At 43.6% G+C, this 499,583-nt stretch overlaps 1 protein-coding gene across 1 annotated transcript; it reads left to right on the top strand.

The window, feature by feature from the left end:
* Positions 1 to 33,916: 33,916 nt before the first annotated feature.
* Positions 33,917 to 458,254, top strand: LOC126425281 (actin-histidine N-methyltransferase). Its single transcript, XM_050088254.1, has 13 exons — positions 33,917 to 33,984; positions 34,105 to 34,243; positions 52,415 to 52,513; positions 61,792 to 62,016; positions 69,716 to 69,907; positions 89,804 to 89,868; positions 103,201 to 103,259; positions 397,504 to 397,618; positions 416,529 to 416,705; positions 428,218 to 428,368; positions 435,074 to 435,222; positions 450,314 to 450,594; positions 457,753 to 458,254. Exons 2-12 carry the CDS (start codon positions 34,108 to 34,110, stop codon positions 450,443 to 450,445), a joined length of 1,500 nt encoding a protein of 499 aa, XP_049944211.1. The 5' UTR covers positions 33,917 to 33,984; positions 34,105 to 34,107; the 3' UTR covers positions 450,446 to 450,594; positions 457,753 to 458,254.
* Positions 458,255 to 499,583: the final 41,329 nt, after the last annotated feature.

Here is a 499,583-nt window from a genome sequence, read left to right as displayed (position 1 = left end):
AGTGAACCACGAGAACCTTCGGTTATAAGGGCGGACAAGATAAGAACATTGCATTAATAATTAACTACGATTTGCTGTAAACCACTTGTGCTTCCTCTAAGTACCTACAATTTACCGGGATGCTGAAACTAAACAAAAAGCTTTTGCTCTCACACCCATCTTTGCTCCAGATAAAGTTTTAATTGATTTCATTTTTATTTTGGTTTCCTACAGTACGTTCTGTATTTTGAATGCAATTGTAATATAAGACAAGGTAAGAAACGCAATATCATACGGATATTTTGAGTCACACAATATGTTATCACAATAGAGACTACATGTGTTTTAAATTAGGTTATATCTGGGTATTAGTATGTTTACACTTTGTTTTTATATTATAAAGTTAAATTTATGCATACCACTATAAGTTACATTATTACTTGAAATGTATTCCTTTTTATAACAGTTTTGTTCAAACCGTGAAAAATTTTTAAGGCCAATTCAAGCTAGTCGCCACATCACGTCACGCCGTGCCAAAAAATTCCACAGTGCATTTCAAATGGTAGCATTCACACAAGTCGAAAACGGGACTGCATTCACGTTGCCATCAAAGTTTCTCAGAAACAAAGTTCTGACGGTGACGTTGTTGAGGGGAAACTACTGCTGTCAACTGAGAAGGAACAAATGATGTAGCCAAAAAGGCAAAACTATAGATGCTCTAATATCAACATTAATGAACTGTCAACACACAAATGTAACCACAGTTGGGATACCCTACAGTTATGATGCTTAAAACTCGTATTGCATCAGAGATGAAACCATGGGAACAAACAGAAAAACAGCCAAAATTATGGAAACTTACCAAGACACTCAATTTTTAAGAGTCCCTAAGAACATAGACTGGTATACTTCTCACGGACTCCATAAATGCTACAGGGAAAAGAAGAAATGGCAATAACTATGGTTGAAATCTCTGCAACGAAGCAACTATAACCTGCAATATCACTTAAATGGAAGTATCCAGATGAAAGTGACCAAGTGGTACAACCATAGTGATGTCGACAGGTAAGTGATGAGCAAAGGTATAAGAAGATCAGTCTACAGCAAAAGTATAGTCAAAAGACCAATCACAAGATTTTTGTGGTCCTGCTTAGCAGGTCCATTTCATCAAGAAACTTCAAGAAAGGCGACCTTACAAACAAATAATTAAGATAAAAAGTATTATGAATAGTATGAAGGTGACAGATCAACTGGAGGTAACACTGGAGAACAAAGTCCTTACATTCCACACACTCTTCAGTAACACTTACTAAGTCAAATGTTGTAGACTATACAGTTCCAGTTTCTGTAACACCAGAGATGGCAGACACATCAGCATTTTGTACAGAGATGGCAGGCATTTCAGCATCTCTTATGATAGCTGGGCGGACAGAATATAAGTTGGAGCTCCAGAAACTCACCATGGCCAAAGAGAAATAAACTCTCCCTTGACGCCTGGACCCAATACGTACGCAAGTGAACCAGTTCAGTGCTTTATAATGGAAGACAATCCAATGACCAACAAAAAATGACACAAAACTTATGCACTTATGAATCTAAATACACAGTAACTTAGAAATAAGCTTAATGTGTTGCAGCTCTTTGTAAATGAATATTCACTTCATGTGTTAGTGTTAACCGAGCATGGGTGAAAATCTGATGAAATTACTTACTGTAACCTAGAGGGCCACTTCTTAGCAAGTACACTCTAAAAAGAATAAAAAAGAAGGCATACCAAGAAGAAATTGTCCGAATGGGGCGAAAATCGGTAGATGTGATGCACATGTGCAAACAATGGCTATGATTTAGGAAAAAATGGGTTGATTTATTCAGGAGAAAGAGCTTCCCAAATTGAACAACTCATAAATGTACTGGTCCACGTCTGGTCTTTATGTAAGCAGATTCTCGGCTTGATATTGATTGATAGAGTTTTTGGATGTCCTCCTGGGTGATATCATGCGAAATTCTGTCCAATTGGCGCGTTAGATCGTCAGAATCCCGAATTCTTTGGAGGTCTCCGCCCATAATGCTCCAGACGTTCTATATTGGTGAGAGATCTGTCAACCTTGCTGGTCAAGCAAGTTGATGAGCATGAAGAGAAGCAGTAGAAACGTTTGTCCTGTGTGGCTGGGCATTATCTTGCTGAAATGTAACCTCAGGATGGCTTGCTATGAAGGGCAACAAAACAGGGCATACAATATCGTCGACGAAGCTCTGTGCTGTAAGGATGACAACCAAAGGGGTTCTGCTCTGAAAATAAATGCCACCCAAACCGTCACTCCTGATCCCACCACTCCCACCACTCCCTGAGGCATCTCCAAACACGTCTTCACTGGTCATCGGGATCAATTCGAAGTAGGACTCATCACTGTAGACTACTCTAGTCTAATTAATGAGACTCTAGACCAAAGACATATCTGGAAGTGCCCCTGACAGTGGTAGGATACCTAGCTGACAGTCACCTGCCACGCAGTCTGACAACTAAGACTGATGGTCTAGGGTGCAATTTCTTTTCATAGCAGGACCCCTCTTGGTTTCATCTGAGGCACCCTTCCAGCATACTCATACATTGGAGATATTCCGTGCCCCGTTTTGTATCCCACCATGGCAAGCAAAATGATGGGATGTGACATTCAGTCTATACATACCCTGAAGTGATGGTGATGTCATGGTCCATTCATATCAAGTGTGAATCGACCTTTAGGCTGATGGAACTTTGGCCAAATTCAAGTATCATTGCTGGGGAAGAGATGCAAGACAAGTCGAGGTGCAGTCAAACATGGAAAACACACACATATATATACACTCATGCTCATAAATTAAAGATAATGCTGATACATAGTGAAAAAACGCTCTGGTGGGCGGTTTGTGGGTTTAAATCACCTCGGGGTATGACCATCTGGTGCATTTGACTAGCGGCAGTTGCACGGTGCTGCTGGCAGCAGTCCAAATACGCAGAGGTGTGTTGGTGAATATCAGAGTACGGTGCAGCTAGTAAGTGTGCAGAAGTTTTCAGACGTGCTAATGGCGACTGTGTGTTGAAAATGGCTCAAAGAGCATATATTGATGACGTTATGAGGGGTAGAATACTAGGGTGACTGCAGGCTGGCTAAACACAGCAGGTCGTAGCACAGGCCCTCCGTGTGCCACAAAGTGTGAACTCAAGATTATGGCAACGACTCCAGCAGACAGGAAACGTGTCCAGGCGTTACAGTACGTTTTGTATCCCGCCTGTAAGGCGGCACGTGGGTCTGCTTCTGTAAACGGAATGGGTAGGGCGAAAGTTATAAGTGAGTAGTAGCAGGTGAAGTAAGATTCTCAGTACAGCTTTTTACGTGAAAGTTCATTTAATTGTTAGTCAATGAGATACGTAACTTTACACTGAAGAGTCCATAGGTGCGAAACTGTATTCCCGTCGTAAGTAGATACATAGTCTCAATAGCAAGCTGAGGTTGAAGCAATATTTCCAGGCCGTCTGCTCTTGATGAAATTGGCAGAATCTGGAGCGGAGCTTGTAGAGCCGGACAGCACTGACTAGAGGGCTATGTCGCCGGTGTCTGTCGTAGTGACAACTTAATAACTTACACCTAAGCCGTGGCGTCGTTGCTATCGATACCACAGTATGTGACGTCCACAGTGTAAAACACCATAAGAAGACCGATCGTTATCTTACCATCAGTGCCCACAGACGACCACAGATTACTGCAGGTAGTCTTGCTCGAGACATTACTGCAGCCACTGGAACACTTGTCTCCAGACACACAGTCTACAGACGACTGAAAAGACATGATTTGTTTGCCCAGAGACCTGCAAGGTGCATTCCACTGACCCCTGCTCACAGGAGAGCCCGTAAAGCCTGGTGTCAAGAGCACAGTACTTGGTCATTGGAACAGAGGCTCCAGGTTATGTTCATGGACGAGTCCAGGTATAGTCTCAACAGTGATTCTTGCCGGGTTTTCATTTGGTGTGAACCAGGAACCAGATACCAACCCCTTAATGTCCTTGAAAGGGACCTGTATGGAGGTCGTGGTTTGATGGTGTGGGGTGGGATTATGATTGGTGACGGGAAACAACTTGACGAGCAGACGGTACAACACAACACCCCCGATGGCAATGAAAAAATCAAGCCGCTCTGTACCTGGTATGTTGTATGCTGCGAAATGTGCCTCGAGCTGGGCGATGTTTTCTGGCCAGCATTCAGGTCAGGTTTGAAGGCACGAAATGGCGGCGCGACTGGCGACGGTATTGTTACAGGCGGTGGCGTCGGAGGCGCCGAAGAAGCTCCAGATTGTAGTGTGACCAGTCCATTTATGGCAGCAAGCCGCTGCGTCATTTGCTGAGCCTGAAAACGTACAAGATCGGACAGCGAAGCATGTTCCTGTGGCGAACCAATGGTTTACACAAATGAAAGTCTATATAGCGAAAGGAGGGAAGCAGACATACACCCACAGGGAAATCACAAAAAAGCTAAAGCAGTAGAGAGCAAAAAAGGAAATGATAGGAGGAAAAAAATTTTAATCCCATCCTCGTCGCCAAGCTTTTGTATCCCGCCTGCAAGGCGGCGCGTGGGTCTGCACCTGTAAATGGAATGGGTAGACTGAATGTGGGAAGTGAGTAGGAGCAGGTAAGGTAAGATTCTCGGTACAGCTTTTTACGTGAAAGTACATTTAATTATTAGTCAATGAGATATGTAACTTTACACTGTAGAGCCCGTAGGTGCAAAACTGTATTCCCGTCATAAGTTGATACATAGTCTCAATAGCAAGCTGAGGTTGAAGCAATGTTTTTAGGCCGTCTGTTCTTGATGAAATGGGCAGAATCTGGAGCGGAGCTAATAGAATCGGACAGCACTGACTAGAGGGCGCTGTCGTCGGTGCCTGTCATAATGCCAATTTAATACTTTGCACCTAAGCCGTGGCATTGTTCCTATCGATACCACATCCCTCCCCCCTGAAATGATGCACCATTGTTGAGTATGGCTTCCGACGGTGCGTGGAGGGACCCAGGGGCGGCGCACCAGAGGGGGCAGACATCAGAACTGCCAGGGCGCGCTGTCCGCCTGCTACCCCGAATTGCTCGCGAGGGGTCGAGGAAAAGGCTCCATGGAAAACCTGACTAGGCCGCGCACCGCCACTGGGGATGCTCAGATGAGGAGGCGGAGCAAAGACCTCCGTGGGCGGCGGCGGCGGCAGTAGGGTGTCAGCCTCAGCGTCCATCGGTTTTGCCACCGCGGAGGAACACAGCGGCTGCGGCGGCGGCTGGAGGTGGGGCCGTGGCGGCCGAGAGAGGAGTCCGTCTGCTGCAGGTGACCGGACTGGCAGCGGCGACGACGGCAGGGGCGCCCGTGGAGGCTCGAGCGGCGGAGGCGCTGTCGGTGGAGTCGTGGGCTGAGGCGGCGGAAGCCTCCAATTCTGCCAGAAAACAAAGAGCGTCAGAAAACCGAGGACAGCACAAACGAATCTGGTTCCGGTGTCGCTTGGCAGTGCCGGAGGGACCAAAAATGATAAATAAAGCGCGGCCAAGCTGGCGAAGAATGCGTCCCTGCTCCCAGCGTTGCCTGCCAGAGAAAACCCGATAATACCAAATCATGCGGTGCCAAGCCAGAACGAGGTGAAGCAGCGGGAGCGCGAGGTGGCGGGAGCGGCCATGTAGCATTTCCGCTGGGGAACGGGTGCCGCACGGCTGAGAGCGATATGAAGCAAAGAAGGTCCTGAGCGCGTGCTCGCGAGAGTGCGTGGCGTGCAACTTGCTCATCTGCGACTTAAACGTACGCACAAAGCGTTCAGCCTCGACGTTCGACTGGGGGGGTGGAACGCGGCTGAGGTCAGATGTCGAATGCCATGAGCAGCACAGAACGCTTCAAACTCTGAGGACACGAATTGGGGGCCATTATCGGAGACAATAGCTTCAGGAAGGTCCTCAATGCAAAAAATAGACGTCAAAGCCCGAACAGTACTGGCAGATGTAGTAGAAGACATTGTTGTTGTTGTGGTCTTCAGTCCTGAGACTGGCTTGATGCAGCTCTCCATGCTACTCTATCCTGTGCAAGCTTCTTCATCTCCCAGTACTTACTGCAGCCTACATCCTTTTGAATCTGCTTAGTGTATTCATCTCTTGGTCTCCCTCTACGATTTTTACCATCCACGCTGCCCTCCAATACTAAACTGGCGATCCCTCGATGTCTCAGAACATGTCATAGGTACAAAAAAAGGAAAGTTACTGTACGCATCAATAACGATCAACCAGCGGGTGTCCCAGAAAGGACCCGCAAAATCAATATGAACGCGCTGCCAAGGCGCAGTAGGAGTCAGCCATGCAAAGAAGCGCTGGTGGGAAGCGGATTGATGCCCCGCGCAGGAGCGACAGTTAGCAAGCAAATTCTCAATGCGATTATGAATGCCGACCCAAGTGCAGTGACGACATGCTAATTGCTTCATCCGCAATATACCCCAATGACCAGCATGCAGCAATCAGAGGATTTGCGACTCCAACGAACAAGGTACAACCACACGAGACTGATCATTGTCTGTTCGTAACAAGATAACACCGAGGTGTACAGACAAGTTGTGACGTTGGTTAAGTAACGTCAAACAAGTGGATCTCGAGTCTGCATAGCAGATGGAAGCCATTGAGTACGAATAAACTGCAAAAGAATCTGCAAAAGAATCTACAAAGAAGCATCGGCGGCTGTCCCGGAAGCAATGCGACAAAAATCCACTGGAAAACCATCAGCTAAGCGAATCAATAAATATGCAGGACAGTTCGGAAGAATCAAACACTTCGTCAGGACTGATAGGCAGACGAGACAAACCATCAGCATTGCCATGCTGGGCCGTAGGCCGAAACAAAATTTCGCAATTGTAGTTAGACAATAACAAAGACCAACGTTGCAACTTTTGTGCAGTACGGGCCGGAACTGGCTTTGACGGGTGGAACAACGACTTCAAAGGCTTATGGTCGGTGACCAAATAGAACTTTCGACCGTACAAAAAATCATGAAACTTAGTCACTCCATATACAATAGCTAAAGCTTCTTTCTCGATTTGAGAATAGTTTTGCTGGGCAGAATTGAGCAACTTAGAGGCAAAAGCGTTCGGGCGATCGACAGAATTAATGCGGTGCGCGAGAACCGCGCCGATGCCGTGCGAAGATGGATCGACAGCCAAAACAACTGGTTTGGAGGGATCGAAAGGAATCAAACAGCGATCACTCAGCAAAACAGATTTGAGCTTGTGGAAATCAGCGTCAAATTCCGAAGACCAAACAAAAGGAACGTTCTTACGCCGAAGGCGATGCAATGGCGCTGCAATCTGCGCTGCATTTGGTATAAACCGAATATAATATGTAATTTTGCCCAGCACGGACTGAAGTTCTTTCAAGTTCCTGGGCGCTGGCAAGTCTCTGATCGCATTGAGATGTGATGGCGAGGGGTGGATACCCTGTCCATTAACCGTATGACCTAAATACTGAATCTCAGTTTGAAAAGATTTGTACTTGTCTCTGTTACACTTTAGTCCTGCCTGTAAAAGTAGAGTAAATAAGGCACGCAAATCTACAAATGTTCGTCAGGGGTGCGACCTGATACAACTATGTTGTCCAGATAGTTGGAACAACCAGGGACGGTGGCACACAACTGCTGCAAGTAAAATTGAAAAATAGCAGGAGCCGAAGCAAAACCGAACGGAAAGCGGCGGAAGTTGAACAAGCCAAGGTGGGTGTTGATCACAGTATAGCGCTGCGACTGTTCGTCGAGCAGTATCTGGAAGTATGCGCCCCGCAAGTCAATCGTGGAAAAGAGTTTTCCCGCGTCAAGATGATCAAAAACGTCTTCAGGACGGGGTAAGGGAAATGTAGCTACCACTGTCTGGGGATTTAATGTAGACTTAAAGTCAGCTCAAATACGGAGGCGACCGTTTGATTTCTTCACACTCTCTATAGGCGAAGCCCATGGGGAAGCAGAAACAGGTTCAATTACACCACTGTCTTGCAAATGCTGAAGTTCAGAAGCTAGGCGTCGCGCAGTGCGTGCAGTACCGGGCGTGCACACTGGAAAACAGGCATGGCATTGTCTTTAACTACAACATGCGCTGCATAGTCCGTGGCACAACCAAGGCCATCATAAAAAAGTTCAGCAAAATCATCGCATAATGCGGCAACACTGTCTGCATGGTCACTAGCGCTGATGAAAGTACGTTGTCCTGAACTGCGAGGCCAAAAAGTTCAAATGCGTCCATGCCAAAAATGTTCGTAGCACATGGAAACACTGTACGTGTCGTTGCACCATACATGGCTTGCAAACTGCACACGCCAAAGACTGAGATTTCCGTCCAATAAATGCAGTCAGTGTGGAATGTGAACGACGAAGCAAGTTCAAAAATAGTTCAAATGGCTCTGAGCACTATGGGACTTAACATCTGAGGTCATCAGTCCCCTAGAACTTAGAACTACTTAAACCTAACTAACCTAAGGACACCACACACATCCTTGCCCCAGGCAGGATTCGAACCTGCGACTGTAGCGGTCACGTGGTTCCAGACTGAAGCGCCTAGAACGATACGGCCACACCGGCCGGCACGAAGTAAGTCATACGTCGATCTGTTCAGTAAAGAAACAGTCGCACCAGTGTCCAGCTGCGCGAACAGAACGTCCACAAACGTGCAAAGTCACATAAAGTTTCCTCGCATCGCGCTGAATGCGAGAGGAAGTGTCTGACAAAACTTGATTCACGTGACGAGCTGTAGAAGCACGTGAAGCAGAAGGCTTTGAATAAATGACATTAACGTCCATAGGCTGATGTGAATCATGATCACGGCGGTTTCCGTTGCTGTGACGCCCACGCGAGTCACACGAACTGGAGACATGTTGTGAATTAGAGTTTCTCTTGCTACACACAGCTTGCACATGTCCTTTCTTACTACAAATATGACACTGCGCTTGACGGGATGGGCAACTGTCCCGTGGGTGGGCACGAAAGTAGTTTGGACATGATTTCAGTTTCTGACTAGGTGCCAGGCGTGAAACGTGTTTACTTGCGCGCGAGCGGTGCGGCGTGGCTGGCCGTGCTGGGGCCAGGCGGGGGGGCACGTGCTGTGCCGCGCTAACAGTACACACACCCGAGGTCACGTCGAACGCGGAAGTAGCCATGTCTAATGTACAGGGTGTCCAGAAAAGGACTCCCTGTTTTCAAAATTAAATATCTCGAAAACAAAGATCGATAGAGGAATACAGTAAACGGTATGTTTATTGTGAAAGCTGTAAGAAGTTTATACAGCAGTTTGAAATAATAGTTACAAAAGCTGCTAACAGATGGCGCTGTACGCTGTACAGCTCATATCAGCATACACAAGTGCAATAATCGTATGAAAACAATCTTTGTAAATAATCACATCACAATGTTTTCAAAATGTTCACCATTGGCACTACAGATGTGGCGCAAACGAAGAATGAAGTTCGCCACCACATTTCGTAGTGTCTCAACCGAAATGGATTCACATGCCACAGAGATCGCCGATTCAAGCTCGTCCAGCGTGGTGGAATGCTTCGGGTACACCATGTCTTTCACTGTGCCCCACAAAAAAAAAGGTCACAGGGAGTCAAATCCGGCGAATATGGAGGCCAATCCATGCCTGCACCAGTAAATTTGGGATATTCCAAAGCAATGAGTTGATTCCCGAAGTATTCCTCAAGAAAGCGAAACACTTGTTCGGTCCGATGTGATCGGGCTCCATCTTCCATAAACCATTCAGTACCTGGTCGATCCTCTAACTCTTGCTGTGTGGCGACAAATTGTTCCAAAATTGCAACGTAACGTCCACCAGTGACTGTTTCTCGAATGAAAAAAGGGCCAATAATGCCTCTGCTGCATGCTGCAGCCCACACAGTCACTTTAGGAGAGTACAGGGGTTTCGCTTCACACCAATATGGCTTTTCGGAACTCCAAAATCGCCAGTTCTGTTTATTCACGTGTCCATTCAGGTGGAAGTGTGCTTCATTTGTAAACCAGATGCAGCCAACATCAAGTCCTTCACTATCAATCATTGTGAGCATCTGATTAGCAAAGGCAACCCTTTGTTGCACAGCTCGTACGGGTATGTCCTGGTGCGTTTGAATTTTGAATGGAAACATGTGTAGGCTCTTTCTCAGTATTTCCTGCGTGCTGGAGCGCTTCAAACCAGTCTCAGATGCAATTCTACTGACGGATGACATTGGATTTCGCTGAATAATTCCAGAAACTGTGGCGATATTTTCAGGCGTAACTGCGGTTTGCTTGCGGCCAACATGCCCCACTAGATCATGAGTTACGCTGCCTGTTCGTTGATATTTTGCGAAGAGCGTACCAATGGTTTTCGCATCGGGTCCTTTTGGAACATTAAATCGTGATTGAAAACTTCGCCTTGTTGCGGTAGGACTCTCTTCTAACCTGTAGTACTCTAGCACCAGAAAAACGCGTTGTTCAATGGAGAACATGGTTTTAATCTCTTCCTTCGGTACGCTAACCTCCTTTCACGTTTCAATAGTGGAACTGATCGCTCTGGCCTTCGGATCACTATTTATACTAGGCATTACGTATGGCGATTACAGCGCCATCTGCTAGCAGCTGTTGTAACTATTATTTCAAACTGCTGTATAAACTTCTTACAGCTTTCACAATAAACATACCGTTTACTGCATTCCTCTATCGATCTTTGTTATCGAGATATTTAATTTTGAAATGAGGGAGTCCTTTTCTGGACACCCTGTATCTTGTCTGTCTAGCAACTCCACTACTTCCTGCAAAGACGGGTTTGAGGATCTGCTCGCGGATGCGGTGATCCGCCACATTCTGCGCAATAGCGTCTTTAATCATTATATCCGCATACGAGCGTCCACACGAGAAGTTAAAGTCACAATCAGAAGTTAGGCCCTGAAGGTCCGCTAACCAAGATTTATTGGACTGAGTAGGGCCACACCGGAGGCGAAAGAATTTGTAGCGTGCAGCTACCACATTTACACTATCACGGAAGTGGGAGTTCAAAGCATCAATCACTTCGTCATACGTTTTAGTTTCTGGGTAGGTGGTGGGAAACAACTTGACGAGTACACGGTACAACACAACAACCGCGTTGGCAATGAAAAAAGCAAGCCGCTCTGTACCTGGTATGTTGTATGCTGCGAAGTGTGCCTCGAGCTCGGCGATGTTTGCTGGCCAGCGTTCAACGTCAGGATTGAAGGCACGAAATGGCGGCGCGACTGGCGACGGCATCGTTACAGGCGGTGGCGTCGGAGGCGCCGAAGTAGCTCCAGATTGTAGTGTGACCAGTCCATTTATGGCAGCAAGCCGCTGCGTCATTTGCTGAGCCTGAAAACGTACAAGATCGGACAGCGAAGCCTATTCCTGTGGCGAACCAATGGTTTACACAAATGAAAGTCTATATAGCGAAAGGAGGGAAGCAGTCATACACCCACAGGGAAATCACAAAAAAGCTAAAGCAGTAGAGAGCAAAAAAGGAAATGATAGGAGGAAAAAAAATTTTAACCCCATCCTCGTCGCCAAGCTTTTGTATCCCGCCTGCAAGGCGGCGCGTGGGTCTGCTTCTGTAAACGGAATGGGTAGGCCGAATGTGGGAAGTGAGTAGGAGCAGGAAAGGTAAGAGTCTCGGTACAGCTTTTTACGTGAAAGTACATTTAATTATTAGTCAATGAGATTCGTAACTGGAGAGCCCATAGGTGCGAAACTTTATTCCCGTTGCATGTAGATACATAGTCTCAATAGCGAGCTGAAGTTGAAGCAATGTTTCCAGGACGTCTGCTCTTGATGAAATGGGTAGAATCTGGAGCGGACTTGTAGAGCTGGACAGCACTGACTAGAGGGCGCTGTCGCCGGTGTCTGTCGTAGTGACAACTTAATAACTTACACCTAAGCCGTGGCATCGTTGCTATCGATACCACAGTATGCGACGTTCACAGTGTACGACACCACAAGAAGACCGATATCTTACCATCAGTGCCCACAGACAGCCACAGATTACTGCAGGTAGTCTTGCTGGAGATATTGCCGCAGCCACTGGAACAGTTGTCTCCAGACACTCAGTCTACAGACGACTGAAAACACATGATTTGTTTGCCCGGAGACCCGCAAGGTGCATTCCATTGACCCCTGGTCACAGGAGAGCCCGTAAAGCCTGGTATCAAGCGCACAGTACATGGTCATTGGAACAGTGTCCGCCCCAGTATCTGAGCGGTCAGCGTGACGGATTGCCTTCCTATGGGCCCTGGTTCGATTCTCAGCTGGGTCGGGGATTTTCTCCGCTCAGGGAGTGGGTGTTGTGTTGTCTTCATCATCATTTCATCCCCATCCGGCGCGCAGGTCGCCCAATATGGCGTCGAATATAATAAGACCTGCACCAAGGCGGGCGGACCTGCCCTGTAAGGGGCCTCCTGGCCAATGACGCCAAACGCTCATTTCCATTTCCATTGGAACAGTGGTTCCAGGTTATGTTCACGGACGAGTCCAGGTACAGTCTGAACAGTGATTCTTGCCGGGTTTTCATTCGGTGTGAACCAGGAACCAGATACCAACCCCTTAATGTCCTTGAAAGCGACCTGTATGGAGGTCGTGGTTTGATGGTATGTGGTGGGATTATGATTGGTGCACATACACTACCGCTTGTCTTTGACAGAGGAACTGTAACAGATCAGGTGTGTCGGGACGTCATTTTGCACCAGTATGTCCGCCTTTTCAGGGGTGCAGTGGGACCCACCTTTCTCTTGATAGATGATAACCCACGGCCCCACTGAGCTGCCATCGTGGAGGAGTACCTTGAAACAGAAGATATCAGGCGAATGGAGTCGCCTGCCTGTTCTCCAGACCGAAACCCCATCGAGCACATCTGGGATGCTCTCTGTCGACATATCGCTGCATGTCTTCAAACCCCTACAACACTTCAGGAGCTTCGACAAGCACTGGTGTAAGAATGGGAGGCTATACCCCAGCAGTTGCTAGACCACCTGATCCAGAGTACGGTAACCCATTGTATGGCCTCTATAAGTGTGCATGGTGATCATATCCCATATTGATGTCAGGGCACATGCGCAGGAAACAGTGGCATTTTGTAGCACATGTGTTTCGGGACGGTTTTCTGAAGTTATCCCCAAAACCGTGGATGTACAGATCTGTCTCGAGTGTGTTGCCTAGGTGTCTATGCTATTAGCGCCAGTTTTGTGTAATGCGACGTTGTGTGACACCACAGTCTGCAATTATCCTTAATTTGTGTGTGAGCATGCGCATATATACATACATATGTATATATATATATATATATATATATATATATATGTGTGTGTGTGTGTGTGTGTGTGTGTGTGTGTGTGTGTGTGTGTGTGTGTGTGTGTGAGTGATATCTGCAATTCTATTTTCGCAATGTGTAGCTAGAGTCAGCCCCAAACAAGTCCCACTCATCACATCTTTTGTGTCATACCCAGCATTGATGGAAAATATCAGTTTGCTTCCTGTTATAACAAAACGATTTTTAACAAGACATTTTCTGTATCCATTTTACAGAACAGTAATAAATTAGTTTAGTGCGATTTTCTATTATCGATGTGTATTAAAAGGGACTCTAAAACACCAAGCATAACCAGCAGACCAGCACTGACAGTACGACCTGGCCTGAGCTGACTGGTGCTGCCATGATAATTCTTCTTGCTTTATTCTCATTCTCAATAAATATCTATAAAATGAATATCGCACTAGACTAACGTGGGATCACTCTATCGAATGAGCACATAAAAATTCCAATTTAAAAGCTATTTTACTTGTAATGGGAAACAAACCGACGCTTTACACTGATATTTGACATGTTGTGAAAGATGTGATGAGCAGGATTTGTTTGAGTTGACTCCAACTACATGCTGCAAAAATGAAATTGCAAATATGTGCCAAAACATCGCCTGATGACTCACAGAAGGGACACTTATACATACAATTATTGAACTATATGAAAAAACATAAATTAGTTACAAACTACGGCGTGATCACGCTTTATTCAAAATGTAAACTTCACTAGAGATATTTAGATTTCGGTTATGACATGTTCGATGTACCTACCAGCATTGGTGACAATGTGGCGCAGACGAATAGCTAAACTCTGCATCATCTGCTGAATTATTGGAATATCGATACTGACGATGGCCCACTGGATGGCTGTTTTCAGCTCAGGTATGTTTTTGGGGTTATTTCTGTACACCTTGTCTTTAATATAGTACCACAAAAAGGATTCTCATGTGTTCAGATCTGGAGAACATGCCGGCCAATCCAGGCCAATGCCAGTGGCCTCTGGGAACCCCAGAGTCAGAATGCTCTCCCCAAAGTGCTCCTCCAAGCCATCAAACACCCTTCTGCTTCGATGGGGTCGAGCTCCGTCTTGCATGAACCACATCTTGTCGAAATCAGGGTAACATTGGGTAATGGGGATGAAATCATCTTCCAAACCTTCACATAACGTTTGGTAGTCATTGTGTCATCAACGAATATCGCACCGATTATTTCGTGAGTGGACATTGTACACTACAAGTCATCCGTTGAGGGTTAGAAGACTTCTCGATCACGAAATGAGGATTTTCAGTCCGCCAAATGCGCCAATTTTTATTATTGGTGAACCCATCAAAACGAAAGTGTGCTTTGTCACTAACCAAACTGTATTCACACACTAATTCCCATCATGCCCTGGTGACAACCGTGAAGTTTGAGAGCCCTAACGCAAACCATTCAGAAGTTATGACGATTTTATTTTATATAGTTCAATAGTTGTCACCCTGTATATATATCTGTGTGTGTGTGTATCTCATCCTAGGTTGTGTTTCTTCACTTGCAATGACACTTGAATTTGCCCTATATATCTGGAAAATCACAACACTTCAAATGATCAATGTAGATTAATGAAATTTCGGAAATACATTTCTATAACTAACATACGTAAGAGAGAAAAACCATTGCAAATGTGAAATTCTGGTACATTAATAATCGGTTTAAGAGCCAGAATGTTGAAAGCAACCACACAAATGCAAATGCATTGTGTTGTACAGGTGCAGGAAGTCAGTCTGTGGGATGGTTCAAATGGTTCAAATGGCTCTGAGTACTATGGGACTTAACATCTGAGGTCATCAGTCCCCTAGAACTTCGACCTATTTAAACCTAACTAACCTAAGGACATCACACACATCCATGCCCTAGGCAGGATTCGAACCTGCGACCGCAGAGGTCGCGCGATTCCAGACTGTAGCTCCTAGAACCGCTCGGCCACTCCGGCCGGCCTGTGGGATGGAACTCTATGCCTGTTGCAATAGGTAAGTCAATACAGGGACAGTTAATGCTGTTTGTGGATGATGCTGGAATTGCCATTCGATGATATCCCTTATGAGCTCCATTTGAGACAGATCTGACGATTGGGAAGGCCAAGGTAACATGCTGACACTGTGTAGAGCATGATCGGTTACAACAGCAGTGTGTGGGCGACCATTAGCCTGCTGGAAAACACATCCTGGAATGCTGTTCATGAATGGGAGCACAACAAGTCAAATAACCAGAATGACACAAATTTGTTGTCAGGATGCGTGGGATAACCACAAAAATATGAAATCCCACCCTAGACCATAAATTCAGGTGTAGATCCGGTGTGTCTAGTATGCAGACATGTTGGTTACAGGCCATCAACTGGCATCCTTCGAACCAACACACAGCCATCACAGGCGCTGAGGCAGAATCATGTCTCATCAGAAAACACGACCTACAGCGAACTCCCGCTTGACACCACTAAAATCGCAAATGACGGTGGTTTGGAGTCAGTGAAACGGACGCTACAAGGTATCTGGTTCGGAGCTGTCTTTGAAGTAACCAATGTGAAATAGTTTGTTGTGTTATTGTGGTGCCAGCTGCTGCTCAAATTGCTGCTGTAGATTGAGTATGATGCGCAAGAGCCATACCCCGAACACAGTGGTCTGCCCTCTCTTTAGTGCCACATGGCCATCTAGAGGTCCTTTTTCTTGCGTCCATACATTCTCATGACAACAGCTGCCAGCAGTCATGCAGAGTAGCTACAGTCTTACCAAGTCTTTCTGCAGTATCGCACAAGGACATCGAGATTCTCGTAGCCCTGTTACACAAACTTGTTGGAACTCAGTGAGGTGTTGACAGTGGCATCTTTGTCGCCATAAAGACATTCTCAACTAGCATGAACCAATCATACCTAATCTCAGAAATAACTAAAGCTAATGAACGATACAGTGTGTATTTAAAGCAAACCTGATTTGCATCATCATACTGGCGCTACTAGCGCTGCTCTCATGCCACTGGCGCAAAATCCGAATACACTTCGTATATCAGATGTTGAAACATGCTCAACAACTCATTCTTGATGTTTTTGGTTTTGCGATTCTTTTCTGTCAGTGTGTGTGTTTGTGTATGTGTGTGTGTCATGCATAATAGGCTGTGTCCAAGGCCAGCTCTCAGACCTAATAGCAGATGTCAGAAAAGTAAGTTTAAAGTTATACGGGTGTATCAGCAGGCTCTCACCAATAAAACTCACCAGTAGAATTCTGACAGACTGATGACCTCAGAAGTTAAGTACCATAGTGCTCAGAGCCATTTTGGAGAGAATTCTGACATACATACAAGGGTGTCAAGTAAACAAAACAATGGATCACACAAGTGAAAATTGACCTAAAACAAGTACAAATACATCTGACAAACTGAAGATGGAAACATATACAGAGACAAGATACACAAGTGGTATATGAGGTCAGAGAATGAGTCAAAGTGAACAGAAGATACGAAGAAATCCCATAGAGAAAAAATTGAGGATATCGTAGAAAACCAGAATATATACATATACATATATATATATATATAGGTTTTCTACAATTTTGTCATTCATCATATGTGGCACTGTGGTCTAAAAAGGAAGCAGTAAGATAAGAAAATAAACTGAAAGGATGATCAATTGGAAAATTGTAGAACCTTCACAATTACAATACTGCAGTCCTCTTTCAGTCATTACAAAGCCTGGTGGAAGTGTATGATTAGTATTGTATCCGATGGAAATGAACAAAATAAATGTGCCAAGGTTGGACAATTTAGATGAACAGCTGTTAAATTTCATAGAGTTATGCACTTAACAGCCATAGATCTGAGGAAATCCTACTAGCTGATCGCAATTCATCCTGATATCAGAAAGTGGGCCGTGTTTATCTGTTTGAGCAGAAGCTACCAATTCTGTGTTCTACCCTTTGAGCTAAATGTTGACACTGGTGTATTGATAGCAGCACTGAATACAGTGTTGGGCCCAGAGCTGCTAAGTAGAGTGACAATGTATGTAGATGACTTATTGATCACGATCACTACAAGAAAAAAACACACAGAATTACTAGGCAAGGTGTTGGAGAAATTTTTGAAGTTTGGAGTTAATATAAATCTACAAAAATTCGAGTCTGGGCGAGAGGAAATTAAATTCTAAGATCATCTCATCTCCTGAGCAGGAATACTCATAGATACAGGAAAAATAGATGCAACAAACATTTTACAGTATCTCAAATTTAAAAAAAAAACAGGTAAAAGCAATTCTGTGATTAACTTCACCTTTTAGGAAATTCGTACCAAAACAACTACTGAACAGTGATGTATTGTTGTATTTATGAAGAAAGAGCAACATATGGTTATGAACAAAATAATGCCAGAAGGTCTCTGACACCATCAAGAAACTTTCTGTAAATGCTCACTTATTGTGCCATCAGGACATTACCAAAGAATCTTGTTTAAGTATGGATGCTTCCTCAACAGGGAATGGAGTCTGTTTCAGATCATGGACGTTGAAAAGAAACTAATAGTATGTGGAATTAGTTTTGGAAGCCAAACCCTTACCGAATGAGAGAGATCATTTTCGGTGACTGAACTCGAGGCACTGGCAGTAGTTTGAGTGTTTAGAAAGTTCCAATATTACCAATGGGGGAAACAGACAAAAGCATTTTGTGACCATCAAGCCCAGTCATTTCTCTTAATGTGCAAACTGTTATACAAACGAATGTCAAGGTTGTACCTTTTCGTACAGGAATTCAGTTTTGAGGTTGTATGTATAAAAGTAGAATAAAATATAACAGCAGACACACTTTCACAGCTCCCACAAAGTGTTAATGAATTTGCCAAATTAACAGAACAGACTTCCATCTTTCACATTTTATGGATGCATGAAGGTACATACTGTCTGTATAACCCCAGAATGTATCGCAATATGTGACAATTAGAAGAAGAAAGGAGTACTTTTTCATCATCACACGGCAAAATCGTCCATAAGGTGTGTATGTTTACATAAAACGTATATAGACGTTTTTATTAAGTATAGCCATAACACCTTGTCGCATTGTGGAATATCAAAGTGTACTAACCAAATTGTGTCATACTGATATTAGCCAGTGTTCATCGCAAAGTATCGCAGTAAATAAGAAGGTGTGTCACATGCTAGAAAGCATAACATTCAAACTGATCGTTTTTAACAGAGTTACATCCAATCAACTCCACAAAAATACCTAGAGTTAATGTCACTGGATGCAGCTGGTCCATATGCACAGGGCAGAGCTGTGGTAAAACACAAACTTGGGCTGTGTGAAGTTTTTTCTTAGTAGCTCTGTATAAATGCTGTGAAAACAGTGATGTCAGCTCCTATTACTACTGGCATTATGGATGATTATTTACCCAGAGTCAGTAAACTGGCAGCAATTATGATGCATAACACTTCAAATTTTACGAGTAATAAGTTGAGAGATTTTGTAAAGGAATAGAAAATTAAACATATTTCGGTTTTAACATCCCAAGAAGAGGCCAGCCCTATGGAGAGGTTATATCAAGAGTTCAATAGATTTATCAGGACATACATCTGTAATATGCAAATGAAATGGATAGAATATTTGGCTCCCTTCCAACAAATTGTCAATAATCTACCACATACTTCAACTGGTTTTACCAACACAACTAATATCCCATAAATCAGAAACGGGCAAATGGATTATAACATTGTCACATACACCTCATGCTGAGTTATCATTAGAAGGAAAGGCCAGAGAGGGCACAGTAACTCTTAGTTGAAAAGCCAAAATTACGAAGAAGGTTTACAACAAGAAATTAACACATGTGTATACCTTTCAAGTAAGACAGGAATTGCCATAAATCAATCAACCATGTCCGTCCTGGTAGCTGAGTGATCAGCACGATGGACTGTCATGCCAACAGGCTTGGGTTCGATTCCCGCCTGGGTCGGAGATTTTTTCCGCTCAGGGACTGAGTTTTGTTTTGTTCTAATCATCATCATCTCATCCCCATCGACACGCAAGTCGTCAAAGTGGCGTCAATTCAAAACACTTGCACCAGGCAACAGGTCTACCCAGTTGGAGGCGTTAGCCACACGACATTTCATTTCATTTCAGCCAACCATAAGAAATTGAATTGTAAATGGCAACTGTTGTGTTCTGGACCACATCTCATAATCAAAATTCTGCACCTGTGCTCTTACCTCTTAGGAAATCTGAATACTAGGAAAGTATGAGGATTGTACCCACAAGAACCTGAAAAGAATTGTATGCTAGTATTAACAGCTGATGAGACACAGAACACAAAGACCAAGTAAGGTGATTAATATGCAAAGAGAAAGATGTAAATATTAGTTTGAAGCTTAGGAATTAAAAAGAATAGGAAAAGAAGAAAATGATAAGTACATAACTAATAAGCACATTCTTAAAATAACTAACTACAGAGTATGATTATTTAGAAAAGAAATATTATACAAGTAACCCAACCTACGCTATAGTTGGGGACACGAACGATGGTGGTCGAATTTAGGCTTGTTCTGCACACCTAAGTCACGCGCTCAGCAGCAAACACTGAACATTCAGCAGCGTTCTGAGCACTCTGCTATGAATGCTGTACACAATGTGATTATTGAACGTGACTGTAGCTAGTTATTTAGGGAATTTTTATTCCATTTGTTGCGAGTTGTCAAGGCTGATGGTGGTGGTTGGCGACAAATTCTACACATGTAAACAAGAAACATAGTTTGCAGGATACACACATTCATCATGCTCAAAGCACGTATATGCACGTAGCATAACGGTCGCTAGGAACCACCAACAATGCAACCCCGTCCATGTCTGAATCTGTGCAAACCACCACTGTTTGTGGATTGGGCTATAGACTCCAGGACCGGCGACCTCGCTGTTTGGTGTCCTCCCCTGAATCAACCAATTAACCAACCATTAAGGTTTTCAAGAGAACTATAGTACACAAACTCGGAACTATGCTTGATTACAAGATAACCAAATCCATGCTATATACAAATATTTACAAAAGCCTTATAGACAACAAATGTAACAACAAAATGTTCCATGGCGGGACATGACTATTATACAAAAGGTGAGGCAATGACCACTACGAACACAACAACACATGTAATATCACGATAAGCAAATGAATTAATTTAGTGAATAAAATCATAATAAAGTAAGTTTAGTAATGAAAGATTGACATGTTACATTACAGAAATTAACATGTGAACTCATTAATAAAGGTTTGATGGAATAAATATAATTTTAGTACTGTGTACTCTGTGAGAGACAAGATCAGTATATCATGAATATGGCAAATAACGCAACCTAAGCTACTCTGCTGAAAAAAGTTTGAGTTATCGATGTTACACTGGCTAGCCTACGGATAGTTAACAATTTAGTCATTTTATTAGGGAATAAAGGGTTTAAGGGAATGATGCAAGCCTATATCCCAGTCAATAGAGGAAAATACCTATAAGTGCAGTGGTAGGTACTAGGAAGGTCCACTAACAAGAAATATAGTTATGTGACTGTGTAAATGTGGGTGATAATGAATGCAGAGTGGAACATAAAGTACATGTGATACTCTCACCGTATATGATAGAGTAGCGGTGTTTGTAATGGGAGACTGAGAAATGAGAGACAGAAGAATACGTGTACAAAGTAGGACATGAAAACACTGACCTACAAATCACTTGTTATCGTTCGTTTCTTGAGTACTGCATGTCAGTTCTGTTCTATTGCCAGATTGGATTTATGGAGGAAACAGAGCAACACATGAAATCTGCTCAGTCTGTCAAATGTTTGCTCAATCATAATGAGAGTATCACTGAAATACGTCACTAAATCCAAGGAAGGACGCTAAAACAGTGGAAGGTCGTACTCTAAATAATTCAGGAAAGAAACTTTCAAAGATAATTCAAAACCTGTATTGTACTCTCACATACATTGCATGTTGAAGCTTATCTTATAGGGCTACATGACAGTCATTAACTACGTGCGTATGTAGCTATACAGCATGCGGCAAATACGAGTGTTATTCTTTCTTTTGTATTTAAAAAACTCTCCACTCTTAGCTACATAAATGAAAGTTGTGTACATTGAGCACAGGGACATTTACTGGAAACGAAAAGGATGAGTAAACTTGTCGTTGTGACAGATAAAAACTAAAACCGCAGAGTTCAATAGTGTCTCTTCTTAGCCCTTTGACTGCTGCAGACGTGTTAACTCGTTAAAGCCTCGCCGTTCCCCTGGCGCGCCTGACAGGTATGCGCGCGGCCTTGGGTCCCCCCTACAGCGCTAACGACGTGTTTATGCGTCGTGCGCCACCGGCCTTCCCACCGCTAGGGGCGTGTTTACGCGCGCTAAGTCACAGCTACCTGAACGCTACGGACACCCAGAGCTGTCTTTCCATCCCACTCTTCTAGTAGCTATTCAGTGATCTGACTGTGTAGTTCGAGAGTGCATATATCTTTGTTGCTGTGTTCGCTCTTAGCAGAATTCGACCTAGATTCCTGTATTTTCGTCAGATTTCTCGTTTCGTACGTGAGAAATGCCACGTCGCTGTGGTTGCACAGATAAAGAAATCCTGGATGTTGTGTCACTGCCAGACACCACACTTGCTAGGTGGTAGCTTAAATCGGCCGCGGTCCATTTAGTACACGTCGGACCCGCGTGTCGCCACTGTGTGATCGCAGACCGAGCGCCACCACAAGGCAGGTCTCGAGATACGGACTAGCACTCGCCCCAGTTGTACGACGACTTTGCTAGCGACTACACTGACGAAGCCTTTCTCTCATTTGCCGAGAGACAGTTAGAATAGCCTTCAGCTAAGTCAATGGCTACGACCTAGCAAGGCGCCATTAACCATTTTAAGATAGTCTCACTTGTATCATCAAGGAATGCTGTATTCACATGAAGGATTAAAAGTTAAGTATTAAAGCAGCTACGTACTTTTCTTGCTACCATTCATTACGTATCCTGTTTCAGACCTCTCTTTAGCCAACGTGAGATTACGCGTGCCTTTCGGCTACTTCAGTGTGGCGTAGCTGTCTTGTTACGCCACAAAAGTTGGTGACGAGTCAACGGAAAGGGTCTTGTTCTTTCTACATGCTTACATTTACTTGTGTCATGGCTTCGCCCGATGTACTGTCCGAATTTTATCGCTTGCAGAAACAGCAGACGCAGGCGTTATTGGATGCCCTTGGACAGCTCGTCCAGGGTCAACGTGCCATTCAAACCGATGCGGCAGCCGCCGCTTCACCGCAACCGCAGGCCACTACATGCAGTTGCACCGCCGTTTCGCAGTTTTGACGCGGCGCAAGAGACATGGACTGAGTGGTCACGCCAGTTTGGATTTCATCTCGCCGCCTACAGAATTCAAGGTAACGAGCGGCAGCCTCGTTTATTGGCGTGTGTAGGGGTGCAAACGTACCGTGTGATAGTGAAATTGTTTCCCCGACGCAACGTAGCAACTCTGTCCTACGAAGAAATTTTGTCGGCATTGGACGCCTATTTCAAAGAAACAGTCAATGTCGTTGCAAGAAGGTATACTTTCTTTCGTACAAAACGTATGGCCGGTCAAACTAATAGGGAGTGGGTTGCAACATTTCAAGGCCTTACAAGGGATTGTGCTTTTGAGTGTGAATGTGGACTCCCTTATTCAGATACAATGGTCCGTGATGCAATTGCACAGAACGTTTCTGATGTTCGCATATGGGAGCAAATTTTGAAACTAGTTAATCCCTCCCTTCAACAAGTGATAGACATATTGGATAGGCAAGACACGCTTGACTTTGCTCAGGACTCATTTGAAACTTCGCCGGCCGTGTGTAACATTAACCGGCCCGCCGGACGCGCTGCGCGGCCCGGTAAACTGCCCTCGCGCACGTCCATGCAGCTGCCGCCACGCTCTAAACCAGGTGTGCCGCGCCAGCACACAAATGCAGTGAAATCATGCCCGCGGTGTGCAACTAGACATTTGCGTGAAAATTGCCCGTCACGCCAAGCTATTTGCTTTTTCTGTAATAAGAAAGGACATGTTCAAAGTGTTTGCCAGAGAAAGCTCCGATCAGACAATCACAACCATTCCAGGCCCTTTGCTTCGCGCCGGAATCGAACCAAGGACACTCAGGCTCGTGAACCTTCGCCCATGGACATTCATGTAGTTAATTCTACTTCGTCCAGAGCCACTTTCTCTAACAGTGACTGTGTTCGTCCCACAAAAAGTGTGCGTCGACGTCGCCGGAAATCACATCAATTAGCAAGTGATGCTGTACCTGTGTCAGTTCAAACTGCACGAGACAGTCGCTCTTGTCGTCAGCAGGACAATAAACTTTTTGTAGATTTGGTCTTTAATGGCAAGGTCATACAATTCCAGCTCGATACCAGAGCTGCTGTTTCATTGATCAATCACGACACGTACAAACAACTGGGCAAACCTCCGTTGCGTGCCGCAACTGTTAAGCTCACGACATATTCAGGACAGCAGATCCCTATGTTAGGACAGTGCACTCTTCTTGCAACATACAAGAGACTAACAAAACTTGTGTCATTTTACGTTCTTTGTTCTTCTACTGCAGTGAACTTGTTTGGTTTAGATTTATTTCAATTGTTGAACATGTCTATAGTAAATCAGGTCCTATCAGTGAATCAGACTGTGCCTTCAGACAGTGTTTCTCGTCTGTGTGAAGAATTTGCAGACATTTTTGCACCGGGCCTTGGTTGCGCTAAGAACTATGAAGCACACTTGGAATTGAAAGTAAACGCGCAACCGAAATTTTTCCGAGCCCGCAATGTTCCTCACGCATTGCGTGATGAGGTCGCAAGAACATTACACGATTTAGAATCACAAGGTGTAATTGAACGTGTGCAAGCTTCTCTCTGGGCCTCACCCTTAATAATTTTGCCAAAACCTTCCGGAAAACTGAGACTTTGTGTGGACTTCAAGGCAACAGTGAATCCACAACTCGTGATTGCAACTTTTCCCTTACCCCGCCCAGAAGATCTGTTTGATAAACTGTGCCCGGGTAAATACTTTTCGAAGTTGGACCTAGCAGATGCGTATTTGCAAATCCCAGTGGACGCCGAATCCCAGCGCGTCTTGGTGGTTAACACGCATCTTGGTTTGTACCGCTTCAAAAGACTGCCATTCGGGTGTGCATCCGCCCCTGCATTGTTTCAGCAATATTTACAAACTGTTTGTGCGTCGGTCCCTACTGCTGCGAACTATCTGGACGATATTGTGATCTCCGGAAAGACAGCCGACGAGCATTTAGCACACCTACGAACATTATTTCAGGTATTGCGACAAAATGGTCTTCGCTTGCGGAAGGACAAATGTGTGTTTTTTGCTCGTGACTTACCATACCTGGGACATGTCATCACTGCGCAAGGCATACATCCGAGTCCAGAGCACCTCCGTGCCATACAAGATTTGCCTTCGCCACAGAATGTGAAGCAGCTACAGAGTGTGTTGGGTAAAATTAACTATTATCATCGCTTTCTGCGCAATGCCTCTTCCATTTCAGCTCCGCTTCATAGCTTACGCCGTAAGGGTGTTCCGTTCGTCTGGACGACGGAATGCGAAAACGCCTTTCGCCAGTTGAAATCGGCATTGCTTTCAAATACTTGCCTTACGCCATTCGATCCCCAGAAACCCCTTTTGTTGATGGTAGATGCATCGGATTTCGGGATCAGTGCTGTGCTTGCGCACAAAGATGGGTCGCATGATCGCCCTATTGCCTTTGCGTCCAAATTGCTCTCGTCTGCGCAAAGAAATTATTCACAGATAGAGAAAGAAGCTTTGGCTCTCGTGTTTGGTGTTACAAAGTTCCATGATTTCTTGTATGGTCGTCACTTTACCATCATCACAGACCACAAACCTTTGACGTCGCTTTTTCATCCGAACAAGCCTGTACCTCCGCGTACAGCGCAGAAATTCATTTGCTGGTCTATTTTCCTCCCGCAGTACCGCTACGATATCTTGTATCGGTCCACTGCTAAGCACGAAAACGCCGATGCGTTGTCACGTTTGCCTGTTGCTGAGGATAAAGCATTCGATTCTTCCAAACTTGCTTGCATGTTCATTGATGCGGAAACCGATGAAGTGGTCGAATGGTTTCCGATTGATTTTCGTCGTGTAGCTGCAGCCACAGCTGCTGACCCTGTCCTTGCTACCGTTTTGCGTTTTGTTGCTACGCAATGGCCTTTGTCACAGTCTCGGATCGAGGATCCGTTGGTTCGCCGATTTTTTGCTCACAAGGAGAGACTTTTTGTTCGATGTGGTGTTTTGTTGTTGCGTTCTGATAATGATCAGTCCAGAGTCGTGGTCTCACGTTCGTTACAGTCCTCTGTTTCACGGCTTCTTCACCAAGGACATTGGGGTATAGTGCGAACGAAACAACTTGCTCGTCAGCACTGTACTTGGTTCGGAATCGATGCTGCGATTACGATTATGTGTTCTTCTTGCATGGCATGTGCCGGACAACAATCCGCACTGCCGCGGAAAGACTTTGCATGGCCAAAAGCCACTTCCCCTTGGCAACGCTTCCACATAGATTTTGCTGGTCCATTCTGGAATGCTCGATGGTTGGTTCTGGTAGATGCCTTCAGTAATTTTCCTTTTGTTGTCCGGATGTCTTCCACGACGTCCTCTGCCACCATCCAAGCGTTGTCTGCTATCTTTTGCATTGAAGGTCTTCCGCAGACTATTGTTTCCGACAATGGCTCACAATTCATGTCCGCAGAATTTCGGTCCTTCTGCCAGGCCAATGGTATTCAACATCTGACATCCGCGCTGTTTTCGCCTCAGTCAAACGGTGCCGCTGAACGATTGGTCCGGACTTTCAAGTCGCAGATGTTGAAGTTGAAAGAGTCGCATTCTCGGGAGGACGCGTTGTTGCTCTTTTTGTCATCGTATTGCTCTCAGCCCCGAGATGGTCGCTCACCGGCTGAGTTGCTCCACGGTCGTCCTCATCGAACCTTGATGTCTTTGCTGCATCCGCCGCATCAGGTTCCTGTGCAGCGGCAGACTCACGCTTTTGCTCCAGGCGACGTTGTATTTTATCGCAACTATCGAGGTTCACGGCGTTGGCTTGCAGGGCGCATTCTTCGCTGCCTCGGCCGCGCGATGTATTTGGTTTTGGGGGCCTCTGGTGAGGTGCGTCGGCATCTCAATCAGCTGCGCCTCTGTCGTCGCACGGGTTCTGCCGCTCCCCGTCAGCTTTCAGCGACGGTGCCGTCCGGTCAGCGCCCTGGGGACCCATCTACTGGCTCGCCTCATCCCCAGGTGTTACCGACGATGCCTTCCATTTTGCCCCATGGCGACGCGCCGCCGCAGCCGCCGCCGCCGCCGCCGCCTGTTCTCCCGCCGGCGCCGCCCGCATTCGACGCTTCGCTGCAGCTGCCAAGCGCCTCCCTTGGTCACGCGCCGCCGATCGCTTCCCGTGACCAGCCGTCCTCTGCCATGGAACTCTTGCCCGCTCCGGACCACATGGCGCCATCCCGCGTCGGGTACCCCGACGCAATGGAGGTCGACCCTTCGGCCCCTCCTGTCTCTTTACAGGCGCATACACCGCATGTTGACGTGCACCCTGGACTAGGTTTTCAGGCGTTTCCTAGCTCCCCTCGGACCGAATGGCCGGGTGCAGGTGGCACAGCCTCGCCTGTTGTTAGGCTCCCCACCTCATCACATACGTCAACATGGGGTCCTCCCCACGGCGGGCGGAAGCCTTATCACACGACCGTTCGCCGATTTGCGGGGGAGGAATGTGGTGTCACCGCCAGACATCACACTTGCTAGGTGGTAGCTTAAATCGGCCGCGGTCCATTTAGTACATGTCGGACCCGCGTGTCGCCACTGTGTGATCGCAGACCGAGTGCCACCACAAGGCAGGTCTCGAGATACGGACTAGCACTCGCCCCAGTTGTACGATGACTTTGCTAGCGACTACACTGACGAAGCCTTTCTCTCATTTGCCGAGAGACAGTTAGAATAGCCTTCAGCTAAGTCAATGGCTACGACCTAGCAAGGCGCCATTAACCATTTTAAGATAGTCTCACTTGTATCATCAAGGAATGCTGTATTCACATGAAGGATTAAAAGTTAAGTATTATAGCAGCTACGTACTTTTCTTGCTACCATTCATTACGTATCCTGTTTCAGACCTCTCTTTAGCCAACGTGAGATTACGCGTGCCTTTCGGCTACTTCAGTGTGGCGTAGCTGTCTTGTTACGCCACCAAACTGGATATGCTCACTAAGAGCGACAGTGAGTGTCAATTATCAGACGTTGCTAACAGTGATGAGTCTTGAACAGAATCTCGAAGCTGTAGTCCTCAGTCCTTTACACCAGAGGGGAGTGCAAGAATTACAGTCAGCAGTTCCTCTGAATCAGAGGAATCAGACAGTGACAGTGAAACGGTTCAGAAAAGTGCGCGCTTAAGTGATACATTTGACTGGAAAGAAACCGCTTTCCAGCCATTTAAACCATCACTTCGATGACTCGAGTTCAAGACACAAATATCAATTATATACTGACCCAAGCATTCTTTCCCTTTTTGTGATATTTGTCTCAAGAACTGTTGCAATTTATTGCAGAGGTAACAAACCATTTGTACGTTTACACCAGAGAAAATATTACAGAATCTATGAATTCTCGACTGTCGAAGTGGAAAGACACATGATTTGAGGAAATGTACTGTTTTATTGCTGTTTGCCTTCTAATGGCGCAAGTTAAGAAGTTAAGATTAAGTGATTATTGGCCCAGAGATACAATTTTGAACACACCACTTTTCAGCGAAATTATATACTGAGACTGTTTTTGTGTACTTCTGAGAATGTTACACTTCAGTAATAACTCTGTGAGTACTGGAGGCGACAGTCTATTTAAAATTAGGACGATTGTTGACAAAGTTCGTAAGACGTTTCGTAATTCATTTCGCCCACCTCACAAGCTTTGTATAGATGAAAGTCTCTTGCCGTTCAAAGGACGATTATCTTTTAAGCAATTTATTCCAACCAAGTGAAGTAGATTCAGAATAAAGATATTTGTACTGTGTGACTGTCAGAGTGAGTATATTTTAGATTTTATTGTACATGCAGGGGCAACAACAGAAATTGGGTTCCACAATTTTGGATAAAGTGGTGACCTAGTGGCAACTCTTATGGGACCGTATTTGGAACTGGGTCATATACTATAAGTCGATAACTGGTACTCCAGCCCGAACCTGTTCCTCTGGCTTCACAACCATGGAACAGCAGCATGTGGCACTGTTCGTAAGAACAGGTGCAACATGCCAAAACTGCAGAAGAAATTAAAACGAGGAGAAACTGAGTTTAGGCCCATTGACAAGGTCCTTGCTATCAAGTGGAGTGATAAGAGAGAGGTGTACATGTTGACCACAAGTCACACAACACAAATGGTTGAAATAGAGAAGACTGACAGAAATACTGGTCAAAAAATATAGAAATCGCAATGTATTGTAGATTACAATTTGAGTATGGGTGCAGTTGGCCATTGTGACATGTTACTGAGCTCTGTGGGATCAGTGCGTAAGACTGTGAAATGGTATAAGAAATATTTTTTTCACATTCTGGATTTGTACATTCTAAATGCTCATGCTCTCCACCGGTCGGTAACAGGGCGAAAAATGGCACTCGCAGAGTTTCACCTTTCTCTCGTAAGGGAGATTGTAGAAAAATATGCTACAGAATGGAGAAAAGCTGGTAGGGGAAAGCGCTACGATGACGGGAATCCTCTGCGATTCACAGGGAGACATTTTCCAGCTGTTATCGTGAGTGAACATTCGCAGAAAAGTATGCTAATGCGCAGATGTGTGGTTTGCACAAAACAGAAAGTGTGCCAGGAAACTAGATACCAATGCAAAACTTTCAACGTTCCATTATGTGTTGCACCTTGGTTTGAGACTTATCATACAAAGAAGCTTTACTAATCATTGGGAACTAAATCTGAAAAAAATTATTGATTCTTCTCAATGAATTACTAAAAAAAGGCAAAAACTAAAAAAAAATACTATTTTTAACTTCGCCAGTGCCAGTCCGAAGCCCAGATCGAAAAGAAAGGTAGGAAATAGATGCAACAGGTGTAAAATTATTCAAACGAAGCCTGACTTCTACATATGTAGCAATTTACTGGCAAATGAACGGACTTGGTGATTGAGATGGCGCAATATCAGTACTGTGGCAAATGTAATTACTCCAAGTACATTGCGCCAGTATAACAAAACCCGTACATTAATCTGCAAACGATACATTTAAATTATTAACATGTAACATGGACAGTTATATTCTTTTGTGCTTAGTAGTAGAAATGTAGATCACACTCGCTCTACTTGTACAAAACATGTTTTCCATAACTGATTTAAACGCCTTTGATCAACGAGAAACAACATGCCAACGTTAAAACTCTTTTCTCAGTGCCATTTTTGTTGCTACTTTGCCTCTGTTGTTAGCCAATATTGAAAATTAAACTGCTTGTTCTGGGGAGGGGGACTTAAAATTTGTTGTTCGAATGAGACTGGCTTTGAAGCAGTAATAGAAAACAGTACTTGAAAAAGAAGTATCGAATACACTGTGCTTTCATCTTTTCATAAAAATCAAATCTTTTCGACTAATTTGTAGATTATTGGAAAATAGCAGGAGAATAAAAAATTTTATTCCTTATCGTTGTGCAGTCAATCTATTGCACTCTAAATTTCATTTTCATCATGCATTCACAGTACCACACATGCTAACCCGAAGTTTACATTGTTTTTGGGCCTGATTTTCGCGCTCAACTTACATTCCAGTTGTAAGCTTGGTATGTTTTATGGATCATAATTTTCTAGCAAAATCGGAACGAAAATATCGCATTTTTGACGTTTTTACAAAATCTTCAATTTTATACTTACTTCATTCAGTTCTGAAAACTGCTAAAAAAATGAAATTTTATATTTAAGAACCTTGTGTTGTTAGGTTACTACATGCCACGTTTCACGTTCGTTATCCATTAGTTCAGGAGATGCAAGAAGCCATACTTCGAAATTTTTTCGGGCACCTATTTTTTTGGCCGATTTACCTACAATTTTCTGGCTCAATATGGTTCCTAAAATTATGTTCATTGTTATTCTTAAGAAAACGCATAAAGTTGTACAAGATGGCCAAATTTTATTTCTTTAGAAAAACTATTGCCCGAGATATTACAGCTCAAAGTCGCCAAAAATTCACACTGGCTCTGCACAGGTCGTGTTCATCCGAGAAATATTCAGCACAGGGTGGGTTTGGCAGCGCGGGCCGATCCAGTCCCGGCGGCGGCTCCAAGGCACAGGCACGCAGTGCAGGTAGACAGATTACGCCGCATGCCGCGGGGCCTCAGCGCGCCAAGCAGGTGGCGCGCCTTCAGTAGTCAGAGCGTTAAGCCGGGTTCACACGCGCAACGAAAGTATCACCACAAGTCAAGTCATTCCGGAGTGGTGCTGTGAGCTGCCGTTCACACAGGACGCGACAAATTCTTGGTAATTGCGCAGTTTGCAAAATGGCGTCACCTGTCTCAGCTGAAATGAATTCCTATACAGATTAAACGGCTGTACATATTACTAAATAAGATGTTTTGGAAACATAATAAATGTAAAATATTACGTACCAAAGTGTTTCTCGTCTCTCTTGTCTCGACTACATGTTTTAAGAACCGGTCTGCAGCTTCAAACCAAGCAAGGCTGGGCTTATAAATACCATCTGTAGACGCACCACTCTTAAGTGATTTCAGTACTTTTTTATGTTCATTCATGTAAGCATTTCGAATGCTTCCAATTTTTAATTTTGTTGTAGCTACATCAATTCCAGGTACATATTTACGCATACTGTTTACTATTTCAATTAATGCAGCATCCCTCAAATTTCTGTCTTTGTGTGATTCGATTTTGTGGTTCCATAGGCATTCTCGTTCTTGAAACACCTCCAAGAATCTCATAATTGTCGCTGTTGACCACTTTTTCGACATATTAACAGCAAACGCACAAACAAAATCACTATCCGCGAACGAATACGCACTAGAAAGGTTTGAATCCAGCCGCGAGGTAGCAATCGAATGACGTTATTCGATTGTGGAGAAGGCAAAATGGCTCAACAAAGTAGAACCAAGTTCAACTTTTTGTGGCGTGACAAAAGATGTGCTTCTTAAATGGCGCCACCGAAAACTAGGAGGTCACACATGCATCTACAAAGCAACTGCAGTTCGCCATTAGCAGTGACGATACTTTTTTTGCCTGTGTGAACCCGGCTTTAGGCATGAAATAAGCAGCACAACAGCGCCCCACGTGGCAGGCTCGCGAACTTCTTTGACGTAACTTGGTGATCATCGGATCGCGGAACTCCTCGCCACAATCTATTGGGCATTAAGGTAAAAGTAGAAAATTTGAGCTTTTACAAACACAATATTTGAATAGATGAGGGAGAGGTATGCCACTAATGCCTGAAGAGAGCAAAAGTAGATGTCTAGCGGCTCTGGTGTTGAGTTACGATAAAACTTATTAATGTTGTTAGACAGTCCGTCTGATTTTTCGAGATAATACAGCTTCACTCTCGTTCCTAGTAACCTACTGTCTGATACATAAACTACACCCCTACATGCACATACATTCCCCCCCCCCCCCCGAGTCATTTTGTATTCCCCTCCTCTGCCTTCCCCACTCCCCGTCGCGTCTGCCTGGCACCCCCCACCCCTCTTTTGGGTCATCATCCACCATCGGCTCCTTTCCCCCCTTCCCCCTTCGCTTTTCCTCTCCTTCCCCCCTTTTTTACTTTTCCATCATCTGTCCAGTTTCCCCCCACCTACTCTCGGCTGTCGTATGTCACATTTGCCAACTTTTTAGTGCAGTGTTCCAGAGAATGTTCAGTGTTGTTCGTCTTTCTAGTGTTGCGAACAGAAACCATGTTGTCGCTGGGTGTGACTTTTATGTCTTTTGCGAACAGAAACCAGACTGTCACCGTGTTTTTTTTAAATTGTCCGTCTATTATTGCAACTATCTGCTCCATATGTATTTTATTAGCATCATCACCCCTTTGTTCTATGTTTTAAGTTGCACAATTTTTTTTATCCCTGTTACTATTTAAGTCTCCGATTTTATAACCTGTTTTTATTATTTATTCACTCCATCTTATTCAAATAAAGTCTGTAGGCTGAAGAGTGGCATATTAAGCTGCTGCCAGCCCACCCCCTTCAGGGGGAATCGAAATTCAATAAAGGAAAAAAAAGCACATACAAAGAGTGGTGGATGGATTAGGTGGTTTTAGCTTCTCTTCAGTTTTGAGAATATTTCCATTTATTTCTGTCCTGAGCACTTGAAAAAATCAATAATTCAGAGTATTTATCCATATTTAAATCTAGAATGAGTGTGTCGCGACAAACAGAACGCAACATCTCATTTTGCACATAAGAGTAGGCAATAGTGATGTAAAATTAATGCTATAGGAGAATCCCAGGAAAATATGATCGTAATGCTGGTGGCAACATCGTACATTACTACAACTACTACTACTATTATTATTATTACCAACTGTATGTTCTTCACCAGCATTGGCTGGACATACAGCATCAAGATACAATAATAGTACCACAATAAAATTAATACACTATGGTATTATAATTTAATCCATGATATTAATGTGGATATTGTAAAATATATTAAAGTTATGGACAAGATTACAATATACTTCAGACTAATTACACAACTACAAAATTAATACAATAACATAGTGTACTTTAATAGCAGAGCCGCTGTTTCTGTCGTTGTATCACTTAATGACTTGTTAGACACCATTACTGTAATCCTCAGCTTTTCAAAAATACAGTAATACAGTTAACTTTGTAAAATTGTAATTCATAAAGGTTGCACAAACGTTGGTTGCGATTCTGACAATATTTCATGTGTCAAGGTAAGTATCTAGATCTAAATGTTGGAGGAAATAATGTTGTGTACTTCACAAAATGAAAAAAATATGCTTAATTACAGGGACATACGGTTATTAAGTCACGCCTAGAGTTAATTACGTTATATAAACATCTAAAACAATCCATTTGACTCAGATATGGATAACATATCTGAACTCTTTGATTTACCAGCATACCAGTGGTTTGTGGTTTGTTGTAGATAGTCTCCAAGTCAGGGAGTTTGATACAATACGAATGTCCTCTACCATGCGTCCCACAGCGGTTTGAAAAATGTAGATGAATCAATTATTTTGCTGTTGGTAACAAACGGTACCGAATGTCATTCAAACATATTCTCTACTTTCGTAACAATTCAGGGCCTTCTTTCATATTCATTGGGAAATAGTACTTGATGTAATAGAAGTATCCTCTGCATGCACTCCACTGTGTTTTGCAAAATGTAGATGAAGCAAATAGTTTTTCTAATTGTAATGAACTATACCGAATGTCAGTCAAGCATATCCTCTGCTTTCGTAATAATTCTGGGCCTTCTTTCTTTTTCATTGGGAAATAGGTATATATTGACAGTCGATTCCTGTCTCTTTGTTGCAAGGTTTGCACCGGAGTGTCATCGATACTCGGATTTGGATTTGACACTGTGGATCGCATCGCGCTCCATCTGTGGAGAGCGCAGAGTAAATCTTTGATTTGTTCTGCTTTGTTATTGCTATATTTTGATTTCAAAACATTTCGATGGGAGAGACTGTAATTTATTGATCATAACGTATTATGTCACTTAAACGCGGTCTTTGCAGATAATGGGAAAAAAGGGCCACGGAAAATCTGGAGGCAGAGGAAAAGTACAAGAATCGAGCAACGAAACAAGCGCACCGCGGAAACTATCTCGCCAGAAAAGAAATGAACTAAATCAAGTATTGGAGAAGCTATTAAAAGGTAAGCCTAATTTGAAGTGTTTACTTTTCTTGTACCTTTTGTGGAGAAGGTGCGTTCGTATGTCATCCGGGCAAGAAGTTACATTGGCTTAACTGGACATGATTTCCGTAAGCTCAATAATGTTTTCCATATAGTTTCACTACACAGCACGACATGCTTATAAGAAATATAATTACAAATGATGAATGAATCTCTTATGTAGCTCTGATGTTTGTTTTGTTGGTGCTGTGTTGAAGTAGGTCGCCAGTGTATGTGCTATTTTTAAGGGAAAGTCCTAATGAGCACTACCGAATTTGAACATTTTTCCTTCTCAAAAATTTCGTCCTGGTTGACGTCGTGGTTCAAACATCAGGCCACGGCAAATAAAGTGAAGGACAAGAGCCTGCTAAAAACAAGATTTAAGAATTCTTGAGGAAATGAACGCGTACTAGAAACTGCTAGAATTGTGTTCGCGTCGTTCGCACTCTCACGGATGATGTATGGTTTCTTGCTGTCGAGCTGTAGAAATGTCAGTCTTTCTTGCCATTCTACCACATATTTACGGATGATGAGTATCACACTTCCGGAACATATTGTTTTCTGACTGTTATATTTTCCGCCGATCGAAACAAAAACTATTGATCGCAACTGGAAAAATGTTCACTTTTGCATAATTTAACTTATGTCATTACTACAGAGGCACATTGAAACGAGAAGCAATATGTGACTGATTGTGAAGTAGTACATGTTATTAACCTCAAGTGGTGAATTGAAAATCTGAACAATTGTATAGCAGTTATTATTACTATTTGGTTTTGTTTCACACTTAACATTTCTATCGTTTCTAAGTGGAAATGGGATGTGGTAGATATCATAGGGACTTTATATTACAGCTTTGAAGCTTGTGAATGTGTGTGCATTTTACTGTGATAATGATGTGACCAGTTGACTTCTAGGCCTATTGTACATTCTTGTGAACCGAGCCTGTTAGTCTCATGATACTCCCACACTCAAACTCACCTATTGTGGTCAATTTAACATGTATATCCCATGGCAGTACCATGAATGGAGAACATACCTGGATTGCAGATATAGTTATTGAAATAGGGGCTATGTCTGCACGGATTTGTTGACCACTTTTAGCTCACCTTTAGGCAATTGTTTGTTGCAGAATGAGTGCCTGCAAATTCTGACTTGTTTCCAGAGTTCTGTGGGCCTAATGTTTATGTGCTGTAATGCTTCATCCAAACTGAAACTTAAAATGAAGCCTAATAATGTTAATTTTGGGTGATTGGGAATAAATTAAAGAACATTTGTATGTTGCCAGTAGAGGAAAATAAGGACCGTAGCCTAACCTTCAATTGTAGAAGGCAGGCAGTTGCACAGGTTTCTTTTGCACCCACCTTGTAATTTTTGTTTCTTATGCTCTTGCCAGGCTGTGATTACAGGAATAGTTTGTTTTATTGGAGACATAAATGGTGTTCTGCATTTTGATTGATTTTAATCACTTGCCAAATTGTATTTCTCACTTTATGTGAAGCCTCTTCAGTATTCAGCATGCCTGATTGGGGATGTGGTTTATTCTGTTGGTACTCATAGTTCAGAGTCACTTATTATAAGCATTGTGTACACTTTTTCTTGTAATAAATATAACACTCAGTGTGACATATGCTCTCACTAGTCACAATCCAACAGTTTATCCTAGTTGTAATTAAGAGAAATCGCCTATTTTGCTGCATCTGATAGTAATTGACTGGACGAATGTACCAGAAGGTTTTAAAAAATGAAGTTAACTTTATGCCATTTTATTGAAAATTTGTTAGATTGTGGCTGTGTAAAAATACAGTTTAATTTCTATAATAAGGTAAACACAGCAACTAGCCACTGTTAAAAATGGTGTTTATCAAGAACAAACAGTGCATCAATAGTCTTCAACCAGTAGGGTTGTCATCAAACAGCTGTTGGTGTTCAAAATATGGTGAAACTATCAGTTAAAACTAGTAATGGCAGTCATTGTTCTTATAATAAATGACATTACTAACACTGGTTGGTTACTGCTTTTACTTTAAGAATTAGCCCTTATAGACAGTTTTTCTCCAGAGAGACAGAAAAAGGAAAAGACGTGTCCCCTAGTATAGCGTCTTTGATTTCTAGGACGTACTACAACGAAATCTTATAAAAAGGTCCATACACCCTGGCTTCCCTTTAAAATAATGTTTAAGTGTGGTCATATTATTGTTTTCTAAAAAGAACTGTAAGGGTCTTGTGTGATCCTCTAAAGTAATTACTCCAACTTACATTCAATCATCTCTTCAGCAATCACAACCCCGTGTCATCAGTTGTAGTATATTCTCAATATTTCTGCTACAGCATGTTAGATTAAAAACTTCAGCTTCTGATGATAACCTTCCCTGTTAGTATCTCGCAAGTGTTGCTGTGCTGCCGCACCCCCCCCCCCCCCCTCCCCCTCATAAACGGACCTAGATTGGTCGATTCACATCAGAAGTCGTGTCAATGTCTGTAGTGCAAGTGGTGTCAGTTGAAATGTAAAAAAGAACTTGGCAAATTTCTCTATAGACTCTTAAAGTCAAAAACTCACTTCTAAACACCACTAAGATTATAGTAGCTGCCCTGGTTAGGGTTTGTGTAGCAAACTCTGATTCCTATGACATCTTTAATGAGCGTTCCATATGCTTGATGTATTGGGCAATTTTTTTTAATTTTTATTTAATTTTTTTTTTAATCAACCAGAATTTTCAGTTTATTAATAATGCTGTAAGCAACCACAGATTTTTCTAAAACATGATTTTTACTATGGCATTAAGATTCTGCACATTGAAACTTCCTGGCAGATTAAAACTGTGTGCCCGACCGAGACTCGAACTCAGGACCTTTGCTTTTCACGGGCAAGTGCTCTACCATCTGAGCTACCGAAGCATGCTCACGCCCGGCACTCACAGTTTCATATCAGCGCACACTCCGCTGTAGAGTGAAAATCTCATTCTGGATTCTGCACATTGTTCTAAGATTGTTTGAATTTGCTGGTCTAAGATTGTTGCTTCTACACTAATAAATAATGTTGTAAATTCAAAGGATCCAGAAGCTAAGACTGTCATGAACTAGATGCAGAACCATTAATATTCTTTAGCAATTGGATTGCCTGCGAGGACTAGTTTGCAAGATTTAGTCCCATAGGTAGAAAGAAGTGCAATAGATGGCACCCACTGACTAATACCTCCATCCCTATAACTACTCTTTCAGAACACATGCTTCTGTAGTTTTGTCAGAAATGTGTGCAGATATAAGGTTAATCACTTCAAAAAATGCTGTCTAATGTCTTGAATTAATGATAGCTTAATCCCCCCTATTCCTTCAATTCCTGTAAGTCACTAACTGCATCTAACTGCCATAAGACATGTTTAAGCAGTCTCCCTCTCTTCCCTACTTCCTTTGTTTAATTTATTTTATCATAATCTACATGAGAAAGACCTCAAAAAACGGTCTTAAGTAGTCTTAAATCCACTCAAGTATTCAAGAATACCCTGATGTGAAATAAAGTACCATGTCATTGACAAACTGCCTATTGGCTTCTGTCTCGGGTTCTTCGGCCGACGTTCATCTAATGATTTTTCTGACGTTTCGCCAGCACGAGTAGCTGGCATTGTCAAAGCTTCACCCTCCATTGCCGGTGAAGGGTGAAGCTTTGACAATGCCAGCCACTCGTGCTGGCGAAACGTCAGAAAAATCATTAGATGAACGTCGGCTGAAGAACCCGAGACAGAAGCCAATAGGCAGTTTGTCAACAAGTGGCCACGAAAGCCTTAACAATTTTGTACCATGTCATTGACTTATTCATTCCCTTACAGAACACTGAGAACATTCCAAAACATAAGAGAACAATCCAATATCATTGAGGGGTCAAGAGGAATACTGTATACCAGGTGTTGACTTTGACAAGTGATTTAATGTTAATGGCTGCTGTGACAGACAACTAAATTTGAAAGCAAAAAAACTGTCTTTTGTTACACACTCATCTTTAGTGTAGCCTGTTTGGAAACAAATTACCATTGATATGACAATATAATCAGCATGATGTTCGTGACGTTTGTTGCGTGTTTCCTATATCGCTGGTTAAAGCTGACGATTACCAGGAATATTCTTCTTCACCCATGAAAGTGAGCACTTATGTTCGTCTGTGCATAGATTATCGATGTCGATATTTATATCAGAATATTTTTATGATTTGATCACAGTAGTAGAAACTGTTACTATAAATTGTACAACATATTTGATAAAGACTGACATTTACAAATACAGAACATTTCCAAACATCCATAAATATTTAAGAACATTAAAGAAAACTCTAGAACTCTATGGAACATGCAACACTTTCTGGTGTTTGTCTACTGAATTTCTTGACACCAAGGTACTGACATACTTGATCTTCTCTGCCATGGATAGCATGGTTGTGTTTCTTGTATTCCTTAGTGGGGTGATAATGGAGTGCTTTGCCTACCAAACAGTAATCTCTACTTTTTTGCTTTCTACTTCTTGTACACTAATGTTTTATTCACCCATTTGTGATTGTTGTCGTCCATGAGCTTCACTAGCTGTAACCCTACTTCATTCCAAAGTCTTGTTTCCTTGACATTTTCTCTAGGTGTGCTTGTTGGTATCTCGCTCGATGCTCTTCTCTAGTTTCATTTCACTGTTCATCTGTTAGGTTTCCTCACAAATTATTAATTGTCTTCCACTTTACAGCTGAATGTGCTTCTTGCTCCGCATATATTTCATATCTTTTCCGTTCTCTCTGTTCCTTCATTTCAGTTCACCACTGACAAGATCCCCTCTTCTTTTGTGTTGTGTGATACTGTTAAATGTTCACATTAAAGTCCAGCATAATACACTGTTCACCACCCTAAACAATTTATATTCTTTGAGGTGTTGCTATTACTTTCTACTATTTTTGCAATTCCTTGATGCAATCTAATAAATTTCCAAAAGTATACTGATGCACACATCTCGCCATCACCTGTGTATACTCTTCTTATCTGAATCGTATTCTCATCAGAACATTTGAGAAACATTTTCACAATCATTGTGGCAAATCCTCCAACATTCTTGAACTTTCTAGGAGAATTCGGCACTTGATTTCCAATTCTTTCACTGTCTTCCCAAAAGAAGTAAATTAGTGTGTTGCTCTCTTTTTGACTCCCGTATCATCAAACACAACCCCTGTAGTTCCAAACTGAAACCTTCTTCAAGAATGGGGAGTGGAGGGGTACCATACCACTAATAATACCTATGGGGCTTTGGGGGTTGGTTGTAGAGTTAAGGCGGCTTACACGCAAAAAACCATGCTCATGTTTATTATATATACTGATTTGTAAAATTGTTATATAACAAAGGAGTAACATCCTCTCACAGATGAAGACACAGTTAATATAAAGCTCTCATGTTGTTGTTGTTGTTGTGGTCTTCAGTCCTGAGACTGGTTTGATGCAGCTCTCCATGCTACTCTATCCTGTGCAAGCCTCTTCATCTCCCAGTACCTACTGCAACCTACATCCTTCTGAATCTGCTTAGTGTATTCATCTCTTGGTCTCCCCCTACGATTTTTACCCTCCACGCTGCCCTCCGATACTAAATTGGTGATCCCTTGATGCCTCAGAACATGTCCTACCAACCGATCCCTTCTTCTGGTCAAGTTGTGCCACAAACTTCTCTTCTCCCCAATCCTATTCAATACTTCGTCATTAGTTATGTGATCTACCCATCTAATTTTCAGCATTCTTCTGTAGCACCACATTTCGAAAGCTTCTATTCTCTTCTTGTCCAAACTATTTATCGTCCATGTTTCACTTCCATACATGGCTACACTCCATACGAATACTTTCAGAAATGACTTCCTGACACTTAAATCTATACTGGATGTTAACAAATTTCTCTTCTTCAGAAACGCTTTCCTCGCCATTGCCAGCCTACATTTTATATCCTCTCTACTTCGACCATCATCAGTTATTTTGCTCCCCAAATAGCAAAACTCCTTTACTACTTTAAGTGCCTCATTTCCTAATCTAATTCCCTCAGCATCACCCGACTTAATTAGACTACATTCCATTATCCTTGTTTTGCTTTTGTTGATGTTCATCTTATATCCTCCTTTCAAGACACTGTCCATTCCATTCAACTGCTCTTCCAAGTCCTTTGCTGTCTCTGACAGAATTACAATGTCATCGGCGAACCTCAAAGTTTTTATTTCTTCTCCATGAATTTTAATACCTACTCCGAATTTTTCTTTTGTTTCCTTTACTGCTTGCTCAATATACAGATTGAACAACATCGGGGAGAGGCTACAACCCTGTCTTACTCCCTTCCCAACCACTGCTTCCCTTTCATGTCCCTCGACTCTTATAACTGCCATCTGGTTTCTGTACAAATTGTAAATAGCCTTTCGCTCCCTGTATTTTACCCCTGCCACCTTTAGAATTTGAAAGAGAGTATTCCAGTCAACATTGTCAAAAGCTTTCTCTAAGTCTACAAATGCTAGAAACGTAGGTTTGCCTTTCCTTAATCTTTCTTCTAAGATAAGTCGTAAGGTCAGTATTGCCTCACGTGTTCCAGTGTTTCTTCGGAATCCAAACTGATCTTCCCCGAGGTTGGCTTCTACTAGTTTTTCCATTCGTCTATAAAGAATTCGTGTTAGTATTCTGCAGCTGTGACTTATTAAGCTGATAGTTCGGTAATTTTCACATCTGTCAACACCTGCTTTCTTTGGGATTGGAATTATTATATTCTTCTTGAAGTCTGAGGGTATTTCGCCCGTTTCATACATCTTGCTCACCAGATGGTAGAGTTTTGTCAGGACTGGCTCTCCCACGGCCGTCAGTAGTTCCAATGGAATATTGTCTACTCCGGGGGCCTTGTTTCGACTCAGGTCTTTCAGTGCTCTGTCAAACTCTTCACGCAGTATCGTATCTCCCATTTCATCTTCATCTACATCCTCTTCCATTTCCATAACATTGTCCTCAAGTACATCGGCCTTGTATAGACCCTCTATATACTCCTTCCACCTTTCTGCTTTCCCTTCTTTGCTTAGAACTGGGTTTCCATCTGAGCTCTTGATATTCATACAAGTCGTTCTCTTATCTCCAAAGGTCTCTTTAATTTTCCTGTAGGCTCTATCTATCTTACCCCTAGTGAGATAAGCCTCTACATCCTTACATTTGTCCTCTAGCCATCCCTGCTTAGCCATTTTGCACTTCCTGTCGATATCATTTTTGAGACGTTTGTATTCCTTTTTGCCTGTTTCACTTACTGCATTTTTATATTTTCTCCTTTCATCAATTAAATTCAATATTTCTTCTGTTACCCAAGGATTTCTACTAGCCCTCGTCTTTTTACCTACTTGATCCTCTGCTGCCTTCACTACTTCATCCCTCAAAGCTACCCATTCTTCTTCTACTGTATTTATTTCCCCCATTCCTGTCAATTGCTCCCTTATGCTCTCCCTGAATCTCTGTACAACCTCTGGTTCTTTTAGTTTATCCAGGTCCCATCTCCTTAAATTCCCACCTTTTTGCAGTTTCTTCAGTTTTAATCTACAGGTCATAACCAATAGATTGTGGTCAGAGTCCATATCTGCCCCTGGAACTGTCTTACAATTTAAAACCTGGTTCCTAAATCTCTGTCTTACCATGTTGCTCTCATGTTAGCAATGTAAAATGTACGATGCTTCATTAAATATCGAAGAGGCAAAAGGCCAAGTAAATAAGTAATAAATATGCTGTAAAGTAGTAGAAATGAGGAGATGAGGAAAACTTGGGGACATGAGACAATAATGACACTAAGGCTTCTTTAGAAGAGAGAATGAAGAAAGGCAAAACATTTATAACATTTGTAGGTTTACACAAATCATTGGACAATTCTGAATAGAATGCATTGTTTGAAATTCTTTAGGGGGAGGAAAAATGAAGAAATCAGGAGGTCGTTGACAACTTTTATGGGAACTGAATTGCAGTTATGAAAGTCAAAGGACATGTGTGGAGACAGTAGATGAGAACAGAGTGGCCTTGGCTGTCTCTGTGTTATTCAGTCCTCTAAAGGGAGGAACGTTCTGGGAGATGGCATTGTAATTGTGTCAGAAATGACAAGAGTGTTGGAAGTGCAGTTGGATATTGTTCTGAAAAGCAGTTAAGAGATGAACGTCGACAAAAGCAAAGTAAGGGTAACAGAATATAGTCGGATTAAACTGGGCAATGCCTAGTAAATTAGATTAGCAAATGAAACACTAAACAAAGATGAGTTTTGTTATGGCAGCTGAAATAGAGAGGGTGTAAAATTCAGACTGGGCAAAAATAAAGTTTGAGGAAAAGAAGGGAGTGGCTGACAGGACACACTTTAAGACATCAAGGAATTTGGCAATAGATGGAATGTGGCCATGGAAATCATAGACATGCAAAGGGTTGCATGGAATAAGTGGCTTCAGCGGGGTGTAGATTGCACAGTTGGGGTGGAATGAAGAGGCTTGCGTAGGCTAGACAAGAGTGAAGAAATGCATCGAACCAGTATTCAGATTGGATATTATATATCCTTGGGTAACAGAAGAAATATTGAATTTAATTGATGAAAGGAGAAAATATAAAAATGCAGTAAATGAAGCAGACAAAACGGAATACAAAAGTTTCAAAAATGAGATCGACAGGAAGTGCAAAATGGCTAAGCAGGGATGACTAGAGGACAATTGTAAGGATGTAGAGGCATCTCTCACTAGGGGTAAGATAGATACTGCCTACAGGAAAATTAAAGAGAACTTTGGAGAAAAGAGAACCACTTGTATGAATATCAAGAGCTTTGATGGAAACCCAGTTCTAAGCAAAAAAGGGAAAGCAGGAAGGTAGAAGGAGTATATAGAGGGTCTATACAAGGGCGATGTACTTGAGGACAATATTATGGAAATGGAAGAGGATGTAGATGAAGATGAAATGGGAGATTTGATACTGCGTGAAGAGTTTGACAGAGCACTGAAAGACCTAAGTCGAAACAAGGCCCCGGGAGTAGACAACATTCCATTAGAACTACTGACAGCCTTGGGAGAGCCAGTCCTGACAAAACTCTACCATCTGGTGAGCAAAATGTACAAGACGGGCGAAATACCCTCAGACTTCAAGAAGAATATAATAATTCTAATCCCAAAGAAAGCAGGTGTTGACAGATGTGAAAATTATCGGACTATCAGTTTAATAAGTCACGGCTGCAAAAGATTAACGCGAATTCTTTACAGATGAATGGAAAAACTAGTAGAAGCTGACCTCGGGGAAGATCAGTTTGGATTCCATAGAAATATCGGAACACGTGAGGCAATACTGACCCTACGACTTATCTTAGAAGCTAGATTAAGGAAAGGAAAACCTACGTTTCTAGAATTTTAGACTTAGAAAAAGCTTTTGACAATATTGACTGGAATACTCACTCTCAAATTCTGAAGGTGGCAGGGGTGAAATACAGGGAGCGAAAGGCTATTTACAACTTGTACAGAAACCAGATGGCAGTTATAAGAGTTGAGGGACATGAAAGGGAAGCAGCGGTTGGGAAGGAAGTGAGACAGGGTTGTAGCCTCTCGCCGATGTTATTCAATCTGTATATTGAGCAAGCAGTGAAGGAAACAAAAGAAAAGTTCGGAGTAGGTATTAAAATCCATGGAGAAGAAATAAAAAATTTGAGGTTCGCCGATGACATTGTAATTCTGTCAGAGACAGCTAAGGACTTGGAAGAGCAGTTGAACAGAATGGACAGTGTCTTGAAAGGAGGGTATAAGATGAAAATCAACAAAAGCAAAACGAGGATAATGGAATGTGGTCGAATTAAGTCGGGTGATGCTGAGGGAATTAGATTAGAAAATGAGACACTTAAGGTAGTAAATGAGTTTTGTTTCCTATTTGGGGAGCAAAATAACTGATGATGGTCGAAGTAGAGAGGATATAAAATGTAGACTGGCAATGGCAAGGAAAGCGTTTCTGAAGAAGAGAAATTTGTTAACATCGAGTGTAGATTTAAGTGTCAGGAAGTCGTTTCTGAAAGTATTTGTATGGAGTGTAGCCATGTATGGAAGTGAAACATGGACGATAAATAGTTTGGACAAGAAGAGAATAGAAGCTTTCGAAATGTGGTGCTACAGAAGAATGCTGAAGATTAGATAACTAATGAGGAGGTATTGAATAGGATTGGGGAGAAGAGAAGTTTGTGGCACAACTTGACTAGAAGAAGGGTTCAATTGGTAGGACATGTTCTGAGGCATCAAGGGATCACCAATTTGGTATTGGAGGGCAGCGTGGATGGTAAAAATCGTAGAGGGAGAACAAGATATGAATACACGAAGCAGATTTAGAAGGATGTAGGTTGCAGTAGGTACTGGGAGATGAAGCAGCTTGCACAGGATAGAGTAGCATGGAGAGCTGCATCTAACCAGTCTCAGGACTGAAGACCACAACAACAACATTATAATAGTTCTTGTGCACTATTGCAGGCCAAGTGTGTACCATGCAATAATGATAGGAAAAGAATAAATATAACTTCTCCCTGACATTGAAAAATATGCTGTGTTGTATAAGGTATATGAAGTGATGATGTTTGTGTGCATAAACAGAACTGAACACTGATAATATTTCTTTTATTTACTCAGCTTTCATTTTTGAAATGTAGGTTTTGCTTAAATAGCCTGATGTTTAGGTTAGTTTCAAAAGTGATAAGTTTACTTGTATGTTGGTTAAGTAGGGTTAAACTCTTCAGTTAATCCCTTTCTTTTATTTTCGTTCCTGTCTCTGAATTTTGACAGAATTCACAAAATGTGTAAACAAGTCTTTCATGTCCATTACATTTATAGTTTCATAATAATAGCATTACTCGCAGCTGTGAGAGTACTACTGTGCCACATTCCTTTGCCGTTGATGAATATGATTGCTGTGTCCCAGATGAAGCAGACAACTGCATTTAACAGTACTGAGTGGTTATAATTAAAGTGCAGCTACTCACAGAGGTCCATTGTGGGCTGTAATTATCATTTGACAGCAAAACTTGACAGGTATTGTAGTGCATTAATGCAGAACCAGTTTAATGGAATAAATTAATTCCAATCTTGGGCACCAGATGCAAATCTGGTAGGAAATATCAAACAAGTGAGAAAGGCATGATGTTGATGTTACTATTAACCACTGCTTACATAATTTGTCCAATATGAACTCTGAAGATGTCGACGAGGTGCTGTGAAGTGACAAATTTGCACATGGCCGCCGAAATCGAAACTTTTTTTTCAGCATAAATTGGTTGTGCATTAATGCTCTCGTGTTTCTACCGAGTTAGGCTACCATGCAGTGATCACAGCCCACACTGGACCTCCATGCATAGCCACATTTTAGTTACAAACACCTGGTCCTTATTTTGCTCATCAGGCCTTCTTAATTGACACTTCTTGGATGACTTACAGGCCACATACATTAATGTGAAACTCTTCTGTAGGTGCCTGTGATGAGTGCAAATCCTGATACATCGTCCCATGTACAGCAAAATCTACAGTTACAACAGTGCTATTAACTAAGGGAGATTGCTTCAGTGCTTCAGGTTATGACAGGAATAGCATGTATTTTTTAAATACTTAACTATTGTAGTTGGCACATTGTTATAAGTAGGCAAGACATATGGCTCTTGATGAAAACTGTGGAATGAAACACTAATTGATGTCACATTTGTACATAAACGCTAAGACAAAAAAAATGGTCAACTATGAAGAAATTATCTAAAAGGGATGGAATTCGATAGACGCGATGTTCATGTACAGACAAATAAATGATTACAATTTCAGAAAAAAATTGATGAGTTATTCAAAGAGAGCTTCACAAATTGAGTGAATCGAAAACACATTGATCTACCTTTGGCCCTTAAGCAAGCAGTTACATGGCTTGGCGTTGATTGATAGAGTTTTTGCATGGCCTCCTGAAGGATATCGTGCCAAATTATATCCATATGGATAGGCACATTAGATCATAAATATCCCATGATGGTTGGAGGGCTCTGCCGCTAATGCTCCAAATGTTCTCAATTGGGGAGAACATTGGTGGCTGAGGTAGGGTTTAGCATATGCAAAGACAAGCAGTAGATATTCGCACCATGTGTGGCAGATGTTACCTTGCCGATATGTAAGTACAGGATGGCTAAGTGGAGTAAAGGGAATAGACTTTGAACTTCGATGCTATGATCTTAAGTGGAACAAAACATGTTGTGAAAGCTACGTTTTTTGGGGTATTTTGTAAAGTGAACTCCATGGGCAATATGTAACAAAGAGTAATGTGCGAAACCTCCCAAAAACCCCTAAAATTGGCGGGCATTTATGCCAGCTAACGCTAAAAAATAGAAATAGTGAAGGTAAAGCTATTAATTCATTGACGTCAACAGACTTGAGGTTTTATAGGCAACTGAGGGAGAATTACATGATGTGTTGAATGTAAGAACAGTCTAATGAGTACAGAATATGCATTTAGAGTTAACTGAAGAGATACGTAGGAAATTAGGAGTAGCAGAAACAAGATTAACAATAAGCTGAACATCAAAATTGGGGACCATGAACTGGGTGAAGTGAAGGTATTCTGATACCTTGTAAACAAAGTAAGTATGTCATACAAAATAATAGTGCCATAAAAAGCAGACTCGTATGGGCTAGAGGGCACTCCTGTACGACTGAGCAAAAATATTGGCCTGTATTTGAGGAAGAAATTTCCCAGAATGTGCTTCTGGAGCACAGCATTGTATGGAAGTGAATTGTGGACTCTGGAGAAACCAGAAAACAAGAGAACTGAAACTTTCAGGTTGGGCTGCAATAAAGGGATGTTGAAAATTAGAGGGACTTTAAAGATAACAAATGGAGACATTCTCTGCAGAATCATTTGGAATGTTTAGGATAGGATACATTAAGGCATCAAGGAGTAAGTTCCATAGTACAAGAGGGAGCTGTAGAGGGTAAAAAATTTAGGGGAAGACATACTGGAGTGCATCCAACAAATAGCAGAGGACACTGAGTGTATGACAGACCCCAGGGTTTTTCAAAGGAACAAAATTTGATGGGATTCTGTGAAGTTCTATTACACATGTATTTATAGTACATGCTCATGCAAATAGAGCTTTTACAATCAGAAACCTGCTCTGATAATAACAATGAGGGTCAATAATGTAGTCTACCTAACAGTCATTTATTTATTTTATTTATTCGTTCGGCATGTACAAGGCAAATATTACAGTGTCATTACAATCCACCAGGAAATCACAACACTACACAATGCTACTTATAGTTTTGAGCCAATCTATGGCTAGGTCAGGCAAGTAATGCATGTCCTTCAGTTCACCACTATATCCTACCACCTCACACACCAGTAGGTGGTCCATTGTCTGGATTTCACCACATTCACACACGGGACTCTCTGCAAGTCCCCACTTATTCATTAGATGCTTGCATCTTCCCACGCTTGTTCTAAGGCGATTTAAGGCAACCCAGAGCTTCCGAGGGAGATCAAAACCATTTATCTTCTTGCTGGGGTCATCGATAAGCTTTTGGTTCTTGTGTGTCCCTTTGCGCCATGATTCCCCCCAGGCTAGCTTTGGCTCGAAGTCCTGTAATTCCCTGCCAATCTTCCAAAAGCGGGACCTAGATTTTAGCCTGTTGATGGATGATAAGTCTTGGTGTATAGGGAGTTCTGGATTGTGTACGATCTTCCTACATATTCTTGAGGTCGCCATGGAGCGCCTTATATCAGGGGTTTCTATGTTGGCAAGGACTGGGAGCCAGTCACATGGGGTAGCTCTAAGTGTGCCTGAGATAATTCTCATTGTCTCTTTCAATTGGGTGTCTACTTTATTTACAAGCACACTTTTCGCCCAGACTGGTGAACAATATTCAGCCACACTGTACACGAGGGCTAATGCTGACGTCCTTAGTGTATTAGCTCCGCACCCCCATGATGTTCCGGCCAGTTTAGACATAATGGAATTTCGAGATTTTAATTTCTGTTTGGTGTCTTCCAGATGGGAGCTAAACGTTAGTGTACGGTCTAATTTTACTCCCAGATATTTGGGCTTATCTTCATGTCTGATATGCCGGTCATTCAGGGAAAGCTGTAGTTTCCTGCTTGAAGCTCTGTTATTAAGGTGCATTATGGTACTGGTTGTTTTATTGGGGTTGGGATGCAAATGCCAACTAAGGTAGTAGGTGTTCAGCGCTTCAAGGTCCTCATTCAATGTTTTTTCAAGATCTTCAAAAATTTTGCTTTGGTATGCGATGGCCAGATCATCCGCATACGCAAATTTACGTGACCTGGTGCTCGGCATATCAGATATGTATAAATTAAAAAGGGGCGGCGCCAGAGCTGACCCCTGCGGCAGGCCATTGTTTATGACCATGCTTTTGCTGCTCTTTCTATGGAGATAGACTTTGATCTTCCTGCCTGTCAGCATATTTTTTAGTAATGTATACGTCTGATTGCATTTGATAATTCGAGTAAGCTTGAGCAGTAGTCCTTCGGTCCAGACAGTGTCATAGGCTGATGTAAGATCTATTAATACCAGGCCCGTTTTCAGCTTGTTCTAATAGCCTTTCTCTATATATGTTGTAAGGGACAAAACTTGTTCACAGCAGTTCCTTCCCACACGGAACCCTGCTTGATAGTCCAGGAGGTTCGCCTCAATGTATGGTGCTAGTCTGGCCAATAATATTCTCTCAAATAGTTTGTAAGAGGTACAAAGCAGTGAGATCGGTCTATAGTTCTTTGGATTATCTCCATCCTTCCCTGGTTTCAGTACTGCTATTACCTTAGCTTCTTTCCATAACTTCAGGAGTGCACCTGATTCCGTGAAGAGCTTGGCCATCCATTTCCTCCCAATGGGTCCCAGCTCCCTCAGAAATTCTGGGAGGATTTCGTCGGGTCCGGCTGCTTTCCCTGTTTTCATTAGTGTTAGGGCCTGGGTAATCTCCTCGACGTCTACTGCTTTGACAATATCTAGATTACTTGGGTTATTGGCTAATTCCTTGGTTAGGTTCCTGGAGATCCTTTTCTTCTCCTCAGTCTTCAGGCGTATTTTGGAGGTCTGTTTCACGGCAGTCGCTATTTCGGATGGGCCCACACCCGCGGCCGATCTTCGTGGTGTTGTGGCACCACCCAGTTTCCTTAGTAGACACCAGCTCTTCCTGCTAGAATGGGTAAAGTCCAGATTCTCCATTGCCATATTCCACCTGTTCCTACGTTCCGCGTTCATAGTGTTGATCAGTCGTTCTGCAGTCTCGTCCTCCCCACTCCTCTCATACTGCTCTAACAATGACTCGCACTCCTCTGACCAGCAAGGAATGTATCCCCTCCGGACCCCTCGGGGGATAGCCTTTAGGGCCCCTTTATATATATCAGGTTTACAAACCTTTGATAGTTCTCTGGACTTGGTGGTATTCGATTTATTGTCTTGTCAATAAAAGATTTATATTTCCCCCAGTCTGCTTTTCTCAGATTCCACCGTGGAATTGGGGGGGGGGGGGGGGGGGGCTCTTAATGATTGGGATGGAAAGGCCGATCTCCACAATAATCGGGAGGTGTTGGCTCCGTGGGAAAGCTTTGAGGACTCTTCTTGTAGCTTGCATTGGTACGCCCGTTGCGCCGTGTGTGACAAAGGTCAGGTCAGGTGTCGCCTTTGTGCCCCATACTTTTGAATTGAAGGACGCTCTGTCCTTGGGATCAAACAGGAGGTGTAGGTCCCAGTTGTCAGCCCAGTCACTTAGTCCAACGCCTTCCGGAGTGGATTTCTGATATCCCCATCTGGTGTGCTGGGAATTAAAGTCGCCGGCATAGATTGCTGGATGATTAGTCTGCGGTAAGATTCCTATAGGCCATTGCTGCGAAGGTGGTTTGTAGACATTGTAGATTGTCATCTCTCCCAGTTTAATGCCTATTGCATGTGGAACCGATTCCACATTGTTCTCGAGGTTTCCTAGAAGCTCATTTTTCACCAGGGTCGCCATACCATGTTTGTCGTGTCCTGAGTATCCCACATTGGTGAATCCTGGTATGCATAATCGTTCGATGTTTTCATCCGTCAGGTTTGTCTCCTGCAAGAGTACGACACTTACTCTTTCTCTTGTTACAATTTTTTCAAGGATTTCTCCTTTCGTCCTTGTATAGCCTTCTATATTGAAGTGGCACACACTCACCATCTTCATGGAGTAATTCTGCTTCTGAATCGTTTGCCTTCTTGTGGGCTGGGAGGCATTTGAGTGTCCGGTCGCACTGATTAGTATTTTATCCATCATAAGCAATTTTCCAAAATGATTGAAAACCAGTTACACAGAAGATATTTTATTCCTTTGCCGATTTCAGGCACCTAGTGCCCCTCTTAAGAAGGTTATAGTTACTGCATTATTTGTGAACATCAAAAGTATGTATGCAGCACATTGTTGTGGTCATTTGATTCGTAGTGCTTGCACAAAAATGATATAAGAAAACCAAGCAACAAGTGCAGACATCATGCCATAACTGGAGCTAATCAACCTTAACGTTCTGAAGGATGACATTAGGTGGCTGAAATTGGTAAAGACGTAAAATTTATTTTACGCAACGCATTGCTGATTGTTGGAAAAACTGTGTGACTGGAAAATTACTGTTTTCGAGAGAATCACTGGGTTTAACATTTAAATTACAAATCACGCTTTTCAAGTGTCAATCTTACAGTCTCATGGTGCGGGCATTACTGAGTGTTGTGATCTTGTGTAGAGGGTTGGTCAGGGGTGACAATGGTCTGAAACTACTCCTTATGGGAAGTTTGCGACAACTCCTTAATTTTGTGCAGTGGCTTAAGCTGTTAGTTTTCTTCTCTGCCCACTTCTACCCACCAGTGTCACACGTGCGAGAAACTCATATAATGTTAAATCATGCTTCACAGTTGGATGCCTTATACTAGCCCAAACTGCGGCTCAAACCTTGTGCTGATGACTCATCCAGTGACCAAATCCTTTTTCATCACCCTTGAGCACTCGTACATTCAAAGTTACAAAGTCATATTTAGAGAATTGTGCCAGTCCTAACCGTCACATCTCTCCTCACTCTGCCATACCTGGTGATTCCAATAGCTGCGTTATAACTTCATCCAGAATACTCAGGAACCATTAACTCTCAGTATTTTTTTGTATTTGAGGGGGTGGGTAGGTGGAATGCATAATTATGTGGGTATTACAAGCCCTTTTTTGAGTACTGCTCCAGTGTTTGTGATCCCTGTATGTTGGATTAAATGAATACATCAAAACATTTCAAAGTCATGCTGCTGGATTTAATGGACGTTTGGAATGGTGTGTGAGTATTACAGAAATGCTTCATGAGCTTAGAGGGGGGGGGGGGGGGGGGGCTCCTGGAAGACAATTTTCTTTGTACTCCTTTTGAGGAATTTTAGAAAGGCAGCATTTGTAACAGTCTGCCAAACGATTCTGCTATCTCTAGGATTCATAAGGCAAATTATGCCTCATACAGAAAAATAGAAGCAATCATTTTTCCCTCACTCCATATGCAATCAGGAAAAAAAAAGGGATGGCAGAGGGTACTACATACCCTCTGCCATCTGTGCAATGGCATGCATATTATGTATGTATGTATAGCTGCATCAAACATCTCACATGTGCATTCACCTTTTGCACTACATTGTTTTAGGATTAATTGAAGTGTGTGATACTCATCGTCAATATACGATCGTACTGTTGCCTCTGAACAAACTTACACCTCGGACTAAACTACAAATAAGTTTGCCACCACATCTAAAATTTCTCGTTCACATTTGTTGGTTTCGTGAACTCATACGGTCACCTTCTGGCCTAACCTCAGTTAGACAAGTCACCACATCCTACATTCCAAAAGCTAATAAGAACACAAAAATACAGTCATTACTCTGTTCTCTTTCTGTTTGTGCCCATATGACATCACATGCCATGTGATTATGATCTTGGAGGACAAAGCCGACCTCCCAGTATTGGTGGGCAGTTGACCTTTCTTTTCCAGATTCTGAAAGAGTGTGAAACTTGTTTTGGGATAACTTTCATGCTTCATAGCTTTCGTTTGATCACGTTTAGTGTACATAAGTTGTAGACTAGCATTGATATCTAGTTTACCTGTACGATTGTTGCAGTAAGCACCAGTGTACCCCTCTCGCCCAATGCCAGCAGAGAATGGGAGTCGCACCTGGAGATCGACAGACTGCTGCAGAAAGTAAACCAGCTGGAGGCAGGTCAGTCTGCTTGCTCATTAGTGACCTTGTACCATTAATATTGTGTTTGTTGGTATCATATTGTTTCCCATTTGTGTTGCAGTTAGAGCTGCCATTAGCAACATCATTCAAGATATGGGAAATAGATAAGCACAGTTATTTAAGTTTGTGTTTTGTATGTCAAATCAGTAACATTGTTTCTCCTTGTTTTGACAATATTATGAAAAGGATACATTGCTACTCACCATATAGTGGAGATGTTGAGTTGCGGACAGGCACAAGAAAAAGACTGTTAAACAAGTATGATTTTGGCCAAAGGGCCTTCTTCTGAAGGACACACACACACACACACACACACACACACACACACACACACACACACACACACACACACACAAACTCTGGGAAATTAAACACCTCCCAATGGCTTGGACAACTTCCTCACGTCATGTACCCTATTGGTAACTGTCGTTTTTCACCATCATTTGTTAAGTGGTGACCCCACATCACTCTGCTTACTGCAACACAGCATTGACAGTGTGCCATTTTCTGACCCAAGCGCTATTTTATAGCTGTTCACATTTTACTGTGTGTTTGCCATCTGAATTGTCTGATGTGTTAGCAGATACAGCACAAGCCGTAGATCGTGTTTTACTTTTTATTCGTCTTAGAAATATAGCAAAGGTAATTTAGTTTCCAACCGTTCCATCATCCTCCTGGAATGAGAGGTGATTGTTTTTAGCTATCCCTCTACTCCAGTCGATTAGATTCGGAGTATTATTGACTTCAAGCTCATCCGGTAACAGTAGCCGGATGACCTACACAAAAACCACTGTACCAGGCCTAGGGGTGTGTGTGTGTGTGTGTGTGTGTGTGTGTGTGTGTGTGTGTGTGTGTGTGTGTGTGTGTGTGTGTGTGTGGGGAGAGGGGGGGGGGGAAGGGGACACGCACTTACATGCTACTTCAGTAGCTCGTTTGGCCAGAAACCTACTTGTCTAGGAGTCTTTTTGTTGTGCCTGTCTGCGACTCGTCTCCAACATACGGTGAGCAGCAATCTATCTTTTTCATATCATTGTCATTATTCCGTCTGGTGTTTGATTTCTTCTTGTTTTGATCTACTTGGGTAGTTTGACAATGGTATTACAACACAGTGGACAGAAGATGTGGCCAGGGTTGGAGCACCATTGTGTTTAAATCTGATAAGAATGGAGAGAGGCAGTAACGGTGTACTCTGTAGTATTCCTACAAGTGCAGCACTGCCACACACTATATGTTTATACACTGTTTGATTAAAGGCTTCCAGACACTTGTTAGTGGACATTAATACGGTGCGAGTCCACCTTTCACCTTTACGGCCGCTTGGACTCTGCTGGGGAATGTCTGAATGTCTGTGGAGGAATGGCAGCCCATTCTTCCTCAAGAGCTGAAACTTGAGGAAGTAGTGATGTCGGACATTGCAGTCTGGACTGAAGCTGTTGGTCTGACTCGTCCCAAATGTGTTCCATTGGGTTCAGTACGGGTCTCTGGGAATGCCAGTCCATTTCAGGAATGTTATTGCTCACCCAACATTCGCTCACAGAAGCTGCTTTGTGACAGGCTGCATACAGTCAGTCACAGTCTCCGAACTCGTGCTCTACTGTACGCAGTACACGTTGCTGTAAAGCGTGTTCGTATCTTTTCACATTTAGTGTTTTCCTGAGTCTGACGAGAAGATCGCACACTAAACCCCATATTGTAGGATCATCTACAGTACTCCATACTTCACTGTTGGCACTACACAAGTGTAGGTAACATTCTCAAGGCATTTGCCAAACGCAAACCCTTCCATCGGATTGCAGCAGGGTATAACATAATTAATCTCTCATTTCCAATGATCCACCATCCAGTCTTGTCACATTTTTAATAACCCCAGTCATTGCTCAGCACTGATTATAGAAACTTTGCATCTTATGAGGAGGTGCTGGGCCATTGGACCCTGTTCTTTTTAACTCCCTACGCACAGCCTTCGTGCTAATGGGCTGCTGGTAGCACTTTGGAACTCACAAGTGGTTCCACTTCCGTCATGCGAATTTTTGCAACTACCCTCTGCAGTGTTTGATGAGCTCAGTCTGTCAGCACATGAGGCCTGCCTGGCCATGGTACAGCTGTAGTCGCTTCTTTGCATTTCCAATTCAATGTTGTGGCTTCAGAAAGGTGAAAATGTCCATGGTGGATTTGTTACTCAGGCAATAACCAAGTCAGTGAGTTCTCTTGACTGACCAATTCTGTCATTTGTAGTTATCTACTGAGAACACAGTACTCTCCTGCTCCTTTTACACTGTTGGGTCCACCTCTCATGGTGTGTGGTTGTAAGTTCCACAATGTCTGGATACTTTTGATCAGAAAGTGTGTAATACAACAGCCAAACACTGGCTGCTACTTTTGTTTGATAACATTCCACAGACACTTGAAAGGTGTCTTCGTTAACAGGACCTTTAGAACATATGTACTACCATTTATGGAAATTGCAACACACAGAAGGAAACACAGAATTCAGTTAATTTAATACCACAGGTTAGGTATGTGACAAGTAACAAATGATTACCTTTTCAAATCTGTACATGACCTTTGAGCCCCACTATTCAGTATGTCATGTGGCCACTGTGCGCTGCAATTAGGGTTGTGGCATTGAATTGATAAGGTTCTGAATACGTTACTGAGGGATTTCCCTCCACGTAGTTTGTATCCGAGCCCACAAATCCGTGACAGCAGTTACTGGAGGACCGTGACGCACCAGGTGCCGACCGACAATATCCCGTACGTGTTCGATGGCCGACATGTCTGGTGAACGTGCAGGGAAGCAGTGGTACCCGTCACTCTTCAAATAGGCCTGCACATTCCTCACAGTATGTGGCTGGGCATTGTCCTTTTGAAATGTGGCCTGTGGAGATGCCCGAAGCAGGGGGAGTACCTCGGGCTCCACGACCTGCATTAGGTACCGGTTGCTGTTCAAAGTGCCCGCAATATGTAAGAGGCGAGATCAGTTGTTGTAACCGACGGTGCCCCAAACCTTCATGCCTGGTGTTTGTCCGCTATGCCACTCCACAGTGCAACCCTCCAGGTTGCACTCACTACGGTACCACTCGGTCACATATGCGGCCGTCACTGTAGGACACGTCGAAGCGGGACTCGTCCGAAAAGATTGCACGTTGCCACTCGGCACCCCAGTGACAGTGTGCACGTGCCCATTGCGGTCGGAGGAGCTTGTGGCTTCTGGACAATGGAAGCCGAAGTAATGGCATGCGTGCAACGAGTCCGACCTGCAGCAGACGGTGACGAACTGTCGATGCAGACAAGTTCACACCTGTTTCCGTGCTCCAGCGAAGAGCTTACACTGGGGATGACGCTCTAGGGTCCATAATGGCCGTACGAACGAGATGACAGTCATCCCGTGCTGTGATCGTGTTCCGTGGTCCGGTTCCCGCTCGTCTCTGCGTACGACCTTCCTGTATCCACAGCTTCCACACACCCCTCACTGTCATAGCAGCATGCCCTGTGTGAACCGAAATGTCACGGTACGACAACCCCTTTTCCCAGAGACCGATCACTCTGCCCCGTTTGAACTAGCTCACATGCTGATATGACTCCCTCTGATGTCAGTGAGGCATACTGGCACTCACTGTATTGTTTCCACCTTGTGTGACAGCTCTGCGCTGACTACACTAGTCACAACACCGACCCTGTCAGACCGACACGAGAGGGCTCTGCTCGGCCTACGTATACCCTATCTCACTGCAAAACGTATCGCGTATTGCTTGCACACCTGTCGCCACTTCCATAAAGTGTGGCGTTATTCGGATAATTCCTTCTCAGTGTTGCACTTTTCACAAATGACACTGTATATGTGTGAATGCTAAATATCATATTTTACTGCACAAATGAAGTGCATGCTGGATGGGCGTGCATGCTAAAGAAGCAGCTACTGTAATTCTTCATAACCTTACTGAGTGTAGTGTTGTGTGTTAGAAGCAGGCCACTCTCTTTTGTCATACACAGTGTTGATGGAATGAAGTTAAAAGGAATTTGATCTCAGTTTACTTCAGCAGGTGGGATGTAATGACTTGGCATCTCAGAATTGTTGGAGGAGTCAATTTAAATTACTGTCCTTAAGCTTCCCAATATATGGGAGTGAAAATCTTTAGTAGACAAAAAGATAAGAAAATCCTTAACTTGAAACATGGTATACTAAAAACCGAAACTAATGATAAAATGTAATTTGCTTGGATATGAAAAAGTGATCTATTACAAATTATCACTTAATGAAACACTCAAGATCACAGATAATCATTTATTTAAAAATGACTGGTTTTGGCCTTCATGCTGGCCGTCTGTAGATTAGCAGCATCGTATGACTAAAGCTGGTGGTGCATAAGACAGTTGCACGATGCCACGGTCTACTGCTCCGTAAATGACCGTGGCATCACACATATGTTCTGTGGACCACCAACTTCAGCCATATGGTGCTGCTGATCTGAAAGTGGCCAGCATAAAGGCCAAAACCGGTCATCATTTTATAAATGAATGATTATTTGTAATCTTTACTGTTTCGTTGAGCAGTAAAATGTTACTTCTGTAAGAGGTGATGGACAAAATGATTGTTTCGGCAAGATGACATGATCATTAGCCTCGTCAAGTAAATGGAATTTCATTCTCAGCGGGTGGGATTATTAATTTTAGAGTACTGCTTGAGCTCATTAGCCAAAATTTTAGGTGAGTGGACTGCATTACTATTCTTTTTTATTTTTTACATGTGTCCTGTACCCTTATTCAGAAGTGTCTGCAGGAGATGAATAAATCACTAGGAAGGGAAAGTGAGAAGGCGTAGACCAATGGTAGTCATCAGATGGTAACAAGCCTTTAAATATTGTTATTTTGAGCTTCTGGTTTAATGTTCTAGTTGATATCAGTCTCAAATGGAAATACAGTTCCACTCTGTTATTTAGTGAACAGAATATGAGATTATCAATATAGGACAAGATTCGTGATGATTCAGAACTCCCTAGCAGATAAAACTCAACAGGACATCAGGAGACATAAAGAAATTCTGGGAGTTTGCCACGGGATTGTTATAGCTTAGTGAAATGATTCCAGGGCATTATTGGCTGAGAGAGCACCATGTGGGGTAGTTTCGCTACCATAGTGCACATCTGTTTCTTGCCACTTCAGTGACATGCATGTCAGTTATGATAACACAACACTCAGTTCCCATGTGGAAAAAATCCCTAACCCAGCTGAAAATCCAACCCGGAACCACAAGATGTAGAAGGAGCAGAGCTAACCACTAGACCATGAACTGCAGACATTATATCTTGATGATCTATTGGATAATGTTGGAAGCTCCATGAGGATGTTGGAAGACAATGCAACTGCCAGAATGCAGGAGGATCTGTAGAGGATTGTTCATTGTCACAGGGGCTGCCAGTTGACCCTGAATGTTACAGAACATTTGTTTAACCAATTCTTCAGTGCTGCACATCAGTCTGGGACCCTTACAGAGTTGGGTTTGTTGTAGAGAGAGAGATGATCAACAAAGAACAGCACATACTGTCACAAGTTTGCTTAGCAAGCACAAAGAGTTTTACAAAGGTGCTTGACAAACTCCAGTGGCAGATGTTACAAGAGAAGTGTTGAGAAGTGGAGAGATTTACTGTTCAGTAGTGAGGTCAGTTATTCTGAGAAGAATCGAGAATTGTATTACTTTCTCCCATCTGTGTCCTGTGCACTGAGTGCAATGAAGAAATTGCAGAAATTGGAGCTTGAACAGAGGTTTATTGAAAGGCACTATTATGCAGCACCACTTGTCAGTGGAACAGGGAAGGGCGGACGTAATAGTGGGACCAAAAGTCCCATTTTCACTCAGAGTGAGGTGGCTTATGGATTAGATTAGATTAGATTAGATTAGATTAGATTAGATTAATTCTAGTTCCATGGGTCATGAATATGATATTTCGTAATGATGTGGAAAGAGTCAAATTTTCCAATACGTGACATAATTAAGTTAATTTAACAACATAATTAAGTTAATATAACAATTTTTTTATCTAAAAATTCCTCTATGGACTAGAAGGAGTTGTCATTCAGAAATTCTTTTAATTTCTTCTTAAATACTTGTTGGTTATCTGTCAGACTTTTGATACTATTTGGTAAGTGACCGAAGACTTTAGTGGCAGTATAATTCACCCCTTTCTGTGCCAAAGTTAGATTTAATCTTGAATAGTGAAGATCATCCTTTCTCCTAGTATTGTAGTTATGCGCACTGCTATTACTTTTGAATTGGGTTTGGTTGTTAATAACAAATTTCATAAGAGAGTATATATACTGAGAAGCTACTGTGAATATCCCTAGATCCTTAAATAAATGTCTGCAGGATGATCTTGGGTGGACTCCAGCTATTATTCTGATTACACGCTTTTGTGCAATAAATACTTTATTCCTCAGTGATGAATTACCCCAAAATATGATGCCATATGCAGGCAATGAGTGAAAATAGGCGTAGTAAGCTAATTTACTAAGATGTTTATCACCAAAATTTGCAATGACCCTTATTGCATAAGTAGCTGAACTCAAACGTTTCAGCAGATCATCAATGTGTTTCTTCCAATTTAATCTCTCATCAGTGGACACACCTAAAAATTTTGAATATTCTACCTTAGCTATATGCTTCTGATTAAGGTCTATATTTATTAATGGTGTCATACCATTTACTGTACGGAACTGTATGTACTGTGTCTTATCAAAATTCAATGAGAGTCCATTTACAAGGAACCACTTAGTAATTTTCTGAAAGACATTATTGACAATTTCATCAGTTAATTCTTGTTTGTCAGGTGTGATTACTATACTTGTATCATCAGCAAAGAGAACTAACTTTGCCTCTTCATGAATATAGAATGGCAAGTCATTAATATATGTTAAGAACAACAAAGGACCCAAGACCGACCCTTGTGGAACCCCATTCTTGATATGTAGACATCGAGCAAAGTGCATGTCCCTGCCTAACCCTTTGTTGATGATATGTAGACATCAAGCAAAGTGCATGTCCCTGCCTAACCCTTTGTTGATTTTAATTGAAGCAGCTACACTCATGTGCAGAAAAAAACAGAACACCTTGAACAGGATATTCACTCATGCTGCACCCACCTGGTTCCAGATCATCTGGTTGGCATTGGATCACAACATTGCATCAATTGTTTCACCATATCCCACACGTTTTTAATTGGCGACGAGTCACATGATCTTGCAGACGTGGGCAGAAGGCTGACATCCTATGACACCAATGAGGCACATGTTTCTGGAGCAACGTGTGGTTGCGTGTTGACCTGCTGAAAAAAAGCATCTGGAGTGTTGTGCAGAAAGGGTACAGCTAAGAATTTCAGGATGTCATTTATGTAGCTCATACTGGTCACAGTGTCCTGGACATGCACTAACTGTGATTTGTGGTTGTACAGAATAGCACCCCACCCCAAAAGGCCTTAAGTTGGTGCAGTATGTCTTGTGCTAAAGCAGTCACTGTGAAGCTGCTCTCTCTGTCTGTGGCAAACCAAAATGTGGCCATCATTTTCAAGTAAACAGAACCTGGATTCATCCAAAAGAGCTATCTGATATCATTCCTGTCCCCAGCGATGTCGTTCCATTCACCATTGCAGTCTAGCATGTTTCTGCACTTTCGTCAAAGGTAGGCAGAGAAGTGGGTGATGCACACATAATTCATGCTACAATAATCGGTGACATACTGTCACCTCTGACAGTGTACGATGTGTTACACTATTCCACTGTTACACTAGAGCTGAGGAGAATGCAGACCTATCCTGCAATGCCATTCAGATGAGGTGTCGAGCTTCATTGAGGGTGGTCGGGGTGGTGAGACATGATCCATCTCGTCTTGTTCTACGGTCTTCCGTGAACGGTTTGGCACACACCTGTTGCACTGCCAAACAGTTTGTCCCATACAAACAGCAATTTCCCAGATGGATGCATCACAGTCTCTCGTGCCAGTAGTGCGCCCTCTTTCAAACTCACTGATTTGACAGTACAGTTCACACATACATCTGCGAGGCATCCTGCACATCTGCTCAATTCACACTGGTCCATTACCTTCAGTTTTCAGTGACAGGAGCTGCAGGCACATTTTACTGGTAGGTGGTGTTGCACCGCGATATCAATGTTGACTTGCAGACCAACACGGTTCAAATGCTGATCATTTCTGCAGAACATACTAATTTACGTGCCCTGTGAATATGAACATCCTATCTGTAATCATTCAAGCTGTTTTTTATTATCATAGTCTTGGGATTTGCAAAGTTTACACTTACGATTATGAACTATTTGATTGGTATTATCAGTAATCAAACATCGTGGGATTTTCTGCACGTATTAGACCATTTTGCGATCCACTCACAGATTAAGGAGACATTTGGATTGAAGTGCACTTCCAGTATCTGCAGCTCTAGCTTTGTGATGTTGGCAGTTTGTCAATGTTGGTTGTAGTCGGTGGGAGATAGTGTACGGTAACCAATGAGAGTAACCGAATCTAATGATTTCATTTGACAGAAGTTAGGAATTTATTACCTTTGTTTTCGATATGGATTGCCAGAATAATTTTTACTGATGTGGTTATTATGAGTTCTGTGGTTGGTTGTTGATTTTGGTATTTATTTGTTGAATGGAAAAAACTGATTTGCCAGAAGGCTAACCTGTAGCAAAGCCCAAGGCTTAGGTCAGTTTGGAGTGCAAAGTTCTGCTTGTGAACTAGCAAAGGCAACAAATCTCAAGATGAAAATATGACAGCCATAATGATTGATGTGTAGCTTAGCAATAGATACACATTTGTCATTGCAACAATCTAGTTGTATGTCTTTATTTCCAAGGTCGCCCAAAACAGTAGTAACGTGTTTAATTTCTCCCTTAATAGAGCAAAGTACCAGCTTACGTTATTTTCAAACTATAGAAAATTATGAACTAACATTCCAATTCAGTACTGACAGCTGATTCAGGATTCATTGTATTCAGTTCGCGTTGTTCGTCACACTACTTGTTACTGACATCAGCATACGATACATCAGGTGCTGACACTGTAAATGCTTTTCTACTGACCAGTATAATACAAATAAGTTTTTTCGCATGTATTCCTCATTGTAACTGGATTTAGGTGATATGTTGAACATGTGACTGTGCTCCAGGTAGAACAGCCACTTAGTTAAAGCTTAAAGGTGAAAGATTATTGTTTCATGTGCTGACAGTCTTGTTTCTGTTCCAAACAGCCATGAAGATACCACCAGAGAAGGAGCGCACAGGGTGCACAGAGCGACTGTTGTCGTGGGCGGTGGCGAATGGTGCAGAGGTGCGTGGTGTTAAGGTCACCCACTTCCCAAACTATGGTTTGGGTCTACAAGCAGAGAGAGACATCAGTGAAGGCGAGCTAGTGGTTGCAATCCCGAGGAACATCATGCTGACAACAGACACTGCTCGAAAGTCACCAATACTCGGTAAGTCAGTTCTGGTGACTCTAATGAAAAGAAGTTGTGGTTCAGCTTAGGCTGTCTGCATGTCACTTGAATAAGAAGCTTTATTCCAAACTATAGGCTAGTTTCAATCTAGCAGCAGCTTCTACCGTACAATTATTTTATCATACATCTGCTATTGATAAATGACACGAGAAAAAAAAAAAAAGAGAATGTTAGGGCATGTTCGAAATACACTGTCGATCCCACTGAATATGAATCACATTATCTCAGGTAATTGTGCTCAAACCTATTGCCAAACAAAATATGCAGCACAAATGAGTACATGGATGAAAAATAAATTATCCCAAAGAAACATAAAGTTAATATTCTGCAACACTGCTTCTAGCTTTGATGACAGCCTCAATTTGCCAAGGCAGAGATATGCAAAATCGAGCTAAAGCCAATTATTGATTATTAGATTGCATAGAGCTACCAAATTGTGGACATGTGGATTGCTATGTTTCATCCGCTTTTCCGAATATTCCCAGATATTTTCTGTAAGATTAGGATTTGGTGATTCAGTGCGTCATTCAAAATGCCTTAGTGTAAAACCAGGAATATATGTGTGCAAGCTTGTGAACTGTCATCTTGAAAGGTGGGTTATGCTCGATGGAGCACTGCATACATGTGGCGAAACCATGTGACTAGCGTTCGCTGCCCACAGCAAAAAATGCCTTTCTTTTAATTATGTCCACCCCAAATCCTATTTCACAATAATATAAAACATGCTGCTCTTCTTTAAAATTTCTCCATGTACTCCATTAATCCTATTTGATAAGGACCCCGCACCGCACAGCAGTACTCCAAAAGAGGATGGACAAACTTAGTATTGGCAGTCTCTTTAACAGATCTGTTGCATCATTGTTCTGCCAATGAAATGCAGTTTTTGGTTTGTCTTCCCCACAACAATTTCTATGTTGTTCATAATTGTAATTCCTAGGTATTTAGTTGAGTTTATGGCCTTTAGATTTGACTGATTTATTGTGTAACCAAAGTTAAGTGGATTCCTTTTAGCATTCATATGGATGACCTCACACTTTTTGTTATTTACGGTCAACTGCCAATTTTTGCACCATACAGATATCTTTTTTAAACTGTTTTGGAATTTGTATTGATCTTCTGACAACTTTACTAGACAATAAACAAAAGCATCATCTGCACTCAACCTGAGGTGGTTGCTCAGATTGTCTCCTAAATTGTTTATGTAGATAAGAAACAGCAGAGGGCCTATAACACTGCCTTGGGAATGCCAGAAATCACCTCTGTTCTATTCAGTGACTTTCTGTCAATTACTACAAACTATGTTCTCTGATACGAAATAATGAATCCAGTCGCATAACTGACAAGATATTCCATGAGCATAGAATTTGACTGTAAGCCACTTGTCAGATACAGTTTCAAAAGCCTTCTTGTAATCTACAGGGCTATTACAAATGATTGAAGTGATTTCATAAATTCACTGTAGCTCCATTCATTGACATATGGTTACGACACACTACAGATACGTAGAAAAACTCGTAAAGTTTTGTTCGGCTGAAGCCGCACTTCAGGTTTCTGCCGCCAGAGCGCTCGAGAGCGCAGTGAGACAAAATGGCAACAGGAGCCGAGAAAGCGTATGTCGTGCTTGAAATGCACTCACATCAGTCAGTCGTAACAGTGCAACAACACTTCAGGACGAAGTTCAACAAAGATCCACCAACTGCTAACTCCATTCGGCGATGGTATGCGCAGTTTAAAGCTTCTGGATGCCTCTGTAAGGGGAAATCAACGGGTCGGCCTGCAGTGAGCGAAGAAACGGTTGAACGCGTGCGGGCAAGTTTCACGCGTAGCCCGCAGAAGTCGACGAATAAAGCAAGCAGGGAGCTAAACGTACCACAGCCGACGGTTTGGAAAATCTTACGGAAAAGGCTAAAGCAGAAGCCTTACCGTTTACAATTGCTACAAGCCCTGACACCCGTTGACAAAGTCAAACGCTTTGAATTTTCGGCGCGGTTGCAACAGCTCATGGAAGAGGATGCGTTCAGTGCGAAACTTGTTTTCAGTGATGAAGCAACATTTGTTCTTAATGGTGAAGTGAACAGACACAGTGTGCGAATCTGGGCGATAGAGAATCCTCACGCATTCGTGCAGCAAATTCGCAATTCACCAAAAGTTAACGTGTTTTGTGCAATCTCACGGTTTAAAGTTTACGGCCCCTTTTTCTTCTGCGAAAAAAACGTTACAGGACACGAATATCTGGACATGCTGGAAAATTGGCTCATGCCACAACTGGAGACCGACAGGGCCGACTTCATCTTTCAACAGGATGGTGCTCCACCGCACTTCCATCATGATGTTCGGCATTTCTTAAACAGGAGATTGGAAAACCGATGGATCGGTCGTGGTGAGATCATGATCAGCGATTCATGTCGTGGCCTCCACGCTCTCCCGACTTAACCCCATGTGATTTCTTTCTGTGGGGTTATGTGAAAGATTCAGTGTTTAAACTTCCTCTACCAAGAAACGTGCCAGAACTGCGAGCTCGCATCAACGATGGTTTTGAACTCATTGATGGGGACATGCTGCGCCGAGTGTGGGAGGAACTTGATTATCGGCTTGATGTCTGTCGAATCACTAAAGGGGCATCTATCGAACATTTGTGAATGCCTAAAAAAACTTTTTGAGTTTTTGTATGTGTGTGCAAAGCATTGTGAAAATATCCCAAATAATAAAGGTATTGTAGAGCTGTGAAATCGCTTCAATCATTTGTAATAACCCTGTATATACATGGAATCAATTTGAAATCCTTTGTCAGTAGTACCCGACACTTCGTGTGAGTAAAGAGCTAGTTATGTTTTACAAGAACGATGTTTTCTAAATCTGTGTTGACTGTGTGCCAATAGACTGTTCTGTTCGAGATAATTCATAATATTTGAACACAATATATGTTCCAAAATCACGCGGCATATCAACGTTAATAATATGGGCCTGTAATTCATCGGATTATTCCTATTACCTTTCTTGCATCTTGGTGTGGCCTCTGCAACATTCCATTCTTTGGTTACATGTCTTTTGTCGAGCGAGCAATTGCATGCGATTGTCAAGTATGGACCTATTGCATCAGCATACTCTGAAAGAAACCTAATTGGTATACAGTCTAGACTGGAAGACTTGCTTTTATCAAGTGGTTTAAGGTGCTTCACTACTCTGAGGATACTTATGTTGGCAGCTGTTCTTGGGTGAAGGAATTTTGGAAGGCTGTGTTTAGTAACTCTGCTTTGACAGCACTGTCTTTGATAGTATTTCCATTACTATCGTGCAGAGGAGGCATTGATTGTGTCACGCCATTAGCATAGTTTAGAAATGACCAGAATCTCTTTGGATTTTCTGCCCTGTTTCAAGACAGTTTGCTGTGGAAACTATTATAAGCAGCTTGCATTGAAGTGCACGCTAAATTACAAGGTTCCATAAAAGATTGCCAGTCTTGGAGATTTTGCATTTGTTTAAATTTAGCATGCTTTTTTTCCATTGTTTCCCGAACAGTGTTCTGACCCGTTTGTGTACCAAGGGGGATCAGCTCCCTCGTTTAATTTATTTGGTGTAAATATCTAAACTGCTGTCAGTACTATTTCTTCAAATTCAAGCCATGGCTGGGCTACATTTACCGATATATTGTTGATTTGGAAGGAGTGTAGATTACCTTTCACGAAGGTGTCAAGTGAATTTTTACCTACTTTTCGAATATGTATATTTTTCATTTATTTGTGGCGGATTTGGGAGTTATAATGTTGAGTTTGACAGCCCTGTGTTCACTAATCCTTGCATCCATTTTGATGCTAATTACTAACTCAGGATTATTTGTCGCTAAAAAGTCAAGTGTGTTTTCACAACCATTGACTATTCAAGTGGACTCGTGAACTAACTGCTTGAAATCATTTTCAGAGAATGCATTTAGTACAATTTCGGGGGGATTTTTTAAGTGTACCGTCGGACTTATACCTGTATTTTTGCCAGCACATCGAGGGTAAATTGAAGTCACCACCAACAAAAGTTGTATGAGTTGGGTATGTGTTTGAAATTAGACTCAAATTTACTTTCAACCTTTTGGCAATTGTATCATCTGATTTGGGAGGTTGGTAAAAGGATCCAATGAGTATTATCTAAAGTCTCTTAAACTGTTGGTGGAATGCTGCTGAATGTTTTATTATTCAAAAATGTTTTTGGATTCACAGTGGGTAGTTCCAGAAGAGATCCTGAGTTTGGATACTTAAAAAGGTTCATAATATTGCAGCACACTGGCAGCTTTATAGAGAAAGTGTCAAGTGCAATTATTGCATCACCATCTTACCTAAAACTTAAAAACAAATAGTTCACCTGTGTTACTGTTCATAACCTAGGGAGGCTTGCAACAAACTGCAGGTGTATAACTGCCAAAGAAATGTCAAAGAAATTGGGTCAAGAGTTCCAAATCATGTCATAAAAAGGAAATTTTTATTTTGAACATGATGGGAGGTGAATGTAATGTGGAACCACAATGAATTATTTGCGAAAACTACAGGGGAACTGGTGATAACTCAATTTTTTGCTGAAGACGATTATGATTTGAAGGTCTTGTTTCACCCTGAATTAAAGACAATTTCAGAAGATACATCATATCGATATGCTCTTTACATGTATAGAACGCACATTCTTTAGTGTATCGCAGTGGCAGATTTTCACAAATCAAATGAACTTGCTGATGAGATATTTGAAAAAGAGTTCTTTTGAAAATTAATTTAGAAGCAACAGAAAGTATTTTTGTTTAATAAATGACAAAGAAATGAAGCAATAAATGTCATTGGATTTTAAATTTATCTGTTATTTGTAATATTTTTTATTAGCAGATGAACAAATATTTTTATTTGTGTAAATGAGTAATATTTGGAATAAATACTTCTATTTGTTACTCACAAATAATGAATAATAATTTTTAACCTGTATTTATTATTTGGATAAATGTGGCCCAAGTCATGTGGTACATGAACTGCATTGTGCAAATGCACACCGAAAATTTGCGGTCTGTGTGCAAGTGAGTGCAAACATATTATATCTGCATTATGTTCAGAAGTGCATGACATTGGTGTGGCCATAGCCAAGTCCTCACTCACTAATGTGGTTAGGCAAGGAAGCATTGGTCATATTTGGCAACTTCTGCCAACATTCGCATAATGTATTCATGCTCTGTGATGTACTGCAGATGAGTGCAGACCATGCACATAGGACACACTTGCAGGGCTCTATTGCACAGTATAGTCATTGTGAAGATGTAGGAGAAAATACAATAGTTAGCCACAAAGAAGGTTTAAATAAACATCCTGGCTCATGTCCACAGTAACTTGAGTGAGTGGACACACTAAATGGCACGAAAAACACCCTTCTAACGTCACAGAATCACGTCCACCCTGAACTACAGCCTCCACACACTACAGGTTAAACAACTCATTGGGGCGTTAGTGCACCCTTTGGCTTGCCTGATATGAAACCAGGGAAAATTGCGACTCACTGGGCCACACAGCATGTTTCTGGTCAGCTATTGTCCAATTTCAGTGTTCTGGAGGTATGAATTAAAAAATGCCTTCAGTCACAACTTTTCGTGTTTTATTAAGTACATGAAGCATTTTGGACCCTGTGGGTCCATCATCATCAGCTGCGAAATGTGGATAAAATTAAATTTCAGTGTTATTTGGTACATTGAAGATGTGCAGCTTCATATGGCTCTGTGAGCAGTTGTCTTTTTGGAGATAGCCAGTTCCATGCAAGAAGTTTTCTTCACATTGTTTGCTTGGAATTGGCTGTTACGGATGTAAGTTTATTGGCAGCAGCAATTCTTGTCAGGTTCAAAACAGATTGTCATTGACAAGACAGGACACTCATCTCAAATCTGTGCTGGCTATGATCTTTCTACAACCACCATTCTAAAGCTGTATTACTTGGCTGTGAATTGGTCACCGTTTCTGGTAGACCTGTTAGGCAGTCTGTGTCATTGAATGGTATTTTGTACACACGATCCGTGATGTAACCCACAGAAAGAAGTCTTAATGTAATGACATTGGGAGAGCATAGGGTCCCTGTGATGGAACCATCAAGACCCAGCCACCTCTCAGGAAGTGTGTCATTAAGCACATCCCACATAATTGAAATCCAAACTGGGGTCTGCACTGAAATGCAGTGCCCACCCTGTCGGCACTTGTTTGAGACACGGGGATATGTACACTTCGAGTAAGGTCTTTTACGCTGGCTGTTTCTGCAAAGTTTTTGAACTACCTAATTCTGCTCGTTTTTGCTGGTTGTGCTCATCCGTACTGGTATCGATAATTCCGCAGCACCCTTATCACAGATTTTGATCTGCGTATGAGATGACTCCTGGTCTGTCACCATTTTGATGAATTCCAAATTAAATTTGCAGCAGAGGACTAAGGAAAAAAAGCTTTGAGAGCTGCCAAACATTTTACAATAAACCCCGATTTGCTATCTCTGATAGTTTCCAAGTTATGATGTTTTGAAATGATAGTGGGACCATATTGATGCCCTGTATAGTGAGAAGTTTTCCTCCCATTTAATTGTCTGGTTTATTTATTTCAAAACGGGGCTACTGATGGCTCCTTGGAGAAGATCAGTTAGAGTACTTAATGAAGTGAGGAAAGTAATCAGCATTGTCACAGAATGCCTCTTTTTGAGAATGGATACGTAATTTATAGCAAAATGTCCTGTTATTGAAAATGTACATGACGTAAAGGCACTTTGGGCATTTGCCTATTCCATGTGTTCTTTTTGCTTTTGTGATGATGCCGGGTATGAGTCGCACAGCACACATACATTTCTAGCTGGTCTCATCACTATGCTGGACATGGGTTTCTATATACTTGTTTCCTGCGCTCCTCACACGTTTCTCTGTAAGCAGTTGTGAGTTTGCCAGATAGTTTGTTGTTTCTCATGTAGAAAAGAATTTTACCTCAATAAGATTGTGAATATTAACATTCTGTAAGAAAAATTGCTTAATTAGGAATGAATTTTAACCCTTTGACTGTTATGTTAAACCTTTATCTGTTGTGACACACTAGATCCATTTGATTGACATGCTTTATCTTTTGCTATAAACCCAACAGATGATATTTCAGTGTGTGCCACTGGATTTCTCTCTGTTATGGATTTTTGCGCCACATTGTGAGACTGTGTTGTTGATACAGAAGGCCGTAAATAATGTAAACAGCGCAGACAAATACTTCTGACTCTGACTGCTTATCCGAAGCCCAGAAAAAAGGGCTGCAAAGTGCTGAGACTGTTAAAACAATTCAACATTCAACACACCACGAGTAGTGTGATGTTGCAGCATTAGACTCGGGGCTGCCGTGTCTTGCACATAGCAGCCAGAAGATTAACAAGCGTACGTCACAACTTACCACTCTAGAGATGCTCTCCAAAACTGAAACTGTAAGACAAAAAAACTTGGCCCATGACAGAGACCATACAGTATTCGAAGTTGTCATTTTATTTAATGAGTATATTTGGTAATGAAAATGTAATGATCCTGTGATGTTTATGGTTTCTATATTTTCAGTATTTTTTCCAGTTTGCAAATGTGTTAACGGAGGTGACTTTATAATTGCTGTAGATTCAGTAGTCACATTTTTGTTGGTAAATGCACCATTGTTCTTTCTTACAGGTCCCTTGATACGTGAAGACACAATGCTACAGCATATGCCCAACGTGGCCCTGTCACTGCTGCTACTGGTGGAGAGGTTTTCCACCGACTCGTTCTGGCGCCCGTACATAGAAGCCCTGCCCAAGACGTACACCACTGTGTTGTACTTCACCACACAGGAGCTGCAAGAGCTGAAGGGGTCACCTGTTCTAGGTGAGGCCTGTGCTGCTGATCGACTTATATTTTGTACCCACTGTAATGTCACTGCCAAGATTCTCGTGTGAATAACTAATAAAGTCATATGTTAGGTAGCTTATATTCAATTCAGCATCTTTAAATGGAAATTCCAAACTTACCTCTGCATCTGAAACATTATGCCTCTGAATTTCTTATTCTGTTCTCAATATCGCTTGAAGCACTATGTGTCGTACATTTTATTCAGTCAACTTTCCTGATTCGTGGACACAAGTGGAAACCCTCAGTCAGCAGAGGGCTATGAACTGTACGAGGGAAAATCAGAAACTCTTTGTCTCTGTTTTTTACTAGCCAAAGTAAGATAGACACAGGTAATGACAAATGTACATCCTATTCTACATACCTTACACTATTTTTCCACATAGACCCCACACAGATTCACACATTTGTCCCTCGCAGCCCTAAATTTGAGACGCCCCTGCAATAGAATTTGTTCGGCTGACTATGGAACCACTGTCGGACTGCTGTCTTCGCTTCATCATTACTCGTGAATTGCTGCCTTACCGTAAGTTTCTTCAGCAGTCCAAAACTGAGGAAATCACTACGGATGAGGTCCAGTATCTCCCATGAAATACCTGAAGCTTTCTTTGTCACAGGTGAACCCGGATGTTTCCACATCATGCTCTGCGGCTTGGATTCTGATGTGAAATGCAGTATCCACGTTTCATCTCCATTAACAATATGTTCCCGGAAACATTCACATTTCTTGGAGTACCATTCCAGATGATTCAGAAAGACATCATTTGCTTGCATTTCATCATGTCATCCAACAGCTGAGGCACCCACCGATTTGAAACCTTTCAGTACCCTTGCACCTACGAACAATGTCATAAGCACTCCCATACAATATGGCAAGCTCCCAGGAAGTGGCCATGATGTGCACACGCCGATCTACTTTCACCATGCAAGACCTCATGGCCTTTGTTGAACTAACAGCACCACTACCACTCACACTGATTTCGCCATATGTGGGCTGCATTTCCCTGTAGTTCTCAATGGGCCTTCATCCCCCACCTTGTTGCTCTAATGCTGTGGATGTGTGAAACACAACCACCATATTTAACAACTGACAACAGCGCCGTGCATGAACCAAGAAAAATCCAACACTGGGAATGGGTATGTTGACTTTGCATTTACAGCAGTAATTTGGCTGAAAAAAAAAAAAAAAATTGGGGCCCAAGACTTCCCGATTGGCCCTTGTGGCATGTAACATGTCGGTGCGTAACTGTGTTGGTGCATGAGAAACAGCTTGCTGTAAGAGTTTCTAACAACAGAAAATGTGGTGCCAATTGAAATCCAAGAGAGTGAAAACTGTGTATGGTGGTGGTAGTATCGACATCCGTAATGTGTGATGGTGTGTTGGTCATGCTCTTAATGAAGGAAACTGTGGTGCTGAACTCGTTTGCGATAGGGCTTGTTGTGTTTCCAAAATTAAAGAATGTGTTTGAGGGCTTCACTTTCATAGTGGTGAAGCAGTGCAAGCTGAAGTGAGGCCATGGCTTCATTAACGAAGTCAAACATTCTACAGTGACAGTATCAACAAAATGGTCTCTAGTTTGGAAAAATGTTCGTCACCAGGGTAACTATGTTGAGAAAGGCATGATGAAATTGTAGAATGTTAATAAAGTCTGTTTTGTGGAAAAATGTTAGAGTTTCCACATATAGCATTCAGAGACATTACTTTTCATCACGCTGTTGTAAACTGGCAGATTGTATATGTTTGATACAGTTAACATTACTCTCTGCTGTACCTGCTGTATCGATAGAGGTTGAAGCAGTGAGTGTACGTTTTTTGAGAGGAAACTGAATTCACACATGCCTCATATTGGCCAGCAAGTGGTGCATGACATGGGTTTTTAGTTGTCACTTATAACACAGGCTGTCAGACAGTATGGCCTTAAGGCAGAGCACTAGTTGGTGTTAAATTTCTATCAGCGTTCAGGATTCTTTCAGATTAAAAATTCCACTTGGTTAACTTAAGAATTGCTCTCATTGGATTTCGTGCTTTACTATGGTTATTACAGCAGTCAGGTAGTTTGTTAATGCAGATGACTTCAGTAATTGTTTTTATTTATTTTATCCATTTATTGAGTTTTATATCCTGGCAAGATTAGGACCATCATGCCCTCTTACATATAACAATGGATGACATTCATTACAATAACTTACACATATAGGAAATACAAAATTCAGAAATTACTATGTTTCAGCAAAAATGCAGATCACATTTATTCATGACAAGTGTAATAATAAAATAAATGAGAGGAATGTAGGTATACTCCGAGATCACTAGCAGCAATTGACTTCAGAGAAGGGATGCAATAGAGAGAGGTAGAGAAATGTGATGAAACACAGTTAATGAATGTACAATAGTAGAAACCTGAGACAGTTGCCTTTGCTGACAATGTAATGTTGTGGGGTGAAACAGAAGAGTATGTTCACACCAGATTTGAGGTGTGGTAATCCCATATCTATGAGTACAACCTCCACATAAGTGAGACCAAGACAATGACATTGATTTTGTGTGTGTGTGTGTGTGTGTGTGTGTGTGTGTGTGTGTGTGTGTGTGTGTGTGTGTGTGTGTGTGTGTGTGTGTTGGGAGTGGGTGGCCTGTGCATACTCTAGCTCGAGAAAGGTTGATTCCAAAAGCCAGCAAGCCGCCTTCCTCTTTTGTGTCTGCACTTCGACAACTCAAAGCGTCTGTGTGTGGTCTTCTTTACTTGTAAACTATTTACTCTGTACCAGAACTTTACTGCTATACCTGTAGGGATAATTTGACTAGACAGAAGGTTACCGGCAGTGTGCAAAAGGTTCCAGAATTGTACTAGCAAGTGAGAACCCTTTTATGGGACAGTGTGATTCCAGAAAAAGCAAAATAGGTGGTGTTCAATTGCTACTTCATAGCAATTATTGACGTGTGGTGTTGAAGCATGTACCCTCACAGAGAGGCATCAAGACTCAAGGCATCAGAAATGAAATTACTGATATCCACTATCCAGGAGACCAGGATGAACAAGTTAAGGAATGGGGAGGTGATGAAGAAAGCCAGTAACAAAGCATTCTTTTTACACCATATCTGCCGATCCAGACTTCAATCATGTAATGAGATTGGATCCTACAAGAATAGCCCAAAAAACAAAACAAACAAAAAAAGGGCGGAAGGGTCGTATAGCAAGACCCAGAACCCTTTGGAGGCCATGATCAAGGATAACCTCACAGCTGGAGGAAGACTACAGATGATGATCTCCGTGACAGGTTTTATGAGAACTGTGTTCTCCCCATCACTTTCTTCCCCCTCCTCAACCCCTCCCTCTCCTTGCAGTGTCTGATCAGACACAAAATTGAAACCACAGTGAAAATCAGAAGCAGTGTTCCGCAGTATCTCTAGTTCACCTGTCGATCATGTCATATTGCACTTATCAATTCTGACAGGATTATGAAAAGGATAGATTGCTACTCACCATACAGCAGGGATGATGACTCGCAAACAGGTGCAACAAAAAGACTGCTAAACATGTAAGTTTGTGGCCAGAAGGCCTTCTACTGAAACAGAAAATGCGCGCGCGCACACACACACACACACACACACACACACACACACACACACACACACACACACACTCTCTCTATTCGTGCAAACGCAGCTGAAACACACACATGACCACTGTCTCTGGCTGCCAAGGCCAGACTGCAAGCAATGGCACATGATGGAGGAAGCAGTCTGGGTGGTGTGGGTAAGAATGAGGCTAGGATGAGGAGGAGGAGAAAGATCAGGGTACTGGTAGGCGACAGTAAAGTGTTGTTTATGGAAGCATACAGGGACGAGGTGGAGAGAAGGTGTAGGGTAGCTAGGTGCTACCGGGAGAAGAAAGTGGGGGTCGTAGAGCAAGAAAGGAGAGAAGTAAAAAGACTGTGGGTATGCTTGTGGAATGCTGTGTACTGCTGGAGTGAGGAGTGAGAACAGTGAAGGGTGTAGGTGAATGAAGGACAATGGCTAACGAAGGTCAGGGCCACGAATGTTGCAGGAACATAGGCTGTATTGCAGAGAGAGTTCCCACCTGTGCACTTCAGAAAAGCTGGTGTTGGTAGGAAATATCCATATGGCAAAGGCTGTAAAGCAGCCATTAAAATGCAGAAAGTTGTGTTAGGCAGTGTGATCGATAGCTGAGTGGTCAGCTGTTTCTTGGCCACAGTTTGTCAGGGGCCATTCATGCCGACAGACAGCTTGTTGGTTGTCATGCCCACATAGAATGAAGCACAGTGGCCAATGCTTAGCTTGTAGATCACGTGACTGGTTTCACAGCTAGTCCTGCCTTTGGTGGGGTAGGTGACGCTTGTGACCAAACCGGAGTAGATGGTGGTGGGACGATGTATGGGACAGGTCTTGCATCTAGATCTATTACAGGGATATGAGCCATGAGGCAGGGGATTGGCAGCTGGGGTTGTGTAGGGATATATGAGTAAATTGTGTAGGTTTGGTGGGCGGCGTAACACCATGGTGGGAGGGGTGTCAGGATAGTGGGTAGACATCGCTCATTTCGGGGCACGATGAGAGGTAGTAGAAAATCTGGTAAGGAATGTGATTCAGTGGCTCCAGTCCTGTGTGGTACTGAGCCACAAGTGAAATGCTCCGCTGTGGTCAGACGGGGGGTTTTGGGAGATGATGGGTGACTGGAGAGATAAGGCACAGGAGATTTGTTACTGTATAAGGTTGGGAGGGTAATTATGATCTGTGAAGGCCTCAGTGAGACTCCTGGCATATTATTTTGAGAGAGACTGCTCGTCACTACAGATGTGACAGCCATAGGTGCCTCTGCTGTATGGAATGGAGGTCTTGCTATGGATTGGGTGGTATCTGTCAAAGCAGAGGTATTGCTGGTGGCTGGTCAGTTTAGTATGGACATAGGTGTTGTTGTAGCCATCTTGAGATGGAGGTCAACATCAAGGGTTGTGGAGAATCGGATGAAGCAAATGGGGGAGAAGATGTTAAAGTTCTGGGGGATGTGTATAGTGTGTCCCCACCCTCAACCCAGATCATGAAAATGTCTCACTGAATCTGAACCACATGAGGGGTTAGATATTCCAGGTGGTTAGGAAGGATCCCTCTAGAAGGCCCATGAGCAGGTTGGCACAGGATGGTGCCAAGCAGGTGCCCATTGCCATACATTAGATTTGTGTGTAGGTTTTTCCTTCAAAATAAGAGGAATTGTACATGAGAATGTAGTTGGCCATGGGGACCAGAAAGGAGTGTAGTTTGGAATCCGTTGGGTGTTGCGAAAGGTAGACTTCAATAACTGCTGACCATGGATATTAGGGACGTTAATGTGAAGGGAGGTGGCATTGATAGTGACAAGCAGGGCACCATGTGCTAAACGAACAGGAACTGTGGAGAGATAGTGGAGGAAATGGTTGGTATCTTTTATATAGGAAGGGTGACTGTGGATAATAAACTGGAGGTGTTGGTCTATGAGGCAGAGATTCTCACAGTGTGGGCACAGTAACTGGCCACAATGGGGCATCCTTGGTGTGTTTTTTTTTTTTGGAAGCATGTAGAAGGTGGGAGTGCAGAGAGTACTGGTGGTTTAGGGGGGGGGGGGGGGGGAGGGAGAGGGGGCAGCGACGGGTTAAAGGATTTGAGGAGAGACTGGAAGTCCTGCAGGATCTCTGGAGTGAGGTCACTATGGCAGGATTTTTAGGTGGACGAATCTGACAGGTAATGGAGTGGTTCTGCCAGGTAATCCTTGCAGTTCAAAACAACAGTGTTCGTCAGCAGGTAGGATAATATGACCTATTTTTGGTGGTTTCTGTTAAGGCATGATAAAATTACACTTAAAATGCACTACACATGAGTCAACACATCATGCAACTTTACTTCGTAGCTATAACAATAAGTAGACTCAAGTGTCACAGATTCATTCTTTTAATATACCTCTCTATTGTCATACATCATTTAAGTAAAGGCTGGCTGGGTTTGTCCCAGTGAAGCAGCATGACATATTTTCAGAGAGACAATGTATGACAATGAGTCACATGCTGGTTGATTTCAGTGTGGCTGAACTGATACCTTCTGAACTACAAAAGTAAGTAGACTCAAGTGTCACTGATGCAGCAGGATGCTGACTCATTATCGAATTATAAAGACAAGCAACACTGCGCCATACAAATTCTTGATTTCAGTACAGTGTATAAACTTATAATGTCTTTTCTTAAAATGTGCTAATCTATATAATTGATCACCTGTAGTATGAGGCGGTAGTAAGTATGGGGGTTATTCGGGTAGTAAGGTCTGTAGACTATCGAATGTCATTCGAAAATTGGAAAGTGTGTGGACACCAACTCCTGGCGTGCCTTGCTCATCAAACAATGCCATTTGTGTTGCTTATGTCACAGTGTGCTGTTTACAGTTGCAGTTCCAAATGTTTAAAACGATTAATCAGCCTGCTGACTGTGGGATATGGTCAGTGATTAGGTTTTGATAGCAAGGAATGTTGCAGCAGTAGAAATTCATTAACAGATAAGTTGGATGTATGGTCCAAATGCGCCAAGTGACAGAAAAGTGCATAAGTGAGAGAGAGCTTTCATGGACAGACAGGAAAATGTTCCTGATGGACTGCGATCAGGCCGACCATCACTGATCGCAGAAGATTTAGTCAACGTTGTGGATGAAAAGGTTCCTGGAGACTGTCGCCAAGTGATTTCCACTTGTTCCACTAGCTGAAGAAGTTTATCGGTGGTAAGTGCTTCGCAACAGATAAGGTGAAAGTTGTACTTGAAGACTAGTAGAATGTTACAACAAATGTCAAACTATGTAGAAAAATAGAGAAATGTGTAAGGAATTAAATAAAAAGTCTTCTTTTTTTAAAAAAAAAATAAATAAATAAAAGAAATCTGAGTTATTTTATAAAAACTCAAACAATGGAAAATCAGAAAGTCAGAAAGTGAGCTTTCAGCCAACAAGGTCTTCATCGAAAATACCTCCCCCTAGCCCCTCCCCCGCACATGTGCATGAGTGACCACAGTCTCTCAGTCTCTGGCTGCTAAGGCCAATGCTTTCTTATGAGTGATTTTATGAGAAATCTGGTCTTAATTTCTGAGTAACCTTTGTATTAATTCAGAAAATGAATTTAAAAGCTGTGTTTTATGCAAAGATCTCCTTAAACCCTACTTTTTCCGTAAAAGCCCTATTTAGCCGTTTCTAGATCTAAACATAGGATGTAGCTCTTTTTATGTTCTACAAGGTTAAAACCTTCAAATCCGGGCTCTGTTGGTTACACGCTATAGAACCTAGACTTGACTCCTCTGATTTTCATCTCTTTCCTCTCATGGAACACGTACTAGGAGAACAGCATTTTGGCACAAACAGTGAGCCACAGACCAGCGTAGAGAATTGGCCGAAAGCACAGGGAACTGCCTTCTATGAGAAGTGAATTCGAAAGTTGGTGCCACGTCACCAAATTTCTAAGTTGGAGTGACAACTGTGTAAAGAAGTAGCTGGAAGGTGTAGCTAAATGTTACAAATAATATTTTTGATTGGCAACGGCTTTGCCTCAGTGGATACACCAGTTCCCGTGAGATCACTGAAGTTAAGTGCTGTCGGGCGTGGTTGGCACTTGGATGGGTGACTATCCAGGCCGCCATGCGCTGTTGTCATTTTTCAGGGTGCACTCAGCCTGATGATGCCAATTGAGGAGCTACTCGACCGAATAGTAGCAGCTTCAGTCAAGGATACCATCTTAGGACTGGGAGAGCAGTGTGCTGACCCCACACGCCTCCTATCCGCATCCTCCACCGAGGATGACACGGCAGTCGGGTGGTCCTGGTAGGCCACTCGTGGCCTGAAGACGGAGTGCTTTATTATTTTTGATGATCACTGTTGTTTCCACCAGTGGAACATTGAAGAGAGAAAGGAAAAAAAAGCCCTCGTACATGAACAGATAGAAGGGCAAGAACGTAATTAATAATAACAGGAAGTGGCATAACTGAAGGCCAAAAAGAGAGAGCATAATGAGGAGAGACTGAGAGCATTTGTTTTACAGTTTGAAAGAGAGAACTGGGCATATATTGTGTTGTGTCTAGACAAGACAGCCTAGACACAATGAGAGGAAGCCGAAAGGCACGCGCTAAGCTAAAGCAGGATGGCGGGAGGTCTGAAACAGGATACGTAATGAATGCTATAAAGAAAAGTACGTAGCTTCTGGAATACTTAACTTTAATCCATACTTGTGGTACATCACTCTTGACGATACAAGTGAGACTTTGTAGATACATGCAATGTTACTAATGGCGCCTTGCTAGGTCGTAGCCATTGACTTAGCTGAAGGCTATTCTAACTATCTGCTCTGCAAATGAGCGAGGCTTTGTCAGTTTGCATCGCTAGCTACATCGTCCGTACAACTGGGGCGAGTGCTAGTCCGTATCTCGAGACCTGCCTTGTGGTGGCGCTCGGTCTGCGATCACACAGTGGCGACACGCGGGTCCGACATGTACTAATGGACCGCGGCCGATTTAAAACTACCACCTAGCAAGTGTGGTGTCTGGCGGTGACACCACATATTGCATTGGTGCACAAGTTCATAGCAGTTTTTCATAAGTTTAATAAACACAACAGGTACCCATAACATTGACTTCAGTCATCAATAATATGTTCTCCTTCACTATTTACAACAGTCTGCCAATGCTGGGGTAACTTCTCAATTCCGCGAATGTAGAAATTGTGTGGTTTTTGAGTTGAAGAATTCTTTGCACCATGTTTGGTGTGAATTTTCATCTGGAAAGGATGTTTGCTGAAGGTTGCTGGATAGAAAGCGGAAAAGGTGAAAATCTGAGGAGGGCACAATATCAGGTGGATGAGGTGGATGAGCAATGACTTCCCAACCCAGCTCCTGTATAGTGTTCTTAGTCAGTCTTCCAGAATGTGAGTGGACGTTATCTTGTAGTAGTGTCACTTCAAGCAGTCTTTCTGGTAATTGTTCTTGGATTGAACCTGCAAGATGTCTCAGTAAACAATAAATCTCAGCGGTGATGGTTACACCTGGGAGAAGCAATCCATAATACACCACACTGTCACTGCTCCATCACATGCATAACATTGTCTTTTGTGTATACGTGCAGGTCTTTGTACAGGGAGTTGCTGATTTTTTGGGTTTGACCATTTCTTTCTTTTCCTTATGGTAGTGTAGGCACCATTTCTCGTCACCAGTAACGATACAGTATAGGAGTGGTCAGTGTTTATAGGAGTGGTCAGTGTTGTTCACGAGCCCTCCATCCTGCGAAATGATATCTAAATGTATATGCCAATGAAATAAATAGTTTGAATGTGACATTTCCTTACCTGCCACCAATATTCTGATTCAGTGTCATTGTTAACAAGACTGCTTGATTTTTCTAATCCATCAAAATATGTAAAATGTCAATCATTCCATCCATTACTTTCACCCAGATTAAATGGTGTTTCATAGCAGTAAGTTATGTTCTTGGTTTATGCATATGATTCTCAGTGTTAATTGCTGCTTGACTATTGCACCTCACAGGTATTAACTCTCCAGTCATTTATTTCAGGTCAAGACCCTTCAGTATCTCTCTCATACATACCACCTGCCTTTTGCAGGTTTCGAGTGACATGTTCGGCCTCCATTGTGCTAAATCCAATTGTAGTTTGTTCAATACTCCTCCAGTACACTGGAGATACTGCCAGTATTGTCACATATTCATTAATGCTTTAGCGATCATGTATTCAAGTAGCGCAGTCAGTATCAGCAAATGCAGGAAGCATTTGACAAGTGCAATAGTATTTGAATTTGTGATGAGCCAGAATGAGATTTTCACTCTGCAGTGGAGTGTGCGCTGATATGAAACTTCCTGGCAGATTAAAACTGTGTGCCGGACTGAGACTCGAACTCGGGACCTTTGCCTTTTGCGGGCAAGTGCTCTACCACCTGAGCTACCCAAGCACAACTCACGCCCCGTCCTCACAGCTTTACTTCTGCCATTACCTCATCTCCTACCTTCCAAACTTTACAGAAGCTCTCCTGCGAACCTTGCAGAACTAGCACTCCTGAAAGAAAGGATATTGAGGAGACATGGCTTAGCCACAGCCTAGGGGATGTTTCCAGAATGAGATTTTCACTCTGCAGCAGAGTGTGCGCTGATATGAAACTTCTTGGCAGATTAAAACTGTGTGCCAGACCTAGACTCGAACTCGGGACCTTTGCCTTTCCCGGGCAAGTGCTCTACCATTCTGGAAACATCCCCTAGGCTGTGGCTAAGCCATGTGATGAGCCGTTTCCTTCATTATCTTAGTACTCTCCACTCCAATGATCCTTGTTAAATTTTGAACAATATTGTGACATCTTTGTCAGCGAGAAAGCCATGTCTGGTTGAGTCCTCTATGAAATGTAAAGGAGTCTTCCATTAAGCTCCCAATGTGGAAGGTTTCTAGCTTCGCTGGCACACTTCTCATCGTGAAAATTTAGTTTCATTTCATTTGCGATTTTGGATCTCTTAGTATATTGAAGTCCAAAACTTTGAAGTAGTTGATTAATATACTCTCTTTGAGACTCATTGTTCTATCTTCACTGTTTCCAAATTTTGTTTCTATCGTGTGACACCATTCCCATGTGTTAGAGTTAAAAGTTTGTTTCTATCGTGTGACACCATTCCCATGTGTTAGAGTTAAAAGCAATTCTGTAGTAGACTTTTCATTTTTTGCCTCATTTCTTCATTCTGTGGAAATGTTAGCATGTTATTCATGTATACTAACAGCATGTGACTTAATTCGTATACCTAACCTAACATAACCTAACCTACAGGGATCTATATCATTTTGAATAAGTCAAGCTTCTACTGCTTTGTTTCAGTCCCTATATTGACTTTTTAACTTGCAAACTAAACTTACTTTGCCCTTCTTGATGAAGCCTTCTGGCTAGAGCCCATACAGAGGGGTCCAGAAGAACGTACACACTTTTTTGTAGTTAACGTGTTTGGAACAAAATGACATATTGTTGCAATCTTGTGCAGTAGCATAGTCCATTGTTTTCTCAACAGATCTTGGCACTTGTTTTCCAACAGATGACAGTGCAGCAGTGAATGAGGTAAGATTGTCATTTGTGCAGTGCAAGGCCCTATGAAGTGGTAATGGAAGTATAAAAACATGATGGAGGTACAACACCAATGGCATAGATTGTGTATTGAACTCGGCCAACAACACACACAATGAATTTATTGTTTTTGGGATAGATTTGAAGCTGACTGCACTGTTGAGGATATGTGTAAGGAAAAGTCTGGCTTACCAGAAACATCAAGTCCAGCTTCCAGTGCAGGTGTGTTGCAACATTTTGCTAGGTCACCTCAGAAACCTGCGAAGCAGGGTGCACATGAAAGTGGGGTAAGCCAATCAAGCATACGATGAATTCTGAAGGAAGCAAAGTGGAAAGTGTACATTCCAAGATCACTGCATGCTATGAACAAGAATAACATGGATCGAAGGATGGAGTACTGCAAGTGATTTGAGGGCATGCTTCTGGAGGATGAATGACATGCAGGGATGGTTATGTGGTCTGACAATGTTAAATTCTGAATATTTCTAAAGGCTGCCACAACTGTGTGTACTGGACTCCTGAAAACTGTCATGTTCATGTGGAAAAACATATTAATCTGTCACATGTTAGTGTGTGGTGTAGTCTGTCATTGTTTAGTTTGACTGACCCATTCTTCTTTGAAGGTACCATAACTGGCGAGAAATATCTTCATATGCTACCAACATCGATTTTGCATGTCATCCGAGAGGTGTTTGGAAATGAAAGATTTACCTACAACAAGCCTCACTAACACAGGTATGTCAGAACCTTCTTGGATGAAAATCTACCTGTATGATTGAGCGGCTGTTGAGTACCCATCACGGCGTCCAGATCTTTCACCTCTTGACTTCTACATATGGGGGACCAACAGAAGCCGGCTACAGTAAATGAGCTATGAGAAACCATCGAGATGTCATGTTTGGCTATCACACAAGCAACACTGACAGCCGTAGTTCAGTCAAGAGTTCAGTGGCAACGATGTAGTTTGGCTGCCAATGGGGTCACTTTGAACAAATAAAATAGCCTTCTCCCATGCAAGAATTGTAACAGTATGTCATTTTGTTGCCGGCCGCGGTGGCCGTGCGGTTCTGGCGCTGCAGTCCGGAGCCGCAAGGCTGCTACGGTCGCAGGTTCGAATCCTGCCTCGGGCATGGGTGTGTGTGATGTCCTTAGGTTAGTTAGGTTTAAGTAGTTCTAAGTTCTAGGGGACTTATGACCTACGATGTTGAGTCCCATAGTGCTCAGAGCCATTTTTTTTGTCATTTTGTTCCATTAATATTGACTGTCAAAGAGGTCTTCATTTTTCTGGACCCCTCTGCTATGCAGATATGAACTCTTCATATCATACTAATCAGTATGCCAATTTTTCTCAACACTGGCTGCTATCAGCAGACAAATTGTTTCAAAATTTAAAATAAGAGCATAAATCTTAGTATAGTCCACACCTTATACTTGGAATGTTCTTTAAAAATCTCTCTCGCCAATTGTCATCTTTACTGTTTTGTACTGGAACTGCACCAGATGGTAGCTTGACCAATTTCCAATCATCATAGATGTTCAAGGAGTTAATTTCTTCATTTTACAGAATCCTGAGTGTGCCCTCTATTGTGGTCGGGTGCCGTGGGGCAATGAGTGGATTCCAAACAGTTGCGCAATGTGTTGTCATAGAACTACTGTGATAATATTGTGAGAAGTCACCATTCCCAGGATGTAAGCTGTGTACAGCCTGCAAGAAGCTCTGTCATCAGTGGCGACATAACAGCTTGCTGTATTCAGCAGCCAGTGGGAAGAATCGGCAGTGATTCTGCGAAGACACTGACTGCAGCAGCGGGCAGCGGCTCACAGTACGTACTGGATGCTCCCGGCAGCCCAGGATGGCCACACAAATGTGTGTGGGCACGGTCAACCAGTGTGAATGGGGTGGCTCACAGCAGCATCGGTGTGTGCCCACGTGAGCAGAGGCAGGTAGCAAGAAGTTTGCTTGCATGGCCGAATTTGGCTGAATGGGAGTGTGGCCCCAGTCTTGAACAATAGACTCCCAGGGTAAGAGGCCAGCAGCAGCGGAAGTAGGCCCCCAGGTGGCCTGCTGGTTGGAAGATACTAGACTCTGCAGCTTGGACTTGGCACAAGCAGCAGGGCCGCCGTTAGCAGCGACAGTCGGGAGGTGGTGACTGGTCGATGCATATAGACTCGTAGACCGTTGTAGGTCTTCCTTTCGGGTCTAGTGACTGGTAGACAGCAATACCGTGGAAAAAAAATGATGAGTGTTTATATGTACTTGGCCTGTCTTGTTTTGCTACATTATTGATTTCTACCAAATAATTCGCAACAAAACAATGGCCTGGATATGAAGCTGTCAGGTCAGCAATGCTGTAGTGACGCTGCCTGTTTGCTGCTTCAGTTTTATTACAACTCTAGTCCCTTGGCTTGCCCCGTTATTTGATAGTTGCTGGATGCCATAATGTTATATCAGCAGGCAGCCCCTGATATAACGGCATCTGGTCAGCTCCGATCTGACCCATTTCTGTTGCTCGTGCTTTAGTCGTGACAGTGTCTTAATTTTACTCAGCTGTGACCAATAAATTACGTGTGATACAATAATGCATTACAACTGTCCATTCACCTGTCCCATCATAATTAACTACTTTCAGATAAAGTAATGGTTCGTCATTGTTCTTCCTCACACAACTTGGTTCAGTATAAGCCACATTGATAAACTAGGTGTTAAGTGCCCATAGACTCCAGGATAAGGCTTCCCTTTGGAATAAAGCGTCATGGGATAACATTTGCTGAAACCCATTTTTACTTTTGCTGTATCCTTTCTCTGCCTACAAGGTTTTTGTGGAGTTTCAGCATTTTCCACAAGTTCCTTATTACCATCCAGTAATAAAGGCATTTCTTTTAGGTTTTCCTCCTCATCTGAGAGGCCATAAAATTCCTCTTCAGTGGTTGAATCTTCTCATCCACTTTGGATTTCATCTTCATAATATAGAAATGGAAATGGTTCTTCATTGTACAGTTCAGCTGAGCATATGATATTCAGTTTTTTTTTTTTTTTTCAAATATACAGTACCAATATTCCAAGACCCATTTCTTTTTTGGTATGTGGATCCTTTATCCATAGCCCTACAGAGAGTATCCAGTAAGAGCGCCTTTTCCCTGATAATGTAGAACGTTATCTTCATTTGTGAGTGTGAAAGCAACCTTTACATCCAATCATATGTAAATGATATACACAAGGCTTTCTAAGTGTCAGAAATCCATATGGCAGTTTCTTTGTCGCAGATATTTGTAACAGATTTTTTATTTGTGGTGCACTGTGTATCAGCTTAGCCCAAGAACTGTTTGGTAAATAGCATCCTAGCAACAGCAGTCTTACCATGTCCATTAATGTTCTATTGAGGTGTTCAGGTATACCATTTTTCTGCAGTGTCCGCATCCAGTGACACCTATGGGCTGAGGATAACACGGCGGCCGTTCGGTACCGTTGGGCCTTCACGGCCTCTTTGGGGAGGAGTTTAGTTTTTAGTTTTATGTCATACTTACTTCATGCTGAATACCTTCAGATTCACAGAACTCCACCATTGTCAGTGTGGATTCTTTTAGAGTTGTTAATGGTTTATTTTTCTCTTTGAGTCTTGTATTTATTGAATTCTTCAAATACTTTGTTCTTATTTTTTAAGAAATGTACAAATATATATCTGCTTGCATCATTCATGAAACTCATTAAATATCTATGTCTCCCAACCTTGCAACATCAATAGGTCCATGAGATCATATTTAACAGGTTCTAAAGTGATTGTTCATTACTTCAAATTTTGCTGTACAGTTTTTGTTAAGTTTTCATATTGATTTACACACCAAACTGCCATCACACTAGTGTAATCCACGGCAGGTACTGCCAACCTATCAGGACATGCTCAGAGACATCTCAGTTTTGGCGTGTGTACGGGTAGTATTGTGTAGTGTACGGCTTTTGGCACATGGATTGAGGAGATGACCTTGCAAACACTGCAGTGCAGATTCTGTAATTCAGCTATTAATCAGCTTATGCAGGAAACTGTTTTCAAAGTTACTGTTACTGTACTTCTGTGATTGTAACTGTCTTTTCAGTATTATTATTATTATTATTATTATTGTTATTGTTATGGGCACACTATTTGTCAGCTGATGGCCATATTCAGTTCTAATCATTTTCACAGAACTATTGAGATCTTCGGTGGAACCAATCATGATAAAATGATTCTGTTTGATGAACAGTATAAATGAGAAAGCTGAGATACCTTCAGACTCCAGAAAGAACGTAATAACTCGAATTTAAAAAAGACAGATGCTTGCAGTTGCGAATATTACCGAACTATCAGTTTAATTTCTTAAAAGACGACCATTGTCGCCGTTGACTGTATAAAATATTTATTGTTACTATTGCAATTTCGGCCTTATTGCCATTTTCAAGCAACACTGCAAAGTTACATTCTGTCAGAATATAAAACTATCTGACATGAGTACATGTCGTCGTCAAAATGCCGTCTTTTGACTGTGAGAGTCCACAAGATCTGATGAGTACGACACTTATTAAGTTAATCACATGAGAAGTTTATGAGTTTAATGTGTGGAAGCAAATTACTGACACACATTATGTACAGAAGAATAGAAAATCTGTTAGAGGCTGACCTTATGGAAGATGAGTTTTGGTTCTGGGAAAGTAGGGACAGTGAGGTAATACAATTTAGTTTAGAAGAAAGACAAAGGATATGTAGGTCTAGAGGAATCTTTCAACAATTTTAGCTGAATTGCACACTTACAAATTCCGGAGGCAGTAGGGGTGAATCACAAGGAGTGGAAAGTTGTGAATAACTTTCACGGGAGCAAAATTACGGTTGTAAGTGTCAAAGGGTATAAAAGGGAAGCATTGGTTGCAAAGGGAGCGAGACAGGGTTGTACATCTACATCTGCATCTGCAGGGTTACTCTGCAATTCACACTTAAGTTCCTGTCAGAGGGTTCATTGAACCATTTTTATACTACTTCTCTACCATTCCAATCTCGAATGGCGATTGGGAAAAAGGAACACCTAAATCTTTCTGTAGCATATCTTGATGTTATTCTGTCTCTACATTGAATTATGTGTGAAATAAACCAAGGACAAATTTGAGGGGACTTCTAAATGTAAGTTACACATTGTTGTGGCAGCCAGGTAACTTTTATTGAATGCCACACTACACTTCAAAGTGACAAATACACATGATATTCTCTTGTTTTCCAATGTAGTCATCAAATCTGTAAGCAAAGTTTGGAACATTCCATCAGTTGTTCAGTTCCTCAACAATAAAAATCTCCTCATTGGTAATGGAATGATATGAACACTGCCGTGTGAATATCCTTATCATCGGAAAATGTGAAGCTGCTGCAAATCAGTTTCTCGATTATCTGGACATTGTTGTCTGAGGTCAGTGGTGACAGCCTTCCTTCCTTATCAGCATTGTCCTGGTCGCGGCCTTGATCTAATTGTTGACACCATTTCACTACAGCAGGACGCAGCATTCTGGTCCATCTACTGCCAGAATTTCACAGTAAATGTGTGTCCAATATAAGTTTTTGCCCTCAAGAATCCCACTGTCCCGCGTACTTCAACTTTGGAGTATGTTTCCAGTTACAGCACCATTCACTCGCCCTGTATTACACACCTGGTTAACTGTACCACAGCAGAACTGTGTTTGCAGGGAACCCAGAATATGTAGTCTCCTCTGACAGTGCACCACTCTTGTGTGTGCAGTGCAGTACGATGTGTGTAATTGACTTATTGAATTGCCCCGAGGGTTAACCTCTTCTGGGACAAATTTTTTTCTTAATTTCAATTTTGACAGTTATTTTTTAACACTATATTTGAGATGTAAGGAAGTCATTACAAATATATTTTTTCAACAAATGCTTCAATTTACTGTACAACAATGGAAATAGGAAATGGCCACATTTGTGTACATGGTGCATAGCAGGTTGCATGAGAGCAAACATGGTGAAAACATAAAGAAACCAAAAAATACGATAAATAATGGCAGAATTCAAGCAACAAGAATTTGTTCACATCATGTATTGTGGAAGAACTCCATACATTCTGGGCAAACAGGAATCTTGCATTTTTTGCAAATGTATCTCCTTCTTTTGCAGTTTTTATCTCTGCACCTAGGAGGATTCTTACATTCCTTTTTTTTTTTTCAGGGTAATGGGTTATTCCATCCATTATTAGATCTGCAGAACGTGCAGTGTGTTACCTTTTCTTCAAGTGAATATGGTCATGGGTCTGCCACGCTTCCTTTGCAGGCTTCTGAGCTCTGTAACTGTTGTAGCAGCTGATGCCTTGAATTCCACAAAAGAAATATTTCTTTCAGTGTCTCTTTTGTAAAGAATCCATGCATTTTCTAGTGCAACATTATAAAAGTGGAAAAATATTCTCAAATAAAACTTCTTGCTCTTCATTGTGCGAGGGTAGTGTGCAACCATCCAGTCAGTCATGTCTACTCCGCCCATGAATTTGTTGTAGCATGCTACAGCATATGGCCTCTATATATCTATGCAAGCATGGTTCTTCACATTCCATCTTTTGATGGTATCAGTTGGTGTCCATCCAGCAAAGGTAGATACCATGTGGACAGTGTTTCTATCCACTCATCACACAACTGTAATATTGTCATTAGAAGTAGTAATAGACATTGAACCTCGACTTGATTTCATTAGAGCTTTTCTGTTGGTCAATTTACTCTCTGCACCCTTCAGTCTGTTCGACCTTTGGTTCCCAATACATGAATTTTCTTTTGCTTCAGATACAAAAGCAGTGGGATTGTTGTGAATAAATTGTCAAGAATGATCTTGTGAATGTTTTCTTCTAGCACCTGGCACAAGCTTACGACAGTGTTCCCACTAGGACCAAATTTACGGCTCAGTGTGTTATTCTGTTCCTGCCTTTTCCCCTGAAACAGCTCAAAAAAGTCACATATCCATCTGAGCTAGAGCGTACCCATGCTTTGAATCCCCACTTTTTGGATTTAGACTTTTATACTGTTTTGCCCTGCTTCTACCCTTGAAGGGGATAATCATTTCATATATATGATTGATATTCAGTAGGAGTTACTGTCCCTGAAAATGTCTCTTTCAGAATGTCCAAAATGGGTTTCACCTTCACAAACATGTCAGTGTCGTTTTCAGGGATTTCATCATTGTCTACAAAATATAAATGTGTTTTTATTTTCTCAAATCTCTTTAGTGACATAATGTCAGCAATAAGATCCATTCTCAAAGCTGGGTTACTTCACCAGTACGTATGATAGTTTGGGTACTTTATATATGTCAAAATCAAATTAACCCCTAAGAAGCAATGAATTTCACTTACTGAGACAGACAAATTTCATTCACCATTTGAAAAAGCATACCGTGTTGTCTCTCTAATTATCATGTCCAATGCTGATTTCTATCCTTTCCTATATTAGAGATAATAAGTGTAACAGATTTATTGTACAGGGTGTTACAAAAAGGTACGGCCAAACTTTCAGGAAACATTCCTCACACACAAAGAAAGAAAATATGTTATGCGGACATGTGTCCGGAAATGCTTACTTTCCATGTTAGAGCTCATTTTATTACTTCTCTTCAAATCACATTAATCATGGAATGGAAACACACAACAACAGAACATACCAGCGTGACTTCAAACACTTTGTTACAGGTAATGTTCAAAATGTCCTCCGTTAGCGAGGATACGTGCATCCACCCTCCGTCGCATGGAATCTCCGATGCGCTGATGCAGCCCTGGAGAATGGCATATCGTATCACAGCCATCCACAATATGAGCACGAAGAGTCTCTACATTTGGTACCGGGGTTGCGTAGACAAGAGCTTTGAAATGCCCCCATAAATGAAAGTCGAGGGTTGAGGTCAGGAGAGCGTGGAGGCCATGGAATTGGTCCGCCTCTACCAATCCGTCGGTCACCGAATCTGTTGTTGCGAAGCATACGAACACTTCGACTGAAATGTGCAGGAGCTCCATCTTGCATGAACCACATGTTGTGTTGTACTTGTAAAGGCACATGTTCTAGCAGCACGGGTAGAGTATCCCGTATGAAATCATGATGACGTGCTCCATTGAGCGTAGGTGGAAGAAACTAAAATGAGCTCTAACATGGAAATTAAGCGTTTCCGGACACATGTCCACATAACATCTTTTCTTTATTTGTGTGTGAGGAATGTTTCCTGAAAGTTTGGCTGTACCTTTTTGTAACACCCTGTATATTGGAGTTAACAATAGCATGTGTGACAGAAACTTAATAAAGAATGCACATAGAACAACAGCCTATTTACAGTTGATGTGCAAGTGGCTGAAATACATAAGAAATGATTAAGAAGAAAATGTAAAGGAATCTGAGAAGCTAAGACCTATCACAGTTGGAATACACTGGGTAGAATTTACATTCAGAGACTGCGAGTACAAAGAGAAGGTTGAAGGCAGGAAATTGTGAATTTCAAAAGTTAACGGAATAGTTCAGTAATATGTTTGTACGATGTATGTTTAAATTTGCAGTATACTGCTAAGGGCATATAAGACACCTTCAGTGTTTTGTCTCCTACTGTGATGTTCAGCAATATAAAGTTCAGTGTACTGAACTATTGGAGATTGGGACCCAAGAATATTTCCATGGTGACATTATTCAGTAGTGAGTTGTAAATCAGTAACTTGATGGTTACAAAATTCAGTAGTTGAAAAGGGGAAATTTTAATTTTTGTTACAGAACCAGCATTGAAACAATGCCGCAATATTGCACGCCAGTACGCCTACTTCAGCAAGCTGTTCCAGGTAAGAGTTATTTATTCTTTATATGTTTTTCCCTGTATTTAACTTCATTCTTAATGAAAGTCAAAAGTGCATGGCAGGGTACTAACAAATGTAAAAGTGGCAGTTGTAGTTTTTCATATGTCACTAATATTATAAGGTCATTGTACTCCTGTGGTAAAGTCACTGTGCTCCTGTGGGAATCTTGTGTTTTCTATACAGTGTGTCCAAGAAGTCCTCATTCTCCTAGATCAGAACAGTATATTGTATATTTGAGTATTTACAGATGAAAACTACGTTTCTGTATGTACACCATCATTCCTTACACGAAGAGCTGTGTGTCTCCATTTCCTCCTCAACATCTTGCAGAGAGTCATAGGACTTCTGCTTTGAAAGGCTTCCGCAACTCTGTATTAGTCTTGAACTGACACTAAGCCACATGGGACTTGATCATTCCCTGTAATGAGCTACCTGGCATGGTAATGTCTTGGCATCGTGGTTTGGACAGGGCTGGAGATGTTGCTAAATCACGCCACATCCAGTGGCCTTAAAATGGTTCATTGAACAACTCGCCCACCTGAATAGCAATTTGTGCTGGAGCTATGTCTTGCTGTAACCAATTACCCATCATTATCTTCTGTTCGAGCTGAGATATTAACCGAATTTCACCATGTCCAAATAAGAATTACTATTCATGTTTCCTTCAAAAAATATGATCTGGACAGGTATCGTGACGACACCCTGCCCCATATTAAAACTGTATTACGTGCTGGGCTGGGCTGCTGAATATTCAGTTATCACATTCACAGTTGTGCGTTGTGAGCCAGGTACGCCCTTGCTTTGCGTCAGGAGATTGTTTGCCAACAGAAGATTCACTCGGCTGTTTATTGCCGAGCCTCCTGCAGCTGCCACAGCATCTGAGTGGTAGAGGCTGAGCTGGTACACGTTGCGCAGATCACAGTAATCAGCACTGCAGCCATCGCCACCTATTTGTGTCTGCTTGGTTATGTGCACACAGGATGCTGCACCCATGTTCCTCCAATGATGGATACTTACAATGCCGCTCTACCCCTTGACAGCCAGCATTACTAGGATCGACCGTCAACTACTCAGATCTACACTTCAGACAACACTATCTGCCACTGCCATTCCCCATCAGACAGTGCTGCCTCAGGTGCTTGTTGGGATCATCAGCTGCTGGACATCCATCAGTCATTCCCAAAGCATGGACCCATGTCTTGATGACCCATGAGCTCACAATCGCATGGTACAGTGTCGCTGATCATCCTCGTCACCTCCCGACTCCTCACCACTACCGTGATGAGGAGCTCTGTAATTGTGGGCATCCACTACATCTTTTCAAGATGGTCTTTTATGTTGTACTCAGGTTCTGTCCTCTAAAGCTGTACCAAGTTTTGTTCAGGTTAAAAAACAGAGTTGTTATTGCAACATGTGAATTCAGTCTCAGTCTGTCTCATCCCCTGATTGAGGGTACAGCAAAACATGAGACAGGTTTCATTCCAACTCTTGCACATAATGGGAATTTTCCTTAGGCTGGAAAGTGTCTTATGTGTTGTGTGAACTGTTGCACAGTCATCAGAAAATAGCAATCTTGCATGTGAGATTATTTGAAAATCATGCAAACAAAGCAGTACAGGTTGCAACTCACTGCTCCATGTCATTGTCAAATACTTCATTCACAATCATTGGTCTAAATCCTTTCATTTTGAAATATTTTTTTAATTTAGTCATACACTGTTGACTGTGGTGCTTGAAGCCCAGCTGCATCTTTGGAAACAGGTGGCCTTGGAGATGGCTCAATTTATTACTGAATGGCTTCACACATTTTGTCTCATATCTTCTTACTGTTACTGTGTGGCCTGAGTTTAACACTACCTGAAACAAACCTGTAATGTTTGGGTATGGTGTTAGTAGTGTCCTGCACGATACAGTCAAGTTGTTGAAATATCTGGGCCTAATGTTGCAAAGTGACATGAGGTGAAACGAGAATATGAGAACTGTGACAGGGAAGGCAAATGGTTGACTTCAGTTTATTTGGAGAAGTTTAGGAAAGAGTAATTCGCCTGTAAAGGAGACCACATGTAGGACGCTGGTGCGACCTATTCTTGAGTACAGCCAGTGTGTTCGGGGTCCATACCAGGTCGGATTGAAGGAAGACATGGAAACAATTCAGAGACGGGGTGCTAGATATGTTACTGGTAGGTTTGAACAACACGCAAATATTAAGGAAATGTTTCGGGAACTCCAGTGGGAATCCCTGGAGGAAAGATGATGTTCTCTTTAAGAAACACTATTGAGAAAATTTAGAGAATCAGCATTTGAAGTTGACTGCTGAGCAGTTCTACTACTACCAACATATATTGCATATAAGGACTTTGAAGATAAAATATAGGAGATTAGGGGTCATACTGAATCATACAGTCAGTCGTCTTCTCTCTCACTCTGTTTGCAAGTAGAACAGGAAAGGAAATACCAAGTAGTGGTACAGAGTACCCTCCACCACACACCATACGGTGGCCTGCAGAGTATCTATGTAGATGTGGATGAAACCTATAAACATGTAAATTTATGCAGAGGTGTCTGCAGAGTGTTTGTATTTAATATTATGGGTACAAACAAAAGAGGTAAGTGGAAGACAAGCAAATAATCATAATAAAAAAAGTTGAGAAACAAATGGTATCTCTGACATGCCGTATTAAGACTGTGTGCATGAATACCTCATAACAAAGTTCCTCCGGATCCAAAATGCAGATATGCACACATTACAATGTGTCTTCCAGGTGGGTATCATTCATGTGAAGGCAGGTTTCTGCATGTCTCCTATCGATTCCTGTACAAGTACCGAAGTCCCAAATATGTTTCCAGTGCGCTGACAACCATCCACAGTGCATTTCAGGAGTTTGACACTATCAGCAGGGCTAGCTTTAAACACCTGCTAACAAACAAACAAACAAAAAAGGGGTTAAAGTTAGCAGGACTTTGGATGCCTTGGTACTGGCGAGCCATGACTGACACATTTGTTGTGGAAAGCTATTTACCAGCACTTCATCACCCAGAAGGATGATACGATCAAATAAGAGCAGTTTATGACGTTGTAATTTGTGATTGACTTGTGGTGTTTTGAAATAAACGTAACAAGAGACATTAAAGTATTGTGAGATCGGTGTGCCTGCACTTCATGTATATGCTACATCAGGGAGGCCATTGGATTCTGCACCTATGTTTATTAGGATTCTTTGGTTGTTTCATTGTCGTCCTCTCACCCATTTCTTTTATACTTACAATAATCAGACACCCAGTAGACAGCTGTTATTCCCATGCTATTGTTGTATCTTCTAGCAGTACAACTAAATAAAAAAAGTTTAAAACTGTCAGTTTGTTTGAAACGCACAAGCTTCCAACAGTACTCTTCTTTCATGTAGAGGCAGACACTGCTAATTGTAACAGGCAAGTGAGACATGTATGATGACAAGGATATCCCCATGCAGTAGGACGATTTGGGGTTGTACTTGCATTCTACTTCTTCTGCAGTGTATCTTTACTTTGGCATTACAACACTTATCGATCTCCATTAATATTATCACTCACTCTTTTGTACATCTTGTAGCTTTGTGCTATAAACATCACTGTCCATAATATACTACTGACAAACGACATGAAGCAGATGGAAGAGATGGTCCAATGTAGATGTAATACTGTGTAAATGTATCAGCAGCAGATGGCTGCGTGAGACTGCATTAAACGTTGTCACCATGAGATCATGTTATGAAGTCTGATAAGATAAATAACAGGTATGCGATACGTCCAATAGTTCATGAGTGCATTGAAGGTCCACATTGCTATTAATGTTCTGTGTTAATGACCTGGCAGACGACATTAAAATATTGTCATATGTTCTGTAGATGACACTCTTTGTATGTAAGGAATCACTACAAAAATGCTACAAACAACCAGTTATTTCTTGATAAGATTTCAAAGTGCCACAAAGTCTGGAAATTAGAAATAAATACAAAAAAATGTAAAATTTTGCACTTCTTGAAACATGGAAAAGTAATACTATATTACTAAAATGTGAGTCCGAAAGTTCCTTGCCTGTTTTTAGGATTCTGTGCCTCAATCTGTAAACACAGAACTCTTACAGGATCGCTTTGTTGTCTGTGTGTGTGTGTGTGTGTGTGTGTGTGTGTGTGTGTGTGTGTGTGTGTGTGTGTTCATGAAACTGCTAAGAACCCTTTCTCCCAGGGACAAGTAGATGTGTCAAGTTCAAATATATCTCACATGCTAAGGCCTATGGTCTCTTGGCAGTGTAAAATTTTTGAGCTTCTAAGCCAATTCAGTCAAAAGAGATGGCCATTTATGTCACATACACTATGTGATCAAAAGTATCCCGACACCCCCACAAAACATATGTTTTTAATACTAGATGCATTGTATTGCCACCTACTGCCAGGTACTCCATATCAGTGACCTCAGTAGTCATTAGACATCATGAGAGAGCATAATGGGGTGCTCTGCAGAACTCACGGACTTCGAACATGGTCAGGTGATTGGGTGTCACTTGCGTCATACGTCTGTACGTGAGATTTCCACACTCCTCAACATCCATAGGTCCACTGTTTCTGATGTGATAGTGAAGTGGAAATGTGAAGGGACACGTACAGCACAAAAGCATACAGGCCGACCTCGTCTGTTGAGTGACATAGACCGCCGACAATGGAAGAGGGTCGTGATGTGTGATAGGCAGATATCTATCCAGACCATCACACAGGAATTCCAAACTGCATCAGGGTCCACTGCAAGTACTAGGGCAGTTAGGTGGGAGGTGAAAAAACTTGGATTTCATGGTCGAGCGGCTGCTCATAAGCCACACATCATGCTGGCAAATGCCAAACGATGCCTTGCTTGGTGTAAGAAGCGTAAACATTGCATGATTGAACAGTGTAAAAACGTTGTGTGGAGTGACAATTCACGGTACACAATGTGGCAATCCAATGGCAGGGTGTGGGTACGACGAATGCCTGGTGAACTTTATCTGCCAACGTGTGTAGTGCTAACAGTGAAATTCAGAGGCGGTGGTGTTATGGTGTGGGTGCATTTTTCATGGAGAGGGTTGCAACCCTTGTTGTTTTGCATGGTACTATCACAGCATAGGCCTACATTGATGTTTTAAGCACCTCCTTGCTTCCCACTGTTGAAGAGCAATTCGGGGATGGCGATTACATCTTTCATTTCGGTCGAGCACATGTTCATAATACACGGCCTGCGGTGGAGTGGTTACTCGACAATAACATCCCTGTAATGGATTGGCCTGCGCAGAGTCCTGACCTAAATCCTATAGAACACCTTTGGGGTGTTTTGGAACGCTGACTTCATGCCAAGCCTCACCGACCGACCTCGATACCTCCCCTCAGTGCAGCACTCTGTGAAGAACGGGCTGCCATTCCCCAAGAAATCTTCTAGCACTTCATTGAATGTGTGCCTGCAAGAGTGGAAGCTGTCATCAAGGCTCAGAGTGGACCAACACCATACTGAATTCCAACACTACCTACGGAGGGTGCCACGAACTTGTAAGTCATTTCCAGCCAGGTGTCTGGATACTTTTGATCACATAGTGTATTTTGATATTTGAAAACTTTATTAATCCTAACATATGGTGTGCTTCCTGTTGGCCCAGGATCATGAAATTTGGCAAGAAGTAAGGTTTCTCAGTATAACTAAAGGAAAAAATGTGAAATTGTTAATTTGCATTTCATCAAACTACAAAAATATATCTTTTGTCATTTGCTATCTGACTTCAAACTTGAAATTAAAATATTCTCAAAAGTCTTGGAATCCATGGGACCAATATCTTGCTGTCAGTATCCTTAATTCTCAGAATGGATAAATTGTCTACATACATATTTACGTTTGTATTGAACCCTCAGTGTGAAACTCCTCCTCGCACATGGCCAATCTTTGTGATTGTGGTTCATTGAAATTTAGACATAAGACTGGTGGACAGGTAAAGGCTCACACCTGTAGAACACATTTGTTGTTAACAATGAACATGTGTCTAGACAAATACAGTCACAGTTAGATTTATTGTTGTGAGTAGTATATTATTATTTAAAGGAAATATTGAAAAAAGAAAACTTTTTCTTTTGCAGTTTCAGTGAGTTTATCTTGAAATAGTTGTTTACTGCCTATCTATTCAAATTCACACACTTCAAGTTGATATCGCGCTACTTTTCCTTACTGTTGGAGTTATCCATTAGATGAGATTGGATTATTAGGCATTCTTAAAATTAATGCAGCATGATTTTGATTTGCTTCTTCTATCGCTCATGGCCCTGAAATTTCATAGTCAGTGGTTTAAGTATGTTTCACAATTACTGTATACTGTTCATTAGGAATTCCAATGAAACCCACAGAAACTTCGCCTATTTTCAGTACTTTGTGCTAGCATGAATTACAATATGCTTGAATGTGAAGAACTGAACTGTAAGCTAGAATGTCCAGACCTTCATGAAAACACAGAGCAGATACACTACCTACAGCTGAAGAAATTTAAAAAAATAAGTAAATAAATACCCTGAAAAGCAACAAAGCCTGTGGAGAAGACTATATTACAGCTGTAATTATAAAATGGTCTCGACCAAAAATTGTAACTAGCATTCAGATCATGTTTGAAGAAGTATGGGAAACTGAAAAGATTCCACAAGATTGGAAATGGCCTTTATCCATCCTTTGCACAAGAAAGGTGACAAACATAATGAAGTGGACTGACAAGGCAGCCAGTCCACAGTGACGGGTAGCCGATAGAAAGGCACGCGCACACACTCACGCCGACGGGCGTCAATTCTGGAACAGGATAACTATAGAATGGTAGCAAGAAAAGTACGTAGCTGCTTTATACTTAACTTTATTATTTGATGACTACAGCATTCTTCTTGAGACATTTATACTATAACTCTCAAAGTAGGTAAGGCTAATGGCGCCTTGCTAGGTCGTAGCCATGGACTTAGCAGAAGGCTATTCTAACTGGCTCTCGGCAAATGAGAGGAAGGCTTCGTCCGTATGGTCGCTAGCAATCTCCTCGTACAACTGGGGCGAGTGCTATATCGTCTCTCGAGACCTGCCTTGTGGTGGCGCTAGGTCTGCGATCACACAGTGGCGACACGCGGGTCCGACATGTACTAAATGGACCGCGGCCGATTTAAGCTACCACCTAGCAAGTGTGGTGTCTGGCGGTGACACCACACATAATATAAATAATTACAGAGCTATATCTCTGTTGCCAGTGGGCTATAAAATACTTTCAACAATATATCTAAACAAGGTAGAAGCAACACCTGATAGTCATTTGGAAGAATATCAGAGTGGATTGAGAATGGGCAGATCTTGTTCGGAATAGATTTTCAATTTAAAGTCCATAATCCGTCACAGACTTATAAACTCTAAAGACATGGTTGTAACATTTATAGTTTTAAAAAGCCATTTGATTCAGTTGACAGGGAAACACTAGATAAAGCGATCTGAGAATTAGGCATTAACTAACAAACCTTATTCATGAAATGCTCACACACACCAAATGAAAAGTAAAGTTTCAGGATGAAATATCGAAGGCATTCAAAATAAAAACAGATGTAAGCCAAGGTGACAGCCTGTCTCCACTCCTCTTCAGTTGCCCCTAGGAAAAATAGTAAGATACTGGAAACTAAAAGAACATAGGCTATTATGAAGAAGACTGGGGACTAAGAACTGAGGCATTGACATTCACTGTCTAGCATGATTTTTTTCCATTCTTTCCGAAAATGTAACAAATGCAGAAATAGAAATCAGTTTCTTTGAAGAAATAGCAACAAAGCAGGTTTAAGAATATCTTAGAAAAAAACCAAATTTATGACAAACATAAAAAATTCTCCAGAAATCGTAGGAACAGATATTGGACAGAAAAGGAGATTACTAAATTTAAATGTTTCGGAAAAATGATTCAAGAAAATGGTGTAGAAAAATTCGCTTTAGAAGGAAGAGTATGTAAAATGGAGAGAGTGTATGGTATAACCAGGAACATTTACAACAAGAGGTCTCTGTCTAAAAATTTGAGAACACAGCACTACAGCACAGTAGTAAAACCAGAATGTCTTTATGCAAGTGAATGTTTAGTACTGAATTACAAATTACACAAACTTGAAATAAGAAATGAGAATAATTCGAAAAATACTTGGTCCTGTAAGAAATGCAGGTGTATGGAAACTAAGAAGTAATGAAGTATATTGCAACATAGAAAACATAGCTGAAATGCTGCGGAAGAGGTTACTGCTATTTTTTTTGGGCTTCTATACAGAATGAATGGCAGCAGCTTAACCAAACTGATTTTTAAATATCGGTGGAACAAGAAGTCAACAGTAACCTGGATTCAAGAAGTGAGGAGAGATATTGAAAGAAACAACATAATTGAAAAAGACACAACAGAAAGAGAGACGTTTAAGAAGAATGTGTGAAAAATGTAAGGGTTCCAAGGGAGGAGGGAGAAGACACGATCAAAATGGCCTGAGGAGAGAAAAAGGATACATAGTGAGAAGAAGAAATAATACCAGAGGAAGAAGAAAGAACAACAAAAGAGGAAGCATTGAAATTTGTGCATGTGGTCCTTAGATAACTCAAACGGAAAAAAGAAAAAAAGAAAGAAAGAACAACAATATGCTTGAAGTCATCACTATATAAACTGCCATTGAATATTAAATCATTATAAAAATACTTGACTTATTCCACACATCTCGCAGACATTGATTGTACTACACGAAATCACTTGGCAAACACTGTTCCAACACAACCGCACATCTCGTGTTCCTATGCCATATTATTGTTCTGTGCTGACAACATCTGAATTACATATGTGGTGTTTAAACTGGTGCTAGCACCAAGACAGGTAGAAGATAACCTCTGGTGGAAGAAAAGTTACATATTAGCCAATTGTGAGCATGTGTGGTACACTTTAAAGTCACAGGTGGAATCAGTCAACTTGTGCAAATACCTGTATGTAACAATTTGTAAGGATATGAAATGGAATTATCACATACACCCACGTATAGATAAAGGACGTGGCAGATTTTTGGTGATTGGCAGTATACTGTGAAAATGAGTTCAGGCTACAAAGGTGATCACTTACAAAATATATGTGTTGCCCATCTCGGAATATTACTGAAGTGTGTGGGAGCCATACCAAATAGCACTAACAGGGGATACTGAATGTTTATGAAGGAGGACAGCATGAATAGTTACAGATTTGTTTAACTTGTGAGAGAGCATCACGGAAATGCTGCTGTTCCATGAATGCGATCTTCCAAAGTTAGAAAAACCAGTACTAAACGAAGGACCTAAAAATAAAATTCAGTCACCTATGTATTGCTTCCACAGGGACTGCAAAGACAAGATAGAGTAATTACATCATGCATAGAGACATTTAAGCAGTCATTCATCCTGTGCTCTGTGCGCAATCAGATCAAGAAGAAATCCTAAAATTTTATAAAGTTCTTTTGTAAGAATATGTTCCTAGAACACTGTGTGCCCTTGTAACCACTACCAGCACTGAGCGGATTTATAATGGGCAACATTGTGGGCCTGTCAATGTGTGCAACACCCTGTCAGTAGGGGCATTTCAGTGCAACAATGGCGCCGGCCGTAGTGGCCGAGCGGTTTTAGACGCTACAGTCTGGAACCCTGCGACCGCTACTGTCGCAGGTTCGAATCCTGCCTCGGGAATGAATGTGTGTGATGTCCTTAGGTTAGTTAGGTTTAAGTAGTTCTAAGTTCTAGGGGACTGATGACCTCAGATGTTTAATCCCATTGTGCTCAGAGCCATTTGAACCATTTTTTTTGCAACAATGGCCCAATGTTGGACTGAATGGTAACAAGATATGAGCCACAAACGGTGTCAGTGTTCTTGTCGACCAAGTCTGACTGCACCGAGGAAGGATTGCTCTGTTGTGCACGAAGCGCATCGTGATCCCGTCACTTCTGCACCTACCATCTGGCCCCAAGTAATGGACTCGTTACAGCTTCTGAAGTAATTTCACCCCATTGATTGAGACTATATTGGTGTACAAGTAAGAAGATGGGTTCGTGATATGCAGGAAGGAATGGAGAATACTTTGCAGTGTTGCCTCATGTCCATCCATTGCCCACCCTCGGAACTGGCAATGCTGAGGTGAGCACCACTTCGGGTTGCTGTTCACGACTCTGACTCTCCCTAGAAAAATTCGTATGTTCCAAAACTATCACTGCCCCCTTCTTAACGTAATACTTGTTGAACACCGTAATGACAAGCACCCTCAGTCAACTAAAATTAATACGAAAATCGACACTAGATGTTCTACAGACACATCAAAGCACATGCAACAGACAGGTGTGACAGACTGATGCTCTCGGTTGGAACATCATATATCACAGTGCCCCTTGCCACTTCGCATTGTTCTGTCGACTGCCTTCGTTCGTGCTAACACGTATAGTAGTAGCTGGGGAAGTGTGAGTAGGCTTCTGTTAACGTAACACCACAGATGACAGCCTTTGGAATTGTGTCATAGCTAGGAAGTGTGGACTGGTGACAAGTGGCATCGCATCACTTTAAATGGTGGGTATCGGTTCTGTACTACCTGAGAAGATCATCTGCAAAGGACATTCTGATAATGTTCTGAAAATGCATGATAGTGTAGCAAATGGTGTTTTGAGCCATTTGATATGAATTCAGGTACAACTGGTAGTGATTCAGGGATTTCTGATGACAGAACGATAGTCACTGTCACTGATCTCGTCTGTCCTTGCATATTACCTCTCGTCAGACAGTCTAGTGGTACCAACTTCCAACAGCAAACCACTTAATCCTCACATGATACGTGTGTATATGAACTGCCTGTGTGATGTTGAGATACTTCCTCACCTGTAAATATCATTAGTAGAACTTCTGTGGGACCTGCGTGGATGTCAACTCTGTGTCAGTGTCAGTATCCATGACATTGAGGGGTCTAACCTACCTCTTGCCTTTACTGCCCAAAATGATAGTTTTGTTATAATATATAAAATTTTTGTTAGTATTATTAGAATAAAGCCACAGTTCTGAAACACATTTTGTAAAGATAAATATGGGTATTTGATATGAAGTAACTCCTAGTAACAAGCAGTGAAGTTCTGACCCAGTATATCATGCATGTAATATTGGTGTCATGTTTTCTACTAAAGTGGTGTATTGCGATGTGAGCTAATATGAATGTAACACTGTTCAATTTCATTACAAGGGCCATTTACAGTAGTTGATCAAGAACCATCAGGAGAATGTACTATGGCTATATGTAAGCTTTCCCAATCAAATTGGTGCAAGAATCCTGATGCCATGAGATGCAACATTTTACCTAAAAGTGACCAGCCATGCGCCCGTACTGCCAGTTTTATTATTACTTTAACACGATATAATTGTCACTGAAACTATGTGACTTCTCATTGTGTGAAGTTTCACATCACTTCCTCCTCTCCTGCTAGGTGCTTGTCTTTGTCAGTGAGTGTACATGCATTATACGATCTCCACATAGGTCCACTTCAAAATAATGTATAGTCAAAATTGACTGATCATGGAAAAATGAAATCAAATGATTGTGTGGTGTTATTGGTTGAGAGACCTCACTTGGGGCTTTCCAGGCCCCATAGTATAAGTCTTTCTATTTGATACTAGTTTGGTGACTTGCACATTTTTGTAATGAAGATGAGCTGAAATGATGAAGACAATACAAACACTTAGTTCCTGAGCAAAGAAAAGCTCCCACCCAGCTGGGAATCAAACCCAGTACACTGCAATTGAGAGACAGGGATGCTAACCCTTAGACCATAAGGTGCAGATGAACACGTTATTTAAATAGTACACCTTACTGCTTTAATGTTTCTTGGAGTTTGAATGCTGTGTGGCCTTTCTCCTCGTGTTTGAACTGTCACCACTCATTCTGAAGTTTGATACCCACTAGCTAATGGTTTTCCAATCTGGAGCTTCCCCACAAATGGGAATCTGGAAGCATCTCCAGAAAGCATGCTGGGCGGCAGTAGCGAAATAATTGTTTACTAGAAGCGATTCCGTGGTTTAAGCATGTTCTTCACCTGTCCACTGTGTAGTTGGAATGTTTTACAGATTACAGTTTACAGTAACTGGATGCCAGTTCTGTATGTGCAATGTCCTATTCCTTCCTTGTTGTTATAATATCTCTGTAGCAATGTATCACCATGGCAATATGTGTAAACAAAACTCCCCACTCCTTAGACATTATTTATTTTGGTACACTTTCTTTATTTTGATTTATCTGCTTTTTATTTGAACTTTAAATGAGACACATCCAGAGCACGCCCCTACACCCTGATGAGTGTGTATCCCTGATCACTGTTAAAATTGTTGCTGTTCATTCTGATCTCAGCCTCTTCCTTTATAACGGAATGCCAATATTTTGATGCATGAGCTAAGTCTCTGGTGTTTTCAAACAGTATTTTGTGTCGGTTTTCTAGGCAATGCTCAGCTATGGCTGACTTGTCAAACTCGCTTTTTGTAATATGTCACTTGTACTCGATATGACACTCCACAACTGTGCGAATTGTCTGACCTATATACAAATAGATGTTACTGCCTTCACAATAGACACCATACATATCGGGTACACGAAGAGCTATGTTGTCTAGTGTGTCCCTTGCGAATGCAGCAGCATCTACATAGATCAGATTATTTGCACAGTTGCAGGGCATTGTACCGAGTACAAGCGACACTTTAAACACAGGCAGTTTGACAAGTCGGCCATAGCTGAGCATTGCCTGGAAGATGGACATAAAATACATTTGAAAACCTGAGAGTCTTTGCTCATGCATGAATGTACTGGGATTCCATTATAAAAGACGTGGATGAGATCTGAATGAACGGCAACAGTTTCAACAGAGACCAGGAATACACACTCAGTAAAGCATGGGGGCAGGCTTTGGATGTCAAAAGGAAACAACGCTTGTAGGAAGATAGGAGCAGCAGTTTCAAACATAACACTGTCACTGGGTCCTGTGACAGGCTGAAGTTGCCCAATCACCTATCGGGAAAGCTTCGTTTTGGCCCTCTCCGATTGGTGCCAGAGGCCAAATCGTAGCTATATAAGCGGAAAACTGTACCAGCCCTGGCGGTCAGTAATTTTATTCCTGACCACAATGGCAGAGATGGCCATCAAAAGTTTGAGTACTTTATTCGAATTGACGTGGCTTGAAGACAGAAGATTTCATTCTACTAGAATCCTTTGTTTTGCATAGCATATCTTGTTGTGATTAATTACGTAACTTTTGTTTCAGAGCAATTCAGATCCTGCCAGTGAGATGCTGAAAGATATCTTCACATACGAGCTTTATTGGTGAGTACTTTGTGTTTGCTATAGCTTTCACAGTGCTGTGCTAGTAACATTTTGTGTTTTATTTTGAATGGCACTTAATTGTTTGATAATGCAGAATTTTTTGCGTCTTCGTTTCAGTTATTTCCAAGGGCTTTTCCTTTCCATCTCTGATCTGTGCATTCTCTAATGATGGTAAATAGGCTAAGACATTTGTTGCTTCATCATGCCCTGAGAAATTGAGGGACAATTACTGCAAGGAGTCCAGGAATTCTTGTGAGATTCTCCATAGTCTCTCAGGGCTTAGAAAAGTTACTGTGTATGTTGAAGCCATAATGACAGCAGAGGCAGTGTGGGTAGTGATATAGGGAAATACAGGATTTCAGCCACTTTATATGTAACATTATTTATAACAAGATATATTTGTAAGTTTCATCTATATTAAACTGGGGGAATGAACCTTCATCATTATTAAGTTGACTGCATTTTGAACACTGCAACTGCCTTATATTCTGTGTGTTGTAACTCCTTATTTAACATTTATATAAATAGCTCAAAATTTTTTTAGATTGGCTGGCATTCCGTTGCAGTGCAGCATTTGTCATGTGACAAAGTTGTTACGTATATAAATGTGAAACACGGGGTTAAGAAACGGCATAGGAGGCAGCTGCAGCATTAAAAATGTGGTAAATTTAATGAAGTGGCCCGTATTGGGGCTTAGTGCTGCAACCAGGCCACTTACAAGACTCGGTGTTAGGCCACCACGTCGCTGCCTTCCTGGTGGTCTGTGCTGAGTCTGTTACGGTCACTTAGTCTTTCGGTATGTGACCAAACGTGACTTCTTCAACTGCTGTGCCACAACAAGACTGCTTTGGTAGTATAGGTACTCAAGGCACAAAGGAATTACGACATGTAACTGCTAGTGGACATTGATTCACATCAATGGAAAATTTGTGCTGGGGTGATAGTTGAACTTGAGTCTCCTGCTTAGTAGGCAAATGGTCTGACCATTGAGTCATCTGGACACTGTGGTCATCAAAACTGCGCAGACTTATGTAGCATGCCTCCCATCAGACCCAAATTCCCACCTTATCAGTACACTAATTGAATTGGTGCCCCCTGCCTTTTTTGTTGTTACTTGAGGTGTTTCACTGATTCCTGTAAGAGTTCGAGCGTGGTATGCATTATTATATAGTATAAGTACTGGCCATCTACCAGGCAGATGATCGATACAACGGTGAAACATCGAATCGTCTACTGTCATCGTGTCATCTCGTGCTGTGAGCTGCCCTGCTACCTGCTCCTGAGCCACCACCATGTGGCAGGTCTGGCATTCATACACAGGAGCCTCCCTTACCTCACTAGTTGCTGTCCAACAGCAAGCTTCTCATGCAGCTGAGCCGAGCCTCCGTGCTGCTGCCGGGCAGCGGGTCCTGTACGCAGCCCCTCTGCTAGCCAGCCGGGCCATCACACTGGCATCTGAAGCAGTATTGCTGAGGTATGCTGACCACGCAAGGATGCAGCATTTTGGGTTCGTGCTGTTGCCATCATCCTGTCACGGATGGGGGCTGCGAGAACAACGCTTAACCACAGCACGGGACATAGGCTTCGTGGGCTGTGACAACTGAAGATAAGGACTCTCATGAATATGATAGTGCCTAGTAGAATACTGAAGTACTGTGCTGCATATGTTAGGCCTGTACTTCAACATATTTGTAATTATTCCTTTAAGAATGGTCAGTTTCCTGAACAATTAAAGTACTCAGCAGTAAAGCCACTTTATAAAAAGGAAGAAAGGGATAATGCAGACAATTGTAGACCTATTTCTATGCTATCAGTATTTGTTAAAGTTTTTGAAAAGGCTGTGTATTTAGCGATAATTGATCATATTATATCACATAATTTGCTATCAAATGTACAGTTTGGCTTTAGAAGTCGTTTAACAACTGAAAATGCTATATTATCATGTGAGGTACTGGACGGATTAAACAAAAGGTTTCGAATGCTAGGCATATTTTTTGATTTAACTAAGGTGTTTGATTGTGTTGATCACAAAATATTGCTCCAGAAGTTGGCCATTACGGATATGATTAGTAGCTCACAATTGGTTCACCTCGTACTTTAACAACAGACAGCAAAAGGTCATTATTTACAATGTTGAGAATGGCTGGGATGTGGAGTCTGAGTGGGGAATGCCCAGGGATCAGAGTTGGGGCCACTCCTGTTCCTTATTTATGTAAATGATATGCCCTCTAGTATTATGGGTAACTCTAAAATATTTCTGTTTGCTGACGGCACTAGCTTGGTAGTAAAGGAAGTTGTGTGCAACATTGACTCTGTTTCAAATAGTGCAGTTCATGACAAGTTCATGGCTTGTAGAAAATAAACTAATGCTAAATCACAGCAAGACTCAGTTTTTACAGTTTCTAACACACAATTCAACAAAACCCGATACTTTAATTTCACAGGATGGGCTTATGATTAGGGACACTAATCAGTTCAAGTTTATCGGCATTCAGATAGATAGTAAACTGTCGTGGGAAGTCCACATTCAGGACCTTGTTCAAAGGATAATGCTGCCATTTTTACTATTTGAATGGTATCTGAAGTAAGTGATCAGTCGACACGAAAATTAGTCTACTTTGCTTATTTTCATTCACTTATGTTGTATGGTATTATATTTTGGGGTAACTCTCCCCATTCCAAAAGGATAATTTTGGCTCAGAAATGGACAGTTCGGGCAGTAAGTGTTGTAAGTTCACGAACCTCTTGTCAACCACTGTTCACTAGTCTGTGTATTTTGACATTGCCCTCTCTCTATATATATTCTTTACTGTCCTTTTTTGTTAACAGTATCAGCTTATTCCCAAGAATTAGCAGCTTTCACTCAGTTAATACTCTGCAGAAATCCAATCTGCATCTGGATCGCACTTCCTTGACTCTGCTGCATCCATTTTCAATGAGCTACCACAAGACTTCAAAAATATTAGTTGTAATCATGTGCTTTCAAATCGAAACTGAAGAATTTTCTCATAGGTCACGCCTCCTATTCTCTTGAGGAGTTCCTTGAAAGGTGATTCTTTTGTTATGTTGTTGATTGCGTGTACTTAAACTTATGGCTTGACTTCTTTTGGGTTCATAAACATTTTATTTTATCTGTTATTACTTTTATGTTGTAATTTCATATACTGACGTGTTCCATGCCCTTGGAGATTTGCTCCTCAATTTGGTCCTATGGAACTAGAAGTGTAAATAAAATAAATAAAAACCACCACCTTACTATTCATGGGACATGGATGTCATGGATCAATCCGAGGCTCAGCCACCAACAATTGAATTCCTGTATCCTGTTGGAACAAGAAAGAGTTTTCAAGCATGTCTGTCTGTCTTGCTGCAGCCACCTTAGCTCTCACACCATAATCGCTCCACCCATCAAACTCACAACACTTTGATGGGAGAGCTGGCCTATAGAAGAATGGCTCTTCCAGCCCTACATAGTATTCACTTGCACAACTGACCATTACATTAATAATGATGAACGCATACATGTGTTATATTGATTGAAGAGGGGGGGGGGGGGGAGAAACCATAACATCTTTCACCATTAACAAAGCTACACAAAAATGTAGCCAGTTTTCGCATTTCTGCAAGTAATACAGTTGGGAGCCACAGAACTCTACCACTGTTATTGTGGTTAAACATTCCGTCTGCAAGGAGAAAAGAGGAATTGGTTGGTGGAGGCTTCAGATTGTGGGGGTAGGTGCGGAGGCGGGTCACTCAGATCCTAGGTGGAAAGGAACCCAGGCCTCGCTGTCTGGTGTATTTTAAGTGTTTTGTACAAAAATTTTGGTATTTTTTGGCCTCCTTGGGGTAACTATTGGCCAACCATTATATCTTCTTGTAGTAGTAACAGTTTCTCATTTGAATCTTCAGTTTGATAAGAAAGAAGTTTAGTCAGATGAAGGTGGTTGCTGTTTCCAGTGCAACTTTTCACAGAAATAACCTATATTTTCTTTTTAATATGGTATTAGAAAACCTAAAGTTTGTTAACCATAAATTAGTCCTAATTAAATGACAAGACCATGTGAATTATGCCAAATTTTGAACTGTTTAAGATAATGATAACTACGTTCACAATGGCACTGTTGGAACTTGTATTAAGATATACACTGAAAATTGAAAGAAGAAAGTTATTGGGTTGTCGTTAATGTTGAAACCAAACTAAAAGGACAGCATTCTTAACTTCATCATCATGCATGTACAAAGAAAACCAGGGTTTAGATTTGAGGAATCCTGCCGTAGGGCATATGACTGATTTCTTCTGCATATAAGAAGTCTACTGTGTATATTGCTGGTTGAAGGACTATAGTGAATTCTGTAAGAAATTTGTGTATGTTCTGTAGTCGTGATGCACTCTATATGCAACTATGTTTATATGTGCAACTAAATCATAAAGGAGTGTATTCATAATGAAAGCAATATGAAATTTGACATACTGTCCATTTTATTTTTATTATAATAAATTAATACAAAACATTTAAGTATTCATATTGACAATAATTGTACAAAAATAGTTTGAGAAGGAAACTAGAATGTGTAATTATCATCACAATCACCACGTAGAAAATGGCATTGCATTTGGCAAATGTTTACACACAAAATGAACAGTCTGGGTTACTGTTTCTCCTCCCGTGTGCTCATACTAACATTGTAATGTCATAAAAAATGAGTAAGCACTCAGTTATCAGAAAGTTGTTGAAATGTTGCACCCACTGCATAGCCAGACAGGAATTCCTTTTAAAAATGTGTATTTTGTGAACCATCACTTTTCTTCTAGCTGTTTCTGTTGGAGATACCATTACAGTATTTCCATTAAGAATATTTTTGTGGTCTTTGGAAACATTGGTCAAGAGACTTGAAGGTATTATTATTCTACCTAAGACATGTGATGCTCAGAATTGATTCCTGCATGAAGTATGAATGTGTGATACACATTCCTGAATTAGACTGTGTAAAAGTTAGGTTATGAAACCATAGGTGCATGTACTTTCTCCTCTTGTCAAGCATTGCGAAATGCAGAAAAGACACACTCCTATCATCCAGTTTTTTCACAGTGAGCATTCCTAACTTCTTGGAATTTGCCTATGTTCCAGGGGGGTGTATTCAGCGTGGACTGATTCATGCAGAACCACTGGTATGGCTCTCTTTTTGAGAGTTCGTAAAGTGTTACTGGCAGTATTTCCGGCTCTTCTGTGATTCTTATAGTTACATGCTAAACAGTAAGCCTGATCAGTCATACTCAGTTTGATGGAGGATCCATCTGTCAGGATCAGTGAAATGAGGAAAGTATCCTTGCCCTGAGTTTATATGTAACATCCTTGTGGCAAGTAGAGTAAGTTGACAGTAATGGCCTACATATTCCACTTCCGAAAACTTGGCTTTTGCGGAAGGTGGCCACATTTTAATGTCCAACTTTGTAATCCAATGGATGTCACACAGGTGCCAACACTTTGGGTCTTTGTTTTCCATATAAGAGACAACTTATTACATCAGTTCACTTGAGTAATGTGCCAAAGGTTTGAAGATTTGTCCATTCTCCATCTTGTGGTGAAACTGCTGGCTACTGATGTAGCCAAAGTAGTATAATCTACACATAAATGAATCACTGGGAGAGAATGTGGCAGAAATGATGGTTGTGTACCTTTGGCATTGTTTTTTTTTTAGCCCAAAGCAGTTAACACAAGTTACCGCCCAGCTCATCTACTGATGTCCTGTACTCGTCTTGTAACCACTATCACTTGTACTGAAGTGTCTTGCGAATGGTCCTCCACAGATAGTACCTCCTCGGAGGCTCAGCAAAGTCGTCCTCTAGGTACTGCTGCTGACTGCCCTCCTGCTTTTTCCTCTTGTGACCCGGAAGCACGAGTGTGCCCCCGAGATTACGCTTGGCGCCGAGCGTGCCCCCCCGGTTGAGGATCATGGGCGAACGAGCCCGGGCACGGCGCCTCCGCTGTCGCACGCGGCATCCGACCAGCACTGCCAGGAAGACGAGGAGCGCTGCACCGAGCACCGTGCCGCCGGCTGTGACTGCTGACCTAGCTGACGGAGACAGCCAAGCGATGTCGTCAGACTCGGCACTGTCCCTGTTTATGCTGTCATCCTCCCTCACGGCTGCCATTTCGTCGACATCGTCTGCTGTCACGATATCTGTTTCTGGTTCCACTGTAGGATCCACTGCTGCATTGACAATCTCTTTGGGCTGTGTGGCTCCTCCAGGTATGACCTCATCGTGGTCCACCATCCAGTTCGTTTTGTGACCAGCCTCAGCTTGCTTTCCAGTACTCTGAAAATCCCAAGGAAAAAATACTTTAGTTGGCTGTGTTAGATGCAACCCAGATCGTGCAGAATAAAACAGTGAGCTCCATAATATAGTGCTAAGTTGTTCAGTAGAAAATTTGAACGATTCAAGTTCAGCTGTTACTTTCACTAGACATAAATGAATGTGCACGTATTTCTGGCAGTGTGTGTCATTCATGTGTTCATTCATTGTGTGTTGCTTTGATTTCCGGTTCCAGCTCTTGGGTTATTGTGTATCATTCATAGTGTGTTCCTAGATGTGGAGAAGACACTTGACAGTACACTGAGGCATAAAGGGGTTGCTTTGCGAACACTGTCCTACATCCTGTAATTACAAAAATTCAGATGGTGTGTGATAATTGTGACAGCAATGTACAAATAAGACTTTGAAAATTCAGAATGGCTTAGAACAAAGAGAGGTGTACAGCAGGGCTGTTCATTCTCCACTATTCTTCACCATACCCTTGGGTTCCATGAGTAAAGATGTCAAGGAAATGCAAAAGGAAGACCTAAATGCTATAATATTTATGGGTGTCATCACCATTTGAGTGAAACCAATATGGAGATGAGGGGAATTTATATCTGTGGAACATCAAATTCAAAGAGTCTGGGTCAACTCTGAGCAAAAAACAAGACAATGAAAACAAGTGAAAAACCCACTCCATGTAACCTATACAGGTTGTCCTAGGTGGAATGGTTAGTGTTCAGGGATGTGACAAGAATGATCATTTGAAGCACAAAAAGTCTAGTAAATGTGGGCACTAAAATGTCAACCTTAAGAACTATGAGCACATGTTCATCTTAGGTGCTCATAGCTCTTGTTACAAATTTTAGAGCCCATGTTTACTAGACTTTTTTTGCTTCGAATGATCATTTCTGTCATATCCCTGAACTCACTGTTCCTCCTGAAGAAACTCCGTATGTGAAGAGGCAGAAGATGAGAGTATGTTGTGGCAAGTGAAGAAGGTGACAATGTTTAGGTTCTGAACAGGGTAACTAAAGGATACAAGCTCTTCAGTGTAATATGAACACTTACCTGGAATCAGATTGTTCCTCTTAACAACATAACAAGCCATGTTCAAAACTTGCTTTCTGTCCGTAATGTATTATAGTCGTAACAAAAAAGATACATTATAAGCTTGTGTGTAATTATATACCTTAGACATACTGTACTAAAGACAGAGAGAGAGAAGTCCAAAAATGAAGATGTAAGTATAGAACTGCATTGGAAGTGACCGTGGAGGGAAGGCTGACTACAGTGAGACTGAAGAAATTTGTAACATTAAAGAAATACAGCAATCACCCACTTTGTCATGTAGTTTTATTTGTGCAAATATGCATTTTGGATTTCATCCATCTTCAGTTGGCATAGTACGTAATACAATCTTCAATTAGTATATCGTTATGAATATTGGTTGCAATATGGATGCTGCACATGACTTGTCGAAAATAACATTTTGTTTTGCAGCATCCAAACTGCTGTTGACACCTATAACGATGTACTAATGGAATACTGAAATATGTATTGCACCAATTGAAAGTGGATGAAAGTCTAAAAGGTATGTTGGGATAAATAACAAAATGTAAAAATGTGGTTGGTTGCTGTAGTTCTTAAAATAACATGATCCACAGCCACAGAGCTCAACAAACAATAAAATGGATAAATTATTGAAGTGGGTTAGTCATGTGAAATGGATGCATCCCAACCATATTCCCCTCCAGTACTTGGAAAGGATCGTATCAGATGAAGACCAGTTGAACATCTGAAGAGAGATAACTAGGCTAAGTTAAAGATACCTGGAAAGAACATGGGGTGCTTTGGTGAGGGAGGAAATCACCAAGACAAACCGATGGAGGAAACTGGTTCAAAAACACTGTACCCAAATTGCTGAAATACCTTCCTGATGATTATTGGAATTATCTTGTGTAATGGTGGTCACATTCAGTTTGTCGAGTTGTTCATATTCACAAAAATATTTATATTCTCGAATTATAAGTATGGACAATGGTGACCAATCATTTCAGGCAATTTCATATTTAGAACATAAAGTTGTACACTACTGTTAGCCTTTCCATAGCAGCAGATCAGAAAGCTGTTAATGTATGACAGTTATTCTGCAAGATACATCCAAATCAAAGCCATTTATCAATGCTTACTATAGCGTATACGAGATATTGGTTTGAAGAATCTCACTGGAAGCTTTAGTGATCATTGTCATCGCCTTCTAATTGCAGAGTTGAGCAGTGTCACTCTCATGAAATATTTGTTTCTGTTATAATGTAAAACATTGTATGTCATGAACTTGTGAGCCTTCCAAGGCACACAGTGTTTTACAAAGTTACAGAAACAAAAGGTAAATGGTAGTGTACAGTGCCCAACTCTGCAACTAAAAGACAATGACTGTGGAAACTATCAGTGGGACTTTAACACCAGTGTCGCCTTTTCTTATGCATGAAGAAAGCTCCAGTATGCTGCTTCATACTCTTCAGTCCAGGGTGACAGTTATTGAACTATATGGAATAAAATCGTTATAACTTCTGAACGCTTTGTGTTAAGACATTCGAACTGCCCAGTTGGCCACAGGGCATGTTGGGAATTAGTATGTGCATGTGCACACACCTTGTTGTTGACAACCATTTGCATGTGAAAAAGTCGTAGTAGAGCATGACCAAGTATATAGCACTTGGGAAGGCCCACTATGCAAGCAATAACAGCCCAGCAGCAGCTCAAAGGAAGTTCGTGACGGAGCTCAAGCTGAAGACATCTGGTCCAAGTGTGCTAACAATCAAGAATTTGATCTGCAAGTTTGAGAGAACGCGTAGTGTTACTGGTGACAGTGTTGGCAGTGTCGGTGGGGGTGATTCTAGAAGTCAGTCCGGGGAGGGGGGGTGAGTGAATGGAATATCGCTTAATAAAAGGAAAAGGAGAATTGGGGTCCTTCACTGACAAATTCATAAAATTTGGTGTTGTGTAAAGTAGTTTTTGGTAACTGTTTTGGAGTTCAGGGTAAAAAATGTGTATTAATAAATAATAAGATGCCCATTTTAAGTTAAATGATACTTATTGGTTTAGATAGTAAGCTATTTGCCACTATTATCATTTTGTTAAAATGTGTTTGAAATACATTGCAACCTATATTGCTACCTAATTATAAAAAAAAGATTGAATTTGTTGAAGTAATGTATTCGCTGTAAATGTGGTTTGGTTTAGTGATATAGCCCACTTTCATTTGGATGGGTTAGTCACTGGGTGAAACTGGCGGATTTGGAGGACTGAGAATCGGTATTTTGTGATTGAGAAGTCTCTTCACCCTCAATGGATGACTGTGTGGTGTGCAATGTCCTATCACTGAATAATTGGTGCAATATTCCACAATGGCATGGTGACTACTGAATTGTACGTGAAGGTTTTGGAAGACAGTGTCATCCCCATTATCTAGCGACGCTGAATTTGACAAGATGTGGTTCATGCAAGACGGAGCTCCATCCTGTCGAAGCAGGAGAGTGTTGGATGTCCTGGAGGAGCACAGTGGGGGCCACACTCTGGCTCTGGGGTATCCAGAGACCACTGGCATCGGCCTTGATTGGCCACCATATTCTCTGGATCTGAACACATGCAACTCCTTTTTGTGGGGCTATATTAAAGACAAGGTGTTCAGCAATAACCCCAAAACCATTGCTGAGCTAAAAAACAGCCATTCAGGAGTTCATCGACAGCATCGATGTTCCGCCACTTCAACGGGCATGCAGAATTTTGCTATTCATCTGCGCCACATCATCGCCAACGATGGCAGGCGTATAGAACATGCCATAACCTAAATTCAAATATCCATAGTGATGTTTACATGTTGAATAAAGTGTGTGCATGCTGTAGTTTGTAACTAATTTGTTTTTTCATGTAGTTCAATAACTGTCACACTGTACGATTGTGTAAAGGTACACACGATCTGTATAAAGATGAGCTTGAAGTAGCTAAAAAACTAGTTACGAAATGTAAAGTAATACTTCATAAATGACAGCAATTTCTCTATATTTGTAATTCAGTTAATGTAGAGTCATGGTATTTAGAACAATGAAAATTAATTTCATTTGCATTCTGTTTGAAATTATAGTACCTAAGATTAATGAAATTCACAATGTTCACCACAGTTTCTTTCATAGAATTAGCCATGCAGCTTTTATCTGTTACTCAATTTTTTTTTTTGTAGGACTCTCTAGCACTGTTAACTGATTGGTTCATAATTTGACCATATTAAATGAACCAACTTGACTAGAAGAAGGAATCGGTTGCTAGGAAATGTTTTAGGCATCAAGAGATCACAGAGGGAGGACAAGAGACGAATACAAGAAGCAGATTCAGAAGGACGTAGGTTGCAGTATTACTTGGAGATGAAGAGACTTGAACAGGTCAGAGCAGCATGGAGAGCTGCGTCAAACCAGTCTTTGGACTGAAGACCATGACACAACACAAATGAACCAATTGGGTTCATCCATTCCATGACACTGTATTGCATACTATTTATCTAGCACAGTGGTAATGTGTGACACTGTACTGTATTTTGATATGTCAGAAGCTATAATAGTAGCTGCAGGTTGGTTTGGTCAGTGATATCTTCCTAAACTGTTTGACAATATCTAGGAGTAGCAGCCTAAAGTGAACTGGTAAGGGATTTTGTTCCACAGCAACAACATGATAGTTTACAGAGCACCCATTTTACAAGAGTCCCAAAACAATCATTTGCATACAGTTGTTTTCTGGCTACAACCAAAGGAGTCAGCAGAAGAAAGTGATAGTCCACAATTTCAAAAGGATTAGTCTGCTCGTGTTATCTGTTGTGTTCTCAAATGAACCACATGCTTGGAATAAGCAGCTCTATATGTAAGACTAGAAAGAACTGTCCACTATATAAACTGCTTCATATCATTGTATTTACATTGTACTTAAAACACACCCAATAGCTCTAAAAAGTCTTGTGTTAGCACTTTCTTCTACCAACCTCTTCAGTTATCTTCCTTTCTTAAAAATGGAATGTGTGGTAATTGCTCTGAATCTGTGGAAGCAGCTTCACATTTCATGAAAATTATATAATGTATTCAGTAAGTGGTTTGAGAGTATATGGAGGATACATTTTTGAATAAATCAAACATGCATTCCTCAGATCATTATAGACGACTCTGATACAGTAAATTGTGTGCAAAATAGTTTTGTCAGAGTAGATGAACTAAGTACATCTTAATTTTTTTGCCCTGACTAGTAATTATATTGACATATCAAAAAAAGTACCTGAGATGTGCAAGTTACTATCAATTCCTTGCAGTTGCGACCTGTTTAGTCTGACCTAGCAAGGCCTTATCTTGGTGACGATAGTAGTGTGGTGCAGTTGTTTTGGTATGATATGTCTTGAGCTAGTTATGCACGTAAGTCAAATGAATGATACATTAAGAACAACCCTTCACCTTTGTGAATGCTGAATGCTGAGTATATAAGAAAAAGGAACGAAGATATCGTGAAAAAACCGAGCTGTGTGCAGCTGAAATGACTACCACTACCCATTGAGGCGCACACACTTCGCCTGGCTGAGCTGTGTATCCCAGACTCTCACATTGTAGGTATCCCAATACACAGCTGTACTTTCTCATTTAAAATGGAAAACATTCTACTCTGAAGCCTACAGCTGAATATTCACTGTCTGCTTTGATACAGGCTTTGCTGTTGCAAAAAGCTTTCACATCTGAACTAGAGTGCTGTGTTACAGATCCTTTAAAAATCTCAGCTTATTGCCTGAAACAGTGAAACATTCTCTAGCCACCTGTTTCATAAATTATAAACATATGACACATGCCCCTTTACTGTTCTCAGTGTTAGTAAGATCTTGTAAGCAACTGCTTGCATTCACAGCTTGCACACTAAGGAACAGCAAAATAAGTGGGAAAAGCAAATTCAGTAAAAATATACACAATTGTTTTATAGAGGAACTTCCATTCCTCCCAAATTTAAATTTTGTATGGTTTGGGAAAAGACATGGTATTATCCTCTCCATTCATGTCCAAGCCAAGCTTGTGTTCTGTTGCTAATTACCTTGTCATTGGGCCAACATTAAACTCTAAACTTCCTTTTACTTGTGACCAAAACAGTCACTGGGTCAAGTATCTTGAGGCTTGAGGTATGTTCATACTATTGGTTTTAATGTGTGAGCTGCTGCCTTGAGGGTTTCTTGTTGCCCTCATATATGGAAACTCCTGCATGTTATGCATAACTTAAACAGTTGACATTTCAGTTTGTTTTTAAGGTGTACTGGGAAGTATCGACTGTTTCAGTGATGCATAATATGCACGAGTTTATGCATAAGAGGACAACAAGAAATTGTAATCCACCATACTAATGCAGCAACTCTCACATTACACCAAACATATCATAATACTCTACATACTTGAAATGGGAATTATTTCCTAAAATATGTTGTGCAGAAAATAAAGGAATTTTAGGACTCTACAGCTTTCTCGTGGATAAAATAAAACTACAGACTACTATAACTGTATCAATTATAGAAAGGCACTACGAACCTGCTGAGTAAGTTGATGGATGAGCACTGCCTGCAGTTCTGGACCATTTATTGCATTTGGCCGTACATCGTAGAAGCTGTTAATTCTGTGAACCGGATGATTGCTGGAACCTGCCGTGACTGGCTGGTCTCGGATGTCATTAGATTCCTCAGTCACTTCAGCAATGAAGAATCCATTGGGCTTGACTGGCTGAAGAACTCTCTGCCTGTTGAGGTCGAGCTCAACTGTGTGGCCGGAGTGGCCAGGTATGTCTGTCTTAGGAGGATTTTTGAAGGTGGTGAAAGGCGGAGGTAGTGCAGGACGAGACGGCAGTGGTAATGCATCTGGGAAACGGAAACTGCCCGTTCCTCCTGACGGTGTCTGGTTTGATTCCCTATTCTGGTCAATACGTAGTCCTGGATGGAAGGCAATGCTATTACTATCACCTCCAGATGCGGACGGTTGTGATCTGTGAGCCGAAGTTCCATGATGTAGCCCAGTCATTATTCTCGGGTTCCGAGATGGGTCTGTCATGCTGATCTGCATCGGTTCATCGTGTGCCAGACTCTGTGTCCTCAGCAACACTGGTAGCTGAGGAAGTGACTGCTTCTTCTTTCCACTAAAAATATCCGAAAGATGTTGGTGCGACGATCCCCTCTCTCTGTGCTCAATTAGCTCTTGCAGCGTCATATTGCGCGACTGCAATATCTTGGCAAGCTTGGCCGAGCCTGCCTGTGTTCTCAGCAGTTCCAGGATGTCTTCATCTGGAACGTCTTCACTGTCACTTTCTGTGTCAGAAACTACAGCGGGGACACTGCTCGGCATTATGACAACTCGGCTCTTGGAGGAGCTTGCTGAGGCATTCACTCCTCCTTCACCCGTTGCCTTGACAGGATCTATGGCTGGTGACTCTTGCATAATGAGTGGTACATTGACTGTTGGCATTTTTACCACCGGTTTCTCATCAACCTGACCACTTCTCACTGTTACTGTCAGAAGCTCGGTGACAGGTCTGCTTGTTGGGACTCTTTCTGCTGCCGGGGACAGTTTCACAGATGGAGAAGGTGTGCTGGATGATAGGTTTGCACCACTGTTGGTCAGACTTGCATTTGCAATAGGAGTTACCTTCACTGGAAGAGTGGTGGACACGGTGATCTTGTCTCCGACAACACTTTGCGCAGTAGTGTCTTTTGTCCACTTTGTAGCCATAGATACTTCAGATACAGTTGTCGGTACTGTACTCACAGTAAGTGTGTGTGGTGTATTTGTCTTAAAGCCTGTAGTTGCAGGTATAGTGTTGACTAATGGAGGAATGGCTGTTGGTGGTCCAGAAATATTGACAGTCTGGTGTAGTGATCCTCTCTTCCTCGCAAATAGTTCTGTCGGTGTCGGTAGCCTGTGGATAGGGATTCTGCGGTGCTGTTGGGGTTGACGCAGCTTATCTCTGACTCTGGAGACCGTTGTTGACTCCCCACTCTCACGCACGATGTCACCCAATGTAATGTTCTTGATCCTCAACAGTTCTGACAGGCTTATGGGAACTGGGGTCGGTGTACTGACAGTCTCCTGACGTGAGGAAGCTCTTCTCACTGTAGTAACTGTTGCAGTAATTTCAGTTGTGATGGCTGAATTCTCTGTGGTGAAGCCTGATGTGGCATTGGGTGTCTCTGAAATCTTATTCTCAGCCAGTTCTTTGTTGCTTGCACTATTGCTTAGGGACTGGGCAGTATTGACTGCCACCAGCTTAATGAGTGCATCCTCTTGAAGTGCACCAGTTGTATCGTGATTGTTGTGTGATAGTGTTTCAGTTTGTTCAATTCTGGAATCCTCAGTTCCCACTGTCAACACAGCTGTTTTCCCCTCACTGTCTGTCTGTGGTGCTGGTCTCACATCTTCATTGTGAACCTCACCTTTAGTCTGTTGGTGCAAATCAGAAACAATACCTGCTTGAAATCTGGCAGTGCCTGTAGGTGGTGATGAGACTACTTCTGCAACAGAACCACTATTGTCTGTGGCAGGCACCGGTAGCGCACTGTCATCAAAGTGAACTCTTGTCGATAGGTTCTGGCGCTTACGAGATCTCGTCTGGTTATCACCACCATCTGGATACCCTTCACCGAAAGTATCCTCGTGTGCTATGACAGTGTGGTCATAAAGCGGGTGAGAGTTCTGGTATCGCAGCCTGTTGCGCCTCCTAGGTTTTGGGAAGAATGTGTCATCATCGCCAATGTGAGGTGGCGGCGGATTGCCTGCCTCCAAGAGGGGAATGCCATCACCGTGACCACGTAGAGGGACTCGCTCCAGAGGAATGGGCTCATCTTCAGGGATTCTAGCGTGGAACTGGTGTACTGGGCGCCTCCTGCGTGGTGCCACTGGACCGACATCCTCACTGTATGGTGACAGCCCAGTTTCCGTGTCTTCAGCACCTGCAAAAAGAATGTTGCCATTTACATCATCCTTGGGATATCCTTCACTGTCAGCAGTATAATACAGTTAACAGAATAACAAAATTATGCCACGATGTATACTGTATCGCAATGAAGGTAGGTAGTCTGTAGTACAGCAGATAGTGTTTGGGATGAGACACCCTACAGGTTTCCTGGAATGATGTAAGGCTTTATTCATGCCAATTTTGGTTACATATTTCCACAATCTCAGTAATTTAGAGGTGATCAGTGAATGCAGTTCGTTGTAGAGAAAGTCAGTTTCCAACCAATGAGCAATGTCCTGTACTCATGTAGTTGGTGGGGAGCAAATTGGAGACCAGTTGGTCATATGGCTCGAGTAGATCAGGATGTGGAATTACCGACTATTGGCCCCATCCCAATTTTCAGGGTGATTCAGCTGCTCCTACCTCTAGGTCTTATTCAGCCCGCAACGCCTTCAAATACCACTTGAAAAATTTTCTCTTCTCTCGCTCACTGCGCACAGACTCATAGTTCTACAGAAAAATGAACAGGTCCTTTTTGCAGGACATTTAATGCATTTAAATATTTTACTGGGACTCTTTTTCATTGGAGGACACATTTTTGAGTTACCCAACAAAAACACTTTCAAAGGTTACTTTTGTACACTTCTATTGCATAATTTGAAAACTATGACGTCCAACAAAAATGCATCCCAGTAGAAAATTTCCTATAAAAAAAGTCCTGTGCATTTTTTCTGTAGGGCTAATAGTGTGTTTTACAATATTATGAAAAGGAAAGTTGCCGCTCACCATATAGCGGAGGTCACAGATACGCACAACAAAAAAACTGTCACAAATAAAGCTTTCGGCCAGTAAGGTTTTCATCTAGTGGAAAAGGAGAGAAGTAGGAGGAGTGGGTGTGATGGTGGAATGACGGCTGTGTAGTGCTGGAATGGGAACAGGGAAGGGGCTGGATGGGTGAGGACAGTGACTAATGGAGGTTGAGGTCAGAAGGGTTACGGGAGTGTAGGATGTATTGCAGGGAATGTTCCCACCAGTCTGTGTGTAGCGAGTGACAGAATGTGAAAATCCTGTGCACGATATTTGAAAGTGTCGCAGGTTCCATAAAATCCAATGTGAGACAGCTGAATCACCCTGTTTATGGCACCGTAGATGGGATAGGGAGCAATGAGAAAACAGAGGAGCTACTCATTTGATGACAGATAACACTGTGTTTCCGAGTATAACATGTGCGCCATATAGAGAAATACTTTCTCTGATAATCCGTTTGTAATCAGGAAAATAAATTATATTTAGATATTTTTAACAGGATTGTGCACTGGCTTTTGTGTTATTTAAAATTTACTTGGAAGAAGTGTTAAAGACACGGAGACACGGAGCAGTAAACTTAGCCAAGTGGGAATATCAGAGAGACATAAACTATACTATCTGCTACACACTGACGAACAGATGGTAATTGCCACCAAAAGAGATTAAGATTGATTGCTTTCCATGCAAATTGATTACTGGACTCAAAGTTTTGGAGTTGCAAGATTAGACATCAGAAATGAAGAAATCAGAAGAATTATGGAAATTGAAGGAAATATAATTGAAATGAAGGGATTACTTTGGTATGACCATGTAGAAATAATGGATGATAGTAAATGGCCAAAAAAGGGTGTAGGTAGATCCCAAAAGAGAAAGGAAATCAGATTGACTGCGTACAAGATGGGTGAAAAATGTCAAGGAAGCAGCAGGCACAAGGAATCTCCAAGAGGCTGAGTAGGAAGGATGAGATGGAATGGGATGAAAACCGAGAAGTGGCATCAACTATAAATAACTCTCCGATGGGCATCGCATGGGTAGCAGTTTTTTTGAAGCGGTCATCCCCCCTTTTTTTAGGCAGGCCCAACAAATTTATCAATTTTGTGTAATTCAATAATAGTAAAATTATTTTCAATAAACTTTCTGATACTCATTATTCTTTTCTGTCTTGGTTCTACAGCCAAAGATATGTATATTATTGTTGTTAATGTATTTGCTTTTCCACTTGTAATTTTTTTCTATTCTGTATTCCAAAATTAACTACATTCTTCGTTTAAACTGGCAAATAACTTGATGACTTCATAGATTGAAATGAAGGATTTTGTCTAAATTCTGCTTCAAAACATGCTCTCCCCCTACTCCAACAGAGGGACAGAGTTAGTGTCACTTTTGTTTATTAATGTTTCACTATTGATGACCATCTGTGTTGGTCGTCTTTGCTGTGTAGTGGTGTCAGTTGTTTACAGTGCATGTTCTCTTCTGAAATGTGCATTTTGATCCCTGGTTGGCTCAACCATACTTAGCTAGGATTCAAGTTGCTTTGCACAGCAATCCCTCGTTTCATTTTTGCATTGAAAATTACAGGATGTTCACCTGTTGAAATATTGAAAGTTGCTGTATTATGTTGACCGGCTGCCTTGTCATCAGTTACTTGAACATTTGTTGTGAAATTGGTACTGCTAGAATTGCTTAGATGACTGCTGCAACCAGTCCTTTTGCCATCGGGCAGATACAAGAGGAAGAGAAACACTTCAAAAGTAATGCAAATAATGAATTTCCAGAGACAGGAAGCCGTTGTAGTTGGAAACTATTAACCAGTGCCCCAACTCTTCAGAGTCGAAGTCCAGTGTATAAAATTGTTTCTAAAATCTGATTACTTTACAAATGAGTTAATGTGCGAAATATTTGACATTATGCGTAAAATATTTATGGTTGAGTCCCTGATTATTTACCCATAGACTAATAAAAAAGCTTAGAAAAGTCTGAAATTATATTTAAAGGTTGTTGAAAGTGAGTTAAGTGCTCTCATTATCAAACACTGGAGGAGTATAGTCTGGGTAATTTGTGCTCTGTTATAAGAAAAGCTAATTTTTCATGGATCTAAGTATTTATGATGTCATATTTCCCTAACTGTGTGTTGTACAGTGGTATAATTTGCAGGTATGTTAAGTTGTATATGTGAATACTGAAACTCCTTGGCAGATTAGAACTGTTTGCCAGACTGGGCTCAAACCTATGAACTTTGCCTTTTGTGTGCAAATACTTTATCAACTGAAGTATCTGCGCATGGCCATGACCCATCCACACACTTTTACTTCCGCAGTACCTCACCTACCTTTCAAGCTTCACAGAAATTATCCTGCAAAACTTGTCAAATTAGCACTCCTGGAAGAAAGGATACTGTAGAGACATGGCTTACAATTAGCCACAGCCTGAGGAATTGTTTCCAGAAGGAAGTAAGTTTTTAAGGTAGGAGATGGGGTACTGGCAGAAGTAGAGCTGCAAGGGCAGGTCACGGTCACGCTTTGGTTGCTCAATTGTTGCAGCACTTTCCTGCGAAGGGCCTAGGCCCTGAATTCGAGTCCCGGTTTTAATATGCCAAGAAGTTTAATATTGGTGCATACTCCACTGCAGAGTGAAAAGCCATTTTGGCTACTTAACTTCTGTCTGCAAAATGTGCTGCAAATAGAAATGATAAAATGCTATGCGTGATGCTGAAGCTTTTACTGCACGAACAGCGAAAATGTTGTAAGTTATAAACTGTTTCCCTTTGATTGTTTTGTGAGAGGTATCAGCAAGAAAAAGTTACTGTGTTAAATATTTAACTTGAGATTACACCCCCTAATGAGTAGATTATGAACAGAATTTTAAATTTGGGTAGTAATTGTATCAAATAGTGAAAAATTAAGTTTCTGTTGCACCTCAAAGCTGTTAGATAAGCAACCTGCACCTGCAACTGCGACTGTGTGCCCGTTGTAACTGTTGTAAGGCGCAACTGGAGTAAGGCAGCCAGTCTTTTTTTTATATAAAATACGTTTTAACCATAAGCTGTTTATTTGTCCGATTAGGCATCTACTGATTTCAGTTGTTAACAATCTTCCAGGATATCGGGTACAACTGTTTAGGTAAAAAAAAAAAGAAAAGAAAAAAAAAGGCATTCACATTCCCTTGAAACTGAATAATATCGAAATTATCCAGTGAAATTGTACAAACATCTGACTTAATTTGCCTTAGAGTACTGACAGTCATATATGGTTGCCAGTATTCCGAGACAAACTGTCAGGCGTTTGTACAATTTCAGTGGATAATTTCGATATTGTTCGGCCTTAAAGGAATATGGGATGCTTTTAACTAATCTGTTGTACCCTACATCCTGGATAATGCTTAATAACCGAAACCGGTAGATGAGTAATGGGACAAGTAAACAGCATATGGCTGAAATGCAGTTTGTAAAATACTTTACAACTGTTGAACCTCACGTTATGGAAACATCTAGTCAACCTGTTTCGCCACTAACGTCCACGAAGTATCGCTCTCAAGATGCAATCCAGCCACTACGGTCCAGGTATTGTGCGCATGGAAATGGATGGAAAGAGTTGGCAGCAAATACCTGGGCGGTAATAATTGCTAGGTAGTGATGGAGACTGTCAGCTACTGTAATGAAATAACGGTTACAAACCACGTAAGTTTATTGTTATGGCCTCTGTTATTGCTCAGAACAAAAAGGATCAAAAACTCATCACTGGAAAATCTTCAGAGGAAAGGACTCGAAACGTTCTCATAAAATGGATCGAACACACAAGAAGTTGTGTTAACTGACTGGTAATCGCGAAATTGCGGGGTTGATGACTGAATCGCAAGTCAAGTAAAGAGAAGTAGAGCCCCAAGGAGGAAAATCGTGGCTGAAAGCTCACCACACAGTGACTAGCCGACCAATGCGCACAAACGTACCTATCATGCTGTACGAATTTGATTAGCTGCTGATGCGACACGTACATCGTTTGCGTGAGACGAGGCGCGGTGCGGTCGGACTGTAGCACGGAACGGCCCCTCTGCTCGTGAGTTGCCTTCTGCTCTCTCGGTGAGTAAAACCGTTCTCTCTGCCTCTCGACGGCCAAGTCCATCTGCTATGAATCCAGTGAGGCAGTGTCTGATACTTTTCTCTCCTGCTCCTTCTCGGTATGCGCCTGCCAAAATTGCCATTTCGGCCAATCTGACTGTTTCGCCAATAACGTAACAGCCTCGTCCTTGAAGGTTTGGCGTCGGTTTTTTGGAAGATTCTGATTACCGACTTATCTAGCAACTCGAGAGAGCTTCACTTTGGCAGACCGCTGTTCCCAGAGATTCTGAGTTGCGCCAAAAAACTTTCCATAACTTTGTCTTCTCAGTGTTTACACTCATAGGCGTCAGCAGCTCGTCGGTATTAGAAGACTCGCCTGTGCAGGCATTCTGTGCCCACTGCATAATACGAGGGCTGTTCAATAAAGAATGACAATTTGACAGCACACGTTTACTCATCTTAAAAATTTTGGTGGTCCTTCTCAAAGTAGTCTCACAGCTGAGGTATTTGCCCTCTACCAGGCTGTTCTTTACATCTACCGCCGCCGACATTCTGCTTATATCATCTGCTCCGATTCCCTGAGCGCCATTCAGAGCCTCAGTGATCCGTATCTGGTTCACCCTTTCGTGCATCGGATCCAACGCTCTCTTCAGCAGCTGGCGGATGACGGTTCTCCTGTTACCTTTATGTGGGTTCCTGGCCGTGTCGGTATCCCTGGGAACGTAGCTGCAGATGCCGCGGCCAAGGCTGCGGTCCTCCAGCCTCGGACAGCTTCTTGTTGTGTGCCTTCATCTGATTTTAGCAGGGTCATTTGTCAGTGCATTTGATCGCTGTGGCATGTCGATTGGTCTACACTTACTGAAAACAAGCTTCGGGCCTCGAAACCCCTCCCCACGGCTTGGACAGCCTCTTCGCGCCCTTCTCGGCGGGAGAAGGTCGTCTTGGCCCGGTTACGGACTGGACACTGCCGGTTCAGCCATCGCCATCTGCTGACGGCTGCGCCGGCGCCGTTCTGCCCATGTGGGCGATTGCTGACGGTCCGCCACATTTTAACGTCCTGTCCGAGTTTTAATACACTGCGCATTGATCTTGGCCTGCCATGTACTCTGGATGACATTTTAGCGGATGATCCAGGAGCAGCTGCTCGCGTTCTTTGTTTTATCCACTTGACAAACCTGTCCAAGGACATTTGATTATGCTGTTTTCTTTTAATCCCTTGCCTGTTAATGTGCCTTTTATAGTGTTGTCCTTTTTAGTTGCTGTTTTAACATTGTGCCTCGCAGTGCATTCATAATTTAGTCTCGGCGCTAATGACTACTGTAGTTGTGCGTCCTGAAACCACAAAAAAATCGAAGTAGAGTCCCATGGATGCGATGCACTTGTCCCGGCGTTTTTGCCCGTCTTGAAATACATGCTGGAAACCATTTCTGAGAGGTCCTTCAAAGTAGTCTCCGCAGCCTTCACCACTGCGTCTGATGATTGATCGTGCTTCCCACGAAGGCGTTTCTTCATGTCAGGGAATAGGAGGAGGTCACATGGGTCTAAATCCGGACTATAGGGAGGGTGAGGATGCACTTCACGTTGATTTTTGCAAGATATTCACCAACAACATTGGCAATCTGCGGCCGCGCATTATCGTGGTGCAGCATCCAACCTGCTTCGGGGAAATGTGGTCTTTTGTGCCTGATACGGACTTGCAGTGTTTTCAGGATATCCCTGTGGTATTGTCCAGTTACTGATGTGTGTGCAGGTACAACATACTGATAAACCATTCCATGAATATCAAAGAATGATATGACCACAACGTTCCCAGCAGAAGCAACCACTTTTGTTTTTTGGGGGTTGGTGATGGAGATTTCCTGACTGAGCTTTGCTGTTTACTCTCAGGATCAAAACGATGTAGCCAAGTTTCATCAGCAGAGATTACATTTGAAAGAAACTCCGGAACTTCCTCTAACATCAACTTTAACTGCATGCAGACCTGCACGCGAATGTCCTTCTATTCGGGAATCAACAGTCTTGAAACCCACGTGTCACTAACGTGTGGGTGGCACCCAGTGAAATGTTCAGTATTTTAGAAAGTGATCTTAAGGTAATTCGTCGACTCTCTCTCGCAATGACAGCAGCAATGTTGATATTTTCTTCCGTAAGAGCAGTAATTGGAGCACCAAATCCATCTTCCTTTGAAATCTATTGTCTCCCCTCTTTAAACCTTTTAAACCACCTTCGAGCTGTGCTGCAGGGAAGAACAGACTCTCCATAGGCCTCCTGTAGCATTGTATAGGCATCAGCTGAAGATTTGTTGAGACAAAAGCAGAATTTCAAAGCCTCGCGTGTTACTTCCATTGCAGCGATAGGCGATACTGAACATGTCTGACCTTGCCTGCCTCTCACTGGCGGGATGAAACTACTACGGCGCGTTTGTTGCACAGTAAGCTAACAGAATATTATAAGATTAAATTTTAGCACGAGAGATTATGACCATACAAAAATTATGATCAGTCTTTATTGAACAGCCCTCGTATTACGGTGGCATCACGTGGGACACACCATTATGGGTGGTCTGTCGTGTGGAGAAACCTTTGTATATGTATTCGCCAACTGGCGAGGACAGGGAGAGTTAGCCAAACTCAGCACGCAAGTGCATTCTTTCGAGAGCGTGGCTAATTTTATGTGCCGCAATGAATACGACAGCGGCCGCGCACCGGACTCAGATGGCCCGCCAGCGTTTGCCCCCATTCTTTTCATTCCCCGCTATCAGAGTGAATTCAGAGAGCAATTAAGAGAAGTTAGCCCTGCAGTAGTTGCACGCGGATTGAGAGGTCGCAAGAATGTCTTTTTATCCTTTCCTTTACGTCTCTCTGGACCAAGGAATAACACAACCCTGAGTTCCTTCCTGTTACTAACAGTATTACAGGGGTGGGTAAAATAATGTTAACACCTGTACTTACTTGGGAATGGTTTATTAGTAAGGGGTTGGACCTCCATTTTCCTGTAATACAGCTGCGATTCTCCTTGGAATACTGGCATAAAGTGGTTGTATAGTCTGCAGTGGAATGTAACGCCACTCTTCGATCATAACCTCTTGTAACTCTGTAGGGACGAGGGAGGCGGAAATCTGCTCCAATACCGCCCACAAGGGCTCGATAATGTTGGAAGTCCAGTTGCATGCTCCTCATACCACGATTGTATTGTCCTGGCTGTGTAAATTGGTGAGTTATGACATCATTGTTGGGGACAACATCTGAATCATGGGGTGCACCTGATCATCTAAAATGTTCACGTAATCGTTGGCTATCACACGGCCTTTGAGAGTCATGATGGGACGAGCAGAATACCATGATACGGCTGCCCACACCATCACACTTCCACCTCCATGCTTAACAGTTGGAATCAAGCAATCAGGATTGTAGGCTTCTTATGGCGTCCTCCAGGTGTCAACCCGGTCCGATGTTGGAAATAATGAAAACGTTGATTCGTCGGACCATCCAGCATATCAAGGGTAGATTGAACTCGGCACCGACTATAATTGTATGAGCGGGGTACTTACTTGAAATGAGACTCAAGTTTTCTTTGAACTGTTCAGCAACTATATCTTCTGAGTCGGGGGATCGGTAAAACGATCCAATTAACAGTTCAGTCCGATTGTCAGGTATAACCTCTACCCATACTATTTCACACGAACTATCTACTTCAATTTCGCTACAACGCAAACTACCTCTGACAGCAATAAACACTCCGCCACCACATGTATTTAATCTAGGGGACCGATGACCTCAGATGTTAAGTCCTATAGTGCTTAGAGCCAGGGAAGACGCAGCAGTTCAGTTGCATATCCTCACACCACGATTGTAATGTCCTTGCTGTTGAATGGGGGCATTGTCGGCTTGAAATATGGAATCATTGTTGGGAACATCATTTGAATCATGAGATGCACCTTCCCACCTAAAATTTTCACGTAATTGTTGGCTGTAACACGGACTTTGAGAGTAATGATGGGACCAGCAGAATACCATGATACGGGAGCCCATCACACCTCCAGCTCCATGCTTAACCGTTGGAATCAAGCAGTCAGGATTGTAGGCTTCTTTTGGCGTTCTGCAGACGTAAACCCGGCCTAATGTTGGAAATAACGAAAATGTTGACTCATTGGACCATATGACGTGTTTCCATTGATCAGCCGTCCAGGATTTATGCTCGTGACACGATGTTTTAGGCTTCTTTGCGTCGATTGTCGTCACTAATGGTTTCGGCATAGCAGCTTGTCCATGAATATTCGCTTTATGGAGTTCTCTGCGTACAGTGTCGATGGATTCGGGGTCTCGAAGATGGCTATTGAGCTCTGCAGTCAATTCAGCCGCCGTACGTTTGTGTTGTTTTGACACAGTTTGTCTTGCCGTACGAGAATCTCTGTCATTTAGTTTTGATTTGCGTCCACTGTTACGTTTACACGATAATGTCTTTCCATGTTTTGTGTAGGCTGTCGTGACTGTTGAAACAGTTGCTCTTGAAATATTCAATAAGTTGGCTGTCTTGGTTAGTGATGCCCCAGCTAATCGGGCTCCACAATCTGCCCTCTTTGGAACCCTGTTAGGTCTTTTCATTGCACGTCCATCTCGGCCTCTGAATGCAAATACGAAATGTGCACTACTCGTGAACAACCTACACTGATGCCTAGTCCGTTCTGAACACGCACAGTCCAGCGCGACACTTGTCTTATCTACGTTGTCGACCGTCAAACACAACCATCCCATTACCATGAAACACGAGGCTGGCTGCGGCAGTGCTCACCTGCAACGACGCCGGGCCTCCTGCCGCGGGTCCTTCGCCTGGGCGCCGGCAGCTCGTCGTCCCTGTAGCGGCTGTGGTAGCGCGCCGGCGCCGCCCCCGCCCCCGCGTCCTCCTCCGCCCCCAGCGGCAGAGCCGAGGCCGGCGGCCGGCGGCGCAGCTTCCTGCGGCGCGGCCTGGGGGCGGCCGTCTCCGCCTCCGGCTCCTCGTAGGCTGGCCGCGGCCGCTGATAGGGCAGCGCGGGCAGGTCGGCCTCGGGGGCGGACTCGTCGGGGGCGGGCACGTCGAACAGCTCGGGGGGCAGAGGGCGGCGTGGGCGCTTGCGGCGGCGGCGCTTGCCCCCGGGTCGCGGCCTGCGAACACCGACCGTCAACTGTCACCTTCACATACAGGGTGGCGCACGAAATGTGTTACCATTTTGTTTTTGAACATAAACGTTATTTGGTGTGAATCTTCAGGTTTTGGCGGCGCAAAGACAGTTCCATTAAGTTTCGGGTGTGCAGCCGCAAGAAATCTCCTCCTTCTAATATTTCGGCTGTATAACGTTCAGCCATCTTCAGAGTGAGCTGCAAGACTGCCGCTCCAGTGCTCGCTTCGTCCCTGATACTGTTGGACCGCGCGACTGCGCATGCGGCCACAGATGCAAATGCGCCAAGAGACGTTGGTCGGCGGCAGACAAGTGCATAATGCGCAAGTTGTATCTATGACTCCGCAGTTGATCTTCCTTGCCATATCGATATATCATTGTGAGCTGCACTGTGACGACGTCTTTGCGAGTTTATTACAGCAAGTGCCTGATTCCAAGATTGAAACCACTATCTCTGTTAATTAAGTTCATCGTCAAGCGAATTTAAATTGCCTACTTTACTGGCGAGTCCCAAAAGGATGATGTAGTTACCAAAATTTCGACGTTGTCATACAACATACTGTGACCATTATCAATACAGTGCTGTACCACTGCCGACTTGTTAGGTCGGTTTCAATCTTCATAAACCTTGGAATCCGGCACTTGCTGTAATAAACTCGCAAAGACGTCGTCACAGTGCAGCTAACAATGTTATATCGATATGCTAACAAAGATCAACTGCGGAGTCATAGATACAACTAGCGTATTATGCACTTCTCTGCCGCCGACCAACGTCTCTGGCGCATTTGCATCTGTGGCCGCATGCGCAGTCGCGCGGTCCAACAGTATAAAGGAACGAAGCGAGCACTGGAGCGGCAGTCTTGCGGCTCACTCTGAAGATGGCTGAACGTTATACAGCCGAAATATTAGAAGGAGGAGTTTTCTTGCGGCTGAACACCCGAAACTTAATGAAACAATAAACTTTGTCAATACAATCTGAAAGCAACATATACTACAATTAAGAGCCGTCCATGGAGATTTGTTCAAGAATGTCTTCCGAGCTCCATTAAATAACGTGGACGTTTCGGGAAAATTTTTTCCTTTAGGTACCCCCAAAGAAAAAAGTCACATGGATTGAGGTCCGGACTATTTGGGGGCCAATTTCGTCCGTCATTGAAGCGACCTGGAAACATGAGTGAAATGATCCGCATGTCGAAATGCTAGTGTAAAAACTCCAACACAGTGTTTGGAGTATGTGGCCTTGCTCTATCTTGCATGAACCACTGCGTGTTGAAGGGCAAGGCAGTAGCGAGAAGCTGTGGAATGAAGCTATTGCGAAGCATACTCAAATAACGCTCGCTGTTCAGAATTTCTTCAAAGAAAAAGGGTCCAATAAGTCCGTGACTGGAAATTGCTCCCACGCTGTAATCCTCGGAGCATAATGTTGTCGTTCATGAAGCACTCGTGGGTTTTCAGTGGCCTAAAAGCGTACATTTTGTTTGTTAACCACACCGTCTAAATGAAAATGCGACTCGTCTGAAAACCAAACGTTCTTGAGAGTTTCTTCTCTATCCTCCGCCCACAGAGCAAACAGTAGTCTCTGCTGCTTGTGTTCTTCAGTGAGCTTCTGTGCGCAGGTCATCTTGTATGGGTACATATGAATGTCACTTTTAAGATTGCGTTGAACGGAGCGTCTGGATATTCCCATTTGCACTGCTGCCTTTCTACACGATTTCGTGGGACTTCTCTGTACAGCAGCTAGTACCGCTTTAATATTCTCCGGCGAACAAACAGGCTTAGGCCGAGGTCGCTTTGCTTCCAATACTGTTCCTTCCTGTACAAATTTATCGCACAACCTGTGGATGGTCTTCTTGCATCGCGTGTTAAACTGTTGTCAAAAATGCCTCTGAGTCACAACAAGGCTTTTCGTTTCATGAAAAAGTAACAAAACTGCCGATCGTTGCTGTGCCGTCAGTCTTCCATTGTCAGCCATTGCTGCTTACTAGTGTCCTCGCGGCAGTGTAGTGAATTACACGTCATTTCGTAACTCATTTGTTTTTCCAAGCTCTGCTGGTACTGCTGTAGAGATCCCAGCGGGATATCTAATGTGCGTCGTAAATTGTGAAAGAAACAATTGGTAACACATTTCGTGCGCCACCTTGTACATACACTATGTGATCAAAAGTATCCGGACACCCCCAAAGCAGGCCGAAGTGGCCGTGCGGTTAAAGGCGCTGCAGTCTGGAACCGCAGGACCGCTACGGTCGCAGGTTCGAATCCTGCCTCGGGCATGGATGTTTGTGATGTCCTTAGGTTTAACTAGTTCTAAGTTCTAGGGGACTAATGACCTCAAAAGTTGAGTCCCATAGTGCTCAGAGCCATTTTTGAATACCCCCAAAAACATAGGTCTCTCATATTAGGTACATTGTGCTGTCAGGTACTCCATATCAGCGACCTTAGTAGTCATTGGACGTCGTGAGGAAGCAGAATGGGGCGCTCCGCGGAACTAGTGGACTTCGAACGTGGTCACGTGATGGGAGTCATTTGTGTCATATGTCTGTACGCGATATTTCCACACTCTTAAACATCCCTAGGTCCACTGCTTCCGATGTGACAGTGAAGTGGAAACGTGAAGGGGCACGCACAGCCCAAAAGCGTACTGGCCAAACTGCATTGGGATGCACTGCAAGTACTATGACAGGCGGGAGATGTGAAAACTTGGATTACATGGCCGAGCGGCTGCCACACATCATGCCGGTAAATTCTAAACGACGCCTCGCTTGGTGTAAGGAGTGTAAACATTGGGCAATTGAATAGTGGAAAAAGTTTTGTGTGGCGACGAATCACGGTACACAATGTGGCGATTCGATGGAGGGTGGGTATAGCGAATGCCCGGTGAACGTAATCTGCCAGCGTGTTTAGTGCAAACAGTAAATTTTGGAGGCGGTGGTGTTATGGTGGAGTCGTGTGTTTCATGGAGAGGGTTTGCACTTCCTGTAGTTTTGCGTGGTACTATCACAGCACAGGAGCACATTGATGTTTTAAGCACCTTCTTGCTTCCCACTGTTGAAGAGCAATCCGAGGATGGCAATTGCATCTTTCAACACGACCGAGCACCCGTTCATAATGCACTGCCTGTGACGGAGTGGTTACACAACACTAACATCACTGTAATGGAGTGGCCTGCAGAGAGTCGTGACCTGAATCGTATAGAACACCTTTGGGATATTTTGGAACGTCGACTTCGTGTCAGGCCTCACCGTCCGACATCGATACCTCTCCTCAGTGCAGCAGTCCGTGAAGAATGGGCTGCCATTCCCTAAGAAACCTCCCGGCACCTGATAGAACATATGCCTGCGAGAGTGGAAGCTGTCATCAAGGCTAAGGGTGGGTCAACACCATATTGAATTCCAGCACTACCGATGGAGGGCACCACCAACTTGTAAGTCATTTTCAGAGAGGTGTCCGGATCCTTTTGATCACATAGTGTACGAGTGACGTAAAATTCGGAAGAACTATGGCTTACGTCTGGCATTCGGCTGAAATAGTAAATCGGTCACATGACGGGCCTCCGTTCGGCTGAAATGTGAAATCGGTTTGGTGACCTGCCTCTGGCTGAAATCTACATCCGGTCATGTGACGTCTCATTGACTATGTGGTGCGGTCTTTGTCTTAACCTGCAGATTTACGAAAGCGTTGTTAATGATTCGATCGCAGCTAAATAGTTGTGACAAGCAAGACTACAAATAAGAATACAAATTTCACTGCTGGTTGTTTCACTCACAAGCAGTTTCATCTTTCGTTTTCTAATCAGAACAAAGTCACGAATTGGGAGTGCACGCTCTTGTATGTAAACAACATCGCATGTTGAAGAACATACCCTGTATGTATGGAAGTGAAGCGCGGACGATAAATAGTATAGACAAAGAGAGAAAAAAGCCTTCGAAATGTGGTGATACAGAAGAACTAATGAGGAGTACTGAATAGAATTGGGGAGGAGTTTGTGGCACAACTTGACTAGAAGAAGGGATCGGTTGGTAGGACATGTTCTGAGGCATCAAGGGATCACAAATTTAGTATTGGAGGGCAGTGTGGAGGGTAAAAATCGTAGAGGGAGACCAAGAGATGAATACACTAAGCAGATTCAGAAGGATGTAGGTTGCAGCAGTTACTGGGAGATGCAGAAGCTTGTATATGATAGAGTAGCATGGAGAGCTATATGAGGCCAGTCTCTGAAGATCATCCCATGACCATTTCTGTTGAATGAATATGGAAGTCTGAGAATGTGCTACAAACGGGAAGATGGAAAAGAAATATCTTTGAATTTAGGGCTAATACTAATAAGCGATTGAAATGAGACCATGATGAAATATTACAGAAGGCAAACGGCAGACTTAGATACGTTGGAAGGGTTCTGGGCAAACTGCAATTTTCTCTAAAGGAAATAGCATCAAAGATGCTAACGCGACCAATTCTGGAGTATTGCTCCAACGCTTGGGATACTTTTGAAATAGTCTTGACAACAGACACCTAGCGAATTCAGACACGCTGGTAGGGTGGTAGCAGGTCGGTATAGTACGTACGAAACTGCAACAGACTTACTCGGGGAAAGGTTTTGTGAAACTTTGGGGGGGAAATGGCGGCGGCCTCATGAAACCCTGTAAATTCAGAGAACTGGTATTCGAGGAAGTCTAAGTATCCCGCTGCCAGTTGAGAACAGGTTTAAATTATGGATGTGATACACCCAGATAGGCGGAGAATACAGCGAGTAGAAAACCAATGTTGACAAAGCCGAGTGTGTGTTCGGGAGCAAATTTCGGAAATGTCAACCAACGACGGTACTAAGTGTCGAATTTCTAGAGGTCAACGACTTTCACTGGGCCACCGCCTCCTGAGCAAACACGAGAACGTTAATGGACGTAAGCTGTGATGTAACAGGCCGAACACCAGACGTCGTGAATGCTGTCAGGCCCATTGCACCAATTTCCGCTTGCAGTCTGTCGACATACACATTCATGTTTGCTGCCGAAGGGAAGTACAGTACTTAGCGGGAGGCGTTTGCCCTCGAAACTTCAAACGCACTGTAGCGTCGTTTGATATTTCCTGGCATTGCATCCTGTCCTTAACTTGTTGGTACAGGCACCTTTTTACAAGTCGTGTCATGCTCTATTTAATTCTTTACGTAGCTATAGTGAATGTGTGAGTTGCGATGTAAGTAGAGTTGCGCTGTATCAAAACTACAGTTCAGTAGTTTTGGTACAGCACATATATGACGTAGCAAATGCTGGGTTACTGGTGGTATTGGTAGGGAAAGAAACATAAATGTGTGCGAGAGAAACTAGGGACCGACGATTTCTGTTTGTTTTACATATAATTAGAACCGCCCGCACATCGTTCAGTGTTCGGGCATTATATATTTTATATCCTTGCGAAATATAGAATATAAGGAATAAAAATTAGTTGTTCGCGTGACTTCTGCGTTTTTACATAACCTTTGATGGAATTATTGTTATTTTGTATTTAATAGAAGGTACTTCATCATGATCAGAGGCAAAACTTTTCTGTTACTATTAAATGTGAAAGTTGTTTAGGAATGACATGTTTTACACAAGCTCGACGAAGTATTGTAGCGAAGTTTGACATTTCTAGGCTTGGCTTCCTGCCCTGAACTTGTTATCCAAGACACTTGTTTCGCGCAGTTCTTTTTACTTTTCTTTTTTTAGGAAATTATGTTTCCAAGCACCTGTATGATAAACCTGTAATTTTTTAAATTTTTACTACAACGTGTCTCTGTTTCACGTTACAAATCAACAATTTTCGAATACAACTGGAATTAAATATTGACAATTTCAGTTTTGCAATAGATACTGTTTATTTTTAAAACAGACAGGAGAAAAAAAAAGTTACGTAGTTTCGCGGCCGTTTATATATGCTCACTCAGTTTCTAAACGTGAGCCGGTTCCGGCTTCTAAGGGAACCAGGTAAGACCCTGATCGCATACGCAAGCAAAGCAATCGAAATTATGTAACCCCCGATATGTATGCAACACAGTTAAGGTACAGGTAACGTGGGTTAAGACCTTAGCTGACCAAAGCTAACAGGAAAAATATCGTAGTCTACGCTTACTTACGATAGTCCACCGTAGTTTTACAGCTCTTGTTGTAGGTTAATTACTTGAAAATGGACAGGTTTAAATTATAGATGGTGCCTGGAATATGTCTCACTTAATTGGATAAAAGGAGTATTTAATATCCGAGAAGTAATTTGCGTCAAGGTAAGTTTATGCGGACCATAAATATTGCATTTTGCCGACAGTCAGACAGTGTTGTGCGGCAACATCGCGCCTCCACGAATTGCAGCCATAAGTACGGCAACAATGCCGGCCGCTGTTGATCGGTAGCCGGCCGGAGTGGCCGAGCGTTTCTAGGCGCTAGTCTGGAACCGCGCGACCGCTACGGTCGCAGGTTCGAATCCTGCTTCGGGCATGGATGTGTGTGATGTCCTTAGGTTAGTTAGGTTTAAGTAGTTCTAAGTTCTAGGGGACTGATGACCTTAGAAGTTTGGTCCCATAGTGCTCAGAGCCATTTGAACTATTTTTTTGTTGATCGGTAATGTTCGCGGCAATGCATTTCCGGGTGAGGTGTGTTTACCAGAGCCCCACTGTGGCTGCGGAAATACGTTTCCCAAAACGCGGAAATCCGATTTTGAATACATCGTTTACATACAATTCTTCCAACAGTTTTCAAGACCATTAGCATGTAACAGACTACATACAAGCTAGAACCAGATTGGCGGTCACAATTCAGTTTTTGGTTAATGGTCATTCGTACAGAAGTTTCATGTATATCTTTAAATCCACTTATCTTCGATATTCCTCTTGATAAAAAGGGGTTTACAACGCATTGGTGGAAGGAATTCAATAATTCACTAAAGAAGTATGAAATAAGAAAATTTACTTTCTAGTTTCCTGAGAATCTTTAATTCCTTAATTCTTCGTAGGGCAACGTGGCTCTATCTTAGAATGCTCGTCTGTCATATCGGCGTCTCAGTTTCGATTCCCGACTGATGCAAATTTTTAAACAAAAGTGTATTTTGAACTAGCATTTTCGCGAAGCATAAAATACATTAGGATGAAGAAAAACCAGTAGCGCTGGAGACTGGTAATCGCAGGTTTGAGTTGTCTTTGGTCGTTTTCTTTTTTCGTTTTTCCGCTCAGTTACAGTAACTACTCACTTAGATATAAAATTTATCAAATATATGCAAAAATATCTAATTTCCATCTATTATGTAAAATTCATGCCTCCTTATTCCTAATTACATATCGCAGACAAAATTATAGTTTCATTGCAAAAATAAATTCTTAATTAGGAACTGGTATTTTTATAAAATATTGTCAATAAAGATTATTTAATTTAAAAATCAATTTTTCTCAGTTCATTGTACTTCACACTTCACGGAAATTGTCGTAGAACATGCACCTTTGTATTTTGAACTAGCATTTTCGCGAAGCATAAAATACATTAGGATGAAGAAAAACCAGTAGCGCTGGAGACTGGTAATCGCAGGTTTGAGTTGTCTTTGGTCGTTTTCTTTTTTCGTTTTTCCGCTCAGTTACAGTAACTACTCACTTAGATATAAAATTTATCAAATATATGCAAAAATATCTAATTTCCATCTATTATGTAAAATTCATGCCTCCTTATTCCTAATTACATATCGCAGACAAAATTATAGTTTCATTGCAAAAATAAATTCTTAATTAGGAACTGGTATTTTTATAAAATATTGTCAATAAAGATTATTTAATTTAAAAATCAATTTTTCTCAGTTCATTGTACTTCACACTTCACGGAAATTGTCGTAGAACATGCACCTTTGTTCAAAAATTTGCATCAGCTGGGAATCGAACTCGGCCGCTTACGTGACAGACGTGCAACCTACTACAGAGCCATGCGGCTCGTTGAGAAACCGAACTAGATTTTGCTAATTAAAGAAGCTGGGAAAACTTCGAAGTCGATTTTCTCGCCGATTTCTGCGTAGCGTCGAACTGCTTTGGCTTATTGATGCTTGAATTCTAAACTTTATCTATCATAAAGATAAAAAATTACGAAAATCCGATTCCTGTGTGGTGTCCTTCTAAGACACGGCAGTATGGATTGTCAGATTTTGCACTTTCGATACATTTTGTGTGTTCCATAGATCTAAACCTACCTTTTTCCCAGGGAAAATACAGGACACCTAACCTGTGTTAACAGATCATCAGGATGGACGGATACGTGATACTGAAATGTACTTTGGATCAGAACAGTGTTTAATATACCCTAATTGAAGTATACTTAAAGAATCTTCATATTTACTAGAATATAGTTTGTATTTTTCACCTGAGCGAATTTGCTCACGTAATTGCTTATTCCGTGACAATCTATCATACAAATCTCCACATGAAATGCTTAGACTACAATTGAGAATCGTCGCATTGGCAATAGTACTATCTAAAACATTCGGTTTGGGTCCTATTACGTGATTCATTTTTGAGTGTGATAGGACCGTATAGTATCGTGTACTTCCACCCGAGTCACTTTTCGCTGTTAATGATGACACCCAGTTTAAAGACTGTATACGTAGATGTACAGTGTGCCCCACACTGAAGTGCCAGAGAAAAATGTATAGGATTGGGTATTCAGATACATATAAACAGGCAGAATACGGCGCTGCCATAGGTAACGCATATACAGGGTGTTACAAAAAGGTATGGCCAAACTTTCAGGAAACATTCTTCACACACAAGGAAAGAAAATGTTATGTGGACATGTGTCCGGAAACGATTACTTTCCATGTTAGATCTCATTTTATTACCTCTCTTCAAATCACATTAATCATGGAAAGGAAACACACAGCAACAGAACGTATCAGCGTGACTTCAAACACTTTGTTACAGGAAATGTTCAAAATGTCCTCCGTTTAACGAGGATACATGCATCCACCCTCCGTCGCATGGAATCCCTGAAGCGCTGATGCAGCCCTGGAGAATGGCGTATTGTATCACAGCCGTCCACAATACGAGCACGAAGAGTCTCTACATTTGGTACCGGGGTTGCGTAGACAAGAGCTTTGAAATGCCCCCATAAATGAAAGTCAAGAGGGTTGAGCTCAGGAGAGCGTGGAGGCCATGGAATTGGTCCGCCTCTACCAATCCATCGGTCACCGAATCTGTTGTTGAGAAGCGTACGAACACTTCGACTGACATGTGCAGGAGCTCCATCGTGCATGAACCACATGTTGTGTCGGACTTGTAAAGGCACATGTTCTAGCAGCACAAGTAGAGTATCCCGTATGAAATCATAACGTGCTCCATTGAGCGTAGGTGGAAGAACTTGGGGCCCGAATAAGACATCACCAACAATGTCTGCCAAAACGTTCACAGAAAATCTGTGTTGATGACGTGATTGCACAATTGCGTGCGGATTCTCGTCAGCTCACACATGTTGATTGTGAAAATTTACAATTTGATCACGTTGGCATGAAGCCTCATCCGTAAAGAGAACATTTGCACTGAAATGAGGATTGACACATTGTTGGATGAACCATTCGCAGAAGTGTACCCGTGGAGGCCAATCAGCTGCTGATAGTGCCTGCACACGCTGTACATGGTACGGAAACAACTGGTTCTCCCGTAGCACTCTCCATACAGTGACGTAGTCAACGTTACCTTGTACAGCAGCAACTTCTCTGACGCTGACATTAGGGTTATCGTCAACTGCACGAAGAATTGCCTCGTCCATTGCAGGTGTCCTCGTCGTTCTAGGTCTTCACCAGTCGCGAGTCATAGGCTGGAATGTTCCGTGCTCCCTAAGACGCCGATCAATTTCTTCGAACGTCTTCCTGTCGGGACACCTTCGTTCTGGAAATCTGTCTCGATACAAACGTACCGCGCCACGGCTATTGCCCCGTGCTAATCCATACATCAAATGGGCTTCTGCCAACTCCGCATTTGTAAACATTGCACTGACTGCAAAACCACGTTCGTGATGAACACTAACCTGATGATGCTACGAAGTGATGTGCTTGATGCTAGTACTATAGAGCAATGAGTCGCATGTCAACACAAGCACCGAAGTCAACATTACCTTTCTTCAATTGGGCCAACTGGCGGTGAATCGAGGAAGTACAGTACATACTGACGAAACTAAAATGAGCTCTAACATGGAAAGTAAGTGTTTCCGGACACATGTCCACATAACATCTTTTCTTTATTTGTGTGTAAGGAATGTTTCCTGAAAGTTTGGCCGTACCTTTTTGTAACACCCTGTATAAGACAACATGTGTCTGGCGCAGTTGTTAGATCGGTTACTGCTGATAGAATGCCATGTTATCGAGATTTAAGTGACTTTGAACGTGGTGTTGCTGTCGGCGCACGAACGATCGGACACGGCGTCTCCGAGGTAGGATGAAGGGGATTTTCCCGTACGGCTATTTCATGAGTGAACCGTGAATATCAGGAATCCGGTAAAACATCAAATCTCCGATATGGCTGTGACCGGGAAAAGATCCTGCAAGAACAGGACCAACGACGACTGAAGAAAATACTTCATCGTCACAGAAGTACAATCCTTCCGCAAATTGCTGCAGATTCCACCGCTGGGCCATCAACAAGTGTCAGCATGCGAATGAATCAACGAAACATCATCGATATGGGCTTAGGAGCCGAAGGCCCACTGGTGTACCCTTGATGACTGCACGACACAAAGCTTTACTCCTAGCCTGGGCCCGTCAACACCGACATTGGGTTATTTGTGACTGGAAACATGTTGCTTGGTCGGACGAGTCTCATTCCAAATTGTATCGAGCGGATGGGCGTGTACGGGTATGGAGACAACCTCATGAATCCATGGACCCTGCACGTCAGCAGGGGGGACTGTTGAAGGTGGTGGAGGCTCTGTAATGGTGTGGGACGTGTGCACCTGGAGTGATACGGGACCCCTGATACGTCTAGATTACATTTCTTCGCGCTCACACGACGCGGAGTAGACCGCAAGAAACTCTTTTTAACGTAATATTGCGGTAGCGTTTGCCGGCCGCTGTTGGTGCGTTTCCGGCGCCATCTTTGGAGAATTACGGCCCGATTACACCCTCAGCCCAAATGCCATACGACAGTGTCACATGTTGTGGCTGTAACGGCTTCTCGATATTTACTCGAGGATATTCTGTGCGTCAAATCTTGCAATGTTGCTTATTCTCGAAGGCATTTAACAGAAAACGTCTCATCAGTGAATGGCTGTCCGCTCTCAAGTTCACCCAGTGGGCTAATCATTTTGCTCAATTCTTGTGTGAGATGGTTCTTATACGCGTAAAAGTGCAGATAATCTTTCAGAATTTGTTGCTCGCTGTTTCTAGGAATATCAAGTCGTTGGCGTCGGGGAATAGGCTTCATCGGCCTTACAGCAACATTGTCGCTCACGATGGTGATGTTTTCTTCAGAACAACTCTCACGAGGACGCCCCGGGGTATAATGTCGTCAATCGAACCGGTTTTGTGAAATTTAGCAATCAGTCTCATCACATTCGGCATATGCTTTCGATTATGTTGACCAATCCTTCCACGGTGTTTGCGAATAGCTGCTGCACATCACGCATCACATTTCTGATACATTTTCGCTGTGACAACAAAGTCTCCCGTTGAGGCGCGCTCCATTACTAACCAATACGAAAACGGATGACATTAGTGTAACATTCAGTTCTGCCAACTTAGCACAGCAAAAATGGTGGGCATTTCAACATTTGCGGTCTTTATGGGAGACACAGGGCCGATTTAAGGCCCAAGCGACACAAACCACCACTTGGGGCACTTACCTAAAAGGGATATCACAGGAGTCACTATTTTAAGATAGCTATTCAGGACGTATCACAGTTGAAGACTTCAAATAAAAACGGCTCTGAGTGTCATAATAATGTATTTTGAGATTTTTGTGTGATATGGAATCTACATGCCAAGCCCAGCAACGTATAAAAGGCTGATACAGCCACGAATGGAAGTTTAGTACCAAAATAAGATAGTATCCGATTTAACAGCCACTGCTATTATCATGTGAAAGGCTCTATGCCATGTGCTTACTCCGTAGTGTTAGTTTACATGGCGGAGAGAGATGATGTTTGTAACAGTCTGAGTGGAAAGAAACGATAGATTGGAGGAGGAGGTTATATTACAGCAGTAAGGAAAAAGCTGAAAAATGGAGGGAATGAATACATAAGTAATAAATGTATTCCTGCAAAGGCTCTTCCAGCAAAGGAGGTAAGTCTCATTACTGACCGTTAACCTACACCATAACTGGACTGAAGGTTATTCTGAAATTACCAAATTTATTGTTCCAGAAAATGTAAAAAACATGATACAGCAATCAAGACAAATAAAGCCATTTATCGTCAGTAACATGACTGCATCCGACGTCTTAGATTTAAAGGAGGCAGCGTATTGTAATAGAAACACGGCAAATATAAACGTATTCGGAGTAACAGTGGCTGTGGTCGAACGTACATAAGCCTCATGCTGTTAAGACCAGGAGAAGTTTAAATGGAACCGAAGCCTGGGGAGGTACCCCTGTTTTGAGAAAGAGCGTTAGAGTACAAGACGTCAGACCTACAAAACTGCTTGCCCTGGATGTTACAAGCCACCACTTACGTGAAGAAAAGATTTGATTGACATGATACAGTGCGGGAAAATTAATGACTACGTACAGTCTTACAAAGGCAAAATGAGCTCTTATTACGTTTTTCCTGAGTATTGAACTATAGCACTTAGAACTTTAATTGCTTTTCCACTTACAGGAAGTTTTTCATACTATTACTGTACAGTGTTTGCAGTTTCTTTTCGAAACCACACTCTTGGAAAATGAAAAACGAACACGATGAATTCGTCGTCACATCAGGGAGAAATTTTATTGAAACATCGTTTAGGACGAATACAATACACGATCACACAGAGAGAGGCATATGCACACGAATACAGTCAATGGAGCGTGCCCAGTGTCAGCGCTTGTACCGCGTTTACCCTTCTTTTGCAGCAATGCAGGCTGTAATTCTCCCACGGAGACGATCGTAGTGGTGCTGAACATAGTCTTGCGGAATTTCCTGCCATGCAGTTTCCACCTGGTGCCTCAGTTGGGCCAGAATTCGTGCCGGACGTGCAGACCGTGCAAAATGACGTTTCATCCTGTCCCGAATATGCTCAATGGGGGACAGATCCGGGGATCGTGCCGGCCAGGGTAGTTGACGTACACCTTCAAGAAGAGCACGTCGGGTGGCACGGGATACATGTGGGCGTGCATTGGCATCTTGGAAAAGCACATTACTTTGCCGGCCCACGAACGGTAGCACGAGGGGTTGAATGGTGGTTGAATGTACCGTGCACTGTTCAACGTTCTCTCGGCGATCGCCGGTGGAGTACAGCCAGTAATATTGCTTCCCACACCGTGGCGCCGGGTGTCGGCCGTTTGTGCCTCTGTAGTATGCACTCGTGATTTTGGCGCTCACCTGCACGAGGCCACACACTCGTACGACCATCATTGGCACAAAGGCAGAAGCGACTCTCGTCACTGAAAACAATACATTCGTCCTTCCATAAACGCCTATCGCATCACTCTAGGCGGGCTGAACAATGTTGCGGCGTGAGCGGAAGGCGCCCTAACGGTACGCGAGACCTTGAGCCCTGTTTCGTGGAGACGGTTGCGAGTGGTTCTCGCTGATACCCTCGGAGCAACAGTGTCCCTAAAGCCTTCGGCACACGGACCGTGCTGTCGAACGTCAACGTTGAGCGTGCCGAGTTCAACATGCTGCTGAACACTCAGGGACGATGCGACTTGTGCACACGGTACGTGGGCCCCAACGTGGTATACGCGATCGCAACGCATTCCAGCGGCAGTTGAGAGATGTTTCTAGTTCGTAAATCACACTGTAAATCACGCGTAAAATACCCACGTTAGCTCTATTAAAACGCACATTTCCTCCATTATCCACGAAAAGGAAAGTATCATGTCCAATCAATAAGGACACAAGCTTATAAAAGCTCCATTACAAACACTGCGGTACAAATTTGGAATACTTTTCCGCATAAGATAAACATTATTTCATCATTCCCACATTTTACTAAAACCCCCAAGGTCAGTCTTACATGATCACTGTTCCTACCCAGTAGCAGAATCTTTGCAACGTGTGAATTACGAAGCGTAAAAGAAAAAGGAACAAAATATCTTAATAGAAGTAGCGCAAGCTGCCTAGTAGATTAAGCCAATCGAACAAAGTCACCCCTCAAAAAAGGGTGAGCTTATATTTATATAACATCAAATATTATGGCATATACTAATAATAAAATATCAGAACCTAATAAAAACGTGAATGTTAGGAAAAAAATTTGGAAGTGTTGCGACGCGAACCACCGCCCCCAACAAAAACTCCATTACGCTATTCCAACAAACTCCTTGAGCTACACCATATTGTGTTACCCCTTGCCAAAAACATTAATCATAGACAATTATGTTACTAATTGAAATTTAACTGTAACAAATTGTACCAAGAACAATGCGTTTTGGGAGGATCTCCAGTGTCTCGCTGCCTTCAAACAGCCTACTCTCATAATACGCAAGTTACAATAATTCTTTTGCCACAGATGTGATGTTTCTCATTATTTTATTGGAACGCATAAAACAGTTAACAACGGGTTTTCCAGTGATTCTCAATTTGCTGGTGCTCAGAAACGACGTATATACATATAGGCTTGAAATGAATGCCAATATGGCGCCTCACAACTCCGTACTGAAGAGAGACGGCGTGTGTGCCATCTCATTGGTCAACGCTCAGACGCACGCTCAGAATATCTGACATGCCAGATACTGCTCTGCACGTTCGGAAAGGCTTAAGCTGTGACGGTGAGGTCCATTACGGCACTTCGGACGGTGCGACGGTGTGGGCATGCATCCGTGTCCGGACCCAGGTCGACGGACACGTGCACCTTCTGCTTACCACTGGCGACATCGATGCACGTGGGGCAATTCTGCAGTACGTCCACCCGGCCTCCCGCAGGCCCACTATATGCCCTCGCTCAGACTCCGTCAGTTGCACAGACGGTTCACGAACGCGCTGTCGCGGCATGCTAACAGTGTTGCGGACACAGACGGAGCTCCGTATGCCGCGGCAAATTGGCTGCCACTGGCTCTGGTGGTGACCAGCAGCTGCGCAGCTACCAACATTCCACGGCCGATAACGCGGCTCCTCGTGTGCGCACAGCGCTGTGAGATCATCCCGAGCACCGCCCTCTTGTAGTGCCTAGTGCAAGTGTGGCGGGTCTTATTCCGTTGCATCATTGTGTTCGTTTTTCACCGTCCAGGAGTGTAGATCCGTAATCTGCTTAACTTGGAAATACAACTCAGTGCAATTATTACCAGTAAATACCTATAGGGCACTTGAAACTCATTTTCCTCAAATTCAAGATTTTGGCTCTTAAGAGCCTTTTTTTGTTTGAAGTCTATAATTATTGGAGACAATATTATAGAAATGGAAGAGAATGTAGATGAAGATGAAATGGGAGATACGATACTGCTTGAAGAGTTTGACAGAGCACTGAAAGACCTGAGTCGAAACAAGGCCCCGGGAGTAGACAACATTCCATTAGAACTACTGACAGCCTTCGGAGAGCCAGTCCTGACAAAACTCTACCATCTGGTGAGCAAGATGTACGAGACAGGCGAAATACCCTCAGACTTCAAGAAGAGTATAATAATTCCAATCCCAAAGAAAGCAGGTGTTGACAGATGTGAAAATTACCGAACTATCAGTTTAATAAGCCACGGCTGCAAAATACTAACGCGAATTCTTTACAGACGAATGGAAAAACTGGTAGAAGCCGACCACGGCGAAGATCAGTTTGGATTCCGTAGAACTATTGGAACATGTGAGGCAATACTGACCTTACGACTTACCTTAGAAGGATAGGAAAGCAAACTTACGTTTCTAGCATTTGTAGACTTAGAGAAAGCTTTTGACAATGTTGACTGGAATACTCTTTCAAATTCTCAAGGTGGCAGGGTTAAAATACAGGGAGCGAAAAGATATTTACAATTTGTACAGAAACCAGATGACAGTTATAAGAGTCGAGGGGTATGAAAGGGAAGCAGTGGTTGGGAAGGAAGTGAGACAGGGTTGTAGCCTCTCCCCGATGTTATTCAATCTGTATATTGAGCAAGCAGTAAAGGAAACAAAAGAAAAATTCGGAGTAGGTATTAAAATCCATGGAGAAGAAATAAAAACTTTGAGGTTTACCGATGACATTGTAATTCTGTCAGACAGCAAAGGACTTGGAAGAGCAGTTGAACGGAATGGACAGTGTCTTGAAAGGAGGATATAAGATGAACATCAACAAAAGCAAAACGAGGATAATGGAATGTAGTCGAATTAAGTCGGGTGATGCTGAGGGAATTAGATTAGGAAATGAGACACTTAAAGTAGTAAAGGAGTTTTGCTATTTGGGGATCAAAGTAACTGATGATGGTCGAAGTAGAGAGGATATAAAATACAGACTGGCAATGGCAAGGAAAGCGTTTCTGAAGAAGAGGAATTTGTAACATTTAAGTGTCAGGAAGTCGTTTCTGAAAGTATTTGTATGGAGTGTAGGCATGTATGGAAGTGAAACATGGACGATAAATAGTTTGGACAAGAAGAGAATAGAAGCTTTCGAAATGTGTTGCTACAGAAGAATGCTGAAGATTAGGTGGGTGGATCACATAACCAATGAGGAGGTATTGAATAGAATTGGGGAGTAGAGGAGTTTGTGGCACAACTTGGCAAGAAGAAGGGATCGGTTGGTAGGACATTTTCTGAGGCATCAAGGGATCACCAATTTAGCATTGGAGGGCAGCGTGGAGGGTAAAAATCGTAGAGGGAGACCAAGAGATGAATACACTAAACAGATACAGAAGGATGTAGGTTGCAGTAGGTACTGGGAGAAGTAGCATGGAGAGCTGCATCAAACCAGTCTCAGGTCAGAAGAAGAAGAAGAAGAAGAAGAAGAAGAAGAAGAAGAAGAAGACGACATCATTGGTGCGCAGTTGGGAGCGAAGCGGAGAGGGGAGCGCAAGTGCAGGATTTGTGTACTGTAACCATCATAGTTAGTAGCGAAAACTGATACGGGTGAAAATGTATGAGGGAACAGGGGAACGGGGAGCACACCAGATGAGTCGCTTGTGTGGAAAAATATTCTCGAACGGGCCTGGTGACGACTCGTAGATAGAAAGTCTCCCGCCGTGCCGAATAGTTAACGCCGGGCGGCCCCTCAGAGACGGTTAGAGCGTGCTGTTGCCGTACCTGTTCCTGATGGGCTGCACGTCGTCCCCGAACACGAGGTCCTCGTCCTCTGGAAGCGCGCCGCCCGCAGTCACCGCCGTCGAATCCAGCTGGCTTCCAGCTGCTTCCAGGCTCGCCTCCGCGGGATCGGCTCTTCTCCAGGCCTGCACAATTCAGAGAGGGCACGTCAGCGCAAGGAGCAGGGCGCGCAGGGTGCATTACGCCTGAGATGGGGTGGGACCAGTCACGAATACAGAAAACGTTTACGCGTTAACAACAGTTTCTTCGTACAGTTGTCACACTTTTTTTTTTATCTATTATGATTTCAGCTATGAGTGTATTCAGGCTGGAGTGTCAAATACGAATATGCACAAAGGCATAAACACATGCGCTAGTCTAAACATCAGGCGAGTACGAACGGTATCCATGTAATAAGATACATGAATAATTAAAAAACCAGATGAATACTTACTTTCCGTGTCCGGAACTAGACTTCAGACTTCGAAAAATCAGCACCCAATATGGCCTTGTCATTTGCCTTCCATAAGTCATTCATTGTGCAGGGCTGGTCTAAATATGGACAGATAAGCAGGTGTTGAGGATTCTGGACAGAACCACACAGACAGAGAGTGCTCTTATTCTCTTTTAGGAAACCTCATTGCTGCAGGTTTGTCTTGCACTTTGGCACTTCTACTCTCATACGGTTTAGGGTTCTCCAGGCTGTGCATGGTAGGTCTTCACAAGGCGCCAGTTCTTCTTTTACTTCTTTATGGGGGTTTCTCAGGTCGATTTCCCACCTTTTCAGACGATTCTCTGCAGCCGACCCTTCCAGGTCTCGGGTACGTGACAGGAAACTCTTCATCGAGCAAAGTCGTCGGTCAGCTGACTGGTGTCCATATAAAGGGTGACGCATGTCGTTTTCTTGCTTGGTTTTTTCGGCTTCGGCAGCGATGTCACGTCGTATGTTGGGCGGTGCGATCGCCATGATTAAGTACATCTTGTGCACTGGGGTTGGCCTCAAGCATCCGGTAACAATCCGTGCCATTTCATTCACCGCGACATCAACTTTTCTCGCGTGTGTTGATGCAGACCATACTGGAGCGGCGTATTCCGCGGCTGACACACTGGGCGCAAGAGCTGAAGTTCTCAGGACTTCAGGGTTTGCACCCCAGGATCCGCTGGTTAGTTTCCTGATGATGTTGTTTCTAGTTGAGACTTTTTCCCTTGTGGCATTACAATGATGTTTATAGGTCAGTGTGCGATCCAACGTGACACCAAGATATTTGGGCGTTTTACAATGCTCGAGACGTTCACCTCTCCACATTACATTTAATTCACGATTTGCCTCCCTGTTCTTTAAATGGAATGCACAGACCTGCGTCTTGGAAGGTTTCGGCCTTAGGTGGTTTGCTTCATAACACTGGGAGAAAGCTTCCAAGTTACTGGTTAATTTCTCATCTACATCCATAAAATTGTTACTTTGGGCTGCAACTGCAGTGCCATCGGCGTACATAAACTGGCGCGTGATGTTTGGCACTGGTTGGTCATTTGTATATACGAGAGCTCGTAAGAGCTGGGGCGAGGACGCTTCCCTGAGGTAGGCCATTCCTCTGATTTCTCCACCTGCTCTTCTTGCCCTGGAGACAGAGGAAAAATCTCCTATTATGCAGGAAAGTACCTATGAGTGATGTTAAATGGTAATCTCTTGTCACATTATGTACTTTCCTAAGGAGCCTCCGCTGGTTTACAGTATCATATGCAGCTGAAAGGTCTATGAATGCCACTCCCGTGATCTGTTTCCTCTCAAACCCATCCTCGATATGTTGGGTCAGGTTCAGTACTTGACCGCAGCACGATTTGCCTGGTCGGAAACCTGCCTGCTGCGAGATGATCTGTTGTTCCAAGACGCGACTTAGCGTCAGGCGTTCCAAGATCTTAAAACAGTGACATAAAAGGTACAGAGGTTGGAAGTTAATTGGATCATCAGAGTCCTTTCCTGGTTTCAGAAGTGCAACCATTCGGGCTTTCCTCCACATCTTTGGAATATGGAACCTTTCTACACACGCGTTTATCAAATCTAGCAGCCACTGTAGGGTGTTACTGTCAAAGTTTTTAATTTTTATCGACTCTAAGTTCATCGATACCAGGAGCTCTGTTAAACTTTAAGCTGGAAATCAATGTAACTGCAGTAACATATATGTGGCATTTAGCAACTAATGAAACACATTTTTTTCTGAAAGAAAGTTGGTTGCATTCGAGATTCCAGTACACCATATTATTCCCCACTATTCTGGTCTCGAAACCATAAGTTTGAACAGGCATCTTATCCGCATGGCTGTAACGGATCGTGCAGCCACGTGTCGATCTCTGAGTCAACAGATGGGGACGTCTGCAAGACAACCACCATCTGCACGAACAGTTCGACGACGTTTGCATCAGCATGGACTATCAGCTCGGAGACCATGGCTGCGGTTACCCTTGACCCTGCATCACAGACAGGAGCGCCTGCGATGGTGTACTCAACGACGAACCTGGGTGCACGAATGGCAAAACGTCGTTTTTTCGGATGAATCCAGGTTTTGTTTACAGCATCATGATGGTCGCTTCCGTGTTTGGCGACATCGCGGTGAACGCACTCTAGGGAAGCAGCCTACTCATGCCATATAAAATTCACATCAGTCTTTCCATTGTGTGCCAGCCAGTCCGCTGTAACTAGCTCTGACGTCATAAATGTTGCGCAATACTATAAAAAATCAAGTAAAATGTCAGGAGTAATACTAAATCAATATGTGTTGAATATCAGTTCAATAACTCTAACCATTTTCGAAATTTGGACGTTTTTCTGTAAAAATCATTGGCGCAACAGAAAGAGCTAGAAACTTAAAAATTTATATTTAGATTCCTTTTGCATAATAATTTAGTAGAAACAGTATTCTGGATCTCTCAAATTAAAATTTTAGTTGAAATTCATGATTTTCTGGTTTTTATCTTAAAAATTAAGGAAGCAAGATAGATTAAGTAGGCGAATAAATAAAGCTAGGATGTTTAAATTTAAGTAGAAGGGAGATCCGCTATAATCATAAAGATGTGAGAAGTTTCAACTGAATAAATGGTTCAAATGGCTCTGAGCACTATGGGACTCAACTGCTGTGATCATCAGTCCCCTAGAACTTAGAACTACTAACTAACTAACCTAAGGACATCACACACATCCATCCCCGAGGCAGGATTCGAACCTGCGACCGTAGCAGCAGCGCGGCTCCGGACTGGAGCGCCTACAACCGCACGGGCACCGCAGCCGGCTCAACTGAATAACTATAAAACTATAGCGATAGCGTATCTCCAAAAGGCAAGTTCAGAGCTCGTCTACTGCGTGTAGTGTAATTAAATTAATTATCTCGCCCAAAATATTTGACTTAGCCACGTCAGACTTGTATAATGATTACTTACCTGTGTGCTGATTACACATTTAAATTGAGAGCTTCATCAGCCATCAATAAAGGAAGCAATGATTTATTCGATAACTTAAAGTGGTGTGTTACTAGCCCAGTGACTATTCGGGAGAGCAGATTTGATCAGGTGTTCCCTTAGCCGTCCGCACCGCGGCTCTATATGTAAGAACGCTGCGTGAGAAGAGGAAGGCCCCAGTTCTCTCCAGACGCTGATTAGCGCACCACCTGTGCCGGGAGTCACGTCGCGTCGGTATCGTTGATGTAAACAGCTTTGGATGCAGTAATAAGTTACTCGGGATACGCGTAACCATTACATCGTTTTAGAGTGAAGTGTTAATTCTGGGATGACGTTAATGATCTATCTTTAGTTTGCGTATGTCGTATTTTCACGTGCCGCCGCAGGACAGACATTCTACCATTATTAGTGTGGCGTTTGATGAACATTATCATCAAATTATGGCGAGCAGTCACTTAAGCATTTAATTTGAAGTTATAGTTGCATCAGCGCATTAGACTCTGAACTGCTCTGGTAGTTGGATTGTGTGCATTCTTTTTGGTCTGTGACTTTCAGAATATAGTGAACATTTTAAAGAGAATGGTTTTTGATTAAGAATCCCAGACAATCTCCTAATTCCTCAGAGCTATAAGCTGTAGCTATAAATGTATTTCTCAGATGAAGTGTGCTCTAGGAATTCTAATTACAGGCTTCACGTTTTGCTAATCACTTTCTGGTTGCCAATATTGTAGTTAGAGAGCCAGTGTTGAGAACGGCAAACAACAGCATTAAATAAATAATAGGAATATTAACAATTAATCCACCTTCCGCCCCACAGCACATTGGAAGCGTGTATTCGTCATCCCCATTCTGGGGTATCACCTGGCGTGGTGGTATGGGGTGCCATTGGTTACACGTCTCGGTCACCTCTTGTTCGCATTGACGGCCCTTTCAACGGTGGACGTTACAATTCAGATGTGTTACGACCCGTGGCTCTACCCTTCATTCGATCGCTGCGAAACCCTACATTTCAGCAGGATAATGCACGACCGCGTGTTGCACGTCCTTACGGGCCTTTCTGGATACAGAAAATGTTCGACTGCTGCCCTGGCCAGCACGTTCTCCAGATCTCTCACCAATTGAAAACGTCTGGTCAATGGTGGCCGAGCAACTGGCTCGTCACAATACGCCAATCACTACTCTTGATGAACTGTGATATCGTGTTGAAGCTGCATGGGTAGCTGTGCCCGTACACGCCATCCAAGCTCTGTTTGACTCCATGCCCAGGCGTATCAAGGCCGTTATTGCGGCCAGAGGTGGTTGTTCTGGGTACTGATTTCTCAGGATCTATGCACCCAATTGCGTGAAAATGTAATCACATGTCAGTTCTAGTATAATATATTTGTCCAATGAATACCCGTTTATCATCTGCATTTCTTCTTGGTGTAGCAATTTTAATGGCCAGTAGTGTACATGAAATATCAAAATACAGTCATAATGTTATATAATCAGAAAGCACGTGTAGGCAATCATGTTTGATACGTTGACTGCTGTTATAGACACCAAAATAGACGAAATAGTTAAAACTATATCACAGCAGATGGCATCTACTAACGGCGTGTAGAAAACACTAGTTATCTCGAGATCCGGACGTAACGGATGGAGCACGAAACGCAAGTAAACTTCAGATCCGTCCGCAATGTCTTAACGTTCATCGCGGATTCAATAGCACAGAGACAGTTAGCATTTTCCCCTTAACAAATTGTCAGACATGGAAGGAACGATTAATGATGAGAAAAAAAAATCGTAGTACACACTAAGTATTGAATCATAGCCCTTCGCATAGCTTGACAGTGACCCACTAGGTCGCCAAACTTGATATACTTCACTTCCTCTGTTTTAATATAGACGGACGATTTGAACGAATGTGGACAGGAAACTGTACTCACACAAACGCCTGTAGAATGTTTTGTTCCACCCGCTGAATGGCTTAGAACTCCTTCAGTGAGTTATGAGCAAATTGTGATATTTTAATGGCCCGAGTAACTCATATTCCCCCCCTCCCCTCCCCCCCCCCCTTCTTGCTCTGCGGCTATGAACGCGGTTCGGCGTCCTTTACTTCCCACGATAAACTGAGGAAAAGTGCCTTCTGCGGTCCGCTTTCGCTGGAGGTTCCTCCCCAACAGTGATGCCCGCGGAATGGAAGAGTTGTTGCCTCTGGAGAAACAGCGGCTTTCTCTGTTCGTGCTACTACTTTGCTCCAAAACGGTGACAAATTCTTCACTAAACGTGTTCAGCTTCTCGGCTGTAGTTAATGACACTCGTTCGACAACTGTAACTGTGTGAAACCCAAGTATGAACTGAAACAGTCCACATAGTACTCGCCAAGTGTCTCCCGTAACTTCACCTTGTTTCTCGCTTCGTAATAGATTCTGTCGTTTCGTGCAGTCGTTACTGCAGATGATGTTAGAAAAACAGTCACTTCAGTAGCGGGAAGGAGTCATTATCCATGTACACAGATGATTCTCCGTACCGGTGTCAAGATCCAGTATGTGACAGAATTAACGGATAGGCCAGAAGCTCGGAGCCTTAGGTAAGTGGAGTAGAAGACCTAACCACACAAAAAAAGCCAGTTAATTTTGTTCAGACACAGACGACTCACACACAAACTAAAAATTCGACGCTGTGGGCAAAAGATCACCCCCACAAGTACACTGAAGTACTTTGGAATTCACTTACGCGCATTATTAATCCGGTAAAAAAAGCACGATAGAAAAATAAGAAAATCAGAAAATCAGAGGATGAACAGAGAACTTAGCTCGACTTGCGAAACACAGAATGCTTGGTACGGACCCACCAGTGTTATTGTTAATATACAAAATATTCGTTCGACCAGTACTTGACTTGCTTGGGATGCTAGCATGGGTGACGTCACTTACAAACTAAGATCATCATGTCTACAAATAGGAGGATGTTACCAGTAGCTGGAGACCAAGCATGCGAGTCCTCTACTACTCATTAAATGTAAATTTCAGTGCAAAGGAACTACAGGGCAGGCTCAGAGAGAAATGAGCTAGATACGGCCTCGGCAGAATAAATCAATCTGGATTCATGAAAATTATCCTTCAGCGTGAACATAGAACCTTCAACTAGCCACACTTCAAGGTTATGTATACCCCCCCTCACGTCATTCCCGAAGCTGCATCACACTTCACCAGTCATGAAGAAATAAACGAGATCCTTCTTAGATCAGTTAGAAAATGGACTCCATGACAATATGAATTATTAATAATACCGTAGTCTATAGAAAGTAATTTGACGCAAAATGTCATGGCAAACAAGGTTTTTTAAGATGCGACATCACGTAGCGTAGGAGCATTACGATTATTGTCTAAGAATCCCAGCTGAGGTTTCTGTACAGGAAAGATTTTCCTCGGCGGTAAGGCGAAAGCAGGGATTAAGCAGTAAGTATGTGAACGTCCCCCTCTCTTCAACCTGCAGTACAAACCAAATAAGTACCCAAATTAATAAAATAAAGAATGTTAGAACTATGGTAAAAACCACACACACAATTATAATTTTCATCAAGGACAATGAATGATATAATGTGAGAAATAATAATCCCAATCCTCCACATTCGACCAACCTTTTCGCGAGGTTTTCTCGGGCTGGGAGTAACAGCTAAGGGCCGTATTATACTGTAAAAGATCTGTGACAAAAAGTCTTTTATCAAACCCATTTGGACAGATATTTGACAGAGTACTAGAGAAGCTTTGATCAAAGATCTTGGATAAAACTTAAAGCTTGGGCCTAGCTTTCGTCGAAGTTCCATCTTGTTTGCATTAGTGCCTTTAACCTATAAAATGTCGGGGAAGTATATTTGCTGCATGGCTGCCATCGCAGTGATCATTTCAAAGTATGAAGACGAAATTCTTCGTAACATAAAGCACGCTGACTACAGAAAGTACAGTAAGAAGTTAGAATTGTTTAAACAAATAGTTGCAGCAATGAGTTGTATTCGAAGTGGCTGCACTGTGGATGATGTAAGGAAGAAGTTAAATTGACTAACGAGTCTTTGGAGATGTGGAAAGCCATGTGTTGCCAGTAAAATGTACATGAGTGAAATTAATTCATTTATTTATATTCTAAATAACCTAATCCAACCTTTATAAATCTCTCTCCGAGTGACTTACGTATTAGTTCCCATTTTTCTGGAATAATACGTGGAATAGTGCACTGTGCGGTTCGAATACTCCAGCATATTGCAATATGGAATAGCTTTAGTCTGTTGCTAAAAAGCTTAGCCTAACATTGGGACTATATTTATCAGAAATGGCACTCATGATTTAAATAATGAAACATTGCACTAGTCAGGCATTTTTTCGTGGTTAGCATGACGCGCTTATCAAGTACAAATATTTGCGGAGGTATTTTATGTTATGTTTCCGGAAATAGGACAAAAGAAATCTTTCCGATTGCAGTAAAACATAAAAAGACAACTGCAGGGCAAGAGACAGATCAGCATACATACAAACACCGTGTGAAATACCTATGTAAATATTTGCTCTTGATAATAGAATAAATTCTAGAAACGCGTCATATTAAGCATGAAAAAATGCGTAACTAGCGAAGTGGTTCATGATTTAAATCATAAACTCCACAGTCGCAGGCTTTTCAGAAACATATTTATGATGAATTAAATTAAGAAATGGCATTTATTAAATGAGTATCTTGTTTGCGGATATGGGGGGGGGGGGGGGGGGCGGGGGCGCTCATTTCATAAGGGCAAATTGAATCGTTGTTCGCCCATTCTCAGATAATTTTCGTAGTTCCTTATGTCCTCTCATTGTAACTCACGAAACAAATTCTCTTAAACACTTCGAGCTTCTCTTCTCGCTATCCACGGTTTCACTCACAAAATGCAGTGGCCACCAATATTACATTAAATGGTGTTGTACGGACGACTGATTATTCGTCAACCATTGCCGAGGTATCATGACGAAAAATTTTATGGTTGTATGTTAGCCCCAGTGAAGTAGTTTGGTCAAGGAAGTTTGACAAAATCATTGACTAATTGTAAGATATTCGTCGGAGATATATTACAGTGTACGAGCACCTACTATTTATTCCCAGTAGGGAAACGATCTCCGTTCCACTACCAGCTATCCTCGTATTGGCTGAAAGGAATCGCAACTCTTTAATCTGCCGAATCGAAGACAGTCGGCTCTACTCCATGGAGTGGAGCAAGAAAAGTGAAGAGAGGAGGGAAAAAAAGGCGGCTCTGAGTGTCGGTGTTCTCCCCTTTTCCCTCGTTCAAACATCCATGGACATACTTTGCAACTCACTGAGAAGTGCATGGCAGAGGATACTTAGCTTGGTACCACATCTTAGGGCTTTCTCCCTTTCCATTCGCATATGGCACGCGGGATGGATACCTCCATTAAATGATTGTGTGCGCTGTAATGAAACTAATCATGTCCTCACACTCTCTACAAGAGCAACGTGAAGAGTCTGAAATATGTGTCTATTTTCTTCGTGAAGTACTGGTCCATGAAACTTTGTAAGTAGACTTTTCGCGGGATGGCTAGCGTTTGTTTTGAAGCATGTGCCGCATCAGGTTTTCCAGCTTCTCCTCGACTCTTCCGTAAGTAAAAAAAAAAAAAACCTGTAACCGTTCTACACCTCATTGTAAATGTCGTGTGACTAGGGCCTCCCGTCGGGTAGACCGTTCGCCGGGTGCAAGTCTTTCGATTTGACGCCACTTCGGTGACTTGAGTGTCGGTGGGGATGAAATGATGATGATAGGGACAACACAACACCCAGTCCCCCAGCGGAGAAAATCTCCGACCCAGCCGGGAACCGAACCCGGGCCCTTAGGATTGACATTCTGTTGCGCTGACCACTCAGCTACCGGGGGCGGAGTACATCTACATTTATGCACCACTACTAGTCAGTTCCTTTCGCGCTCCAGCCGCATGAAGAGAGAGAGAGGACAACTATTGTCTATATGCCTCCATACAAGCCCTGATTTCTCTATCTTCATAGTCTTTGCTGAAACATACGTTGGCGGTAGTAGAATCGGCCTGCTTTTAGCCCCAAATGCCAGCGCTCTAAATTTTCTCAATAGTTTTTCGCGAAAAGAGCGTCTTCTTCCCTACAGGGATTCCCATTTGAGTTTAATGAAGCATCTACGTAATACGTGCTTTGTAATCGAACCAAATCTAGCAGCGTTCCTGTGAATGGTTTACATGTCTTCCTTTAATTTGACGTGGCGGGGATCCCAAAAACTCGGGCAGTACTCAAGCATAGGTCGCACAATCGCTCTATACGCGGTCTCCATTGTGGATGTGCTATACCTTCCGACCGTTCGTCTTCACTTACTACCGCCTTCATGTGTTCGGTCCATTTAATGCCCATATCCGTATGCAGCGCTACTACTGGATACTTAATACTGTGTCAAGCTGCACACAACCAGTGCGTTATTCGGGCATTACGGATTGTTTTTCGTACTCAGCTGCATTATCTTAGGTTTTTACATTTAGAATGAGCTTCTATTCATCGCATGAGCTAGAAATTGTGCGTAACTCATCTCGTATTCTCCTACAGATACTCAACGGCGACACCGTTCTGTACCCCACAGTTTCATCAGCAAACAGGTGCCCAGATTCTCCGTCAGATCATCAGAGTGTAAGAGGGCTTCTGGTCTTTGATGATCGCTTGCCGTCGAGGACGTTCATTCTGCACTTCCCTGAACTTTTTTGCCCGTAAATGATATGGACTCAGCAGACTTCTACAATGTGGATGTGTCCATAACAGTTTAATCGCCTTTTCAGGAAGCCTATCGCGAGGTTGGATCTCTTTTCCTGTTTCCCGAGATTTCAGTCGGTAGCCATATTCCAGTATCTTTGGGTCGAGATTCTTTCTCATAATTTTAGTTGCCTCCTTCAGTATGTTTTCCATGTCGCTTTTTGTGATTAAGTGTGAGCGCTTCGCAGGGAGACAGGGCTTCTGGTTTGATAACTGTATCGTAGTGCGAATTCTGTGCGCCATTTTTTTCTCCCCAAATAGGTTCAAGGATCTCGCATGGTTCCTGAAGCATGTATAACTTTAGCCAAAGAACACAACACTGCCAAAAGAGCGAACAGATCGATTATACATTGGAAGAGATCGATTCATTACGAACTTGAAGAATCTTTTAGCGCGTTATAAAGCGTACTGCAGTTACCTGGTCGTTTCTAACTCTGCTGCCCTGGAAGTAAATGGCGACATGTATACAGGGAGAACCAAAACCCACTAATAAAATTTCGGAAGTTGTTCGTGGATATTTTCAGAGTATTTTAGTGTAAGCGACCCGAGTCTACGGTTGCTCGTTAAAGGGTAATGACATTTTGTTTAATTTCAGAAGGTCTTGCATCTTTGTATCTGTATTGCACTGAAAATATCGGCAGAAAATTACAAATGCCAACAGCATTGTGTGCCTTGCTTGTTTCCAAACTTGTTTAATTAACTGACGGTACTTGCTGTTAGTAACTGTAATACTCCACTCATCGCTCTCAAGCAGGCTTTGAGTAGCCGACCACTTCGGTCTCGACTTTGTTGCCGTTGTTGGTTGTACGAGGGTCCTTCAGTAAGTAACGCAACACTTTTTTTTCCTAAGTTGTTTTCAAAAAATACAGAACTCGTTGTGGGACATCGTGGAATATTCTCTCTTTAGCTCATGTAGATCCGATAGGTGGTGGCACTATATTAGCCTACAAAATGGCGTCTGTAACGGAAATGCGTTCCTAGCAGAAAGCCCTTTTTTTTTATTAATGTAAAACCAGAGCATCGCAGACACTCATAGGCTCTTGCAGAATGTCTACAGAGACCAGGCAGTGGACAAAAGCACGGTAGCCGTTGGGAGGAGTGTGTGCCATCATCGCAACAAGGTCGCGCAAACCTGATCAATCTCCCGCGTGCATGCTGGACGCACATAGCTGTGACTCCTGCAGTGTTAGAACGTGCGGACACTCTCGTTCGAGGTGATCAACCGATCACAATCAAACATCTCACTGCTCAACTGGACGTCTCTGTTGTTAGTGCTGACACACTCGTCCACCACTTGGGGTGTTCAAAGGTGTGTGCAGTGTAGCTTCCTCGCTGCCTGACGGAAACCATAAAGAGAAACGAAGAAGCGTTTGTGTGGAACTGCTTGCGCGTTACGAGGCTGTTAGTGACAATTTTTTTGTCGAACCTCGTCCCAGTTCATGAAACACGGCTCCATCTGTTCGAACCGGAACGGTCAACTAAAAGTGTATTGTGCTAACTTCAGGTAATTAAAGGAACAACTGCAGCGTGTTCGTCGCCACAAGAATGCAAACGAACTACTACTCCACGACAACGCAAGGCCTCGCCAAAGTCTGCATTACTTTAAACGGAATGACTTTTTCAGCAGCATGTCTAATACAACATTCATTACGCGACTGTTTGAAGACCCGTCTCTGAACATCACTGGTATCATAACTTTTATGGAGCCCCAGCGGAAAAACGGTTTGTCACATGCAAAGTGTTTGTTTTTATCTTTACAAAACACTCAAATTTTGTATAGTCTTTTAACAACCTGTATATTTAAATACCGTATCTGGAGCTACTAACTTAGTAATACATCTACATCAAAACTCTGCAATCCACCATACGGTGCGTGGTGGAGGGTACCTTGTACCACAACTAGCATCTTCTCTCCCTGTTCCACTCCCAAACAGAACGAGGGAAAAATGACTGCCTATATGCCTCCGTACGAGTCCTAATCTCTCTTATCTTTGTGGTCTTTCTGCGAAATCTAAGTTGACGGTAGTAAAATTGTACTGCAGTCAGCCTCAAATGCTGGTTCTCTAAATTTCCTCAGTAGCGATTCACGAAAAGAACGCCTCCTTTCCTCTAGACTCTCCCACCCGAGTTCCTGAAGCATTTCCGTAACACTCGCGTGATGATCAAACCTACCAGTAACAAATCTAGCAGCCCGCCTCTGAATTCCTTCTATGTCCTCCCTCAATCCGAATTGATAGGGATCCCAAACGCTCGAGCAGTACTCAAGAATAGGTCGTATTAGTGTTTTATAAGCGGTCCCCTTTACAGATGAACCACATCTTCCCAAAATTCTTCCAATGAACCGAAGACGACTATCCGCCTTCCCCACAACTGCCATTACATGCTTGTCCCACTTCATATCACTCCGCAATGTTACGCCCAAATATTTAATCGACGTGACTGTGTCAAGCGCTACACTACTAATGGGGTATTCAAACATTACAGGATTCTTCTTCCTATTCATCTGCATTAATTTACATTTATCTATATTTAGAGTTAGCTGCCATTCTTTACACCAATCACAAATCCTGTCCAAGTCATTTTGTATCCTCCTACAGTCACTCAACGACGACACCTTCCCGTACACCACAGCATCATCAGCAAACAGCCGCACATTGCTATCGACCCTATCCAAAAGATCATTTATGTAGATAGAAAACAGCGGACCTACCAACTTCCCTGGGGCACTCCAGATGATACCCTCACCTCCGATGAGCACTCACCATCGAGGACAACGTACTACGTTCGAAGCCTTAATTCCTGCTTTACGTCTGCAGTTGGTCCAAGGACTTTTCTGTGTCCTATCGTTAACATAAACATAAAATCATGTAAATAAGAGGAAACAACGATTTATAGTAGCGTTTACACGCTAGCAGAAACTGGACACCAGGAAAAAAAAGAAAAAATTCTCGTTGCGTGTAAACGTAAACGAGGACTCGCTACAGCGAGACTCAGTGCAGGAATAAGATGCCAGGGTTGCTGTAGTAGTCTCACTTACCACAAGTAGTCGTCTGAGGCAAAGTCGCTAGTGTAAAAGGGGCTTTAATGGCTGTCGCGGCAGTTGCCTTGCCCTACGGGGGATTTGCACAGATTTGTGGCAGGTGTCGCTTGCCCCGGACTGCACTGTCCGCTGCCGAAGCCCGAGACGGGATCTGTACGTACGAGAAAGCACCGGCTCCTGGTGTGTGCGGCTAGACGTCCCAGATTTCCAGCCGGGAAAAGTGAGAGCGCGTGAGCTCGCCGTGTCGCCGAGCCGAGCCGAGTCTGCGTGCGTCGGCCGCCTCTGGCTGCGGAGCGTGGCCCACAGGCGGGGCGAGAGATCTGTGCCAGCAGGGACGGCGCCTGCTGACGCTGCACTGGGAGGATGACTCGCACCCAAACGTCCACATGTCACGCACTCAGATTGGCACCAAACATTGTTCGTCGAAAGAATATCAATTTAAACACCGATTTAATTCGTGCTCTCAGCTGTGGCCCAGCAAAACGTGCGTAAACGGTAATCAAAAGTAACATGAAAACTATGGAGCAGAGCAAAAGCTTATCTGTGAGCTATTGTTTCATAGATCTCGCGTGGTTGAGTTGTTAGAGCTTGAGGTCATCGTATCAAACGAGGGTCCCGCGTTCAAACCCCACTGATGACAATTTTTTAACTGTTTACGCATGAAATTGTTATACGGAAGAAAATGTTTCTGACATGTAAAAGGATTTTTTCCAATTTGTGGCAATGTTCTTTTGGCAGTATGCTTTCGCTACGTTAACTGAAAGTAGCAAACACATGTGCGACAGAACACCACACCTATTTACACAGATGTACTCTATAGGTTTCCTACTTTCAGCTAATGAAACGGAAGGAGATTGCCAAAGGAACTCTGAAAAGCGTTTTTACGTGCTACGAAAATGTTCTCCCATATTAACAGTTTCACGCGCAAATAGTTAAAAAAAAGTCATTGGGGTTTGAACGCGGGACTTTTGATACGTCGACCTCATACACTACCAACTCAACTACGCGAGATTTACAAAACAGTTACTCACAGATACGCTTTTTCTGTGCTCCGTTGTTATGCTGTTACTTTTAATAACCGTTTACGCATGTTCTACTGGACGACAGCACATAGCATGAACTAAATCGAAGTTTTGGTTTATACTCCGTCGACATACAACTTGTGGTAAAGATGTGAGCGTCTGGCATCTGGATGATGATGATGATGATGATGATGATGATGATGATGATGATGATGATTGGTTTGTGAGGCACTCAACTGCGCGGTCATCAGCACCCGTACAAAGCCCCTATTTTTACACAGTTCATTTTTTTTTCACAATCCAGTCTAGTCACTGTCACAAATGATGGTGATGATCATGATGATGAAATGATGAGGACAACACAAACGGCCAGTCTCTGGTTAGAGAAAATCTCCAACCCGGCCTGGAATCGAACCCGTACTCGCAAACCGCCTCGCGAAGTCTACTTGTAAAATTTTCATGGTCACCTCTGCCAAAAAAAAGGCTACATAATTTTTTTGTCTACTGACATTGTGTACATTGAAATCTTCACGCCACAATCCGCAGCTCGTGGTCCATTGGCTGACGTTGCTACCTCTGGATCACTGGGTCCCCGGTTCGATTCCCGACCGGGTCGGGGATTTTCTCCGCCTGGGGACTGGGTGTTGGTGTTGCCCTCATCATCATTTGGGAAGTGGCGAGATTGGAACTGGAAAAATTGGAAACTTCTACGGTCGCTGATGACCTCGATGTTAAGCGCCCCACAAAGCATCACCATCACCACCCGCGCCACAGCACGTCTACATTTTACATAGATACTCAGCAAACCACCAGGCGATGTATGGCAGAGGGTGCCTTGACGACTGCTGGTCATTCCCTTTCCTGTTCAATTCGTAAATTCAAGGAGGGGTAATGACTGCCTACGAGATGCGTGCGGCTATAAGACAACGGGACTGATACTGCCCGGGTAAGTAGGCATGCGACAAAGCCGAACGACTAGTAGCTGTGAAGTGTGAAGCCTTGCCAGTCGAATGCGGCGTCTTCAGTGTATGTAGACAAATCAGTGTGGCCGTGGTCTTCGTTTGTGTTAGAACTGATCTATTGTTTTGTGGGAAGACTGGCAATCGTAGCAAAAGAGCAACGAATTGTTCACATGAAAATTTACTAAAAACAGAGTTTGACGAAGACAGTTCAAGCGTTTGTAAGAGGCCGAGAGGACATTGAAGATGATTTACCCCCGGGACGCTCTTCAATAGCAGAAACGGATGAAAATATCGGATAAGTAGGTAGGCTGATTCGATCTGAATGTCGGTTGAGTATTCAGTCGGTTGCTGAAACTATAGGAAAGCAAATTTTACGTAATCAATGTGACATGAGAGAAGTGTGTGTGGAACTGGTGCCGAAAATTCGCACGATCGAACAGAAAGCAGCTCGTGAAAATGTTTGTACTGACACTTTGAATACCACTGAAAATGATGCTAATTTCTTAGAAAGCGTTAATATGGCGAATGTTGATATCGCACTTACGATACAGAAACTAAGCACCAATCCATGCACTGGGGGGTCCAACATCAAAGAGAGCGAGAATAGCTCGGGTGTGCAAATCAAAATTCAAAGCGGTGATGATTTTTTTTTCGGTATTCACGGAACTGTATATCTTCACTGGGTTCCTGAAGGTCAGTCTATTAATGCTCATTGAGTATCTTCAGGTTCTTGCTCAACTCCGTGAGAAAATAAGCAGAAAAAGACCCGAATTGAGGAAGACCTTCGTGGGAGACCGCAGTCGTGTAGTACTTCTTGAAAGAAATTTTTGCCGCTTGACTGTAAATTGCAGTCCATTAATTAACACCATCATGTTTTTGGTTTTGTAACCTTTCTCAAGTGTAAGTTAAATTGTCACAATAAGTCCGGCTTACCAAAATTCCACAATGACGACGAGGTGAAATATTTTGTTTTCTGGCACACTGACGCACGAATTTCATTGAGAAATTACCATTTCGGCCGTTTCCGGCTATCGTCAGCTCATAAGCCGGATGCAGTAGTTCACTCGAACCACTGACGAGAGGAAAAAAAAACACCCCTAACTGATCTATCAAATACGGCCGATATGTCGTTATCATCTCTAAGTGTGTGTGTGTGTGTGTGTGTGTGTGTGTGTGTGTGTGTGTGTGTTTCAAAAGAATTTTCTCACTGTGCCAGTTCAGTGTTCACAGCTACACTCAGCTGCCTCGTCTGCGAACAGTCTCATTGGGATACGGATTTTATCCGCCAAATCATTTTTGGATCGTGTTTCTGTAACAATAGCAAAAAATTTAAGAAGTGGTAGTGCAAACTAAGTGGAATAAAACATCTCACATAACATGTCCCCAATTTTTGATGCTGGCCTTCAGAATTAATTTTCAAAAGTTCCATCTCCGACTTGAGTGCGCTTTCGAATTCTCTTCGCAACACCACATATACAGAGGATGGGCAAAAGCGTGGAAACAACAAAAACACACACACACACTACCATCCCTCCTTCGATGAAGGATGCGTTTGGCATTCAAAAGTGTTTCCAGTCGTTTCGAAAAGGATAAATACAGGTCCTTTATAGGGAATCTCATACCATTCTTCTCTTAGAGTAGGGGAAATTTTAGGTAACGATGACTGAGAAGGATAGCGATCACGCACCCTTCTCTCCAAAGCAGACTATAAAGACTAAACAACATTGAGATCTAGTGACTGCGGGTGGCCAGGGGAGACGCATCAATACGTCCTCGTGCTCACAAAACCAGTCCTGGACGATGCGAGCTATGTTCAAACAGGGGCCCTGTCGTCTTGGAACGCAGCGTCAGCATTGGGGAACGAGTACGACGAGATGGATCTGATCATCCAAGATTGTCACACAATTCTTGGCAGTAATGGGATCTAGAGAAACATGTGGGCGCGTGGAATACCACGATATGGCTGCCCAAATCGTCACCGAACCCCTACCATGTTTCACTCTTGGTTCGTAAACTCGGCCAGAAGTTCGAAACGCTGTGAAAGAAGACTCATCGGACTGATGCTCTATAGTCCGAGTGTGATGACTTCGGCACCACATTATCTTGTTATGGGCATTTCCATAAACAGAGAGTGGTTTTGCAGTTCTAGCTCGCACTGCAATTCCCAGATTATAGAGGCCCCTTCTTGTTGTTTTAGTGGCGACAGAGTTCGCGAGTGCGACATTCAATTCAGGAGCTACTTTTGGAGCTGTCGTCCTCTGACTTTTCTGCAGAATCCTGTTCAGTGAGCGTCTGTAACGATCACACGACACAAACTTCCTTCCGCGTTGTGACTTAGCCGTATCATATTTCTCGCTTTCTGTGTATGCAGTATAAATCTTCGACGCGATGCCTCTTGAAACACCAAACGCTTCGGCCACATTGGTAACGAAAAAAAACAACTAAAAACTGCACCCGAACTGACCATAAAGCCGCAACGATACGGAGCGGTCGCCGGTTATCCTCAGCCCGCTCGGCATAACTGGATGCGTATATGGAGGGGCATGTGTTCAGTACACAGGTCTCCGTATGCCAGTTTACGAGACCGGAACCGCTACTTTTCAATCAAGTAGCTTCTTAGTTTGCCTCACAAGGGCTGAGTGCATCCCGTTTGCCAACAGCTCTCGGCAGACCAGATGGTCACCCATCCAAGATCTAGCCCAGCCCGACAGCGCTTGACTTTGCTGATCTGACGGGAACCGATGTTCTTCGGTTATGAAAGTACCCGCCATATGATCACCAACAATTTGCCCACGTTCGTTCTTAGCTCCGATATAATGCACTCACAACGACACAGAACACTGTTCTGACAGTTGACACTTGGAACGTGCTGAGGACTTGCACAGACGAGCTTCGTGGTCAAAAACAACAGGCTGCAGGCTAGAAGACCGTAAGAATTTATGGTGAAGCATGCATTTCTTATCGTGCTTCGAAATTTTTGTCCAACCCCTGTATAGCCTGCGCTACTCATAATGCGAACGATCAATTCATCTCTTGTATCTACTTTCCCTTTGTAAACGTTACCTTTCAACTGTTCTCACTGGCAAATGTCTGAAGAGGAGAAGGCCAGGAACCTTGGTGGCCTAGAAACGTGGCTGTTTCTTCTGAAATCATTTGCACTGTTTACAGCGAAGCCGTTTTCACTCTTGGCTGTAGATAACACTAGTAACTCGCATTGGTGTTGCGACGAAACTCATATGATTTTGTAAAGATACATTTTGAAGACCGTTTTGCTGTAAATGTGTGGTGTGGAATGATAGAAAATCATGTTTTGCTACCTCATCGTCTTGCAGGGCCACATTGCTTAGACTTTTTTGATAAACGAGCTTCCTGCGTCATGGAAAGAGTTTTCTTCGCCTACAGAAATGGGTATGATCCTCCAGAATGACGGGGCCCGAGCACTTCCCATCATCTGTGACATCCCGTCCAAACCCAAGATTCACTGGAAGATTGATCAACAAAAATAGTCATGTTTGTTGGCCACAAAGATCTCTGGACATTACCGCTTTAGATATTTGCCTGTGGGGATGGTTGAAAGACAAAATCTAGAAAGAAAAAGTAAACTCAGCACATACACTGATCCTTGGGATATAAGAAAAGTGCTGCTCTGATAATGTAACACCAGGACGACTTCAGAAGAGCTAGATATGATGTTGTCACGAGAATTCGAAAGTACATTGAAGTCGGAAGTTTATGAAAAACAACTTTCAACTTAATCATTTCTCGTCGCTTACCGCCTGTGGGTTTTTGGTTGGGTTAATACTGTTAATTGTATCTCTATAACCAATAAAAACAGAGCACATGTTATACGGGATATTTTGTTCGAATTAGTCTATGGTATAGCCACCGGTATAGAAAGCGACCTTCCCACTGGACTCGGAGCTCGGGCGATAAGTAAAAGCTGTCCCAGAAAGCAGCGAGCTGGCACCTCTCCCGTAACACGCGCCACAAAGTGTGCCGCAGAGGCATCTGTTGGCAAACAAGCCGCCCGCTGCAGTCTCGGCGGATGCCCCAGTACTCGGCCTTGGCCGTCAGCCCTGGCGCTTGTTCAGCCTCACAGACCCAGCCGGGGTCATCAGCTCTCGCCACTTCCTCTGCTGTAGGCTTAGTCAGCAAAGGTACCAAGTACTTTTTAGGTCTGTCCGCCTCGGTAGCTGCGTGGTCAGCGCGGCGGTGAGGGGCCCGGGTATCGTCCTATCGTCGTAATCGATATTGCTGTTGAGGTGGATGAATGGGCACCGACCGACAGCCAACAAATCGAAGGAAAAAAAAAAAAAAACTTTACATAGAGTCTTCAGTGTCCAAACCTTTACGGTCAAAATTATACAGATGGTGTGTTGTTGTGGTCGTCAGTCAAAAGAATGGTTCGATATACTTTACCTCTCCACGCTATTGTATACTGTGAAAGTCCCTTCAATCTACTGCAATCTCCATGCATTTGAATCTGTTTACTGTAGTTAAGATTTGACACCGTCAACAATTTGTATTTGCTTGTACCAGACTTGGTACCACTGATCTTTTTTTCTTCTTTCGTGTTTAACCATAAATTTCTTTTCCCAATGCGATCAGTACCCCGCTTTTACTTATCTATCAATCAGATCTTCAGTATCCTCCTGCAACACAAAATTTCAAACCGAGCGAGATGGCGCAATGGTAAGCACAATGGACTCGCGTTCGGGAAGTCCCGGCCATTCAGATTTAGCTTTTCCACAATTTCCCAAAAAATGAAATGATCGTATGGCATTTATTGGCCGAGATAACCCCCTCGGGGTTCGGCCGCCGTATTGCAAGTCTTTTCAGTTGACGCCACTTCGGCGAATGCGTGTCAATGATGATGGACACACAACACTCGGTCCCCTGCCAAGAATCGAACCGGGGCCCGCTTGCGTGGTAGGCGGAGGTGGACAAAATTTCCCATCGTTCAGGACAAACGACGGGATGGTTCCATTGAAAAGAGCACAGCCGACTTCCTTCCACAGCCTTTCGTAATTCGAGCTTGTGGCCCGTTCCTGGTGACCGCCGTGTCGGCGGGATGATAAACTCTAATCTTACTTCCTCTTGCCCCTTCTTTCTACATTTCAAAAACTACTATTCTAAAATGTTTGCTGTCCACGTTTCATTTTCCGTACGAGGCTACACTCCACACAAGCACCTCCAGAAAAGGCTTCGTAAAGGTAAATTTACATCAGATGTTAACGGTTTTCTTTTTCTTTTGACTTGCTTTTCTTGGAAACATACTCCGGAAGCCATCGTACGGTGTGTGGCGGAGGGTACTTTGTTCCACTCGTTTCCGTTCCTGTTCCACTCGCAAACAGAGGGAAAAACGACTGTGTACATGCTTCCGCAAGAGCCTTAATTTCTCTTACCTTCGTGGTCCTTACGCGAAATACACGCTGAAGGCAGTAGAATCGTTCTGCAGATAGCTTCAAATGCCGGTTCACAATAGCGTTTCGCGAAATAGCAGAACATACAGACTTCTACTGTTTAATTTTCTAATCTAATTTGCTCAGCATCACTTGATTTAATTTGTCTACCTTCCATCCCTCTTGTACTGTTGTTGATACTAATGAGCTATTTTCAAGACAGTATTTTATTCAACTGCTCTTGCAAGTCCTTTGGCGTCTCTGACAGAATTGCAGTGCCATCCGCAAAAACTCAAAGGTTTTATTTCTTCTTCGTGAACGTTAATTGCTTTTCCAAATATACCTTTGGTTTAAGTTACTACTTGCTAAATGCACAGACTAACTAACATGGTGGGCGGGCTACAACCCTGTCTCACTCCCTTCTCAATTGTTGCATCCCATCAACGAAAGAATTGGCTTGCACAACACTCGTTAGAACCAATTATTGAGTATTATCAGTCAGTTTGGATAAGTCACCTAGTTGATTAGTAGGTGACGTTGAGAGGTACGAACGAAAAGCGGCGCGTTTCGTCACACACTCGTTAACTCGGCGCGTGAGGTTTACGGAGATGGTCAACAAACGCCAGTGACAGCTGCTAGAGAAGCATTGCTCATCGGGGAGAGGTCTGCTGTTGAAATTCTGAGAGCGTACGTCAGAAGCACACACTGTAAGGAGGTTTGCGGAGTGTAGCTGTAGAATGTACGGGGGGGGGGGGGGGGAGGAGGGGGAAGAACCCCGGAGCAGAGAGCTGCCCAGATGGCACTGCGGCCGGGTTCCGTGAAGGCGGCGGTGACTTTCACCAGCGCTCCACGACCTTGGCCCTGGGCGAAGTGAAAGTTGCGGCTGTTCAGATGATACCGGGACTGCGCCGCCAGCACTCGGCGGTTGCAAACAGTTCGCGGGTTCAGTCACCTGTGGGTAAAAATTCCGCATTCATTCCACACTTCCGTTACTGAACGTCATTACTAATGTAGCTATTGTACATGGATACTCTTTCGCTAATCTAGCCGCATGTGTAATGTGGGGCGGGATTTGGGAGTACAGTAAACGAATTATGAAGCTAATGTTAAACCATTTTATTTCCTTTTATTCTGATATATTGAAGAAACAAAGAAACAGGTACACCTCCCGAATATCGTGTAGAGCCCCTGCGAGCAGGCAAAAATGCCGCAACACTACGTGGCATAGACTCGACTAACGTCTCAAATAGTGATGGAGGGAACTGAAACCACGAATCTCGTAGGGCTGTCCAATAAATCCGTAAGATTACGATGGAGTGGAGATCTGTGCTGAACAGCACGGTGCAAGACATCCCAGATATGCTCAATAATGTTCATGTCTGCGCAGTTCGGTGCCTAGCGGAAGTGTTCAACCTCAGAGGAGTGTTCCTAGAGCCACTCTGTAACAATTCTGGTCGTGTGAGATGTCGCGTCGTCCTGCTGGAACTGCACAAGCCCGTCCGAATGCACAGTGGATATGAACGGATGCAGGTGACCAATCGGGATCCTTACGCACGTGTCACCTGTCAGTCATATCTAGACGTGTCAGAGGGCCCATGTCACTCAAACTGCACACACCCACACCATTACAGAGCCTCCGTCAGCTTGAACAGTCCCCTGCTGACATGCAGGCTCCATGGATTCATGAGCTTGTGTCCATACGTGTACATCTCCATCCGCTAAACAATCTGAAAGGAGTCTCGTCCGACCAGCAACATGTTTCCAGTCATCAACAGTCCAAGGTTCAGTCCTCGTTGGTCCTGTTCTTGCAGAATCTTTCCCAGCGTCAGCAAAGTCGAAGATCTGATGTTTTACCGGATTCCTAGTAGTCACGGTACAGTCGCGAAATGGTCACACGGGAAAATCCTCACTTCATCGCTACCACGGAGATGCTGTGTCCCATCGCTCGTGCGCCGACTATTACACCACGTTCAAACTTACTTAAATCTTGATAGCGTGGCATTGTAGCAGCAGTAATTGATCTGACAACTGCGCCAGACACTTGTTGTCTTATATATGGGTTGCCGACCGCAGCGCTGTATTGTGCCTGTTTATATATCTCTGTATTTGAATATCCATGCCCATATCAGTTTCTTTGGCGCTTCAGTGTACTTACAAGGGAACCTCCCCATAGCACCCCCCTCAGATTTATTTATAAGTTGGCACAGTGGATAGGCCTTGAAAAACTGAACACAGATCAATCGAGAAAACAGGAAGAAGTTGTGTGGAACTATGAAAAAAATAAGCAAGATATACAAACTGAGTAGTCCATGCGGAAGATAGGCAACATCAAGGATAGTATGAACTCGGGAGCGCCGTGGTCCCGTGGTTAGCGTGAGCAGCTGCGGAGCGAGAGGTCCTAGGTGCAAGTCCTCCCTAGAGTGAAAAGTTTAATTTTTTGTATAATCAACTTCGCTCTCCAAAATTCCAGGACATGTTCAGATTTGCTTGGGCATATGCAGGTTTTGACGGTTTACACACGGAAAAATTTGAAAACGTTAAAACATGTTTTGACAGAGCACACGGAAAACTGCGACTGTGAAACTGTTGCATTCATTTGTTGCAGTTTATGTGACAAACTCTTACGTTTTCATCACTTTTTTGGGAATGATTATCACATCCACAAGAAACCCTAAATCGGGCAAGGTAGAAGAATCTGTTTACCCATTCGCCAAGTGTACAAGTTAGGTGGGTCGACAACATATTCCTGTCATGTGACGCACATGCCGTCACCAGTGTCGTATAGAATATATCAGACGTGTTTTCCTGTGGAGGAATCGGTTGACCTATGACCTTGCGATCAAATGTTTTCGGTTCCCATTGGAGAGGCACGTCCTTTCGTCTACTAATCGCACGGTTTTGCGGTGTGGTCGCAAAACACAGACACTAAACTTATTACAGTGAACAGAGACGTCAATGATCGAACGGACAGATCATAACTTTGCGAAAATAAAGAAAATAACCTATTCACTCGAGGGAAGATTTGAACCAAGAACCTCTCGTTCCGCAGCTGCTCACGCTAACCACGGTACCACGGCGCTCCTGAGTTCACACGATCCTTGATGTTGCCTATCTTGCGCATGGACTACTCAGTTTGTATATTTTGCTTATTTTTTTCGTAGTTCCACACAACTTCTTCCTGTTTTCTCGATTGATCTGTGTTCAGTTGTTCAAGGCCTATCCACTGTGCCAGTTTATAACTAAATCTGACGGGAGTGCGATGGGGAGGTTCCCTTGTTAGTATCCTAGGGATCTGTGGCACCTTAGCTCTGGGTGACTGCAAGCTGTTGGGGGTGGGGACGCGTGTTGCGAGGAAGACAGTAAGAACCTGTGATCAGAGAATGGCTTCAAATGGCTCTGAGCACTATGGGACTCAACATCTTAGGTCATAAGTCCCCTAGAACTTAGAACTACTTAAACCTAACTAACCTAAGGACATCACACACACCCATGCCCGAGGCAGGATTCGAACCTGCGACCGCAGCAATCCCGCGGTTCCGGACTGCAGCGCCAGAACCGCTAGACCACCGCGGCCGGCGATCAGAGAATGTACACGTGCAGCTTACTGCCATTTTTTTCTCGCTTTGGGAAAGGTCCAACGCCTGGTATAAGCAACGTGGGAGCATCGTGTCAACGGATCGCACAATCAACTGTAGAACGGGTGGTGACGAGATGGACTCTGGCAACAAGGGTGGCCATGGGTACTTCCAGAGTGACAGTACCACGAGAAAGTCGTGGGATGGTCCAACTGGTTCTGACGAATAGTCGGATGACTACAGCTAAACTCAGGGCAGAGGTTGCTGGCGGTGTCAGCACGGAGAGTCGGGGATAGGTTACTGAAAGCTTGATTTAAAAGCGTTTACTGTTGACACCATACCACAGACACAGACTTGCATGTTGTAGAGCTACGGTCGACTGGGAGCTTAAGTATCATTCTGTGATATTTAAGGATGAGTCTCGCTTTTGTTCACACTGGACTCGTATTCGGGAGGACGACGGTTCAAACCCGTTTCCGGTCATCCTGATTTAGGTTTTCCGTGATTTCCCTAAATCCTTTCAGGCAAATGTCGGGATAGTTCCTTTGAAAGGGCACGGCCGATTTCCTTCCCAATCCTTCCCTAATCCGAGCTTGTGCTCCGTCTCTAATGACCTCGTTGTCGACGGGACGTTAAACGCTAATTTCATCCTCCCTCCTCCTCGCTTTTGTTTGAGGCGGTCAGATCGACGCCAACTGTCTGTAGACGGGAGGGTGAAAAGTCACACGAAACAGCTGTTTTTCGAGACCCATATCTCTCACACTTCTGTAATCGTCGTGTAGAGGTGGTACGATAACGGGACTCATTTGCTAATTGGTGATGGGAGGCTGAATTTCCGCCAGGGTGGGGCACTTACCGGCCGCACAGTTGACACCACAAGCGGCTTGGTTCAAATGGCTCTGAGCACTATGGGACTTAACATCTCAGGTCATCAGTCCCCTAGAACTTAGAACTACTTAAACCTAACGAACCTAAGGACATCACACACATCCATGCCCGATGCAGGATTCGAACCTGCGACCGTAGCGGTCGCGCGGTTCCAGACTGAAGCGCCTAGATCCACAAGCGGCTTGAGGAATCAGAGGATCAGCGACTGCCCTGTCAGATTCCCTGATTTGTCGTCCGTAGAGGATGTCTGGAACATGATGGGAAGTCTTATATTTTCGTACTGGCCTCCAGCCAGCAATATTCATAAACTGACACAGAATTTGTGTTGAGCAAGGCAGGAAATTCAGCAAGATTTGGAAGCTATTAGCTTCAGTGCCGCAAGGAATACAAGAGAGTACTCCGTATTCATGCCCCTGGTCGTCTCACCACATACTCATGTTGATGTTGAATATCAATTCCAAATGGAATGACATTTCAGCCATTTAATATCTCTTATGTGATAAACATCTCAAAGTAACGTAAATAATGCTCTTCTGCTTCATTGTGTAATTTTCCATGTCCATAAATTTAGAAATTAATATGGCAGTCATCTATCTATTACACGTACTTACTGCACTCGTATCTAAGTCTGTATTACGCAACGGACCTTACTGTCGGTGAGGTGGATGGTGCTTCTGACGTGCATTTATCTTCTTGCTTGTAACATTCTTGACTGGTGCGTGGTAGGCACGACTGCCAATAAGCGTCTTTTAAGCTATCATTTCTCCATATTCTGGTTACAGCGGGGGGGAGCTGGATTCTGCATTGTCTGGAGCTCGTGACACATCCCCTGGTCACGACAGGATCCATTACAGTATGCTATGGCACCTCACAATGCGCAACAGAGAACTCTTCCTCGCACTTTTTAATGACATTTGGGCGTCGGGTCACTTTCCTGACGCGTGGCGTGAGGCAGTTTTAATCCCTTTTTTAAAACCTGGGAAAGACCGCACGAGCCCAAGTAGCTACCGTAGTATTGCCCTCACTAGTTGCATAGGGAAGACCTTGGAGCGGATGGTCAACCGCCGCCTTGTCTGGATGTTAGAATCCCGGCAACTCCTTAGTCGCTTTCAGTGTGGGTTCAGGAGGTTTCGTTCCACCTTCGATAACCTTGCCCTCCTGGAGGCGGCTATACAACAAGCTTTCCTCCGCCGTCATCACCTTCTAGGTGTATTTTTCGACATCGAGAAGGCCTACGATACCACTTGGAGGCGTCTCATCCTGGCGCAGCTTCACGAATGGGGTTTTCGTGGTTGTCTTCCTCTTTTTATTCAGTCTTTCCTCTCGCCACGATATTTTAGATACCGAATTGGTGACGTCCTGTCTGATCGCTTTGAGCAGGAGAATGGTGTCCCTCAGGGTAGCGTTTTAAGTGTGACTCTGTTTGCCATCGCTATTAATAGCATTACGTCCCTAGTGAAAAGTCCTGTCCAGTGTTCTTTGTTTGTGGATGATCTCTCTTTGTTCTGCTCTTCTTCAAGCCTTGCAACGACAACTCGTCAGTTGCAACTTACGATTAGGCGTTTGGATGACTGGGCGCAGAAGAGTGGATTTAAGTTTTCCACCGAGAAGTCTGTATGTGTTCTTTTTAACCGTTCTCGTTCGATTTTAACCTTTCCTGAGTTGCGCTTGAGGGACACTATTCCTACTTTTAAAGACACGGTGAGATTTCTGGGTCTCATTTTTGACTCGAGGCTCACGTGGTTACCTCATCTTAAAGACCTGAAACGGCGGTCGCTTCAGGCTTTAAGTATTTTAAAATGTCGAAGCCACAGTACATGGGGAGCTGACAGGACTTGTCTGCTCCAGTTTTACAGGGCGTTTGTGCGATCTCGGGTGCACGGTGTATGGATCTGCGAAGCCTTCGTACTTAAAGATTTTGGACGCTGTCCACCATGAAGGGCTTCGGTTGGCCACTGGGGCATTCCGAACTAGCCCCATACCAAGCCTCTGTGCAGAGGCAGGTGAACCGCCACTTCATATGCGGCGACGGCTACTTACGGTACGCCAGGCGTATAAAACTTTGTCCACACCCTACACACCTGCCTACCATACCGTTGCTCAGCCTCCTCTGGCACGGTTATTTCATACCCGGCAACGTGCAACGCAGCCCTATGGGATTCGCGCACAGGATTGCCTCGCTGCGATGTCTGTGGCTGGTCTTCGTGTTTCACGTCGCGGTTGGAGCAGATCTCCACCATGGCTCCTCCGGCGACCCAAACTTATTTTAGATTTGACTCGTTTTAAGAAGGATGGCACGCCAGATTTTACGTTCCAGTCACTGTTTTTTAACATTTTAGATGTGCATCACGGTTTCACTGTCGTTTACACGGATGGCTCCAAACAGGAGAATTTCCTTGGCTGTTCTGTGGTGTTCCCTGATCATGTTACCCGGATTCGCCTCCCTGCTGAATATACCGTTTTCGCAGCGGAGCTCCACGCGATCCTGAAGGCACTGGAGCAGATGTTCGGGGCGATCGATTTCTTCTCTGCTCCGATTCTCTTAGTGCCTTACAATCGCTGCAGAACCTATACCCGACTGAGGAGATGGTCCAGCTGATACATGACCAACTGTACTTGCTCCAACAGCAGGGTAAAGAGGTATCCTTCTGCTGGGTGCCTGGTCATGTCGGCATATGGGGCAATGAACAGGCTGATCGGGCTGCCAAGGAGGCCTGCAGAGAGCAGGATGTGGTCCAGTGTCCTATCCCCTTGCAGTCAGTCATTGCTGCACTCCACAGGAAGTGCATGGAGTTGTGGGAGGACGAATGGCTGGCGGTGACGGCCAATAAACTGCGGTCGGTAAAGTCAACCACTCGGCCGTGGCGTTCCTCCTGCCGGTTGCTCAGGCGGGAAGAGGTGGCCCTCGCACGTCTTCGGATCGGGCACTGTCCTCTCACACATAGCTTTTTATTACGGCGGGAGGATCCTCCGTTTTGTGATGCTTGTGGTGTGCCCATCTCTGTCCGGCACATTTTAACAGACTGCATTTTATACCGTGATGCACGGGCAGAATCACAAGTTGATGGGGATCTACCTTGTGTTTTAGCTAACGATGAGGCGTGTGTGTCTAGGGTTTTTAAGTTTTGTGATGTGTCTGTACTCTGGCCTAAACTTTTAGGCTGGATGTTTTAGTGTGTTGCAGAGTGGCTGACTCCTCCCTTTTTTCCTTGTGGTCAGCCAGCCACTTCCATCTGCTACATTGTTTTAGCTCCCTCTACCATTTTCTTCCTGTGTTGTCCATGTTTTACTGCTGACGCCCTGCTTCATCCCACGCTTCGGTGTGGGTGAGCACATTTTTTCAATGATTGTTCCCCGTGTTTTATGTTCCGTTTTATGTCAATGTTCTGAGGTTTTTTTTTTTTTTTTTTTCTTCTTGACACCCGCCTCACTATGATACTGCACGGGCGCTGAAGACCTCGCTGTCGTGCGCCCACAAAACCCCTCTACTACTACTACTCTGGTGACAGCCACATCGCGAAATGTGTATAGATGTAAGTAATATCTTGCCCGAATTGTCGTAGAACGTACATTCTCGGTCTTTCAACAGTAAAGTTCTCCGCGCTGTGTAACATCTCCTTTGTAATGTTTTAACCTCCGTTACGCTCTCCTGATTACTAAACGGTCTCATGAAAGTATACGGGGGGGGGGGGGGGGGGGGGGGGGAATTATGGGAACACCTTAAACACAGTACATTACCATGCCTAAAATGGTGTAGGAAAACCGTTGGCATTCAAAACGGCTTCTAGTGGTCTCTGGTGGATACCAACAGGCTTGCGTGGTTTTCAAAGGAATATTGTACACCATTCTTCCTGCAAAACTGCGGCAAGTTCTGGTAACGATGTTGGAGGAGGATAGTATCCACACACCCTTCTCTCGAACTATACCACAAGGGTTCAATAACATTGAGGTCAAGTGAGTGTGATGGCCAGGGCAAAGCCACTCCTGAGCGATGCAAGCTGTGTGAAACAAGGGCCCTGTCGTGTTGGAACGCAGCATCACCATTGCACCATGGGATGGACCTGATCAGCCGAAAGTGTCACACAATCCTTGACAGTAATGCGATCTTCGAGACCGACCATCGGGCCCGTGGAATACCAGATCATCACCGAACCCCCACCATGCCTCACTCTTTGCGTGTAAACTCGGTCATAATTTGGAATTAGTGTGCAACAAGACTCGTCGCACCAAATGGCTTTACCGAGTGAGGTGTGGCAGTGGTTAGCACACTGCACTCGCATTCGGAGGACGACGGTTCAAACCCGCGTCCGGCCATCCTGATTTAGGTTTTCCGCGATTTTCCTAAATGGCTTCTGGCGAATGCCGGGATGGTTCCTTCGAAAGATCACGGCCGACTTCCTTCCCTCCCTCAAAGCAACCAACCAATGGCTTTCTTCCATTGCTCCATATTCAAGCTCTAACGGTCTCGTCACCACGTTGTCCTGTTACGGACATTACTGCTGCGTGGTTTTGAATTCCAGCTCGTCCTGCAATTCCCAGCTTATGAAGGTCCCTTCGTGTTTTGGTGCTACTCGGTTCGAGAGTGCGGCATTCGATTCTGCAGTAATTTTCGCAGCTGTCGTCCACTTCTTTTTCGTCACAATCATCTTCAATGACCGTCTGTCACGATGACTCAACACACATTTTCGTGTGCTTTGTTATTTAGTGGGTGGTATTTTTCAGCTTTCCCTCTGTGCAGTATAAATTTTGGATACTGTGCCTCTTGAAACACCAGGTACTTCGTCTGCCTTGGTTACAGAGCACCCACCGTACGAGCTTCAACAATTGGCTCATTCACAACTCCAACACAGTGCGCTGACAACCCCGCTCTGACCACGACTATCCCTAGCAGCGTATGCACAGATGCTGTTCGTTGTCGGACACAACAGCGCAATCTGAGGACTGGGCTAGCGTCGGTGTTTTCATATTTTTGTCCAACCCCAGAATCTCGGTTGCCACAAGAGCTGAAGGGTAACCGTGCAACCGAGGCCCACGAGAAAAACAGGCTGCGGCGCGCACGTCACGAAGGTAGCCCTGAACCAACACCGACTCAAAGGAAGGCCTCGGCGCTTGTTCGTGATGCCACGTCAGCTAGGCACGGCGAACGCCAGGTCTGTTGCATGCATACTCATAATGGTGGTGTCTCCCTCTCTAACACAGGAAAATGTGAAACTATTGGTGGTAGTTGACCAAAACGCATTGTTATGAGAGATTTCTGCAATCAATTAATTGTGAAATTCATTACACTTCTTGACAAATAGTGTACTCCTGAACTTAAATTTCCATCTGTTTTAAGGATTGACATACAAAAACAACTTCATGGTCCAGCAGCAACAGCATTCGTACTTCTTTACCTTATTTGTAAATGTGAGGAAGTTACGTTTGTACTGGGTTGCTTTTACAAGAAACTGAACATATTGGTGCTCCTCTTTAGGTATCTTGGTTGACTATGGGGTGAGGAACACTGAATGTTAATGAAATATCTTGCGATTGTACACGTTGTGAGAGGGGGTGGGGGACAGAAGAAGAGGCAAAAGAGAGATACTTGTTTTATCAAATAATTTTTTTTTATCTTTTATAGATTCTCCTTTCAGTTGCAGGAGGGGAATACTAATCTTTTCTAATGTGCATGTTCAAAAAGTGTAAACTCAGCAGTATTTTCGATGTATGAAGCTATTTTGTTTCCTGTTTAGAATTCCTTTGGTTGAAAACGACTGTAATCTAATGACTGGCAACAGTTGGACATTTACACATGTAAATTAGTTCACATTTCCAGTGACGATGTCAAACGAAAATAAATAAATGAATAAAAGAAACGAGTTCATTGTAGGGCGGTTGGGGTAAGTTTCGATAGCAAAATGGATCAAGTAAATGTAGTTACTTGAATGTAAAATTTCCGAAGCTTGCAATGGGGCAAAGCATCTTCTCATATTGATCTACGTTTGTTTCGACAGGATTCAGTAATACATAACTATGATCTTCATTTGTAGCTTTACGATAGTAAGAAAATCTTTCATCTACATAATACTGCAGAATCGAAAACAATACCAAACATTTTGTCCAAATATGAGAGATTTATAGTAATAAGCACTGACTGCAACAGACGTGGCGTTCGCCGTGCCTAGCTGACGTGACGTCACCAACAAGCGCTGAGGCCTTCAGAGTCGGTGTTGCCTGAACTCGCTCACTCGCTGAGCTCAGCCGACAAAATGCATTTCGAAACCTGTCAACTCGCAGCTGGGGGTGTACCTACTGACGGGAATTGCATCTTCTACAGGAATCTGCTATTATGAAGCCTCCCGGTCTGGGGCGTCCTGCCACGTTTCGCACGAACTCCTCCCATCGGAGGTCTGTCTGAGTCCTGCCTCAGCTATGGATGTGTGTGTTGTCCTTAGCGTAAGTTAGTTCAAGTTAGATTAAGTAGTATGTAAGTCTAGAGACCGTTGACCTCAGCAGTTTGGTCCCATAGGAGCTTACCACAAATTTGCAAATTTGCTGTTGTGAAGTCTTAGTGATTAACTGTACTACAACAAACTTTAATTTAATATCAATAATCGATATACTTGTTTACACTAGTAGCATTTAGTTTCTCCTGCTTAAGTCCTCATTTCATACAAGAAGTGGTGCCTCATGCAACTGGTAATCATTATGGCATGATTTTAATTTTATTGTACCCCAGTACAGCCGTAACAAATTATAAATGGGCCTATGGACTTCAGATCATTGTAGGACTAGTAACAGTAAGAGTCCATAATAGCGGACTCCAGTAGAAGATGCAATTCTCGTTTGTACGTACACACCTAGTTAGGAGTTGACAGGTACAGAAACGTAGTTTGTCTGCTGAGTTGAGGCCGGAGGTTGTGGCCGAGCGGTTCTAGGCACTTCAGTCTGGAACCGCGCGACCGCTACGGTCGCAGGTTCGAATCCTGCCTCGGGCATGGATGTGTGTGATGTCCTTAGGTTAGTTAGGTTTAAGTAGTTCTAAGTTCTAGGGGACTGATGACCTCACATGTTAAGTCCCATAGCGCTCAGACCCATTTGAATCATTTTGCTGAAATGAGGGAGCGAGCTACGGCCTACCTTCGTGACGAACGTGCCGCGACCTGTCTTTCTCGTGGACCTCGCCATGCAACAGAATGATTTGTCTCTATGGTTGCAGGGAAGCCATACATACCCTTACGGCGGACAGTCTTATCAAAAGTAATGCAGACTTTCAGTTAAGCGCCGCCTGGAATCCTGCACTGGCTGCCGTTAAATCAAAACTAGGAAAACAAGAACTTCCGATTCCTCACGTCACGCAACGCACTACTGAGATCTAATGAGAATCGTCCGGCAGCACAGTCACTGCCGACTGTGCACGGGCGGAAGGCCTTTCTGCGGCTTCCAGCAGGGGACACTAGGAGCGGCTCTTTCGTCCAACTGCGAGCATCTTCCCGCGCGCGCGTGTTTCCTGCTCCCGGCCTGATGCACTATGTGATCAAATGTGTCCGGACACCCCCAAAATCATACGTTTTACGTATTAGGTGTATTGTGCTGCCACCTACTGCCAGGTACTCCGTATCAGCGACCTCAGTAGTCATTAGACATCGTGAGAGAGCAGAATGGGGCGCCCCGCGGAACTCACGGACTTCGAACGTGGTCAGGCGATTGGGTATTGGGTGTCACTTGCGTCATACGCCTGTACGCGAGATTTCCACACTCCTAAACATTCCTAGTTCCACTGTTTCCGGTGTGATAGTGGAGCGGAAACTTGAAGGGATACGTGTTGCACAAAAGTATACAGGTCGACCTCGTCTGTTGACTGACAGACAGAGTCGACAGATGAATAGGGTCGTAATGTGTAACAGGCAGACATCTATCCAGACCATCACAGAAGAATTCCAAACTGCATCAGGATCCCCTGGGCGGGAAGTGAGAAGACTTGGATTTCATGGTCGAGCGGCTGCTCATAAGCCACACATCACGCCGGTAAATGCCAAACGACGCCTTGCTAGGTGTAAGGAGCGTAAACATTGGACGATTGGAAAAACGTTGAGTGGAGTATGGCGAATGCCCGGTGAACGTCATCCGCCAGCGTGTTTAGTGCCAACAGTAAAATTCGGAGGCGGTGATGTTATGGTGCGGTCGTGTTTTTCATGGGGGGAACTTGCACCCCTTGTTGTTTCGCGTGGCACTATCACAGCACAGGCCTACATTGATGTTTTAAGCACCTTCTTGCTTCCCACTGTTGAAGAGCAATTCGGGGATGGCAGTTGCATCTTTCAACACGATCGAGCACCTGTTCCTAATGCACGGTCTGTGGCGGAGTGGTTACACGACAATAGCATCCCTGTAATGGATTAGCCTGCACAGAGTCCTGACCTGAATCCTGTGGAACACCTTTGGGATGTTTTGGAACGCAGACTTCATGCCAGGCCTCACCGACCGACATCGATACCTCCCCTCAGTGCAGCACTCCGTGAAGAATGGGCTACCATTTCCCAAGAAACCTGTCAGCACCTGATCCATCGTATGCCTGCTAGAGGGGAAGCTGTCATCAAAGCTAACGCTGGGCCAACACCATACTGAATTCCGGCATTACCGATGGAGGTCACCACGTACTTGTAAGTCATTTTCAGTCAGGTGTCCGGATACTTTTGATCACATAATCTCATATTAGACGACGACGCGCGAGTATCATCAGTCACGTCTTACAGCTGTGACAGCAGCAACTACCACAACGTGAAGATGTCGAGCAGTTACATTGATGAAATATTGTGCGAGTTAGAAAATACGATCCGGTGGCAAACCCAGGAAATGTATTTGCAAGAAACGAGTCGGGAAAGCCAGAAAAGTCAAACCGAAATCTCGTTTCGATATCAACTGTTTAGTTTCTGAACGTTTTCCGGTATTGTAAGTCTGTCGCTGGACCTGTCAGTACGCACGTTCCTCACGATTTGTCTCCAACCCGGAGGCCATTATGCTCCAGCTGCCGCAGTGTACGCGGCGGCATTCCGTCACGTAGTGTACACGCACTTGCGTGTGTGCCTGCCTCGTTTACACGCTGCTCTTCAGTCGTCTGCCTCGCGGAAGGCAGGCATCCGGCACGGTCTCGGGGTCCGCCGCCCTCCAGCGTACAGTTAGTGCGCGCACTCCGTCTTAGTGCGACTGCCAGCACTTTTCCTTTGTTGAGAGTTTTCAACGCTATAGCACTCGATTTACGATGTAACCAGTAATCGCCCCGCCCATTCTCCCCGATTCTTTAAAGAACTGAACTGGGGTGTAGAAAACGTCCTATCCCCTGAACTGTGTGTCAACAAAATTTTGCTGGTACATTCAGCTGGGTACGAGGACTATTCAGAAAGTAAGGTCCGATTGGTCGCGAAATGGAGACCACTGTGAAAATCAAAAATGTTTCGTTTGCAGCAGTTAGCTAAACCTTCAGCTACTTCTCTACATGGTCGCCGCTCCGACTTACATATTTATCGTAGCGTTGTACCAACTTTCCTATACCCTCGTCGTAGAAGGTAGCAGCCTCTTTTTTCCGCCACTTCTCTACGTTTATTACATCTCGTTGTCTGTGTTAAATGTTGTCTTCATAGCCAGCGGTTCATATGAGCAGAAATGAAATTCAGGGGGAGCCAATGACGGGCTATGTTGTGGGTGATCAAACACTTCCCATTGAAAACGCTGCAGGGGCCATCTTCATTGGCTCTGCAAAGTGCTGGCGGGAATTGTCATGAAGAAGGAATACGCATGAGAGTTATGTTGTGCGGGCTGCGTGACATCTGGCGGAATCTGTCACCAGCCCTAATACTTGGCGGGAGACACTGTTGTTCTAGACATCTTTAAGTGCTCACTGTGCGCTCAGAACTCAAAAAAGTGTGACGTGACGCAATCGACAGGCGTACTAGAGACACTGTCCAACACATCTATACAAAGCTTCATCGGATTTTCACTGTGGTTTCCATTTAGCGTCCGATCGGGGCTTACTTTTCGATTAGCCTTCGTATGTAGTTACTGTTTGCAAAATATGTTGCGGATATCGTTATTAGTAAAGAAGTGGTACTTTTGGTACCACTGACTGATCCACCTTCCCTGTTCCACTCGCAAATGGCCCGTGCGAATAATGATCGTCGGTAAGCCTCTTCGTTAGTCGTAATTTCTCGAATATTTTAGCCGTGATGATTTCGCGAGATGTATATGGGAGGAAGTAATGTCCGAGTATTCCCTGAAATTTCAGTAATAAACACGTCTGTGATGCACAATGCCTCCCTTGTAGCGTGTGCCACTGGACTTTGTTGAGCATCTCTTAACGCTGTCGCGCAGACTAAATGATACCGTGACGAAACGCGCAGCTCCTCTCTGTCCTCTACACTTCTGTTATTGTAAAATATTTTTTTTGAAAACATTATCAGCGATCATGTATTAATATGATAATTAAAAAATAGTCGTTCTGGGGATATGTTGTTTATAATCTTATTTCTGCGTATATATGTTCCTGTAAGGAACCCTCTATCTGTAAATGTGTTGTTTCAGAGTCTGAAGATGATCCTTAAGGATTGAAACCGGTCACTCCGATAAAAAGAAATTTGCGATCAAGCCTGTTTTTAATTATCATTCTGTTATTGTGCTGAATCCTTAACATAAATTCATACCTCTTAATGAATATATTATGGCAGCATTCTAAATTCAAGCAATAATTACGTGACATATTGAAAATCAATTTTTTTGTCCCTTGAAGCTGTTAGTCAACCTGGAACTGGGATGGTGCACCGATGTATCTGTTTAGTAATAAAGATTCATCGTTACTATTTAAGCACACTTCGCAGAAAATACAGGTTTATAAAAATAATTGCTTCACTTAGGTCCCAGGACACCTGCTCTTTGTAAGGTGCCATATTCGAAATTCTTCATAAGGTCCGTTTTCTTCCGTTTGGTGTGTATGTCGTACAGCGAACAGCACTTTAGGTATCTACATCTGTATACCGCAAGCCATCCTACTGTGTGTCGCGAAATGTACTTGAAGTATCACAGTAATTTCACACCTTTCCCGCCCCATTCGCGATCCGTACGTCGCATGAACGACTTTCGATAAACTTCGTATGATCGTCGAAAACTTCGTATAATCGCCAATTTCTGTGAATTTCTTGTCGTGGTCATTTCACGAGACGTTTGTGGGAAGAAGTAATCTGTTGTCCGACTTTTACAGCAACGTCGCTCTCTGAATTTGTGCAGTACACAATGCCTCTCTCGTAGTGACTGCCACAGAAGTTTTGTAGAGCATCTCCGCTAACGCACTAGGGGTAACTATAACTAAACGGCCCTATGGATGTATCTTGTTTTTTCTATTAATCCAACCTGTTAAGAGTCCCAGACTGACAAGGAATTCGGTCGAACAGTCAGTTGCCAGCCGCTGCAGCAGTCATCGGTCCGCTGCAGTTGTCCGAGCAGTTCGTTACAGTTTTCTGGCATTGCTGCCTTCCTATAGACAATAGCATCGCCTGCCTGTAGCCTCATAGAGCATCCGGCGTTGTCCACTATACCATTTTCATACAGGGTGATTTAACCTGTTCCTACCGATGGGTTTTATGCAACCCGCACAGCCTTCTAAAACCAAGTGCGAGATCGTCATATTTTCTCACTAGATACACGCAAACTATTAGTCCTGCAGAAAAAATGAACAGGACCTTTTTGTAGGACACTTGATGTCGTTAAATTTGGCACTGGTATATGTTTTCTCTGGAAGCCACAGTTTTCGAGTTATTCAAGATCACTTCGGTAAATCATTTTGAATAATGCGAAAACTATGGGTTCTAGCGAAGACGTGTACCAGTACAAAATTTAACTACATTAAATTTCTTACGAAATAGATCTGGTTTTTTCTGTAGGACTATTAGTTTGCACGTAGCGAGCAGGAGAATATGAAAATCATAGGTGTCGTATTTAAGACGAAGCAGGTTGCATAATACCCGTCGATAGGCCCTGCTGAACCACACTGTATTAATATGTTATATAATACGGCACGAAAAGCTATGTTTACTTAACGTATTCAATGAGATAGATATTCACCTGATGGAGGAGAAGACAAAGGGAACTAAGGTCAAAAAAGCATACATTGTTATCAGATTTGCTGTTGATGCCGAAATAGTTGTAAACTCTGAAAAAGAAATAAATATAATGCTGTAAGTGCTGTTAGACGCTCTTCTACAATGGAAAGTAATAGTGACACACGAATGATGATATCAAGAGAAAATGTGAAAGAAATTAAAATCAGTCTAAAAATGAAACCAGAATTGATCAGGTAAAATAGTTTTGTTATCCTGGTATTATGATCACAGAGAATAGTACATGCTTAGCCTAATGCAAATGAAGAGGAGGATTGCACCGGCGAAACAGGCGTTTATGAATAGGAAAATCATCTTAACGTGCAAACGTTGAATATAGACGTTAGAAACTACTTTTCAAAATCATGGAAGTGGAAGTTGGACTCTGGGTACGTTGGAAAGAAATTCAGTTGAAGGTGCTCAAAATATGGATATGGCAGAAAACAAAAACGAAGTGGAAAAAAACCCATCGAAGTCTTAGGGGAAGTCACCACACAACGCTTTAATCATTAACATTCTTGAAGGGGGAAAGTGCTGCGGAAAAAAAAGGAAGAGGACCGGCGAGGAAGAAGTATTTGGGAAACATCGACAAGAAGATAGGGTGCGACTTACATGGAATCTAAATGACCAGTTAATGATAGAAGAGATTGCATCCATCGACATGGTATTATCCTCTAGAATATGTATGTACATTAAGTTGTTGTGAAGCAGTGTCAGATGATTAAGAAAGTAGAAATCGAGAGGATTTAGAAATGGTACATCCAGTGATATCGTAGGAAACATGGGCTTGTCGTGATTGTAAAAACTGCTCAGTTAGATTCATTAACTTATTATTATGATCATGCCACGCCCATTTTTTCCTACGATATCGTTGTGCAAATCATTTATAAATACACTCGACTTTTACATTCTTAGTCGTGTTGTTTCACAAAGCATAATGTAATGTAAGGTACATATTTTTACTCTTATTATACTCTACAGATGTAAACTTAGTTTTTTTGTCCTATTACGTGAAAATTTTTTACATCCGTATGACATATTAACAAATGCAGTTTCCGATCCATTTGAAAATGACTTAGATGCGAAGGTCGAAATGGTCGTGATCTTGACGTATGTACACTGAGGTGACAAAATTCATAATATCGTGTCTGACATCTTTTTGCCCGGTGTACTTCAGCATCTCAACGTGGCGTGGACTACAGAACTCGTTCGAAGTCCCCTGCGGAAATGTTGAACCACACTGCCTCTATAGTCATCCGTAATTGCCGGCCGGTGTGGCCGAGCTGTTCTAGGCGCTACAGTCTGGAACCGCGCGACCGCTACGGTCGCAGGTTTGAATCCTGCCTCGGGCATGGATGTGTGTGATGTCCTTGGGTTAGTTAGGTTTAAGTAGTTCTAAGTTCTAGGGAACTGATGACCTCAGATGTTAAGACCCATAGTGCTCAGAGCCATTTTCATCCGTAATTACGAAAGCGTTGACGGTGCAGGATTTTGTGCACGAACTGACCTCTCTATTATGTCCCACAAATGTTCGATACATTCACGTCGTGCGATCTGGGTGGCCAAATCATTCACTCGAACTGAACAGAATATTCTTCAAACCAGTCGCGAACAATTGTAGCCCGGTGACATAGTACATTGTCATCCATAAAAATTCCATCATTGTCGGCTTCTGTGGTCTCCAAGTTGCCGAACATAACCATTTGCAGCCAATGATCAGTTCGACTAGAGGACCCCGTTCATTCCATGTAAACACAGCCGACGCTATTATGGAGGCACCACCAGTTTGCACAGTGCCTTCTTGACAACCTGGTCCATGGAAGCATGGGGTCTGCGCCACACTCGAACCCTACCATCAGTTCTTACGAACTTAAATCGGGACTCATCCGATGAGGCCGCGGTTTTCCAGTCCTGGGTCCAGGCGATATGGTCACAAGCCTAGGAGAGGCGCTGGAGGCAGTGTGAGGTTAGCAAAGGCACTCCAGTCGCTCGTTTGCTCGTAGCCTATTAACGCCATATTTCGCTGCACTGTCCTAGTGGATATGTTCGTCGTGCGGACCACATTGATTTCTGCGATTATTTTAAGCAGGTTTGCTTGTCTGTTAGCACTGACAATTCTACGCAAACGTCCCTGCTCAGGGGCGTTCAAAGAAGGCCGTCGGCCACTGCATTGTCCATCGTGAGAGGTAATACCTGAAATCTGGTATTCTCGGCACATTCTTGACACTTTGGATCTCCGGACTTCCCTAACGATTCCCAAAATGGTCTAGTTCGAACTGCCATTTCGCGTTTAGAGTCTGCTAATTCCTGTCGTGCGACCATAATCACGTCGGACACTTTTTCATATGAATCACGTTCCCTTTTATACTTCTTGTACACGATGCTACCGCCATTTGTATATGTACATATCGCTGTCGCGTTACCTTTGTCACCTGCCGTGACTTAAACGGTAATGACCATCATTATGGATCGGTTTTAATGCACAAGTGGAATAGAATCATAATACTTTTGAGGTCGCCTGCTAATTTTTAAGCGGGTTGTTACTAATGTTGCAGACATCGTGCCCGTTCAGGCTTTAATCCGTAAAGTCAGTGTTAACTGCAGATACTCTTAGCCGTATCCACGTAGACTTGTATGTATACGGTACTTTATCACGTGTTGTGATTAGAGCCGGATTATAGTTACGTCTCCGCGCTGTGTACAAAAGGCGCCCCCGAACAGCTGTCGGCTGTAAGCGAACACGGCAGGTGGCAGGGAAAGGAGGAGGGAAAGTGATGCGTGACGGTGTTTACGCACGCCGGGCACGCACCGCGGCGCTCCCAGCACTGTGTCCACAATGGGAACCGGCACCGTTTCTCTCAGCCTCTCGTCTTCTCCGCGCGCGAGGACCAACCAACTCTCTCTCTCTCTCTCTCTCTCTCTCTCTCTCTCTCTCTCTCCCCCTCCCCCTCCCCCTCCCCCTCCCCCTCCCCCTCCCTCTCTTCCCTACACCTACTCGGGACAACGGACTAAATCCTTTTATTTGTTCGGTTCTTTCACCAGTCTCCTCACTCATCGGTACTGTTCACAAGCAGTATTTGGACAGCCTTTTCCCGTCGCGATCCTGTTAGGAGGTACATATGGGGCGAGGCAACGTGTTTCGCGACTTTTCTTGAAAAGTATAGACTCGGAATTTTAACAGTAAACATCTATGTGATGAACGTCGCGTCGTTTGTAGCATCTCGAGTTCGATGAGTATCCCTTTGATGCTCTCGCAATTACTGAGAAAACCTGCGACGATACGGAACGATTTTCTTTAGATATTCTCTCTCCCTCTCCCTTTTGTCAATGCTAATCTGAGGAACTACTGTAGGGATTTTGATACGGTTTTCAGTCATGGACAGACTGACCGACTAGACTTGTGTATATAATCTCTCTCTCCATCTCCCAGCTATCTGCACGTGCTCCTTGCCTCTCCGCCCGTCTCCTATTCCTCTCTCTCTGAGCCTTAGCCTTGTTGATGATTACTGCCAGCGAAACCTCGCTCGGGAATTGAAAACGCTTAAAATGAATGAGTAAATCGATTGCGTCATTGATATCAAGGATACGAGAGACCTCTCCTGCTGCTTGATCAGTGAGGATATTATCTTCAGTGACAGTATTTCGCATAGCTTTAAACTGCAAACGGGTCGAATTACAAAGTTTGGGAAGGTTCAGCTCCAATGTAGTATTCTAATCGTAAGCCAACACGGCAGAAATACAGTTTTCTGTTAAAACCGAATGCGGGAAAGAAAATGCTATGTTGTGAAATATACGGCTTCGCATCCTGTCTTGCAGTCAGTTTGTACTACGATAACAGGGCATTTAAAAATCAGACAAATCGTTCAAGAACTTTTCAAGATTTTTGCTAACAACAAATGTTGAAAAGTTATTGAACGATTTGTCTAGTGTTTAATGCTGTAATAGCCCATGTCTGTTCCACTATTTGAGTCTCGTACAAAAATTTGAAGAAAATCGGTCAAGAAGTTTTTGGGATTTTTGGTAACAATGTTCAAAGGCGACTTCCGTTCATATAAATAGTACATTTACAGATTACCGTCACTCCAGGCAAGTACGTGCGGCCGTGTGTACTAGGTGTCCCTGGAGGAACTGCTTCGTATTTGCCACTGTGAATCACATCTCTTTTATTGAAGAAACACTCATGGCTCTTGATGTATGCATTTTAGGGCCCATGGTTATTAGACATTTATGCTACGAATGATTGTTCCTGTTATATCCCTTTTTTACGGATGACGCTGTTGTGGCAGGCTTAGTTTTGAGTTTTATTCGCGCAGGGGGCTTTTATCGCTCGATCTGAGGGTTTGTGTCTTTTTTGTGTTGAGTCTGACATTTAGCCTACGGTTTTAGATTGGGGTTTTTAGTGTGTCTGTAGGTGGTTGGCTTTTCCCTTTTTTTTTTTTTCCATGGTCGGTCAACCACTGTACACCTCTGTGTGCTTTTAATTCCTTTTGTCTGTCTCTTTCTTGCTCCGTATCGTCCCTTTGTCATCTCCGTTGCTTGGTTTCCTTCCTTACGGGTGTTTCATGGTTGTGGAAAAAGGGGCCGATGACCTTTGTAGCCTGTTCCCTTCAACCCCCACAAACCAACCAACCTGTCATATCCCTGAGTATTAACAATTCGTCCTGGGACACATCATATACACACTGGTGCGGACAACTTAATAAAGAAATTAACTTTCGCGTGATGCGCCACTGTCAAGAAAGATAGTTCGGTGTAACTTGAACCATACATGTAAGGAACTGCTACAGTATAGTACAGAAGTTAACTGAAAGAAATATGCAATGAAACTAACAGAAACGACACTTTTATCCAAAGAATAACTACACTGAAATCACCGTGATTTATGATGGAACTCTGGACGTTACGAAAGGTGGGACATCGTTCTTAATAGAATGTGTGATCACCACAGACTACAGTCCTTGCTGTGGAACATGCTCCCACGCTAGCCACAAAGATGCTAAGGATTTTTTTGTGGCGGAGCTCTCCACTCCGCCACCAGCGCATTTGACAACTGCTGGGTGGTCAGTGGTGCATGTGGACCACCCCCAACGTATCCCACAAGTGCTCGATGGGATTTAAGTCGGCTTAACAGGCAGGCCAGTCCAATTGCTGGATGTTCTCTCGGTCCTACAGCGCCTCCAGCTGCGCTGTTCAATGCAGTCGCGCGTTGTCTTGCACAGAAATGAAATCAAGGCCGAATGCACCCGTGAAAAGACGCGCATACAGTGTCACAATAACGTTGACCGGTGGTGTACCCTGTAGGACGTTAGTATGCCCATGCAGCATTACGCCTTCCCATACCGTAACACCTGGACCACCGAAAGCGATCGCGTGTGACAATGGTTGACGCGCCCTTATATAGCGAGATGTGAGAACACGTAATGGACCAACCGATTGTATGCCCACAGGACATTATACGGATTATTGTGGTCCACAGCTCGTGGTCGTGCGGTAGCGTTCTCGCTTCCCACGCCCGGGTTCCCGGGTTCGATTCCCGGCGGGGTCAGGGATTTTCTCTGCCTCGTGATGACTGGGTGTTGTGTGATGTCCTTAGGTTTGTTAGGTTTAAATAGTTCTAAGTTCTAGGGGACTGATGACCATAGATGTTAAGTCCCATAGTGCTCAGAGCCATTTGAGGATTATTGTGCCGCGGAAATGTTGACTCCGACGAGATTCTTCTGGGATTCAGTTGTTAAGGAATCTGTGGAAATACATTTGGCGTAAGGGCTTTTTAATCGTGCTGGTTGCTTTCAACTACACTCAAGCGCCAAAGAAGCTGCTATAGGCATGCGTACTGAAATACAGAGATATGCAAACAGGCAGAATACGGCGCTGCGGTCGGCAACGCAGATATGAGACAATAAGCGTCTGGCGCAGTTCTTAGATCGGTTACTGCTGCTACAGTGGCTGGTTATACTCGGTGTACGAGCGATCGCACACAGCATCTCCGAGGTAGCGATGAGGTGGGGATTTTCCGGAACCACCATTTCACGAGTGCATCGTGAATATCAGGTATCCGGTGAAACATCGTATGTTCGACATCGCTGCGCCCGCAAAAAGCTCCTGCGAGAATGGTACCAACGACGACTGAAGAGAATTCTTCAACGTGACACAAGTGCAACCCTTCCGCAAATTGCTCCGGATTTCAATGCTGCACCATCAGCAAGTGTCTGGGCGTGAACCATTCCACAAAGCATCATCGATATGGGCTTTTGTAGCGGAAGAGTCGCTCGTGTACCTTTCATAACTGCACGACACAAAGCTTTACGCCTCGCCCGGACCCGTCAACACCGACATTGGACTTTTGATGCCTGGTCGGGCGAGTCTCGTTCCAGATTGTACCGAATGGATGGACGTGTACGGGTATAGAGACATCTTCATGAGTCCAGGGACTCTGCATGCCGGCACGGGACTGTTCAAGCTGGTGGACGCTCTGTCATGGTGTGGGGCGAGTGCAGCTGGAGTGATACAGGACTCCTGATACATCTATATACGACTCTCATAGATGACACGTACGTAAACATCCTGTCCGATCACCTGCGTCCATTCATTCATGTCCATTGTGCATTCCGACGGACTTCGACAGTTTCGGCAGGATAATGTGATACCCCACACGCCCAGAATTGCTACAGAGTGGTTCCAGGAACACTCTTCTGAGTTTAAACACTTTCGCTGGCCACCAAACTCCGCAGACGTGAACATTATTGAACATATCTGAGATGCCTTGCAACGTGCTTTTCAGAAGAGATCTACATCTACATCCATACTCCCCAAGCCACCTCACGGTGTGTGGGGGCGGGTACCTTGAGTACGTCTATCCGTTGGATCTTCTGTATCTCTTCTATCAACCCTATCTGGTACGGATCCCACACTGCTGAGCAATATTCAAGCAGTGGGCGAACAGGTGAACTGTAACCTACTTCCTTTGTTTTCGGATTGCATTTCCTTAGGATTCTTCCAGTGAATCTCAGTCTGGCGTCTGCTTTACCGACGATCAGCTTTATATGATCATTCCATTTTAAATCACTCCTAATGCGTACTGCCAGATAATTTATGGAATTTACTGCTTCCAGTTGCTGACCTGCTATATTGTAGCTAAATGATAAGGGATCTTTCTTTCTATGTATTCGCAGCACATTACACTTGTCTACATTGAGATTCAATTGCCATTCCCTGCACCATGCGTCAATTCGCTGCAGATCCTCCTGCATTTCAGTACAATTATCCATTGTTACAACCTCTCGATATACCACAGCATCATCCGCAAAAAGCCTCAGTGAACTTCCGATGTCATCCACAAGGTCATTTATGTATATTGTGAATAGCAACGGTCCCACGACACTCCCCTGCGGCACACCTGAAATCACTCTTACTTCGGAAGACTTCTCTCCATTAAGAATGACATGCTGCGTTCTGTTATCTAGGAACTCTGCAATCCAATCACACAATTGGTCTGATAGTCCATATGCTCTTACTTTTTTCATCTCTGGCCCTCGTACTCTTACGGATTTATGGACACCCCTGCGGAATTCATGTGTCAACTCCCTCCAGCACTACTTCAGACATTAGTCGAGTCCATGCCACGTCGTGTTGTAGTTCTTCGTGCTAGCGGGAGCCCTACACGATATTAGGCAGGCGTACCTGTGTTTTTTGGGTCTTCAGTGTAGATATGGGGGAGGGCGTTGATATCTTCAGTATCTTCCAAAAGAAATCATTTTATGCGTAATGACACTTGAATGTTAACGCCGCGAAACCGCTGTCCAACAGAGAACGCACATGCAATATCACCATTGCGCCTGCGGCTGCGCACCTCACAGTTGGAGCAGTATTCGAAGAGGGCGCTAAACTATACAGAGGGGGCTCATGCAGCAGTAACCTTAGAGAGCCTGTATACAGAGAGAGTGGCCATAGGTGAAGTTGCCCGTGATTGGTTGATTAGCTTTGGCGCCATTTTTCTGCCAAACGTCTCTCGCGCTTCCTATGTTCACCGTGCTTTTGAGTTGAGTTGAAGTTGAGAGGACTTTTGGAAACGATTAAAAGGTATTTGAATTATTGAGAGACTTGTTATGCTTTGTGCATGCATGTTCGATTAAGTTGTATATCGTTTTTAGTACATAATTAGCGTTTGAGTGCATACTGGTAGCATCACAAGCTTTTCTGTAGCCAATATCTGACAGTCCTTGCTGGAAACGGAAAGTTTCTGTAATTGTTGTGCCATGCTCATTCGACTTTATAGCGTCAAACTGTATTTCGTTCCGAATCAGAACACTAGGCATTATTTTGGTTTCAGTATTATTGCCTGACTGTTGACGCAGGCAAGTTGTAAACACGTATTCCGCAGTTGTCGTGGTTGCTGAAACATTATTCGTAGTAAATAATTGTTGATACTCTTCAAGACAGTTTTTAATAGGCCTACTTACTGTGGGGTACAAGGGATACGGTAGTTTTCCTGTTATATTTGGTCGTTATTACAGTAGACTATATTTAATATTACGTGATTTTTGTAATCTTTTTCGTTTGTTATCTACGAGAGGTATTCAGTATATATGAAAGAACTCAAAAGCAGTTGTTTACTTGTGACATGCAAAAAGTTTGAAGACGTGACAAGAAGTACTAATACGTCTCACACTTTTTGCATGTCACAAGTAAATAACTGCTTACGACTTTCATTCATCTGACGTAATACAGGTACGTTAAATCTTTAGCGTTATGCACTTCCGCTACAAAACAAACGCTATACACTATATTTTTTTGATTTACGTTACTTTCATTGCAATAAGTCTAGTAAACGACCTTAAAAGGAGATAAACGTAAGTAACGAATAATTTTTACAGCCACTGTATCAAATTTTCCTGTGCTGTACGTAGCAGGCTACTATGAGTATATTATAGCTGTAAAGAAAGGCATTTAACGAATGATTTCGCCATATAGTCTTGTGCTTTTGATTCGGTGAGTGTGTACTCCACTACTGGCCATTCAAAAGTCCCGCCCGCAGTTTGGCAGAAAAATGGCCGCCGTATCGTCCGGTTGGCCACTCTCTCCCTATACAGGCTCTCTAGGTAACCTTTGCGCATGCACTTCCGCGTTAATTCTCGGTGTAAACTTACTGACGTGCACTGGCAATCCGCAGCGTAAAACACTCATCTGAAGATTGCTGAGCTGAATGGTTGGTCAGCCAGACTACCGTGTGGGAAATGTCGACTAGTGCGGCTGCAATCCGGAAATTTCTTGGAAAAGAGAAGACAATCTTTCGAATCCCGGTCCGGAGCCCGGCTTTAACCTGGCGGAGGAAGTTGCCACAGTGTGGCCACTGCCAGCCGGCGATGTATGCGCGGAAGGATAGTTTCGCCAGCTCCCGGCCGTTTCGGAAGCGATGCTGCAGCCCGTTGGTCGACTGACCCAGAGACGGCGCCGGCTGTTGCGCAAGTCGGAATTCATTAAGCGGGCGCCCCGTTGCGAAACACGAGGAAGCAGGCCCTGCTCCGCATCCCCCGTCCTCGGCGGCGTCATCAGCGCGACTTCATTAACGGTGCCGTCCGCTCGTCTTTGCGCAACGCCTCTCCCGTTACAGCCGCACTGAACGCCATCTCCGGACTGGGAAGTGCATTAGACGGGCGTACGTGTCGGCGTGCGGGGACGACTGCACCCAGGGGGGCACGTACACCGCGAAGAATCCAGTCTCACCTCCTCCCGCGGCCTGGTGCTTAGGCGCTCCCTTTATGGGTTGTGATGTTTGGTTTGTGGGATGCTCAACTGTGCGGTTATCAGCACCCGTACAAAGTCAAAGTTTTACACAGTCCAATCTGTTGCGAATGATAATGATGAGGACAACACAAATACCCAGTCCCCGGGCAGAGAAAATCCCCAACCCGGCTGGGAATCGAACCCGGGACCCCGTGATCCAGAGGCAGCAGCGCAAGCCGCTAGACCACGAGCTGCGGACTCCCTTTATGGGGGTAGCGTTATCCCGTGATGCGTGGTGGAGTACGCTTCAGGAGCGATGCTTCTGTTACTTCTACATCTGAAGCGGTGAGATCTGAGTTTCTCCTGGGGTATACAACTTTCAAATAACTTCCGGGAATTCAGCCAGGTAACACTTTCAGCGTCCGCCGATATTTCGGCGGGAGAACACCCCGCCATTTTCAAGGCAAACTGCAACGGACAGGCGAAGTACATGCAAATTTAAAACCCCGGTTCTCGGACTGATGCAGGAAAGATACCACACACACAATGAACACTAGTGCCACCAAAGATGACCAAAGTCAGAGCTATCGATAGTGAGACTACGAATTCGCAGGTGAGGTAGCATTGTCCCTCCTTTCCTTAGACCTCTGTTGTTTGGCCTCATGGTAGGGAAAATTTGAATGTCTTTCTAGGACATCTGAACTCGATCCACCCGAACATTCGTTTTACGATGGAGGTGGAAGAGGATGGTTGCCTTCCCTTTCTTGACGTGTCGGTTAGGAGGAAGGATGATGGATCATTGGGACATGCAGTCTACAGGAAACGTACTCACAGGCAAGGCTAGTAGTTGTCACCATCCGGCTCAGCCTGAAGGGGTACTTCGTACCTTGGCACACAGGGCACATGTCGTTTCTGACGCTGAGACTTTGCCAGCTGAGCTGTCCCATCTTGAAGTTACATTTCGTCAAAATGGTTATAGTGATAGACAGATTGAACGTGCGTTGCGCTATGGACCAACTGTACATCGGGTGATTGATGATAATTCTGAGTCAACACATAAGTCTGCTGCCTTTTTGCCTTTCGTAGGAAACACTTCCAACAAGATCGGTCGTATTTTACGGGAATATTATGTGAAATGAGTTTTCCGACCTCCGTCGAAAATTAGAGCACTTTTGAGTACCGTTAAGGATGATCTTGGACTGCGTAAGGCGGGTGTATATCGTATTCCTTGTAGCTGCGGCATGGCATATATTGGTCAAACTATCAGGACCGTGGAAGACCGATGTACTGAGCATAAACGCCACACACGATTACAGCAGCCAAATAGATCTGCTATTGCCGAACTTTGCTTGGATACTGGTCACCCCATGTTATATAATAACACAGAGATATTGGCATGCACATCCAGCTATTGCGACAGTGTTATTAGGGAGGCAGTTGAGATTAAATTAGCGAGCAACGTCGTTAACAGGGATGGAGGTTTCTGTTTAAACTCTGTTTGGAATCCGGCTCTCTCCCTTGTCGAAAAACAGAGGGACAGAGACAATGCTACCTCACCTGCTAATTCATAATCTCACTATCGATAGCTCTGACTTTGGTCATCTTTGGCGGCACTAGTGTTCATTGTGTGTGTTATCTTTCCTGCTTTAGTTCGAGAACCGAGGTTTTAAATTTGCATGTACGTCGCCTGTCCGTTGCAGTTTGCCTTGAAAATGGCGGGGTGTTCTACCGCCGAAATATCGGCGGTCGCTGAAAGTGTTACCTGGCTGAATTCCCGGAAGTTATTTGAAAATCTGAAGAGGTGTCACGCAAAGGCGAACATGTCCACAGTTTAGAACAAATGATGCACAAAAGGGAACGGTGGATGTTCAGGGTGACAATTATTCAACTATATGAAAAAAAACAAAACGTAAATTAGTTACAAACTACAGCGTGCACAGATTTTACTGAACATGTAAAAGTCACTACAGATATTCGGATTTAAGTTATGACATGCTCGATATGCCTGCCATCATTGGCGATGATGTGGCACAGAAGACCCGCTGAAGTGTCGGAACATGATGCTTTCGACAACCTCCTGAATGACTGTTGTCAGCTCAGCAATGCTTTTGGGGGTATTGCTGTACACCTCTTCCACATAGTCCCACAAAAAGGAGTCGCATGTGCTCAGATCCGGAGAATATGGCGGCCAGTCGAGCCCCATGCCAGTCGCTTCAGGATACTCCAGAGCCAAAATGCGGCGCCCAAAGTGCTCATCCAGAACATCAAACACCCTCATGCTTCGATAGGGCGAGCTACGTCTTGCATGAACCACAGCTTGTCGTTTCTTCTTCCTACGCATCTCCTACTATTCTGCGCAGCAAAATGTGGTCAGTCAGGTTTTTGATAGGCGGACTGTGTATTTGGTCAGCAGTTACTAGCAATTTGAATACACTAAACATTGTTAAAGGAGGCACATAGCTACATAGCTTGTATTGATTTTGCCACATTTACTCTTTCCCAACGGGAAGTATGCGGTGTGTCTCCTGTTACGAGTACTTAATGGAAATTGCTCCTCTCTCCCCCCCCCCCCCCCCCCATACTCCCTGGCCCCATCCGTATTTTTTTCACAGAAACTGGCCGGGAAGAGACAGTCAATAAGATAAGATGGAGATGACGATGCGATAGAGTTGTTGAGCCCGGACAAGGCGGGACGCTGGAGGAGAAACGGCCCGCCCGTTGGGCAAGCCGGCGCAGCGCCGCCCACGGTCCACGAGCGATGCGGCGGTTTCTCAAGGCGCCGGGGCCGCTGCCGCTGCGTGCGGAATAGCCGATGGGCCGCCGCACTGCGCTTGGCCAACCCTGCCGGTTGCGGGGTGCCCCACGGCCTCTGTATCACCGTTTCGTCATCGTGATACCCCGACGTGTGTTGCCGATGCTTCGCCTCGTGCCGAGCGAGGTGGCGCAGCTCGCTTTAAATGTGGATAAATACACTACTGGCCATTAAAATTGCTACACCACGAAGATGACGTGCTACAGACGCGAAATTTAACCGACAGGAAGATGATGCTGTGATACGCAAATGATCAGCTTTTCAGAGCATTCACACAAGGTTGGCGCCGGTGGCGACACCTACAACGCGCTGACATGAGGAAAAGTTCATAACCATTTCTCATACACAAGCAGCAATTGACCGGCGTTGCCTAGTGAAACGTTGTTGTGATGCCCCGTGTACGGAGGAGAAATGCGTACCATCACGTTTCCGACTTTGATAAAGGTCGGATTGTAGCCTATCGCGAATGCGGTTTATCGTATCGCGGCATTGCTGCTCGCGTTGGTCGAGATCCAATGGAATCGGTGGGTTCAGGAGGGTAATAGGGTACGCCGTGCTGGATGCCAACGGCCTCGTATCACTAGCAGTCGAGATAACAGGCATCTTAGCCGCATGGCTGTAACGGATCGTGCAGACACGTCTCGATCCCTGAGTCAATAGACGGGGACGTTTGCAAGACAACAACCATCTGCACGAACAGTTCGACGACGTTTGCAGCAGCATGGACTACCAGCTCGGAGACCACGGCTGCGGTTACCCTTGACGCTGCATCACAGACAGGAGCGCCTACGATAGTGTACTCAACGACGAACCTGGCTGCACGAATGGCAAAACGTAATTTTTTGGGATGAATCCAGATTCTGTTTGCAGCATCATGATGGTCGCATCCGTGTTAGGTGACATCGCGGTGAACGCACATTGGAAGCGTGTATTCGTCATCGCCATACTGGCTCATCACCCGGCGTGATGGTATGGGGTGCCATTGGTTACACGTCTGGGTCACCTCTTGTTTGCACTGACGGCACTTTGAACAGTGCATGTTACATTCCAGATGTGTTACGACCCGTGGCCCTACCCTTCATTCGATCGCTGCGAAACCATACATTTCAGCAGGATAATTCACGACCGCATATTGCAGGTCCTGTACGTGCCTTTCTAGATACAGAAAGTGTTCGACTGCTGCCCTGGCCAGCACATTCTCCAGATCTCTCACCAACTGAAAACGTCTGGTCAATAGTGGCCGAGCAACTGGCTCGTCACAATACGCCAGTCACTACTCTTGATGAACTGTGGTATCGTGTTGAAGCTGCATGAGCAGGTGTACCTGTACACGCCATCCAAGCTCTGTTTGACTCAAGGCCCAGGCGTATCAAGGCCGTTATTACGGCCAGAGGTGGTTGTTCTGGGTACTGATTTCTCAGGATCTATGCACCCAATTGCGTGAAAATATAATCACATGTCAGTTCTAGTATAATATATTCGTCCAATGAATACCCGTTTATCATCTGTATTTCTTCTTGGAGTAGCAAATTTAATGACCAGTAGTGTACGAGGGTGGTTTGAAAAGTTCTCGGAATCACCACGAGAGGTCAGGAGAAACGAACAAGATTGTTTGCGCCGGTTTGTGACCACAGATGAAGCTTGGGTGCACTACTATATCCCAGAGACAAAGCAACAGTCAAGACAGTGGAAACATGCTGATTCTCCGCCACCAAAGGAGGCAAAGACAATTCCTTCGGAGGGAAAGGTGTTCTGGGATGTGAAGGGGATTTTGTTTGTATGTTATCTCCCCACTGGGAAAACAGTTACTGGAGAATGCTATGCTAACCTCCTGGACATATTTCAACTAAAGATACATGAAAAAAAGGTCAGGTTTATCAAGGAAGAAATTCATCTTCCATCAAGACAATGCGCGCCCGCACACGTGTGCCATCGCTATGGCAAAATTACACGATCTAAGGTATGAATTGTTCCCACACCCGCCTTATTCACCTGATATGGCTGTGTAAGACTTCCATTTCTTCCCAAAACTGAAAATTTTTCTTGGTGGACGAAGATTCACTTCAGACGAAGAATTGATAGCCGGAGTTGACAACTATTTTGCAGGCCTGGAGGAAACTCATTTTTGAGATGGGATCTAGGCACTGGAACACTGTTGGACCAAGTGCATTAATCTACAAGGAGAATACATTGAAAAATAAAAAAAAAAGTTTCAGTGATGTAAGTACTTTTTTCTATTCCGTTCCGAGAAATTTTCAAATCACCCTCGGACAACTTGAAGCCTATAAAGCCAGACTCGTCAGTATAAAAGGATACGGCGAGTTTTGTGTTGTCAGAAGAAAAATGTTCACAGCTGAATTTGTCGGTCGGGAGAGTTCATTGCTGCGAACGTGGCCATTGCATGTTACCTGAGTAACAAATCTGTGAGGGAGATTGCAACCCATCTAAAGCTGTCCGAGTCGGCTATTCGTCTTATCATTGTCTGGTGGAAATGCTAATGAACAACGGCTGGCACTGTCTGAGAAAGGAACCATCGACCATTGCGAAGGTTGGTTGAAAGCTTTTATCGCATGAAATCGGCGGAAAGAATCACTCGAGAGCTTCAAAGTGCTACCACTAGTTCAACTAACACAGCGAGTGTACATAGGAAGTTAAAAAAATGGGTGTAGTGGTCGAGAAGCTACTCGTACGTCGTACTTGTCTGTAGTCAACGCTAAGTGGCGCTTGAGGTGGTATGAAGACAGTGGATCGCTGGAAACGAGTGCTTTGGTGTGACGAATCTCACTGTAAATTATGAAAATCGGATAGAAGGGTTTGCGTTAAGCGAATGTCTGGAGTACGTTCCTTGTCATCATGTGTAGTGCCAGCATTGAGTACGGAGGATGTGGAGGTATTGTATGGGAGTGTTTTTCGTGGTTAGTGTGCTCCCCTTACTGCGCTTAAGGAACCGCTGAAATCTTAAGAATACGAACATACTTCAGAGCATTGTGTACTGTGTACATTAGAGGAATAGTTGTTTATAGCAGCATGGCAGTGCGCAGTATCATTAAGCAGCATCTATGAGGCAATGGTCTATGGACAGTAAGATTCCTGAAACGGACTGGCCTGCCGAGAGTCACCACCTGAACGCAGTGGAACACCTTTGGGACAAGTTTAGACTACTTCGTTCTCCACGACAGCCTTCAGTAACACTACCCTCTCTGGTTCAGGTCGTGTTGAAAAATGGGCTGCCATTCCTCCACAGACACCTCATTGAAACTGTCCTAACAGAGCTGCTGAAGTATGGACACACCACATGTTAATGTCCACTAATACGTGCCCAGGTACACTATGTGATTAAAAGTATCCGGACACTTAGCTTAAAATGACTTACAAGTTCGTGGCGCCCTCCATCGGTAATGCTGGAGTTCAATATGGTGTTGGCCCACCCTTAGCCCTGATGACAGCTTCCACTCTCGCAGGCATACTTTCAATCAGGTGCTGGAAGGTTTCTTGGGGAATGGCAGCCCATTCTTCACGGAGTGTTGCACTGAACAGAGGTGTCGATGTCGGTCGGAGAGACACGAAGTCGGCGTTCCAAAACGTCCCAAAGTCGTTCTACAGGATTCAGGTCAGGACTCTGTACAGGCTAGTCCATTACAGGGGTGTTATTGTCGTGTAACCATTCCGCTACAGGCCGTGCATTATGAACAGATGCTCGATCGTGGTGAAGGATGCAATCGCGATCCCCGAATTGCTCTTCAACAGTGGGAAGCAAGAAGTTGCTCAAAACATCAATGTAGGCCTGTGCTGTGATAGTGGCACGCAGAACAAAAAGGGATGCAAGCCCCCTCCATCAAAAACACGACCACACCATAACACCACCGCCTCCGTATTTTACTGTTGGCTCTACACACGCTGGCAGATGACGTTCGCAGGGGATTCGCCATACCCAGACCCTGCCACTGGATCGCCACATTGTGTACCGTGATTCGTCACCCCACATAACGCTTTTCCACTGTTCAGTCGTCCAATGTTTACGCTCCTTACACCAAGCGAGGCGTCGTTTGGCATTTACCGGTTTTATGTGTGGCTTATGAGCAGCCGCTCGACCATGAAATCAAAGTTTCTTCGTATCCCACCTAACTGTCATAGTAATTGTAGTCGATCCTGATACAGTTTGGAATTCCTGTGTGATGGTTTGAATAGATGTCTGCCTATTACTCATTACGGCCCTCTTCAACTGTCGGCGGTCTCGGTCAGTGAACAGACGAGGTCGGCCTGTGCGCATTTGTACTGTACGTGTCCCTTCACGTTTCCTCTTCACTATCACATCGGAAACAGTGAACCTAGGGATGTTCTGGAGTGTGGAAATCTCGTGTACAGACGTATGACACAAGTGATATCCAGCCACCTGACCACGTTCGAAGTCCGTGAGTTCTGCGGAGCATCTCATTCTGCTCTCTCACGATGTCTAATGACTACTGAGGTCGCTGATAGGGACTACCTGGCAGTAGGTGGCAGCACAATTAACCTAATATGAAAAACGTATGTTTTTGGTGGTGTCCGGCTGCTTTCGATTACATAGTGTAATTTTGTGTACACGAGTGACTTTTGTGTTCAGGAGAACAGGTAAATTCCCTCTCGGAAAGAAAGACATTTTGATTGTCACGGAAAGAATGACTTATTGACTGTCGAAAAAATTATTGTCTGAAACAATCAAAATAATCTGAAACGAAATGATCGGTATTCATCGTCATCGTGGTTTCTGCAGTTGTGGGATTGATCTGAGTATGGCCGATGCCGGCGATGTCGTAGGAAATTAGTGAGATTCTGTCGGACAATAAATTTATGTTCAAAATTCTGTTTTGCTACATTTCCGAAAGGTGATCGATACAGTAAGATATGTTTCCGAAGGTGTTCCATATAATCGTATGGCTGGGTCTAGGACTACTTAATTAACAGAACCCAGTGCGTTATACAGGACAGCGAATTCTCCACAGAGACGAAAGTAACATCGTGTGTTCCCTAAGGAAACCTAAGATATGTAAAGAGTTTCTCAGGTAGAATCGGCAGCACTATAAGAATCTGTGACGATACTCCTGCCTAGAGGGACGTCGCGTCTTTGAAAGATCGTAGAGAATTGCAGAAAGACGTGGGCGGCGTGGGTAAATGTAAGATAATGCCTATAATAAAAAAGAAAGAGCCCTCTAGTATCTTCTTACAACCCATTAAAAGTAATTTAAAAAATAAAGATTGGTAGTGAATGACATCAGCACGCCCCATTATGTGTTTTTGGGGTTAACGCTATGAAGCGATATGAACTGAGAGGATCACGTAAACTGATATTTGGGAAGACTTGATTTATTCTAAGAGTTTTCGGAAAGTGCAATACGTCTATATAGATATTTGCTTAAAAGACGCTACTGCGACAAATTCCATAGAACTGTTCCTGCGTTTGGAGTGCTTGTCGCTTACGTACGACAACAGATACCGAACAAATTCAGAGACGAGTTGCTAGGTTCGCAACGGGTGAGAGTTACACTCGGTGAGTGTAAATGGGAATCCTTTTAGTAACGACGGAAGATTGGTAGACTGTTATGCTGGCACTATTGTATATCTCGTGCAGGGACTGTGATAATAAGAGAGATCAGAGCACATACAAAGGCATACAGTCATTTCTCCTTCGCTCAGTACGCGAGTGGAACAGGAGGGAAAATCAATTACATTTACACTATGCACGCTTCGCCATACACTGTATAGTGGCTTGCAAAATGTAATAGCTGTAGATGGAGTGACTAAGGCACTAGACTCGTATTAGGGAATATCGGTGTCAAATGCGCGTCAGACGACGTTGACTTAAGTTTTCTTTGGTTTCCCCATATGGCTTACACCGTGAGCGGTTTCTTTGAAAACGTCACAGCAGCTTCCTTTCCTTTTGTCTGACCAAATCGAGCTTGTACTCCGTCTAATAACCTATACGTCGACAGGACGTTAAACCGTAACGTACATTTCTCCGGGAATGCGAAGCCATAGGTATAGCAGTGATTCCCCGAGACGAGATGCAGACCAGGTAAAGAAAAACATTACTATGGGGGAGAAGAAAAATGGCAGGCTTCAGGGCACCTGGCCAACAAAATGACCAAAAGGACATGAAGACAGATTGGTTGAACAAGGTGCACGTTAATGAAACAAATACGATGTTCCGAATTACGACACAGTATACCGTTGGATTTGCATTCTAATTCAAAATAACACAAGCACTGCAATACCGCATTTATCCGCCGACACCGGACAAGAGACTTTCAAGTAAAATGTCTCGCCGTACGGTAATATAGATAATGGATACACGAGTAAAGGCTGCACGGATAGCCAAATGGTAAGTGACCGCTCGCGATAAGTGGGAAATGCGGGTTCGAGTCACAGTTCAGCACAAATTTTCATTGTCCTCATTCCATTCTGCAGCTGATGGTTGTCCATATCCGCAGTTGCGAAAACATTTAATGAAGCAAATGGTGCCTTATCAGGAAAGCAGAGCTTGTGTAGGGGGACTTAGATGTGGATGATGTTGATGGTGGTGATGATGAGGGGGAGGAGGAGGAGGAGGAGGAAGATAAAGATTATATGGCGGTAGGTCAGGGGATGGTTGTGGTGATGGTTGTGGTGATGGTTGTGGTTGTGGTTGTAGTGGTGGTGGTGGTGGTGGTGGTGGTGGTGGTGGTGGTGGTGGTGGTGGTGATGGTAATTATAGTGCACTTCTTTTCCATACACATCTGCTGCTTTCCCCCGCTGCGGTTGCCGCTAGCGCGCTGACCGAGGTACGCGCAAACGTTACTCCTTACTCACCTGGACATCGGGTTCTTCGGCTGTGGCGTACAGCAGCCGCCTCGTCGTTGGCGATGCAGCTTGCGTCTCCCGTGGTGGGGCCACCGCAGAGAGCGTGAGCAGCACAGCCAGCAGCGTCATCAGCATTGACGACGCACACATCGCCGCCCCGCGACCTGCCATCCTGCGGAGACAGTCAACGCCGTGATCATGAGACGTCCATAATGACGGAATTTAAGCTGCTATAGCGTATGCACTATCGTGATTAAAAGAAAAAATAGGTTGATAGGACACGTACTGAGGTGTCAAGGAATAGTTATTATGGTAATGAGGGAAAGTGTGGAGGTAAAAGCTGTTTAGGGAGACTAAGGCTAAGCAGGTTCAAAGGAATGTGGGTTGCAGCAGTTAGAGTTGAAGAGACTTGTACAGGACAGACCAGCGTCGAGAGCTGTGTCAATCCAGTTTGAGGTAAAAACATTCTAATTCAATGTCTATATACGAGGTGTGACCAAAAAGTAACGAAACATTTTTGTTTTCCTTAAAGAATCTTCATTCATTCGACATCAACTTTTTCCTCCCCAAAGTAATCCCCCTCATATATAATACAATTGTGCCAGCGCTTTCCCCGATCTTGGAAACACTTCTGAAACTCACTTGTCGTTATGCTGTTCAGCACATTCACCGATTCTGTTTTTATCTCATCAGTGGTGGCAAAACGACGTCTCTCTATGGTTCTCATTAACCCCGAGAATAGAAAGAAGTCGGAGGGGGCCCTGCCTGGCGATTATAGTGGCTGAGACAACATAATGGTTTTGTTTCTTGCAAAAAAAAAAAAAAAAAAAAAAAGTTGAGTCGTGATTGGGGGGCATTACCACGATGCAGTTTCCACAGGTAGTTGTGCCACAATTCTAGTCATTTTGTTCGGATTGCTTCACGCGAACGGCGCGTTATTTCCAAGTAGTGTTCCTTATTGTTCTTACCACCACAAGGCAGGAACTCAGGATGCACTATCCCATTGTAATCGAAGAAAGCAGTGAGAAGAACCTTCATATGTCATCGAACTTGTCGAATTGTTTCGGTCTCGGCTCTTCAGGCAATTCCCATTGGGACGATTGGGCCTTGGTTTCGACGTCATATCCTTACAAAAAATGGCTCTGAGCACTATGGGACTTAACATCTGAGGTCATCAGTCCTAACTAACTTGACATCACACACATCCATGCCCGAAGCAGGATTCGAACCTGCGACCGTAGCAGTCGCGCGGTACCATACTGAAGCGCCTAGAACCGCTCGGCCACACCGGCCGGCCATACTCTTACATCCATGTTGTTTCGTCACCTGTTGCAATCTTTAGAAGTTCTAGATCGTTGTCTACTTCATTCAGCAATTCCTGAACATGTCCACGCGACGTCGTTTGTGGTCGAAATTCAACAATTTAGGAACAAACTTAGCTCCTACACGTTTCATGCCCAAGACACTCAAAAAAATTGCTGGGTATGAGCCAAACGATGTGTTTATATCATTAGAGACGTCTCTGGTGGTGATTCAGCGATTTTTCCAAGACAATTTTCTTTACTACTTCCATATTGGCCTCAGTGATTGATTTACTAGGGTATCCAGGCCGGTCTTCGTCTTCAGCGCCTTCTCGACCCACTTTGAAACTTTTATACCACTCCTAAACCCTTGTCTTACTCCTCACCAAAAATCACAGTGAGCATTTCGAATAGGGTGCTGCACTTCCTTCCGTTTTTCCAGCAAAATTTAATGCAAAAATTTTTGATTCGTAATTATCGGAAGTAAAAATACGCCGAGCACGCGATAACACGTATAACCTTTTCGACTGTTAACAATAAATTAATATTCAAAATGCCTAAAATACAAACATACTTCAGGAACATGGGTACCAATAAGACAAAAATATATCTGAAAATAGGTTGCATAAAGCCCTCGCAATTAAGAAATTCCCGTTACTATTTGATCACATCTCGTAAATCATGTCATCTACGTGTTATAGTGTTCCGTAACACAAATTTAGAGTATAAAAACTAATTGATCTGAGGTCATAAGTTTACTACGTACTGGCTTCTGGTCTGATACATCATGATAACCAGTGTTATTCGCGAGCGGTACGGTATCGTTGAGAAGGGGAACGAAACCCGTTTAATTCGGAATATGGCATATATTTTGAAGTGAGCGTTCCTGTTGTATCCCCGAACGTTGACCATTCCTCGTTGGGCACCCTGTAGACCTGAAGATAGCGCGTCTCTACCCTGACTACTCATAAGCTCGCGCCAAGTAGAGACAAGAGGGACAACATGGCGGACACCACTGCATTGCAGGACATACCTTATTGCAGTATTTTGTGACACCAAAATGTGGTGCCATTGCTATGCTCAGAAATAACTGTACAACAAATACGTCCAAGTGCCGCAGCGTTACTGCCAACTGTGTCTCTCCACAACATTGCTTGATGCACCTTGTTCATCATTCCACTCAGATTTGTCTATTTTGTGAAATTAACGTCCAGGCTTTCGGTTTATCAGGAAACAGGAAGGAGGGAGAAAATCGGAAGCTGGACAAGAGTTGGGGGACAAATCCTACTGTACTGAAACAACCAGCAATAAGGAAACATCAAAGCAAGCCAACAAAAGAGATTAGCGTCAGTGTCTTTATTTTATACCCTCTAATACCTTTCATCAATTTGCATAGACAGCAGTTAGTAATTGTCCTCCAGATTTTGCTGACTCTGTAAACCGCCTCCACGAAAAAAACAAAAATAGATCGCATCACCAAATGATAATCCGTCGCAATTAGAACATGGGGACGAAATCACCAAGATTCGATACACATGACTAGAAAAGAACAGTGGTCGAATCTCTCCCCTATTACCGATATTGTTTGTCTTCTGTTTCCTTTAAACGAAATAAACAAAGATTTTAGATAAAAATCTTGGGTAAAGTTTTAGATCGATTCCACCTACTTTAGATTGATTCCACTTGAATTTGCATTGTTGAAAGGTTCGTTTTTTGACAATACTTTATAATCTTAATTAGTGGTAGTTCGAAACAATGTTATGATGATAATGGACGCTCAACATCGTGGTCATCATCGCCCGTACAAGTTCCCAATCTCTCCATTTCCAGTCTTGCCACTTCCCGAATGATGATGAGATGAAAATACAGACACCCAGTCCCCAGGCCGGAAATCGAACCCAGGACTCCGTGATCCAGGGGCAGCAACGCTATACCACTAGACAACGAGATGTGGACTTGAAACAATGTGTTTGTAGCTTGTTCAGTGCCCCTTTCGCTAGTTTATCCACATATTCATTAAATATTATTTCTTTGGCGGTGCTTGCCCAATATTATTGTACGTGTTGGGCAGTTGATTTTTTTTTTATTTCCTGTTTGATAACCAAAATAAGTTGAGGTGTCTGCATAATATCGGACGAATGTAAAAACTGAAATACTCTCTTGCTGTTTGGTATGATGAGAAGCATCTTGGATCCTACTATTCTGCCAGTTATCACTGCTTCTCGAGCGGCACATTCTTCCGTGGAGGATACAGACGTTTCTCTTGGGAGGTAAAATTAATATTAATCGCTTAAAAAGATTACTTACGACTTATTTCACGTAGAAGTGAAATGACATGACGATTCCTTGATGCTTCAGAATGCCTTCAGTCTATCGTTTGTTTTAGTTATGTCATAGATTGCTCTCTTATCCATTTCAATTCACTACCTCTTGTTTAGTTATTCAATCACCATTCTAATGCTCAGCTTTTGAAAAGCTTCTGTTCTCTTCTTGTCTGTGTTGCGTTTATCGTCCACGATTCATTTTCGTGCAAGGCTCACTCGAGAAAATAGCCTTACCAAAGATTGCGTAATACTGAAATTTCTATTCGATGTTAGAAACTCATATCTTTCAGAAATGCTATTCTTGCTATTGCCAGTCTGCATTTTATATCCTTTCTACGATGGCCGTAGCAAGTTTGTTTACTGCCCAAATAGCAAAACTCATCTACTACTTTTAATGTCTAATTTACTAATATTAATTGCATCAACATCTCCTGGATTAAATTCGGCTGCCTTCCTTTATCCTTCTTTGACTTTCATTTGTGTTCCTTTATAATATCTTTGGAAGATCGTATCCATTCCGTTCAACTCTCTTCCAAGTCCTTTGCTGTCACTATTACGGTGTCACCGGCAATCTTCAAAGTTTTTATTTCTTTTCCCATCTTTTTGAAGGTTATAATGCATGGTAATGTACAGAAAGAGCCCTCTAGCATCTTCTTGCTATGAAAACATGATCAGTGTGGTATATGGAGTACCCTATACAAAAGTCTAATTATTGTCCATTAATGGTCGTTCTTCTTCACATTATCAAATCAGTCTCGTCACGGCGTTGCAGCTTCTTACAATGGGTTACGTTAGCGTAGCTTCAGTTGAGTAACAGCTCACTTCCTTCCTCTGAATTAGCGCACCCCTGTCGTTTATGCAACACACTTAGCTGCACCGCTGAGCGGGTCACTATCGCTTCTCGGCAGTATTATCTTGAGTAGATATACGTCCATTAATTACGTGAGTCGCTAGGGGGGGGGGGGGGGGTTGCGAGCCGAATCTCACCCAGCCTCACGTGGGGGGGGGGGGGGAGGCAAATATCACGTATTTTTTTCCGCAAGAAGCAGTGCAGAATTGCGAAAAAAGTGATTTAATTTAAGTAAAACATGTTTCTCCACTAAAATATGGCTAAATCCTACACAGTAATGTTTATCGCAGTTATCTGAACACCTTATTGATTCGCCACTGCCTGCCGATTCAACCTTTGCGCACCATCATTAGCATGTCCTATGATCTGTATTGCCCAAGTATATGTGGTGATCTGGAAAAAGAGCGCCGGCCGCGGTGGTCTCGTGGTTCTAGGCGCGCAGTCCGGAACCGTGCGACTGCTACGGTTGCAGGTTCGAATCCTGCCTCGGGCATGGATGTGTGTGATGTCCTTAGTTGAGTCCCATAGTGCTCAGAGCCATTTGAACCATTTTTGGAAAGAGAGATCATGGCAGTACATTCCGTATCTGCCTTGCGTCCATCAAAAAAGCTGCAGAGCACGGGTGTGCGGCCCACAGCGCATCAGCTGTACCAACGCGCGAAGTGCGGCCCTTACGAATTATCACACGTCGAGGTACTAAGGTATTTGCAAGCGACAACGGTTTAGAGTAACTAAATCAGAGATTGAAAGAGCAGATGATTTTACTGAAAATCACTTGGACATGATGAATCCAGTAGTCACTTTTCATACCTCACGAGTCCACGTGCACTGAATTAGAATGATAATTCTTTTAAGAATTTTAACAGCTCCTTTTATTTAAGTATTTTATCCTCATTGTGATTCTAGGCTACATTCTGCCGGAAATACTAGTCTTAATTAATCATAACTAAAAATAAGCAAATTGTGTTTTTAAAAATAAATCCAACGTAGGTAAGCACAAATTAACATACTTAAACAAAAAGTGCGCATTTTGAAAAATCTCAGGTGCATTATTTTATTTATTTATTTATTTTTTTTTTTTTTTTGGGGGGGGGGGGGTGTCGAGCCAAATCTGACGACATCTCACCGAGGAGGGAGGGAGAGGGAGAGTGAGAGTCGAAAAACGCCACAATCGCCTTACGCAATTAGTGGGACCGAGAGAAGTGGCGCTGTGGCTAGCACACTGAACTCACATTGGGGGGGGGGGGGGGGGGGAGTTATACGATTCAGATATGCGTCCGGACATCGTAATTTAGGTTTCTCTTGATTTCCCTAAATCGCTCTAGGCAGTTTCCGAAATTGTGCTCCGTCTATGCAGTGGCCAATATATCGCTATGTTCTTTTGGCTAGTACGGCTGCACAGCGTCACGAGTGTTGCTGTGTTTCCTGTATCCCTAGATTCGTTAAGTTCCGCGTATGTCTGTATGTATGTAAGGACAATACTTTGTACCACACTAGTGTACACAACTTTTTTTATATTTATGAGTCTTTGTCCAAATGTATGATAGGAAATTTAGAGCCAAACAAGTTGCCTTTCACGTATGTTAGACTTTCTGGAACATCGTATCCCGGATTTGAATTAAAAATAGTTCCCGTTCCTCAGTTCTGGCCGATTATTTCGGGAAGCTTCCCTTGGTTGTAAGACAAATACTGGAAAGGACTGCATTTTTAATCATTAGTTGCACAAACAAAACTTCATTGTTTATCTGTTTAGGTGTCTCAGACCATCACCAAAGGAAGATTATCGACATAAACGTGAAAAAAAAAGGCCATGTATGAGTACAGATTATGACCAGCAAATAATATAAACACAAAGTTTAAAGAGAATAATAAAAGTACTTACGAAGACAAAACTTCAGATGGAAAAGCAATTCATCTTTCTCTTACATGTTTCGAAAGCCCACACCCTTACAATAAGTACATACGACCATCCACCATATACCATGACCTTACACAGCATCAAATTTGTCTCCTAATAATACGCAACCGTATATGAGGGAACTGTCATGAAGATTGATTCCAGCTGACTAGAAACAACAAATATCACATGTTAAGAACTGCAAAGAATACAGTGCAAAGAGTATGCTACCATATTCAGTATAGCTTACATACAAAGAAATAGACCGTTTGCAGTCAGAGAAGTAGAAGCAATAAAGTATATCTTAGAAAAAGATCTTACTACAATGTGGCCGTGTTGTCGATACATCGTGTCGCGACATCGATACATCCCTGGACCTGCAACACTGCAGTGAAGGTATAAACCTCAGTAGCTGTGGCTGTGGTGTGTAGATAATATACACCATGGTACTATACAACGCATTCAATATAGGTTGAAATATAGGTTGAAATAGTAATGTAGCCGGCCGCTATGGCCGAGCGGTTCTAGGCGCTTTAGATCGGAACCGCGCTGCTGCTACGGTCGCAGGTTCGAATTCTGCCTCGGGCATGAACGTGTGTGATGTCCTTAGGTTGTTTAGGTTTAAGTAGTTCTAAGTCTAGGGAGCTGATGACCTCAGATGTAAAGTCCCATAGTGCTTAGAGCGATTTGAACCATTTTGAATGGTAATGTAAATCTCACCATACCATCACATTCTGCATTACTGCAGATGTGACTCTCCAAAATCGCGATAGTAATCGTAAAACATAGACCTCAGACAGTAGCGCTTTATATTACAAATATTAACATAATTTAGACCTCGGTATACTTGTTCAAATGTTCAAATGAGTGTGAAATCTTATGGGACTTAACTGCTAAGGTCATCAGTCCCTAAGCTTACACCTTACTTAACCTAAATTATCCTAAGGACAAACACACACACCCATGCCCGAGGGAGGACTCGAACCTCCGCTGGGTCCAGCCGCACAGTCCATGACTGCAGCGCCTCAGACCACTCGGCTAAGCCCGCGCGGCCCTCGGTATACTGATGACTTAAATGTATACACAGTTAGTATCACACGGGTCCAGCGATGTATGGCGCGATGGGTTTACATTTGCAATACATATAACAGGTCGTGTATATAACCTTTCCTATGACGTATAGTATCTGAGATCTAGGTCATCCAGTGACAGAGACATTGGTTAATCGACGTGTACGTGTCGAAATGCATACTGCCGGAGGTCTGTATCAGATGGTTACTGACTAGCACTTGTGACATAGGTTGGCAAGTTTGACAGAACTATGATGTCATCATCGTATCTGATGCTTCAAATTTTTTACAACATATAATGGACAATATGTTCTAAAAAATTTTAAAACGAAAGATCCTATGGTAACAACATAGCTCTGTCGAAACCGGTCATGCATTAAAGTGTTTTTCTTAGTGATCCTGCCTTGTGCAGTTTTCTTCAGGTATTACAGTTGGTACATGTTTATGTATATTCATACATGATTGCATATGCAATGTTATTTTGCACTTAAAAAAGTGGTTGAAGCGTATTTATTTTTGACATAACTTTGGGATAATCTGTTTGTGATGTGTACGTTAGTTTAAAAAGCATTTATGTTGAAAATTTAGGCCGGCCGAAGTGGCCGTGCGGTTAAAGGCGCTGCAGTCTGGAACCGCAAGACCGCTACGGTCGCAGGTTCGAATCCTGCCTCGGGCATGGATGTTTGTGATGTCCTTAGGTTAGTTAGGTTTAACTAGTTCTAAGTTCTAGGGGACTAATGACCTCAGCAGTTGAGTCCCATAGTGCTCAGAGCCATTTGAACCGATAGTCTTCCTGTGACGATGGTTTCAGAGACCGAAACCGGTTAAGTATACAGGCTTATTTGAACAGGTAGTTAAAAATGCATTTCTTTGAGCATGTGATCGCTGCCGAAACTCACCTCGCTAAAAGATTAGCAACTACTAGAGTTGGAAATCCTCTCCACTGTACTCACAGTTGAGACTCTCCCTGCCCCAGTACAGCATGTCAGGTATTTGACCGAAAAAACTATGGCTTTGTAATGTGTCATAGCTTGTACCTAGAGTATGGAAAATAAGAAAACCTATTCCATTTGGGATCTCCTGTTTTCGAATACTGGCTCACCTAGTATTTGCGTTAAAAGGACTGAACACTATAATGGATCAGACCTTGAAAACCCTCTGTATCCTTCATGATACAGAATGAAATGTTACGAAAATGTAGTTTTTCTGGCTTAGCTGTTTCGTAGAAATTGTGAATACACGGTCGTGGCGTTTTTTAACTGTGGTGTGCATTTCAACATCAAAGTTAATTTTGTCCAGGTGAAACGAGGGAGGTTGAAGCCAGCCAGTTTTGCCCAGGGATATGAGAAGACAGTAAGGACGTGTTTTCTTACCTGAACGATTCTGGTGCGAAAGACGTGAGAGCTAATTCTTGGCCCGTCTCCGACAGGTTTACGAGATTTGTCTCACTGCAGTCGCAATGAGGGCGGGAAGAGAACATGTCTTCGCCATTGTCGATCAAAATCTGTGTAGGACGTTGTTGCCCGTCTGATGTGAGGCGACTGGATGTTGCTCAGCGTGGGTAACGATTATGCGGGAATGGGGAACAACACATCATATATGACTCACGTTACGTGGCGCTGTTGGCCACCAGCCAGCCGTCTGTGGAGGTTTGTCAGCCATACAAAATAGCGGTTTCGCATGGTGAACGTACCTGTATTGCTAAACCGTCGAGCTGCGATATACAAAAAACTACGGTTCGGTGGTTTTGTAACAGCACGTAAATGACGCAGTAAATGGTAGGATTACCGCTAGTATTGGTAGCATTGGCAGGGAAACAAAAACATAAATGAATGTGTGTGTGAGAGGAATTGTTTATTTTTTTTTTTTTTTTTTTTACATAATTAGAGCCGTACATTGTTCAGTGTTAGACCATTGTGTACTTTATATCCTTACAAGATATAAATTGCATCTTGTAAGGGAAAGAAAAGCTGATCGCTTAACTTCTGCACTTCCATGTAACCAAGACAATTACTTCTGATGCAATTATAGTTAACATCCACGAGCACACAAAATGAATACAGAGGGAATCTCCAGAAACATCCACTGCAAATATTGCGGAAATGGAAAGTGCTATTGATTTGCGGTTTTCACACAATGGGTGGGTAGTCAGGGGTTCGTATTCTTAGCCAATAATACATAGAAATGTTTTTTTGTTTTGACATACATTGTTTAAAACAGAGCAGTGCTCATCGACATAAACAGACCAAAGTAGGATAACATAGAATGTCAGTGGTGTTTGCCGCAGGTCCCTAGTGCGAGTGGTTTACGAGGTACCTCTCTCTCTCTCTCTCTCTCTTTGAAAAGTTTCCACACACACTTCATTTTGCTAAGTACGATGTTGTTTTCTTGCTTACAGTGTGCTTCTGTGTTCCTTGAGTGCATTGCCACTTATTAGCGAGTCAGTTTCGCAGCATGAGGAGTATGTCGTTGATGGACGTTGGGATTGACCAATGCAGAAGAAAGGCGACACGCTCATGGTTTATGGAAAGTCTAGGAATAATGCAGTTCGTCCTTGTGCGGTGTATCCTGCAAGATATTGTAATAGACGTCAACCATGCCGCCATTATTTAACAACCTCTTCAACCAGTTACGTGAAAGCGGTAGTACAACACCTGAACAACGTTAATAGAAGAAAACAAGTTACGACAGGAGAAGGCAAATCAACGTTCTTGCTACTGTTGCAGTTGATCCGTGGCGCCTTCATCGGAAATGCTGGAGTTCAATATGTTGTTGGCCCGCCGTTAGCCTTGATGACAGCTTCCACTCTCGCAGGCATACGTTCAATCAGGTGCTGGAAGGTTTCTTGGGGAATGGCAGCCCGTTGTTCATGGAATGATGCACTCAAGAGAGGTATCTATGTCGGTCGTGAGGCCTGGCACGAAGTCGGCGTTCCAAAACATCCAAAGGTGTTCTACAGGATCCGGGTCAGGACTCTGTGGAGGCCAGTCCATTACAGGGATGTTATTGTCGTGTAACCACTCCTCCACAGGCCGTGAATTATGATTAGGTGCTCGAACATGTTGAAAGATGCAGTCGCCATCCCCAAATGCAATTCAACAACGGGAACCAAGAAGGTGCTTAAAACATGAATGAATGCAGGCCTGTGCTGTGATAGTGCCACGCAAAACATGGGATGTAAGCCCCCTCCATGAAAAACACGACCACACCGTAACACCACCTCCTCCAAAATTTACTGTTGGCACAACACACGCTGGCAGATGACGTTCACTGGGCATTCGCCACACCCACACCCTGCCATCGGATCGCCACATTGTGTACGGTGATTCGTCACTCCACACAACGTTTTTCACTGTTCAATCGTCCAATTTTTAAGCCTTACACCAAACGAGGCGTCGTTTGGCGTTTACCGGCGTGATGTGTGGCTTATGACCAGCCGCTCGACCAGGAAATCCAAGTTTTCTCACCTCCCGCCTAACTGTCATAGTGCTTGCAGCAGATCCTGATGCAGTTTGGAATTCCTGTGTGATGGTCTGGATAGATGTCTGCCTATTACACATTACGACCCCTGTTCAACTGTCGACGATCTCTGTCAGTCAACTGACGAGGTCGGCATGTAGGCTTTTGTACTGTACGTGTCCCTTCACGTTTCCACTTCACTATCAGATCGAAAACAGTGGGCCTATGGATGTTTAGGAGTGTGAAAATCTCGCTTACAGACGTATGGCTCAAGTGACACCCAATCGCCTGACCACGTTCGAAGTCCGTGAGCTGCTGGGAGCGCCCCATTCTGCTCTCTCACGATGTCTAATGACTACTGACGTCGCTGATATTGAGTACCTGGCGGTAGGTGGCAGCACAATGCACCTTATATGAAAAACGTATGTTTTGGAGGGTGTCCGGGCACTTTTGATCACATAGTGTACCAACTACACTCACTGGTGTGCGACGTCGTCTTATCGCATCCTACTCGGACATCTCCGCCGAAATGCTAGCACGTGTGTAACTGTCGTTCCATACCAGACTGGAAACGTGTGTTGCAGCTGCCGGTAATCATTTTGAGCACAATCTGTGATGGTCAGATGTCTCGTTATTGGTCAGAATCCACGAAAGTAGTGTATGCACTTGCGTTGTCCTTAAGCATGTGACGCCACAGGTATTGTACAAGTGTCCGTGTGGGTACTATTTAAAATACGATACCTCCTAAACGCCTCGCACTATAATCCTAAAAAAAAAACACCTGTGACATTCTAATTTTGATGGTGTCAGTTGGCATTGTTCCATATGTTTGCACAAAAAATACATTTTCGGAGTAATATTACAATCTGTTGATTGGCTAACAAAACGAACCCCTCACTGCTAACCATTCCGTGAAAACGACATGTCAATAACACTTTCCATTCCGCAATATTTGCGGTGCAAGTTTTAGGCGATTCAGCCTGGGTAATTATTGTTGTTAGACCGCACTCAATACAGCGTTCATCATCTGGATCAAAGGCGAGAGTTTCCATTTATAATTGATAAATGTGTAAGATGTTTAGCAGTAAAGGAAACATGTTCTATATCAGGTCGCCCAAGAATTGAAGCGAAGTTTTGATATGTTTTTGATTTGCAGTTTTATTATTTTACATTTTTTGAGGAAATAGCGTTTTGTAGTGGTATATAATACATCTGTAGTGTTTCTTCTTTTATTTTTACAACGTCCCTCTTTTCACTTTACGAATCAACAGTTTTCGAATAAAACGTGTATTAAACATCGACATTTTCAAATTTGCTGTAAATAACGTTTATTTTTAAATAGTGGATATGAGGATAATGTGTAGGTTATACACAGTCTGTTTCTGGACAATTCACTGCTTCTGGTTTCTAGACGAATTTAGAAACTGCGTACACAAACAAAGCGGTCGAAAAAAGGTAACGCCAGATAAATATGCAACTCTCCTAACGAATGAGTAACACGGTTACGATCCTAATTGAGCAAAGCTACAAGGAAAACTCTCGTAGTCTACGATCATTTATAGTAGTCTGTGGTAGCCTACAGTAGTTTTACAACTCTACTAAATTGCTGATCGATCGCACGGTCCCACTTGGAGTTAGTCCGCTCCCGGTAGCTGAGTGGTCAGCGTGACAGACAGAGATTTTCTCCGCTCAGGGACTGGGTGTTGTGTTTTGTCCTAATCATCATCATTTCATCCCCATCGACGCGTAAGTCGCCGAAGTTGGCGTCAACTCGAAAGACTTGCTCCAGGCGAACGGTCTACCCGACAGGAGGCCCTAGTCACACGACATTTACATTTTACTTGGAGGTTACATATCTGGCAGTTTCCACAGGCAACAATTATGGTTTTTTACTATTTCATATAATTCATTTAAAAATTTAAAATGTCAAAATCGACTGGGACAGATTATCTTACGCCAGTCGTAAGGGCCCATGAAACGGGTATTAAAGTTAAAAGCTCTGTAGGTCTGTAAGCCTTGAAGGACCGTTAATTCACGGTGCGCAAATTACAGAGACTACATTCATCTAGTATTAGAGAGTGAGAGCACGTATCTGCTTCCAACAAACTTTACACATTCGTTAGAATCCTTTCGAAACTTTAACTCTCGAATATCCCACAAAATAATGAAAGGAAAAAAGTTTATCGCTTGTTATATTTTTGTTGTTCATGCAGTGAATCTTCAGCATCAGCCGTGTCGTTTTAATTTATTACTTTTTCAGTGCTTCTTCGATTCGTAAGGTATTTCGTATGCAGAATCAATATAAATCACTGCATGTGCTTGCAAAATTGTCATTGTACACTTGTCATTGTACACTTAAACAATGAGACGTTGGCGTATTCTAACACACTTCAGTCACAGTTTCAAACCTTGTCTAAACTTTTCCTCGCTATTGTATATGTGGGAGTTACGTTCTTGAAAGAATCGGAGGTAAGGGAATTATTGCTTAATACTAAAGCATTTGTACGTGTCATGATGACTTCTGTTCCAGCTAGACTTCCAGGTAGGTTGCTACGGCTTTGATTACGATTTTTAAGTTCAGTAGCCGTTTTTGAAGATGGTATAGAAGTTTAAAGCTGTGTCTAAAATTGAATGCATAGAATTTGGGCGTGAAATACTACCGTAATGTGTGACTCCTGGACATGACCAAACATTGATACTCGTAGTTTGGCCTTCTTTTTCAGCCATACGGATTAGTGAAAAATTTGTGCTACGGAAGAAAAGAAGCCAGAATGAGGTGAAGCGTCTGTGAGATACTAGGCGTGTTGGACATGTGGGCGCTTGACTTGTACTAGAGCTCATGCAGACCGAGGATGTGACCCCTGCACCGCACGTGGAGAGGCGCATAAAAACGTCGCTTGCTGACGGGGATGGATTCGGGACTTCCCCGTACCCTATCAGAAGCTACTATGACCCAGACCTTCGCGCGGCATCGGTCTTCTCACGGGTGACGAGCGGGATTCCCCATATTTCTTGTTTGTTCCAAACAGCGCAGTCGTTGGTCCCATTGGAGAGCGTGTCAAGTGTGAGTCGTGAAAACTGGCCGTTTCCGTTTTCCCTTGTTGGTGAAGACACTACGCCAATACAAATGAAACACGGCCTTACGGCACTTAACAGAAAGTGATCCTGTGTGTGACACTTACTTTACATCAAATTTTGTCGGCGCGCTGCGTAAATAAAGTGTATAATGAGATTCCTTCCAGATTATCTGCCGATTAAGTGACTTAAGGATGGCATCTCTGCTCGTGCTTCTACACGTACGTCTATACTCTGCGAATAACTCTTGAAATGATGGGGTAGGAGGTACTTTTTATTGTAACATGGATGGTTTCTTCTCGTAACGTTCAGAGATATAGGTTGGGAAGAACGACTGCTTGTACGCTGATCTCCGAGAGATGGGCATCTCTGGGCGGGGGGAGGCGGCGGGGTGGCGGCAAGAAGTATTCGCAGTTCCTACCTTAAGTGACGATTTTTGAAACATTCTAAGCAGGTTTTCTCAAAGTATTGGGTGTCCTCGACCTTATGCCTACCAGTTAAGAATTCTAAACATTTCTGTTAACACTTTGACCAATCCTGTGAGCCACTGACCATCCGCACCGCCTCTGTATACGCTCGATATCGGTAATACCCAGTGCGGATGCCACACACTTCAGCAGGTATGAAACGTACAAGTGTTCAGCATGCAAGCTCTGTTCTGAGCGTCTGTGCTTGTTGCACTTAATATTTGCATGCCACGAGAGTGTATGACACATTAATGCGGTAGTCAAAGGATACTATGCATCGACGTTTCGTGAACAGACTAGCTTTGCACTGCTCTACATTAAGAACAAGTTGGAGCTCTTTGCACCAAACTATATTTTGACGAAGTCTAACTGGATGCCAAACCAGTCTCTCAGCTGGTACGATATCTTACAAGAAATCCCACCACGAGAGTCTTTAAACTCACGTGTGTAAGACAGCTTCAAATGCCTGATTACATATAAGTTAACGTGCTAAATATTTTATGTTAAGCTTGTAAAATCTTTAAAGCGAGAAAAAATTTAGAAAGGTATTTATTAACTCTGTTGGGAGAGTCTAAGTCCTCCATTATCAAACTCGCGAAGACTGAATTATTGTACTTTCCGTTTTAAGAAAAGCTAGTTTTTCACGCATCTCAGTGCGTCTTACTTTGTTAAATTCTTAACACAAGATTTTTACCTTTTGATGAGTAGATTATGACAGTGTTTTAAATTTTTAAATTTGTCCAATAATTGTATGAAATACTGAAAATATAATATTTGTCGCCCCTGCGAAGCTGTTGCTGTTCTGTAGTGTACACGGACGGTACTGTCTTAACAAGCCGTCCTTGTGGTATTGTGTGACGAGTTTTTAAAAAACTGGAGAAGTGGTTTCTCTATCCATGGAACTGAGAACATGCTTTGTGAAGAGCGTGAATTTTTTTGCACATGATCAATATTTTTGGAAACAATGTTCATTTCCATAGATACTTAGTTTCTTGCAGGTCGGTCATTGCCTTAGGTCATAACGGAGGCGTATGGCCAAGGAGTCACTAATTTTGCTCACCTTTCGCAGGACTATAGTACACACATAGATGTAACGTATGCTACACTAATTCTAGTACGATACGCTTCTCAAGCGGTTTCAAGAAACCAAGGTTGTGCAAGAGCGCCAGCCGTCGTGCAGCGCCATGGGTGGAACCGGCCAAAGATGACACACACAGTAAGTCAGACTGTCTGACCCTATTGCCTTCCAGTCTCTCTCACTTTTTATTTGTTTTTCTTAATCTTCCACCGAACACGTGTATCGTTACAGCAAGGCACGTTTGTTTGGAAGAGAACATGACGATGGGGGGACCCATGATGATGATGATTGCTGTTAAACGTTCATAGAGAAAAATGTCAAGAAATGGTGATGAATTGAGAATTTACTTAACGACTCTTCTAGGTTCAAATGGCTCTGAGCACTGTGGGACTCAACACCTGAGGTCATCAGTCCCCTAGAACTTAGAACTACTTAAACCTAACTAACCTAAGGACATCACACACATCCGTGCCCGAGGCAGGATTCGAACCTGCGACCTGCGACTGAAGCGCCTAGAACCGCTCGGCCACAGCGGCCGGCACTCTTCCAGGCCCTTATTGCAAGCACTATGTGTGATTATTCTAACAACGTATAGATCGTTATGACTTCACTGAACGCACAGTTAGGCTACAGAGCACTTTATTATAAAGAATCGAGATGAAACGAACATTTCCCTGTCAATACATTTCCGCTGCAGAGTGAAAATCTCATTCTAGAAACATCCCCCAGGCTGTGGCTAAGCCATGTATCCGCAATATCCTTTCTTTCAGGAGTGCTAATGCTGCAAGGTTCGCAGGAGAGCTTCTGTAAAGTTTGGAAGGTAGGAGACGAGGTACTGGCAGAAGTAAAGCTGTGAGTACAGGGCGTGAGTCGTGCTTGGGTAGCTCAGTTGGTAGAGCACTTGCCCGCGAAAGGCAAAGGTCCCGAGTTCGAGTCTCGGTCCGGCACACAGTTTTAATCTGCCAGGAAGTTTCATATCGGCGCACACTTCGCTGTAGAGTGAAAATTTCATTCTGAAACCAGAGAGTGTTCACTTTCCGTATTACTTGGTATTACACTTAATGTAACTCACGCGAAGTCCAACGCCCACATTTCTGGCACATACGTTTCGTGCTATGCGGATGTGTCTCTGTGCTGCACGTTGTACATCTTATGTAAGGGGGTGAGGAAAAATTTTCCGTCCGAAGGCCTTACTGTCCAGATTCGGTATGCCAATCAGCAAAATCGTTTGGGCTTCAAGAAATCGCCCCACCTAAACAGCAGGTGGAAGATACCAGGTTGGTAAAAAACACCCTGGCCCGCTGCGTGGAGTCCATAACTCCCTGCTGCACATCCTCGTCCGAAAGTCGTCGACCTTCCAAGCCTTTTTTAAGGTACCGAACCCATGATGATCGCATGGGGAGAGGCCGGCACTACCCGTGCAAGGCGGTGGTGCTCGAGCGTCTCCCAATTGAGTTGTCGTCACTGCTGCTGTAAGACATTTGCGATATGGGGACTTCCGTCATCATGATGCAGCACCACTTGTCACAGTTTCTAGTCCACAACGGTGGTATTTGACAACATGCTACCCCATACTCAGCCTTCATTCTCAGTTGGATGATTACTGGTGTTCGTTCTTTGGGAGCCAAGAAAAGAACAGCAGCACGTTGGTGCTGTTTGGACGCATTTTGTAATAACGTCGCCATAGTTCACGTTTTCGCGTTTACCGCACAGACGTCGGAAAGACAGGAATACCGCACTAATCCCTAGACTACATGTCGATGATTATGTTATCGCATCGGAGTTGCGTTACGTTGCATATACGACGCAGCGGCGCCCTCAGACGGAAACTTTTACCGCCCCTTATAGATCTTATCTTGACAAGCATAAGTGCAGCTTTTTTCATTTACCCATTTACCTTGCGGAACATATATTTTTTCCAGAATGAGATTTTCACTCTGCAGCAGTGTGTGCGCTGATATGAAACTTTTTGGCAGATTAAAACTGTGTGCCGGACCGACACTCGAACTCGGGACCTTTGCCTTTCGCGGGCAAGTGCTCTACCAACTGAGCTACCCAGGCACGACTCACGCCCCGTCCTCACAGCTTTACTTCTGCCAGTATCTCGTCTCCTACCTTCCAAACTTTACAGAAGCTCTCCTGCGAACCCTGCAGAACTAGCACTCCTAAAAGAAAGGATATTGCGGAGACATGGCTTAGCCACAGCCTGGGGGATGTTTCCAGAATGAGATTTTCACTCTGCAGCGGAGTGTGCGCTGATTCGCAGCAGAGCTTCTGTAAAGTTTGGAAGATAGGAGACGAGATACTGGCAAAAGTAAAGCTGTGAGGACGGGGCATGAGTCGTGCTTGGGTAGCTCAGTTGGTAGAGCACTAGCCCGCGAAAGGCAAAGGTCCCGAGTTCGAGTCTCGGTCCGGCACACAGTTTTAATCTGCCAGGAAGTTTCATATGCTTCTTTTTTGGGTGACAGCTGATGCGTAGTGCTTCATTTGCTCCTACTGTTCGTGAACACATAGATATCCCCACAAGCCCAGTGGTGTCAACAGCTATTAAACTCAGTGTCTCCTCCATTAAATTCTATGATGATAGGCTGGGATTGGCTACCGCCACATAACGAAAATGCCACATCGTGCATTCCACTGTTTCATTACGACGGTCGAAGGATACAGACTCCCGCGAACTCGGTAAGTGATCCATTAGCTGATAGTACACATCACTAGTCGGGACAGCAGCACACAGATTCCGTCATCCATTACTGATACGATCAAACGACTCGCTGCCCTTGCGTGCTAGTGTTTGCAGAATGCAACCACAAGTTGTTATCTTGTTTAGTTCGGAAGCTGATGCGTAGTAACGACTTGGGGCACATTAAGCGTAATTTCAAAAGATGCATCAACACTTAACATGAACTGAAGTTCTCCGAACTGTATAATAACAAACAAGAACCAACTTAAAGACAATGGAACTACCAAGAATCATGAGCAACAGTGGTGAGCTCACAGCGAGGAAAGGCACGTAATAGGGGGTATTTCGAAAACTTAGTTACACATGTTACCCCACGCTAAGACCATTGCCGAACAAGCGTGGGACATTGTGAGAAGAGAGTACATGTTCTGCGTGTTCTGTTGCAATAACGGTAACAGGTGCATCACTGTGTGCGATTGAAATGGCGCGGCAGTGGAAACGTCCCGAGTAAAACAGAAGTTATTTCTGGCGTTCCCCAAGGTAGTGTTTAGACCCTCTGCTCTTCCTTACCTGTGCATACGATATAGAAGAAAGTCTCAGCAGCCATCTTAGGCTTTTTGCAGATGATGTCGTCGTTTACCATCCTGTAGAGTCATAAGAAGCTCAAAACAAATTGCAGAACGATTTAGAAAAGATATCTGTGTGGTGCAAAATTTGGCAGTTGACCCTAAATAACGAAAAGTGCTAAAAGGAATCCGTTAAACTTCGGTTACACGATAAATCAATGAAACCTGGAGGCCGTGAACTGAACTAAATACATAGGAATTACGATTACGAACAACACAAATTGGAAATAACAAATAGAAAATGTTATGGCGAAGCCGAATCAAAAATTTTGATTTATTGGGCAGAAAACTTACAAGATGCAACAGTTCTACTAAAGAGACTGCCTACACAACGCCTGTCCGTCCTCTTTTGGAATACTGCTGCGCTGTGTGGGATGCTTACCAGATAGGATTAACGGAGTACGTCGAGCAAGTTCAGAGAAGGGCAGCTCGTTTTGTATTATCGACAAATAGGGTTCAAATGGCTCTAAGCACTATGGGACTTAACATCTGAGGTCATCAGTCCCCTAGAACTTAGAACTACTTAAACCTAATTTAACCTGAGGACATCACACACATCCATGCCCGAGGCAGGATTCGAACCTGCGACCGTAGCAGCAGCGCGGTTCCGGATTGAAGCGCCTAGAACCGCTCGGTCACAGCGGCCGGTGACAAATAGGGGCTCGAGTCAAAGTAAGGCAAATCAGAGCTCGTATGGAAAGACATAGGTGTTCGTTTTTCTCCGTGCGCTGTTCGAGAGTGGAATAATTGAGAATTATTGTGAAAGTGGTTCGATGAACCCTATTCCAGGCACTTAAGTGAGATTCGCGAAGTATCCACGTAGATATACACTGAAGCGCCAAAGAAACTGGTCTAGGCATGCGTATTCAAATACAGAGATATGTAAACAGGCAGAATACGGCGCTGCGGTCGGAAACGCCTGTGAGACAAATGTCTGGCGCAGATGTTAGATCGGCTACTGCTGCTACAATGGCAGGTTATCAAGATCTGAGTAAGTTTGAACGTGGTATTATAGTCGGCAGACGAGCGATGAGACACAGCATATCCGAGGTAGCGGTGAAGTGGGGATTCTCCCGTACGACCATTTCACGAGTGTACCGTGAATATCAGGAAACCGGTAAAACATCAAATCTCCGACGTCGCTGTGGCCGTAAAAGGATTCTGAAAGAAGGGGGAGAACGACGACAAAGAGAATCGTTCATCGCAATTCAGAAGGGGGCCAACGACGACAAAGAGAATCGTTCAACGTAAGAGAAGAGCAACCCTTCCCCAAGTTTCTATAGATTTCAAAATCCTGGATCATCAGCAAGTTCCAGCGTGTGAACCATTCAACGAAACATCATCTATATGGGCTATCGGAGCCGAAGGCCCACTCGTGTACCCTTTACGACTGCACGACACAAAGCTTTAGGCCTCCCCTGGGCCCGTCAACACCGACATTGGACTGTTGATGACTGGAAACATGTTGCCTGGTCGGACGAGTCTCATTCCAAATTGTATCGAGCGGATGGACGTGTACGGGTATGGAGACAACCTCATGAATCCATGGACCCTGCATGTCAGCAGGGGACTGTTCAAGCTGGTGGAGGCTCGGTGATAGTGTGGATACGTGTGCAGTCGGATACGACTCTGACATTTGGCACGAACGTAAGCATCCTCTCTGATCACCTGCATCCATTTACGTCCATTGTGAATTCCGACAGACTTGGACAATTCGAGAAGGACAATGCGGCACCTCACACGTCCAGAATTGATACATAGTGGCTCCAGGGACACACTTCTGAGTTTAAACAGTTGCTCTGGGCACCAGACTCCCCGGACATGAAAATTATTGAGCGTGCAACGTGCTGTTCAGAAGAGATCTCCACCCCTTCGTACTCTTACGGATTTACGAACAGCCCTCCAGCACTACTTTCGACATTAGTTAAGTCCATGCCACGTCGTGTTGCGGCACTTTTGCGTGCTCGTGGGTGCCGTACACGGTATTAGGCAGGTGTACCAGTTTGTTTGGCTCTTCAGTGTAGATGTACTCCAAGTTGAGGGAAACGGGACAGTACGAATCTTGTGGCGGAAAAACGTCAAAATTGCTCACAAATTCATCTTGAATTTCAGGCGGTGTAAGCACCAAATGCAATGTCGCGTCTAGTGACAGTGAAACTGTGCCAACAATTTGACCATGGCCGCACAGACATGGGTGATGTTGATCGGGAAGGAAAAAATGGTTCAAATGGCTCTGAGCACTATGGGACTTAACATCAATGGTCATAAGTCCCCTAGAACTTAGAACTACTTACACCTAACTAACCTAAGGACATCAGACAACACCCAGTCATCACGAGGCAGAGAAAATCCCTGACCCCGCCGGGAATCGAACCCGGGAACCCGGGCGTGGGAAGCGAGAACGCTACCGCACGACCACGAGCTGCGGACTATCGGGAAGGAAGGCCATAAAATTCGGCCATAGACAACAGTGTCCAGGCAGTCGAGAAACTGATTCGCAGTAATAGTAGATTCTGCAGTACAAAATTTAGGAAGCATTCTGTTATTTGGAACAAAGCAACGATCGGCATAGAATGCTCAAAATCCAATAAAAACGCTCTCGATCGCGTTTTCAGATTTTTGTTCATTAGCAACCGGTAGAAGTAAGTGTGTCACTGCTGCTGTGGCATCCCTATTTTTGCGGATCTCGTTCCGTCTGCCGCCACCAGCAGCCATAATTGGCGGTGTAAAGTCTCAAGATGGTCTGAGCAAAGGGCCGAAACCGGTTGCTAACGAACAGAAATCGGAAAACGCATTGGAAAGTGTTTTTATTGGATTTTTAGATTTTCTAATTATCAGTACGTTCACACAGCGGTTCTCGAATGGATTCCGGACCAAGGAGCGCATTTCTGTCGTCGAGGAATTAAGCGACTGGTGGAATGCGCTGACCGGTTTTTTTACAGAGACTTGGACACCGTTGGAAAACGGTGTCATCTTTCAGTGTCGCTTTCAAGCGTAGTGCAGCGCTTCCATAGCCGTGTATAGCGCACTTTTTGAACTTCAGTCGAGATATTTGCTACTCAACACCAGGTAGTGGAGGTGGCTTGTTAGTGGTCAGTAGCTACCAGCAAGCGCCGCGGTTCCACCGTCACAGAAGTAGCCTAGGTAGTCCACTTAGAAAAGGTACTCCCACGCAGTAAGGAAGTTATGTTATTTTGCCTGCAACGAAAATGTTAACGGCAAAGCAGTTCTGACGAAGCGTCGTAAGGGAGGGAGGAAGAGTGGGTTAATCAGGAAGCTGCACATTTGGATAGTCCTCAAGGGGATTGGTGGGCCGCAGAAATAGCAATTAATGTAATTACTAGATGGAATAGGGGGCATTAATCCTAAACGCAGGAGCTCTTCCGGAGCAGTTCATTACGTGAAATGTCCACGGCCGGTTACGCAACCCCGCCGTGTTGTTGACGGTGAAAGGGGTCGCGCATTTCTCCGGAGAACGGGAAGGCAGACGGAGGGTGAACGGATCTGCTCGGGCCTGTGCTGGCTTCCGCGGTGGCAGGCGGCGAAATGCGGAACGCACCCGTGGCGAATGTGGAGGACACGGCGCGGGCCGGTGTTATAACGACGGCGGGTGTCACCAGCAGCTGCGAGGCGCAGATGCTCCATCCGGAAGTACAGGGTGAGCAAAAAGTCAGTATAAATTTGAAAACTGAATAAATCACGGAATAATTTAGATAGAGAGGTACAAATTGACACACATGCTTGGAATGACATGGGGTTTTATCAGAACAAAAAAAGTTCACAAAATGTCCGACAGATGGCGCTGGGCAGCAAAACTGATACCGTGACGGGTGAGAGGTACGCCGATATGTTACAGAATCGCATCATCCCCAGCCTGGCTGATAAACACCTGCTGGAACGTACGATGTTTATGCAGGATGGCGCTCCACCCCATATTGATAGACGCGTGAAAGATCTCTTGCGCGCGTCGTTTGGTGACGATCGTGTGGTCAGCCGCCACTTTCGTCATGCTTGGCCTCCCAGGTCCCCAGACCTCAGTCCGTGCGATTATTGGCTTTGGGGTTACCTGAAGTCGCAAGTGTATCGTGATCGACCGACATCTGTAGCGATGCTGAAAGACAACATGCGACGCCAATGCCTCACCATAACTCCGGACATGCTTTACAGTCCTGCAGTGTAAAGAACATCATCTTTGCTTTGTCTTACTTTGTTATGCTAATTATTGCTATTCTGATCAGACGAGGCGCCATCTGTCGGACATTGTTTGAACTTTTTTTTTGTTTTAATAAAACCCCATGTCATTCCAAGCATGTGTGTCAATTTGTACCTCTCTATCTACATTATTCCGTGATTTATTCAGTTTTCAAATCTACACTGACTTTCTGATCACCCGGTATTATACAGCGAACAGGGAGGCTTGTGCTTCAAACTGTGTAGCTCTCGAGGTCCTCTCTACGTCGTGATACCGCTGTAGACCACGTGAATTATGTGTCAGTGAGAGAGTGACCGACAACAAAACTTATGGTAAACAAATACAGTGGTGAGTGAAGTGAACAACACCTCTTACTGTATCTACGAAAGTCAATCGACGCTGTACTAATTACCAAAACACGCTCATGCGATGTATCTCCAGAGAAGGGCGATTGGGTCCATGATTATTGACTTAGTGAACCTTGTATGGTACGCTGGTCAGAGTGTGTTCAACAAAAACAAGTGTAACACAGGGAGCGCCACAAGGCACATCTAATGTTTTCAATAGACTCGTATTAAGCAGAACATTGTATTGTATGTTAACCGGGGACCTAGAAACGACAGAGAGGCTCCGTCCCCGCCGCAGCCGCAGTGGTCCACAACCCCACGACGCTACCGCAGTCCACTTCACCCCTCCGCCGCCCCACACCGAACCCAGGGTTATTGTGCAGTTCGGCTCCCAGTGGACCTCCCCGGGAACGTCTCACACCAGGCGAGTGTGACCCCTATGTTTGCGTTGTAGAGTAATGGTGGTGTTCGCGTACGTGAAGAACTTGTTTGCGCAGCAGTCGCCGACGTAGTGTAGCTGAGGCGGAATAAGGGAAACCAGCCCACATTCGCCGAGGCAGATGGAAAACCGCCTAAAAACCATCCACGGTTTGGCCGGCTCACCGGACCTCGACACAAGTCCGCCGGGCGGATTCGTGCCGGGGACCATGCGCTCCTTCCCACTCCGGAAAGCCGAGTGTTAGACCGCTCGGCTAACCGGGCGGGCAAGCAGAACATCAGTTACTCCATTACTCCATTAGTTACTCCACCTTGCAGCTCTGCCACTAGTCTCAGTTCGGCGAGGATCACTTCGCAAGTTTCTACACTTATGCCACATCCAGTTGAAACCAATCATTGGTGGTTACTATCCAACCACGGCGTTATTGCATTTGGCCGTTATCGCAAACACCTGATGACGTTACAGTAAACAAATGCAATGATGAGTAAGGAAAATACATCGCATTGCCAAAGCTTTCACGTCAGTCTGCACATAGTTTCAACCTCGATTACGCTATGCCTCACGACAAGCCACAGACACTCCCTCATTCCCAGGTGCAATGATTTTCTGACGTGACTGACAGATACCGTGAAGCACTGCGTGAATAGCGATTGCTACGTGTTACCCGCTTTTCGTAATAGTCGAAGACGTTTTCTGAGGGACTAAAACCGGATTATTTAGTGCACTAATGGACGTGGAACAGTGTGTCAGTGTTCATCGTACCATGAACGTATTCGTCCTGGCCTGTGAATGCTGCTGTGATAAGATGTGTGTCTCCACAGCGGTGGTCGTCAAACATTTTTACTCAGGAGCCAACACTGACATCGTGAGCCGGCAACTCCGGTCGCATATGTACCGATCTTATTTAAAATGGCATTCGACCTAAATTAGCTTGTTGCGAGCCCCCAATAGACGAGCTCGTGTAAGGGCGCTAGGAATCGGCCGCCGGACACCAGGCCCAGGTGCAGTTTGTTAAGTCGGCCCCAATCGGAGCACTTCGCGTCTCAAGATTGTTCCCTACCTCTGCGACCCTAATACTGAAATACTGCAATAGCCTGATGAAGTGGTGATTGGTGGTCCGAGTGCCTATGGTATCCATCTAGAATTCCTGATTCGTATGGGAGGAAAAGCTAAGAAATGGCTGGCAGAATTCTTCACTGACATCCTGCTGACTGGTCAACTTCCATTGGAGTTTAAAAAGGCGAAGATAATATCTGTTCTGAAGCCTGGCAAACCCAGCAACAAGGTAGAAAACTATCGCCCCGTTGCCCTACTTAGCTGCTGCTACAAGCTTTTTGAATGGCTAATATATAACGGAGTAAGTAGCGCTATCCTATAGAACGTTCCAGTTGATCAGGCAGGCTTCAGACCAGGGCGTAGCTGCTGCGACCAAGTATTGTCTCTCACATCCTTCATAGTCAGGGTACCAAATGAAGCAGAAAACATCTGTGGCATTTGTTGATCTAACTGCCGCCTTCGACACTGTGTGAAGGGAAGGCCTTATCTACAAATTTCTCCGCATCATACCCTGCAGAACAACGGCTCGACTGATTAACATCATGCTAAGTGGTCCGAAGTTCCAGGTAATCACTGGAAGCAACATCAGTAAGGAGAGGAAGCTGAACAACGGATTGCCTCAAGGATCAGTTCTCTCACCCTTACTGTTCAACCTATATCTAATTGATCTACCTGACACTTCGTTCAGAAAATACTGCTGTGCCGATGACCTGGCTCTAGCCGTAAAACACCAGGAAATGAAGACAACAGAAGAGATTCTAACCAATGACCTGTCTGCATTAGATAATTACTTCAAAATCTGGAGACTCCAACCCAGTGTGAGTAAAACAGAAGTGTGTTGCTTCCATCTAAATAACCGGTTGGCGAACGTAAAACTGGAGGTAAGTTTCAGAGGCAGAATTCTTCATCATAATTGGAACCCAAAATATCTTGGTCATCCTGGATCGTACACTATGCTTTAAACAACACCTTGTCAATTTAGCTCAAAAGTCGAGGACTCGAAACAACATCATCCGTAAGCTATGCGGATCTACCTGGGGATCTTCAGCAACCACCCTGCGATCTTCAGCTCTGGGGTTGGTGTACTCAAGTGCTGTTTGGATGAACGGTCATCATATAAGGCTTGTTGATGCCCAGCTGAATACCAGGATAATATCTGGCGCAATCAGATCTACTCCAGTTTATTGGTTTCCACTGTTAACCGGTATAATGCCTCCTGATCGAAGCAGATGTACTGCCCTTATGAGAGAATTCCACAAGATCTCCAGGAATTTTAACCTACCCGTGTATAGCCACCTGCCACTTTTAAATCGCAAGAGACTGAAATAACGCCATCCAATTCTGTGCGATGCTGCTGACATGGTTGCTAAGGATTTCAAACCTCTTGAAGAATGTAAAGGTCGGCGGGAAGCAGTGACAGATGTGCACCTGCATAATATCTTCTCAGGTGCTAAACTTCCAAGTGGATTCGACCTACCACGCAAGACCTGGACTACTCTCAACAGAATCCGTACCGGCCATGGCCGATGCAGGGATGCTCTCTTTAAGTGGAAGAAGCTGCCTGATCCAGGCTGTGACTGCGGGGCTCCATACCAGACTGTTCACCACATTGCCAGTGAATGCAGGATTCGAGCCTATCACGGCGCCAAAGAGGACTTCCTGCTAGTAACTCCAGACGCAGTGCGCTGGATTGAAGGACTGGATATTGAGTTGTAAAGACAAACTGAAGTTTCTCGTGTGCCAATATGTACATATGTATATGTAATTTAATTTCATGATATGTCTGTATCAGCCATACGCTAAATAAATAAATAATTGATTAATATTGGTGATTTCAATTCTGTTGCGTTGTTCCATAATGCAGACAGATAAGAGATACGATCACAAATGTTTACTGAATGGTTTGAATGTGTTTCCTTCCACTCATTGCTTTCCGTTAAAACAGCCTTAATGTAATTTCGCATTCCTTGCTACAAATACATACCGCATTTGAAGAGAGCCATCTCTACAGTGCGCCTCCACGAATCCATGTTTCTTCTGTTTCACATTCATACTATGCCACCTGATCGGTGCGGGTCACACACGCCCGTGAGTTGTCTTTGCCGGAAGACAAACCACGAAACTTATGTCACATCCTCTAACGCAACAGTGGCCGCTTATTACACCTACGTCCCTGAGGTAAGCGGCCAACTTTACTTGGTCGAATTCAGTAACGTCAATTAGAATTACGGGCATTGCAAAATATTACATCTCTAAGTATTTCTGATTGTTAGTGAACTCTCTTAAGAACCTCTTAACGTTTTTGAATTCGGGTGTTAGCTGCTGGATACAGATTATTATACGAGACGAGTACAAGGTGTTGCACAAAAGTAACCTTTAGTTGTGAAGAATAAATAACTTACAGAAATGTTTGATACAGCACTGAATACAGTATATCTTCAAGTTATATTCCCGACGTTCCTGTCACTTGATACACGCGAATGAGTTATTCCAGAGGTCGTCATGGAATCGTATAACGGTGCAGAGCGTCTGCAGTGTGGTTTATGTTTTCGTGAATGCAGATGCGATACTACACTTCAGAGACAATTCAGGATTAAGTGTTGCCGGCCACCACCTCAAAGGCAGATAGTAAGACGGCCGAATTTGTTCAGGTGCTACGGCAGACACTGCTGGCAGATCCTGACCCGGCGACGTATATGATACACAGCAAGTTTCGGTGAAACGATTGTACCAATGATGGTGAAATGATGAGGAGAACGCCGGCCGGAGTGGCCGAGCGGTTCTAGGCGCTACAGCCTGGAACCGCGCGACCGCTACCGTCGCAGATTCGAATCCTGCCTCGGGCATGGATGTGTGTGTTGTCCTTAGGTTAGTTAGGTTTAAGTAGTTCTAAGTTCTAGGGAACTGATCACCTCAGCTGTTAAGTCCCATAGTGCTCAGAGCCATTCGATGAGGACAACACAAAAACCCAGGTCCCCGTGAGGAGAAAATCCCCAACCTGGCCGGGAATCGAACCCGGGACCCCGTGATCCAGAGGCAGCAACGCAAGCCACTAGACCACGAGCTGCGGACGGTTTGTCTACGAGGTGATGCCCTCAGATATCTAGTCTTGAATTGTCTCTGATCTGTAATTCCCGATTTGGATTCATGAAACCATAAACATCACTGCGCACGCTCTGCACCGTCATACGGCTCCGTGATGACTGCTGGAACAACTCATTCGCGTATGCCACGTGACAGGAACGTCGGAAAATAAGTGTCAGGCGAGAATAAAAATAGAAGGTATCCCGCGTTCAGTGCTGTATCAAACATTTGTGTAACGCTTTTCGCAACTAAAGATTACTTTTGCATAACTGATTTATAAATACCGTATACTGGTGAGAACCATGAGTTGCGCGAACAATTTATTCTCCCCGCGGGTCGCATTTTGACGACCACTGCTCCACAACATACTCATGAATAAGTCGGAGGCAGCGCAACACTTGCTCAGCGAGAATGTTGAAACAACAGCCTGGTCACTGTTCACGGTAACCTGAACGAGAACTACAAATGCCGACAGAACATCACAAATACACATCTGTCCTGAAGTACACCCACGGCGCCCTGCATAGCTTGAAAAGAGGCAAAATGTGGATTCGTCGGACAACACTACACGACTCCCGTCAGCTACTGCCCAGTTTCTTTGTCGTTTTGTCCATTAAAGACGTGCAGCGTTATGTCGCACTGTCGGCAATGGCTTGTAGCGAGACAGCGCAGACTCGACAAATCTCCATTGCATACATTTGCCTTAGCAGTGTTTTCTCGGAAGCTAGTTGAGGTGACCTGCATTCACTGACGGCAGCAATCGCAATCCCTGTCACCGTTGAAACGGATTGTCATTGACAAGACGGCACTGTCGTCTCCAGTCCCTGTCGAGAAGGATTGTTTTACGAACACTGTTCAAATGGCTCTGAGCACTATGGTATTTAACATCGGAGGTCATCAGTCCCCTAGAACTTAGAACTACTTAAACCTAACTAACCTAAGGACAGCACATACGTCCATGCCCGAGGCAGGATTCGAACCTGCGACCGTAGCGGTCGCGCGGTTCCACACTGAAGCGCCTAGAACCGCACGAACACTGTTCTCATGTTTAATTAGGTGGTTGCGAGTGGTACCCTATTCCTTGTAGATAGAGACACGATGGACAGTCCCCCTTGATATACCAACAAACCGGGCTCTTCATTCACTGTATGGGCATGAGTACGAGGGGGTACCGAAAAAAAAGAGAATGTCATTACCGTGGGCGTAGCTTGTGCAATACGCATTTCTGCCGCCGGGCGTGTATGGCACAATTCATCGGCATTCCATTGCCGCCGGTGTTGTCGACCTGGCTTGTTCTGTTCAGCTGCAGTGACTGTTTTTGCTAGCGCTGTTCTGTTCTTGTCGCGTTTTTTGTGACTGCAAGTTTAAGCGAACAACCTGCAGCTATGAAATACTGTTTTCTACTTGGTAAAAATGCAGCTGAAACTGTTTTAATGCTGAAAACGTCTTACCAAGACGACGCCATGGGAAAAACTCCAGTGTACGAGCGGTTTGCTCGATTTTAAAATGGCGACATGTACATTGACAACAAACCTCCTTCTGGACGTCCATCAACTCCCCCAGTCGACGAAAATAATGAAAACATTCGAGAGCTAGTACTCACAGACCGTCGACGGACAATTGATTGTCAGAGATTAGTGGGGTATCTTTGAGATCGGTTCAGCCCGATTTGTGGCAGACAGGAGACTGGTTCTTCCACCGCGACAACACACCTGCGCACACAGCCATCTTTGTTACACAGTTTCTGGCTAAAAAGGCGTGGTTCCGCTGCCCCACGCACCTTACTCGCCTGACCTCGCTCCGTGCGACTTTTTCTTGTTTCCAGGAACGGAAAGTGACATGACAGGACACCGATCTGACAGCACTGAAGAAGTTTCGAACAGTGGGAGCACGATGGGACAAATGTGTTGGTTGTAATTTGCGTGAAGAGTTTGACAGAGCACTGAAAGACCTGAGTCAAAACAAGGCCCCCGGAGTAGATAACATTCCATTGGAACTACTGACTGCCTTGAGAGAGCCAGTCCTTACAAAACTCTACCATCTGGTGAGTAAGATGTATGAGACAGGCGAAATTCCCTCAGACTTCAAGAAGAATATAATAATTTCAATCCCAAAGAAAGCAGTTGTTGACAGATGTGAAAATTACCGAACTATCAGTTTAATAAGTCACAGCTGCAAAATAATAAGACGAATTCTTTACAGACGAATGGAAAAACTGGTAGAAGCCGATCTCGGGGAAGATCAGTTTGGATTCCGTAGAAATGTTGGAACACGTGAGGCAATACTGACCCTACGACTTATCTTAGAAGAAAGATTAAGGAAAGGCAAACCTACGTTTCTAGCATTTGTAGACTTAGAGAAAGCTTTTGACAATGTTGACTGGAATACTCTCTTTGAAATTCTGAAGGTGGCAGGGGTAAAATACACGGAGCGAAAGGCTATTTACAATTTGTACAGAACCCAGATGGCGGTTATAAGAGTCGAGGGACATGAAAGGGAAGCAGTGGTTGGGAAGGGAGTGACACAGGGTTTTAGCCTATCCCCGATGTTATTCAATCTGTATATTGAGCAAGCAGTAAAGTAAACAAAAGTAAAGTTCGGAGTAGGTATTAAAATCCATGGAGAAGAAATTAAAACTTTGAGGTTCGCCGATGACATTGTAATTCTGTCAGAGACAGCAAAGGACTTGGAAGAGCAGTTGAACGGAATGAACAGTGTTTTGAAAGGAGTGTATAAGATGAACATCAACAAAAGCAAAACGAGGATAATGGAATGTAGTCGAATTAAGTCGGGTGATGCTGAGGGAAGTAGGTTAGGAAATGAGACACTTAAAGTGGTAAAGGAGTATTGCTATTTGGGGAGCAAAATAACTGATGATGGGCGAAGTAGAGAGGATATAAAACGTAGACTGGCAATGGCAAGGAAAGCGATTCTGAAGAAGAGAATTTTGTTAACATCGAGTATTGATTTAATGTTAGGAAGTCGTTTCTGAGAGTATTTGTATGGAGTGTAGCGATGTACGGAAGTGAAACATGGACGATAAATAGTTTGGACAAGAAGAGAATAGAAGCTTACGAAATGTGGTGCTACAGAAGATTGCTGAAGATTAGATGGGTAGATCACATAACTAATGAGGAGGTATTGAATAGAATTGGGGAGAAAAGGAATTTGTGGCACAACATGACTAGAAGAAGGGATCGGTTGGTAGGACACGTTCTGAGGCATCAAGGGATCACCAATTTAGTGTTGGAGGGCATTGTGGAGGGTAAAAATCGTAGAGGGAGACCAAGAGATGAATACACTATACAGATTCAGAAGGATGTAGGCTGCAGTAGGTACTGGGAGATGAAGAGGCTTGCACAGGATAGAGTAGCATGGAGAGCTGCATCAAACCAGTCTCAGGACTGAAGACCACAACAACAACAACAACAACAAGGTGGTTTTGTAAACAATTTGAAAATGTATAGCTTTTAATAAATAATTCTTTATTTTTTGGAGGGGGGAGGGGTACTCCGTAGTATATCCTAAGACGATAGCTATTTTATGCCATTCTGTCAGATGCCAACGTGGACCCATCGTACTGCGCTGGTTCCATACAACCGACTGGCACGTGCACGCCATTTCACCGCCATGATGTACGTCAGCGGTTGAGAGTCACATGACCAGTTCAACACAACAAGCGCCCCAAGGCACCACTGTGCTGTTTTAAGCCGTAGAGCTTATTGTTCTGTTGAACCAGTATACTTCGTCCAGCAGTCTGTTGTCACAGTTATGCCTACCGTCACAACCGTATGGCTTCGTGTTTGGTAGTGTTCTTCCTCGGCTACTTCGCCTTAGCCGACGAAATGAAAATCGGACGCGCGTGTACCGGGCTGGCACGGCTGCGCCCGGGGCCTGGCTTTCTCCAACGCGGTCGGTGTGGTCGGCTCCAGGTGTTCCACGCGCACTTTCTCCAGGACTCGCCACGCCGCCTCATGGAGCACGCCGCGGCTTCTCACGTGGTTCAGAGGTCCCGTAACTGGGAAAGTGTGACCGACACCAGAGGGCAATCCGTGGCCTTCAGTCTCTGGGCGATTCACCGCACAGCCGTGCGCTGTTTGTTGCTGCGGGTAACTTATTTGCGTCTCAAAGCGGAGCATTTGATGTCGACCCCAGAACCTAGCATACGGACGGACGCGATATATCATAAGGATATGAATATGCAATTCGTCCACCATCTTACGACAGCTTGAAGTCTGCTGGAGAGACTTTCAGTGAGCTTTCTGAATGTCTGTGGAGTAATTGCAGGCCATTCTTCCTCAACAGCCGAAACCAGACATGGTGGACACGAGTCGACGTTATAATCCTTCCCAAACCTATTTCATTGGGTACAAGTCGAGACTCTGGGGCACCAGTCCATTAAGGATTCATATTTGACAAACTATTTGCAGCTGTGTATGAACCTTTATATACAGGAACAGGATCGGTTTCGTGATATCAAATCACATCCTCAGGCGTGTATCTCAGTTTTACACTAAGCTATAAAAAAAAAAAAAAACTAACGATCTCTTTCAGACGAATATAAGCCCAGTTCGCTTCGCTATTGTCCACAGCGTAAAACGAATTGTAGCGATTCAGCATAGGTTTTGTCCACAAATCATTGCTTCATACATGTCATGCAGATACAATGATATCGTTTCCAAAGTGTTCTCTAGTATGCATTACAAAATGCTCTACTATGGGTTCATACCCTTCCGCATTTACCTTTTCCATAAGCGCAATAACGGGACCACACCCTAACAACGAAGAACGTCAACTTGCATGCCAAAATGTTACGGTTGAGAGTGGTACAAATGCCGAGGTTGCAATAGTGAAAGAAAAACACTAACCGCTAAAACCGGCATCAAATAATTCAAAAAAATATAGAAGCCGTGGACCAAAATTACAAGAAAGTAAGGTTGTAAGATACTTTACTTCTTCAGATGTTCGTTTTACAACCTCTGCGATTTTAGGTTTTCTTGCGTATCACGATTTTGATATGTTCTTTGCTTTACAGCAGGGTCGTATCGTCCAAATGGTGCGACATTTAGGCAATCTAGCTTGTTAATTTGTTCAGGCGGCCCTGGTGATGGTTGCCTTCTGCAAACCAAACTTCGGGAACGCCTTAAACCACACGGACTATAAGATAAATATATATAAAAGTCGGATAATAGAATGGAGTAGAATTAAATTAGGTGACGCTGGGAGACGTTTATTGGGAAATGAGATACAAAAACTCGTATAAATGTCTTCCTGTTTGGGCAACAAAGTAACTGATGCTGACAGAAGCAAAGAAAAATATAAAAAGAGAAAAATGGTAACGTCGGCTATAAATTAAAGAATTACGAAGTCTCTCCAGAAAGTATTTGTTTGGAGTGTATGGACGTATATTGGAGTGCAACTTGGACCATAAGCACTTCACACAAAAGAATAAAAGCTTTTGAAATCTTTTGAAGATCATGTGATAATTAGGAAATGCTAAATCGAATTGGAGAGAGAAAAGTGATGGCACAAATTGATAAAATGTATGGGGAAGTCTACAAAAAACATCGTCAAGTTTGCTCTAAATGTGCGAAAATGTAAGTTAATGCATATGAGTAGGAAAAACACTCCCTTTAATGTTAGAGTACAGTATTAGTGCTCTGATGCTTGACATAGTTACGTCGATTAACTATCTAGGTGTAACGTCGCAAACGATGTGAAACGGAACGAGAATCGTAGGCTTGTAGTAGGGTAGAAAGTTAATTGGGATCTGTAAGGAAACCATGTACAGAACACTTGTGCGGCCTATTCTTGAGTGCTGCTCCAGTTACTGGGACTCCCACCAGGTTGGATTTAAGGAAGACATGAAAACAATTCAGAGGGGTCTTGCTAGATTTGTTACCAGTAAGTTCGATCACTGCGCAAGTGGACAGAAATGGTCTGTGCACACTTTTGAGCAAATCTAGATAAACTGCACCTCGGACAGACTGTAGAACGACTCTCTTGCCACTAATGTAGCCTACACCTCGCTTAATGACCGCAAAGACAAGATAAATAAGGGCTTGTACGGAAGCATATAGGTAACTGTTTTTCCTCGCTCAGTGTGCGATTAGGGGTATCCACCGCCATGCACCATATGCTGGCTTGAGGAGTATGTATTAGGTTGGTGCATAAATTCGTAGCGTTTTTTCATAAATTAATAATAAACAGAACAGGTAAACATAACAGGCGTTAGTCGTCAATAATATATTTTCCTCCACCATTTGCAGCATTCTGTCAACGCTGCGGCAACTCTCCGACTCCGATACTGTAGAAATCACATGGATTTGAGGTGAATAACTCTTCGAGCCATGTACGGAGCGTATTTTCACCTGGAAAGGAAGTTCCTCGAAGGTTGTTCGGTAGGGAGTGGAAAAGGTGAAAGTCTGAGGGCGTAAGATCAAGTGAATAAGGTGTGTGCGGAATGGCCAAGTCCTGAATAGCGTTTATTGTCAGTTTAGCAGAAAGCGGGCGGGATCGTGGTGTATCATCAGTTCACGCTGTCTTCCTGGCCGTTGTTCTCAGATTGCGTGTACAAGAGATCTTAGTTGTTGACAATAAATGTCAGCAGTGATGGTTACACCTCAGGGAAGCAATTCGTATCACATGTCGCTGTTCACCAGATGCATAACATTATCTTCTGTGTATGCACGAGGCTCTTCGTACGGGAAGCTGCTGCTTTGTTTGAGCTCAACCATTCGTTTCTTTCCTTTATGTTAGCGTGAAGACACCATTTCTCGTCACCATATAACGCCTCTTCTTCTTGATGATTGGGTTTGATTTGTACCAGGCCTCGGCTAAAACTCGGCGACAGTCGGTAGAATGTTGAGATCGTTATCAAGTTACGAAGACGACGTTACACAAAGTAACAGTGCTGAACCGAAATGTCGACGTGCGTGAGATATTCACTTCACCAAGAATCGTAATTAATCGTTCGTAATCGATGTTTAACTGATTAATGATGAAATATTAATGATAAAACCAATACATTTACAACAAATTCCCTACAAGCTGGTCGTAATTTCAAGTATCTAAGAAATCGTAACAGTGGGCTTGTTGTTTGAGTCAAAGATTCTACACAAGCGCCGAGTGCTACAGTCAAATATTATCGCTGCGCGTAATTATTGCTCGGGAGTTTCATGTCAATAATTTGATAGAATTTTAAATCACAAATGCACGACTTGACACGAGAGGGTGTTTTATTGCACAATATCAGTCACTTCCTAACCGAGCCTTGAGAAGAAAACTTTCCCAGGAGTTGGGACCTATCACTGAAGTTCCATAAACCACTGGCTATTATGAGTGAAAATTGTCTATCAGTGTTCGTTGCCTAAATCACTGTCTAAGTAATGTTTAGTTCAATTATCTAGTTTTCAATTTATTCTAGTAGGTAAAAGTCCTCCGTTCGAATTGTAATGCCGTGATATTTGAAGTCAGAAGATCGTATTACTGCGTCATAATAGTTCGCAATTATTCAATCTCAAAAACAATCTAAGCGCGCCTACATGTACGAGCATTCAAATATATCACGTGCTTCGGCTAACTCTCGTAACGTAGTGACAATGCATTGAATTATACTTAGTCATTACTCACGATTCCCAATGAGTACTCACACGGAGTATTGTTTGGCATCGTTGGTTCTACTTTGCGAATGTTAATTTATGCTAATTTTGCGATTTATTATGATTTTTATTTTAATTTTACTGAAATTTAATCTTTCTTTCATAGATTGCTAAATTGTCAAGTCTTAGATTCCTGATTTAATTACTTATTATTGCCCTAATAGTAGTGATAAATGGAACCTCGTTAGCTTATTCACTTTTCTGGGAATTTGGGACTTGGGGGGAAATCTTTGGGGTATTGGGAGCTAATTTTTTATTTTTATTTCTCGTTCGAGGAAGTGGCATTACATCCAGTAACAATATAAGATAGGAACTGTCGAGGGTTGTTCACGAACCAATCGATGACGAGCATGCAGAAATGTCCATATGACCATCCGCAGATTTTGTGATATTGGCTTAGAGGATGCGATACCCATACAACTGATTTTTCAACCTTTTCCATTGGATGAAAATGCCGCACGACGGTGGAGTGATCACAGTTCATCACGTTTGTTAGTTCTCGAGTACACTGAGGTGGAGCATTGTGGATTAATACGTTCAAAAGATCTTCATCAAACCCCGAATGTCTCCCTGCATGTGGAGAGTCACTGATGTCAAAATATTACTCGTTATTTGAAACGATAAAACCATTTTGTTGCCATGCTCTGTCCAGTGGCTTTACATCATACAAGTCGCAAATGTTTCTGGGTAGCTCCGCTGCTGTCACCTTTCTGTTGGACTCAAACAGAAGATTATGTCGGAAATGATCCGATTTCTCTACTTAGCACTCCATTTTCTAGCGCCCACAACTCCACTCACTATGTCCGACCGAAGGACGAAATGACAATATGTAACCTTAGATGGCAACAGTGAACTACAAATAAAAAATGGCTATCCACAAATAAACGCATAGCAGCCGGAATGCCAGCATGCGAAACATAAATTTAGATGCAGTAGAGGCTTTGAGGAATAGTTAATTTGCTAATGGAGGGGGAGGGAGGTAGAGATTGTAGAGGGGCACGAAGGCTGTAACATAGTAAACAGAGTGGGTGCGGAAGTAAAAAAGATTTATGCCATATAGAGTAAAAGTGGACTGCCCGATGTAACATGTTGACATTCCGTCTGTTGTGAAAACAACTTCATTTGACTGTGACGTTCCTTTCCTGTCCGTTGATATCTTAAGTGAACCGTCACTAAAGAGCGCGGTAGATTTTTGTGGCGTCACGTAAAAGCACAAACGACACTTTCAGATACAAGCTTGCCCCGGTACGGGAATAACACGCCAGGAGGCTTGCTAAAATACTCACGCCTCAAGTGGCTGAATCAGGCAGCAATGTCGATCTTGTATGGGCTTCTTTCCACGCGCCAGACTTGCGCGGCTGCTTTGGAGAACCGCAGACACGGTGATCAGCGAAGCACCTGCGATTGACTTGTTCCCCTCTTGCGATGTAGTGAGGACCTGTCAGGGTCTGTTCCCCTTCAGAGGCTTTATGACAGCCGTCTCCGCGTCTTGCCTTTTCTGGAGGAGAGTATGGAGAAAGTGGCCGCATGAAAGTGGAATTTCTTCGCGTATAAGCCACATCCAAGTCGATTATCCACCGCTAAGTGATTTCCCGAATGTGTGTGCGTTTCTCTCGCCGCTGTGGAATAAAATTCTGTACTTTCAAGACGACAACAGCGTATACTTCCTCAGTGGCTTGTTACCGCCTGAGGTACCGCGAGCTACTCTCCTTACCTATCGTGTCGTAGATTTAGATGACATGGATACATCGATCTACCGAAAATATAGTTATTTTGTAGAAATACACTCCTGGAAATGGAAAAAATAACACATTGACACCGGTGTGTCAGACCCACCATACTTGCTCCGGACACTGCGAGAGGGCTGTACAAGCAATGATCACACGCACGGCACAGCGGACACACCAGGAACCGCGGTGTTGGCCGTCGAATGGCGCTAGCTGCGCAGCATTTGTGCACCGCCGCCGTCAGTGTCAGCCAGTTTGCCGTGGCATACGGAGCTCCATCGCAGTCGTTAACACTGGTAGCATGCCGCGACAGCGTGGACGTGAACCGTATGTGCAGTTGACGGACTTTGAGCGAGGGTGTATAGTGGGCATGCGGGAGGCCGGGTGGACGTACCGCCGAATTGCTCAACACGTGGGGCGTGAGGTCTCCACAGTACATCGATGTTGTCGCCAGTGGTCGGCGGAAGGTGCACGTGCCCGTCGACCTGGGACCGGACCGCAGCGACGCACGGATGCACGCCAAGACCGTAGGATCCTACGCAGTGCCTTAGGGGACCGCACCGCCACTTCCCAGCAAATTAGGGACACTGTTGCTCCTGGGGTATCGGCGAGGACCATTCGCAACCGTCTCCATGAAGCTGGGCTACGGTCCCGCACACCGTTAGGCCGTCTTCCGCTCACGCCCCAACATCGTGCAGCCCGCCTCCAGTGGTGTCGCGACAGGCGTGAATGGAGGGACGAATGGAGACGTGTCGTCTTCAGCGATGAGAGTCGCTTCTGCCTTGGTGCCAATGATGGTCGTATGCGTGTTTGGCGCCGTGCAGGTGAGCGCCACAATCAGGACTGCATACGACCGAGGCACACAGGGCCAACACCCGGCATCATGGTGTGGGGAGCGATCTCCTACACTGGCCGTACACCACTGGTGATCGTCGAGGGGACACTGAATAGTGCACGGTACATCCAAACCGTCATCGAACCCATCGTTCTACCATTCCTAGACCGGCAAGGGAACTTGCTGTTCCAACAGGACAATGCACGTCCGCATGTATCCCGTGCCACCCAACGTGCTCTAGAAGGTGTAAGTCAACTACCCTGGCCAGCAAGATCTCCGGATCTGTCCCCCATTGAGCATGTTTGGGACTGGATAAAGCGTCGTCTCACGCGGTCTGCACGTCCAGCACGAACGCTGGTCCAACTGAGGTGCCAGGTGGAAATGGCATGGCAAGCCGTTCCACAGGACTACATCCAGCATCTCTACGATCGTCTCCATGGCAGAATAGCAGCCTGCATTGCTGCGAAAGGTGGATATACACTGTACTAGTGCCGACATTGTGCATGGTCTGTTGCCTGTGTCTATGTGCCTGTGGTTCTGTCAGTGTGATCATGTGATGTATCTGACCCCAGGAATGTGTCAAAAAAGTTTCCCCTTCCTGGGACAATGAATTCACGGTGTTCTTATTTCAATTTCCAGGAGTGTAGTATTGATACTCATAAACGGATATGGTACTGCCGATAGTTATCTGTTGCGCTCGTCAGTCCGGAGACTGGTTGATGCAGATCCTAACGCTGATCTGTCCAGAGCACAATTACTGGAACCTACACCTACTTAGACTTGTCTATATTAGTCAAGCCTTCGTCCAACTCTGCAATTTTTACCTTCCGCACTTAACCTATTTACCAAATTATCTATTCCTTGATGACTCATGATGTGTACGAACGCTTGCTGTAGTCAAAATGTGCCATAAATTTTTTTCTCTCCATAACTTTCTCTTCATAACTTATCCGATCTGTGTATCTAATCAACATTCTTCTGTAACACAGCATTTTAGAAGCTTTTGGTCTATTTTCTGAACTGCTTATCGTCCACATTTACACTATGTGATCAAAAGTATCAAGACACCCCAAAAACATACGTTTTTCATATTAGGTGCATTGTGCTGCCAACTACTGCCAGGTGCTCCATATCAGCGACCTCAGAAGTCATTAGACATAGTGAGAGAGCAGACTGGGGCGCTGCGCGGAACTCACGTACTTCGAATGTGGTCACTGATTGGGTGCCACTTGTGTCATACGTCTGTACGCGAGATTTCCACAGTCCTCTACATCCCTAGGTCCACTGCTTCCGATGTGATAGTGAAGTGGAAACATGAAGGGAGACGTACAGCACAAAAGAGTACAGGCCGACCACGTCTGTTGAGTGATAGGGTACGCCGACAGTAGAAGAGGGTCATAATGTGTATTAGGCAGCGATGTATCCAGATCATCACACAGGAATTCCAAACTCCATCAGGACCCACTACAAGTACTATGACAGCTAAGCGGGAGGTGAGAAAACTTGGATTTCATGGTCGAGCGGCTGCTCATAAGCCACACATCAAGCCGGTAAATGCCAAACGACTCCTTGCTTGGTGTAAGGAACGTAAACATTGGACGATTGACGAGTGGAAAAACGTTTTGTGGAGTGAAGAATCACGGTACACAGTGTGGCAATCCGACGGCAGTGTGTGGGTATGGCGAATGCCTGGTAAACGTCATCTGCCAGCGTGTTAGTGCCAAGATTAAAATTTGGAGGCGATGATGTTATGATGTGGTGGTGTTTTTCATGTGGGAGGCTTGCACCCCTTGTTGTTTTGCGTGGCACTATCACAGCGCAGGCCTACATTGATGTTTTAAGCACCTTCTTCCTTCCTACTGTTGAAGAGCGATTCGGGGATGGCGATTGCATCTTTCAACACGTTCGAGCACCTAATCATAATGCACGGCCTGTGCCGGGGTTTACACGACAATAACATTCCTGTAATGGACTGGTCTGCACAGAGTCCTGACCTAAATCCTGTAGAAGACGTTTGGGATGTTTTGGAATGCCGACTTCGTGCCAGGCCTTACCGACCGACATCGATAGCTCTCCTCAGTGCAGCAGGCCGTGAAGAATGGGCTGCCATTCCCCAAGAAACCTTCCAGCACCTGATTGAACGTATGCCTGCGAGAGTGTAAGCTATCATCAAGGCCGAGGGTGCCACGAACTTGTAAGTCATTTTCATCCAGGCGTCCGATACTTTCGATCACATAGTGCAGCTTGCTCGCAAGGGCTGCACTCCTATCAAATACCTTCATTAATGACGGGCTGGCATTTAAGATTATATTCAATGTTACCAGATTTCATTTATTTATGAAATGGATTTCTTGATATTGACAGTCTGCATTTTATGTTCTTTCTATTGCAGTCATCGTCAGTTTTTTTTCCTGCCCGAATAGAAAATACTCATCAGCTACGTTTAATGTCTCAGTTCCTAACCTAATTTCAACAGCAACACCTGATTTCATTCACTGTATTAATTTTGTTTGTATTCACCTTCCAACAACTTAGTCTGCCCACTCCGTTCAACTGCTATTCTAAGCCCTTTGCCGTCACAGATAAAATTGTAGTGTCTTCGCTAAACCTCAGAATTTTAGTTTATTCTCCCTTAAATTCTATTTCCGTTTCAATTTTCTCCTTGGTTTCCTTCACAACTTGCTAAATATACAGGTGGAACAACAACATCGGGGATAGGCTACAACCTTGCTTCACGCCCTTCTTAGCAACTGATTCCGCTCTTCTACTCATACAATTGCAATCTGGTATCGATACAAGTTAGAATAACGTTTCGCTCCATGGATCGTATCCCTGCTTCCTTCAGAAATTCTAACAGTGGATTGTCAAAAAAGTTATCTGTATCTGCAAATGCTATAAATGTAGGGTTGCCTTTCTTCAGGCAATCATCTGAGACTAGTAGTAGTGTTAGTATTATCTAGACTATTCTTTTGTAAGTAATTTGTGTCATTATGTTGCAGCCATGACTTATTAGATTGACAGCAGCTGCCTTCGTTTCAATTGGAAATAATAAATTCTTCTTTAAGTCTGTGGGTATATAGCCTGTCTCACATACCTTTCACACTAGGTGGAATAGTTTGGTGACAGCTAACTCTCCCAAGGAACTCAATGATTCTGTGTGAATGTCGCCTAATCCTGTGAGTTGCCTTCCATGTAGATCTTAAAGTGATCCTTCAGATTCTTCTCGCAGTATAATATCTCTCATCTCGTCTTCATCTCCTTCGTCTTCCCTTTTCTTAGGACTGCAAAGCCTTCTATTTTTACAAACACAAGTACTTGAACATTTTGTTAAGCCCTCGGTCGTCTCGGGTATATCTCTCGGGGCAGCTGGAACATTGTAGATGATGATCGATGTCCTGGACTTCACCAAAGTCGCATTCTGAAGTGATTCAGTGTTCTCCAAACCTTCCAGCAGTATGTGTTGCTGTGGGGCATCTCTTGTGAGGCAGGGTATGCCCTCGGGCGCTAAATTTACTCACTGCTAAGGAATCTGTTGCGGAATTTGGGCATGCAGATCCGCCTGAAGCACCATGTAGGGAGGTGGCGCTCATAGAAAGTCTTCAGTTTTTCTGTAAGTTCTTCGTGATTCATAATCTGAGAATCTGGCTGTTTTATGTAGTTTCCCAAGTGATGTACTCCTCATGCTTGCTGTTGTTTGTCTGTGTATGTTTTTTAGAATTTTATTGACTTTTCTTGCATGTAGGCATCTCGACCACGCGGGGCAGGGATATTCCGCCGTGAAAAACCAGTGCTTAGACAGTTGTTACTAATACAGCTGGTCTGGCTCCCCATTTTCTATACCCTAGTTTCCTCGAGATGATGATCCTGGCGGCAACCTTTAGCCGGGTCTTCTCGCACTGATATTTGTATGGCAGTGAATTGTCCAGTTAGTGACCGAGCGTTTATAGGCGCTTCAGTCCGGAACTACGCGGCTGCTACAGTCGCAGGTTCGAATCCTGCCTCGGGCATGGATGTGTGTGATGTCTTTATGTTAGTTAGGTTTACGTAGTTCTAAGTCAAGGGAACTGATGACCTCCGATGTTAAGTCCTATAGTGCTTAGAGCCATTTGAAACATTTTTGATTTGTCCAGCACGACATGCGGCTATGTTCGTTTGACCGTATGTTCTAGGTTGCTGCCGTTCCAGATCACATAAACTTTCTGTTTACCTGTTTTGACGAAGTTGCAAAGCGCTAATTAGTGTCCTAGGGGTGAGGAGAGCAGTTAGTTTGAGTTTTCTTGGTGGTATTGAGACATGATACTGAACGGTTTTTCCAGTTTCTGTTCTACTTCCTCAAAGCTTTTTCCTTGTGGGGTAACAGCCATATCCTTGGCATACAAAAAAGGGTAGTGTGGCCTGGTGTTGGCCTATCTTTGTGTATACATGGTGGTCAGAGACAGTCTGAAAATCGTGCCGTGTATTCGCAAATTGACAACTGTCAGATACAGACATAGCACTAATGACAGTCACAAAGGCCTGTAAGGTTGTTGCAGGGTAGGTCGTGCTGAGATATACAGTTCGTGTCAGTTGTTTTCATAGAGTATATGATAGCGCACGAGAGGCGCATCGTTTCGCTCGGATTCGATCCTTACTATCATTCCGTATCCAATTTTTGTATCACCCTCTTGTTCCCGTTTCTGAAACCAAACGAAGAACACGACTGCCTACAAGGTCTCTGGCTGGCCGCTTGAATTTGCGCGCGTAACGGCCTGAGTAACTAACTTAATTGTTAATTAACTCTGAAACGGCGCAACGTACCGCATTTTTTTTTCGTTACAGTTATTTCTCAGTAAAATCTACCCTGCAACAACCTTACAAGCTTTTCAGACTTTTTCTGACCACCCTGTTTAATAAAGAAAAGGGGCCCAAAGACAATGCCCTGGACGAGACCGTACTTTCGTCGACGACATCGACTTTTCCCGCCCTATAGCTTTGCATAAAATCGCCTGTTTTGTAAATGAGATTCAGTAATTTTTGTGGTTCTCAAATTTATCCGGGACATAGTATGTCAGAATTTAGTTAAAGGTGGTTCCATCCCCGCTTGTAGGGCACATGCCGGAACTGGATACTCTCTCCCAAATACAACTGGCTTCGTTTGGCCCACTATAGTCTTCCCAGAGTATTTGGCTGAAACGACCCTGACTCTCTAGTGGACCAGTCCTCGGCCCACGCGCTCCGTGAAGCGAGTTCTGTCGGTGAATCATTTCAGGAGCAGATCGCCCACCTCTTCCCCAGGCTGGCAGTTGCCTCAGGGCGCGCTGCGTGACATTGACCGCAGTTGGCAAAGCCACGAGCCGAGCATTAGTGCAGCGAGGTGTGTTTTCTGGTCAGGCGGTCGACCCGCAAGGTCGCTCATCGCGCTGTTTACCTTTCGGTTAGCCACAGGCTAACAGCAGCAAGCGGAACGCGAAACACTTTCGCCACGGGCGTCTCAGAAAAGCACTTCTGCGAAGACTCCCGACCGACTAAAACACTGACAACTGCGGCGGACTAGCACCCTACGTCGCCCTGATAACTTCATTATGGCGAGTTCAAACCTTTTGTTCGACAACAGATTTATTGTTTTCTGTTCGTTGCAGCTGTTTTAATTAACACATGGTGATTTCATTACCATGAAATGCATACTGTTGTAATATCAATCCACCAAAACTGCTGCCTTAAATTTTCTTGACGTAGATTACACTGCAATCAAATATACAGTATCTGATGAAAAGTATCAGTAAATAGTTATGTAATGCTGAATTGACCGCTATAAAGCGGGTGATAAAAAGTCAGTATAAATTTGAAAACTGAATGACTCACGGAATAATGTAGATAGAGAGGTACAAATTGACACACATGCTTGGATGACATGGGGTTTTATTAGATCCAAAAGAATACAAAAGTTCAAAAATGCCCGACAGATGGCGCTTCATCTCATCAGAGTAGCAATAATTAGCATAACAAAGTAATACAAAGCAAAGATGATGATCTTTACAGGAAACGCTCAATCTGTCCACCATCATTCCTCAACAATAGCTGTAGTCGAGGAATAATGTTGTGAACAGCACTGTAAAGTATGTCCGGAGCTATGGTGAGGCATTGGCGTCGGATGTTGTCTTTCAGCATCCCTAGAGATGTCGGTCGATCACGATACACTTGCGTCTTCAGGTAACCCCAAAGCCAATAATCGCACGGACTGAGGTCTGGGGACCTGGGAGGCCAAGCATGACGAAAGTGGCGGCTGAGCACACGATCATCACCAAACGACGCGCGCAAGAGATCTTTCACGCCTCTAGCAATATGGTTTTTTTTCCTAATAAAACCCCATGTCATTCCAAGCATGTGTGTCAATTTTTATCTCTCTATCTACATTATTCCGTGGTTTATTAAGTTTTTCCCCCGGTATATATAAACCCCTGGAAATACCACGCATCTACTATGTACAATTTTTTTCTCCCGATTGGTGTGAATAATGACAACCCAGTCATATGTCTTGGAGGACTTAGAAGTAAATAATAAATTCAGCAGTTTTATTTATTGCTATTCCCAAAAGAGTGCAGAATGACATGTATTTCATTATTACGCTTGGAACAAACATTTTCTCGCTTAGTTAAACGATTAAAACGACTGAGAATTGGCTCCTGTCCTTTGACACAGACACTCCTAACTGCTCACACCAGTGTGCGTGAGCGTTGCTTGCGGCGTACCAGTCGTGGTGCACCAAATCTTCCTCGATTGCGTTTCATGTTCGTACAAGAGGGCAGCCGTTTTTTCTAATCACGTTTTATCGACTGCTGAAAGATATTCGTGCGTTTTACAGTGTGCGGCGAAACTAGTCGAAAGAGAGGTATGTGAGACCCATTATAAAGATCAGTCTCATATCGCGAATTTCATGGTTTTTTTTTCATTTTCTGTGGGAGATAGAACATTAAAGTTCATATTTGTTGTTAGTTCAATGAGGACAGAATTCCAGATAAGGCTATCTCCCGAAACGCAATGCGACAAGGAACTCTTGTCGATCGAAGTACTTAGACAATCAACCGGTTTGAGGTTGTTTTCCTTGTGGGGAAAATGTTGCAAAGAATTAATATAATTGTGCCGCTAATCCTCTAATTCAAAATATGAGCATATTCTGATATGTTTACGTACTAACGGCGTTTCAGAATGCTGCAGCGGAACATTTTAAGACGGCTACTGTAAAACGTTGTCAAGTGAAGAAACAATCTTCGCGACGCATAAATAAATGCAAACATCTGAAGACGGAGTAAACATAAAACGAATGCACTCTCAAAAGCGCGTTATTTGTTGGCGTGGTGTGTCGAGAAAGTGGTGCCATTCATATCGATGTGTTACCCCATAAACATTGTCACTAACGCAATAGGTCTGCGTTTACGCGGTAGGTGCGTTGCTGTCGCATGTGTATCAGGCCGGCGGGTCACTGTTGGTATCCGCGCCTCGTGTACAGCATGAGCCTGCAAGCCTTCCAGCCGCTATACTTCAGCCGAAGTTGTCTCCACCTGACGTTTCATATGAACCCTTACTTTATCCATCTGCGATGTTGCTTCCATATGTGTCAAAACGCCTTCAGATTAAACGCTACCGTCAACTAACACATTATCACTGATGCCATTGACATCTGACCGCTAAACGATAATAATAATTCCACCACAAACCATGCAATCGGCCGTGACGTTATTCCGCAGCCAGACACTTACGTAATTAAAACCTATATCTGACCATCATGGAAGTATTGGAAGAGTTTCTTAGCTCAGTGTGGAAACTGTGTCAGTGGCCTCACAAATGACTGGACATAAGTTGTTGTTGTTGTTGTTGTTGTTGTTGTTGTTGTTGTTGTGGTCTTCAGTCCTGAGACTGGTTTGATGCAGCTCTCCATGCTACTCTATCCTGTGCAAGCTTCTTCATCTCCCAGTACCTACTGCAGCCTACATCCTTCTGAATCTGCTTAGTGTATTCATCTCTTGGCCTCCCTCTACGATTTTTACCCTCCACGCTGCCCTCCAGTACTAAATTGGTGATCCCATGATGCCTCAGAACATGTCCTACCAACCGGTCCCTTCTTCTAGCCAAGTTGTGCCACAAGCTCCTCTTCTCCCCAATCCTATTCAATACCTCCTCATTAGTTATGTGATCTACCCATCTAATCTTCATCATTCTTCTGTAGCACCACATTTCGAAAGCTGCTATTCTCTTCTTGTCTAAACTATTTATCGTCCATGTTTCACTTCCATACATGGCTACACTCCATACAAATACTTTCAGAAACGACTTCCTGACACTTAAATCTATACTCGATGTTAACAAATTACTCTTCCTCAGAAACGCTTCCCTTGCCATTGCCAGTCTACATTTTATATCCTCTCTACTTCGACCATCATCAGTTATTTTGCTCCCCAAATAGCAAAACTACTTTACTACTTTAAGTGTCTTATTTCGTAATCTAATTCCCTCGGCATCAACCGACTTAATTCGACTACATCCCAATATCCTCGTTTAGCTTTTGTTGATGTTCATCTTATACCCTCCTTTCAAGACACTGTCCATTCCGTTCAGCTGCTCTTCTACAATGTCATCGGCAAACCTCAAAGTTTTTATTTCTTCTCCATGGATTTTAATACCTACTCCGAACTTTTCTTTTGTTTCTTTACTGCTTGCTCAATATACAGATTGAATAGCATCGGGGAGAGGCTACAACCCTGTCTCACTCCCTTCCCAACCACTGCTTCCCTTTCATGTCCGTCGACTCTTATAACTGCCATCTGGTTTCTGTGCAAATTGTAAATAGCCTTTCGCTCCCTGTATTTTACCCCTGCCACCTTCAGAATTTGAAAGAGAGTATTCCAGTCAACATTGTCAAAAACGTTCTCTAAGTCTACAAATGCTAGAAATGTAGGTCTGCCTTTCCTTAATCTAACTTCTAAAATAAGTCGTAGGGTCAGTATTGCCTCACGTGTTCCAACATTTCTACGGAATCCAAACTGATCTTCCCCTAGGTCGGCTTCTACCAGTTTGTCCACTCGTCTGTAAAAAATTCGCGTTAGTATTTCGCTGCTGTGACTTACTAAACCGATAGTTAGGTAATTTTCACATCTGTCAACACCTGCTTTCTTTGGGATTGGAATTATTATATTCTTCTTGAAGTCTGAGGGTATTACGCCTGTTTCATACATCTTGCTCACCAGATGGTAGAGTTTTGACAGCACTGGCTCTCCCAAGGCCGTCAGTAGTTCCAATGTAATGTTGTCTACTGCGGGGGCCTTGTTTCGACTCAGGTCTTTCAGTGCTCTGTCAAACTCTTCACGCAGTATCATATGTCCCATTTCATCTTCATCTACCTCCTCTTCCATTTCCGTAATATTGTCTTCAAGAACATCGCACCTGTATAGACCCTCTATATACTCCTTCTGCTTTCCCTTCTTTGCTTAGAACTGGGTTTCCATCTGAGCTCTTGATATTTATTGGACATAAGAGCATACTTAAAACCTGACAGCTTTGAAGTTCTAATACCAAAAGCCAGGAGCAGTGTTTTAACAATACTCGATGCATCAGATGCGGCGCATCTTTTTGTCCGTTCATACTGAACATAGCGCGTGCCGATTGTGATTGTGCCAAGAAGATTGCTCACGAAGCACGACTCTGTTCTCACGAAACATTTGATCCACACTCTGTGATGGCGTTGATAACCGTGCCGTTGAGTGCCCAGAAAGCATCATTCTCATCATCACTACGACCACCACCGTCAGCTTGAGATGGGCCGCGAGTGATGGCCTCGTAGAGCGATACGCGCGGCTGGCCGGCGCACCCGCCGCTATCGGGCGCTGTCCCGCCCCACGTGTGCGAGCGGCATCGCGGCGGCCATTGTGACAGGTCGCGCCCACAGGGTCAAGGCTGCCCTCGAGAGGTCGCTCTGACGTCACGCTGACCTCGAGCCAGTCCGGCGACCCGCCAACAGGTGCTTACAGATCCCCGTGGACTCTCGCTTCCAGCATTGGCGCTTCGGCGCAAAGTGTTCATCTTTGATCCAGCGTACTTCGGTTCTTTTCTTCACCAGAAACTGTATTATTTCATGTATTAATCTCACCTGATCTATTCTAAGGATGTGTTCGAAAACACGCTCCTTTTCCTGATTATTCCAGAGATTCTCTCCATCTTGGTATACAGCTCTTCGTTCGGTCGTCTCCTACATTGACTATCTTCTCTTCTTCATAATCCCAATATCCACCTGAGAATCTTTCATCCCACCAATTCTAGTCTCTTAAGCACTCCTGTTATTAATAAATTAAGAGTATCTGCTGCGTATAAGGCTTCACGGCGGATGCCTGTCTAATAATATCTCAATTTTGCGTTGATAGAAATACTGTTCTTATGGCAAATACATTCACTGGATTTCGTATTATATCACTAGTCGGACACTACTTAACCGTGTACTGCCCGATATATCGGCGGATAATTCGTGCAGATTCCAGTAAAGTAGCTTTTCGTAGTAGGCATATGGATATTTTATCCATGCTGGTCGTTTTAACGTGCCCATTAAAATCATTTGCCTGTTCTCCCATTGTGGCGAGATCAGTTTTTCACTTGTTTACACCAGAGTCACTGTAGTTCGATTTTCAAGTCTTTGTATCTGGCAAGGTTTTCAAGTTGCTTCTTGTCGATTGCGCTGTCGCCTGGCAAGGCAATGTCAGTGGTTCACATGCTCATTTTCTCCGCAGTAGTGATGTCTGGTGTATTGTGTTCGACCACTCGAGTTGTGTGAAGTCAGCAGTCCCACAGTAAATGGGCGCGTGTTCATTCTCGACAACTTTTTTCTCGTTTGTGGTCCCACCAGTTCCTTTCTGCCGTCAGATGGTAATTTCGGCTTAAGTTCCACTGTATAATTAGTTCCACATCATTATGCTTATCCCTGTAATCAGTCTGAGCGATATTTTTGCAACAACTAAATACTTATGGATCTCCATCAGATAAAATTGACGGAGGACATCGAAATGTTCAAAGAAGAGCAGCTTGTTTTGTATTATCGCGAAATAGGGGAGAGAGTGCCACGGATATGATACACGAATTGGGTTGGCAGTCATTAAAACAAAGGCGTTTTTCGCTACGGCAGGACTTTCTCATGAAATTTCAATCACCAACTTTCTCCTCAGAGTGTGAAAATATTTTGTTGGCGCTCGCCTGCAGAGGGAGAAATGATCATCATAATAGATAGGCCCCGGGAGTAGACAACATTCCATTAGAACTACTGACGGCCTTGGGAGAGCCAGTCCTGACTAAACTCTATCATGTGGTTGAGCAAGATGTATGAGACAGGCGAAATGCCCTCAGACTTCAAGAAGAATATAATAATTCCAGTCCCAAAGAAAGCAGGTGTTGACAGATGTGAAAATTACCGAACTGTCAGTTTAATAAGTCACGGCTGCAAAATACTAACGCGAATTCTTTACAGACGAATGGAAAATAGTAGAAGCCGACCTCGGGGAAGATCAGTTTGGATTTCGTAGAAATATCGGAACACGTGAGGCAATACTGACCTTACGACTTATCTTAGAAGAAAGATGAAGGAAAGGCAAACCTACGTTTCTAGCATTTGTAGACTTAGAGAAAGCTTTCGACAATGTTGACTGGAATAGTCTCTTTCAAATTGTGTAGGTGGCAGGGGTAAAATACAGGGAAGGAAAGGCTATTTACAATTTGTACAGAAACCAGATGGCAGTTATAAGAGTCGAGGGGCATGAAAGGGAAGCAGTTGTTGGGAAGGGAGTGAGACAGGGTTGTAGCCTATCCCCGATGTTGTTCAATCTGTATATTGAGCAAGCAGTAAAGGAAACAAAAGAAAAGTTCGGAGTAGGTATTAAAATCCATGGAGAAGAAATAAAAACTTTGAGGTTCGCCGATGACATTGTAATTCTGTCAGAGACAGCAAAGGACTTGGAACAGCAGTTGAACGGTATGGACAGTGTCTTGAAAGGAGGATATAAGATGAACATCAACAAAAGGAAAACGAGGATAATGGAATGTAGTCGAATTAAGTCGGGTGATGCTGAAGGAATTAGATTAGGAAATGAGGCACTTAAAGTAGTAAAGGAGTTTTGCTATTTGGGGAGCAAAATAACTGATGATGGTCGAAGTAGAGGAGATATAAAATGTAGACTGGCAATGGCAAGGAAAGCGTATCTGAAGAAGAGAAATTTGTTAACATCGAATATAGATTTAGATGGGTAGATCACATAACGAATGAGGAGGTATTGAATAGAATTGGGGAGAAGAGGAGTTAGTGGCACAACTTGACAAGAAGAAGGGACCGGTTGGTAGGACATGTTCTGAGGCATCAAGGGATCACAAATTTAGCATTGGAGGGCAGCGTGGAGAGTAAAAATCGTAGAGGGAGACCAAGAGATGAATACACTTAACAGATACAGAAGGATGTAGATTGTAGTAAGTACTGGGAGATGAAGCAGCTTGCACAGGATAGAGTAGCATGGAGAGCTGCATCAAACCAGTCACAGGACTCAAGACTACAACAACAACAGCGAGGTCATATGTACAGCTATGCTTCGGGCGCGTCTTTGGCGGCTGGAACAGGAAATGGGTGGGAGTGGTAGTGGTACACTTTGTAGCGCCCGTCATACGCCGTTAGATAGATTGTGGCGCATACGTGTAAATCTAGACACCCTGGCTAACTATTGATCTCGTTGGGTGTGGGCAAGCACGTTGTCAGTGCTTGCTGAATATCTTGCTGGCGATGCGTTAAGGTTTCCTGATAGAGGGCGCATCCAAGCCTTGGCTATCTGGTTGTAAGCTCGAATGAACAGTTAATCCAGCCGCTTGAAGAGCCTTAGCCATCGTGGCACCAGAAAAAAATCTGACTTAAACTTATCGTCGTTGGGAGCTGGTAAATGGGAAGAGACGCTACGTGAGAGACGGAGCGTGTGCCCTCTTGGAGTGCCTGTCTAGACTAGAGGAATGCAACCCCGGGGCTTGCCTACGTGTCTGCGAGCACGTGGCGTCCTCTTCCCTCCCAGACCCTCCCAGGACGGGCTTATCTCTGCGACAGCGGCGTTTCTTTCTTCAGGGGTTGGAGGAAGGGGGGAGGGGAGGTGCAAGGGCGCAGTGTCCAGTGTGTGGCAGGCGGCCTCACAGAAACAGAGCAGGACATGGCAGAGACCAGAAGGCGCACAGCTGTACAGTACGCCGTAATCTCCACCACGCCAAGGTTCCTCAAGGCGCCACGTGCAGGCAGATAGGACAAAGCGTATATGGTGTGGTGTACTGCAGCGTGGGGGACCATACGGTACGATAATCTCGCACGTGCACAATACGGCCGATGCACTGCCGGTGCTACACTGCGCGGAGTTGCAGGGTGCCAGGGCAGTTGAGTTGTTCCTTTCGCCCGCCCTGCTGCGCAAATTTAATCGGAAACGTTAGGTGGAGTCCTGGATTAGTTCTTTGCACAGCCACACACCCAATCAGTGCGAATAGCAGGCACCAGCCTCGCTTTGTTCTGCGAGACAGGTTTAAATTTCACGCCAAAGCCCAAACACCAACCGTTCTTCTAGTTTCTCGTCTCCACATCTGAGCCTGTGGATTCTGCCTACTGAGCGTGTGCTCAAAATGGCAACACTCGCCTACGAAAACCGTAGAAACGTTGATTGCTCCACACTTACACACGGGAAACGCCCTTGCCAGTTATGTGAGTTTTCAATGCTGTAAGAAATACTTCGCGGATCATTGAGTCTCTGAACAACGTAATCAACAATTATATTAGAACAAATATGCCCTCGGTCACAAATATTAAGTCAAAATTGACCAGGTTTGCGTTGTCTTCAGAATTAGACTAACTGTTCTAAAACATATTAGGTATATAAAACATTAATAAAATCAAAGTTTGTACTGACTGGAAAAAGATGCAGTACTTACAAGCCACATATTAAAAAAAAATCTAAGCCGGAAAGGCGACGTCATGAATAGTTGTAAGTGCGATGGCGAGCCGCTAAGGGCTGCTCGTACTGTGAATAAGCCCTTAGCGGCTTACAACTATTCATGACGTCGCCTTTCCGGCTTAGATTTTTTTTAATATGTGGCTTGTAAGTACTGCATCTTTTTCCAGTCAGTACAAACTTTGATTTTATTAATGTTTTATATACCTAATATGTTTTAGAACAGTTAGTCTAATTCTGAAGACGACGCAAACCTGGTCAATTTTGACTTAATATTTGTGACCGAGGGCTTATTTGTTCCAATGTAATTCTGACACGGTCACTGAACCTTAGCAGCTATGTTCAAAGTTTTACGTAATCAGCAATATTGTCGAATCGGCTCCTACACTCGAGAAATTCCAAGACTCCAACACATGGGAGGGTGCCGATCGACAATTCCGATTTCGGGAGCTCCAAACCTAAAGTAAACTACATCCGAACAGACCTCGGAAGGCCCAACGGCACCGTCCGACCGCCATGTCATCCTCACAATAGGCGTCACCAGACGCTGCTATGTAGAAGCATGTGGCCAGCACAACACTCTCACGGCCGTTGTCAGTCTTCGTGATCGGAGCCGCAACTCCTCAATCAACTAGCTTTTCAGTTGGCCACGATCTTTACCGTTGCACGAAATTATCTAAGATGTAGTCCTTCTACTCAGTAAGAATCAGAAGCAGATTGGAAGCATTTTCATTGACCATTTCCCGATCTCGCTAAGAGGGCTTATGAAAGCTGCTGCTTCCTGTCATGCACTTCCATAAGGGAGCGTGCTGCCTCCATTGCTGTTCAATATTAATACAAACGACTAGCCGCTACCTTACGACATAAGAAGTCTTAGCTATGCCGACGAGCATGCCGTGGCCTCCCAAGGTGAAACAACTCTCTTGATGGTGCTCTGGAAGAACTAGGCATTTACTATAAAGCGAACGACCTAAAACCCAACCCTTCAAAAACTCAGCTCTGTGCTTCCTGTCTCAGAAACAAGAAGGCTTCAAAAAATTCGAATGTCTTGGGATGGCACCTCCCCCCCCCCCCCCTGGAACATCGTTTCAGTCCACAAAATACTGAAGAGTCGCACTGGACTGATTCAGCGTCAAACAGAAAACCAGCGATCGGAATATCATCTTCAGAAAGTTGAGAGAACATCCTGTGGACTAAGCGACAAGTTCTCAGAAGCACTGCTTCGGCTCTACGCTATTCTGCAGCGGAGTATGGCTCCCCACTTTCGTATAAAAGACGTCGTGCCAAAAATGTGGACTCAGTTCTGAGCGAAGATTGCAGTCTGATTAGAGGGTGCTTAAAACTTCTCTCGTACCGGTATCGCACCTCCAAATAATCATCGTGAAGTTCTTGCCTACATTCACGACTGAACGATGAGACCTTGGATGCCCACCCACTGCTTAAGCTAAAATGGAGAAAAAGTTTCCTTCCAGACAAAGTAAGGCATTTTCGAGGGAAATCTGTACAGCAAGATCGGATCGAACCGCAAGGACATCTTCCGACCGACCACAACAAGGAACGGAATGTTTGGAGGTCCCTTAAACGTGTAAGAACTAGTGTCGATAGGGCAAAGTCCTCCCTTAAATTTTGAGATTCTATTTTCGCCATATTTAATTTGGTTTGCAAATTTTATCTATGAAATTTCTGAATGTTGTTCCTGCGTAAATATGTGTATGCTATGCATAACTGTGTGGACTGTAATTGTAGGTTTCTGACAGGAGTGAACAAATAAAATAAATGGGAAAAACACTTAACCTGAGAACCAACCAATTTAGGAGTATTAGGGGACGACAATCTCAACAACTCCAAGCTAAAGAACAACTCCAAGCTGAAGAAACTCTTCCTCCGCCAGAAACCGACCCTGTCTTAGAAGATAGATGCAGGAAGAACGCACAGGCGCAACAAGGAATTGATGTGTTACGGACCGAATTTGTGAGCATGCAACCGGAACATTAGTAATACTCTGCTAGAAAGTTTTGACAGCGACAGGAGACGGCATTTCGCCTCCTTACCCCTGTTCAAATGGTTCAAATGGCTCTGAGCACTATGGGACTCAACTGCTGAGGTCATTAGTCCCCTAGAACTAGTTAAACCTAACTAACCTAAGGACATCACAAACATCCATGCCCGAGGCAGGATTCGAACCTGCGACCGTAGCGGTCTTGCGGTTCCAGACTGAAGCGCCTTTAACTGCACGGCCACTTCGGCCGGCCTTACACCTGTAGTTAACATTGTCTCCTTTACGTATTTCCGACGTACCGTCGGTGGAACAGTGACCAACGGAATTAGAAGAAAAATACTTGCATTTGTTTACTCACAAACTTTTATTTGTCCAACAATTACCGCTTTCGGAATGAAGTGCCATCATCATCTCACCATGCGATGAAAAACACCACAGTGCACGATCAAATTTCTCTTCAGGAAATAATTATGTAACTTTTTTTATGCGTTACCTAAAATGAAATATAGGCGGCCCCTTCCTCTAGCGCGCAGTCAAAATCGCTTACCTACGTAGGTGTAATAAGTAACGGTCAATGTTGTGTGTTAGATACACGTAAATTATCGCCAGAAGGGGAACATCGTCAAGGGAGCCGCCTATAGACGAAGTTTTCCAAAAGTCGCAATGTAAAAGATATAAATAAATTGCAAAAACCAGAGCTGGGACATAAGTCTTTCCCACATATGTCCTTCGACCCTTGTTCAGAACTTGTACAGAAAAGTGGCTGCAGTTATAACCTTTCACTGCCTGTAATTTATTCGTGCTAGTTTCAGAATTTCAAAGAGTGTATTCCAACATCGTCAAAATCTTTCTCTGCATCTGCAAATGCTATAAACTTACGTTTGCCTTTCTTCAACCCGTCTTCTGCCTTTCTTCAACCCATCTTCTAAGTCCTAGGATCAGCGTACTGAGGTAGTCTAATGGTTAAGGGACCTGCGTACGTTAAGCAGGAGGTCTGGGTTTGAGTCCCGGTCGGGGAACTTTGAAGAGCTGAAAGACTTGGTGAACCACCTGTGCTAGACGTGCAACAGAGAACTATACTAGTTACTATATAGGAAGATTTACTGAAAAGAAAAATAAATGCTAATTCCTGTGGTGGGGCGTCCCCTAAATGCCGTCGGAAAGTATTACGTACTGGCGATACAACGGTGACCGCGAAGAGCTGAAAATGAAAGACACAGACTGAGGGACGCTTTGGAAAGTGGTAATCATGGATTCGTCTGTCGTGTTGGACTGCGGCCTTTGTAACACCTGTAAATCGGTGATTGTTACGTTCCAAATGGCAAGGTCTTACTGCCGATCAGCCATCCACTTAGCATAGCTCGACGGCGCACGCTCCTACCCTACACGGAGGGATACCTGCGACCTGATGCGACGTACAGCGAGTCTCCCTTAATGCCAAGGACCCATCTCTCTTCCCACATTGCCTCTGTGCTTCCTGCATCTTCCGCGAATAAAGATCGTTCACACAAGCATTGTTTCTACAAACTCAAAGTGGCACTGCAGTTAATAGCACACGAGATCTGTTTATGATAAAAAAGAAAACAAGTACGATAATCTCCCACTAAAAACCACAGAACCATGGAAGTAAAGCACTAATGCTAAAAGACAGTCCTTGACGACTGCTAAGGAACAGACTCATTGTTAGACAGGAATAATCACAGGCTGTGACGGACAACGCGAAAAACAGTATTGTATGTAATAGAGATAACGAAAAATGGTACAGATTTCGCTACATGGCAAAGCGGGATATCAGACATAAGTAATGTTAATGTTTGACTCAGGTCAGACTCCCAAAATAAAGGTCAATGTCGGACTCTCAGTAAGAAATATGCACTCCTCGGGCACTAATGCCCATATTACACCTGTTACTCAAGCTGGTTACCAAACTGTTGGAGAGCCCTTGGGGATATTGTCCCACTCCTCTCACAAGACGGTTTTCAGTTTTTACACGGTTGCCAACAGCACCCGGGCATGCTTTATAGATTTAGGTGTGGGAAGCACGGAGGCTGTTCCATACGTTCAGCATAATCAGTTTCCAGGGTGTCCGACAACTTAGCGGTATTGTGTGCGTGGGCATTGTCGCCCATAAACAGAAAGTCGGGACCTACCTCACCCCTAAAGAGACGAACATGATCCAGAAAAACCGCTATTATGCTGTAACGGTACATTGCACAAAGTTACGCAGCAGTGTTTGGCCATTTTGCATAATGCTTGCCTGGACTATAAACCCTACGCCATACAGATGACCTTCATGAAAATTCTGTTCTTGTTGTGGTCTTCAGTCCTGAGACTGGTTTGATGCAGCTCTCCATGCTATTCTATCCTGTGCAAGCTTCTTCATCTCCCAGTACCTACTGCAACCTACATCCTTCTGAATCTGCTTAGTGTATTCACCTCTTGGTCTCCCTCTACGACTTTTACCCTCCACGCTGCCCTCCAGTACTAAATTGGTGATCCCTTGATGCCTCAGAACATGTCCTACCAATCGCTCCCTTCTTCTAGTCACGTTGTGCCACAAACTTCTCTTCTCCCCAATCCTATTCAATACCTCCTCATTAGTTATGTGATCTACCCAGCTAATCTTCAACATTCTTCTGTAGCACCACATTTCGAAAGCTTCTATTCTCTTCTTGTCCAAACTATTTATCCTCCATGTTTCACTTCCATACATGGCTACATTCCATACAAATACTTTCAGAAACGACTTCCTGACACTTAAATCTATACTCGATGTTAACAAATTTCTCTTCTTCAGAAACACTTTCCTTGCCATTACCAGTCTACATTTTATATCCTCTCTACTTCGACCATCATCAGTTATATTGCTCCCCAAATAGCAAAACTCCTTTACTACTTTAAGTGTCTAATTATCTAATCTAATTCCCTCATCACCACCCGACTTAATTCGACTACATTCCATTATCCTCATTTTGCTTTTATTGATGTCTCCTTTCAAGACACTGTCCATTCCGTTCAACTGCTCTTCCAAGTCCTTTGCTGCCTCTGGCAGAATTACAATGTCATCGGCGAACCTCAAAGTTTTTATTTCTTCTCTATGAATTTTAATACCTACTCCGAATTTTTCTTTTGTTTCCTTTACTGCTTGCTCAATATACAGATTGAATAACATCGGGGATAGGCTACAACCCTGTCTCACTCCCTTCCCAACCACTGCTTACCTTCCATGCCCCTCGACTCTTGTAACTACCATCTGGTTTCTGTACAAATTGTAAATAGCCTTTTGCTCTCTGTGTTTTACCCCGGCCACCTTCAGAATTTGAAAGAGAGTATTCCAGTCAACATTGTCAAAAGCTTTCTCTAAGAAACGTAGGTTTGCCTTTCCTTAATCTTTCTTCTAAGATAAGTCCTAGAGTCAGTATTGCCTCACGTGTTCCAACATTTCAACGGAATCCAAACTGATCTCCGTCGAGGTCGGCTTATACCAGTTTTTCCATTCGTCTGTAAAGAATTCGTTTAATATTTTGGAGCCGTGACTTATTAAACTGATAGTTCGGTAACTGTCACACCTGCTTTCTTTGGGATTGGAATTACTATGTTGTCCTTGAAGTCTGAGGGTATTTCGCCTGTCTCATGCATCTTGCTTACCAGGTGGTAAGGTTTTGCTACAGGCAGGCTCTCCCAAGGCTATCAGTATTCTAACGGAAAGTTGTCTACTCCGGGGGCCTTGTTTCGATTTAGATCTTACACTGCTTTGTCAAACTCTTCACGCAGTATCATTACAAATCATAAAAGTTAAAAACCCGTCAGTAGAAATGGAACAGTGTGTTCTGCGAGAGGAGAGCGCGTGTGTTTGTTGCCCCCGGTCGTGAGAACGAAGAGGGCGTGCGCGCGGCGACGCGAGCACTCCGGTCGTCCTTCAGATTCCGCTGTGGTCGCGTGCGGCGTTACGCGGCGCAGCACGTGCACGTGAACGCACGTTTATCCGCGCGGAGGCGACGCGTGCACGCCAGACACAGCCCAGCTGCCGGCGACTGCCCTGTCATTCATTCCGGAGAGGGCGCGGCAGTCATGCTTCTAGCGTCTCGGCCAATTACAGCTCACTACGCGCTCCAGAAGAGATTTTCACTCTGCAGCGGAGTGTGCGCTGATATGAAACTTCCTGGCAGATTAAAAATGTGTGTAGGACCGAGACTCGAACTCGGGACCTTTTCCTTTCGGGGGCAAGTGCTCTACCAACTGAGCTACCCAAGCACGACTCACGGCCCGTCCTCACAGCTTTACTTCTGCCAGTACCTCGTCTCCTACCTTCCAAACTTTACAGAAACTCTCCTGCGAACCTTGCAGAACTAGCACTCCTGAAAGTCTCGGTCCGGCACACAGTTTTAATCTGCCAGGAAGTTTCATATCAGCGCACACTTCGCTGCAGAGTGAAAATCTCATTCTGGATGCATCCCCCAGGCTGTGGCTAAGCCGTGTCTCCGCAATATCCTTTCTTTCAAGAGTGCTAGTTCTGCATGGTTCGCAGGAGAGCTTCTGGTAAGTTTGGAAGGTAGGAGACGAGGTACTGGCAGAAGTAAAGCTGTGAGGACGGGGCGTTAGTCGTGCTTGGGTAGCTCAGTTGGTAGAGCACTTGCCTGCGAAAGGCAAAGGTACCGAGTTCGAGTCTCGGTCCGGCACACAGTTTTAATCACTATGCGCTGTTCGACTGTTACAGGCGAAACGGAAGGAGTGAGTAAAGGCCTCCTCACTCGGACGCGGCAGCTAACGTTGAAGTTGACGCGAACGGGGCATCCGACCTCGAGTGATTTGCGATCTCAGCGCTCGTCGTCGGCTTCATTTGACTGTCACACCACACAATTTCTTTACGAAAATGGACGCCCGTTGTAATATTTCTGGCTTATTCAGCCATCATATTAGGCTCCAGGAAGCTATTCCCAGCGCAGTGGAGATGCAAGAAGCATGGAGATGACGCAATGTGGGATGAGGTACCGGTGACAGATGTTAGATTCGGTACCATTCCCGTGAGAAAGGCCGGCTGCATGATGCTGCTGCTCTGTGATTGGCTGCTCTGTGATTGGCGGTAGCGCGCCAAAACGTTAAACTCTAGTTGCTATAATTAATTAAACCTGTCATCCAAATTACTTCATTTTTTAAAATAAACATCTCTCAACAGCCAGCTATCAATCAGTCATTTCAAAATTATCAAAATCAAAGTATTACTAAAACAAAAGATTGACGATATTACTGCCGAAGCACTTCGGTGGCGTTCGGGTCACGCCTTGCTCGGCTTGGCCCGCGAAGTGTCTCGGGCAGTTCGGCTCTCCAGTTCTGACCGTTCCAGTAGACAGACATGTTGTCTGTTATAGCAGTATTTGTTTCATACAATTTTATTTACTACAGTTCCGACCGTCGCTAGGTACAGACATGTTGTATGTAATAGTAGTATTTGATTCATGTAATTTTATTCTCCAGTTCTGACGGTTCCAGGAAGACAGACATGTTGACCGTGGCTGGATGTATTTTCATGTTATTTTAGCCAGATATAATGACTGTGGAAAGATATGTTCAATATGTTGTGATCAAGAATAGTTTCTCGTGTCTGTATCAATAAAAACGTGAGTGGCATCCCAAATTAGCTGTAGTATATTCGTAGCAGCAGTTCCTTGCGAAGTTAATTTCAGCCTCAAGAAAAAGAATCCACGACCTGAGTGCTGTTTTCTGCACTGGGACATCATCATCATCGTCATGAAGACAGCAGGTTAGTGAAGTGTACAAGAACTTATGTATTCCACACAGGGCAGTGGAAACAACTAGGCACCTCACGTGTAACTGCATGCACAGAACAAATGTGCTCAGTGACACGTCATCTGCAGTAATGCAGAGGAGGTAAAGAGGGATGAAAGTATTAACAGTATCTCACTTTTATTCCTTTTTCTTGCCGTACCGTACAATAGTTGCGTTAACTCTCTTAGCGATTGTCGAAGAAGAGCGGAGAAAATCGTGGAGAAGATGCTTGACTCGTCGATTGCTTGAGCAGTGAATTGCTGGTAGCGGAACACCACATAACGCTGTACTACGATCCGTGATACGTAACAGCAGAAGTTAATCGTTTCCAGTGACTGAACTGAATTTTCATCCCTTTTCCGGTTTCAGATGGAATGTAGTTAACTTATAGCGTCTGTAAGTTTGCGCCTGCGTAGTATCCATATACTCGATATTGCATTGACTAAAGTCGAAATTGACCAGGTTTCGATGCTACTATGAGCGTCGTCTTCAGAATTAGACTAACTGTTCTAAAACATATTAGGTGTATAATACATTAATAAAATTAAAGTTTGTACTGACTGGAAAGAGATGCAGTACTTACAAGTCATGTTTTAAAAAAGATCTAAGCCGGAAAGGCGACGTCATGAATAGTTGTAAATAAGATGGCGAGCCGCTAAGGGCTGCTCGTACTTGAGTGAACAAGACTCTTTAAGTCTCGTTGCAACCCTGGCAGTTAACATAAGAAAACACAAAGTTTACACGATTCACTCACATAGGGCGCACAGCTTACAAGATTCGCCTCAGTCGAAATAAAATAAATTTGTCAAATCATGAAAACAGCCGGACTCGGTACAACTGTATAAAAGCTAGGAAAGAGAGAGATGAGCAGTTCAGCAACACTTCCTCGGCTGAGCACCCCGTATGAAACTACGTTCTGCATCAGTGGTTGGCGTGATAAGAGATTTTTGCTTTTAAATTCAAGGGAAGTGTACAGACTGTTCATTCATCAACTGATGATATTTCTCGAGGACTGTAGCTGCTAGGTAATACAGAATAATTAATATGTAATGTAGCAACAAGCATAAGGTTTACTTTAAATCTCTTTTGCTAATAGTTGTCCATGGAGGTAATGCTTTCCGAATCGCTGATAACTACTGCCGCAGGAAAATGCTTCAGCCAAGGGTTGATTTCTACACCGCATAGTCTTACCACAGCTGGAAGTAGGCTCTGAACCACTTTGTATCTTGGAATGGTTTCACTTATACACATCCCTGCTGCGGGTGAAAAAAAAAAGGGGAGGGGGGTCACAGGAGTGTCAAATGACGACGTACACATGAACTTTAGTATTTGTACTTTAACTCAAACCTACATGTCCACGTGTTTTAGACAAATCCATTATCCTACTGCTCAGATATTTTCGTTTCACAGATAAGTTTCCAACAGCTAATTCACCGAGTGTGATTGCGCAGTTATGAAGTTAATTAATTTGCATTCAGGATGAACAGGATTCAGTTCCTGGTCAAGATGTTCAGAGTTAAGTTTTCCGTAGTCTTTTTGTCAGATTGAGCGGAAACTGTGCCTCTGAGAACGATGATGCATTCCTCAAACATGTGCCATCTGAACATGGGCTCAGTCTCTAGTGATATCGCCGTCGACGGCACGTTAAACTAATCTTTCCGTCTTCTTCTACAAATGTCTGTACACTCGAAGGCACCACACGTGTGAAGCTCCCCCGCAAGGTTTCCACGAAGAGCAATGTAACTCGCCTGTCATCGAATATGTTCAAGTTCGACACCCGTTAGTGATGCTTCGATATCAGATAAAATTGCGCCTGTGTGGTGTATCGCATTATAAATGTCATTTATAACTTTGTGCGTATCTGCGTAAGTGCAGTGTAAAGCTTATGCTATCGATTGTTGTTGTCTTCCGTCTGAAGATTGGCGCGATGTAGCACTCCACGTTAATGTATCCAGTCTGCATTTTGTATTCTCTTATCTTATTTCCTGCTCTTTTCGCACAGCATCGCCTAATTTAATTCGACTTCATTCTTTTGCCCATGTTTTTTTTTTTTTTTTATCGTAATGTGTAACTGTTTCCAAGACACTGTCCTTCCTGTCTTCACTGCTCACGCACGTCGTTTGCCGTATCTGACAAAATTTCAGTGTCGTCGAAAAATTCCAAAGTTTTAATTTCTTCGCTCAGAATATTAATTCTGTTTTCCAAATTCTCCTTGGTTTCGTTCACTGCTTACTCAATATCAATAGGCTGCTATTATTTACTCAGCCTGTTATAGGATTGGCTAACGTTAAAGAAAAGGAACAAGAAGTATAAGAATTATTTCTGATGTTAATTCTGCAACATCCTGCAGAGAACACTTCATACAACTTGATATGTCCTTTGACATCAATATTTCTCCTTTCTCAAACAACCGTAAAAAGTATTAATGACACCGGGACAAAAGCCTCAACCAGAACCTCAAGGAGTTCACATTAGTACAGAAAGAAATCAGATACATGGGTGTCCATGGATTCAACAGCTGGCAGACCAAATTATATGTTATGTAGATAATATCGCTTTTAAATTTTTTATTTCCACATCTCAAAGACAACACCATGGGATCCACGGAAAACGACTCTAGGAATATAAATATTCTTTTGTTAATTGTCTTGTCCAAGCATACATCTGTGTCATCAGCATGTGATTAATTATTATATTGAAATCTTAATTACTAGTTAGTTAAATTTGTAATATATTCATTAACTGGCTGTAATAATTTATTTCTACGTCCTTGCCTTCATGCATGTATTCCTGTTGAGAAGGCACTACAGAACCAACAAAATAGTTCTAATTAGCATTTCATCGTCACAAGACACCATTGAAACATGTTCGGGGGGCCAAACACTAACGTAAACTCTAGCAAAAATAGGCGCAACCGTATCCAGTTCTGAAAACTCGTACGACCAATAGTTATTCGTTATTGTTATTTTACTGATCAGCTTCTGTGGGACCAAATGAGCCGAAACTACTTGCTGATGGAATGGGACAGAGCGTAGATTGTAAAATAGTGATTAGAAAATTTGTAAACAAGGGAGATTAAACAAAGAGTAGAATTCGGAAAAAATTAAGAGAGTATACGAATAACGCATTGCAGAGGAACGTTCTGAACTACTGCGAGGAATTTCTGTGCAGTGTTGAAGTGTGCTTCAAGAAAGCTTTTCAACTTAGATTTGTAGACTTTTGATTTATCACTCTTTTGTATCGTTTCTGCTGGAAGCCTATTGAAATCGAAACCTGCCGAATAGTGGACAATGCTTCATAAGTTTTGATCTGGTGCATGTCATCTTTCGTCCAGTGAACACCGAATGAATGTCGAAGTTTATAGTGGACACATTTCCGCACAATGCTTCAGAAGTTTTCTCCAAGTGCGTGTCGTCTTTCCTCTGGTGAACACCGAGTGAATGAATATCTGGATGAGTGAACATTGTCAACAACAAATCCTGTGATGGAATATATGTTCAGAGATATCAGAGCTATAATTCCGTGACAACTGAACAACGACCCACAGGAAATTCGCGAACTGACACCGCAGTTCAGTCGGTCCACTCGTTTCTGGGCTGAGAATATTCAGATATGTGGAAGCGAAAGTTGCCAGAGAAAGCAAGCCCGCGCCCGGCTGGCTTATCTCGCTGATGCACGCACGTACCTGGCTGCGAGAGCGCTCACTCTACGGCTGTCGTCTGGTCCGCTTCCTCTCGGCGTGCGCCTCTCGTGTTCTCCACCTGTTGCTCGCGCGCAGATATGCTGCTGCCGTAGAACGACGCGTCCGTACTGTATGCGGCCGGGACACGCACTGGCGTCGTTCGCTTTCACCGGCAGCTGTCTGGTCCCGCCAGTTTCCCCCCACCACCCTGCCCAGGAGGCGGTGGATGGTGGGGGGTCGGCGCGCGAAGCCACAAAGCGGAACGCAGGCGGCGTATCCGCAGCGGCGCGTCATTCACGCCCCCGAGGCGGCGGGTGAGCGTGACAAAAGCTGGCACGGCTGCTGTGATAGCGGCACGTCGACGTCATTGTCTCCAGGACTCTAAGTGTTGTAACAAAAGCGCAGTTCTGTTCGCTATAGCTTGAGTAAGCTCCAGCCTAGTCCAACTAGACGGAGATTTCACCTGGACAATAAACCTACAGACATGGAACTCACAAGGGAAACTCCCCATCGCACCCCCCTCAGATTTAGTTATAAGTTGGCACAGTGGATAGGCCTTGAAAAACTGAACACAGATCAATCGAGAAAACAGGAAGAAGTTGTGTGAAACTATGAAAAAAAAATAAGCAAAATATACAAACTGAGTAGTCCATGCGCCAGATAGGCAACATCATGGATGGTATGAGCTCAGGAGCGCCGTGGTCCCGTGGTTAGTGTGAGCAGCTGCGGAACGAGAGGTCCTTGGTTCAAGTCTTCCCCCGAGTGAAAGTTTACTTTCTATATTTTCGCAAACTTATGATCTGTCCGTTCGTTCATTGACGTCTCTGTTCACTGTAGCCGGCCAGAGTGGCCGAGCGGTTCTAGGCGCTACAGTCTGGAACCGCGCGACCGCTACGGTCGCAGGTTCGAATCCTGCCCCGGGCATGGATGTGTGTGATGTCCTTAGGTTAGTTAGGTTTAAGTAGTTCTAAGTTCTAGGGGACTGATGACCTCAGCAGTTAAGTCCCATAGTGCTCAGAGCCATTTGAACCATTTGTTCATTGTAATAAGTTTAGTGTCTGTGTTTCGCGACCGCACCGCAAAACCGTGCGATTAGTAGACGAAAGGACGTGCCTCTCCAATGGGAACCGATAACATTTGATCGGAAGGTCATAGGTCAACCGATTCCTCCACAGGAAAACACGTCTGATATACTCTATACGACACTGGTAGGGTTTGTCAGGCATAAAGACAAGCAGTAAAAAACTCTCGTCGTGTACAGGCGGGGATTATCTTGCTGAAATGTAATCCTAGGATTGATTTGGCATGAAAGACAACAAAGCAAGGCGTAGAATATCGTCGACGTACCGCTTTAGTGTAAGGGTGCTGTGGGTGACTACCAAAGTGGTCCTGCTGTGAAAAAAAAAAAGTTGCATCCCAGACAATCAGTTTGTGGTTGTCGGGCCGTACGGCGGGCGACAGTCAAGTTGGTTCCCTCGACTGTCCGGGATGCCTCCAGACACATCCTCGATCTGGAACCTCATTGACAGGAGTAGAGTTGTCTTCAGCGATGAGTCCCGCTGCGACTCTGATTGGCTGGCGCGCGTTTTCAAGTAGCCGCACTCACTCCTTCGTCCAGAATCGGTGCACTTTCAGACTCATATCAACATCGGGTGTGGAAAATTGCAGGAGGAATTTGCATCGATGTAGCACTACGCTACCAAGCATTATGAGGCGCCAGCGACTTACCGGATTGTGTCAGCATTTAATACTGTTTGTTACTATCGAGAACAATACTCGTCACAACAGAAGCGTCTATCGCACTTCAAAGTTATGTATATGTCAGTTATCAAGATGTTACCTTTTTGTATATGTCCAGTTGTATTTATTGGCAACCTCAACTACCGATGCATCCATTCATGTTCATTCATGTGATTGTTAATTATGCTCGACTACAAAAACCTGTTGAACGATAAAACGTTCGACTACGCAATTGTTCGTTAAAACTAGGTTGCCGGATAGCTAACGGTTACTACATGATATTTTGCGATTGTTAATGTTCCCAGTGATAGTCGTCAGTAGCGCAAGCGAACTGTAGTGGATCTTTCAGTCTGTTTATATGCAATAGGACAGCATAATATTTAATTCCTGCCTGTCCCTGCACCAACCATTGATCTATAGGCCTTACTGTATTTCGCTGCAGTCTACTGACGCGGCGCTCGAGAGACGTAATCAGATCGTTTCTATTGCAAACAGAACGTCCCGTCACCTTGTGATTGAAGCTCACTCTTTTGTCAGAGTTTACTTTCTAGTGTATACCTGCGGAAATACGGTTCTGCAAGGAGCAACCACGAATTCTTTAAAACGCAAACATGTTTCGGAGACATTACACATCGTCAGTGCGTTCACTTTTTTTTTTTTTTTTTTTTGTCTCTAGACTTAACCTTACTCACGTCATTATGCTATAAAATTATGGAACACGTTTAATCCTTGCGGATGGCGCGTTTCCACTGGAACGAACTGGCATGAACCGCAGACATAGATGGCAAAATATTATCTCGTGCTTGCTTCTGAGTTTGTTAAATATATGGACAATAGCACGAATGAGACTGCGATGTAAAAAAAAAAAACTTGTGTGCCAAATTTTGCCTGTGCATAGATTGACATTTACCGTTACGTTTATTCTTTAAGCTACTGGACCCTGCAAGATTAATATAAATTCGTTCACTTACAAGACAGATGCCTCTTCGTGCCACGGTCCTTCGGAAAAACACATTTTTTATTCGTGTTCACCAAACGTTTAAGAATACTAAATCGTGGACAAATAATCTCCAAAATTAAAATGACTACAATAGGAACATAACGTTATCGAAAGCAGTACAATTTACCAACACAACAAAACCCGTGCCGCGTTGAGCGAACCCAAAATAGATGATTGGCGTTTAAGGGGGGTAGGACGTCAAACGGGCCGACTTGAAGCAGGGGAGCCACCACAGGACATTTCAATTTCTACTGTCTATACTTTTACAAATAAATTCATAAAACTTTGTCACCAGGAAGGATTGAGGACTCACACTCATCGCAGTGAAAGTTCAAAAACGTAGCAAAATACCTTTCCTCACATGTGAAATTTCATCATTTTTTCACTTATTACTGGCTGCATTTTTTGCTGTAGGTCACTTTTCTTCCTAAGTAAGAGAGATTACAGGTGTATTAAACTCTAGAATTTTCCAAATCTATTAAAAAACTGTGGAAAAAATTGAGATAATTAACTATAAAACTTGCCTTTTTCCTAAACATGAAGTTCAAAATGTAACAGTTCATTCATTTTTTCATAAATTAAATAACTTCTAGAGTTTCATGCACCTGTAACTATGGTTTGTATGCTGTGCAAAAGCCAACGAAGAATATCTCTTACTTAGGAAGAAAAGTGTACTTACAGCAAACAAATGCAGCCAGTAGTAAGTGAAATTTCACATGTAAAAAAAATGTGTTTTGTTACGTTTTTGAGCTTGCACTGCTATGAGTATGAATCCTGAATCCTTCCTGGTCATGCTGATAAAGTTTTATGAATTTATTTGTAAAAGTATAGACAGTGGAAATTAAAATGTCCTGTGGTGCCTCTCCTGCTCCAAGTCGGCCCGTTTGACGTCCTATCCGCCTTAAGAGAAAAATTGTTCAAATTACTACGTTCGTAATTAGACGTGCATTATGGTTCGTTTTCAAATTACTGCGTCTGACGTAGAGTCTCAGTAGCACAGATTATAGCACAGATTTTTTCGTCTACATTGCGAAAACCATGCAATCAATAATCCCCTTACAAACGCCAGTAACACTTTGGACGCTGCAATACTTGCGCTACGACCAGGGCTACCAAACGAAACAAATTCCCGCTGAATCATGTCGTCGTCAGCATAGGGCAAGGAACGATTGCCAGGCGAAATACGAGCAGGCCAACTCTGCCCGCGCTGACACCGGTAGCACGGCCTTAGCATTAATCTTCCTTCCTTTCGGGTACCACGTTAGTATCTAAGACGTATGCAGTATCGGAGGCGTATGCAGGGACCAGTTACGAGATTGGTCTAAACACACAACTTTCAGTCATGACGTTCATCCATCTATTGGATTTTTGTTTATGTACCGTGTTTAGACAGTGTAACTAGTCGCACTGGCGTACGTTTTGTTCTACCTGCCCAACCCACAGCAGGCCACGTCGAAACCTCTCCGCATACCCATGTAGTGATCCGCTGCTGATCCAAGAACGTGGAGACAGCTGCGCGGTCCGCACAAGGCAGTTCGATCGCACTGCGTCGCCCAGTGCTTGCTTATCGGCAAGTACGATCCTCTTATACGCAGTATCTGCTTATCGGCAGCTGCGACCCTGTTGTACCCACTGGTTTTACATACTCATCTCTGTTGTAGCAGCATGCCCCCAAAGTATCACCGTATTCCGAACCTAATTTCCGTAGACGAGTAATACTGCCGTGCCCTTCACTCGAAAGAATGGTTGTGCTCAGGTCTCCATACTAGTCTGTCCATCGCAAGCTCCTTCATCTCTGGCTGACTGTTGTTGTGGTCTTCAGTCCTGAGACTGGTTTGATGCAGATCTCCATGCTACTCTATCCTGTGCAAGCTTCATCATCTCCCAGTACCTACTGCAACCTACATCCTTCTGAATCTGCTTAGTGTATTCATCTCTTGGTCTCCCTCTACGATTTTTACCCTCCACGCTGACCTCCAATGCTAAATTTGTGATCCCTTGATGCCTCAGAACATGTCCTACCAAACGATCCCTTCTTCTAGTCAAGTTATGCCACAAACTCCTCTTCTCCCCAATTCTATTCAATACCTCCTCATTAGTTATTTGATCTACCCATCTAATCTTCAGCATTCTTCTGTAGCACCACATTTCGAAAGCTTCTATTCTCTTCTTGTCCAAACTATTTATCGTCCATGTTTCACTTCCATACATGGCTACACTCCATACAAATACTTTCAGAAACGACTTCCTGACACTTAAATCTATACTCGATGTTAACAAATTTCTCTTCTTCAGAAAAGCTTTCCTTTCCATTTCCAGTCTACATTTTATATCCTCTCTATTTCGACCATCATCAGTTATTTTGCTGACCAAATAGCAAAACTCTTTTACTATTTTAAGTGTCTCATTTCCTAATCTAATTCCCTCAGCATCACCCGACTTTACTCGACTACATTCCATTATCCTCGTTTTGCTTTTATTGATGTTCATCTTATATCCTCCTTTCAAGGCACTGTCCATTCCGTTCAACTGCTCTTCCAAGGCCTTTGCTGTCTCTGACAGAACTACAATGTCATCGGCGAACCTCAAAGTTTTTATTTTTTCTCCGTGGATTTTAATACCTACTCCGAACTTTTCTTTTGTTTACTTTACTGCTTGCTCAATATACAGATTGAATAGCATCGGGGAGAGGCTACAACCCTGTCTCACTCCCTTCTCAACCACTGCTTCCCTTTCATGTCCCTCGACTCATAACTGCCATCTGGTTTCTGTACAATTTGTAAATAGCCTTTCGCTCCCCGTATTTTACCCCTGCCACCTTTAGAATTTGAAGGAGAGTATTCCAGTCAACATTGTCAAAAGTTTTCTCTAAGTCTACAAATGCTAGAAACACAGGTTTGCCTTTCATTAATCTATTTTCTAAGATAAGTCGTAGGTTCAGAATTGCCTCACGCGTTCCAACATGCTGACTAGTGCAATCTATATTCAACTGAATCTCTGTGCTGCTAACAAGCCGTAATTTTCCTCAACATATTCCCCACCGCCCCCACTTTCCTTCGTTATCAAATTTATGATTCCCTGATGCCTCAGGATACGCTCTGTAGATAAATCGTTTCTTTAGTTTAGTTCTGCAGTAAATGTCTTTTATCACCAGTTAGATTCAGTACTATCTCACTAGTTACTCGATCTACCCATATAATCCTCAGAATTCTTCTCAAACACCACATTTACAACACTTCTGTTGTTTTCTTCTCTGTATTGTTTATCGTCCACGTTCCACTTCCGCACAAACATACACTCCAGACGAATAATTTCAGAAAATAATTCCAAACACGTATACTCGATACCAAAATATTTATTTTCTTCAGAAATGCTTTCTTGTTGTTGTCAGTGTACTTTTTATATCCATCTGCTTCGTCCGTTGCTAGTATATTTGCTACTCAAATAGCAATTCGTCTGGTGCTCCCAACACTTCGTTTCATAATGTAATTCCATAAGCATTACCAAATGTAGTTCAGTTGCACTCGATGACCCTCAGTTCCTGCAATGGCACGCTTTTGTATCGAAGGGCTACGGTGGTACTTGAATTTTGGTTTGTCGGTACTGCTAATCTCAACTTGGCATAACGCTGAGCATTCGTTTCGATCGGGCAGTGCAGGGTACTGCTGGCCTCACATGTACGCCATATTTCTCCTGCCGTTATCACTTACTTCTGCTGCACAGTGTTGGACATGAAAAGTCATTCCAGCTTTTACACTGGAGAGCTAAAGAAACTGCTACACCTGCCTAATATCGTGCAAGACCCGCGCGAGCGCACGTAAGTGTTGCAACACGACGTGGTATGGAGTCGACTGATGTCTGAAGTAGTACTGGAGGGAAATGAAACCATGTATCCTGCAGGGCTCTCCATAAATCCGTGAGTACGAGGGGGTGGACATCACTTATGAACAGCATGTTGCAATTCATCCCAACTATGCCCAGTAAGGTTCATGTCTGGGTAGTTTGGTGGCCAGCAGAAGTGTTTAAATTCAGAAGACTGTTCCTGGAGCCACTCCGTGGCAATTATAGACGTGTAAGGTGTCACATTGCCCTGCTGGAATTCCGTCGGAATGCACAATGGACGTGAATGGAAGCAGGTGATCGGGCAGGATGCTTACGTACATGTCACTTGTCAGAGTCGTATCTAGACGTATCAGGGGTCCCATTATCACTCCAACTGTACACACTCCACACCATTAGAGAGGCCCCATCAGCTTGAAGAGTCTCCTGCTGATATGTAGGGTCTATGGATTCGCGAGGTTGTCTCCATACCCGTACACGTCCATCCGCTCGATGCAATTTGAAATGAGACTCGTCCGAACAGTCAACATGTTTCCAGTCATCAACAGTCCAATGTCAGTGTTGAGGGCCGGCCGAAGTGCCCGTGCGGTTCTAGGCGCTGCAGTCTGGAACCGCGAGACCGCTACGGTCGCAGGTTCGAATCCTGCCTCGGGCTTGGATGTGTGTGCTGTCCTTAGGTTAGTTAGGTTCAACTAGTTCTAAGTTCTAGGGGACTACTGACCTCAGAAGTTGAGTCCCATAGTGCTCAGAGCCATCGGTGTTGAGGGACCCAGGCGAGGCTTTGTATTGTGCAGTCGTAAATGGTAAACGAGTGGGCCTTCGGTCCCGAAAGCCCATATCGAGGATGTTTCTTTGAATGGTTCGCACGCTGACACTTGTTGATGGCTCAGCATTGAAATCTGCAGCAGTTTGCGGAAGGGTTGAAATTGTATTACGTTGAACGATCCACTTCAAGTCAGCGTCGGTCGCGTTCTTGCAGGATCTTTTTCCAGCCGCAACAATGTCGGAGAGTTGATGTTTTACCGTATTTCTAATATTCACGGTACACTCGTGAAATGGTCGGACGGGAAAATGCCCACTTATCACGATCTCGGAGATGCTGTGTCCCATCGCGAGTTTGCCGACTATAACACCACGTTCAGACTCACTTAAATCTTAATAACCTGCTATTGTAGCAGCAGTAACAGATCTAACAACTGCGCCAGACACTTACCTTATACAGGCGTTGCCGATCGCAGCGCCGTATTCTGCCTATTTATATATATCTGTATTTGCATGCGCATGCGTGTACCAGTTTTTTGGCGCTTCACTGTATTTCCCGTTTTTGTAAGATTCACACGAAACATGTACGCTTATTCATTTGAAAGCACGAAACTCTAATCTCGTAAACTATTTTTCCTCGTAATGCACACTTTTTTGCTGATTTCTCCAGCTTTAGAAATAATTCTGGAATGATGATCAGTTGGAGGGCATAATGTTTGATTTTGATCACAGTCGGATCCGTTTTAAGTGATTTTTAAGCGTGTGGAGAAGTTGTAAAAATATTGAGCGATATTGGTTGAGTTGGAAGTCTGATGAAGTAGCGCACTAAAATAGTCTGCCAAGTGAGCATGAATCAGATGGGAAAGAAAAGTAAGACTATGAAGTAAAGAATAGCCGGGTGAGTTATCGTGAAGGCGGTGCCAGCTTCCTTCTGCCCACGTGTGCCGTTGTTCGCACGGTGCAGGGACGGGAGGGTGACGAAAGCATCTTCTGCTAGTATTCGGGACTGTGACACGTTAATCATCATCATCATCATCATCATCATCATCATCATCATCATAGTCGTCGTCGTCATGGTCATCAATACCAGTTTGATATCCAGTGCTAGATGAAACCCCCCTGTGGACTTCTTGCGTCGATAAAAGTTACCAATGTTGAACTTCCAGTGACGTGATTACCTTTCGCTTGACTTCATGCGTGCACAAGTAGAGATATAACAGAAAACTATTTCCTTTGTTTCAATATTATTTTTTAGGATGTGGGTTTTGATGTCAGACTGATTTGTAACGGAGCTCAGGGTCTAGGTTAACTAAAAAGATGGCAGTTTTTGAATTGGCGAAACCAACGGATTTGATATCATGAGAATAACTCCTTTTTTATGTTGAGCACCTGTCGCATATTTGAGTTTCAGCAGTGGTTTATGTCCGCCATTTTGTTCCTCACATCATGGGTGACCATTGGTATGCTCAATATTTGAGACGGGTACATGCATTGCATACGATATTCAGCTATACGCATCTGTTCATCGCAAAACATAAGAACTTACCAAAATTCATGGAAAAAGAAATAGGTAAAATAGAGCTAGCTGGGTAACCCTATACAACAGAATGGACGAGAAAACAATGCTGTAGATGTACGAGTTAATGAAATCCAAAGATGACATTGTTTGACTAAACATGTGCAACGAGGAATGCATCTCTAGAAATCCAATAGTAACACACAGTGATAGCACTGTGATGGTGCTAAGACCGGAGTGTTCATATGCACGTGGATACTTAACGATGAACAGTAAGGTGGATAGAATAGACATACTCGAATGACGAGGTGATAGAAATTTACTAGTTGCAATACAAACTATAGTTGGTTTGAAAATGAGAAATAAGGGGATGTGCAGAAAATATCAGGAGTAATGGTAAAGCAAGGGTTAATCTTTTATGAAGACGTCTCTCGCATGTATTAGGACAGGCTAACGAAACCAAAATTCCCGTTTTTGTGGAAAAAGAAGTCAACAATAGGATGGATTAAAGAAATGTTACATTTAGGATGCTGTCAAGGGGGGAAGAAAGAAGTCAGGAGCAACATGGACAGAAGGGGAAAAAAAGGCGAAAAAAGAGGAAGACGGAATACTGGGAAAACAGGAAACAACGTTGAAGGAGGAGGAATTGAAGCTTCTACATGGTGCCAAATAGTAACTACGAAGATAAAAGACTCTATATCCGGTTAAGTGAAGCTGGTGTTGAAATTTTCTATAAATATAGCATGTATGGAATTACGGCGAATGTATAACAAAAGCTTATGCTAAAACAGTTCAACTTTCCACTTAATATACATTTACATCTACATGATCACTCTGAAATTCATTCGTAAGTGGTTCCCAGATGGTTCATACAAGCAGTTTGACTGTTAATGTACCGTTCAACTCTCGAATAGCACCTGGAAAAAATGAAAACGTCAAGCTTTCCGTGCGATTCTGCTTTCTCTTTATTACGCTGATCATTTCTGTGTGTATAGGTGAGAGCCAACGAAGCCTTTTCGCATTCGCTGTAGGAATTTGGTGATCCCACCACAAGGAAGAACACCTCTCTTTTAATGATTACCTCCCCAACAGGCGTATGATATCTTTCACAGCCTCGACTCTATGTTCACGTTAATACAATATTATCTGCCTTTATTTGATACTTTCTTTGAACTTTTTCGATGCCATTCTTTGAACTTTTTCGATGCCTTTCTTTGAACTTTTTCGATGCCTTTCTTTGAACTTTTTCGGTGCCTTTCTTTGAACTTTTTCGAAGCCTTTCGATGACTTCATACGTGCACAAATAGAAAAATGGCTCGGAGTACTATGGGACTTAACATCTGAGGTCATCAGTCCCCTAGAACTTAGAACCACTTAAACCTGACGAACCTAAGGACATCACACTCATCCATGCCCGAGGCAGGATTCGAACCTGCGACCGTAGCGGTAGCGCAATTCCAGACTGTAGCGCCTAGAACCGCTCGGCCACCCCGGCCGGCGCACATATAGAGATATAACAGGAAACTGACAATATATCTTTTGTTTCAGTATTATTTATTCGGCGCCTTTCTTTGAAGTTTTTCGGCACCTTTCTTTGAAGTTTTTCGGCGCCTTTCGTTGAACTTTTTCGGTGAAAGGTTTCCTGTGAAGTGATCAGGCTCAGAGCAATATGCAACAGAGTAGGCAGCAGTGACGAAGTAATACCCGACACTAGGATCGTCCATCTGTGCGAAGTAAACAACTTGTGAGAGGGCAGTGATGCGATGCGGCAGGGACGTCGCACAGCTGAGGAGACGCTTAATTGCTATGTGGCCGGCATCCTCGCTCGTTCGCGTTGAACCCATTAGCGGCGCTGGGCGCTGACTCACGGCTGGGATATCTGTCTGTCCGCCTCTTTCTGTGACCCCGCAGGGCTCCTCGCATGCCCTTATAGGGCCTTGCCTGGTCCTGCTCCGGAATTCCACGAGATAGCAGCGCCCAGTGCTGTCCTGGCCTCTACCGCTGTTTGTCCACCAGGGACACGCGATCGGCCGTTGTCGACGCCGTGCCACAGTTCATCTGACACACACGCACTCGCGGAGGGCGAGAGAACTTTACAAAGCCGTCTCAGATAGCGCAACGCATTCTGATGACGCGCTGCGGGCGATAACGGTAGTTCTCAACGAACTCCCCAATAATACTTCCGAAAGTGTTGCTACTCGTCAGGCATTGTGCAATATGGATAACCGATCAGATTCTACGTCAGCACATCCAACATGAAGCGTCTCCTATGTTTTTTGCCTTACATCGCGTGTAGAAATAGTGTCGTCAATTTTCAATAAAATACTAAGTAGTAATTCAAGAACTTGTTTTAACACGTGAGGCAATACCGACCTTACGCCTTATCTTAGAAGAAAGATTAAGGAAAGGCAAACCTACGTTTCTAGCATTTGTAGACTTAGAGAAAGCTTTTGACAATGTTGACTGGAACACTCTCTTTCAAATTCTAAAGGTGGCAGGGGTAAAATACAGAGAGCGAAAGGCTATTTACAATTTGTACAGAAACCAGATGGCAGTTATTAGAGTTGAGGGACATGAAAGGGAAGCAGTGGTTGGGAAGGGAGTGAGACAGGGTTGTAGCCTCTCCCCGATGTTATTCAATCTGTATATTGAGCAAGCAGTAAAGGAAACAAAAGAAAAATTTGATTTGGAGTAGGTATTAAAATACATGGAGAAGAAATAAAAACTTTGACAGAATTACACTGTCATCAGCGAACCTCAGAGACAGCAAAGGACTTGCAAGAGCAGTTGAACGGAATAGACAGTGTCTTGAAAGGAGGATATAAGATAAACATGAACAAAAGCAAAACGAGGATAATGGAATGTAGTCGAATTAAGTCGGTGGATGCTGAGGGAATTAGATTAGGAAATGAGACACTTAAAGTAGTAGAGGAGTTTTGCTATTTGGGGAGCAAAATAATTGATGGTGGTCGAAGTAGAGAGGATATAAAATGTAGACTGGCAATGGCAATGAAAGCGTTTCTGAAGAAGAGAAATTCGTTAACATCGAGTATTGATTTAAGTGTTAGGAAGTCGTTTCTGGAAGTATTTGTATGGAGTGTAGTCATGTATGGAAGTGAAACATGGACAAGAAGAGAATAGAAGCTTTCGAAATGTGGTGCTACAGAAGAATGCTGAAAATTAGATGGGTAGATCATATAACTAATGATGAAGTATTGAATAGAATTGGGGAGGAGTTTGTGGCACAACTTGACAAAAAGAAGGGACCGGTTAGTAGGACATGTTCTGAGGCATCAAGGGATCACAAATTTAGCATTGGAGGGCAGCGTGGAGGGTAAAACTCGTAGAGGGAGACCAAGAGATGAATACACTAAACAGATTCAGAAGGATGTAGGTTGCAGTAGGTACTGGGAGATGAAGAAGCTTGCACAGGATAGAGTAGCATGGAGAGCTGCATCAAACCAGTCTCAGGACTGAAGACCACTACTACTACTACTACTACTACTACTACTACTACAGTTCAAGAACTAAGCATCAAATGCACATCTACATTGTGTATACATGTTTTGAGAGGGAGTACGATTCCGCCTTTAGAGACAAGCGCACACAAATGGTCAATAGTTGCCATTGCATCGAACTGCACAATTAAGCTGACCTAGTTGAAGTTAGTTAACACCGGTTAAATTGATTGTTAGATGTTCTGGAGTTACAAAACACTAGACCTCGGACACTCAAAGCGTTGTGCGAGTCTTGCAGAACAGTAAAACGAAAGTGGCGTATAAAATATTGTTATTATTATCGTACTGGAATTTTGAGCTCCGTTCCAGTGCTTGCAGAAAATGAGGACGAATTAAGGATGGGACCGCCTTTTTGCAAGTACACAAATTATTGTTTTGCTTTAACGCCCAGACGAGTTCCACCATAGTTATCACTCTCAGTGCGTTTTTTCTTTTATTTTTCTGAAATACGAACACACACACACACACACACACACACACACACACACACACACACACACACACACACACACGACGTAAAATAAAAGGAACAGAATTCGATCTAACATATTTCAGAACTTGAACGTAATCTGTACGTACGTATTGCCGAAAAATAAGAGAAAAAACCCACTATGGGTGTCGTAACAGTGGTGAAACATGTCATCGTATGAAAGCAAAACAATAATTTGTGTACTTAGTAAAGGCAGCCCTTCCCTTCATTCTTCATTGCTGTTATTTTATGATAAATGGTAAGAATCCCATTCAAAGTTGGATTCGCAGATCCTGCCTCATCTCAGTGGTGCAGATTATTTTTATAAGCTCTGCCCCACATGTAATTTGCTTTTCCTTTGTCACACTGGTCGCCAATTACGGCATTTCATGCTGACAGCGGTATATTCTACAAGTGGAAGCTCTTTTATCCAGGCCTCATCAACGCTGAGTCTGGTGCACGCGGTCTAGACGATACCGTCGCTGCCTCTAGATAACGGGGTCTCGGGTTCGATTCCCGGTCGGTTTCGAGATTTTCTACCCTCGGGGAATGGGTGCTTGTATTGTCCTCATCATTTCATCTCACATAAGTCGACGCGCAGATGGCGTCATATAGGAAGGCCTGCACCAGGCGATTGATCCGAATAGGATTTTTCATTTTGTAGCACAATGTTTGATACTCCAGAAGTGGTAGCTCTAACAATTTACGACGACAGCCATCAATTTTAAATTCAACCAATTGCCATATACGGATTCTGGCACTGTGTCAGTGAAGAAGTTAATCCAGGCCTATGCAGTACTGTATGACCCTCCACCCCCACCGCGCGACTGCTACGGTCGCAGGTTCGAATCCTGCCTCGGGCATGGATGTGTGTGATGTCCTTAGGTTAGTTAGGTTTAAGTAGTTCTAAGTTCTAGGGGACTGATGACCACGGATGTTAAGTCCCATAGTGCTCAGAGCCATTTGAACCTCCACCCCCCACCCCCCGCCACCGTTGTTTGCGACTGTAAAATGACATCAAAGAGAGACACGGTGTTACTGTGTCAGTGGACAAAACGTTTGTGCCACTGTGTAAAGGAACACAACGCAGCTAGACAAAGTAAACCATTATTTGGAACGCCAGGCGCAATCAGCTTCGGCCGAACTGCTGCTGGGCAGAGACCCGCGTGATAGCGCTGCACGAAAACGGTACACTGCTGAGTTTCAGAAGAAACTTACCGATTCCTTCACTGCACAAAAATCACGGTGCTTCTTTCAGTACATATTAACCAGTCTTATTCTGTTGTATCCGACTTTCCGGATTAACCGGATTAAGATTATGTGGTGACTTACGGTCCCCTCTAGTCCGGATAAACGAAGTTCAACTCTTCCGCAATCCTCTGTCAGTACTTGGCGACGGGTACTTCGTATCAATATCCATTTTCTTTCCTATCTCATGTATTGAGCGAGGGAAAAATATTTTTGCTTATGCCACTACTGCGCCGCAATCTCTCTCATCTTTTTGTCATGTACATCTACATGACTATTCTGCACTTCACAGTTAAGTGCCTGGCAGAGGGTTTATCGAACCACCTTGAAGCTATTTCTCTGCCGTTCCACTCTGGAAAAGCGCTCGGGAAAAACGAACATTTAAATCTTCCCGTGCTAGCTTTGATTTCTCTTATTTTATTACAATGATCAATTCTCCTTCTGTAGGTTGGCGACAGCAAAATATTTCCTCATTTAGATCTGAAAGTCGGTGTCGTGAAAAAACTTCGCCAAGGAAAAACGCCTTTCTTTTAGTTATTACCACCCCAAATCCTGTATCATGTCAGTGACAGTCTTTCCTCCATTTCACAATCCTACTTTGAACTTTGTGGATGTTATTGCTATCTGATAAGGAGCCCACTCCGCATAGCAGCACTGCAGAAGTAGGCGGGCAAGCATATAGGGAGGGATAGACTTACTACCCACCCACGACATCATTGCACTTGGTTTCCTGTGGTTGTTATCGGAAACAGGCGGTGACGTTACAGCAAACAAGTGATGACGAAGGAAAGCGCATTGCACTGTGAATGATTTCAAAACAATTGTGATATACTATCAAGTGGTTGAGCGTATCTTCGTGAAATGTCACGATAAGACTCGTGATATGCCGACCAAAGCGCACTAACTCTCAGGTGCAATATGTTGTGGTCGAATAGTACAGCTTGTTAACAATAACAAGCGTTCCGCGCTTTGTGTGTTCATGAGTTTCAACACAGTATGAAGCAGCATAGTCCTATCGCCGTTGGATCTCACATCGTCCGTGCCCTTAACGGGACTCTGAGGACGGAGGTCAGTTATTCAGAGGTGCTGCAGAAATGTCGTGCCTTACCGTCGCCATTGCATCTCTTCCCGTGTCCTCCATTCGCGTAAGTGGACGGGACTTTATTTCTCTGTCATACACAAGAACCAGTGCAGTCATGAAAAGAACGGGAGACATAAAAACCGCTGATGATGCCTGACACGAATAGGGGAACACGTTTGGTTAAAAACAAAATACACATTCAGTTGCAAAAGTCGAATGATATTTGGTTTTCTCTACGTGATGACTACAGTCTGAGTTACGGTGATCTTGATAACGGTCTGCTTTCGAAGTAATAACAGTGGTAAGTATTTGAAGAAGGAAAAATGTGTCTTCGTGAAACTCTAATGTAGCTCTTGTCTGTCTAGGAACTCTTTCGTAATGTATTGAAGGGAGCTAGATGACTCGTGTTCACAATACAGGTCGGTACAGATACCTTTGTTTAAGTTCTTCGTTGAATCCTAACGAGAGGAAGGACTCGGACATGTCCAACCGATTCGGCTCATATTACCAATAAAACGAAGGACGCTAGTTCGATTCCTACATTCATTTTGAAGTATTTTTTCCATATCTATATTGGTGTGAATAGAAGAGTTAGTATGGTAAGTAAATCAACGTGAAATAATACCCAGGTAGGCGAATAAATTTCTCATACAACTTAGATTAGTAAAGGCGAGACAAACTTCAGGTTTGCACTGTTGTATCAAGAGGTGGGCTCCACGGGGTATCCGATCGATCGTTTACGACTCTCGGTACTTGCTGTTTTGTAGAGGGGAGATTGCAGCTCAGGTATAATACACTGTCACTCCAAAATTGTCGATAGTGGATTAATAAAAATAAAGATGAATTAAGAAGATTGTGGTTTTAATGCTTCTTGTTTGTACGTAGTCCTCTCCCTACCCTCTTAAACCCCCCCCCCCCTCCTCCTACCCCCCTGGCTTGAGTACAACGCACAGGACGTTCGTACAACCACGTGAAACTGCCCCAAATTCTTCCTGGCAATATTGTTCAACTCGGGTGTAACATTGAATTTCGTTTACGTCGTCAAAGCGCTGACCCTTCATGTGAATTTCTGCTCTTTGCCGTTTTGTGGTAGGTTAGTAGGCTACCGACAGCACCGAGTGTCGTCACTCGTGGCGATATTTAAAAAAAAAAAAAAAATGGCTGCGTGTTGCATTGCAGTCATGTCGCAGGAGGTGCCCATGTGTGGTTGTTGTTGTGCGGGAATCAAGGTGTGTGGGACAAACTGTGCACCCATTTATCTTGTTCAAAACATTATGGAGGATTACAGATGTCAGTTCGTTGTTCCATTGCGATTTGTGCCCCTACAACGTTGGCACACATGTAGCCGCACGTCCACTACTGGACGCTGACTACTAACAACTGACTTGTCGAATGTATATTTCTCGTGAACAGTTGTTAGTTAAAGCATCCATCGCAGTTACTACCCTGACGTCGTTTCCACGCCAGCAATAAAATCAGTCTCGGAACTTTTATGTCGTGTGACCTTCCAACACGGGCGATTCGTGAACGACTTCCATGATCTACACATGGGGAGTATCTCGCACATGTCTTACTTGTAAAATAGTAGCTTCTAAATAGAATAGGTAAAGAAAGAACTTACGGAAGGTACGAGAAGAAGGCAACGGTTAGTCGGACTTAGGCCATCTAAGAGCAGTGTATCTTGTCGGCTACGGAATGAACTCGCCTCTAATGATCTCACCGTCAACTGGATTTTAGAACCTAAGCTTTCATCTTTTCTATAAACAGAGTTGAAGGGCACATATTCAAGGCATTACTCTGTCAAATTTCTTTGACAAAGATCTTCGATCAAAGCCCATTGGTTAAATCATTGACAATGTACTATGGAAGCTTTTATCAAAGATTTCTTTGATCAAAGATCTTTGTTTAGAGTCAGAGCGTGATCAAAGTTTGCCATCTTCTCCTCAGCGGTCACAGGCCCTGTAGACCACGCGCTGCATCAAATATGTGCTTCCACCGCCTTCTATTTCTCGCAGTCTCTCTCCACGCTGCGCAAATTCCTAATGCTTCGATGTCCTTCTTTCCACCTTGTACGAGGTCGGCCCAATGGTCTTGTTGCCTGGAGAGTTCCTTCAAATGCCTTTTTGGTGATTCTATTGTTTTCCATTGTAGCCACATGTCCAGCCCATTGCAGTCTCCTACTTTTTAATTTCTGGATGATAGTGGGCTGCTTCATTAACTGATAAATTTCATTGTTCTTTCGAATTCTCCATACGCTTTTCTCCAACACAGGTCCCCAGATTTTTCTGATTACTTTTCTTTCGAAAACATTCGGTTTTTCTCTTTCATTCTTTGTAAGTGTCCATCTTTCAGAACTGTACAGTACTATGGGGCAGATGATAGTGTTGTATATCTTCGTCTTTGTCGTGATTGACAAAGCTTTACTTTTGAGTGGATTCTTAGTAAATACAGACATCTTGACCCTGAGGTTGTTCTCTCGTTTATATCCATTGTTATGATATTTTTACTGTTGAAACGTCATACGAGGTGTTTAAACTGAAGAACTTTTCTCAATTTATAATGTTGGTCAGTTTCAAAGTAAAGATTTCGGTTTATGACTGGACCTGTTTCCATATATTCTGTTTTCTCTTGGTTAATCAAAAGCCCGATTTTGCTGGCACTGTGCCTGAGAGATCTGTACATGTCTGTCAGTTCATCTTCAGTTTGACTCAGCAACACTATATCATCTGCATAAGCCAGGAGTTTTACTTCACTGTGTTCGAATCGGAGATCATTGTATAAATGTAAATTACTCTCCTGAACCACTTTCTCTAATGCAAGGTTGAAGAGGGCACAAAAGAGCGTCTCCTTGTTGTAAGCCTGTTTTGATTGGAAAGGCGGGGGATATGGATCCTCTGAAATTCACTGCTGCCTGGGAGCCATCCATGCACAGTTGTATCATCCTAATGATTTTACTGTTTATACTAAATTTTCGTAACGTGTTGTACCGGCTACTTCTGTGGATGCTGTCAAAGACTCGCTGGAAGTGAATGAAGAGACAGTGGATATTTTTGTTGAATTACCAGTATTTCTCAAAGATCTGTCGTATAGTAAAGAAATTACCAGTTGTGGAACGTTTTGTTCGAAATCCAGCCTGGTAATTTTGAATAATGTTTTCTGCGTAAGGTTTAAGTTTTTCCAGAATGATCATTGACAGGATTTTGTATGTTATGTTCAGCAAACTGATTCCTGTGTAATTTGCACATTCCATTCTGTTTACTTTCTTGTGTATGGGACAAATTATTGCAGTTTTCCAATCTTCAGGCAGTGTGTCAGTTTTCCATATCATTGTGATAAGGTTATAAATTTCTTTGTGCAGTGTGCTTCCGCCTTCTTTTAACATCTCTGCTGATATCTGGTCCTCGCCTGCTCCCTTGTTGCTTTTCAGCTTTTGAATGTTGTGGATCACTTCTAGTTCTGTGATTCTACATTCGTCATTATTAATGCTGTCACTGTTAGACATTGCGTAATTGAAGGTTATGTGCGTATGAGTGGGATTTAACATTTCTGAGAAATACTCTTTCCATCTTTCGAGGATATCTCCAGCTGTGTTAGCATATTTTGATTTTTCTCTTTCATGAATAGGTTTTCACTTTGATAACCTTTCTTACTTTTCTTTGTATACTGAAACAACGTCTTTGAGTTTCCATTCCTGCTTTCCACTTCTATAGATTCTAGGACTCCAGTTATATACTTCCTTTGCTCTGTTCGTAGAACTCTTGCTGTTTCTCTTACAACCGCCCTGAAGGTCTCTCTCCTGCCCTCACTGTCCTAATTGTGCAGCTACATCTTCCTGGCTTCTTTCTTCTTTTCCACTGCTCTTTGACACTTTTCGTTGAACCGTTTCTGTTTCTTCGTGTTCTTTTTCCTGCCCAGTGTTTTTTCTGCTGAATCTGTTACTACAGTCTTTATTCTTTCCTAAGCCCTCTCGACACTGTTCACCTCCTCAGCTTCTTGCAATGCTGTAGATCGGTTATTTATTTCGATCGCATAGGATAAGTGAAATTCATGTATTTCTTTGTTGTTCTAAATAACTTCACCTAACCTTCATAAATTCCTCCTCAAGTGATTTACATATGGGTTCACATAGTTCTCGAACTCTACGTGACCTGGTGCTCTGTGGGATGCAAATACTATATTGTAAGTTCGAAGACTTTTCTTGTTCTGTTAAATCTTAACGCTACCATGAGACAATCGTTAGCAGAAGTCGCATTTCTTGAATGAGAATCTTGTCCGCCGATGTGTGAGGCCAGTTTCATAAGAACAAATTGAAGTGTTTGTTCTTCCATTATCAAATAATTTCGGAAGCTCTTTACGTCTTTGCTTTGTAATCGTAGTTCACCAAGCAAATTCTAGAGGATACTTCGAGCTTCTCGTCGCGTTATCAATGGTTTCACCCACAATCTTTTTCGTTTCTTGTTCTTTTTCGGGAATGCGCTTGTCGCTAGCATTACATTAAATGCTGCTGCACAGACGGTTAACTGTTCAGCATCCATTCTCTAACAACTACGACTGAAATTTTTTCCGACAGTGAAACAGCTCCAGTGAAGTACTTTCATCAAGGAAGTTTGAGAAAATCCTGCATTTTGATAGTGTAAGGAAACGCGTAGAAAACGACCTAGTACGAACCACGTTCCGGTGCACACGCTCTGCGACATAGGTGGAGAACCCATTAAGGACAGTGGCCGGCGAACATCAGCGGACGCCGATACTTAACGCCGCAAAGCAGCAGGTCATTAGGTTTCTGAGGGGCCGCTATCTGTCAGGATGCGAAAGCAAGCTGCCCAGTGCCGCTGACCCGGGATCTCCCACTTACCTTACCTCAGCATACCTGGCACTGACAAGGGAACCTCCCCATCGCACCCCCCTCAGATTTAGCTATAAGTTGGCACAGTGGATAGGCCTTGAAAAACTAAACACAGATCAATCGAGAAAACAGGAAGAAGTTGTGTGGAACTATGAAAAAAATAAGCAAAATATACAAACTGAGTAGTCCATGTGCAGGATATGCTACATCAACGAGAGTGTGAGCTCAGGAGCGCTGTGGTCCCGTGGTCAGCGTGAGCACCTGCGGAATGAGAGGTTCTTGGTTCATGTCTTCCCTCGAGTGAAAAGTTTACTTTCTTTATTTTCGCAAAGCTATGATCTGTCCGTTCGTTCATTGACGTCTCTGTTCATTGTTCAGTGTCTGTGTTTTGCGACCGCACCGCAAAACCGTGCGATTAGTAGACGAAAGGACGTGTCTCTCCAATGGGAACCGAAAACATTTGATCGCAAGGTCATAGGTCAACCGATTCCTCCACAGGAAAACACGTCTGATATATTCTATACGACACTGGTGACGGCATGTGCGTCACATGACAGGAATATGTTGTCGACCCACCTAACTTGTACACTTGGCGAATGGGTAAAAAGATTCTTCTACCTTGCCCGATTTAGGTTTTCTTGTGGATATGATAATCTCTCCCAAAAAAGTGTTGCAAACATAAGAGTTTGTGACATAAACTGCATCAAATGAATGCAACAGTTTCACAGTCGCACAGTTTTCCCTGTGCTCTATCAAAACATATGTTTTTAACGTTTTCAAATTTTTCCGTGTGTAGACTGTCAAATCCCGCATATGTCCAAGAAAATCTGAACATGTCCTGGAATTTTGGAGAGCTAAGCTGATTATCTGTGAGTGCCTTAACTTTGTCTGACAGTAAAGAAAATTAACTTTTCACTCGAGGGAAGACATGAACCAAGAACCTCTCGTTCCGCAGCTGCTCACGCTAACCACGGGACCAAGGCGCTCCTGAGCTCACACTATCCTTGATGTTGCCTATCTTGCGCATGGACTACTCAGTTTGTATATTTTGCTAATTTTTTTCATAGTTCCACACAACTTCTTCCCGTTTTCTAGATTGATCTGTGTTCAGTTTTTCAAGGCCTATCCACTGTGCCAACTTATAACTAAATCTGAGGGGGGTGCGATGGGGAAGTTCCCTTGTGAGTATAACGACTATTTTGGCGGCTTGGAATTCTCACCTGGTGGTGGCCACAAACGCTGCAGCGTCACTTAAGAGTATGTCTGACAATTGTGTTGTCACCGGTTTCACTTTGAAAAGCGATATGCTACCTTTATGATTTGTGCTTCCTGCTACTGGGGTATCTTATTAACTTGTGAGAATACTGAAAGAAGTAGTGCAAAGCTAACCCACCCTTCAGAAATAGTATGGTTCAAATGGTGCTCAGCACTATGGAACTTAACATCTGTGGTCATCAGTCCCCTAGAACTTAGAGCTACTTAAACCTAACTAACCTAAGGACATCACACACATCCATGCCCGAGGCAGGATTCGAACCTGCGACCGTAGCGGTCACGCGGTTCCAGTCTGTAGCACCTAGAACCGCTCGGTCACACCGGCCGGCTAGATATAGTAATCTATTGACAATCATCCACCTTGATGTCGATGTCATCGTAATATCATCCATTTTTCATCCGCTGCTGGAGCCTCTCAGTGAATTGATTTCCAACTTCAAACGTGCTTATTTGTGATCCAAATATTATTTGTATGTTGCATATCTTTTGTGGTCTCTTTAAATCCAGCAAAAAAACTTCTAGTCCCTCTATCACTCATTCTTCATTTTACGTATTCTACTCAAACCGTTACATTTTCATTACAGCCATAGTATCGTCTTGTAGGTCCGCCTTATTTCGTGATGCATTTACATATTTTCGTGGCTCTTGCAGTAATTTCTAACATACGCGGCTCGTACGTTCACTGAGCAAGCCTCAGTTTTTCAATGGATTTTACATCCACATCCCATGCCTCACTGCCATAAAAAAGTGGTATGATAAGGTGATTATAAACTTTCCTTTCCAGACACAAACACGTTTAGTTTTGGTGACTGTTTACCTTCTATCGGAGTGATCGCTAATGGAACCTGTAGCATTCTGCATCTACATCTACATGATTACTTAGCAGTTCAGTTACTCAGTTTGACAGACGCTTCTCTGAATCACTTCCAGACTATTTCTCTACCGTTCCAGTCTCGAATGTCATGTGGGTGAAACGAATACTTAAATCTTCCCGGACGAGCTCTTATTTCATGTTTTAGTGCGATGGCCTTTTCTCACTACGTAGGTGGGAGTCAACTAAATGTTTTCGCGTTCTCATTAGAAAGCTGGTGAAGTGATCTTGCCGTAACGAAAAATGGCTCTATTTTAATGATTGGCATCCCAACTGGCACATCATATTCGTGATACTTGTACACATTTTCAGGATAATACAAAACAAGCTGCCTTTCTTTGCACTTTTCCAGTGATCTCCCTCAATTCTGTCTGGTAAGGATCCCATTACGCGCAACAATACTCCGTAAGAGGACAAGCGTCGTGTAGGCAGTTTGTTTAGTATATATTTTGTATCTTGTAAGTATTCCTCAGTAAAGCGCAGTCCTTGGTTTGCCTTCCCCACAACGCTTTCTGTGTGATGATTCCAGTTTAAAGTTGTTGGTAACTGTAATCCTGAGGTATTTAGTTGAATCGACAACCTATAAATTCGTGTCATTTATCGTGCAAACGAAATTTTCGGTACTCAAGTGAAGGATCTCACACATTTTATTGTTTAGCGCGAACTTCTACTTTTCGCACCATACAGGTATCTTGCCTAAATCATTTCGTAATTCGTTTTGATCTCCTGAGGACGTTAATGGATGTTAATAGGTAGCATATTTTGCAGACAGTCTAACGGCTGTTCAAATTGTGTCATAAATCGTTTATATAGAGGGCTCGTACACTCGATGATTCCCCACTAATTACTATGAATTGTGACCTTTGCCAGGAAGTCATGAATCGAGTTGCACAGCTGACATGATAAATCCTAGGCACACAATTTGATTAGAAACGGCTTGTGAAAAATGTTGTGCAAAGCCTTCTGGAAATGAAGCAGTATGCAATCTGCTTGAGTTTCGCTATCGACAACACTCATTACTTGGTGCGAATTAAGAGAAGAATATTATTTTCTGAATCCACTGTGGTTGTGTGTCAATAGGTCAGATGTTACCTTCGAGGTATTTAATATTATTGGAATACAGTTTAATAAATTTTAACTCTCTTTGTTTTCCTACTTTTTACGAATATCAGTCGACACTGGTAGGTTAATTGCCGCTGGTGTTAAACATTGTAGTTCATTTTCAATAACAGACCTTCACGACGCAGTCTTGTTGGAGACATTGGTTAATATTACTTGGTAGACTAAATCGCTTGTGCTTGTGGTGCAGTTGAAGGGAACGACCGACTACAGGCAACACCACGGGCGATGTGGACAGCAATTTGTCGTTCGTTTTGGAGGCGTTTACGAGAGGTTTCCGCGAGACGTGTAAAAGTTTTACTTGTTAGACGTCTGGCTCCAGTGTTGGATGGAGCCGATTTCGTATTTATAGAAAGTTGAAGTCGTTTACAGTAATGATTACTATGCAGTTCACACGCAAGTGACTAGCAGAAGATTCATCGAACCACCTTTGAACTATTTCTGTACGAATTTTTATTCTTTCCAGGCGAGCTCTGATTTACTTTATTATGATGATCATTTCTCCCTACAGAGGTGGGCGCCAACCATATTTTGGCACCTGGAGGAGAAATATTGTGATTGAAATTTCGTGAAAAGATCTAGCCACATCAAAAATCGTCTTTGTTTCAGTGATTGCCACTCCAATTTGCCCATCATATCCGTGCTAATGCAAAACGCAGACCAAAAGATGTCTATTGAATCGACGTTGTCTGACGTAAATGGTGAGGAATTTTGCCTCGGCATTGTTTCTAATGACACACCACCGTAGAGAGGTCACTAGCGCACGCGTTTATGATGCCTCTCGACTCGGAGGTATGTCGATTCGAATCCTGGTGGTGGAAAATGTTCAGTGCCAGTATTTAGCTGGCAAGGAGAGGAGAGGTGGAGATGTGAATTTTCTCATCACCAGTTTTTGTGCCGGATTAAATTCCAAAACTCTCCGCAGTGTCTCAGAAAGTGAGGGCATGTGATTCTCTTAATGGTGGTCCGTCCATCGAATGGGTACGTCGAAGCTTTGCGGCCCACTTGTGCTCTTTGAAAGTAGTAGGCAATGTGTTCACCCTCTCCATTCCCTTCCCCCACAGCTACACAAATCAAAGACTACACTGCACAAGTACTCGTAACACAGATACACACTTGGCACCTCTTAACAGTTTGGAGGAAGACGACGGCGAACCACCCCCACTAGGACCTTGACTGTAACGGCGATGTAGGCTTCCTGCATCTGCGCCTCAACACCCTGTCCCTGAGTGTGGCACTATTTTGAGTTAAGTTATTTATGGTAATGGCAGAAGCTGTGCTATTTAATGTGTTTTTTGTCGCATTAAATTTCCTCAGATAACAACATTCCGTACATGGTATTCTTCACGAGACTTCTCCGCGTCTTTTGGTATTGTAGATACTTGTTGTTGTTTTTGTGGTCTTCAGTCCTGAGATTGGTTTGATGCAGCTCTCCATGCTACTCTATCCTGTGCAAGCTTCTTCATCTCCCAGTACCTACTGCAACCTACATCCTTCTGAATCTGTTTAGTGTATTCATCTCTTGGTCGCCTCTACGATTTTTCCCTCCACGCTGCCCTCCAATAGTAAATTGGTGATCCCTTGATGCCTCAGAACATGTCCTACCAACCGGTTCCTTCTTCTAGTCAAGTTGTGCCACAAACTCCTCTTCCCCCCAATTCTATTCAATACCTCCTCATTAGTTATGTGATCTACCCATCTAATCTTTAGCATTCTTCTGTAGCACCACATTTCGAAAGCTTCTATTCTCTTCTTGTCCAAACTATTTATCGTCCATATTTCACTTCCATACATGGCTACACTCCATATAAATACTTTCAGAAACGACTTCCTGACACTTAAATCTATACTCGATGTTAACAAATTTCTCTTCTTCAGAAACGCTTTCCTTGCCATTGCCAGTCTACATTTTATATCCTCTCTACTTCGACCATCATCAGTTATTTTGCTCCCCAAATAGCAAATCTCCTTTACTACTTTAAGTGTCTCATTTCCTAATCTAATTCCTTCAGCATCACCCGGCCTAATTCGACTACATTCCATTATCCTCCTTTTGCTTTTCTTGATGTTCTCTTATATCCTCCTTTCAAGACACTATCCATTCCGTTCAACTGCTCTTCTAAGTCCTTTGCTGTCTGTGACAAATACTTAAGAATACTTTTTTAAGCAACATAAATGAACCAAGGAAATGAGTCTGGGTCATGAGCTCTGAATAGCAGATAACGGAGAACATATTCCAGGCTACTACAACCGTCCAGTCGCAGCGTATCAACGCAAGGTCGGAACAAGCAAAATGTGCCTTTAACCGAGCTTTGTTAGCCCTAGTCGCTTATCACATTTTTTTGGCTTCTGGCAATGGTTTCGGTATGTGAGAAATCTCAATAACCGTGGTTAACATAAACTGCAGGTCCTGCAACAAGTGGCCGGGTAACTCAGTTCACAGCTCGAAAGAAGACATCGGAACGCCACCTGCTACAGAACCACGGCTAGCGAAGCAACCCTCAGGTTGAGGACACGCTTACCTTTTAGTCCACACGTCTTCTGGATCCCGATGCGACAAACCTTCGGATCGTCCACGGCTCGCTACGTGTTACCGCAGCAGGCCGCCTACCGCGCCTGTCGGGCATCTAGCCCTGCTTTCTATCGCCCGCCTTTCTCCAGCCCAGGACTGGAATCCCAACGGCTGCCGCCTCCTTTCCTTCCGCCGAAGGCAGTCGGACGGCCGCGCGCGTGTGTGTGTGTGTGTGTGTGTGTGTGTGTGTGTGTGTGTATGAGAGAGAGAGAGAGAGAGAGAGAGAGAGAGAGAGAGAGAGAGACGTTGGATTCGTACTGTACAGTGCAGCGAGCCGGGGCGCGGCGAGGTGAGGAGGTGAGACGTTAGCGGTGACCGGTCATGCTCGGTTATCCTCGTGTCCGGAATCCGGACAACAGACATGGGGGGAGTACGTGATGGAGCCGAGTCGTGTGGGGCCGGACACGAGCGGCTCGGTCACACCGTCAACAGGCGAGCCGCGACCGGTCAAACATCGAGCGTTGCAGCACTCTAATCTATATCACTATAGATCGCTGTTGGGCGCACTGCAAAAAGTTTGTCGCTCCATTAAAAGACCATGTTTGTCGTTCGCGAGCTTTGTAGGTGGTATAAAACTAGTGTCATGTGACACTCTACCACTGACCTACGTCATGGCAGTGAAATGGTTTTCCCGCGTCCGGCCATCCTGATTTAGGTTTTCCGCGATTTCCCTAAATCGCTCCAGGCAAATGCCGGGATGGTTCCTTTGAAAGGGCACGGCCGACTTCCTTCCCCGTCCTTTCCTAATCCGATGAGACCGTTGACCTCGCTGTCTGGTCTCCTTCCCCAAACAACCAACCAACCAGTGAAATGGTTTCTCTCTTCCAATGGGACGTATGGAGGCAGCGCTGTAAGATGAGACGACGTGGAAACGTGACAGAAAGGCCGAAATGAGCTGTCATGTTGGAACGCGCCAATGACCACTTCTGTGATTGAAGTTTCCCAGTTTTTTGATGATCGAGACGGACTGTCCAAAGCGTGTACAAGAGATGGTGTGCCCTTCGCAACCATGTAGCACTGCGTAACAAAAATGGTCGCAAAAATATCATAACCAACAGGAAACAGAGACAAGTGTCAAGCCTTGACAATGACAGTCGATTCCAAATTCGATAGATATTGCTACTACCAGTGAGTGTAGGTCTACTACTGTGCCAACGAAAATAAAGAACGAAAGTGCGTCCAATCGACATTTGGAGTCAGGTACGTAGCTAAAGGTCATTGGTAACAATGGCACATAAAACTGCACGTCTCCAGTGGATCGAACAACACAAATCGGACGGTGGTGGACTGAACGTGTTTGTGGTGGCCAGACGAATCACGAGTTTTCCGCCATTTCAAATGATGGAAGGCGTCGAGAGCACAGACGTCACGATGAGGTGTTTAAACCGCATTGTCTAGAGGGTGTAGTACAGGCCAGAAGAGCTCCTGTGATATTTTGAGAGTGTTTATCGTTCCATGACTTGGGCCCACTGTTTCATGTTATCGTGAACATGGACAACGATCAAGGCACAAAGTAATAAAAACATTAGCTGCCAGTGGACATCGATTTATATCAATCGGGCAAGTTTGAAACTTTTTGCCAGACTGGAATTAAAACTCGAGTCTCTTGTTTACTAGCCATATGTGCTGACGACTATGGCATCCCCACACGGTGGTCACCACAACCGCGAGGACTGACATAGCCCGCCTCCCCTCAGACCCAAATTCTCAACTTATAATATACACTGCTGACGTAGTACACCTGCTAATTAGCCTCATTACTCGCTGCATGTCCGAAAGAACAGACATCACATATATAATGAAGGCAATCTCGGACAATGGCACACCAAGCTCGGCGAAATGCCGCGAGCAATGAGGCTAATCGGTAAGGGGCACTACATCAGTAGTGTGTGGTAGGAGCTGGCAATTTGTGTCAGACAGGAGGCGTGCAAGGGTAGTCTTTGCGGTTGCGGTGTCAGTAGTGTCAGGTTGGCGTAGTGATCTGCGCATCTGCCTAGTAAGAGCTTCGAATCCCGGTGTGAAACAAACTTTCAACGAAATGAACACCCTTAGCTGCTTACAGGCGTTGACATACGTCAACGGGGACAGATGAAAATGTGTGCCCCGACCGGGACTCGAACCCGGAATCTCCTGCTTACATGGCAGACGCTCCATCCATCTCAGCCACCGAGGACACAGAGGATAGCGCGACTGCAGGGATTTATGTCTGGCACGCCTACCGCGAAACCCACATTCTCAACGTATTGTCCCGCACTACAATCGTAGTGCCCCCGCCCATTATACTCATTACTCGCGGCGCGTTGCCGATTCCCGTAAGAGTTCGCGTACTGTTTGTGCATTCGCACAGAAGAAGAAGAAGATGGTCAAGTGGCCGGTGAGCCTCAACTATATATATACTAATGTAGTGCGGGACAATACGTTGAGCCGGCCGGAGTGGCCGAGCGGTTCTAGGCGCTACAGTCTGGAACCGCGCTACCACTACGGTCGCAGGTTCGAATCCTGCCTCGGGCATGGATGTTTGTGATGTCCTTAGGTTAGTTAGGTTTAAGTACTTCTAAGTTCTAGGGGACTGATGACCTCAGGTGTTGAGTCCCACAGTGCTCAGAGCCATTTGAGCCAATACGTTGAGAATATGGGTTTCGCAGGAGGCGTGCCAGAGAGAAATCCGTGCAGTCGCGCTATCCTGTGTCGTCGGTGGCCCAGATGGATAGAGCGTCTCCATGTAAGCAGGAGATCCCGGGTTCGAGTCCCAATCGGGGCACACATTTTCATCTGTCCCCGTTGACGTATGTCAACGCCTGTAAGCAGCTAAGGGTGATCATTTCGTTGTAATTTCATTCTAACGAGCTGCATGGTCACCGATGGTATCTGTTATTTCGGACATGTCCGAAAGAACAGATACCATCTTAGTATATAAACACTTTTACCTTCCCCAGTGATATAAATCAATACCCACTGGCAGCTAAATTTTCAAAATCCTTTGTGTCTTGATTCATAGTGGCTTGAGAATCAAAATGGAGCCTATTCTTTCGGACCTGTCCAAAAGAACATATTCAAATGGTTCAAAGCAGTATGGGACTTAACATCTGAGGCATCACTTCCCTAGACTTAGAACTATTTAAACCTGACTAACCTAAGGACATCACACACACATCCATTCCCGAGGCAGGATTCGAACCTGCGACCGTTGCATCAGCGCGGTTCCGAACTGACAGGCCTAGAACCGCTCGGTTACAGCGGCCGGCTTCAAAAGAACAGACACTACTTATATGAACGAGGATATTTATTGCTTCAACATCTTCATGTAGTAGAAATGACACCTTCAAGTGTAAATACGGCTGGAGATGGCATCCATACGACATAAAGATGTAACAGCTATGATCTATCGGTAAAATAGATGTTCGACAAGTGTTATCCTTCATTCTACTTCATCTGTTCAGAATGCGGTGGACAATTCCATTTGGGAGGGGCGAACAACAGCCGTGTTCGCAGATACACACATACGTCCCTGCTTTGAGGAGCAGTCAGACAGCGTATCACACCTCGATGGACCTGCTAATCAACCGATCTTCATACACAAAAATGTCTGCGACCAGGTGGAACACTTTGTGAAAGAAACTTAGCAATGTAGTATGCTCTCGGTCTGGTAACTCTACAGAGCCGGATGATCAATGAGTGGTTTCAGCTGTATATGGCATGCCTGAAGAAATTTGTGGACCCTTTCTCACCAAATCGAGGCCAGTATAGATGCAGACAGTGTCACACGGTATTATAGTGATGTCTTGTCAGGAGGGGTAATATTTTCCAGAGTGTGTTCACATAGCGTAAACTCGACGACAACCACCAACATCCATTTAGATCCACTCACGCATGAAGGCCCAGTACAGACGTCTCGTTGCATTATGGATTTCAGCGTCACCCATCCATTTTGGTCCTGCAGATTTTCTAATCCTACCTACCTTTCTGCCAGTAGTACTTTCTTAACACAGCATTTCGTGGCCGCCGATGTATGTTAGCCCTGTTTTGTAGTCCCCTCAGCCAGCTTCCGGCTGCAGGGTGAAGGGGTTTTTCCCTAATCCTTCTAAATGGATGGTCGTCGAAGCTGACAAGGCGGATTTGAAGGGCGGGTGTTCCCCAGCACGGCCCGTGTCTCCAGCGTTCATTGCAGAAAAGGTTGTTAATGGCCTGCTAGGAGGCAGCACCTTACCTGAGCACGACTAAAAAGTGGCCAGTGAGAATGCCTGCATTCTGCTCCTGGTTGTGATCGGCTGAAGAGCGTTCATATTTAATAATTTCGTGGAGCGCTTGGGCGCTTGCGAAATCGGATTCGGTCGGAGATGGTGTTTTCATTGTATATATCAGAAGTCGTGAGTACGTGACCTCTCGTGATCAACTTAATTACTTAGAGCAGTAAAGAAGACAGAGAAAAGTCGAATTGCGTTCCCGGGCGTGAGGATGGACTTTTTTGGTAGACATCAGAGTAAAGCGTGAAGACATTGGTTAGCTGGAGGTGGTGTAGGATATAAGTGACTGAATTGGCAGTAAATTTTATTTCTAACAGTACGGAGGTTGGAGAGTGATGTTGTGGTATCACTTCTTCCCTGATGACTTTAAACCGTGATCGTGTTTGTTGTCCAGAATGAGATTTTCACTCTGCAGTGAAGTGTGCACTGACATGAAACTTCCTGGCAGATTAAAACTGTGTGCCGGACCGAGACTCGAACTCGGGACCTTTGCCTTTCGCGGGCAAGTGCTCTACCAACTGAGCTACCCAAGCACGACTCACGCCCCGTCCTCATAGCTTTACTTCTGCCAGTACCTCGTCTCCTACCTTCCAAACGTAACAGAAGCTCTCCTGCGAAGGTAGGAGACGAGGTACTGGCAGAAGTAAAGCTGTGAGGACGGGGCGTGAGTCGTGCTTGGGTAGCTCAGTTGGTAGAGCACTTGCCCGCGAAAGGCAAAGGTCCCGAGTTCGAGTCTCGGTCCGGCACATAGTTTTAATCTGCCAGGAAGTTTCATGTTTGTTGTTGTTGTAGTAATAATCAACTGCAATTGCTAATAGTCTGTTGAAGGTTGTGTATTGAACTGTTGGCGGCGAATATATTCCAGTCCAGTAGTCGGACCTAGGAATCTCTCCTGGAAGTAGTTTCTCGTACATAGCTAGAGAGGTTTTCATGTTTAACTTTTGCGTTGTAAAGTTTAACCTTGTCTTGCGGACTACTCTGAGGCTGGCGACCCTATTGGTACAAATTTGCCAATCCACCAGTGCAGAGAATTAATCTAGGCCCGCCAATAAACGTGTCCAATACAGTCGCTTAATTAGTCCCGCGCGTCGCACACCGCCAAGAGATCCTGGGTTCTGGCAGTGGTTGCGTGTGACTTCCCGTGCCGCCACGTAAATTTTGAGGGTGAAATGAAGGGACACATCACTTCACCTCATAGTTTGTTCTCTTGGAATCGAGCAGAGTTGCACTTTTTTCATTGCAGCCTTTGTTGCGTCATCCACACCAATCTGTTCTCTGGTTATTTGTTTATTTTATGCCCCGTCTAAAAGTAAATGTCTATATGGGAACGTATTGGAGCAAATGTCATCCTTCCAGCATCTTGCATGTAACATAACCAACGAGTAAGACAAAGACGTAATTAAAAATATTGCTGCACTGTCGTAAGTATCTGCAGGGTGGTCAGAAGCCGTCTGAGAAGCTTGTAAGGGTTTTCCAGGACAGGTGGGCTGAGAAATAACTGTTGCTGAAGAAATTCGATACGTTGCGCCGTTTCCGTGTTAATTAGCATTGAAGTTAGCCAATCAAGTCGCTGCGCCGCAAATTCAAGCACTTCCACGAGCTGAAATGCGGAGACATTTGTATGTAATAAATTTCCTTTACTTTACGTCTGTGGGCACAGATTTTTTTTTTTTTGTCGTCAGACAAGACTAGAAACCTACTCTGTAGGAATCAGCATGGGTTTCGAAAAAGACGATCGTGTGAAACCCAGCTCGCGCTATTTGTCCACGAAACTCAGAGGGCCATAGACACGGGTTCCCAGGTAGATGTCGTATTTCTTGACTTCCGCAAGGCGTTCGATACAGTTCCCCACAGTCGATTAATGAACAAAGTAAGAGCATGTGGACTATCAGACCAATTGTGTGATTGGATTGAAGAGTTCCTAGATAACAGAACGCAGCATGTCATTCCTAATGGTGAGAAGTCTTCCGAAGTAAGAGTGATTTCAGGTGTGGCGCAGGGGAGTGTCGTAGGACGGTTGCTATTCACATTATACATAAATGACCTTGTGGATGACATCGGAAGTTCACTGAGGCTTTTTGCGGATAATGCTGTGGCATATCGAGAGATTGTAACAATGGAAAATTGTACTGAAATGCAGGAGGATCTGCAGCGAATTGACGCATGGTGCAGGGAACGGCAATTGAATCTCAATGTAGACAAGTGTAATGTGCTGCGAATACATAGAAAGAAAGATCCCTTATCATTTAGCTACAATATAGCAGGTCAGCAACAGGAAGCAGTTAATTCCATAAATTATCTGGGAGTAGGCATTAGGAGTGATTTAAAATGGAATGATCTTATAAAGTTGATTGTCGGTAAAGCAGATGCCAGACTGAGATTCATTGGAAGAATCCTAAGGAAATGCAATCCGAAAACAAAAGAAGTAGGTTACAGTACGCTTGTTCGCCCACTGCTTGAATAGTGCTCAGCAGTGTGGGATCCGTACCAGATAGGGTTGATAGAAGAGATAGATAAGATCCAACGGAGAGCAGCGCGCTTCGTTACAGGATCATTTAGTAATCGCGAAAGCGTTACGGAGATGATAGATAAACTCCAGCGAAAGACTCTGCAGGAGAGACGCTCAGTAGCTCGGTACGGGCTCTTGTTGAAGTTTCGAGAACATACATTCACCGAAGAGTCAAGCAGTATATTGCTCCCTCCTACGTATATCTCGCGAAGAGACCATGAGGATAAAATCAGAGAGATTAGAGCCCACACAGAGGCATACCGACAATCCTCCTTTCCACGAACAATACGAGACTGGAATAGAAGGGAGAACCGATAGAGGTACTCAAGGACCGAGCGAGGTGGCGCAGTGGTTAGACACTGTTGTCTTTCAGCAGCCCTAGAGATGTCGGTCGATCACGATACACTTGCGACTTCAGGTGACCCCAAAGCCAATAATCGCACGGATTGAGGTCTGGGGACCTGGGAGGCCAAGCATGACGAAAGTGGCGGCTGAGCACACGATCATCACCAAACGACGCGAGTAAGAGATCTTCCACGCGTCTGGCAATACTTTTTTTGTCCTAGTAAAACCCCATGTCATTCCAAGCATGAGTGTCAATTTTTACCCCTCTATCTACATTATTCCGTGGTTTATTAAGTTTTCAAATTTATACTGACTTTTTGATCACCCGGTATAAGAGAAGAAACAGGAAAACAATAGTGTTAGGCACGCAACATAAGAAAACGAAGTAAATTGTAAGGCGCTCTATGCTAGATGAAAGTATCAACAAACTATATAACGGAGGCGTTCAGTGATTAAAGTAAAACATTGTCAAACAAGTAGGCATTGGGCACGAAATTGTTTCAGGAGGTAGACAATCTGCTAGAGTGTAGTTACGTTTTCCCATATTTTGTTGCAGATCTGAAGACGGTCATTAGATACCGAAACCGGTATTCTCGTGACAAAAAAAGATTTTTGACTACAGACTTAAAGTAAAGGAAATTATTCTATTTTCGGATCACTGTTTTATTCGCGCCCATGTCGCAGCTTGTGAAACATATGTATATGTCTATGGGGTACCACTTCCTCGGGTGCTAATTGCCAGTTAGTGTGCCTCTTTTGGACTTGAGAAATTTGAGGCAGATGAGCAAAAGCTACATTCGTTCTGTTTGGTGAAACCAAAGAAAGAACGCGTTTGGCGATACCCTCCATGGCAGGCTGCTTGAATTTACGTGCGGGACGATCTGACTTGCTAACTTCAATCCTAATTAACTCGCGAACGGCGCAGCGTATCGAATTTTATTCTTAACAATTATTTCTTAGCACAACCTACCCTGCAGCACGCCTTTACAAAATCCTCAGATTGTTTATGACATTCCTGTGTACTATGTGATCAAAAGTATCCGGACACCTGACTGAAAATGACTTAAAAGTTCTTAGCGGCCTGCATCGGTAATGCTGGAATTCAGCATGATGTTGGCCCACCCTTAGCATGGATAACAGCTTCCGCTTCGCAGGCATACGTTCAATCAGGTGCTGGAAGGTTTCTTGGGGAATTGCAGTCCATTCTTCACGGACAGCTGCACTGAGGAGAGGTATCGATGTTCGCCGGTGAGGCCTGGCACGGAGTTGGCGTTCCAGAACATCCCAAAGGTCTTGCGTATGACTTAGGTCAGGACTGTCTGCAGTCCATTACAGGGATGTTACTGTCGTGTAACCACTCCGCCACAGGCCGTGCATTATGAACAGGTGCTCGGTCGTGTTCAAAGATGCAACACTGGGAAGAAAGAAGGTGCTTAAAACATCACTGTAGGCTTGTACTGTGATAGTGCCACGCAAAACAACAACAGGTGCAAGTCCCCTCGGTGAAAAACACGACCACACCGTAACACCACCGCCTCCGAATTTTACTGTTTGCACTACACATGCTGGCAGATGATGTTCACCAGGCATTCGCCAATCCATACCCTGCCATCGGATCGCCACATTGTGTACCATGATTCGTCACTCTACACAACGTTTTTCCACTGTTCAGTCGTCCAACTTTTACGCTCCTTACACCAAGCGAGGCGTCGTTGGGCATTTACCGGCGTGATAAGTGGCTTATGAGCAGCCGCTTGACCATGAAATTCAGGTTTTCTCACTTCTTGCCTAAATGTCATAGTACTTGCAGTGGATTCTGATGCAGTTTGGAATTCCTGTGTGATGGTCTGGATAGATATGTGCCTGTTACACATTACGGCCCTCTTCAACTGTTGGCTGTCTCTGTCAGTCAACAGACGAGGTTGGCCTGAACGCTTTTGTGCTGTACGAGTCCCTGCACGTATCCTCTTTATTGTCGAAAACAGTGGATCTAGGGATGTTTAGGAGTGTGGAAATCTCCCCTACAGACGTATGATACAAGTGACAATCACCTGACCACGTTCGAAGTCCTTGACTTCCGCGGAGCGCCCCATTCTGCTCTCTTACGATGTCTAATGACTACTGAGGTCGCTGATACGGAGTACCTGACAGTAGGTGGCAGCACAATGCATCTAATTTGATTTTTTTTTTGGGGGGGGGGCGGTGTCCAGATAGATTTGAACACATAATGTATGTTAATGAACTGATAACCCGGATCGCGGTGCGCAGTCTAATTTGCAAGTTTCGTATGTAATGGCTTTTGGGAGCAACAAAAAATTTATTTTCATTACATGGTGTCTCGGATGGAGGTATACACAAACAAATCCTTAGAACGAAAGAACTCGACAGTTTATGTTGTTGGGTAAATACACAATCGATAGAGATACTGCCCAAAATATCATTCTCGCCACGTAATGAACAGGTCTGAGTCGCATGGCCCCAGCGTCAGGGCACACCGATACCGACGCTCTGGCGAAATATGCAGTTTCACAGGTGCCTCCCAACGTAGTTTTCCAGCGTAATGGTTGGATCGAAAGGGGAGGTCCAATTGCCTGGCCTCCTCGGTCTCCCAGTTATGACTTTGCTGGACTTCGGTTCGTGTGTGTTTATCAAGGACATTGTTTACAGAACTAAGGTTCCAGATCTGGTAGATTGAGACACAACCGATCTGCGCTGCAGTAGAGGCCATAACACCTGTCATACTTTTGAACGTGTGGTAGGAACTTGAATAGCGTTTCGAAATCTGTCAAGCTACAAACGGTGCCCACATTGAACTGCACCAAAATCCATGAAAACGTTTCGGCTCATGTGTACGATATTGAACAAATACACTTACAAACCTTAACAGATACTGAAAACATGTGGTATATGTATTCGTATACCTCTAGCTCGGATAGCCTGTATTGCATATAATTATTGTCTGGCGGAACTAAACGTGAGAGTAAGCGTCGTGGGCTTGCTTGGGAGCTCAGTTGATAGAATCCTTGCTCGTTATGCAAAGGTGCCGAGCTCGAGTTTCAGTTCTGATTTGCCAGGAAGTTTCATATCAGCACACACCCCGCCACAGAGGGAAAAAATTCCTTCTGAAATTATTGACCGAATTTTAAAAATTTATACATCTGTACATTGCAAACCATCTTGAAGTGCATGACACAGGGTACGTCCCATTGCACCAGTTACTAGAATTTCATCCCGTTACATTCACGTAAGGAGTGCGGGAAGAACAATTGTTTGAATGCCTCTTCGCTTGCATTAATTATTCTAAACTTATCTTCACGGTCCGTATGTCAGCGATACGTAGCGGGTTGCAGTATCTTCCTACAGCCATCGTTTAAAGCCAGTTCTTGAAATTTTGTTAACTGATTTAGTCGTGATAGCTTACGTCGGTCTTCAAGAGTCTGCTAGTGCAGTTCCTTCAGTATCAACCACGGACTGAACAAACCTATGGCCAATCGTGCTACCTGCTCTGTATTCGTTCAATATCCGCTGTTAGTCCTATTTGATACGGGTCCCACACACTTAAGCAGTATTATAGAATGGCCAGTACGAGTGGTTTGTAAGCAATAAACTTTATAGACTGTCTTCTACTAGTAAACCGAAGTCTACCACTTGCTTTGCCCACGACAGAGCCTACATGGTGATTCCATTTCATATTCCTACAAAATGTTACACCCAGACATTTGTATGAATGGGGCGATTCCAGCAGTGGCTCATTGTAGTCATAGGCTAGGGCTACTATGCTTTTTCGTTTTGTGAAGTGCACAATTTTACATTTCTGAACATTTAAAGCAACTTACCAATCTCTGGACCACTTCCAAATCGAAGATGTGACTGAATATTTCTTTGAGATACTACTTCATTATAGATAACTGCATCATCTACAAAAAGTCTGTGGTTGCTGTTAATATTGTCTGCTAGGTCATTAATATACAACATGAACAGGAAAGGTTCCAACACACTTTACTAGGGCACACCCGAACTTACTTCTACATCTGACAATGACTCTCCATTCAAGATAACATGCTGTGTGCTTCCTATCAAAAAGTCATCAATCCAGCCACAAATTTCATTTGATACCCCAATGATCGTACTTTTGACAATAAGCGTAGGCGCGGTACTGTCAAATGCTTTTCGGACATCAAGACACACTGCATCTGCCTGGTTTTCAAGTTATCGATGTTTACGGAATCCTTGCTGGTTGGCATTGAGGAGGTCATTCTGTTCAAAATACCTCATTACGTTTGAGCTCAGAAGATGTTCTAAGATTCTACAACAAATGGATGTCAAGGATATTGGAGCGTAGATTTGTGGATAGCTTCTACTACCCTTCTTGCAGAAGATGTTACATCTGTATATGTTACTTCTATTTCTTCCAACTACAGGGCACGTTTTTTTTTGTTTTTTTTTTGTTTTTTTTTTGTTCGAGTGATGTACAATAGATTATAGTTAGGTGAGGGGTAACTCAGCCGCAAAGTCAGTATAGAATCTCACAGGGATTTCTTCACAGTGGCTGTATGCCGTGGAGGTTCCCTCCCATTGTGAATTGTTTTGCTTCGTACATATCTGTTCAGTACATGGTCAACTATTCTTTTTAAACTTTAGCCAGAGTTGCTCTACATGCTCCTGCCCTGTGCTGAAAGTTCCAAGTTCTTCCTTTAGATATGATACTACTGATTTTTTACCTCGTTTACGGAGCATATATATCGTTTTGCTTGTTTTAGTTGCCTTTTGTACTGTGGTAATCATTGGTGCCACAACAGCGTCATGATTACTGATACCAATTCGATGTGGACATCGTCAAACGGGTCGGGTCTATTTGCTGCCATTACAGCCTACATATTTCCATCATGAGTGGGATTCCGAACTGTCTGTTCTACGTCGTTTTCAGAGAAGGCGTCTAGTAATGTTTCGTAGGATGTCTCATCACGCCCACCATTAACAAAACTGTAATTTTCCCAATTAATTGTTGGACGATTAAATCTCCACCGATGACTACAGTATGATCGGAGAACTTACGTACAAGCGGACTGAGGTTTTATCTAAAGTTTTTGGTTACGTCAGGAGATGAGTCTGATCATTTATTCATGAAGGAAGGTATTATATTTTGCTAAAGGTTTAACACAGTAAGTATTACAGATAGAAACTGTGTACATATCCTGCGGCTGTGTAAGTCAAGGCGCGCAAATTACCCAAGCTATATTCGTCCAGTCTTTCGTAATGAGAGGTCCTGGCGATTTCCAACAAACCTTACACATAATTTCACACCTCTTCTAGAGTACTCCCGGCTTACATGCTTAATGTCAAATACTTACCACATTTGTGAAGTATTCACACGTTTACCGATTTTTTATATATGAGAATTACGTTTTTAAGTAATCAGAGGCGGGAGCTTTACTGGTTCTTCATAAATAGAAAGTCAAATAAAATTTTAAAAGGTGTATGGATTTCCTGTGGTATTGCTTGCGTCACAGTGGTTACATGCGAAAGATAAAAACAATATTGTGCAAGTACAAAAGGTCTGAAACGAATCCCATCATACCGATAGAAGGTCGCAGCGAAGTAGATGAATGAAATGACTCCGATGGGAAAGAAATTAACGTGTTACCAGTAAGGGCAAAAAAACACATAACAAGGTTAATTTAAAAAAAGATGCAACGTTCCTGTTATCCGTTGTTGGTAGCTTTCGCGGCGTGGCGCGAAGTCAGTTCGCTGTCGGAGCTCCAGAATCCGTGCACTCTCGATGGTGTGCTGTACGCGAGACAATTTAGGCGATGCACTGCTCCGTCCATTTAGGCGGGATTGTTTGTCGGTGGCCCCGGATTAGTTCTCTGCTGCGCTACACTATCTAATCAGTCTGAACAAGGGTCGCGAAACAGGGTTAAACTTCTCACTACCAGCAAGTCAGTAACTACTCTCAGGCAGATTCCAACATTGGACCAGTCGATTGGAACGTGGCTCCTAGTAACCTCTGGCGATAATCACCACAACAAAGTAACAAGAATATAGCACAGACGACAAGCAAAGACAAACGTTGAAATTTCCATCTACGCAAATGGTATTTATTTGTTACGAATAGAAAAACAAACGTTGCTTGTGTATTATTCTACAATATTTATCTTAAAAACTGGTTTCTTCGGCTGTTACGTCATTTTCAGGCGTAAAGAGTGCAATCACGGAGCATCTCAGTTGGTTTCCAAAAATTTCAGTTTTTATTGTTTGGTTTAGGACAAAAACGACAGAGATTATTCCATTAAAAATGGGGTTTAAAACTATCTAGCCAACAGTAATATATATGATAGTCAAACAGTGAGCTGCATCACAAATTAAAACATTTGTTCTGAGAACAAAAAATAAGTTGAACTGCTACAGTAATGTGTTTGGTGACATGTTCCAGTGGGTTGACTCAACAAGATGGTCTTGACCTTAACAGGGAAAATAGTACAGTTGACTCAAAACAGCTAAGTGCAACAACAGTAATTAAACGAAGCAAAATTTTTTAACAGTGCGATTGTAACTACGGTAAGTAGAAAGGAGGGGTAATTCACACAGTGGTCTGTATGAGTTTATTAACAGTATGTGCCGTTGAAACTGGCGAGTAAGTGAGCTATCTCTGACCATCCAGTATTAATCGTAAGAAAGTGTACATCATTATGTTCATTAATTTTCATTATTTCAAAGTAGCTCATATTCTTCCTATTGTGCATGTTATGTAAAATTCACGTTGCATTTTAAAACTACGAATTTCTTTAAGAAAAAATATTTTAGGCTTAGCCTCTCTGAATGTGGCCAGAAAGCTTAAATTCAAAAACTCCAAAATATTATATGTGCACAACATTGTTAGACATTTATTCCAATTGGCGAAGACTGCACGTCAGCTTCGGAAAAGAGCGGAATATACAAAATCCTATAAATTTTGGCAAATTCTGTATCGGCTTCAAGTAACACCACAGAAGGTGGAGGTTATAGAAAGGAAGAGTTTACTTTTGCGGACCACCTGTCTGCTGGAAATAGTCGAGGCCGTTTCCAAACTGTCAGAAGGAGCACCTACGCATTATAGATATATTGAGAATAGTCTGTCTTCTTCGTCTTGTACTACCTGCCACCGTCGATGGTCCAGACAGTGCTGTGGTCCTGTCGTTGGAGAGTCAGCAACTGGGCACAGAAAGCTGCCCGTCTCAAAAACAATTTACATTGTTTTTATTACATGAGAGTATTTCCAACAGTGGGTAGTTATTAAAATCATTACATCACAAGTGATCAATTGTCCATCTTTGTGCTATTCGTTTTTTCCTAAAACGAATTACGTAGCTCTGAAATTAGTTGATTCCTATGAATACTGCATGTAGCGAAGAACCGCTATAGACAGTTCTCCCTCGTTGAAGACTAATATAAAAATCGAGCGGTTGCTCTTGTCTTGAATGCTATAAACGCTCTGCCGTTTATTTACATTAATTTCTTGATGTTTATTTCGTTAACTTTGATTTAAACTATATCCATCTCCACAGACCTGTAATTTTATGCTAACCTACTATTCAATGTACGGGTGTGTCAACCGTACCGGACTACTGGCAGTATCGATGAGCTGTCAGTTTTATTGCGTAAGAACGCTAGTAACGAAAGCGAATGGTCGACTTCGATTTATTGAGAAGATTCTAGGATAGTATAGCTCGTCAGTGGACTATTGTTGTTGCATTCTTCATTCCGAACACTGCTCTGATGCAGCTCTCCATGCTGCTGTATCCTGTGCAATCATTTATTTCCGAATAACTGCCGCAACCTACATCCTTCTGAATCTGCATCTCTTGTTCTCCCTCTACGATTGTTACCTCCCCCCCCTTTCACCTCCCAACTTCTCTCCATTGCCTAATTGGTGATTCCTTCATGCCTTACGATGTGTCGTATCAACTGATCCCTTGTCTTTGTCACATTTTACCAAAAGTTTTTTGCTCCGGAGCTACATTCAGTGCTTGCTCATACATTGTCCGATCTAACCACCTAATCATCGACATTCTTTGATAGCATCTTCTGGAATTCGGGTCTTACGTTTAGCATCACTGCCTCTAGATCGCGGGCCCCAGGCGTGATTCCCAGCCGGGCCAAAGCTTTTCTTCGCTCTGGTGGCTGGTGTTCCTGTTGTACTAAGCGTTTCATTTTGTATCATCATCATCATGATCATCATCACGAAAACGCGCAAGTCGCCGTAGTGGCGTCGAATAGAATTACTTCCACAAGGACGACGAACAGCTCCCACCCTGTAATGCCATACAGTCATTTCATTTTTTCGATAGCGCCAAATTTCAAAAGCTTCTACAGTATTCTGTTTCCTGTCAACTATTTATCGCCCAATTTCCTTCATTTCCATACGAGAGTACATTACAAGTGTTCAGGAAAAAAAAAACTTCGTAGCGCTTAAATTCATATTCGTTTAACGACTTGTCCCGGCTTTGCACGGGTAGCACCGATTGTGTACCGCCCGAGCCCTCGTCTAGAATAGTGGTAGTTACGACTAAAACTGAAGAACAACACTAGGTATCGGAATATTAACTCCAAACTGTAGTACAACGTAAAGGACGAAAACAGTGCACGCGATGAATGTCCTCAGGGAGCACAACTTAATCCACCTACATCATAATAGTTCAGAAAATTTGTGCGAAATACTTAAAAATCATATACACAAACATTTCTATGATTCTGTCTATTACTGAAAACCGTATCGAAATCACTGCAGTAGTTAATCATTTCAGCCTGAAAAATCAGAAAAAAACGCACCATAGAACTTTAAATTATATGTACAGTAATGTTAACACAGTAATCGTTTTGTTAACTGCTTTTCCTGTTGTTGCCAGTCTTCAATTTATATCCTCTCTGCATCGGCCATCATCATTTCTTTTCACGCCCAACTAGCAAAACTAATCACCTACTTTTAGTGTGCCTTTTCCTAATGTAATACTATCATTGTGGACTGATTTAATTCGACTACATTACTTAGAAGCTAGATTAAGGAAAAGCAAACCTACGTTTCTAGCATTTATCTAGCTGTCCTGTCTCAGGACTGAAGACAACAACATCATTCCCTTAAATCTATTTTAGTTTTGTTTAGCTTAGAGAAAGCTTTTGACAATTTTTACTGGAATACTCTCTTTCAAATTCTGAAGGTGGCAGGGGTAAAATACAGAGAGCGAAAAGCTATTTACAATTTGTACAGAAACCAGATGGCAGTTATAAGAGTCGAGGGACAAGAAAGGGACGCAGTGGTTGGGAAGGGAGTGAGACAGGATCGTAGCCTCTCCCCGATGTTATTCAATCTGTATATTGAGCAAGCAGTGAAGGAAACAAAAGAAAAATTCGGAGTAGGTATTAAAATCCATGGAGATGAAATAAAAACTTTCAGGTTCGCCGATGACATTGTAATTCTGTCAGAGACAGCAAAGGACTTGGAAGAGCAGTTGAACTGAATGGACAGTGTCTTGAAAGGAGGATATAAGATGAACATCAACAAAAGCAAAACGAGGATTATGGAATGTAGTCGAATTAAATCGGGTTATGCTGAGGGAATTACATTAGGAAATGAGACACTTAAGGTAGTAAAGGAGTTTTGCTATTTGGGGAGCAAAATAACTGTTGATGGTCGATGTAGAATGGATATAAAATGTAAACTGGCAATGGCAAGGAAAGCGTTTCTGAAGAAGAGAAATTTGTTAACATCGAGTATAAATTTAAGTGTCAGGATGTCGTTTCTGAAAGTATTTGTATGGAGTGTAGCCACGTATGGAAGTGAAACATGGGCGATAAATAGTTTGGACAAGAAGAGAATAGAAGCTTTCGGAATGTGGTGCTACAGAAGAATACTGAAGATTAGATGGGTAGATCACATAACTAATGAGGAAGTATTGAATAGGATTGGGGAGAAGAGGAGTTTGTGGCACATCTTGACCAGAAGAAGGGGTCGGTTGGTAGGACACGTTCTGAGGCATCAAGGGATCACCAATTTAGTATTGGAGGGCAGCGTGGAGGGTAAAAATCGTAGAGGGAGGCCAAGAGATGAATATACTAAGCAGATTCAGAAGGATGTAGGTTGCAGTAGTTACTGGGAGATGAAGCAGCTTGCACAGGATAGAGTAGCATGGATAGGTGCATCAAACCTGTCTCAGGACTGAAGACAACAACAACATTCCCTTAAATCTATTTTAGTTTTGTTGACATTCATCTTAAAACCTCTTTCCAAGACACTGCTCGTTTCATTCAACTGATCGTCCCAGTGTAACAGAATTCCATTATCATCTGAAAACATCGGAGACTACCCTACACGACGTTGTCGTTACGAAAAACAAAACTGGCGTTCTACATATCGGAGCGTGTCGTGTTAGATCCCTTAATGGAAGCGCTTAACTTTAGGATATTCCTGTTTGCGACGCGAAAGCACGTGTCTTTAGTAAACAGGTCGGCCAAGGGATACAAAATCCGGTCTCCCATAAAAGTGAAACGATGACAGCCGCGGCACCGAATTTCCCGCCTGTTTCATTATATTATCCTCATCCGCCTATATACTTTCCACGTGTGTTTGCCCGCGTTTCAGGCATCAGTTTCTCCGTCTAGGCTAGTTTCGTTGTATTGGAAAACACGCTGTTATCGACAGGAGACAAACAGTAATAATATAACGTCGAGTGGTTGCAACTCAATGTCAGTGCTGCTGACATACTTTTCTATATTTTAATGCTTACGTTCTGGTCTGCACTTCGTAACATCATTAATCCTTCGTGCAGTCGTATGACGCTCCATACAAAGGACTTCACTAATCTTTTCCTTAATTGTTCACTTCATGCACCACAGAAAATACTTCCTGTAAAATATTTTTTTTCCATAACTATTCTTGATTTTAGTTCTGGATTACATTTTGTGTTACTCCAAATTTACATCCTAGGTTTCGAAGGTTGTCAACTTTTGTTTTTCTAAATGCCTTGTAAGAATCATTGTCCTAGTCTTCTTCACGTTTATCTTTAAATAAAATTGATCACAATTTGTGTTAACTTCTTTTGACATATTGTTAGTTGCCTATCCGTTATCCCCCAGCAGTACGATGTCATCACCAAATCTTATACATTTATTTTATCCTTCGTCCTACTGTCACATCACACTTTCGACGGAAAAATTTTCTAACTCAAACATGTAATGGATATTAAACAGAGTAGATGGAAGATCACACCCTTGAAACTCGTTCTCCCATTTTTAGTTAGTTCTGTCGGCTTATCGTGTATTATTAACTCTTTGTGGGATGCGTAAAGTGCTTACTAGCATCTTAGCATCTTTCTCTTCTAGCCGATACTGAAAAAGTAATGCCTCTGAACTTTCTTTATTCTGTTCTCAATATCGGTTTAGGTATTAGGAGCCTACATGTCGTGAATATCACTCGATGAGCTTTCCCAGTCTAAAATAAGAAATACATTGACAGAGACATCCGGGGGCGTCAAGGAAATTTCGGTTCGGTGTGTACGACTGAGTGGGGTGGGACAGGAAGAGGGGGTACGGTGAACAAGGCTTGAATACAGTAGTCAGGTTAAATGGATGTAGACTGCTATAATTGTATTTGCTTAGGATAAACTAAGAGTTCCATAAAACCAGTCTCAGGACTGATGATAACAGCAGCCTAGAGGATGTAATGCGACGAAGCATTTATACATCAAGGAAGATAGATTTATAACGACGTTTGGCACTAAATCATTGGGAAAGGCAATCCACAGGCACAGAAACGATCAGCTTTAAACAGTCGTAACAAGGCAGACTTCTTTCGAAATCTCTCTCAAGTGAAAACGTCAAGTGCGTAGATAGACGGAGTGATTACAACAGCAGAATAGTTCGGCCTTTCTCTCTCTCGTAAACGAAGTCTCCCCTAATCAGTGCTCGCTTCATCCAGCGCTGGAAGCCACTAACGGTTAGAGGAGATCTGCTCATCGACTATCGCTTCCGACACTTTAGGCAGATTAAGTCGTGCGGGCCCGGCTGCGAACTTTTGGCCGGAGAAAGCCGCTGGGAAACAGTGCCGGCAGATTAGTCGTCCCTCACTTTCTCCCGCGGGACTCGGCTCACAGGCTCATTCCGCTGCGGGAGACTTTACTGCAAAGTGGCGCCCAGATCTGCACAGTGGGCGCCGCCTTCCGCTTCCCCCTGGCTTTGAAGCACGACCGCATTAGTTACAAACGACGTTCTGCAGGAAGGAAGATTGGGGTTTAATGGTCTGGCGACGACTAGATCGTTTCAGACGTAGCAAGAGCTCGAGCAGTAGAGTAAGTGGTTCCTTTAATCCTCTGTCAGTCAGTTAAGTGTGAACTGCTGAGCCGGCCAGAGTGCCCGAGCGGTTCTAGGCGCTACAATCTGGAATCGTGTGCCCGCTACGGTACAGGTTCGAATCCTGCCTCGGGCATGGATGTGTGTGATGTCCTTAGGTTAGTTAGGTTTAAGTAGTTCTAAGTTCTAGGGGACTGATGACCTCAGAAGTTAAGTCCCATTGTGCTCAGAGCCAATTGAACCATTTTTGAACTGCTGAGGAGTCATGTAGACGTAGATGCAAGACGATGCGGGCGAAGTTACTGACCACGTCCATCTTCAACGGACCATCGAGAAACTGCTCTGATGGTCTGGTTTGAGTGTCAAACTATCATTTTCAGCTATTAAAAAAAAAAGACAGAAAACCATACCGCTAAACGCATGTAATGCTGTCGTTGTTGTCTCTTGTCCGAAGACTGATGCAGCTCTCCACCTCCTCTTGTCGGAATAACTAATGCAGCATACATCCATTTCAATCTACACTACTGGCCATTAAAATTGCTACATCACGAAGATGACGAGCTACAGACACGAAATTTAACCTCCTGGAAGAAGATGCTGTGATATGCAAATGAGAAGCTTTTCAGAGCATTCACACAAGGTTGGCGCCGGTGGCGACACCTACAGCGTGCTGACATCGGGAAAGTTTCCAACTCTTTTCTCATACACAAACAGCAGTTGACCGGCGTTGCCTGATGAAACGTTGTTGTGAGGCCTCGTGTAAGGAGGAGAAATGCGTACCATCACGTTTCCGACTTTGATAAAGGTCGGATTGTAGCCTATCGCGATTGCGGTTTATCGTATCGCGACATTGCTGCTCACGTTGGTCGAGATCTAATGACTGTTAGCAGAATATGGAATTGGTGGGTTCAGGAGGGTAATACGGAACGTCGTGATAGATCCCAACGGCCTCGTATCACTAGCAGTCGAGATGACAGGCATCTTATCCGCATGGCTGTGACGGATCGTGCAGCCACGTCTCGATCCCTGAGTCAACAGATGGGGACGTTTGCAAGACAACAGCCATCTGCACGAACAGTGCGCCGACGTTTGAAGCAGCATGAACTATCAGCTCGGGAGACCACGGCTGCGGTTACCCTTGACGCTGCATCACGGTCAGGAGCGCCTGCGATGGTGTACTCAACGACGAACCTGTGTGCGCGAACGGTAAAACGTCATTTTTTGATGAATCCAGGTTTTGTTTACAGCATCATGATGGTCGCATCCGTGTTTGGCGACATCGCGGTGAACTCACATTGGAAGCATGTATTCGTCATCGCTATATTGGCGTACCACCCGGCGTGATGGCACGGGGTGCCATTGGTTACACGTCTCGGTCACCTCTTGTACGCATTGAGGGCACTTTGAACAGTGGACGTTACATTTCAGATGTTTTACGATCCGTGGCTGTACCCTTCATTCGATCCCTGCGAAAACCGTACATTTCAGCAGGATAATGCACGACCGCATGTTGCAGGTCCTGTACGGGCCTTTCTGGATACAGGAAATGTTCGACTGCTGCCTTGGCCACCACATTCTCCAGATCTCTCACCAATTGAAAACGTCTGGTCAATGGTGGCCGAGCAACTGGCTCGTCACAATACGCCAGTCACTACTCTTGATGAACTGTGGTATCGTGTTGAAGCTGCATGGGCAGCTGTACCTGTACACGCCATCCAAACTCTGTTTGACTCAATGCTCAAGAGTATCGAGGCCGTTATTACGGCCAGAGGTGGTTTTTCTGGGTACTGATTTCTCAGGATCTATGCACCCAAATTGCGTGAAAATGTAATCTCATGTCAGTTCTGACATAATATATTTGTCCAATGAATACCGGTTTATCATCTGCATTTCTTCTTGGTGTAGCAATTTTAATGGCCAGTAGTGCACATTAGTTCGGTATAAGGAAACCAAACGAAGAACACGTTTGCCGACACCGTCTCAGGTAGGCTGCTTGAATTCGTGGACACGATGAACTGATTGGCTAACTTCAATACTAGTTAGCTCGGAAACGGCGCAAGATATAGATTTTTTTCTTATCAGTTATTTCTGAGCATAACTTTCGCAGCAACATCCTTACAAGGTTTTCAGGCTGTTTCTGATCACCCTTTATACCGTATATATTGTTGTGCATTAATAACCACTTTCTTGTATTTAGTTATAGTGGTGCTAAATATACCGCAGTAATTGTGTTGCGCGGTGTTGGATTACCACGTCTTGGTGCCAGCTAGCGCGCTGCGTCTGAATAGCGCAGTTCATTTCCTTGAGCTTTCCGCCAAGGTGGAAGAGAGGAGAAACCAGTACTCGTTATGCTCGAGAAATGTCCGAAGACACTCGATTACTTTTCCCCAAATTGTGGACAGCCATTACGGTTTCCGGCATCGGCTGATTCCGGCGAGGAAAAAGCCGCTTGAAGCTGCAGCCGCGGTCGTGAGGTGGTCTTTTGTTTCGCCGAGAGCGGAAGTTATTCTGGCCGCTGTGTCTTCCTGGAGACGCATTAGAGGGAAAGCCGACCGCGTAGCCTCCAGCACTGCCGCACTGAGCGCCCGTCAAGTGGGCACTTCCGTTGCCTCGTGCCACCGCACTGGCCAGCCGGGTGTAGTGCTAGGCGGAGGTGCTGTTAAGGTCTACAGTCACGAGATCATATTACGACGAATTAGGACGGCAGCCGTCTACAGGCACGGAAATGAAACAGTGTCGAGGGTTGAAAATTGCTACCTGACCGGGGCTCGAACGCGGCTGCTCTGCTTCTCTGGAATGGTTGGCTTAACTGCCCCTGCCATCCGGACACGCTTCCCACCCAACTCTAATTCTCAATCTGGCACGACAACGTAGCTTCCCCATCCATTAGTCCACCTGATCGTAGCATTCACTAAGTCCCGCAGGGGTGCGGAAATACGGTACGTCCGCACTGAAAGTACTTACTTTACGTAGAGCGGTCCTCGATCATATACTCTGATGAGCTAAAGAAACTGATACACGTGCCTAATATCTGCGAGGACGCTGAAGTGCCGCATCATGACTTGGCATGGACTCGACTAGTGTTCAAATGGCTCAAATGGCTCCGAGCACTATGGGACTTAACATCTGTGGTCATCAGTCCCCTAGAACTTAGAACTACTTGAACGTAACTAACCTAAGGACGTCACACACATCCATGCCCGAGGTAGGATTCGAACCTGCGACCATAGCGGTCGCGCGATTCCAGACTGTAGCGCCTAGAACCGCTCGGTCACCCCGGCCGGTTTCGACTAATCAATGTCTGAAGTAGTGCCGACACCATGAATCCTGCAGGGCTGTCCATAAATCCGTAAGAGTATGCAGGGACCATGGATTCATGAGGTTGTCTCCATACCCGACACGCCCATCTGCTCAATACAATTTGAAACGAGACTCGTCCCACCAGGCAACATGTTTCCAATCTTCAACAGTCCAATGTCGCTGTTTACGGACCCAGGCTAGGTGTAAAGCTTTCTGTCGTGCAGTCATCAAGATTACACGAGTGGGCCTTCGGCTCCCAAAGCCCATATTGATGATGTTTCGTTGAATGGTTCGCACGTTTACACTTGTTAATGGTCCAGCGTTCAAACCAGCAGCAATTTGCGGAACGGTTGCACTTCCGTAACGTTGAACGAATCTGTTCAGTCGTCGTTCGTCCCGTTCTTCCAGGATCTTTTTTCCGGCGGCAGCGACGTTGGAGATTTGATGTTTTACCGCATTCCTGATATTAACAGTACACTCGTGAAATGGTAGTACGCGAAAGTCCCCACTTGATCGCTACGTCGTAGGTTGTGTGTCGCATCGCTCGTGCGCCGACTATAATACCACATTGAAACTCACTTAAATCTTGACAGTTAGCCACTGCAGCAGCAGTAACCGATCTAACAACTACGCCAGACAGTTGACGTCTTATATAGATGTTGCTGACCACAGCGCCATATTCTGCCTGTTTACATACAGGGTGTTTCAAAAATGACCGGTATATTTGAAACGGCAATAAAAACTAAACGAGCAGCGATAGAAATACACCGTTTGTTGCAATATGCTTGGGACAACAGTACATTTTCAGGCAGACAAACTTTCGAAATTACAGTAGTTACAATTTTCAACAACAGATGGCGCTGCGGTCTGGGAAACTCTATAGTACGATATTTTTCACATATCCACCATGCGTAGCAATAATATGGCGTAGTCTCTGAATGAAATTACCCGAAACCTTTGACAACGTGTCTGGCGGAATGGCTTCACATGCAGATGAGATGTACTGCTTCAGCTGTTCAATTGTTTCTGGATTCTGGCGGTACACCTGGTCTTTCAAGTGTCCCTACAGAAAGAAGTCACAGGGGTTCATGTCTGGCGAATAGGGAGGCCAATCCACGCCGCCTCCTGTATGTTTCGGATAGCCCAAAGCAATCACACGATCATCGAAATATTCATTCAGGAAATTAAAGACGTCGGCCGTGCGATGTGGCCGGGCACCATCTTGCATAAACCACGAGGTGTTCGCAGTGTCGTCTAAGGCAGTTTGTACCGCCACAAATTCACAAAGAATGTCCAGATAGCGTGATGCAGTAATTGTTTCGGATCTGAAAAATGGGCCAATGATTCCTTTGGAAGAAATGGCGGCTCAGACCAGTACTTTTTGAGGATGCAGGGACGATGGGACTGCAACATGGGGCTTTTCGGTTCCCCATATGCGCCAGTTCTGTTTATTGACGAAGCCGTCCAGGTAAAAATAAGCTTCGTCAGTAAACCAAATGCTGCCCACATGCATATCGCCGTCATCAATCCTGTGCACTATATCGTTAGCGAATGTCTCTCGTGCAGCAATGGTAGCGGCGCTGAGGGGTTGCCGCGTTTGAATTTTGTATGGCTAGAGGTGTAAACTCTGGCTCATGAGACGATACGTGGACGTTGGCGTCATTTGGACCGCAGCTGCAACACGGCGAATGGAAACCCGAGGCCGCTGTTGGATCACCTGCTGCACTAGCTGCGCGTTGCCCTCTGTGGTTGCCGTACGCGGTCGCCCTACCTTTCCAGCACGTTCATCCGTCACGTTCCCAGTCCGTTGAAATTTTTCAAACAGATCCTTTATTGTATCGCTTTTCGGTCCTTTGGTTACATTAAACCTCCGATGAAAACTTCGTCTTGTTGCAACAACACTGTGTTCTAGGCGGTGGAATTCCAACACCAGAAAAATCCCCTGTTCTAAGGAATAAACCATGTTGTCTACAGCACACTTGCACGTTGTGAACAGCACACGCTTACAGCAGAAAGACGACGTACAGAATGGCGCACCCACAGACTGCGTTGTCTTCTATATCTTTCACATCACTTGCAGCGCCATCTGTTGTTGAAAATTGTAACTACTGTAATTTCGAAAGTTTGTCCGCCTGAAAATGTACTGTTGTCCCAAGCATATTGCAACAAACGGTGTATTTCTATCGCTGCTCGTTTAGTTTTTATTGCGGTTTCAAATATACTGGTCATTTTTGAAACACCCTGTATCTCTGTATTTGAATACGCATGCTTATGACAGTTTCTTTGGTGCCTCAGTGTGTGTAGATGTGTGGTGTCCGTTCTGTTGGACATATTCCTAAACGCTGCGTGACTTGGCGAATGCTGCGAGCACTGGGGCTATTGGCTGGGGAAGCTACTTTCGCGTGACAGGTTGAGAATTTGAGTTGGACAGGAAGCGTGTTCGGATGGCCGATGCGGTTATGGAAATCGTTCTAGAGAAGCGGAGCATTTGGGTTCGCGTCCCGGTCTGGCACTTATTTTATACATTCACCACTAATTTATTTCAGTGCCTGTAGGCGGGTGAAGTCTTGATTTCTCGTATGTAATTTCGGTACGGTCGCTGCAGCAGCACCAGTGTGTCTTCTGACTGACAAGACATCTGATGCAGCTCCCCATGTTCGTCTACCTTGTGGAAGTCTCCAAATGTCTGAGCCGGCCGAAGTGGCCGTGCGGTTAAAGGCGCTGCAGTCTGGAACCGCAAGACCGCTAAGGTCGCAGGTTCGAATCCTGCCTCGGGCATGGATGTTTGTGATGTCCTTAGGTTAGTTAGGTTTAACTAGTTCTAAGTTCTAGGGGACTAATGACCTCAGCAGTTGAGTCCCATAGTGCTCAGAGCCATTTGAACCATCCAAATGTCTGCATAACTACTGCAACCTTCGTCTATCGCATTTGCTCTCATTACCACCTTAACTAATCGTTGATATTTCAGTATGTGTTCTATCAGCCAATGCTGTCTTTTATTCAAGTTGTGCCACAGATTTCTTTTACCCTCTTTTCCATTCAGCATCTCCTTATTTCCCAGTTGTGAGAGCCAAAGGACATGAAAGAAAAAGCAGAAGGTAGTGAGACGGGGTCCTAACCCCCCCCCCCCCCCATGTTGTTTAGTCAGTTCATTGAACTAGATGGGAAGGACGCAAGATAAAATTTGGAACGGGAATTAAAATTTAGGGAGGAAAAAAATAAACGTTGATGTTTGATGACGGCGTTGCAGTACACTGAAAACCGGCAAAGGACTTCGGAGAGTTGACAATGTTAAAAAAATAATCGTAAGGTGAACATCAACTAAAGGGAAACAACGGTAACGAAAGGTAGTGGAATTAAATTAGGGTAGGGAAAGGGAATTAAATTAGGAAGCGAGACACTAAAATTAATTGAGTTTTATACAGGGTGTACATAAAGTCCGGGAACACTTGCAATTATTTATTCCGCAAGAACCAAACGTTGTACAGATATAACACATACGTAATTTTGAAGAGAAACCCTGAACTTTTTTCCATGTATACCGCACAGCGTAGTTTGGTAATCTGCCGATAGTCTGCGCGCCGGCCGTTGTAGCCGAGCGGTTCTAGGCGCTTCAGTCTGGAACCGCATTGCTGCTACCGTCGCAGGTTAGAATCCTGCCTCGCGCATGGATGTGTGTGATGTCCTTAGGTTAGTTAGGTTTAAGAAGTTGTAAGTCTAGGGGACTGATGACCTCGGAGGTTAAGTCCCATCGTGCTTAGAGCCATTTGAACCATTTTGATAGCCTGCGCTAGTCGCAAACATGGCGACATTCAGGTGCGGAGTGAGTTTTCTGTGTGTTGGAGTTCGACGAAAACAAGTGTGCTACAGCTGTTCAACGGATGTTTAGGACCAAGTACGGTAAGAAGCCACCAACAAGGAAGGCCATTTACCACAGGCGCAACAAATTCGTTACTACTGGTTTTTGCCGAGCTGCAACACTCACAAAGCTCGCTCCGCACCTGAACTCGCCATGTTTGCGACTAGCGCTGACTATCGGCAAATTACCAAACTACGCTGTGGCGGGGGGGGGGGGGGGGGGAACTTTCAGAGTTTCTCTTCAAAACTACATTTGTGTGATATCTATATATGTTTGGCTCTTGCGGAATAAATAATTGTAATGTCCCCGGACTTTATGTACACATTGTATTTCTACTACTATACAAAAAAAAAGTTGATGTCTGTAAATTCCTAAGGGACCAAACTGCTGAGGTCATTGGTCCCTAGACTTAATCACTACTTAAACTAACTTACACTAACTTATGCTAAGAACAAAACACACACACACACACACACACACACACACACACACACACACACACACACACACAGCCGGCCGGTGTGGCCGTGCGGTTAAAGGCGCTTCAGTCTGGAACCGCGCGACCTCCACGGTCGCAGATTCGAATCCTGCCTCGGGCATGGATGTGTGTGATGTCCTTAGGTTAGTTAGGTTTAAGTAGTTCTAAGTTCTAGGGGACTGATGACCTCAGATATTAAGTCCCATAGTGCACAGAGCCATTTGAACCATTTGTTAACTGATAAGTTCAGTCCAAGAAAGACTGAGTCTGTGGCATGCTGATTACGAAAAATATCATGATCGGGAATGTATAGACGGAATGTGTAGATTGAAATGGCAGCTTTATTGGAAACCACAAGTAGCCAAAATTTTTTTTCGGAAATTGTAGGCGTAAATTATAACCTCAAAAGTTCAAGCGATAAGGATGACGTATCTTCTGCTTGAAAGTTATTGAAGTACAACTGTTTTCGGGTTTTAATTGGTGGGCATTAAGTGTCTACAATTTAGTAAGACTGTTTACTGGTGTTTGTGGGATTGTTACATGCCATGTTTTGCAAATGTGGCGTATGTATTTCGACATTTCAGTGCGTTAGGTGTTCCGAAAGTTTGTCTTACACCCATTTGCTGAATGACAGTCTTTAATAGTCACAGAAGTATATCTGCTTTTCTAATTTTTTTCAAGTTACAGAGAGTGTTTTTAATCTCGAGTATTTAGTAGTATGTTCTCCTTTCATCTCATGTATTGGTAAATTCTGTGCCTATTCCAGCAACTGAGGAAAGTATGTATAGTACTGCTCACATTCTTTTCGAGACGGATATAGATTATTCGTATGTATTCAGTGTCATTTTAATTCACGGTCCAGCCACATTAATGTGACTACCGCCTATATTCGACGTCAACGAGCAGTAACTACTCGTTCCGCCCCCGGCAGCTGAGTGATGCTCACGCTCCCTACGGACAAGGGGAGACTCGGACTTATGAATGTTCGCTGCCGAGCGACGGCGCTCCTTCTATCCACGATGTACATCCTTACATCCCGCCTACTGGATCTCCTGGTTCCAGCGTCCCTCACACCTCCGGTGGCGGGGGAAAACATTACGCCACATTTTGCGCATGTATTAACATTTATCGTGGAACTTAGTTCTATCAGAGACGAGCTTCCGCGCACGAGACCGCCATGCGCGAAGGATTTTTATGTTTGGCTGCTACGACGGATAAGTCGTATAATGTCATTGAACTCAAACACCCCAGGTTGCATTGGCCGAAGATTGGAGACATGTGCACCACAAATTCCTTGATACCTTCGTTCGGATACTGTGGTTCTCTGTCGCCTGTGGCAAGTTCAACACCAACCAACGGATCCATGCAATTGGACTGGTGGACACTCCACTATGCCCGAAATGTCGCCAAGTGGATGACGACCATCACCGTTTAACTTGTATCCCGGTGGAGGACGTCTGGCTCCTAGGAAGACAGATGGTGGCTTGCTACCTCCGTGTGACCCCACAACATATTACACCTGCTTCCTTCTTACATCCGGAGAGTGACTACTTTCCGGCGACTAAATCACAGTCGATCATCTGGGTCACAGGTTGGACGATCGCGTACATCTGTGGGGATGCTGCCAAGTCGCGACTTGACTTTTGGTATTTCTTGCAACAAGCCCACAATGAGGTTCATAGATGGTCACACTATCGGCAAACCTTTGCCAACTATCTTCAGGCAGTCTTCCTCGACCCCCCACGCAGTTGGGATGTGCCGGGTGCAGTTGGTGTGCACATTTGACAGCTGATAATCAACCTCACGCTTCTTTTACCACTCAATATGTAATGCACATACTATACCATGAAATTATCTACATGTTCCTTTTAACAGAGTGATCTTTATTGAAAATAAATAAATAAAAACAACATCCTTGTTCCTTTAAATTTGTGATTTGCTTTACAATGATAATGGTTTTTTTCAGATGATGCATTTCATTCAGTATTTGTGAACTGCCTAATTTTGTATCCAGGTAGAATACCAATAAATAAATGTTAAAAAAAAAAAAAAACTTGGTCAGCGCGACGGACTGTCAATCCTAAGGGCCCGGGTTCAATTCCCGGCTGGGTCGGAGATTTTCCTAATCATCATCATTTCATCCCCATCGACGCTTAAGTCGCCGAAGTGGCGTTAAGTCGAAAGACTTGCACCAGGCGAGCGGTCTACGCGACGGGAGGCCCTCGTCACACGCCAGGGACAGCATGTGGCAGCACTAGCAGTGGAGGGTGTAAAAAAACGTGTAGGGGGACGTAGAAAACACTGCTGTCCTTGTCATATTTAGCGAACGGAGCATTCCATCTGACGTATGATCATTGGCTTAAAGTACAGTGTGCATGGAAAATGGCGCTGGCGCTGGTGCAACTGTCGTACACCACAGGCCATGTATGACAGCGGTGAACGATGGCTGCGGAGATGTCTAAGGGCGAATAGACACGCAAGGGTGTTGAACAACTGACCACCCATGTGAACCAAGGACTGTCCGGCGAACACTGCTGCATACGGGGCTCCGCAGCAGGCGCCTGGTCCGTGCACCCGTGCTGACTGCTGCTCACTGGCGACGAAACCTGGAATCTGCACGCCACCGACGCAGCTGGACATCCACTGAGTAGCGACAGGTAGCCTTTTCAGATGAATCGCGCTCTGTGCTCCATCGGATACACGGTCGTTGGCTTTTACGGCGTGAAACGTCGGGAAGCAAGCATTCTGCAACGATTGTCGGAAGGGTCCAGAACGGAGGAACGAGATTTACTGTCAAGGGAATGTTTTGGTGACGTTTCACATCTACATCTACGTTTACACACCGCAAGCCACCCAACGGTGTGTGGCGGAGGGCACTTTACGTGCCATTGTCGTTACCTCCCTTTCCTGTTCCACTCGCGTATGGTTCGCGGGAAGAACGACTGCCGGAAAGCCTCCGTGCGCGCTCGAATCTCTTTAATTTTACATTCGTGATCTCCTCGGGAGGTATAAGTAGGGGGAAGCAATATATTCGATACCTCATCCAGAAACGCACCCTCTCGAAACCTGGACAGCAAGCTACACCGCGATGCAGAGCGCCTCTCTTGCAGAGTCCGACACTTGAGTTTGCTAAACATCTCGGTAACGCTATCACGCTTACCAAATAACCCTGTGACAAAACGGGCCGCTCTTCTTTCGATCTTCTCTATCTCCTCCGTCAACCCCATCCGGTACGGATCCCACACTAATGAGCAATACTCAAGTATAGGTCGAACGAGTGTTTTGTAAGCCACCTCATTTGTTGATGGACTACATTTTCTAAGGACTCTCCCAATGAATCTCAACCTGGTACCCGCCTTACCAACAACTAATTTTATATGATCATTCCACTTCAAATCGTTCCGCACGCATACTCCCAGATATTTTACAGAAGTAACTGCTGCCAGTGTTTGTTCCGCTATCATATACTCATACAATAAAGGATCCTTCTTTCTATGTATTCGCAATACATTCAATACATTACATTTGTCTATGTTAAGGGCCAGTTGCCACTCCCTGCACCAAGTGCCTATCCGCTGCAGATCTTCCTGCATTTCGCTGCAATTTTCTAATGCTGGAACTTCTCTGTATGCTACAGCATCATCCGCGAAAAGCCGCATGGAACTTCCGACACTACATACTAGGTCATTTATATATATTGTGAAAATCAATGGTCCCATAATACTCCCCTGTGGCACACCAGAGGTTATTTTAACGTCTGTAGACGTCTCTCCATTGAGAACAACATGCTGTGTTCTGTTTGCTAAAAACTCTTCAATCCAGCCACACAGCTGGTCTGATATTCCGTAGGCTCTTACTTTATCAGGCGACAGTGCGGAACTGTATCGAACGCCTTCCGGCAGTCAAGGAAAATGGCATCTACCTGGGAGCCTGCATCTAATATTTTCTGGGTCTCATGAACAAATAAAGCAGGTTGTGTCTCACACGATCGTTGTTTTCGGAATCCATGTTGATTCCTACAGAGTAGATTCTGGGTTTCCAGAAACGACATGATACGCGAGCAAAAAACATGTTCTAAAATTCTACAACAGATCGACGTCAGAGATATAGGTCTATAGTTTTGCACATCCACTAGACGACCCTTCTTGAAGACTGGGACTACCTGTGCTCTTTTACAACCATTTGGAACCTTCCGTTCCTCTAGAGACTTGCGGTACACGGCTGTTATAAGGGGGGCAAGTTCTTTCGCGTACTCTACGTAGAATCGAATTGGTATCCCGTCAGGTCCAGTGGACTTTCTTCTGTTGAGTGATTCCAGTTGCTTTTCTATTTCTCGGACATTCATTTCGATGTCAGCCATTTTTTCGTTTGTGCGAGGATTTAGAGGAGGAACTGCAGTGCGGTCTTCCTCTGTGAAACAGCTTTGGAAAAAGGTGTTTAGTATTTCAGCTTTACGCGTGTCTTCCTCTGTTTCAATGCCATCATCATCCCGGAGTGTCTGGATATGCTGTTTCGATCCACTTACTGATTTAACGTAAGACCAGAACTTCGTAGGATTTTCTGTTGAGTCGGTACGTATAATTTTACTTTCGAATTCACTGAACGCTTCACGCATAGCCCTCCTTACGCTAACTTTGACATCGTTTAGCTTCTGTTTGTCTGAGAGGTTTTGGCTGCGTTTAAACTTGCAGTGAAGCTCTCTTTGCTTTCGCAGTAGTTTCCTAAGTTTGTTGTAGAACGACGGTGGGTTTTTCCCGTCCCTCACAGTTTTACTCGACACGTACCTGTCTGAAACGCATTTTATGATTGCCTTGAACTTTTTCCATAAACACTCAACATTGTCAGTGTCGGAACAGAAATTTTCGTTTTGATCTGTTTGGTAGTCTGAAATCTGTCTTCTGTTACTCTAGCTAATCAGATAAACCTTCCTCCCTTTTTTTATATTCCTATCTCGTCATTGTGGAAGGTACAGTGGATCAGCACAACTATGCATTTATCCCTGGTATCTACCAGGCTTTTGACAGTTGCTCAAGTTAGTTTAATTGGACAGTGCAATTCATTAAGTTCGACTAAACCTTGCAAAGTCCGCATCGTTCAGTGAACGCTTCCTCCACGTAGCTTACGCCCCTCGCTCTGATGTAAGACGCTTCTTCTTATCGACAATTTCTCACCCACTAAACAGCAGTCAGCAAGGAAAACTGGTAAAATGATTGAACAGAATTCCACACCTGCACACGGCGATGCACTTGCCGTGTCTTGTAGTCTTTCCATATTTAAGAAGCATCACGAACTCCCGACTTCAGATAAACTCTTTAAAACACTAACTGCGTCCTCTAGCCCCACGAGTTCGACCTCGAACCTGCGAAAACTTCGGCCAATTCCCGATTTCGGGAACTCTAAAACCGTTCCCTGAAGTTACACTCATGCTCATTCTGATACATGGTGAAATAACATGGCGTGCGGTTTGTTTAAATCACCTCTGGGTATGACCACGCGGTGCATTTGACCTGCGGTCGTAGCACGGTGCCGCTGGCAGCAGTCCACATACGCGGAGGTGTGTTGGTGCATGTCAGAGTACAGTGCAGCGAGTAAATGTGCAGACGTTTTGAGACGTGAGAATGGTGACTGTGTGTGGAAAATGGCTCAAAGAACACACATTGATGACGTTATGAGGGATAGAATACTATGGCGACTGGAGGCAGGTCAAACACAGCAGGTCATAGCACGGGCCCTCCGTGTGCCACAAAGTGTGATCTCAAGATTATGGCAGCGATTCCAGCAGTCAGGAAACGTGTCCAGGGACGTCCACAGTGTACATCACCACAAGAAGAGCGATATCTCACCATCAGTGCCCGCAGACGGCCACGGAATACTGCAGGTAGCCTTGCTCGGGACCTTACCGCAGCCACTGGAACAGTTGTCTCTAGGCACACAGTCTAGAGACGACTGGACAGACGTGGTTTATTCGCATAGAGACCGGCAAGGTACATTCCACTGACCTCTAGTCACAGGAGAGCACGTAAAGCCTGGTCATTGGAACAGTGGTCCCGGGTTATGCTCACGACGGGACCAGGTATAGTCTTAACAGTGATACTCGCCGGGTTTTCATCTGGCGTGAACCAGGAACCAGATACCAAGCCCTTTATATCTTTGAAAGGGATCTGTATGGAGGTCGTGGTTTGATGGTGTGAGGTGGGATCATGATGGGTGCACGTACACCCCTGCATGTCTTTGACAGAGGAACTGTAACATGTCTGGTGTATCGGCACGTCATTTTGCACCAGTAGGTCCTCCTTTTCAGGAGTGCAGTGGGTCCCACCTTCCTCCTGATGGGTGATAACGCACGGCCCCACCGAGCTGCCATCGTGCAGGAGTACCTGGAAACAGAAGATATCAGGCGAATGGTGTGGCCTGCCCTCCAAGCACGTCTGGGATGCTCTTGGTCGACGTATCGCCGCACATCTTCAAACCCCTACAGCAGATCAGGAGCTCCGACAGGCACTGGTGCAAGAATGGGAGGCTATACCCCAGCAGCTGCTCGACCACCTATCCAGAGTATGCCAACCCGTTGTGCGGCCTGTGTACATGTGCATGGTGATCGTATCCCATATTGATGTCTGGGTATATGCACAGGAAACAGTGGCGTTTTGTAGCACATGTGTTTCGGGACGGTTTTCTCAACTTATCACCAATACCGTGGAGTTACGCATCTGTGTGGTTTGTGTTCCCCATGTGCCTATTCTGTTAGCGCTAGTTTTGTGCAGTGCCACGTTGTGTGGCACCACATTCTGCAGTTATCCTTAATTTATGAGCATGAGTGTATTTGGACGTTCAGGCCTTACAGCCAGCCACCTTCCAGAGTAGAACATAGGCAGTTTAATTGATCATTTTGTGGTTACACTAATAGTAGTTAATGTAATGAGCTGCTTACTGTCAGGGATTTCCGAAGTTTCTTTTAAACGAATGCTGACTGACATCGCCACCGTGGAGAATCACAAACGCTTAAGCTAGCCACAACCCATTTAGAAGGACTAGGGAAAGACCAGACCATCAGCTGCGCGTTGGAGGAAAGCCCCTTTCCCCAGGTGCCGGTACTAGCGACTCAATACACACAGGACGGCACCGGCGCAGTCTGTACCCCAAACTCTTAAAATTAATCAATCATTTTTCTTTCTTTTTGAAAAAAGATTTGCACAAGCTTGCAGCAGCAACTATAGGATGAAATTTAAGTTGAATGAACAGTCGAAATCGCAATAATATTTATTTACCGGATTCGGCTTATGTACAACCCATCCTCAGAACGAAATGGTCGTGAAGAAATAATAAGTAGCCTGTCAGTTACAAAATGGAAGGTTTATCTGAACAGGTTAGCAGTGGACACACACACACACACACACACACACACACACACACACACAGGACCAATAGTGACTCAATGCGAATACAAAAATTATTCAAACTTACTGAAGTCTTCCGAGGAGAGAGGACAGTAATAGAATGAGCGAGGGTGATGCACATAAGTGAATAAACGTGATTACGCTCAGCCAACTTAAGACGATAAAATTAAAAGTATGACAGCAAAAATCAGGTAATATTTAGCTACATACATACTTAAAATTAATAAAATGGGAATAAATAATAAGTTACCATTAAGGAAAGCTTGTAGCAGTAAAAAGAAATTACACAAACTGTGAAATACTGTAAATACTATAAAATACGGTAAGACGTGGGTATCTTGAGGAAGGGGGGGGGGGGGTGTAGCGGCAAGATGTTAAAAACGTGTATGACTAAAAAGCGTAAGATATCTGACAAACTGTGAACATCGAAACCTCAAGAAATGCATTATCTTAAATAAAGAAGCAACGGAGAATCTCCCGAATTAACACACGAGGAAAACGGCGCATCTAAGGTCGTATGGAGGACCGCGCCACTTCTCAGTAAACGTTGTAAGCAAGTTTAGCATAATCATGTTCATTCACTAACGTGCACCATCCTGTCACATACTACTTGTACCGTCTCTCTCCGTAAGCTTTCCTTAGTCCAAGCGTTACGTACGAGACGCTAGTACACAAGCTGTATATTGCTGAAGTATCACTCTGTGATGACCACCATGTTGGATATGGTTTTAATATTAAGAAAGTTAAATTTTTAAATTTTGCTGACGTCTTTCGGCTATTTTTAACGTACCTCCGCTACAACAAGTATCCCAGTACGTTTGAATAATTTTTGTATCCGCTTAACATATATCCACTGTTAACCTGTCACTAATATCCTTCTGAAGCAGACTTTTTTTTAATAAATGTTGAAACCATGGGTTTAAATAATCCTTCCATTTTCAACCTGACTGGCTGTTTATTTCTTATAGAGAGGGAGAGCTGAAAACTCAAGGACGCTGGAAACCAACACGAATAGGAAGAGACAAAATAGAAATATCAGACTCAGCTTTCGCAGACGACCAAACAAACAGGTACTAAAAGATTGCACGGAAAATGTTGGGCTGCAAATCTCTTTCGATAAGTCTGAATTTTTCTGCTCAAAATTAAACAAAATTAGACAAAAAATACGGCAAAATAAACAGAGTTGCACACTTCAGGTATCTAGGTGAAATCCTTGAACCTACAGGAGGGGAAAAGATCGCACAGAAGACTCGACTACAAAAAATGAAGAGAGCGTTATGCAAGACACTGCACGTATATAATAAAAAATGCATGTCCACTCACACAAAAGTCAGACACTACAATACAGTACTCAGACCTGAATGCAAGTGAGACGCTAACACTCCATATTCCATACAGAAAAATCATGAGGAAAATTCTCGGCCCGAAGCTGACAGAAAAGGGATACAGATTACACTCTAGGAAAACTACAGAGAAGATGACAAACATAGCAGCAGATGCCAGAAAAATAAGGTTGAAATTCTATGGCGACATCATCAGGCTATCACCAAAAACGACTCAGCAGGAGAGTCTAACGTACATACAAGAGCTCAACAATACCATGGATCAAAAAAGTCAAACTGGACGTAGAAGCAACAAAAATCGATCCAGTAGAAACTGAAGACAGAAATGTATGCAGGGACAAGACAAACAAGTGGAATGTGAGGTCAGAGAATGAAGTCCCAAAGAAACCAGGGAAATAGTGGACTGAAGATAGAGAGAGATTCCATGGAGAGAAAAAAAAGAGAGAATCGTGGAGGGGCATAGAGAACGCTCAAATGAGGCATGCTTTGCGTGACACTATAGGATCTCGACGAAAATAATATATATAGTGAGTCACCTAACATTACCACTGGAAACAGCTCCCGAACCACAACAAACACTGAATAACCAATTCCGTAGGCCGCAGGTGAGAAGAGGGGCTGGTGTAATTGGTTAATACAAACCATTGAGAAATGCAAGAAAGTATGATTTTCAACACCTACTTACGTTTTTTTGTAAATGGAAACCTATTATTATTTTGAGCCCAACTGAGAATAGAAACAAATACTTAATCAGTGCCGTTTGTTACGGTGTAAAATGTTAAGTACATGCGGAGTGATTTGCAACATAAAGTTGACACTTGAAACCTATTACGTTTAGTCGCGTGTTGTAACAAACAAGATATGTTGGGGTATGTTTACGAAGACTACGATGTTTACGAGTTTGGCTGTCTCAGTGTCTGCATGTAGCACTTGCTAAATTAGTCCTTGTACTCAGAATAGCTGTAGTACACCGTGTTACCGGACGTCTGTGATAGTGTACTGTACAAAAGTAAAAAATCAAATGGCTCTGAGCACTATGGGACTTAACATCATAGGTCATCAGTCCCCTAGAACTTAGAACTACTTAAACCTAACTAACCTAAGGACATCACACACATCCATGCCCAAGGCAGGATTCGAACCTGCGACCGCAGCGGTCGCGCGGTTCCAGTATGTAGCGCCTAGAACCGCTCGGCCACCCCGGCCGGCCTACAAAAGTAAGAACAGAAGTACGCACAGTAGGAACGTGAGGAGGTCGCAAGTACAACAGAGTGTACAGTGGTGTAAGAACTGTGAAAGTGGTTTATTCTAGCTCTGAATAGGCAGAGATGATGCTCATCTATGACGAGTGTAGACAAAATGCAGCTGCAGTCTGCATGCTGGCCGGAGTGGCCGTGCGGTTCTAGGCGCTAAGTCTGGAACCGCCTCTTGCCTGCCTCTTGCATGGATGTGTGTGATGTCCTTAGGTTAGTTGCCCGCATCTCGTGGTCGTGCGGTAGCGTTCTCGCTTCCCACGCCCGGGTTCCCGGGTTCGATTCCCGGCGGGATCAGGGATTTTCTCTACCTCGTGATGGCTGGGTGTTGTGTGCTGTCCTTAGGTTAGTTAGGTTTAAGTAGTTCTAAGTTCTGGGGGACTTATGACCACAGCAGTTGAGTCCCATAGTGCTCAGAGCCATTTGAACCATTTGAACCTTAGGTTAGTTAGGTTTAAGTAGTTCTAAGTTCTAGGGGACTGATGACCTCAGCAGGAGTCCCATAGTGCTCAGAGCCATTTTTGCTGCCTGCATGTTGTATTCAGAGATCATCCAACGCGCCGCACATTTGAAAACATGTACAAACAATTGTAAGCAACAGGTACGGTCGTAACACGCAGGCGGGTCCGTAAAAAACCCATCACAGGAGAAGCAGGTGCAGTTGGAGTATTAGCTGCTGTTGCCGTGAACCCACACGAGTTCACGGGACGTCGCTAGAGGCAGTGCAATGAGGCAAAGTAGCGTAATGCGCATACTACATCGTAACAAGTTTCACCCGTATCATGTGTCGCTGCATCAGAAATTACATGGAGATGACTTTAAAAATCCAGTAAATTTCTGTCAATGAGCATTACCAGAAAATGCGTTGCAGTTCTACCTGTTTACCGGTGAAGCAGGTTTTACGAACCACGGTGCAGTGGATTTACGAAACATGCATTACTGGTCCGTGGACAATCCTTGCTGGCTTCGACAGGTAGAACGACAGCGACCGTGGAATATAAATGTATGGTGAGGAGTCATTGGCGACCACCTCATTGCTCCTCAGTTCATTGAAGGCACCCGAACATTTGCAAAATACATAGAGTTTATACAAAATGATCTACCTACATTGCTAGAAAATGTCCCGCTGGAAACGCGTAGACGTATGTTGTATCAACATGGTGGTGCTCCTGCACATTGTGCAATGGACACTAGGCTGACCCTTGACAGAATGTTCGACGGTTGTTTCATAGGACGTGGCGGGCGCATTAATTGGCCAGCCCGTTCTCCTGATCTTACAGCTTCAGACTTAGTTCATTGTGGTACGTTAAAGGAGAACGTGTACCGTGATGTACCAAGAACCCCAGAGGATATGAAACATCGTATTGAGGCAGCCTGTGGCAACATTACACCAGATTTACTGCGTCCTGTAGGACATTCATTAGGCGGTAGATTGCAAATGTGTGCAGCAAATGATGGGCACTACTTTGAACATTTATTGGCCTGAAATGTCAGGATACACTCTTTTACATTCTGTAATTGAAAAGAAGAAACATATATGTAAGTTTAACTACATCCTCATGTTAATGTACATTTTCTTCTAACAAAGCAGTACCGTACAGTAGTCTTCAGAGAAAAAGACTAATTAAAATGTTAGCATGTGGACGTAATGTGCTATTCATGACTCTTCTGTATCTGCGTTATATCACTGTTGTTTTTTGTGTCTCTCAGATACACATGATTAACTGCTTAGCGTCAACTTTACGTTACAAATTACTCTGGATGTAATTAACATCTTACATTGAAGAAACGGCATTGATTAAGTATTTTTTCCTATTTTCAGTTTTGCTAAAAATAATAACAGGTTTCCATTAAAAAAATTCACAATTATGTATTGAAAATCATACTTCTGTGCATTTCTCAGTGGTTTGTATTAATCAGTTCCACTAGCCCGTCTCCTCATTTTCAGTCTGTGGAATTGAGTATTCTGTGACACTTGAATTCCCTGACCCAGATTACACTTGCCATCATACCGTACGCTTTGTCATCTCCCATTTTCTTATTAGTATAAGAAGGCTTGCATATTGCATCAACAAGATAAAGTACTACCTCGTCTGCTAAATCAAGAAATGTACTCCTGATTGATTCCTATTTCCTATTCCGTTTAGTCACTTAGCGCCGGTTTCATTTAGTTACTTACAGAAAAGTCAAAAGGCCAGTGGGTAAGAAAAAATGGTTCTCTTCTCTGTTTGCGCAGTAGTTGCAAACATGCGTTGCGACAGTGAATCAAAGTTCTCCATAATGGAAAAGCTACCTCGCGAGGTGACTGATGCTTATACTGCAGATGAAACATCTGCCGCGAGAGCAAACGCTTTCGCGCCAACACTTTCTCGTTACCTTAATTGTTTCGTGATGGCGAGTGAAATAGTGGACTCCCGGCTGCTACTGAGCGTGACGGTGGAGGTTTAGCTAATGAGCGCGAAAAAGCCGCGAGAGCTTCGGCGTAATTTAGCGCTCGAGGAGGACGTCAAGTGAAGCGAGCTCGCGGGGAAACGGTCTTGGGTTCGCGAGGCAGGCTTACGTGTAGGGATCGGACCCGAGGACTCATCCTACGGTCCTTTAATTGCCTTTGGAAGACACTGCCAGCGGAGTGAGATGGCTTATCTTCGTGGAGATTTTATGTTACACATCTTATCATGTCTTGCTTGTAGTCGCTACGCTAGTATCCAAAAATTAAGCACGGAAAGAGATGGGATCGCAAACACACAAGGAAAAAGAAAAAAAATTAATCGCCCTCTAGGTGACACGTGTCAGTGCCGTCCTACACCTCCTCCTAGTCCTCATAATGGCCCGAGCTCGGCGTGGAAGAGTGGGCGCAAGATCTCTCAGGTACGCCAACACCAGCTGAAGCCGCTGATTCACGATAAGATCTCACAGACTTACGGGAATGCGGCGAAGTTGATCGTTATGTTTCACTCGCTGTTCCACACAGCCGCAGACATTCTCTAGCGGATTAAGATCGACTCATTTAGTGGTCCAGTTTAGAAGCGGTATGATGCAGAGAGTTCGTCAACCCAGGGCGGTTCAAAATGGCTCTGAGCACTATGGGAATAAACTTCTGAGGTCATCAGTCCCCTAGAACTTAGAACTACTTAAACCTAACTAACCTAAGGACATCACACACATCCATGCCCAAGGCAAGATTCGAACCTGCGACGTGACGGTCGTGCGGTTCCAGACTGTAGCGCCTAGAACCGATCGGCCACTTCGGCCGGCTCAACCGAGGACGTATTCGTGCTACCCTGTCAAGACGGCTTGTTGGTATCTTGAAGTTGGAAGTGTCCCCAGCAACACTTAGGCACCGATTGTGGTAAAGTAATTACGTTCACGTGAATGAATGGGCCCAAGTCATGGACCAAAAAACACGCCAAAACCAACGAAGAATAACCTCCAGGTTGAACCACACCCTCGTAACATTGCGGATTAAACGCCAAATTACGCCAACAGTGCGACATGCATGAAACGAGGCAAAACTGACCGCTCTACACGCGTACCGTCAACTTTTGTCCAGTCACTGTGTTGTCTGGCCCACTGACGTCTAGTTTTGTCAGCTGCTGTGAGCAGTGGCTCTCTGGAGGTAAACGACTCCACACATCAATTACATTCAGTTTCTGTCGCAGTGTTAGCTTGGAAACTGGTTGCGATGGACGCGCATTCACTGACAGCAGCAGCAGTCGCTGTCCGGTTTGAAACAGATTTCATGGATAAGGCGAGACTCTCGCCTCTGCTCCCTTTCGGTTAGGATATTTTTACACCCGACAGTTGTCACGGCGTGTTGCATGGTTACTGAGGTGTCAGGTCAGAGGGGTGTTCTGAACACAATTTAGACACAAAGCAGCTCAATAGGCTGTGGAGTGGAAGGGGTAGGCTAGCAATAGAACAGTGCATCACCATTGACTAGACACACATTTATTGAACACATACGTCAGGTATTACCCAAAAGGAACAATCAGTACAATTACAAAATAATATTCTTTTCCTTTAAGTCACTCAGACATTTAAACAGGCAAATAGCAATCATTTAACTGAAAGCCTTTTAAGAAAGCAAGACTAGAAAATTTGAACGATGAGTTAAAATCATATTTAAATAGGCTCTGACCGAGCATATTTTTTAAAACGAAGTATTTCCTTTAAGGAACCAGCGATCAAATTAATTAAATAATCGTCAACAACCATACTACATCCAAGACATTTAAGATTAAACAGTAATATATAACATCAGAGAGCTGCAGTCCCAAGTTTTAAGCAGCCCGTTTCAGATGGACTGCACTGCAACAGTACAATACAAGTCCCTCAGAGGAACTCCCCACACGGGAAGTTATTGCCGCAATCGACAAAATATCAACATCATTCCATGTACAGACCTAAAACAAACTAAAAGCTCTCTTAAGTTTGGTACAGTTAATTCCCTTTCAACATAACATACATCACAAGTCTAGCCCTAGGACGGCACCGACACCCAGCAATTTAGCACGCGAGAAACTACAGCGACGCACTCTACACGTATCCTTACAAAATCAAAGAACAGAGAGCCGGCTCCCCAACAGCGGAACATTTAACCACGCGCAGCGTGCGGGTTTGCGGGATGCTGATCTCGCCCTTAACCTCAACACCAGTTCAAATACTAGTGAGCCTACAATCTTGAACCACCATACACATTCCTTCAGTTACTGCATAGAAAGCCAATGTGATAGGCAAACAGACCAGCATATGATAAAAGCTTAAGCAATTTCCTTACTAGACAACCCTTGTGAATAGTGGCCGTAAATTTTTTTTAAACGTGAGCACACCCACAATCAAAAGACAAACAACGCCAATCATAAGGACAGTAGCACTTAAGCAAGTAGCAATGGTAACTTCTGCTTAGATTGGCTACAAATCAGCGCGTGATTTAACACACCAGAGAACAGTCTTTACAACATAACCATCAATATAATAGCAAATTACTCACACCTGTACTCCCCCACGATTTAGATTCGCAAAACCATAGACAAAACGTGGAGAACGTATCACTTAGACCAACACAATGGTGCTCCCTCAGTTACCCCAAATAACTGACTCCCTTAGTTGTACAGCAGAGAACCAGACCTAATGAAACCACCTCAGTTTTCGCCTCTAAATTGTCACAGTACAAGTGAGACTCAATCACAAATGTAATTTTACATCACCAGTTCCCGTATAGTCAATACAAGCGCCTGATTTTCACCCGTTTATAACGACAGGCAGCAACATCGTACGGAAAAGAGCGTAGACACAAGCTCTTACCAATTCTCTTCTCCGAAAGCAGCCACCGCAACTCTCGGGAACCACTGGGACATCCAATGCAAAAATCGTTACTCCTTCACACAAATTACAGGACGCCCGCTTCCCGCTGCTTGCTACGGCGCCTTCCGTTCAGAGCCAACTTGTATATCTCCATGCGGTAGGTCCGGTCCCACACTCGCTGCGTCAACCAGACAACCGTCTCCCACCACGTGCCGGAGCACACCCCCACAGGACCTCGCCTCGTTACTCCTCGCGTAGGCCCCAGAGGGCGCTGCTTACCGCTCTGACCGTGGCAGGAAAGATAAACCACCAGAGTGGCACTATCGTTATGAGCCACCACGGCTCAGTTACAAATGGTAAATCGTGTCATGTGGGCACGTAGGACAGTGCACGTTGGCACACACATAAATTGAGGAGAATCATTCACGGTTGGTCATGGGCGCGTTCAAACACCGTAGCACCTTTCTGCACTTTTTGCTTCTTATTGCGCTGATTTCACCACTGAACTTCACTACCATGACTTCGATCAACACTGTGAGTGTCGTATGTCAGCCTGATACCAGTTAGGCACCACATCCAGTGCTACGAAGCGATCAGCATGCTCTTTTGGAGGGGGTGGGGGGGTGGACTATATTTTATCCCATGAGCATAGGTGTTTACCGCATCCACTCATTATGTTTACGTTTTATTTTTATTACCAGCTGAGTACACAGCGTTGCACAGATATGGATTTATTTTCTATTAGTCCAATTCCTCGTTCCCCGTCTCTCTGCACATGTCCTCCCTCCTCTCTCCTTTCTCTGCCCATCTGCTCACTCCTCCCCCTCCCCTCTCTCTGTACATCTGCTCATCGCTCGTCCCCTCCCCCTCTCCCTATCTATCTCCCTCTCCTTGTCCACTCGTCCTCCCCGTCGATCTCCTCACGCTCACCCTCTCCCTGTCCATCACCTCATCACTTCTCCCTCCCTCCCTCCATATATATATAATCTCCCCCCCGCCCACTCCCTCTGTCTGTGTGTGTGTGTGTGTGTGTGTGTGTGTGTGTGTGTGTGTGTGTGTGTGTGATCCTCCCTTTCCATCTCCTCCTCCTTCACCCTTCTCTCTCCATCAGCTCCACGCCAATAGCAGGTTGATGGTCTTCGCGCCCCCCCCCCCCCCCCCACCCTCAGTATTTCTTTTCAGTTACGTTGAAATCTATCCAGGGGTTTACGAGGAACGTTTTATCCGCAGCTTCGCCCGTGGAAGCACATGTCACGTATATTTAACACATTCCACGTATATTTGGACACATTTCATCTGTAGCTCTAGCGAATTTCGCCCTGTGGTTTCGTTCTCACGCACCTCAATGTTGGACGTCTAATCACCTGAGCTATTTGTCAAACAGTGACATAATTCTGCAGGTACCCTGTGTATCCAAAGCAATCCTGCCACCCCCAAAAACATACGTCTTTCATATTAGGTGCAGTGTGATGCCACCTACTGTCAGGTACTCCATATCAGCGACCTCAGTAGTCATTAGACATCGTGAGACAGCAGAATGGGGGCGCTCTGCGGAACTCACAGACTTCGAACGTGGTCAGGTGATTAGGTGTCACTTGTGTCATACGTCTGTACGCGAGATTTCAACACTCCTAAACATCCATTGGTCCACTGTTTCCGATGTGATAATTAAGTGGAAACGTGAATGGACACGTACAGCTCAAAAGAGTACAGGCCGACTTCGTCTGTTGACTGACAGCGACCGCCGAATGTGGAGAGGGTCGTAATGTGTAATAGGCAGACATCTATCCAGACCATCACACAGGAATTCCAAACTGCATCAGGATCCTCTGCAAGTACTATGACAGTTAGGTGGGAGGTGAGAAAACTTGGATTTCATGGTCGAGCGGCTGCTCATAAGCCACACATCACGCCGGTAAATGCCAAACGACGCCTCGCTTGGTGTAAGAAGCGTAAATATTGGACGATCGAACAGTGGAAAAATGTTGTGTGGAGTGACGAATCATGGTACACAATGTGGCGACCCCATGGCACGGTGTGGGTATGGCGAATGCCTGGTAAACGTCATCTGCCAGCATGTGTAGTGACATGAGTAAAATTCGGAGACGGTGGTGTTATGGTGTGGTCGTGTTTTTCATGGAGGAGGCTTGCAACCCTTGTTGTTTTGCGTGGCACTATCACAGCTCAGGTCTACATTGATGTTTTAAGCACTTTGTAGCTTCCCACTGTTGAACAGTAATTCAGGGATGACGATTGCATCTTTCAACACGATCGAGCACCTGTTCGTAATGCACAGCCAGTGGCGGAGTGGTTACACGACAATAAAATCCTTGCCATCGAGTGGCTTGCACAGAGTCCTGATCTGAATCCTATAGAACACCTTTGGGATGTTTTGAAACGCAGACCGTGCCTCTCCGACCGACATCGATACCTCTCCTCATTGCAGCACTCCGTGAAGAAGGGGCTGCCATTCTCCAAGAAACCTTCCAGCACCTGATTGAACGTATGCTTGCGAGAGTGGAGGGTATCATCAAGGCTAAGGGTGGGCCAACACCATATTGAATTCCAGCATTACCTATGGAGGGCGCTACGAACTTGTAAGCCATTTTCAGCCAGATGTCCGGATACCTTTGATCACATAGTGTATATTCAGCAACATATGTCGATACAGAGGCATCGAGGGATGACCAGTTTAATAGTGGAAGGAAGTGTGAGGAATGAAAATCGTATTGGGAGAACAAGAGATACATCCAGTAAGCAGATTGTATGTAGGTTGCAGTAGCTACTCGGAGATGAAAGGCTTGTACACGATAGAGTAGCAAGGAGAGCTGTAGCAAACAAGTCTTTGGACTGAAGACCACAGCAATAGCAACGTGTCGATACTGTCTGTGAAATGTGTTGGAACTGGAGGTAGTTGTAAAGAAGTAATAAATTACAATGTCATGCATGATGCAGCAATTTTACTGCATGTACAGTGATAAACATTTTTCTTCTCAACATTTTGTGGATGCTGTATGCCAGAAATAGTTTCGTGAAGGCTAGAAATTATGTGTACTGTTTGTTGGAAGTGACTAAGTGCCTCGTTCTAAATTACTGGATGAATAAAGTTTTGGTATTTGCGCGTCGTTACCTACACTTCACACGTACCCCTATATGATTCCTATCCCCACCCCCACCGTATCTTCTCAAACAGTAAGTGATACGTGTATCAGTTTTGATTCAAATCGACCCAGCAGTCTTGCAGGAGATGTGAAACACACACACACACACACACACACACACACACACACACACACACACACACACACACACACACACACTAGCCTCATTTCCGGTCTCACTGGAAATGAAACACACATGTACGACTTACCTTTCTCTCAGATTTGATGACGGATGGCTTTTTTGACTGTAGCTTATTGCGTGTTTTTTCACAAGTTATCCAAACATCGTTGTGTTCGATTCCATTTTGTACTATTTTGCGCTAATGCCACCGTCACTTTGACCTCTTTAGAATTTTTTGTGTGTGACCATTATGGTTGCGTAGTAAGTCAGAATCACACTATAGCAATACCATGGTACATGGTGCAGACGTGAGGGAAACTGAAAACTCATTTGCAATAATACATTAAGAACTTCTTACTGTTGTTGTTTCGGAGTTGTCTAAGTTAACCTGTAACTCCCGTTGGTCCCGCACTGTCACTGTTCTTCAAAGAATTCATTTCTACGTATAAAACAGCTCCATATGTCTGACAGCTTTAAAAAGGGTTTTAGTGTTCAGTATTTGATGTTAAACATGTAAAACTTTTATGGTTAAAGATGCAAAACCCTAATTATGTTGGTTTTGTCAGTTTCGATTTATTGAGACATAGACTATCGGAAAAAATCGAAACTAAAACTGATTAACCGAAAGAGTGATAATCCCTTTCTACGAATGTATCGAGAGGTTGTAACAATGGAAAATTGTACTGAAATGCAGGAGGATCTGCAGCGAATTGACGCATGGTGCAGGGAATGGCAATTGAATCTCAATGTAGACAAGTGTAATGTGCTGCGAATACATAGAAAGATCAGTGATTTAAAATGGTATGATCATATAAAGTTGATCGTCGGTAAAGCAGATGCCAGACTGAGATTCGTTGGAAGAATCCTAAGGAAATGCAATCCGAAAACAAAGGAAGTAGGTTACAGTACGCTTGTTCACCCACTGCTTGAATACTGCTCAGCGGTGTGGGATCCTTACCAGGTAGGGTTGATAGGAGAGGTAGAGAAGATCCAACGGAGAGCAGCGCGCTTCGTTACAGGATCATTTAATAATCGCGAAAGCGTTACGGAGATGATAGATAAACTCCAGTGGAAGACTCTGCAGGAGAGACGCTCAGTAGCTCGGTACGGGCTTTTGTTGAAGTTTCGAGAACATACCTTCACCGAAGAGTCAAGCAGTATTTTTCTCCCCCCCCACGTATATCTCGCGAAGAGACCATGAGGATAAAATCAGAGAGATTAGAGCCCACACAGAAGCATACCGACAATCCTTCTTTCCACGAACAATACGAAACTGGAATAGAAGGGAGAACCGATAGAGGTACTCAAGGTACCCTCCGCCACACACCGTCAGGTGGCTTGCGGAGTATGGATGTAGATGTAGATGTTCTTGTAAGGCCCCTTTGCAAATAGTGCATATTGTCAAACTTTATTTTAGGTTGCCTCATAGCAAAAAGTAAGTTAAAAAAAGCGAAATCATCAAATCCAATATGGTCGTAAGCGAGAAAAAGTTTGGAAAAGGTTTCACATGATGTATAAAGTTGGATACATGTTGATAAGTGCTCTCAGTCTCTAATTCTGGATGAATATAGCATTGGTAATTTGCGCGCCGTGATTTACGTTGGCTCAAGACATATATACTGTTTCTACACGTAATGCTTTCTTAAATTTTTTGTTGTCCCTGGAAGCCGTCAAACAGGTTGCCTGCAGCTGGGACTGGGTGACCATTTTAGATGTTTATTTATTTTTATTTATTTGTTTAACCTGATCTGATTCGAGCCATCTTACATCGGATCAGGGTTTCTCACATACAGTATCTTTTTTTACATCATAGTTACTTAAGAAATAACAGTTTTAATGTCACAAATGGGACAAATAGTATTAAAATCATTTGGTGCCTATAGGGACAATGTGGGTAGATAATACAACGATCTATTAAAGTTAATACGGCAGTTTGAAAGGTCTCTGTTGGATTCCTTTTATGTTAATTTTTTAAAACTGTTGTCATTTACGGCATACATTCCACTTCTAAATTTACCGTGGTGTTTCTGACTCTATCTGGGAGGAGACTGAGCAGCGGAACGTGTTACTTTTACACATAAACAAGAACGATCTGTCACACTATTACACTTTAAAACACAGTTTATATGTAATTCATGTCACACAGTCTCATATGGAACCTTCATCCGCTTTCTTTTATATACTGTATATGATAAGATACTGTCATCCGCCTTCCCTTCTGTATGAAAGGATGAATGAGCAAATGTATTTCTAGTTGCATGCTTGATGGTAGCAGACAAGCCTGTCTGCTAGAGAACAGTAGGACCAACGTCGGAACAGGTAGCTACGCTTTCTAAAAGCAAAGAGGTTTCTATTATTGGTATGGTCGTGTCCGTCCCATGTCATGTTGGTATAGGAAGCTGCCTCTCTGGTCACTTCCGTTTGTATCTGTGAGGCACCCTCTGTAGGGGACCACGCCAGTCAGTCCGCAGCGAGTGTCTGAAGTGGTAAGATCTCCGGCTAAGCGCGTGTCTGCTAAGTCCGTAGGACAATGGATTTCTTAAGTTCAGACTAACTGAAAATTTAATCACCTTTATTTCAGGTTTAGATCTAAAATGTCTAATGTTATCTTAAATTGCAGTGCAGTGTAATTCGAGTGTGAAGTTCAGAATATCTTCAATAGTTGCTTTGTCACTACTTTGTGAGTAAAGTGGAACCACGTGTTGATGATACGTAACTCTAACTAAGATCATCAATCTTAAATGCGACTGTGCGTGAGATTATAACGTCTCGTCTCCACAATATTTTTGAATATAGGAACTTTTCATTATGTTCAACCCACATGGGGTGTACTTTTGTGAGACCAGTACCACGTGCTTATATAATTGTTTGACCCATCAGGTTAATAGTATGATGACAGTAACCAGTTCGAGGTTTTTCTTTTGTAAATTGTGTTTCGATGTAATTTATTTTAATTATCATAATTATTGTGGAGTTGTGCTCTTTGTGTAAACCAAGTTGACCACGTGAAGCATGTGGTGTCAGCATCAAAGTAGCCCTCAGGTATTCTTTTCGGGAAGATTTTACAGAGAGTTAGTACGAATTTAGTATACTAGTGTGTGGTAATTTCATGACGGACAGGACTGCGCTACGAACGTAACTTCTTTGGTTGAAAATTGAATCGGTTGGTTGTGGTTAATTTCCTGTTTCATATGTTTCAACGTTCTTCGTGTGTTATTTTATGAACGCAGTGTTGTATGCAGTCTTTCAATCTTGGCTCCATATTTGATGTGTTCCGTAAGATTACAAACTCACATTTTCACAATCCTAAATAAGGCACCAGTTTAGTTATGAATCAAGTTAATATGCTGAAATTTTAACGGAACAATGATCAATGTTAAAATAAATGTGCAAATATAAACTGATTTATTTCTTTTTATTTAAATTCTCTTTTTATATATGTATCACCGGTTATCGTAAGATGACTACTAAAAGATTATAATTAATTTTAGTCTGGTTGGGAATTTGGTAAGGTAGACTGGATACCTGGTGAAACAGTTGCTCAGTAATGCAAGGTTAACTTCCCCAGGTAGCTCACATCATTTAACCCGCTTTTATTGTCTTGAATATCAGCACCGCTTTCAGAACAAATTAATGCATCAACATTACAAGTTTAGTGGTGTACATGTTCGGAGTAGTATTGTCCATAGACACAGGAAAAAAAAAAGATTTTGCCAAAGAAGCAGCAAGCAACTACGTATCGCTTAAGATTCTGCAGCCCTCTTTCTATAGAACATGGTGTTATCCGAGTGCTGAAACGAAAAAAAAAGAAAAAAGACGGTTTGGCGCACGCATAAGGATGTTCCGCCTGGGAGACGAGAGATTCATCTCGGTAACATATCGTCGTGACATCACTATGACGTGTACATGTCCAGTTTCGACCGTCGACTTTCGTGGTCGTATCGAGTTCTGAGAAGTGCGACAAGCCATATTTGATTGGTTTTAGCCTCCTAGGTATGTCCGCTTCAAATGTTGAGGATTTCTCGAAAACCCGTCTCTTAGGTTAGGGTTAGTGGTGTTTAACGTACCGTCGACAACGAGGTCATTAGAGACGGAGCGCAAGCTCGGGTTAGGGAAGGATGGATAAGGATATCGGCCGTGCCCTTTCAAAGGAACCATCCCGGCATTTGCCTGAAACGATTTAGGGAAATCACGAAAAACGTAAAGCAGGATGGCTGGAGACGGGATTGAACCGTCGTCCTTCCGAATGCGAGTCCAGTGTGCTAACCACTGCGCCACCTCGCTCGGTCCGTCGCTTAGGTTCGCTTTATTATAATTAAATATAAGGTAAGAATCATAACGATAGTTGAAGTCTTCAGGTTGTCTAAATATGAAACCGAGTGCCAAGTCCGTAGTGTCCACAGTGGCGTTGTGGATAGAATGTCCGGTGATTAAGCAGAGTATATAGCTAGTGCGCTGGTTCGTGCCCTGCTATATCTGACGTTCTTTTCTTTGTTTTCCAAAAGAGTCTACAACCTTACTATTTTGAGGAAAGTATGGTCTGTGAAAGTATGGTCTGTAATATTTTATGTTCTGGGTGTATATAAAAGAGCGCCCTCTCCCAGGAGTGAGTTTTAATTGTCAACAATTTACAGATTAAGCGTGAAACAGCCAGATGCTAAAAATGTTCGAAATACGTCGATCTGGTAAAAAATGGTAACTACCACTCAAAATAAAAGCATAGGAAAGACTGATAGAATTGAAGAAGAATTAAAACGTAACTTAGTGTTAGCCATATAGAAATATAAAAGAAAATTTTCAAGCTATTTATTTTAGGGAACTTCTATTCCAAACAAGAGCATCTACTACGTATGCAGACGTAATGTATTCTCGTACTGGCAAAGAAGTGAACCTGCAGCTGTATTTTTTCGTTGTTTCAGTTACGTTCAAAAGTGCAAAGGAAGTATATTATTTTTCTCACAGTGAATTGTAATTTTTCATATGAAATAAAACGTATGTCACTCAACCATTACACTTTTTCCATGTGGGAAGCGTATCATTAAATACTTACCGTAATACGTAATTACGGTACACTTGTGTAAATAGCGTGTGTGAAACCGACAAATTCTCACTTTCAAAGAAAGAAAAGCCAGGAATAGTTTCCAAAGTTGCAGTTAATGCACCAAGTGAGTTGCTGCTTTAATTCGTGAGCAAGAAACCTTTTACTGTTTCAGAACTGTGTTATGGTAATACTACACTTATTATTCTGGTGTGTGTAGCACGTATAATTTTGTATAAATGTCTAGTCAAAATAACATTGGGTATATGGTTCCCCCCACCATGAACCTTGGACCTTGCCGTTGGTGGGGAGGCTTGCTTGCCTCAGCGATACAGATAGCCGTCCTGTAGGTACAACCACAACGGAGGGGTATCTGTTGAGAGGCCAGACAAACGTGTGGTTCCTGAAGAGGGGCAGCAGCCTTTTCAGTAGTTGCAAGGGCAACAGTCTGGATGATTGACTGATCTGGCCTTGTAACAATAACCAAAACGGCCTTGCTGTGCTGGTACTGCGAACGGCTGAAAGCAAGGGGAATTACAGCCGTAATTTTTCCCGAGGGCATGCAGCTTTACAGTATGGTTAAATGATGATGGCGTCCTCTTGGGTAAAATATTCCAGAGGTAAAATAGTCCCCCACTCGGATCTCCGGGCGGGGACTACTCAAGAGGATATCGTTATCAGGAGAAAGAAAACTGGCGTTCTACGGATCGGAGCGTGGAATGTCAGATCCCTTAATCGGGCAGGTAGGTTAGAAAATTTAAAAAGGGAAATGGATAGGTTAAAGTTAGATATAGTGGGAATTAGTGAAGTTCGGTGGCAGGAGGAACAAGACTTTTGGTCAGGTGACTACAGGGTTATAAACACAAAATCAAATAGGGGTAATGCAGGAGTAGGTTTAATAATGAATAGGAAAATAGGAATGCGGGTAAGCTACTACAAACAGCATAGTGAACGCATTATTGTGGCCAAGATAGATACGAAGCCCACGCCTACTACAGTAGTACAAGTTTATATGCCAACTAGCTCTGCAGATGACGAAGAAATTGAAGAAATGTATGATGAAATAAAAGAAATTATTCAGATTGTGAAGGGAGACGAAAATTTAATAGTCATGGGTGACTGGAATTCGAGTGTAGGAAAAGGGAGAGAAGGAAATATAGTAGGTGAATATGGATTGGGGGACAGAAATGAAAGAGGAAGCCGCCTGGTGGAATTTTGCACAGAGCACAACATAATCATAACTAACACTTGGTTTAAGAATCATGAAAGAAGGTTGTATACATGGAAGAATCCTGGAGATACTAAAAGGTATCAGATAGATTATATAATGGTAAGACAGAGATATAGGAACCAGGTTTTAAATTGTAAGACATTTCCAGGGGCAGATGTTAACTCTGACCACAATCTATTGGTTATGACCTGTAGATTAAAACTGAAGAAACTGCAAAAAGGTGGAAATTTAAGGAGATGGGACCTGGATAAACTGAAAGAACCAGAGGTTGTACAGAGTTTCAGGGAGAGCATAAGGGAACAATTGACAGGAATGGGGGAAAGAAATACAGTAGAAGAAGAATGGGTAGCTTTGAGGGATGAAGTAGTGAAGGCAGCAGAGGATCAAGTAGGTAAAAAGACGAGGGCTAGTAGAAATCCTTGGGTAACAGAAGAGATACTGAATTTAATTGATGAAAGGAGAAAAATTAAAAATGCAGTAAATGAAGCGGGCAAAAAGGAATACAAACGTCTCAAAAATGAGATCGACAGGAAGTGCAAAATGGCTAAGCAGGGATGGCTAGAGGACAAATGTAAGGAGCTCAGATGGAAACCCAGTTCTAAGAAAAGAAGGGAAAGCAGAAAGGTGGAAGGAGTATATAGAGGGTCTATACAAGGGCGATGTACTTGAGGACAATATTATGGAAATGGGAGAGGATGTAGATGAAGATGAAATGGGAGATATGATACTGCGAGAAGAGTTTGACAGAGCACTGAAAGACCTGAGTCGGAACAAGGCCCCCGCAGTAGACAACATTCCATTGGAACTACTGACGGCCTTGGGAGAGCCAGTCCTGTCAAAACTCTACCATCTGGTGAGCAAGATGTATGAAACAGGCGTAATACCCTCAGACTTCAAGAAGAATATAATAATTCCAATCCCAAAGAAGGCAGGTGTTGACAGATGTGAAAATTACCGAACAATCAGTTTAATAAGCCACAGCTGCAAAATACTAACACGAATTCTTTACAGACGAATGGAAAAACTAGTAGAAGCCGACCTCGGGGAAGATCAGTTTGGATTCCGTAGAAGCACTGGAACACGTGAGGCAATACTGACCTTACGACTTATCTTAGAAGAAAAATTAAGGAAAGGCAAACCTACGTTTCTAGCATTTGTAGACTTAGAGAAAGCTTTTGACAATGTTGACTGGAATACTCTCTCTCAAATTCTAAAGGTGGCAGGGGTAAAATACAGGGAGCGAAAGGCTATTTACAATTTGTACAGAAACCAGATGGCAGTTATAAGAGTCGAGGGGCATGAAAGGGAAGCAGTGATTGGGAAGGGAGTGAGACAAGGTTGTAGCCTCTCCCCAATGATATTCAATCTCTATATTGCGCAAGCGGTAAAGGAAACAAAAGAAAAATTCGGAGTAGATATTAAAATCCATGGAGAAGAAATAAAAACTGTGAGGTTCGCCGATGACATTGTAATTCTGTCAGAGACAGCAAAGGACTTGGAAGAGCAGTTGAATGAAATGGACAGTGTCTTGAAAGGAGGATATAAGATGAACATCAAGAAAAGCAAAACGAGGATAATGGAATGTAGTCGAATTAAGTCGGGTGGTGCTGAGGGAATTAGATTAGGAAATGACACACTTAAAGTAGTAAAGGAGTTTTGCTATTTGGGGAGCAAAATAACTGATGATGGTCCAAGTAGAGAGGATATAAAATGTAGACTGGCTATGGCAAGGAAAGCGTTTCTGAAGAAGAGAAATTTGTTAATATCGAGTATAGATTTAAGTGTCAGGAAGTCATTTCTGAAAGTATTTGTATGGAGTGTAGCCATGTATGGAAGTGAAACATGGACGATAAATAGTTTGGACAAGAAGAGAATAGAAGCTTTCGAAATGTGGTGCTACAGAAGAATGTTGAAGATTAGGTGGGTAGATCACACAACTAATGAGGAAGTATTGAATAGGATTGGGGAGAAGAGAAGTTTGTGGCACAACTTGCCCAGAAGAAGGGATCGGTTGGTAGGACATGTTCTGAGGCATCAAGGGATCACCAATTTAGTATTGGAGGGCAGTGTGGAGGGTAAAAATCGTAGAGGGAGACCAAAAGATGAGTACACTAAGCAGATTCAGAAGGATGTAGTTTGCAGTAGGTACTGGGAGATGAAGAAGCTTGCACAGGATAGAGTAGCATGGAGAGCTGCATCAAACCAGTCTCAGGACTGAAGACCACAACAACAAGATATGGTCCTCAAATGAATAAACAGGTCAGTTAAAGCGAAATCAATAAATAGGTCAAATCGAATAAAATGAGGGAAGATGTGACTTATCCACTGATATGGAACCAATAAATCCGTTTCAATTTTTTAATACTAATGAGTCACACAAAATGATTAGATATTTGCAGACCATAACTTTGTCATCCACACATTAATTTCGTGCTTGGAAATAATTAGATATTGAAAAGAGCAACCAGTCGCATTATTTCCGATCGGTGAACTGCTATTACATAAACGTTCCCTAGCTGGTGGCATGTATCAACACGATGATGGTGCCAACTCCCATGTGAAACTGTAAGACTGTAGGCTCACCGCGGCGATGACTCTCCGTAAACTTAGTAAGGGTGGCCGTTCCACGAGAGGCTCGCCGGGTTCGGACTCGATACGACCACGAAAGTCGATAGATGTCCGCACGATCGAAACTGCGCATTTCTCGTTATAGTGACGTCACGGAAGTGAACCTAGCCTCTTCCATTCCACCTTATCAATCAACATACTTTGCTCTTCCTTCAGCAATCGACATCGCTAGCAGAAGACGACGAGAGTGCGTGCTCCTTCGAAACATTCTGCGCATCGCCCACAAACTTCATGTGCAGCCGAACAGTTTGCGAACACGTTGAATGATGGACGCGGGAGGAGGGGAGATACCATCGCTGTCAGTAGTTGCGTGGTGTTGCAAGAGGAGCGCTATTCAGCCGAACCTGTGGCACGAAGTACCGGAAGGCAATTGTCCACGGCCGAGTTGCGATGGCGGCGTCTGCAACGCTCGCGGCTTAGAGCTCAGCGAGAGAGCTTGCATTGTCCGCGTCGAGCTGCCGCAGAAGTGTGCCACGAGCCCTGATCTCTCTGCCTGCTCGCGCTGCGCTATATCTACTTGCTGCGTGTCAGCCAAACACTTCTACATCTTGGAAGGAGAGACAGCAAAATACAAATTTCATTCACAGGTTGATAAAACAGTAATGAAGTTGCCAAGCAACCGGTTTTGAATATTAATAAACTAATTTGATTTTACATAACTTATAGTAGTAGTAGGACCCATATGAAATACAAGCAGACTTAAGAAGTACCTATAATTCTAATTGTGTATTTGAAATACATTTGAAAATACAAATTTCAAATACACAATTAGAATTATAGGTACTTCTTAAGTCTGCTTGTATTTCATATGGGTCCTACTACTGCTATAAGTTATGTAAAATCAAATTAGTTTATTAATATTCAAAACCGGTTGCTTGGCAACTTCATTACTGTTTTATCAACCTGTGAATGTACATATGGGTTCTGACCCAGTGCTTATGCGGAAGCGTACAACCAGTGATGGGACGAATGATATGTACATTATAACGCCGTTAAATATGATAACAAAATTGCTACTCTACACCCTCAAAACTTTTTTTAATATTATTTAATGGCATATGAATTGTTACTTAGTGGCTTGTTCGGACTATTACTATTTTATATATTTGACTTCTCAGTTTTAACGTAATATTTACGTAAATCAAGAACGATGTACTTTTAACCTCCCACGCCAAATGATGGGGCCATGTTTTACAGTAAGCAACCGTGTATATTTGATGTCATGTATGTATGGGTTCTGACCCAGTGCTTATGCGGAAGCCTATAATCACTGTTATAACACTGCTAGCTTGCCCAAAGGGACAAACGAGACGTACATCAGCATGTCGGTTAAATATGATAACAAAATTGTTTATCCACACCTACAAACATTTTTGTAATGAACATTGTGTTTCACGGCATTTTAATTATTAAGTAATGGCAGTTTCGTACTGTTATTATTTTTTACATATTTGACTCCTTAGTCTTAACGTAACATTTTACGTAAATCACGAACGTTGTACTTCTAACTTCCCACGCCAGATGGTGGGTATTATGTTTTTTTAAAAACCTGTTTACACCTCATTCATGTTATTCATTTATTATTGTTTTTCATTATCTTTTGCTCTTTTATATGTCCTGTTCTCTGACAACTTATAATCGATCTGTTTTATGTTTTATAAGTTTGTTTTTTAAAAAACAATACGCCAATGTATTTTAGATATTTCCTTCCCCCTTCGTCTGCTATGTGTTGTACGTACATTTTAAATTTGAATTACTGCACGATTCACAAATGCACAAGAGTTATTTAGTGTTAATATCTCGCAAAACCAGTAATACTATGTCTTCACGTGACACATGTCACATAGAGGGCGTGTCAAGCCCCGTCACACCGAGGTCTGCTGAACAAGTGCATGTAAACAGCGACCTCAGTCTATGTGATCTCCGTAAGCTTATTGAAACCAGTGCTTACTAATTTAAGTTATATATTACAGGTATGTTCCTAACAAGTGTTATGTTCATATGCAGATGTAATTGTGATTTTCTGTTTTATACTCTCTGATCGTAATGTGAAAAAATTTTTAACTTCTAGCACTGAAGATGGTCACTAAGTGACCGAAAATCGATTTTGCGATAGTAAACAAAAATATACGACCAATGCTGTCTCTCCTTCCAAGTATACCCATTATCTGGTCGTAGTGCACAGGACACTATGGAGTCGCCAATCAATAACTTCTTCATCTGAAATCATAAGTGGTGCATGGCGAAGGGTCAGAACTGTACCGAAATAATCCTGCGCCCCCTGGCAAAACTGCAAAAATTGGGCCCTCCCAACCTTCCCAAAAACTGTCTTCCTGTAATTTTTTCTACACAGATTTAGCAAGTTTTATAGTCTTATGCCTAGTTGTAACAGAGATGAAGGATAACTGCTGCTTTAATCTTGTTATTAAGTGACAGAAGGTGTATTCTTGAACTCTTTTTCTGTTATATATATTATTACGCAGCATATCGTGCAGACCGGAAGTTGTTGTTGTTGTTGTGGTCTTTCCGTCCTGAGATTGGTTTGATGCAGCTCTCCATGCTACTCTATCCTGTGCAAGCTTCTTCATCTCCCAGTACCTACTGCAGCCTACATCCTTCTGAATCTGCTTAGTGTATTCATCTTTTGGTCTCCCTCTACGATTTTTACCCTCCATACTGCCCTCCAATACTAAATTTGTGATCCCTTGATGCCTCAGAACATGTCCTACCAACCGATCCCTTCTTCTAGTCAAGTTGTGCCACAAACTCCTCTTCTCTCCAATTCTATTCAATACCTCCTCATTAGTTATGTGATCTACCCATCTAATCTTCAACATTCTTCTGTAGCACCACATTTCGAAAGCTTCTATTCTCTTCTTGTCCAAACTATTTATCGTCCATGTTTCACTTCCATACATGGCTACACTCCATACAAATACTTTCAGAAAAGACTTCCTGACTCTTAAATGTGTACTCGATGTTAACAAATTTTTCTTCTTCAGAAACGCTCTCCTTGCCATAGCCAGTCTACATTTTATATCCTCTCTACTTCGACCATCATCAGTTATTTTGCTCCCCAAATAGCAAAACTCCTTTACTACTTTAAGTGTCTCATTTCCTAATGTAATTCCCTCAGCATCACCCGATTTAACTCGACTACATTCCATTATCCTTGTTTTGCATTTGTTGATGTTCATCTTATACCCTCCTTTCAAGACACTGTCCATTTCAGTCAACTGCTCTTCCAAGTCCTTTGCTGTCTCTGACACAATTACAATGTCATCGGCGAACCTCAAAGTTTTTATTTCTTCTCCATGGATTTTAATTCCTATTCCGAATTTTTCTTTTGTTTCCTTTAATGCTTGCTCAATATACAGATTGAATAACATCGGGGATAGGCTACAATCTTGTCTCACTCCCTTCCCAATCACTGCTTCTCTGTCATGCCCCTCGACTCGTATAACTGCCATCTGGTTTCTGTACAAATTGTAAATAGCCTCTCGCTCCCTGTATTTTACCCCTGCCACCTTCAGAATTTGAAAGAGAGTATTTCAGTCAACATTGTCAAAAGCTTTCTCGAACTCTACAAATGCTAGAAACGTAGGTTTGCCGTTTCTTAAATCTTTCTTCTAAGATAAGTCGTAGGGTCAGTATTGCCTCACGTGTTCCATCATTTCTACGGAATCCAAACTGATCTTCCCCAAGGTCGGCTTCTACCAGTTTTTCCATTCATCTGTAAAGAATTCGCGTTATTATTTTGCAGCTGTGACTTATTAAACTGATAGTTTGGTAATTTTCACATCTGTCAACACCTGCTTTCTTTGGGATTGGAATTGTTATATTCTTCTAGAAGTCTGAGCGAATTTCGCCTGTCTCATACATCTTGCTCACCAGATGGTAGAGTTTTGTCAGGACTGGCTCTCCCAAGGCTGTCAGAAGTTCTAATGGAATGTTGTCTACTCGCGGGATCTTGTTCGACTTAGGTCCTTCAGTGGTCTGTCAAACTCTTCACGCAGTATCATATCTCCCATTTCATCTACCTCCTCTTCCATTTCCATAATATTGTCCTCAAGAACATCGCCCTTGTATAGACCCTGTATACGGTCAGAACCGTACCGAAATGATCCTGCGCCTCCTGGCAAAACTGCCAAAATTGGGCCCTCCCCACCTTCCCAAAAACTGTCTTCCTGTAATTTTTTTCTACACAGTTTTAGCAAATTTTATAGTCTTATGCCTAGATGTAACAGACATGGAGGATTACTGCTGCTTTAATGTTATTATTAAACGACAGAATGTGTATTCTTGTTTGGCGCGTTAGATTGCCAAAATTGTGAACTGGTTGGAGGGCTCTGCCGATAATCCTCCACATGTACTCAGTAGGGGAGAGATCCAGCGATATCGCTCGCTGATATACGGTTCCTCAAGTACGAACAAAAGCGGTAGAAACACTTGTCGTGTGCGGGCGGGCGTTATTTTGCTGATATGTATGCCTAGGATGGCTTTCCATGATGGGCAACAAAACGTGACGTAGAATATCGTCGACGTGCTGCAAAGATGCCGCGGATGACAACCAGAGCAGTCCTGCTATGAAACGAAATGGCACGGTAGACCATCCCTCCTGGCTGTCGTACCGTATGCGTAGGCCATTCAGGTTAGTGTCCTTTCTGCGCTGGTCATTAGGACTCAGTTCGAACAATCCCACTCCAGTCAATGGGGTTCCATGCCGAAGACGTCTCTGGAGATGCCCCAGACAGTGATGGGAAACCGACATCACTGTCGCCCGCTATGCGGCCCGACAACCATGAGTGATGGCCTCTCTTCGTAGCAGAACCCCTTTGGTTATCATGCGCGTCATCCTTACAACACAGTGGTGCGCCGACGATATTCTAAGCTCTGTTTTCCTGCCCTAGACGGTAAGCCATTCTGGGCTTAACTTCAGCAAGGTAATCGCCGCCAGCACACAGCGAGAATTTCTGATGCTTGTCTTAGTGCTTGCCAAATCCTACCTCGACCAGCAAGGAGGCCGGATCTCTTCCCATTTGAGAATGTTTCGAGCATTATAAGCAGGGTCCTTCTACCAGCACGGGATTTTGATGATCCAACACACCAGTTGGGCAAAATTTGTCACAATATCCCTCAAGGAGACATCCAACAACTCTGTTGATCAATGCCAAGCCGAATAACTGCTTGCTTTAGGGGAGACTTAGACCAACAGGTTATTAACTTTTCAATTTGTTATCGTCGTCTTCTTTAACAAATCATCCAGTTTCCTTGAAATCGTAAGCATTTGGTTGTCTGTACATGTGCATCGCTTCTACCGATTTCCGTCCTGTTCGGATAATTGCTTCGTTGTACGTCGTTCCCTCCCCCGTCTTGGGTGTGTGTGTGTGTTTGCATGCACACCCGCTCACCGAGCTTTGAGATGTCGCAATAACATAGCAAACTATCACTAAGAACCCCGTTGTTGAACATGAGCAAGCCGCGCACGCATCAGCTGTGTGGAACTGACACTGTAAGAAATGACGCCGTGACAACTGCGTCGATTTTTCTCGTAGGCAGGAGACGGAAACGCGAGGATTGGGGAATTCACGGTCCACTCTCGCTTAAACTGCCTTTCGTCTTCTTCCTTTTTTTTACGATCGGTTTTTACGTCCCCTCTCAGACTGCGGAGTTCAGGGGTGCCTATCTCGCAGCCCCCTGGCGAGGGTACTTCCCACTTTGCAATGTATCACGTTCCTACAGTTCTGCGCGACTAAGAGAAATGTGATCGGAATTCGCGGATATTGACTTTTGTGGATCGCTTTACCTAAACGATAACACTGAGGTGGAGCTGTGACATAGGCCAGCGCCTCTTTTGGGTTTCCGTATGCTAAAGACCTCATAATTCACATTCCGTTGAGTAGCGATATACACTGATCAATTAGAACATTATGATCACCTACCTAACAGACGGTATGTCCATCTTTGGCACGAATGACAGTGGCGACACATCGTGGCCTGGAAGCAGTGAGCCCTTGGTAGGTAACTGGAGCGAGTTGGCACCACATCTGCTTACACAAGTCACGTAATTCCCGTAAATTCTGGGGAGTGGGGGGGGGGGGGATGAGCTCTGACGACACGTTCAATCACATCCCAGATGTCTTCGATCAGGTTCATATCTAGCGAGTTGTGGGGGCCAGTTCGTCGATTGAAACTGGCCCCTGCGCTCCTCCAACGACTCCTTCACAGTCCTTGCCTTGTGACAAGTCGGATAATCTTGATGAAAAATGCCACTGCCATCGGGAAATATTATTGTCATGAAGTGATGTACGTGGTCCCCTTGGCCGTCATAGTGCCTTTCACGAGCTCCACTGGACTTGTGGATGGCCTCAAGAATATTTCTCAGAGCAGAACAAGTGTGAAGCAGCCGTTCCCCTGGACGACAACGAATTTGCGTCCTCCCATCGGCAAGACGACGAAGGTATCGGGGTTTATCAGACCGTGCGACGCTGTGCCAATGCGCCAAAGTCCAGTGCTGGTGATCTCCTGCTCACTTCAGTCGTAGTTGCCGCTGTCGTGGTGTTAAGATTGGCACATCCAGGGGTAGTCGGCTGCGGAGGCTCATTGTTAGGAGTGATCGGTCAACACCGACTCAAAGGAAGGCCTCGGCGCTTGTTGATGACGTCACGTCAGCTAGGCACGGCGAACACCAGGTCTGTTGCAGGCAGAAACGCCTGGGCGTGCTTATCACTATAAATCTTATTTTTGGACAAAATGTTTGGTATTGTTTTGGATTCTGCAGTTTTATTTACATGAAAGATTTTCTTACTATCGTAAGGCTACAAATGAAGATCGTAGTTCTGTATTACTGAGTCCTGTCGAAACAAACATAGATCAATATGAGAAGACGCTTTGCCCCATTGCAAGCTTCGGAAATTTTACGTTGAAGTAACGATATTTATTTGAGCCATTTTGTTATCGAAACTTACCCCAACCCCCGTACAATTAACTCGTTTCTTTTATGTATTTATTTATTTTCGTTTGACATCGTCACTGGAAATGTGAACTAATTGACATGTGTAAATGTCCAACTGTTGCCAGTCATTATACAGTCGTTTTCAACGAAAGGAATTCTAAACAGGAAACAAAATAGCTTCATACATCGAAAGTACGGCTGAGCTTAAAATTTTTTAAACATGCACATTAGAAAAGATAAATATTCCCCTCTTGCAACTGAAAGGAGAAACTTTATAAGATAAAAAAAAAAAATTGATAAAACAAGTATCTCTCTTTTGCCTCTTCTTCTGTCCCCCACCCCCTCCCACAACGTGTACAATCGCAAGATATTTCATTAACATTCAGTACTCCTCATCCCATAGTCAACCAAGACACCTACAGAAGAGCACCAACATGTTCACAGTTTCTTGTAAAAGCAACCCAGTACAAACGTAGCTTCCTCAGATTTACAAATAAGGTAAAGAAGCACGAATTCTGTTGCTGCTGGACCATGAAGTTGTTTTTGTATGTCAATCCTTAAAACAGGGGGAAATTTAAGTCCAGGAGTACACTATTTGTTAAGAAGTGTAATGAATTGCACAATTAATTGGTTGCAGAAATCTCTCAGAACAACGTGTGTTGGTCAACTACCGCCAATAGTTTCACATTTTCCTGTGTCAGAGAGGGAGACACCACCATTATGAGTATGCCTGCAACAGACCTGGCGTTCGCCGTGCCTAGCTGCCGTGACGTCACGAACAAGCGCCGAGGCCTTCCTTTGAGTCGGTGTTGGTTCGGTGCACTGTATGTTCAGACACACTTGTACTTCGCCCAGCTGTAAAGTCTGCCGTTAGTTCCTCCACAGTTCGCCGCATGTCCTGTTTGACCAGCCTGCACAGCATACGACGTCCGACATCTGTAATGAGGGGTGGCCCCAACCTCCGACGTCTGGAAGTGGTTTCACTTTGGTTTCGCCACGTGTTGAAGAGACCACAGCTCTCCTCGAGCACTCGGACAAGTCGCACAGTTTCCGAAATCCTCCTGCCGAGCTTCCGGCCCGTGATAATCTGCCATCGGTCAAACTCGGAGGGATCGCGACCGCCGCATTTCATACACGGGCAGCACGCTCACTGACACAGGATGCAGCGTGCGTTTGCCTGACTGGCAGTCATTCCTCGCCAGGTGACGCTGCTATCGCCTGGGCGCCTTTACACCGATAGTAGGCCGGTGGTCGTAATGTTCAGGCAGATCAGTGTAAGTGCTGATCACCACCGCACATTAATACACTACTGGCCATTAAAATTGCTACACCACCAAGATGACGTGCTACAGACGCGAAATTTAACCGACAGGAAGAACATACTGCGATATGCAAGTGATTAGCTTCTCAGAGCATTCACACAAGGTTGGCGCCGTTGGCGACACCTACAACGTGCTGACATGAGGAAAGTTTCCAACCGAACACAGCAGTTCACCGGCGTTGCCTGGTGAAACGTTGTTGTAATGCCTCGTGTAGGGAGGAGAAATGCGTACCATCACGTTTCCGACTTTGATACAGGTCGGATTGTAGACTATCGCGAATGCGGTTTATCGTATCGCGACATTGCTGTTCGCGTTGGTCGAGATCCAATGACTGTTAGCAGAATATGGAATCGGTGGGTTCAGGAGGGTAATACGGAACGCCGTGCTGGATCCCAACGGCCTCGTGTCACTAGCAGTCGAGATGACAGGCATCTTATCCGCATGGCTGTAACGGATCGTGCAGCCACGACTCGATCTCTGAGTCAAGAGATGGGGACGTTTGCAAGACAACAACCATGTGCACGAACAGTTCGATGACGTTTGCAGCAGCATGGACTATCAGCTCGGAGACCGTGGTTGCGGTTACCCTTGACACTGCATCACATACAGGAGCGCCAGCGATTGTGTACTCAACGACGAACCTGGGTGCACGAATGGCAAAACGGCCTTTTTTTCGGATGAATCCAGGTTCTGTTTACAGCATCATGATGGTCGCATCCGTGTTTGGCGACATCGCGGTGAACGCACATTGGAAACGTGTATTCGTCATTGCCATACTGGCGTACCACCCGGCGTGATGGTGTGAGGTGCCATTGCTTACACGTCTCGGTCACTTCTTGTTCGCATTGACGGCACTTTGAACAGTGGACGTTACATTTCAGATGTGTTGCAACCCGTGGTTCTACCCTTCATTCGATCCCTGCGAAACCCTACATTTCAGAAGGATAATGCACGGCCGCATGTCCTGTACGGGCCTTTCTGGATACAGAAAATGTTCGACTGCTGTCCTGGCCAGCACATTCTCCAGGTCTCTCACCAACTGAAAACGTCTGTTCAATGGTGGCCGAGCAACTGGCTCGTCACAATACGCCAGTCACTACTATTGATGAACTGTGGTATCGTGTTGAAGCTGCTTGGGCAGCTGTACCTGTACACGCCATCCAAGCTCTGTTTGACTTAATTCCCGGGCGTATCAAGCCAGTTATTAGGGCCAGAGGTGGTTGTTCTGGGTACTGGTTTCTCAGGATCTATGTACACAAATTGCGTGAAAATGTAATCACATGTCAGTTCTAGTATAATATATTTGTCCAATGAAAACCCATTTATCATCTACATTTCTTATTGGTGTAGCAATTTTAATGACCAATAGTGTATAATAGTGATAGGTTCCATAAATAAGGTTCCTGCACAAATATCCAGTCAGATGTTTATATGATTTCAAAGTGCTGCAAAGACTGGCACCTTATTTTAAATATTCATATATGTAAAGTTGGGCACGTCGCAGAACGCATAAACGGAGTACCCTAAGACTACTATATAAATGATTCACAACTGGAATAAAATAAATTAGGCGACTGATGTCGGTTCTTTGGCAAGATACTGGGACAATGCAACTGGAGACTGTCATTCGTTGTGCGTCCTATCGCAGACTGTTCCTCAAGTGTTTTGGATTCATACCAAATAGGACTTTCGGGGGATATTGAATGTGTAGAAAGAAGGGCAGCACAACTTGGCTTAGGTTAGTTTGTCTCTCTGAAGTGCTTCACGGAAATGTTGAAAAGCCTGCATTGGCACACCCTTGAAGATAGACGGCAACTATCCAGCGAAAGGCTAATTATAAAGTTTCAGGAACTGAAGTGTCACGCCTTGCCAATGGCATAACAACAATCGGTTTCGAACTCTACAGGAATTTCTGCTGTCAGTGACTGCAAGCCTATCTCAATCAGTTTGCAAGTGAACGTTTCGAAGGGAATTCTATTCAGTAGACATCCAGGATTTGGTACTTTGCAAAATGCTATCGCTCAGAGTGTTACATAAAGCTGCACGTCTCCAATGGGTCAAACAACAGAAGCCGGACTTTAGCCCAACCCGCATTCGGCCATACTGATTTAGATTTTCCTTGATTTCTCTAAATAGCTTCAGGCAAATGCAGGGATGAACCGTTCAGTGCTTGGTCTGTGGAGGAGTAGCTCAAGATGGATATAGTTCTACTTTGTGATGGAGATGTTTTCGGATCCGCTTTTTCACATTATCGTGAACATGAAGCAGGATGTGCAGTTAAGCATTCTAGGGTACCAAGTGTTGCTCTTCTTTTCTACATACGACGAGTATCGTCCTGATACCCTGCCTCGGGTGGGATTGCCACTTGGAATGCGCCTCACTTCCATGTGTTTTCCATCTCCCCTCCCTAAACTGTGCTTCCCGTGTTTTCTCGCGCTCCCACTTGGATGGTACTCAGTCCACCGATCTCTGCAAAGATCCCAAAGTCTCGGTCACACCCATGACCTTTCGAAACGTCTATCACGCCCAGTTCTTCAGGTGTTCCAGGGTGCTACCGTCTTTTACACCGACAACTCTAAAACGGTGGACCAGCCTGGGTATGCCATAACATCTCCAGCAGGTATGGAACACTGCTCGCCGTCCGGAACATGTAGTATGTTTACGGGAGAACTGGCACCCGTTAGCAGAGCACCCCATGTTATTAAACATCCGCCTCAGTAACTGCACGGTGAGCGCCGCGGATTGTTAAGCTAAGGGGCCCGGATTCGGTTTCCGGCCGAGTCGGAGCTTTTATCCTCTTGGAGACTGGGTGTTGTGATGTCCTTGCTTTCATATCATTACAATATTACTCTTCGGATGGCTGAATTGGGCACAGCCGAAAAACCAATAAATTGATCTTGGTTTGATATGTACTGACTCAATCAGCAGTCTCCAGGCTATTGACCAATACTCCTTTTGCCACCCTTTCGTCTCCACTATTCATGATTTCTCGCTGTGTTACCTATTCAGTTGTCTTTCTCTGGGTTCCAAGTCGCGCCGGTATTCCTGGAAATGATCTGGCCAAACGTTTGGCTAGAACAGCAGTTACTTGCTCCCCGCTCGCTTTGGCGATGCGAGGCTTGGATTTGCTGGCGCACGTGAGAAATGGAACGACATCTGGTGGGCTACTCCCCCATCTAATAAACTCTGCGCAATGAAGGAGACCACTGCAGCACGGCGTTCTTCCTTCTGCTTCTCCGGGAAGGAATCTACATCCCTATTTCCTCTCCGCATCGGTCATACCACGTTAACCCATAGTTTTATTTTGTGTAACTAGCCACCCCCACATTGTAGTGTGGAGTTTTGCAGATAGTTGCTCATATATTGATGGAATACCCCGTCCTTTTGGCCGCCTTTAAGTATCAACTTCTGGACTCGGTGCCTCTGATATTGGTGAACGAGTAATTGATGGTTTACCTGGTTCTCAGTTTTCTCCGTGGAAGTACTTTTGAGTCTCGGTGATAATGTTTTAATCTACCTCCGAGGCTGGTAAAGGTGACTGGGAATGGAACATCTCCCGCTCTAGGTTGGGTCAGCGCGTTCCCCGACCCTACCTTCCTGACCAGGCTACTCTTTCATCCCTATTTTACTATGTTTAAATCGCTTTTAGATTCAGTTTGCGTCCTTCCTGCTGCACCCGATTCTGCATGCTAGGTGTCTCACTCTGCTGAATGACGGGCACCCTTGACTCCAATGTATAGGGAGTGGGATAGCTCTGAGTGGGACGCTTCCTGTCACATTCGGAGCCCTGTGAAGGCCCACTTGCTGACTTCCGTATCTCCGACATGTTGCCTTTATTATTGACAGTACAAAATATGTCCATTACGTCTGAGCCTTTTCACTTTTACTCTTACGAAACTCCCGACGAGATCAGAAGACGCTCTCGGTGTACTTCTGCATAAGTTACTCTTGGATCGAGGGGCTGCTGCTCTCTTACCCTCCTCCCCCCCTCCCCCCCCCCCCCCCCCCCCCCAAGCAAATCACCCCATCTAGCAACCTTGTTTCTACGTTTTCCTGAAGAATATGCTGTGGACATACTTTTCTCAGTTATTCCTCATAACCAGACAAGTTTTACGTATGTATGAGATGAAGAGAGAAACGGTTTGTTGTATTCTCGAGATGACTCATAGCTACAATGAAAAGCTTCATTGCGTCATTGCAGACAGTCCACACAACTTCAAATAAATTTACTAAAGCAGACGTGCATGAATAAATCGTGAACGAATTTTAATATTTTTTGTGGGATCTAAAATTTAAAAACCTCTCTCACACCGGCCTGATCAGGATGGTAAAAAAATGCGTATATTAAGGGAATTTTCATTCACAAAGCAGGCCTATCACATTCACGCAGTTCAATACTGTTCTATCCCGATTAAATTGAGCTTAACTTAAATTCCATAAGGCAGTGAAGCAATTTCGAAGTCTCGGTGCGTCGAAAATTGTCAGTCGATCTCCTGAAAACATTTGTAATAATTATTAACTTTCGGTGATCACATGGGGAAGACCGGAGATCTGCTGGTAAGACCGTGTTAGCCCATTTATTGAAAGTAATAAACTGCATATCTTGAGCATACAAAACGGCAGGTTCGTCCAGTGTAAATCAGACGTTCCCCACTGATCCCGTGCAACACAGCGTAGTAAGCAGACACTGTCAATAATAATCAGTTAAATAATACGCGAACACACTTACTTTAGTTCAGTTCATGTATTACATTCCTTCTCGTACAGAATCTCATCAAGATGGCGACTAGCTCAACAATACATACATATACATCCTCCTTACTTTCACGGCTAATCGGTAAGATCTCTCATTCATTCTTTTTATTAGAGAAAACATAGATAGCAGAGAAGCTATTCCATGGAGTAAATGCACGCTCCAAGGAATAACAGGGCTTGAAACTACTTTGCATTGATAATCATCGTATATTTAAGTTTAGGAATCGGTAAGATAAGAAGAGATATTTCGAGGTATGTATTGAGCTATATAATTTATAAAAAAATTTCTGAAAATATCGCGGAGAGACCGCTGCAAGAGACATTACAGAATGTCACTCAGCATGTGTATGAAGAACAAACATAAATTTTAGAGTGAGATACTCTGATCACCGCCGGCCGGGGTGGCCGATCGGTTCTAGGCGCTACAGTCTTGAACCGCGCGACCACTACGGTCGCAGGTTCGAATCCTGCCTCGGGCATGGATGTGTGTGATGTCCTTAGGTTAGTTAGGTGTAAGTAGTTCTAAGTTCTAGGGGACTGATGACCTCAGAAGTTAAGTCCCATAGTGCTCAGAGCCAACTCTGATCACCCATAGCACTAATGAGCAGAAACACATACGCCACATTTGCAAGCCACCTCATGTAATAGAATCGCCATGCTACTGGCATAGAAGAGCCAGCAGGCAATAACAATAATTCGTAGACAACTAGTGACCACCTACCACAACGCAAAAAATGGTCCACTGCCATGACTTTAGCCCAGCTACCTCACTTGAACATAAAATTTTTGACGTTTTACTTCTGGCCTAAGGTTTCCGATACGGATTTTGCTTGTTTCGTAGACGAAGTGGAACATTAGGTGTTGACAGGAGGCTGAAACAGCTAGACAGCCGCAGAACATGCACAATATAATGTAAGGTAACTTTCGGTTGATTATTAGTAAATTTTTGAGTCGTTCGAAACATGTGGTTTGCAGTAAAGTAGTGACTGCAGGCCATAGATTCCGAAGCATATCGCTGTTCTGATATTTCTCATCCCCAGGATGGCACAATCTTCTCCTTTCTCGTACTGAACGTGAAAGTTTCTCACAATCGATGTTTTGTGTATGGGAACGTCGCTCCATTCGACCGAAGAAAACTGATTTGAATTCCGTCGTCCGAAGTCTGTACTTTCAGGTGTTCAGATCGGCTGCGTACTGACCCGCCAGGGTAGCCGAGAGCGCTAATGGGCTGCTTCCTGGACTCTGGTAGGCGCGCCGGCCCCGGATCGAATCCGCTTGGCGGATTACCGACGAGGGCCGGTATGCCGGCCAGCCTGGATGTGGTTTTTAGGCTGTTTTCCACATCCCACTAGGTGAATACCGGGCTGGTACCCACATTCCGCCTCAGTTACACGATTCGCAGACATTTGAAAACGTTCGCACCATTCCTTGGGTTACACTAGACGCAGACAGCGCGAATCTCTTGCCCAACATAAAGTCCCGAGCGACTGGAAAAAAGCACACGTGACGCCTGTATATAAGAAGGGTAGAAGGACGGATCCTTAAAATTACAGACCAATATCCTTAACATCGGTTTGTTGCAGGATTCTTGAACATATTCTCAGTTGGAATACAATGAATTTCCTTGAGACAGAGAAGTTGCTCTCCATGCATCAGCACGACTTTAGAAAGCATCGCTCCTGCGAAACCTAACTCGCCCTTTTTTCACATGATATCTTGCGAACCATGGATGAAGGGTATCAGACGGATGCCATATTCCTTGACTTCCGAAAAGCGTTTGACTCGGTGCCCCACTGCAGACTCCTAACTAAGGTACGAGCATATGTGATTCGTTCCCAAGTATGTGAGTGTCTCGAAGATTTCTTAAGTAATAGAACCCAGTACGTTGTCCTCGATGGTGAGTGTTCATCGGAGGTGAGGGTATCATCTGGAGTGCTCCAGGGAAGTGTGGTAGGTCCGCTGTTGTTTTCTATCTACATAAATGATCTTTTCGATAGGGTGGATAGCAATGTGCGGCTGTTTGCTGATGATGCTGTGGTGTACGGGAAGGTGTCGTCGTTGAGTGACTAGGAGGATACAAGATGACTTTGACAGGATTTGTAATTGGTGTAAAGAATGGCAGCTAACTCTGAATATAGATAAATGTAAATTAATGCAGAGGAATAGGAAAAAGAATCCTGTAATGTTTGAATACTCCATTAGTAGTGTAGCGCTTGACACAGTCACGTCGATTAAATATTTGGGCGTAACATTGTAGAGCGATATGAAGTGGGACAAGCATGTAATGGCAGTTATGGGGAAGGCGGATAGTCGTCTTCGGTTCATTGGTAGAATCTTGGGAAGATGTGGTTCACCTGTAAAGGAGACCGCTTATAAAACATGAATACGACCTATTCTTGAGTACTGCTCGAGCGTTTGGGATCCCTATCAGGTCCGATTGAGGGAGGACATAGAAGCAATTCAGAGGGGGGCTGCTAGATTTGTTACTGATAGGTTTGATCATCACGCGAGTGTTACGGAAATGCTTCAGGAACTCGGGTGGGAGTCTCTAGAGGAAAGGAGGCGTTCTCTTCGTGAATCGCTACTGACGAAATTTAGAGGCTGATTTCAGTACAATTTTACTGCCGCCAACTTACATTTCGCGGGAAGACCACAAAGATAAGACAAGAGAGATTAGGGCTCGTACAGAGGCATATAGGCAGTCATTTTTCCCTCGTTCTGTTTGGGCGTGGAACAGGGAGAGAAGATGCTAGTTGTGGTACGAGGTGCCCTCCGCCACGCACCATATGGTGGATTGCGCAGTATGTATGTAGATGTAGATGTAGACAGCTAGGTACACTCATTCCATCCCGGGGGATTCGGGGTGGCGGCAGGACGGGCATCCGGCCACCCTTTGCAACTAACACTGCCAAATCAGTAGTAACACGGCCGACCCTGCGTGACGCGGGACAAAGGTCCGAAGAAAGAAAGAAAGAAAGAAAGAAAGAAAGATAGAGAGATCGGCTGCTTCCTAATTGTTAAAGACTGGCCGGTGCCGGTCGTCAGGGGAATCTTCCGATGTCTGTGCCATCGTGGCCGCAGCCTTTGAACTGCCTGCTGATGCTGCTGCTGCTGTACATAGCTCCATCGCCCGCCTCAATACAAGCTCGTCACTGAAACTTTCTGGCAGATTAAAACTGTGTGCCGGACCGAGACTCGAACTCGGGATCTTTGGCTTCCGCGGGCAATTGCTCTACACAGTTTTAATCTGCCAGGAAGTTTCATATCAGCGCACACTCCGCTGTAGAGTGAAAATTTCATTCTAGAAACATCGCCCAGGCTGTGGCTACACCATGTCTCCGCAATATCCTTTCTTTCAGGAGTGCTAGTTCTGCAAGGTTCGCAGGGGAGCTTCTGTAAACTTTGGAAGGTAGGAGGCGAGGTACTGGCAGAAGTAAAGCTGTGGGGACGGGGCGTGAGTCGTGCTTGGGTAGCTCAGTTGGTAGAGCACTTGCCTGTGAAAGGCAAAGGTCCCGGGTTCGAGTCTCGGTCGGGCACACAGTTTTAATCTGCCAGGAAGTTTCAGAACACCATCTGTTAACACAAAAATAGAATCGACCTTGTTTTGCAGTGGTGCTCAACTACGAACCTGTGGTGCTCGAGGCGACCCTGACCCGGCGCCTCCGCCTCTGGGAGTAGAAGTGTGCCGCTACACGCCATAAGCTGCTCCAGGGCCGCCTTTCTCCGGCCCGCCTGGAGTCAATTACGATCCGCCGCGAGAGTAGCTGTCTCGTCTCCAGCGGGCCTGTGCTCTCCGAAAGCGGCCTCCATCGACAAACAGAAAGCAAGGCACGACTGCGCCCAACGCTCTGCGTTCGCGCCACCACTCCTTTATCAACACATCAATACCACAGGGGGACACAGTTACACATATAAAAAAATCTGTATCATTATGCGCGAAAGTGTCGTTGTTCAGTTACCGCAGGAAGATGCAGGATGACTTGGACAGAATTTCTGTTTCGTGTGATGAACGGCAGCTTGCTCGAAAAGTGGAAAAGGTAATTCAGATGAGTAGGGAAAGTAATCCTGTCATTTTCGTGGTGTGCTGTTTCACACAGTCACGTTAGTTAAATACACTACTGGCCATTAAAATTGCTACACCAAGAAGAAATGCAGATGATAAACGTGTGTTCATTGGACAAATATATTATACTAGAACTGACATGTGGGTGCATAGATCCTGGGAAATCAGTACCCAGAACAACCACCTCTGGCCGTAATAACGGCCTTGATACGCCTGCCATTGAGTCAAACAGAGCTTAGGCGGCGTGTACAGGTACAGCTGCCCTTGCAGCTTCAACACGATTCCACAGTTCATAAAGAGTAGTGACTGGCGTATTGTGACGAGCCAGTTGCTCGGCCACCATTGAACAGACGTTTTCAATTGGTGAGAGACCTGGAGAATGTGCTGGCCAGGGCAGCAGTCGAACATTTTCTGTATCCAGAAAGGCCCGTACAGGACTTACAACATGCGGTCGCGCATTATCCTGCTGAAATGTAGGGTTTCGCAGGGATCGAATGAAGGGTACAGCCACGGGTCGTAACACATCTGAAATGTAACGTCCACTGTTCAAAGTGTCGTCAATGCGAACAAGAGGTGGCCGAGACGTGTAACCAGTTGCACCCCATACCATCACGCCGGGTGATACGCCAGTATGGCGATGACGAATACACGCTTCCAATGTGCGTTCACCGCGATGTCGCCAAACACGGATGCGACCATCACGATGCTGTAAACAGAACCTGGATTCGTCCGAAAAAATGACGTTTTGCTATTCGTGCACCCAGGTTCGTCGTTGAGTACACCATCGCAGGCGCACCTGTCTGTGATGCAGCGTCAAGGGTAATCGCAGCCATGGTCTCCGAGCTGATAGTCCATGCTGCTGCAAACATCGTCGAACTGTTCGTGCAGATGGCTGTTGTCTTGGAAACGTGCCCATCTGTTGACTCAGGGATCGAGACGTGGCTGCACGATCCGTTACAGCCTTGCGGATAAGATGCCTGTCATCACGACTGCTAGTGATACGAGGCCGTTGGGGTCCGGCATGGTGTTCCGTATTATCCTCCTGAACCCACGGATTCCATATTCTGCTGAGAGTTATTGGCTCTCGAGCAACGCGAGCAGCAATGTCGCGATACGATAAACCGCAATCGCGATAGGCGACAATCCGACCTTTATCTTGGTCGGAAACGTGATGGTACGCATTTCTCCTCCTTACACGAGGCATCACAACAACGTTTCACAAGGGAACGCCAGTCAACTGCTGTTTGTGTATGAGAAATCGGTTGGAAACTTTCCTCATGTCAGCACGTTTTAGGTGTCGCCACCGGCGCCAACCTTGTGTGAATGCTCTGAAAAGCTAATCATTTGCATATCACAACGTCTTCTTCCTGTCTGTTAAATTTCGCGTCTGCAGCAGGTCATCTTCGTGGTTTAGCAATTTTAATGGTCAGTAGTGTATGTGGGCGTAAAGTTGCGAAGCGACATGAAATTGTTTGAGCATCTGAGGATTGTTGTAGGAAAAGACTTCGAATTATAGGGAGGATTCTAGAAAGGAGACCGCGGATGTAACTATACCCTGTGACCCATTCTGCGACTGGTGAAGTGTTTCTCGTCCGCACCAGGTTATATTAAGGGACGATATCGAAGCACTTCAGAGGCGTGCTGGTAAATTTGTTACCAATAGGTTCCATCAACAGGTGTGTATTACGGAGGTGCTGCGCGGACTAAAATGGGAATCATTATTGATAAAATTATGAGAAGCGGCATTTGCGACAGACTGCATAACGATCCTACTGCCACTAACGTACTACATCTCGCGGCAAGACCTCGATACAATGTAAGGAAATCAGAACTCGTACGCAAGCATGATAGTCGTTTTTCACTCGGGTCATTTTGCGACTGGAAAAGGGAAGGGAATGGCTAATAGTGGTACAAGGTATCCTCCACCATGCACCGTGTGCTGGTTTCCTGAGCGTTGCCAGTCCGCTTGAGTCTTCTTGTTCAACATGTATTCTATTGAGGTTTCACTCGTATTTGCTTCTGTTGTTGTACGGTAAATTCCACGCAGCTGTACAAGTGTGTCACGGTATGAAACTAATTAGAGAAATGATTTCTCATTTGTGATTACTGTTACTGTGCAGTGCGTACACGGAAAAGATCAGAACTTTTTTTTCTCTCTTTTTCACCACTGGTTGGTAATGAGACGCTGCTACTCAAAAAGTGATAATGCGGAAATGATTTCTGCTGTAGTGTAGCAAATAGAAGTAGCCTGCGAAACTGTGCAAAAATAATCACCTTGGCAGGGTACCGCGTGTTACGCTGTTGGGCTGACTGTTCCATTATCTTGGGGACACAGGTTCGATAGCAGTTAACAGTGCAAGCCCTCGCTCAGTTCTCACTTCTAAGATGTGCCACGTCTTATTGACGAAAAATTACACTGCAGCACAACTCACTGCAGTCCACCAATGGTCAGAGTGACGTGTACAGAAAGAAATATAAGCATACTGTTGACCTTAACATATATTTTTGGGTGGGGTCCGCCTTTAGCAAAACACAATTTTGTTTGTCGTCCCAGACATGTTTCACCGCATTTGCATCATAATCAGTGGTTTTTTTATTATTGTGGCTGTTAAACATAAGGAGTGCCCTTTACTGTTTAAATGCACACAAAAAAGCCTTCTCACCAACTTACAGACGCACAGAACAGACACGAACAAGAAGCACCCACAACAAAAAGCAAGTGGTTCACTCTCACCTACAACAACAAAGCAGCCCACAGAATAGGCAACATACTCAAAAAACAAGGGCTAAAAATAGCCTGCAGGACAGACAAATCAACACAGAGGGAACTAAGTACAACCAACACAAGCTCAAACACATCTGGTATTTAACAAATAACGTGTCAGGACTGCAAATAAGTTTATATAGGCCAGACAAGTAGAAACTTTAATACCAGGTACACAAAACACAGGAGAGCATTAAAAAGTAGCAGCTGTCGTTCCACATTTGCTGAACACCTTATGACAGTAAAGATAGCCCAGCAGACATCAGCACTGATTTGAAAATTCTCAAAAACAGCAACAGCCTCTCCCCCCCCCCCATAAAACTAATAATTGAAGAAAATTATCAAATACAAAAAGCCATAGTTGAAGGAAAGCAAGTAATAAATTAATACGCAGCTCTGTGCAATGGAACTCTGTTCTCTGCCCACAAAGGGTTATTAGATAACATTAACCTATAGAACTCCCCGCCCCGCTCCCCCCCCCCCCCCCCCCACACACACACACACACACACACACACACATATATATATACACTCCTGGAAATGGAAAAAAGAACACATTGACACCGGTGTGTCAGACCCACCATACTTGCTCCGGACACTGCGAGAGGGCTGTACAAGCAATGATCACACGCACGGCACAGCGGACACACCAGGAACCGCGGTGTTGGCCGTCGAATGGCGCTAGCTGCGCAGCATTTGTGCACCGCCGCCGTCAGTGTCAGCCAGTTTGCCGTGGCATACGGAGCTCGATCGCAGTCTTTAACACTGGTAGCATGCCGCGACAGCGTGGACGTGAACCGTATGTGCAGTTGACGGACTGAGCGAGGGCGTATAGTGGGCATGCGGGAGGCCGGGTGGACGTACCGCCGAATTGCTCAACACGTGGGGAGTGAGGTCTCCACAGTACATCGATGTTGTCGCCAGTGGTCGGCGGAAGGTGCACGTGCCCGTATACCTGGGACCGGACCGCAGCGACGCACGGATGCACGCCAAGACCGTAGGATCCTACGCAGTGCCGTAGGGGACCGCACCGCCACTTCCCAGCAAATTAGGGACACTGTTGCTCCTGGGGTATCGGCGAGGACCATTCGCAACCGTCTCCATGAAGCTGGGCTACGGTCCCGCACACCGTTAGGCCGTCTTCCGCTCACGCCCCAACATCGTGCAGCCCGCCTCCAGTGGTGTCGCGACAGGCGTGAATGGAGGGACGAATGGAGACGTATCCATCCATTACCTAAACCCGAAGAAGTAGAACTCTTCATTAAAGAAAAATTAAACCTCGCGCCACAAAACAAAGTAGGTCCATTGATAAGAACAAACTGAGCAGTTTTACCTACTCCCCTTAGTTCATTCTTTTTCCCCTTTGCGGAAGATGTAGAAGCACCAAGAGTGCCGTCCACATTTACAAGTGTTTTGTAAACAAGCTTGTTTACAAAACACTTGTAAATGTGGACGGCACTCTTGGTGCTTCTACATCTTCCGCAAAGGGGAAAAAGAACGAAGTTAGGGGAGTAGGTAAAACTGCTCAATTTGTTCTTATAAATGGCCCTACTTTGTTTTGTGGCGCGAGGTTTAATTTTTCTTTAATGAAGAGTTCTACTTCTTCGGGTTTAGGTAATGGATGGATAACCGTTGCTATTGTTGCATGTAATAGTGCTGGGAGAGCTGGTTTGGAATCCTTTGAAACCCGTGAAATTTTGGCCTACCGTACTATACCTGTATCTGAGATTATTATCTCTGGTGAGGGTTCCTACTTGATGCCACATGGGAGTTTGTCCTTGACTTGTCGTAGACGTGTTAAGATAAATTCCGATTGTAATATTCACTTATGGGTTAAGGCCAGTGGTTCATCCTCTTTGGAAGATTGTCGCATTGTGGGTGACTGTACTCTCTATAACCATTGAAGCAGTCCTCAAAAAAGGCCCTTTTAAGGGCCACAATACTACACATTGATCTTGCCAAAAGCCGAGAAGCGATTCTTCTTGGTGTTGTAGCTCTCTGGGGCACCCTGGGATGCTCTCTGGGTAACTCTCTGGGTGCTCAATAGATGGCTCCACAGTAGAGCGCGTGACCTTGAGTGTGCGAGAGAGAGCGCTGTGGAGTGTGTGAGAGAGAGTCGCTTCTGCCTTGGTGCCAATGATGGTCGTATGCGTGTTTGGCGCCGTGCAGGTGAGCGCCACAATCAGGACTGCATACGACCGAGGCACACAGGGCCAACACCCGGCATCATGGTGTGGGGAGCCATCTCCTACACTGGCCGTACACCACTGGTGATCGTCGAGGGGACACTGAATAGTGCACGGTACATCCAAACCGTCATCGAACCCATCGTTCTACCATTCCTAGACCGGCAAGGGAACTTGCTGTTCCAACAGGACAATGCACGTCCGCATGTATCCCGTGCCACCCAACGTGCTCTAGAAGGTGTAAGTCAACTACCCTGGCCAGCAAGATCTCCGGATCTGTCCCCCATTGAGCATGTTTGGGACTGGATAAAGCGTCGTCTCACGCGGTCTGCACGTCCAGCACGAACGCTGGTCCAACTGAGGTGCCAGGTGGAAATGGCATGGCAAGCCGTTCCACAGGACTACATCCAGCATCTCTACGATCGTCTCCATGGGAGAATAGCAGCCTGCATTGCTGCGAAAGGTGGATATACACTGTACTAGTGCCGACATTGTGCATGCTCTGTTGCCTGTGTCTATGTGCCTGTGGTTCTGTCAGTGTGATCATGTGATGTATCTGACCCCAGGAATGTGTCAATAAAGTTTCCCCTTCCTGGGACAATGAATTCGCGGTGTTCTTATTTCAATTTCCAGGAGTGTATATATATATATATATATATATATATATATATATATATATATATATATAACACCTTTCATATAAATTATTAATTTCAGGCATAGCCATAAACAGTTTAGTAATCAGCCGGCCGCGGTGGCCGTGCGGTTCTAGGCGCTGCAGTCCGGAACCGCGGGACTGCTACGGTCGCAGGTTCCAATCCTGCCTCCGGCATGGTTGTGTGTGATGTCCTTAGGTTAGTTAGGTACTTTAGTTCTGAGTTCTAGGGGCCTGATGACCTAAGATGTTAAGTCCCATAGTGCTCAGAGCCATTTGAGTTTAGGAATCGTAATATTCGAGTAAATATTTTGCTTACATTAATTTGTATACAGTTGCAGATGACAAACTGTAGAGAAAAACAGACACTGTAAAAACGTAATATAGCAGGAAAACCACACCATGTAGTAAGAAGGTATGAATACATAATTTTATGGGATCTTCAAAAATCTGTAATTACGATTTAGAAACTAATATTTACATGTTTTTAAACAGTAAAGAACATTCCTTACCATTAACGGCCATAATGATAAAAAAGATCACTGATGATCGTGCATCTGCAGTGAAACATGTCTGGGACAACAAACAAAAATGTGTTTTGCTAAAGGTGGACCCCACCCAAAAACACAATCAGCAATCAGTCGTTTGCATAATCTAAAAAGATTATGCAAATCCAGATTTCGGCTAGTAGCTAGCCATTCTCAATGCACTATTTTTTATTCTCAGTGCATGCAAGTCCCTGTTGTTCCGGCGTCCTTTGAAACGGTACGGCCGACCTCCTTCCCCAAATCGGTGGGAGCCATGACCTCGCTGTTTGGTTGCCTCCCACAAATCAACTAACTAATCGATCTTCTGTAGTTAGCTAAGAGTGAATCTGTAATTGTAGTTGAACGCACGTTTCGCTTAAAGTTGGTGATCCCCGATGTATGGTATGCTTTAAAACCAGGTGACTGTGATGTATGTTATACCTTTGCAAGTGAAGTATTGCTGCGGAAAGATTACTTCGTTGATCGTGTGTTTTTTCACCGATGAGTGGATTTTTCATTTAATTAGGATGGTAAATGCACATATCGTTAGTATCTGGGGAGGGGGTGGGGGGTCAGAATATCCTTACGGCCTTCTAAAACATCAAGGAGGCTCCTAAAAATTAAACATGTTCTACGCTCTGTCCTGATGTCAAGTGTACAGGACTTTTTCTTCTGCTCTGAAGCTCCCGTGACAGGTGAGGCTTATCTGCATACGTTTCAAGAATGGCTGTTTTCCCAATTAGCGGGTGCACCACGAAAACTTAATTTCGCAACAACATGGAACCCTTGTCCATTGGCATCTCTTTGTATGAGTGTGGTTGCACTTCGAAATCCCTGACCGTTGGATTGGTCGTTATGGTCAGTACGACATCGCTGTTTTCCGCTGGCCTCCAAGTTCACCCAACCTCACGCTCTACGATTTTTTTTCCTTTGTAGCTCTAAAGAAAGATACTGTCCACGTTCCGCCACTACCTAATGATTTGCCAGAATTGAGACACGGAACGAAGAGGGCATTGCTTCCATTAGTCCTGTCTTGTTAAGCGGAGTATGGAAAGAGTTGAATTTTAGGTTGCGTGTGTGCCGCTAACAAGCGGTGCACAATATTGAACACATGTTAAGAACAGCCGTATTGAACATTGCTAAGAACAACTAGGGCAGTTTACCTTTAGGTTAATGTGCGATTCGTTGTAAATAGTTGAAACTGGGACTTACTTTACGGACACTCTGTATTTATCGAGATGTTTATCCAGAAGTGTGATATCGCAGTGCGACTTACCAATAGTTGTAATCATATTAAACTCCATAAATCATAATTGCATCATTACTTTGCAACGAGACGCAGGAGACTCCGTGTCCCATGTGTTGTTGTGGTCTTCAGTCCCGAGACTGATTTGATGCAGCTTTCCATGCTAATCTATCCTGTGCAAGCTTCTTCATCTCCCATACCTACTGCAGCCTACATCCTTCTGAATCTGCTTAGTGTATTCATCTCTTGGTCTCCCTCTACGATTTTTTACCGTCCACACTGCCCTCCAATACTAAATTGGTGATCCCTTGATGCCTCAGAACGTGTCCTACCAACCGTTCCCTTCTTCTCGTCAAGTTGTGCCACAAACTCCTCTTCTCCCCAATTCTATTCAATACCTCCTCATTAGTTACGTGATCTACCTATCTAATTTTCAGCATTCTGTAGCACCACATTTCGAAAGCTTCTATTCTCTTCTTGTCCAAACTATTTATCGTCCATGTGTCACTTCCATACATGGCTACACTCCATACAAATACTTTCAGAAACGACTTCCTGACACTTAAATGTATACTCGATGTTAACCAATTTTTCTTCTTCAGAAACGCTCTCCTTGTCATTGCCAGTCTACATTTTATATCCTCTCTACTTCGACCATCATCAGTTATTTTGCTCCCCAAATAGCAAAACTCCTTTACTACTTTAAGTGTCTCATTTCCTAATCTAATTCCCTCAGCACCACCCGACTTAATTCGACTACATTCCATTATCCTCGTTTTGCTTTTGTTGATGTTCATCTTATACCCTCCTTTGAAGACACTGTCCATTTCATTCAACTGCTCTTCCAACTCCTTTGCTGTCTCTGACACAATTACAATGTCATCGGCGAACCTCAACATTTTTATTTCTTCTCCATGGATTTTAATACCTGCTCCGAATTTTTCTTTTGTTACCTTCACTGCTTGCTCAGTATACAGATTGAATAACATGGGGGACAGCCCTGTCTCACTCCCTTCCCAACCACTGCTTCCCTTTCATGCCCCTCGAGACTTATAACTGCCATCTGATTTCTGTACAAATTGTAAGTAGCCTTTCGCTCCCTGTATTTTACCCCTGCCACCTTCAGAAATTTGTGTCCCATACCCCAGAATTTTGTCGGCTGAGTTAACGTAGACCCAGTAGGGGTTGGACAGACCTTTACTTCGTTGCTCTTTCGACACAATATGTGTGTCTCGGACAGCACGTGTTGGTGCTCGGGTTTACATATGGTGGCAATCAGTCCCCTGCCCCCCCCCCCCCCCTCCAGCAGCTGCCTGTGCCCACCCGTCTGGCGAGGCGTGGTAGCCGCGTCCAGCTCAGCAGCCGCCGTCTGGCAGACCCCTCGCAGCACGCTGTACGCGTGTGTAATCCGACCCCGCGTCCTGACGAAAGCATTCTGGGCCTGCGCGGTCTCTTGCGTTGCGCGGCGCGCCTCAACGTGTGGCGAGTACGGAGCGCCCTCTGTACCTGTTGACACAACAGCCGTGCGCCTCGCATTCGTCAGAGAAGCTAGGGGGCGGTGCGCGCCGTCTGTATCACTAAGCGACCAACCCGGTTCACACCAGCAAGTTACAGGTTCCCTATTTAGTGTCTTCCAGGGACAACAAAAAATTATTTTCATATCATGGGTGCCAATGAATTATCGTCATGCTTTCCACAATACACTACTGGCCATTAAAATTGCTACACCAAGAAGAATTGCAGATGATAAATTATATTATACTAGAACTGGCATGTGATTACATTTTCACGCAATTTGGGTGCATAGATCCTGAGAAATCAGTACCCAGAACAACCACCTCTGGCCGTAATAACGGCCTTGATACGCCTGGGCATTGAGTCAAACAGACCTTGGGCGGCGTGTACAGGTACAGCTGCCCATGCGGCTTCCACACGATACCACAGTTCATCAAGAGTAGTGACAGGCGTATTGTGACGAGCCAGTTGCTCGGCCACCATTGACCAGACGTTTTCAGTTGGTGAGAGATCTGCAGAATGTGTTGGCCAGGGCAGCAGTCGAACATTTTCTGTATCCAGAAAGGCCCGTACAGGACCTGCGACATGCGGTCGTGCATTATCCTGCTGAAATGTAGGGTTTCGCAAGGATCGAATGAAGGGTGGAGCCACGGGTCGTAACATATCGGAAATGTAACGTCCACTGTTCAAAGTGCCGTCAATGCGAACAGGAGGCGACCGAAAAGTGTATCCAATGTCACCCCATACCATCACGACGGGTGATACGCCAGTATGGCGATGACGACTACACGCTTTCAGTGTGCGATCACCGCGATGTCGCCAAACACGGATGCGACCATCATGATGGTGTAAACAGAACCTGGATTCATCCGACAAAATGACGTTTTGCCGTTCGTGCACCCAGGTTCGTTGCCGAGTACACCATCGCAGGTGCTCCAGTCTGTGATGCAGCGTCAAGGGTAACGGCACCCATGGTCTCCGAGCTGATAGTCCATGCTGCTGCAAACGTCGTCGAACTGTTCGTGCAGATGGTTGTCGTCTTGCAAACGTCCCCATCTATTGACTCAGGGATCGAAACGTGGCTGCACGATCCATTACAGCCATGCGGATAAGATGCCTGTCATCTCGACTGCTAGTGATACGAGGCCGTTGGGATCGAGCACGGCGTTCCGTATTACCCTCCTGAACCCACCGATTCCATATCCTGCTAAGTATCATTGGTTCTCGACCAACGCGATCAGCAATGTCACCATACGATAAACCGCAATCGCGATAGGCTACAATCCGACCTTTATCAAAGTCGGAAACGTGATGGTACGCATTTCTCCTCCTTACACGAGGCATCACAACAACGTTTCACCAGGCAACGCCGGTCAACTGCGTTTGTGTATGAGAAGTCGGTTGGAAACTTTCGTCATGTCAGCACGTTGTAGGTGTCGCCATCTGCGCCGACCTTCTGTGAATGCTCTGAAAAGCTAATCATTTGTATATCACAGCATCTTCTTCCTGTCGGTTAAATTTCGCGTCTGTAGCACGTCATCTCCGTGGTGTAGCTATTTTAATGGCCAGTTGTGTATATCGGTATGTATCGGCGATATGTTTTTGCCGTGATATCGATATCGAAATGGTAATATCGAATGCCGATATTTTTGGTTCAAAAGGCTCTGAGCACTATGGGACTTAACATCTGAGGCCATTAGACCCCTAGAACTTAGAACTGGTTAAACTTAACTAACCTAAGGATATCACAAACATCCATGTCCGAGGCAGGATTCGAACCTGCGACCGTAGAGATCGCGCGGTTCCAGGCTGAAGCGCCTAGAACCGGTCGGCGACTATGGCCGGCCCGATATTTTATTTTATATTTTTTTCGCTATGTTAGATAAATATTTGAAGTTATTTTAAAATTGTAGTAGAACGTAATTTCACTTTCACTGTGTGAAGGAGTCTTATATTTTGAGCGTTCATCATGTACAGTATTTCTGTTTGGTTGTGTGAAGCAAGTATAGATGGCGCAAAGTAGTAATCCGACTGCGCTTGAGGTGGCGGTGTGCATGAAATAACATCCGATGTGAAGAAATAGCGCACTAGTTGCTCTAAAAAAACCATGTTTTTTTGACGCAACTGGATTGCTTTTTCTTCATAATGGTATTCCTCAAAAACAATTGCCGAAACTGATGAACAAAAATCTAAATGACAAGATTGCCCTTTGCGGTGGGCGGGGACGTGTGAGGGAAAATGCTGACGTAATCCCTGCTCGGCGCTACCAGCAGAAACTGCAACGGTTAACTTCTACACGTAGTTTTGACACTACAACTACTATGTCGCTGGCGTTTGAGGAAATGGGAAAAAAAACAAAACAAAAACGGGAAGTCGACATGTGTAATGCAACCAAACGACGGGCCCATCGCACTCTTTTATTCTGCCACTTATCTGCAGTTACAATTACTAGCAAAATGGTTATTGCCAAGCGTGAACGTGCATCGTTTTCCTTTCAGTTCTTGCTGTGAGGGGGATAGGCAGGCTTCTAGCTTCTTGATGTACAGAATATCTAATAATAAATTAATACATAAATATGCAGCTCTAAAACCGACAGTATATTTACAATGTGCAGCCGGTGTTTTTGTAGGCACGTATGTCGATAAGTTTTGCTTTGGTATATCGATACATTCTTTAGATATGTAGAGGGCCGAAATGACGCTTTTTAAATATCAGTATTCGGATACCCGAGTTTTTTTAAAAATATCAGCAGTCCTAATTTCGTATAATGATTTGCCGAAATTCGTAAAGTGCTGCCATAAGCAACTGAGAGGTGCAGGGGTTGTACAAAGATTAGATTACATTAGATTAGTTTTTCGTTCCATAGATTCGTGCTGAGGAGATCCTCGTGGATGTGGAACATTTCAATTTTTTTAAAGCTGAAGTAACAATATTAATAGTGTGAATATATACATCATTTGTTTCTATTAAAAAATTCGTCAATGGTGTAGATGGAGTTGGCCACTAGTATGTATTTCAGGCTCCTTTCAAACTGATCTTTATTTGTAACTAAATTTTTTATGTTTACTGGCAAATTATTGAAGATGAGTGTTCCTGAGTAGTGGACCCCTTTTTGAACTAAAGTAAGTGCTTTTAAGTCCTTGTGCAGATCATTTTTGTTCCTGGTATTGTATGTATGAACTGAGCTGTTTGTTGGAAAAAGAGATATACTATTTAGGACAAATTTCATTAAGGAGTAAAATATACTGAGAGGCAGTAGTTAGTATACCCAGTTCTTTGAAGAGGTTTCTACAGGACATCCGTGAATTTACTCCACAAATAATACGTATTACACGCTTTTACACTCTGTAAACTTTTTTTTGACTTGGAGAGTTACCCCAAAATATTATACCATATGACATTATGGAATGAAAGTAGGCAAAGTATGCAAGCTTTTTCATTTTTATGTCGCCTGTGTCAGCTAACACTCGAATTGCAAACACAGATTTGTTAAGGCGTTTCTGCAGTTCTGTAGTGTGTTCCTCCCAACCGAATTTATTATCAAGTTGTAATCCCAGGAATTTAAGACCCTCTTCTATATGCTCTTCTTCATACTTTATACATATGCTGGGTGGAAACCTCTTACAGGTTCTCAATTTTCGAAGTTTAATGTCAGTGAGTTGGCTTTAAACCATTTATTAATATCCATGAAAAAATCATAAGCAGATCTTTCTAGAACTACACTCGACACACTATTTATTGCAATACTTGTGTCATCTGCAAACAAAACGAACTCTACTTCTGGCAGTGTAACTGATGAGAGATCATTAATGTACACAAGAAAAAGCAATGGTCCTAAGATGGATCCTTGTGGGACACCACATGTAATTTCTTCCCATTCTGATGATGACTGATGACTTAATTCACTAGTCCCTTGCACTGACATCCTTTGTTTCCTTTAGCGAGGTAGGACTTGAACCATTTTGCAGCACTGCCCGTGACACCATAGAATTCTAATTTACTTAAAAGGATGTTGTGGTTCACACAATCAAATGCCTTTGACAAATCACAGAAAATACGGAAACACCGGGAAAAATGCACGTTTGAACATGAATGCAGGTGCTAACCAAGCCTGCAGGTCGCGCTGTTGTATTTGACCACGAACGGCACCTGTGCAGTGTCGTCAGTACGTTGGGAGTGTCAGTCGAGCTCAGAACAGTGTACTGTGTGGTTCTGAGTGCGTTATGTCGGAGCTACGTGTTGGAGCTCGTGTGGTGGTTACTGCAATTATCAAGATGATCGATCTGTTTCGTGTTTCAAGAGGCGTCCTAGGGAAGATTTATAGTGCATACGGAAAAATTTTTTTAAGCATTTGTAGACTTAGAGAAAGCTTTTGACGATGTTGACTGGAATACTCTCTTTCAAATTCTAAAGGTGGCAGGGGTAAAATACAGGGAGCGAAAGGCTATTTACAAATTGTACAGAAAGCAGATGGCTGTTATAAGAGTCGAGGGACATGAAAGGGAAGCAGTGGTTGAGAAGGGAGTGAAACAAGGTTGTAGCCTATCCCCGGTGTTATTCAATCAGTATACTGAGCAAGCAGTAAAGGAAACAAAAGAAAAATTCGGAGTAGGAATTAAAATCCATGGAGAAGAAATAAAACCTTCGAGGTTCGCCGATGAAATTGTAATTCTGTCAGAGACAGCAAAGGCCTTGGAAGAGCAGTTGAACGGAATGGACAGTGTCTTGAAAGGAGGGTATAAGATGAACATCAACAAAAGCAAAACAAGGATAATGGAATGTAGTCGAATTAAGTCGGGTGATGCTGAGGGAATTAGATTAGGAAATGAGACACTTAAAGTAGTAAAGGAGTTTTGCTATTTGGGGAGCAAAATAACTGATGATGGTCGAAGTAGAGAGGATATAAAATGTAGACTGGCAATGGCAAGGAAAGCATTTCTGAAGAAGAGGAATTTGTTAACATCGAGTACAGATTTAAGTGTCAGGAAGTCGTTTCTGTAAGTATTTGTATGGAGTGTAGCCATGTATGGAAGTGAAACATGGACGATAAATAGTTTGGACAATAAGAGAATAGAAGCTTTCGAAAAGTAGTGAAGATTAGATGGATAGATCACATAACTAATGAGGAGGTATTGAATAGAAATGGGGAGAAGAGAAATTTCTGGCACAAGTCGACTAGAAGAAGGGATCGGTTGGTAGGACATGTTCTAAGGCATCACGGGATCACAAATTTAGTATTGGTGGGCAGCGTGGAGGGTAAAAATCGTAGAGGAAGACCAAGAGATGAATACACTAAGCAGATTCAGAGGGATGTAGGCTGCAGTAGGTACTGAGAGATGAAGCAGCTTGCACAGGATAGAGTAGCATGGAGAGCTGCATCAAACCAGTCTCAGGACTGAAGACCAGAACAACAACAGAAAAAGTGGAAAACATCGTCCGCTAAGTGACGACGAGGACAATTGTGTGAGTTTGACATATGGTGACTGAAGAGGGTCGTGACGGAAAATAAGGGGACGACAGCTGCAAAAGTCACTGACGAATTAAATGCCGCACTCGCGAACCTTGTCAACAAGAAAACAACATAATCAGGGAATTGCAGTGCGAGCTGGGATTCGAATAGCACCTACCAGCGATGCAAAACCCCGTCCCAGATAAACGTGGTCTTGTAGCCATAAGACATGCACATTGGAGCAGTGGAAGAAAGTCATTTAGTCTGATGCATCGTTTTGCTTACTGTTTCCAACTCACGGCTGTGTTTACGCCCCAAGAGCGAAGCAAGGCGGAGTTGCGGTGATGGTTTGGCCAAAAAAATGGCTCTGAGCGCTATGGGACTCAACTTCTGAGGTCATCAGTCCCCTAGAACTTAGAATTACTTAAACCTAACTAACCTAAGGACATCACACACATCCATGCCCGAGGCGCCTAGAACCGCTCGGCCACTCCAGCCGGTGATGGTTTGGTCAGCCATATCGTGGTATTTCGTGGGCCCCATGTTTAGCCTCTAAGGTCGCGTTACTCGCAAGCCCTATGTGACTATTTTCGCTCTCGTTGTTTGTTCCCCAGTGGTGCCACTGTGTCCCGAGGCGACGATGCTCCTGTTCACCCAGCTCGCATCGTGCAGGAGTGCTTTTCTGGGCACGAGGGATGAACTGTCGCATATCCGATGGTCACCACTGCCCCAGATCTCAGTGTTACCAGCCGTTGTGGCCTACTTTGAGACAACTTTGCGTGCTCTCTGTCCACCTCCATCGTCGTTACCTGAATTTGCAACGATTTAGTAGCAAGTACGGTATTCCCCTTAAATACCATACAGGACCTGTTTGTATCCATCTGAGACGACTAGAAGCTGTTTTGAATGCCACCGGTTTTCGTAGCTTGCATTAGGCGTGGTAATGTGTTGTATTTGTTGTGTTCCATAGTTTTTCCGCCCTCTTTATAATCGTATGTTGAAGTTTAACACAATGAGCAATTATTGCGGTGGGCGTACGTTTGACGAAATAACGTAAACATCCACTCAATGCAGAGAATTTCAGAATATTTCAGAATAAAAACAGTCGTGGTTGCGAAATTATTTAATACAAATCCTTTTGGGGCATCAACAGATTGTGTAAAAGTAGCTGCACAATTAACCTGTCCATCAAATAAAATGGACGCAACTGTAACTGGGTATGTAATCCATCCGTCATAAAAACATACACACTATGTGTTCAAAATTATCCGGACACCTGGCTGAAAGTGACTTACAATTTCGTGGCGCCCTCCATCGGTAATTGCGGAATCCAGTATGTTGTTGGCCCACCCTTAGCCTTGATGACGGCTTCCACTCTCGCAGGCATACTTTCAGTCAGGTGCTGGAAGTTTTCTTGGGGAATGGCAGCCGATTCTCCACGGAGTGCTGCACTGAGGAGAGGTATCGATGTCGGTTGGTGAGGCCTGGCACGAAGTCGGCGTTCGAAAACATCCCAAAGGTGTTCTTTAGGATTCAGGTCAGGACTCTGTGTAGGCCAGGACTCTGTGCAGGCCAGTCGATTACAGGGATGTTACTGCGATTCGTCTCTCCACACAATGTTTTTTCATTGTTCAGTGATCCAATGTTCAGCCTCCTTACACCAAGCGAGGCGTCGTTTGGCGTTTACCAGTGTGATGTGTGGCTTATGAGCAGCCGCTCGATCATGAAATCGAAGTTTTATCACCTCCCGCCTAACTGTCATAGTATTTGCTGTGGATCCTGATGCAGTTTGGAATTCCTGTGTGATGGTCTGGATAGGTGCCTGCCTGTTACACATTACGGTCCTCGTCAACTGTCTGTGGTCTCTTGTCAGTCAGCAGACGAGCTCGGCCTGTACGCCTTTGTGCTGTCCGGATACTTTTGATCACATACTGTATGTCTTAAGGCAGCAAATTACCCACACTGTATTCATCCAATACTGGAGAATGAGAGCACTTAGCGAATTGCAAACTGTGCCCACAATTTCAAATATTTTGGAAACTTCTTCTCGTTGCCACCCTCCACAAAATAATGAAGCTGACCGCAGAGTGGCACAACTTAGTACAGTGAGCGCCGGTAACTCGCTCCCCCCGGACTCCGTTTATTTGAAGACTCGAACTCCCAGGCATAACAAAGAAAATCTAATTTTCATGTATCACGACCATCACTCAAGTCATATATCCTGAACTGTATTTCGAAGCCAGCCGGAGTGGCCAAGCGGTTCTGGGCGCTACAGTCTGACACCGCGCGACCGCTACGGTCGCAGGTTCGAATCCTGCATCCGGCATGGATGTGTGTGATGTCCTTAGGTTTAAGTAGTTCTAAGTTCTAGGGGACTGATGACCTCAGTAGTTAAGTCCCATAGTGCTCAGAGCCATTGAACCATTTGTATTTCGAACAGTGATAAAATTCTGGAGATATATTCAGTGATACATGTGGATACTGTGTGCAAAATGTGTTATGAATAGGGTTAATAGTGAAAAGTAATAAAGTAAGTCAAGTTTGGTGGTGCTGAAATACAGGGTGATTCAAAAAGAATACCACAACTTTAGGAATTTAAAACTCTGCAACGACAAAAGGCAGAGCTAAGCACTATCTGTCGGAGAATTAAGGGAGCTATAAAGTTTCATTTAGTTGTACATTTGTTCGCCATTTCAGCCAATAAAGTTTTTGGTCCCTTTTTGTTCGAAGGTGCTACTGTAACTGGACTACAATATCTGGAGATGTTAGAGAATTGGCTGTTCCCTCAGCTCGAACAAGAAGCACAACAATTCATATTTCAGCAGGATGGAGCGCCACCACATTGGCACTTATCTGTCTGTAACTACCTGAACGTCAACTACCCGAGGCGATGGATCGGCCGCCAGGCAGCCCGTGACAGAGCACTTCATCACTGGCCTCCAAGAAGCCCTGATCTTACCCCCTGCGATTTTTTTCTTATGGGGGTATGTTAAGGATATGGTGTTTCGGCCACCTCTCCCAGCCACCATTGATGATTTGAAACGAGAAATAACAGCAGCTATCCAAACTGTTACGCCTGATACGCTACAGAGAGTGTGGAACGAGTTGGAGTATCGGGTTGATATTGCTCGTGTGTCTGGAGGGGGCCATATTGAACATCTCTGAACTTGTTTTTGAGTGAAAAAAAAACCTTTTTAAATACTCTTTGTAATGATGTATAACAGAAGGTTATATTATGTTTCTTTCATTAAATACACATTTTTAAAGTTGTGGTATTCTTTTTGAATCACCCTGTATTACTGCACGAACAGCGCAAGTGTAGTACGCGCCAAACTTTTTTTCCTTTCGTTATTTTGTGAAAGGGTGGGTGGGGGGGGGGTTCAGCGAGAAAAGGTGTCGAGAAAGTTTGAAGTTATCTGCAATATTTATTGCATCTCGCTAAATATTCTCATTCTGAAATACTGGATGAATATATCACTGAGTAATCTGCGCGTCGTGGGCTGCGCTGCCTCAATAGACATGCACACTTTCTAACGTTAAAAATTGTCTAAGTGTGCTAAACTAGCAACTTAGGATTATATGGGTAATGGGTAGATTATGATACAATGTTAAATTTTTAAATTCGCTCAATAACTACATGAAGTAGTGAAAATCAAATATTTGTTGCCCCTGAAAGTCATTACAAACGAGTCCTGGTAACTGTTTTAGCCGTATAGTAATGTAGATGTTATCCAATGCCTTTTGACATAGAATATAGTGATATCCTGTAATTTGTCGAACAAATTAAGTACACTCTCACTGAATGTGTAAACAGTACTATCAAAACAAGATTTCTAAACGGTCGAGGAACATACTTCGTATTATGCCAGAAAACTGTACAGCGTGCCTGCGCGATACTGAATGGCGTTATTTTGACAAAGCTGATGTGTTACACAGTCTGTGAAACAAATATGCGATTATCTTGGATCAATCAAAGATCTTAACCAAATGCGTCTATCTCCTGGGATTCTATTATCCAAGACACCGTTGAGATCAGGAAGATCAACTTCTATCAGGATGGCGACCATACCCTTAGTAGTGCATGGAAAATCGTGGTCGATGCTGAAAGGATACCGAGAAATAAGATGGGTTGTGTACCATCTAACGGAGTCAACATAGCAGCTAATGTTACTCCATCAGTCACCGATGTAACATTTGATGGTATATGGAATTCCGTGACTTCGTGACGCCTCCATTAGACTGTTTACTGTTGACGATGAGGACAAATGAAGTCGTTGAAAGCTTGAGTATACAAGCAAATCTGACGCGGCAGTAAAAGCGAGAAACGTTTAATTCATACCATCCTGAGTTTCTGAGGAATCGAATCTCCTGGATAGTATCACTGTTGAGAACTTAGCCTACTAAGTTGAAGGTCGGAGAGCTGTGAAGACTGGTTCGTGAGATTTCTTCAACCGTCTTTCTCGTAATAGGAATTCTGTCCATCCTCCTTTTACAAGCGCGAGTTGAGGCCACCACGTGTAGAGAAGTTGTCACCAGCGTCGGCCCACAAAGCATATCTGCATGTTTACGGCAATGTAGTCAGACAGCCTTATCGGTTGACCACGGCCTGTAGTTAGCACGTTTACTTACTTCAGTTATCCACGAATGCCATAGTTTGAGCTATCCCGCGGCAGGAGATAGCTCGCCTTTTGAGAATCCCAAACGACTGTAAGAGAGTGTCTAGAATAAGAGTTACCTGCGTCTTGTGTCGAATGTGCAGTCAAGAGCGTAATACTTCAGACGATATAGACCCCGATGTAATACAATACTGTCTAGAAGTCAAGGTTAAGCAAGCTATGAGAGCATATGCTGGACGCGACACACTGGTGGAAATGGAAAATGCTACACGATGAACACACTGACCGAGCGCTACCGAACGTACTCTAGTATTTCCGTGCCCTTGGATAGGTGGATTAAAATTTCATCTTGTTGCGAACATATTTTCAGCATTGAAAAAGTACTTTCGCACAGATGGAGAACGGCATGAACAAATGATCGCTGTTGAATGTGCCTTCAGGTACATTGGCGGTGGTGGCGGTGGGGGGGGGGGGGGGTGGGGGGGTGCACGTTTATTTAAAAGATGCGCAAAATATACAATTTTGAAGAGCGGCAATCAGATTTTGTGCCTTGCTTTACACGAAATTAACTCATTTACTGTTAAGTTACTAAGTTACTTTGGATTATACAGGGCTATTACAAATGATTGAAGCGATTTCATAAATTCACTGTAGCTCCATTCATTGACATTTGGTCACGACACACTACAGATACGTAGAAAAACTCATAAAGTTTTGTTCGGCTGAAGCCGCACGTCAGGTTTCTGTCGCCAGAGCGCTCGAGAGCGCAGTGAGACAAAATGGCGACAGGAGCGGAGAAAGCGTATGTCGTGCTTGAAATGCACTCACATCAGTCGGTCATAACAGTGCAACGACACTTCAGGACGAAGTTCAACAAAGATCCACCAACTGCTAACTCCATTCGGCGATGGTATGCGCAGTTTAAAGCTTCTGGATGCCTCTGTACGGGGAAATCAACGGGTCGGCCTGCAGTGAGCGAAGAAACGGTTGAACGCGTGCGGGCATGTTTCACGCGTAGCCCGCCGAAGTCGACGAATAAAGCAAGCAGGGAGCTAAACGTACCACAGCCGACGGTTTGGAAAATCTTACGGAAAAGGCTAAAGCAGAAGCCTTACCGTTTACAATTCCTACAAGCCCTGACACCCGATGACGAAGTCAAACACTTTGAATTTTCGGCGCGGTTGCAACAGCTCATGGGAGAGGATGCGTTCAGTGCGAAACTTGTTTTCAGTGATGAAGCAACATTTTTTCTTAATGGTGACGTGAACAGACACAATGTGCGAATCTGGGCTGTAGAGAATCCTCACGCATTCGTGCAGCAAATTCGCAATTTACCAAAAGTTAACGTGTTTTGTGCAATCTCACGGATTAAAGTTTACGGCCCCATTTTCTTCTGCGAAAAAAACGTTAAAGGACATGTATATCTGGACATGCTGGAAAATTGGCTCATGCCACAACTGGACACCGACAGCGCCGACTTCATCTTTCAACAGGATGGTGCTTCACCACACTTCCATCATGATGTTCGGCATTTCTTAAACAGGAGATTGGAAAACCGATGGATCGGTCGTGGTGGAGATCATGATCAGCAATTCATGTCATGGCCTCCACGCTCTCCCGACTTCTATGGGGTTGTGTGAAAGATTCAGTGTTTAAACCTCCTCTGCCAAAAAACGTGCCAGAACTGCGAGCTCGCATCAACGATGCTTTCGAACTCATTGATGGGGACATGCTGCGCCGAGTGTGGGAGGAACTTGATTATCGGCTTCATGTCTGCCGAATCACTAAAGGGGCACATATCGAACATTTGTGAATGCCTAAAAAAACTTTTTGAGTTTTTGTATGTGTGGGCAAAGGATTGTGAAAATATCTCAAATAATAAAGTTATTGTAGAACTGTGAAATCGCTTCAGTCATTTGTAATAACGCTGTATATACACTCCTGGAAATGGAAAAAAGAACACATTGACACCGGTGTGTCAGACCCACCATACTTGCTCCGGACACTGCGAGAGGGCTGTACAAGCAATGATCACAGGCACGGCACAGCGGACACACCAGGAACCGCGATGTTGGCCGTCGAATGGCGCTAGCTGCGCAGCATTTGCGCACCGCCGCCGTCAGTGTCAGCCAGTTTGCCGTGGCATACGGAGCTCCATCGCAGTCTTTAACACTGGTAGCATGCCGCGACAGCGTGGACGTGAACCGTATGTGCAGTTGACGGACTTTGAGCGAGGGCGTATAGTGGGCATGCGGGAGGCCGGGTGGACGTACCGCCGAATTGCTCAACACGTGGGGCGTGAGGTCTCCACAGTACATCGATGTTGTCGCCAGTGGTCGGCGGAAGGTGCACGTGCCCGTCGACCTGGGACTAGACCGCAGCGACGCACGGATGCACGCCAAGACCGTAGGATCCTACGCAGTGCCGTAGGGGACCGCACCGCCACTTCCGAGCAAATTAGGGACACTGTTGCTCCTGGGGTATCGGCGAGGACCATTCGCAACCGTCTCCATGAAGCTGGGCTACGGTCCCGCACACCGTTAGGCCGTCTTCCGCTCACGCCCCAACATCGTGCAGCCCGCCTCCAGTGGTGTCGCGACAGGCGTGAATGGAGGGACGAATGGAGACGTGTCGTTTTCAGCGATGAGAGTCGCTTCTGCCTTGGTGCCAATGATGGTCGTATGCGTGTTTGGCGCCGTGCAGGTGAGCGCCACAATCAGGACTGCATACGACCGAGGCACACAGGGCCAACACCCGGCATCATGGTGTGGGGAGCGATCTCCTACACTGGCCGTACACCACTGGTGATCGTCGAGGGGACAAGGAATAGTGCACGGTACATCCAAACCGTCATCGAACCCATCGTTCTACCATTCCTAGACCGGCAAGCGAACTTGCTGTTCCAACAGGACAATGCACGTCCGCATGTATCCCGTGCCACCAACGTGCTCTAGAAGGTGTAAGTCAACTACCCTGGCCAGCAAGATCTCCGGATCTGTCCCCCATTGAGCGTGTTTGGGACTGGATGAAGCGTCGTCTCACGCGGTCTGCACGTCCAGCACGAACGCTGGTCCAACTGAGGCGCCAGGTGGAAATGGCATGGCAAGCCGTTCTACAGGACTACATCCAGCATCTCTACGATCGTCTCCATGGGAGAATAGCAGCCTGCATTGCTGCGAAAGGTGGATATACACTGTACTAGTGCCGACATTGTGCATGCTCTGTTGCCTGTGTCTATGTGCCTGTGGTTCTGTCAGTGTGTTCATGGGATGTATCTGACCCCAGGAATGTGTCAATAAAGTTTCCCCTTCCTGGGACAATGAATTCACGGTGTTCTTATTTCAATTTCCAGGAGTGTATGTAACTTATTTTATGGAATTTAAAAATTTTATTTAAAAAAGTGTATGTGTCTTTTTATCAGAAGCTATTCAAGAAACATACCGAATAGGACAATTTTAGTAATTATTTAATCATAATTCTGTTAAGTGCAATATAAAATTCATGCAAAATTTCAAGCACTTTGTCCCATATGTCAGCTTACACTCAGAATTTCAAAATTTACTTTTGAAACATTTATTGGGTTTGTAGAAATAAGTACACAAAATTTTATAATTCTAGCCTTCATAGATTCTGAGAAAAAGACATTAAGCCTTAAAATCATAATTTTCTAGACATGCAATTTAAAGTTCAACCTAACGTTTTCTCTTATGACACGTATTTAGAAGGCCTCAGATTTATTGCCAGCGTCCTCTTTTTCTTCAAGGCTTCTCTTTTGGTTTCTTGCTTTTTGTCTTCTTTCCTTCACCAGGTCTTCAACTGAGCTTTTAGCTGCAGAGAGGCGCCGTAAATTGATTTTTCTCAGGATGTCATAAGTGAAGTTTCCTATCTTGAAGTCCATTCTCTCTAATATCTTCATCGCGAAATTGAAATTCCGACAACGGCAGCAGATGAAAATGCGGTTTTAGGGCTTCGTTTCCGTATGTGTGAATTTAGGGACCCATTTGGATTCTGGGCTTTGCCATGAAAGCACTTTCTTAAAACTTCAGGATCGGCCAGAAACTTGCGAGTGTGCTTGTCAGCATCCAGAACATAATTTGGAAGTGGGTGTAATTCACGTAATCTTTTTTTCACCGAGCTAGTATAGAATTGTTGCTTCAAACATTGGGTGTGGCGGGAACGTCGCGTTACACATTTAATTATTTTTCAGGCACATGGGCTGCGTTTTCATCATTGAAACTTTGGGAACTTTTCATCCAAGAGTTCAACTAATAAATCAGAGATAACTTTGAAAATTGACATTTTATGTCAGTTTTACTAACGTCCCAACGTTACTGGATCTTCCGAGGGGGAAGATCGCAAAACAGCATGCACAGAGGAAGTGCACATTCATGCTGTCGACGTCTTTCATAGAAAAGTCGTAACACTGGCGTGAAGACTATCTTAGCATCATATCGGCAGATCGCAGGCAGTTGGCTGTAGTGTAATGAACGCAGGACGGGTGTTGTTGAGATGGACTCAAGCCAACAGTGTGGCAACAACAGTGCGCACGGGTCCTTCCAGGGGGAGGGGATACACAACAGGAGGTGGTGGGGTTGTTGCAGTGGCTCTGCCGAGCAGACTGGTGACAACAGCTGAAACACTGGCATACTCGTATGTTAGGGGCAGAGCGGCACTTGTATGGTGTGGAGCCAGATTCAGCTGTGACAATGAGTGCCATTCAGTGACGCTCAGCGGCGAGTGTCGATTATGTTTGTCGTTGTCCGTAGACGAAGTGGCGAATGACCACAAGAATCAGCCATTCTCGAGACCCAAGTCTTGCTACCTCTGGAAACGCGGCTGTTGGATACGAGAACAGGAATGTTGCGGTAGTTGTTGAATGGAGGCTGTACCCTTCCCAGTATCAGTCGCCCATAATATTATTACACCCAGAAGTGAGTGTTTCGGTCGGTTTATCGAGAGTCATAGCGAGAGCGTGGTTGCAGAGGAAGGGACAGGGAAGGAGGGAGCGGAGGAAGGACGGTAGAAATACAGTTACTCAATGGAAACTCCACTAACCTTGGGGATGAAGTGGATGGTCCGTCGCACAACGGGTAGGCGCGTTGTTCATCTGCTGGATCTGTTATCCTTTCATTCGCTTGTCGCCATGGGCACAATATATATAAATGACCTAGTAGATAGTGTCGGAAGTTCCATGCGGCTTTTCGCGGATGATGCTGTAGTGTACAGAGAAGTTGCAGCATTAGCAAGGTGCAGCGAAATGCAGGAAGATCTGCAGCGGATAGGCACTTGGTGCAGGGAGTGGCAACTGACCCTTAACATAGACAAATGTAATGTATTGCGAATACATAGAAAGAAGGATCCTTCATTGTATGATTATATGATAGCGGAACAAACACTGGTAGCAGTTACTTCTGTAAAATATCTGGGAGTATGCGTGCGGAACGATTTGAAGTGGAATGATCATATAAAATTAAATGTTGGTAAGGCAGGTACCAGGTTGAGATTCATTGGGAGAGTCCTTAGAAAATGTAGTCCATCAACAAAGGAGGTGGCTTACAAAACACTCGTTCGACCTATACTTGAATATTGCTCATCAGTGTGGGATCCGTACCAGATCGGGTTGACGGAGGAGATAGAGAAGATCCAAAGAAGAGCGGCGCGTTTCGTCACAGGGTTATTTGGTAAGCGTGATAGCGTTACCGAGATGTTTAGCAAATTCAAGTGGCAGACTGTGCAAGAGAGGCACTCTGCATCGCGGTGCACCTTGCTGTCCAGGTTTCGAGAGGGTGCGTTTCTGGATGAGGTATCGAATATATTGCTTCCCCCTACTTATACCTTCCGAGGAGATCACGAATGTAAAATTAGAGAGATTCGAGCGCGCACGTAGGCTTTCCGGCAGTCGTTCTTCCCGCGAACCATACGCGACTGGATCAGGAAAGGGAGGTAATGACAGTGGCACGCCGTTGGGTGGCTTGCGGAGTATAAATGTAGATGTAGATGATGCCGATCATGGAATATTTAATCTCTTGATACCAGTTATGAACATCAGCACAAAATTTAATAAATACCGGACTGATGCTTCATTGTGTAACAACATCGGCCAGAGAATTTGTACTATGTATCACGGCATTAGAAACCCATACCGAACTTAGAGTTCACACGTTATCACCTACCTGGAACAAAATAATCAATATGGCTATTGACATAGCTTCCAGAACATGTTTTACACAGAGCTCAAATTGCTCTCTCGACACACGATATCCTCAGCGCGCTGGATAGAGAAACCCGGTTTGATTCGGATTCTAGGCTGTCAAAAAATTTCTGATCAGTCTCATACCGGCGCCTTGTAAGGAAGGTAAGTTCTCACAGAATGTCTCAATCATATTTGCGACCAATATCTTATCACCCTTCCTTCCACATCTTCATGCTGATTGTACTGTGACCACTCCAGCCATCCAAGTTCACAACAACCATCCCGTGACTGGTCCGCAACGATAGTTCCTGGTTGACGAACACGCGGGACCTCGACTGATCGGTTAAATCACCCATTCTAAACCCACAGTAAATGTTTGGAACTGTTGGAACGCAGCAGTCAACAACGCAGAAATTTGATAACTGTAAGGGATGTCTTCATCGATGAGTGGCTGTAGCTTGTTATGGCACACCTGAAAAAAACTTGTGGACATTCTTGCTCGCGACACCGAGGCCATCAACAACGCTGGAGGCGTGATGACGTGACTACAGTTGCTACGAATGGCTCGTACCGCTGTCGTCGATAGCGCTCTCCGCCATATTTTGCGGTTTCGCCCGTAGTCCGGAGAGAAGAAAACACTTTCAGCTCTTCGGCACTTTCTCCCAGCGTGGCCTACAAACCCGTAACACACCGACGGATGCTGCACGTCGCTGCTCCGTTTCGGACCGTTTCTGACGTTTGCAAAGTCGTAGTGAAGTCATTGTTTGTTTTTCTTCCTCCTTTCATGGAGCAGCGAACGAGACGTCGCAGTGATAAAACACTAGACTCTTGGCACGTCTCCGCCGAAATCTTGATATATTTGTAACAGTTCTAACTGTTACGTAGTGTTCCCATCCATCACAGCTAGGGAAAACATACCGAGTTTCACTGAACTCAAGACTGTTATACAGTTAGATGGAAACACTAAATCAACATTGCCCCTATTCGCACATGCGATATAATAAATCACGGCTGCATTAGAATCTGCTTGGAATGGTACTTTACTGGCATCTGATTAATTAGCTTGATATTCCCACATCCACGTATTGTATCTCCTACCCTATCCTACCATTCTACATACTACTTCGTGTCACGAATGCTATATAAATCGATGATTTGCCTCTATGTTGGTTCACGTTTAAATTTAACATTCTTAAATCTTCCCTCATACCTTACGCTTATCTCTTGACTGCTAAATAACATATTGACTTAGTGTATTTTCAACCAGTCTCCTTCCAACAAAATCTGTTCCCGTAGATCTGGTACCATGTACATATACTGCGGAGACTCCATACCCATTAAGGAAAATTTCACTCTAGGCACTTCTTTCACCTTTTTGCTTATGTTTCTCCAGTATTCCTCGAAACTATTTCCTTAAGTAACTAAGGCATTGCCTCCCTACATTTCAGCAGGATAATGCACGACCGCATGTTGCCGGTCCTGCACGGGCCTTTCTGGATACAGAAAATGTTCGACTGCTGCTGTGGTCAGCACATTCTCCAGATCTCTCACCAATTAAAAACGTCTGGTCAACGGTGGCCGAGCAACTGGCTCGTCACAATACGCCAGTCACTACTCTTGATGAGCTGTGGTATCGTGTGGAAGCCGCATGGGCAGCTGTACCTGTACACGCCATCCAAGCTCTGTCTGACTTAATGCCCAGGCGTATCAAGGCCGTTATTACGGCCAGAGGTGGTTGTTCTGGGTACTGATTGCTCAGGATCTATGCACCCAAATTGCGTGAAAATATAATCACATGCCAATTCTAGTATAATATATATGTCCAATGAATACCCGCTTATGATCTGCATTTTTTCTTGGTGTAGCAATTTTAATGGCCAATAGTGTAGTTTAGTTGTAACGGAACCTTCGCTACTAGAGAGGGCCCCTGTGAAGAACGAGTGACCGTAGGAAACATTTGTAAGGACATGCGGAAGGGAAATGACAAATAAATCTTTGAAATAAACAGATTATAATTTCCTTGTGAGAGAGTAACGTTTGTTACAGCGCGCCATGTTTACGTGTTTGTTACAGCGCGCCATGTTTACGTTCCAGGTTACAAATTTAGCTCGATGTGACGACCATCTGCATCCACAAAACCTGGATCCGCACTAGAGATCGCTCTGCTGTTGCCAGAAACATGTCAGGTGAAATGTTGGCTACCTGCCACGCCATGCCCATCTTCAACCTTTCTGAATGAGATTCTCACTCTGCAGCGGAGTGTGCGCTGATATGAAATCCTCTGGCAGCTGTGAGGACGGGGCGTGAGTCGTGCTTGGGTAGCTCAGATGGTAGAGCACTTGCCCGCGAAAGGCAAAGGTCCCGAGTTCGAGTCTCGGTCCGGCACACAGTCTTAATCTGCCAGGATGTTTCAACCTTCCTACTACGCCTAGCATTGTCAACCATGGGCAACAGTAAAGTCTTCAGTAATTTGAGGCGCGATGTTCTGAGTCATGTCCTGCAAACGCGTTGCGGAAAGAGAATATCTGTGTTCCTTTAATGCGTCGATATTCGTGAAAAGCAGCTGCACTACTGCTAAAACAGGTTTATGAATAAAGCTCTGCTCACAATTCCCATATCCCTTTTGACCGACTGCAAAAACGGTCGCGCGGTTCCAGTCTGTAGCGCCTAGAACCTCTCGGCCACTCCGGCCGGGACTGACTGCAGCTGTGATCCACACTGATACTTGTGTTTGCACGTTACATCGCCTTACCAGTACTGGCGCCTGACGAGAAGCCACGACACTAATACTACAGAGCAGATTCTGCAGCGCACAGTCTGAACATCGTTCCTGTAGAGTTTGGTACCCGTACGGTAAACGTTTTTCCGTCCATACGGGCTCACGTGGTGAATGTTTAATTATAACCACCCTGAACATCACATCCTGAGTCAAGTTACACATGCAATGTTAAGCTCTCACCGCCGTTTTTGGTTCGGCGCAGTTCTAAAAAACTCGAAAAGTAATCACCTGTGAAGATTAGAATATCTTCGAGCACTTTTGAGTACAAAAAAAAAGTATATACTCTCCCTGATTAACGTGTTCGTCTGTATCTGAATGATTGCGGACATGGACATCAATAGTGCTCTTCAGTCTCTCGAAATAAAAAAGAGCGGGAGAGGAATTTCGCCTTACGCAAGACACTTTTGTAGTTTTGTTTTGTTTTCACAGAGACATGTTTCAGTACTACTTGTGCTATCTTCAGTGGATCTGTTTATTTTCCTTCTACATAATTTTTACATGTTACCCTTTGAAGAAACTTTTGGAATGAAATATTTACATTTGTAAACTGAGCGATTATTGTCAAATGTTTTTACATTGGTCAGCGTACAGTATAGAGCTGAGAGATGTATCACTGCGTTGCGGCATTCTATGTTGTTTATTTACGGTATGTCTAGTTTCTAGTTTTATAGTACATTTGGAAATACAGTGGATATTTGCATTTGTTACATATCGCACATGGAACTATCGGGTATTTATGCTAGTAGCTTTAGGTCTCCTAAGCAATCTGTAGCTTGTCGTCTGCAAAGAACGAAACCTTTTTTCATTCTTGTGTTTATTACGCTTTTCTGACCGAAAATCACTGTTTATCGTGTGTGTCACTTAAAGTTTTTTGATGCTGCCCTCTTTTTACCATTTTTGTCGAGATAACACGCTTGTTTCTTTTGTTTTTGACGTTACACATTTTGTTGCGTAGCAGAGAGTTTTCGCCGCCATTATTTATTGTTGTAACTATATGGTGTTCATTTGTTTCGTGGCGTGTTTGTGTGGGGTGTGGCGCGCGGATTTGCAGCGCTGTTGACGTTTGTGGTGTTTGGTTCGCCCGCGCGCGCGCACTCCAACAGCTCCATGTGAGATATGTAAACAAATGCGTACATGACCTGTATTTCCAAATGTACTGTAAAACTAGAAACGTTAGACATATCGTAAATAAAAAACACAGAATGCCTCAACTCAGTGATACATGTACCAACTCTGTACTGTATGCTAACAGACGTAAAAACATTTGACAGTAATCGCGCATTTTACAAATGTAAATATTTTGTACCAAAAGTTTGCAAAAGCTGACACTTAACAAATTTGCAGAACAAAATAAACAAACCCACTGAAGATAGCACAAAAAGCGCTGAAACATGTCTGGACGAAAACAAAACCACAACGGTGTCTTGAGTAAGGCGAAATTCCTCTCCAGTGCCCTTACCAAGCATGTATACAGGGTGTTACAAAAAGGTATGGCCAAACTTTCAGGAAACATTCCTCACACACAAATAATGAAAAGATGTTATGTGGACATGTGTCCGGAAACGCTTAATTTCCATGTTAGAGCTCATTTTAGTTTCGTCAGTTGGCTCAATTGAAGGAAGGTAATGTTGACTTCGGTACTTGTGTTGACATGCGACTCATTGCTCTACAGTACTAGCATCAAGCACATCAGTACGTAGCATCAACAGGTTAGTGTTCATCACGAACGTGGTTTTGCAGTCAGTGCAATATTTACGAATGCGGAGTTGGCAGATGCCCATTTGTTGTATGGATTAGAACGGGGCAATAGCCGTGGCGCGGTACGTTTATATCGAGACAGATTTCCAGAACGAAGGTGTCCCGACAGGAAGACGTTCGAAGCAATTGATCGTCGTCTTAGGGAGCACGGAACATTCCAGCCTATGACTCGCGATTGCGGAAGACCTGCAATGGACGAGGCAATTCTTCGTGCAGTTGACGGTAACCTTAATGTCAGCGTCAGAGAAGTTGCTGCTGTACAAGGTAACGTTGACCACGTCACTGTATGGAGAGTGCTACGGGAGAACCAGTTGTTTCCGTACCACGTACAGCGTGTGCAGGCACTGTCAGCAGCTGATTGGCCTCCACGGGTACACTTCTGCGAATGGTTCATCCAACAATGTGTTAGTCCTCATTTCAGTGCAAATGTTCTCTTTACAGATGAGGCTTCGTTCCAACGTGATCAAGTTGTAAATTTTCACAATCAACATGTGTGGGCTGACAAGAATCCGCACGCAACTGTGCAATCACGCCATCAACACAGATTTTCTGTGAACGTTTGGGCAGGCATTGTTGGTGATGTCTTGATTGGGCCCCATGTTCTTCCACCTACGCTCAATGGAGCACGTTATCATGATTTCATACGGGATACTCTACCTGTGCTGCTAGAACATGTGCCTTTACAAGTACGACACAACATGTGGTTCACGCACGATGGAGCTCCTGTACATTTCAGTCGAAGTGTTCGTACGCTTGTCAACAACAGATTCGGTGACCGATGGATTGGTAGAGACGGACCAATTCCTTGGCCTCTACGCTCTCCTGACCTCAACCCTCTTGACTGTCATTTATGGGGGCATTTGAAAGCTCTTGTCTACGCAACCCCGGTACCAACTGTAGAGACTCTTCGTGCTCTTATTGTGGACGGCTGTGATACAATACGTCATTCTCCAGGGCTACATCAGCGCATCAGGGATTCCATGCTACGGAGGGTGGATGCATGTATCCTCGCTGTATCAAAGTAATAAAATGAGCTCTAACATGGAAAGTAAGCGTTTCCGGACACATGTTCACATAACATATTTTCTTTCTTTGTGTGTGAGGAATGTTTCCTGAAAGTTTGGCCGTACCTTTTTGTAACACCCTGCATAAGCACTCTGTCTTCAGGCCACAAGTGGCCCATCGGGACCATCCGACTGCCGTGTCATCCTCAGATGAGGATGCGGATAGGAGGGGCGTGTGGTCAGCACACCGCTCTCCCGGTCGTTATGATGGTTTTCTTTGACCGGAGCCGCTACTATTCGGTCGAATAGCTCCGCAATTGGCATCACGAGGCTGAGTGCACCCCGAAAAATGGCAACAGCACATGGCGGCTGGATGGTGACCCATCCAAGTGCCGGTCACGCCCGACAGCACTTAAGTTCGGTGATCTGACAGGAACCGGTGCACCCACTGCGGCAAGGCCGTTGCCAACACCCTGTATAAGCAGAAGTATAACTCTCGCAAAGTGATTGATAAAATTTCAAAAGGTTAAAATGGCTTTGAGCACTATGGGACTTAACATCTGAGGTCATTAGTCCCCTAGAACTACGTAAACCTAACTAACCTAAGGACATCACACACATCCATGCCCGAGGCAGGATTCGAACCTGCGACTGTAGCGGTCACGCGGTTCCCCACTGAAGCGCCTAGAACCGCACGGGCATACCGGCCGGCTTAATAAAAGTGTATTTTGTTTTATTTTTGGTGTTTCGCATTTTGTCCCAAATTTCAATTTATTTTGGACGAATTTTCACGCTAATAGGAATTAAAAAGAAGACTATGTTTTATAAAAATTATGATTCATTATTTTTAAGTAAAATTTTCATTCGTTAATAAATACGGATTTTTAAAAAGTAAAAAAAAAAAACTTCTAGCGAGATTCAATCTAGCAACTTGACGATTACAATCTTATTGCACCGCACGTTCACCTCGTGGCGAATACGTTGTTAAGCCAAAACTGTTTAGTACTTTCGTGTTTCTCCTTAAGGGAAATTTGAAACTGCCAAAGGTATTAGTCTTTTCGTCCATCTCTTAAAAGGAGACCTTCAATGTTTTACTAGCTTTTACTGTGTATAATTTTTACGTATATTAGGTTTTATATTAGACATTGTCACTGTAGCTGTAATGATGCAGCATATTATTGTGAGATAATAAGTCCACACAGTACATTATTCTTCGTTTATGTTTATATAATATGTAAACTTATAAAAGTCTCAGTTGCAGATAGTCACACTTGATAACTGGTTTCGATGTCATGTAGTGATCATCTCCAGATCTAAAAATAAATTAAATAAAGCAATAGTAAAGAAATGTACAATAAATATTTTACAAAAAACTGAACAGATGTGTATCTCTCGTGACGGTGTGTCGTCTGTTGTCATAACGTTGTATAACAGTTCTGAATTTTGTAATAAATTAAGTTTTATATTTTGCAGTAACCCGAATTCACAAATTGTATCAAGTGTTCCGTCTACTACATTGTTAACACACAATAAGTAAAATTTCGTTAGTAGCTACTCTTCCTGATGTAGCAGTCTTAATGTCCAGTAGTGATGTTTAAAACGCATAAAGCTTTGTAAATTCTACTGTTGTTGTGAAATGTATCGACATTGCAGAAAAGTGATTAAAAAAATAATTGCGAAACGTGGGGATACGGAACCTAGAGGCAAAAGGGACCGTGGGTTATACATTGCGTAAGAGTGGAGGTAGCTTCCTGTGTAACACGAAAACTGCTGTAATGATTTCTTACGCTTATAGGTCAGCGTGAAAAGCGAAGTGGGGCTACCTCTGATTACTTCCCGCTTTTAATGAATTTCGTTTAAACTGTTTAGATTGAGGCGGAATAATTAACGGGGGAATATTTATGCTGTGGCGTAATTTCTGTGTAAAGCAAAGTGAACGGTTAGAGAACCACGTACCAAAGTCACGATTTGGAGACGTTTCCCGTTCCTTGAATCACTTGGCTATCATCTGCCCTGGTCTGCCGATATCGCACGAGGACAGATTGACAACGATTTCGGAAACAACTGGATTCCCGTTTCGGCATTATCGCTACCAGCTTTGTTGTCTTTTCTTCATTTATTTGTCGTGGTCGTCAGTGTGAAGGCTGGTTCGATGCAGTGTGCCACCCTAATTTGTTCTGTGCAAACCTATCCTTCTCTGCATAGCTACTGCAACCCAAGTGCATTTGAAACTGCTTACTGTACCATAGAAATCTAAAGGGGGGAAAATGTTACTTTGTTACTAAACGATCGTAAATTTTACTAATCCATATTTTATGCAAAGGAAATTAAAACTTACGATTTACGCACCATTTACTTACAATTAAGAGGTCTCCAGTGGTATATGTGATACAAAAAAGTAAAAAAAGCCCCACTTTACACCGTGTACTGACATTACGAGATTGGCGAGAACCACGAATTGGTTCCAACTGCAATCGTAAATTTTACGAGGGTTTAGAGGATCCAGAGTTAAGCATGGTCCCCCTCTACAATCTTTAGCCCTTCCCTCCGCCACACACACACACACACACACACACACACACACACTCTTTTTCAAGTCGACGATTCCTTGACGCCTCAGGGTAAGCCCTATCAACCGATCCCTTCATATAATGAACTTGTCCCATATTCTTTTCTCCTTGGTTCGATTCACTAACTCATTATTACTTGTGCCATTTATACATCTAGTCTCCAGCATTCTTCTGTAGCACCACATCTCAGAAAGCTTCTGTTCTCGTCTTGTTTGAACTATGTATCGTCGACGTTTCATGTCCATACAGGGCCACAGTCTACACGGATACCTTTTGAAAACACTTTCTGTTTACTTGCGTTCGATGTTAGCAAATTTCTCTCTTCAGAAACGCTACTCTTGCCATTGACAGTCTACACGTTATATTCTCTGTATTTTGTATATTTTATTGTTATTATTAACCTCGTAGACACGTGTGACAGGTTAAAAACATGGATGATAGATAGTTCAGGGAATGGGGGAACAGTAACAAATAGTGAACACCCCCCTTTCTCTGAACCGAATCATGGTTTCGCGCCTGCTGCAGCAAGTACAAGGTGTTGGATGGCGAAGGTTGCTTGGATTGAATCGGATTTTCGACTTTAGCGGTAGGCAGCAGTCCACTGATGTAAATGTGGGCGTCGTTTCTCTCTGTTACAGCTGGGCCGTGTCCACAGTGATGACGCGCCAGAACTTTGTTCCTTCCGCAGACGGCGGTGCCATGCTGAACGCGCTCATCCCCGTCTGGGACATGGCCAACCACGACAACGGAGCGGTGAGTACCTGCGGCGTTCTCTTATCGTCAACAGGGCAAACCATTTTGCCGCACGTCACACGTGACGGGAAAGAGGGGATCATCCACAGACAGATAATGTTTCAGGTATCACATCATCATGATACCCATATGAGGTCCTTTGCTGGAAAAGGGCGCTGCAGTCTGGAACCGCAAGACCGCTACGGTCGCAGGTTCGAATCCTGCCTCGGGCATGGATGTTTGTGATGTCCTTAGGTTAGTTAGGTTTAACTAGCTCTAAGTTCTAGGGGACTAATGACCTCAGCAGTTGAGTCCCATAGTGCTCAGAGCCATTTGAACCATTTTTTTTGCTGGAAAAAGGCCTCTTCCTTACGTTTCCATCTTTCACGTTCTTCAGCGATAAGCATCCACATTGCTCCTGCTAATTGTAATGTCGTCTACTCATTTTCCTTTACGATGTGGTCTTTGTCCTACCATATTGTGAGAACGAGGCCAAAAACGAACCCCCCTCCCTCTCTCCCAGATCGCTGCCCTGGCCGTTGCCTAAAGCGTCAGATTTTGCGCCTCAAAAATAAAAGTGGTCCCATGCAATGAGTGTAGGCAGCAGATGCATCGGCGCCCTTGACAATATGATACTGGAGGTAGTTTGGCATTACATTCCTCAGACCTGTTACAAAATGTCTGGTGTGTATGTATGTCGTGTGAATGACTGTAATGATTGATTGTACGCTGTAGTGTCGGATTGTGTTGTTATGGATGATGGGAAAGGAGAGAGTGAAACCCAGTATCGGCACACAGCTTACCACCAAGCGGACCACCGAGCTTGACGTCGCCATCCGACGGACGCGTCGCAGCGAAGTGTCACATGGCCTCACTTCATGATATATTGTGGAGAGATTGGTGACAAGGAACACGGCACACGAGACGAGGCAGCTAACGTTGACGTGCACTCTGCAGCGGTAATCGTCGCCCTCTGCTCTCTCTCTCTCTCCCCCTCTCCCCCCTGCGGATGCGGGGTTAGAATACGCCCGAGATATTCCTGCCTGACGTAAGAGGCGACTAAAAGGAGTCTCACACGTTGCGGCCTTTGTGATGGACCCCTGTAGGGTTTGACGTCCATTTTTAAAAATTTTCCCGAAGAGCGAACCAATTGGGGAAAGGCGCCTTACATAGTGCATAGTGTCCATCATGTGCTGAGACCTCTCGCATCCTTCGTTGACACGGATCTGCACTTCCGCTCATTCTCCAGCCGTTGGGTGAGGTCACCCTCCTGGATGCGTTTTCCTCCATCCTCTCTGCAGTATTGCTTTCTGCGCTGTCGATGGTAATGGACGTCTTAGATCGTTTGCGCCTGATATCCAGCACAGTAGCCAGTCCGTTGTGGTGGGGCCGCCATGTACCGTGTTGGTTGTAGCCTCCTGACCACACAGAGATTGCTCTACTGATGCCTGTACCGTTAACTCCCCACGTGTGTCAAGGAGCAGATGCCTGTCACCCTGGGGCATCGGGACTCCCGGCAATGGCCATCCTGCCAGGTGGCGCCGTGGGGCAGGCCCCTGGTTGGAGTGTGTGGCATCAGGGCAGATGACACCCCGTGAAGTGTAGTACGTCATCTCATGCTGGTGTTCAAACACCAGCAGTCTCTAAGCGGTCAAGATCTAACTTCAGTGCTAAGAAATACGACCACAAATCCCCCCCAGCCACACCATGGGAGGAACGCCAAGCTAAGGACGGCAGTGAAGCTTATTCACCCCAGTACCTCGTATGAATCTTCCATGAAACCTCATTTTTTGTAGATCATTTAGAAGACAGGCTTGAGGAGGTGGAGGGCTTGTCCAAAATGCGACCAGGTTCGGTCTTGATCGAAACTACATCCTCTGCCCAGTCATGGGCACCACTCGCCTGTGATCAGCTGGGCGATGTTTCTGTTTCCATCACGCCCCATAAGAGCTTCAATATGGTCCAGGGTATCATATTTCACAGGGACGTTCTTTGCAGTCTGATTATGAGCTGCGCGCCAATTTAGAGAGGCGAGGTGTCCATTTCGTCTGGCGCGTCCATCAGTGTCCGAGGGATAGTCGGGTTGACACCGGTGCCTTCATCTTGGCTTTCGAGGGTGACACATTACCCGAGAAGGTCAAGGTGATGGTCTACCGCCGTGACATAAAGCCATTTATCCCTCCCCTGATCCAATGCTTTAAGTGCTGGAAGTTCGGCCATATGTCTTCATGCTGTACTTCCTGCGTCAAATGTTGGGTTTATGGTCGTCCTTCACATCCCAATACTCCCTGTGCCCCACCTCCCAGTTGTGTCAACTGAGGAGAGCATCATTCGCCTTCCTAGCCAGATGGCAGGATTCTCCATAAAGAAAAAAAATCATGGAATACTGACCGACACAGAGGCTAATAGAAAATATGAGAGGCATATTCCACCACGATAACAGTTCTACCATCTTCTGTTCCACCGCATACAGTTGGCTCTCAGAGCCGTCAGACTCCACTTGCCCCCTGCTGGTGGGGGCCACTTCCCTCCCTGTTGATTCTGCATAACCTACTTCAGGAGCAACCCCCTCCCCCCCCCCCCCCGCCCGAACCATTGAGGACATCAGTCCTCACTTCTCAGCTGGAGAAGTGTAAGCCTTCATTGGCTTCACTCACCAGGAAGGGATCTCTTGGGGAAACTCCTTTTCCAGGTTCCTAAGAGTGGCAAAGCTGACACCTGCCTGTGGCTGAAGCAACCACAGGTAGCTAGTCGTAGGGCTTCACGGTCCTCCTGTCCCTGAGAATGAATCAGTGAAGCCCTCCCAGCTTTACGAATCTAAGGAGCAGCTAGAGAAACCTAAAAAGAAAAAGACTCCCAAGAACCATGGCACCCACACCACCACTACCTACAAGCTCTGTGTCTGAGGATGAGTTGGAGATTCTGGCGTCCGCTGAGGACCTACTCTCGCTGGGCCCTGAGACACAATGGATGTTGATCGCACAGGTACTCATCTGGTGGCAGCAGGTGAACCTGAGGCGTAGACTGCCTCATTGACTGTATCATGCCGTCCCAGTCTCACGATCACGTAATCCTTCAGTGGAATTGCGGCGATTTTTTCCACCACCTGGCTGAGCTACAGAAACTGTTAAGCTTTACATCTGCTTTCTGCATTGCCCTCCAGGAAACCTGGTACCCGACAATGCGGACCCCTGCCCTCTGCGTCTATAAGGGATGTTACAGGGACCATAGCGACTATTATTGTGCCAGGTGGAGTTTGCATCTACACTCCTGGAAATTGAAATAAGAACACCGTGAATTCATTGTCCCAGGAAGGGGAAACTTTGACACATTCCTGGGGTCAGATACATCACATGATCACACTGACAGAACCACAGGCACATAGACACAGGCAACAGAGCATGCACAATGTCGGCACTAGTACAGTGTAAATCCACATTTCGCAGCAATGCAGGCTGCTATTCTCCCATGGAGGCGATCGTAGAGATGCTGGATGTAGTCCTGTGGAACGGCTTGCCATGCCATTTCCACCTGGCGCCTCAGTTGGACCAGCGTTCGTGCTGGACGTGCAGACCGCGTGAGACGACGCTTCATCCAGTCCCAAACATGCTCAATGGGGGACAGATCCGGAGATCTTGCTGGCCAGGGTAGTTGACTTACACCTTCTAGAGCACGTTGGGTGGCACGGGATACATGCGGACGTGCATTGTCCTGTTGGAACAGCAAGTTCCCTTGCCGGTCTAGGAATGGTAGAACGATGGGTTCGATGACGGTTTGGATGTACCGTGCACTATTCAGTGTCCCCTCGACGATCACCAGTGGTGTACGGCCAGTGTAGGAGATCGCTCCCCACACCATGATGCCGGGTGTTGGCCCTGTGTGCCTCGGTCGTATGCAGTCCTGATTGTGGCGCTCACCTGCACGGCGCCAAACACGCATACGACCATCATTGGCACCAAGGCAGAAGCGACTCTCATCGCTGAAGACGAAACGTCTCCATTCGTCCCTCCATTCACGCCTGTCGCGACACCACTGGAGGCGGGCTGCACGATGTTGGGGCGTGAGCGGAAGACGGCCTAACGGTGTGCGGGACCGTAGCCCAGCTTCATGGAGACGGTTGCGAATGGTCCTCGCCGATACCCCAGGAGCAACAGTGTCCCTAATTTGCTGGGAAGTGGCGGTGCGGTCCCCTACGGCACTGCGTAGGATCCTACGGTCTTGGCGTGCATCCGTGCGTCGCTGCGGTCCGGCCCCAGGTCGACGGTCACGTGCACCTTCCGCCGACCACTGGCGACAACATCGATGTACTGTGGAGACCTCACGCCCCACGTGTTGAGCAATTCGGCGGTACGTCCACCCGGCCTCCCGCATGCCCACTATACGCCCGCGCTCAAAGTCCGTCAACTGCACATACGGTTCACGTCCACGCTGTCGCGGCATGCTACCAGTGTTAAAGACTGCGATGGAGCTCCGTATGCCACGGCAAACTGGCTGACACTGACGGCGGCGGTGCACAAATGCTGCGCAGCTAGCGCCATTCGACGGCCAACGCCGCGGTTCCTGGTGTGTCCGCTGTGCCGTGCGTGTGATCATTGCTTGTACAGCCCTCTCGCAGTGTCCGGAGCAAGTATGGTGGGTCTGACACACCGGTGTCAATGTGTTCTTTTTTCCATTTCCAGGAGTGTATGTCCTGAACTCAATATGTAGTGAAACTGTGCCCCTCAAACCCCTCTTGAAACTGTGACTGTCAGGATAAGGACGACGCAGGAAACAGCTGTCTGCAATGTATATCTTCCTCCAGATGGTGCAGTACCCCTTCCCTACTTGTGGGAGATTTTAACGCGCATAACTCTTTGTGGGGTGGCGCCCTGCTTACTGGCCGAGGTAGCGACGTCGAAAACTTACTGTCACAACTCGACCTCTGCCTCTTATACGTGCCCCCACACATTTCAGTGTGGCACATGGCACATATTCGGCCATTGATCTCTCGGTTTGCAGTCCTGGCTTTCTCCCATCTATCCACTGGAGACCACATGACGACCTGTGTAGTAGTGACCTCTTCCCCATCTTCCTGTCACTCCCCCAGCGTCATGCCCACAGACGTCTACCCAGATGGGCTTTAAACATGGCAGACTGGGAAGCCTTCACATCTTCTGTCACCGTTGAATCCCCCCGTGGTGCCATCGATGTTGTCGCTGAGCAGGTCACTACGACGATCTTTCTGCGGCGGAAAACGCGATACCTCGTTCTTTAGGGTGCCCCCAGCGAAAGACAGTCCCTTGGTGATCGCCGGAAGTCGCTGTGGCAGTTACAGAGACATAAGTGGCACCCTTCCCTAGAGTACCTAATAGCCTTTAAGCGGCTCCGTGCCCACGTTCGCCAACTTATCAAACGACGGAAGCAGGAGTGTTGGGAGAGGTACGTGTGGGTGCTATATGTCACCTTCCCAAGTCTGGACGAAGATCAGCCGTCTTTTTGGGTGCCAAAACCCAACAGGTGTGCTTGGCATTAACATCAATGGCGTGTTATCTACCGACGCATCGCGATTGCCGATCATTTTGCTGGGCATTATGCTCGAGCCTCTGCGTCGGAGAACTACCCCACAGCCTTTTGCACCCTTAAACGGCAGAAGGTAAGGAACGTCCTCTCGTTCACTACACGCCACAGTGAATCCTACAACGCCTCTTGCACATTGCCCAGACACTGCTCCTGGGCCGGATCGAATCCACAGTCAGATGATTAAACATCTCTCGTCTTTAGGCGACATCTCCTCATCATCTTCAACCGGATCTGGTGTGATGCCATCTTTCCATTGCAGTGGCAGGAGAGCACCATCATTCTGGTGCTCAAATGTGGTCAAAACCCGCTTGATGTGGAAAGCTACCGGCGCATCAGCCTCACCAACTGTCTTTGGAAGCTGCTGGAACGTGTGGTGTGTCGGTGTTTGGGTTGGTCGTGGAGTCACGTGGCCTACTGGCTCCATGTCAGGGCAGCTTCCGCCAGGGTCGATCTACCACTAATAATCTAGCGTCCCTCCAGTCTGCCATCCGAACAGCCTTTTCCAGACGCCAGCATCTGGTTGCCATAATTTTTGCCTTACATAAAGCGTAAGACACGACCTGGCGACATCATATCCTTGCCACATTGTATGAGAAGGGTTTTCGGGGCCCGCTCCCAATTTTTATCCAAAACTTCCTGTCGCTCCATACTTCCTGTGTCCAAGTCAGTGCCTTCCATAGTTCCCCCCCATATCCAGGAGAAAGGCGTTCTGCAGGGCTCCGTATTGAGTGTCTCCCTATTTTTAGTGGCTATTAACGGTGTAGCAGCAGCTGCAAGGCCGTCGGTCTCACCTTGTCTGTATGTGGATGACTTCCGCATTTCGTACTGCTCCTGCAGTACTGGTGTTGCTGAGCGGCGCCTACAGGGAGCCATTCACAAGGCGCGGTCATGGGCTCTAGCCCACGGCTTCCAGTTTTCAGCCGCAAAGTCGTGTGTCATGCATTTCTGTCGGCTTCACACCGTTCATCCGGAACCAGAACTTTATCTTAATGAGGTTCCACCCAATGTATTGGAGACATATCGATTCTTAGGAGTGGTTTTCGACGCCCGATTGACTTGACTACCTCACCTTTGTCACGTAAGCGGAGGTTCTGGCAGCACTTCAATGCCCTCCGTTGCCTGAGTAACACGAACTTGGGTGCAGATCACTCTACGCTGCTGCAGCTCAACAGAGCCCTTGTTCAATCCCGCCTAGACTATGGGAATCTGGTTTACTGTTCGGCGGCGCCCTCAGCTTTGCGTTTACTCGACCCAGTGCACCACTGTGGCGTTAGCCTAGCGACGGGAGCTTTTAGAACGAGTCCGGTGACCAGCGTCCTGGTGGAGGCCAGAGTCCCTCCATTGAAGGTTTGATGTGCACAGCTGCTGGCCAGTTACGTTGCACACGTTCGTAGTTCTCCTGCACATCCCAGTTACCGCCTCCTTTTCCCAACCACGCCGGTCCATCTCCCATATCAGTGGACCAGGTCAGGGCTTATGATTGCGGTTCGCGTCTGGTCCCTTGTGTCTGAACTGGAGTCCTTTCCATTACCACCTCTCCTCGAGGTCCATTCACATACGCCTCCATGGTGTACGCCAAGGCGGCAGATTATTGTGGACCTTTCACATGGCCGAAAGGACTCCGTTAACCCTGCAGCTCTACGTTATCACTTCTCTCGTTTTTCGAAATGTACTGGGGCCATGAAGTGGTTTGCACTCACGGCTCGATGGCTGATGGTCACGTTAGGCTTTGTGTATGTTCATGGGGAACATATTGAACAGCACTCCTTGCCAGATGGCTGCAGTGTTTTCACTGCAGAGCTGGCGGCCATATCTCGTGCTCTTGAGCACATCCGCTCATGCCCTGGCGGGTCATGTCTCCTTGAGCAGCCTACAAGCTATCGACCAGTGCTACCCTCGCCATCCTTTGGTAGCGTCCATCCAGGAGTCCATGTATGCCCTGGAACGGTCCCGTCGTTCCGTGGTGTTTGTGTGGACGCCAGGACACGTCGGAATCCCAGGGAACGAACTTGCCGACAGGCCGGCCCAAGAGGCTACGCGGAAACCGCTTCTGAAGGTGGGCATCTCCGAAGCTGACCTGCGTTCTGTCTTACGCCGCAGTGCTTTCAGGCTTTCGAGGACGGAATGGCATAACAATATGCACAACAAGCTGCGTGTCATTAGGGAGACGACGAATGTGTGTAAGTCTTCCACGCTGTCCTCTCATAGGGAATCAGTTGTCCTCTGCCAGCTCCACATTGGCCATACATGGCTAACGCATGGTTACCTCCTCCGTCGCGAGGACCCACCTGAGGCTCACAAATGAGGGTCGTCCACCTCTTGCTGGACTGCCCACTTTTAGCCGCTCTGCAGCGGGCTTTTAACTTTCCCAGCACCCTGCCTTCGGTGTTGGACGACAATGCCTCAACAGCAGCTTTAGTTTTACGTTTTATTTGTGAGGGTAGGTTTTAACACTTGATCTAAGTTTTAGCGCATGTCCTTTCGTCCCTCTATGTCCTCCACGCTAGTGCTTTTAGCGCGGAGGTTTTAATGTGTTACAGTGTGGCTCGCTTCTCCTTTTTATTCGCATGGTCAGCCAGCCATGGTAATCCGCTCTCTTGTTTTGATCTCTCCTGCATGTTTCTCGCGTTTCTCTGTGGTTTCCTTGTCCAATTTTGTCCATTTTAGTGTTTGTTGCCCCTCTGTCATTCTTGTAGTTTTCTCCTTTCTTCCAGCTATGTTTTGTATGTCTCGATTATTTTACTCCCACCGATGACCTAATAGTTTGGTCCCCCACCCTACGCCCCCCCCCCACCACCCTCTTTTAAACAAACCAACCAACCAACCAACCAACCAATCGTCGGCTTTATTTGGCAAGCAAAACATACAGTTTGTTTACGAAAGTGGACGCACGTAGAATTCCTACTTTAGCTCTATTAAAAGGCATATCTCCTTTCTTGACCATATGCTAGTCGTGTTATTCTGTGATATGTATAAATAAAAACTTCAATATCCGTGAAGATGTTATAAGACAACAATGAAAGATACATATCCACTCAGTAAGGATATCGTCTTACAAAAGTTCACCAAATCGTAGAAACCCATTCCTCACCGAGATCGCAGTTATGTTTACATAACATCAAATATTACAGAAATTATTTCTATTAATTTCATAGGAAAGTTTCACAATGTTTGGGAAAACGTGAAGAAAAAATTTTACAAACAGGACTTCAACAGTGTATCTAACCACCGTCGATTTCTTAATGTGGCCCCTCAACGAACTACGCTATACTGAAACATTGCTTCGGCATTACCCGCCGGAATCTTATTAATTGACAATTAAAATGAACAGTTTCTAACAAGAACGACACTTTTTCATGAATCTTCAATGGCTCGTTGCCTTAAAACGGTGTTTACTTTCATAACACGCGGTTTATAATGCGAGAATTTCTAAATACGAAAAATCCTATAACCACCAATAAGACGTTTTCCGTCATTTTACCACAAATAGTACCAATAACGATTCGTTCTGGAGGTATACGATGTGCTGGCGCTTAGAACCAACATGTATTGATAGGATGCAGCATGTAGCACAAGAATCACTGAATATGGGCCTCTACTGAGCGCGGCAAACACAGTATGGCGTCTCGCTTTCTGTTATAACGTAGGAAGCGTTCTTGCTTGCTATTGATTGTTCTTTACTTGGCACGTTTCCGAAATATCGCAGAACTTATTTTGTGTTTCACGTGACGAAATGGCTCCTCAGCGTGAAATCACAGTAAGTGACGCTACAAAACTCTTAGAGTAGCAAGTCAACTTTAGCTAACTCGTCACGCGGGCCGACGGCTTTAGCTGCCACCACCACCACAACAACAATTAACAACAACACTCCTTTCTTACCAGCCAAGTACTGGCAGTGAGAACTTTCCATTACCAGGATTCGAAGCAGCTTATTTCAGATTCGGAAGCGTTAGCGACCTCGCGGCTACGGAGGCGGGTGTGCTTTTCCTATTGCGAGATTAATTCGTCGTGGCTCGGCTCTGAGCACTATGGGACTTAACTGCTGAGGTCATCAGCCCCTTAGACTTAGAACTACATAAACCTAACTAACCTAAGGACATCACACACATCCGTGCCCGAGGCAGGATTCGGACCTGCGAGCGTAGCGGTCGCGCGGTTCCAGTCTGTAGCGCCTAGAACAGCTCAGCCACTCCGGCCGGCGCGTATTTATAAAAATAATTGAACGTCTGTACGTGTAAGTTTCACATTTTCTACGAAACCACCGGACTGATTTCAACCAAACTTGGTATGCATATCACTCACAGAAAGGAGGTACTGTGAAGGTAAGAATTACCTACCTTCCATAGCGGCGAGGATGAAAAGAGGGTGATTTGACCCAAATTTAGTATGTATTTTACTTATTATTTCTGTTAGTTGCACAATTAATAGTGTAAAATACCGTGGGGGTAATATACCCATAGAAGAGGAGGTGGGTGTTGAGAAGCTGTGACATCAACATCATTCGATAACGACCGATAATAGAACCGAATACATTCATTTTCGGGTCGCTAGGCTCATTGGTGACAGCCCCGTTGAAGTTCCATCCTTGCGAGGAGGGATGCAAAGACAGTGACAAACCAGTATATCTCTACAGGGTGAAAAGTATTTAAACCGACAAACTCTGGAAGGTTGTAGGGACATCAAAACAAATATTTTTCCCTAATGTCTTTTTTTCCTATGAGGATTATTTAAACCGGTGGAGGTTGTATTACGCTCTTCAGTTGTTACAAGGCGTATTACGCTCTTCAGTTGTAGGCAAGTGCTGTCCACCAGTGTAGTAGTGCATTGTCTCTGTTTACTAATGGAGCGATACACCTGGAGTGAGTACACTGATATGGTTGGTGCGTACTACGTAGCGCACCACAACGGACGAGCTGCACAGCGGGTTTATCGACAACAATATCCTAATCGCCGTATCCCGCATCATACGACCTTTTCTGCTGTGTACCAACGTCTGCGTGAGACCGGATCATTTAGCAGATTACCTGGACAGGGACGCCGTCGCACGGTAAGAACGCTGCAATTTGAGGAAGCCGTCTTGCAGCATGTGGAGGGGGATTCTTCAATCAGCACTCGTGCAATTGCACGTAACATGGGGACGAATCAGACGAATGTAAGAACAGTCCTTCGAGAGCAATTGTTACGTCCATTTCACTTACAGTGTGTCCACAACCTGGAAGCAGTTGATTATCCACCCAGAGCACAGTTTTCGCAGTGGTACCTGGAACGGTGTGAAATGCATCCTACATTTCCATCCTCTGTGTTGTTTACCGATGAAGCAACGTTGGGGAGTGAGAAGTCTTCAAAATGCACAATTCGCATGTTTGGATTGAGGATAACCCACATGCCATAGTTACTAGCGCTCATCAAGTGCGGTTCTTCGTTAATGTGTGGGTCGGTGTTGTTGGGGACTGTTTACTTGGGCCGTATCTGCTACCTAGGCCATTAAATGGCAAGCACTATTACAATTTTCTCGCCAGAGCATTGCCAGAATTGCTGGAAGACGTCCCGCTCCCTACAAGACAACGGACGTGGTTCCAATATGACGGGGCGCCGGCACATTTCAGTCGTCGAGTGCGTCGATTCCTGGACCGACGGTTCCCAGAAACGTGGATTGACAGAGGTGCCCTGCACCGTGGCCTGCTCGATCCCCAGATATGTCCCCTCTGGATTTTTTTGTGTGGGGAGAGATGCGCAACCTTGTTTACGCAACTCCTGTTGCATCAGAAGAGTATCTGGTTGCCTGGATAGTAGTAGTAGCAGCAGCAGCAGCAGCAGGAACAATTCAGGATACTCCTGGAGTTTTTGTCCGTGTCAGACAGAACAGGATCCGACCGTGTAAACTTATTTTACGTGTCAATGGAGGCATTTTTGAAAATCTACTGTAATTGGAATTGGGTTGTGTTAATGTGTCGTCTCTTGGTCAAAAAAAAATGGAAAAGTGTTTGTTGGTTTAATTGATTTGCCGCCAGAGAAATCTTCGTCTACCGGTTAAAATATTCCTCATAGGAAAAAATGACATTAGGGAAAAATATTTGTTTTGATGTCCCCTACAACCTCCCAGAGTTTGTCGGTTTATTTATTTTTCACCCTGTATAACGCCTAAAGCAGTTTCTATCAAACGTGGCATGCGTGTCACTTGCTACCTGGAAAAAAATTACTAAACACACCTAGCACACACATGGCTGAGGGTGGGAGTGTAAAGGGTTGACATAGTGCTTCGTGAAGTTTCAACCAAAATTGGTATCTCCTATGTTTCAGTATTTTGAGCTAGGTTGTACCGGAGCTGATACCCAGGCACATTGTGGGAATCGGTTAATTCCTCTTGAAAAACATTTTAATTGTGTTGAAATTAATGCTCAAATAATGGCACTATTTGAAAATTCATCGTTCGGAGTTCGCGTGCAAAAGCTGTCACCTTTAAATAACTCCTGAGTGGAGCGAGACTTGTGGTTCACATTTGGTCCACCTTTGTATTCTACGTGGCTGTAAGGTAAATTTTAACGGTTTGAAAAATGCTTGCTTCGTTTGAATTTATGTGAAAAACCCGTTTTATTCTGAGGTTTTTGAAACGGAATACTTTAAACTTGGATGAATCGGTTCAAACTTTGCACGAACGTAGGTGAATGGATAAAGCCAAGACGACTTTTTTAATCCAATAATCTCTATCCGTTGCGGAGATTTGTCCTTACGTGAATTGAATATGGGGAAACAAAGTGACTCAGAGAAATAAACAGTGCATTCTTACGATAAAATTACAACTCCCTTCAAAAATTCAGCTTCATTCGAATTTTACGTGCAAAAATATTTTCCTTCTGAGTTCATATGGGTGCCGCTTCAATGTTTCAGATTTGTTCGAATCGGTTTAAATTATGTAAGAGCCGGCCGTGTTGGTCGAGCGGTTCTAGGCGCTCAGTCCGTGACCGCGCGACTGCTACGGTCGCAGGTTCGAATCCTGCCTCGGGCATGGATGTGTGTGATGCCCTTAGGTTAGTTAGGTTTAAGTAGTTCTAAGTTCTAGGGGACTGATGACCACAGTAGTTAAGTCCCATAGTGCTCAGAGCCATTTGAACCATTTGAAATTATGTAAGAACGTATACAAATACATGTCATTAATTGTTGTCTACTGTCACGATATAAGCATTAATGGTTCGAAAGAGAATAAAAACATATACCGGAACGGTCGTCGCCTGAATGAACAGAAACCTGCATCGGTTGCCAAGCTATGGCGGTTTAACGTCATAATTGTGGTTGAATAAAAGTTGCGAATCAGTGTCCCAAATGCTCCTATCGTAGCCCAAAAAAGACAAATTATTCCAGGGCGGAGTTGGAAGGTAAAAGAAGGCTTCTAGCTTTTCGACTTAGTTGGCACTTACGAAGAAATTTTTATTAAAAGTCTTAACGACTCGTGTTTTTTATGAGTTATCCGTACTTCCCCAGAGCAATGAGCTCTTAGACCCATGCCGGCCGGTGTGGCCGTGCGGTTCTAAGCGCGTCAGTTTGGAACCGCGTGACCGCTACGGTCGCAGGTTCGAATCCTGCCTCGGGCATGGATGTGTGTGATGTCCTTAGGTTAGTTAGGTTTAAGTAGTCTAAGTTCTAGGGGACTGATGACCTCAGTAGTTAAGTCCCATAGTGCTCAGAGCCATTTTTTTTTCTTAGACCCATCTACTGTTAACATACATGGTGACGGTTGTAAAAAACAAATAGACACAAATATATGTGCTTCTAGAGAGTGGGATGCATCTACAATAGGAAGCACACTATGTGATCAAAAGTATCCGGCCACCTCCAAAAACATACGTTTTGCATATTAAGTGCATTGTGCTGCCACTAACTGCCAGGTACTCCATATCAGCGACCTTAGTAGACATTAGACTTCGTGAGAGAGCAGAACGGGGCTCTCCGCGGAACTCACGATCTTGGAACGTGTTCAGATGACGGGGTGTAACTGGTGTCATATGTCAGTACGCGAGATTTCCACACTCCTAAACATCCCTAGGTCCACTGTTTCCAATGTCATAGTGAAGTGGAAACGCGAAGGGACACGTATAGCACAAAAGCGTACAGGCGCCGACAGTTGAAGAGGATCGTAATGTGTAACAGGCACATATCTATCCACACCACCACACAGGAATTCCAAACTGCAACAGGATCGACTGCAAGTACTATGACAGTTAGGCGGGAGGTGAGAAAATTTGGATTTCAAGGTCGAGCGGCTGCACATACGCCACACATCACGCCGGTAAATGCCAAACGACTCCTCGCTTGGTGTAAGGAGCGTAAACATTGGACGATTGAATAGTGGAAAAGCGTCGTGTGCAGTGACGAATCACGTTACACGATGTGGCGATCCGATATCAGGATGTGGGTATGGGGAATGCTGGTGAACGTCATCTGCCAGCGTGTGTCGTGCCAATAGTAAAATTCGAAGACGGTGGTGTTATGCTGTGGTCGTGTTTTTCATGGAAGGAGCTTCCATCCATTGTTGTTTTGCGTGGCACTATCACAGCACAGACCTACATTAATGTTTTAACCACCTTGTTGCATCCTACTGTTGAAAAGAAATTCGGGGATGGCGATTGCATCTTTGAACACGATGGAGCACCTGTTCATAACACGCGGCCTGAGGCGGTGTGGTTGAATGACAGTGAAATCCCTGTAAGGGACTGGCCTGCAAAGAGTCCTGACCTGATGTTTTGGAACGCCGACTTCGTGCCATACCTCACCGACCGACATCGATACCTCTCCTCAATGAAGCACTCCGTGATGAATGGGCTGCCATTCCCCAAGAAACCTTCCAGCACCTGATTGAACGTATGCCTGCGAGAGTGGAAGCTGTCATCAAGGCTAAGGATGTGCCAAAGCCATACTGAATTCTAGCTTTAGCGATGGAGGGACCCACGAACTTGTAAGTCATTTTCAGCCAGTGTCCGGATACTTTTCATCACACAGTGTATCAGAGAGTGGGGCTCTAGGAAGTATCAGAGAGTGGGGAGTCCATCTGTAATTGAAGTATCCCAGAGTGGAGATCCATGCATCCTAAACTTTAATAACACGTTGTGTCATATTGCACGACATGACTAATACTATATTGGATTACATAATGGCATGTGTCATGTTAGAAGACGTGGCACATGTAATAACGTTACTTTACATGCATTATACAGGGTGATTCAAAAAGAATACCACAACTTTAAAAATGTGTATTTAATGAAAGAAACATAATATAACCTTCTGTTATACATCATTACAAAGAGTATTTAAAAAGGTTTTTTTTTTCACTCAAAAACAAGTTCAGAGGCGTTCAATATGGCCCCCTCCAGACACTCGAGCAATATCAACCCGATAGTCCAACTCGTTCCACACTCTCTGTAGCATATCAGGCGTAACAGTTTGGATAGCTGCTGTTATTTCTCGTTTCAAATCATCAATGGTGGCTGGGAGAGGTGGCCGAAACACCATATCCTTAACATACCCCCATAAGAAAAAATCGCAGGGGGTAAGATCAGGGCTTCTTGGAGGCCAGTGATGATGTGCTCTGTCACGGGCTGCCTGGCGGCCGATCCATCGCCTCGGGTAGTTGACGTTCAGGTAGTTACGGACAGATAAGTGCCAATGTGGTTTTCTTCGTAGGACTCTCCATACAGTTGATTATGGAATTTGCAGCTCTCTGCTAGCTCTGCGAGTCGATTTTCCTGGGTTGCGAACAAATGCTTGCTGGATGCGTGCTACATTTTCATCACTCGTTCTCGGCCGTCCAGAACTTTTCCATTTGCACAAACACCCATTATCTGTAAACTGTTTATACCAACGTTTAATACACCACCTATCAGGAGGTTTAACACCATACTTCGTTCGAAATGCACGCTGAACAACTGTCGTCGATTCACTTCTGCCGTACTCAATAACACACAAAGCTTTCTGTTGAGCGGTCGCCATCTTAGCATCAGCTGACGCTGACGCCTAGTCAACAGCGCCTCAAGCGAACAAATGTACGACAAAATGAAACTTTATAGCTCCCTTAATTCGCCGACAGATAGTGCTTAGCTCTGCCTTTTGTCGTTGCAGAGTTTTAAATTCCTAAAGTTGTGGTATTCTTTTTGAATCACCCTGTAGTACATGAGATGGGTGCTTATACTGACAAGTAAAAAAGAGCGCGAATATGTCAAGATGTTTTGATTTAAATGTCTTTAAAGCCGCCAGATACTCGAAAAGCTAGTTCCCTTCTTTCCCTAACTCTGTCCAGGAGATAGTCGCCTTTTTTGTGCTACGATGGGAGCATTTTATACTCTAATTTTCTTATTTCTATCAGTTTATTACGGAACGACAAAAAAGTGTAGGTAGATCTGTGATTCATCAGCGGGAAACCAGAATTCATTTGTCTTACACTGTATTTTATACTACAGTGTTAAGCACTAATAAGTGGTCTATATAACTGTCAAATATTATTCATCACGTTGTGTTCCTGTCAGCGATGGAGTATACTACAAAATTTTGATGGCTTCATGGGTGTTGTCCGAAGTCGAAAGTCGTAAAAGGAAAAGAAATAGAAAGTAGTTTGAAAGCACTCGTATTCATTCTCGAAGATACCAAAACCATGTGACTAAAGTTGTGTTAAGTAGAAATAATTTTCACAATAGTGGCAACTGTTTCGACGGAGACACATGCACATCGCGCTCTCCAGTACAAATTGTTCATTCTGAGAAGACACTCAGCCCAGTAGTTGACGGTAGTAACTGTAACATTAGAAATCGAATGGTCTCGGCAAGTACCGACAACCTTCATCACACATCCAATCTATTCATCATGAGCCAGCAGACTACGCTGTGTTCATTGCGTATGCGTACTCGTCGATGAAAGCAGATGTAACTCGAGGAGCTAAACGTTACAGAAACGTTATGTGTAATTCAGCTCGAAACGGTTAAAATTTATTGACACGTTCATTGAGGGTACTGATTGGACACAATGTCGAGAACTAAGGTTAGTAGCGACCAAAAACAAATGAATATCGTTTGGAAGCCGCGCACTGCTCTCCAACTTGTATCTAAATAGCTAGTCCCATTAGCGATCGCGCTTGAGAGTCTTCTGAGTGAACGATTAATACAGCTTCAAGTCACGTGGTTCAGACGTGACACACACACACACACACACACACACACACACACACACACACAAAATTTTCAAGTGTTGTGTGGGGCAGTTGACGTCATAGTTCCAGATCATAATGTTAATACGTGAATACCAATATTAAACTGGCGATTTTTAATATTAATTATGCAAGGAGGTCAAACTTATGTAATTCGAAAGGTACTTTGCCATGGATGTGCACAAAGAAAAATCGTGTGTATGTAGCTGTTAAGAGTGGCAAATGAAAGTAGATGCTTTCATATTCAAAGCTCTGGTGATACCTTCTCTACCTCCCAGACGCAGTGGCGAATACAGAAAAACCTCAAGGAGGGGGCACTAAAGATACCATGAACTACCTTTACTTTTACCGCAATAAATAATCACGTCACATGCAAAGTTTAATAAAGTTTTATTTAAACTTACTATCACATATACAAGACAATGCCATCTTATGATATAAAAAAGTTACAATTGTGGTCTCTGGTTCTCTTCCTCAAATGATGAATTCTGTGCGCCTATTCTTCCTGGCAAATTGGTTAATTACATCGTCAACAGGACAATCAGTGTCACTACGCCATTAAGTCGATCCTCCTTCATTGTCGACCTCGAAGGTTCTCTGTACAAGAAAACAGTAGAATATTATCAAACAAATGCCCCGCGCGCCCCTCATATGTATCCGCCACTGCCCCGACGTGAACATCGAAAATTGAAATGCTACGAACTTCTGCCCAATGTACCGATCAGGTGGTGTGGTAGGAATGACACGAAAGTAACAGCATTTCGTGAAATCGCATTCTAGGGACATTCATGTTTGTATGGTTCATTTGTAGTAACACACGCATACCGGGCAGCTACAGTGCGAAAACTGCTAGGTCGATGATGTTGTTAGCAGTGGAAATCAAACTATGTAGCAACGAAGTCTGTAAATAAAGATATATGTTGGCGTCGTTATTTCGTTTACTTTTCTGCAAGAGTAACTTTGTGGTCTTTGCCACCGTTAGCAGAAAATTTGAAGTTAAGTCCCTAATTTTTAATTCATTCATTTGGAATAACTCCGACTTCTGGCTTCCCTTATTATACGGAAACTATATTTGTTTTAGGCTATGCTTAGGAGAACGCTGATGGGTCGGAGTGAAACAGGCAGAGCTAGACAGACACAATTTTTGCGTAAACAAAGTGATACGAATCATGTGAACGTTGACAGTGATAATTCTGTCTTTGATTTGAGAGATACATTTAAATGTGCGCCGAACGTAATTGCAAATAGTTTTGAGGGTTATAACTGCTGTTGATGAATTTATAATGCAGATTTTGTAATGCAAATCGTTTCGCACCAGCGGCCATTTTATGCGGCAGAACGGTATTCACATATTGTTGTCATAAGGGAAAAGTTAATTTGCTGCCGTTAACACAAACTTCATTTTTCACTGCACTGTATCAAGGACTCACTTCAAATGATCGAACAATTAAAGAGAACTAAAAGAATTGCTTCAAGAATACACGTAGCTACGATGCAGAATTTTCTCTGAATCAGATCCAAGGCTAAAATTTCATCACCTTCGAGATGAATGACTTTTTTATCGCAGATCGGGTCCACTAACCCTATTTGTCGAATTTCGACCACATGCGTTACTTGTACAAACTAAAAGTAATTTCCATCGCCTCATTCTGTGCATTTTTTGTTTGTTTTTCCTGTAATAAGTTTCTCACGGTTATCAGGCAAATGCCAAAATTAGATACAACTTTCAAATTTTACCATTCGGGAAGCCTTTTGCCTAACGGCCAGCTCGCCTAGATGTAACTGAAAGAACGAAGTCCTGTGAGAGGAGAGAGAGAGAGAGAGAGAGAGAGAGAGAGAGAGAGAGAGAGAATATGTGTGTGTGTGTGTGTGTGTGTGTGTGTGTCCATTTCAGAACGGGAGAAGTGTGTGTGTGTGTGTGTGTGTGTGTGTGTGTGTGTGTGTGTGTGTGTGTGTCTCCATTTCAGAACGGGAGAAGGTTCGGCGTTTTTACTCAACTACTTTCAGTTTCCTTCCACATAATATGGTGTACCTATTTGCACGTGTTTCTGCTAATATCGGTTCTTGGTGGACGGGCCCAAAAGATGGCTGCCCAAGTCCATTCTTATCCAGATTGTGTTCACACAATATATGCATTGACTGCCTCGGCCCACCCGACCTCATGATGCTCTCTTGTGTCCTCAGCTGTCAACTGACTTCAGTCCGACGCAGAATCGCAGCGAGTGCTTCGCCTTCCGCAACTTCACGGCTGGCGAGCAGGTCTTCATACACTATGGCGTGCGGCCCAACTCCGACCTCTTCGTACACATGGGGTTCGTCTTCCCAGACAACGAGCACGACTGTGTGAGGCTGCGACTGGGGGTGAGTTCACCGTAGTCTCTGCTGTGCATGCCGTGTGCTACTGGATGTCACCAACAGGGATCTCACATGTTGAATTACAGTAACTGAAGGCAATGGCAGGTATGTTGAAGTGCAGTAACTTGAGGTAATGGCAGGTCTGCTGCCGTGGTGTGTCTCGTTATTATGTGACCGAGTGCTTGCGTACAACAAGCATCATATTTCTATAGTTACATGTATAAATATATAGCTATACAGTGCGTATCAAAAAGAATCAACCGATTTGGCACGTCTCTATTTCTAAAACTAATAAACATGTGGAAAAACTGGTAGAAGCCGACCTCGGGGAAGATCAGTTTGGATTCAGTAGAAATGTTGGAACACGTGAGGCAACACTGACCCTACGACTTATCTTAGAAGAGAGATTAAGGAAAGGCAAACCTACGTTTCTAGCATTTGTAGACTTAGAGAAAGCTTTTGACAATGTTGATTGGAATACTCTCTTTCTAATTCTGAAGGTGGCAGAGGTAGAATACAGGAAGCGAAAGGCTATTTACAATTTGTACAGAAAGCAGATGGCAGTTATTAGAGTTGAGGGACATGAAAGACAAGCAGTGGCTGGGAAGGGAATGAGACAGGGTTGTAGCCTGTCCCCGATGTGAAATAATCACATACAGCGAGGTTCGGTGACCTTAGAGGCCAGTAATGTAAGGCCGTAGGAGGATCCGTACCATACCTAATACGAAACTCTTGCTGAAGGTGAACAGCTATTAATAACCCGCACTGCGCAAAACGTAGAACACAAAACGCGTTCTGTTGTGCCGACACCATTTTTAGAGAACTGAAGTGGGCGCACACTGCTGCTACCTAGCGGGAACCATGTAAAGAGTTTGCTCTCTCCTTTGGTTTAAAAATTCCCGCACTTCCACACGCCAGTCCCCCATTCTGTGGGTTGTTGTTGTTGTTGTTGTGGTCTTCAGTCCTGAGACTGGTTTGATGCAGCTCTCCATGCTATTCTATCCTGTACAAGCTTCTTCATCTCCCAGTACCTACTGCAACCTACATCCTTCTGAATCTGTTTAGTGTATTCATCTCTTGGTCTCCCTCTACGAGTTTTACCCTCCACGTTGCCCTCCAAAACTAATTTGGTGATCCCTTGATGCCTCACAACATGTCCTACCAACCGATCCCTTCTTCTGGTCAAGTTGTGCCACAAACTTCTCTTCTCCCCAATCCTATTCAATACTTCCTCATTAGTTATGTGATCTACCCATCTAATCTTCAGCATTCTTCTGTAGCACCACATTTCAAAAGCTTCTATTCTCTTCTTGTCCAAACTATTTATCGTCCATGTTTCACTTCCATACATGGCTACACTCCATACGAACACTTTCAGAAATGACTTCCTGACACTTAAATCAATACTGCATGTTAACAAATTTCTCTTCTTCAGAAACGCTTTCCTTGCCATTGCCAGCCTACATTTTATATCCTCTCTACTTCGACCATCATCAGTTATTTTGCTCCCCAAATAGCAAAAACTCCTTTACTACTTTAAGTGCCTCATTTCCTAATCTAATTCCCTCAGCATCACCCGACTTAATTAGACTACATTCCATTATCCTTGTTTTGCTTTTGTTGATGTTCATCTTATATCCTCCTTTCAAGACACTGTCCATTCCATTCAACTGCTCTTCCAAGTCCTTTGCTGTCTCTGACAGAATTACAATGTCATCAGCGAACCTCAAAGTTTTTATTTCTTCTCCATGAATTTTAATACCTACTCCGAATTTTTCTTTTGTTTCCTTTACTGCTTGCTCAATATACAGATTGAACAACATCGGGGAGAGGCTACAACCCTGTCTTACTCCCTTCCCAACCACTGCTTCCCTTTCATGTCCCTCGACTCTTATAACTGCCATCTGGTTTCTGTACAAATTGTAAATAGCCTTTCGCTGCCTGTATTTTACCCCTGCCACCTTTAGAATTTGAAAGAGAGTATTCCAGTCAACATTGTCAAAAGCTTTCTCTAAGTCTACAAATGCTAGAAACGTAGGTTTGCCTTTCCTTAATCTTTCTTCTAAGATAAGTCGTAAGGTCAGTATTGCCTCACGTGTTCCAGTGTTTCTGTGGGTAAAGTCGTTCAAATCGGTGTCCACCTGTGGTAAAAGAAACTTCGAAAGCATATCGAGATATGTGCTTCCTGTAACAGTGTTCTCGGCAAAGAAAAATGGACCATTCACCTTTTCCTGTTAACTTACACAGAACCCATTAAATTTTGGAGGGTCCCTCTCATGTTGTACAACTAATGTGGCTATTCCATACCCACATTATGACAGTTTACCTTTCCATTCAAATGTATTGTTGCCTTGTCACTAAGCACTAAGCGTGAAAGGAAACTGTCATCTTCCAATTTACCAAGGACGAAATTACAGAACTCCACACGTTGTTTGTCGTCTTCGCGAAGAGGCTGCAGTAGCTGAATTTTGTATGGTTACATGTGTAATCGTTGACGCAACACACGTCAGTCGGACATCAGGGGCATGTTGAGCTATCAACCTGCACGGCGAACGGATTTCTGCGGACTTCTTGTGAAACTGTGGCTTGTGAAACTATGGCGGATGCGTTCAACATCTGTGTTAGACAGTCTGGGACGGCCCGGTAATTTGGTTTCACACAAACAATCTGTTCCTCGGAATTGCTCGTGCCATCGTCTAGTGCTCCGTGCCGTAAGAGGATCCATACTATACCTGATACGAAAGTCTTGCTGAAGCTGAACAACTATAAATAACCTGCACTGCGCAAAACATAGAACACAAAACGCTTTCTGTTGTGCCGACATCATTTTTACGAGAACTGAAGTGCAAGTGGGCGCACACTGCTGCTACCTAGCGGCAACCATGTACCAAAACTCGAGAATTTACTCTATTCCAACAGTACGTTGTTCACGCACATGTCTCGAATAACATAACTATTATGATTTTTTAAATATCGAATGATCCTTTTTGGTACACCCTGTATTATTACTTCCTGTGTACTCGCAGTTTCTGACTGGGAATATTTATTATGAGTACTCGGATATTACTCTAATTTGTTCGGCGACGTTGGCGGGCGGTATCGTGTTAGTTGTTCCTTTTTCGTTGCTATAGAGTTAACCAGAAATGAACTGGCTTGCTCGTTCGTTTGTACAGTGTCAAACAAAGACGAGATCAACACGTTGCAGGACATGCATTTTCAAAGGAACAGGCACTGCGGTGACTACAGTTGTGACGAAATACATGAAATGGATTCGCTGTTGCGAATCTGGACAGGCTTCAGCTGTGTAATGGAATTACGATATTGAAAATTTATGTGGGACCGGGACTTGAAGACGGATTCCCCGCTTGCCGCGAGCGTTTTCCGTAACCACTTCGCCTAACTAAGAACGCTTCACGGCCACGCCCAAACCTCCATATGTTGTCGTCCTTGTGTCTAAAATGTCGTCGTTCCATTATGAAGGTGAAACTGTGAATACATTTTATGTAGAGACAAAAACTTTAAATAATTTTCCATTATATGTGGTACATTGAGTACTTACATCTCATTTTCGCCTTCTTATAATCAATCTTTTAATATTTCGAAAACCTGTAATTCTCGAATTCGGTAATTTTTTTCATATTATTAGTACAGCAATATGTTAACGTTGATTGCCTCGCATTTCATAACTGTATAAAACATTTCATTTAATTCATCAATCGTGTAAAGCTTCCAGTGAAACTTGGTAAATCTGTCACAGTGCTGTTTTATTTTCACACTCCGCCATTAGAATATTTATTTCCACACTATACAGCAGCATAACTTTACAATTAACCAGATACATTGCTGTCGTGATAGCCTTCTGTAAGTTACACAACCTTATGGTACCAGATGAAACATGCACTCCGTCTTCAGGGCACGAGTGGCCTACCGGGACCATCCGATCGCCGTGTCATCCTTAGTGGAGGATGCGGATAGGAGGGGCGTGGGGTTAGCACACCCCTCTCCCGGCCGTATTGATGGTATTCTTGACCGAAGCCGCTACTATTCGGTCGAGTAGCTCCTCAATTGGCATCACGAGGCTGAGCGCACCCCGAAAAACGGCAACAGCGCATGGCAGCTGGATGGTCTCCCATCCAAGTGCCGGCCACGCCCAACAGCGCTTAACTTCGGTAATCTCACGGGAACCGGTGTATCCACTGCTGCAAGGCCTTTGTCTAGATGAAACGTGAAGAGTTAATAGTACAAACGTTAAATTCATACGGCCTTTACATGCCATGTTTTGATCTGATCTAGTCAGATTGAAACCAGTTATCGAAAGTAGAGGTCCAGGCGGTGTATTTCATTCATTAAACTAAATCACTGCGTCGTACCGGCCAATCTGACATGGTAATGCGGCGACTGGAGGCAGTTCAGCATCGCTGACTGAGTGTGAAAGATATTGCCTCCGTATGTAGTATTTCCGTGTGATCTGTGCGCACACAGTCCTGCAAAATGACCTGGAAGTGAGTGATTCCCACAAATACCTCAAGGCTGCGTGGGTGGTAATTTGTCAGGCAATGTTGACATGTGCGGCGGCATTAATGCAACTTTCTTTTCAACAATTGTCACAACTGACGAGACATAGATGTTGTTTTTCAATCCTGTTACAAAGCATCAATCAGCTCAGTGAAAATACACACTCACTGTCACAAAATAAAAATCGTGCAAGGCCCACTACTGAAAAATTTATGACGGCCGTGTTTTGCGACAACAGTGACGTAATCCTTACTCATTAAGTTTCAGAGGGCAATACAGTGACAGGTAGAAGACACTAAAATATTTTGAGGAGCAATCTCCCTCCAGCGTTGAGGGGAAAAGTTGTCGGAAATCGCTGCACGTCTGCTCTTTCAAAAAGACAATGCACCAGCGCATCGGGCATATGTGACGTAGGAGTTTCTTCATGAGAACCACTTTGAAGTGGTTTCTTGCGCTCGTTACTCGCCTGTCCCGGCCTCGAACGATTTTTGGCTCTTTCCAGTGAGGAAATACACACTTTGTGTGCACAGTCTCCAGCCGTATCCTTGTTGCTTCAGTTATTTCCCATTAGTCAACACAGACTCCTGTAGATACATTCACAGTGGCCAAAGAATCATACCGTAGTGCGTATTGCTGCTTGGATACTACAATGAGAAATAACAGAAGTTTCAAATTTTTTGTGTGACTATACTGTGCAGAAGAAAACAGGAGACCTTAGAACTGGAACGCACCTTGTGAGAATTGCGCAGTGTCACACAGGAACGTGAGAAGGTGGCAAGCTTCGTTTTTATCTGAAATAGTTACCTCTGCGCATAGATGCGTGCTCTGCAAGCCTTTGTGCAATGCATGCTGGAGTTTTTTTTTTAAACCACAGCAGGCAGTACTTTTCCTCTTCAACAGATGTAGGCCAACAGACACATACTGTATTCCCAGATTTCCGAAAAGTGTTCAACAATGTACCTGTTCCACCGCGGGTAGAGAGAGAGGTAAATCTGTACGAGTTCTAATATATCTCCTATTTCTGAAAATCATCATTTTTGTCATAAATGCATGTTTTCACGTTGGTGTGGTTCTGGATTTCTTACCTTTGTTTTCCCGTTTGAATTGGACGTAAGCTTAGTGAGTTTTATCTACGCTAATAATTAATCTGTAAAACCGTCATGTCTATTCGCTAACCTCCAACATTACTAGACGGATTTTTACTGATTTTTTACTGTTGACTTCAGAGTAGTTAGGTCCTCCGTATTGCTTATATGACGGAAAAAGAGTTATTCATACGTATTACAAAAATGTATGTTTGTACAGAGTGACCCAAAAGTCCTTTAACATTTGAAAATTCGACACTTACCGGAATAATGTAGACAGAGAGATAAAAATTGACACGCGTGCTAGAAATGAGTAAGGCAGAGAGGTACACAATAGACACACATGCCACAATATTCACGCATCGGCAAAGCTGGAATTCAATATGGTGTTGGCCCAAGCCCGTTCTTCACGGAGTGCTGCACTGAGGAGAGGTATCGATGTCGGTCGGTGACGCCTGGCACGAAGTCGGCGTTCCAGAACATCCCAAAGGTGTTCTAAGCACAGGTCAGGACTCTTTCCATTACAGGGATGTTATTGTCGTGTAACCACTCCGCCACAAGCCGTGCATTATCAGCAGGTGCTCGATCGTGTTGAAAGATGCAATCGCCATCCCCGAATTGCTCTACAAGAAGGTGCTTAAAAAATTAATGTAGGCCTGTGCTGTGATAGTGCCATGCAAAACAACAAGGGGCGAAAGTCCCTTATGTAAATAACACGATAACACCATCACCTCCGAATTTTACCGGTGGCACTACACACGCTGGCATTCGCCATACCCACACCCTGCCATCGGATCGCCACTTTGTGTACCGTGATTAGTCACTCCACACAACGTGTTTCCTCTGTTCATTTGTCCAATGTTTATGCTCCTTACGCCACGGGAGGCGTCGTTTGGGATTTACCGGCGTGATGTGTGGCTTATGAGCAGCCACTCGACCATGAAACCCAAGTTTTCTCACCTCCCGCCTAACTGTCACAGTACTTGCAGTGGATTCTGGTGCAGTTTGGAATTCCTGTGTGATGGTCTGGATAGATGTCTGCCTGTTACACATTACGACCCTCTTCAGCTGTTGGCGGTCTCTGTCAGTCAACAGATGAAGCCGGCCTGTACGCTTTTGTGCTGTCGTGCCCCTTCACGTTTCCACTTCACTATCACACTGGAAACAGTGGACCTAGGGGTGTCTAGGAGAGTGGAAATCGCGGGTACAGATGTATGACACAAGTGACACCCAATCACCTGACCACGCTTAAAGTCCGTGAGTTTCACGGAGCACCCCATTCTGCTCTGTCACGATGTCTAATGACTACTGAGGTCGCTGATACAGAGTACATGGCAGTAGGTGGCAGCACAATGCACCTAATATGAAAAACGTATGCTTTTTTTTGGGGGGGGGGGGAGGGGTGTCCGGATACTTTTGATCACATAGTGTATGACGGGAAGTGGCGGCTCAGCAAGTCACGCGATCCTCAATAAACGATGGCAGAGAGATCTTTCACATGTGTAGCTTTATGGGGTGGAACGCCATCTTGTCTTTTCTGGTCAAGCTGTGATTGCCAACACTTTTGAATCCCTCTTTCACTACAGCTCATTTCACGCTCCTCATGCGTCACATGTTGGCCAGTTTTGGCACCTGTTTTTGGTTTCAATAAAACCTCATGTCATTACAACAGTGGGTGTAAAGTTTTACCCGTCTACTACATTCCTCCGTGAATTAAGGCAGATTTAAAATTTTAGCAGACTGTTCAGTCGTGTGTGTGTGTGTGTGTGTGTGTGTGTGTGTGTGTGTGTCGCATATCCACTCAAACCACATGACCGATTTCAACCAGTCTTGGTACACACTTCACTTGATGTCAGCAAAGGCTTCTTTGTGGGGCTACGAACCACCTTTCACTTGGGGTGGGGGAGAGTGGCGTGGCGTGGAGTTAAAAAGAAGTGTAGGTCACGACGCGCGAATACTCAGACCTTATTTGTCCAGTAATTGAAAATGAGAGCACCTAATGCCTTGCAACGAACCTTACACATAATTTCAAACCTTTACGAAACGTTTTCTCGCTGTCACCCTCCGCATAATGATGAAAGAAAAAAAAGTTCATCGCTTACTACATTTTTGCTCTTCATTCTTGCATCAAGCATAGCGCTTTAACTTATTACGTCCTTATTGCTAACAGTATTTTGCAGACAGTGTTCAAGTATACCACTGAAAATACCTACAAAATTATATCAATACGGACGGAAAAAAACTGAAATACCATGGATGAGTTTTGCGACATAAATGAAAGTTAGTAGGCATGTCTGTCTGAAACACGATGTCCATTCATATTTCGCGCCAGTCGCATAAGAATGAAGCTAGTAACACCACTGTGAGGATGCAAATCGGGCTTGCTTTAAACAGTCTTGAGCGTTAGTTGCCTTTGAGATAGGAGGTAGTGAGTCGATGTTACTCGAGAATGCCTCGAAGGCAACAGAGGCACCATATCGACAGGTCACAGAGTGTGAACGAGTCGTACAGTAGGGCTGTGAGAAGCTGGATGTCCTTTCTTTGATATTGTAGAAAGACATGGCACGAATGTAACTATTGTACACAATTACTGGCGGTGGTGGTCACAGAATATACAGTCGCAAGGTGACCGCAATCCGGACCATCTCGTGGCACTACCGGGAGGAAAGACCGTCGTGTTCGGCGTACGGCTCTGCCGTGTCGAAGAGCGTCTGCAGCGGCAATTTGAGCAGCATCTGGCACCGCAGTGACACAGCAAACTGTTACAAATTGTTTACTTCAAGGACAGCTCCCAGCTAGATGCTCTGTAGTGTGCTTGTCACAGACCCCAAACTACCACTGTTTGTGACTTCAGTAGTGTCGAGCGAGAGCTCGTTGAGGGTAGGATGGAAGTCTGCTGTGTTTTATGATGAAAGCTAGTTCTACTTCGGTCCCAGTGATAGGTGTGTGTCGGTTAGGAGGCCAGTTGAGGGCCAGCATGCAACTCACCAGTCTAATAGAGACACACGACCGGCACCTGCAGCTGTGGTGTGGGTTGCGATTTCGTATGACAGCAGGAAAACTCTTGTGGTTATCCCCTGCACCCTTACTGCTAATTTGTACATCAGTCTTGTGATTCAATCTGTTGTGCTGCCATTCATGAACAGCATAGGAGGGGGCATTTTCCAGCAGGATAACACTCACATACCTACGTAACTCATCTACAGAGTGACACTTGACCTGCTCGAGCACCAAATCTGTCTCCAATCTAGTACGTAAAGGACATCATCGGACGATAACTCCAGCGTAATCCACAAATGGCCTCAGCCGTCCCTGTATTGCCCGACCGAGTGCGACAGTCGTGGAGCTCCATCCCACAAACTGACATCTGGCACCTGTACGAGACAATGCGTGCACGTTTACACACTTGCATTAAACATTTGGGCAGCTACACCAATCATTAAGGTATCAGAATTTCACATTACCAATGGCATTTCTATTGTTTGCACTAACCTGTGATCTTGCAATGTTAATCACTTAAAAATGCTACTTAGACAGATGTATTCCTGAAATTTCATTACCCTGCGTTTATTATTTTTTGGTGTTCCAATTTTTTTCCCATCAGTGTGTATACAACACACAGCTCAGAATGTACGATGTCATAAACACAGAAATGTGTGAAAAACTGCTGCATCACTCGTGATGTTTAAATTTGTTATTACTAACCTGCTGAACTGATTTTTATGAATTTTGGTAAAGAGATAGCTTTAAACCTTTGTAAGAACATAGGCAACTTAACATAGTGTGTAGTACGAGATACTTATGGATTTGAAGAGTATTATACGAATTACTATTTGACTTTTGAGTTGTATCATATTTGTGTAAATACTTTTCTCGGTTGATACGTGGTGTGTGATACGATTCAAAGTAGTGAATACAACACATATACAATCTTCAGTGTATTTAATCCATACTTCCACACTGTTTGTTGCATAGTGTATAGCTGCTTTGTGCATTGTCCATAATTTGAGAACAAGAGACCTTATTGACTTGCAGCAAACTTTACACATAATTTCAAACCTGCACAAAACTGGTTCTCACTGGCAACACCCACAAAATGATGAAAGTTCTTCGTGCAGTAGAAGTGTAGCATCAAGCATGACATAATGACTTTTACATTTGTTGCTTCTTTGCAACTAATGCTATTCGCAACACATTTAGCAGATGGTATTGACGTATGCTGCTGAATGCACCTTCAAAGTTATGTCATTGTATGATACGCAGTTTAGGGGATATGAGGGAAGGAGGAGATGGGCGGAGAGGGGGAAGGGGGAGAAGGAATAATAGAATTGAAATAAGTACATACCAGGGCAACACCAGGTACCCAACTAATTCATTAATAACTTTGTTTCACTAATTAATACCAGTTTTCACATAAAGATATATAATGTATAAACCAGTATTTAGTAGCAGAATTTTTTTAGTGCAGCATTCTGAACATTTTAATTTCATAGTTTGATGTTAAATACAAGTTATAATATTCATTCAAATGATAATGTTCACCATTCACATTTTTAAAGGATATTTATGGTCCCTGCATACAGATAAAAATGAATAATATACTTGACAAGATATGGAAAGCAATCTACAGTATTATGGATTACATTTATTTATTTATTTATTTTTATTTACATTTTCTTTGCATGGAGCCATCGTAATGATGGCTTTTGCAAATATCAGACTTAATAGTATGGGTATATTTATACTTATAAAATACACTGTATTCTGTAGCTGTTGCTTCTTATGTCTATTTTTTACATTTATCACATTACAACTGATATGCAAATGTCTCATGTTACAATCACTATCTTAAAATTCATTGAAAGAATATAAACATTTTTCTATTAGAAAAGATTTTAATTTTGTTTTAAAAACATTTCCTGTGTACATTCTTAGAGAGTTTGGTAGCTTGTTATACCAAATCAAACCACTGATATATGGACTTCTATCAGTCATTTTTAACATTGTTCTGTTACAGAAATAGTTACACTTTGTTCTAGTGTTGTGATCGTGTACATCACTGCCCTTGATAGCTTCTGTTGGTTGACTTATAAAAAATACAACTATTTTGAAGATGTACAGAGAATATATTGTCAGATATTCGTGCTGCACAAACACTTCATGACATGAATCTCTATATCCCATCCCATGTATAAGTCTTATTGCTCTTTTCTGTAGTAGTAATATTCTTTTTAAGTGTACATCAGCTGCACAGCCCCATAGTTCAATTCCATAATTGAGAAAGGGGTAAAGTGTTCCATAATATACTAATTTCAGTGCTTGGCTAGGAACTATCTTTGCGAGCTGGCTGAGGAGATATATGGCACTACTGACTTTTCCGCATACAAAATTAATGTGGTATGTCCATCGCAAATTTTCATCAACATATACACCCAGGAATTTACAGTTACCATTTTCTGTTGCAGAGATATTACACACACTGTTCATATTGTTGTGATGAGAACTGCCTGTTTTAAGTGTCAGTAGTTGAGATTTGGTGACATTCACCTTGAGTCCCTGATCATTGAAGTATTTTGTTACTTCTGTTACACCACTAGTAGCAAGAGATTCTAGCTCTTTAGATTCACTCCCATAGAATAAGATTGATGTGTCATCTGCGTAGCTTACAATAAGGGAGTTAATGGGTTGTGCAATGTCGTTAATATATATATAAGGAAGAGAAAGGGTCCAAGGATTGAGCCCTGTGGTACACCTTGTAATACAGGTTCACTGGTGGACTGGGAGTTCATGATTTTACTATCTAGTTTGTATGACAATTTAGTGCTTTGCTTACAATTCAACAGGTACGTGGTTAGTTGTCACTGACAAGTACCAAGCTGGATAGTCATACATACATTCATGTTTGTCACATGTTTCAGGTGAGCCGCTCAGATGCTCTGGCAGCAGAGAGGATATCGCTACTGGCACGACTCGGTCTACCATCTGCCGGTGACTTTGCTCTTCGACCAGGACCAGACCCAGTTGAGGGTCGCCTACTAGCTTTTCTGCGAGTGTTCAGCATGAACAAAGGTGAGTGTGCTCATGTCTCCCCCTTCTTAGGCATGGGATGCATTTCTCCTTTCTCTGTCCTTCCCCCCGTACCCCCCCCCCCCCCCCCCCGCCCCATCCCATCCTTTTCCTTCCTCCTCACCCCCATTTTTTCATATTTCTCTCTCATCCTACTCCACCTCCATATACATCTACACGTACTCTGCAAACCATCTGACTCTTATTTATAGCAGGACAGAACATGAAAATATTAGCAATACTTCAATCATTGGCATCTAGTGTGATGTCCCAGTCAGATTTTGAGCAGATGATCACGAACTGGCCACAGGTGACCATCCTCTTCAGAATAAGTGCTCTAAAGACTGCCTCACAGATCTAGATGTATCGGACCTCATAATATGCAGCTAGGGGTGGAACAAACAGTCACCTTAATGTGTTCAGAGGCACAAAGGTATTTTAAGTCTGACTGAATGGAAAAAAATTTGTGCTTCAGATTTCATTTGTAAAAGTCTGTTTTGTTAAATTTTAAGACTGTACCAAGATTTTGTTGTTATATATGCAGATGGATCTAAGCAAGAGAATGCTCTCTATTGTCAGCACCGAGCGAGGTGGCGCAGTGGTTAGACACTGGACTCGCATTCGGGAGGACGACGGTTCAATCCTGCATCCGGCCATCCTGATTTAGGTTTTCCGTGATTTCCCTAAATCACTCCAGGCAAATGCCGGGATGGTTCCTCTGAAAGGGCACGGCCGACTTCCTTCCACATCCTTCCCTAAACCAATGAGACCGATGACCACGCTGTCTGGTCTCCTTCCCCAAACAACCAACCAACCATCTATTGTCAGCACTTTTCCCTAGTAGGATTTTGATTTTGCTTCTCAGAATGTTTAATAAATTATGATGCAAAGGTATGCAGTGTCCTGAAGGCACTGGAGCGAGTATGTATGCATCACAGCGGAGTCTTCCACCTTCTTTGACTTGCTTAGTGTCCTGTAAGCAGTACAGAAAATGTATCCAGTAGGGGGGGGGGGGGGGGGGGGAGAAAAAAAATTGAAAACCATCCATGACACCTCACAGTGCATCTGAGACCAAGGCAAGGAGGTGATCTTTTGCTGATTGAGATACAAGTAAATGATGCAGCTGACAAAGCAGCCAAAGTAGCATGTAGAGATGGTGTTGTAATTAGGTGCACAAATATGGTCCCTCACCTCAGTCGAGTTATGATTCATTTACAACGTAGTTGACTGGGCACCAAAGCTGCACATACGTGTAGTTGCCCTAGCTGTGCAGATGTGTAGCTGGCTCTGAATTAGGATTTGTCCAAGCTTAGCGATATTTTCAGTTTTATTTTAAGTGCCTAACAACTGCTCAGCACGTCAACTATGTGAAAAGGTTTTACTTGTACTTTCTCCATTAATTAAACATTTACACAGTACATATCTAACATTAAGAAGTTTTGACATCTTTGTCCCCTATCAGTGACAGTTCACTTCCAGTATCGTCATTATTAATGGCAAGTATATCTCGTGAATAAGTATGTGGTGTTTCCCCTACAAGTCCATCCTACTGCACCTTACTCCCACTGGTCCAACACCTTTGCCCTGCCCCTGCCCTCTTTCTCGTTGCTCATTCTTCCTGGCATGTAAAAGCACATACAGCCTACCTTATCACTGATACCCAGCTGCAGCCAATAAATTCATAGATCTTGTTCTAAGTATGAGGACAGTCAGAAAAGTTCACGGTATGATAGTGAATTTTTGTTTCCAAAAACTTTTATCTTTCAACATAATCTACATTTAAGTTAACATATCTCATCGAGTGGTGTTCCTGTGGCAATATTCTGTTTCTGTATTGTTCCTCTAAAAGTGCAGCAAAATACTTTTTTAGAGCTGCAGTTGCTTCTTGGTTGGACGAAAACATTAACCAGCTAGAAAAACTTTCAGTTTTGGGGAGTGATGAAGTCTGAGGGAGCCAAATCTAGGGAACAGCACAAATATTCCGAAACTTCACAGTGCAGATCTTTCAGTTTTCCCATCACCAAGACACTGTTGTTGGCAGAAGTATTGCCTTGATGAAAGATGATGCTTTTCTTTTGCAAACAGTCTCTTTCCTCAAATTCTTGCACCCGATCCATTAGAAGTTTATGATAATGATCGGCAGCTACTGTTTCACATTTTTTAAGACTGTCAGTAAAATTCCTTTCTGGTCCCACGCATTGGGATGCTGTTTCCGACTGATGATACAGTCTTTACCTTCCTTGGAAATGAAGAATCACCTCCTATCCACTGTCTGGATTGTTGTCTCAATTGTAATGTGTAGCTGTCAAACCATGTTTCTACCATTATCATATACTGCTGCAGAAAACCACTTTGATTTCTACAAATATGCACCAAACACTGTTCATATCAACCTTCTGGTATGATATTTTGCACGTTTTGTAAGATTTATGATGTCATTAAGCTATTCATCCTTCAAAGAATCAGTTTGGAAACTTTCACGGGCTCATAAAAATTGAACAGTCAATTTCTCATGATGGGAATTGAAGGAGAAGAGTCACCATACAGACTTATGAATGTCAAATGAGTGTCAGTTGGCATCAAAGATTCTTAAAATATGATATTCAACCACGGGGGTAAAAAGTTATGCCTGTAGTGCTGCAATATGTGGGTGAGACAGAACTTTTCAGAGAATCCTTGTACCAGGTTATGTGAAGTCAGTCATATACAATACCATACAAGCTAGAGAGAATGTTCTTTGATAATTGATCTCTGTTTCTATGGATAATTACACAAAACAATAGTCTGACCTATCTCTAAAGACATAATACTCAGAATCACATTGTGATTACTGGCCAATCAGCATATTGGCTGCTGTATCCAGAGTCCTGGAATAAATATTTCAGTCAACTAACTTTATACCTCAGCAAACACATCTTAAGTAACAGATACTACCTTAAAGTCAGTACCGCCAGTAAGCTGTTTTTTTCCTCTCCCCAAGGTTACATTAACACAATCATGATTTCGGCAAAAAAACAGTCTAATGACTTTAAAGAAATATATTATGACTGTGGCCCCACATTATGAAAAAATTAACAGATATTAGTCTGTTTTTTTAAAAACTGAAATATGCCATAGACAGTTGTGAAGCCACAGTATTGACACTGCAAGACTTCTGCAACACATTTCGTAGCACTAGATTTGACATACTGCTCAGTAAATTGTGACACTTAACATTTTCTTCTGAACTGAACTACTTGAGATGCAGACAGCAGCATATTGTCAGCAGGAATGAAGAGGTATCTTGGAAGCTCATGTTATTAAAGTGCCACATGGGTTAGTCCTGGGTCATCTCTCCGTATCCGTGTGTGTGTGTGTGTGTGTGTGTGTGTGTGTGTGTGTGTGTGTGTGTGTGTGTGTGTGTGTGTGTGTGTGTGTGTGTGTGTGTGTGTGTGTGTATATATAAAGCAATAACTTCTGAATTCCACAAACAAGTGGACCCTATTTCAGAAGACAGTGTATGAAAACCTCAAGGGACTGAAAATAGTGTCGCCTCATGCCGGAAGACTTCTCCGTGCCTCTACGCGCTCCAGAATTTTTGAAACATATTTGCACTGGATGTGAAAAATGAACATCTGCAGTGACTATTTCTATGAATCACCACTGTTCTAGTGTAATCCAACAAAGGAGGAGAACTAATCATGTATGCTCATGTGTTTCCATCTGTCTATTTGGCCAGGTCATTCTGTAGCTAGGATGGTTGCGGCATAAAAAGTTATGTGACCACCATGAACTGTGTCTCCTCCAATAGCTTGTTATTGTGTAAGCATTTCAGTACCTCACATTAGAGATTAAGTAACTGTCATCTCATTATCATAAAAGAGTCTCACTTATCGATTAACCTAAATGCACTCATCCATCTAACAGAAACACTGACAAACACCTTCTCTGTTGCTGCTGTCCAATGCTGGAATATGTTACTTGCATTCCGTGAGCAATACAGTATCCTGTTGCATGTAAGAAAAAGCTGAATCACTTGCTTTGTAAACTTACATAACAACCTGGTCTCTTCAGAGGCACTACACATCAAGATGGTTGAAAGAACTGGTGAGGGAGAGGGTAGATTCACATCAGAGTGTAGAATTAATAAGCTAAGGTAATACTGACAGGTGTTAATTCAAGCAGCCTTATAAAGTAGTCCCGTTGGCCTCAGGTGTCACCAGCAGAAAAGAATGAGTGCAACCTGCCCATGTCCTCCAGAATTGTGCCAGCTAGACAACCCTGCATGTACTGGTGATCCTCATGTCATGGTATTGAGTGTGATAGCCAATACTAGATGTTTGATGCAGAGCAATGCCCCCCCCCCCCCCTTCCCCCAAGGGGTTAACGAGGATGATGGATGATTACAAAATTGATGTGCAGAAGGCTAGGAGGACATAAGGGCATACCTCCCCCAGACATATCATAGACATCTTGCAGTCCATCAGCCGAAGTCCCTATGAAGCAACGGCTGTCCGCACACCAGCTCCGAGCATCGCTGAAATTTCCAAAGTCATGCAGCACCCCATCACTTTGTCTCAAGACTCATGTGGAAACATGATGAGTTAATCAGCAGACAGGCTGCCTCCAGATCCTCATCACCAAGGATTAGCCAGGGTTTCTCGAAAACTCAGAAGCCTACCATTGTCTCCTGTGTAAGACACTGATAGAATGGTGGTGCAACTAAATGCCTTAATGCTCTAAGCTTGATTGTTTGTGTCCTTATAGCTACACTTCTCACATAGTCCTACTGGGGAAGGATGAGTAGGTTTGCTTTATAATTCCTCACCCTGTCAGCTTTTCAAGTGAGCACAGGTTGTTAGGCCCTGTTAAATTTGCAATATGAGAGTTTCTCAACACACAAGTGCTCCAAGTTACAAAATGTTACTTTGCCCTCGTTCACACTGTGTTGCAGCATTAGCAGTTCTGTGCACCTTTTCTGTGACCCGTGTCACAAACACAAACACCATCTTGCCAGCATGTTTTGATGTAATGTCCACAATATGAGTAGCACATTGGCTGAGCTGGACTGTACTGTCTGTAGCAGTGGTTGGAATGAGACTTTAAAAAAATTTACAATAAGTACACTAAACTTTTCTGGGATGCTGCACTTCTTCATCAAAGTCTATACATGCCCAAAGATCCTCAATGTGTTTTGAATGCATTGATAAGCATCTACAGTACATTGTCAGAGTATTGTGCCATTAACATGGCTGGAATACAGCAAAGCTTTTAAATAACCCACACAGTAAACTCCAGTGGATTCAGGACGGGGGATGTGGAGGCCGCAGTATTGGCTAGTTGTGCCCAATATGCTTGCCGTCGAAGATTTGTACACATATTCCCCAACAGCCACATGAAAGTGTCCTGTTGGGCCATCGTGCATGTCCCATGTATGTATCCTTTCACCTTAAGGAATGTCAACAGCTTAAATTTAGCCTTAGACATGCGTTGTGGAATGGCAATCCAGCTGCCTCATGCAGGGTGAGAGAGGCCAGTTCAAAATCTGTTAACAGTATTTTTTCATTACCATGGCTGCACTTGTGCTTACGTGGTATCAAGGAAACTGTTGGTTTCTGGACCTGTGCTTATTGTTGGGAATGCAGGGGGACAGCATAGGTTATTCTCAGTCAGAACAATTCCCAACAATTAATAATAAAATGATGTTTGTTAAATATAAAGAAATACTCAACTTAAATGAAGCGTCTTCTTGTGAAATGTCCAGCACAATTAGACTTTTAAAATTATTATAAATCCTCTAAAACATTAAATTTGCGACTCTGTGCCTCTAAGCAATACCAACACAGAGTCCAGAGTTGGCCTACAATAATGAGGCATCGGCCAGTCACTATCCGCACACGTGATGTCCAAGGGTTGGCAGCTGCAGCCCCTGGCAGACCTCCGTACTGTCACCACATTTATTAGCATTATTTGCTTGTCTCATTGTCCTCCATTTTCCCACATTGTGTACAGAACTGAGACAGCAGCAGCAGTTAGGCAGACAGTACCTGAGTCTTTCTCCATTTATTGGGCCAAGCAGAGTTATTGGAGACTTTTTTTCTGAAAAGGTACAACCTACTGAGAAGAAATTTCATCCAACACTTGTCTGCAAAGTGTGTTCAATCAAATGAAATGTCACGCAAATTTATTGCGTTCACAGTTACAAAGCTATGATATTGAAAAATGTGTTAAGAAACAGCAGCCCAGCTACCCCATGCAGCATGAGTATAGTAAAATTTGCATGACTGCACTTGTGCTTACATTGTATAGAGGAAACTATTAGTTTCCTGATCTATGTTTATTAGGATTCTTTGCTTGTTTCATTGTCCTCTACTTACCCATTTCATTTGTGCCTTTAGTAATCAAACACCCTGTATATATCTTCAGTCTTCTAACAGGTTTGATGCAACCCTCCACGGCTTTTTCTCCTGTACCAGTCTCTTCATTTCAGAGTAACAGCATTTACACCCAATGTCCTCAGCTATTTGTAGGATATGTTCAGACCTCTGTCGTGCCCTACGGTTTTTACCCTCTACTATTAGGAAGAACTAGACTCCATTTAGGATGTAAGACCTCTTATAAGATGTGTGTGTCATGGTGACGTCAATACAAAATATCTGCAGTAGAGGGCTGTATGGCTCTATTATTGTCAGGATAAATAAATTTACAAATGGAATAAAATTTTCACAGATCAGCTGCAGCACTGGATGGAGAGTGAGAAAGTCTGTGACCTGGTTTATGATGACTGTGCACTTGAGACAGAACTGGAGTCTCGAACCTGGAACTTCCTGTACACCCGTATACAGCTGCTCCTTTCTGCGTACCCGACAACACTGAAGGTAAGTACAAAGGGTAGTTACACTGTGCAAGGCAACATACAGCCACTGTACCTCACAAGGGAACCTCCCCATCGCACCCCCCTCAGATTTAGTTATCAGTTGGCACAATGGATAGGCCTTGAAAAACTGAACACGGATCAGTCGAGAAAACAGGAAGAAGTTGTGTGCAACTATGAAAAAAATAAGCAAAATATACAAACTGAGAAGTCCGTGCACAAGATAGGCAACATCAATGATTGTGGGAGCTGAGGAGCGCCGTGGTGCCGTGGTTAGCGTTTCAGACAATTATCAAAGTTCAGGCACTCACACATAATCAACTTTGCTCTCCAAAATTCCAGGACATGTTCAGATTTGCTTGGACATATGCAGGATTTGACGGTCTACACACATAAAAATTTGAAAATGCTAAAAACATGTGTTTTGATAGAGCACAGGGAAAACTGTGCGACTGTGAAACTGTTGCATTCATTTGTTGCAGTTTATGTGACAAACACCTATGTTTTCATTACTTTTTTGGGAGTGATTATCACATGCACAAGAAAACCTCAATCGGGCAAGGTAGAAGAATCTTTTTACCCATTCACCAAGTGTACAAGTTAGGTGGGTCGACAACATATTCCTGTCATGTGACGCGCATGCCGTCACCAGTGTCGTATAGAATATACCAGACGTGTTTTCCTGTGGGGGAATCGGTTGACCTATGACCTTGCGATCAAATGTTTCCAGTTCCCATTGGAGAGGCACGTTCTTTCGTCTACCAATCGCACGGTTTTGTGGTGCGGTCCCAAAACACAGACACTAAACTTATTACAGTGAACAGAGATGTCAATGGACAAGCGGACAGATCGTAACTTTGCAAAAATAAAGAAAGCAAACTTTTCACTCGAGGGAAAACTTGAACCAAGGACCTCTCGTTCCGCAGCTGCTCACACTAACCACGGGACCACGGTGCTCCTGAGCTCACACCATCCATGATGTTGCCTATCTTGCAGCATGGACTACTCAGTTTGTATATTTTGCTTATTTTTTTCATAGTTCCAGACAACTTCTTCCTGTTTTGTCGATTGATTTGTGTTCAGTTTTTCAAGGCCTATCCATTGTGCCAACTTATAACTAAATCTGAGAGGGGTGCGATGGGGAGGTTCCCTTGTCAGAAGAAACACTGCTGCAGTCAGTGTTGATATACACTTCTGTGGCCAACTGTTTAAGGTAATACCAGTGTTTAAACTGTTGGAGAGTAAAACTCGTAAGTGAATGATGAAATATCAAGTAGACTAACAAAGTTATCACACCAACATTGGTGCTGTGCTTAGTTACGTGAGGAATATGTCTTCGAGTGACAGATTAGAATACTAATTAGTAAAATCAGTTTGCAAAAATGGAAAGAGAGATAATGTATGAAAGGTAAAGAGGACATTTTAATTACAGCTTGAAAAAATAAACTTACATAATTAATTTTACATTCATTTGCAGGAACTTGCCTGCAGCCCTGGTACACATTGAAATCCATGTACCACAATACTCTAGCACACTGCTAGGAGCTGAAAGAAAATGGCTCAGCTCATTCACAAATTGAAGTGTTGTGTAGTAAATTGTTTTTAGCGTTTGGTGGGGAACAACACTGCAACTGCCCACAGTGAGTTGGTGGAAGTGTGCAACAATTCGTTATCATATGGAACACCAGTTAGTTAATGGAGATGCTTCCATGTGACCAGAATGACAGAAGAAAATGGCAGATTGTCTCTCTGTGAAGAAACACCAGTCATAAGAGTAGTCGTGGCCATAGTGCTCAAAAAATAGTGTCTCACAATTGAGGTAATAGTGGAAAATCAGTTTTTAATCAATTTTCAACATCATGCACATGATTTTCAATACGACATTAGTCCCCATATGCTGGGTTTTGAGAGGGCTCACACCCATTCAAAAGCCCACCGGACCGAGGCAGCAGAAGTGTTGCATCTGTCAGACCAATCCATCCAAGTGACTTGTTTAGCCACCTAACTATGGATGAATGTTGGGTGTGTCACTATCAACACGAGAGTAAGAAGCAAAGCAATCATTGGAAACATGTGAACTCACTACCACCGAAAAAGGCGAAGATCCAGTCATCGTCACCCAGGCGATGCTGTTTTTTGGGACTGCCACAGTGTGGTGATAACATATTATGCTCACAAGGGTCAAATCATCACAGGAGTGTACTAGAGAAATATCCTGAGGAGGCTAAAGGGGCTATCATTGCTGTAAGTTGTCCAGCGGTGTATATTTGTTCCGTGGCAATGCCCTAGTCGATATCGCACAGGACACAGTGGCTCATGTTGCTTCTTTAGGTTATTAAATTTTCTCCCTCCTCCTGTATCCTCCTGACACAGTACACAGTGACCAGTGACTATGTCCTCTTTACTTGGATGAAGAAACCATTGCATGGAAGGCATTGCGTAGGTATGAAGAAAAGCTGATTTTTGAGAGGCAATATTCATAAACAGCCAAACTGCAGCCTCTTACAACAAGGTTTCTGCTAAGTTGTCTATCATTAGAAGTGTCACATTGAAGGGGGGATACGTAGAGAAGGCAAACACCCATCACCTTTCCTCACCGTCACTACTGACCCCCCTCCCCCCTGAAGAGATAATTGAAACTTTATGACTACCCCTTGTAGACAGTTACTTGCCATTAAGTGAGATCAGTGTTACTCACCTGATTCTATTAGACATAATGCAGCCAGTAAAGTAACCACCTTGTCCACTTTCAATGGTCTGTAGTGACCATCACCTGTGGTCATACAGAGAAGGTGATTCACTCGTAGGCAGAGCACCATTGTGAGATAGACCCCTGCCAAGGGCACAGACACAGAGTGGCCTCAGAGACTGACTGGATTTAAAGATAGTTTAAGAATTAACTGTATGCAAGTGCACAGTGTTCTTGTCTCCTTTCTACAAGAATTCTCTCAGCCTGCACAGCTGTGACAGTTCTGCCAGAGGTGCAGGATCACCTCACTACACAGCTCTGGACAGTCAACAGGCAACCTTCCACAGAAATCAGTCTTGGACGAAGAGCACACATGGTCATGAAGTTCCGATATCTGCGGAACCAGATAAGAATATTAGTGCCGTGGCTTATGCATGCACAAGTGGTACTTTGTGTTACTCATGTGACAGACTGTAGATGATGTGATTGGAATGTCAGAACTGGTTGTCTAATAAAATAATATCAAAGTAATGGCTGTTGGTACAGTGTTATTAAATTTTTAAAGCATAATGTGGAGGAGTTGGTTTGCTGAGTATGGTGTCAGTCATTTCAATATTGTCTCTGTTTGTCTGCCACATTGCAGTGTCTATCTCTTTGAGCGTCTGCTGACTCAGGTTTCCTGTGAGACTGTCCTGCAAGTCAAACAAACCTGTGATGACTGATGCCACCCTTCTTCATATGTGTTCAATATCTCCTGTTATAGCCCGCACCACCTATCAAGGCGCTTCCGCACATAGAGGCGGGGCAAAAAGGAAGTGTGGGGGGATGGGAACTGCACATGCACGGCAGCAGAGAGCGGGCAAACAAAATCCACATTGCTGAACTGCATTGTTGCGGACAACAGTCAGGCTCGTTTGCGTATGGTACATTGTATTACACGTTCAAATCTATGAGAGGAATAATAAATATTAAAACCAATTTCGATCAGTCGTCTTGAGAGAAATATAAATTCATGTCTTGATGATTTTGCGTCCACTGCTCCACAGATTTACTCTGCGTGATGTCGGGAGGTGAGAACAGCTGACACAGCTTTGTGAAGACATGAAGTACAATTTTTCTCAAAATGATAATTCTCTAACAATTAGGTCATTGAAACTGCTTGCAATAATTTACATTTATTGTGATTTGAACTGCATTATAAGTAAAAATTTAATTTACAACAAAATTAACTTCAAGCACCAACCGAAATCATTATATTCGCTTGACAACTGCTTCTACTCAATACAATTTTTAAAAATGTGTAAGGTGTGGGGGGGGGGGGGGGTGAATGTGGATGACTATAGTTAACTGTGAATGCTTCCTGTAAAAAAAGAATTAGTGGTAGAAAAGACTAATGTAAAAGATTATCGTAAAAATTGTCAGTAAGTTGTCACGCTTTTCACTGTTAACGGGCATTATGAGTGTAAACTAACAAGTTTGATATTACAGTGAGAGACTACATTTATAATCAATTGAACAAGCAAACAATTAACAATCATCTGTGAATAACTCCAGAGAATGCTGACTGATAACATCGAAAACCACCAATATTTCAAATAACAGTTACTGTCATTTTAGCACCTTATCCAGTTTGTGCCATGAAAATGACAGAGGTTTACATGTGGAAATATCGGACTTCTGATAAATATATTCAGCTGTATTCTCGTGTGTTATTAAAGCATATAACATGATGGGAGAAGCTTAACTTCTCCTTGGGCAAAATTTTTGAATGTTATAGTCTGCATAACTAAAAGGATACAAAGTCGTAGTCAAAAAGGCTGGGAAGTTCTCATTATTATGTATGGAACTGATATGTTGACAAACACTTGTTTTAAACCATGAGGCTTCAAAATTAAGAAATATTATTACTTTGTTCCAAAGTCTATGTCATAATACCATCATCACTTCTATTTGAGTCAGTTTCTGAACAATCTGATTGTAAATTTACGATGATAGGTTCAAGGCTTATATCACTTCCCTGTCAGATTCTTCTTTCTGAAGCTTTTCAGCATGCCGCACGGACAGTGCTCACACTATAGGTGGAATGTTGTCTATTGCCTCTTTGTCTGTTGTCTCATGCACAAGTGATTTCCTGTATGTTATCTTGAATGTGTTACTTTTTCCTCACACATAGCCTTAAAACCTTTTGCTCAAATTAATTCTGTGGGACTACACTGACTAACACATGGGTAAACGCAAAACTATGTGACGCCATTCGTATGCAAGGAAGTGAGGTTTGTACATTCTGTCACGTGACTTGTATAAATTAATGAGCTGCAGGAGATCGGCATGAGTGTGGTTTATACGGTGCTTAATATTTTTATTTTTAAACTGGGGAAAACTATCCGCTTTTCTGGTGTTTGTACTTGGTGTTTTCTATATAACAGTTGAATTATAATTGGCCATGACCTACTTTTAAATGACAGCGTTCATTTTTGAATGGTAATCACTGCTGTTTTTCTTACATGTAAATACAAGTTTATTCTCAGAAACAAAACCAGAAGAAGAGTCAGCATGCAGAATAATTATCCGAGAGCTTATTCCTGTGACAACTTTAAAACTGCCAATACCATCACTCATTTTTCCAGCAGATCTTCTTCGAATGATTCCAATTGATCCATGTTTCATCAAGGTAATACACTGCTGAACTACCTCCTTCTCTTGTATCATGAATCTTTATGTGGGATATAGATCGTACTGCACCTGTGTCACTTCTTTGAACTAAAAACACTCTTCTTAACATAGCTGGAACCAATGTCTTTTAAAATTTCTGCATAACTGTAACACATTTTTGTGATGTTGGGCATTCATCATTCACATGGAACACTTTAAAACATCATTGTTAAAACCATCAATTTGAGTTACGGGTTCCTTGCGATTTCAGTGCTTTCCAGGTGATACGAAACCAACTGTTTCTACGGTTCCTACAGTCTGACACTTTCGTTTACAATTCTTTGTACAGTTTTCTTGCTGACATCACATGGTTTTGCAGTCTGTTCTTGTGTTTTCAAATGTCAACAGTAAGAGACCTGCTTTCAAATTCACGTTTGAAAAAGTTATGAATGTGGTAAATAATCTGCCTCGCCTGCTTGTGAAGTACTTCACATTGCCGGCACATGACTTTTTTTTTTAATCACACTTAAGCACTTACAAATTCACAGCTATACTGCTGCAAGAACGCAAAGGAAACACAAAAATTGACACTTGAGTGAATAATTCGGTTGTTGCAAAGTATGGCAACAGTGCAACAAGTAGGAGCAAAATTCTCACTCTCTAGCTGTAATTCTCTGCTAGCCACCCAGAAAGAGAATGAATATTATTGGCTGCCAGTGGCTAGTAGAGAGGGATGCGCAGAATGGCTGAAAATTGGGCCGCCTTCTTACATGACGTGAACTTCAGTCATATATGGCATGAGGCCCAAATGCTTCAGCAACAAGATCCAGGCTGTAGGGTGGGTGAGGAAGAACAGTCTTTTGAGTACCCCAACTGGTGAACGAGTGTGTGAGCACTACCAACAGACACATCCAGTTGTACAACGAGGTATTTGATTGTGATCCATCAATCAGCTCAAATGAAAATGTCCACACATTCCAACATTGTAAGAGTCACACCTGTGTGCAGCCAACTGGCACACGTGAAATTGGACAGATTTATGTGACTTTCTTGCTGTGATGACAGACGCCTTGCCCAATGACTCACTGTGCTTTTGTTCACTGCCAGGTCTCGGTAGACATTACCTATGAATATATGTGATGCTCTGGTTTGCTGCCAAAAGAAACTCGGTGACAGCTTTCTGCTTGAAAGCATCTCTATTACAGATGACATTTTGAAGGATATGTATAGTGCTGCCACTTATCAGAACTTCATAAAACTATAGGGGCTAAAGCAGGAATATTCCACAATGTCCCACAATAAAGTTTGCATTTTTTTCAACCAAAATTGGCTGTGAAGAAGTGTGTGTTGCGTTAATTATTGAATGCTCCTCATATAACCTGAAGATTGTGCAATAAACATTGAAATATGTTGACGAGTAAATAATAATAATAATAATAATAATAATAATGTGCTGCTGCTGCTGAACATACAGTGAAAATCCTCAAATATCTTACAAATGTCAGTGACCACTTTTATATTGATGGTGTTCCTCAGGCATTCAGTCAAGTTGTTAATTCCATTTTATGTATAATATTTAGACTATTGACCCAGTTGCTTAATTTAGATGCAGCAAGCTCCAACTAGACTGTGAAATACTGTTGGTGTCAGACAGCTGTTTATAGCAGAGTTCAACTTGTTGCTTATTTGTTTTTTACAACCCATACTGTTATTCCATGAAATGCACATTCTCTCATTGTTTCCCAGCTCTGATGGATGAGAAAACCCATGAGATCTTAATAAATTGAGCCTTGGACAGCAAGTCTTTCTGAAATCGATACTTCCATTCCAGTTTGTGAGTTTTCTGACAGCTTGATTTTGGTAGAATCCTTAATTGTGGTGTTTTGTGTTTGAAAGGCAATTCTGGACTGATCTTGTTTCTTATAAGGCGATTTGTATTGGGTTGGTGAGAGGTTTTGGGTCATAATGCATACTACAGAATGAAACTGATATTTGTCTAAATCCACCATAGGCAGTTGCTACAAAACTGATGTACAAAAGTGCCTCACAAAAACTTCTTCAGACTGTTAAACAACTGATACAAAATGTACAAGAACTGTGTCATGACTGATTCATAAACTGGTGTTACAACTGGCCTGGCACCGGCTCTTGTATAAAAGAATAACAGTCAGGGGTACATTATGCTGTACATTTTGGTACACTATGCTCTAATTAAACTTATATAATTGTAATGCAGAATTAAATATTGACAAAATTTGAAGTGTCAGCAAATTCCATATACAGGACATGTCCGGAAAGTAAAGAATCGCAATTTCTGTGACACAACTATACATAGCAGTGTATCAGACCGGTTGGTGAGGTTAGGGGTGACCATTAGCTGTCATGTGGTAGGTCACTAAATTGCCTTGGAGGATTAGGACGGCTTCTTCCATGAACCTCTACGTAGTGGACGCATTGAGCTTATGTGGAGAAAACTTAAGAGCAATACTATGCAACAAAGTTTTGCATGAAGCTTAATAGGACACCACTGGAAAGTTTTGGAATGCTTATGTAACCCTTCAGGGACAGTTGCCTTTCCAGATCACAGTCGAACAAGTGTCACAAGATATTTAAAGAAGGTTGGCAGGAAGTTGCCAATGAGGCCTGCACAGGATGCCCGTCAACATTGTGAACGGATGACTGTATGACTCACGTGTGCCAATTACTGAATTCAGACTGTCAAATGAGTGTTTGCTTGATGTCAGAATTATTAGGCTTACCAAAAATGGTTGTTTGTGAGATTGTATCGGAAGATTTGGCCATGCGGGTGATCTGCCCAAAGTTTTGACTGATGCACGAAAGCAGCACCAAGTGGAAGTGTTTGTAGATCTAGAGCAACTCTGTGAAGATGATCTCAGTTTCCTGGACAATGTGATCACTGGGTCTTTCAGTACAATCTGGGGTCAAAGAGGCAGAGTGCTGAATGGCACATGATGAAACTGTGTGTTTACATTTTGTGGTGTGCAGTTGCAGCTGTAGCAGTTATAAAGCTAAGTACTGACAAAGTTATTTGTGCACTGTTATACAGTTATTAAATTTAATGGTTTTCAGCAGTATTTCATGCTGTGTGTGGCAAAATAACAATTTAATAAACTTTTGGAAACGTTCACTCGCTGTGTTTTTCAGAGTCTTCTGTGCGTTGAAGTCATTTAGTAAATATCATGCTTTACTTTTCACCTGCATTTCTTATTGTTTCTAGTGAAATATTTGAGCAAAATTTTTATTCAGTGTTTTAACGTCATTGAGTGTTCCAGTGGTGGTTTGAATTTTTGGTTTTAGCTAATAATTTTGTGAAGTTTTGTTGGTATTGGTATTAGCTGTGGAGTAGTAGTACTAATCAAGTAGTTGCTTTCTTAGTAGACAGAGAATTTCGAGACTGCTATTGTTAGTTCTATAGATAGTTCCACTGGTGTAATTGAACTCAGGTAACATAGATGTATAGTTTTTTTTCCCAGTAACTGTAAAATTTTACCATGAGTGAGAAGTGTGGGCTCTGTCATAGGTTTGTGAGTAGTGGGTTACGGTGTGGGATTTGTTCAAAGTATTTTCATTGGGGGGAATGCAGTGGGGAAGCCAGTGGGCAATCTTGTGAGATCCTCTCCTGGGAATGCAGAATCTGTAGTAAAAATAAGTTGATAGAGGAGTAGGAGTGTAAGATCTGTGCCCTTCAGGTGCACTTACAATGCGCAAAGGAGAAAACAGATAGGTTGAGGAGGGTGAAGGATGATGGAGAATGGGAACTGGCAGCTGGAAAGAAGGCAGCTAGGAGGAGAAGGTATTCAGACAGTTATACTTTGCGTATATGCAATAGATTTGACCAACTGTCAGAGTTGAGTGGAGAGGAGCCTGTTGTAGTTGTAAGTGTAGGGAACATGCAGCAGTCCTCAGCATTTAGGAGGCTCAGGTCAGTTGCTGAGTCTAACAGAAAGGAGGAGATTCTGTTGCTAGGTAGTTCGCACAGTAGAGATGTGGGTCAGCAGTTGCAGGAAGTGTTGGAGAGTGAGTAGCAGGTCACCAGCATTGTGATCTCCCTGTGGATCAGGGGGTAAGAAAAGGCCCGAGGTATTCCTGCCTGCCGTAAGCAGCGACTAAAAAGAGTTTCACACGTTTCAGCCTTTATATGATGGTCCTCTGCGGGGTTTGTCCCCCATTCTTCAAAATTTTCCCAAAGAGGGAGCCAAGTGAGGAAGGGTGCCTTACAATGTGCATCACGTCCATTGTGCACTGAGATCTTTAGCCCACTTCCTCGTCGTTGCATTGCAGTCCCGCCCATTCTCCATCTCTTCCTGGGTGCGTTTTCCACCGGGCACTATGCAGTGTCACTTTCTGCATCGATGATGACCACGGACTTCTTTGCTCCTGATATCCAGTGCGGTAGCCAGTCCCTTATGGCGGGGCCACCATGTACCGTGTTGGTTGCAGCCCCCTGACGGCACAGGGGCCGCTCTGCTGAAGCCTGTGCCGTTAACTCCCCACGTATGCCAAAGGGTAGATGTCAACCCCCTGGGGCATCAGCACTCCCGACAATGGCCATCCTGCCAGGTGGCCTTTGCTGCGGCTGGGTGGTGCCCGTGGGGAGGGTCCCTGATCAGAGTGGGTGGCATCAGGGCAGATGACATGTGATGAAGCATAGTCCATCATCTCTTACTGGTGGTGAAACACCAGCAGTCTCTAAGCATTCATGAGCTCAATTCAACATACAGAAGTATAACCCCAAATCGTTCCCCTCCCTGGCCACACCAAGGGAGGAATGTCAGGCTAAGGATGGCAGTGGATCTTATTCGCCCCGGTACCTTGTATGTTCGAGAGCTGATGGGGACTCTTTCGTGATGATGAAGCCACAGTTTTTTGTTGAGCATTTAGAGGACAAGTTTGGGGAGGTGGCGGGATTTTCCAAAATTAGATCTGGGTCAGTCTTGATCAAAACTGCATCCTCTGCCCAGTCACATACTTTAACAAGCTGAGGGATGTTTCCGTAACCATCACGCCTTATAAGAGCGTAAATATGGTCCAGGGTATCATATTTCACAGTCTGACGATGAACTGCACGTCAGTTTAGAGGAGTGAGGTGTACATTTCATCCAGCATGTCCACCGTGATCCGAGGAATAATGAGGTTGCCACCGGTGCCTTCATTTTGGCCTTCGATGGTGAGATGTTGTCCGAGAAGGTCTACCACGGTCATATAAAGCCTTATATCCTTCCCCCGATGCAGTGCTCTAAGTGCTGGAAGTTCGGCCATATGTCTTCCCGCTGTACTATCAGTGTCCCATATAAAGATTGCGGACACCCATCACATCCCAATACTCTATGTACCCCACCTCCCATCTGTGTCAACTGCGAGGAGGACCATTCGCCTTGCTCACCAGACCGCAGGATTCTCCAGTGAAAAAGGAAAATCATGGAGTACAAGACCCTGGACTGACTGACCTGCACTGAGGCTAAGAGAAAATTTGAAGGCCTGCATCCTGTACGTACGACATCATCTTACGCCGCCACTACAACAGTTCTGTCACTATCAGCTCCGCCAACCCAGGTCACCTCTCAGAGTTGGAAGACTACAGCTGCCCCCTTGATGGAGGGGGGCCATTTCCCTCCCTATTGCTCCCGCACCAACTACTTTGGGAGCTACCCCCCTCCAACCATTGGGGACGTCCATCCCCACTTTTAATCCAGAGAAGCATAAGCCGTCTTTGCTTCTCTCACTAGGAAGGGGTCTCTTGGATCACTCCCTTCCCAGGTTTCTGCTAGTGGGAAAGATGACACCCGCCAGTGTCTGAAGAGCTCAGGAGCAGCTGCTCGTAGGGCTTCACGCTCATCCTCCATCCCGGAAACTGAGCTAGTGAAAACCTCCCAGCCAGGGAAACCCAAGGAGCAGCGAGAGAAATCCAAAAAGAAGACCCCCTAAGACCAAGGAAATTGAGGTGGCACCCACACCACCGCTACCTCCAAGCTCTGTGTTTGCGGATAGGATGGAGATTCTGGCGTCCACTGAGGACCTAGATCTCGCCATACCCTCAGACACAATAGATATAGACTGCTCAGGCAAAAAGTCAGTGGCAGCAGGTGACTCTGAGGTGTAAACTGCCTCATTGAATTTTCCATGCTTTTCCAGTCTCACGATGACATCATCCTCCAGTGGAATTGCGACAGTTTTTCCACTGCCTACCTGATCTATGGCAACTGTTAAGCTTTACACGTGCTATCTGCATTGCCCTCCAGGAAACCTGGTTCGTGGCAATGCGGACCCCTGCTGTCTGTGGCTATAAGGGATATTAAAGGAACTGTAGCAACTGTTATCGAGTGTCAGGTGGAATTTGCGTTTATGTCCTAAACTCAGTCTGTAGTGACACTGTGCCCCTTCAAACTCCTCTTGTAGCTGTGGCTGTCAGAATAAGGATGACACAGGAAATAACTGTCTGCAATGTATATCTTTCTCCAGTTGGTGCAGTACCTCTGAATGTATTAGTTGCACTGATTGATCAACTCTCTAAACCTTTCCTACTTTGGGGAGATTGTGGGGTGGCACCATGATTACTGGCTGAGGCAGAGATGTCAAAACTTCACTGTCTCAGTTCGACCTCTGCCTCTCAAATACTGGGGCCATCACACATTTCATTGTGGCTCATGGTAGTTACTCGGCCATTGATTTATCAATTTGCAGCCCAGGACTTCACCCATCTATCCACTGGAGAGCACATGACGACCTGTGTGGTAGTGATCACTTCCCCATCTTCCTGTCACTGCCCCGGCGTCAGGCCCCCGTACGCCTGCCCAGATGGGCTTTAAACAAGGCGGACTGGGAAACTTTCACCTCTCCGTTGAATCTCCCCCACATGGTAACATTGATGTGTAGGCTGAACAGGTGACTAAAACAGTTGTTTCTGCGGCAGAAAATGTGATCCCTCTCTCTTTAGGGTGCCCCTGGTATAAGGTAGTCCCTTGGTGGTCGCCGGAAATCGCTGAAGCTTCAGAGGATGTCATGTATCCAAGTAGAGAAGGAATTAGCATATTTCATCAAAATATAAGAGGTATTAGAGATAAAGTTAGTGAACTGCATATAGATATTGACTCTGAAGTTATTGATATATCGGAGCACCACTTAAATAAATTGTCAATTCAGAGGCTTCCTCTACAAGGATACAGATTAGCTGGCTGTTATTCAAGGAGTTCCTTGCGTGGTGAGGGAGTGGCTATGTACATAAAAAACAGTATTCCATTATAGTCTATAGATGTATCATGGCACTGAGCTGAAAAGAAATTTGAATGTTCTGCAGTGGCAGTTGAATTTAGTGAAACCAAACTTCTAAATGTTGTTGTTTATAGACCCCATAACTCTGACTTCACAGCATTTCTGCTCAAGCTAGAGAGGGTTCTTGATTCCAGAAGTACCAGAAATTAGTTATATGTAGTGACTTCAATATAAATTTTGCATATGATGGTGCAAGAAAAAGGATGTTGGTAGATCTAAATTCATATGGCCTGATGCAGACTGTATTTTTTCCAACTAGGGTGCAGTGGAACAGTAGCACAGCCATAGACAATATTTTTATTCATACTTCATTACTAGACGGGCATTCTGTTACTAAAGGGTGAATGGCCTTTCAGACCATGATGCACAAATTTTAACACTAAAAGGCTTTTGTACTCAAACCAATGTCACATATAATTACAAACTATGTAGGAAGGTTAATCCAGCACTAATAGAGAGTTTCTTTAAACCTTGTCAACAGGAGTGGCAGGATGTTTATAGTGCTGATAACGTAGGTGATAAATATAACGCTTACCCTAACACATTTCTCATGCTCTTTGAGAATTGCTTTCCATTAGAAAATTCTAAATGGGGTACTAGCAGTAAAGGGCAGTCCAGGTGGCTGACTATTGGGATAAGGATATCGTGTAGAACAAAGTGGGAATTATATCAAAATGTTAGAAGTAGTCACAATCAAGCAACAGTAGCTCATTCCAAGCAGTATTCTAAGGTGCTTAAAAATGTTATTAGGAAGGCAAAGAGTATGTGGTATACAAATAGAATAGCTAATTCGCAGGATAAAATTAAAACTGTGTGGTCAGTTGTGAAGCAAGTGCTGGTCAGCAGCACAAGGTCGACGATATAAAGTAAGTAAAAATATTTCTGTTACTGATAAATCAGATATATGTACAGTATTTAACAATCATTTTCTGAGCATTGCTGGTGAATTAAATAAAAATTTAGTTTCTACAGGGAATCATATAACTTTCTTGCCAAATGCTTTTCCGAGATTGATGTCTGAAATTCTCCTCTGTGATACAGACAAGGGGAAGATTGAATCAGTAATTTAATCACTGAAGACTAAGGACTCTCATGGATATGATGGTATGCCTAGCAATATATTAAAGTACTGTGCAGCACATGTTAGACCTGTATCTAGCCATATTTCTAATTTTTCCTTTGAGAATGGTCAGTTTCTTAAATGATTATATTACTCAGTAGTAAAGCTGCTTTATAAAAAGAGAGCAAAGGACAATGTAGACCATTTTAGAACTATTTCTATGCCATCAGTGTTTGCAAAAGTTATTGAAAAGGCTGTGTATGTAAGGATTTTCTATCAAATGTACTGTTCAGCTTTAGAAGTTGTTTAACAACTGAAAATGCTGTATTTTCTTTTCTCTGTGAGGTAGTGGATGGGTTACACAAAAGGTTTCGAATGCTAGGCATATTTTTTGATTTAACTAAGGCATTTGATCGTGTTAATCATAAAATATTGCTCTGGAAGTTGGGCCATTATGGAATATGGGGAGTAGGTCACAATTGGTTCACCTCTTACTTTAGCAACAGACAGCAAAAGGTCATTACTCACAATGTTGAGAACGGTTGTAATGTGGGGTCTCAGTGGGGTACAGTCACGTGGGGGGTACCCCAGGGATCAGTGTTGGGGCCACTCCTGTTCGTTATTTATGTAATTGATATGCCCTCTAGTATTACAGGTAACTCTAAAATATTTCTGTTTGCTGATGACACTAGCTTGGTAATAGATGATGTTGAATGCAACACTGACTCAGTTTCAAATAGTGCAGTTCATGGCATAAGCTCATGGCTTGTAGAAAATAAACTGACACTAAATCATAGTGAGACTCAGTTTTTGCAGTTTATAACACACAATTCCTTTTTTCCCCCTAAGGTGAGTCTTTCCGCTCCTGGGATTGGAATGACTCCTTACCCTCTCCCTTAAAACCCACATCCTTTCGTCTTTCCCTCTCCTTCCCTCTTTCCTGACGAAGCAACTGTTGGTTGCGAAAGCTTGAATTATGTGTGTGTGTGTGTTTGTTTATGTGTCTATCGACCTGCCAGCGCTTTCTTTTGGTAAGTCACATGATAATCTCAAAAAGTTCTTGACCAATTTACTTCAGATTCTTACATGTTACTCAATCATTCAGACAGAAAGGAGGGGTGGGGGGGATGTACAGAGAGAGAGGGTGGATGAGAAGATGCACAGAGAGGGGCGGAGGACAAGGAATTTAGAATGTATATGTAGTTTCCATACATATCAAGCAGTTGCAAAGCACTACCAAGTTCACTAGTGTAATGATAGATGTAGGTCAACAGAATAAAATTACCATGTATTGTAAATGTCACTTGAAACATGTATTGCCTACTACTATCTGAATCTGATACTTTGTATTTCAATACATGTCTCTCACAGCAAACCAGTTACATTTCAAGTGTTGGTTTGTAGGTGGATGAGGAGTTGCTGGCAAAGCGGTCGTCGCTGTCCCCATGCCATGCGGCAGCAGTGGAGATGCGTGCCTGTGAGAAGCGGATCCTGCACAACGCGCTCGAGTATGTGAGCCAGCGCACACACACTTGACGGCCCGCCCTCGGGGCGCGTGGCGCGCTACTTAGCCGCCGACACTCCGCGCTCCTCGGGTAACTCCGGGTGGTGTCGACCGGCAGGTGGAGAAGTGGGAAAATATCACGGGCACTGCACTGTCCAGTCCCTGATCCTCTGGGCCCCAAGTATGTAATGACACTGTGTCAGAATTCTCTTTCCCCTGTACCCACTGGTGTAACCACCCTGTTGCGGCTGTTTGGATGATCAGCAGTCCTTAATGTACCTTACCTGTCATTCTTGCATCCACCTGTTGCTGTCATGCAATTTTATATGTGTCTATGTATGTGGCTGTCTTATCATACATCATTGTTGTTATGTATTTTACTCAGTATAAGGAAAAAAAATAGTGACAATGTAGGTATTTGTGTAAGTTTAATGGTATACTCCTCAATTGAGTTGAAACTCACATTTAAAATGGATCCTAAGCTCTATTTGGAATTTGAACTTTATCTTTCCCAAGTTGGGCATTCGAGCACTGTGCTTCAAATCCCAAGCCAGGCATAATTCTGATGTGTATTGTAAGGCTTACATCACAAGTATTTTGTTGATGGAGGAAATGTAAATTTGGTGGATTATTTGTGTCATGCTTCAGTGTATCAATGTATCAGCTAGAGGGATTGGGGCAGGGCATGTATTGAATATCCAATAAAAGGATAAGAATCCTGTGATACAGATTGTGGTTTAAACTACAGACTGACTCAGAAATACTAACAGAGCTGCTACACATAATATAAATGCTAGTCCTGCTGGTATAATGGGAATATTTGAGACTTGGGCGCATGTTTGTTTATTTTATGTTTTTTTGCTGATAAAGGATACAAAGTAGGGTTTTACATATTGTGCTCGGCTCAGCCATTAAGTTGATAACACGTGTTGATTATTTTCAAGGTTGAAACTTCCTGGCAGATTAAAACTGTCTGCCAGACCATGAATAGAACCCATAATTTTTACCTTTCATGGACAAATGTGCTATTGACTGAGCTATCCGTGAATGATTCACTACCAGCCCTGTGTATTCGTTTCTACCAGTAGCTATCTCTTAAAACCCAAAGATAGGAGAGAGATACTGGCAGAAGTAATGCTGTGAGGGCAAGTTTTGAGTCATGGCTGTATAGCTCAATCAGTAGACAATTTGTCGATGAAGAACAAACTTTATGGGTTCTAGTTGCAGTCCAGCACACAGTTTTAATCTGCCACAAAGTTTCAAAGTTAGTTTGTTCTTATAGCAGAATATTTTCAGCAATTACTGCTGGTCTCTGTGTTACTATTTTACAATATATTTTACACCCCATGTTTAGCAGAGAGTTGCCCCTGAAGCTTTTGCAATTACTTCTGTCTCCATTCTTGTAAATATGTATTGTTGTTACTAATTTCCAATCCTGTGAAATTTCTTGTGTGCCCAGCATTCGTTAATATAGCTGATAAATGTGGATTTCAGTGTGGGCAATGCATATTTAAGCCATTCTGTGTTAATTCCATCATTTCCTGGTGTTTTTCTTCTGCATGCAAATCATTTTCTATTTTTCGTGTTACAGATTGCATCTTATAATTCCTTTATTTCTATTCCATCTGTGCATTAACAGTACCACAATCATGTTCTGATTGTGTGATGTGGAGTACCTTACTGGACGAACTGTCGAGCTGCAGATGAGAGGAGTCCAGGCAGAATTATGCCTCATTAAATAAGTAAATAATATTAGCTTCAATTAAATGGTTCAGCCTTCTTGTGAAATGATTGTTTCCAGTCACTGTCCTTTGCGAGACAATTTTTACTATAAATCCATAGCATGTTCTCCAGTTGTCATCAGTGCGGGAACACAAATAAAAAGTTTGCCCCCTTGTAGGATTTATTACAGGTACACTTCTCAACAGTGTTTGGAGGCTGATGTGAAAGTCAAATACTTCATGAGCCTGCATTTTTTCCAAACATAATATATTTTTACTTTTCCGCATTTTCTTTCAAATTATCTTATTCCAATTGCTAATCTATTTCATGGAGACATGTTATTGACCACACAGATTTGTTGTTTACTAACTTACGTGTCAGTACTTGCATGTTATGTGAGACACTTTGTTTAAGCGATAAAACAGACTGAACTCCAGGGTAATATTGTCTTCCTGCATCCAAGTCTACCAAATGACAGTTGTTTCATCCCTGCTTCAGATGACATTGGATGGCAACCCGGCAGGGCTTTAGGTTAGCACACTGTTTGCCCCACCATTAACACTGAATTTTTAAAGCTGCCATCATTTCTCCTTCAGATATTCCGATAGTTTCTTGAAGTATGTGCAACTATCTTTGAGGAGAGTCAGTGACTGAATTAAAACTACTTTACATAATGGTGTACTGTGAAATAAAATGTTTGTGTCTCAGAGATAAGACAGTTGCCACATTGTCTTTCAGTCAGAGATAAAACTTCACGCATCAATGGATGGATAGCATGTGTTGGGATGCCAGATAGTGAAGACTCCTAATGGTAATTCCTCTGAGAGTGCAGATGTGAAATGAGTGGTTTCCATGAACTGTTAAGCTAGTCTTGCTTGAGCTGGTTGTCTGCAAACTAAATTTCCACACTTACTTTCTTGACCACCAAATCTCAATAGGATGTGGCTGTGGCCAGTATCTTGACCTTCTTGTAATCTGTGAAATGGCTGGTGGAAATACAGTGTTTCAGCCATTACAGATTTGTTAGGATGTAGAAGGAAGGTGTATCACTGGTTCTCATTGCAGCATTCTTGTACAGTGTGTGTTGTTTGTCCTGTGTAGCTTTCACCACATTGCCAAGGAATTTCATCAGTACCCAACTTTCATAAAAGTAGATTGTCTTTCACTGATCCCAAAAGAGCTGCAATCTTGGCATGTTTCTTCATTATGCTGGCAGTTTTTGATGAAATGTTTCCCACATGCAGAAGAAAGGCCATAGATTTAGCCCCTATTTTCTCTTCCTTTGGTTGGTCTGGTGTTTTTCCTTGCAGAGCATTTTTACTGAATACCTTCTCCAGGTGTACCAGTTTGTCCTGTGGGCTGTCAGCAAGTGTCTCTGTACTAATGTTTGTAGTAGACTCATGGTTTTTATTTGTGAGTGACACTGTTGTGCCAACTGTCCTATCTCAGATGCATGTGTGTTTTACCCCACAGTACATCACTGTGTTAAGTGGTTTTAATTCAGCCACCAACTTGCCTCGGGGATGGCTGTACGATTAAACTGACTGAAATATTGGAAGGTGAAATATTGCTACTGCAGATGCATGTCTGGAAGATGAAGAAATATATCATTAGTTATCCTATTGCATGTTGGTAATCTTATTTCAAAGCACTTTGCTGGGGGAAATACCTGTTTGTAGGACTTGAAACTTGTTCCTGTGCATGACAGAAATACATGCTTATGACCTTACCACATACGTACTCTAGAAATATATGTTTATCACCTTACCACGTACGTACACGATATTTTTGCTATATATTACAGACATCCTGATCAGATGACAATCTCCATATTGTAACATTTGAAGAAATGTTTCAGAGCACATTTAAATATTTAAATATTTAAATGCGATCTTGGTCGTGAAGTATTTCTTCAAATATTACTATATTTTTGTTCCCAATATTAATGCATACCTCAAAAAATATTATGGCAGCAGCAGAAAATCTAGTTGTGGTATTTTATGTTGTTTGTATCGATGGCCTCTATGGCACGGGCTGTCTGTTTTTGCAGGGTAATGGCTTTTCTGTAGCACATTTCTCCTTGAATGGAAGTAGTCTTCCGTCCTGGCATAGAGTACAAATGTTATCAAGTTGGGTTTGTGATTTCTCATTCATGCTTAATCCTCATCCATCTAGTCTGAGAATTGAGCACCTTTATTTTCCATCAGTCATTTACAATGAAATAGGCTCTGTCACATATACATAATTAGTGTCTCATAGATACACTTTGAATTTTAAAATATGGTGTCAACATTATTAAAGTGAGTGAATTCAGTTGTATTACGAAAAAGGTTTTTGTGCTTTAGGGAATTTTTCCAAAACTAAGAATCGTTCTGCTTTCAGCTGTAAAAAATATGCATTATTATCACCATACAGACCATCAAGTTAAAAAATACAAAATAATTTTAAACATCATACAGCAGATGCCTGTTCTGCTCAACAGAATATGAAATATGCTTTCTTGAAAGTTGTTGATTCCAACGATTGTCATTCTGTTGCATGACTGGCGTATTTAAAGCCTCACACATTTGCTTAGTGTGTAAGTTTAACCTCATCCATCTCCACAACTTCAGATTCTATTTGTTTGTCTTTGTTTTTTAATATCACTTATTGAGTCTGAAGATTCCATCAGAAAAAAACAGAGATATGTCATAACACAATTATGGAAATGTAAAGATAGCTGAAGTACTACTTAACCCTTTTTAATGTGACATGCTATTCATCATAAGGTGATGGCTTGAAACATATTGCCTGAATTTTCAAAAATAAAAATTGTAATTTATAGCTTGTTGGTGATGAAGTCAATATAAGAATGGAAGCAGAAAAAGTGATTGTTACAGTATCATTTTATGTATTTATGGGAAAAGAAAGATGTATATTTTACACTTACTGAGCTTTTGTACAAGACTGTAATGTGCTGGAATTTGTAAGCATTGTTTGATATTTAAGAAAAAATTTAAAAAATTTCCTCTTGTGCATTGCTGCCCTGAAGTAATATGTAGTCATCTACTTGTGAAAAGGTCAGTTTAGGAAGTGGTTTCAGGGCAGCATTACACAACTTTTCCTGAACTGTAGTGTCTTTGTAACACTAGCTGATTATAGATAACTAAAGGTTCTTTAACTGGAATAACAACATATTATCTGTTGGAAGAATTAGTGCTTGGTTGGATTATTCTATTCCTTCAGCAAAGTTTATCACCTATTGATGTAAATAGCTGCTTTATATGAAATGTTTATGTATTCTGTGTCAAAAACCAAATTCCATTGACTGTCAGTAAAACATTATTTATCGTCCCATATGTATTGAGCAGAGTTTAACAGAAACAGATTAGTCACTAAAAGGACTTTTGAGGTAATTGTTATATGCAAATTGTATTTAATATTTATTAAGAGATTTATCAATTAATAGGCGAAATGGTCAATCCACTCCACGTAAAGAATGTCTTACCTAACTCTGGCATCTGTGAGAACTATGTGAATTTTGATCTGACGAGAAAATGGTAATCTGGATTTGTCTCCTACAGACCCAACTCACTGTTGTGGTGCAAAAAAAAAATACCATCATACCATTCAAAAATTGCTGGACTATGTCAGTGGTGATGGATGTATATGTTCAGAGTAAGTCTTACAAGCAATTTTTGTCAACCTAAGTAGACCAGACATTTGGAAGCAAATACTCTATGGCTGAAACATTTTTTTGTAACATCAAAATTAATGTAGTTCTTGTAGATGCTAGAGTTTGCTGAGGCACCTTGTGATTTTTAACAGTGGCCTAGTAATGCCCATCACAAAGCAAATTCATCAAAAAGTATAATTTTTGAGAAGTGGAATAATTGTTCGATAAAAAACATACATACAGTGGATGCCCTTTCTCACTTAAAACAGATTTGTCACAATGTATGGTTTCCAACACAAATAAATGGAGATACACTGAATTTAACATCACTAACAAAACTAGTGTAAGTTGCCGTGTGAACTGGTGCTTGACTTCGTGTGTTTTAAAATAATTGTTGTGACTGTGTATGTGTGTGTGTGTGTAGCTTTTCTTTATTTTCTTGTTTTTTTTTATTTTGCTCCTGGCATTCAAGTGACTGATTAATATACATAGTATATTACTCGCCACAGAGTTTTAATGTTTGTGTGAGTGTGATGTAGTCAGTTTTGTATCTTACAGTATTTATTGCTCTAGTGATTAATGTCAGTGACATTTTTTAATGACTGAATGTTTGAAGAGTAACTTTAGCTGAGGAGAGTAAATTTCAGTGAGGCAACTGATTGGAATGACACGCACCTCACTGTGTTATGTACCAACAGGAAATCGGATATAAATGTATACTTTGGCAGGAATGTTTCATGTGTTTATTATTGCTCATTCTGCAATGGAATATGAAATACGAGAATAGTGAAGTTACTGTCGTTATGGAAAAAGAGGGAGATTTGTTTAAATACTTGGTTCTACTTGGCTACTGCGGCTTCCTGCAGTAAGTCCTATTTCCACTGTAACGATGAATTATATACAGAGTTGCATTCTTATTCATTTGAAATGTAATGTACTAAGCATTATTTATGTGGATGAGAGTTTTGATCAGAGATTAATGTAGAGGAAATATCAGTTATGGAAAACAAAATTGTAAAATTAATTTGCTGCTTTTAATGGCAGTAGAAGTATTAAAGTCTAATGTTGGTAGGGAAGTGAGGAAAAGATTTCAAAATACAGAAGAGTATTTTCATACAATTAATATTAATATTGTGCATAATTATATTATTATTGTGCTGTGAAAAGCATCATTAGACTAAAAATGTAATCCATAGCAGTATTTCTGTCCTACTATATGTCATATTTATGCATTCATTTGCCAATCTATTGGATATATCAATACATCACATATTGAGAGCAATCTTTTTCCTGAGTCTTATTTTGCATTTATTTTTGTGTTTAATACACTTTTCCTGATTTGCAGTAGGTGTGTTTGCTATACATTGATGTATGTAGTCTGTTTCCTTAACAACTTGTAAAGGAAGTTCAGAATTCAACATTTACCTAAGTACATTAGATCCTTTAATGTATGATTTCCTGTTGCTTCTCTCTTATATTCATAGTAAATAGTAAATTAAACATAGGTTTAGACAAAATAGAGAGCAACTGATTTCTACACTGTTTGATATCAACAATTTTTCTTGTCTGTCTTGAAAGAAATTGAGCAGAAGCAAGCAATATCCTGCATGACACCTTGTCACTGAATGAAAATGCATGCTACCATTCTTTTTGTCATTCCTGCGCTTTCCCTGTTAAGATGTTTCTGAACTGTTATTAGTCAGTTAATTATTTAATATGTCAGTTCATATTAACATGCTGGAAATTAATACAGTTGTGGAATACTGATGTGTGAAAGAAGCAATTTCACAGCATTTTTATTTGAATATTTAATTACCATGGTCTGATGATCATAAATTGTCATTATCTCTGGTTAAGTATGCTGTGGATCTGTTCTTGTGGAACATTCTTGAAATATTGTCAGAAGTAATCTATAAACTGGCCTACGTAGAAAATATTTTAAAAAACTTCTTTTTGTTCTAGATTGAGGTGTAAAACCCAGGAGCATTAAGTCAGTGGGTAATGTTTCACTACCTTTATTGTAACATTCAAGCTATCTGTTAATTACTTTTGGCACATGGAATTAATATTTTACCTTTGGCTGCAGTTTTGTTTCTACATTTTTGCCTTTTGTGCTAAATATTCAAATGACAGTTAGTCAAGATAATAAGACTGTTGGCGCAGCAAATGAGAAAGAAGCAAACTGTCAAGCAACTGCAACAGCATGTTATCAGAGATAGCTTTCTTTGTTAAGTACAGATTTATAGTTCTTAAATACCTTGTGGTTTTTATTTTTTGTTGCTGTCATCAACTGCAGTTCCAAGAACTTCCAAGATTGACTATTTTGTGTGCTATATTTATGTGTATTTTTGATCAGGGGAGAGCAAGCTTAACTTACATATTTGTAAGGTGCTGTCCTAATGGAATGGGTGTTGCAAATACTTCTATATGGCTGTAAATAAAATAAATATTGGTGTTGAAATTCTTTCATTGTATTCATTCTTTAGAACTAACTCCAGTCTCAAAAAGTTAAAGGTAAGTAGCACATAGCAACGAAAGTTACCTTAGATACTGCATTACCTATTGTTATCTGAAGACCACAGGGCAAAAACAGGATAAGTCCATGTGAATAAATTTCACAGGCATGCAGTTTAAAAAAGGAAACACCAGTGTTCTGATCCTGAAACCTCAATTTATTTTAGTAGTACATACCTTTTAGCAGTTATATGAAGCAGTCACATGTTCTTCGGCCAGTTTCGTTGGAAAGATATTCAGAACTGTGTTTTAACATTCCAGTGACATTCTGGAAGAGCTGATTATCAAATAAACAATTTAGGAAATAAGTTTGCTTTCTTAAAAAGCTAATGCCTAATTTGTGCTCTACTTTTTTTCTCATTGTGGATTGCAATAACAGGAGATTCACAACCACTTCCACTAGTTCACTTTTGTCTATTTTTGTAGCATAACTGTAGTCGTAGAAAATGCCTCTAGCATCGAAAAGTATTGTTGCAACTATAACTCAGCAGTGGTACTGAGAAATGCTTCCCAGCATGTTACTTCCAAGTACTACGCTACAGTTGTAATCGCTTTCCAGTTGGATGAGAAATGCTGACTAGCAAAGAAGACTTTGAGTCATGGGGAGAGATAGTAGTTTGATGGAGTCAAGTCTGGGGAATAGGGCAGATCTTTCAGTTACGCCATTGGCAAGACACTTCTGTGGGCAGGTGCACCATTGATGAAAGATAATTTTTCTTCTTCTGCAAATCAAGTCTCTGTACTCGTATTTTTTGCACTCAGATACATTAGTAGGTCAGAATAATATTACTGAGATATTGTTTTACCATTTTGAAGATAGTTAACAGAATTCTGTTTGCTCTGGAAAATACTGATTCCATGACCTTTCCTGCTGAGAATCTCTGCTTTCTTGGTAGCTGAAGAAGCAGCTACTGTTCACTTTTTCAAGTGGTATTTTGGGTATGGTCTGTTGCTGCAAAGCCATGTTTCATCTGTTGTTGCATACCAACAAAGGAATTCACTTTTGTTTTTGTGAAAACATGCCAAACACTGTTCAGAGATTGTTGTGTGAATTTGTCTTTGATCTGCCCTGAGCACATGAGGCACCCATGTCACACAAATGTTTCTCATGTGCAGTTCTTCCTGTCAAATGTAGCCAACATATGCTTTTGCAACCCCTACTGTTACAGGAATTTCATGCCCTTTTGCATGCTGATATTTCGACATATTCTGCACTTCTTTTGCTTTTAGAATGTTCTTCACTTAGATCATCTTGGAAACTTTTGTGGCTTTGGTTAAATTCACTAGTCCATTTCTTCATGGTAGACGTTGAAAGAGGAGAGTCATCACATAGATTTATGGAGCTCAAATGAATTCAGTGAGCATCCAAACCTTTTTGCAATAACTGTTTTCACAATACTAAATTTTCTCCATACTGTCAAATTAACATGCCTCACCTTAATCAGACTGCTGCTTACAGCCAAAAACTGGACAGAATGACTTGCAGTTTTGCATGGAGTGGGTCGAAAGTTGTGCTAATATGCTACAGCACCAAATTTATGCCATTTATCTTTGAACGTGAGCCAAAAATCACAGTAAAATTATGGAAATTTTCGTTTCTGTAGCACACTTTCCATGATAACTAGAAACCAGTGTTGAGCGCCGAAATGATGGTCAGCCACCCTATGATCAACTTGGAGAAGGGACACATCTGTCTGTCTTTGGCTGCAGATTCTGTGATGTGACATTAGTGTTTCCAACAATACGAGCGCTACGTTGCTCACAGCACTGGGTCAGTATTTTTATTTGGCACTGTGTGAAGTTTATTGTACAAGTTTAGAGTACAAGGAATTTTTGAGGAGTAATTGTCACAACAGTCCCCTGGGTGAGTGGTCTAGCACACGAATTGGCAATTCTCTGACTCGAGTTCAATTCCCGCTGATAGCAATTCTTTTTAAAATTTCCTCACAGTGTTACACTAATTATTATAAAACTTAAAAATATTTATGCAGTTCAGTTTATATATAGAAAATGATGTATAAAATGTAATTATGGTTAACACCCTTGTAAGTCGAACAGCTGTAGCATAGAAGATGCTAAAAAAATGCAAGTATATGAGAAAATTTAGTATGAAACTGTTTTCTGTAGATTATCTGCCAAAGAAGCCCATATCCATTAGATCTTTGCAGAAGAAAGTGAGATTTAAAGAGTTAGGTACATCCACAAATGTAAATCTAATAACGGAGGGGCATGGGACGAGGTTCGCTGATTTGGCAAAAAACTTCCATAATATTTTGATCAGCATTTTAATTGTCCATAAAGTTGAATACTTGAACACTTGTGAAAATCTAGATGATTTACCACCAAGTGTCAAAGAAATTGAAGCTATTAAAGCATTATAAAGCTAGTGGAAAAGACTCTATGACATCCCAAGCTTTGAAATGGTCCCCACCAGAAATAAAAAAGAGCTGAAATTGATCTTTGAGAAAACCTGGAAAGCAGAAAAACTCCCAATAGAGTGAAACATCCACTACATAAGGAAGGCAATAAATAATATATTAACAGGTACAGAGGAATTTCTTTGCAACCATTTGCATATAACATATTTTCCATGATTATACTAAAGATAGTAGACATAACACTGGGGAGTAATTTAGCTGAATATCAAGGTGGTTTTAGGAATGGCAGATGATGTTCGGAACAAATATTTAATCTGAAATAAATCATTTGCTATGGATCACTGAGTTCAAAACATGTTTGTTGGGTTCCAAACAGTCAATGATTCTGTTTACAGAAATTTTAGATAAAATAGACGTATGTGAGTAGAAGCAGTTGATGCCCTTTCAGTTCCTAGAATATTTCACCCAAATGAGTCATATGAAAAGGTAAAACACTCTCTAAAGATTTACCCATAGAATATGAGGGATTTATGAGCAACAGTTCACACAACAGAGTGATAGCCCAGTAGCCAAGAGCACTGTCTGGCAGTTTGTCAACTTGGGTTCGATTCCATATGCTGCCATTATTATTATTATTATTCTTTCCTTTCTCAGACGTTGTGTCTGGTTAAAAATGGAAAGTGACGCGGACCTTGATCAAGCGTGACTTCCTTTTAACTGTGTTATTATTATTATTGTTATTGTTATTGTTATCATTATTATTTTATTCCTCACAGTATTAAACCATTAATTAAAATTAATACATTCAGTTTAGTTAAGATTGATGATGATGAGGTCCCATACTCCGAGGAGTGTAGGGGACAATGCGGGTGACCCGCACCGCCGTACTAGGCAAGGGCCTAGTGGAGGTGGTTTGCCCTTGCCTTCCTCCAGCCATAATGGAGATGAATGATGATGATGAAGACGACAGAATAACACCAAGTCATCTCGAGGCAGGAAAAATCCCTGACCCCACCGGGAATCGAACCCGGGACCCCGTGCACGGGAAGTGAGAATGCTACTGCAAGACCACGAGTAGTTAAGATTACTACTCTTGTAAATCAAAAAGCTGTAGGTCACCACGTTGATGCACATTGGTAAAATTTTGCAGGAGCTGCCAGTGTATGGACATCTGTGGAAAAACTTACACACTTAATGCTGTGAACCATGAGTGAAGCAGAGAACTTTTCAGACAAGCCTCGTATATTTATTTATTTAATTTATGTCCATATAACTATAAGCTTTTGGACATTGTCATAGCTTTAGTTTATACGTACAATGAGGTACATGGTTACACTCATAATACTTGTCTTACCAGCAAAACACAAATGCATACATTGATGAAAACAGCAAGATCAAAATTATCAGTTTTTGCCACAAAAAAAGTGTATAGCTATAAATGAGGGCTGTTCAAAAAGTAAGGTGGCTTTTCAAATTGTGTGGGAAACATAATTCGATTATCGATATTTTCTCTTGTTATGTTGGTACACATGTCTCGAACAAATGTTCACAGTTTCAAGTGTGCAGCATACTTTCTTTGCTTCTGACAGATACAAAGGTTAGATGTGTTCTAGTGTGCTCAGTGATTATTGATTATTATAAAAAATGGAGCAAAGAATTTGCATCAAATTTTCTGTGAAAAATGGAATCAAGTGCTCTGAAACCCTTGAAATGTTGACAGTGGCATACAGTGAGTCTCCTGTAAGTAAAACAAGTGTTTACAAGTGGTACAAGCTCTTCCAAGATGGCCGAGAAGATGCCAATGACGAACATCACTCTAGACGCCCCAGCACATCAATAACAGATGATAACGATGAAGCTGTGAAGAAAATTGTTTCCGAAAATCATAGAATTGCTGTAAGAGAAGTTTGCTGAGGATGTTGGCATATTGGTTGGCTCATGACGTGCAATTTTTTCAGATGTTTTTGCCATGAGATGTGTGTCAGCGTAGTTTGTTCCAAAACTTCTCAATTTTGATCAGGAGCTCTTGAATGACATCAGTGATGATCCTTATTTGCCCCAAAGGGTCAAAACTGGTGACAAAACATGTGTTTAAGTTTGGACGTCGAAACCAAAGACCAATCGTCCCAGCGGAAGCATTCGAGAAAGCGAAGACCGGAAAAAGCATCCCAAGTTCAATCAAATGTCAAAGTTTTGCATCATTCATTTTTGCCTTGAGGTCGTATGGTCAGTAAGGAGTATTATCTTGACGTTACGTGCCGTTTTCAAGGAGCAATATGCAAAAAATGTCCAGAATTGTGGAAAAACAATTCATGACGTGCGTCACGACAAAGTACCGGCTCATTCATCGTTGACTGTGAGAGATTTTTTGACCGAAAACAACACGACAATCGTGCTTCAGCCACCATATTCACTGGACTCACTGGATTTGGCCCCCTGCAACTTTTTCCTGTTGCCAAAACTGAAGAGACCTGTGGAAGGACGAAGATTTTCAATGATTGAGGAAATAGAAACTGCATTGCTGGAAGTACTCAAGGCTGTACCAAAAAGTGCTTGTGAGAAGTGCTTCTAGGATTGGAAGAAGCATTGGCACAAGTGTATTGTATCTGAGGGGGATTACTTTGAAGGGGACAACATGAATATTGATGAATAAATAAATATTTTTTCATAAAAATATGAAGTCACCTTACTTTTTGAACACACCTCTTACATTAACAGTTCTACAAAGGGCACACTACAGTTCAAAATCTTCTATTGAAAACTAGTGCTTCAGTTTATTCTATGACGCATTTTCATTACCTGTGTTAAAATCAAATGGTAATCTGTTGTGAAAAAATTGTCCTCATTGTAAGTGAACTGTGGTCTGAAGATTTTTTTATTACTTTTAATTCTGTCAATTTTAGTTAAGTGTATTACTACTTTTTACATTATGTTCTGGATTTAGTTTCATACACAGTTGCCTGCAGGATGTACACAGAGTAGATGTAAAATATTTACCATCTTCTGAAAATTTATCTGCGAGGCTCTGTTGTTTGGCTTAGCTACTACTCTCTTGGTTTTTATGCAGTTTAAAAAGCCTGACCACACAGGCTGCTGGTGCCTCACCATATCCCAATACCATACTGCAGGTGTGGATTTATCACTCAGAAATAGTTTTACTGGAAGGAATCGTGGTTCATAAAGGCTGAGTCCTATTTCAGTAAAAACATATTTGGACTGATATTATTACAAAAATGGCCTCTATGCTCCTTCTATGACAGATATTAGTTCACAATTATTTCCAAAAAATATTTTTTGTGTATTTGATTGCCAACAGAGGTGCATATGGAACAACATTTATCTTTAGATTGTTGTTAAGCAGGACTTGCAATGTCAGTATCTTCTTTTTATTTACAAGTAGCTTACTGAAAGTAAGATAAGTTGTAGAATACTGTAAACTTTCACTACCGCTAGCAGTAGTTTGTGTATCACTGCCCAAGCTGACGAACAATCTGTCAACTGTGTATCTTATGACCTCGCAATTCGGGATTTTAATTTAAACATTACCATACACAAGGAATGGCACTAATTACTGATAAAGGACACAAACACAGCCACACCAGACATAGCGAGGAGAATTATGGCGCATGCTAATAACTTGCTTATTGCAGACAGCTTAACCCCTAGTTTACAAAAACAAATCTTATGCATTTTGAAACAAATTTAAATAACTTCCAGTGTGTGAACTTTAAATTGGCCAACCACTCCTAGTCCTGGCGTCTGCTGGTATTCATTTTTTTTTTTTTTTTTTGTGGCTGTGATGAACATTAGATTGCAGGCAATACCTTATGCACTGTAGCTGTTCATTTTCACGTTTTTGACATGGTATTTGCGTTTTCTGAAATACCTTTTTCACTGTGTCACTATGATTTAAAAATGGGTCCTGGCCCAAAACTAGTCATCGAGTGAGTAAAAAATGTGAAACTTGCAACTTAGGCTGGTTTTTCATTGTATTTATTAACAGAAGTTGGTGACCCTTGATTATTCCAGCATGTTAGAAGTTCATAAATACTGTAAGAGGTAGTCGTTGTTATTACCGTATTTGTTGTGTTTCACTGTAATTAGTGTTGGTTACTTTCCTTGCAACAAATGGGCACAATTGCTGCTGTTAGAGTCTTTAAACGTGAAACAATGTCAGTTTTATTTTCAAAAAACATTTAAGAGATTTTTTTTTTTTTTACTTCCAAGTGTGACTTCTGTTTTTGTGGAAGCATGAAATGCTGTTTATGGTGGCAGCACTGCAGGAGCTAGGCATGTTCTATACCTCCTGCACAGCTCCTCGCCCTTTGGCAGTTTATCTGGGGGCTTCCTCCGCCCTCACCACCCCTGTTCTGAGATATCCCAATGTACAGTTAACACACTGTACAATTACCAGAAAGAAAAGTCAACTGGCACACACTAAAAAAAAAAATCATACAAACCTGAAACTTCTCCTAGATGTTTCCCAAACATGTGGAGAGGTCTTAGTGACCATTTCATCCAGCCATTGCAGAGAAGCATACCAAATTATTTGACTGATATAAACTCCAATGACAGATTCATACAGAAGGGGAAATAGTTAATCCAATTACTGTAGTCCTGGGTGGATGCTGTACGTATTTAATGAGTTGGAAAACATAATATGTAGATTTTGCTCATCAAATCAATTTTACTCAGTAATCTGGATCCACTGACTTGTCTGTGAAGTAAAGGATTGTGAGAAGGTAATAAAAATGATTTTAATATGCACTGTTTGAAAAACCCCAAGATGGCATTGATTTTTGTAAGAAAAGAACCATTCAGTTCAACTTGGCCTTGTGGTCACAATGGCATGGAGGCAGAACTTCCTTTCTTGGTGTGCCTTGAGTCACAGTGCCTCAGAATGGCCACCTAAGAGTAGGGGAGCACAGTGCACATGTACTTTGAATGTCCAGTGGTGATTTTTTTCTCCAGTGTATGTGTGTTGACAGCTGCATTATCTGTGAAGTGTTTATTATGTATGATGGATCAGAAAAGTGGCAAGTGTAACACAAACAAGCAAGAACTACATCGTTCTGAGTGCAAGGCTGTTTCGAGAATATTTTTCCACACAAGTGACTTATCATTCGGTCCCTCCCACCATCCCCCATCCCCCGCCCCCTCCCCATTGAGTTCTCGCTGCTAACTATGATATTCACTGTAAGAGGTGTGATAAAAAGTAACGATTTTTTTAATTTTGTTGACTTTATACATGTGATTAAAAAAAAAAATCGAAGTGTTGCACATGTTCCTGATATGTGTTTGCATTTACAGTTGTTTTGAATACTTAATATATTGTTGGCAGTCGAGAATGTTATATGTATTTTCGAGGGCTCTCAGAGAATTTTTACTTTCGAGAGAGATGGTTTAAAGAATCTGCAGTAAATTTTGCTGGAAAAATGGAATAAAGTGCAGCATCACATTCAAAATGTTGGCTGTGGCTTTTGGCGAATCTGCTATGAGTAAGACAAAAGTTTAAGGTGGATATTCACTAAAGTGCCAAAGAAACTGGTATAGGAATGCATATTCAAATACAGAGATATGTAAACATACAAAATAAGGCGTTGTGGGCAGCAACACCTATATAAGACAACAATTGTCTGGCACAGTTGCTAGATCGGTTACTGCTGCTACAATGGCAGGTTATCAAGATTTAAGTGAGTTTGAATGTGGTATTATAGTCGGCGCACGAGTGATGGGACACAGAATCTCCGAAGTAGCGATGAAGTGGGGGCTTTTCCGTATCACCATTCCACAAGTCTGCCGTGAATGTCAGCAATCCAGTGAAACATCAAATCTCTACATTGCTGCAGCTGGAAAAAGATCCTGCAAGAATGGGACCAACGATGACTGAATAGAATCGTTCAATGCGACAGAAGTGCAATCGTTCTGCAAATTGCTGCAGATTTCAATGCTGGGCCATCAACAAGTGTCAGCATGCGAACCATTCAATAGAACATCATTAATATTGGTTTTCGGAGACGAAGGCCCACTCGTGTACCCCTGATGACTGCACAACACGAAGCTTTACGCCTTGCCTGGGCCCGTCAACACCGACATTGGATTGTTGATGACTGGAAATGTTGCCTGGTCGGACGGTCCCATTTCAGATATTACCGAGCAGATGGACGTGTACGGGTGTGGAGACAACTTCATGAATACGTGGACCCTGCATATCAGCAGGGTACTCTATAATGATGTGGGGTGTATGCAGTTGTAGTGATCTGGGACCCCTGATACGTCTAGATACGACTCTAACGGGTGACACATACTTCAGCGTCCTGTCTGATCACCTGCTTCCATTCATGTCTATTGTGCATTCCGACGGACTTAAGTAATTCCAGCAGGACACTGCAACACACCACACATCCAGTATTGCTACAGAGTGGCTCCAGGAACACACTTCTGAAATTAATTACTTACACTGATCACAAAACCCTCCAGACATGAAAATTATTGAGCATATCTGAGATGCCTTGCAACGTGCTGTTCAGAAGAGATCTCCACCCCCTCATACTCTTACGGATTTATGGGCAGCCCTGCAGGATTCATGGTTCAGTTCCCTCCAGCACTGCTTCAGACATTAGTCAAGTCCATGCCACGTCGTGTTGTGGCACTTCTGTGTGCTTGCGGAGACCCTACACGATATTAGGCAGGTGTACCAGTTTCTTTGGCTCTTCAGTGTAAATGTTTCATTGTATTCAGACACTCCTGGCGCCCCTTTGAGCTTGGCGCCTTAAGCGACGGCATGTGTGGGTTGGGTCTTAAACAGGACCTTCCCAAACCTACAACTTTTTTTCAAAATAGAGCCTAAAGCAGATGACTTGCCGCCACTTCCGAATGTTGCCAATAGCCGGGAGAGATCCGCTAAGGTGTGTGACATGGAACTGAGAACTGTGCAGCGAACATATGTATCAAAGCCAATGGGTCGGCATCATTTGAATCGCCAGGAAAGTGACGCAATCGCAAGAAACAAATAGGCAATCTGAAAGATTTTTCTGGGAATGTTTCATGTCGTATAATATTCGATATGTATCCGAGGAACGAATACCAGATTGCTGACAGTTTCGCGAATGAAAAAGAACTTCGATTTTAACGGTACTCGATGGACGGTGCTAAAAATGTTGAAGGACATGGGCTTTCTATATTGTAAGATGAACAATGGGAGAAAAACTTCTTGGAGAGAGAAATTATATTGTGGCTGCAGGGATTAAGAAGAATGCAGTAAATGGATTCATTATATCGACAAAACATATTTGAACCAAAACCACACAAGGCCAATGTGCTGGAAAATGAGCAATGGGCTTGGTGGTCTTAAAAGTTCCACTGGGTCACTGAAGTCGCCATATTGCTGTACATGTAAGGTCAGCGGACACAGGAGTTATTCCTTGGAGTAAAGTAATCTTTAAAGCTTCAAAGTCGAAGATGACCTACAGTGCTTTTAAAAAATAGTTTACAAAATAGTTGTCGCCATACCTCCGTCCAAATTCAGACATTGTGATAGACAACGCCAGCGTGGAATATGGAGAGAAATCAGAACCTTAGATGTCTACAGGAAATCAGTGGTGAAGGTTCAAAATTTGTGCCGTACCTGGACTCGAACACAGATGCCCCTTTCTGTAGAACGGTTGTCCACCGTCTCGGTCATCCGGACACGCCTCCTGTCCGACTCAAATTTCAACAATCACGCGAAAGCAGCGCCCATATCCATTAGCCCCAACGCTCGAAGGGAACATTCCCTAAGTCCCACAGGGGTTTGGAAAATACGGTGCATCCGCACTAAAAGTACCTAGATCCGCCTCGTATATACACTCTGTGATCAAAAGAATCCGGACATCTGGCTGAAAATGACTTGCAAGTTCACGGCGCCCTTCATCGGTAATGCTGGAATTCAATATGGTGTTGGCCCACCCTTTGCCTTCATGACAGCTTCCAGTCTCATAGGCATACTTTCAATCAGGTGCTGGAAAATTTCTTGGGGAATGGCAGCCCATTCCTCACGGAGTGCTGCACAGAGGAGAGGTAACGATGTCGGTCGGTGAGGTCTGCATGAAGTAGGCTTTCCAAAACATCCCAAAGCTGTTCTGTAGGATTCAGGTCAGGACTCTGTGCAGGCCAGTCCATTACAGGGATGTTATTGTCGTGTAATCACTTCGCCACAGGCCGTGCATTATGAACAGGTGCTCGATTGCGTGGAGAGATGCAATCACCATCCCTGAATTGCTCTTCAACAGTGGGAATCAAGAAGGTGCTTGGAACCCCAATGTACGGCTGTGCTGTGATATTGACACACAAAACAACAACACGACCACACCAGTACACCACCGCCTTCAAATTTTACTGTTGGCACTGCACACGCTGGCAGATGATGTACAGCGAGCATTCGCCATACCCACACCCTGCCATCGGATCGTCACATTGTGTACCGTGGTTTATCACTCCACACAACGTTTTTCCAGTGTTCAATCGTTCAATGTCTACGCTCCTTACACCAAGCGAGCCGTCGTTTGGCATTTACCGGCGTGATGTGTGGCTTATGAGCAGCCGCTCGACCATGAAATCCAAGTTTTCTCAACTCCCGCCTAACTGTCATAGCACTTGCTGTGGATCCTGATGCAATTTGGACTTCATGTGTGATGGTCTGGACAGATGTCTGCCTATTACATATTACAACCCTCTTCAACAGTCGGCAGTCGCTGTCAGTCAACAGACAAGGTCGGTCTGACGCTTTTATGGTGTACGTGTCCCTTCACGTTTCCACTTCACTATGACATTGGAAACAGTGGAACTAGGGGTCTTTAGCAGAGTGGAAATCTCGAGTACAGATGTATGACACAAGTGACTCCCAATCATCTGACCACGTTCGAAGTCCGTGAGCTCCGCAGAGCGCCCCAGTCTACTTTGTCAAGATGTTCGATGACTATTGAGGTCGCTGATATGGAGTACCTGGTAGTAGGTGGCAGCACAATACAGCTAATACGAAAAATATGTTTTTGGGGCTGTCCGGATACTTTTGGTCGCATTGTGTATATTGATACGTCGTGTCTGCTCTTACGGCATGTCAGATGGAGGCGCTGTTTGCTTCTGACAGGTTGAGAATTTGAGTCGATTGGGAGGGGTGTGTGCGGGTTGCTGAGGCGACTAAGGCAACAGCTCTGTAATTCGTTCATCATAAGAATAAACCTGATATAGACGAACACAAACGTGATGATTGGTCATCAGCCGTAGCTGTCGTGCACTGGTGTTGTTCCGCTTCTGGAAATAGGTCCAGGTATCTTAATGCTGTGTCACTGTAAAAGAACCTATAGGACATTGTGATGTGTTAAGTTATCAACGTTTTTCTTAATCATACTTTACATAAGTAACTTTTATTTTAAAATGCTGTACAGTCACAGTTTCTTTAAACGCTACTTTTGCTCCGATTGTCTCGTACAGTGAAAATGGAAGACATTGTTTCCTGTTTCGTAGTGAAACGCGTGCGCAGAACACCGTTAATGGCTAGAAACAAGCTGTTCTTAATGTTTTTCACAATATTACGTAGCAAAACCAGCTCTGACGTTTTTCGTGAAACGCTTTGTTAAAAATATAAGGGAAGGTATTGCATTTGCGTGTGTGGTGTAAACGGTAGCGTCACAACCGTGTATTCTGGCGGGCGGCTGTTCGAAACACATTATTCTCTGTAATGTTTTTTTGGTTCGGTTTGAATACCCGTATCATTTAAATATGAAATTCGTCAAATATATGTTAATTAAAGCTTACTTAACTATCATTTTTCAAAAAAGGCTCGTCTTCTAGTTTCTAATTGCATGTCGCATGCAACATTCTGGTTTTCATTGCAAATATACATTCTTAATTATCGATATTATATAAAAGACTCTAAAGATTGTCGAAGTTAAGAAAACATTACACAATTAAATTTTCTGGAGAAAAATCGAAAATCAAATACTCTTCATTTGAATACGCCTGTTGTTTTGTAGGACACATATGGTCTTACACGAGCCAGAGTGATAAGCATCGTAGAAACATGGAAAACAATTTTTGCACACACTGTAGAAATACTGCATTTTTACAGCTGTCACGGTAAAACTGCAATCTGAACCCAAAAGAATTGACCTGGAGTTAAGGTAAAAGATTTGTGGCGAGAAATAAAAAAAGCATTTAAGCCGTCAAACGCACGAAGCTTTGACATGTCGCTGCCGAACGATGGCGAAATGTAGAAGAGCACGTTATAAAAGAGGAGGAGGAGGAAATGGTGATTTTTTGGCTTTGGATTCTGTAGATGATCGCCTCGTTATCAATTTAACGGTACTGAAATGTACCGTATCACACGGAATCCGATTTGTAAGGAGTTCGGAGATTACCAGACGACTGATTGTAATATCTTCAGTGGCTTCAATGTTTAACTACATGGGAAATCAGCAGTGCGCTTTTACAGCACACATAGGTCATGCAGGAAAATTACCCTTGTTGAAGCCAGGAATTTTTGTCAGTCTTGTGTTTAATTACAACACTATGTTAGAAAAGATCTTTATCTAAGATGTCATGTTTTCTGTCCGGCCACCTAAGAGTTTTGCCACATATTATTTCCTTCCGTTTAAAAATTAAGTGACATTCAAAGCTATATATTATTGTCTGTTCGTCTCTTTTTACGTCTTTACTGCAACTGTTCACATAACTGCAGGCTATCTGGATCACTTGCCTGGCCAGTGCCGTACAAGTTTAATGCGCAGGTGAAGTTGTTGCCCCGTATCATTGTTGAGTCGATGTGCGCGTAACGCACACGGTATAATGTATACACATTATCGCACTTGACTGTACTGGAGACAGCTTGGTTTCCACTCTGTTGTGTACATAGTTTCGCGTAGTCAGCGCGTACACAACTTTCCCACCAGAGCGCGCCCCGCTAAGCACAACAGTGCAGGCGCAGCGCTCGGCCGTCTCCACACTACGAGATGGCGCTGCCTTAGAGATGGATCAAATTCTGCTTCCGCCGATCCGCATATTAATATGTAACGCAGCCAATGAGATTCCTGCTAATGTAGAACCTTTTCTCCTCGCGGATCACACTCGCGCAGTGATACCTGAATGCGCGAGGTATTATAACGAGTGTACAGACCTCCGATTAGTCAGTCTGCATTTGGCTGCACCAGTCTGTACCAGTCTGCATTAGTCTGTAACAGTCTATAGTCAAGTTTCAGTCTGCACCTAAGAAGATTATCATATTCCTGTACATAGCCATGAAGATACTTTGTCCAGTATCAGAGATATGTGAGAATAAGATTAACGTACCAAGACCAAAGGAACTTCAGATTGTCAATTGTAAATAGCATCCAGAATCAAGTTAAGTAATTTTATGCTTGTTATTATTTTAATAGATGTGTGTGAAAATTAATCAAGTTCTGTTTAAAACTGGTCACCGTCAATCTGCTACTCTAAGCGTGCAAGTGGCATTTCTATCGTCTGTCCTAACGGCAGAAGATAAACACGCCACGATAAGACCACGAGACATATTGCTGGCACTCGCGTACTTCGTTAGAGCGACAAGTCAAATAATCTGATGGTGTGTGTACTGAAGGTCTTACACTGAGGAAACAACCAATTTCGCCAATTGTCCAGGGATGACACTCCCGTCACAGTTATCTCCGCAAAAAAAATATCTCCACAAACTTTTTGAACAGAAACGGCAAAAGACGAATGAAGTATATCTCTTTCATGTTTGACGAGAACGCCAGCTTTTTCTGACCTCCAAATTCTTCTTGCATCATTGCACTTTACGCCATAGATGAAACGTCGATTCGTCTGAAAAGATGAGCCGTTCGGAAAATGAGTGTCCTCTAATATCCTGGAGAACTTAAATGCCAAATTCGTACTTATGTTATGGACGCTGGAACGGAATTGCAGCAGCGACTAGAACTTTTAAGGCTTCACGCACAGGTGTCGTTTCAGAACAGGCCACACTGTTGTTTGAGGAAGTGGAAGTTTCTGGCCTACGTGTCTCGTGAACTTCCGAGGGCTCCGTGTGAGCTCATCTCGGATACGCTACACAATTTCATCAGACGTGCGTGGCCGACCACAGCTCTTCTCCTTGCATACGTAACCAACTTCAGAACAATTTGTGTGCCGCTCGTAATCCTGCTTGTGCGCAGCCGGCTTCGTGTTGAGTCGACGGCGGAGTGGGCGCTGCACTTGGACCATGGACAAATTCCAGCACACAAAATGATTTACCGCCATGTTGCTACAAACAAACGACAGTGCAGCTACGTCATAATTTAGAACCTTCCTGTACCCAGTGACATGTATTTCCTACGACTTATCTTAGAAGCTAGATTAAGGAAAAGCAAACCTACGTTTCTAGCATTTGTAGACTTAGAGAAACCTTTTGACAATATTGACTGGAATACTGGTGTGTGTACCGAAGGTCTTACAGTACGCACACCACGCGCTCCAAGTGAAACAAAGTCCAATGAGGTTCCAGAAAATGCGGAAGAATACATGGCGTAATGTTTGCATGAGGTTTATTCTAATGATGAACGGAGTCTAGAGAAGAGGATCATCTGGGTTGTAGTCCCCGTGCGGTACAAATTTTCAGCCTTCCCCACTGATTCATTTCAATGTCTGTAGGCGCCGGAAGTCCTGATTTTTCTTAATATTGTAGTCTATACGGCCGCTGTATCACCACTGGTGTCTGTTCACCTGGACATACCGACACAACAGACCCCATGTATTAAGACAACTCAACGAAGTTCGTACTACCCATACCTGGAAATCTGACTGGAACGCCCTGCTAAACCCGTAGGTCAGGACAGGTAGTTGGAATTGTGGAAAGGGGCCAAAATGAGCGGCTGTCAGATACACTCGAACACATATAACTTTATTTATTTGACCAAACATTACAGTGCAAATTCTTGAACTTAGTTATCGGCTGAATACGCCACACTATCTTATGCCTTAAGGGCACAGCCACTTTAATTAAAAAGAAAACGGCTGAAAGCCATTAACTCAAAATTCAGACGCCAAAGAGAATATTTAGAGGGCAGAAGGCCTCACGTTAAGTAGGTTCTACAATTTGGCTGAAGGCCCAAAATCTAACACTTGAAAAGCAAGAACATTAATTTAAAGACGACTGAAGGCCAATGATTTAAGATTCAAGGTAAAATTAAATAAAACAAACACAAGGCAGAAGGCCTTATCTTAAATTAGGCTGAAACAACACCGACTCAAAGGAAGGCCTCGGCGCTTGTTCGTGACGTCACGGCAGCTAGGCACGGCGGACGCCAGGTCTGTTGCAGGCATACTCATAATGGTGGTGTCTCCCTCTCTGACACAGGAAAATGTGAAACTATTGGCGGTAGTTGACCAACACACGTTGTTCTGAGAGATTTCTGCAATCAATTAATTGATTAATTGTGCAATTCATTACACTTCTTAACAAATAGTGTACTCCTGAACTTAAATTTCCACCTGTTTTAAGGATTGACATACATGGTCCAGCAGCAACAGAATTCGTGCTTCTTTATCTTATTTGTAAATGTGAGGAAGTTACGTTTGTACTGGGTTGCTTTTACAAGAAACTGTGAACATATTGGTGCTCTTCTTTAGGTGTCTCGGTTGACTATGGGGTGAGGAGCACTGAATGTTAATGAAATATCTTGCGATTGTACACGTTGGGGGAGGGGGTGGGGGACAGAAGAAGAGGCAAAAGAGAGATACTTGTTTTATCAAATAAAATTTTTATCTTATAAAGTTTCTCCTTTCAGTTGCAAGAGGGGAATAATTATCTTTTCTAATCTGCATGTTTAAAAAAGTTTAAACTCAGCAGTATTTTCGATGTATGAAGCTATTTTGTTTCCTGTTTAGAATTCCTTTCGTTGAAAACGACTGTAATCTAATGACTGGCAACAGTTGGACATTTACACACGTAAATTAGTTCACATTTCCAGTGACGATGTCAAACGAAAATAAATAAATAAAAGAAACGAGTTAATTGTAAGGGGGTTGGGGTAAGTTTCGATAACAAAATGGACCAAGTAAATATAGTTACTTGAATGTAAAATTTCCGAAGCTTGCAATGGGGCAAAGCATCTTCTCATATTGATCTACGTTTGTTTCGACAGGATTCAGTAATACAGAACTATGATCTTCATTTGTACCTTTACGATAGTAAGAAAATCTTTCATCTAAATAAAACTGCAGAATCCAAAACAATACCAAACATTTTGTCCAAAAATAATAGATTTATAGTGATAAGCACGCCCAGGCGTTTCTTCCTGCAACACACCTGGCGTTCGCCGTGCCTAGCTGACGTGACGTCACGAACAAGGCATTCCTTTGAGACGGTGTTGCCCGAACACACACGTTGTTGCTCGTAGGAACGTCCCAACAGCCAACAACGAGAACCAGATGATGCAAGTGAACAGTCTTGACTTGCTGGTAAATTAAATCCAAACTCAACTTTCGTGTCCAAGGTCGGTGGGCCACGGACCTCGTAGCAATGGGAACAGCCCCGCACACTCCGACATTGCGTAGAGACCGCCAGCGGGCACAGCCAAACTACGCCCGCTGCTCCACGCCAACCGACCGACTCCCACACATCAGCACGGAGACAGCACTAAAATAACTGAGCAGTCAACATCACGAGCTACACACAGTTTCACAAACACTTGCACGAAAGACTAGACAATACTAACGGCGGAGACTGTGCAACAAGGACGAATCACGAGTCGGTTCAAAATGGTTCAAATGGCTCTGAGCACTATGGGACTCAACTGCTGTGGTCATCAGTCCCCTACAACTTAGAACTACTTAAACCTAACTAAACTAAGGACATCACACACATCCATGCCCGATGCAGGATTCGAACCTGCGACCGTAGCGGTCGCGCAATTCCAGACTGTAGCACCTAGAACCGCTTGGCCACTCCGGTCGGCAATCACGAGTCGGCACACGCAGGCAACCCATAAGCGATCGCCGGCCAACACACACGTCGCCCGACAAGAGGACCGACCGACGACAAACCAAGGTGATCCGCACTCAAGTGGTATGTATCGGCAACCGTTGGGCGAGTCGTGGCTGTCTGGACCTCTCTCCAGCCACGCCCCGATTGAACTTCTGCCGCGTCCTAAGTCAAACACTGCCAGGTCCGAACTGCACTGCTAGCGCCTCCCAACTCTCTGGCAGATCCGAACTCACTCCGAACAAATTAACGTAACGAGGTGGTTGATGTTGTTGTGATCTTCAGTTGTGAGACTGGTTTGATGCAGCTCTCCATGCTACCCTATCCTGTGCAAGCTTCTTCATCTCCCAGTACTTACTGCAACCTACATCCTTCTGAATCTGCTTAGTGTATTCATCTCTTGGTCTCCCTCTACGATTTTTGCCCTCCGCGCTGCCCTACAATGCTAAATTTGTGATCCCTTGATGCCTCAGAACATGTCCTACCAACCGGTCCCTTCTTTTTGTCAAGTTGTGTCACAAACTCCTCTTCTCCCCAGTTCTATTCAATACTTCTTCATTAGTTATGTGATCTACCCATTTAATCTTCAGCATTCTTCTGTAGCACCACATTTCGAAAGCTTCTATTGTCTTCTTGTCCAAACTATTTATCCTCGATGTTTCACTTCCATACATGGCTACACTCCATACAAATACTTTCAGAAACGACTTCCTGACACTTAAATCTATACTCGATGTTAACAAATTCCTCTTATTCAGAAACGCTTTCCTTGCCATTGCCAGTCTACATTTTATATCCTCTCTACTTCGACCATCATCAGTTATTTTGCTCCCCAAATAGCAAAACTCCTTTACTACTTTAAGTGTCTCATTTCCTAATCTAATTCCCTCAGCATCACCCGATTTAATTCGACTACATTCCATTATCCTCGTTTTGCTTTTGTTGATGTTCATCTTACATCCTCCTTTCAAGACACTGTCCATTCCGTTCAACTGCTCTTCCAAGTCCTTTGCTGTCTCTGACAGAATTACAATGTCATCGGCGAACCTCAAGGTTTTTATTTCTTCTCCATGGATTTTAATTCCTACTCCGAATTTTTCTTTTGTTTCCTTTAGTGCTTGTTCAATATACAGATTGAATAACATCGGGGAGAGGCTACAACCCTGTCTCACTCCCTTCCCAACCACTGCTTCCCTTTCATGTCCCTCGACCCTTATAACTGCCATCTGCTTTCTATACAAATTGTAATTAGCCTTTCGCTCCCAGTATTTTATCCCTGCCACCATTAGAATTTGAAAGAGAGTGTTACAGTCAACATTGTCAAAAGCTTTCTCTAAGTCTACAAATGCTATAAACGTAGGTTTGCCTTTCCTTAATCTTTCTTCTAAGATAAGTCCTAGGGTCAATATTGCGTCACGTGTTCCAGTATTTCTACGGAATCCAAACTGAGAGGTGGTAGTACAGTAAAAACGGGATGTCAAATGAGATGGCATGAACATGAGCCACGCACGGCTCACTGACATTATGGCCTGGTTATCGAGCAATAACATCAGTGAAATACTTGAGCGGAATTAATGCTGCTTCTCAACACCAGTAAGACAGATAGACGCGCTCGCCAAACGACATGGACACCAAGTAATCAGATCGCCACCGTAACATTGCTGTTACGATGATGCGGGCGCAGTTGAAAACCTACGTCGCAGAAATGACACGTATTTTCTAAATTTCAAACATTGAGAAATTACAGATTGATAACTACGAACAAAAAAATTAGTAGGGACTGTTTTATGGAGCCTTTCATAATAAATCTTCGTAAGTGATATTCATTACTGTCTGACAGCCAATACGAGAGCGTCGATTTATTGGCTTGAACCTAATAACTGCTAAACTCATAATCTCATTGTCTGTGTTGCTGTTGTAGAATTTTAGATCATGTTTTTTGCTCGCGTAACATGTCGTTTCTGGAAACCCAGAATCTATTCTGTAGGAATCAACATGGATTCCGGAAACAGCGATCGTGTGAGACTCAACTCGCTTTATTTGTTCATGAGACCCAGAAAATATTAGATACAGGCTCCCAGGTAGATGCTATTTTCCTTGACTTCCGGAAGGCGTTCGATACAGTTCCGCACAGTCGCCTGATAAAGTAAGAGCCTACGGAATATTAAACCAGCTGTATAGCTGAATTGAAGAGTTTTTAGCAAACAGAACACAGCATGTTGTTCTCAATGAAGAGACGTCTACAGACGTTGAAGTAACCTCTGGCGTGCCACAGGGGAGTGTTATGGGATCATTGCTTTTCACAATAAATATAAATGACCTAGTAGATAGTGTCGGAAGTCCCATGCGGCTTTTCGCGGATGATGCTGTTGTATACAGAGAAGTTGCAGCATTAGAAAATTGTAGCGAAATGCAGGAAGATCTGCAGCGGATAGGCACTTGGTGCAGGGAGTGGCAACTGACCCTTAACATAGACAAATGTAATGTATTGCGAATACATAGAAAGAAGGATCCTTTATTGTATTATTATATGATAGCGGAACAAACACTTATAGCAGTTACTTCTGTAAAATATCTGGGAGTATGCGTGCGGAACGATTTGAAGTGGAATGATCATATAAAATTAATTGTTGGTAAGGCGGGTACCAGGTTGAGATTCATTGGGAGAGTGCTTAGAAAATGTAGTCCATCAACAAAGGAGGTGGCTTACAAAACACTCGTTCGACCTATACTTGAGTATTGCTCATCAGTGTGGGATCCGTACCAGATCGGTCTGACGGAGGAGATAGAGAAGATCCAAAGAAGAGCGGCGCGTTTCGTCACAGGGTTATTTGGTAACCGTGATAGCGTTACGGAGATGTTTAATAAACTCAAGTGGCAGACTCTGCAAGAGAGGCGCTCTGCATCGCGGTGTAGCTTGCTCGCCAGGTTTCGAGAGGGTGCGTTTCTGGATGAGGTATCGAATATATTGCTTCCCCCTACTTATACCTCCCGAGGAGATCACGAATTAGAGAGATTCGTGCGCGCACGGAGGCTTTCCGGCAGTCGTTCCCGCGAACCATACGCGAGTGGAACAGAAAGGGAGATAATGACAGTGTCACGTAAAGTGCCCTCCGCCACACACCGTTGGGTGGCTTGCGGAGTATAAATGTAGATGTAGAATCTGTGGTTGCATTACATATTATTAGTAGCTGCCAGTCCGTCTTTGAAACAGTGATTATGCGATATTATATTTCATTTGTGAAGCAGCGGAGGCAAACTGTCTTCGCCAGTAGTCATCGTGTGAGTCTACATGAAAATAATTTCTCATATGTCACAAAGTCGGCCATTTCTTATATTGTATGATTTGACAAACTGAGCTAGTACGACACGATTAACACGAGTAGTTCATAATGTTGACTCGCCGCCCATTGTGGCCGAGCGGTTCTAGGCGCTTCAGTCTGGAACCACGCGACGCTACGATCGCAGGTTCGAATCCAGCCTTGGGCATGGATGTTTGTGATGTCCTTAGATTAGTTAGGTTTAAGTAGTTCTAAGTTGTAGGGGACTGATGACCTCAGATGTTAAGTCCCATAGTGCTCAGAGCCAAGGTTGACTCGAATAGTTAAAGCACAAGTGTATGAGCAACAGACAGCATTATTTCAGTATACATTACTTTGATTTCACTGTTGACAAACACGCTTGACTACATTGTTTATAGTTTCACTCAGATATACGGTCACTGAAGAGACAAAGAAACTGGTACACGTGCCTAATATCGTGTAGGGCCCCAGCGAGCACGCAGGAGTGTCGCAACGTGACGTGGCACGGACTCGAATAATGTCTGAAGTAGTGCTGGAGGGAACTGACACCAAGCAGGCCTGTCCATAAATCTGTAAGAGTACGAGGGGGTGGAGATCTCTTCTAAACGGCACGTTGCTCAGTAATGTTCATGTCTGGGGAGTTTGGTGGCCAGCGGAAGTGTTTAAACTCAGAAGAGTTGAAAAAATGACTCTGAGCACTATGGGACTTAACATCTGAGGTCACCAGTCCCCTAGAACTTAGAACTATTTAAACCTAGCTGACCTAAGGACATCACACACATCCATGCCCGAGGTAGGATTCGAACCTGCAACCGTAGCGGTCGCGCGGTTCCAGACTGAAGCGCCTAGAACCGCTCGGCCACACTGGCCGGCTAAACTCAGAAGAGTGTTCCTGGAGCCATTCAGTAGCGATTCTGAACTTGTGGGGTGTCGCATTCTCGTGCTGGAATTGCCCAAGGCCGTCGAAATACGCAATTGACATGAATGGATGCAGGTGATTAGACAGGATGTTTACGTACGTGTCACCTGTCAGAATCGTATCTGGACGTATCAGGAGCCCATATCACTCCAGTTGCACACGCCCGCCGGCCGGAGTGGCCGTGCGGTTCTAGGCGCTACAGTCGCAGGTTCGAATCCTGCCTCGGGCATGGATGTGTGTGATGTCCTTAGGTTAGTTAGGTTTAATTAGTTCTGAGTTCTAGGCGACTGATGACCTCAGAAGTTAAGTCGCATAGTGCTCGGAGCCATTTGAACCATTTTTTGCACACGCCCCACAGCATTACAAAGCCTCCACCAGCTTGAACAGTCGGCTGCTAACATGCAGGGACCATGGATTCATGAGGTTGTCTCCATACCCGCACACGTCCTTCCGCTCAATACAGTTTGAAACGAGACTCGTCCGACCAGGCAACATGTTTCCTGACATTAGCAGTCCAATGACGGTGTTGACGGGCCCAGGCGAGGCGTAAAGCTTTGTGTCGTGCAGTCATTAAGGGCACACGAGTGGGCCTTCGGCTCCGAAAGCCCATATTGATGATGATGTTTCGTTGAATGGTTCACACGCTGACACAATGGCCCAGCATTGTAATCTGCAGAAATTTGCGGAAAGGTCGCACTTCTGTCTTGTTGAAGAATTCCCTTCAGTCGCCGTTGGTCCCGTTCTTACAGGATCTCTTTCCGGCCGCAGCGATGTCGGAGATTTGATGTTTTACCAGATACCTGATATTCACGGTACGCTAGTGAAACGGTCGTACGGGAAAATCCCCACTTGATCGCTACCTCAGGGATGGTGTGTCCCATCGCTCATGCGATCAAACTTCCTTAAATCTTGATAACCTGTCATTGCAGCAGCAGTAACCGATCTAACAACTGTGCCAGACCCTAGTTGCCGACCGCGGCGCCGTATTCTGCCTGTTTACAAATCTCTGTATCTGAATACGCATGACTATACCTGTTTCACTGGCCCTTGGGAGTGTTTCAGTGTTTACAATCCGATCATGAGAGTTTTCTTGCTTAGCTTCACAAACGAGATGTCAGCAAAAAGTAACGAAATTTTTTATTTCGCGGGCTTTATATCTCTGATTTTAGAAAAATTTTTCATCTTGTTGGTACACATGCTTCTGATAAATGTTTGCATTTTCTGCTGTTTTGAATATTAGTTCACTGTTGATAGTAGAAAAGATTACACGTGTTTTCGTGTGCTCGGCGAAATCTTACATTCCGAAAAAGATGGATCAAAGAATCTGCGTAAAATGTTGATTGAGAAACGGAATAAAGTGCAGCACCACATTCGAAATGTTGATTCTGGCTTTTGGCGAATCTACTGTGAGTAAGACAGGAGTTTACTATTTGTTTGAACATTTGAAAGAGGGTCGACAAGACGAAGACTGCCCTGGACGCACTAGTACCTATGTTATGGACGACAGTCTGGTAGAAGTAAAGAAACTGCTTCTGGAAAATCTCTGAATCACCATCTGAGGGGTTCCTAATGATTTCGGCATATCCGTTGGCTCTTTCCAAGCAATTTTTTTCGGAAGTTTTCGCCATGAAAAGTGTAGCAGCAAAGTTTCTTTCGAAATTATTGAATTTTGGCCACAAAAGACGTCGCATAGACGTTGCTCAGGGAATTGCTGAATGAAATCGACAACGATACAGGTCTTCTAAAGAAGGTTATAACAGGTGACCAAACATAGACATACGGTTATGGCATGGAAAACAAGGACAGATCGTCCGAATGGACACCGCCTGAAGAGCCAAGACCGATAAAAAATTCGAGAAGCTTCATCAGATGTGAATGTTCTTCTCACTGTTTTGTTCTACAATTGGACAGTGCATCATTCGTTCATGCCTTATGGTGGTACGATCAATGAGGAATACTACCTGGAAGTTACGCACCGTTTGCGTGAAGCAATTCGAAGAAAACGACCAGAACTGTGGCAAAACCACTCGAGGAAGTTGCTCCCGGTCACACCTCAATGCTTGTTCGTGATTTTTTGGCAAAAAAGAAAACCGTTATGTTGCCTCACCACCGTATTTGCCGCACATGACCCCTGCGACTTCTCTCTATTCTCGAAACTGAAGACAACCATCAAAGGATTTCATTTTTCCACCACTGATCTGATAAAAACAAAATCGCTGAAGGAGCTGAAAAGTGCTTACAAAATTGTATAAAGCGCTGGCAACAGTGTATTAAATCTGGACGGGATTAGTTTGAAGGGGACAAAATTGATGTTGATGACTGAATAAAGATTCGTTAAGAAAAATAAAAATTCCCGTCACGTTTTGAACACACGTCGTGCATACTTTACGCGAGAGTCTACCTTGGCTGGTCCATGTATACTTTGCTAGAATGTTTGCCATTTTTGTAGAGTCATGTTGCTGTTAAAATCATCCTTAGTATTCTGATACTCACTTGAGCACAATATTTTCACTTTAGCAATGAAAGTCATTTCAGTATGTGTGTGTGTTTCGTTGCCGTCTATGAGCGTTCTGAAGTTGTAGCAGACAATTGCACTGTCTACAAATTCAGCAGTATGGCGTTGATTTATGTGGGTACAATTTTGTAGCTACTTTCTAAGTTAATTAATATATGCAGCAACTACATGGCAATATAAATGATAAATTTAATGACACCTTGTCAAACATTTCCAATTGGTTTGTACTGCTAGTTGAAAATAGCGCTTCTAAACTTAGGAAACATCACTACTAACGCTGTTGCGTCTGTATGATACGAATCGCCTACAAGGATGAAAAACACATTATTTCTGTAGTCTTAGAGACTGTGTCAAAAGCACTCTGGAATCCACGAAAGTAGCTACACAAACTGCTCAGAATGTCTGGCTGAAATGTGAAATTAAAGTACAGGATGTTTACAAGTCGGTTAGGCCGGTATTACACTGTCAAATTTCTTTGTCAAAGATTTGATCAAAGATGTGATCAAATATTCCGCCAAATATATTTGACAAAGATTTTCGGCGTAGCGCTAGAAGGGGTATTACACTGTCGTCATATTTTTCAAGTCGTACATCAATTACTTAAGAATGGATGGGCATACATTTCTGTATGTGCTCAATGAAGTGCATCCTCATATCACAAAGCACAATATTCACTTAAGAACTGCTACATCTGCAGAAGACAGGCTCACTGTAACACTCCGATTCCTTGCTGCAGGAGAGGGTTAGGTTGGTTAGGATAGGTCAGGTCAGGTCAGGTCTCAAATCTTCTTAATCTATCTTTGTATTCAGGGTGCCTCACGTTGTAAAGCGCCTCATCAGGTTCATACATCTCTATTAATTTTGTAGCTGTCGGCACACACCAATTGTATTTACCATGTTTATAAAAACACTACAGACGACAGAGTGCTGCAGCGATGCTAGCGCTCCATGTGGTAACATGTCACATTGCAACGAACAGAAGACAAGCGACTTCTTTGATCAAATCTACAGCAAGGCCCCAGATTTGATCATATATTGGACGACATTTGACAAAGTTCCCTATTGTTGTTGTTGTGGTCTTCAGTCCTGAGACTGGTTTGACGCAGCTCTCCATGCTACTCTATCCTGTGCAAGTTTCTTCATCTCCAGTACCTACTGCAACCTACATCCTTCTGAATCTGCTTGGTGTATTCATCTCTTGGTCTCCCTCTACGATTTTTACCCTCCACGCTGCCCTCCAGTACTAAATTGGTGATCCCTCGGTGTCACAGAACATGTCCTACCAACCGATCCCTTCTTCTAGTCAAGTTGTGCCACAAACTTCTCCCCAATGCTATTCAATACCTCATCATTAGTTATGTGATCTACCCATCTAATCTTGAGCATTCTTCTGTAGCACCACATTTCGAAAGCTTCTATTCTCTTCTTGTCTAAGCTATTTATCGTCCACGTTTCACTTCCATACATGACTACACTCCACACAAATACTTTCAGAAATGACTTCCTGATATTTAAATCTATACTCGATGTTAACAAATTTTTATTCTTCAGAAACGCTTTCCTTGCCATTGCCAGTCGACATTTTATATCCTCTCTACTTCGACCATCATCAGTTATTTTGCTCCCCAAATAGCAAAACTCCTTTACTACTTTAAGTGTCTCATTTCCTAATCTAATTCCCTCAGCATCGCCCAACTTAATTCGACTACATTCCATTATCCTCGTTTTGCTTTTGTTGATGTTCCCTATTACACCATCCAATATCTATGACAAAGATTTTTGACAAAGAAATTTGATAGTGTAAAACCGACCTTTCACAAAAGTAATCTTTAATTGTGAAAAACGTAAATAACGTATGTTTGATATAGCACTGCACTGCAATATATCTCCAAGTTTATTTGCAAATGGTCAGTGTGGCTACCATTTGTAGCACGATGAATGTCCAATCTGTAATCAGTATCCTGCCAAATCCTGTATACTGAGCTGATGGAAGTCGTGGGACAGCGATATGCAGATACACAGATGTCCACAGTATCGCGTACACGGGCTATACAGGAACAGTGCATTGGCGAAACTCATTTGCACTCAGATGCGTCACATGAAAAGGTTTCCGACGTGAATTAACACACTCTGAATGCGGAATTGTACTTGGAGCTAGAGGCATGGGACATTAGATTAAATTAGATTCAGTTTTCGTTCCATAGACCCAGAAAACTAGATGATTCTCCTGGGTGTGGAACAGGTCAGAAAGTATAACACAAAAACATAAAACATTTGAATATAATACTTACTGCCCTGATCATTTGTCAGGAGATTGTCGAAATAGGTGAATACAGTGCGGTAAACTGGGACAACTAATACTTACATAATTAACACACTGTCAGAATGAAACATTGTTGTGCACTATTAATAAATTTATCTTACATAAAATACCTAATCTTTGCCGTTGCGACCAAGTGCTGTCAAAACTGAAATCTGACAGACATTTAATTAAGCTGTTAAGATATTCATCTATAGAGTAGAAGGAGTTGCCTATCAAAAAGTCTTTCAAATTCTGTTTAAACCGTGCTTTATCTGAAACCAAGCTTTTAATGGTTGCTGGACATTTATTGAAAATGTGTGTTCCTGAATATTGGACCCCTTTTTGGTCCAAGGTAAGTGATTTTAGGTCTTTATGTAGACTGTTCTCATTCCTAGTATTGATGCTATGGATTGAGCTATTGGTTGGAAATAGAGATATATTACCTGCAACAAATTTCATTCACGAATATACAGGGTGGCCCAAAAAGGATGGTCACATTTTAAATAACTATAACTCCATCAGTTTTACAAATTAATTTTATTCAATTACGTAACTAAATGCTCCCAGGCACCCAATTACAAGAACTAACCACAAAAAATCATGTACGGAAAATGACTTCCGGAAGATGGTGTCCTTCCTCGGTGATGCATTCCACAAGTCTTTCCTCGAAATTTTCCATCACTTTCACTACTGTTTCTTCTTGAATTGCCATAATTTCCGCACTGATTGCCTCCTTCAGATCAATTAAGTTTCGGGGCTTCTTTACGTAGACTTTTGACTTTAGGTATCCCCAAAGAAAAAAAATCACAGGCTGAGAGGTCAGGTGATCTTGCGGGCCAGTGGACATCTCCAAAACGCGAGATGATGTGGTGGGTGAACATCCGCCTTAAAACACACATGGAGTCATTGGCTGTGTGGGCCGTGGCCCCGTCCTGTTGAAACCAAATTCGATCTCGATTTACATGTAACTCTCGCAGTTTCGGCACCAAAAAGCTACGTAGCATGTTAACATAACGTTTCGAGTTCACTGTGACTGTAGCGTTGTTCTCCTCAAAAAAATAAGGACCAACAATCCCCAATCTTGAAATTCCACACCAGACTGTTACCTTAGCACTATGAAGAGGCTTTTGGTGCAATTCTCTGGGATTATCTGCTGCCCAATACCTGCAGTTTTGTTTATTGACATAGCCGTCTAAATGGAAATGGGCTTCATCTGACATAAGAAGCACATCATCATTATTAGAGTACAAAATGTCAAGCATTGATTCACAAAATCGTCTTCGCTGCTCAAAATCACGATCATACAGCTTTTGCGTGATCATAATTTTGTATGGGTGAAACTGTAACTCACGGCTTAAAATACGCTGCAACGAACTACGGCTGAGGCCTAAAGTTTGAGCACGACGCCTAGTGGAACGACGCGGGCTTTGCAGCACTGACGCTCTAACATCATCAATGTTCTGTGGAGTAACTGCCGTACGTGTACGCCGTGTAGATTTACCACTTTTGACAGACCCTGTTGTCTGGAATGCAGTCACCCAACGTGATATGGATCTGCGATCTGGAATGGGTCCATCACGCGCTACACCAAAACGTTGTCGAAACAATCGTTGCACAGTAATAAACGATTCATCATTACTGAAAAACTGTTCCACAGCAAAAACACGATGCTCGACCGTCCACTGTGCCATCTCGTGGCAAACTGGGTGTAATGGCCGACTTGCAGACGGCCGGCAGTGGTCCCCCCTCCTCACCTTTCAATGGTACTACGCAGTTCAAATCCGACCATCCTTTTTGGGCCACCCAGTATATACTGAGAAGCAGTGATTAGAATACAAAGTTCCTTGAACAGGTTTCCACATGATGTTCTTGAATTTACACCACAAATGATTCTTATTATGCGCTTTTGCACACTAAAAACTTTTCTCAGTTTGATGAGTTACCCAGAATATGATCCTGTATGACATAATAGAATGAAAGTAAGCAAAGTATGCAAGTTATTTATATTTATGTCTCCTACATCTGACATCATTCGCACAGCAAACACCGACTTGTCTAGGCGCTTAAGCAGTTCTGTGGTATGTACTTCTGAACTGAATTTATTATCGAGTTGTAATCCCAGAAATTTAACACCGTCAACCTCCTCGATCTGCATATACATATGCTGGAAGGAAATCTCTCACAGGTTCTGAACTGCATGTAGTGGGTCTTTTGAAAGTTTAAGGACAGTGGATTAGCTTTAAACCATTTATTAACGTCAGTCAGAATTTGAGTAGCAGCTATTTCTAAATCTGTACTTGACTAGCTACTTATTGCTATGTTTGTATCTTCCGAAAACAGAACAAACTTAACATCTGGCAATGTAACACACAAGAGGTCATTAATGTAAACAAGAAAAAGCAATGGACCCAAGATGGATTTGGCAGCATTGGTGGTGACACCATAATATTCTAAGAGAATACTGTGGTTCAAACAGTCAAAGGCTTTTGACAGGTCACAGAAAATGCTAGTAGCCTCTAATTTTTGATCTAAAGATTTAAGTACATTCTCACTGCAAGTGTAAATACACTCCTGGAAATGGAAAAAAGAACACATTGACACCGGTGTGTCAGACCCACCATACTTGCTCCGGACACTGCGAGAGGGCTGTACAAGCAATGATCACACGCACGGCACAGCGGACACACCAGGAACCGCGGTGTTGGCCGTCGAATGGCGCTAGCTGCGCAGCATTTGTGCACCACCGCCGTCAGTGTCAGCCAGTTTGCCGTGGCATACGGAGCTCCATCGCAGTCTTTAAGACTGGTAGCATGCCGCGACAGCGTGGACGTGAACCGTATGTGCAGTTGACGGACTTTGAGCGAGGGCGTATAGTGGGCATGCGGGAGGCCGGGTGGACGTACCGCCGAATTGCTCAACACGTGGGGCGTGACGTCTCCACAGTACATCGATGTTGTCGCCAGTGGTCGGCGGAAGGTGCACATGCCCGTCGACCTGGGACCGGACCGCAGCGATGCACGGATGCACGCCAAGACCGTAGGATCCTACGCAGTGCCGTAGGGGACCGTACCGCCATTTCCCAGCAAATTAGGGACACTGTTGCTCTTGGGGTATCGGCGAGGACCATTCGCAACCGTCTCCATGAAGCTGGGCTACAGTCCCGCACACCGTTAGGCCGTCTTCCGCTCACGCCCCAACATCGTGCAGCCCGCCTCCAGTGGTGTCGCGACAGGCGTGAATGGAGGGACGAATGGAGACGTGTCGTCTTCAGCGATGAGAGTCGCTTCTGCCTTGGTGCCAATGATGGTCGTATGCGTGTTTGGCGCCGTGCAGGTGAGCGCCACAATCAGGACTGCATACGACCGAGGCACACAGGGCCAACACCCGGCATCATGGTGTGGGGAGCGATCTCCTACACTGGCCGTACACCACTGGTGATCGTCGAGGGGACACTGAATAGTGCACGGTACATCCAAACCGTCATCGAACCCATCGTTCTACCATTCCTAGACCGGCAAGGGAACTTGCTGTTCCAACAGGACAATGCACGTCCGCATGTATCCCGTGCCACCCAACGTGCTCTAGAAGGTGTAAGTCAACTACCCTGGCCAGCAAGATCTCCGGATCTGTCCCCCATTGAGCATGTTTGGGACTGGATGAAGCGTCGTCTCACGCGGTCTGCACGTCCAGCACGAACGCTGGTCCAACTGAGGCGCCAGGTGGAAATGGCATGGCAAGCCGTTCCACAGGACTACATCCAGCATCTCTACGATCGTCTCCATGGGAGAATAGCAGCCTGCATTGCTGCGAAAGGTGGATATACACTGTACTAGTGCCGACATTGTGCATGCTCTGTTGCCTGTGTCTATGTGCTTGTGGTTCCGTCAGTGTGATCATGTGATGTATCTGACCCCAGGAATGTGTCAATAAAGTTTCCCCTTCCTGGGACAATGAATTCACGGTGTTCTTATTTCAATTTCCAGTAGTGTAGCTTTCTCTATATCATAACCCTTAAGAAATCCAAACTGTGACTTGGTCAATATATTATTTGCAGTCAGATGCTTAAGGAGACACTTGAACACAACCTTTTCAAATATTTTGGGAAAGCCAGCAAAAGTGAAAAAAAAGGTTCAAATGGCTCTGAGCACTATGGGACTTAACATCTGAAGTCATCAGTCCCCTAGAACTTAGAACTACTTAAACCTAACTAACCTAAGGACATCACACACATCCATGCCCGAGGCAGGATTCGAACCTGCGACCGTACCGGTCACGCGGTTGCAGACTGAAGCGCCTAGAACCGCACGACCACACCGGTCGGCAGCAAAAGTGAATTGCTCGATAGTTGGTATCTCTCTATCCCCCTTCTTGTAAAGAGGCACAACTTCAGCATATTTTAGCCAGTCTGGAAATGTTCCCCTGATAAGAGATTGATTACACAAATAACTTAAGAAAGAACCCAACTAGCATGAGCACTCTTTGATTAACTTCGTTGATATATCATCATACCCACTGGAATACTTAGACTTTAAGGATTTTATGATGGATGCTACTTCCTTGGGAGACGTGCCATTTACCTTTTACTGAAGTTGTTTTAAAGACTGGTCTCAGATACTCCATTGCCCTGTTCACTGAACCTCATAACCCCAAGCTGTCAGTAGCAAAAATGAAGTATTTGTTTAAGAGATTTGCAGCACTATATGCACTTGTTACCAAAGTCTCATTTATTTTTAGAGCTATCTGTTCCTCTTTCTTTTTGGCCCCACCTGTCTTTGTCTTCACTACATCCCATACAGTTTTTATTTTGTTGCGTAATGTATTTATCTTTTTCTCATAATAAATCTGCCTCGATTTCTGGATTACTTGCTTCAATATTTTGCAATATTCTTTGTAATGCATTACAATACTAACATTCGAGCTTTTTCTTGATAGTAGATACAATCTCCTTCTTGTCCCACATGATACCTTTTTTCCTTGTGAAATCCACAGTTTAGTTTTTGACTTTAGTGTGATTTGAGTTACCTTTAGGGGAAAACAATTCAAAAGTGGAGGTAACTTTATTAATGAATACTTAGTATTTTACATTCGAGTCAGAAGTATTGTAAATGTCTATACAGTTCACGTTTTTGAGCAGTTTCCTGAATTTCTCAATTTTTGACTTATTCATTACCCTTCTGTACTCAGATTTAATAGATTTTTTTATTCTGGCAAGTTTCAACATTTAACACAAGATGCTGCATATCATGATCAGATAGCCCAATAACTGTTGGTTTTGTGATATGACTTTGTTCCCTAAATATGTCTACAAAGATATTTCCAATAGCAGTCTCAGAGCATTTACATATCCTAGTTACAAAGTTCACAGTAGGAACTAAATTGAATGATATACTCTACTCGTCATAAGAATAAATCTGATGTAAAAATTACGCTAGGTATTCTTCCGCGTTTGCTTGAATCTCATTGGATTTTCGTTTTACATGGGGCGGAAGCCAAGCTGTGACAAGTACAGTCAAGTACGATCATAAGGGTATGTCTTATGTTGTGTCACACGTGCACCGACTGAGCGACAACGCGGGACAACAGCTTTACTGGCGCATTGAACTTGGACAGCACTGGCCAGCCAGCAGTCCAGTTCACCTGCAATGGTGTGAACAGCTGCAGTCCAGACGTCAACAGAGACAAGCAAAGAAACAACATAGCTCCTCCGTCTGCCATTTAATTTTTAAAAAGAATGAAATAATATTCGGCAAAACTTCGGCTTCTTAGATTACCAGACGGATCGCATAAAATGCTCTCGTTCTCACCTTACATAGTAATCCAATTACAAACAAGAGTGATGAAAATTCCTAACTTACACACAGGGTAATTTTTCTGAGTGAGCTATGTGTGATGCAAAAGCGCACTCCCAGGATTTCACCATACTGTTGAATACTGAAGCCAATTAAAGTATTAATTACAGTCACTCATCAGGGAATCTCTTACCTCCTTCCTTAGCCGAATCCGAGAAATACGTTTCAGTTCTGGAACTGTCACCTGCTACATTGGTAATGAGTCGATCAACAACAGAATCCACGAAACCAACCAGGCGCCGCTTTTTCTCCTCTTATGACTTGTCGTTCTGTATCCTGAACTACAGACAACATGAGCTGTGTATCTCCTTCCGAGTGGAATGACTGAAACTGATCAGTAGAGTTGTGGCGATAAAGACGATAAAGAATCGTAAGAATCGAATCGTGATACGGACGAATCGTCGTTCAAAAGAATAGTAAGAACGATTGCGTGTTTCCGAGTCGTGACGATTCCAAGTTCCAACGATTCATCGCTTCTTAGCACGCTATGCTTCGAAGGCAACTTCCGAATCATGCCGAGTCGTGCCGAATGATTACGACCGCCAGATGGCAGTCAAGTGGAGGATGCGTGTGAACAAAGGAAGCTCGGAACGAACAAACGAAGTTCGTGGGCCGTAATATTACTCGTGAAAATCAAGCTGACACTTGGCGGTGTCGGCTTCTCACGTAAATAGTAGTGACAGCGGCAAGTTCTCAGACAAATTAAAAGCAAAATACCTATGCTTTGTATTTAGAGGAAATGAAAGTTGAGCTAAATTTGCCTTGTGGGAGGGCTGTCAGCTGCGTCATGAATTACAAGGGTGATGTGGACTTGGAAAGACATCTTAGCACAGAAAAACGTAGGATGATATGAGCCAAACCATGTCTGCCTCGCTGCTAGATTTTGTTACTATAAAACAGACCTCTATAGTTAGATACGTTCAAGCCACTCAACCGAACTGGAATACCACGTAATTTTGCACCACCTTTCGCACAATTCGACTCCTCTTTCCTGGCATACTGAAATAAAACAATAGATGCAATCAAATCAAACGTGACCTTTTATCAAGTAAGGCATTATACATACACATCGAGAATCACACTTGTAACATCATATGCATGTTTACTCATAAAAAAACTATTTCTGGCATATCTTATCAAGACACAGTTCGATTCTAACCCCATTGACAATTTCAGACATGTCCTGCCATCTGTGAGTAAGATGTAGAACTTTTTGCGTTCCATAAGAATCGTGCCATCTCAGAGTAGAATGAATCGTGAAAGAATCGTGAACGATTCGTAGGAATCGATTTGCAATGTGAGATTGAATCATAGGAATCGAATCAGGAAAAAGAATCGTGTTGCGCAATTCTACTGATCAGCTATCGGATCCCCTCCATCTAATAGGCGCTGCTCATGCATGGTTGTTTACATCTTTGGGCGGGTTTAGTGATATCTCTGAACAGTCAAAGGGACTGTGTCTGTGGCACAGTGTCCACAGTCAACATCTATCCTTATGGGTTCTGGGAACTGCCACATGGGATTAGCCGAGTGGTCTAGGGCGCTGCAGTCATGGACTGTGCGGCTGGTCCTGGCGAAGGTTTGAGTGCTCCCTCAGGCATGGGTGTGTGTCTTTGTCCTTAGGATAATTTAGGTTAAATAGTGTGTAAGTTTAGGGACTGATGACCTTAGCAGTTAAGTCCCATAAGATTTCACACACATTTGAACATTTTGGTTCTGGGAACTGAGATGATACAAAACTTTTTTTGATGTGTGTATATACACTGTGGGCCTACAGCACAGATAAACATGACTCACCACAAGACCAACAGATTTCAGAAGCACTAATAAATGCTACAGCATCACAATTGACGCTGATGTGCTTTAGGCCACTATGATTCGCACCGCCTTACATGGATTACCGTACGATAAAATTCAAAACTTAACACACACTTTAATTCATTCACAAATCCATAAACTAGATTTTTCTGTCAGTATAACTATAACATTTACTGAGGTCTGAACTAATTTTACTATATAGTGAGTGAATTGCTGCCATCTAGAGTGATTTACGTCAAGTAAACGGGGATCCAAGTCTGCTGCAGCGTGCTGCCACCTGATGGCACTGATGTAAACTTATAGTTGACGTCACGCCAGTTGCGCATGCGCATAATCTCCTTAAAACGTGTACAACTGAAGGTGTGTTCACGACTCTGATGCCAAGATTCACGGACTCTAGCAGTGTACAGCACAGTAGATTTACTGCTGTACATTTCAGTTACACATATATGTTACGTTACGTTTGACAGTACTTAGGAGTCAGTTCTGCATAAAGTCATCACAGAAGGAATCCCATCGCTTAGCGAGAGGATGCTCATGGCTATCGCGGTTGCCGAAATTTTGCACGCCTCCAGTCTGCCTTGGAAGGCGACGGCACACTACATGCCGATGTTACTTTAGTAAGAGTTGCTGCCCTTTGCACTTGAATCTCATTAACCCTCAAGATCAGTAATATCTGTCTCTCTCTTTTTTCCTACGCTTTTTGCCACTTACATCTTCCTACACTTGGACGAACTTTTCATCATATTTTGTATTCTTCTTTTATAAATTCTAAATCCTGTGGAGGACGGGCGATTACCACGGACAGTCTGTCGTTTTGGATTTGCGCTATCCTGCTCTGTTCACGCTGCCTCCCATTTCATTTCAGTTTAAGGTTCATTACACGCAAAGATTAAGATTAATTGACCTTCTGCCTCCCTGTTACTTGTTGGTGGCCTTGGCACCTGTCTCATAGTCTCCAACATTTTCTGGCTGCAGCAACTGCTGTAGATTTCATTCTCCGATGCTGGCACGGCCAAGGAGACAGTAAGATCTTTCATGTAAGCTTTTATTTATCTGGAGATTGTGGGAGGAAGTTACAGCTGGGGCAGCAAGTCCGAAACTCATCGCCAATAGTATTTCATCATTTCATCTTGTTGTCACTTTTACATAATTAGACGAGACTAACGCACTATCTTTCATTTAATAGTCCTATATACTGGGTGATCAAAAAGTCAGTATAAACTTGAAAACTTAATAAACCACAGAATAATGTAGATAGAGAGGTAGAAATTGACACACATGCTTGGAATGACATGGGGTTTTATTAGGAAAAAAAAAGTATTGCTAGACGCGTGAAAGATCTCTTGCGGGCGGCGTTTGGTGATGATCGTGTGCTCAGCCGCCACTTTCGTCATGCTTGACCACCCAGGTCCCCAGACCTCAGTCCATGCGATTATTGGCTTTGGGGTTACCTGAAGTCGCAAGTGTATCGTGATCGACCGACATCTCTAGGGATGCTGAAAGACAACATCCGACGCCAATGACTCACCATAACTCCGGACATGCTTTACAGTGCTGTTCACAAACATTATTCCTCGACTACAGCTATTGTTGAGGAATCATGGCGGACATATTGAGCATTTCCTGTAAAGAACATCATCTTTGCTTTGTCTTACTTTGTTATGCTAATTATTGCTATTCCGATCAGATGCAGCGCCATCTGTCGGACATTTTTTGAACGTTTGTATTTTTTTGGTTCTAATAAAACCCCATGTCATTCCAAGCATGTGTATCAATTTGTACCTCTCTATCTACATTATTCCATGATTTATTCTGTTTTCAAATTTATACTGACTTTTTGATCACCCAGTATATACATATGCAGGGCTATTTAAAATGGTCTAGACACTTTCAAGTGATTGCAAAAAATGTTTCCATTCAGGTAAGATATTATATGATCGTATACTGTATAGAAGGATGGGGGGGGGTGGGAGGGGGGAGGGAGGGGAAGGCATGCGACGAAAATTGGTAGATGTGATGTAGTACCTGTTCAGAAATTGTAAATTTCTGGTAAGGTCTATGGGACCAAACCACTAAGGTCATCAGTCCCTAAGCTTACATACTAACAAATCTAACTTAAACTAACTTATGCTATGGACAACACACACATCCATGCCCGAGGGAGGACTCGAACCTCTGACGGGGCAGCCGTGCGAACCGTGACATGGAGCCTCAGACTCCGCAGCTACATGTATGGACAAACAAATGATTACAATGTCAGAAAAAAACTAGGTGATGTATTCGAGAGAAAGAGTTTGAAAAATTCAGCAAGTCAGTAATGTGTTGGTCCACCTCTGCCCCTCATGCAAGCAGTTATTCAGCTTGGCATTGATTGATAGATTTGTTGGGTGTCTTCCTCAGGGACATCGTACCAAATTCTGTCCAACTGACGTGTTAGATCGACGAAATCCCACACTACTTAGAGGGCTCTGCCCATAATGCTCCACACATTCTCATCTGTGGAGAAATTCGGCAACCTTGCCGGCCAAGGTAGGGTCTAGCAAAGCACGAAGAAAGGCAGTAGAAACTCTCGCCATGTGCATGCCGGGATTATCTTGCTGAAACATAGGAATGGGATGGCTTTCTATGTAGGGCGACAAAATGGGGCGTAGAATATGCTCAACGTATCACTGTGCCATAAGGGTGCCTTGGATGACAACCGAAGAGGGACCAAAGTAGAAAGAAATTGCACCCCAGACGATCACTCCTGGTTGACGGGCCATATGGTGGGTCACAGACATGCTGGTGTCCCATCGCTGTCTGGGGTGCTTGCATATACATGATCGGCATGGGATCTCATTGACTGGAATAGAGTAACCTTCAGTGTCGAATCCTGCTCGTAGCTGAGCCCCAATGACCGACGAAGACATTTCTGGAGACACTGCAGACGACAATGGGGTACCAACCTGACTTCGTCCATCGTACGTCCTGACTACCAGGAGTGGTGATCTGTGATGCAATTTCTTTCTAACTTGTTTCTTCCTTTGGTCGTTATCCGTGGCACACTTACAGAACATCGGTATGCTGACGATATTCTACACCCCGCTTTGTTGCCCTTCATGGCCAGCCATCCTGTGCTTACATTTCAGCAAGATAATGCCCTCCCGCACACGGCGAGAGTTTCTACTGCTTGTCTTTCGTGCTTGCCAAACCCTACGTTGTTTGGCAAGGTCGCCAGATCTCTCCCCAATTGAGAATGTTTGGAGTACTGTGGGCTGGGCCTTCCAACCATTTCGAGATTTTGATGATCTAACACGTCAGTTGGACAGAATTTGGTACGATGTCCCTCAGGAGGATACTCAACAACTCTATCAATCGATGCCGAGCTGCCGGACGGTGTGGCCGTGCGGTTATAAGCGCGTCAGTTTGGAACCGCATGACCGCTACGGTCGCAGGTTCGAATCCTGCCTCGGGCATGGATGTGTGTGATGTCCTTAGGTTAGTTAGGTTTAAGTAGTTCTAAGTTTTAGGGAACTGATGACCTCAGATGTTAAGTCCCATAGTGCTCAGAGTCATTTGAACCATTTGATGCCGAGCTGAATAACTGCTTGCATGAGGGTCAGGGGTGGACCAACACATTACTGACTTGCTGAATTTTTGAGACTCTTTTTCTCGAATAAATCATCCAGTATTTCTGAAATTATAATCATTTGTTTATCTGTACATGTACATCACTTGTATCGATTTCCGTCCCATTCGGATAATTCCTCTTTCTTTTCCTCCTTTGTTAGAGTGTGTGTATGGAAACAGCATCTTAAGAATTTCTTTCATCAGAGTGACCTCCAATAACATGGCTGATAGATCAGCAGCCACCAGCACGATTTGTTAGTGTGGGCTGCCCACATCAATGGGCAGGTATGCAACCAGGGGCAAACCTATTCTTCTCCTTTGATTGACAGGTCATTAACCTATCGTTCTCCTTTGATTGACAGGTCCTTAACCCATTGTTCTGCTAAAATGATCCTTCTTTTTAATTGATGTGTCCTTAACCTATTGTTTCCCGCCATCCCCCAACACTCCCCCACACATCTCTCAGGAAACCTCCCCTCTCCCCCCCCCCCCCTCCCCACTGCTGTAGGTACAATTTCAGGTCTGAGTTATTGGAATAGCACTTCTCACTCTTATTAATTTGATTGACTGCTTAATTAAATTGATCAATTAATTACCCTCTCCCCTCTGGTAAACCCCCTTCCCCTCCCAACCGCCCTCACGGAAATTGGCGAGAAAAAGATTCAGCTAATCGAACATTTGGAGGGAATTCTATTGCAGTGCATGGAATGTTGTTTAAACTATTTAGGCAATGTATAGAATATTGTTTAGTTATCTATGGCAGTTTATGGAATATAGTTTGCTTATTTAGTTAAGGAATTTGTCCAGAAATCAATAGTTATGTATTGAATATTGTTTAAACAATTTAGACAATGTGTGGAATATTGTTTATTTAAACAATTTAGGGGATAAAAAGCAATGTATGGAATATGGTTTATTTATTTATTTAAAGAATTTTTCAGGAAATCGATCACTACCCCCCCACCCCACTCCTACACCCCTGGCCCCCATCCCTCACCACCCTCCCTCCTCTGCCTGGAAATTGGCGGCCCTGCAGTGGAGAGGAAGGATCTCACGAAGGGAAACTCGAGGGCGTGTTGTATTTTTTAAAAAAAAATCAGTTTGTGGGGCTTGGATTTCACTTGTTCATCATTCTCTGCTGTTTGGAAAGATGCAGGTCTCGTGAGAAGCAATTACATCGATCTCATTTCTTTTTTTATTCCGACTGTGCAAGGAATACCGTCATGAAGCACACATCACACATAATTACACACAGTTACAAATCTTTTGATTGTGAGGCACTCACTGCCCGCCATCGCCTGTCCACTGGACCACATAGACCTCTACCGCACACACTACCAGCAGTTGGGATGCACTGCCAGCCCCCGAAAAATGACGACTCGGCCGTCAGCTGCTGAACCACGCACAGGTGTCAGTTCGGCTACCACAAGGATGAGGCAGTGGTATCCCTTTCATACATCACACCTGATAAATACTTGGTGAAATACGTGTTCACCTAGGCACCATTGCTGGTGCGATGATGCAGAGCTGCGTGTCGAGGACTATAGCAATCTGTCCCAATGCTTCCCAGAATAGCTCAAGGTGCATTGTTCCTAGCGATCCTGATGCGAGCTGCGTCTAGCCACGCATTCATGTTTACCTGCCAAAGCGTGGCTGAAGCATTGCCATGAAACAAAAAAAAAAGGTTCAAATGGCTCTGAGCACTATGCAACTTAACTTCTAAGGTCATCAGTCCCCTAGAACTTAGAACTACTTAAACCTAACTAACCTAAGGACATCACACACATCCATGCCTGAGGCAGGATTCGAACCTGCGCCGTAGCGGTCGCGCAGTTCCAGACTGCAGCGCCTAGAACCGATCGGCCACTCGGGCCGGCGCGCCTCGAAACAATGACGTGATGACTCACCATCTAAAAGGTTCTCAATGTTATGCTGATGTCACATGACCATGTAAATAAGAGCCAAGTCGACCTCTCAGAAATTGTAAAGTGTTGTAGAAATAGTTAATGATCGCTTTTGTAAGAGATTTTGTGATGTCTCAGCTTCTCTGAATGAAAATTCTGGTCCTAACAGGACCTGTTAACGAAAATAGCCACAGAATAACGCCAAATGCATTCCTTCTGGTGGTGCTAATGTAGCATCCTGTCCATCATGTGTTACCCTTCATGGAAATCGTTAAGTCCTGCTTTCAACAAACATCTCTGAAACGCAAACGATCTCACCGCTTTGTAGAGGCTCCTACATCCTGGCACAAACGTTGTCTTGTGAATGAATGGAGCATTATGATTGGCTGTTACTGAATTTACCCGCCAAATTACTGATGCCGCCGATGTGGAAGCACTGTCAGCCTTCAAAAAAATGGTTCAAATGGCTCTGAGAACTATGGGACTTAACATCTATGGTCATCAGTCCCCTAGAACTTAGAACTACTTAAACCTAACTAAGCTAAGAACATCACACAACACCCAGTCATCACGAGGCAGAGAAAATCCATGACCCCGCCGGGAATCGAACCCGGGAACCTGGGCGCGGGAAGCGAGAATGCTACTGCACGCCCATGAGCTGCGGACTGTCAGCCTTCTTTTTTTCTTTCTGGGGAGGAGACATTCAGCAACAAAACTATTTTGTACAGATCGCCATATCGCATTAACAATTAAACCTTGCAAAGTGGCCTACAGATTGTCAAATATGGAAAGACACTTAGTTACACTGCTTTGCCACTGAGGATGAAAGCTTGAATATTAGAGTGTGAAACCGATCTCCAGCCCGACAATATACCACCCCGTAAGAGAACTACAACACTGCTTTTGGCCAATAGCTGATCAAAATAATTTGCTTTTACTTTATACCTGGTCTGCGTATAAAAATCATACATCTTTAGAACAAACTATCCCTCCTGAAAAGTGCGTGACATTGCATTTTATACTGCCTGGAACCACTATAAAAATTCAGTATCTGGTTGTTTGTTTTATCCGTGTCTATAAAACATAGTATCGCACTATGTGCAGTTATGCTTTAAAGGATAACCAGTTTGATGATAAGCTCGACGACAGTTTCTTTCACATTCAGTTGCATGCCATCACATTCAATCAGTTCTTATCACCCCGTTACACCAATATGATTCTGTATGCGTTCTTTAAGAGTGGATACCTGGCTGAACAACCTGCATAGTTCGTAGCTCTCAAGAAGTTCGCCTTTGATCATGATGGGGCGAACCTCTGTGATCACTGTGACACGATATTTTTCATTCGGTTTTCATGGTACAACATTAATTGAATGGTGATGATGTCCATTTTGCGAAGTGTAATACATACATCCCATAGAAGTTTGCTCTCTGCACCCCCCCAGGCTGCTACGGTCGCAGGCTCGAATCCTGCCTCGGGCGTTGTCCGTAGGTTAGTTAGGTTTAAGTAGTTCTAAATTTAGGGGACTGATGACCTCAGCTGTTGGGTCCCATAGTGCTCAGAGCCAATTGAACCATTTGCACCTCCCTGACACTCATTTTCTGTAGCCCTCCTGATGCACATGGTGAATTATTAGCAGCTAAAATTTTCCGTATGACTGTTGTTAACACAGCACTTACAAATGAGCCTTC

This window comes from Schistocerca serialis, chromosome 10 (genome assembly GCF_023864345.2).
Source record: "Schistocerca serialis cubense isolate TAMUIC-IGC-003099 chromosome 10, iqSchSeri2.2, whole genome shotgun sequence".
NCBI lineage: Eukaryota > Metazoa > Arthropoda > Insecta > Orthoptera > Acrididae > Schistocerca > Schistocerca serialis.
Note: the sequence above shows the minus strand (reverse complement) of the source record. Positions and strands in the feature narration are given on the sequence as shown.

What these genes read in the sequence shown, in the direction of transcription:
- LOC126425281 (XM_050088254.1), top strand. Translation starts at nt 34,108, where the DNA reads ATGGGAAAAAAGGGCCACGGAAAATCTGGAGGCAGAGGAAAAGTACAA. An exon ending in ATTGGAGAAGCTATTAAAAG is followed by an intron (nt 34,244 to 52,414) that starts GTAAGCCTAATT and finishes CGATTGTTGCAG; the next exon opens with TAAGCACCAGTGTACCCCTC. An exon ending in TCGAAAGTCACCAATACTCG is followed by an intron (nt 62,017 to 69,715) that starts GTAAGTCAGTTC and finishes TCTTTCTTACAG; the next exon opens with GTCCCTTGATACGTGAAGAC.